Source organism: Eumetopias jubatus, unplaced genomic scaffold, assembly GCF_037043125.1.
Source record: "Eumetopias jubatus isolate StellerSeaLion01/CBP00866 unplaced genomic scaffold, mEumJub1_p1.0 scaffold_17, whole genome shotgun sequence".
Lineage (NCBI taxonomy): Eukaryota > Metazoa > Chordata > Mammalia > Carnivora > Otariidae > Eumetopias > Eumetopias jubatus.
Genome location: NW_028274823.1, coordinates 81,989,934 through 82,566,649, shown reverse-complemented (window position 1 = coordinate 82,566,649; position 576,716 = coordinate 81,989,934). Strand labels below are relative to the sequence as shown.

Sequence of the window (576,716 nt, the reverse complement as noted above, 5' to 3'; positions counted from 1 at the left end):
CGGGGAGGGGTGACTGGTGGAAGGGAAGCAAGAATCTGAGCTCCTCATTTCTCTACCCGGGGCAAGTAGCAAAGGAAACAGCAGGGGTGGGCTCTGTGGTATCCACCAAGGCAGGACTGAAGCACAATAAGAGAAAGGCAACTTCCCAAGCAGGATCAATAGACCAGATGTGTTTGTGAGCTCCTGTTCATGACTTCAAGTGACTCCCAGGCATATTTGGAAGAAGTTAGCTACTACCGGAGATTAGGGCAAGGAACCAGGGAAGCTCAGTTCATATAAATTACGATGACATAGAGAATAAAAGGGCCAAGTGCTCTAAATCGTGCATGCAGAGAATGAGCTGCAGAGGTCCTGGAGTAGGAAGCAAGGAGAGAATCGGGTAGGTTTCTTCATTTAAGCTGACTCGAAGGCAGCTTGAAAGCCAGCTAGAAAGAACTAGTATGAAAAGGGCACGAAGAGGCAGGAAGAGGGGGAGCCTGGGAAGGAAGAGCCTCGGGGTGGAGGGATCAGTCTGCTAGACTCACAGGGGGGTCATGCACGTGAGTCTGGACAAGACCAAGACATCTGGTTCCATTGCTGGGGTCCTAGGACACCAGCCTCAGGAACGCAGTATTGATTCCATAAGCTACTGAATATCATCGGAGATTTCGAAGGGGGAAGATAATGGGAGCTAGGGACTTGCAGAATATACGGCACCAAAGTAAAATCAGAAGTCCGCAAAGCAAGGCAAGTCCCTCCGAGTTTACCTTAACAGCTTGTTAATAAAAAATAAATATATACATTTCTTAGTGCCAAACACTGTCATTAATAACAAACATCACAATCACGGCTACCGTTCATCGAGCTCTGGGCTCAGTGAGATGTAGGCTATTTCACACAGTCCTTTCTACTGTCCTATGGACCACATATTTTTATTTCCATTTCACAGATAAAGAAACTACAAATCAAAAGAGACGGAGCCCAAACTCACATACCTACACGGTAATGTTCCAAACCTAAATCATGTTCTTAACCACCACTGAGCCCAAAATTCTGCTGACAAACAATTAGGGGAAAATATCACTTTTACGGAACTAAAGACCATACACTCTGTATTAAAATTTTTTAAAGGTGCTAGAAGTAGTTTTAAAACTAGCCCCGAAAGCAGTCCTCATTACTGGAGGCTGCTAAGAACAGCTCAGGAAAGCAAATGACAACCCAAACACTCCTCAGATGAGCATGATAAAGTAGATAAGCAAATAGGTAGTATTTGAGAGAGACCAGGTGGAATTCTGAGCCAAGAAAAGAAGGTGCAGCCGAATGCAAGCTTGTTTTCTACGTAGCCAGGAATATTCAGCCGTGGTGGGGCGCCTGGGTGGCTCAGTCATTAAGTGTCTGCCTTCAGCTGGGGTCGTGATCTCAGGGTCCTGGGCTTGGGCCCCGCATGGGGCTCCCTGCTCCGTGGGGAGTCTGCTTCTTCCCTCCCCCACCCCCCCTACTTGTGTTCCCTCTCTCGCTGTGTCTCTCTCTGTCAAAAAAAATAAAAAAATAAAAAACTCAGCTGTGTCTCCCCTCTCCTAAAGGAAAGAGAACCTTCTCTAGGCCTGCACACAGCAGACGTGCAGGCAATTATCCAAAGTGAATAAAGGAAGAAACAAGTAAGTGAAGAGCCGATCCTTCTTAAGGCTTCCGGAAGAAAAGAGCAAGAAAGAATACTTGCGAAGTCTTTAACCCAGAATAGGCATTCATTAAAATGCTCATTGATTTGATTTAAATGAGAGTGGGTCAGGGAAGGTAGCAGAGGGATCCATTAGCCTCTGGTCTTGCTGAGCCCCACCCATCTCACCCTCCAGATGCTGTCACACAGACCTCTTGGGTCCTTGGATTTTTTTTTTTAATTTTTTTATTGTTATGTTAATCACCATATATTACATCATTAGTTTTTGGTGCAGTGTTCCATGATTCATTGTTTGTTCATAACACCCAGTGCTCCATGCAGAACGTGCCCTCCTCAATACCCATCACCAGGCTAACCCATCCCCCTACCCCCTCCCCTCTAGAACCCTCAGTTTGTTTTTCAGAGTCCATCATCTCTCATGGTTCGTCTCCCCCTCTGACATACTCCCCTTTTCTTCCTCTCCTGTTATCTTCTTCTTTTTCTTTTTTCTTAAAATATGTTGCATTATTTGTTTCAGAAGTACAGATCTGTGATTCAACAGTCTTGCACAATTCACAGCGCTCACCATAACACATACCCTCCCCAATGTCTATCACCCAGCCGCCCCATCCCTCCCACCCCCAACCACCCCAGTAACACTCAGTTTCTTTCCTGAGATTAAGAATTCCTCATATCAGTGAGGTCATGTGATACATGTCTTTCTCTGATTGACTTATTTCACTCAGCATAACACCCTCCAGTTCCATCCACGTCGTTGCAAATGGTAAGATCTCATTCCTTTTGATGGCTGCATAATATTCCATTGTGTATATATACCACATCTTCTTTATCCATTCATCTGTCGATGGGCAGACTATTTTTCCTAAGCGCAGAATGTTTCCATACCTGCGGACGCCCCCACTCACAGTGCTGAACAACACAACCGAAACGGCTTAAATGCTGACTGTGTCCTTAGAAATAGTTCATGTCAAAGCTGTTCTATCCACTAGGCACTGCTGTGTCGCAGAGCCTGTGAATTTTTCAAGAACTGGCCATGCGTGAGAAACAGTGTTGGCTTTACCTATCAAAGGAAAAGAGTATAGAATGTGCCATTATTCCACATTGTGTCAGTTTCATTTACTATTAAGTTAATTTTTTATTAGTATATTTCATGGCTTTATATTGTTCAATTTATGGATCTATTGCTAGATGGAGAAAGAGAGAGAATGAGAAATGATACCAATTAATAAATGTAACTTTTGTGATCCCCGATGTAATACTCAGGCAAGGATCATCAACAAGTACTAGATTGATCAAGAGGAAAATATACTTGCACAAGGACAGATCTGGGGTGCCCACACTTACCAAGTGGTCAAGCTTTGGGCTCTGACACTGGGACAGTCTGAAAAGCATCTGCTCCTGGTGTGATGCAATGTGAAGGTCACGATATCACAGTGACATAGTCTTCACAAATGCTGACACTGAACTCAGTCCAGGATCTAGACGTAACCACCAGTATCTACGACATATGAGAGATGGAGGTAAAGATACAATTTAAACAACACTGTGAAGAAACAGACAAAGCCGGAGTGGAAGGGTTCTAAAATGCCAGGGACTGGATTCTTTAAAAAGTCAATGTCATGGGGTGGGGGTAAAGGCTCGACTTCGAAAGAAAAAGTGAGGCATACTGAATGCCACTCTGTAACTTTACTGATAGTGATTCAAAAAAGTCAGTTACAGAAGACATTTGAAAATGGGCTGAATATTAAATGATTTTAGAGAACTTTACATTAATTTTCTGAAGTGTTATAAAAAGGATTGTGATTACATAGGAAATTTCTGCTGAGGTACTGAAGGGTGATGTGATAGGATAGCTGGCAACTTACTTCCAAATTTTTCAGCCAAAAAAAGGGGGAATATGGATACCAATTATATGTGTATATACAGATACATATATTTGTTATATATAATATATATATTTGTACATACAGATAGAGTACAAATATTGCAAAATGTAAACTACTGTTAAATCCAGGTGCAGAGCATAAGGGTATAAATTCAACTATTTTATCAGCATTTCTGTGTGTCAATTTTTCATAACAGAAAGCTGGAGGACACTTCCCCTGCATATTTGAAGGATAACCAAAAAAAAAAAAAAATTACATTTACAAAAATGGTATTCCCTTGAAATCTGTAGATCTGACCATTACCTCAAAAGAATCTCAAAGTAAGCACAGTGATTTCTAAGTAACATAAGTTAAATGAGTTGTCAATACTAAAACTTCAGAAAAAGCAGTCATAAAAAGTATTTTTAATTGTTTGCCGCAAAAAAAATTAAAAAGGATATTTAATGTGGGATGTGGGTATATGTTCATGTTTTATAAAATGTGAGATTCAACTTATAAAAGTGCCTATGAGTTTATTATTTTAAAGATTTTATTTACTTATTTGTCAGAGAGAAAAAGAGAGCACATGCACAAGCTGGGGGAGCGGCAGAGGCAGAGGGAGAAGCAGACTCCCCACTGAGCAGGGAGCCTGACATGGGACTCGATCCCAGGACCCCAGGATCGTGACGTCACCCGAGCCAAAGGCAGACGCTTTGCCGACTGAGCCACCCAGGCACCCCAAAAAAGGGCCCACGAGTTTATTAAAATGAACCTGGCTGAAACTGGACTTGAAAGTGTCACACTTCATCCAGCCTCCCTGACCATGAACATCTCAGTCACATACCTTCTACCCTGATTTCCAAGGTATTACGAAAGTGTCTATTACTTATCGAACAGTTTGTATGTCGAAGACTGTGGGACATTCTGCGCAAGCATATCTCACCTAAACCGCATAATGCCTCCATGAATTAAGTGCTAATGATATGCCCATTGTACAGAGAAGCAAGACTGAGAGTCCAGGTTAATTAAGTTGCCCAAGACCATATAGGTAGTCCAGGCAAAGCTGGGATGGAAGCCTGCATCTATCCCAACCTTTGGTAACTCTGCGTGAAGGCTGGGCAGACAGAAGGTGGGCAGACAGAACCCAAGTCACATGAAGAAGTCACTAACACCTGGAGACTCCTGGTTGGAATTTTATGGTAGGGAGGAGAAGGTTCTGTGGTCAGCGGGTGAAAAAGATGGACATTTCGGAGCTGGGATCTTTTCATGGTGTCACCTGATTCACACCTTGGGATGGACCTACTCTTCACAGCAGAGAGCTGGCCTAGATCTAAAATAGCATGGAGGGAAAGGCCATCCACATGTCAGCTCTTCCAAAGCATCCCATTATGGGTGTTGGGGGAGGGGCTGCTCCCGTAAAAAGTGACAACATTCTTTGATCACAGAGCCACAAGCTCACAGCACTGATCTTGTCATTTTCCTGTTTACATTCTTGAGTGAGTTCCCAAAGCCTGCTGGCAAACAGAAACCCATTGTAGTCCACTTACACAGAACCGCCTGAGAGGTTGAGATCGAGGGGGACAAGCTGTGGCCAAGCTTCTGCCAGGGTTGATGTTTCTGATGCCGTCCAGGCCGGCACTGTGACCCTGGAGGCTGGAAACTTCGGCTGTGGGTTACACCACCCCTGGTGTAACCCACACTCAGCCACAGGCCATAGGACCCTTGCTTCTCCATTCTGTGCACTCACTGCAAAATCATCACCAAGTGACTCTTCAGGGTTTGCCTCAGCTTCTCAACCATCCCCTCAGGTCTCAGGGGGAGCGTTAGATTGACTAAACTCTCAGTTTCTATCTGCCAGGGAGCAGGGAGAAGAATCACCTGTTCCACTCAGCTAAAACACTGTGTCTATATATACATATACCTATGTGTATGTGTATGTACATGTGTGTATATGTGTGTGTGTGTGCATTTGTGTGTGTGTGTGTATGTCTATGTGTTTATATGTCTATGTGTTTGGAGTCAAGCCAGTGAAGTCCCTTTTGCTGTCTTTTTGTTCTATTCAGGTTTTCAATCCAGTAGATGAGACCCACCCGCATTAGGAAGGACAATCCACCTTCTTCAGTCTACCTATTCGAATGTGAATTTCATCCCCAAACACCCTCACCTCGAATACTGTTTTACCGAATGTTTGGGCATCCCATGACAAGTCACGCTAACACACAGAATTAACCATCATAGTGGGCCTTGAGGTTTTATTTAGCTTTGCTCACTTGTCAAAATGTTCTGTTCATCCAGACATAGACTTCATACATCCGAGTTCTTACTGCCAGAGAAGTTCTTAGAAACCGGGGAGTGTGTGTGTGTGTGTGTGTGTGTGTGTGTGTGTGTGTGTGTGAGAGAGAGAGAGAGAGTGTGTGGCTTTTGTTATGAGATAGTGGGGAGGGGGTGTTTTAGTTTCAGCTTCTCCACTCCCCCGTGTGACCCAGTCTGGCTACTAGACTTCCAGCCTCCTCGGCCGTAACTAGGACAACAATCTCAGTGGGCGGCCAGGATTTCCCACCTGCTCACCACCCTGCCTTTGATTTCTCTGTCTTTCCTGTCAGGCAAAGAGTTGTCTGTAGTTTGAGTTCAGATAGATGTGTGTTCCTTCTTTAACAACTGTTACCTTTTATCTGGCATTTTCTATGTCATAGAGTGAACACCTTCATAATTAGGGATTCTCCAGACTTGCCAGCAATCTCCACCTTATATTTTAAAAAACATTCCTTTCTGTTTAAGGCAAATGATAGTGATTTTCCATTTTTTGTGATAATAAAAATGTTTACTTTTAAAATAGTCTCACTTAGAGAAACAACAAACCGCTATCAGAACAGGTGTTACTCAGAAATAACTACTATCGGAGAGGAACAGGCAAATGGGAAACATGAACCTAGCACACTGCCCAACATATAGTGAGACCACAATAAATATTTGATGATTAAATGAGTAAATAGGAAAAAATACTACCCTCGCCAAAAGTTTTCCATCTTCATCGACTGTACATGCATCAAGAGGAATGCTGTCCGCACTATGAAATTCTTAGAAAATTTTCTTCAAACAGTAGACATTTAAATCAGCTTTGTTCACTAAAACTCTAACAATGCAATGCCTTTTATAAGCATGACTATTTGTTTCCTGTTTAGTCAAAATAAGTAATTTACATGAAATTAAAGACAAGCAAATGTATCTATGCAGGGTAAAAATCAGAACAGTTGTTGACCATGGGTCGTGGTGAACTGGAAGGGGGTATGACGGGAACTTTTGGGGGTGATATAAATGTTCCTATCTTGACTGGGGTGTTGGATAAATGGGTACATTTGTCAAAATGCATCTAATAGTTCAATTAAGACCTGGTATTTCACTATGTAAATTTAACTTCACTTATTAAAAAAAAAACATAGTAGAGATAACTAAATTACAAGAAAAAAGAGCAGGGGGGCCAACAGAAATTTCTATAGTTCTCTGTGCTGTTCAATATGAAAGCCGCTAACCCGGCCACATTTGACAACTAAGCACTTGTTATGTGCCCAAAGGAACCAACTTTTTCATACCACTTAATTTTAATTAGTTTAAATTTAAGTTGATCTGCAAACATGTGGCTAGCGGCTACCATAATAACAGCACATTTCTGGTCTCATTCCCAGCTTCACATTGAAATCACCTAGGCAGCTTTAAAAATACACCAGAGCCCAGCCCCTGCCCCCACCAGTTAAGTCAGGACCTGAAGTTGCTGTGGTCCAGGCACTGATATGTTTTAACTATGGGAAGCCTACTCCTCTCTTTAATGTTATCTTTTTAACAAAAAATCAACAAACAAGAAAGACATTGTATACTAGGTGTAAAACTTAGCCTTGTCTCACTGGTAAAAGCCATAAGAGATCTGGTTACGTATTCAAGACCAATGTCCCAGTGGTCAATCTGCTGGATAAATCCACATGAATTTCTTTTTTTTTTTTTAAGATTTTATTTATTTATTTGAGAGAGAGAATGAGATAGAGAGAGAGAGCATGAGAGGGTCAGAGGGAGAAGCAGACTCCCCGCTGAGCAGGGAGCCCAATGCAGGACTCGATCCCGGGACTCCAGGATCATGACCTGAGCCGAAGGCAGTCACTTAACCAAATGAACCACCCAGGCACCCCGAATTCACATGAATTTCTTATGATTTCATTTGTTTCCTTTGATGAGTTTCAACACCAGTGGTTTCCCCATCCTGGGTCATTTAATCCTCACACATGCAGATGGGCAGAACAGAACTCATCAACTATTCTGTGCATGAAGATCCAGGAGGTTAAATGATCTGCTGGTGGTCACGTGGTTGATGAGGGAAAAATTAAAAGTCAGGCCTTCTAATGGCTAGTACCATGTTATTTTTATTCCACAGTGAGACAAACAACTATTAAAGTGAACTGAATTAATACAGTGTTAAGGCTGGAAATTCTTTTCCCTACTTCTGTTTACATTTGCCGTTCTAAATATGGAGAATGGAAAACACATTTCCAAATCTATTTAAGAGCAATGTTTCATAAACAAAACACCACTGTTTAATGTTATATGTTCAGTTAAACTTGATTTTGCCGAGTCAAAATCAGAAAAATCTGCATTCATTTAAAAGTAAACAGATACACATTTTTTGGAGTACAATTTGAACATGCATATCAGAAGTCATAAATATGATCACATCCTTTGACTTAGTAATCCTCAGACTTAGCATCTGTCCTAAGATGCAGTGGGAGATTAATTAGTCAAAGAGTTTAGTGATTTCATGAGTTATCAAGAGTCTTGGAAGCATAGTTATGTCAACAGCCCAGGGAGAGTCAAATATCTGATAATATATTCTTAAAATGAAATATTATGCTCGAATTCAGAATCTCGGGTTTTAAGACCAACTAATGACACTGAAAACTGTTCATATTAATGTTGTTTTAAAAAGATACAAAATTGCATAGAATATGATATACACATGCCATAGGAGGGAAAAAAGACTAAAAACAAGTTGGTAAAGGAACAGAATCTCTCCTCTCCATTCTCAGCAGGTGTAAATTACAATGAAGACTTTGAAAATAGCTTAGCGCATCCCAGAAAGTTAAACAGGAGCCAATATTTCCACTATTAGGCATGCCCTTAATACTTTGTTTCTTCACCAGAGCTTTTACCTATGAGGAGCTTTTGAAAATCAATTTAATGGGCTGCAAGCAGCATTATTTTTTAATAAAATAGGTCATAGTACATAACACATAGTAAAGGACAGTATTGCCTTGCAAATGTTTGTTTCCATTACACACACACACATACACACACACAAACACACACACACACACACACACACGGGTGTTTCAGGGTTGTGACATAAAATGTATTAATTACTCTTGGCTATGATTAAGAGTTTGAAATCCATTGACTGTCCTAGAGAGACTCCCGTACATATGCCCCAAGAAAGGACTCTTACCAGAAGACAAGTAGGAAATGTTCATAATGACAGAACACAAACCTCAATGTCCATTAACAGAAGAACAGATTACAAGACATTTAGCATGCTTTGGCCCCCACCCACTAAATGCCAGTAGAGATAGTCATTGTAACAACAGCAAACACATCTTCAATGTCCCCTTGGAGGGAGTTGACAACCTCCATCTAACACTTGGTAAGCGCTCAACAATTACTTGTTGAATAAATAAACTAACACAAAAATATATAAAATAGCTGGAAGAACCAATGGCTGACAAGATTAAATTAGGCTAAAGGGTGATAAGAACCAGAGTTTTACAATGAAATTTACCATAGTGTTATCTGGTTAATTTCTGTAGAATTCTTTATTCGCTTACCCTTCTGGTCATCTTTCGGAAAATATTTGGGCATTTACTATTGGCTTAGGCTCTTCCTAACTAGCAAACAAACTGGACAGACAAGGCTCTTGGCCCCAGGGAGTTTATATTCTGCATGAGAACACACTAACCAAGGAGTAAATGGATGGGAGGATTTCCTGCTTTTGTATACCATTAAATAGTATTCTCCACACATTATTCCCTTCCTGCCTTCACGTTATACTTCCCACTTGCTCATGTGGAGGCAGAAACCAAAAGACCTACCTTTTCCAGGGTCTACAGGTAGGGAATCTATGCAGGCTAAGCCACTAGAAACACCTAATGTACTCCAAAAAAAATGTGTATCTATTTACTTTTAAATGAATGCAGATTTTCCTGATTTTGATGGCTAAATTGCGATATACGTATTATAAAGAAATGAAGTTAACTCAGTGAAGATAATTCACAGCCCTTACCCGTGACCTGCTAATCATCTTAAATAGACTGACTCTAGGTTATAATAAAGGAGAAACGTGAATAAGGCAAAGGCAACACATGAGCTACATTCTAAATCCCACCCCTGCCAAAGAGAAGTTTCCTTTTTATTTCTTTTCTTTTTTCTCTTTAACAACCCCCCTACCACACACACACACCCCACATTAAAATTCAGGTGTTATTCTCTGTAAAGTATATTTCAACTAATTACAAAGCAACAGAGAAACAATAGTTTATCTTATTGAATACTGAGACACAAGCTGTTGTAGAAGTATGAATGATTTATCTCAGGAATAAGATAAGAACACATACTTGGAGCTTTATGGAGGTGCACACTACACCCCCACCCCACCATCAGATATATCAGCTCTGAAGGCTTTTTTCTTACACACCACGTGGTTAACAACACGGCCACCCCGAGCGCCGTTTCTTATATTCTTCCCTACATAATGAAAGTTTTGGACCTCTCATTGTGTCACATGTCAGAAGAATGACATTTTTTTTAAGATTTTATTTATTTGAGAGATAGTGAGAGAGAGAGAGAACAAGCAGGGAGGAGAGGGAGAAGCAGACTCCCTGCTGAGCAGGGAGGCTGATGTGGGACTTGATCCCAGGACCCTGGGATCATGACCTGAACCAAAGGCAGACACTTAACTGACTGAGCCACCCAAATGCCCAGAATGACATTTTTTAAAAAGATTTTATTTATTTATGAAAGAGAGAGAGAGAGCACACACAGGAGGAGGAGCAGAGGGAGAGGAACAAGCCGACTCCACGCTGAGCGCAAAGCCTGAGGATGGGTTCCATCTCAGGACCCTGGGATCATGCCCTGGGCTGAAGCCAAGAGTCAGATGCTTCACTGACTGAGCCACCCAAGTGCCCCAGGAATGACATTTTTGATTGGCCAGTGTGAGTCATATGTCCATCCCCAGAATCAGGAAAAGTGTCAACTCTAGTTGAAGCACTTAGGCTGAGAATGGCAGTAGGCCTGGACCCATCAGATTCCCCTTAGCTATTTAGCATTAACTAAAAGAAAGGAAAATATATACTGGGTAGCCAAAAAGGAGCACATGTTTACCACAGATGATAAGTTTGTGTCTCCCAGAAGGAGTAAATGGGGTGCTGCTGCAAGAAGAGTAGCAGACCTGGACTAGAGGTCAATTTTCGAATTTGTAATGTTAGCTCATCTGATTTTAGCTCCATGACAGGCTTGTTGTAAGAAGTAAATCAGTATGTGGTGAAAGTGTTTCATTAACATCTGAGTATTACTTTATAGTTAAAAACTATCATTATTATCCAAGAGGCTGAGAATGTATCCTCTGGAAAGGTATTTTTTTAAATATCTGAATCCCATCAAAGCAACTCCAGTAACAAAGTATATGAACACAACAAGTAATTGGGGTTGATACTGTGTGTCCTTCCTCCCTCTCTTCTGATCTACGGAACCCCACTTTTATTTAAGAAATCCACTCTCCTCCATAGTACCATGCATTTCACTAAGCTACAACGGCAATATTATCTCTTGGCTCTGCCACCCACAAGGACCTTAGAGTCCTTTGAACCAGCCAACAAAGAAGAGTCAACAAAGTAGGAAGAGAGCACTCTTTTTAACTACCTTACATCAGAGGTAATGATCATCACTTCTGCTCACATTTCGTTGGTCAGAACTAGATACACATTTGACCATGATGCAAGAAGGACCAGGAAATAGAGTCTCTAGTCCATGGAAGGTGGAGTACATGGTTAGCCATGTCTACCGTGTTGACTGAGACAGTAGTCAACACGGAGACCAATTCTTATCAGGGGAAAGGAAAGGAGGTGGAAATTCTTTAAGTTAAGACACTGCCATATTGGTTCCCTATGGCTGCTATAACTAATTATTATGAATTAAGTGCTCAAAAACAACAGAAATTTATTCTCTCTCTGTTTTGGAGGCCAATGGTCTGAAATCCATGTGTCAGCAGGGCTTCATTCTCTCTGAATGTTCTAGGGATAATTCTTCCTTTCCTCTTCCAGCTTTTGGTGGCTCTAGGTGTTTCTTGGCTTGGGGATGCACAATTCCAATCCCTGCCTTCATCTTCACATGGTTGTCTTCCCTAAGACTGTGGTTTCTTCCCTTCTTGTCTATGAAGATGCCTTCTCTTCTAAGATCACCTATCACTGGTTTAGGGTCTATCCTAATCCCAGACAATCTTATCTCAAGGTCCTTAGCCTACTTACATCTTCAAAGTCACCTTGTCCAAATAAAGTCACATTTACAGATTCTGGGTGGACATATCTTTGTGGATGGGTGGCATCAGGGAGACCACCATTCAAGCCACTACTTATCTTTGTGGGCCTTAGAATGGTCTAGGTTTAGTTGTATATCTTCCATAACAGCTAAATAGGATGAATTCATACAGTTTAATGTAGCTAAGACGGTACAAAACTAGTTCTTCACTTAGAAAGGAGAATTATTTTGTATAAGAGCAATAGGCATTGCCAGAGGACAGCCTGCATGTGGGAATTAATGACAGCTATCAATGTTATCTTTTTTCTGGCTTTTATTAACTTAGCTGTTTGTGTATGAGGGGAAGTGGTGAACAATGCAAAGGAATGGGATAGACCAGGGTTCGGATACAAGCTCAGACACTTATAAGATGTAATCAAGATAATTTTCACCTTCTTAAGCCCCAGATTTCTCATACATAAAATGGAGACAATTGTATTCCACAAGATGTTCTTGATTGTGAAGAATAGAAAAAAATCTTAATAAGAACTACTATTACCTCATGTGATCTAATGTTCAGAGGTGGGGCAAGCTGAAGATATGGCTGGCATAAAGGTTCACTATTTATCCTAAGTCTCCATATTCTTACCTTCACTTCACTCTACCATCCTTAGCATCATCTTCAACCTAACACTGGTTCTTCTCGTGGCCAAAAGAAGACTGCAGCTGTTGCAGTCCATACTCAAATAAGACAACATCCATTGGAAGAAGAAAGACCGTCTCTTCCAATGAAATTGTTTAATGCAGGAGGAAACCTTTCTAGTAACCCACTGAGCAGTTTCCCCCTCGTGTCCCACCAGCTGAATTGAGTCACATGACTTGCAGCTTACCTTAAAAGGTGGATGGAGTGACCATGAATGGCTTAGAATCATCTAGTATCAAAGAGATGTTGAGAATTCAACCACAAATGTCTAATACAATCATCTACTCCCAATTTATGAATTAAATAGTGAAGGAATAAATATATATTGACCTAGCATATCTCCTGGCACTTAGAAAGCATTAAAATCACAGTGGCCCAAACCAAAGAAATTTAATCAATAATTAATAATCATCCAAAACAGAAAACACCAGACCCAGTTGGGTTCACTGGTGAGTTCTACAAAGTATTTAAGGAAGAAATTATACCAATTCTTTCCATTCTCTTCCAGAAGATAGCAGAGGGAATACTTCCTAACTGATTTTATGAGGTCAGTATCCCTCTAACACTAAAATCAGACAAAAACATTACAGGAAAAGAAAACTACAGGCCAATATTTCTCATGAACATAGATGCAAGAATCCTCAACAAAATATTAGCACATTGAATCCAACAATGTGTAAAAAGAATTATACACCATGACCAAATGGGCTTTCTCACAGGGATGCAAGGCTGGTTCAACATTCAAAAACCGACTAATATCTATCACGTCAACAGGCTAATGAAGAAAGTTTACATGATCATATCAATAGATACAGAAAAAAGAAATTAACAAAACCCAACACCCATTCATGATTTAAAAAAAAACCAAAAAACTCAGCAAACTAGGAATAGGAAGGAACTCTTACAACCTGATAAACCCGCAGAAACCTACAGTTACCAGCATTTACATGAAAAACTCGAAAGCTTCCCACTAAGATTCAGGAACAAGGCAGGGATGTCTGCTCTCACCACTGCCTTTCAACATCAGACTGGAAGTCCTAGCCAATGCAGTAAGATAAGACAAGGAAATTAAAGATACACAGATCGAGAAGAAAGAAAGAAAGCTGTCTTTCAAGATGGCATGATCATCTAGGCAGAAAATCCAAAGAATTAACACAAAAACTCCTGGAACTAAGAAGTGATTAGGGCAAGTTTTCAGGATACATGGTTAATATATAAAAGTTCATCACCTTCCTTATACCAACAGCAAGCAAGTAAAATTTGAAATTAAAAACATGTTGCCCTTTACATTAGCACCCCAAAATGAAATATTTGATATAAATTTTTGATATAAATATAACAAAATATGTACCAGATCTCATGTGGAAAACTGCAAAACTCTGATGAAAGAAATCAAAAAAGTATTAAATAAATGGAGAGATACGCCATGCTCGTGGATTTAAAGACAATATTGTACCATGTCAGTTCTTCCCAATTTGACCTATAGATTCAACAAAATTCCAATCAAAATTCCAGCAAGTTATTATGTGGGTATAAACAAACTGAATCTGAAGTTTCTACAGAAAGACAAAAGACCCAAAATAGCCAACTCAGTATTGATGGGGAAGAACCAAATTGGAAGACCGACACTACCCAGCTTCAAGACTTACTATAAAGTGACACTAATCAAGACAGTTTGGGATTGATAAAAGAATAGACAAATACATCAGTGGAACAGAAGAGAGAGTCCAGAAACAAACCCAAAGAAGTACAGTCAACTGATCTTTGGCAAAAAACAAAAAAACCCACAAAGGCAATACAATAAAAATAAAGACAGTCTTTTTCAACAAATGTTGCTGGAGCAACTGGACATCCACACACCAAAAAATGAGTCTAGACACAGACTCATCCCTCACAAGAATTAACTCAAAATGGATCATAGATCTAAGTGTAAAATGTGAAACTATAAAACTTCTAGAAGAGATAACATAGGAGAAAATCTAGATGACCTTGGGTATGGCAATGGCTTTTAGATCCAACACCAAAAGCATGACCCATGAAAGAAATAGTTGATGAGCTGGACCTCATTAAAATTAAAACTTCCGTTCTGAAAAAGAACGTCAAGAGAATGAGAAGACAAGCCACAGACTGAGAGAAAACATTTGCATATGACAGGTCTGATTTAAAAAAAAAAAAAACAACTGTTACTCAAAATATATGAATAATTCTTAAAACTCCTCAATCAAAAAATGACCATCCTGATTTTTAAAAATAGCAAAAGACCTAAAAAGATACCTCACCAAAGAACATATACAGATGCCCAGTAAGGATATAAAAAGGGATTCAACATCATGTGTCATCAGAGAAATGCAAATTAAACAATGAAATACAACCCAACACCTACTAGAATGGCCAAAATCCAAAATATTAACAACACCAAATGTAGGTGAGAATGTGAAGCAACAGGAAACTTCATTCATTGCTGGTAGAATGCACATGATACAGCCGCTTGCCAAGACAGTTTGGAGGTTCCTTACAAAACTAAACATATTCTCACAATATGACCCAGCAGTCATTCTCCCTGGTATTTATCAAAATCAACTGAAGACTTATGTTGACACAAAACCTGAGCATGGATGTTTATAGCAGCTTTATTCAAAATTGCCAAAACTTGGAAGCAACCAAGATGTCCTTCAGTAGGCAAGGGATAAACTGCTACATCCAGACAATGAATATTACTCAGTGCTAAAAAGAAATGAGCTATCAAACCATGAAAAGACATGGAGGAGACCAAAATGCATATTACTAAGTGAAAGAAGCCAATCTCAAAAGACTACTATGATTCCAACTGTATGACAGTCTGGAAAAAGCAAAACCATGGACACAGTTAAAGGATCATTGGTTTCCAGAAGTGAGGGGCATGGAAGATGAAGAGTCAGAGCACAGTGGATTTTTAGGGCAGTGAAACTCTTCCGCATAGTACAGTGATGGGTATGTGTCATTATAAATTTGCGACACCAAGAGTGAACTCTAATGTAAACTATGGGCTTTGGGTAATAATGACGCCCATATAGGTTCATCAACTGTAGCAAGTACACCACTGTGGTACAGGTTGTCCCTATTGGGGGAGGTTGTGTGTTGGGGCAGACAGGGAGTATATGGGAACTCTCTGTACCTTGCATTCAATTTTGCTGTGAACCTAAAACTACCCTAAAAATTGAAGTTTATTATTTTTCTGAAAATCACAGTGAATTGCATGATACGCAAAGTTTATATACATACACAAAAATACGCAATATTTGATCAGCTCCTGCTTACTGCCTATTCACTTCCCTGTAAATTCCATCTCAACACGCCCCTGTCTTTGCAAATTCCTTGTTTATTTTCCCTTCCTATGTAGATCTTCTCCTGCATCTAAAATCCTACATCTTTAATCCACAGAAATGAAATGTGTCCTCAAAAGATCTATTATTTCAGGTTTTCATGTGTGAAGGTCTTAACTCATGCTTAAAACTGCAAGCTATTCTTTAAGGAATGGGACCATACTTTTCCATTGTTCTTTCTCTCCTTTAGCACCTTGAGTTTTCTCCAATACATAAAGAATAATTAACCATTAATGTCACTGAAAAATTGTTTAAAAGACAAGCTATCCAAACCATCTGAACACGTGTCAGAAGAATCATCCCTTTGGAAATAATGATGTAAGATCAAAAATAAATCTTTCAATTTCTCACCATGAGAAGTCCAAATAATATGGTGTCAGTGTATTTGCTGGTAGTGTTTTGTACTTACATAAATATTCACATACACAATTGAAACCTAGGTTATTAGCCCCACATCTTATTTTCTGTGCCACATAATCAGTGTGATAATTAAAGTTTCTAGGAGTAGCACACAGCTGTTAGGTGCCACAAATATATTAAGCCACAAAAGTCTATTTGAAGGCGACATTTCTGAAAAAGGCTCACCACCTCATCTGTGGTAAGTCTTAGAGCCTTTCACTCATTATAATTAGGTTCAACAGCCAAATAAAACTACTGCATTTAAGCCTGACAACTGAAGGTCATACTCAAAGCTGGAGGGAGGACATAGCAAAACATATGAGGTAGAGTTTCTATAAAAAAACTTTCCCTTACCCTTTAGTGTCTGAACACACATCATCCATGGTTTGGGGCTGGTTATTTGTCTCACTCCTAGAGATGCTGAAAGAAAATCAGCCCCAGGCTGGGAAAGTCTTATATGAGTAAAAGAAATCAGCATTTAACAATTCTTAATATTTTAAGTGTCCAAACTACCCAAATGAGTCTACAGATTCAGAGCAATACTTATCAAAATTTCCAAGAGCATTTTTCACAGAAACAGAACAAACAATCCTCAAATTTGTATGGGACCACAAAAGACCCTGAGTTAGGCAAAGCAATCTTGAGAAAGAACAAAACTGCATCATGTTCCGTGATTTCAAACTAAGTTACAAAACCACAGTAATCAAAACACTATGCTATTGGCATAAAAACAGACACAGAGATCAATGGAACAGAATAAAGAGACCAGAAGTATACCTATGCATGTAGGGTTAATTAATTTATGACAAAAGAACCAAGAATGTACAATGGGGAAAAGACAGTCTCTTCAATAAATCGTGCTGAGAAAAGTAACAGCCATGTGCAAAAGAATGAAACTGGATCCTTATCTCACACCATACACAGAAATTAATGCAAAATGGAGTGAAGACTTGAATAGAAGACCCAAAACAATAAGACTTTTATTGGAAACATAGGGAGAAAACTCCTTGACATTGCTCTTGGTATTGATTTTGGGGGATCTGACAAGGCAACAAAAAGCAAAAAGAAACACGTGCAACTACATCAAACTAAAAAGCTTCTGCACAACAAAGGGAATCATTAACAAAATGAAAAGTCAACCTTCTGAACAGGAGAAAATATTTGTAAATTATATATCTGATAATGGGGTTAATATCCAAAATATATAAAGAACCCCTTACAACTCAATAGCAAAACACCCAGACAATTTAAAAGTGGGCAGAAGATCTGAATGGACATTCTTCCAAAGACATATCATTGGCCAACAATTAGTGCTCAACAGCACTAATTATCAGGGAAAAGCAAATCACAACCACAGGAGATGTTACCTCACAGCTGTCAGAATGGCTAAAACCAAAATAACAAGAAATAACAAGTGTTGGTGAGGATGTGGACAAAAGGGAAGCCTCATGCACTGTTGGTGGGAATGTAAATTGGTACCAGCCACTGCGGGAAACAGTATGGAGATGCCTCAAAAAATTCGAAATAGATCTACCATATGACCTAGCAATTCCACTTCTGAGTATTTGTCTGGAGAAAACAAAAATACTAATTCAAAAAGATATAAGCAACCCTATGTTCATTGCAGCATTACTTACAATAGCCAAGATACAGAAGCAACCTAAGTGCCCTCTGACGGATGAACAGGTAAAGAAGATATTGTATACACACACACACTGGAGTATTATTCATCCATAAATAAGAATGAAATCTTGTCGTTTGCAACAACACGGATGGACCTTGAGGGCAGTAAGCGAAGTGAAATTAGTTTGGCAGAAATGCTATATGATCTTACTTATACATAGAATCTAAAAAAAATAGCTTAAAAAACAAGCTCACAGATACAGAGATGGTTGCCCGAGGTGGGGCTGAAGGTGGACAGTAAGAGTGAAGGGGTCAAAAGGTATAAACTTGCAGTTACAAGCAAGTCATGGGGATACCATGCATGACATGGAGACTATAGTCAATAATACTACATTGCATATTTGAAAGTTGCTAAGAGTAAATCTTAAAAGGGAAAAAAATTTTGTAACTGTGTACGGCGATAGATGCTAACTTATTGGTGTAGTTTTTGAACTTTGGTAAGCAAGCTTCTTTCGGAAAGCCCCATCCTTCATTATATCATAGATATTAAGACATACAACTCTTAATAAAACTAATTTTTGAATTTTGAAAAGGATTTTATCCTTTTTATTAACATTTTTTTCAGATAAGTTCATGAAAAGCTTATAAGCTGTGAGCATGAGCTTCTTCTACTACTTACTGAATAAAATGCCCTTTTCATATCGGGTGATTTGCCGATGTCGACCCTTAAAGTAGGGATTGTTTTCTTCATTGTATAGATAAACTGAACTCAAAGAGCCTAAGGAAGATTCCCGGGATTATCAGCCCGGTAAAGAGCAGAGTTAAGGTCCAATGTGGTGTGGCCTCAAAGTCCCTGATCTTTTCTCCATCTTTTGCCTTTCAGGAAAATTTGGGTCCTCACAAGCCTGCTTGGCCTCTATTGGAATCTGAACATCTGACCGAGACTTACTGCCTATAATTCAGTAGCAAATTAGTCATCTGCCTTGGAGCTGCCCTGCATGGGTATCTGACTTTGGACACAAGCATCATATCTTCTCCTAACTACACTGTAAACAATCTTTGGGAACATCGAGGTAATTCAGTCATCCCTACCCTACCCTCTCTGGCATCGGACCTGCATGCCTTCAAAAGGGAAGGCGTATAACACTGTCAAGGAACACACAACTTTGGCTAACAAAAAATTCAAGGTTTCTATGGGAAAGTCAAGGGGAGCCCGTTTTCTGTAAATACCATTCTATTGAGTTAAAAGTAAAATGATGATAGACAAATTATTGTACAGATCGTAAGTTAAGCTGTACAAATATAAACACGTGATATAAAGCCTACCAAAACAGACTACCCTTCATCCCCTCGAGGTTTAGGTGGAAGAACACAGTCTCAGTAGCCTCTAAAAAGAGACTGTATTTGAACAGAGGAATGAGACCAAGATGATGAAGGGAATCATTCTCAGGCAGGTGGGAAAATATTAAAGAGACTATGTCTCTAAAAGCCTCTAAGATAATAAAATAGGTAATGTCTATTTTTCCTTTAAAATGTTTATTTTGACATAGTTTCAGATTTAAAGGAAAATAGCACAAAACCGATACAAATTCCATATATTCTTTTATCCTTTACCCAGATTAGCCAAATGTAAACATTTTACCATATTTACTTTATCCCCTCTCCCCACTCCCAACCCCATATGTACACAGACACACACACTCTCTTTCCCCAAGTTTGAGATTAAGTGTGGACATAAGACCACTTTGCCTTAAATATATTAGTGTGTATTTCCTAGAAGCAAGAGCATCTCTTAAGCACAATACAATGATCACAATTAATTTTTTAAGACTTTATTTTTACATAATCTCTACACACAACATGGGGCTTGAACCTACAATCCCAAGAGCAAGAGTCACTTGCTCTACTGACTGAGCCAGCCAGGCACCCAGTGAAAATCAACTTTTTAAGAAAGTGGTCCTTTGTAAGAAAAGAAGGTCCCAGATCATGAGTTGCCTTCAGTTACGTCTTCTTAACTGGGAATAGTTTCTCAACACTTATGTTTTAGGATACTGATGTTTTTTGAAGCATGCACCCCAGGCAAGTTAGCCTTTTTCTGATGTTTCGTGATCTGATTCGAGTTTGCGCTTTTGGCAGGGATTGGTGATGCTGTGTTTGTCTCAGTGCACTATATGGGGAGGCACTTGATGCCAATTTGTGCCATTGATAATGAATGGTTAACTGCGGTCTTGGGTTAAGGTGGTTATTGCCAGGTTTCTCCACTATAAAGTTACTATTTTACCCTTTGTAATTAATAAACATTTTGTGGAGGAGGTATAAACGCATTTCTAAAATCTTACTTTAAATCCTAGAAATTATCGATTAAATGCTTCCCCCCCTTTTTTGTTCTCATTAGTGTAAGTTATCCGCAATCCTGGATTCTCAAGAGGTTTAAAAAATCCACTGTATCTGAAACACTCATATGTCTTAAATGATATTAAATATGTCTTTTATCTAAAATATAAACTTCTCTCATACATTTTTAAGGGCAAAAATACTCTCAAGGTTATAGGTTAATAGCCGCTTGATGAAGGATAAAACATTTCCATTTTTATATTCATTCTTATTATTCTTGAAACTACAATCCTACTCACCCCAAAAATTTAGATGGCAACTGATTGTAGTTCAAAGTAAGGCAGGGTCTGGTAATATCTTCTAAGAAATGTTTATTTTGGAGACGTGCCCACTGGCACATCTTATCCTTCAGCATTAAATATAATCTAATTGCAGAAAAAAAATCAGCATTGGGGATGGTTCAGAATAATTGTGACTTTCTTCTGGATAAAGTAGCAAAAACACTTGTTTACAGACATGTCTCATTATGTAATAATGAAATCTATGAGTTTTGTAACAATGCCTCTGACTACTCCATGCAGAATGGTTTGGGGTGGGGGAAGGAGTGAAAACAGACACCACATGGGAAGTTGCTGCAGTAATCCAGAGAAGAGATATTGATAAACCAGTTTAAGATATGAGTCAGAAGCGGGGCACCTGGGTGGCTCAGTTGGTTAAGTGTCTGCCTTCAGCTCAGGTCATGAGCCCGGGGTCCTGGGATCGAGTCCCGCATCCAGCTCAGTGGGGAGTCTGCTTCTCTCTCTCCCCCTGCTGGTGTTTGCTCTCTCTCTGTCTCATGCTCACTCTCCCTTCCTCTCTCAAATAAATAAAATCTTTAAAAAGAGAAGATAATTCAGAAGATGAATCAATAGAAATTGATGAATATATGGATAGTAGGAGTAAGATAGAGAGATGTCAGGACAATCCTCTGGATTCAGTCTGAACAACCGTGTGGACAGGTTGTCATTTACTAAGAGGGGGAGACTGGGGAGGTAGAAGGAGTCCTGCGCATGTTGCTTCTGAGATGCCATCGAGGTATCCTCGTGGACGTGCTCAGGAGGCAGTGAAATGTACAAGTGCAGAGCAGAAAAAAAGGTCAGAGGGGACCTACTGGGTTAAGTGCTCCCACGTGTTGACATTAATCTGGTACTTTCTATTTTCCAATTAGTTTCCACCAAATGGGAGCTTTTTTAATCCAACCACCCTATTAAACAGAGGAAGTGAGCGTGAACTAGTTTCAGAGCACAATAGAATACTACTTAGCAATCAAAAGGAATTGTTACACTTAGTGTATGAGTCTCATATACATTATGACGAGCAAAAGAAGGCAAAGCCAAAAGGTTATATCCTGTATCATCCCATTCATAGGACTTCCTGGAGAGGCAACACTACAGAGATGAAGTACAGGTGAGTGGCTGTCAAGGGTTAAGCGTTGGAATTGACTACAAGGGAGCAGCATGGAGAAATTTTTTTGAAGGTGAGGTTAACTGCTTTGTATCCTGATTGTGGGGGTAGCTACAAAGCTCTGTAGATTTGTCAAAACTCACAGAGCCATGCAAGTAAAAAAGTGAGTTTTAATGTATGTACATTTTTCAGTGTCCATTTAAAGGATTTTGAGCAAAGGAGGGTGTTTGGGAAGATCTGTCTGGCTTCAATGTGAAGAATGGATCAGACACATCAAATAATAGAGACAACGAGGCTTGGCTGGGAGCTGTTGCATTAATTCCAGTAAGATCTGGCTGTGGCATAAAGTAGGGTGGTAACGATGAGGATGGAGAGGCGCAGATGGGTTTTAGAGATAATATGGGGGAAAATTGGCAGGAAGGGAGGAATGTGAAATAGGCTCATGTTTTTCACTTAACCAAGTGGATGAATAGTGAGGTCACTCACCAGGAGGAGACCGGCTATGAGAAAGGTTTCAGAGGGAGAGCAGTAGCTCAGTCTAGGATATGTTAAACCTTGTGATGCAATTGTAAGTTTTTAGACTATATTTAAGTGGTGCCATAGCTAAAGTAAAATACTTGTATTCTGTCCAAGTAATGGAGAAGAATGACATAATATACTATATTTATATAGTTGACATTTCCAGGAACCCAAAGCAGTTCATAAAAAATGCAAAGTGTGTGTGTGTGTGTGTGTGTGTGTGTGTGTGTGTGTGTGGTTTTTTTTTTTTTTTCAATTCATTGAATTATTATTCCTGGAGACACCTTCCAGTTTGGGACTTGGAGCCTTCTTACATCAATTGTTGTCCACACTAAGGTACAAAACTGATGACTAGAGCTTGAATAACAAGGGCCAATACTGGGTTCCCTGAAATAGCTTCAGCCTCTCTCTAGCTCCTGCCACTGGTCAACTCCACTGAGAACAGGCTCTTAAAATTAAAAAGGTGAGTAGAAGAGATGTTTTCAGAAGTCCTTGAAAGTCTTTCTTCGACTATTGAGGCTCAGGTCACATTTAACTTTACAACTCAAGGACAGTAAGGAAAAACATCTGCCCACATCACATCATATTTTTCAGTAGGTTTCGTTATGTTCATGGTGCTTCATACTTAAAAAGACTGGTTGGCTTTTTTGTTCTCATTAGTGCTGGCAGAGTTGATACAAAGCCTGCCCAGCAGAGCTAGAAATAGTCATTTTTCTCACTACCCCCTCCAACAAAGCAAAAATAAGCCAATAAAGCATAGGCGTTCTCAAAACCAGAAATGATGATGGTACCTCTCCTACGGTGTTCTGAGCTCTGTTGTTTCAGCTGTATACGTGATCTTCAAGAACATCGTATTCCTTAAGAAGCGCGTATCTATTGTTTCTGGATGGTTCTTCTTTAACCTTGACACAGTGCTGGACAGGCCTTCAGAAATCAAAAGGTACCAGTCGATTGTGACATCATGAATCCTAAAAGGTTTTGGGGTCTGCTTTACTTTGAGTCAGTATTTAGATATCTTTCTTTCTCCATCTTACAGTCTGCTCCATTCTTCAACCTCAACCCACATGCAAACTATTTTCTTTACTTCTGTGTCTCCCTCCCTCCCTTCCTCCCTCCCTCCCTGTCAGGTTCCTAAAGGGGGGCAGGATCCTGCTATGCATGTGAGGGGATGAATCAAATGCCCTATGACAGGTCATTTCAGCATGTCTGGGGGAGCCCGCTGAGTCTAAGTGGGATTCAGAGTCTGCCTAAATGTGAGGTCGTGGTTTTACTGACCTCTCTGGAGAGTCGTCCTTTCCGGGGAAGCTGGGGAAGGGGAAAAGGACCCAGAGGAGAAGATGTTGTGCGCGGATAGGCTCAGGGTGGAGGCAGAAGCGCCCTGGTGGAGAGAAGAGGATGACGTCAGTCGCCTTGCCCAGACCTCAGGACGAGCTTGGATTCTTGAGAAGAAAGAAATATATAGTAGTTCTGCACAAAATTCATTGTGTGATGTATTCTTTAATGACTTCATGAGTCACAGGACACAAGCAGAAGTACTATGAAGCCACAGTGACCAAGTTTATACCTTGATTTAATACACTCAAGGGTTTTTTTAAAAAACATCACCAGAGTCTTTCAGAATATGATTCCAAGCACTCCATCTTCATGGAAAAAAAAAAAAGAGAGAGAGAGAGAGAGAGAGGGAAAGAGAGACTAAATGGTTGACCAGCTAAAGCCTGGGGAGGAGGGGAGGACATTTCAGGTAAAGCAGATGGATTATGCAAAAGCACAAAAAACCAGAATCTTGAGTAGTTCATTACTGATGGAACTTGAAGTTACAAGACGGAGTAGTAGCAAGGCATTACAATGAAGAGTCGGCACCTTATAAAGCAAGGATGGCCAACTCCAATCCAGTGTCAGTGGCTTCCTGAAGAGTTCTGTACAGGTGGAGTCTAGGGTTGCATTTAGAGTCATCAGCAAAGTCATGATCAGAGGGAAGGGAGGAGAGTGACGGCACATATGTCAGGCTCTTAGGTTTCCACCTTGGCAATGAGGAGCCATTGATGGTTCTTTGCCCCTGGCAGATGTGGCCTTACACACGTGGATTTTATACCACTGGAGTATATTCATTACATGTGGCCCATTTTCCTAGATCCTGAGAGATCACTGATCAATATTCAGTGATTACATTCACAGCATTTGTTGTATCCTGGTTCTGTCAAGGCATTCTAGAAAGGCTGAAACATATGCTGATTTAGCCAATAACATAGGTCCCCTATGACTCCTGAAGAATTGGCTGGTACAAGGCTCAGCCGAGGTACAGCATCTACAGTTTTTAAATCCCCTCATCTCATGTCACCTCTGGCTTAATGAGTCTCAAAAAGGCTGCCATGACATTGACCAGCCAGGCAGCAAGTCACCTTACCCCCTTAGTAGCTAACTCTAGGTTGTTATTCAAGACTTGCAGGTTTGATTTCTCATTTTCATGATTTTCTTTGGGTTTTCCTGAGATTTTTAAGCCAAGGAAAGATCTCCATTTGAATGTACTCAATTATAAACCAGCAAAATTAAAAAAGAGAGAACTTTGTCTTCTAAAAAGAATTACCTTTAATGCTATTATACAAGGTAGATGTTGGGGTAAGGAGAGACCATCAGTACCCACGACTTAGGGGTTTACAGTCTGGGTGGTGAGTTGAGCAATGCCATGCTGAATCATAACAAAATTTGGGAAACTGGGGGAGAGGAAAAAGACAACTGATTTAAAGTAGACATATCTAGCTGTTAAATGTGAAGCCTTAGTTTGTATTATGGCATTATAAAAGTATATATTAAGACTTGATCAACAGCCTATCCATAATAAACTTCTTTGTAGCTATAATGTAATTAAGATTTTTTTGTTTATTTGTTTTAAAGACTTTATTTATTTATCTGAGAGAGAGAGAGCAGGAGCAGGGAGAGGGGCAGAGGGAGAAGCAGACTCCCCGATGAGTGAGGAGCCTGATGTGGGACTCGATCGCAGGACCCTGGGATCATGACCTGAGCCAAAGTCAGACACTTAACTGACTGAGCCACCCAGGCACCCCATTAAGGTTTTAAGATCATATTATTTAATAAATAGTTACAAATCTTTCAGTGTTTTGGCAGGCATTCCTTTTCAGCCATTTAATTTTCTCTACAGCTCTCCACAAAGTTTTTTGTTTCTCTTACATTTTGGTGCACGGAATTGAATATAATATACCTGCCAAGATTAGAAAATGTTGGTATTTTAACTTTTTAATCTTTCTCGTTCTTTGCATACACTTATGCTGCCAGTAGCGTGCTAGAGTCCTCCATTTGGGCACTGTACAACTCACAGACACTACGCCATTCCTGTGTACTACCACCCTTACCATGCTGGCTTTCATTCTAAGGCTTCTCTCCAACAATAACAGGATGGCTGCTACAGTCCAAGCATCACCTTCTCACGTGACAGTATCTCAAGAAGGAAGAAAGGGGACAAAGACATAGTGTACATTTCTCCAGTTTTATCAAGGAAAAGAAATTATCAAGATGGCACCTAGATAATATCCCATTATTTCTCATTGGCCAGAAGTGAATCACATAGCCACTCCTAGGTTCAAGAGAGGATGTGGAAATGAGTATCTGGCAAAACTCAATGGGATTGCCAAGACTAAAGTAACCCATAACTTATCTCTTTGATCTAGACACATCAAAAAAAAAAAAAAAAAGCCAGGGCTCTCTTATCAAAAAAGAAAAAAGTCAGGAATACTTTTAAATAGGTAGCCAACAATTTCTAATACATTTCCCCTTGAAGAATGAGGAGTAGCATACAGAGGTGAAGGGTTTTCTTGATGTACAAATTTGGTAGATCATAGAGAATACCAGAAGATGCGAAAGTTGAGGTAGAGGAAGAGATGATTTTCATTTTGGGACGCAGAAACTTTGAAAAGCCTGCAGCGCAGTGACATGGTGGTGTCCAGGCAGATGGGGTGAAATGTGAAGCTAGATCTTCACAGAATGCTGTGCACTGGAGAGAGATGTGAGAACCATCTAGAGAGAGAGAGAGAGAGAGAGAAGAGGAGAGGAGAGGAGCTGGTGTGGAATGCCAGTATTTAAGGGATGAGAAGAGAAATTTAGACCCTGGAAGGCAGCTCAGAAAGATAAGTCACTCAGAGACAAGAGAGAAACCAGGTCAGGGTTAATACCATAAAAATCCAGAAAAGGTTTCAAGAAAGGACTGATAAAGAGAAGTCAAATACTGTGAAAACGTCAAATGAGATGAAAGTGGGACATGTCAATGATGCATCTTGGACAGTCAGAACATTACTGCTTGGTAACGGTATTTTCAATAAAATGATTAAGAAGAAGACAAATTATGAGTGGCTCAAAGAGTAAATGAGAACCAAGGAAAAAAGGGGAAAAGTGTTTAAGTTTATAACACACAAAGAGACACAGAGACATGCACACATACAATGTGGTTACCACTAAGGTTTTTAATATTTTAATTTAAAAAATGAAAGTGATAGACATTTTGAGCACTATGATTTTTTTCTGTGTGTCTTTTCAGACATCCCTTAAATGATCTCTGTTAATGGTGGACATATGCATATATTTGCTATGAATTCTTCAATCTCATAAATGCTGTATAATTCAACCTGGGATTTAAGCTTAATTCCAATCCTTACTAGCTTTGTGACCTTGAGCTATGTGGTTTGTCCAAGGTAACACACCCAGTTTGTAAGGTAATTGGTCTTCAAATTCAGGTCTGACCCCCAGCCCACATTATTTGCCACGGAGTCTTCCAGTGAACCTACTGGTGTATGAGTCAGCTCCAACTGTTATCAGTGACAGCACGACTTTAGTTTTTCCACATGAATCTGTCTATCCTCCCTTCCTCAGCACACAGAAAAAACGAAGGCTATATGAGAAGAGATTAGAAAGAGGTCCTTGGGTCAAGAATTTTGTCAAGAGATTGGAGTAAAGGGAGCCTGGGTGGCTCAGTTGGTTAAGCGTCTGCCTTCAGCTCAGGAGTTCCGGTCTCAAGTCCCACTTCGGGCTCCCTGCTCAGCGGGGAGTCTGCTCCTCCCTCTGCCCCCCACCTGGCTCTTGTGCTCTCTCTCTCTTTCTCTCTCTCTCAAATAAATAAATAAATAATCTTAAAAGAAAGAGAGAGATAGGAGTAAAAGTGTTAGTTTCCATACTCCTAAGGATGAGAGGTCCACGCCTTGCTCTTTCCTGGAATTCCCAGCCAGCTATAGCTCAGAAACAGATAACCTGTTACACAGAAACATTCTCCAGCGAAGGGCTGTGTGCAAGAGGAGTGTAACTAAGAGGTGCCTATGATATAAACTAATCATATGCCACATGCACAGGCCATGCTATATTCCTTGTGGAGACCTGCCAAACAGCATCATCGATGATAATAACCAGTAGGTTAATGATGCCATCATCAGAGTAAAAAAAAAAAAAAAAAAAAAAATGTCAGGACAAAAAAGCTCTATTCATTTGAAGTCAACCACTCATATTTTAAATGATTTAGACATGTAACATAGGGAGCTGTTTTTCATTGGAATGGAGCAAATAAATTATACAAAGAGTTTCAAAAGAAAAATGATTGTTATCTTAAATTTCAGCTATTTTTTATGGGCTTTCCATGGCCTTTGGTTTGTCTTTTTTTGCACTTTACTTTCTCTCTTCTATTAGTGAAGAGACAAAAAAATGACAGCAGCTGATGCCAGGTCCTTTAAGCAATTGCTCTATAACAAAGCAATTTAGGGAGGCAGACAGAGGATGGAGTCAACTTTTATGAGAAAGTTGCTCATGTTTTCCTCTGATACAACTTTTCCATTCAGATGTTTTATAACTACAGTCTCTACAGACCAACTATGCAAAGTTAGACTGATATTTTGTAATAAGACTTCCTTTATTACTTAATCACTGCAATGTGACAATAAAACTATCTGCCTATAAGGGGCCAACTCCGTGAGCTGCTCAAGTCCAGAAAGCCAACTGTCTACAAAAATTCATTGTTTTATCCTGGGATGCCAAGTTGTTACTTTCAGGCAGACTTTGAGTCTGAATTTTCTGATGCCATCAATGGGGTGAGCATTTTGCTATTTTTTTTCACCACGATGAGAATATAAAATTTTAACAATCGGAGTGGTTTTCCATTAAATGATGAAAGAATCACCATCAGAAGTGCTTAGAATGATATAGATTCTCATATTTGGTAATCTGTCATTGTTCCATAATCAGAAAAACAAGAATTCCCAAGATGTATTGAATTGTTAGGCTGCACAGTGTGCTCCACAGGCAATTTCTCATTCAATGCACACAGAACCTCCAGGCTAAGATCTACTATCCTCTCCATTTTCCAGAGGAAAAAACTAAAGTTTAAAGCCATTAAATAAGCTTCTGGAGTCACACAGTTACTAATGGCAGTGGGGAGACTCAAACTTGGGAGATTTGAGGGGTGCCTGGGTGGCTCAGTCGTTAAGCATCTGCCTTTGGCTCAGGTCATGATCCCAGGGTCCTGGGATCGAGCCCCATGTGAGGCTCGCTTCTCAGCGGGAAGCTTGCTTCTCCCTCTCCCACTCCCCCTGCTTGGGTTCCCTCTCTCGCTGTGTCTCTCTCTGTCAAATAAATAAATAAAATCTTAAAAAAAAAAAAAAAACTTGGGAGGTTTGAGATGAGAGTCCAGTACTCCCAACCTGTGTTAGAAAGAAAACAGAAGACATCCATTACTATAATGAATGAGAACCCTCACCCAGAAGATCATGTCAAATGAGTTAATTAGTTAATACAACAGCAAAAAAGGGGAATAATGAAGTTTTATTTAAACTATATATATATATAATATTTAAGAGACCTATAAATATGAGTCTTTTAATGTCATTTTTAATTTTTGGTATACGAGAACATTTTGAGAAAAAGAGACAAAATTAAGTGGATGACTTTTGGTCAGAACTACTTTAAGAAGACTAAAGCTTGGGGAGTACCGCACATTACTACACTAAGCACTCGGGATGTTTGCTAACACCTTACAAGAGAAGAATTGTTTCTGTCAGTGCATTTGGTTTTTAAAGACTCAAAGGAGAGAAAGAAAAATATGCATTTTGTTACTAGTGACATACTTTCAAGTTAGACCATTTTTTCCTGAATCGATGCTTCATGACAAGCTCCTTGTGTCACATGCTGTTACGAACTGATGAACTGAAGGCCCATCACTGACCCACTGACCCAGTGGTTCCAGAATGGAACCACTGAATGAGATGAAAGTCATGGTCTCTGAGGTGCCCAGGCTTTTCAGTCTGATTCTGTGTAAAAGGAGGCACTTTTGAGAGTGGAAAGGAGCACTCCTGATTATGGGGAGTCAAGAGACAAAAAGCTCTGGACCTTGCATCTCCCTAGCTAATGCCCACCCTCTCTGGTCATCTCTTGGTGCTGCCACGGTCTGTCGCGGTAGGAGAGACCCTTTCTGGAGCTTGAGGGTGCTAAAACAAAACAAAACAAAACAAAAAACTTTTGATGAGAGTGAGTGTGGATGAAGCTCTTGGGTCCCAGCGAAGAGATAAGATCAAAATCCCTGTTTGGGGCCATGTTTCTTTAAATGCAAAACCACTCCAGAGGCTGGACTAGTGGGTCATGGCGTTTATGAGTTTTACTAGAGTCCATACATAAAAGAATCAACAGAATACATATGGACATAATCAGAGCAAGGCTGGTAGAGGCTGGAGGGGTGAAATTCATGTGAAAAACAAGAATGAGAAAATAAAAGGACGGAAAAGGTCCTGGCGGAAGAGGAGAGAATGGGCAATGTAGTTTGTAAGGAACAGACTGAAGTTTCCCCTGCAGTGAAGTGTTGTTTGTGTGTTTGTTTGTTTGTAGCATACATGTGGAAGTAAGAACGAGAAGACCCATCACTGAGTGACCTAGGCTTACATAAACTCATAAATAGCCACACTGATTGGCTTCCCATAGAAGTAGAAAGTAGAAGCTGGTTTAGAATCCAGCGTAACGCTACATAGTGGCTTGTGTCCTCTCCCTGGGCAACAGGAGCTCTTTTGTTTCTGGCTCTGCCGTGATGAACCTCAACAACCCTCTTTGCCTCTGCTCTTTTCTGTAAGTCATTGGCCCTTCCTTCCAAGTACTCCCACCTTCTGTGGGTCTGGCATTCAGCATCTCCACGGCAGAGGATCCAATTTGTTCATCAGCCCGCCATCCAGTAGAAAGCTCCTGCTGGGAAGAGTATTTGTGTCAGAAAACCTAATATGCTTCTAATTAGCCAGAGGCCAGCTGCCATTAGGTCAAATGCCTGCCTCTTGTCCAGCAGCTGTGACCAGGTCAGTGAGATCACAACAAAGAGAATGTGGTCACCCACGGTGCTGGGGTACCACACTCTCCTAGATGTCCTACTACCCCTCTGGCTATTCCTTGGGTTCTTTTTCAAGCTATGCTCCTCTGTCTAGACATTAAATGATGGATTTCCTTGAGGTTGAGCCTTAGGTTTCTTCCTCTTTCCCCACTATCTTTCTCCTTATATAATCTCTACCATACCCACGGCTTCAGTTCACATAGATGTGCCTATGTTTTCCAAATGATTATCTCTTGCCTAGACCTCTCCTTTGAGCTCCAGATTCAAGATCTAATTGCCAACTTGATATTTCCCCTTTTCTGTCTCAGAGGCAACTCAGTAAGTCCAGCGTTTTGGACTTAACTTGTGTTCTGTCTCAAATCTGTGTTTTCCAGTATACATCACTATCCATTCAGTTGCAAAAGCCATAGACTTAGGAGTCATCCCTGACATATCCTTCTGCCTCCAATCCATTTTCAACCTATCCCCTTGTTCTGTCAACCTCACTTCCTACACATCTCTTAAAGCCATCCGCTTTTCATGCTCTTCATGGCCACTTACCTAGTAAGTGCTAAAGAACATATTCTGAATGGATGGATGAGTATACAAATGCTTGAGGACCTACCAACAGCCATTTCCCTCAATAGGAGATTATAGGAACGATACAGTTTCTTTCTGAAGGGTTTCTCGTCATGTTAGTCACTCAAAGCATCATAGATTTCTCTCAAGATAAGCTAAAAAACAAAAAGAAGAAAATATGTAAGAGTTATCCACTGGTACATTTACTGTGGTAGCAACAAAATTAAATTCCTATATTCAAAAATGTTATTAAGCTGAGGAGGGTAAAGAGGGGCAGCCCAAGCTCCAAATTGAATATGAGTTTAGAAAGAAGCATGACGTAAGAAATGCAATTAAGAAGATGCTGATAGTTAAAGCCTTCGTCTAGAGAAGGTACCTTGAGTTGTATTTGTAGAGGCTTCTGTGTAGGGAAGACAGTGGCAGAGACGAGATTTTTAAAATTCTTAATCTTGGGACATCTGAGTGGCTCAATTGGTTAAACGTCTGACTCTTGACTTTGGCTCAGGTCATGATGTCAGGGTCATGAGATCAAGCCCTGCGCTGGGCTCTGCATTCAGTGAGGATTCTGCTTGAGATTCTCTCTCCTTTTCCCTCTGCCGCTCCCCCTGCTTGCACTCTTTCTCTTTCTCTAAAACAAATAAATAAATAAAATATTTTAAAAAAACAAAAATAAAAATCTCAATCTTAACTTGAGGTTGGAAGTACAGTATGTAAGCAGATTCCATAGTGAAAAATATAAATGAATTTAGGAAGATCTAAATAAAACAATGTATCAAAAATCTACAATTGGCTGATAAAAATAAACATGGAGTATTTGTTATAGTTATTTACTCTCTGAAGAACACATATGTCTCTTACTCAGAGACCAAATTCTTTTAGAATATCTATGTGGTAAGGTAATCACAACACCAAAAACAAAAAGTATAAAAGATTAATAGATCTGACAGTGTAAAAATGTCAAACATCTTTATGCCACAAACACACACCAGCAAAACACCAACAAATACTATCAGCAATTAAAAGAAAACAACAAACTGAACAAGAATTTGCAACACATAAAACATGAAGGATTAAAGTCTTGAATCTAAAAGAATATAAAGTCTTAAAAATACATGGAATGGGTTGCAGCAAAAGCAGTACTTAGAAGGAAATGTATAGCATTAAATGCACATATTAGAACAGATGAAAGTCCTAAAAATCAATAATCAAAGTTTCCCCCTGAGGAAACTAGAAATAAAAGGGCAAATTAAATCTAGAGTAAGCAAAAGAAAAAAAGAAGGAGAATTAGAACAGTAATCAATGTAACTGAAAACAGGAAATCAATAGAGAAAAACCAAAGAAACAAAAAGGTGGTTCCTTGAAAAGATCAATAAAATTGATAAGCTTCTTTCAGGCAAAGTTAGAAAAAAAGAGAGAGGGCAGATTCAAATTGCTAATATCAAAAATAAAAGAGAGACATCATTAGAGATCCCATGAACATTAAATGGATAATTAAAAAATACTATGAATTACTCTATGCCAACAAATTTGATAATCTAGATGGAATGAACCAAAAGCTACAACTGCCAAAATTCACACAAGAAGAAATAGATATCTGAATAAGTTTGCATCTATTAAAGGAATTAAAGCAGTAATTAATCACCTTCCAAAACAGAAAGCAGCAGGTCCAGACTGGCTTATTGGTACATTCTACCAAACATTTAAGGAAGAAATACTAACTCTCTATGATCCATTTCAGAGGACAGAAGCAGACAGAATACTTCTTAGCTCATTCCATCATGTCAGCATTATCTGAATACCAAAACCAAACAAAGACATTTTAAGAAAATTACAAACCAATATCTTTCATAAACATAGATGCAAAAATCCTGAACAAAATATTAGGAAACTGAATCCAACTATATATAAAAACAATTATATACCATGATCTAGTAGAATTTATCCTAGGTGCACAAGCCTGGTTTGACATTTGAAAATCAATTAGTATAACCCATGACATCAGTAGGGTAAAGAAGAAAATTCACGTGATCATATCAGTAGATGCAGAAAAGCATTTAATAAAATCCAACACCAACTCCTGATAAAAACTCTCAGTAAATTGGAAATAGAGGGAAACTTCCACAACTTGATAAAGAATATCAACAAAAAAAAATCTACAGCTAACATCATATTAATAATGAGAAAGTCAAAGCTTTCCTACTGCAATCAGGAATGGGGCAAAAACATTCCCTCTTGCCACTGCTTTGCAACATTGTAGTGAAAGTCCTAGCCAATGCAATCAGACAAGAGAAGGAAATCAAAGTTACACAGATTAAGAAAGAAGAAACAAAACTGTCTTTGTTTCAGATGACATGATTGCCTATGCAGAAAATCCAAAAGAATCAACACAAGAACTCCTGGAACTAAGTGATTATAGCAAGGTTGCAGAATACAAGGTTAATAAACAAAAATCAATCACTTTCCTAAATACCAGCAGTGAATGAGGAGAATTTGAAATTAAAAACACGCTACCATTTACATTAGCACCCCCCAAAATAAAATCCTCTGGCATAAATCTAACAAAGCATGTACAAGGTCTATAGGATGAAAGCTATAAAACGCTGATGAATGAAATCAAAGAACTAAACAAATGGAAAGATATTCCCTGTTCATGGATAAGAAGACTCAATATTATCAAGACATCAGATCTTCCCAATTTGATCTATAGATTCAAAGTAATTCCTATCAAAATTCCAGCAAGTTATTTTGTGGATATTGACAAACTGATTCTAAAGTTTATATGGAAAGGCAGGGAAAAAAAAAAAAAAAAAAACAACCAGAATAGCCAACCCAAAACTGTAGGAGAAAAACAAAGTCCAAGGACTGACACTACCCAACTTCAAACTACAGTAATCAAGACAGTGTGGGATCGGTCAAAGCATAGACAGATTAAGGGAACAAAATAAAAATCCAAGAAATAGACACACATAAATGTAGTCAACTGATCTTTGACAAAAGAGCAAAGGCATTATAATGGAGCAAAGATAGTCTTTTCAACAGATAGTGCTGGAGCAACTGGACATCCACATGCAAAAAAAAAAAAAAGTGAATGTAGATAGAGTTTACACCTTTCACAAGAATTAACTCAAAATTGATTACAAACCTCAACATAAAATGTAAAACCTTAAAGCTGCTAGAAAATAACATAGGAAAAAACCTAGGTGACTTTGGGTATGGAGATGACTTTTTAGATGACAACACCAAAAGCATGATCCATGAAAGAAATAATTGGTAAGCTAGAAATGAACTATCAAGCCATGAAAAGACATGGAGAAACCTTAATGCATATTACTAAGTGAAAGAAGCCAATCTGAAAAGGCTACATTCTGTATGATTCCCACTATACGACATTATGGAGAAGGCAAATTATGGATACAGTAAACAAACCAGTGGTTGCCAGGGGTTGGGATGATGGGGAGTGATGATCAGGCAAAGCACAGACAATTTGGGGGGCAGTGAAAATACTCTCTATGATACTACAGTGATTTCATGATGATACTACGTATACATTTGTCCACAGAATGTATAATACCCAGAGTAAACCCTCCCATAAACTATGGACATTGGGTAATTATAATGTATCAAAGTAGGTTCATCAATTGTAACAAATGTCCTGCTCTGCAGGAGGATACTGATAATGGGGGAGACTACGCATGTGGAGGTAGGAGATTTATGGGAAATCTCCACACCTTGCTCTAAAACAAAAACAAAATCTTTTTTTTTTTTTAAATCTATTGAGGGCGCCTGGGTGGCTCAGTTGGTTAAGCGACTGCCTTCGGCTCAGGTCATGATCATGGAGTCCCGGGATCGAATCCCACATCGGGCTCCCTGCTCTGCAGGGAGTCTGCTTCTCCCTCTGACCCTCCCCCCTCTCATGTGCTCTCTCTCTCTCTCATTCTCTCTCTCTCAAATAAATAAAATCCTTAAAAAAAAAAATCTGTTGAAAAAGACAAATATCCCAAAGGAGTGATCAACTAATCATACAAGCAGGTGATTCACAAAGGAAGAAATATAAATAGAAAAAATAGCACTTTTTCTAAATCTATAAAATAATTGGACATAATTTTTTCACCTCTTATACTGGACACACTTAAAAGAATAAAATTACCCAGTTTTGGCTTAAGTGTTAGGGAAATGGGCCTCTCAAGCACCCTTGGCAATAACAGAAATAAACTGGTCCAACAACTCTGGTGGACAATCTGACAATATATGTGTCAAGTTTTTAAAGATGTATGCCATTTGATCTAGAAATTTAACCTGAGAAAATAATCAGAAAAGTATTTTTGAAATATTGAAAATAAGGATGCTAAGTTCAGCATTGTTAACAATAGTAAAAATTCCAAAAACAAATTGAAGTGGTTAAAGGAATAATTATAATAAATCTACTCTATGGAAAACTCTGTAAGCATAACTTTTTTTATGTTGATATATATTTAGTGACATAAAATATGTCTGTGGTTTATTCAGTAACATTCACATTACAAAATAGCATTTCCCATATATCTACATCATTTATATGTGCATTAAAAAGTCCCCAAATCTCAGAAACATTTACCAAAAGGTTAACAGGGGATATTGGGAGACAATGAGATTATGAGACTTTCACTTTTATTGCTTGCTATACCATTTACATTTTTAAATGAGCATCATTGCTTCTAAAATAAAGTTGAAAAAAGGGCATAGAATACGCTCAGTGGCCGGTTTTGAAAAGCAGGGAAATAAGTCACACTTGCACCTATATCAAAGCTTTATCTTGCTACTTCAGATGTCTACTTTTCTCAAGGCAGAAAATTTCCGTGCTTTGGAGTATACTTCCCTTTCCAAGAATAGGATGATAACTCCATCATGCCATCTAGTGTTAAGAACTTGTGATGGTATCTTGAGAAAGATGCACTACTCAGAAAGATTGTTAAGTATTCCAATTCACAAATCTATAGGCAATTTGAGCAACACAAGTACATCTTTTAAAAGGACACTGAGATTTGTTGTGAGTGTATAGCTAGGTCAAAGTCCAAGTTGCAAGTTTGCAGCTGTGTCCTTTTAACTCAGTTGTAACTGAAGAGATGACAAAGAAATATCTAAAACCCAGGGTGGCTAATATTTACAGTGGTAAAGGAGGAGAGTGAGTCTCTGTCCTCTCACCTCATCCCTGCTCTTCCGATACGCCCACCACCACTATGTTACCACCATCACCTAGAAAAGTTGAGAATCAACCAGTTTCTTTAAAAGGTTACAAAAACAACAATTCGATTTGAAGATATACCAAGAGTCAACTTACTTTTGCCCTAAGGATAGAAAAGCAAAAAAGGTGAATAACAGATTTATTTTCTTCTGTGCTACCGATACAAATTAGTCCTCAAAGGAAGTTGATGTTCTGTTGATAGTTTGGCTCCAGGCTCATCTGGAAATAACCAATAACCAATACAACTCTAAGTAGAACCATATGTCAGTTAGACAAAAATACTTATTGAGTACCTATATGCTGGGCTGTTTTAAGTGTTAGAAAACTATTAGGTGTGGGCGCCTGGGTGGCTCAGTTGGTTAGGCGACTGCCTTCGGCTCAGGTCATGATCCTGGAGTCCCGGGATCGAGTCCCACATCGGGCTCCCTGCTCGGCAGGGGAGTCTGCTTCTCCCTCTGACCCTCTTCCCTCTCGTGCTCTCTATCTCTCATTCTCTCTCTCTCTCAAATAAATAAATAAAATCTTTAAAAAAATTAAGGAAAAAAAAAAGAAAACTATTAGGTGTTAGGAAAGAGTTGCCTAAAAAATATAACAAAATCTCTGCTATCAGGGAACTTACAGACTAGTGTCGTTTTCTTTTTTCTTTTTCTTTTTTTAAGATTCTATTTATTTGAGAGAAAAAAAAGAGAGAGATCTCGAGAGAGAGTATGAGCAGTGGGGAGAGGGAGAAGCAGGCCCCCCCCCCGCTGAGAAGGAAGCCCAACATGGAGCTCAATCCCAGGTGAGATCATGACCTGAGTGAAGGCAGACATCTAACTGACTGAGCCGCCCAGGCTCCCCCAGACTAGGTTTTCTTAACAAGACTTTTCTATTTTGAGACGATGTACCAAGTACCTTAAAATATTTCCTATCCTATGACTGGTCATTTGGCTCCTGAGAGTGTATCCTAAAGAAAAAAAAAAAATACAAGAAACTCATCTCAGAAATATATAATAGTGACAAGTTGGAAACCATCTAAGTGACCAAAAATAGAGGGTTAATTAAAAAACCATTCATGCAGTGGAATATTACGCAGCCATTAAAAATAATGTGTCAAAGGATTTTTAATAGATTTTGCAAATATCTGTAATATCAAATGAAAGAGAGAAGAAACAATAAAATGCAAAAAATCAGAAGCTCTTCTGCAAGTGGGGTAGTCAGCCACAGGTGATTTGACCTGTCAGAGTATCGGTGACTCCTATGAACAATGGGCATGGCAAAATCCCAGGGCAAGCTTGAATGGTGGAGCTCTCCGGTTCGCAGGAGTCTCTAAAGAAAGCCTCTAATACTGTGAGAGATACACAGACAACCAGGCTCCTTCACAGTCATAGGAAAGAAAGTTTGTACAGACCAGGTGTGGCTGTACCTTATCAGACCTGCATCCCTGACTGAGGCAGAGCTAGGGGAGTCTGAAGAATCCGAGAGCACCCCCATGTTAACAGCTTTCTGAAAACCAAGTATTGGGGTGACAGTAGACTTCCCTTCCCACTCCAGTTTTCTGAGTATTTTAATGTATTGAGTGGAGGAAAAGCAGAGTATACCACCCTGAAATATGCCTCTTTGGCATAAGGATGATTTTGAGCTGGTTATTTCTGAGAAACAGCAGACACAGAAAAAGGACCCAAGAACTGAGTAAGAACTACCCTTTTGTACGGATCACATTTATAAGGGACATCTCCATTTGCAAGGGTGCCTCCCTCTCTGTGCCAGGAAGAAGTCGAGTAATTCTCTAGAAACTCTTATCAGTGGAGAAGAAAGCGACTTCAATCTGCATGACAACCATACCCCTGTTGATAGTGCCTTTCTGGTAACCTCCCACAGCTGGCCTTCCCTTTTCCCCCAACACCTTTTATCTTTAGCTTAAGAGGGTATTTAAGGTGGTAACTTGGGGCATTTCGAGGAGTTACTGAGTTTTCCTGGGCATCTCCCAAGTATACAGAAGACATACATGTTATTAAACTTGTTTGTTTTTCTCCCATCTATCTGCCTTTTATTACAGGGAGCTCTCAGCCAAGAACCTAGAAGGGTAAAGGGAAAATTATTTTCATCCTCCACAGAGTGAGCAAGCAAGGCTTATGTCCTGGTCTATAAGATGGATTGGTGGACTAGGGGTTTTGGAATGCCTTCTCCACCTTCAATAGTCTATTGTATTGGCCCTCCTGTGCCTACATTGGTTAGTTGTATGTGTCCTTGCCAAAGCACTGGAGAATGATCCTGGGGTGACGAAGCCAGCTATCACAAAGTCCAGACTAGCAGTGAGCAGGGAACCCGAGTTAAATTAAGAAATAGACAAAGCTTGTCTCCTAAGCAAAAGTCAGTAGAGAGCTCCTTCTATCTGTTCCTCCTACCTCTTCTTAGTAACTGCAGCTTGATCCAGACACCAACCACACCAAACCTGCCTCAGTGAAACCAGAATATCCGTCCACAGCAGTCAGTTATTCCACAACACGTGTTGAGAATGTGCTGTGTACCAAGAACTATGCTAGGAGTGGAATGGAGATGAGAAATGTCCACAGGCCATTCCCTTCCTGAGCTTATAGTCCTCAGGATGGAGGGGAAGGAGGGAGGATGATGGGCACAAATTGAATAAACAAATAAAAATGAATAGCATGAGAGCCAGAGTGCAGGGAATGGAGCCACTCGTTGTACGAAGAAGGGAGAGCTGGGCACATGAGGCCAGACTCAAGGTTATGGTCTTTATTCTGTTACAAAGAAAACCACAGAACCAAAATGGAGTCACTTGTGCTAAGCCATGTCACCAAATGGGGGATTAACACCTGACCTAACTACAGATTCAACCTTCCCCAAAGAGGTAATCTTAGAGGGTCACTCTGAAATTTCCTGGTCAGCCCCAGTGACGTAATCTGCCTACTAACACCCTTTGTATCCCAAGACTTTGCCCAAAATTATTCTTTTTCTGTTTGTTTAAGACCTCCTTGTTCTGCCTTTCAAAACCTGTCCCTTTTGGGGTGCCTGGGTGGCTCAGTCGGTTAAGTGACCAGCTCTTGGTTTCAGCTCAGGTCATAATTTCAGGGTCGTGGGATTGAGCCCCGAGTTGGGCTCCATGCTCAGCAGAGTCTGCTTGGGATTCTCTCTCCCTCCGCCCCTCCCACTCTGCTCTCTCTCAAAATAAAATAAAAAATAAAATAAAATAAAATAAAATAAATAAAATAAAATAATAAAATAAAATAAAATAAAATAAATAAAATAAAATAATAAAATTAAATTAAATTAAAATAAAATAAAATAAAATAAAATAAAATAATAAAATAAAATAAAATAAAATAAAATAAAATAATAAAATAAAATAAATCTTTAAAAACCAGTCCCTTTCCATAGCCCTTTGGAGCTCCTTTCTATTGCTTGGATGGGATGTTGCCTGATTTCATGAATCATCAAATAAAGCCAATTCAATCTTGCAATTTACTAGGCTGAATTTCTGTTATTTAACAATTCCAAGAGTCAGAGGCCCTGGGGTCCATATACAGCTCAGCTTCTGCCTTCTGCCTCGCTTCATGACAAACACATTGTCTTAGCAGTTGTGGTTCCAATGATCTTTTTCTCCTTTGTAAAATGAAAAGGTATAATTAAATGAGCACTAGGTTTATTCCAGCCATGAACTTGTTCCTCTTACACGCTCTGCAGTTGACTTCTGCTTAAATAACTAGAACATTATGAAGATTCCCAAGGATTTGTTGTGATCATGGAGTCATTAGCCTTTGTATATCCTTTCTTTTCCAAGCTTGACATAGTCCCCATATGAGAGTTTATACTGCAAAGCAAGTATTCATGAGCATCTCACAAAGCCAAGTAATTAAGGATAGTGAGACTCAATCACTGTATTACCATTTGTTTCTTTAGTATGAAACACAATACAGTCAACTGCAAGAGAAGTTTCAGCAGCAAAACCAATACACTCTAATGCTTCGTACACCAAAGCAGATTTGGACTGATGCCATCACCACTACACTTATCCATTTTCTTCTATCCTTAGCCTTCTACTTTAGCAAAATGGGCTCAAATGAACAAAGAACATTCTTTAGAACTCTATGCCCCGCGGTGTCATGTTTCTGCAACTAAGATGTTTAGTCTTGCTTTGGCTGTAACTCTAGTCTAATCCACTCTTCTTGCATAGTTTTGAAGAGGGCTCAATTTTGTTTCCCCCTCACAGTGCATTTCCCAATTCACGTTCTAGTGTTTTATTAGCTATGAATGTCAAGAGCAGGGAGCCTGAGTATTAAATAGGCAGCTCAGAAGAAAGCGATGAAACATTTTTACAAAGCCAAGTGAGCATCCGTACCCATAATTATCACCTGCCTTGTTTGAAGACAGTCTTGCCGTCAAATTCAACTGAATCCTTTTAGGATGTTGTGCGTAATGGAAATGTCTTATATGTGGACAATGGATTGAATTCAGTAAAATACACTGAATTTCTTTCTTCCTGCACAGTGATCTTATTATATCTCAAACAAGAAGTTGTGACTTGAGAGTTGACTTTGAAGCAAAACAATTTCCCTGGATCTTTCAATTTTGTCTAAGTGGTTGGTACAACTCTACTGCTTTTGTTGGAAGGGAGAGAAGGATGGTCTGCTCTGTGAAAAGAATCTGAAGTTAAAGTTCAGAAAGCAGTGACTTTTTCAGATGTCATGAGAAGTAGATATATATTGAACAGAATGAAAATATCATTAAAAGAAGCCAAAGTAATGCTATAAATATGAGAAACGGGTTTTAAACACGAGGAGATTAACAGAATATTTTGGCGATTTAAGCCTAAACTTTTGTAGATTTTCCCCCTTTGATTAGTTGCATTTTTTTTGGTTTGATTTTTAGTTTTTAATTTAAAAAAAGTAGACATTTGTGGCCTTTCTAGGGGAAGATGGGGGGAAGACAGCAGGTGGCATGGTGACAGACCAACGGGTAGTGAAAACCAGCAGGCCGCCTGCAGGAAGGAACCATGGTGTGGTGTACGGTGTGGGTTCTCGAGCGCACAAACCAGCTCCACCCGTACCTTGTCTGCCTTATACAGGCAGTGGTAGCCTTCCACAAGTCTCTCTGTGGTTCAGATTCTTCACCTGTGATACAGGTGTAACAGTACCTATGGCCTAGAATTTTGTGAGGGTGGAGAGTGAATCAAGTAGCGATCTGGGAGCCTTCCCCGCAAATATAAGAGGATGACCAAGCAAAGCGAACACGGCCAAGGATGAGCCTTTTCGGTCAAATAAAAAGAATATTCCACTAATATACTGCTAGGTAGATTTTTTTTTTTTTTTTTCTGGATGGATACTCAGGGAGCTATTTAAAATCTTACCTCTGGGGATGAAGAAAGGGGGTAGAGAAATATACTTACCATTCTGTACTTTTATACTTTTTTAATTGTTTTTACCACATGCATTTAAAAAAAACACAGAGGTACAGATCCGTGATTCAACAGTCTTGCACAATTCACAGTGCTCACCATAGCACATACCCTCCCCAATGTCTATCACAGATCTGTACCTCTGAAACAAATAATGCAATATATGTTAAGAAAAAAAAAAAGATAGCAGGAGGGGGAAAATGAAGGGGAGTAAATCGGAGGGGGAGACAAACCATGAGAGACGATGGACTCTGAGAAACAAACTGAGGGTTCTAGAGGGGAGGGGGGTGGAGGGATGGGTCAGCCTGGTGATGGGTATTAAAGAGGGCACGTTCTGCGTGGAGCACTGGGTGTTATGCACAAACAATGAATCATGGAACACTACATCAAAAACTAATGATGTATGGTGATTAACATAACAATAAAAATTTTTTAAAAAAGAGATTACCTAGGTATTGAGATAATCAGTCATTCTCATTTTCTTCTTTATATTTATCTGTGCTTAAAGAAGAAAAGCACAGTTGCTGAACTTTTTTTTTAGAAAATAATAAAGAAATTTACCTAATAACAATTTTTTAAGCCATCAACAAAACAAAAGGGCAACCTATTGAATGGGAGAAGATCTTTGCAAATGATATACCCAATAAGGGATTAATATCCAAAATATATAAAGAATTTCTACAACTCAACATCAAAAAACAAATACATTGATTAAAAACGGGCAAAGGGCCTGAACAGATATTTCTTCAAAGAAGACATACAGATGGCCAACAGACACATGAAAGATGCTCAACATCACTCTTGTAGTTGACTCTATTGAGTTTCATACTAAAGAACAAACAGTAATACAGTGATTGAGTCTCACTATTCTTGATCAGTTGCCTTTGTGAGATGCTTATGAACACTTACTTTGCAGTGCAAACTCCCATATGGAAATATACCAAGCTCCTCAAAAGAAAAGAATATAAAGTCTAATGGCTCCACGATCAGAAAGAGAAGGCCACAATACAGTGTTCTGCAGAGAGTAGATATCCAATAACCATTATTAAACTGACTTCCTAGGCCCTGCTATGTACCCCACCACCAGCTAAGAAGGAAGTCTAACATAAACTTGTGTAACTCTATGATTACTTACTTGTTAGGTGCATAATATGTTCCAGAAGTGAAGACGAGGAAACAATGCTGTCTTTTAGAGTCAAGGAAAAGCACTCAAGGTCAGTAAGTGACATTTAAGATATGTATTGAAAAAGGAGGAGTTTCCCAAGGAAAATGAACACGAAGGCATCCCACACAGTGAGGGTAACATAACCAAAGGCATGCGATTAGGGCAAATGCATGATGTTATTCTGGAAAGAATATTCTGTTAGACAGTAAGCTCTCCAATGAAGCCTGGACCCAAGATTTTAAAACCTTATAAATGAGATAAATCAAATTAAATGTGGTAAGAGAGGCAAAACTGCCTAACACTGTGCCCTAAAGCACATGCTCAACAAATGCTGGTTTATTTCACTTTATCCTGTACACCAGGAGTGGGCGAATTTTTCCTATAAAGGGCAAGATAAAAATTGTAGGTTTTGCAGGCCAAAAAGTTTCTGTTGCAACTAGTCAACACTGCCGTTATACCACTAAAGCGGCCATACACAATAAACAGATGAATGTGACTGTGTTCTAACAAAATTTTATTTACAAACAGTACAGGGGCTGGATCTGGCTTGCACACATCTGCTGAGTTTTGCTGTCAACCAGCGTTTCCCAAACTTTGCATCAAAAAACCAACCAAACAAGAAAGCTCAGTATATGACATCACGGTGGTGCCCAGAAAGGAGCCATGTAATTTTTAGTACTCACTGGTGGAGAAAATACCTAACACATAACTCATACATGTACTAACACTGTTCACGAAACTTCTACATACAGATGAAAGATAGTAGTACTTTACATATATATCATTTATTCAGCCTGGAGATCATTGGAGTGTGAACCTTAGGGCTTTTGCAATGATGTGCAGCTTGTCACGGTCAAGATCAAATGGAAGAAGGTGCAGAGTGCTCAATTTGTGCATTTAGAAGGGTAGGGTAGAGGAGGGATTGAAGGAAAAGCATGATCGATATAAGATTTTGCTTTCAGAGCATTTCCTGATGTACAAGTGAATGCAGGAAACAAGCAAGAGAGCTAATACCTCAGCAGTCTTTACAGGTGTGAGGTCATGTAAAAGTCAATGATTTCTGAGTCTATGAGCTGCAAAGCCCACAGAATTTGAATTTATAACACTAAGAATAAAGAGAGGAGGAGCCTAAGGGCGCCTGGGCGGCTCAGTCAGTTAAGTGCCCAATTCTTGATTATGGCTCAGGTCATGATCTCAGGCTTGTGAGATCGAGCCCCGCATGGGGCTCTGCGCTCAGTATGGAGTCTGCTTGAGATTCTCTCTCTCCCTCTGCCCCTCCCCCAGCTCAAGCTCTCTAAATAAATAAATAATATTAAAAAAAAAAAGCAGGAGCCTTAATATAGTAAGCCTGGGCTTCTGTGTGTTTAGGAAATCATACATCTAGGGAAGCAGAAACCAAGAGCCACCTGGTTCCATTATCCACATTCAGAGAAAATAACAATCATCTTTCCCATTTGATAACCAGGTACCTGCGGCTGCTAGCAGGTAGGTTAACAACTCTAAGGTCAAGAACGGTGGGAGAAAGGATGAGGAATCTCTCAACACAGTACACAGCTTACTTTTCCTATTACATCTGAATAGAGAGAAACTGCGGCAAAACCAAATAGTGCGGGGGTATGCCATTGCTAACCTGAAAAAAAAAAAGCCATCACTGTTATCACTGTTCAATTGCCTTTGTCTAAAATAAACACTCTCCTCTTGTTGTTGTTTTTTGACACCATCAAATCAGCGCCTTGGATTTGATGAGGACACTGATACACATGGAGTTTAAGCAACTTACCAGGTCACGACGTAGTCTATGTCTGATGGCACTGTCTGCCTCTGGAGCATGCAGTACTGTTATCCTAACAACCTCTGGAAGTGTCTGGGCTCCAAATGACTTTTCAACCTTTCTGTGTGTGTCAGTTTAGTACTCACAGGTATCAGATTCTCATCCATGCTAATCATGTTCTTTAAACATGCTTCTGCATCTGTACATATATGACTGAATGAACATGCAAAGAGAGGCATCTGCAAGTCAGCCAGCACCATGAGGACTATTCTTGTAAATCCAAAGACTGAAGAACCTGTAGAACTCTACACAGCTGGAAATATCTCAACTCCCAATGTCCCACTTCAACCAGGATCCACTTCACATCCAGGTTCCGCTTGAAAATGACTCTGGGGCGGAGCAAGACGGCAGAGGAGTAGGAGACCTGGATTTCGTCTGGTCTCAGGAATTCAGCTGAATGGGGATCAAACCATTCTGAACACCTACGGACTCAACAGGAGATCGAAGAGGAGAGTAGCAACAACTCTCTGAACAGAGAAGCGACCACTTACTGGAAGGTAGGGCGTGCGGAGAAGTGAATCCGAGGCGATATTCGGGAGGATAGACGGTGGGGAAGGGGCCTCCGTCGGCCGCTTCTGGCAAGTGCCAGAGCCGCGGAGCACAAAATCGGACCTTCTAGAAGTCGGCTCCGCGGAGGGACGTCGCTCCAGTGGCTAAGCGGGGGTGGAACCCTCGCGGGACAGTGTGGTCTCAGGACCCTCGGGGTCACAGAAAGACCGGGGGTGCCTGAGTGCGGCAGAGCTCCCAGGGATCGGAGCGGGGAAGCCGGCTGCAGAGACGGAGCCGAGGCACGGGCTCCCAGCTCGGGGTGGCCATAAACTGTGATCCGCGGCCCAGTCGGGCCACTGCTCCTCCAGCAGGGACCCAACAAGCGGCAGAGCCGGGGAGACTCCCCGCCCTGCCCCGGGAGGAGCGGCGCGGGAGCGCACCGCAGGGCTCTGCTGGGTTTGGAGACTCCACACGGGGTCGGGGGCCAGAGATAGAAATGCTCGGTCACAGGCCGGGTGAGCACGGAGCGCGGCCGGAGACCGGGGACACGGGAGTGACTGCTTTTCTCTGGGGGCGCACTGAGGAGCGGGGCCCCGAGTTCTCAGCTCCTCCAGGTGGAGATTAGGAGGCCACCATTTTCACCCTGGTCCTCCAAAGCTGTACCAAGAGCTTGCAGGGAACAAAAGCTCCTGAGAGCAAACCCGAGCAGCTTGCTTAGCCCGGACCGACAAGGGCGGGGCAATTCCTCCTCCGGCAAAGACATTTGGGAACCACGGCAACAGGCCCCTCCCCCAGAAGATCAGCCCGAACAGCCAGCAAGCCAAGACCAAGTTTACCGATCAAGGAGAACGGGAGAACTCCAGCGCTAGGGGAATACTGCACAGAGAATTCATGGCTTTTTTTACCATGATTCTTTAATCTTTCAAAGTTAATTTTTTTAACTGTCTTTTTTTCTTAATTTTTCTTTTTCCCTTTTTCAACCAAAATCTTATCAATCTCTTTTTCTTTTTTTAAAGATTTTATTTCTTTTTTGACAGAGAGAGACACAGCGAGAGAGGGAACACAAGCAGGGGGAGTGGGAGAGGGAGAAGCAGGCTTCCCATGGAGAAGGGAGCCCAATGCAGGGCTCGATCCCAGGACCCCGGGATCATGACCTGAGCCAAAAGCAGATGCTCAAAGACTGAGCCACCCAGGCGCCCCCAATCCCTTTTTTAAAAAACATTTTTATTTTTCACTTTTAGAGTCATATTCTACCCCTTCATAGTAGTTACCCTTATTTTTGGCATATATATATATATAAATTGTTCTCTCTTTAAAATTTTGAGGTAGAGTTTCTTCTAACAGATCAAAATATACCCTAAATCTCTAGTGTATGGCTTTGTTCTAGTCTCCTGCCTGATCACATTCTATCCTTTTTTCTTTTTTTTAAATACCCTTCTTTCTTTTTTTTTTAAGTTTTTGTCTGTGTGGGTTTTTTTTTTTAAAGATTTTATTTATTTATTTGAGAGAGAGAGAATGAGAGATAGAGAGCACGAGAGGGAAGAGGGTCAGAGGGAGAAGCAGACTCCCCGCCGAGCAGGGAGCCCGATGCGGGACTCGATCCCGGGACTCCAGGATCATGACCTGAGCCGAAGGCAGTCGCTTAACCAACTGAGCCACCCAGGCGCCCCTAAATACTCTTCTTTCTTCTTTCAAACAACTTCTTATCTTATAAATTCCTTTTATGAAATCTTTTATAATTTTCATCTTTACAGTCATATTCCATCCCTTCATCGTATTAACCTTTATTTTTGTACATATATAAGTTTTTCTTTCTTTAAAATTTTGGGAGGCACTTTCTTCTAACATACCAAAATACACCCAAAATCTACTGTGTGGCACTGATCTATGCACCAGCCTGATCATATTTGATCATATTCTGGTTTTTTGTTTTGTTTTGTTTTGTTCTGTTTTTGTTTGTTTTTATCTTTATCTTTTTCTTTTTCTTTTTTTCTTTTTCTTTTTTCTTTCTTTCCCTTTCTTTTCCCCCAGTTTCAGGTCTTTTCTGATTTGTTTAGAGTATATTTTCTGGGGACGTTGTTACCCTGTTATCATTTTGTTCTCTCATTCATCTATTCTCCTCTGGACAAAATGACAAGACGGAAATAATCACCTCAATAAAAAGAACAAGAGGCAGTACCGACTGCCAGGGACCTACTCAATATAGACATTAGTATGATGTCAGAACTAGAGTTCAGAATGATGATTTTAAAGATACTAGCTGGGCTTGAAAAAGCATGGAAGTTATGAGAGAAACTCCTTCTGCAGAAATAAAAGAACTAAAATCTAACCAAGTCGAAATCAAAAAGGCTATTAATGAGGTGCAATAAAAAATGGGGGCACTAACTGCTAGGATAAATGAGGCAGAAGAGAGAATCAGCAATATACAAGACCAAATGATGGAAAATAAAGAGGCTGAGAAAAAGAGAGAGAAACAACTACAGGATCATGAGGGCAGAATTCGAGAGATAAGTGATACGATAAGATGAAACAACATTAGAATAATTGGGATCCCAGAAGAAGAAGAAAGAGAGAGAGGGGCAGAAGGTATATTGGAGCAAATAATAGTAGAGAACTTCCCTAATGTGGGGAAGGAAACAGGCATCAAAATCCAGGAGGCACAGAGAACCCCTCTCAAACTCAATAGGTCAACACCCCGATATCTAATAGTAAAACTTACGAGTCTCAGAGACAAAGAGAAAATCCTGAAAGCAGCTCAGGAGAAGAGATATGTAGCCTACAGTGGAGGAAACATTAGATTGGCAACAGACCTATCCACAGAGACCTGGCAGGCCAGAAAGGACTGGCATGATATCTTCAGAGCACTAAACGAGAAAAATATGCAGTCAAGAATACTATATCCAGCTAGGCTGTCATTGAAAATAGGAGAGATAAAAAGCTTCCAGGACAAACAAAAAACTAAAGGAATTTGCAAACACGAAACCAGCCCTCCAAAAAATATGGAAAGGGGTGCTCTAAGCAGAGAGAGAGCCTAAAAGAAACATAGACCAGAAAGGAAGACAGACAATATACAGTAACAGTCACCTTACAGGCAATACAATGGCACTAAATTCATATCTTTCAATAGTTACGCTGAATGTAAATGGTCTAAATGCCCCAATCAAAAGACACTGGCTATCAGATTGGTTTAAAAAACAAGACCCATCAATATGCTCTCTGCAAGAGACTCGTTTCAGACCCAAAGACACCCCCAGATTGAAAGTGAGGGGGTGGAAAACCATTTACCATGCTAATGGACACCAAAAGAAAGCTGGGGTGGCAATCCTTATATCAGACAAATTAGATTTTAAGCGAAAGACTGTAATAAGAGATGAGGAAGGACACTCTATCCTACTTAAAGGGTCTATCCAACAAAAAGATCTAACAATTGTAAATATGCCCCGAACATGGGAGCAGCCAATGATATAAGGCAATTAATAACAAAAGCAAAGAAACACATCAACAACAATACAATAATAGTGGGGGATTTTAACACCCCCCTGACTGAAATGGACAGATCATCTAAGCAAAAGATCAACAAGGAATAAAGACTTTAAATGACACACTGGACCAAATGGACTTCACAGATCTCTTCAGAACATTCCATCCCAAAGCAACAGAATACACATTCTTCTCTAGCGCCCATGGAACATTCTTCAAAATAGATCACATTCTAGGTCACAAATCAAATCTCAACTGGTACCAAAAGACTGGGATCATTCCCTGCATATTTTCAGACCACAACGCTTTGAAACTGGAACTCAATCACAAGAGGAAAATCGGAAAGAACTCAAATACATGGAGGCTAAAGAGCATCCTACTAAAGAATGAATGGGTCAACCAGGAAATTAAAGAAGAATGAAAAAAATTCATGGAAACCAATGAAAATGAAAACACAACTGTTCAAAATCTTTGGGATACAGCAAAGGCAGTCCTAAGAGGAAAGTGTATAACAATACAAGCCTTTCTCAAGAAACAAGAAAGGTCTCAAATACACAACCTAACCCTACACCTAAAGGAGCTGGAGAGAGAACAGCAAATAAAGCCTAAACCCAGCAGGAGGAAAGAAATAATAAAGATCAGAGCAGAAATCAATGAACTAGAAACCAAAAGAACAGTAGAACAGATCAACGAAACTAGGAGCTGGTTCTTTGAAAGAATTAACAAGATGGATAAACCCCTGGCCTGACTTATCAAAAAGAAAAGAGAAATGACCCAAATCCACAAAATCATGAATGAAAGAGGAGAGATCACAACCAACACCAAAGAAATACAAACAATTATAAGAACATATCATGAGCAACTATATGCCAGCAAATTAGATAATCTGGAAGAAATGGATGCATTCCTAGAGATGTATCCACTACCAAAACTGAACCAGGAAGAAATAGAAAACCTGAACAGACCTATAACCACGAAGGAAATTGAAGCAGTCATCAAAAATCTCCCAAGAAACAAAAGCCCAGGGCCAGATGGCTTCCCAGGGGAATTCTACCAAACATTTAAAGAAGAATTAATACCTATTCTTCTGAGACTGTTTCACAAAATAGAAATGGAAGGAAAACTTCCAAACTCGTTTTATGAGGCCACCATTACCTTGATCCCCAAACCAGACAAAGACCCCATCAAAAAGGAGAATTACAGACCAAGATCCTTGATGAACACGGATGCAAAAATTCTCACCAAAATACTAGCCAGTAGGGTCCAACAGTACATTAAAAGGATTATTCACCACAACAAAGTGGGATTTGTCCCTAGGCTGCAAGGCTGGTTCAACATCTGCAAATCAATCAATGTGATACAATACATTAATAAAAGAAAGAACAAGAATCATATGATCCTCTCAATAGATGCAGAAAAAGCATTTGACAAAGTACAGCATCCTTTCTTGATCAAAACTCTTCAGAGTATAGGGATAGAGGGTACATACCTCAATATCATAAAAGCCATCTATGAAAAACCCACAGCAAATATCAATCTCAATGGGGAAACACTGAGAGCTTTCCCCTTAAGGTCAGGAACATGGCAGGGATGTCCACTCTCACCACTGCTATTCAACATAGTATTAGACGTCCTAGCCACAGCAATCAGACAACAAAAAGAAATCAAAGGCATACAAACTGGCAAAGGAGAAGTCAAACTCTCACTCTTTGCAGATGATATGATACTGTATGTGGAAAACCCAAAAGACTCCACCCCAAAACTGCTAGAATTCATACAGGAATTCAGTAAAGTGGCAGGATATAAAATCAATGCACAGAAATCAGTTGCATTCCTATACACCAACAACAACATAGAAGAAAGAGACATTAAGGAGTTGATCCCATTTATAATTGCACCGAAAACCATAGGATACCTAGGAATAAATCTAACCAAAGAGGCAAAGATCTGTACTCCGAAAACTATAAAATACTGAAAGAAATTGAGGAAGACACAAAGAAATGGAAAAACGTTCCATGCTCATGGATTGGAAGAACAAATATTGTGAAGATGTCAATGCTACCTAGAGCAATCTATACATTCAATGCAATCCCCATCAAAATACCACCCACTTTTTTTCAAAGAAATGGAACAAAGAATCCTAAAATTTGTATGGAACCAGAAAAGACCCCGAATAGCCAGAGGAATGTTGAAAAAGAAAAGCAAAGCTGGCAGCATCACAATTCCGGACTTCCAGCTCTATTACAAAGCTGTCATCATCAAGACAGTATGGTACTGGCACAAAAACAGACACATAGATCAATGGAACAGAATCGAGAGCCCACAAATGGACCCTCAACTCTATGGTCAACTAATCTTCAACAAAGCAGGAAAGAATGTCCAATGGAAAAAAGACAGTCTCTTCAACAAATGATGTTGGGAAAATTGGACAGCCACATGCAGAAGAATGAAACTGGGCCATTTCCTTACACCACACACAAAAATGGACTCAAAATGGTTGAATGACTTAAATGTGAGTCCATCAACACCCTAAAGGAGAACACCGGCAGCAACCTCTTTGCCCTCAGCCACAGCAACTTCTTCCTAGAAACATCACCAAAGGCAAGGGAAGCAAGGGCAAAAATGAACAATTGGGACCTCATCAAGATAAAAAGGCTTTGCACAGCAAAAGAAACAGTCCACAAAACCAAAAGACAACTGACAGAATGGGAGAAGATATTTGCTAATGACATATCAGATAAAGGGCTAGTATCCAAAACCTATAATGAACTTCTTAAACTCAACACCCAAAGAATAAATAATCCAAACAAGAAATGGGCAGAAGACATGAACAGACAATTTTCCAAAGAAGACATCCAAATGGCCAACAGACACATGAAAAAGTGTTCAACATCACTCAGCATCAGGGAAATCCAAATCAAAACCTCCATGAGATACCACCCCACACCAGTCAGAATGGCTAAAATGAACAAGTCGGGAAACGACAGATGTTGGCGGGGATGCGGAGAAAGGGGAACCCTCCTACACTGTTGGTGGGAATGCAAGCTGGTGCAGCCACTCTGGAAAACAGTATGGAGGTTCTTCAAAAAGTTGAAAATAGAGCTACCATATGATCCAGCAATTGCACTACTGGGTATTTACCCCAAAGATACAAATGTAGGGACCCGAAGGGGTACGTGCACCCCGATGTTTATAGCAGCAATGTCCACAATAGCCAAACTGTGGAAAGAGCCAAGATGTCCATCGACAGATGAATGGATAAAGAAGAAGTGGTATTTATATACAATGGAATATTATGCAGCCATCAAAAAGAATGAAATCTTGCCATTTGCCACAATGTGGATGGAACTGGAGGGTATTATGCTGAGCGAAATAAGTCAATCCGAGAAAGAAATGTATCATATGACCTCACTGATATGAGGAATTCTTAATCTCAGGAAACAAACTGAGGGTTGCTGGAGTGGTTGGGGGTGGGAGAGATGGAGTGGCCGGGTGATAGTCTTTGGGGAGGGTATGTGCTATGGTGAGCTCTGTGAATTGTGCAAGACTGTTGAATCACAGATCTGTACCTCTGAAGCAAATAACACATGATATGTTAAAAAAAAAGGAAGAAGAAGAAGAAGAAGATAGCAGGAGGGGAAGAATGAAGGGGGGGAAATCAGAGGGGGAGACGAACCATGAGAGATGATGGACTCTGAAAAACAAAGTGAGGGTTCTAGAGGGGAGGGGGGTGGGGGGATGGGTTAGCCTGGTGATGGGTATTAAAGAGGGCACGTTCTGCGCGGAGCACTGGGTGTTATATGCAAACAATGAATCATGGAACACTACATCAGAAACTAATAATGTAATGTATGGTGATTAACCTAACATAATAAAAAAAAGAAAATAAACTCCGTCTTGTTTTGTGGGTTACTACATCTGTTACAGTGGAGAGGACATAATAATGGTGAAAATATATGCAAGATGTCCGTTGGCTCTACATGTTTCTAATATAACTGGCTAAAGTATCTCTGAAAATCTAAGAGCTGGTTGAATTCAAACAAGAGAGACTGAAATACTAATTGTGAAGCTTCTATTTAGATTCATTTTGGGTCTTTCCTGGTCCTGTTTCCTTTGAACTTGAACCTGCACTCTCAACATCCACTCCATCCTATTTCTACACGCCATACGACACCAACCTTCCCAGTTACTCAGGACACAGGACTTTGAATATTAAAACCAGGATAATCCCAGGCAAATCAGGACTATTTGCCACACTGCCTATTGTTCACTGAAAAAAAGGCTGGTAGAAATATAGCCACAAAGGTCCCTTCCCCAAGGAGCCTGATCCACGGAGCTTGGTCCCATTGCTGAGAAGTGAGCTGACTTACAGTGAAAGGCTGGGATGAGAAAAGGAAAAAGTGCCTGGATTCCTGATGGTTTCCTGAATTCTGACTTCACTACAGGAGGGCCAGCTGCATTGCTACCTTTTAGTTACATAACACACGCTTGTATAGCAAGTTGCCTGGGTTTTATTTAGGAATTGTTTTGGTTTAAATTAGTGGAGGTACTTTTCTGTTATTCAGAACTAAGATAACTTTGGTCATTATAATATCCATCACCAGCACTGTCCAAACAATTAAAAACTTTTTTTAAAATCTCATGCCCCACTGATGGGTCAGTAGTACTGTGTTTGTGAACCAAAGGGAGAATTATTAATAGCTTTGGAGCAGGAACAAGGTCTATCCATTAATGCTTCAGAAAGAAAAGCACTAATGGAAAAGTGGTACCTCATTTCCAATTTTCTTTGTTAATGAGCACATTTCATTCTCAGGCCAGCAATGACTAGTTCAGAGTCCCTGGTGCTACAAAAGCTCTAATCTAAAGGCTAGCTTGCTCTGTCGTGAAATCACAGTGCAGATAAATGCTTAGATGTCCAGGCTTGAAAACAGATCTGGAAATTACAACTACACAAAATGTTTTAAAAATTGTTATCTCCTAAAATCTCAAGTCGAGTGCAGTGATATTCGGTGAAGGAGAAGAAGATGACAATCATTTATGAAAATCTCAGGCTCTGTCTGAGCCCTGAGTCACCTCCTACTCACCAGGGTTAAGGCCGGTTCTCCTCCTGGTCCCTGTTGCCTGCCTCAGTCTCTCCCCCATGAGGGTAAGAGTATAAGTCACAAAGAGACAAAGAGAAGGCCCAGGGTGGCTGAGTGAGCTCTCTCCTTCCTAGGATAAGGCACTAGGGAAAGCAACACATTTTGAAGTAGGAATTGATCATGAATCTCACCACTTTGCTGATACCAACACAGTGCACACCACAGTCATCCCTCGGTTTGATAGAAATGACCTCCTGACTCATTCCCCTGCTCCCTCCATTTGCCCTGAAGCCAAGTCCTCACAAGAGAGGCAGACTACAATTTTCTGAAGCCAAACATCAGACTGTGCCTCTTGGCCTCTAACACTCTTGAGTCCCCGTCATACTCAGAATAAAATTCTAACTCCTTACAATAGGGCTTATAAAGCCCTATGCCCTGTGGCCCCTCCTCTCTTTCCCCAACTGTGATTCCTACCACTTTGCTCCTTGCTCACAGTGCTTTAGCACCCTGGCTTTGGTTGTACTTGAATGTGCTGAGCTCATTATTCTTTTAGAGTCTCTGCACGAGTTGTGCATTCTGCCTGGAAGGCCCTTACCTCAAAAATTTGCAGAGTTCTTCAGTGAGGCCTCAACTCAGGTGTCACTTCCTCAGAAAGAACTTTTCTGCCACCCTATCTAAAATAGCACCTCTGCCCCAACCCAGTCACTCTTCTTCCCCTTATCCTGCTTATATTTTACAGATAGCATGTATTTCCTGATTGCTTATACATATATGTGTGTATATCATCTATGACACAGACACACACACGTTTACTGGGTCTGACAATACAAGCCACTATTCTAGGTAGTGTGGAAAAAGCAGAGTGTGCGAAGGATTTTGGTTGGAATTTAAGTTGCTGTTGGCATTGTCTGTCTCCCTCACTAGAATATAAAATCCATGAGGGCACAACCTTGCCTCCTCAAGCACTGCCATAACCCCAGCTCCCGGAACACAATAGGTCTGCGATCGAGGGAGGGAATGAAAGACTACTTGGATGAACAAAGAAAACACAGCCAAGTTCAACAACTAGCTCTTCCACTTCCGGCCATGTTGCCTTTAGCAAGTTACCCATCTTCCCTGGACCCCAATTTTCTTTACCTTTAAATTGAGCGTAATTACCTCCTCCTTCAAGAGTTGTCATTGGGAATAATTGAGATAATTCACCTAAATCCTCTAGAGAATGAGCTAGAACTTAGTAGGTGCTCAACAAATGTCCTGCCCCCTCACTCATTCCTCCGCCTTTCCAGGGATACCAAATCAGAGTAAAGCGATGCTTCACAAGTCAACAGAGTAGCTACTGGGTTATGTGTCACGAATTCATGAATCCGCCCAGGTACTGAAATTCTGCCATTTATTCAATTAGATTTCTGTGTCCCTGCCTAGTCCTATAAAAAAAATGCAGATATTCCTGGAAGAAAATATTCATAAGGTTTTCTCCATCTTAATAAACACCATTTTTTGAATGATTTTTCTTTACGACTGAAAGCCCTGCAGAGTAGAAATCAGAAACCAAAGATGCCAAAGAGCAGCTTCCTAGATGCCTAGAGGGTGTGCCATCTACCATCACAGCCTAAAATCAGAGTCACAGCTAAATCATCAGAGATAAAATAACTGATTCTTGGACAGGAATGATGAAAGAGATTTGTCTTCAACACAGATATCCCTCGAGGTTGGCAGGTTGGTGGCTACCCCACCGATGGATACTCCTGGTGGAAAATTCCTGAGTGGCCGAGCCAGATACAAACTGAATTGTTTTATTGGCTAGAGAAGTGATCCTATTAAACTAGTGATGACATCATTCCAAAAGACCTTAAGGTTTCTTTATAATTTAGCCAAGATGGCCCCAGTCCCACCGTGATTCAGCTTTATACTGATGCCTTCCGTTCTGCTTTTACTCCTAGAGGGAGAAGAGGGAGGAAGAGGCCCCAGTCAGCTACTTTCTTTCTTCCCACCATCCCTCCTACCAAGATGCACTGAAACAAGCTCACCTAAGCCACTCCAGGACACCACTAGAACCCCTGACACAGTCTGAACCTCTGATGTTGGTACCCTCTCCTCTCATCTTCCTTCAGTGGCCCTGAAGTATCTCACCAACCTTGTCTCTTCTGGCCTTATAGAGTCAGTAGCCTCAAAATACCTAGGCTCCCTGGATTACAGAGAATTTAGAATCCAGGAAAAGTCCCCAGAAGTCTATCACCTTGTGGGTCGGTTCTATGACACCATTTTCAAGGACATTCCTTTTACTCATTTAATCTCCTTCAGTGATGGGCTTCCTTTCCCCACCCCCATCTACCACCCCCAATCCAGATAAGCTTTTGAAGCTGAAAGTCCTTTAGAAAATAAGTGAAATTCTATCATTTTATAAAATGTATTCTGTTTGCATTCCAAGATATGTTTTTAAGTCTATCATATCCAAGTATGTGCCATCATGGGTAGATTGTTACTAACCAACCTGGTTTGGCTGAGATGCCGTAGCTTACTTTTGGTTCCCTACATAACCCCTTGCGTAGTTTTAAGCCCACATTCCTAATATAAATGGTTCTTGATTCAGTAAACATACATAAATAAGACTGATCTTTGGATAAATATAAACTTTATTTTTATGTAAAGTGTTGTTCACTTTTGACACACCCATACCTGAAATCCAGCCAAGACAGTCTCCTCTCTTACAGAAATCTGTGCAGCTGCTATTTCTTAGAGAAAGAATTCTAAATCAGGGAGCTCAGAGGAATGACCTAAAATCTCATCAGTGTCCTAAAATCTGTGCTAGTAATTTTGGAACCATAATTTTGGAACATGAGATTGCACTGATAGCTAATAATACTGCAAAAACTTGTTGCTATCTTTTCCAAGCCTAGATCAAAGGTTTCATAAGCAAAGAACATTAAAGCTCTAAAAAAATTAATCATTACCCTGACATTTGCAGGACAACCCAGGTTAATCTTTTGTTTTGAGGGGCCACCTTGTCCTCTCTATGTACTAAAGGCAGAAGAAGTGGGGATGGACAGCAAAGTCTTGTTTAATATCACCTTACTTCAATGGTTAAAGAAAGATTTTTCAAGTAAAAATTTCCTGACCTGTGGCTTAATATTATGTAACAATCTTCCTTGCTGTTTAAACTTTGCTGATGAAGAGGAGAAGAAAACAGGAGACACCTCCTGGGGTCATCGTTTATTTAAAGGTCTTCCCGAGAACTCTTGTGACACATCAGTGACAACTGTGCCCCATTGGTTGTTTTCTCTATTTTCAATTCATTTTGTCAGTAATTGAGTGTGTGCTAGCGGCCAAGCATTTTGCTAGGGTCTGAGGGGCAAGTTGACCCATTCCTACTCTCCACGTAAGAGCTCAGTCTTAGAGCTCGTTGTTGTGACCAGTGCCCCAATGAGAATGACGAAATCATCATTTGCTTCTGGAGCCCGCCCACCCTCCTCTCAGTGCTTTGCTCTCTCCAAAGGCTCAGTTCTAAAGCATTGCTTGGAAAATAGTTCATACTTATATGAGTAAATCCATCACTAACTTCTCCTTTCTCTTTACCTACAATCCATCTTCCCCAATAGACTAGGAATTTGCCGTTATGGAAGAAATACAGTAATACATGAGCATTGCATTTCAAGGATAACACTTTTTAAAGAAGCCCCCAAGAGAGGATAAAGTTTAGCTCAGCAAAGAACCTTCAGGCTATGAGACATCTAGTTACCTGATGCCTTTCATCTCTTCTGGTTACAAGAAGTAGAAATATACTAACCTCAACACAAAGTAGAATTAGTGAGTACATGCATTTCATGGACCAAGAGCAGAAAGTGAAGAATAGATGGCCATTTGGTGGCATCCTAACTGGAAACTGGAACGATCCAAGGCAGTTATTGTTCTCCATCCCTCCCTTTCTCTCTGAGGGATGACAGGATTTCTAACTCCTGTTCCCCTGAGTTTGGTCCATCTTGTATCCTCAACCAGCTTCTTCTTCTAATGCACCTTGTGTATGGCTCCATGTGGCCAGCAGGCCTAACTCCATTCAGTTTCAGCCCTTCTACCCATCACCAACTATTATCAGTCTTAGTTCTTCCATCCAAATATGAAGGAGGAAAACAGGAAGAGAATATATGAGTCAGAGTCTACTTGGTCCAACTCATCTCTTCAAGCCAAGCTATAAAATTTGCTGACTAACCAATGCGCAGGCAGATACTGGATAACGTATTCACTTCTAACCCAATTATCTGGACCCAGAAAGTATCAAGAGACCAGAGTACGTAGGGCTGTCTACATGGGATCTGGACAGGGCAGAATGTTCAAGAAGTCTGGATAGGGGCAGGGAAGGAAACATCCTTCAGTGGACCCAACCTCTGTATTCCTAACCATGAAATATCTGTAGGATGTTATACACCAGGATCAGCCCCTCCTCTCTTCTTCCTTTCCAATTATTACAGACTTTTTTTTGTTGTTGTTTAAATCCATTTCACATTTGTTTGCTTGCCTCCCACATCTCTTTTGTTCTCCTTTACTTTAGGCTCTCAACCTTCAGGACATACTTAGTATTGAAACAAAGCAAAATCCACATGGATCATCCAGCAACCATGATTGCCCACTTCTGTAGCAGTCATGACAGAGGGTGCTCAGACAACCTCCATCTGCAGTTGGCCATAACATTGAGTATCATCGAGACAAGTGGGCAAAGAGAATTGGATGTCCCCATATGCCCTTCACAGTGGATCCAGAGAGGAGCCCAGGGGTCTCTGCATTGCCCTCTTTTCAGCTCACGAGATCAGACTGACCCTGCCTCACAACAATATAATTTGGTTTCTTTTTTATGCCTACATGATCTCTTTAAGTCCCTCTCTCTCTTTGTCTTTCTCTCCCTCCTCCCAGGATGTTAGCCCTAATTTCAGTTATTGAGGGGGAAAGAATTCACTGCTGATGGCAAGTTCTCCACTTGCACACAATACCGTGGCTGGAAAAACTGTGCCATGGCAGGCAGAAAATAAAATCTTTCCTGATATAAAACTCTGTTATAAAATGTTCCACTATTCTACAAATTCAACTATCCTTTGGTGACATAGCAAACATCATGTAATAGTGATGTATTTGATGGCATGGAAAACTTGCAAAGTAAACATAATTTTCCTTCCCTTCAGATGGGACTTTTTGATGGAAAGTCAAAGTTTGATAGGAGTCCCTTGAATATCAGAGGAATGCAAAACAGAGTGGAAGGTACTCAACCAAGTTCCCTGGCTCCATTACTGGATCTATTATTGACCAATCTTGTGACTTTGGACAAATCGTCTTACTCCTGCTGCAGCTCAGTTTCCTTGAAAGTCACGTGCTGTGTTGGATGCTAAATCAAAGTCTGTTGGTTGCCAGGAGTCATTCCTCTCACCACCTCCCCCCTCCCCTTTCTTGCTGGTGGAGCTCATCTCCCACAATAGAGGCTAAAAATGACCATCTCACTTCTCTAGCCTCCTCTGTAGTTAGGACACGAGCATCTAACCAGTCTTGGCCAAAGGAAACTGATCACTCTGCCTGGGGTCTTCTGGGAAAGGTGCTCCTTCCTACTGAAGGTAAATTTCCCTCCTATATGCCTTTGGAGGCTCTCATGCCCAGAGCTGTGGTAGCCATCATGACACAAGGACAAGAGAGAAGGATTATATAGAATCCAATCCACAACCCTGCCCCCTTGTGAGCTGCTGAATTACCAACCCTAGAAGTTATTAAACAATTTGTTCTCATTCTATTCTCAGCCATTTTCACTTGGGAATTCCATTGCTTACAGCCAAAATAGATCCTTATTGAATAGATGCCTTGGTCTCTAAGACCCCTTCCAGCTTTAACAACATACGATCAGATAAGAGACAAGGAAAGTTGTCCTCTTGGTAGATAAACTACAGATCTTGATTTTAAGGATCAATAGTGAAGAGACTTCAGAAAACAATACCAGACTTAAAAGCATTGAGAGCAGAGAGTTGTTGATATGCTATGGCTTGAAAAGCACAGACATGAACCCAGCCCAAACATCTCCCACTGTCTTTATACCTTGGTTGGGGGAAGGAGCATCTATAAGTGCATATCCGTAATATCCTGACTGCCCATCACTTGAACACCCTTCCTATTTTAGGAATCTGTCTCCCACGATAGAAGCCCAAGGGAGATTTACCCTCTTCCTATTCCTGGCTACCAGAGTAAGACAAGATGACGAAGGCCTAGCCAATTGAATGCTTCTACACAAAATTTTGAATCTTGGAAAGTGGGGATGAGGGGTACCAACACCATACTAAAGGTATTGACATCAGAGTCCTTAGCCTTGACGGGGCAGTGAACCTGTCACCAGTGGTGACTCCCCAACCAGACTATGTCTGTGGTGTGAACTTGAATAAGAATTCCAGATGCCCAGTCTCCCTTGGTTCTGCCTGCAGTTTGAGCCTGGTCTTTCCAAAAGCTTCTGGCAGCTATCCCCAATATATCCCCGTAATTACTGGTTTCTGGTTTTGGCTAGCCAGAGCCTGCTTTTGCTTATCATAACCAAGAAACCCAACAGACACAGAGTCAAAATCTTGAATGTGAAGAAATATATCTTCAAAAGTCTAGATTTCAGACAAATCTTTGAAAATAGAATTTGGAAGAATAGCTAGAATGTTTGAAGGACAGCTGGAACTTTACAATACCTCTGGTCCTACCAAGAGAGGAATATCAGCCTTTGGAGGCACTGAGGGAAGGAAGTCAGTCCTCCCTGAAGCAACCTCAAGCCTCCCCAAAGACTTCAGAATATCGTTAGCGGTCATTTATAACATCAGCAAACACTCTCATTTCTCATTGCGTCCCTTCAGGGAGAATCATGATTGTCCTTCAAAAGTGTTTTTGATAAAAACTAATGATATATTGTGTGGTGACTAACATAACATAATAAAATTAAAAGAAAGTAAGTCTGGGCATAGGATGCACGTCATGAAAACAGTAATTGTGTCTCTAATAAAAACATCTGTGACTTGAAAAAAAAAGTGTTTTTGACATATGCTTAGTGAGGTGTGTGTATTTGGGAACCAACGTTGAGTAGAATGACTTTTATTAAGAGTGACACCTACAGGGATGCCTGGGTGGCTCAGTCACTTAAGCGTCTGCCTTAGGCTCAGGTCATGATCTCAGGGTCCTGGAATCGAGTCCCACATCGGGCTCCCTGCTCAGTGGGAAGCCTGCTTCTCCCTCTGCCTGCCACTCCCCCCTGCTTGTGCTCTCTCTCTCTGACAAATAAATAAATAAAATCTCAAAAAAAAAAAAAAGAGTGACACCTGCAGAATTGTCTGGGGACAAAAAAGCCTACACATTCTCCATTCACGGTGGAGTGGTTTCCCTATCCCTCAAAGACCAGACTTCCTGCTGCAATTATAAAAACAGGTTACAAAATTAAATAAAACAAAAGGAAAACATAAATGGAGCTATATCAAAACAAAGATAGTACGTTCACTGTAGGCTAACATTGTTGGTAAAAAATACAGTGAACAAAGTAAGAGGGAAGAATATTAGAGAGAAAACAGTACAGTTGAACTATAATATAGTGAAAGAAAAATCAAAGATTCAAATCAATAAAAGAAATCAAAAGATCGGATTAAAATAATAGTGAAAAGGAAAATAAGGTCACAAATAGAGATCCAAAAGGTAACCTGAATCCAAAAGGAAGCACTATTTTTAAAAACTCTAATTCAAAATAAGAAAGTATATCAATGGATGCAAAACCCTAAAACATGTGTGTGTTTTAAACAAAAGCCACTCCATTCTCAGTAAAGATAAGGAAACAGCAAAAATCAAAGCATTGTCTTTAGAGGAAGCTTTAGTCTCTTGAATGGTCTTCAGGAACAGAGACCAAGGGGGACAAAGAGCAAAGCAAGGTCCATCTATAACCTCCCAGGACAATTATCTTGTTCGTTCTTACCCAATTACCCTAAGTGCTCTGTCTCAAACGTGAAAAACAGCCCCGACAATTAGGCAAGCATACAGCCTTCTTAATGTTTGCTTTTGCTGTCACCTTTCAGTGAGCCCCTACTGTATGCACTGTATGAATATGAAGCCAGTCACGTTCACGTAAGTTCTCTCGTTTAATTCCCTCAACAACCCTGGCTCACTGATTGTCAAGCACTCTCCATACACCGGGTATTAGTTTGCTATTGCTGTCATAACTAACCACACAAATATAGTGGCATTAAGCAATAACCAATTTTTTTCTTATAGTTCTGAGGTCAAAAGTCCAAAATGAGTCTTATAGGGCCAAAATCCAGGGGTTGGGGTCAGCTGGTTCTTTCTTCCTGCCTTTTCCAGCTTCGAAAGACTGTCCTCATTCCTTGGTTCATGACCCTGCCTCAAAATGCCTATTCTGTCTCTGCTCCCACCAGTGCATTGTCTTCTCCAATGCTGAATTTTCTTCTCTCATCCCTTATGATTATAAGGAACTTGTGACCACATTGCGTCCATCCAGATAATCCAGGACAATGTCTCCATCTCACAATCTCTTAGTACATTTATGTGGTCCACTTTTCCATAGAAGGTGGCATCCACAGGGTCTGGGGGCTTAGCCCGTGGGCATCTTTGGGACCATCATTCAGCCTCCTACACACCGGTTGTGCCAGACTTTTTCAAGGGGTAGGTAGTTTAGTTAATAGTAACCACATCACTTTCTCCATTTTAATGATTATATTAAAATGAGATGAACTGTCAACATCAGGAGAAGCCGGATGAGGGGCATACGCAAAGTCTACTTTTGGTAACATTTCTGTAAGCCTAAAATTAGTGAAAAACAAAAGGATATGAACAACAACAGAAACAACAAAGATTTTCCTGGGAGTTTTATGAAAAACAAAGGTCCTCGGGTCCCTCCCAGGATGATAGAATTGCATCTCCAAAGGATGGAGCCTAAGGATCTGCAACTGAAACAAGCACATGATCCTGTTTCACAAGAAACTCTGAGAACTGCTCATTTGAGATTCTGCCAGGGCTCCTCAAAAGGTTGCCTGGCGTCTTTCAGAAATGTAAATTCTCAGGCCTACCTCTGACTGACCAGTCAGAACCTCTCCTGGGCATGGGGGTCTGGGACTCTTGTGTTTAAACACATTCTCCAGGTGATTCTCTCGTACAACGTATTTTGATAAGCACCTGACTGCACGCTTTTAAATGGTAGGTTGTAACTATTACTATTAGCAGTCACTTCTAGCCTGAGATCACTGAGGATCAGTAAATAAAATACTGCAAATAAGGTAGCTACGACGTGCCAAAACTGGAACAAAATTCCAGGTTCAGCTGAAATCCTCATCAAATTGTCCTTTAAGTCTGATAGTTCACATTTAAGTGTATAGCATTCAAATCTTTCCCAAAATGAAAATATATTACCCTGCAGGAACAAATCATTAAGATGAGCCAATTACAGGGGCACCTGGGTGGCTCGGTTGGTTGACTTTGGATTTCGGCTCAGGTCATGATCTCAGGGTCGTGAGATTGAGCCTTGCATTGGGCTCTGTGCTCAGCACAGAGTCTGCTTAAGATGCTCTCTCTTCCTCTCCCTCTGCCCCACTCATGTTCTCTGTCTCTCTGAAATAAATAAATAAATAAAATCTTTTTTAAAAAATGAACCAATTACGTTCATTAATCACACATGAATGAGGTAACCTGTTACCACCAGACTTGAATGAGACTCAGGATCGTAGTTCTTTTTTTTTTTTTAAGATTTTATTTATTTATTTATTTGACAGAGAGAGAGAGAGAGAGCACAAGCAGGGGGAGGGAGGGGCAAAGGCAGAGGGAGAAGCAGACTCCCCACTGAGCAGGGAGCCTGATGTGGGGCTCGATCCCAGGACCCTGCAATCATGACCTGAGCCGAAGGTGGACACTTGACCAACTGAGCCACCCAGGCGCCCCAGGATCGTAGTTCTGACAGCCAGAGGGAAATCTGATATCACTGACCCAACCATATACGTCAAAACTATCAATCCAAATAGTCCTTCCTGCAATTATTTATTCTACTGTCTACATAAGCATACGCACACTTCTCGGATGTAACTCCCCAATAATGAGATCCAGAAATGATGCGAATCTTACTTCTGGAGGGATAGACGAGGAGGCAGTTCCTATGTGTGCTGGAAGGAAGAATCTATTCCCACTCCAAACCCACTGCCTGCTTCTTGGGCCCAGCACACTGAAAGGCCAAGAGACCAAAAGGGCACTTGGTAATGCAACTCAAAGCAAAGAAAGAATATGTCACCAAAAAGTACTCTGAGAGATTGACCATCGCAGCAGGTCCTGGGTCTGCTCACAGACTGGGGGCATGCCTGCAGGGTCTAAGCACCTGCTCAGTACCACTGTCCACCTTGGTCTGACCTGGGTGGAAGAGATGGACCCTCATGATTGGCAGCCAGCACCAGAAGCGAGGCAGGGCCCCAGGAAAGCAGAGATAGACACTTAAAAGCTTCCAAAGGAAGAAAGAAGTTTCCGCCAGGACCTTGAGCAGAGTAGTGAGCGGTGGAGTGGGGGTTTGAGAGGCAAGCCGATGAGCCACGCACACCCACCACCTGCCTGCAGACGCCACGTGAGTTAAAATGTACACTTCGAGCCTCAGTTACATTTTGCTGGACCTGGATGTGTCCGGCTGACTGAAAGGATGTTCACTAATGAGCCGAACCCCCATCCCACCCACAGGCAAAGACAGAACTCCGAATGGGCAGAAGGGCAGGAACAGGTGTGGGGCCAAGCCCTGAGCGAGCCTCGGTGGGAGAAGAAAGTCAACTTCCCCAGAGCGTCTGGAGGCTCCGTGGGTGAGCCCAGAGTCACTGTGTGGGCCTCAGTGCCAGGCCATCCTCCAGATTCCAGAACCTGGCTCTGTGCGTTACGTGGGAAGCTGGCCGGCCTGCCACTCTGAGCACTTGCAAATATTAGAGATCTCTCAAAAACTTGCTGATTTCAGATCCTCATTTGTCCAGCCCATAAAACCTCAGGCTATAGAGAAAATCTATTGATTTTTTTGAAGGAAGAAAGGTGAGGGAAATAAATTCTAGAAATGATTCTGGGGCCTGTTTGATGGTGGCTCAGCAACTTCCGTCAAAACCACCTACAGCCGGATTTGACTTAATTTTAAGGTGTTTTGTAAACCACTCAAGTCCTTAGCAGCTCTTGCCCGAGGGATGGAGGCTAAGAGCCTCCAAGCAGAATGCAAGGAGGGGAGAAACACGCTCTCTCTGCTCTCGGAGCTGTCCTGACTTGCTGGCCAGCTTCCACACTACCTGATTAAATCAGGACCTAAATTTATCACTGACCTGTTTTCCCATCTCTGGTGTAGTCAACTCGTGTAAGCCCAGTGCTCTGCAGTTATTTTTGTGTGAAACTCGGGTTTAACCTATTCTTTCATACCTGAATTTTGCAAACAGTAGCCTATAACTCTAGTTATGGTCAGAAGTGGGGAATGACCCAATGGCATGGGGGCCAAAGACGCCCAGGAGAGATCCAAGCCAAGAAAACAAGATGCCCCTCCAGGAATGAGATCATACACGTGCTATTTCCAGATCCCTGCTGAGGACACAAAAGGCTAAGGAGAAATCTGAAAAATCACTGAGCTGACCTGATTCCATTCAACATTTTTGAAAGACGTAGCTCTGCACTGATTGAGAACAATCTCACCCCAGCACCTGCCCAAGCCCCTGGGATTGAGAGCTCTTTGGTGAGGTGTTCGATGCCTAGAATTCTAGAACAAGGCACACAAAAATAAAATACACAGCTCCTGGCCCCAAGAATGCCCAGTCCGGCGGAGGAAAGCCGTGTGAACGTTGACAAGGGGACGCAGCAAGTGCCTTTTTGGAGGGGAGCCCTTGCCGGAGGAGCAGGGACGCTGGGCGGCCAACCCAGACTGAGGGGGCGCAAGAGCTGAGAGGAAAGTATACTTGGAGGGAGCGAAAGGGACCGAAAAGGAGAGAAATCCTATACCACAAGGACAATGGTTGCCAAGCTTCAGTGGACAGAAGAACCACCAGAGGGGCTTTTGTCAAAATGCAGATTCCCAGCCCCCCACCCCCTACTGTATTGTGCACTGGTGCCTCAGGGGATCCCAGGAAGCTGATTTTTCACAGCCTTCCCGGGGGATTCTCTGACACCTGGTCCAAGTCTCCCTTCTGAGAAACACGTTGCCCAAGCCAGTCCAAGGTCACGGCCAGTCTGGCAAGCGTGATGCTCTAGCACACCGCACAGAAAAGGCATCAGGACTGACTCTGCCTATTGTTTCTGGTCTTTCAGCCACCAACTGCTCATACCCCGCTGCTGGCATCCCGGGCACCCTCAGGCCCTCCTCTGTGGCAACAAGCTCTCTGGAACGGACACCCTCGGCACCCCAAGGTCAGGGAAAGGTCTTGAGTTACCAAGGACCAGGATGAATTCGCTTTTCATCCTGACCTCCGAAGAACAAAAATCTGTCTTTAATGAAAAGACTGAAACATCCTCAGGGAGGCAGGATTGTTTGCAGGAGGGTCGGGGAACCTTTCCCGGGGAGCAGCAAAATCAATCATGCCTTGCGGGCGGCCATTTATTCAGCTTGCGGGGAGAGCTGCCCCAGGGCTGTGCGGGCGGCCGGCTGGCACTTCAAGGGCTCACCTAGCCCACACCTGCCTCTCGGGGCGCATGTGCATTGGACGGGGCTGCCTCTCTGTGCGGCCCCGTGCGTTTGAGGTCTCCCTCCCAATTTTCAGACGATAAGGGGTGACAGCCTCTGATAAGGCCCCAGGGATTCTCCTCTAAGAGTGCTTGAGCAGCTCTGCACTTCCCTGAGGCATCCAGAAGAGGAAAGAGGTTTTGAAGGGCTGATGCCAACAGGACCTCCCCCCCCCCCCCCATGGATATAGCTCTGTAGGACAATCCACACCGACCACCCACGCTCTAAGGCAGAACCGCTCAGGACACAGCCCTGGGCACGGCTTTCCCCAACCGGACGGGTCCTACTTTCTTCTGTGCCCTGTGCTCCCTTTGCTGTATCGTGTCCCTCCAGGGCTGATGCGCTCCCCGACTCGGGTGCATCCGCCTTCCCAGGCTCGCCCACTGCCATCCTTCCGCCTGTGCGCCCCACACAAGCCCCCTGGAGCCTCCTTGCAGGTCTCCGGGGGGCCCGCAGTAACCCCAGGCTCGGAACCAGCCTCCTGACTCCAGTCCATCCCGCCAGCGCTGCCAGGCGGGTGTCTGCTGCGCACAGCTACCGCCTAGGGACGCCTCGGCGCGGGCGGCCCCCAACGCCCCCGTGAAAGAGCTTCTTCCCCATCTTCACCCCAAGTGGCAGCCAAACAGATCTTCACGCTGGTTCCTTCCAATGCCTTGTTTGCATTGTTGTGGCTGCTCTTGAACTTTGTTTTCAGAAATGTTCTAAGTGCAGGTGGTCAACATCGAAACAATGCAGAAGGCAGGAGGTGAAAAGTACTGTCTCCCTTCGCCGTTGACTCCCCTCTGTGCACCCCCTCCCCGAGGTAACAATGTTGCTGGTTTTGGAGCTGTTGGCTGCATTTATGTCTCTGTGGATACATGCCCCCCCCCTTTCAAAATAAGTAAGAGCACACTACATACACTCTTCTGCCCTTGGCTTCTGTCACCTAATAGTGTCTTAGGGATTGTTCTGTATCAATACATAGGATCAGATCACCTTCATCCTGTTCAGCAGCTGTAGAATATTGCATTATAAAATTTATCATAATTTATATCACCAGTACTCCAATAAGCAATTTGATGAGTGCAGCCTTTTGGTACTAAAACTTAGGGGCTAACCTATACATCTAGCTCTAATCAGAGGCAGGTTTACTGAAACTAATGAAGCCCAAGCTTCTGTGTCCCCCCCTCGCAGGGGTCCTTCGGTATATTTTTTCCCCATGAAGAGGGAACCACGAAATTATATATATGCCTCAAGACCCACAAAATCCGGAGCAGCACCTGGATGTAGTATAAATTGTCTATGAGAGCAGAGGCCAAGTGTGTATTTTACATTTGAATAATGTTGCTGAATTCCAAAATCAAGTCCATAATCCATGTTCTTGCCACCTCCCACAATGCCCCTGGGCTTCTCTTGACACCTCTGGTTGGATACAACCCTTTGCACCTTGCTTCAGTTACTCAGGTGGTTGCCCTTTCTTCTTCACGGGGCTGCAAGCACCGTGAAGTCAGCACTCAGGTCCTCTGTCTACTCTGCCCAGCACCCATCATAGGGCCTTTGCCCAGCAGACACTCAAAAATGTGCTCCATCTGCTTGAAGTCCTTTTCAGATGCAAAAGATATATAATCAGTCAACAAAATATGTATTTAGGTGAATATTAATATTCTGCATCACCTTAAATACAATTTATTTTTAGATCGTGTCCGTGAGATACCAGCTCTGCCAACTTTACGGATTTAATGACTATGTTCTTTCGCATCATTAAAGTCATGTAAAAAATAGTATAGAGTGGTGGCCCAAGGCCAAAGACCTACAAAATATTACCTAATATGTTCCTTTCCCCTCTTCATTATTAATATTAAGCCACTGATATTGCAGTCTAAATAGAACCTTGCAAAGAAATTTAATTTGCAAATATGAAGAAGAAAAGTGTATTGAAGCCGACACAGGCTGGCTGCCTCATTCTCATTATCTTCTATTACTTTGCCACGGAGGCAAATTTCATTTGTTAGACAGAGTTCATTCTTGACAAAACAGCACCAGGTATTAGAAAACTCTTCAACTTGTTTGCGGTGTTTGCCAATAAGTTTGGAGGCATTCACGTTGAGGTGACCAGAATATGCAGGCATTCAATTGGATGGGATACATCATTTCTCATTTTAAGCAATATTAAGTTTAACAATATTGGAATCTGTGCCGAAGGCCTCATTTGTCCTTGATCTCATAAAAACTTACATTAGAGGATCCCCAAATTCCATTCTAGCATTACTGTACATTAATCTGAGCCTCTTTGACTATCATTAGATATTTACTTGATTCCAACCCAGGCAGTCCGTCCGTGCTTCCTAAAATCTCTTTGTTCTTTCATCAACCCCAGTATCCTATAACTTTGATATGCCTCATCATCCCCTGGGAAGTTTCTTAAAAACACAGCCCCCTAGTCCCATTCCCTACAGTGTCTGACGCAATAATTTCTCTAGTCAAAGTCTAGTCCCTACCGCAGAGCCTTGACATCACCTGGGAGCTTGTCAGAAATTCAGACTCTCAGGCCCCACCACAGTCCCACTGAGTTAGAACCTGCCCAGTTAACAAGATCCCCCCGAGAGCCATATGTGCACTAAGTTGGGAGAAGCACCGAGCTATACCCCTCTTCTGTTTGTCTCCTTGACTCCATCCCCTGACATCTAGTCAAAGACATTATTCCCTAAATCATGTCTTTATTTTCTTCTTTCTTCACCATGTGAGGTATTGGAAGCATAGCAGTAAATGAGTCAAGCAAAGGTTCTACCACCGTGGAGTTTATGCTATCTTCACGAGGACAGGTAACAAGAGCAACAAATGAAAGAGAATAGGGAATGACTGGGATCGGTTAAGAAAGAAAGAAACAGGGGCGCCTGGGTGGCTCAGTTGGTTAAGCGACTGCCTTCGGCTCAGGTCATGATCCTGGAGTCCCGGGATCGAGTCCCGCATCGGGCTCCCTGCTCAGCGGGGAGTCTGCTTCTCCCTCTGACCCTCTTCCCTCTCGTGCTCTCTCTCTCTCATTCTCTCTCTCTCAAATAAATAAATAAAATCTTTAAAAAAAAAAAGAAATCTTTAAAAAAAAAGAAAGAAAGAAACACAGCAGAATGAGCATAAGGCAGGAACCACCATTTCTATTTAACAGATGAGGAAACGAAGGTCAGAGGTGACAGAATCAGGAGAGGGTCACACAGCTAGCAAATGGCAGGTCTCTCTAAAACCAGAGTCTACTGTCGTGACACCTCTGCTAATATGGCGTCATGTAAAACCAGGTGGGATTCATCCACACCCCCTTGTTGCTCTTGTGTTCCCAGGATTTCTGACCCCTCTGCTCCTAATTTCATGGTGGGGAGAAAAAAAACCCAACCTTTCACCCCAACCCCAGAAGGTCCAACTGTCCCTCCCATGCATAAGAAAATTGACCATTTTGTCCATAATTTAAAAATTCCATCATCTTACCTCTGGGGCAAACAAACAAACAAACAAACAAAACACCTGCTTCTCTGTATCTACAATAGTAGATGCATCTGTATCACCGATAATGTCTCCTTGAATGTTTCCCAGAAGTGAAGCAGGTAATAAACTAGAACACACCTAGCTTACAGAAGAGATCCCAACTCTTCTCTCTTCCAAGGTAGAAAAACTCTAGGCCGATACCAGTCAACTTTAGGCAAATACCTTCACAAAGAGGAGTGTTTCGTTTTCACAGGTACTATGCTAAAATATCCTCACCCAACTCTGATTCTCTGAAATGTTGATATCATTTGTAACACAATAGAAATATTCAGGGTTCTAGAATACTTTAACAAACCAACAACAAACACCACACGTGTTTGTTCCAAGAAAGTCTTTTACCACTTGCCCATATTTAAATATGACGACTACAAATAGATTTCATTTTGTGCAAACCCCTAAAAGAAAATTGGGTGCTTGGGACGCCTGGGTGGCTCAGTCGGTTGAGCGTCTGCCTTCAGCTCAGGTCATGATCCCGGGGTCCTGGGATCGAGCCCTACGTCGGGCTCCCTGCTCAGCAGGGAGCCTGCTTCTCCCTCTGCCTCTGCTCCTCCCTGCCCTGCTCATTCTCTCCCCCACCCCGCCAATTAAATATATAAAATCTTTAAAAAAAATAAGAAAATTTAGTGCTTGTTGAGTCAGGTAATGGGAAAAGGTTTTGGTTTCAACAATAGTATTAAACTTTAAAAGTGTGCCTTGAAGGAAATAGTGCCTTGGCATCTTTAGTTCAATGCAAAGTAAAAGAAAAGCATTGTACAGTTGCCTTTCAACATTTTTTTCACCTTTCCCACTTTGTGTGTGATCCCATGTGGTTTTCAAATTTGACCCTGATTGCTCTTAATCATGAGTATTGCCAATAATTGGCTTATAAAACCAGACAGAAGCTATGCAGTAGATGGCTTTTCCCTACAGACAAAGGCTAACTGAAGAATGGGCCCATGAAGATCTTTCTCTTCCTCTGGATTTTGCTGTGTGGGGATGTGAGGCCTGAGCCAACCTACTGATAATGAGGCTGACACATTAAACCAAGAGTGTTGGCTGAAAAATGGAGCCAGAAGTTCTAAAACAAACCAAAAGCCTACACTACCTGAAGACACCCAGCTACCATATTTTATCAAATCTAATATGCCATCCATTGTAAGATATGCCATTATTTTATGCACCACTAAGAGAAATCTCTATCCCTGTGACATAACGCTTTCTTACATTTAGACTTTTTCGAAACTCTGTTATTGAAATAGTTCTTTTAGACTTATTTGGGCATAGGTTTTCATTATATCTCCTTTTAGACATAATAATAGGGCGCATGGAAACAAATTTAGGGTCATCTCAACACTTCACACTTAGTCTGACTCTCCTTAGATCTAGTTTTTCCATATATCATCCTTTTCTGTGCCATTAAGGCCATTGGTGATGCATTTTTTTTTTTTAAAGGAATGGTCCACTACTCTCTTCAGGACATTCCTCCAACCCAGTGGCACCCTATTCTTCAAACACTGATACGCACGTCAAGCAATGACCACGTCACACTTACTGCCTGGCCACCAGCGATTGTGAAACACGTTGAAATAGTAATATATAGAAAAAGTGTGTCTTAGAGTCACTGGAATACAGTATGTGTGCCAATTCTTATCCTTCTCGTTGTCATGGACCCTAACCATCAACACGCGAACATGACCGCCAAGAGGCCACCTTACCACCTGCTATCACAGACTGCTAACTGCAGCTTCAGAATCAGGTCCAACAACTGGAGAGGGAGGGCCAAGAAGAGGGTCTGAGTTGCAGGATCCTATAAGGCAAAGTGATTTACTGCTGAACGATGAATCATTGGTGAAACTTTACACTGTATCAGAAAGCAGTTCTTCAAGGCCATGGAAACTGGCTGGCAATCGAGATTATAGCCACATTATAATTCACTGTCCAACACACCCAACCTGACTGAATAGTGTCTGACATTATTTGCCGTAATGCAAAGAGGAATTCGGTGTCACCGGTTTAGAATACAATGTTCTTAAGTCAGTGTAGTAAGTGACAGTCTATGTTCAGAGTCATTAAAAAAAAAGAAAAAAAAAGATGTGTTTATCACAGAGTATGAGGGGTGCCAGGTGAACAGAACTTGGAAGCAATCTTTATATATCAGAATACAATTTAAGAATAAATATATTCAAGCTGATAATATATCCACAAGGAAAAGAGAGACTCATCTTGAAATTAAACGTCCTCCAAAATCAGTCATGTGCAGTGAATGAGTCCTCAGCTTGTCTCCCTACATTCCCTATCAGTCCTCCATTAAAATAAAACACTTAAAACACTCGAATATACTTTGGTCTCCAGAGAAGAAAGGGAACAATAATAATGATAATAAAAACAAAAAATAACTATCATGTCCTGAATTCCCTGCGACAGGCATTGTATTATGCTCTTAATTACACAATGCCCCACTTAATCTACATGTGTGAGGTGGGCGATTTGAATATCATCATTTCCTAAAGGAGAACACTGAGGCTTGCAAGTGTCAGGGAACTTGCCTGAGGTCTCTAGCTGGGAAAGGGCAGAGCCATGATGAGTCAAGCCTTGAGAAAGACCTCAAGGTCTTTCCATCGCCTAAGCTTAGCTGCTCTCCCTTACACCTCACTGCCCGTTGTCGCTAACTTATAAGGTGATAAAATAAAACCAGGGGTCCCAACTGAGCCTTTAATGAAGATCAGAGGGGTGCTTCATTCAACTCTCACCAGGATAGCAGAGTCACCTGCACTGATTTAAATATGTAGCTTACTCAGATTTTGGAATCCCTCATGTAAATTGGGATATGTGAGAAATGGCTGGAGGACACATAATTTACCCATTGCGGGAAGGATTGACAACACTTAAATATTTTCTTGAGACTTACACCGACTCTTTTATTTCCATTGACAACAATAGACAGTACCTGGTTTTACTGAAGTATGAAGAAAGAGAAAGAGACAAAGAAAGAATGAATGATGGCAGTGATGACAGACATATGGACATAACCTATAATTAGACTTTTTGGAGAGTCTTATCATTTTTCTCAGTAGCAATATTCAGGGCTGCCTATGGGCATAAAGTGAGGCCATCTTGCTTACTGGCTGTGTGACCTTGGGCATATCTATAAACGAGGTCATAGTGTCTTCTTTTCAGAAGTTTAGGACTGGTGTATGGGATGTGCCGTACACAGTGTCTGACCCATCTTTCACTCATTCATTCACGGATTTTTCCGCTCCCTGTTCACTGAACACGTACTATGTTTCAGGAATGTCTCTAAGTACCAAAGATACAGCAGTAAACGATGAAACAAAGTAAGACACATACCCTACTGTGATGAAGTTAGGAGTTTTGTGAGGAAAACTACATTAAATAAAGAATTAACTGTGAAAACTATGCTCAAACAGAACTACTAACTGAAAAAGCTTCCCCAAAGCAAAACCCGGAACAACAGGAGCAAGAAAACAGTATTCGATTATAACCCAAAGTATAAAATAAATATTCATGAATCCATACAGATACAAATGAATGAATGAGTGAATGGGGGAGAAGAGACAAATCTCCCATGCAGAAGATTTCAAAACACAGGATCCTGGGTGGCTTCATTGGCTAAGCAACCAACTCTTGATTTTGGCTCAGGTCATGATCTCAGGGTTTTGGGATCAAGCCCTGCACTGGGCTCAGCGTGGAATCGCTCGTCCCTCCCTCTCTCTCTGTTCCTCCCCTACTCCCACCTCTCTCCTCTAGAATAAATAAATACACAGCACATTACCTCTGTGATCTTCCTAAAAACACATCACTCTAGTCTAATCATGAGAAAAACTTCAGATAGATTCAGTTAAGGGTCATTCTACAAAATTCTTGATCGGGACTCCTCAAGACTGCCAAGGTCCTCAAAAAGAAGGAAAATTAGAGAAACGGTCTCAGCCAAGAACTTAAGGAGACACGATGAGTAAATGTATTTGGTATGCCTGAGTGGGATCCCGCGACTGAGAGAAGATTAGGTCAAATTCAAGGAGATCAGAAGGAAGTATTGATTTTCATTAGAAATAATTTATCAGTATTGGTTCATCAACTATAACACATGTGCTATATTAATATAAGATGCTAACAATAGTAAAACTGGGTGCTGGATACATGGGGAGGTACTGTCTTCACAAGTTTTCTGTAAATGTAAAACTGTTCTGAAACTAAAGTTTATTTTAAGGAAACATTTGTAAAAAATCCGGAATGCACTTGTTCTAAACTCTGATAATCATTCTTTCAAAAGCCTTCTTAAAAAGTGCTCCTAAAGACAGGCCTCTGGAAGTAGGAGAGCAGGCAATTGCTAGATTTGACTTCTGACTTCTGTTTTTGCACATTTATAAATGGTTTTCCTGAGGCAGTGTGGGAAGAGCTGAATTTGGGCTCATTAAAGAGTAGCTAAAGTTTTAATTCTAAGATTTGCTTATTTAAAAAAAAAAAAAAGGATCTCCTTCCTTAGCCAGAAACCTATACCACTCACTACTGGAGTCACTCCTGTAAGTCAGGCTTGCCCAGGGCCACTGACTGGGGGAGGGCACAGTGTTCCCCCCGTCCCCACCGCCCCAGAGCATGATGGTTTTGTCCAAAATGCTGTCATTAATTAGGCCATCAGCCTATGAAGGAAACTAATGTGTATTAAATGCCCGCATGTTCAGCAAGGATGGCAAGGTCCTCAGTCAGAAAATCCTTACTCTTTTATAGCACTTCTGAAGAGAAGTATGAAAACCCCCATTTTACAGATGAGGAAACTAAGGTTCGAAAATGACGTGGCGGACCAGCCAGAGCTGGCTCCCTGCTTTTTCTATCTGACGTGGAATAACTGTTTATTTTACATGCCACAGGAGAGTCCTAATGAGATGGAATCAGTTTTAAAGGCCTGTCCCAGCTACAGTCTATATGAGAATGTACAAAGTTCACAGAATGGTAAGATGTCAATCTACTTTTCCTACTAAAATTTAAAAAAAAAAAAAAGAAAGAAAACAACTCCTCTAGCAGAGTCAACAGTCAGATATTGGAACTCAAAGGAACTCGGCAAAATAGGTCTTGCTGAATTAAATGTGCCTTTAATTGGTGTTTTGGTTGAATGTCCCTTTTGCAGCAAAAGGAATCCAAAGTGAGTGCCATTAACAGGGAGCTCGTTTTCCAACTGAGTGAACAGAATTGGGGGAGGTTGTAAAGTTTGGTTGTTCTATTTTCAGTAGTGCTCTGTTGTGTGAAGTTAATGGGTTAGAAGTAATTTATGTGGACAGGCCAAAGTATTCCCAGTCACCAAATCCAAAAATATTCTAGCTGGCCAAAGCAAACAGAGGTTGTTCTGCATTTTATACCTCGAGTCACCTTCTCTCAGCCCGGGACTTGGGCATCACAACAACCCCCCGCCCCAACACCAGGCGTGCGTTGTGTGTTTTGACACAAACTGCATATACGGTGAGCCCTGACAAGGTCTCTTTTATGTTTCTGTCAGATAACAGTATAAAGGAACTCTTCCCTTCGCGCTTCATTAGTAAACCTTTCAGGATAGGGAAGTAAATCATTGGAACTCCTGTTCTGCTTCAATAATCTATAGCTAACATCCTCTGAATATTTCAGAGTCTGCCAGACAAGAGGGAAGCACTTTCTATAATTATTCTCAAATTACCCTGTCTCAGAGAGAAGGAAATTAAGCATCAGGAACGAATGGGCACCCGGGTGTGTCAAGGTGGTGAAGCGTCTGCCTTCGGCTCAGGTCATGATCCCGGGGTCCTGGGATCGAGCCCCGCATCGGGCTCCCTGCTCAGCGGGAGGCCTGCTTCTCCCTCTGCAGCTCCCCCTGCTTGTGTTCCCTCTCTCACTCTCTCTCAAATAAATAAACAACCCCCCCCCCAAAAAAGAACATAAATAATCTCACCAAGATGTCACACTGGTGGATGGGAGAACTGGAGTCTCAGTCAGCAGGAAAGCCGGCTCAGGCACCCCACCAAGCCGCCAGGTGTGACGGCTCCGCCCCGCATCCCAGTGAGGCCCGCCCTGACCTCCCCACTGAAACCACAAACCAACAACTTCTGAAGTTGGAATTCAGGTTTGGGAGCTGCTTCTCCTTTCGCCAGCCTCGGGGGTCACTTCGTTCTCAATTTTTCAACTTTTTAGAGGAGAGGGTCCAAGACTCTCCAAATCTCATTCTCTGTCTCTTCTTCCTGTTGTTGGGAGCTGCTTCCTGGATGCTCCACTGGGCGATCGGCTCTGAGCTTCTGGCTCGCTAGCCCAGAGCTAGAGCCCCCCACTGCACACTTGCCCTGCAGGGGCTCACATTACAAAGGAATCAGGGAGTGTTGCTGCTGGGAGTGAAGTCAACACTTAAGTGGTGTGGTGATCACCGAGGGCAACACCCCTCTTCCAGGCTTTCTGTAGTGACCGCCATTCCTGGGACAGCAATAAAATGTAAAGCGAGCCCTCCCGTCCTCTGCCCTTCTCTTTTCTTGACCCCACTGCATTCCAACACAACAAATTCAGTTTTAATACATATTTTTTTTCCACCAACCAATGTATTCCACCAACAGCAGTATGTAGAGTTTACCTTAAAAATAATTACTATTGTAAGTAATAACCAAACACATTCTTATTGTCAAAATGCAAGTAATACTGAACTATTTTTAGCTGCCCATCCTTTCTCGTTCATGGTGACCTATTCTTTGTTTTAATGAATGCTAATGTCTATCAGATCTCTCCGAGGGTAATAACTCTTGGACATTCTATGTTCTGAATTGGCTGCTTCAGCATGGAGCTGCCTCTTCTCAAATGCTTTTGGACCCTGACTGTTCATTTCTTAATTTCCTCATCCCTGTTTTATGATTATCAAATGTCTAATGTAGGTTGTATGGTAGCAACATCTAGAATAATGTTTGACCAAATATCTGGATACCAAATATCTGGTATCAACTTGGCCTAGCCAAGTTGACCTATGAAATTAACCACCACAAAGAAAATCCCTAGGTGGATGCAGATTAGAGAATTGAGATTTGGAGACCTGAAATTTCTCCCTAGTGATTCGATCACTAGGTATACGACAGTATGTCCCTCGGGATAAAAGTCCCATGAAAGCCGAGACTGTGCCTGTTGGCTCCTGTAACCCCAGGATCAAGTGTGATGTGAGCACTCAATGAAAACTCTTCCTTCTGCTGCAATCCTATAGGCTAGACATCTTGATAAAGTTCTCACTAGGGAAAAGACTAGTTACCCACCCGAAATGTGTCTTCGTAGGAAAAAAAACTTTATCTTATCTGGGGCAGCCTTGGAAGGACAGTCCCCCCAAATAGAATCTGCACTGTTATTTCCTATTATAAGAACCCAAACTTAATTCAAATTCATATAATTCCCACTAAAAGATCTGGAAATGTGGATAGAACAAAGCACATTCATGTAAATGCATAATTGATCTCACGAGAAAGAATACAAATTTAAGGAGGGTTAAAAAAAAAAAAAAATCAGGGAGCCAGGACTCTTAAATGAACTGCACCAACCAAAATGAAACATAAACTGGAAAATATTTGCCCCCTGGCAAAGGGAAATGAAAATGGAATTTGTCTCAATCTTTACTCTGAATGAGATACAATTTCTGCTATTTTTAACCACTGCTCTTTCCTTATGTAAGTGTTAGGATATATATATAAGATGTACCCTACATCTCTCTATAAAATATATATACTTACACATGCATGCACATATACGAATATCTCATCTACATTCCATGTTGGCTCAGAAATCCTAAGGGAAGAAAATTAAGATAGAAATACGTCCCAGAGAAAACAAATGCAAAACCTCTTTGGAGGGACACTCCCTCACAACCCAGTGGGCAAACTCAGGTTGCCCAGGATTCCCACATACAAGAAGCACCTACTGAATAGAACCTCACAACCTAAAATGACAAACTCCGAGGACACAGGACACTTTCAGAGAGCAAGGACAGAAACAATAATTCGACCGCTGACCGCCTCATATACTGTAATTATCATGTAGGGTCTATAAAAGAAATATGTTCACCATGTTTATGAAATAAAAGATGGAATTTAAAACAAAGAAAAATAAACAAGACTGCACCGCTCTGTAAAAAGAAACTAAGCAGAACTTCTAACACACACACACACGCGTGCACACGCATCTACGTTTATGCATATTTATTCAGCCAAGTTTAAAAACTCAATGGATGGATTAAATGGATGGTTCTAAAGCAGATCACAGTGTGGAGAAGGAAATGCATGAACTGGAAGGTGTATCTGAAGAAGTTACCAAAAGGTATCTAATCCGACTTGTAAACAGACGAGAGTCGCTCGGTCCAGGGACACCTGAAGACATGAAGACCAAGAATATCATAGAAATGAGGGAAGGTGTGCATCCCCAGGTGCAGGAAGCAGAAGGCTTCTCGAGGAGTCTGTGTGAAGACAGGTCTGGCACTGGAAGGGCCATGCCAGAAGCCAGGTCTGCCGCACCTGCATGGACCATGGTGTAGCACAGTATCCTGAAGAAGAAAAAGAATGTACAAAGTGCCGGGCCCACACAAACACATTGCTCGTTTAGTCCCAACAAAGTATGGTAAGCCAGAGATCATCAGTCCCATCTTACAGAGAGAAAACTGATGATGTTCAAAGACATTAAGGAAGCTTCCAAAGCTGCTCAGAGTAAACAATAAAGGCTCATTCCTTTTGCTCCTGCCCTGTGCCGTTTCCTGGTGTGAGACCCCTTTGCACAAAACATGAAACCCCTTATTATCTCATCTTCTCTTCTTCAGAACAAGAGGAAATCGCCCTCCCGCCCTAATCACTTCCCAGAGTGGCTACAAGGATAAAACGCAAGTATATGCAACATCTTAACTTCTAGAGATCTGTGATTCTCAAAGCACATTCGTGTCGCCGCCGACCCTCCAAGGTAAATGCATGGTGTCGCTAACCAACCGTGATGGTGATCTTGAAGCTCCTCATGCAAGACGCTAGTTGTCAGAGCAGTGCACTTTGAGGTCCCATAAAAATCTCAGTTTTCGGTTTGCTGGGATAACGGAAGGACAGTTCACCTTCGAGACTCCTTGTAAAACTGATTAATATAAAATTAATATAGATAAAAATTTCCTATGAATCTGGCTCTGAGCGAAGCATTTTCTGCACCTTCTCTCTTGTGAGCCTCACCTGGACCTAGGAGGTAGGTATCACTCTTGTCCTCATGTCCAGACAGGAACAGAGAAGCTCAGGGAAGTTAGAAGACACACCTGAAGTTAGCTCACTCGCTAGTCAACAGTTAGTTGGTACTTCAACCCAAGCAACTGGACTGTAAAGTCCATGCACGTCCTTAAACATTATACTCCACCAACTCCTAATACTGACTTGGTTCTTGTGAAGACCCAACAAAAGTGCTTTGCAAATGGCAAAGGCACACTTGAAAGCTAAGTTTCCATTTTGTATAAACCACAATGAACACAAATTGGGAATTAGGCCCATTATGGCCACAACCTCAATTTTGTTTGAAAAGTTAATGCTCTCTTTACAATAATCTTGCCATTGACTTTAGTTTTATCATTTGAAAAGGTATTAATGCACACAATTAGCATTTGACTATTCTACTTCTGTTATTAACCCCCAAGTTCTTCTAGTCTTTACCAAGAACATTTTTTAAAATCACCCCTTTTAGTTCATTGATCAATGTTTTCTTACTTGGATGTGGAAAGCCTGGGTTTGCTGAGTTAGCTAGAGGTGGTTTTATTGCAAAGAAAATTCAAGATGCCCTATATAATGCTACATATAACTTCTCAGGTCCTTCGTTAACCTGGAGAATTCAAAATATCAGTTGAGCATGAGAAGTAGTGTATTGTGTGAAAGGGGGGTAAGATTATGGTTAGGCCTGGAGAGTGTGTGTGTGTGTGTGTGTGTGTGTGTGTGTGTGTGTGGTCAGTTAAGTGTCCGACCCTTGATCTCAGCTCAGGTCTTAATCTCAGGGTCATGAGTTCAAGCCCCATGTTGGGCTCCACGCTGGGTGTGGAGTCTACTTTAAAAACAGAGAAAGAGAGAGAGAGATGGTGTGATAACGCTTCCTGAAGAAATTATCTGAAAGCTAGGAGAGATTTTTCTGTGGGAAGTTTTTCTTTACAGTAAAGAAAATAGAGCACAGCAAATTATACAGATTAAAGACCCAGTGATTGGTGTTCTCTAATATTAATAAAGGAAAATACCAGATTGGTACCGGATTTTTTTTTCTAAAATTATTCTTTTACAAAACCCAGTATTTGCTTTTGCTTTGGGGCTGAACTAATAATATTGCTTAAAAAAATAAAACGATGCGACATCTGGAAACTCTAATTTCAAGATCATTCACCAAACCCAAGAATGACCATGAGAAAGAACAGGGACCGAGAAGAGGAAGATACTCCATTGACGTTTAAAGGACAGAGTGTGGCGTGCCCCACTTGTGGCCATGATTTTTAGAGGGAACCTGGACTAGATAAATCCTCAAGTCATTTTATCCTACAATTAGGTCATATTGAAAATACTATTCAAAGGTGTCGGGAGAACCAAATGCTATTTCCTAGAGCACAAAGCAAAGAGTGTGTGTGTGCGCGTGTGCATGTGTGCGTGCGCACGCAGGTGTGTGCATGTGCATGTTTTAATCAATTCAACACTAGATGGCTCTAGTTACAAAACCAATACGTTTCACAAGTCTAAAATCCTGAGATGTGATAGCAGAGAACAGATGGATTCTAACCTTGTGGATCAAATTCTGCCCTCTTCCCAAGTCTTAGAGGCATTAAGAACAGCACCAAGCTTTCGGGTTTAAAACGCTGGGCACCTCTGAAAGAGCAGGCTTACCTCCTAGAAGTTCTTACCTCACCGATTCAAACTCAGCACTGACATAGCCTTGAGGATGTAGGTTTAATTTGCTCTGTAATTATTCCACTCCGCACTCTGCTAGTACCCTAGTATTTTCAAATCACCTTCACATATGCCAATTCATTTGACCCTCTCCATAACCACAGGGGAGATGTTGTCCTCATCAAAGGCAAGGACAGTGAGACTCACACAGGGGGCAGAAACTTGCTCAAGGTTACTCCTGTGTGATAGCTCATAAGTGATACAGCTCATAAATGATAAGGCTGGCACTGGATTCCCCAAGTCCCAGCTCCTGGCTCAGAGTTCTTTCTACACCACAGACAAGAAGAGAGAATTAGATGTTTGCCCTATGTAGTCTGTCTGGCATGGCCCTTTCGTTTTTAAGAATACTCCATTCCGATTCATTAAATACCCCCATTAAATACCCAAAATGTATTTTGAACTCTTAAGAAATTGAGAACAGTGAAGAAATCTTTTTTTGAGGGAGGAGAGGGAGGATTTTTGGCTAGGAGGGAAACTTCTTGCTATTGGTAGTCTTTGGTTTTGAATTGCATTTGAAGTTTTTTAAAGCTTTTATGTTTTACCTAAACCATCAATAAATAATCAATGCTTTTTACCCAAATATTCCAGCTCTGCAGGGTGGCAAAGTCAGTTGGATATTTAAGGCAAGATTAGTTAAAAGCCATAAGCCAAATAATTCACATGCAAATGATTGCTGATAACTAGCATTTAATGAGCATTCACTATGGACCACTCTGCATATTTCTTCCTTCATCCATTCTTTCTTGCTCCAATTCCACCACCCTAATCTCAACCACCATTACCTGCCACCTCTCTAAGTGGTCTGCCAAATACTTCACCTGCCTCAAATCCAAATCTCTAACTTTTATTTGAATATATATATGAATAAATGACTCTAAGACAAGCACATATTGATTTTTTTAAAAAGGAAAGAGGTAGGCAATGTTATCCCACAACAATTTGTTCTCAACCTTACAGCCAAAATATACAAATAGATCATGTGGTTCACTTTCTTAAAATCCTTCCAGTGACTTGCCATTGCCTGGGGACAGCACTGGAAGTCTATGGATCCAGCGTCTTTCCCTCACTTTGCCCCCCACACCTGGCCTTCTATCAGTTATCTGAATGTGCCAAAGTCATTCACACTGTGCTCTTTCCACCTGCAGTAATGTCCAGCTTCGCGCCTACCCCCTTCAGGTCTCAGATGTTCTGGAAGTCTCCTCAACTCCCTCCCAGGTCCACACTAGCTTAGGTCCCTATGTTGAAAGCTTTGTTTAGCATCCTGTACTCCTCCTTTGTAATACTTACTCCAACTCTATTTAATTAAGTATTTGGGGGAGTATTTGCTTAATGCGTATATTCTACATCCAGTTTGTCAACTCCTGAATCCCTGAAGACTAATATATTATTTTGAAGCTTTTAAAATTTTGCTTCACAATAAATTTTAGATCATAACCAGTACACACACGCACAAAACAGAAGAGTTTCATGAACATGTCCCTTCTGCAGGCAACTCACTTGATAATTTCTACTCTGTTTTAAAAATGTTGGCTACAACTCAGTTTATTGAGTTTATAGCCCGCTAACAGACTCAACCCTCATTTGAAGTAACCACTCATCTAACACAATGCTCAGTAGATAGTAGGTCCTTGGTGATCATTTATGGAACAGACAAATGAAAAAATACTTACCAGTTACTACTTAAAATGATTTGTTTTTGTTTGCGTTGGATAACGGTTGACTGATTATGGCTTTGTCCCTCCCCGGAGAATGGGGCCCCAGAAGGGCCAACCCCAGCCACTCTGGGTACAGTTATTTCCCTTGGCTGGACTGATGGGATCGGGGTCACGGGGTGATTTCCCCTTGTCCCTGTGCCGCAGACTGTCCCCTTAACTACCCCCCAGAAAGAGAGATTGTTCGTTATTTCCCTGTTTGCTGCAGACTGTTATATCACTATCACTGCAAAAAGAGAGGATTTAGAAAACAAAAAACTTCCTAGCAATATTCTAATGACACCAAATGCATTATTGTCTTTGCTCTTACGATTCATATGTCAATTGTCCCATCTAATTATCAGGCTTTAGGGCTATCTTATTTTCCAACACTTTGGCTTAACATGAGTACAGCCCTATCTTGTTGAACACCAGGACCCCTCAAAGAAGAAAACAATTCCTTTGATTAACCAGTTAATAAATGCCTTTATTTACCTGTTGTGTTTTTCTGTTTCCACCAGACACCTAAAATCCCGGGCTTTTCTCTCATCTCTACTTCTCACCATCCAGGCATCTACCACGCAACATGACAAAGAAAACCCTCCCAGGACTGACAGTCTTAAAATATCAACCATTCTCTGCAGGACCAGGCAAAGTCAAGGTCAGGATTCTCCCTCCATGTGGGAACCGTTAGAGCCCAGGCTGAGCTTTCTCCAGAGCAACCAGGGAAACTACTCAGTGGGGGGTCCGGTCCCAGGGGCTTGTGCAGGGGTGTGTCCTTCATGTAGCAGCGGTGCAGCCACAGGGAGCTTGAGTCCTCCCGTCCCCCCCCAACCCCTGCCGAGCTCACTCCCAGGGCACAACTCCAAGGCAAAGGGCGTGTTCTGTCACCCCTGGTCACGCATCCATTTGGGAGAAGCGGAAGCAAATCAAAGGCTTCCACGAGTCTGAGAACTGAAAACTGGAAGCAGAATGAACATTCCAGCAACAAGCTTTACATTCAGCATTTTAGATTCCCACGTGTGTGGTTGACACCTTTTCCTCTACGTCCATATTCTGGAAGGATTGTTCATTCCGCACTTTTCCTGTGGCCCATGTGCTTCGGCTAATAGTTGGCTCCTAGAAAATCAGACTCCTCTTATTTGAACTGAAGCCAAGTGAGGGTAGCCTCTAATTCTAGGGGGCTGGGGGCTTCTAAACCCTTAAGCCAAAATGTACTCAAAATTGGGAGGGTTTTGAGTTTTTTTATTTTTTTTAAGTGGGCTTCACACCTTTAAGAATTTCCTCCACACGCTAGAGCTCTTACCAGAGAACTTAGAATCTCCAGGTTAGATCTTTGAAAATGTCACTTTCTTTATTTTTCAAGAAACACAGTTACCACTGAGGTTTCAAGCCATGAACTTCAAGCTTCAGATCTCCCGTAACCCAGTCCACAGCTGACAGTTATGCTTTCACAATGATGGGCCCTCTTAAAATCCGTAGGAGCAGCTTGCATAAAAAAGAAGCCTGTTTCCCCACCCCAATCTGACCCTATTTACTTGGTTACATAAATGCTTTGTGTACTTCATTTTTATAAGCCAGCATTTATCTGCATACTTGACCTGAAACTCCACACTTTACTCCATGCAATACAGTGATATAAAAAAGCATGAAAAAAAGGAAGAAAGAAAGACTCTCCCAAATTTACTTTAGCCTTCATATCCCTTTGACGGAAAAGAAAACAGGGGCACTCACATAAATAATAGTTACCCAAACCGCAGCGAGTTCTGCTTTTTAAATACGTAACTCACGAAAACAGCTTCAAAAGCATTATTCACATCAACGGTTTTTAAGGCAAAATATATTTTAATGTTGTAAACAAAGGAGCCTGGCTGTTTTGTAGATTCTGCGGGCTGTAGTGACCCAGTTATCTGGTCAAAGGGCTGTATGGATGCGAGGGACAGAGCGAGTTAAAGTTTAACTTTCAGGAATTGTAAACCAAACCTAAAGCCACTGAACCTTTGGAGTTTGATATGTTGATTAGAGAATAACCAGAGTGACACGTTGAATGCTCCATAATCAAGGAAACCTTTTCCGGGTGGGGATCTCTGATCACTCAGGTACAGTCCATGTGTTTTGCTTTTTCTTGCTTCAACTCTGTGAAACTGTGCAGTGTGGCTCAGTGGGAATGCAATGAGAAGAGCTTCTATCCTCTTCTATTAGTCTAATACAGGGTGCTTTCTGGCTGGTTTTTATACTAATGGAGCAACCTGAACACAAGAGAATATATTGGAGGAATCATATAATCTCAGAATGAAATGGCAGCCATCTTCGGCTTCTTGGTGTAATCAATTTCTGGGGCTAAAGAGTAGATTTACTGCCTTGGGTTCAAGAGCGGGGCTAACATTTCCGAGAAGTTTATTTAGCCATGGCCAGACAGCTGGGAGCGTTGTGGTTGACTGTTTCTCCTGGTCCCAGGACCCCCAGAAACATAAAAAAATGTAATTAAAAGAGGAAGAGCACTAACATCACTGGCAGATTCTGACTTCTCCGTGTAGGTCGTAATTTCTACCATACCTTCGATTTCGTATTTTCAATTCTCTCCTTCCCTCACCTTTGTCCTTCGCAACCACCCGAAACCCCAATCTAAAACACAAAACCCCACAGAAAATAAACCCACCCAAAATCACCTGGGTGAATTCTTGCTATTTCATTTCCCAGGATCCTACTCACCAAAGGAATGCCTTAAGCTATTTGCTTTTCATTCTAGCAAAAGTAAAAAAAAGAAAACAAAAACACATGGAAAATGACTGGCTATGAATGTGTTAAATCGCAACCTTGGGGATAGCTAATTATTAGATCTTTTTCTTGGGTTGGTTTGGGCAACCATGCTGCTGTGGATATACGTTTCACATGATCATTTTGTTCACTCCAGAAAGATGATTCACAACCAAAATACGCTACGATTGTATCTTAAGAAAGGTGTCAGAGCACTTAGCAGGAATATCCATTCCTACCAGAAATCTCTTAAACTCTGATTGAAATACTTTTGTCCCATGATTACGAAAACGAATTCTGAGGCTCCAAGTTAAACAAGTGTATTTACGGTAGGACCGTTCAGATGTGTATTGTGTATCTTCAAGAAGGTGAGGGACACAGTATTATTTGTGCACTGCGCAGGATTGGTGTTTTGCAAAATATACACCGACAAGCTCAACTTTTGTTAGAATTTAGAAGCTTCAAAGGTGTGTTGGTCTGGTCTGAAATATCCTTTATGATAATGTGCTGAGGCATATACGGTAGGAACGTAAGTCTAGAGATGATAGTGCTTACTAGAATAAGAGCATTTACTTGTTGAAGGGCAAAGGCCTTCCCCTGCGAAATACAGAATAACAGACAAATGACTTATTGGTTCATATTGCAGGGCCATATTTTCTGGAATTATATCGATACTGCCCATTTGAGACAATTCTCACATTTTGCTGTTCCAATTTACTATTTATCAGGTATAAGGGAAGGGGGAAGGGAATCGGGAAAAAGAAAGGAAAAGAAAAAAAACTTAGTGGGCAAATATGAATTGACAGGATGGATAGGAAAAACACTGAATATTTAGTTATTATTTTTAACTGGGCTAATAATACCAAGTTGTTTTGTGTTGTTTCAAATATGACAGTTCTTACGCTGTACTCAGTGGACGTTAATAAATGTGGCTTAAGAAAGAGGACCCTGTTGTCAAGTTGAGGAAAGGTAGTCAGACACTTTAAAGCAGATCTTGTTATTAGGCGGACATTTGCAGGGATACTAACAATAACAGATGTTGATTGAGCATTATATGGCCAAGTGTAGTCCTGAGCACTTTCCGTGCCTCCATCTATATTATTCTTAAACCAGTCCTATGAGGTAGATACTATTACAACGTTTTACTAATGAGAAAATTGAGCAGGGACTCGTTACCTAAGAAGGCTCCACATCATCCGGTTGGGAAGCAAAGAGCCAGATTCCCCAGCCAGATGGTCTGACGCCAGAGCCCACACGTGTCACCATCATAACTGCCCTCCCAGGGACTGAGGATTTACTGTGTGTGTCAATGTATGCACTTCTTCCGAGCATCTAGGACTTTGAGATGTTTCATTTCCTCAGCTTCATTTACAACAGAACATCTTTCAGGAACATCTATTAACATGTCTCTGAAAGCGGATTCCTCAGAACACAGTTTAAGAAAGAACAAACCCCTTTTAGAGCTCCCATCCAGCATTCATAAAACCAGAACCAACTGAAATCACCACAGCTAAAAACATCTGAGGGACCTGATGGCTTAGCTATCTTCCATCAAACAGGACCATGCCTCTCGTAGAGACTTTCCAGATTAATTCTAGAAAGAACACCAGACTCTTCTCCTGACAGAGCGTGGCTGGAAGGCAGGTTCCCGAACTCCCAAGCTGTGTGACCTCAGGCACACTACTTAACTTCCCTGAATCTCAGATTCCTCGAGTGGGCCGTGGGGATAGAATCCACCCTGCAGAATTCAGTGAAGATTAAATGAGATGACACAGCAAAAGAGTTAAAGCATTATCCCTGGGACTTGGTAGGAGTTCGGCAAAACTCTCTTCCCCTTCCCATTTCTCTATTTGTAAACATCTCCAAAAAAATATCCTGAAACTTTCCAAACTTACCCATTGGCTGCTCTTTGTCAAAACTCTACTGATATAATAATAATAAAAAAAAAAACTCCACTGATATAGTAAATCAAAAACTACAAGCAAATAATACAGTCCTGATTAGTCACCAAGAGTAAACGTGTTCTATTTATCCAGACAAAAAGACAAAACCTATTTTCTTTTATTCTAAAAAGACCGCAGCAACAACAACAAAACATAATATGCTTTTATTTTAGAGAATGTTGCTCAGGGAAACTCTTAGCTAAACACCCAATGCCCTTTTCTCCGAAACCCACCGGGCAGCCTGCGGTGGTGGGTGTTCATTTCATCACACAGCCAGTCGATGTTACAAATCTGTTTCAATAACTGTCTTTTAAAATCCTGTCATCCCTCAGCAAGCTGGGGAGTACGCTGGGTACTGTTGCACAATTGTTGTCATTACCTGATGTGTATCTAAATGACTCAATCAGTTTAAACAAGATGGTACTGATCGATGGTGGATAAACACCATTTGATCTTATTCATGGAAACAGTAACCAGGCTCCTGTAAAGTGCAGTTCTAACAGTCCCAACGCCCCCTGGGGAAAGCATCTGGAAAAGGAGAAGCACCGTTGCAGTGACATTACCTATTAGAAATCTAAACACCATCTGCTCCTTGGCAGATACTGTAAGATGCAGGAAGTTCTTAACCAGTGGTTCCTGCTGATTGGATCAGGAGAGCTGATCCATCATTGGAGTGCATCCAACTCAATCCAACTAGAATCTCAGTCTTAAGAACTATGTAGAACATTTAACTTAATAAATTAAGGTTTTTGTGTTGAATATTTTCGATTCATCCAAACCAAAAATTTCAATATTTCCTTTTATAATCACGGCTGCCTCGACTAAAATATGCTGGTACTTTGAGCTCCCTAATTTGATCTTTTTAAAGATATATAAACTTAGCTTCTTTTTTTCCTAATACGGATATGTATGTGGAATTTTATCTGTGTAGGGTATTAGCAACCATGTGGAAAATACTTTCCAGGTTTGTTTCTTCCGACAGGGCTCCGTCCCTGGTAATAGTAGTAGGAAGGGCATAATGTGGACTAAGATAACCCCCTCCAGTTTGCAGGGGTGTGCACAATGTTCTGCCCCCAGCAACAATATGGCTAAGAGAATTTGCACATGACAATCTGGCCGGATGGAACGACTACGTGAGCAAACTGGCTGGCAAGTCTATAAAATCCCGCCTTCAGTGATGCAGTAATGTCTCCCTTCTTCCCGTAGTTAAAAATGATCATTGTTTTGGGGATGCCCAACTGATTCAAAGAACATTACACTTAACAGAGCAGAATTAACTACTGTTACTACCTCTTTTCTATAGGATATTCTAGCTTACAAAGCATTTTAGACAGAAGCATTTAACTTAAAAAAAAAAAGATTTATTTATTTGAGAGAGAGAGAAAGAGAGACAGAAAGAGCATGAGCAGAAGAGGCAGAGGGAGGATCTGAAGCAGACTCCGCACTGAGTGCAGAGCCCAGCGCAGGGCTCGATCTCCCGACCCTGAGATCATGACCTGAGCCAAAATCAAAAGTCAGACACTTAACCGACTGCGGCACTCAGGTGCCCCTAGACTTTTTTAATGCCAAATTTCTTCATGGTCAATTCAGCATGCCTACTTTCTTCAGGGAGCTCAGTCATTACAGCTCATTCCAGTTGTGCAAACCTGTTAACCGCAAGATGCTCACGCAGAGTCTAGAAGCCCAGCTGGGCTCACGCAGCAGAGAGCGGATTACACAGGGAGCTTCACCTACTGTACTGGACATAACTGCCCCGGTGATGAGTAACTAAGAGGTTAGATGAAACTAGGAAGAGAGAGGGCACCTGGGTGGCTCAGTCGTTAAGCGTCTGCCTTCGGCTCAGGTCATGATCTCAGGGTCCTGGGATCGAGCCCCGCATCGGGCTCCCTGCTCTGCGGGAAGCCTGCTTCTCCCTCTCCCACTCCCCCTGCTTGTGTTCCCTCTCTCACTGTGTCTTTCTCTGTCAAATAAATGATAAAATCTTAAAAAGAAACTAGAAAGAGAGGATGAGAATCCCCATAGAAGGTGAGAGGAAATCTAGTCCCATAGGAGTCCCAGAAGGAAATGATCCTACAAAGATTTCGAGCACGGCACGTGAAAGAAGTGAAGGGAGGGATGCCGGACTATCTCCCGGAACACTGGCTGGACGTTCACAGGGTTTTAGGTATCAAGGCAACTTTCTTTCCTTCCTCTCAATTCACCTTTACATTCTTCTGTCCAGCTATTCTGTTAGGATTGCGTTTAGTGCTCATCTTTCCAGCTGGGGGCTTCTGCATGAAGTTAATTCGCTTCTTAGATTTGTTTAAACCCCTAATCCCTCCGGTTACTTTCTGTGGCAGTCAGAGGTCAGACGCTGATACCATGCAGCGGGAGTCTGTGTTGGCACATGGAAATGACCAGGTCAGGAATCCTCTTGCCTGAAGACACCCCGCAGTGCCTCACAATGCGAGCAGTGACTGCTGACTGGTTAGAATCAGCACCCTATGATGATGATGATGATAATGATATGAATAATAGCTCTTCCATGCTGGCATAGCTCCTGCCACATGCGGGGCTTGGAGATTCACTCCTTCAACCCTGTGGGGTTCTGTGGAGTGGGTGCTATTGCAATAAAGAGGTCAAGTCTTAGGACCATGGAGAAACTTGCGCAGGGTCACGTGGCTAAAAAGTGGTGGAGACAGGAGTGAACCCCAACAGTCTGGCGCATACCACTCTGCAGACAGGGTGTGAATAGAGCATAGAGAAGCACTGGATCTTGGGACTGGAACTAAATTTTGAGGTTCTTTTACTGGACAGAGAAGAGTTACATGAGTTTCCCAAGGATAAAAGACATTTTTGTTGTTGTTGTTAGGGTAAGAACCCAAGTGTAGACCTCCAGCCCTTAGTAATTGCCCTGAATGACTTGGCTTCCTGACACCTAAATTCTGCTAGGGTCTGAAGACACAGCACCTCCCACCTGGAGGCCACACCCTCCCCCCCCCCGGGGGGAAAGAATAATTGGGCTGCTAGGTCTATAAATGCTCAGGGAGTCCCATATTTAAACTGCCCTAATTTGGAGCTTTAAATGGAGACCCAGATATTCCCAAATAGCAGCTCCACCAGCCTCAATGGAATTATTCATTTAGGATAATAAGAGTATGCTTCCAGAAGTTCCTTGTTAACATACACATTAGTTGGGAGACAGGGTATGAGTGATAGGGACACTTTGAAGTATTGACATTCAGGAACACATTAGCCTAAAATCACTTAGCAAATTAACTAGCCTGGCAAAGCCGTTCCAAGAAGAGCATTTAGGACATGTAAGTTGTGATGGTAGGGAAGAGAAGAGGGAGAAGAGAAATGGCCAAGGATGGAGGTGTTCTAGGGAACCAAGAAGAAAATTTAAGATATTCGAATGACAGCTATTTGTCTGATCTTTGAGGAAGAATTTACTTATTAATTTTGAATGATTACTAAAGACATTTGAGCATCACAATTACCAGATTCCTCCATGTTTCTCCCTCACTGTAGAACAGGTAGTTAAGACAGGAGCACTGGCCAGAATTGGAATCATCCAAGAATGCTAGTACATGGCCCTTTAGGATATTTTAAGACCAGAGAAAAACCCGTAAAGCCTAGAAACTCTTCTTCTCACTTGCCTTTCAAAACAAGCTATAATGTCAAATACTTCCTATAATAATAATTTAGTATCTCAATATTTCAAAGGATCCCCTAAAGCACAGTGATCTAAAGGATGGATTTATAGCATGGCACATGGAGAAGAGAAGACATTTGCACTGCTAAAGAAGGAGGGTCCAGACCCAGAATGCCTGGGCTTGAATCCTGGCCCCACCACTTCCTAGCTATGTGACCCTCAGCAAATTATTGAACTTCTCTGAGCCTGTTTCCTCTTCCATAAGATCAAGATTATTTTGTGGATTGGATCAGAAATTACACATAAAGCGCTTAGAACAATAGCAAACGAGTGTGCACAAACCTTAGCTAATGCAGCTGGAACAGTCATCTCATTCCTGTGCTGCTTTCCTAGAAGAACATGGCTAGAAACAGGGAGAGGCTATGAGGTCAACATGTAGAAAATTGGAGGTCAGGTGGCTGAGAAATAACTCTCCCCCGCGCTGGCCTGTGGAGCAAGTTACAGACAATTTCTCTCTGACATGGTTGCAGTTTTTCCAAGACAGAGACGTTCTCCGTCGCAGTCAGGGGCTCCTAACTAAGTCAGGATAAAATGATTAGAAGGAACCTGGGTCATTAGCAAGGTAGCAGAATAGAAATCTGAATCTTCACACCAGAGGGCAAGCCTCTGGGCCTGTGTTATTTTCATGATGACAACAAAGAACCCATCAGGACTCGAAGCCACTTTCAAAGATGCAGATTGAAGAATAGCAGGATTCTTAGCATGACAAAAACGCAGGCATGAGATAATACAACCTGTCCCCAAATCAGTCCCCTGCGCAGGCAGGACAGCAGACCCCTGAAGAGAAAATTATGGGGGAAGGGGCAAAGTGGAGCATCACGACTGAGGAGGAAGGGGTTGGGGATTGGCGTCTACCTCAAGGGGCGTGGCTGGATGGACGGGCAGGAAGGAGATCCCTTGGGATTACCGCGTTAATCTGTCCACCGGGACTGCCTGATGGGCCCCTTGCTCAGGTTCAGCATGATTCTAGATGCTGTGTTAGATACAAAGATGTACTGCACTTTTGTCCCTACTTCAAGGGGCCCAGGAAGGGTTCCCCAAAGGCCCAGTCGCAGTCTTAGGATATTTCACGTCTCCCTTCCTTCTCCAAACTCTCTTACTTCGCTGGAAAATGCATACTATTTCCTATGCTACATTGAGGGTTCCTGAAAGGCAAAAAAAGGTATCCTATTTCTTTTTCAACGGGCAGACTTAACACATTGCTCTGCACATAACAGGTTCAGCCTCTTGTTTGCTGAACAGCAGAGCCACCTACCTGGGGAGAGCAGGAGAAGAGGTAGAAGAGGCCAAGGAAAACAGCACTGAGTGCCCCATCTCCTACTCTGCCCTATGTACTTGTCCTGTCTTTTTGCATCACTATGACAACACTGTGAGGCAGGCATCATGATCCCCAATTGCAAAATGAAGAAGCTGGGATCTGGGTAAACAACTTGATCTAAGTTCATGAAGTTCTTAAGGGTAGAGCCCCAACATTGGAATCTGAGTCAGTCCGAATCCATGATCCCATGGTGTGTCTAGCGGGCCACCCGCCCCGCTCGGAAATCAAGAATGAACACCAAAGGGCAAAATACTGGGTGTTTTATCATGTGGCGACACTAGAAAATTAGGACAGAGAGAACCACATCTGGAGTAGTCACAGAGGCTATATGAAACTTCCCCTCAGTCCAGCAAATCTGTATGATGAAATGTCTACAGAGTGCGGGGCTCGGTGGAGGGGCTGGAAATGAAAAGATGAGTGCCTGTCCTTGGGGACGGGATGGTCCTCCCTCTCTTCATTTTCCCACCTGTCCCTACACTAGTCCTTCTGCCTCTAATATATTCTCAGCAACACTCATGGCGTCTCCTTCCTAAAGTGCGCAGCTGAACCTGTCAGCGTTCTGTGCTGACTTCATAATAAAGCAAGGACACTCCATCATGCATTCAGCATCCCATCCATACTCAACTCCCCCACCACCCAGGCTGTTTTCACTTCTACCTCTGGCCTCTAGAGTCCCCATCTCCCTTCTTCTCTTGACTCTTAGGCTCCTGGACTAGCCCGAGTAGAGAGAAGCTATCCGCTGGAAGTTAATATAAAGTTGGGCACGTTTGATAGGTGATGACACTGGTTGACAGGGTTGTAGAATATGGAGCCATGGAAAGTCTTCATATAGAAAGTAACATAATAAAATGGTCAAGAAAATTAACAAGTGTCACGCAGAGGATGTTAGAGTTACAAAAAAAAGGCCAGAGGTCAAGGTAAGGAAACAATCCAGGTATGAAATCATGATTGCATACATGATAATTAATGGCCGTGGGAATTCAAAAGAAAGGCAAAGTGTCAGAACTCAGTGGCAGACCAGACATAAGGAGAAAGAACTTATAAGGACAATTCATGCCAAGGCATGAAAATTAGCATAAAACCAGAACTTCCACAATCCAGTTTCTTGAAAGAGAATATAAGGTTGCCTTCCATTACGAGTGTCAGATCACCTCAGGGCTACTGTCCTACAGAGCTTTAGATAGTTGGATTTTTGTAAGCTCCACTCGAGGATCAAACATATTTTATTAGTCAGTGGTTGGCAGTCTTGGTGAGAATTGAGTGTTCAACCTAATTTTTCCAAATTGGTCTGAAGAAACCAGATGCAGCAATTAAGTTCAAAAGGACAATCTCCACTAGGAAAAAAAGAGACATAATAACACGAATCCAAGGATGAATGAAACACAGCACTCAAAGCTCATCAGGCCCCTGTAATCTGCCACACAAATAACTGGTCCCAGGGCTATTGAATAAACATCTGCTTTTAGACTGAGAGACATCTACATGGCATGCTGTGATTACCACTTTCCCAATTTGTAAGTCAACTTAGAAATGAAACATAGATGCAAAGACATTTTGTTCTTCTTAAGAGCTATGCCAGCCTAGAATTTCTAACCTCTGCCAATTCTCTTTCCCAGGGATCCTTAAGAGAGTGGGGCATGATGGGAAGAGTTGGGCATCATGACTAAGTGAAGAGAACACAACAGCCATCTGTAGCCTGATCTTACAGTTACTGGGCACATGACTGCCCTGCAGCCACTTATGTATGTGTATTAGCCAGGGTTCTCCAGAGAAACAGAACTGGTATTCCAATCAGTACATACACAAAAATGGTTTGGTTGTTGTCATTGTTCTGGTATGTGTAAGATACCCGGACTAGTGACTAGCACCTCTCAGATACATCTACCAGTCCATCTAAAGGGATTTATTGTAAGCAGTTGGCTTGCATGATTATGGAGGCTGAGAAGCCCCAAGACCTGAAGTTGGCGAGCTGGAGGCCCAGGCCAGACGATGTGTATTTCCAGCCGGAAGTCAGCCGGCATGAGACGCAAGGGCCAGTGTTTCAGGCCAAGTCCAAAGTCCAGAAAAGATGGATGTCCCTGGGAAGGCAGAGTTCTCTCTCACTCAACGTTTTTGTTCTCTCCTGGTCTTCAATGGATTGGATAAGATCCACCCACATTTGGAGAAGACAATTTGCCCTACTCAGTCTATCTTTAATCTCATCCAGAAAGACATTTACAGACATACCCAGAATAATATTTGGCCAAATGTCTAAGCATCCTGTGGCCCCGTCCAGTTGACACATAAAATTAGCCATCAGAGTAGAACCTTAGTGGGCTCTAGAGTTCATACACTGTCTGATTGTAAAGCTCTGCATTTCTTCCCCACCACCCACTCCACCCTCCAACACATGCAGTTTCCACCCGCTGTTAATGATTTCCCAAATCATTTTTGGACTAAAAAACGTGTTCATCTCTCGATCTCCAGTGTTACCAACAACAGGTCACGTATGAGAGTCTTTCAGAGTTTCTGATCGTCTTATTCAAGCTGAGCTGAGGCTGAAGGATTTGGAAAGGAGTTGGTGGGGTCAGAGCCAGCTACAAAAGGAAAGCAGTGTATGGAGAGGTCTCCCGTGTGATATCATGCTACCAACACTAGCTGCCAGGAGTTGGGTCACACCCGTGTGTATATACACATTCATGTCCACACACGCATGCTTGGGAGTTCAGACATATACACACCCATATAACTATGCCCCTCCAGAGGCAGCAGCTTGAGTTTGTCTCAGCCAGGAAGACTGTGGAAAGGAGCATGGGAACGAGGCCCAGCAAGTCACAGTGGGAATATAAACAACTTATTGGTCGGTCCTCACAGAAAAAGAGTTGAAAACAAATCACTTGAGCCAGAAGCTAGTAAGAATGTGATTTTTTTTTTTTTTTGGCATTTCTAAACACTAGCATTAGGAAAACATTTATTCATTAGGAATGATGAAAATATAAACAATTATTAGAGAAAATATGGAATCATCCCCCCTTTTCTCCTATCATCTAGTATCTACCTTTCTTTTATAGGCTTTTTTCTCTTTAATACAATGTTCTTTACATGATATCTAGCCCGTCTCTTTAGCAGGTGGGATAAATTCAATTACCGTCAATTGTTTTGTTTTGACATTTAACACGTATAGACTCGAGCTTCATTCAGCAGTTCTCAACTCAGCTGCCAATCAGTACCACTTTGGAGGCTTACAAATAACCGTTTCCAGGCCCCTCTCCCAGACCGGGTGGATCTGAATCCCTCTAGGGTGGGGGGGATGCTGCCCCAGTGCAAGTGATTATTAGGTAAAGTCAGGCAGGGAGTCTGCTCTTTCTCCATAGCTCCTGCATCTCTTATCAGCTGTCAGCTCATGTTGACGAAAGCTATTCTTAAATGATTTTATTTTTAGTGCCAGTTTGGAGTATGCTGTATAGTGGTACCATATTTTAAGGATAGGGCCCTGCTTAGCAAGTTACGGCAAGTCACGATTAAGGAATTTGTTCAAACTGGACACAGCCTCTGAGCAGAAGATTACAGTGAAGTTGTTTTTTGGAGCATGATAAGGGGCGCCTGGGTGGCTCAGTCAGTTAAGCGTCTGCCTTCAGATCATGTCACGATCCCTGAGTCCAGGGATCAAGCCCTGCTTGATGTGGGGGGGGGGGGGCGGTCCCCGCTCAGCGGGGAGTCTGCTTGTCCTTCTGCCCCTCCCACCCACATACCCCCACTCGTGCTCGTGCACGTGTTCCCTCTAATAAATAAAATCTTTTTTAAAAATTCAGGAGGGGGAGATTTAACAGAGTGAATATGACTTGCTAAAATCCAGGAATGCTTGCAGTTAAATCTGAAAGTTCTATTTTGACAAAGCATGTGTAGGTTAATGATTTCTCGTCTGCATTTCCTTGTGTAATTTACAGTTTCAAGCTAAATCCCAGGGATTTAATGGCTTCTTGTTGATAATTTAAAGGGCATTTTAAGCAAATAAATGTGAAATGTCTTTTGAAGCGGATCAAATGTTCCTACTCTATTCTATCTACTTCAGAATATGCTAAAAAGTGGGAGGTATTCCCACTGGAACAGAAATTATGCATTTTTAAATACAGTTTTTAAATGAAGCTATATGGTTCTATTTGAAATTAACTTCCCCTCAACCAAAACAAAATGGATGTCTAGGTGTCAGGACTGTTTTGCAAGAATGATGATCTGTGCACCAGATGGACATGCTTAACTCTCCCAAGAGTTTGGGTAACTTTTTCTTTTCAAATGAGATTGTATCTGATTCCTGATTTTGAATTAGTACTTAAAAAAATAAAAAGAAGAAAAAAATTAGGAGGACACACCTCTCACGCCTTGCGTGTTTGTAACGCTGAGATTTAGTCCAGGCGAGTGTGTGTATGTAGATACGTATGTATGTACATATCTGCACAGACAAGGACACACACAAAAATTACAATACAGTCATTTGTCCATTATACGTCTGCTTGTTCCTTTTCTCCGATAACTTTAAGTCGGTAGCTCTAATGGAATTTTGTCTGGTATAGTTTCATTTTCTCCATAGATATTTTTACAACAGAGCAATTTCCCTAGTGTCTTAGGTTTTACTAGTTTCAGTTACTCTATCTAGGACTTCAAATGACTCCAAATAAGATGGTATATAGATTTAAACATCAACAAACAGTCATCAAAGTTTATTAAAAAAATTTTTTTTAATTAAAAACAAAACAGTTCCATCTTTTCTTCCAGTAGTTATACAGTGTTTTTAAAGATTTTTTTCATTAATCCACTTATAATTTTGGTATCTGCTGTGATATGGTAGGCCAACTTTTTTCTCAAAGTGTCTGTGATCTATCCTTTGAAATGACACCTATCAGCAAATTCCAACATAAACAAAACTACAGGTCTAGACTTTTTTTCTTTCCATTCATCTATTTGTCTATTCCTACGTCTGTTTTAATTTTAACTTTTAATGAGTCCAGTTCCCAGGAATGTTACACACTCAGTATATGTTGTGGTATTTCCTGAATGTTTTTCCTGCCAGGTGAACTTTAGACCCAATATGTCAAATTTTAAAAATAATTTTATTGAGGTTTAAATTAGTTTGCCTTCAATTAATAATATGGGAAGAACAGATACTTTTTCTTTTTTTTTTAAAGATTTTATTTATTTATCTGAGAGAGAGAGAATGAGAGATAGCACGAGAGGGAAGAGGGTCAGAGGGGAGAAGCAGACTCGCCGCTGAGCAGGGAGCCCGATGCGGGACTCGATCCCGGGACTCCAGGATCATGACCTGAGCCGAAGGCAGTCGCTTAACCAACTGAGCCACCCAGGCGCCCAGAACAGATACTTTTCAATAATAACACTTCCATGTATCCAGGCCTTACATCCTTCAGTATAATTTTATCATTTTCTTCATAAAGAGTTTGGATACTTCACATTACGTTTATTCTTATGAGTTTTGTTCATATTGTTCAGATCTTCTCGTTTCATTTGCCGTTTCTGTTTCAATGACAAACTTGTTTTTCCTGTTCTTGTAGTATTCCTTTATTCTAATTGTTCTGCACAGTTGATTTACTTGTCTTTAATGAGAATGATTGCTGTGCTTCCCCATTAAGTATATTTGCTGTGTTTTTCTAATGTTCTTCATCAATTTAAAGATGTTTTATTCTATTACTTACAAGGTTTTTTTTTTTTCCCTAAACCAATAGTGGGTGTTGAATTTTAAGTGCCAGTTTTAATTTACTGGGATGACTGTGTTTTTTCTTCCTTGTCACTGAAATGAATTAATAGAATCCCTAAAATTGAATAATCTTTGTATTTTGGTGATAAATGCATTGTGTTTATTGTATATTATTATTTTGAGGCTTTGCTATACGTAGTTTACATCTAGACTTATATGTGATATTGGGGCCTATAGTTTTCTATTTTGTGATATATTTGTCTGGCTTTGTATCAGAGATATGACATTGACAGATTTAGTATAAGTTTTCCATTATTTTGTATGCTTCAAAAGCTTTATATAATGAAATAATTATTTGTTTCTTAAATGATTTGTAAAACTTGCCCAATAAAACCATCCGGACCTTGTGTTATTTAGGAAGAAGACAGTGAGTTCTTTCATTACAAGTGTGTGGTTCTTAGCTTATTCAAATTTTTATTTCACCCTCGAGTTTTCTAGGTAACTGATCATTGCATCTGTATTTGTCAATATACTGATAAAAGTATCAAGAGTCAAGAGCCTCTCTCTCATCTGTGGCTAAAGCCATTTTTCCTACCTGTTTTTTAAAATAGGTTTCTCCTTTTTACTTTGTCAAGGTGGCCAGAGGTGCTAACTTACCAGCCTTTCAATCAGCTCTCACATTTATCAAGTCTACAGATTTTTCTGTCTCACTGGTTTACTTTTGATTCCTTCCGATTTCGTTACATCTACTTTGTTCTGTTCCTGGCCTCTTTAGCGGGACTTTTGTTGTAATTTTCAGCATTTTTTTCTAATTAACGATCAACAGTTTCCCCAGAATAGAATCTTGACCACATCTTAGTCTTTGATGACTTATTCTCACTGACAATTCATTAGCATCACTTAGCTTACTTTTTATATTAGTAGAGTAAGGGCTATATATTATATAAAGCTAAAAATAGTCAAAGGAGAATGGCAAACTGATTTGTTTACCTAGTTAGCCTTTTTTAATGCCTTACAAATATGAAAATTAACACAAGTGAAATCAGACTACACTGCTGTTTTTAACCTTTTTTTAATTTGATTCTATTCACAAATATCTGTCTGGATTATATATTCTACTAGAACAGTTTTATTAGATGCACTGTGCCACCACTTATTCAAATATTTCTTAATCACTGATATATAGATTGTGTCTAATTTTCATTACAACACTAATGTGCTCTTTCACAGGCACACACGCACACACACACACTGAAGACTTAAGGATTTTTCCTACTGGGAAGTGACAACAAAGACAAGAAACAACCAGATCAGTTATGGAAGCAACATGAAAGAAGTCAATATAACACTTTCAAAACTGCATTTCTCTTTCCCTCGGACAGTTTCTAGAAAGGAGAATAGCTTTGCAGAAGAACCCAGATGATGCTGAGTCAACCAAAGCAGCAGACAAGGAACAAGAAGGAAATATTTATTGAGCATCTTCTGAATGCCCAGCACTTTATTAGGTGCTCTCATAGCCATTATCTGATTTATTTGGTTCTTTTGCTAAAAGACCAAACAAACAAACCAACAATACCCTTCAAGTTTAGGTATCCGTGCTCCTGTTCTTAGAATAAGAACCAGGGTCTTAGAAAAGTTGAAATCATGGGGTGCCTGGGTGGCTCAGTTGGTTAAGCGGCTGCCTTTGGCTCAGGTCATGATCTCAGGGTCCATCGGGCTCTCTGCTCAGCAGGGAGTCTGTTTCTCCCTCTCTCTCTCTGCCCCTCCCCACCTCACTAGTGCTCTCTCCCTCTCTCTCTCAAATAAATAAAATCTTAAAAAAAGGAAAAATTAAAATCATGGTGGCAGGATTGAAATTTCCACGTAAGCTGGTCTTTCTCTGAAGACATGTCAACCTAGGATAGAAGGAGGATTTTTTCAATAATTTCAAGTTTACTATATCTACTATGAAAAACTGTCATTTTTCTTTATTTTAAGCCTTGTCTAGGTCCAAATTGCCCAGGCCCAAATTAATGTATGATTCATTACTAATGCCTTAATAACCGAGAAGGAATTCTGGTTAACTTAATTTTTTGGCTGATAATATACTGATTTTTTCAAAAGATTTTATTTATTTATTTGAGAGAGAGAGAGAAAGCAGGGTCCCAGGACCCTGAGATCATGACCTGAGCTGAAGGCAGCCACTTCACCGACTGAGCCGGCCAGGCACCCCAATACATTGATTTTTAAAAATAAGATGTCACATATTGGGACTTGGTGGGATGTTTTTATGGCCACATTCTGGAATTTTATGTATGCATATTCTCTGTTAATTTTGCCATGGTTCATGATACATGGCCAACTAAAGAGCTATCACATGAATTCACTTCCAAAGTAAACTTAAGACCAGTTGTAAACATTTCCAGGGAGAACATTAGAGCTGGTTTCTATTTCTTTATCGAGTAGTGCACAGTAATATTTACTCAGCATCAGTAGGCAAATGCATAAACTTTGGTCGTCAATCCTTCACAGGCCATGTCAATACAATTGGAACTCCTCCTGTGTAAAATTCCCAGGAGATATTAAACGCTTGGAACTCGTGATAAAAACCAGGTACACAACTGGCATGCTGTGTGAGAGTTATCATGCAACATCGGTGCACAAACACTGGGGAAGCCCGGATTGGGTCTGGAGAAGTCCCCGTGGCCCGTGAAGCCATCACCGACCTTGCTCGCACAGACCCCAATGTCTCCCACCCGGTCACGGAGGAACGTCTCTCCTCTGCTTACTAAGTCAGAAACAGTCTTTCCCTCCACTCCATGCCCTTATTCCTCCCCTTTAGAAAAAGTCCACAAAATACATACAGAAACTTTACCATTAACAAAACTCTATTTCCTGACTAAATTGTCTAGCACGGTGCCTGGCACATAGTAGATATTCCTTTAATACTTTGGACCTTTTTGTTAAAGTTGAGGATAATTATTTCATTGCATTTTTATTTTCTTTAAGATTTTATTTATTTATTTGAGAGAGAGATAGCAAGAGAGAGCATGATCGGGGAGGGAGAGGCAGGGTCCCTGCTGAGCAGGGAGCCCGTTGTGGTACTCGATGCCAGGACCCTGGGACCATGACCTGAGCTGAAGACAGACGCGTCACCGACTGAACCCCCCAGGCGCCCGCGTTGCATTTTTAAACCGAGAAAGCTGCTAACGTGAATCTCTGTCTTTAACGTTTCTCTCCATCCTGCCCCTGTTACCTTTGTCTGTCTTGCCCAATTTACTATTTTAAAAATTTTCCTACTTTCTCTGTTGCCAACGGCCACCAACTGATTCTCCGCTAGGGCGTTCATCTTCCAACACTGCCTAACTTCGGGCAAATCTAGATAACAAATATCACTTACAATGCCCTCATAGTTTTCCTTCCACAAATTGCAAGCCCCATTTATATGTACAACTTTTCCATATGCTTTTCTTCTTTATAGCCTGGGGTTATAAAGAACGGGCAACATACAGTATCCCCCTCACAGCTCTAGAGGCAGAAAAGTCAGCTTTTGCTCCCCTACCTGCTTCTCTCTCTTGCCTCCCCCTTACCTTTGTCTCCCTGCTGCCTTCCCTGAGCCAGGACCCGCTGGTACCTGAGGCCTCCAGGGTCAAGGGTCAGGAACAGCAGCTCTGACCTTGCCCAGCAGTGAACTCTGGAAATTTCTACTGAAAAGTCTCAACCAAGGTGAGATGTTCATTCCAATCCACCTGTGACTTTCAGGAAGGCAGAAATCTTGAACCCTCCATAACGTCTAGGCTCTTCTTTTCTGGATCAGGTAGGCTCCAGTGTTGCAGATTTAAAACCAGAAAGGCATTGAAAAGAAGAAAAGTGAATTCAGATGTCAACTCTATTTTTCAATCACTTTGTACTCTTTTACACTTCTTGTCTCTCTCCCAGAGACGAGAACGTATTTGTAAATGCAGTGAAACCACTGAAATCCATTTCTCACAGAACGCAAATTCACTCCAGGACAGAACTTTCTGGAAGTGAATGGAACAAGAAGAAAAATAAATAGTAGGAGATTAGATGCAGATTCAATTAACTTCAGATCAAGTGTAAGTCACTGTCGTTTATAAAATGCTAGTCCAAGGCCTTTCGTTTGTTCTCCAAGTTATTTATTGAGCGCTTAACATAATGCCAGGCTAAGCCTTCTGGGCAAAGAAAGAGGAGTCCAGCACAGTCCCCACACTCAGGGAGCTCACAGTGTAGCGAGAAAGATGGCTGTGCAAGCAGATAATTACAACATCATGTGCAACAGTACAAGGATGTACCGGCTCGCTTGAGAGCGTGAAGGTGCTGGCGGCACCTGATGTGAGCCAGAGAGGGTATCAAAGGAAGGCTCCCAGAGCAGACGTTTCGATCCAATCTAGAAGGATAACAGGGCCAACATAGTGAAGGTTAGATGTGGGAAGGGAAGGGGAAGGAACGATATTCCAAGCAGAGGGCCGACAAGTATAAGACAGCATGGTAGCCCCCAGTGGCAGGGAAGGGAATGAGATGGCTGGAAGAGAATCTAGCCCTGGAGGGAAGATGTCTAGTCTTGGAGGGACGATGTGTCGTGCTAAACACATGAAACTTTACCTCCCCAGAAACTGATTTTGAAATTTTACCCTTTGGAATTAGAGATTAATTATAATAAGAGGTAAAATAATCTAATAGGTAACCCTCATTGGGCAGTTATCAAATGCCAGGAACGGCTTTAAGTATTTCCCATCTATTCATATTTAATCCTTAAAACACCCCTGTGAAGTCGGAATTATTATTATCCTCACACTTTATACGTAAGGAAATGGAGACTCAGAGTCTCCGCTAGAATGACTGGAGGCAGAGGAACAGAAGAGGGGAACATCCTTATACAGCAGGTTTGCTGATGAGCGTCCCTTGAACCAAGTATCGCTTTGCTCAGAAAACACACGAAGGACCGGGACACATCGATGGCGGAGGAGAGAAAGTTGGCAGAGCTAGAAGAGTCCTCCGCTTTTCTGGATTGTGAGCCCCTCCCTCACCCTGTTTTCAGACAGAATACAAGGAGCAGGGAGAAGGGAAGGGACCTGTGCCGGGTCCTGCCTCTTCTAGCATTGGGGGAGGGGGGGAGAGTGGGGGAGGGCTGGAAGCTCTTGCAACACATTTATTCATGTAATACAACAACCCTGACAGAACCACTACTGCTTCCTGAGTTGAGGATGCAAGGGCGCCAAGAGGTTAAGGAACCTTCCGGACACACAGTCAGAGGCCGAACGCGGATTTGAATCCAGATATCTACATCCCTATTCAGGCTTCCTCTTACTTGACGTGAGAGGACATGCCCGTCTCATCACTCAATTGTTCTCAACATCCTTCCTCTACTTGGCTTTCCATCCACCTCCTCCTGCTCATTCTCCTCCTGCCTTCCTGGCTGTTCCAGCTCATTCTCCTTTCTGGGTTCCTGCTTTTTGTCTCCCTGACTTCCAAGAGTTGGAGTGCCTCAGAGATCAGTCCTTGGACCTACTTTCTACACGCAGCTCGTAGATGATCTCACCCAATTTTACAGCTTCAATATCATCCCTAGGCAGAGAGATTTCCAGATGCCCAGATCTTATCTCCTGCTTGGAACTCTCTCAGGGAATTTCAGCTCGTGGACCCAACTGTCCACTCAGCCTCTCCGTGTGGCTATCTACTGGGCATCTCAAAATCAGCATGCCGGCAGCAGAGCTCCTGCTCTTCCCCAAATTTGCTCTTCCCCATCTCAGCGAATAGCAGTTCTATTCTTCTAGTTGCCCAGGCCAGAAAACTGGATGTCATCCTTGACTCCTCATTTTTTCTCTCATGATGCATCCAGTACATCCAGTACAGATATCCGCTCTTCACCACCCCTGGTCCACCACTGCTCCCTCTTGTCCAGAAGGTGCAATGGTTTCTGACTGGTCTCCCTACTTCGCCCCGTGAGCTGTCTGCGGACCAGAGTGAGGTCAGGGGTGAGTGAAGCCCTGCCTCCAATGCAACATTGCAGGAGCATCAAAAAACTCAGGAATCAAAGCAAGTGGTGTTTTCATGCCATATTTTTTCAAATCAGAATCCATGCCAAAAATATCCTAATGAACAAAATCACAAACTCTTTCATGAAAACAGGACAAGAGTATTGGCATCACTCCCCCTCCACCCCGGCCCTGCCCCACCTCCCTTCGGTGTTAGAGGGATCCCGTTAAACACCTTGTTGATCCTCTGGCCTCCCATCTCAGAGCAAAAACCAAAGTCCTCACCGTGACCTGCAAGATCCTTTATGGCCTGGGCCACCATTATCTCTCTGATAACGCCCACTTCTGACCTCATTCCCTCAACCCCATCCCCTCCACACAGGCCTGCTCCCTCTTCCATCAGGAAGCTCCCACCTCAGGGCCCTCATGCTTGCCGGCTCTTTGCCCAGAATGGTCTCCTCCAGACACACCCCTTACGGCACCAGGTCTCCTCACAAATCCACCCCATCGGGATCACACTACCATTTCACTCCCTCCACCCACCCACACACTTCGTATTCCTTATCTCTTTATTTTTTTTCTCCTCAGAAACTATCCTTAGCACCTGCATATTTCACTTGTTTATGGTTCTCTCACCCACTAGAAAACTCTGTGAGATTTTTGAGGGAGGGGGATTTGTTTTGTTCTCTGTTTTCCTAGTGTCAAAAAATCCTTGAATGACAGTAGGTACTCAGTACCTTTCTTAGTGGCTAAGTGATACTTACTGAGAAGTATACTCATGTACTTACTACTCGTGAGCGTTCTCCTTTGGCGCCAATGTTCCTAATGCCCACTTTGTATCAGTTTTGAGTCCTATTGCCTCCATAAATTACCCTGGGAACTACTCTTCCAAAATGCAGTGGCCTGGGATCTGAACAATTATGGGATATTAAATTAGAAAATGTATTGCACAATCTTTCTTCCAAACTGACCAAATTTAAGAGATGTTTGACTTGCTTAAAAAAAATATTTATCTGGGATCCAAGTTCATCCTTCAGATTAGATCAGTGTTGGGAGAAATGAACATCGAAGATGAGGTGTCTCTTGTAGCAAATCCTGAATTTTATTTCTATGCCCTGATTCCTAAGGACTTGACGCTATGTCAAGATGTTATAGAGATTTTCTCAACAATGTCCGAGTGAGTTTCTGTGATCCAAAGACCTTTCTGACGTAAAAGTGTCTTCAGTTACCTTTACTAATCATTAACCAAAACTGAAGGTAGGCCTTGCAAATAAAACTTGTTATTTCGCCATGAACTGTTATGTTTTGATGGAAAAGATGAAGCTCAGCAAAGAGCAAATCTACAACTTGGCCAAAAGACAATAGACTTTGCCTTCAAACATCTGGAAGACACACGACGGCCAACATGACTAATCTCACCAGACTCCAGTCCACTGGTGGCCTCCCTGCTTTTGCAGGTTAAATCCAGTACGGGGGCGGGGCGGGGGGGGGGGGCGCGGGGTGAGGATGTCCTGTTGAAAAGACAATTTTAGCAACATTTGGGGAAAGTGCAAGAGTTACATTTTGTCCTACAGGCTAGTTTTCTTTGGAAATCTTCCAAATGTCTTTCGTAGTTTTATTTTTTTAGGAGGATTTATATTTTCACAGAGCTGTCTAGAACTGTAGTCAGCAACCAGTTAGCCTTATAAGCTGAATACAGGTTTCCTTTCACCCCTACCCTGTAGCATCCATAGAAAGAGGATTTACACTATAAAGTTTTCAGTAAAGCTCCATGTCCTAAACTGGATGCTACACGTGTATCAAATCCCCAATATCTGGAAAATAGTTTCAAATTTGTCTTAGCCAAGATATAAAGTTAGGATTAGAAAAAAAGAAAGAAAGAAAGAAAAAAAATCACTGCCTTTTGCCAAGGACAGCAACAGAAACTGATACGTTAACTTAATAGATGTGCCTTAAAACAGGGCAGGAGGGATGAAGCTGATTTGCACACAGTTCTGACTTAATACTACCTGAGAGAATGAATGAGTAAAAACGGAACTGGCCGGGGTTAGAAACAGGCAAGAATTACTAGAACTATCAAGGGCAGGAATGGCAATGCTTACATGTGAGGCATGAAATTACTCTGTCCCTATAACAACTGATGAATAGTCTCTCTGAAATTTTTTTCTCTTGTTCTCTGTATTTTATTGGAAGCCTTACTTTCTAGACAATGCTAGACGCTGCTTGTCTATGAGTTTGTCTATTAGTTATTACCTTAATAGAATATGTTGAATCTTTTATTGACACGATCACCTCTGCTTTACTTTTCACCCGATATTTTACGCGTTTCCCATACTAGTAATGGCCCATTCATCTGACTCTTTAAATGACCACCTAAAGTAGTGTAGGAAAGCTCAATGCATAGCACAGAAAAGTCTTAAAAGGGTCTCCGTTGAAAAGGCATTCAATCTGCATGTGATTCAAATCACTGGGAAACACCCTCCTTTGGTCTTGGTTGGCAGAGCCCAGTGGGCAGGGTGAAAGCCCAGCACAGAACCTTCCTGAGCCCTGACACTTAAGCAAGCAGGTCAGTGTAAGCCCCTCTGTGCATGGGAACCTACAGCGCACCCATGCCACCGCAGCCTGGACCATTCAGGATGGCCACACCCTTGCCCTGTCAACCTCTAACTAGGAGCAATTATCACATTTGCAGTGGGGTTCAAATTATGTCCCCAAATAAAAAGTACAGATGACAAAATGCTGAAATTGCATCTTCATATCTGCATAAGCATGGAGATGTGTAAACTTTTAGAATTTCTTATATTTTTTTGCAAAGGGCTTCCTGTCCTCTCCCGAGTGGCCTAAGTGATAGATGATCCAGGTGTTAGTAGACACCACTTAAAAAAAAATCTATTGTTCTTGTTTTGTTAAAACCAATATGACACCTTTATTACACAGACTAGTTTGCATGACTCCTATATATCTGACACCAGCACAGTCTATTCTAGAAATTTATCTTTGGAGATTAAGTAGATAAATATTTTAGGTAACACCTTGAGTAGATAGATAAAGCTCAGTCTCTCAGGATTTTAATACTTTATCCTAGTTGGTTTGATTTAGGAACCATGTTCTCTTCCCGCATCTGCAAGGACCATTCTGCATATTTTTAATTGACATGAGCTAATTTGTTTTGAGCATTTGGTGACATTCTAAAATAATTGGATTGAGATTTACTGATCTGTGTTCTAATTGGAGAAGGGGTATTATTCATTTGTGACTTCTAAATCCCAACTAAAATGGAACCTTTTTCAAAAAAAAAACCTCTTTTTTAATGAGGACATTTCACCAGCCGTGTTTGTGTGTGGCTGTTCATTGCTCTAACCTTAATGACTTATTTATAGAGAATGTTTCCTAAAGATGTCCTTCATGAGAAGGACAAGTTTGGCAACAGTAATTTACTTAATTTATCTTAAATTTGGTTTCAGTGAGCAACCCTAATTAACCTGATTTTTTGCTGATAATCACTCTCAATGGAATCAAATCACAAATCCGGGGATGGATTGAGCGGCACCCAGAAGGAAGCAGCTCTCCGCGCACTGGTCCAGCGCACAGGATATAGCTTGGTCCAGGTAGGAACTTCTTGTGACATCTGCTGAGATCCAGCACTGAATTCACTGAATGGTGGGAATATTCGTGGTCCTAAGATGCAAAATGTGAAAGGTCAGCTGTGTAACTCTTGATGAATGTTCTTCCCCGGGGTGGGGGTGGGGGGCACAGGGGTGGAGGAGAAGTCACATCATTTCAGTGTTGTAGGTGACGCTGCAGAGGATGTTCTTTCTACCTGGGGTTATCAGCTTCACCTTACTGGTCATTTGAAAGCAGAATCTGTGTTCACGTCATAGAGACTATTTATTGTAGCTTAAAAAAAAAAAAAAAAACCACTTTGGTACATGAAAAGGCAATTGGAATTTACTACCCAAAGCTTTCTGTGAAGTAGAACCATGCTAGTGTTTCAAGAATCAGCAGAGAACAAACTGTCCCTGAACTAGCCTTAGTTTCCAGAGAGATTTCTCACTTCAGATGCAGGAAGACGTCTGGATGCGGGATCCCAGGACTGATCCTTTGGTCACCGTAGCTGTTCCATGATGTTTTCTCACAATACCTCCCCCGGCCAAGTTTAGGATCTGTAAGAATTTCTCTCCATGTTCAGCATTTTTAAAAAGGAAAAAGAAAAAGCCCTAAAACTCACTTCGTAGATGTCGGTTAAGAATTATCTATATGTTATTGCTGTTTCTGTGAAAGCCTCCTTTAGAGAGGTTAGGACACATGGAAAAGAAAGCTAGTACTAGGCATATTAACGATCTTACTTGAAGAAATAATGTTGCCCTTTTTACAGTAAGACAAAGTATTTTAATTCCCAGCTGTAGTCTTTCACCCACATACTTTTCAAACTTAACCAAACCCATATGCTATTACAAATACAAATTTCATTTGGATAACAACAAAACATACAGCATCCTTTTATTTCATATTCCTTTGTCAGATTGTTACAAAGGGTACTACATTTAGTTATGTTAGAAATGTTACCAAAATACTTAAACTTTTTTTCTTTTAACCTTCTTTGTATCTGAAACACTCATGCAAACAGTGGTAGTAGAAAGCAATTTAAACTTAAACCCTTTTGAAAAGGAATTTATTAATATTTATACATAAGGATGTTTGCCTTCTGGAAATCAATCTGTAATGGTCCAAAATATAATGATAGGAATACATGTAAACCAGTCTAGCATGGCATTATTTTTGAAACCTCAATATCACAAACCTAAGTGTATAAAAGAAAATTATTAAGTAAACTATGAATATCTAATCATTACATTCAACAAGAACTTTATGAGAATTAACCACAAAACAATGTAAATTGTTCGATTTTATTCAAAACACTAGTTCTTCCTTTCCCCCCAAATGAAATTCAGGGCAAGTCTGATGGCTTTTTTGGTAACTTTTAGGTAATAAAAAAAAATCTTCCACTAAATAATAATATGTCTAGTGCACTGTAATAAAAACTTCAAAGTTACAGCTATTTCCTTTCCCAAGTATGTCAGGTTAGATGGTGATTTCTATGTTCTTTTACGCTTTCAGAAGCATAATTTCCCATGCCAGTCTGCTAACTATGCTTTCTGACTCTGAGCTGAGGCAGAAGGAAGGGATCAAAGCAAAGGAGAAGGGGCAGAGTGTGCCTGACCCAGGATGTCAGCCCTGGGCTCTCTGGGCCCAGCAGGTAGGCAGGATCATCAGAGACATCCTTCATTCCATTGTTAGGCATCTCTCACCTGGCTTCACTCTCCTCTAGCACCACTTTCCTGGGCCTCCGACTCCTTCTGCAGAGCTCTTTTGGACACTCTAAGCAGCCCTCCTGGGGAAGAGGGAAGATAACCCCTGATTCCTCCATGTGGCCAAACTCTAGTCCCCTGAAAGTACTCACACATTCTCTGACCGGTAAAACCTGGAGGGACGGCGGCCACAAAGCAACCACCTCTCCTCACCAACATCAAAGCAGGAGAACCCACTGCTCTCACCGTTACGTATTTCAGGAATGAGTTAGACCCACCGGCCTAGTGTGTTCCCAAACACAGGGGATGCATAGCAAGCTCTCTGAGTGCTTTCCTTATTTTACCCTGCCTCAGGTAAATTGAGATGCACCTCACAATTCCTCTCACTTGGGGGAGATGAGAATCCACAACTCACCATCAGTGGTCTCCAAATATCTCTGAATGGACTCCAAAACCCCCTCTCAGACTCCCTTACTGCTTTCCTAAACTCAGGGATGGGGGGCGGGAAGGAGGTGTACTGTCAAGAATGTAAAACCGCTTCTTGCTACCGCCTCATCCTGCTTGGTGGTCCAGTGACTTGATTTCATATCCAAGCCAGGGGCCAAAAAGAGTCCCATCCATCTTAAAATCCTGGTGCAAATTAAACAGCATTCAGTCATTAAGTAATCATTTTCAAAAATTCTGCAGCACAGAAGATTGTAACATATTATTACAGCTATGTAAAAAGTTTCACAGATAGTATATTTTTCAAAGACTCAAATAGTGATGGAGATAATTTTACAAACCTAATGCTAGGATTTAAGAACATCTGCAGTATAAAGGAAAAGAAACCAATAGGGCTACTTTACTTTCATAAGTAAAAATCTTTCCCAATAAAATAACTAAAAATATATGGCCGATCAGCATATTACTTTCAACTTATATGTTCAGTTACATACAGAAAATGTCAATAATGAAACCTCAAGTTAATAGCAACTAAATAACAGTAAACATTTAGTGGGCACTTCTATTCTAGCTGCTTTGTATAAATACATTCATTTAATCCTTACAACAACACTATGATCATCTCCAGTTTCCAGATAAGAAAAACAAGGCACAAGAAGGTTAGGTACCTTGCCCACGATCATATAGGCTATAATTCCACTGCTATTGGTCAGAATTTCTGGCAAGATTTACAGAACTAAGAGCTGTTATAATAATATCTTTATGACTGCAATTTTAGAGATTAGCATGATAGGGCATACAAAACTATTTTGTTGAGCTTAAACTCTGTAACATGATTCACTTTGAGTAGTACTATTTGTTAGCAGAACGACTAATTGGGTCAGAAATTCTTCCATAATGTAAAAACCTAGAATTCTAAAACCCAGCTATCCAGATCTAAAGCCTCTGATTAAGGTCTAAATACATAGACAACTCGGTTCAAGCATTTTGAATGCATTGGAAAATCCCTCCTGATTTTGGTTGCAAAGTATAGGAAGTCACCCAAGACTTCAAATGGGAGACCTGTGGTTTAATATCCTCCTTGCCACATACAAGTGGTATGACCTTCAGCATGTCCTTAACCACTCTTGGTCTTAATTTGCCGAATACTGGCTAGGTCCTGCTCCCACTCGGCTAGTCACGATGTTGCAATCCTGGGATCTGCCCAATCTAGTCACTGGTCAGCAGCCCAGATTAACTGGCTGGAAAAGGAGAACAGCACGTTGGAGGCACAGCCTCAGCACTTTGGGACTTAGGGGAGACTCTTCAGTCTTCTCCATACTTCAGCCTTCAAAAAGAGGGCAACATCGGGTTTCCTTTTACAAAAAATTAAGATAAAGAAATAGCTTAATACAATTCTGGGAGCATACCCATAAAAGGACCATTTAAAATTTGATGGTATTTGCTAAATTCGGTTTTGAAGGATTTCTTTTGTTGGATCTTTGTAGCCTCTGAGATTGAACGTTGAATACTTGCAAAAGGAGAACTCAAAAACCAGAGAGTGACTAATCTGTGCTCTGTTATCACTAGCAGGACAAATACAGCCGTCAAAAATAGAATTTTGCAGGTTACTTAATAACGTGAGCCAGTCTTTTATATCCCAACTGATGCAACACTTTGTGCCTGTGAGCCTTTGAATTATTGTAAAAAAAAAAAAGAGATCACAAAGTACATCTTTGGTTATTGATGGCTGGAAATTTCGTCAAAATACCTTGGAGAATAAAGGAAAGTTAATGCCATACCCTGCATTTAGTAGACCTTCAATAAATATTGATAAAAATGTGTAACATTGACAAGTTAAACTTTCAACTTCACACTTGTGTTAGCGCCACATAGAAATATTTTGGAAGGAAGTATGCTGCAACGTTGTTACTTTTGTCAACAGTCTTTGCCTCCAGACAATGGAATTATGTGTGGTGTTTTTTCACCCCCTTTTTCATTCTTAACTGAACTTGCCAGATTTCCTAAAGCAAGTATATTTTTGAGAGTCAAAGAAAAAAAAAAAATCAGATCATGCTGACCCTTTCTTCAAGAATGCTTTAATGATGTGGGTCATAAACTCTGACCTATGATGATCCTTCCATCTGGAATTTTCTCCTTAATGCCAGAAAAATACATATTCATAGATGAGCATTTTCAGCCAACTTCCCACCCAACGTGTGATTAGGTTATGTCCATTTTGATTCTAGTAAAGCTAAAACTAAAAATATATTTAATAAAGATCACCCTCAAGTAGTCCAAATGTTTTTAGAAGTAGGATACTTTATCATATATTTTAAAATACTTATATTTATCATGTATTTTCCATACTTAAATATTATTTTTAAATAATTCAAAATATGGTATTAGCACTGTTGTCCAATTGCCCTGACAATCTATTTTCTAAAAATCATCAGGACACACATTTTTATAAATTATGACAGTCCCAATGCTTTCTTAATCCAGCGGTTGTCTTTAGTATGCATAAAGGATTTTTTGCTTCTCTGTTTTGTTTCCTTAGTCCTTCTTATTGAACACAGTGTGTTATGGAAGGTCTTGGAATTATAGAAGTAGAAATGTAGCGTCTGACCTAAAATGCATATAAAATTGTTGCGATGAAAGTGAGTTCATCCAAAAGTAAAAAGGTAACATAAGACACATTGAGTGAACAATGCAGCTGTGGGTGCTTCCTTTCTGTATGGAGCTATCAAACGGACCATACCCTGACCTAATGAGTGGGGAGAAATACTTAGACATAAGGATGTTCATCATCGTGGAATTTATAATGTCAAAAAATAGATCTATCCTAAATGTCCAATAAAATATGACTGGTCACAAAAAAATAGGGTCACCCTTCTATTTCCCAATTATATAGTCATGTAGAATTAGGATTTCAAAGAAAGACACGGAGAGATGTCCAAACATGGTTGTTGACCTAAAAATGAGAGTGCAAAGCTGTATATAGCTTCCAAATAATATTCTGAGAAATTCTCTACACACAGTAAAAATACTGGAAAATAACAAAATGTGATCTCTGATTAGAGTAAGTTTTTCTTGCTTGATGCTCTTTTCTTCCAAACTTTCTATAATGAGTGTGGACTATTTTTATGATAAGGGAAAAAAAAAAAATCTCATGAAGTGGAAAAATGTTCTAAGCAGCATTCAGTCAGCAGTCAACAAATTGGGAAATTTTCATGGAGAAAACCTCATTGTTAAAGGTTTCCTTTAATAATATTTATAATATTTATATTTATATATTATATTATATGTATTATAATTATTATTATAATAATAGTAACCATTATTAAAGGTACAGGATAGGTCCCTGGGTTCATTAGGCTGGTCTTTCAAATCTTTGTAATGTTTGAAATTTGCTTAATATTGATACCGTCCAACCCTTTCATTTCGCAGTCAGAAAACAAGCCCCAGAATTCTACAGTTCAGTAGAGACATGAGCCAGAGGTCAACCAACTGAGCCAAGACTCAACTTTGGCTACCGCCTGTTTTAGTTATGATTTTTTAGATTTTTAGATTTTTAAAGAGTTGTCTTTTAACAAGCCAAAAATATCAACTACCTGGCCCTTTCCAGAAAATTTTGCTGACCTCAACTCTAACGCTTACTCTGGCACTCTGTGTGAGAAGCGAATCCACAGTTTTTAAAGAAAATTCCCCATAGCATAAATGAGTGTTTAAACTTCCTTAAGAGAAGCGGGCACACCCTCTGTCTTACCCACCCCAGCCAGCTCCCGCCTGAGCCTCATTCGCTCATTCATTCATTGACTCCACAAAGAGGGCCACGTTTCCTGCCTTCGTGAAGGTTATCCTCGAGGGGAGGCAGAAAATAATCAAGTAAGGAAACCAAAAAATTGCAGATCGTGGTAAGTGCCAAGAGTATCATAAACCGGGTGGTGTGACAGAGCAGAGCAGGGGACCCTCTTCAAGCAAGAGGACACTGCAGCTGGAACTTGGAGGGTGAGCCCAAAACAGAGCCGTGCAAGGAGCCAGGGACAAAACAGCATCCGTGGCAGACGGGGCCACAGCACTTTTGAACGGCAAAGACATTAGTGTGTCTTAATTCCAAAGACCCAGGAAGATTGTACCAGATAAAGAGAAGAAATAAGTGGGCTCCCTCCTTCCCTTCCTCTATTAATCAACCTTGAGGCTGGGTTCCTGGGAACGGTTCCCTCAAACTAGGAATAACACGCAGCTTCATTCCCACCCTTCAAGCTTTGCTCGCTGTGCATGTTCTCTGATGTGGGATTTCAGTACCACCACATATTTTCATGCTAATTCGCTCATCTCCTCAACAAAGATGTGCAAGTCAGAAGGCAGAAAGGATGGGGCTACAGCCACTCACCTGGGATAAGGACACCATCCTTCCCCTAGAGGTGCCCCAGATTAACTCATCTCTCCGGGTTTGTCCTGCCTTAATCTTACTTGGGTAGTCAAGTTGCAATTTTTTTTCTTATGAATAATGCAAAGAAAATAAGCAACTTAGGATCCCCGTGTTTACCACCGGCTTCGTCTAGATGAGCACAGGGAGAAGCAGATGGAAGAACACTGTGGCGCTGACATTCTTTTCCAACCACCGCACGAAAATCCTAGGGACAGAAATAGGAATTCGACTTCATGATAAAATATAGCTCCCAGGTCCTACTTTTTCTTCCATTGCCTGGTACCACCTGCTCACGTCCCTGCCATCCAAGGACTTAAGTCATTCACCAAGTGTGTTAATACTAATTCTTTAAATGGGTAGACTGAGCAGGAGAACAGGATGGGGCCCGTAGGTCACAGACACGTGTTTCCCTGAGCTTATCACCCCAGCCACCCACAGACCAGCTTGAAAACTCCTCAGAGGGCTTTGCTTTTACTAGCCAGAAATGCCAAAGCATGGGGTGGAAGACTCCAAATGAAGGAACAGCTCTGTGAATCTTTCTGTGGAAAATGTATGCCTGTATGCCTGACAGGTGACGGATGGAAACTTCAGGATGCCAAGAAATGGAAATGGATTCCCGAAGCTGTTTTGAAACGGCCATGAAGTTCTCCTCTAATAGCCTAATAGAGAATTGGTTATATATGAGCTCTTCAACTGACGGTTCAAAATCTTTGCAAGCTACTCCTGAGAGTGTTTCCCCTTTAACTAGAAGCACGTGGGGTTTTCCATTTAAAAACAGGTGTGAATTTCACGACTTAAAGATGCAGAAACATGCACAGCTCTTTGGGACTGTGGACTTTGCCTGCGGGCAACTTCAGCATTTCTTAAGTTGTCACCTGTTTAATACTGATCAAAAGAAGGAGTATTATCCAAATAAGTAGAAAATGCGGAACCAAAAATAAGCGACTCTTCATCTTCAGAACTCAAAACTTTAGCAGGAGATTCAAAGGCAGCTATCTAACATAGGCAAGGACTAAAACAGTGAGACCACAATACCATACCATCATGAATTTGCATAGGATGTCAGTAGTTGTGATTTTTTTTTTAACCTTGTTTCAGAGGTGCAGGGTGGAGAGGAGAGACGGTGTTGAATGGCATACCGACACAGCATTAAATGACTCTGAGTCTCAGAGGAAGAATTATTCTACAGCTGACCCTTGAACAATATGGGAGTCGGGGTGCTAGTCCCCCCCACACAAAACTCTGCCTGCTAACTTCTGACTCCCCACAACTTAATCACTATTAGCCTCCTGCTGACCAGAAGTCTTACCAATACCGTAAACAGTTGATTAACACATACTTAGTATGTTGTATTATATACTGTCTTCTTACAATAAAGCTAGAGAGATGTTAAGAAAATCATAGGCAAGGGACGCCTGGGTGGCTCAGTCGTTAGGCATCTGCCTTCGGCTCAGGTCATGATCCCAGGGTCCTGGGATCGAGTCCCACATCGGGCTCCCTGCTCAGTGAGGAGCCTGCTTCTCCCTCTCCCTCTGCTGCTCCCCCTGCTTGAGCTCTCTCTCTCTCTCTCTCTCTCTCTCTCTCTCTCTGACAAATAAATAAATAAAAATCTTTAACAAAAAAAATCATAGGGAAGAGAAAATATATTTACAGCACTGTAAAAAATCAGCACATAAGTGGGTGTGTGCAGTTCAAATCCGTGTCGTTCAAGGATCAACTGTACTTTGGATTCTCTCTCAAACTTTCTGATAAGAAAAGTTAGTTGTGGGAGATACATCTTAAACACCGTCTTAAACACAGAGAACAGGACTTGGGCTCAGAGGTTTTAGCAAACAAGCCTACCTAGAAGGTGATCATGATTTCCCACTTTGCAATTATTTTTATAATCACCTTCAGTTGCAAGAAAGGATCCTGATATTTCACTTATAAGAATGATTCATTTCTAAGAAACTTACAGAAAAAAGTTTCTTTAAGAAAGGAAACTGACGCCAAGAAAGTCATCTAGTAATAGAATAGGTAGCAAGCAGACATGCAATTGGAGACACGATGATTTTTTAAATCCCTACAATCCCTTTCAGGGTCGTTTTGACTCACAAAACAGTCTCTGAACATTTTCCCACCTTCGGCTGTGGGGTCAAGGGCAGGCCTCCCTTTCACCAGCACCCTCCCACCCTCGCAAGCCCCTTGCCATCACCCGGTCAGCCCTGTCCCTTTATAAACGAAGAATTTAGTCAAGAGAGGTTAAGCGTCTTGCCAAATCCCTCCGCTTGTCAGAAATTAAAATTCATGGGGGATTTGGTAAGGAGAATAATGACCATATAAAATTCCTCATGCCAAAAAACAAGTGCATTAGGCGGAATTCTTCCTGGCCCATGTTGAGCTCGGTAAGACAGGACAGGAGGGCAATCACCCAAACCAATGTTTTCCATTGCACGTGGACAAATGTCTTTATCTGTATGTGGACGGCTCTCTATACTTTAACCGGATCTCCATCTGCTATAATATTACCCAATTCGAAAGGGCAAATTGTATCTATAATAAAAAGTGGGCTGGGCCTCTTAAATCCCACGTTCTGAAAGTTAAAAGCCCCCAGTGGATAAAGGAATCACCGAAGCCGTCACCCAGTTATGTGTTGGTGGGGATGGAGAGGCTCCCGCAGACTGCCGCAGTCAACAGACGTGCGCGGAGCTGGAAGCCAGAAGGGAGCGTGAGCACAGCGAATCCAGGCTCCCTCCAACAGATGCTGGGCGGTCCCTCGTTAGCTGGACTTCCTTGCAGAAGGTGAACACGGGGTCTCAGAAGCGGGTTGGCATTTTACTTGTCCTCTTTCGTAAAAACAGATACACTCCAAAAAGTTTTTCTGATTTTGAATTGTAAGGATACCCTTGAATTTAATAGTCCCATGAGTTGGCCAAAAACTAGTATTATAAAGAGCTTTACAAAATACAAGCTGTGCTTAGAAGCCTGTTTGCTTTTGAATACTTCAAATATTGAGATCCTGAATTCTGAAAGTTTGCCACACGTAATCCTTTAGGGGAAAGGGCAAGTGTTACAGATTATTAAATGCCTCCTTTGATAACACAAATTAGTTCTGCCTCTAAAAGACAGTGAACAACCTGAGATGATAGTAGGAATATTTTGAATATTTTGCTAGGCAACAGGGCTTCAGTGTCAGCTTTCCAAAGTGAAACAAGAACAGGATTCCTAATTTGCTAAAAGTCATTTTCGTGGAAGAACCGTATCATACTTTTTTTTTTTTAAGATCAAATGGAAGGGCTCTGTGGAGAGTGAAACAAAGAAATTGTCAAGAGCCAGAAGCTGTGCGCATTTTTCATTGTGATTTTTGCCATAAACACGTGCCACCAATAATACTACTCAGAATTCATTACATCAGCTATTTCTATTCAAGTTAATTTTAAAAGTAAATTTTTCTCACTTATGTAAATGGAAAAGCCACAAGTTTTATACGGTAATTACATGGTCTCTAATGTACAATAAAATGCATGACTATTAAGATAAACCAATGGCCTTTAAACTAATGTCTCACACTCTATACTTTGAGAAACACTAAGCTATAGGAGGATAAAACTAAATCTATATTTGCCTATTATGTTCATGTGTTAGCTTTTCCTCTCGGTTTCCAGACACAGTTCTATAAATTTTAACATCCTGATTTTTCAGCCTTTACATCACAATTATTACTGTTCTTCTATCATTAGAAAAGTAATACCTGACCTGCCTATTGGATATGCTTGGTAAGGACTGTAGAAAATATAGCTAATGAGGGTAATGTCAAGTTGCACAGTATATAAGTTAAATAAACTCTGCTTTCTAAAATTCCTCAGCCTAAAAGAGATTAAGCCAACCTGAGATCGCTGATCTTATGATGTAAAGGCAAATAAATAATACACAAGACAGATCATTATCTTTACATAGAATTAACAAAATGAGTATTCCCCATAGCACTGTCTGTTGGCCCTCATGGGACAAAAAGGTCGTAAGCAGACCAATGGCAAAAATCACATATAGGAGGAAGCTGATCTCTATGACATGTTGAACTCTATGACATAGGAGATAAATAGGTGGTATACAGGTGGCAATAGAAATAATATCTAACAGAGAACTTTATTCGATCTCACAAATCAATAACTGGGGAAATATGGTATTAAGTCACAAACTTCAAAAGACACAGTCCTGCAACATGTTCTCCGTACACTGACATAGGCTGTTGAGAAGAGTCTCCAAGAGTCTGGCCACAGCACCAGTGTCCCGGGCATGGTCCTGGTGACTCGAAGAGTCTCCAAGAGTCTGGCCACAGCACCAGTGTCCCGGGCATGGTCCTGGTGACTCCCATGCTTGTGAAGGCGACAAATGCCACCGAGCAGGAGTGGACTGTCCAGCACTAACAGAAACAGAAATAAATATACACACAGCCAGCTGGAAAATGGGCAGGAGAACATCTGAAAGCAGTTTAGTAAGGGAATACACACAATTTCTTCCCCTTGGCAAGAAAAAACAAAGGACCAAACAGAACCACAAAGGGGATTACAGATGATTTCCAAAGAATCGCTCAAGCAATGGAAATTACTGCTCAGGAAACTTAAAAAAAAAAAAAAACAGACTGCATGAGGGTTTATTAATTAATCTCCTTCTAGTTTATAAATGGGCTCACTAAGAGGAGAAAACCAACCATCTGGTCTCCATGTTTGGTGAAACTGAAAAGTAGGCATAGCACAACACGAAGAATTATGAGGCTTATAAGCCTGAAAAAATTGCCATCACAACTTTGAACAGTTATATATGCCATGAAATTCACCAGGATGAGAATCATAGGACCTTCATTCTAGTGTTTTGTGCAATAAATTAAATCAGTGTGACTTTAAGCAAGTCACAGAATATCTCCAGTGTCAGTTTCCTTATTTGTAAAATCGAGCATATTGGGTTAATACAAAAACCAAAGAAAAATATTATTACAAGCGTGGGCTTGGGATTCAAATTTTGTCTTTGTCACTTACAGCTTGAGTGACTTTGGACACAGTCTATGCCTTGGATTTCTCATCTATAAAATGAATAGTATTATCCCCATAGCTTTGTTGAGGACATAAAATGAGTTACTACATCGAGAGCCCTTAGCACAGTACCTGACTCAATTAGGGTCAACTGTTGGGTTTTTTGTTTTGTTTTGTTTTGTTTTGTTTTTTTGCTGTTGTTACTATTATGTGTAAGTAACAGAAGTTCACCCTGGCCGGTTATGCAGAAAAGGAGTTTATTAAAAGAATGTTTTTTTGGTGGAAACTTTGATTTGGAGAACTAGATTTAAGAGTAAGCTTTCAGGAAGGTTTTCAAGGTTTTTAGGAAGGTTTTAGGAAACCACATCGCAAATCTGGAATGATAAGAAAATGCATCATGGGGTGTTCAACACAAGTCTGCACCATTATGATTTCTGCACCAGAACTCAATTTTACTTTATTGTAACCATGACTATCCCAGCAGCAAAAGAAGCTGGAATAGCAAGTATGTGGCCTTTTTTAACCCCTGTAGGAAAATGCAATTTGGCTCAGATTCCCTGGACATATAAAAAGGTCAGATGCCAGATGGCCAAAAGGAACTCAATCCTTTTGACCTCAAGCTGAGATTTATTGCTTACAATCATTTATGAAAGTTTGGGTGGTTTTATTCATCATCAAGACGATGGTATCCATCATTTCTTAAAGACTCTATGGTTCCATAATGGAAGGGCTAAAATATCTGCGAGAGAGAAACTTCCAAATACTCTTGATATTTAAACTGAGTTACTAGGTGGGCTCAGTATCCAGGGTACGTGAATTACACCCACTGGATTTATAGTTAGAATTAGGTCTTCAATTTTTAATTTACATAGCTGAAGTTTTCTATCTATGTGCTACGAGAGATGGTAAATGGTTTCCAAGTCTTCGATTAGAAAAATAGAAGTTCCCAGAATTTAATGAACATTCTCTCATGAAAAACAAAAACCTATATTCTTTCTCTCTGAACTATTAATACATTTGTACTACTGGGGGAATGCATCCCACGAGAAGGACATCAGCCAGGAGGGGAAAGAGCCATTATAACTGGGCTTTATCTATTTTAAACTCAACTATAAAAACAGTGCCAAAAATACCAGCAATCCAGCTCCCAACTGTCCTGAGTAATGGACAGCTATTCTAATCCCATGACTCACGCCCAGCGCTGTCTTAAATTGGCGCGTTCGGCCACCACTGGTGCATTCCAAGCCCAGTGGGTGGTTCGTAGAGCAGATCTCCCCCGTGCATGAATTTCGTGGTGTCTCTGAACCAGCCAGGCTCTGTGATCCCAAAAAAAAATACCCTTGGGGAATTTTTGTCAAGTGTTTATAGAAACCGTAGAAAGATGATTAATAAGCTTTATTGCCCAATTATTTTGGCTCATAAGCAGATGAATCCTCCTATTCACGTGATGAGCACAAAATAGTTCGGTGATATTTTTAGCAATTATAGCAAGAAAGAAAAATTTAAAAGGTCAGTCTGTTGCCTGTTTTCAAACTATCAGACAAAGCCTGTCAAATCAGAAATTATGGGATGAAAGTTCGGTTTCTTCAACCTAAAGAATAAAACTACTACTAAGTTTATACGACGTTTATTCCAATAATCCATTGAATAGACCTCTAGACATTTAATACAGCTCAAAATGGTCTCAGAAGGACCATCATTAACCAAATGGTGAGCGTCACACCAAGCAGGTGGATTTTAGTGTGGCAACAGAAATATGTCTCCTTATAAGCAATAGACATCAGATATGTCCTTCCAAAATTTGTGTAATAAAATGATTAGAAATTGGAAAGGATTTTAAATGCAGCAGAGTGTTTGCCGTTTAAGGGCATGATAATTTTTTTTGACAAGTGAGTATGTAAAGGTATGGATCTGTTATAAATGATTAGACTTCCATATAACAAGGCAAAATGTGGGGATTAAGCAGATGGTCTCTGAAACCAGATGGCCTGGGTTCAAATCCTGGCTTTGCCTCTTCCCAACCATGTGACTTCAGCAAATTACATAATCTCTCTGGGCTTCAGGGTTTTCTGTAAAAAGTCCTTAACCTCGGACCCTGTTGAAGCCTTATGACAGTGTCCGGCACATGGCAAGTGTCATATAGGTTTTTGTTAGAAAATAAGTAGCCAGAACTTTTAATATATCTCTGAAAATATCAACTTCATATTTTTCTGAAAATTCTTGATTGAGATAGAGCTCATCGAATTCTTAAGGCATTTTTTCCCCTAGAAATATAAAACATTTCATTTCTCAGTGCTACAAAAGTTCTGCTGCTAGAAGTTTCTGCGAGAATATAGAGGAAGAAAAAAATGCAAGATCTCTTGAGGCAAATATTTAAATATTTAGTGAAATAAATAAACACCCGGTTGTTGGGAGGCAAAAAATAATCAGGGCGAGGTAGAACACCCACCTGATACCTTTTTTAAAAAATTTAAAGCAATACTATAGAAACTAGGAATAAAAAAGCGATCACAACCGGAGACATAATTTACACTGTGATCCAAAAACCTTTGAGCTAATACTTACAAAAGAATTGAGAAAGTCCCAAGTTGGTTTATATAAAGATTTAACAGTGAAACTGGAAGTTGTTCTATGTTTGATTTTAAACAAACTATCATATAAAACAATGTCTTTAAACAACTAACATATGACTTTTAAGAACACACATACAAAAATATTTGGAAAAGCAAACCAATTTAACAGGAACTACTCCGATATATGGGCAGAGTGATGCACTGGGAGATGTTTCTCTTAATCTTATACATTATTAGGTTTTTCGCCTTCTGCACTACAGTTTTTTCCAACAACATGTATCATTTTGTAGTATAAAACTTCTGAAAGTATTACTTGTAGAAGTTAGCAATGAATGCTGATATTTGGTCCCTTATATTCACTTCTATCCAAAAATCGCAGTCAAGTCTAATGACCGAGAGCTCTGACTACACCCAAGTGGGAGGAAGTACGTGTACCCTCCCCCAGAAAATACGCTATTGCAGATCAGCAGCAATGGATCAGACCCATACTCGACTCGGGGCCCCTGAAGTTGCTTTCAGGTCTTTAACCTCTAGAAAAAATAAAGATGGCACTGGTGTATTTAATATCTAATGTCTAATAAAGACAAGAACCAGAACTACTCCTCCCCATAAAACACCAAGGATTTTTACCAAGGGTTGGTTGGTTTTACCAAGGGTTGATATTCTATTTGGCCTGAGAACAGTTTTGTTCCCCACAAGGAGATCAAATATCAGTAAACCCCTCTCATCATCTTGTCGGCTTTGAAAACAGATTTAAGTCCCCCACTAGCTACCCCATTATTAGCCAGTCCACTTCTTCAAATGTTCACCTTCATAATGTTTCTATTTAGGGGCTTACATGGCCCTGCTTGGCACATGAGGCAGCCCAAATCCAAGGAGGCAAGAAAAGAATTAGTAACCGTTGACTATATTATCACATGCCTAGAACAGTGCCATGCATATTTGATATATTATCTCCTTTAATCAAAAAGCCAACATTATCCCCACTTCGTATGTGATAATACTGAGGTTCTAAGAAGCTAAGTCATTTGCCCAAAGCCCCATAGCTCTCGAGTCATGGAGCCAGGCAAGCCCCTTGCTGCCACCCCATAGAGACTCCATGTTACAGCAGAGCCCTGGATTCAAAGTACAGTCAGATCCCATGATGATCAGGCATTGGTGAGTTTGAATGACAATAATCATGATTAATTTGTCCAGCACTTCACATGTTTTCACAACACTTATCAAAAGCAAGTTGCTGAAGAACGAAGCATGGTATTCAAATCCACATGAAGGAGACCTTGACTTTATCCTCTGACCAGGTCACTATTACTTGTCGATGATAAACAGGTTCCTTATTACGATTTTGAAAATAACTGAGGAACTCAAACTAAAGGTTTTATTGTTTTCTTCTCTGCCTCATACAATCCACCCGGGATTTGCAGGAAAATGGACAAAGAAAATATGGCGGCCCTCCACCGGGCTGGGATGCTGCACCTCCAGAAAGAGGCTGTGAAATTTTTATTGGAAAACTTCCCCGAGACCTTTTTGAGGATGAACTTATACCATTATGTGAAAAAGTGAGTCCAAATTTAATATATTTTCTTATCTTTCAGGGGAAAAAATACTACACACTTTGTTTAGTGCTCATTCTTCTTGGTCAGTGATGGCTTCTCTTCCAATTGCCATTCTTCAACATGGACAAACTCAAAACCTTCCTGTTAGTGGCCGTCCCCTTATTGTCACTGCCTCGATGTAGCTCTTCCTATTCCTGATGGCTTGAACTGCCGCTGCTGGTAACTTTTCCATCAGTCTATAATAATACTACAACGACCTCTCCAAAATAAGATATTGCTCCAACTTGACATTTTAACATGGTTTTCTAAAGTGTACCATTTCACAAAGAGTATGTGTATGTTTGTCATGGCTCAAATGTATACCTACACATATTGATTCAGAATGAAATTTCCTTCTACAGGTTTGATCTGCCTGCCCTAATGCATCAACAAGATTAAGAATGGGGTTTCTCAAAGTCATTATATAATTAAGGAACACATTTCCTTGGTTTTAATTCCAAGTCTTATATTGTTACTAAACCTAAAGCTATAGGGAGAACAGAAAATTAAAATTTTCAATATTTTACCAAGTGGTGCTTCAATAACCACATTCCTGGAAAATTTAGAAAAACTAGAGTCTTGCTATTTCTTTCCCTAAATGCCAAAATCAATTGTGTGTATGTGTATAACTCAGCCTCTGATTCAGAACTGCTCCTAATTTTACACAAACAATCTCACTTGGCATGTGCACAAATTATGAGGATTTAATTCTGTAAGAATTTTATATACTGAACTTGAAAATGAGCCCCAGGAAGCACCTGAAACAGATGAAACATGCTTGAACTCTTTCCTAATGAGCCCTGGATAGATAGGTGTCCACCACTGAATACCGCGGGGTGGAGTGGGGGAGGCTGAGCCAAGGGGTAACCAACCACCAGGAAGCACACATTTAATGACACCTCTTCTCCCTGCATGCCTGTCCTATCTGTTAGGGCCACTGGTCATACAGCAGCCAGCAAGAATAAATTCCTGAGTCTGCGTTGCTGGAAAACATTTGGGGTAGCAGGAAGGAACAGTATATAGGCAAAGCAAAAGAGTTATAGTCAAAGGGATAGAGAACCCTCCTACTGTAGAGCTCCTGACCTTGGGCCGATTGTGTCGAACAAACATCTACCTTCAGCCTACAGATCAAAACAACAACAGGAATCCCCAGATCATCCTCTGAAACACATCTTCCCTGGGTATCTTGAGGTCATGGTGGGAGAAAGACAGATAAGAAATCAGTTAGCAAGGTTCCAAGTGGAGAGCGTCCCGGGTCGGTGGTAGAGTATGACCAAGTAAAGATAAAACTATGGAAACTTGAGAGGCCAAAGTAGAGGGCAAGGACAAATCTATCGTGAAATTGTGTTTCTGATGACAAATGCGTTCTCAGGTCCCAAGGACAATGGATAAATCCACAGATAATTGTGTGATGAAAGGCCACTTGCTCTGTTGAAAACATATTCTGTTAAGTCAAGCCGAAATGCACTTGTATACGTCTTCTTTATTTAACTTGACTTTGGCCAAGAGTCAGATAACAGATCTGAACCCAGCATGAGAAAATGCAAACCATTCCCCGTGGGATGCAAATGCCAAATATGGCAGAGATAAGACTTCAGAAAATAGTGTGTGTGTGTGTGTGTGTGTGTGTGTGTTTTCATTTGGAAATACAAATGTACAAACGTGGATTCTCTCTTTTACTTGTAGATTGGTAAAATTTATGAAATGAGAATGATGATGGATTTTAATGGCAACAATAGAGGGTATGCATTTGTAACGTTCTCAAATAGACAGGAAGCCAAGGATGCAATCAAGCAACTTAACAACTATGAAATTAGGTAAGATCCACTTCTTCTGATTAAAAGTGAAGCAGACAATGCACCCTGTATCTGTTCTTCCATCAAACTTCTCTAATATAGTATATGCAAAAGACAGGCAAATCAGAAATTAAAAAAAATAGGTTTCTTTGGTGCAAATCAATTTGATAAAATATGTATTTAATGTCAACACTATATAAGGTGTCAAACTAAGTTTTGTGAAATGCTCAAAGAAACAAAACTCATTAATTCAACTGTCTCATGAATATGGTGATGGGCACTGTTCAAAATATTGGAAATATCAAGATGCCTTTTCCCATCCTCATAGTAAACAAATGGATATAGATTTTTAAGAGTATGAAAATCCATATGAGGACTCTAAAAAAGCAAATAAAACAAACAAAAAGCAGAACCCGACCTATAAATACAGGGAACAACCTGATGGTTGCCAGAGGGAGGAGGGGGAGGGGGAAGGATGAGGAAAATGGCTGAAGGAGAGTGGGAGAAATAGGCTCCAGTTATGGAATGAGCCAGTAAGGGGGATGAAAGGCACAGCAGAGGGGATGTAGTCCATGGTATTTTAAGAGCGGTCGTACAATGGCGAGTAGAGCGTAATATACAGAGAAGTCAAATCACTGTGAAAGTCATGTCACACTGTGTGTCAACCACACACACAAAAAATTTAGGTATGAAAAAAATCAAACCACCTCTAAGGAGGTGGCTGCTCTAACTTGGTGTGTTTAAGAAAATACTCTCCAGGAAAGTACAATTTTCCCTGAGACTTGAAAGAAAAGAGTCAGCCATGACAGCCATATCTGGGGGAAGATTATTCCAGAGAGTAAGAGCAGCACGTGCAAAGTTCCCCAAACGCGAACAAGCTCGAGGTGTTAGAGAACAAAGCCAACGAAGTAGGAACAGAGAGGAGAGCTGAAGGCAATGTCCTCTGAGAGGCTTATACGCCATGATTCAAAATTTGCCTTTTAGTCTAATAAAAAGGAGAAGATATTTCATTAGATTCATGCTTTTAAAAACATAACTCTGGCTGTTGGGTGAAGAATGGAGGGTAGCAGGAAAAGAGGGAAGCCAGAGGGAAAGCTACAGCGGAGAGTAGCCTAGGTCTAGACGAGGGATGATGGCAGGTGCACAGGGACTGGTGGTACAGGTGGCCAGAGCGGTCGGACCTCGGGGGCGTTCTGGGGGTTGAACACACAACACTGGCTAAATATTGGATTTAGAGTGAGAGCAATGTTGGAATTCAGGGACAAAAGCTAGGATGTTGGTCCCAGTATCTGTGGATGAGATAGGGTCGTTGAGATGGGAAGACCTGGAGAATAGCCAGAAACTCGGAGAGCTTAGTTTGGGGAATTTACCTGTGAGAGTCACATTAGACAGCCCCAGGGGAGCTGTTGAAGTGGTGATTGTCTGTATGATATTGGAGCTAGGAGAGAGGCCTCAGAGCCAGCCAAACATAGGCAATATTGCAAATCATGGGACTGGTGGAGGATTCCAGGGCGTAATTGACCTGGTGCAATCAATAGCTGGTTTTTAATCAACTAAAACAGGGCTAACGTCGTGAAATTGCCTGAGTTCTAAAACCTTCACCTAGAGACGCAACCGTCCTAAATTATCTCTTAAAGGAAGCCGTGGGGCACCTGGAAGAAAGATCAGTGACGCAGTTGAAAAGCCACAGCTTTGGGGTCAGACAGGCTTCACCTGAGTGCCGGCAAGTGGCTTCACCTCCCCAAGCCTCAGTGTGCTCACCCCTAAAGTGGGATGAGACTTTTAAAGGCTTACAGACTTTTAAATGCTTATCCCAGTGTTTGGAACATGGTAATAGGTCAATAAATGATAGAACTCTTACATACTAACACGTTCAGCAATTCTAAGATGTAATTTTCATATATGTCCCTTCTGCATCTTAAAATTAATGTCATCTTAATGTGAATACAGAGAGATTTCCTACCACTTATTGTCTCTCACTTCCTACAGGCCCCAGAGAAGTCCTGCACTATCCTGAGAATTCTGTTCAATTCTGTTCAATTACTAGGTCATTTTTCTTAAACCCCTTAGCCGCGAAAAGATGGACTCGATGGGCAACCGTAGTAGCCTAGGCACTAAGTCCCAAGGTCGGATCCTGGAACAGAGTTTTGGAGGACAGTATAAAGGAAGTTCCCCTCCCACACATGCCTCCATGAATCTGAAAGAACTCTGGTATGTGGAGGCTTGTCTGGTGTGGGAACCAGGCGACCAGAGAACAGGTTTCTTCGGACAAATCCTGGGACCGTCAGCATCTAATTCCTCACACCTTCTCAGCATCTGTCATAGGAGATGACATACACTGAGCTGTTTTTGGAAAGGGCTCCAGAAAGCTCTACTTTAATACAGCTTTTTAATAGGACAGGTACAAGGTTTCAGGGATCAGAGGAGTCCCCATTCCTTGGTCCTTCGTGGAGCCTAGACATCTGGAAAGTGAGGGTTATTCTCAAAATGGCTTTTAGTTTGAGATGCATGGAGACTTGGCCACACAGGGAATCAGCACGGTTTGCTGTCTGTACTCAACACTTTGTTACACACCTGGGGCCTGTCCACGCTTTCTGAGAACAAATAGGGTGTGAAAAGCGAGCACAATCAATCCATTCCAGTCACTCCTATGTAACACTGACACATCTCTGTGAATTTCAGGGTCTTCATCTATAAAAGAGAGAAAGAGATACTTACCTCATGGGGGTATTATGAAAAATAAATAGATAATGCAGGCAAAGCTCACGTGGTCTGTGTTTGCTGAGGATTACAGTGGAGGAGGGGGGGCAGGAGCGGGCGGAGGGGAAGGAGAAATATTACAAAGCATCTGGAGAGAGCAGGCTGGTGGCCACATTCCAGTCAAAGTTCAGGTTGGACGCCAGAAACAAAGGTGAGGCACAGAGGTGCTCTAAACATCAAGGTGTAGGATAAATAGAATATGAAATAGTAGCAGAATAGATAGCCCAGAGCCAATCTCCCCTGCTTCCTCTCCATCCTAGATCAGTCCTGCCAGAACACAGAACCTTGCCTGCAGAGAAGATAATCTTCGATTTGCTTTTAGACACTCTTTCTCGGGGGATAGATAAGGTTCTTATCCGGAAAAGACCCATCATTGTCCTACCATCCTCCTCATCATCAAATATTCACTGAGATTTGTCTAAATGCCTGGCTTCTGGAGACATTAAAGCTGTGCCCTCAGCGTGTGAGAGATGGCTTTTCGTCTCCAAGCAGTTCTGGGAAAGTGCCTGACTTAACCATACAGATTTAAAAATAGGACACGGAGACTCCAGGCTCCACCTGCTGGTAACTGACACCTGACTGGCCCTCCATCAAAAACAATAAAATGTCTAAAGAAATTAGATTTTGGACTAGAGGGGTTTTTTAAGTAAGAAAAAAACAAACAAACCAACAACAACAACAAAGACAAAACCCCTGAGAGATGACTTTATCCACCCTTCCCTACCCGCAAGGAAAAGCACATTCCTTGGGCAACGCTCACCAGACTGTAACGGACCTGCCACAACTCTGCTAGGTGGTCCCCAGTTCTTCCGCAAAGCACAGAGGGCAGGCACGACAGGGGCCGATCCTGGTGAGCACACCTGCCGCCCCACTGAACACCGCCAATTCCGAGAAATCAGAGCAACCTCCCACTCGCCGGGCTGAGCGCTTCTCTTCGCGACATGCAGGTAGTTTCTGTGAAAGGAACTTTACCCATTTTAAGAACTTTAATAACTTTGTGTTATTACAAAAGTCACACAACAAAAGGCAAAAAAAGGGGGGGGCAATAAAAATTCAAACCATTCCTCCATAATCCCATTGCCCCAAGATAATCACTATGTTGGCTTTTTACTTTTTAGGATCTTCCTAGATTTTTGGTATGGTGTTCATCAAAATGGTCTTCTCGTATACTTATCTTGAAGTCTTTGTTTTTTAAGCCAGTAGCCTAGGGTGAGCTGGTTTTTTAACCAATAAATATTCTTCTGCATTACCGTGTTGAAATGACTATCGAGCATTCTATGGTATAAATGCCCAGCTTTTGATTATCAATGATTCTCAGCCAGAAGCAGTAGTGTCCACCCCAGGGGACATTTAGAAAGATGAAGAGGCATTTTTAGATGACCTAACGGGTGACTATTAGCATTTAGTGCACAAGAACCCGGGGTGACAAAGATACAACAGTGCACAAGGAGGAAAGATCCAGCCCCAGACTCATTATGCATCTCAGCCAAGATGCATTAAACTGGTCCTAGATGGCAGCACCTGGGTGGCTCAGTCATTACGCGTCTGCCTTCGGCTCAGGTCGTGATCCCAGCGTTCTGGGATCGAGCCCCGCATCGGGCTCCCTGCTCCGCGGGAAGCCTGCTTCTCCCTCTCCCACTCCCCCTGCTTGTGTTCCTGCTCTCCGCTATCTCTCTCTCTGTCAAATAAATAAATAAAATCTTAAAAAAATAAAAAAACTGGTCCTGGATGGTGGGATATTTTGGTTATATTCAATGTGGGGACTACTTAAATACTAGCAGTGAATATCCTGATACCAAAATGTTGGTTCATCTCTTTTTTAAAGACACTTTCCCAGAAGGAGCACTATTTGCCCCCAAAATTATATACAAAAGATTTTTGATACATTTTCCCAAGTGTCCCCAAGAAAAGCTTAATCTGCACTCTGCCAATGAAGGCAGACATGAACTTGCTCATCAGCAGCACTGCGCAGCAGAATCAGGAATGAATGGAGAGTCTGGAAATCTACAAAATCTTAAGCAAGTCATTCAATTTCTCAGGGTCTCGAGTTCTTCATCTATAAAATGGAAACAGCGCCTGCTCTGCCCATCTTCCTCGGGTAGGCCAAGTAAGAGAACATGTGAAAGCCCGGTCAGCATAAGGGACAACTTCTAAGGGCCGTCATGTCAGAATCGCTTCCCTATTTGGCCGGGAAGGAAAGGGAGCTCACAACCGTCTGGGGCCAGGTAGCCTACGTGAGTAATGGGGGCAAGGTGCACAGGCCTCGGGGTCAGGGATTACCCTGGGCAGTGAGGAAACAACAGGAAAAGACCAAACAGCCCACATCCGCAGACCCTCTCAGGTCCAGGGTCATACATGTTACAACTTCCATCTTAAGCCTCAATCACACAAGGATTCTTGCCGAGCAGAAAGAATGCCTGCCTTTTTTTTTTTCCTTTTTTTTTGCAGAAATGGGCGTCTCTTAGGGGTGTGCGCCAGTGTGGACAACTGCCGATTGTTTGTGGGGGGAATCCCGAAGACCAAGAAGAGAGAAGAAATCCTAGCAGAGATGAAAAAGGTCACCGAAGGAGTTGTCGACGTCATTGTCTACCCGAGCGCTGCAGATAAAACCAGAAACCGGGGCTTCGCCTTCGTGGAGTACGAGAGTCATCGGACGGCTGCCATGGCCCGAAGGAAGTTGCTGCCAGGTTGGCACCCCCTCCTCAAAGAGGAGACCCCCACACACACACACTCTGCTGCCTGCCTGCCCCAGGCCGCTGTACACCTTAGCAAAGGAGACAGAAGCTGGGTGTTGTGTGTTTGCTCTGGAGCTTTGCTTATGTGGTACTTTAAACCCCTTCCCCTTCTTATCTATGTCGCAGTAGATGCAGCTCCCTGAAATTTTCACCGACTAGGTTCTGAAACATATGCACGGAGGCTAATGTACGTGCGCTAACCCCGTGATGAAGCGTTACAGTGAAGAATCTTCTCAAAAGTGAATATATCTGCTGTTTTCGTATACAGAGTTTGTCATCAGGCTTACTAGGAATGGAGTAGATTGTCCATTACGATGTAGAATCAACCTGGGAGTGACACATTATCCCAGTGACAGCTAAGTGACATGAACTCGTATTAGGACTCCCCAGTGTCTAATATTTTCTAATGTGGGGAGAATAGAAATAATAGCCCTCCTCAGAAAGGCACCTGTTAGGGGCTACCACCACAGGGTGGGTCCCATTTGGGCAACAACCGTCAATTCCCGAATTTAAAGGCCCTGATCAACTTTAGGGAAATTGTTGAAAATCCTCTGCTCATTCTCAAATATTCACTAAAACTTACACAAAGTAAGTTATTAAGATGAATCAATATTAAAATGGTAAGAGGATTTCAAGAATGACAGAGTAGAGACATTGGAGTCCACTCTTCTCTTGAACACCATGGAGAGCCACCAGAATTAAAGACGAAACCACCACCACCTACATTTATATTGTCCCTGTACACAAGCTTAAAACCAAACCATGAATGAGTAAGTCATGGGGATGAAAGGTACAGCGTAGGGATATAGTCGATGATATTGTACTAGCATCATATGGGGACAGATGGTAGCGACACCTGTGAGCACAGCATAACGCATAGTTGTCCAATCACTGTCTTGTGCCTGACTCTAATGTAACAGCTGTATCTACTATAGTTCAAAACATAAAAAAAAAAAAAAGAAAACACAATAAGAGGGTTGGCTCTCTAGAAGTTTTCAAAATTGGAAGATGGCTTCTGATCTTGGGAAAGATTTATTTTTTAATATTTATTTATTTGGGGGGAGGGGCAGGGGGAGAGAGAGAATCCCAAGCAGACTCCCCACTGAGCATGGAGCCCAACATGGGGCTCGATCTCACGACCCTGAGATCATGACCTGAGCTGAAATCAAGAGTCGGTTGGAAGCTCAACCAACTGAGCCACCCAGGTGCCTCGGGGAGGATTTTTTATTAATATTTTCATGAAGGCAGGGGCGCCTAGGTGGCTCAGATGGTTAAGCGTCTGCCTTCGGCTCAGGTCATGATCTCTAGGTCCTGGGATCGAGTCCCACGTCAGGCTCCCGGCTCAGCAGGGAGTGTGCTTCTCCCTCTCCCCCTCCCTCGACCTCTCCCCCTGCTCATGCTCTCTCTCTGTATCAAATAAATAAATTAAAAAATATATTTATTTTCATGAAGGCAGCTGAAGTGAAAAGATAGGAGATAGCCCCCAAAGTTGCCAAATCCATTAGAGAGATGGGCATTTTTCAGATCGATGCTTCCTTTCACTACTGTCACCACCCGATGGTCGGATCCTGTGCCACACAGGCGCAGAGAATCCCCTGACACTCCTCATGAGGCATGCTTAGCCCTTTGGTGACCTGAACTTAATCTTTGGTATCTTCTTCGACCCTCCTCTTCAACGGTTCTTCCATGAAAAGTCCCTTGTATCCATCCTGATCTCAGACCATCGTTGGAGTCTAAGAACATATATTCCCAAACAGAGGCTGTTTTCAAAAACTCCAGATTACTCTCCCAGCTCTGCTCTCGTTTGGATGTACCCCACTCTCTGCCTCTTCCATCCTGAACATCCTCACCAGATTAGCATTCCCCAAATCTCATGTCATTCTTTTGACAATTCTGGCAAATCGTAGGAATTTGATCTCTCTACGTGTCGGTGGGCTGAATGGTGCTGCTCACTCATTGGTTCAACAATAATCACCCACTGCTTGCTGCCGAGGAGACCGAGAAAAAACTGAGCCTATTGTTCAAGGCTCCAGTCCTTTCCAGACACACTTCCATTTCCCAACAAAACCCTTCTTTCTAGCAGGACCAACTCCCCTGTGTTTTAGGCAACGCCATACTGATTGTTGTCTCCTTTATCCTGAAAGCTGTACCTCCCACTAGAATGACCTGCACCCTCCCCTCCTCTGCTGACCCATGGCATTCAAAGCCCCAGCTGAGCTGAGTTTCTTCAGCTGCATGTGAGTCTGAGGGCGTCCTCAGCAGACAGACCATGAATGAGCTGCCCAGAGCCCACTATTCATTGCTGTTGTACCTCGTGAGCCAAGTCTGCTACCCACTTGGACACCCTACCTATTACCTCACTGTCGATTCAACAACAACAAAGGATTCAGGTCACTGGCAATCGTCTGGAGAGCCTAGTTGGAAAGAAGGCGATCTTTAGCAAACATGATAAGCAAGAGCCACAAACAGCTCCTCCTTCTTAACTGATCCAGACTTGGAGACAGAGGGAAAACTGTTGTCTAATGTGACGTGTTGCTCCCCCAGCCACCTGTCTCCCCTGCAGACAGTGGCAGCTCTCTCCCGACACCGTATCCTTGCAGAGGTGTGTGTGTGCAACACAGTCTTGGCGTCCAACCCCTAGGCTATAGCAGAGCATCGTGAGGATGCTCCGAGGAAAGTTCTTGCAGTGGTTCCACCATCAACCAGCGCGGAGATCACCTGGAGGGCTCGTGAAAGTGCAGAGAGCGGGGCCCACCCCCAGGGTTCCTGACTCAGTGGGTCTGGTGTGGTGCCTGCTCATTTGCATTTGTAATGAGTTCCCAGGATGCTACGCTACTGAGACCCAAGTTTGAGAACCCTCAATCTAAGTCAGTGGCTGTCCGTCGTGGGCTGCAGATCTGAATACCCTGAGGTTTTTAAACAATACCAGAAACCAAATTAACCTCAGATCAGCTGAATCTGCTTCCCGGGGGTGCGGAGCAGGGCCCTGGTGTTTTAAGTTTTCCAGATGATTTTGTTGTGCGGCCAACGTTGTGATCCACAGCTACCTCCATCAGCTCAGGATACTGGCTGTCACCTGCTGGGGAGGTCAGTAAGAACATATGGAGGAGTAAATGGGAACATTTACGAAGCATGGACAATGGGCATTGCTCTCTTCCCAAGGAAATCCTTTTAAAACAACATCTATTGCACCCAAAGAGTACTCCAAAGAAACTATACACACAAGAGACCAAAAAAACCCCCAAAACAGTCAAGGGGAGATGCATCACTAGAAAGTGACTAAGTCCCTCACGTGCATCATCTTTATTTCCACAACAACACCAGGTAATACTTCTATTATCCCAAATTTACAGATGAGGAAATTGATATTTAGAAAGATGGCTTCCTAGCCAGGATCATGAGCTGATGTTTGACCTTGACTGGCTTCGAAGCCCATGTTCCCAAATCCCTCAGCAGCCCTGATGTCCATGGAAATATTTGGGGTGATCACTGCTAACCATATCTCCTCCAGTTCTGCCCACTGCAGCCTTCTGCAGACCTTCAGGCCAGCCGACGGCTTCCTGTGGTCCCAGGCCAGGATGGCAAAGGCTAATGGGCTAGAACAGGGTTCTCAATTTTAGCTGAATTAACTGAGGTGCTTTCAAGAATCCTGAGGCCTGGACCACTCCTATCAAATTCAGGAAGGGGAGTCCTGGGGTCAGTAATGAGCTGGTCAATCTTTCATAGACAACTCCCGGGGAAAATCCAAGCCCTGACTTGTAACGTTGCAGATCCCCGTGGAATGAATGGTACCACTGTGGCTGATTCCAAGCTACCCAGATGGCCTCAACTGGCTCATAAAACTCTGAAAATGTAACAGTCTAGTATAGCAAGTGGAAAGGAATTGGGTCCAGCACACCAATGAGTGAGACTCAGGTTGGATATTTCTTAAAGCTCTTCCAAAACAATAAAAACACACAAGATTTCTAATCAAGTTTAGAAATTGAGTTGACCACCCCACCCTACTTCTCTCCCCACGGAGTGACTGCGAGCAGGAACTGAGGTAGCGAATGGAAAACACAGTATATAGGGCAAGATGCTCAATAAATTGCAACTTTAGAAATACCAGAATAGATGTAGTCATGGGTAACGACTACCCCTTCAAAAAGAATTCAGTTTCTCATCACAGACCCTTCCACTGCTCTGTCTTCTTGAACGCAATAAAATATTTTTCTGCAGATTCCCAAGTTGTCCATGTGCTGTCAGGAAACTAGGAGGGAACACAGCAGATGAGAGCCCTGACCAAGTGTAGGATACAGAGAACAAACTAGGGGTCCCCGAGCCCTGCTCACTTCTGCCCACACACCAGTTTTTAGCTCAGTGGTGGCAACTGGTCATGCAGATCCCAACAAGAGCAGACATACTTCCTAATGACCTTTTTAATGCTTCATGAAATCAGACTCTAGGTCAGAGCCCTAAATCCATTTTTTCTCCTTTCTCCCCTTCTGCCACCTCCTTTTCAATGACTACCTTCCCCTCCGCCCACCCCCCCCCCCGACGAGAGCTGGTCCAAGACCCAAACCTGCCCATTGCTGCCTCATTTCTGTTCCATTTCAAACCGCATCCTAGTTCCCTTTATGCTCAATTATTACAATAAGCTGTCTGTCACACAGAACTCCCTTCTGGCCAGTTCTTCCATTTAATTGGAAGTTTTCTCAAAATCAGTCATCATCTCTTATATTATCGGTCTTCAGGCTCCCTCAAGATATGCTCAAAAGTATTGGTTGCAATTAAAAGGCCATCTCAGCGAACCGAGATGATATTGTCCTGATTTCTGTGTAACTAATCATACTTGTGATCCTTCTGAACAGGAAGGATTCAGTTATGGGGACATCCTATCGCAGTAGACTGGGCGGAGCCCGAAGTGGAGGTGGACGAAGACACAATGTCTTCGGTGAAAATCCTGTACGTGAGAAACCTGATGCTGTCTACCTCGGAAGAGATGATTGAGAAAGAATTCAACAATATTAAACCAGGTAAGACACACTAGAGAAGATTGTTTTTGAGGTGTACTTTAAAAACGCTTGTGCTTGAGATGACTTCCTATGACTTTAAACAGAATAGCTCTCATTTAGCATTCTTATAATTGCATGTGGACTACAAAAACCATATTGCAGCCCTGGGATTAGAGAAAAAGGGACACATGGTCCTGAAACATTTACAGACATTGTAACTCTACAATTATCTATGTGATTACTTAATTAATGCACATTTCCTTCACTAGACTATAAATCCCATAAAGGTCTTTTGGCTTCTATTGTCTCCTCAGCCCGTCTCTGGGCCTGGGTCATAGTAGATGCTCGATAAATATTAACTGTGTTGATGAATGCATGGCCAGAACTATATCTAAAGCAGGGTTTCTCAGCCTCAGTGCTCTTAACTTTTTAGGCCAGATAATTCTTGGTCGTGGGGGGTCTGTCCTGGAAATTAGAAGAATTTTAACAGCATCCCATGCCTCTACCCTCTAGATGCCAGTAACAACTCCCAAGACGTAATAACCAAAAATGTCTCCAGACACTTCCCTGGAGGGCAAATTTGCCCCCAGTTGAGAACCACTGGTCGAAGGGAATATGATTATGACTTCAGGTACATAAATAGGGAGGTGAGAATTAACTCTAGGAAACTCATTTGGGTAAAAAGGAAGGGAAAAGAACAGAGGGAGGTGGAGGGGGATAATTATTGCTGCTCATCTTGTCAGTACTTTGCAGTATCAGTTTTATACCATGAGTTTCAGCCCTCATCCCTTTTTGCTCCTATAGGAAACTACAATAGTGAGACAGGTAAAGCATTTCAGGAAACAATGTCCAAGTGAGAATTTCCCAAAGCCAGTTCTGCAGAACATTAATTCTGTGGACTGTTAGTAGATGCTACTGATAAAAGGGGTCCATGGTCAAATAAATCCATAAACACCAGATTCAGGACAATTAAACAGATTCTGTTTTATTGCAGGACTTATCAGAGTCCTTAACCTTCTAATATGCTTTGAAAGTCTCCAAAAGGAAATGTAGGATGGCTCCTCTCCCAAATTTTTGGACCATGGGTCTCATTTTTTGACCAGCCATCTTGTGGAATTAGCATGTTCTGGAATACACTCTGACCTAAGTTTATCACTGTGGTAGCATCTTTTCACTTTCACAGCATGAGTCACCTACTGAGCACCACGATCCTAGGATGCAGGTTACTGTGTCACTTCCGTTATTATAAAGGTGAGAAAACCAGAACCCAGAGCAGTTACATTGCTTGCTCAGGGTCATACAACTAGCAAGTGGCAAATCCCAGATTTGAATCCAGGTCTGGCTAAGACCACGTTCTTCACCACTCTGTGACCTCCATGCCCCATCCTCATTCCGCTCACTCACTCCTTCATTCAACTATCATTACTTTAGTAGCTCCTATGTGCCAGGCACTGTGGGAGGAGTGAACAGGTGTGCTGTGTGTGTGGAAGGAGTTTAAGATGTTCCAGAAGAGCCTCCCCCCCACCCCGGGTGGCTCAGCCAGTTAAGTGTTCGACTCTTGATTTTGGCTCAGGTCATGATCTCAGGGTCGGGAGATTGAGCCCCAAATCAGGCTCCATGTTCAGCAGGGAGTCTGCTTGGGATTCGCTCTCACCCTCTCCCTTTGTCCCCCCCCCAAAAAAAGGTGCTCCCGAAGAATAACAGCCATGACAGCCTATCCTTGGGGCACAGAAAAGACTCATGTTTAGGAGAAGTGACCTGTGAGCTGAGATCTGAAAGTTGATGCCTTTGTGGGCAGAGGAATGATATGTGCATGTTTAGATGTTATTGGGCTGCCTCCCACTATGTGTTGACTTCCTACCTTCTTATTTTTATTTGATACTTCCTTTTATTCAGTCTTTTCAGTAAACTGTATTGAGAGAATGGCATGTCCACATGCAAATCATAAAGTTGGTCTGAATTTATATAATAGGCAAAGTTGACTCAAAATGGATCAAAGACTAACAAAAAAAGCTAATATTATTAAAAAAAAAAAAACCCTAGAGGAATATATAGGGTAAAGCTTCATGACATTGGATTTGGCAATACACTCTCCGATGGTATTAAAAGTACAGGAAACAAAGAAAAAATAAAAACTGCATCAGAGGACACTTTCATCCCTGAAAAAGCAACCCACAGAATGAGAGAAAACATCTGCAAACAATACATCGACCAAAAATTAAGTCAAGTAAAACTTCAAATGTATATTTGTCCAATGGACAATATCGTGCAATTGTCATAGACACATGGTCAACACGCACATTAAAAGATGTTCACCGTCACTCGCTATTCACCCCAGAAATGCAACCCCAAAGCGTTTTCCACCTGCCAAGATAGCAACAGTAGTAGTAGTGATCATCAAAGAAGATGACACAGATGTTGGGAGAAGCTGGAGGAATGAGAACCACGTGCCCTGTAGATGGAAACACAAAATAATGCCATCACTGGGAGAACCACACGTTGGGTCCTAAGGAACAGATAATCACCATATAATCCGACAATTCCACTTCAGGGCATACACACAAAATGAATAAAAGCAGGGGCTCGAACAGACACTTGCATACCGTGCTCACAGCGGCATTATCTGTACCACCCAAAATGTGAAAACCACCCAGGAGGGGTTGGAGCAGTAAAACGTGGAATGTGCGTGCAGTGGACCAGCACTCACACCTAAACTGCAGGGAAGTTTTGAAACATACGACATGGCTGCACCTTGGACACACGCTGTATGGCGCCAGTTATCTGAGGTTCCTGAAGTAGGCACGGTCCTAGAGACGGGCCGCAGAACGGTAGCTGCCCAGGGACAGGGGAGAAAGAACTCAGAAAGGATTATTTCATAGATACAGGGTTTCAGTTTGGGTTCACGAAGAGGTTCTAGAAATGCACGATGATGACAGTTGCACAATATATTTCTTCCTTTTATCTAATTAAAACATTACTGTTTTGTTTTGCTTTGTTTTCGCTTTTTGGAAAAGTCTGGAATGAGACCTCCAAGACTGCTTCCTTTCCTGGTCACTGGTCATCAGCTTATCGTGTTAAAGAGAGACATGTGCTTGTGTCCTCCTGGTTATAATGAAAATAATAAATGCGGGCTCTCTCCCTCTCTCCTCTCTCCCTCTGGTGGCACAACTCAGGGCTCTATACTGATGTGTGGCACCTTCTCGGCACTCCACCAAAGAATATGAACTATAGAGGGTGGAGAACTAGCAGACACCTGCTGTATTGGGAAGAAAAAAATCAGAGCTAACCAGTTTATTTTCCAGTGGAAAGGGTGTGTTTATACTTATCTAGGAAAATTTTCAGAGAGAAACAGGAAAATACCCCTTTAAAACCCCTATTGAAAGTTTGGATCCCTCAGAGGAGCCCGAATATTCCCGGCAAATATTTGACCCTATTATTTTAACCCTGATTAACCTAAAAATACTCTACTGCCATTCAGAGAAATAAGTGACAATCAGAACAGAAACTGGGGCTGAAAACAGGTTCATCCCCAGTGTAGCCTAAGGCTATCTGCTGAAATTCCAACTATAGTTATTCTACAAAATCTGATTTTCCTAAAACAGTTTCACATCCGAATCACCAAGAGGGCATAAAACAGATTGTGGGCCCCTCCCCCGGGGCGTTTCTGAATCAGCGGGTCTGGGGTGGGTCCGGGCGCCGGCATTTCTCCTAAGTTCCCGGAAGAAGCTGATGCTGCTGGTCTGAGGACCGCACTTGGAGAACTGTGGCCCTTTGATCATCTTCCCTTCAGATAAAAGGTGTGTTTCCCTTCTGGTAATTGATGCCCTGCTGACAAGTTGACCATGAACACAGTCGTATTTTTCCAATTCCCTGTATTATGACTTCAGAGTCTTTTGCATCATTGCTAATGACGACCACTGATATTTTATTGCTTCTACCCTCTTCTACTCAACCAACCATCGGTAAACAAACTCCTATAGACTCAAGAAGGGGCATATTATCATAAGCCATGTAGTGAATACGATTGTGGAGAAAACCAAACTCTCACTTTCTAACTTGTTTCATACATTAAATCTTCATACATTAAGATTTCCAAAGTCAGGTTTAAACAACACTGAAGAGTGTTGTTTAAAAATGCAAGCCGGTTTCATTAAGATTTCCAAAGTCAGATGCAGCTGAAGAGTGTTGTTTAAAAATGCAAGCCGGTTTCATTATCTGCGAGCAAAATTTGGGGGCATTTAGATCCATCAGCTTCCGAAATGCCACCTAATGAATGAGAATGCTAGAAGCTAGAGTGTGAATTGACTGGTAATATTTGCTCGTTCCATGTATATTTGTAGAGCAGCCTCTGTGCACACAGTACTAGGCAGGACCTGGGTGATGCTAATACCAGGATGCCCCTGAAACAGATCCTGTTCTCAGGGGGCTAACGGTCGAGAGGAGCCTCGATGAAGGGCAGCACTGAAGAATGAATGGAGCCAAGCCTGGAAAGATAGAGACCCTCATTGCCGCCCCCCACCACCACCCTTTCACTTCTCAATGACCAGGACAAGCCATAAGGTTGTGTTTTGATAGTTACACTATCTGACACTGAAGGACTAAAGAGACGGCACGGGAAGGTCAGTTAATTCCGTGTCCCACGCTTTGTGGTCTCAAATACGTTTATGTATTTCCTAAGCCTCGCCAGACAATTGTGCTCTGGACAGCCACTGCCATAAGAAGTCAAGGGTTGAATGCTGAGGGACGAGAGGGGTGCCACAATGGTTTTAAATGAGCCCTACGTTACAGCCCTACCATTATTCCAAAAGACAACTTAGAGCCGTTGAACCATGTGATTGCCTTTGTAACCTTGAATCTAAGAGGATAGATAACTGAAGCCTGATAGCGAGAGGACAAAGGAGAACCCTTATCTGCTCTTCTGGCCCTCCCTGGGGAAGGGTCCCATCATAGGTTCTGTCTGGTGATTAGGATAAGAGAGGAAACCCAGTCTCTGGAGATACACCCGAGTCAGTGTTACTGAAGGAGCACAATTGGCACGTTAAACTGTTAACTGCTAACAAGTTGCACAAGTGTCCATTTCACCTTCCCTCCAGGAATAACTTTTTAAGGTTGAGTCATCAACAATATTTTCTAGCAACATTTTAATAATAAAGTGTTAAGTTCAACCATTTTGGTAAAACTTTCTATATATATATAAGTTACCACCAACATAGGCAGCAGCTCCTCAACATGAAAATGGGTTAGGTTGATCTGTTATTTTTTTATCACACAAATAATACCAATCAGCATTGCAAATGTTTGCAGAATACCGAAGCGTATAAATTAAAATATGAAATCTCCCTTTATTCTCTCCAATTTTTCTCCCCGTTCCTAAAGTAACCTCTATTTTAACAGTTTGGTCTCTATTTTTCCAGTTCTCTTTCTGTGTGTATTCCTACTTAGGTGTGCATATATATGGGTTGGGATTTTAAAAACATAAATGTTACAGTATTATACTTATTATTTTACAAACTTTTAAATTTAACAATAGGTCTTCAGTCTTTCCACGTGAGTCTACATAGGTCTATTTGTTCTCTTTAAAGACTCATTTTATTTCATACGAATGTACTAGGCCTGATCAGTCTCATGAGAATGGACTTTAAGTGGTTTCGCTTTTGCTACTTCAACAGTGGTAGAGTTAATGTTCTTACGCATGATGCTTTTGCATATAGGAGTGCTTCTTTAAAAGACATTCCTCATGGTAGAATTAGTGGATATGTACATTGTTTCCAACATTTAGATATTATGAACAGCGTGGTAAGGAACTATCTTGGTTTTCTGATGTTCTTTCAGAAACTTTTTTTTTTAAATCAAAAGAATATCAGATAAGCAGTTAGGAGATCTGCATTCCAGTTCCTAGCTGTGTCAACTCTTATGAATCTCACTTCCCTTGTCAGAACCCTAGATTCCTAATCTTTAAGTTAAAAATGCATACATGAAGGTCAAATGAATTTTTTAAAAAACTTAAAGTAAATCATTGCTGAAGTCTCTCCTACCTCTAAAGTTGTATTCCATAAATCAAGAAATAAAACATTTTTCTAGGGGAAAAGCCATAAAATTGTAAAAGGCAATCACCTAAGTATAGATTTATAGGATGACCAATAGTTAAGTTCAAATCAATTCAATGAATATTTCACCGAATATAAGCTACTATCTTTTACATTGTATGCCAGACAAAATAAGATACTGCTTCTATCCTTAAAGATCTAATAATCTAGGAAGTGGAAAACACAAACCCATAACTGGCAATAAGGCAGAAAAGAGGGGATATAAAAAAAAAATACAAACAAAAGCTTCTGTTGAACGTGTAGAATTGTAAACCTGGACATAGCGACTATTCTCAATGAGATCTTTACCTGAGTAATGAGTCTCCAAAAAAAAAACAAAACAAAACAAAACAAAAAACAAATAAATAAAATCATTCTCAGGGCTTTCTCAGGTTTGCTAATGGGGCTACTTTCTGTTTCCAGGTGCTGTAGAGAGGGTAAAGAAGATTCGAGACTATGCTTTTGTGCACTTCAGTAATCGAGAAGATGCAGTGGAGGCTATGAAAGCTTTAAATGGGAAGGTAAGGTAGGACAGTACACACACACACACACACACACACACACACACACACACACACACACACAAACAGGTTTCACCCAAGTGTGGTGTGGAAATTTTATTCAGAAGAATGATCACGCGAGTCTGTATCACTCAGGCTTTCTCCACCTCTGACAAGACTGCCTGGGTCCATGAAGATGAACAGAAGAGAAGTGACAGAAACACAGTGGAGATGCGCTCACGTATCTGGCTCTCTCTCTAATTTTGGGTGATTTGAACAAGTCACCGACCGTCAATTTCCTTACAAAGTGGGGGATTGGAGTCCATTATTTCAAGGTGTTTTTCTCAGGCCCGGTTTTCTCTCATTACTTCAAGGGATTATCACCTCGCTAGTGCAGTATTTTGGAGACTGAGGACCAGAAAACTGGTCAATTCTGTTGTTCTTCTGCCCTCAGAGTTTGCTCTCCTACTCTGGAAGGCTCTGGATCTCTTCCCCTTGCCAAGAGTGGAGTCTGGGGGAAAATGTGCTTCTTCAAATCCTTTCTCCTGACTTGTACATAGAAACCAAGATCATATTTAGTTATCAATGCAATAAACATTAAAACCCTTCTATAGACCACTTACCTTGCTAAACAATGTCTGGGACACAAAAAAAACAAAGAAACTTGCCAACAGGCTAGAAGCCTATGGAGGAATAAGACGAGTACACAAACATCTTTCATAGTTTAGCCAAATAAGTTCAGTTTCATTAAATTTATGGATAAATAGAGAGCAAGTGAGGTGAGAAAGTCCAAAGGAGGGAGGAGCGAATCAGAATCAGAAAATCTTCAGGGAGACGAGAAGATGGTATGCATGAGAAGCCCTAAAAATTGGGCAGAATTCTCAAAGGAAAAAACCACGGAAACAGAGAGACAGTCTGAGGCATGGAATTTGGAAAGAGCAGGAAGTGACTGAGGAACAGTGAAAGTAGACCGATTCGGTTAGAACATCACACACGTAGGGCTGCATCTCCCATCGGGCTTTGCACAGTTAGTCCTAATAGCAGACAGGTGGCGAAGGGACTAGGTACAGAAGGGTGAGTGTAGGGAAGGGGAATCAAGTGGAGGAACCAAGGCTCACAGTGCTACCAGAGTCAAGGCGACAGGCGGCGGGGCAGGGTGGGGGTGGTGCCTGGAGAAGTAACTGGAAACCTAATGGAGAAAGGATTGTGTAGAGCAGGTCTCCTTGGGAGAAGTAGGGATCTTTGGCCAAAGGACACAGCCAGGGGCCAAGGGAGCACCTCCCCGAGCAGGTGGCTGGGCTTAGGGGCCAATCCGGGGCCCACACACACGTACGGGCTCTGGAGGAAAAAAACATACTGACTCCAAAACACAAAAAGAAAACTGTTAAAGCAAAAATTGAATGCAAATTTAAATACATGTCCGTGAAGCAAAACATGATTTCATCTTCATTGGTGATTACATTTAGTATGATAAAACTGTTATTACCTTGGGAACAATTTGTAGGTTAGTTTCTCAATTTGAAAACATTCCTGAGGATACATGATGATTGCTGAGAAGGGACAGTCAGTCATAAATTAAGTGCTAAATAATTACATTGAAATAATCACAGCGGAAAAATATTCAAATTGTTCCCAATTTTAACAGCTAGAAATTTTATAGCAATGTGATATATTATAAGGTTAAATATATACTCAATATGTTAAAATATATACCAAATATTATATTTAACTATAATGTTGTATGGGAAAAATCAGAAGTAAATTTGCCTAGGAACTATACAAGCTTTGAGTATACATATGCATATTAATAGTTAACTTATTAGACAAGGTGAGACTGAAGCTTTTTGTGTAATGGAGTAATGATCACATACAATTTAGAGAAATGAATGTACTAAGAGTTGCAATTTTATGGAGTAGGAAGAGACATGTCATTGGTACTATTTGAAAAGCTACTACAGTCACCCAAACAGGAAGAAATAGGGCTTGAGGAAGGGCAGGAATAGAAAGTAGGAGATAAAGCTCCACACAGGGCTATGGGGGTATGAATTCAAAACACCCAGGAAATGATTGGATGTTGGAGTGAGCAAGAGTCATTGGTTTTCAGTACGGGAGGCTGGAGACAGAGAAGCCAGGAAAGGAAACCTATTTAGAGGGAAAGGTGATGACCTGAGCTTTGCATTTGATTGTTCATCTATTCTAGAAATACTTGTGAAGGTCTGTGATGTGCAAGGAATTTTGCTGGGCTTGGGAATATACCAATTAATAAGATATCATCCTAGCTCTTGAAACATCTAGACCAAATAACTAGAATACAATCCTGTGTTTAAACCACTATTACAGGGGCAGATGAATGCAGCACAAAATCTATTACAATGTGAGATCTGACTTTGCAGTAAAGAATCATTCCATTAAAAATGTCTCTTGGTATGGAAGTGCCTAGAAGCAGAGACCTATTTGGGTCTCTCACTTTCCTCAAGACAGGACTGAAGATAAAGAATCTTATGTGTAAGACCACCCCATTCCTTTGGATCCTCAGGTCTGTTTCTTCTAATTACATCAACACCAGTGTGAGATAGTTGAATATGACCGCGATTCTCTCTCTCGGTGTATTCCAGCTAACATGTTTGATACAGGCTCCTGCTCTTAAAAAGTAGGGCAGATATATGAAACTAGGAACAAGTGACAACAAGGAAGCACAACTTTGTCTAGCAGACTTCAGTGATCTCAGAACCACTGAAGCACTCACAAAATGGCGAGCTGCCGTGAAAGGGAATTCTTGAGGGAATGCTTCATTTTACTTCTTTTCTTTATAAAAATAGAAGCTTATAATAGTCTTATGCAGAAGAATCTACAAACGCTTCCTCACAACACCTTGTCCCATCGATAAGAAATACCTCGATCCATCAAGCGTTCGTGGAGAGCCATCTTTGTCTCGTGCGTGCGCAAGCAGTACGGAAAAGTGAGTCACGCGTGTAGCTCTACGCACAGCCTTTTTCTTCAACATCTGGATCTGTTTGCAAACTGTCCAAAACTTGCATCAGAAAGAAGCCTCTCCAATAAGTCTTGAGGACAAGTTTTTTAAGAAGTGCATGACTTGAGAAATCTCAGTACCGCCCCTGCTATCCCTGCCAGCTCCCAGCTCTTTAGCAGGTCAAAAAGCTGCTTCATAGGTACCTATGGGGAACAACACAGTAACCTCCACAACACAGTAGCCTCCTTGATTCTCTTCCTTAAGTAGGGCCCCACTTTTAAGCCTCTCTTCTCCTTCAATGAAAACTTACCTACAACGTGTGGCTGCTCTAAGGAGTAAACCATTTAGCTGGCTAGTGGCCAGAAAGACCTGACGAGGCTACCCATGCCACAGTGTTAACAGTCGATAAGATTTCCTTATTGGTTTCCTTCCACCTTCATTTTGCTGTGCTAAGATATAGACATTATATTCCACCCATTATTAACCTAAAAGGTCTTAGAATTATATAATATGTAACTTAAAACATATATCGCATAAAACTATCACATAATTCTCTGTCACAGTGACTGTGCCACATAATTTATAACCAGTATGTCAGTGGCCAGTGGCCGGTTTGTTCCTGTCAAACCCATTGCATAATATATGCAATTTTCCAACAAAACCACTCAGGAAAACTCAACTGACACACAAACATGAACCCATGAAGAGACAAGACATGTATAAGTGAGACAGTCTGTGAACAGAACAGCAAATTGACTAACACTCAAGAGCCCAGGGCTCAACCACACTTGGTTGTCTTCACATTTTCTCATGTTCCTTCTTCTTTGCTCTCTATGACAGGTGCTGGATGGTTCCCCCATTGAAGTGACCCTAGCCAAACCAGTGGACAAAGACAGTTACATTAGGTACACCCGAGGCACAGGTGGAAGGGGCACCATGCTGCAAGGAGAGTACACCTACTCTTTGGGCCATGTTTATGATCCCACCACAACCTACCTTGGAGCTCCCGTCTTCTATGCTCCTCAGGCCTACACAGCAATCCCCAGCCTTCATTTCCCAGCCACCAAAGGACATCTTGGCAACAGGGCCATTATCCGAGCCCCTTCTGTTAGAGGTAATGCTCATCAGCTCTTGCTCTAGAATAACTCTACAATTTCAAATGATTCGTATTGCAATAGCCTTGGTCAAATGGGATGGACCCACTGAGAGAAAAGGACTGGGAAAATCGTTTATGAAAAATCAAGTATTATATCAATAGTTGTCCTTCCATAAAAATCTTTTTTCACATTACAACTGGTTATTGAAAAAACTCGGTCAGAACATAGCACAAATGAGTCTAATGCATACATTTGATCTTTGCCTGGGCCCATAAAATTTGTGCAGACTAAGTAGTTAGCTTCTCCCTTATCACTGGACCACCATATTGCCATCATATGTGACTCATTAGAAAACCCAAGTGAGGGGCGCCTGGGTGGCTCAGTTGTTTAGCGTCTGCCTTCGGCTCAGGTCATGATCCCGGGGTCCTGGGATCGAGCCCCGCATCGGGCTCCCTGCTCTGTGGGGAGTCTGCTTCTCCCTCTGCCACTCCCCGCTGCTTGTGTTCCCTCTCTCGCTGTGTCTCTCTCTCTCTGTCAAATAAATAAAATCTTTAAAAAAAAGAAAAGAAAGAAAGAAAACCCAAGTGAAAGCAGGATGGTCCAATGGAAACCAGTTATTTCAAATGGCAAAAAACAAGTCAAGGCACATATGTATTTAACGGTAACTCAGTGGCATCATATTCATACATAAATCACAAATTATCATACATATTCTAACAGATATATGAGAGACTTTCATCTGACCTCCCCCTAGAAATATGTGCTATGTCTTCTAAAAAGCCCCACTATTGAGGAAATCAACTTATTTCCCCAGGATATGGAGAACGAAACAGTAAAGTCCAAATAGAAGACTGACTACCATACAATAAATCTTTCCTATGTAATCCTACAAGAATTCCAGATGATCACACAGTTCTCTGGGCTCAGTTCAAGGAACACAGACAATAAGGAAAGCGTTTTTTAATTTCTGTTAAACTAGTTTGTCTCTGCCTAATGGAATCCTTCAAAATAGTACTGCTAGGAGAGAATTAATGCCAAAAGAATCCCGGTTCTATCTTCCAAATATGACACCACTCTGGGCAATTTGACAACCAACTGTATTTAACTCTGTCCTTGGGTTTTACTTAGATGCAAAGGGGCATGTCCAGGTTACCGTGAAAACAATTATCTTACCGTGTTTTACTATTTTTCAGGAAAACTGAACTGACCATCCTAGAGGTTCTAGTCTTCAACAGCCTTAACCTTTCCATAATCATTATAAAATCACTCTATCCAAAATTATAATGCAAAAGAAATCATCAGGTTTTCCTCCAGGATAATCTATAACAAATTATGTCATTAAAGTATGGTGCATTTATAATCTGAATTCATATTATTAAATAATTTATACATTAAATATAAATTGTCAACCAGTTGTAATGTAGGAAAAAAAACAAGCCCCGCTCCAAGGGAAAAAATACCTTATAGCAAGAAAGGAATCAATGAATGATATTCATGGATGAAGGGTAATCAATTTGATTTTTTTATCACTTTACACCACCAATAGGGAATCAAAGTAGCAACATGGCAAAACAAAAAATCAATAGGAATCTATTAATGAAACTCAATGGAAATTTAAGCCTCACGTTGTCTGAACATAAAACAGAAAATAGTGAACCTATAAACACGTTTTCTAAATGTTCAAATGTTTCCCAACTGATCATTGGGGATGGGATTAGTGGGGAAGCTAAAATTCATTTCTGATTTACTGATCCATGATAAAAATGCAAGACTTATTTTAATACATGTGGTCATACCATGCTGGGATGTTTAAATACCTTCCCAACGTTTATTAGTCTATAGAGAAATGTCAACAGAAGGTCTACTGAAGATAGAAATTGCAAATTTTTTCTCTGTGTCACAGTTTTAAAGTTGCTCATGTACTTATCAATAGCCTTGAGAGTATGGCTTTCATCCACAGATAGTAAAAAAAAAAAAAAAAAAAAAGAAAAGAAAGAAAGAAAGAAAAAAAACAAGACACTTCCGGTGAACCCTACTTTATATTGAGTTTCATTACATTAGAATCCTAGAGTTTTCTATGCATCTTGAGGGCAATGATCAATGTGACTTGGGCTAACTTTTCCATTACAGTAAGATTCAGGGTGATCTTCTGGTGGTTTGATTCAGTTTAATGCCTTCTTACGTTCCTAGAAATTTACATGAATGTACCTGTAGGGGCCGCGGGAGTGAAAGGACTTGCCGGCCGCGGTTACTTGGCCTATGCAGGCCTGGGTCGCGGATACCAGGTCAAGGGAGACAAGAGAGAAGACAAACTCTATGACATTTTACCTGGGATGGAGCTCACCCCAATGAATCCCGTCACTTTAAAACCCCAAGGAATTAAACTGGCTCCCCAGGTAGGTAATGTTATTCCAGAGACACTTTCCTTAAGTTAGGCCAAAGACCATCAACATTTGCCTTTCATCAAATGACCTGACTGGATCCCTACTTGGGCTGTTGTTTTGTTTTGTTTTGTTTTGTTTTGCTAAATAGGTAAAGTGGCCAATCCACATAAGGTACTGTGAGAGAACGCTAACCGCTGAGTGCCACTCACTGTTCCAGCACAGGCTTTCTTATATTTCCCAAATAATCTGAACTGGAATGCAAAGGTCCTGAAAGCCATTAAGAATTATCAAACTTACACGGAAATAAAATGAAGCAAAGAACTCAAAATAACTGCCTACTGCGTAGGAGTTGGCTAATGGAGAGTATTCAAGACAGGGAATGAATAGGCCACTTAGGACATCTTTTATTGGAAACACTGGGTGTGAGAGAAAACACCATACCATCCATGCTGATATCATGGACTTGTACTAATGATAAGATGCCATCTATCATATCCAGTTAGGTCTCCCACAATGATTATGCTTGGGGAGGGGCATGATGGTGAATTTTTAATGCTTTCATTCCACAGCTCCAAGTTTCCATATTTCTGCATGAGGCTGTGGTTTTTATTATTGGAAAATGAGATGTTATAAAAGCTGTTCCAGGGTGGAAAGTGAATAACAGGGGTAAAAACAAAACAAAACAGGATCTGTGTGAGCCCTGAGCCTATTCCCTGTGGGTGTACAGTACATGCCAGGCTTTCTGTAGAGACACTGGCTGAAGAAGCCATACCCAGTTGTTCAGAGATAGAGTTTGTGGACCCTAAAGGAAACATCCCTACTCCAGGTCCAAAGGTATAAGCCCCAAATGTATGGAAGTAGCCTTATGATTGCAATCAAGTAGAAAGCATGGCTTTCTAAAAGCTCATCTTATTATTTTTGTTGGATCAATGGCTGTCTAATACATACCAATTAGCTCATCTAAGGTTTCTACTAACCCTACCCAGGCAATTAAAAATAAGGATCCCTAGCAGAGTGGTACACAGCCTTCATTTGTTTGTTCAAGAGCCATTTATTGGGCATCCACCATACACCGAGTACTGTGTTAGGTGCTGGGCATGGAAAAGGGAATATAATGCAGTCCTTGCCATCAAAAATCATATGACAATCCAGTGAGAGGATACAGACACATCAACAGATCATTATTGTCAATTCTACTAAGTGTCATGGTAAAGCTTTGCTTAGAAAACACAAAAGCTTGTCATCCAGTCAATCTTGGGTTAAAATCCAAAATAAGGAACCTCATTAAGGACCTGGAATACTTAGGAATCTTTCAAGAAAATAAAAAATAATAATCATTATAAATTCCATATAATAGTTCCAGGAGCTCCCACAGTGTGATGAATAATCTCTGCTGCTTCTATTAAACCCAGGTTAGAAATTGGTCATGGTTTATAGGGATATGTAAGGAACTCCCTCCCCAAACTAATGAAATTTCTTTAGTCTGAATCTCTACAAGGTCGGCTTAGAAATTGAAGGCTATGCCAACCCAAACCAATGTAGATGGAGCCTTAACAGCCCCATGGTGGGGTCATGGGCATCCGACAAGAGCAGGGAAACAAGGCGTGCCCAGCAGAGTCAGGAGTTAGCGTCCGTACTCTTTGAGCTTGTGTTTGCACAACGGGAATGTCTGCCAGCTAGAGTAGTCTACTGGTGCCCAGGAACCTTCAGGAATGCTTTGTAGACGACAAGAGATGCTACACAGCCAAGAGTAGTCACAAGCAAAAGTCAGTAAAGGAAATAGGAGCAATCCACAAATTTAATAAACTGGAAAAGGCCCTGCAATTGCAGCTGGACTCGTGTCAGAACCAATGAGATAAGAAGCTCCATGGAGTCAGCCCAGGGCACGGTTCTGTCCCCAAGTCTTATTCTTTTCAGACTTAGGCCCTGTTTTGCACAGTTTCCTGAGTCTGCTGACTCATGGGAGCATCGGGGCAGGTGGACCACTGAAAATGGCTTCAGGATGAAAAAAAAAAATTGGGTGCCTTTAGACGAGATTCAGTTTGGAGTAGTGATAAAGGCAGAAAAAAGCATGCAGGAAGATTCTAAAACTCAGGTCTTTGTAAAAACAGCCAGAAGTGGTATTTTGCCAAACAAAGACATTGTAGCTGTCAACATCCATCTATTGATGCTCATCAGTAACTGGTAACCACTAAACTTTTTAACTTGATTTTTTATGAAAATGTGAAGTTAAAACCCTATGACAAACGACATGAAGTTAAGAATATATTCTTAGGTTATTTTCTCTAAACCATTATAAACAGGAGGATGGACGGTAGTCATGAGGGAGTCCAACCACACAGTGCTGAAACGTCCATTTTTTTAATGGAAGAAATATATCAAACAAATCATAAAATTAAACTATTGGTAAAAAAGTTACAGCTAATGGACTAAACTAAAAACATATTAGAATAAATGGTGTGAAAATGATTTTTATGAATTGGTCGACATAACATTTTAAATGGAGTTCAAGTTGAGTTCATCTTAAATTTTATGAGTCATTAAACCATATGGCATTTTGTATTTTCTTACATTAGCTTAAGCACTGAAGATTAGAGTTTCAAACCCTGAAAGCTGGAGAAATAATGCAAATGTGACATTTGAAAGGGAAATCACTTTTTTTTTTTTTTTTTTACTCCTGTAGATACTAGAAGAAATTTGTCAGAAAAACAACTGGGGACAACCAGTGTATCAGCTGCACTCAGCCATTGGACAAGATCAAAGACAACTATTCTTATACAAAATAACCATTCCTGCCCTGGCCAGCCAGAATCCTGCAATGTGGGTAACATCTCCAAATTCCTAATCTTTTAAGCTTTTTAGAATAAGAGTCTCTTGTAAATCAAGTCTCTTGTAAAATCAATATTTTATCACTATCCATATAAGAGAAACACTTACATCTACTCCTTGCTCATTTTTCATTAAATGCAAACATTGAGATGTGTAGTTGGGATGTACGTGCCAAGTGGGAGACTGGCATCTCCGAGGCCCCGAATTTCACACAGACAATGAAGACTGTGTAGTATAATCAACCAATAAAAAACTACAGACATAAAATGGAACAGGAATCAGATCTATAGCCCATTCTTTTATCTGTGTAGTATTTAGTTTGAACCATATGAAACTGCCATTTTGTACATGACAACACCATGCCCGGTCACTTATATTTTGGATCAAAGATCCTCTCTGTTGTTGGGTATCACCACCTCAAGCCTGCATTTCTACATATTTTAGGAACCATCCTGTTTCACCTGTACCTTAGAAAAACCGTGTTAGAGTTACAGGTGTGCTCCAGGCATGTCCTATCAATCACCGCTGTCCTGGGTCAGGTCACAAACATCCCTACATGCATATACCTGTAGAAGTCTTCAATGCAAAGAGAACGAAGAGAAGACCACACACATAAAATTCCATCATCTGCTCATCTTAGCCCACGAACAGCGACTTGGGTTTTCCCCCATCTCGGGTCCTCAAATGTAATGACTGAATATGCCTTGCAGCCACCCCTTCACGCCTCCGAAACTGAGTGCCTACGTGGATGAAGCGAAGACCTACGCGGCCGAGTACACCCTGCAGACGCTGGGCATTCCCACCGACGGGGCCGAAGCCCCCACCACGGCAGCTGCCGCCACTGCCTTCCCAGGTAGGGAAAATGGCGCCAGAAATGGCACCTGCCCCGGGTGTTTGAGAAACACCCCCTTGGTACCATGAACTCTGAGAGTGTTTTTAAACTCCATCCGCAATAAATCCAATTTACACCATCTGTGACCAAAAACACTGGGCAGATGCGTGAACCATCAAGGTTCCCCAAGGAGTGGAAGTGGGGTCTAGTCTCAGCTTGGCCCCTGCAGCTGAATGACCTTGAAAGAGCCAGTCTCTGCGCCAGGTTGGGTGGGGTTTTTACTTTTTAGGTAAGAGAGTTTGGAACTACCTATTAGTAGTTGTTTATCTGCGTGCCAGGTGTTCCCCTAAATGCTCAGCATGCTTTATATTATGCCAGCAAAGGTCATGATGCTGCAAGAGGCAGGTTGTAGCATAATGCTACAGTTGAAGGAACCAAGGACAGGAATGATTAAGGAATTTGGCCAAGGTCAATGGCTTTTAAGGAGTCCTTGGACTCCCTGCACAACCCTAATCTTCGACTCAACTTGACTTTTATTGCTTTGCTTTCTGAAAGAAATGTGTAGCTCACATTTTTCTTAAATTGTTTTAAATCAAAAACTCTGTATGTGAGAGAGACAGAGAGAGAGAAAGAGGGAACCTTTCAATATTTAAGATAATCGGCTCTCATTTATTTGTTCTATAATTTTGGACTGGAGCATACGCGATTTGCTCAGAATAAAGCCTCTCTGCAGATCACCTTCAGGGTCCCATTTAAAAGACTTTTCCCCATTTGTTATGTACCTACAACAAAAAGCTAGTAATTTAAAAAAAATGAACCCTCTAGATATTAAAAAGTACCAGACAAGAAATTTGCTTTGGAAATCTTTCCTTAATAGTTAGTCTGAATAACCCCATTCTTTTTTAGCAAGCAAAGTTCATTTCTTTTGAAGACATTGGTCACTCCAATGTGTCATTGTGTCGACGGACCTCCCTTAAGACCAGTCCAGAGATCTGAATGGACCCAGACACAAGGCGTTTCTATCAATCCATTCAGTCATGTACTGGTCACGTTCAGGTGTGAGAACTGCTGTATTCCTCCCATCCACAGCACCTGGGCTCACTCTTGTTTTCTTTTGTTTCTCAAAAACGGCAAATATGTTTTCCATCCTGGCAAATAACCACGCTCCACACACGAACACGACCTCAATTCCAGCTTTGTTCTGTAGAATGTGGGGAGGAGGGGTCGTGCACCCCTGCAAGGTGACCAAGGCCGCAGCTGCTGCCTGCCACAGAGGGCAGGTCCCCTGGGCTGCGCTGGGGCCACCAACCCTGGGCTCGCTTTCCACAGAGTGGGGTGTTGAAATGTCTGTCTACTGGGGACCTGTGCCTGGGTTTCTCAGTTCTTGGAGAAAGGTGAGCCCCTGTCTCATGGAAAGCTGCACCCCCCAAAGACAGCTAACTAATGTACTATAAAAATAAATAAGCCCCTGTCAGAATTGTTACAGTTTGCTTGCACATTGGAAAGGATTCGCTTTCACCTCAGAATGTTTGACCTTTTCCTCCCTTCTGTTTGCTCCTGCAAGAAGTAAAAAATATTTAGGGCATGGGAGTTGTCTTGGGAATGCCTAAGAATTTGAGAGCCTCTCTTATAACTCTGCTGTGGAGTCAAGCAAAGAATAATAGGCTCCAAGGGAAGAATCTGTTTAAAATCCACATACTCTTGCACTTAAGAAAGTACCTCTGAAACAAATAATACACTATCTGTTAAAAAAGAAGAAGAAGAAAAAGAAGAAGGAGGAGGAGGAGGAGGAGGAGGAGGAGGAGGAGGAGGAGGAGGAGGAGATAGCAGGAGGGGAAAAATGAAGGGGGGGATATCGGAGGTGGAGATGAACCATGAGACACTATGGACTCTGAGAAACAAACGGAAGGGTTCCAGAGGGGAGGGGGGTGGGGGGATGGGTTAGCCCGGTGATGGGTATTAAAGAGGGCACGTACTGCATGGAGCACTGGGTGTTACACGCAAACAATGAACATGGAACACTACATCAAAAACTAATGATCTAATGTACGGTGATTAACATAACATAATGAAATAAAAATTTTTAAAAAGTAGCCAAATTGAAAAAGAAAATTCAAAATCCCCAAGGATAAAATCTATGACACATGCACATACGCACACGCTCTCACACATGTGTATTTCTTACTCACTTATTTAGAAATACTATTTCCAAAATCATAATTGGTAACACATTTCTCACATCCTTGGAAAACATACCAAACTTCAGTTAGTGCCTTAGTCAGCATTACTGGCCAAAGTGCCCAAGCCAAGGAGTGGATTTAATTTTTTAAAAAATAGTCCAGCCAGCTCCGTGCGTCCACTTCCTGAGAAGCCACCAGAAAGAAGTCAGTGTGTCTGGGTTTGGGATGACTGCCACAGCACATAAACCAAAGGGACTGTTTTGTTGTTGTTGTTTTTTAAATCAGGTCCCTGTTTGTTGCTTAAGTAAAATTTTCCCCTTTTTCTTGTCATCCTCACACGTTTTTGGATCATCTCAGAAATAGCTTAATTTTGATCTAAAACATTAACAGGGAAACATTGCTTTTGTAGGATAGAGGTTATGCCCTTTTCTCTAAACGTGAATGTCAATCCAGCCAGACATGATACTAATGTGACCGCACATGATGGTCTCCTTACCACGCAAAGCCCTGGGCTGTCTGAAGGTGAGCACGAGCATCATCCAAATACACTGGACAGCTTGGTGGTGAAGCAAGAGGTCTTTGCCCTTCACGGTTAGGTCTAAATGTAAACAGGCCAGGTATTTGCCTTTATGGTGCTATGTAGAAACGTAATAAAACTTTCCAAATTCTTCCTACCGGTCTACCCACTCCCTATGTGTCGTCGGTAAAAGCAATGGTTTTTAACATTTCATTTAGGTGGGGGGCATGGGTACGGAAGCAGACCCGCAGAGCCCCACCCATCAGCCCTGCCAACCCATCAGTCACCTCCCCTCCCTTATAAGCTCTGAGAGCCTCTGAAAAAGTTCTAAATCTCAAGCTTTAATTACCTCGGCATCCTGTTAAGTTTCCATGTCTTGGACTCTCCCCCCGGTGTTTCCAGTTTTCTAAGCATGAAGTCGTTCCGGCACATGCGGCTGACCTCACTTTGAGGCACGCGGTGCCCTAATCAATGAGTCTAGATATTAGGTCCCCTGAGTTCACTTTTTTTTAAATGTGCATATTAACTTTTGGCTTTAAGCGAGGTTAACTTTTCATCTTCCAACGAGAAGACGATAAAGCAAGAGGGAGCGAGTGTGAATGGCTTTTGATGAAGTTTTCTCTGCCTCTCCTCCAGGATATGCTGTCCCCAGTGCAACGGCACCCATGTCCACAGCCCAGCTCAAACAGGCGGTGACCCTCGGACAGGATTTAGCAGCATATACAACATATGAGGTCTACCCCACTTTTGCAGTGACTGCCCGAGGGGATGGATATGGAGCCTTCTGAAGATATCTTCCTTTTAAGTTAAGACACGTGAAACTCTCTCTAGAAGAAATAAACCTCTCAGTTTCCTTACGATCACAAGTCCTGCTTTTCCTAAAGAGACGCCTTTCTTGAGACTGCACAGCTTATACTAATGGTAGAACCAGGATACGAGAATGAATTCCCAGTGAAATCAAGTGTCAAGAAGCCTTCTGTCTGCCAGAAAAGTTAAGAGCCATTGCCCCCAAAAGCTGGTTCTCCCAGGTTCCTGAGTGACTGGGGCGTGCATTATGCACCCTGATGATGTGGAGAGAGATCTCTCAACCCTTACAGGCGTTCCGGGGCTGAGCAGACCTGGCCAGTTAGGGGCAACAAAGGGAGGCAAGTAAACCCCAGAGTCTTAACCGTTTGATGGGGGCCAGCATCGCTTCTGTCTGAAAATTCTACCGAATCAACCTGTCCTAGATCACCATCTCCTTGCCCCCTACCGCCCCCCGGGGACCGCCTGGAAATCAATGGGAGGTGTTGTGGGTAAGGATACAATGAATCCAGGCCCACTGTTTATTTATTAATGCACCTCTTCTTCCCTGGAGCTCCCATCCTTCCCAAGGGTCCCCCAACACAATAATCACCCCAACTTAAAATGGCTTCTTCTCATTTTAAACATTTTGACTTGTCCACCTGGATTTATTTTCATATCAGTCGCATCTTCCTCATGTCAAATACCATAAAAAAAAGTACATCCAATATATAGAGTATCACATAGGATGCTTTTTCCTATTCAGCAAATGGGCTGAAAAGTCATTTGAAACAGAGAAGTGAAGGTCTACTCTCGTTTCTTGGGTGTTTTTGCGGCACCCAGACCACCATCCAGCATTCAGAGACGGTTCTATTAACGTGGGGTCAGCCTTGGACTGTCTAACCCACTTAGAGTCAAGCTGCCAAGGAACCTTCTACCTTGCCTTCCTTCTACTTTCAACAAATATCAGACGGCTTTACCATATCAAGCCCTTTGGTCTTGAAGTGGTCACAGAAAACCTTACACCCCCCACTGCTGATTAGAAGTGGATTCTTAGACACCCAGCAAGGGTGTTCGGGACCAAAGTTCCCTAGGGCTTTAGGCCTCTCTCCAGGAACATCTCATGAGAATGTAGGAGCTACAAAACCTGGGACGGAGGGAGCAGACGGCACTACTTTCTTGCCATACTCGTAAATGACAGCTTTTTGTTCAAAACAGAAATAATCGAGCTCTGAATTTCAAATACCAATCACCACTGCTTCTGTCTCATTAGTGGTTTAAGACATACAGCACCAGAATTTCCAGCTAAAAAACAAAAAACAACCCTGGCACAATTCTGCAGGACTCAAAGGAAAACATAAATACAAAGACAGAAAAATTTGTCAACTCTTGATTGGAATCCTGTGATCCAACATCAGCCCAGATTCCAGTCAAAATCAGCTAAATTCCAGCAACAATTAAAAGTCCTTATAACCTTTCAGTTCTATTAACTCCAATCAGACATCAAAGGCCTCAAGGCTACAGCTCACGCTCGGAAAGGCTGGGTGCTTTTGGCTTTACGTATTGTTCCTCATATGCCCTAGGCTAGTGGTTCCCAAACTTGCTGCACTTTAGGAACACCTGAAGCGCTTTTCAGACTGCCAGTGCCAAGATGGCGCCGGATACCCATTACATTAGAGTATCATGGGGAGAAGCCTGGCCTCAGCATTTAAAGATCTTAGGTGATTTCAGTGTGCAGCTAACTTTGGGAATGGCTGTAGTCTTTCTATTTCAACCCTACCCCCTAGCGTTTTCCTTATTTATTTCACTTCCATTAAGTAGAAAAAAATGCAAGAAAAAATTTTGTCTAAGTTAAAACAGATAGCCAAATAATATTTTTATAAATATTCAGCTCATAAAACGTACGAATTTAAATATAATTCATATTGGCTTCAGACGAACTCTTGGACCAAACTAATTTTAAAAATGAGAAAGTGAAAAATTCCTCCATCAGCAATTCTTAGGTCCAAATCAACATTCTCCTACAGACCTGCTTTTATACTCTAAAAGAGTAATGACATCGGGGCAGGCAAGTTCCTACTTAGTCCAAAAAGTCGTTATAGTCCAAAAAAGCATTCCAAATTCCAAGAGCAAAAGTTTTCATGTTCTTTAAAATCTTTGAAAATAGAAAAAAGAAAACAGTGCTCTGGATGTCTAGCCAATGCCAAATAGAAAGAAGGTCTGATCCAGAAGAGTTTTAAATGTAATCAGAATGAACAGTTAGTTAGTACAGGAATCTTTTATGAGAAAAATCTTTATTCCAGATTAAATCATTACGATTTTTTTTAAAGGCTAAGAACAGAAACCTAAATATACAAAATCATCACAGTATCGAGAAAATTGCCCCTGGAGCACCATCTCATTACTTGCCTAAGGAAACACAAGCATTTGTACATTTACTTTCTAAGGACCGATTTTATTCAAGTGAGTAGATGTGGTTTGACTTTTTACTGAAGTTTTACTTCACTCTAGTAAAATCTAGAGAATACTTTGAATTCCATTAGAACATACTCATAGAAAGTATCAGTGTGTCTACTGTACCATCTGTATTTACTTTGCCCAAACTAAGTATTGTAGGGCAACTACACAGCCCTATAAACTCATGATACGGCTCTAATGAGTTCGAAACTTTAAAAACTGGGATTTTTAAAAATCATGTGTAGAACCTAAGGTTTATTTTGCATGATGTTCACATTTTTAGACTTCGGAAATCAGCACCTATTTAATACCTATTATATCTTGTGCATCAGTATCTATTTTTTTGTTATTTCTTACTTCATTGTTTCCTAGAAAAAAACTCTTCATATAAAGAGGAAATTAAAATGAGTCAACCAACCAAAAATAAAAAAAAATAAAATGAGTCAACCAACCAAGTGATAACAGAATACCCAAACAAATAATTTAGAAGCATCTAGTAAGTAAGAACTGAGTTTCTAAATTTTGGTAATTAATAGCTTAGTGAAAATTAAAATCAACCACTGTTATTTAGGAGGAAATGGAGCAGCAGGGAGATTGCACATCAATTTTCTTACTTGTAAAAATGCTGCCTGTTCTCACCCCATTACCGTAGCTAGAAGACCATCCTTAACCACAACAACATAACCATTCTCCTACATAGCGAGGTTTCTTCTCCTACTCCTGCCCAATCCTGGTATCAGGCCAAACCACACTGTGTTTGGATAAAAAACACCCAAAATGCTGCTAGAAAGCTACCTCGTGTTAAGAAAATACTGACTTCAAAACATATCTAACAAACCATAGTTCCTTAACTTTTTAATGCTGGATGGAAATCACAATAGCTATGTATTGATAATAGTTATTCAGGAAATTAGTTTTAGTTTTACTTAAAATTAAACACACACACACACACACACACACACACATTCCTCAAATCACATAGATTAGCTTTTCATAAATATTGTCTCAATATAATTTTCAATTGATGTTCATTTTCACTGTATTTTTCAATGACTGTTTTATAGTTCTGCCTTGGACAACTGGGTCACAATTTGAATCCATGGGGCACTGGGGGATTCTCCAGGTTGCCTTTTCAAGAATGTGGGTTAGTAAAGAAAGTTAGTATTTTGAGTAGATTGTCTTTCCAAAGCTACAAAGTTGGATAAAATGTATTATTGCCGTGCAACTCCAGGCCTATCTAAGATTTCCCAAAAGTAACTTACAATTAAAAGTGAACAAAGTGTTCCAGGATTCACACGAGGCTATGATCACTTATGCCCTCCTTGCATTCATACAGAAAATCCCAGGAGATGAAATGTACCTACAACTGAACCTGGAGACTTGGTACTTTTTGTATCTTGTGGATACATTTTTACCTATTGTAGATACATCTGTCCAAGATGAAACTAGGTTTCAAATGTGACACCTTAAGTGAACTTTGTGATAAATACTTGTAAAAGAAAATATTGGTAGCATAATTTAGGAATTTTAATGTACTTATTGGAAGAGAAACTAGGCAATCGATATTCCTACCTGATATGTACTAGTTACGTGTTTAATTGACCTGATCATCAAATTTGATGCTGAGATTTTACTTCATTCTACTGATGTCTTGAAAAGGCTTCAAGCTTTACAAGAACATAGCCAAAGAAAATGTAATGTGGCCACCAGGATATATATATTTATATTTGCCAACATTAGAGCAAAGTAAAGCAAGTCCTGCTATAATGAGTAAAACCATTAGAAAAATGAGATTTTCTGGGCGCCTGGATGGCTCAGTTGGTTAAGCGACTGCCTTCGGCTCAGGTCATGATCCTGGAGTCCCGGGATCAAGTCCCACATCAGGCTCCTTGCTCAGCAGGGAGTCTGCTTCTCCCTCTGACCTTCTTCCCTCTCGTGCTCTCTATCTCTCATTCTCGCTCTCAAATAAATAAAATCTTTAAAAAAAAATGAGATTTTCTGACCCCCATGCCCTACCACTTTACTTATGGAGTAAAACATTTTTTTAAAATTTCAGTCAATAAAAACATAGATACAGAATATTCTATTGTTCCCAAAATATCCACTTTAAAAGCCATATTTTTTTACAGTGTTTATATAGAAAGTAAAATGTGTGAGTTTAATAGGGACAGCACTGCATACCTTGAACACATAGGTTCACTGATGGGAGAATGTTAACTGTTTGCATCCCCAGGTCACCTCAGTTTTGTAGAAAAGTTAAAAGAAAACGTTAAACTTCAGCTAATAGTGAAGAGAAATTAGTAACCAATATAAAAGTGAAAAATAATTCACTTATTTTTCTGGAAACGAGAAGCTTCCATTCATTCAAACGTGCCTGGAATGAAATCTAGAACACTTCTGCATCTCCCTCCTTCACTTTTCTCCTCTTGAATGTACCTTGTTTTCTCTTCACCTATATTCCTTTGTCTAAGGGGAGGGGAGATGCCAAGAAACAGTGCTTTAAAGAAAGTAAGCTGCCAGCAGGAAATTCTTGGAACCTGAAGAATGTTAACCCCACCCAGGGTTTAGCAATGTCTCTGGGGTGATGGTAGGTCCCGGTTTGCAGGGACAGCCCCGGCTTATGTCTGTGGTCCCACCGTAACCATGTTAACAATAGCCCTTCATACTCACAAATGTGTCCCAATTCAGACAACATACAGTGACCCCATCTTTATGTCTCCTTTTTTTTTTCTTTTCTTATTTTCTTCACTAAGATTAATTCTTACTCTTAGTGAAGAAAATAAACAAATTATAATCTCTACTGCTATAAAGCCACAAGCCTCTCCTTCATAGAATGTGTGATCCGTCTGTATTTACTATGAACCTGCTCTTATGCCAGAAACTAGGAACATTTGCGTGCGTGCGTGTGTGTGCGTGTGTGTGTGTGTGTGTGTAATTCCACAGTGGAGTTCACAGCCTAGTGATCCATTCTGCATTTTTATAAACTGAATATAATTACACTTAAGTTCACCAGTACCAGTCGGTACTTTGTTTCACTTAGTCGGAATCCCCACCGTTAAACCAACTCTGTTCTAAATTTTAAGTTTCAACTATTACTGCCAAATACTAGGCGGGCACAGTAAGCCTTTTTAAAGATTCATACAACTCTTCACCTATAATTATTGCTATTCAAGTAAGATGAGTTTTCAAATATGTTCCCCAGAAGAAACATAAAAGTGAAAAAAATAAAAAAGGAAAAACAATTTTCATTAGAGGTCCAGAGGCTTTAAAATATGCTTTAAAAGGTGGAATTGACAAGTTTACATACTGATTTATGACATTAAAGAGCAGGTATGCTTTGTTACTCACTTGAAAACATTTTGATTATTAACTATTTCTGTTTTCTAAATATACCCGTGTTTATAAAATTCGAAATCTTTTTAACAAGCCTTATCTATACCTATATGTTTTGCAATAAATAACTTGCAATGAGGTATACATGTTTTTTTCAAATGTACATTTTATTTTGAAATTTGGTACTTTCTTCTGTAATTCCTAAGAGATTTAGGGGCTCTCAGGAGAAGAGCCACAGATAAGTGTATTTAAAATCAATCCATCATTGTCACTGGTTTAAATGTTTCATATAATTATTGGTATTTTTGTTTCTATTCCTTCATGAATTCTTTTTTCCCCCCTACTTTTCTGACTGCAACAGAGTCAGACATCATTATTCCCTATCAACGAAAAAAAAAAATGCTGTCAGCAAACTGCGTCTCTGGTTTCCAGGTGTTAAACCATCTCTTGCTTCTTCTCCTTGTTGTTATTAATGACTTTATTTATGTGAAGTTAGTTAGCTGAGGTACCAAAAAAGAGAGATTAAAAACAGTATTAAAGAATGTGCATAAGGCACTTATTTTTGTACTTTGAGTACAGTATTTTATAGAACTGTGATCTATCATAATATAGCAAGTAAAATTACAACATCCGTTCATTGGGAAAACGATCATGAGTTTGGAAGATATAAACATAATGGTACCACAGGATCATAAATCACGTAAAATGAGAAGTAATGCAGTATTGTGATGACTAGTGTAATTTCAAGATGACAACATGGTTTCAATTGAATTTTCAAGTAACATTATAAAGTTTTAAAAAGTACCAACATGAGTTGCTGATTTCTCTTTTTCTCTCCTGAATGCCACAGTTTTACTCTTCTTTTGAGTAAATACCTCAATATTAATTACTATAATTACAGGTATCCTTTTGGTGATTTCTTTACATTCGCCTCTTTTGTAAAAGTTCCCTCTGGTGCATCTTCTGAGAGTAAATATGACGTTTAATAATTAGATGCATTATTTTCCAGTCAATAAAGAAAACAAGAGAAACACCCAGAGACTACACATAATGAGAAAGCGTGCCTCCAGAAAGGTCAGTGGGCACTGAGGCCAACATTTGCCCATCCCTAATGGACAAGACCAGAGGGTCAGAAACCATCCCTCCAGGCCAGAACCAGCTGCCTGTGTTTTGTTGGTCCTTGAGCTAAGAATGGTTGTGAGCTTTTCAAAGGACTGAGCCAAGACATTTTTTACATTTTAAAAGGCATTTAAACATAAAGGAAAAAGGGACGCCTGGGTGGCTCAGTTGGTTCAGCGACTGCCTTCGGCTCAGGTCATGATCCTGGAGTCCCGGAATCGAGTCCCGCATCGGGCTCCCTGCTCGGTGGGGAGTCTGCTTCTCCCTCTGACCCTCCCCCCTCTCATGTGCTCTCTCTCTCTCTCTCTCATTCTCTTTCAAATAAATAAATAAAATCTTAAATAAATAAATAAACATAAAGGAAAAAGCCGTGACAAGACCATGGACGGCCCACAAAGCCAAAAATATTTACCATTTGGCCCTTTACAACAAGTCCGCCAACCCTGCACTAGGCCAACACCCCCTATTTGGCCTCTGTTACAGGTGGCCCCCACTTCTAAGTTCCAAATTCCCTAGGATTGGGGTCGGCTGCCAATGACCCTACCCAAAATGGCAGTGCTTTACATCAGATAACAATTTACCATCCCTCGCCCCAGAAGTCCCAACAGCTAGTACGATGCTGGTATCGTGCTTCACGGTGTCAGGAACCGGTCTTTCTTCTTGTCCTCCTTACTGGTAGGATCTCGACCTCACGACTGAGATGGTGGCATATACATTCCAAATAGAAAGGTAGAGGAAGATGGAAAGAAAGAGAGGGAAGGACCCCCTAACTAGCCTTCCCTTGAGGAGAGCAACTGCACGTTACCACACTTCACAGTGGCTGACACCCCGCTGGGCAGAACTTAAGCACGTGGCCACGCCGAGGCACAAGGGACGACATGAACTGCCGTCCTCATCTGGGCAACCATAAAAAACCATTTTGCCATGGAAGAGTGGAATAAGGAGTGTTGAGGACAACTAGCCGAGCCCGCCACAACACCTGCCCCCCAGGGCAGTGGTGAGGGCAAAATGAACTACGGCACACAAGGTCCCCTGGCAGCCCTTCCTTCACCAACAACAAGGAAGCTGGAGGTTGACCTCAGAATTTCTTGACATCTTGTTACCCACTGACAGTACACTGTGGTAGGGATGGTTCCGGGGTCCCCCCCTCTTGGTATGCCCACCATTGTATCATCTCTGCCCCCAAAGGCACACTGGACCTGGCGGCTTGCCTCTAAAGAACAGCACTTCTAAGATGAGGTTCTAACACATCGTGTTTCCCGTCGCTCCGGCCTCTCGCTGGGGCTTGCTCGCTCACCCTGATGAAGCCAGCCGCTGGGGCTGTGAGCTGGGCCAAGGGCAAGGAACCGAAGGCAGCCTCCAGCCAACAGCCTATGAGGAACCCCCGGGCTGCCCACAGCCACGTGGCTGGGCTTTGGAAGCAGGTCTGGTCCCAGTAGAGCCTTGACGGACCACTGCCAGGGCCAACACGGCAGCTGCAGAGGGGGAGAGGGCCCGGAGCACAGGCCGAAGCTATGGGCCACCTGGATGTCGCTCTACAGGAGCTATGGCTCAGGAAGCATTTTCTGAAGTGACTAGGTTTCAGGATAGTCTGCCGTGAGCGATGGATAGCGGATACAAAAGTAAAGAGGTAGAAGCTTACAGGGCAAGCAAATGTGTTTGTCAGCTGAGTAACTGAAGCTGTTAGGCAAAATCAGAGGAACCAACCCCATTTTTTTTCACTTTTTATTTTAATTCCGGTGAGTTAACATACAGTGTTATATTAGTTTCAGGTGGATAGTATAGTGATTCAGCGCTTCCGTACACCACCCTGTGAAACCCGCCCGAGTTCTGAGTCTATGAATAAGTTGCTGTTGTCACTATGCAGGGGCATATGCCCAGTGGGGAGGAGAATAAAAGCTAAGGAAGTTGTATACACCCGGTGGGTGGCAGGTGCTCAGAAATGCTGATGGAGGGGCGCCCGGGTGGCTCAGTCGTTCAGCGTCTGCCTTCGGCTCCGGTCATGGTCCCAGGGTCCTGGGATCGAGCCCCGCATCGGGCTCCTTGCTCAGTGGGAAGCCTGCTTCTCCGTCTCCCACTGCCCCTGCTTGTGTTCCCTCTCTCTGGCTGTCTTTCTCTCTGTCAAATAAATAAAACCTTAAAAAAAAAAAAAAAGAAAGAAAGAAATGCTGATTGAGTGGAAAGAAAAAGAGAAAGGCAGGGAGGGATGAGAGTGAAGGATTCAGGGATGCAGAGAACGAGGGGGGGAAGGGGGAGAAGGAGAGGAGGGGGGGAGGGAGGACGGATGGAAGGAGGGAGGGGGAGGGGAGTGGAGATGGGAGGGGAAGGCATGAGAAGGGAAGGGAAGAGACTAACCTACTCTACCGTTGCAGTATTTTCCTCCTTTCTCAGCAAGCCCATCTCTCATTGCTTCAGTGAAAGTATCTGGCCAAACATCAAAAGGGCTCCATGCAAGTCTTTCTGGCTCCAGTTTTCCAAAAGCTTTAGCAATTCAAAGAATTTACAGGGTTTTTGGAGGAAGTTAAAGAGTGGGAGAAAGTGATTTATGGTACAGACAGAGTGTCATGGAAAAGCAAGGGGAAGAATGCATGCACCTCATCCCCCAAATAGAATGCGAACAGAGAGAGAGAGAAGAAAGAAATCCCCTAAAAACTAAGAACATAGGGAATCTGGATCCATTCCCACTACTATGTCAAGTCAAGTTAAAGAAAAATAATATTCAATGTCCACCTCAATGCAGTTCCAATCGTTCTTCTGAATCCCATGCTACCTTGCAGAATGATTAGGAGCAGAGGCTTGGGAACCAGTCAGACTGGAATCTGCTCTACCAACGACTAACTGTTGGAAACACAGGGAAAACAAACTGCTTGAGTCTGTTTCCTCATCTACTGAGGAGAAATTATAATCTCTCTTTTAGAGGGTTATGACAAGGATTTATTGAGATCATGTACATTAGAGTATTCATCCCAGTGTCTGACATGGTGAAAACCCAATAAATAGAAATCATTAGTATTACAAAAATCTACAAAGAGGACATAGGACTCTGATGGAAAGCTCCAGGGTCGCTTCTCTAAGGAACAAGGGAAAAATCAGGCTCGCAGACTTCTGGCGCTGTACAAACGAGTAACCCAACAGCATTCTATTTCCCCCACTGATTACAACAGAAAATTCTAGCAGCCTCCTCGAGGTGGAAAGGCAAAACTTGAAGACTAACCCATGATGGTAGTGACTTTTCTGGTTTTGTTGTTTTTTTTTTTTTTCTCCTTTATTTCCTTAGGACTTAACGTGAGGGTACCTGAGTCACAAAATTTGACAAGTACAAACGCTAAAACCTCCAAGGGAAAGCCCCCTTTTTTAACCAGAGTCCCAAGAAAGTAAGAACCAGACAGTGGGGAAGAGGGAGGGAGGACTGTCTTTATTTTTTTCTTTTTTTATTCTTTTTCTCTCCCAGTCCTGCCCATTGCTGACCTCCTTGCCTGGATGCAGTGACCAGACGGGCAGCAACAGCAGCACAGGGGACCCCATTTCCCCCTACTCCCCCACTCCCCCTCCCCAAGAAGACTCCTCTAACCAGGCAGAGGAGGAAGAGTATGGAGAGAATCCTCATTTTAACTATTTTCTCCAGGCTCTCTACCCAGAGAGCAGACGCAGTGGTACAGAGCTGCATGAGAACACAGGAAGACTCAGAAAACACACCCTTTTAGCCAAAGGGATGAAGCAAAGGAGCCCCTGGAGACAGAACATAAGAGAAATCCCAGAAAGGAGAGCGGGGAGGGGAAATCCCTCAACCTGTGTACTAAGGGACAGAAATTCCAGGTTCACCCCATGCTACACATACTCAGGAAAAAAAAAAAAACAACTCAAAAAGACATGGCAAAGATTATGGCCAGGGGTAAAGACATCTACGTCATAATGATAAAGGAGTTCATTTGAAGAAGACAGAACAATCCTAAATGTTTATACACTTACTAATAGAACTTTAAGATTCACGAAGCAAAAACTGAGGGAATTGGAAGGAGGAATAAAGAAATTCCTGATTATGGGTGGAGATTGAAATGTACTCTCAGCAATTTACGGAACAAATAGAAAATCAGTGAAAATATGAAAGATTTGAAAAACGCTAATTTTTTCAAATAATTTGACCTAATCAACATTTATAGACTACTCTACCCAACACCAACAGAATATGTGTTCTTTTAAAATACACAAAGAATATTTACCCAGATAGACCATATTCGGGGCCACAAAAGAAGTCTCAGTGAATTTCAAAGAATTCCAGTCATACAGACTACATTCCAATCACAATAGAATCAGATTGAAAATCAGTAACAAAGATATCTGGAAGGGGCGCCTGGCTGGTTCAGTCAGTATTGAGCTTGCGACCCTTGGTCTCAAGTTTGTGAGTTCATGCCCCACATGGGGTGTGGAGTCTAGTTTAGAAAACAAAAAAGCAATTTAAAAAAAAGCCAAGCCCCCCTCCCCAAAAGAAAGATATCTGGAAAATACCCAAATATTTAGATACTGAGTAATATGCTTTCCAAAAAAAAAGAGTCAAAGAAAAAAAATTAGAACGTAAGTTGAACTGAATGAAAATGAAAACTCAACATATTAAAGTATCTGGGATAGCACAAAAAAGTACTTAGGGAGAAATGTATAGCGCTAGATACATATATTAGAAAGAAGGCCTCAAATCATTTTTTAATATAGAAAAAGAGGGCACGCTAGAGCATGCTGAAAAGATAAGAATGAAAATCAACAGGACCAAAAGGCAGTTCTTTAGTAAGATCAATAATATTAGTAAGCCTCTAGCCAAACTGGTCAGGAAAAAGAGGAGAAAAGAAAATTAGCTAAGACACCACAGATTCTGCAGATATTAAAAAGATAATAAAGGAATATTATGAATATGTTAAAAGAAATTCGGCAGTTTGTAAAATGAGCACATTCCTTGAAAGACATAAATGACCAAAGTCTAATCAAGAAGAAATAGATAACACGAATAGTCAATGGTTATTAAAGAAATTAAAGAGGGGCGCCTGGGTGGCTCAGTTTGTTAAGCGACTGCCTTCGGCTCAGGTCATGATCCTGGAGTCCCGGGATCGAGTCCCGCATCAGGCTGCCTGCTCAGCAGGGAGCCTGCTTCTCCCTCTGACCCTCTTCCCTCTCGTGCTCTCTATCTCTCATTCTCTCTCTCTCTCAAATAAATAAATAAAATCTTTAAAAAAAAAAGAAATTAAAGAAATTAAACTTGTAGATAAAAACATCCCCCCAAGCCAATGTCATGTCTACATGGCTTCACTGATGAACTCTACCAGATATTTAAGGAACAAATATCAATTCCGTACAAACTCTTCTGGAAAATTGAAAAGGAAGGAATATTTCCCTGCTTCTCCTAGGAGGCCAGCTTTACCGCAATATCAAAATCAGACAAAGAAACTCTAAAAGCTTGTGATCATAATAATGTTTAGCCCCATAGGAATTAAAAAGAACTTCCCCCAAATGATCAAGGGGATCTACAAAAAAAATCTATGACTAACCTTATATAAATGGTGAAAAACTCTAGGCTTTCCCTGTGAAATCAGGAACAATTCTACCATTTCTTTTCAGCACTCTGCTGGCGGGGGCGGTGGGGGGGGGGGCTTCTTGCCAGTACAATAAAACAAACAAACAAATAAAAAATAAGATCTGTACGTTAATGTTCATAGCTGCTTCTTTCGTAATAGCTAACAACTGGGAAAAGCTCAAACACTTACCAATAGATGAATAAACAAATAAATTTTGATACATTTATACAAGGAATGTTGCTCGGCAGTAAGAAGAATGAACCCCTGATACATGCTATGACACAGATGAATCTCAAAATAAGTAGGCTACATGAAGAAAGCCAAACCAAGAGTGTACACACTGTGTGATTCCATTTATATAAAATTCCAGAATATGCAGACCCTCCTACAGTGAGAGAAAGCAGATCAGTGGTTGCCTGCGGGAGGGCAGAGGGATGGACTCCACCAGCAGCACCAAACCCTGAAGGAGGAAGTGCCCCGTTCATCATCTTGGCTGTGATGTTGGCTTTGTGAGTATATACATGTCAAAACACCAAATTGTACGATTTTATTATGTTTTTCGTTGACGATGTCAACAAGACCTCCGTATAAAAATAAACAAAACAAACAAATGGGTATAAAAATAGTAAAAGCAACATGGCAATTAGAGAAGTCAAGGGATGAAGATTCTGGTGATCTGGGTACAAGAAAGTATGTTAGCAGAAAAAGAAAAAATAAAAAGGGAAAAACGTTGGCTCAGCTAATTGCGACCCCCAGTAAGTCCTCTATCACCTGAGGGCCTGCATTTCCGGTTCTGTGATATGAAATGGCTGGACGTGATGCTCTTTAATATTTGTTCTAAAGGCTACACTATCTTCTTTCATTGACATAAGGATTCTTCATAACAGGCTTTAAAGATACTGCCAGTGTGCTCTCTTAAGAACCTTCAAAATTCGTATCAACTAACGAGATAGGCATGGCTCACCCTCCGCATTTCCAGCCCCCAAGGAAGGCACTGTATCTTCCCCAAAATGTGTGCAACCGGGGAACCAGTACCCTAGGCAATAAAACATTTTCAAGGGAAGCCTGATTTCCTCTTATCTTGGTAGCTCCTACAGGTGATTCAGTTCTGCGGACATAATCCCAGAAACAACCCTTCTGCTGTCCTAATGAGAACACAACCAGGGAAATCTTCCTTTGAGAGATAATTGCCCTCTCTGACGGGCTCTTTCCAAAGGCAGTGGGTAGCTTGCGAGCACTATTAGCCTATCCTCCATCTGGTAGTTATGAAAATTTAAACGTGTGTGTGTGTGTGTGTGTGGTTACACTGTAACTCATTAGTACCCAGCAAGAGCCCTGTTGGCTTGCTTTTTTCTGATAAGAGCTGGGATAAATCATGACCCTTGGCTTGTCTTCCTGGTTTCCTGTTGGAGGTTGTGGACTTTCTTGTTAGCCTAATATATCTCTGCTAAGTGCCTTGGGAAACATGCTCCAGTGTCCAACCACAGTCCCATCCCGCCAACCAAATTCATGGGATAAAACATTCAATCGAACGCCTATGTGAAAGCCAAAATATTCTGAGCTTGTCAACTGGACAGAGCTTAGGACAGAGCTTCAGCCCGATAATGATGCTTCTCACCTGCTTCTGCACAACAGGAATGTCCTGAAGGTGCATAATCTTGATTTATCTCGAAAGTGCCTGGCTCGATGCCAGGGGCCAACCTGGGAGTTAAGTGACACCAGCTCTAGTCCCACATTGACTGTGAACCTGGAGCCTGTGTCCTTGGTGAAACTGTGAAGGCATCTGGGCGGTAAGTCCCCTCGTCTATAAAGTGAGATCCGGCGCTCCTCACTTGATTGCCTCGAACCCACATGAGTGAAGGGCCCGGGGAGGACTCCGGGAAACGGGACAGTCCTAATGCATCCAAGTTTCATTAAAACTGAAAACAATAAAACACATGCGAAACAAAACTTGCCCGTGGCTTGCAGCTGACTCTGGTTTCAAAGATCACCACAGTCTACTCCACCTCGACAAGCCTAAGACCTGCCAAGCCAAGGTGCACTGGACCCTGTGCGTGTGTGTGCGTGCGCTAAGTTAGATCAAGTGTGACATCCAGTGGTCTACTTGGCTAATGACACTTCGAGACTTTGGACCAGCCTGGGGAATTCTGACCTGGTAGGCACTTAATCTTACTGAGAAGACTTCAGTTGAAGAAAGGGACTTGAGCTAACAAGTATTCTCTACTGGGTTGCCAGACCCTGCGAGGGGAACTGCCCCCGCCCCGTGTGTCCTACACACGCTCCACAGCAACTGTGAGACCTAGGTCACCGTCCATCAAAATGGAGAAGGAGACAGAAAGACGCAAAGAAGTTCACTAACTCACGCAGCTAACTTGCCAACTTGCGAGACAAGACATTAGGGAATCATAAATACAGTCTGGTACCTGAGTCTGCCCTGCATTCATCACTCCGAGACCTCAGGTTTCCAAATGTCCACTTTCTAAATGTGGAAATTAGTCTGACAAAGGTTGTGGGATGCCAAAAAATTAACTACTTGGGGACAGGGCTGAGGGCAGAAACCAAATTTTGCAGAAGACCCACCTATTCATTTTCTCATAATTAGCTGTCCATATTAGAAGCATCCTTTAGCTCAACCCAGGCTTCTGAAATGCAAACTGATCCCAAAGACCCTTTGCTTTAATTTAGACACGCCCACCACCCTGACAATGGGCATTAGCAAGGACCTTACTGCTTCTTATCAAGAGCAAGGACACGAACAAGAATTAATAATAATTAATTTTAAGAAACTTGAATGTGTAGGTAGTACTGTTAGTCCAGGGGCAAAAGGTCTAACACACTTAAACTCCAAACGTTTCATTTTATGTAACCAGGCATAATAATGTCCATAATGATGACCCTGAGCCATTAAAAACAATTGAATTATTCTTAGAGTCCTATGCTTAATCAAGTAAGGAAATATGGAATCTAATTTAGAAAGATTTAACCTCCAAAATGATGAGAGTGAACATTTTCTGGATAGTTAAGTAGCTTATCTCGAAGACTGGCTTGGGTTTGCCATATTCTCAACCCTGGAAGACAGTCTGTAGGAGTAGCCAGGTGACATCTCCCCTCTGGCCAGAGATTCTCCTACCATCAGTCTTCAGTTTACGCTGCAAACATGGGGGCACTGTTCCCAGGCAAAACGATTTCCAGGACCCCTTGCCTGTTTGGCCCTAATAAAACCCGGTTCGGTCTCCTAGCAGAGTCACATTGGAGAAACAGCTTGCAAGGAATTCCATTCACTATTTTCCCAAGTGACTTTGAAGGGCATTCAAGAAGTCCACAGTAATCTTGGTAAAAGGTGTCTTCCATCCCATTTTCTTTGCACACACACGGCACCTGCTCTGGGACCCACCTCTTCAAAACCCCCAGGAAAAACTTCCCCTGCTGCTCTACCAGTCGAGTCCTGTCTTCCGCCTGGAATTTCTCCCCTACGTCTACCTCCCTTCTTGTCCCTCTTATCTTTTTAGCTATTCCCACTTGTCACAAGGTACCTTCTGCTTTAGGGTTCAACTCAAATACAGTAAAACCTCGCCCTTGGAGGACTCCCCGATCCCGTCATTGAGAAAAGTCCTTCTGCTGCTGCCTTATGCCTGCATTTTTCGTTTCTGCCTTGCCCGTTTCTCTCATGTTCTTTCTCTCAATCGTGCCTTACATTTCTTTTATTTTTTTAAGATTTTATTTATTTATTGGACAGAGAGAGAGAGAGAACACAAGCAGAGGGTCAGAGGCAGAGGGAGAAGCAGGCTTCCCGCTGAGCCGGGAGCCCGATGCGGGGCTCGATCCCAGGACCCTGAGATCATGACCTGAGCCGAAGGCAGACGCTTCACCGACTGAGCCACCCAGGCGCTCCTTGCCTTACATTTCAATTATTCGTCCTATCGCTGTATCTCCCAGTTAGAATCTGAGTTCCCTGAAAGACAGGGAACGAAACGAAAGTGACCCCGTGGTAGGCACACATTTCGAGTTTATGAGGATTTCAGAGAATTCGCAGAACATTAATAACAGTGACCTGTAAGATGGCACCCCGGGAGCAGCCAAGTTTTATGGTGTGCAGAGGGGACTGTTCATAATCATTTGTCAAACAATAAAGAGGAATAGGGCAGACACCCTCCAGAATTTCCTAGAGCAACAGGTGGACTCGAAGAAGAGAACAGGTTCTCGAGCCACCGATCCTGTCTCTTTGATTTGTTCGCTCACCGCTCCCGATGCCCTTGCCATGCGCCAAGCTGTGCCCCGCGACTTTTCCACCTCTGCACTCATTTCAGCCTCCCAACTCTCCTGTAAGACAGGTACTCTGAGTCTCACGATCTGAGAGGCGACAACCGGGGCTTACAGAAATTGATCACATGGCTACCAAGCTGCACTGTCAAGTTTCAAACCTGGCAGCTTCCCTCCCGAACAGAGGGTATTTCCCTCTGCGGTGGCCATGGAGGTTAGCCACTCAAACCACCTGTAAGGGAGACATTGCCACAGTGGGATCTGCCACCTGGCTCATGACAGGGCCACACTTTCCCCGGGGATGCTCCCAGACAGTGATGGAGCCCAGCAGGGGTACGAGGACCAGACCATGACTTTCAAGCAAGCGTTGCTCAATGTTTCCCCATCCAGCCTCACCGAGACTTTCTCGAGATGCACTGTGGTCTGAGGATCTTCGGATGCAATCCCTCCTTCCCCCCTTACTCTCCTTTCACAAATGCCAGGTGGGCACTATGGTCTGCAGCTTCTCTAACCGGTTTCTGCTCCCTCCCCTAGATCCTCAACAGAGAGTCTCTTGCATGTCTATTCCCATTGGGCATCTGCTTCTTGGATGGCACAGGTGATCCCAGAAGTGGTCCAAGAAAACCACTGTTTTGTTGATTTGTTCAGCTACCATTGATGATGCCCTTTCTGGATGCCAATACTGTGAGGTTTCAGGACTGGCTCCATCATGACCCAACAGGCAGGGATGACTCCATCCTTAATGGAAGGTAGGGCACAGAGCGTCCCTTGCAGGCGGCAGCCTACTGGCTGAAGATTTCCCTGGTGTTACCCTGGGGAAATGCCCTGGTGGAAGGAAATGCCGACAGTACAGTGACTCAGCCATTTGCAAGATATTGGGGAACGAGTCTTGCAAAGATGAGAGAGTTGGTGAGTCATTACCGGGTTGTAGTAACGCTGCACAGAAGGACAGTGTGAAACTGAGGGTGGTGGACAGACAGCTCCGGGCTGAGAGAACCCGAGGACCTCGTCAGTAGCTTATCTCTTGCCGTGGAAAAGCAAAGAGCTGAGGAGCCTATTCCGAACCCGATAGTTGGAGTTGCAGAACTCCAGAGACATTTCAATAATAAAGCAGGATTAGTGGCTCTAGAACCTGTTCTCGTCTTTTCTCTGAGCATATACCTATTGCTCTTGGAATATTGTAAAGTGTCCCTTCTTCCTCTTTACCTCACAAATATTTACTGAGTCTACTGTGCCCAGTATATGATTTTGCTGACTCATGGAGTGCTGTCCTTGAATTCATACAGTGACTCACATTTAAATACTCACCCAAAATAGGTCAGTTAAGCTGAAACCATGTCTCTGGTTGGGAAAACATGGGACCCTTGAATGTGGGATGGGGACGTCTGGGTGGACACCCCTAAGCATCTTGGCTCTACAGATACCCTCCCCCCTCCAAAAGCTTGCAGAGTCCCTCCAGACCCTTGCTAGAAGAACTAGCATGTCCCCTGTGTGGGAAGACACTGCAGAAGCTTCTCCTGCACCAGGCAACAGGCGTCCCCCTAAGGCGACGCTCCCACCTCCTCGCCCGACTGTCAGGCCAACAGAAAGGGTCAAATCCAGCGTGACCCAGCTTCGGACACGCTGGGGCTGATAGGAGAGGAAAGAGGTTATACCCCCAGAAGGAATGACAAAGATTGCCTAGCAGATACGAGCAGAAGCCAAAGGAGAACCCCTGGGGTTGGATTGTGTGTGGGCTGGATTCGAGGGCCAACGGAGAAGGCAGAGTCCATAGACTTGAGGCACTTTGGAGACAAATCCCTAGGGAAGGGGCGAACTCATGGCAGGGGCTATATTAGTTCTCGGCTGCTATAACAGATCATCACAAGCTGAAACGGCTTGAAACAACACAGGTCTCATACCTGATAGCTGTGGAGATTGGAAGTCCAAGATGGATGTGACTGGCGAAAATCAACATGTCGGCAAAGCCGGGTTCCTTCTGCAGACAAGGGGAAAATCTGTTTCCTTCTAGAGGCCGTAGGCATTCTTTAACTTATGGCCCCTGCCTTGCATGGCGCCTTCGAATCTCGCTCTCTGACCAGCTGGTTCCGTCTTCCGCTAATAAGGACCCTGGTGATCACATTGACGTCCACGTGGATAACCGAGGCCCTTCTCCCCATCCTTAATTTTAATTAAATTAAGAACCTTCATCATAGCTGCGAACTTCCCGTTGCCAGGGAAGGTAACAAATTCACAGGTTCCAGGATTTAGGACACAGACATCTTTGGGGGTGGGGAGGGGTATTATTCTGCCTAATTCGGATGACTTTTTTTTTTTTTTGGACGTATAATATTGCATTAATTTAAGGTGTACAACACAATGATTTGGTATATGTATATATTATGTAATAATCACCACAACAGGTCTAGTTAACGTCTACCACCTCACACTGTTACAATCTTTTCTTGTGATGAGGACTTAGGAGACCCAATCTCTTAGCTACTTTCAAATACACAGTATTGTTAACCACAGTCACTCTGCTACACTTTACACCCCCAGAACTTATTCCTCTTATAACTGGGAGTTTGTATCTTTCAACCACATTAACTCATGTCACTCACCCACCACTCTCCTCCTCTGGCAACCTCCCATCTGTTCTTGGGATCTATGAATTCCATTTTTTTTTTTTTTAGATTCCATATATAAATGTGATCAGACAGTATTTGTCTTTCTCTGTCTGGCTTATTTCACTTTAGCATAAAGCCCTCAAGCTCCATCTATCTTGTTGCAAATAACAGGATTTCCTGCTTTGTTTTGATTTGTTTTATTTTGGATTGGATAATATTCCATTACATATAATAGGTGGCTCTCTTTTTTAAAGATTTATTTATTTATTTTAGAGGAGGGGAGGGGCAGAGGGAGAAGGAGAGAGAGAAACTCAGGCCGTCTCCAAGCTGAGTGCGGAGCCTGACACGGGGCTTGATCTCACGACCCTGAGGTCATGACCTGAGCTGAAATCGAGATCTGGACCCTTAACTGACTGAGCCATGCACGTGCCCTGCATGTAACAGGTGATTCGTAGAGTCTGGAGAAAATGATGACCCACTCTGATTGCAGTACGAATGCCTAAGTTGCCCTAGAAGGTGGTAGAGGAAATCGAAAGGTTCAGAGAGGTGGCATGCTGGCTGGAGATGCTGTGGGTCCAGAGTCCCACCAGTGGAGGGCCCAGAGCATGTGCCATAAGGGATATACCAGTGCGTGGCTCTCCTCTGCCGACCAGTGCTGACGGTGGGGTACGTCAGGGTGACGGGCCCCAGAATGAGAGAGACCAGGAGACCGTGCTCCCAGCCCGAAGCCAGGGAGCTGCCTTACCTTAGTAACCAGCAATGTCGGACGGGCAGCCCAGGGGCCCTCAGCCACACAGAGTTGTGGAAATGGTTAATAGGATATCCTGAATTCTCTTGTGTCCCTACAAGCAAACTAGGTAGGTAAAAAGTGAGGGTACAGAGGAGCTGGAGGCTGAGAGCCCGTTGCCTCAATAACAAGTCAAGATCCTTTGCTCTGTTCCCCGACTGGAAAGAGTTTTCAGATCCAAGACCCACTGACTGAAGAGATGGCCAGATCCCCAGAAGGAAAGGCCCCACAACACTGTGGCCAGAACATAGTGCAATGATCGCCTTCCCAAAAGAGCCCTAGCTGTTTCCTCGGGTGACTGCAGGCTGGTGGGGGGAGAGCTCAGAGGCTCTAAGATGACTGCCCACGGGATCTGAGGTGACACTGTTGCCCAGAGTGCCCGGAGCATCATCACTGCCTCCTGTTAGAGTAGGGCGTATGTAGTATCAGGTGACAAACAGAGACCGACTGAAGTCTGGCTTACGGGGGCTCTACCTGGTCCATCAGTCCCTCTCTGGCCACTTCCGTTCGTCTGAGCCAGCGGTGGTGAACAACTGGCTCTCTGGGGAAAAGAGGAGGAAAAAACACAATGCCTGCCAGGCCTCTCGGGTTCTGGAACCAGTGCATCCCACACTTAGAAATACTGCCCTAGCCCATGAAGGTGAACTGCCCGGCACCTGCTTCTGGGGCTGGAACAGATGCAATCCCTGTGTTCAAGTCAATCCCCTGTTACAGCTCCCCTCCTCCCAGACTCAGAGTTGGTCTCAGGAGGCTGGGGTTTGGTTTCAATGACGCCCCTAAAACGGAGAGGGGTTTCCGTTTTGGAGGAGCTGATGTCCAAGCATCAATTCTCCCTTCCCCGAAGCTCCTGGGCTCCTCACACAAGTAGACCTCTGGCCGGCCTGCCCTTCCATCCGCGGAGCTTGGACTTTTGTTCAGGGGCCCCCAGGGTAGCTGTTCACTACTCTGCCATCCAAGGCCAGGTAGCGAAAATCGTCCCCACCGGCTCACTGTTAAGGCCACAGAGGCTCAGAGACGGGTTCTGAACATGGACAGAGGCAGCATCACCTTGAAGGTGAAGGTGGGCCGGTTCACACTGAGCCACTCAAATCTGTAGCTTCTCCCTGAGGGTTTGGGAGCAGAGAATGTCTTCTCACGTGGGAACTCTGAAGGGGAGGGAGGCACCAGCCGCCCCGTGTGGGCACCTAGCTTCAAACCAAGCACACAGTCAGGAGGGTATATAATACACACGCATCACTTATGTAATACAAATGTATTTCCGTGATGTGCCGTAATCCTATTTCTAATCCACATGAAAAGTCTGGATTTCCTCCTGTCTCCTCAAACTTCTTAAATTCACTGTCTTTTTAATCCACTGTTGGAGGGGGGGGGGATTGGAAATCCAGAATATTCTCTACAACGTGGGTCAGACACACAGGTTTTCACATCCACTTCAACAAATCTTGCCAGCCGCTTTTTTTAAGGTTTTACTTATTTATTTGACAGAGAGAGAGAGTGAGAGAGTGAGCACAAGCAGGGGGGTGGGAGAGGGAGAAGCAGACTCCCCGCTGAGCAGGGAGCCCGCTGCAGGACTTGATCCCGGGACCCTGAGATCATGACCTGAGCCAAAGGTAGATGCGTAACCAACTGAGCCACCCAGGCGCCCCACTGTCAGCTGTTTTGTTAGCTGGTAGTCTGTGTTGGGTTTCATGGGCTCATAACAATTTGGAACAAGAGAACGAAGATACTCAGAACCTCCTCAGTTCAGCCTGAAGAACGAGGTACATTTGCCTCCTTTGGCTGTGTGAGGAAACTGACTCAGGGTCGCAGAGTGTGAGGGATAGAGCCACGGTTCCAAGAGCCTGTCCTGCCCTGCCCCCTCTCCAAAAGGACTGCTCTCATTCAACTTACATCTATACAGCTCCCAAAATAGTCTGCCTAAAAATACCTTCTGAACAGGTGACCTTCTGGAACTGTCGGTTCTTTCACAGCTACTCCTCGTTGGTAAGGTACAAAATCTATGATCTCTGCAGGAAAAGCCTTTGAACCTGAGTCTCAGAGAATTCGACTATAAATTCCGCTTTCGTGGCTAAGAAACCCAAGCCCAGTACAGGCCTGGGAAGGAACAGGAGCCGATGCAGGTTGCACAAATGACAAATTCCCCAGAGACATCCTTTCTCTCCAGATATCCTGCAAAATGAGACCAGCTTTGGGAGGAGACAGCTGAGTTTGCAAAGAGTGACACAGTGCCTCTTGTCACAGGCAGGCCACAATGTCTAACATCCAGGAGAAGCAAATCACCTGCTTCTCCAAGAGGAGCCTTTAAGGTGTCTCTATCCCAGGGAAAAGCCAACTGAAAATGAGGCCTCTTATGACCACGTTTCGCCTTGCCAAACAGAAGATCCTGCCCCTCGCCATGTGGAAACTGCAATGGCGTGTCCAGAGTCCATGTGGTGGAGTTGGGGACAGCCTACACTTAGGCGTCAGGTAGGCCTGGCTTTCAGTTCCAGCACCGTTGCTAACAATGTGCACTGCAAAAGTCCCCTCAGCCCTCAGCTCCTTCCTCTGTAAACTCGCAGGCTGTATGTAATGAGGTGTAAATCTGCTCACGTATGCCAACCACCTGGCATGGTGTCTGGTGTGTGAGAGCCCCGTATCTGAAATGCTTTAAAATAAATAAGTCATGTTCAACTAAGTTTAGGAAACACTGGATTAGACAGATTTCTTGCCATCAGAGAATCTAAAAACCTCTACTATCTTAATGTGTGTCGTGAGTCGCTGAGAAAGGGACTTTCTCATTGTTCAACCTTTTAGTTCATAACTTTTAAATATTAATGCATATGCATACTGGCTTCCATTTGTACTTTTGTTCTAGTTTCCACAAATGTTAGAGAGAAGTGTGCTTACCATAGGCTGCATATTTTTGTAACCATTCTTACTCCTGTAGAGAGTAAGTAAATTTATAAACAGCTGAGATCACAAAGTTACTCTAAGAAATAATTAGTCTCTTTTAGGAATAAAACCTGTGGATTGCTTACCAAGTGATAGTTTTCAAATATTCATTTCTCAGTAATTAGTTGGCTCTTTATCTCCAAGAACAAGAATTGTTACAAATCTATTTTTATATGTATTTTTGTATCCATTCATATAACTATGCAGTTATCACCTTTTTATCATAAATTTATCAATAAGTTGCTAAGTTAATAAATGACACCAAGATATCTTCCTTAAAAAAATAAACACGAAACAATGATTCAACAGGTATTGACCACCGACTCACGACTGTTGTTCATATTGAATTCAAAATGGTGTAAGAGCTTCTCAAAAGGATTCACCTATTAAAATATTATCGTGTCCGGGCAGCTCCATTATGAGATGAAAACGTGCGGTCTTCTGTAAAAAGCAAAAGTTTCCTCTTACTGTGATCGCACATCTTTTCACGGGCTTGGCGACACTTCCTGGCTGCCTCAGCAGGTGGCACTGAAGATTCAGGGCAGAGAAAATCCCGCAGAGTCCACGTGGACTCATTCTGGGGTGAATATTCAGTTTGTTTCTTACCCTCTCTAATCTCTGATGCTGCCCATCAGCCTGGAGGAAATGGTCTGTTTTGCCGGAGGCACTAAGGGGTAAAGTAGTGTCCAAAATATGTCTCTGTCCCTCCCGAAAACTCTGCCTGTGTATCTAATCCCCTTAGAAAAGGGGGGGGGGGTGGGAATCTGTAGAATTCTGGAGATCAGGAAGGGCAAATGCAGGGCCATTAGTTAGCCACTGCCCGCCCCCCAATGTCAACGACGGCTAGTAAATCAGAACACACTTGCACCCAGACCCAGACACCAGCTCTCAATCTTTTCCAACATGCTTCTCCAGGCTGCTACTGTGTGAATCAGTCGACAAGAGGCGCTCAGTGAAATCCACACGGTGCTGAGACTCTGAAGATCAAGTCCTCGACAAGAATCAGAGTCCTTAAGAAATGTATCCCGAATTCACCAGACGCTTTACAGCAGAACGGGGACGGGGACCCAGGCTTCTGACTCCCACTGAGGAGTTCTTATTGCACGGTGTCTTGAGCCTCGACTGCTGGGAGTCAGATTATTTAAGCAGAAGCCCCGAGGACAAGCCCAGATGATGGAGTCCCAGGGGTCTGGCTGCTCTCTCGTGGCCCCTTCCTCATTTGGAGAAGGGGTGGGGGAGGGGAGGCGCAAGTTAAGTCCAAAAGCTGTCTGTTGGGGGGCTATGTTATTTGTGCAAGTCTACTTGGAGAAGCAAGTCCTGCTCTGCTGGCCCGGAATGACCCAGTCCTCTGGGTGCTCCTGCCCCAGAGCCCCCACCCACCGTGCGCCGAGGCTTTTTACCCTTGGCTTTGAAGGCAATCAGGTACCCATCTTGAGCTAAATGGCAGGTCCCTTCATTGATATTGTTTTTTTAGGAACTTTCTATGATTTCTGTATGTTTTTCGCCCCCCTGGTTTTTCCGCTTCAAAACTGTCGCTCTCAAGTGCTTTGGGAAAAGCCGAGTATGAAGCCCGTAAACCACATCCTGCTACTTTTCTTCTCAAAACTACTGATGATGCAGAATGAGCATTGCCTGTGGGCTCAGGGGCACTCGTAGATGACATCCAGCCAGAATTTTAAATGTCATGCACCCAGAAGTGGTGCTGTCACCCTCCGGCTCATTCCTGATTGTCACGTGGCAAGTGCAACTCTTCAAGGCACTGCAATTCACCCGTCACCGGGATCCGAAATCTCAGCCCTTCTCAACCCCCTCCACCCCTCACCGCATTCTCACAGTCACATCACCCCCATCTGTTCTTCATCCACTCCTTTTACAAATGTCAGTGCAATACTTCAAACATACGGAAAAGACCAAAAGAATAGTAACATAACGGACCCCCGTGTCTCCACCATTAACATCTAGCAAGTGGTTGTGCTTTCCCGTAATTACTTCACGTGTCTTTTTTTTTATTTTAAAATAAATGTTTATTTTTCAATTTTTTAATTTTAATTCCAGTGTAGTTAACAGTGTTATATTAGTTTCAATAGTATTATATTAGTATACAATAGTGATTCAATAACTCCGTACATGACTCAGTGCTCAACATGACAAGTGGACTCTTAATTCCCTTCACCTCTTTCTTCCAACCCCTCGCCTACCTCCCCTCTGGAACCATCAGTTTGTTCTCTCTAGTTAAGAGTCTGGTTTTTTGTTTGTCTCTTTTTCTCTTCATGTGTTTCTTAAGCTCCACACATGAGTGAAATCATTTGATATTTGTCTTTTTCCGACTTATTTCACTTAGCATTCTACCCTCTAGTTCCATCTATGTTGTTGCAAATGCCAAGATCTCACACTTTCTTATGATTGAATAATATTCCATTGTATATATGCCACATCATCTTTATCCATTCATCAGTTGATGGACAGTTGCTTTGCCTCCATATCCTGGCTACTGTAAATACTACTATAAACCTAGGGGTGCATGTCTCCTTTTGAATTAGTGTTTTTGTATTCTTTGGGTAAATACCCAATGATGCAATTGTTGGATCATAAGGTAGTTCTATTTTTGACTTTTTGAGGAACTTCCATACTGCTTTCCAGAGTGGCTTCCCCAGTTTGCATTTCCCACCAACAGTGCACGAGGGTTCCTTTTTCTCCACATCCTTGCCAACACCTGGTGTTTCTGGTGTTGTTGACTTTAGCCATTTTGACAGGTGTAAGGTGATATCTCATTGTGATTTTCATTTTTGATTCTCCCTGATAAGTGATGATGAGTATCTTTTCATGTGTCCACTGACCATGTGTATGTCTTCTTGGGAGAAATGCCTATTCATGTCTTCCGCCCATTTTTTACTTTTTAAATTTTTTTTAAAGATTTTATTTATTTATTTCAGAGTGAGATAGAGAGAGCCCAAGAGGGGGTAGGGCCAGAGGGAGAAGCAGACTCCCTGCTGAGCAGTGAGCCCGATGTGGGACTCGATCCCGGGACTTCGGGATCATGACCTGAGCCAAAGGCAGTCACTTAACCCACTGAGCCACCCAGGCGCCCTTCTGCCCATTTTTTAATTGGATTATTCATTTTGGGGGTGTTGAGTTGTATAAGTTCTTTATATATTTTGGATACTAACCCTTAATCTGACATGTCATTTGCAATATCTTCTCCCATTCAATAGGTTGCATTTTGGTTTTGCTGATTATTTCCTTTGCTGTGCAGAAGCTTTTGATTTTGATGAAGTCCTAATAGTTTGTTTTTGCTTTTATTTCCCTTGCCCCAGGAGACAGATCTAGAAAAAGTTGCTATGCCCAATGTCAAAGAAGTTACTGTCTGTGTTCTCCTCTAGGATTTTTATGGTTTCAAGTCTCACATTTAGGTCTTTCATCCATTTTGAATTTATTTTTGTGTATGATGTAAGAAAGTGGTTCAGTTTCATCCTTTTGCATGTTGCTGTCCAGTTTTCCCAACATCATTTGTTGAAAAGACTTTCCTTTTCCCATTGGATATTCTTTCCTGATTTGTTTAAGATTAATTGATCATATCATTGTGGGTTAATTTCTGTGCTTTCTATTCTGTTCCATTTATTTATGTGCCTATTTTTGTGCCAGTACCACACTGTTTTGATGACTACAGCTTTAAAATATAACTAACTTTGGAATCGTGATGCCTCCAGCCTAGCTTTTCTTTTTCAAAATTGCTTTGACTATTCAGGGTCTTTTGTGGTTCCATACAAATTTTAGGATTGTTTGTTTTGGTTTTGTGAAAAAATGCTGTTGGTATTTTGATAGGGATTGCACTAAATGTATAGATTGCTTTGGGTAATATAGACATTTAATAATATTTCTTCTTCCAATCCATGAGTATGGAATGTCCTTCCATTTGCTTGTGTCATTTTCAATTTCTTTCATCAGTGTTTTATAGTTTTCAGAGTACAGGTCTTCTACCTCTTGGTTAGGTTTATTCCTAGATGTCTGATTATTTTTGGTACAGTTGTAAATGGGAATGTTTTCTTAATTTCTCTTTCTTCTGCTTATTGATATACAGAAATGCAACATATTGGCAATGAGCTCCTTGACATCAGTCTTGGCAATGATTATTTGGATCTCACACCAAAAGCATAAGGCACAAAAGTGAAAATATGTGGGACTACATCAAACTGCTTCTACACAGCAAAAGAAGCCATCAAGAAAATGAAAAGACGACCTACAGAATGGGAGAAAATATTTACAAACCATATACCTGACAAAGGGTTAGTATCCAAAATATATAAACATTCATACAAATCATTATCAACAACAAAAACCAATTTAATTTAAAAATGGGTAGAGGAACTGAGTAGACATTTTTCCAAAGAAGACATACAGATGGCCAACAGGTACATGCAAAGATTCTCACCATCACTAATCACAAATGCAAATCAAAACCACAAGATACCATCTCACACCAGTCCGGATGGCTATCATCAAAAAGACAAGAGCTAATGTGGTAACAAAGACGTGCAGAAAAGGGAACCCTCATGCGTTGTAGGTGGAAATGCAAACTGGTACAGTAACTGTGGAAACCAGTATGGAGTGTCCTCAAAAAGTTAAAAATAGAACTACCCTACGATCCTGCAATCATACTTCTGAGTATATACCCAAAAGAAATGAAAACATGATATCACAAAGATATGTGCACTCTCATGTTTATTGCAACATTACTCACAATAGTCAAGTTACGGAAAAAACCTAAGTGTCCATCGATGGATGATAAAGGAGATGTGGTATAAATATACAATGGAATATTATTCAACCATGAAACAGAAGGAAATCCTGCCGTTGGTGACAACATGGATGGACTTAGAGGGCATTACTCCAAGTGAAATAAATCAGACAGAGAGAAAAAAATACCACATGATATCACTTATACATGGAATCTTAAAAAACAACAACAACAACACAGGAACAGAGTGTAGAATGGTGGTTATAAACAAAGTCTGAGGATCTAATGAATAACATGGTGACAATAGTTGATAGTACTGTGTTGCATAGTTGAAATTTGCTAAGAGCAGAATGTAAGTGTCCTCACCAAAAAAGAGAAAAAAAAAAGTGTACATCTGTAAGGTGATGGATCTGTTAATTAATTCAAGGTGGGAATCCTTTCAAAACTGATACATATACCAAATCATCACATTAGACATTTTAATATATTACAAATTTATTTGTCAATTATACCTCAATAAGGCTGGGGGAAAAAAAGAAAATTACTATTTTGGAATCTCTAAAGAAATAATAGATCTAATTAATAATCATTTTGACTGTAAAAATCAAAGATCAAAAGTTGAAGGAACTTTTATAATGAATGGATCAGGCTGATGACCCCTGAATGTCAGGTCAATCTTAACTTAAATGAGACAACCAGACATTATGTATTTCCTGTTTTACGAAATAGAAAACAAAGAGCCCTCCCAACAAAGTATTCTTGCCAAAAGAAAGAAAAAATTACCTGAATCTAATCAAGCGTTTAGAGCTAATGTTTACAAGAAACAGTAAGGGTAGAAGAATAAGTTAAAACACATGAAGAAGCAAAAGATCATAATGTAGGACAATCTATTAGATACTGTGGTTTCTTCAAATAGTCTGGAAACAAGGGTGATAGGAGGAGAAATGTTATATATCAAGTATAACTTAAGAGATTAATAAACCAGGGGCGCCTGAGTGGCTCAGTCAGTTAAGCATCTGCCTTTGGCTCAGGTTATGACCTTGGGGTCCTGGGATCAAACCCCTCAGCCAGCTCTCTGCTCAGCGTGGAGTCTGCTTCTCCCTCTCCCTCTCCCTCTGCTGCTCCCCACTCTCACACACTCTTTCTCTCTCTCTGATAAATAAAATCTTTAAAAAAAGAGAGAGATTAATAAACCAAATGCTATATACAGAACTTGTTTGGACCCTGATTCAACAAACCCACTGTGAAAAGGTATTTTTTAGATAATCAGTAACATGTGAACATAGAGCATTAAATGAAATTAAGAAGTTATGGTCAGTTTTGTTAGATATGAGAGTGACCTTCTGGTAAGCAGAAGAAAAAATATTTTTATTTGTTAGAGAAATATGCTGAAGTTTTATAAGAGAAATAGTCCAGCTCGACACCACCCCCGCCCCATAAAATGTGAAGGAAGAGATGAAACACAAATGGCAAGCTGTTTGTGCTTTCTGAAGCTGAATGATGAAATATACAGCAATTATTGTACTATTCTCCTTATTTGTAGGTTTCAATTTTCCATAATAATTTTTTTCTAAGGTCTCAAGAAGTTCAACAACAGTCTAAGCTTGGAATCACGATAGCATTCTCATGATGTCCCTACCATGGTGGAGGCACAGAATGGATGATACCTATAGGACAAGATTATCAGACTCCTCTGGGTGGGCTTCATGGCAACGAACCAGGAGGAAATAGCATATTTCCCACAGGACCCCAATAAATTTTGTGCGAAAAATGGACATTGAGATGCGAATTAGTTAATTCAGAGAAAATAAAATCCCTCCAAAAATGAGATTTCTTTTCAATAACCTTTAAAACCTTCTCTTATTCACAAAAGCATTTCTTGAAATAGAAAGTATTCATTTATGTAAATATTAAGTAAATTATTCATAGAGAGAAAAACTCACTGCTCCTACTTTTTGCAATAACCTAATACATGGAAACAGTCGTCTTCTGCCTTGATTTAAAACTGGCACTACCAAATTCCTAAATTATATTATGATTCCTTTCTAGCTTTGTCTCCATGTAAACAGAAAGACAGACTCTATACTGACATGTCCCTCATTTGCTGCAGAGCTTATAATACTTGCCTAAGAGATTGGAGGTGAAAAACCCCAATTTAGTTCAATAAGAACTGAGAATAAACATGCATAAATATATTTGTCCTGATTCTGTCATCTTATAAATATATATAATAGATATTCCTAGTCTCACCCACAACCCATAAAAGATCAATTCCCAAAATTATGGAATGTTTATTCTCCATAAAATTTTAGTTAGAGCTGCATGAAAGCTGATTCATTTGGCTTTTTATGATGTATAAATTAATTTTAGAATTTACTACAGTCTTTGACAGTGACAGATGACACTCATAGGCAACCAAAGACAGATGAGACCAGTTGCCATAAAATGACCATATTATCCAAAAGAATCTCTTTTGGTGGGTGTCTGTAGGGGTGGAAATCAATCCATTGGCCATTGTATTCATTTCCCAGGACTGCCATAACAAAATGCCACACATTGGGTGGTTTAAACCACAGTAATTTTTTTGGCTCACTGTTCTGGAGGCTGGAAGTCCAAGATCAAAGGGTCAGCAGGTTGGTTTGTTCACAGCCCTCAGGTCTCTGCTTTTTGTTCACATTGCGTTTTCCTTGTCCGCATCTCTTTAATAAAGATACATGTCAGGGCGCCTGAGTGGCTCAGTTGGTTAAGCGACTGCCTTCGGCTCAGGTCATGATCCTGGAGTCCCGGGATCGAGTCCCGCATCGGGCTCCCTGCTCAGCGGGGAGTCTGCTTCTCCCTCTGACCCTCCCCCCTCTCATGCTCTCTCTATCTCATTCTCTCTCTCAAATAAATAAAAATAAAATAAAATCTTAAAAAAAAAAAAAGATACGTGTCATATTGGATACTGTCCTCTACCATGACCTAATCTTAACTAATTACATTTGCAGTGACCTTGTTTCCAAATAAGGTCACATTTGAGGTACTCGGTGTTAGGAACTTCAATCATTGTTTTGGGGGACATGATTCAACCCATAATAGCCAAAGAGTCAAAAAATAGAAAGAGGTCACCATACCATTTTCCCCAGGTCAATTAGTAAAGATCTGCTTTCTGATTTTATGCAAATGTGTTGACATTTATCCTAGCCACAGTAGAAGAAAGTGTCTCAATGATAGCCTTTAAGGAGACTACAATCAGTATAGTACTTAGAACACAAGTTTCTGCTGTTCTAACAGTGACGTGAATAGTAAAAGATGAGATGCGGGTTTCTTCCCCCCCTCAGTTAATCATCTGAAATGAAGCAGTCAAGGAATGATTTGACTCCCAGGGACTAGCAAGGACCCAGGCATCTTTTATAGGATGGCCATCCTTGACATGGAGCTCCCATCTCTAGACTGCAAGATGGCCAATCCAGCTCTTGCCACCTTGTCGGTTACTAGGAAGGGAACTGGATAAGGGAGTGTATGACTATCTCTTCTGAGGGCACAAGTAGGGAAATAGAACATAGTACGTCTATCTTCCCACTGAACAGAACTTAGTCGGATGGCTATTCCCAGCTGCCAGATTCCGTCCTGGGATACACCCAGGCTGAGAAATGGAGCCCTGCCCCTGGGACCAATGCAAACTCTCACTATGGATGGGAAAGCAGATACAGAATGGCCACTAACTGCCTCTACCACATCCCACCAACCCCGTAGATAACCACACTACCTCTTGCATATGCCTTCCACATTCTTAAGAAATTGCTCCTCTCAAGTGTTAGAGGCTTAACTCAGTCCTTAACCGTTTTAGTTTCTCTACAACCTTTATCTCTAATTGACCTTTTGGGAGTTCTCTCTTCCTGCTCTCCAAACTCTACTAATTGCTCTTCATAGTAATAGCATTTTCTGGTCTTCCTGCTCCTCCCCCTTCCTAAAAGTATGTGTCCCCCAGAGGCCTGTCATCCAGGCTCTTTCCACTTCTTTGGCCTTCTTGCAAGTCATCAACTTCCTTGATTTCTGCTATTGGATTGAAATGGATGCTTCCCGGATCTCTCTGTTTTGCCCTACTTTCTTTGCAAAAGCTGAGCTCCCCATTTCTCACTATGCGCTGGACTTTGCTGCCTGGACACTTTGTCAAGTCTCAGGCACCCAAACCCAGATTTGCTCATCCCTCTGCAGCCCGCTTCCCTTTACACTAGTACTTGTTTCTACTGTTACTGTCACCCAAATGACATTTCAGGGTTTTAAATTTTTAAAACTGTCTTTCTTCCCCTCCCCATCCCATCAATCAGTAAGGCATGACCATTTTAACTGCAGAGTTTCCTACACTCCCATGTTCTGACCCATTCCTGAAGCTGCTTCTGGTTCCGGTTCTGACCTCCACTGTCTGTCAGTCTACACAACTCTCAGAGCCTCAGTTGTGTCACACATTCCAACTCTTCCTACGCTAACATCAGAGATGCCAAAAGATCAGGAAAAGCATAATGTCTCCTGGGCAAATGATGGATTCAGTTCACAATGGAGAATTTTTTTAATTTCCTACTCTTTTCTAGATATTTATATGCATCATCTTACATAATACTCAGTGACAGCTAAGTTAATTAACAGCTAAATAAATAAATAATTAAGCATATTCCATATGCCAGACCCTCTGCCAACAACTCTACCTTACTCTAATCTCACAAACTAACAATGTAAGTGCTTTCGTTGTTCTCATTCATATATTAGGAAATAGAGATGCATTAAGAAACTGAAGCTTTAAGAAACTGAGTAAATTACTCAGGGTTGGAGATTGGATAAATGGTAGAACTAAGATTTGAACCAACTGGTCTCCAGAATTTGTTCCCTATTAGTTTCCAATGAGTTTTCTCTCTTAACCATTAAATTCTACAACCCCCTATCAATCATAGAAGGGCATTTTTGTTACACCATTTTATAAACCAAGGATGCTCATTAATCCTCCCAAGGTCGCAGACATCATTCAATCCAAGTTGACCAGACTTTAAAAACCTAGGTTCTTTCTTTCACATTATACAACTTCTCACTTATGGCCCATGGTTAAAAGCTACCCCTTAGTCTCCCTGACATAGTTTACATCTGTGGACTTGAGGCTAAGAGAAAGTGATAAGAGTGGCAATGTGTCAGCACAACACCATCCACAGCTTCAGAAAGACATTCAAAGTACATACTCTCATTGTGGTGGTGCCAACTTTATAAAATCATACAAGCCAGTTTATTGAAATTCCACTTAGGAATGTTGCGGGTCCATGTTGGACTTTCTTCCAAAGTTACAATGGCTGGGATGTTAAGTTCTGATATTCATTGGCTTACCCTGGTCTTGTAATGAATAAGGAAGCTCCAAGAGAGCAGGGAATATGGTCATGTCAATCTTTCCTGAGAGTGGGGATTCAGAGAGTGGGGTGGTAGGTTTGTTTTCTTCTGTTAGTGTTAAGCCAATATCCCAGGTTTCTGATTGCTCGTTATCCTAAAACACAGCCAAAAAAAAAAAAAAAATCAACACAGCCTCAGTCTCTGATAACTTGAAATTATGCAGACCAAAGTAATTTTGAAGTATATGTGGGTGTGTCAGTTTTTTTAGTAGTAATAAGTACTTATAAGATGTAGGCTGGAACTCTGGACTCCATCTAAAGGGAGAGAGTGGTCTTTATGGGCTATACTCACCCACTTAGTAGGCGTAAAAAAGGCAAAAGAAAATCAAGGTTTGGAAACATGAAATGGACAGAAGCAAAAGTAGTCTTAATAAATCCAATTCCAAGAAATGGTTACAGCCTATGAAGACAGAAAGTTGATACCCAATGTCACTGGAGACTGGGAACCAAAATCAGTTTCCTCAGTTCTAAAAGATGTGTCTTCTTAGTTTGGCAAAGGGGAAATACATTCACGTGCATTCACGTTATAAGTGAAGGGTCTTAAGGGGGGAAATGCTAATATGAATATAACACCAAATTGCTATTTATGAAGGTGAAGTTCAGGGCTCCGTGTCTGACCATCATTCTTCCCTTGCACTGTAACTACAGGCTTGATTAAACTATCTGATATTCCCCCTACCTAAAAAGTGTAGTCATCCTGCATCCATGCATGTAAACACACACACACACACACACACACCACACACACACACACACACACACACACACACACCCCATTACCTTTCTTCTAGCTAATATCCTTTGGGTCTTAGCTTAGATGTTATTTCCCCCAGGAAGCCTACTATAATATCCCCAAACCCAATAAGATATCATCTCTAACAGCCTAAACAGCTGCAATCTGGGTCACTCTGTACAGAATGGCCTCTCTACCTGTCTGTTTCTTCCATTAAGACTCGAAGTTCCTTGATGGCAAGAACTTGCTGTCTTGATCATTACTGTATCCTTAGGGGGTAGCACAGTGCCCACAAAGTATTTAGGTGCTCTGTATAAATTTGCTGAATGAACACACAGATTTTGCAGTTTAGAGAGCAAGTCCTGTTGCCATCAAGGTTCCAAGATGTGTTCTTTCCTGAAACAGACTGGCTAAAATAAAAGGAGTGTCGATTATATCAAAGAGCTGTTAGGTTGGCTCTGCGGTTAGTATTGCTTGCCTATCATGGTAACGGGAATGCTGGTCACAATGAGTCTGTTGACCCTCTTACTGAACAGCTACTTGCACCATCTCTTTCTCCCTGCTGATCAAAACCTGCCTCCCCACCCAGAGGCAGAAAATGCCAAATATTCTCTCAGGCTCCCTTGAAGCTATGTGACCCAACTGTAGACAAGGAAAGGTAAGGGGGGTTCTACTTGGGTTTCTACTAAATATTTTTTACCTTCCAAAAAGGGATTCTGGAAACTCTCCTCTTCCTTCTTGCTGCTGGAAGACATGAAGTAGCTCTCTTTAGACTGAGGTGACAAGCCTGAGAATTAAAGTTGGTATGTCAAGAAAAAAAAAGCCAGTGACATCCTGGAATGGTTGTGGGAAAGCTGACTTTGTCACCTTAGGGTTTACTGCTATGTGGGATTGTTAGTGTCGTTAGCATTTGGACCCCTGTTGATCAGGAATATTTTGTTACTTACAGGTGAACACAGTCTAACTAATCATGTAAGAAACATGCAAATTCCTCTGTGGCATCGTGATATTCCAAAGCCAGTATAAGCCAGCAGGTGGGGTTAGGATACGCGGGAGCCAAAATCATTATTGCAAGAACTAAAGACATGAAAGGATCATCTACTGATGAAATCTTTTGGCTAAAGATGAAATCCATGTGCTCCTATTAAAGAAGGACAGTGTATCCGCCTACACTGGAGAAGCACGAGAGGGTAAATCAGAGAAGGACATTCACAAGCATATTCCTTCTTCACGTCTTTGTTCAGAATTGGCTCATGAAGCAATTTTACAGATAACTACCTGCCTAGGAAAAGCTCAGTTGCCCTAGTAGCAAAAAATGTTCAAAAACCCTATGTATCTTCCAGCAATAAATCTTTGGAGGGCCAGAAGGAACCGATGAAGGGGACCCCTTGTGTTTGGGTGGTACTTACAGACGCCATTCACATCACTTCCCAGCCTGACCTACATGGAATCCAGCACCATTCCTTCCTTCTCTTAGGAAAAAAAGTCATCATTTGTCTGCATCCCTTCTCAACAGAACATACTTTCCCAATGGTACTTATTAATTTATTATTAAATATGATATTGCATATTTGCAATTTTACATAATACTCATTGAAAAATATAGAGGGATCATTCGGTACTTTCTGAGAAAGTCACAGCATCCTTCAAACCAGAGTGGACAGATGACAACAAACAGAACACAGACACTTTGACACGAGACACAATATCTTCCGCAGATGCCTTCTCCCACCAACCACCCTCATTTTTCCCCATGTTCTCCAGCAATTTCAGGAGCTTTCACCACACAGTTTAGCTCCAGTGAACCACTCCCAGCAGCAGGCTACAAACACAGCTAGGACGTAGGTTTGTATATTCACAGGTCCGTTTTGCCTCTTTGTGGTGTTGCCTAATGCAGGAGTGAATAGCTATGGTTTCTGTCACGCAGGATCTGGTCTTATTTTCCCATACAAACCACAGAAATGGAACTGCGTGGGTTGGAAGAGACGGCAGCGAGTGAGCAAACAGGTTTCTGTGGGTTATTTGCGGCCAGGAGTACTAGTGGACCGAGGGCAGGTGCAGAAGGCTCAGCACCAGGGCAATGCCGTGTCTGGCTTGGCACAGTTGCAAGTAACCGACAGGGAATCACACGCCCACTGGAGAGCTTCAGTGGGAGGCATGGAGGTAGTGAAAAATAATTCAAAAGCTCCTCTGAATCATGAGAAATACTTTTTAAAATCTGATCATCCATCCTAATGTCATTTATCTGCCTAAGGTCAACTACGTACAGAATTTCCTGCTCCTGGAAGCCTCCGAACTGTTAACACTAAACACTGTGCGTCCTTAGGGAAAATGATCACTACTCTTTGGAATCCCGATGAGCTAATTCTCCAGCAGTGAACTCCCACAGAACCAGAACCCTGGTCCTTCAAAGAGTGTCGCAGGTTCATTCCAATGTGATATAGCGTGTTTAGTCGTACATAAGTGAACGCTAGGATTATTGTTCCTAGTATTATTACTATTTTCAAGCCTTAAAGTTTGTTTTTGAAATAAAGGGTTATTTTTTCCCCCTAAAATGTGAAAGCTTTCATGTACATAAAAAAGCGTGACCTGGCTTTTGGAAATTTACTTGGTAGCCTGGGAGCTAGCTCCTCGTTAACTTGGATAATTTCAAACGGAATTGTTATCTTCTGAGCAATCAACGTCAAACTGTCATATCTCATTCTTCCAGACACTGGGCTGGGTATTTCACAGTGCCCCCAAATAACTACGAAAACAGCTTTTTCCAAATGGTCTGGAGCCTCTTTCTCCCAAAATTAAAGCACCCAACCCAGGTTATATTTAAGATAGGACTCGGAGATTACTGCTTTTTAAATGTCTTCCAGAATTTATATACTGAATTTATATACTGAATTTTCTCCTTCAAAATAGTCCCCTTTGGACACTTACACATTCATCCCAAATATGATCACAATAATTGTCAAGGCCAGGCACCAGTACAATACTGGATATGTAGGTCTTAATAAATATTCTGTGATTGAACGAGTCCATGAGTAAGTGGGTGATAAAAGAACAGATAAATGAATTTAGAGCTTGCCCTTCGAGGACCCCCTTCCAATCTAGTAACACTTTTGTTTTAAATATCTAGACTAATGGTAAAGCTTGTGTTTTGGGGGTGAATGTGATTAGTGAAAACAGTCAAAATCCCTTAGAACTGGTCTTGGGAATGGGAGACACAATTCGGGGGGATAAGGGCAGTTAGGGAACACAAGGCATGATCAAAATATTACAGGTCGTCCTTGTGATTGGCCTCAGAAGGCAGTGCCAGAAATAATTTACCAGCATTAACAGCTCTGGATCAGGTACACTGACTCCAGGGTAATGGCTTTGAGAGGCTCTGCTCAAGATAGAATAGTCGGCATGCTAATCTCCACACTAATTTTCTCTAATTGGGTGTATACATTTCTGGTCAGTGTTTATATAATATATATTTAAGTGTGATGGGGGCAGGGGGTGGGGGGAGGTCCTGGAGCCTTTGTTAATCTCAAATCCGTAAAACTTCGTTGTTCCCATCTGCAAAAGAAAGAATCAAAGTCCACAACCTCTTTAAACTTTCCCAGCACTAACATTCAATAATTCTATACATAAATAGGTGTACCGTGGTGCACACACCTCCAAGCACTCTCACTCACTCATTTTCCAGAGGCTTCATATTGAGGGGACGTGTTCCTTCAAATAGCCGCAGGGCCCTGATGTCATGCATTAGGGTCTAGACCATCAGGGGTGTGAAGCTTCTAGAGCAAGGCGAATGGGACCCACATACACACACACCCCTCTCTCCCACTCGCAGTAAACTATCTGTCCCCCAACAGGGACAATTATCGAAGTCATCATCACAGTTTACATTCATGTGAAATAATTTTTATAAATTACAGAGTGTGGCTGCCCTTTCAATGAACTATCAACTCTTCATTAAGTAGTTACTACTTCAAAGGTGGAGGAAGTGCTTTCAAATGGAAGGATGACTGCCGGCTTGAGAAAGTCCTGCTTCCGATTGTGTCCGAAGTATCTTATTCTGTAGGTTCCAGGCTGGGCAGTGTCTGGAATATGCCATTGGATGATGGCATTGCTGTGACCCTGCAGTCCCTTGTGCCAATAGAAACTGTTGGTAGAAAACAAACAAGCCAGCCAAGTTTTACTCTTAAAAATGTGTGGTTAGAAAAATGAATGAGTATTCAGGGAGTACCTACCCTAACCAAAGCACTATCCTGGATATTGGGAGTGCAGCAATGAACAAAACAGGCACAAATAATATTCACTTTCTAGAAGAGATCCTTTAGGAAATAGCCATTTGTAGAAATAGTTTTACTTGTTCTACTTTTCTAACTACCTAAACACTATCCACCCCGGGGAGCTTCCCTCACCTGATACTCAGAATACAGGATGTCTCTTGCGTGAGAAATGCTAGAACACTCCTTTTGCCCATCCTCTGTGTTGACTGATACTGAAACTCCCAATTAGATTCATTTGTTAAAAGTATATATTTAATGAGTGCCAGACTCTATTCTAGAGGTCTGAGGTTACCGTAGTGAGCAAGACAGACATGGCCCAAGGTTCCATGGAGCGTATAACCCCTCTGGGGCAGGGCGGGAAGAAAGGTAATAAACAAGAAATCGACAAATGATCTTAAAAGTGCTAAGTGACATGAACCAAGTAAGGCAGAGGTATCTCTAGGGAGATGTTATTTAAATGGAACCCACACATGCTCAGAGGAAAGATTTCCTGAAAGAAGGAACAGAGATGCAAAGTGGCTTCAGTGGGAGAGCACAAGGTGCAGTGGAGGAACAGAATGTTCTGGTAGGAACAGAGCCGGGTGGGGTGTGGCACAGTGCTTGAGCTTACAGAAACAGTCAGCTCACATCGGTGCTTGCAGACAACCACAAGGAGTTCAGATACTCTGCTAGGTAAGTGAGATACAATGGGCTAACTGACTGATGTCCCCACTGGTGTAGAGAGACAGTGCTCTGGGCAGAGAGGGTATTCTCAACAATCTGTGTTTTTCAAGGATGGGCCCAGTGCTCGCATGACAGAGATATTCCTGCTGGTGAACAGGATGGAGGCCTATCCATGTCCTCCGTGTTCACTGCTATTCTGATTTGGGGCTTAAAAAAAAAAAAAATCATCGTTTTTTATCATCTGTATAATCTTGTTTTAATAATAAATATAAATTTATTATTTCTTTCAAAATGACCTATGCCCTAGAGTCCTAAAGATCAGAGGAAAATGTATGCCCATATTTATGTGTGATTATCAAAGGGGCCACAGTATGGTCAAACTTCGATTTTCGGTCAGCCATGGGAAGCAAACCGACACGCAACCCATCACTTAGTTTAAGACGATCCAAATTAGACACAAATTGGCAAAACCTTTGCCCACTTGTTGTGCAGTGTGAAATGGTATACACTCGGGAGCAGAAACATTTTCTTATTTTGGACACATTTTCAAATCTTCCAAATAATGCTTTTGGTTCAAATCAAGAATCATCGACGTGTACACGTACGATATGTTTTGCGTATAGACTCGTGATTTTCCCAGAAGGACTATCAGGCTCTATAGAGTGATAGCAATACCTCCAGACCAGTATGCCTTTCAGCCAGTTTGCAGGAAGGCTAGCCAGTCTTTAGGGGTAATGTCTGCGGCCATAGAGAAAAGCAAAACTAACAGATGTTTACAAAAATGGAGGCCATAACCTCATTAGCACCTAATCTTCCAGAAGCGCACACCACACTGTTTTGCAGAAAAACAGAATCAAAATGAAGTCTAATAAATCAACTAAATATGGCCAGAAGTCTCCTTGGGAATTTGCTATCATTAATATCATGCATTGAGCCAGGCTTCCCATTTGTCTTCCCTGCATTACTAACCAACTGTTGTCAAGGCTTGAAAGACAAAATATCCAACAGACATGCTCACCGAGTCTCCCAGGAGGCATCATTATGCACTATTTGCCATGTTGCTGATGCAGCTTCGTATTTCTCAACAGTGAGGAAGGTCTGATGGGTCTGAAATGCAATTAATATAACTGATGAGACCCTGCACAGTCATAGAAGGAACTTGTCTGCAAATACGTCCCTTGTGGACTGTAGGCCAACCTGTCAATACCTTGTGTGAAAATGTATTAGAATTTCATCCAAATTCTTAGGTGCTTCTCTTTACATTCTATGCAATGTCTTCAGAACGCTAATTTATCCAGGCTGTCACACATCATGCCTTTTTTTTTTTTTTTTTTAGAAAACTGAATGATCATAATTTTAGAGCTGATAGCAAATTTTACAAACGGGGGAGGTGAAGAGATAGAATAAAACTTGAGATATTTAAAAAGGCGTAAGTCAAACCTTTCCATGACATGTTTAATTGATCTATATTCCAAGACTTTCTCTAGTCACCTCAAGACTGGGGAGGGAAAATGGGAGAGTTTCTTCATCTTTCCTTCTCTGGGTAAATATACCTTCCGAGGGAAAGAATTGAAAAGGATGCATAAATCTTCCCTGTCTCTAGGGTGCTAAAAGCAATCCCTATATTTTGTCATAATGGATTCCTAGAAAGCACATCAAAAGCAGGTTTTATTTTTCCCGTTGGAAAATTGCTATAATAATTCAATTCAGACTAAGAATTCCGTGTCAAATAAAGCACAGATTTGAATAATATAACAAATTAAAAGACAGAGTCCATAAATCTCCAATTTTCCTCAAAAATCTTTTAAGATTTTATTTATTTGTTTGAGAGAGAGAGAATGAGAGATAGAGAGCATGAGAGGGAAGAGGGTCAGAGGGAGAAGCAGACTCCCTGCTGAGCAGGAAGCCCGATGTGGGACTTGATCCCGGGACTCCAGGATCATGACCTGAGCCGAAGGCAGTCGCTTAACCAACTGAGCCACCCAGGTGCCCTTCCTCAAAAATCTTTAGACTGTGGGCCTTTACGGGCAGGACTTGTGTCTGATTCACTTTTATCCATTACAGCCCTTTACACCTGTCACTTACAGGTGTTCAAATAAAACTTTGCTGAATGGGTCACTCACTTATACCTGGGCCATGGGATTATTTAAAACTCTACTCAACGAGGGGCACCTGGGTGGCTCAGTCAGTTAAATGTCTGCCTTCGGCTCGGGTTGTGATCCCAGAGTCCTGGCATCAAGCCCCATATCAGGCTCCCTGCTCAGCGGGAAGCTTGCTTCTCCCTCTCCCACTCCCCCTGCTTGTGTTCCTGCTGTCGTGCTCTCTCTCTCTCTCTCTGTCAAATAAATAATAAATAAAATCTTTTAAAAATAAATAAATAAACAAATAAAACTCTACTCAATGGATAGGTTATATTCAATAAAGTTTTCATGATGATGGTGACTTGTAAAGAGAAGGGTTTCCAGCCATTTAGGGCAGATGGAGTAGGAGATTGGGTGAACCCTCAAGGGGTCTAGAGTGTAGACCAGAGAACAAGTCTAGGCCACTGTGTTTGTGAACTATGTGACTATCCTTTCCCCCCTCCCAACCCTCATCTCTACCTGATACACAATTAGTTAACACAAGTTACTTAAGCTTTCTAGGCTTGGTTTCCTCATCTGTAAAATGGGGACACTAAAATGTAAGCCAATGGCGAGTAGGGAGAATTAAATGAGATTGATGTAATAACGTATGTAAAGCGCTTACCTGGTGCCTGCAAAGAGTAGGTACCTTCGATAAATAGAGGTAAGGATTACGAACAATAAAAGGGAGTGGAAATTGTTGTATGCCCAGTCCCAGAGCATTGTTAGAAATCAATTCTATTCTCATTACAGGGCTTTGAGCATTTTGTTCTCCTGCTTCTGCAAGGCAATAACGATGATGGTATTTCTCCAGCCTAAGGATATCAAAGGATGGCTAATCCTGCAGCTTTGCCGTAACCCTTGATAGCTTCAGAAAACAATGCTATAAACACGCAAATATTATGGCATAGTTTGCCTAGAGAAATTATTTCCAACAGGTGCCTGTTGACTTTCCAAGCAGTAGAACATTTTTCCCCAGGGTCATAGTTGACAGTGTCATATTGCCACAACTGTATCAGAGCAATAATGATATTTCAAGGAACAGAAATGGAAGGTTCATTTGGGAGAAAGGTGTTTGGGGTTATAAGTAACAATGGTCCCCGGGAAGAACGGCTCATGGATACAGTAAATGCATCCTCACTAAAAAATCTGACCTTGAAATCACTTGTGTATACTTACTCTTTCTTCTACATATTTCTTTATTGTTTGAATTCTTATAACTAGAAATGCCTAGTTATTGCTTGTGTAGTTATAAGAACACTCTTTTTTATTTTTTTAGAGAGAGAGGAGGGGCCGAGGGGGAGGAAAAGAGAGAATCTTGAGCAGACTCCATGCTCAGCATGGAGCCTGATGTGGGGTTTGGTCTCATGACCCTCACGCTCTCACAACCCTCACGATCACGTCCAGAGCTGAAATCAAGAGTTGGTTGCTTAACCGACTGAGCCACCCAGGTGCCCCCGTTATAAGAACATTCTAAAGGAGTGACAGAGGAGTAAAATTAATTCATTTTATTAATAGCTATATTACATATGTATACTTTATATACGATCAAAACAATATATGAAATGATATATAACAAACTATGAACAATTATTACCTCTAAAAAGGTTTATGGACAGAGAGGTACTTTCACATTCCACTTTAAGCACTTCTGCAATGGTCTGTTTTTACACTGAACATGTATTTCTTGTGTCATTTTTCAAGATTAATAAATAAATATCCCATTAGTGCCAGCAGTAAAGAGTCAGGAAATGGCAAAGCAAGATAAAGTAAAGCACCTGGGCCAGGGCCCCAAGCCAGCGGAGCATCCCCCCAGGGCCCCATGATCACTCTGGAGGTAGGACCAGAGGCTACAGTGCTGGAGTAAGAGAGGAGCCAGAATTGGGGGTAGGAAGGAACCAAAGATATACTTCATTCTTGGCCCTTTGGTTATTTTACCCAGTTTAGTAGAGTTTCTAAATTGGAATACATAAATGGGATTGTATTCAAATTTGTATCTTCTCAAGGGACATGTAGCTCTCTATGCTTTGTGCAGTATGTGATCCTAAGCAGACCCGGTTAAATGTTTCCTGTGCTTTTTTCCCCCCAGACTGAATTCCACATTACTCTGCCTACTGAAAATTTCCTCACACCTAAAAAATAAGATGAAGAGCAAGTTGGAACATTTTATCATTATATCATTAACCTCTATAAGGCTATTCAAATGAAGACTAAAAAGTGGATTTAAATCTGTCAAAAGAATCATTGATGCTTACCCGGTTTTCTGCTGAATTCTTTGGGTTAGCGCCTACGAATGTAACTTCAGCAACTTCTCCCTGAAGATAAAAACTCATTTTATGAGTTTGTTCTTTGCTGTGCTCATATTTGGGCCATGATTTATGAAATGTTCTAGGATTCTGGGCACCTGTGCAGATTCTATCCTATTTAATCAAGTGACTCATCTTCTGAGACTATCAGAGAACATACTCTTGCAGAAACAGACACAGGAATTTTTGGTGGAGAAATTACTCGAGAATTTTTCGCCAATGAATTTGCTTTTAGTACATTCAGATAGAGATGAATACAATGCATTAAAATGGTTTCTTCAGCCTCTGATATTGTCTCACGCTCCCCTCCAACACACATACAGGAAATGGACTGACTCAAATCAAAGCAGTCAAAACTTTCCGAGAATGACTTACACGTACACGGACACTTGCTCGTGTGAGATCCAAAGTGGAATGACAGGGCGTGTACCTACCTTCCCACCTGAAACAACTAACAAAGCTGGACAAATATGTATTAAACCATGGTTTTACAGACAGCCAAGCAATGAAAACAGTGAGCCTAGAGTGACAAAAAACAGACAAAATGAGCCCCTCAACTGCCCCAGCCTAATGCCCTCAGAGTGTGCAGTTCACAGCACAAGAAGGCAGAGGTCAAGCAAAGCCAGGCACTTGATCTACATTAAGGAATAGATGTGGGAGTCCGTGAAGGTCAAATAGCCTTACGTTCACAAGGTAGAGTAATAGAGAAAAGAGCGTACCAGAGAGAGAGCTACATAGAGAGAGAGAACTCTGGAGATCTGTAGAAGGTTCCCCTCAACTCTGCATGCAGGGAAGAGAACCACCTGAAGCCAGGAAAAGAACGTATCAACAGAGACTGAAATTCTTACTCCCTGAAGCATCTAAGCACACACTCTGATCAATATCTGGCTGGACATTAAGTTACATAACCACAGGGGCAACACCTTGAGAGCCAGACTTAAAATCAAGGACAAAAAAATGGAGCAGACCCAATAGCCACACATTGCAAGAGAGACAGACTGTACTGATTTGGTCCAGGCTAGTTTTCAGTGAGCCAACAAACAAACAAAAACAACTTTGGGGTGGGGAGGTGAGGCTAGAATCCAGAATTACCACAATGTATCAAAACACATCCAGTATTCAATACAAAAATTATGGGATGTGCATACATGAAAATATCACTCATACTAAGGGAAAAAAGCCCAATCAAAACTGCCATTCTGAATGAATCACGGAACACTACATCTAAAACTAATGATGTGCTGTATGGTGACTAACATAACATAATAAAATAAAATAAGATTAAAAAAAACAAAAAAAAATTAAAAAATTTTTAAGAAATTTAAAAAAACAAAACAAAACAAAACTGCCGTTCTGTGTCCCCGGATGTTGTAGTTAATAAACAAGGACTTCAAAGCAGTGGTTGTAAAGATGTTCTAAGAACGAATACAGTCACGTTTAAAGAATTAAAGAAAAGTCTGATGATAGTGACTTAACATATAGAGAACCTCAGTGAAGAGAAGTAATTGTTAAAAATGGATTGGGTGTCCTAGAGCCGAAAATCATAACTGGCATGAGAAATTCACTAGAAGAGCTTAATAGCAAATATGAGATGATAGAAGAAAAGATAAGTGAACTAGAATTTATCAATATAAATTATATGATAATGAAGAATGGACAGGAAAAAACTGAAGAAAAATTGCTAGAACCTCAGAAACAAGCGGGACATCAAGTACACAGCAGCATTCACAAAGCAGAAGTCCTAGAATTCGAGGAAAGAGAGAAACAAACAAATGAAAAATCTTTTGGCAGAAATAAAGGATGAAAACTTTCCAAACTTGATAAACATTACCTTGCCCACCCAAGGAACTCAACAAATCCCAAGTAGGATAATCCCAGAGTGTTTCGCCTTTAGATACATTGTAGCAAACTTGGGGCAGACGGAGACAAATAGAAAAAATCTTGAAAGCAGTAGGAGAAAAATGATGCATTACTTACAGGGAAACTCCAATAGATGAGCAATTGACTTCTCATTAGAGAGTGAAGAAACAAGAGTTGACAGGATAACACACTCAAAGTGATAAAAGAAAACCATTTCTCAACCAAGAATGTAGCAAAACTATTCTTCAAAGATAAAGGGAAAATAAAGCCATTGTGCTAAATAAAGCCTGAGGGGATGTGTTGTTAGCAGAGCTGTCCTACCAAAAATACTAAGGAAGTTCTTCATGCTGAAAGGAAATGAGGCTAGGTGGTAATAATAGTTCAGATTCCTAAGAAACAATAAAGAGCACCGGAATGGTAAATATGTAGGCTTGGTTTAAAATATGCTATGAATATACTTTTCCATATCTTCTCTTAATCTCCTTAGAAGGTGTGAGATTGTGTAAGACAATTAGCTATAACACTGTATTACTGCATTTATATATAGATGTGATGTATGTGACAACAATATCACAAAGGATGGGAAAAGAAAAATAGATATAGCAATCTTCTTATATTTTTTGGAATTATTAGTATTATATTGAAGTAGGGTGCAATTAGTTGAGATGCATATTATAGCCCTGTGACATAATGAGACATATATATACATATATGTAGTCCCTGTCCCCATTTCGTGGTACACAGCTCCTAAAACCCTTGCAATCCCAGGAGTGGTGTGTCTTTTTGTATGTTAATGAGATGACCGGTGGCTGAGAGTATCTGGGTAACATCGGGGTGAGGGTTACTTGTTAGGGGACTCAGTCTTGTGATTAGAGGGTTGGAATTATCAAGTCCAACCCCCTGATCCCCAGGGAGGGGAAAGAGACTGAGGGTTGAGTTAATCATCAAAAGCCAATGATTTAATCAATTGTGCCTCTATCATGAAGCCTGAATAAAAGTCCCTAAAGTCTGGGGTTCAGAGAGCTTCTAGATGGGTGAGTGCATGGAGATGTTGGGAGGGTGACCTTCCTGGAGAGGTCATGGAAGCTTGGCTCTCCTTCCCCCATACCACCATCGGGCTGTTCCTGAGTCGTAATCAGTGTATAATAAATTGATAACCTAGTAAGTAAACTGGCTTCCTGAGTTCTGTGAGCCTGTTCCAGCAAGTTATTTAACCCGAGGAGGGGCTCATGGGAATCTCCAATTTGTAGCCAATCAGTCAGAAGCAGAGGTAACATCTTAGATTCACCATTGGTATCTGAAGCATGTGAGGGGGTGGGAGTGGAGGGGTACAATCTTGTGGGACTGAGCCCTTAACCTGTGAAGTAAATGCCAACCCCAAGGAGATACTGTCAGAATTGAACTGGATTATAGGACACCAAGTTGATGTCTGCGGAGAAGTGGAGAATTGCTTGGTGTGGGGAAAACATCCACACAGCTCCTGTCAGAAGTACTGAAAGTGTGGAGAGGAGAATCAGAATTCTTTTTCCTTTTCAAGTCCCTAAAACAACTACTAGGAAAAATAATCAACAATATGTATAGTAAAAAAAAAAAAAAAAAAATCAACAGAGGAATAAAAAGTTACACTAATACATAAAAAGAACCTAAGCTTCTACCTTAAGAAATGAGAAGAGCCAAATAAAATCTAAGCAGTCAGAAGGAAGAATATAAAACACCAGAGCAAAAATCAAAACAAAAAATCAAAATAGAAATAGAAAAACAATAGATAAAATCAAGGAAGCTAAAAGCTAGCTCTCTGAAGACACAAATTATCAAAATCAGGAAGGAAAAAGGGCCATCATTGTTGACCCTATAGAAATTAAAAGGATTGTAAGAACATATTATGAACTTTAGCCAAACAAAATAGGCAACTTACATGAAACAGGCAAATGTCTAGGAGGATGCAATTTTTAGAAAGATACATTCCTCAAGACAAACTAAATGCCAAGAGAGATACATAATCAACTCAAGAAAAAAAAAAGAAAATCTGAATAGGCTTATAATAAGAAATTGGAGTGGTAAATACAAATTTTGCCACAGGGAGAAGCAAAGGTCCATGTGGCTTTGCTGATAAATCTGATTGAATATTTAAAGAAGAAATAATGCCAGTATTTTCCATGCATCTCCAGAAAATACAGGAGGAAACACTTGCTAACTCATTCTTTGAGACAAGTGTTACCCTGACATGTGAAAAGAAGACTGCAAATATCCCTCATGGACATGAGTATAAAACTTCAGCAAAATATTAACAAACCAAATTCAACAACATATAAAAAAGATTCTGTACCATTAAGAAAGGGTATTTATTTAATATCTGAAAATCAACTAATGCGATACACTATCTTAATAGAATAAAAGTCAAAATCCTACACGATCACCTCAGTAGACACGAAAGCATTTGGAAACAAATCCAACACCCATTCTTCATTTAAAAAAAAAAAAAACTTGGCATACAAAGGAACTTTCTCAACTTGATTAAAGTCATCTACAAAAATCCTCAAGGAAACATCATACTTAACGACAGAATACTCTTCCTCCTGATTAGAAACAAGAGAAGGATGCCCACTCTTACAACGTGTCTTCAACATTGTATTGGAGATTCCAGCCAGCGCAGTAAGGGAAAAAAATTAAAGGCCTCCAGAAAAGAAATCCAAAAAGGAATAAGTAAGCTTGCTTTTATTCACAGATGATATGATACTGTATGTAGAAATTTCTAAGGAATTCACATCCCTCGCCCAAGAATCTAGTGGGACTAATAAATGATCTAGCAAAGGTGCAGGACACAAGATCAATATAAAATAGTAGTAGTCCAAGTCCTGCTTCATTACTACGTGCTTTTCTTGTCCTTGATTTAAGAGACTTTTCTGAGCTCTAGCAAATGATTCCATGACCATCCATTTAAGAAGAAAAGAAGAATTTCGATTTTAGAAATTTGATTTTATATCATTACCACCTGAAAAAATACACATTTCCCCATTCCCACATTTGCAGAGGCTCTGCAGAGTTCAGAACAATTGTCAAAATCATCACTGCTCACAGCTGGTGTATAGCATGATTAGAGGCAGGTGTTGACATTAGACAGACACAGGCTTCTGGAGGATTCCAAGATCTCTTTGGGAGCCTTACCAATCTGTATGTAGGTTTTGGAGGCTGCAGAACATCCCCAAAAGTTTTGCCTATTGGTGCTTTATCCGCGACATTAGGAATTAATGAGGCTATCAGTTGTTTGAAAAATGGAGGCTCTGGACCTCTGCTCAGGTTGGCTACTGTATCCTAGAACAGAGAGCATTTGCTTAAGGACCACACAATGTAGAGTCAAAGCCCCTTTCCCCAGGCCCCCACCTCCCAGAAATGCCTTCATTAAAGGAAATGCGCGCGCGCGCGCACACCCCCCCCCCCACAGCCTCTCTCCAAGAGCTAAGAGTTTTAACAAAATGTGGGGGCAACTTTGCTAAAATATAAGTCTAGACGTCCACAATTTAAACTTTTGTCACTAGAGGAAAGTTTGGGTCATAGACAACATTTTTGCTTCCCCGGACCATGCAGGCCAGGGATCAGAGTGTAGACATGATACAACTTTAGATTCTGGAACAGCTCTTTTTCAATTGTGTGACTTTGGATAGGAGCCTAACACATGGTAAGCCTTTGTACCATGACAGTGTGATTACTCTTTTAATTTTTAAAAAGTGTTGAGCCTCTCTTCCCCAGAGTCAATACCAAGCTTTTCCCCCCCTAGATCCTTCTCTGTGCTAATTAAAAAATATAATATACTTTTTTTAGTCTATGGGCTGCCGAAGCGAGCACAAAAATGTAATATACTTTTAACTTAGAAGTTAAGATCAGCGTATACCCTGACTGGTTTAAACTATGTTTTCCACAATATTTGTCACCTTTAATGGTGTCATCACAGGGCTAATTTCAAATTTTAAGTGGTCCTTCATAATGGACACTGAACCTCACTTTAGTAATTTAATCTTTTTCAAAGGCCATAACACCTATTTGCTGGCATTCCCCTTTCACAAATGGGAACATAAGCTGGGAGATACTCAGTGTTTTTTTCCGAGATCGTATAGCTCATTTTGGCTACAGAACTATAACACTGGCTGTGACAAAAATTTCTACAAAATGAATCACACTTTCCCCCTACGTATCACTATAAAACTTGAAGACTATTTGCCTGGGAGGAACTGTAGATGTACATTCATAATGTAAGTGAAAACAATGGCCATCTCTTGGGATGGGCTATAGGTTTATAATTTTCTGTATAATCTGAATGTTCTATAACTAGTTACAGCTTTTATGATGAAAATTAAAGCAGTTCTACTTCGGGAAAAGAAAAAAGGATCAGACCTAAAAGTGAGAGGAATGCAATGATAAAAACAATCATCGAGCAATTAAAATATATCTTCAGTAGATACCCTGTAGTGAAACTTCATATGGTCAGCAATCAGGTGGAGGCATATGGAATTGCCAATATTCAACTGTTTTGACCCACAGAAGCAGCTGTATCGTTTGCTTCCACTCGATATAACCAAGCTCTTTTTCTGAAAGGGCTTTGTTGTCTGTGTTAAGCGGTAATTGTGTCCCAGCCTTTATTGGGGCTTATATGGTATTATATAAAGATCTGCTGATGATTTTAAGTCTTTTATCCTGCTTATTGGCTCATCTGCTGAGGCCAGAGTCAGCTTCATTAATATCTGCACCTCCAAAGAAAGAGGCCACAAGTGGAGTTCTTCTAAGTCAACTTGTTGAGGTGCACGTATTCTAGATTGATGCAATATGTACGTGTTCCAAAGTTGTACTTCATCACATCTAAGCCTCTAGTGATTATAGCAACTGCTATTATTTTTGAGCCACCAAGAAAGTAAAAACATGCTACTAATTATAACCATAAAATTCCTCTGATTGGAAGATGTATCCCCGTTTCAGAGATGCTACAATATGGGAAATGGGCATCTCAGAAGGAATGACCCACTCATTGGAGAGACTTAGAGTAAGCCTGATGACTTACTACTCTCAACCACTTTTTTCATCTGAAAAATGGGGAAAAAATGATACCTCCATACTTTCACATGATGATCATGAGGCTAATATGAGATCATATATGTGAACTAACCTGTCACCACCAAAAGATGTTAACTGCATCTGAATTTACTAACGGTTTTATTTCTTAGAGATACTTCATAGCTACAAACTTTTCAAATATAAAGGTTTTGAAAGAAACTGGACATTTGAAGCTAACGTTTTCTTTTGCTTCTCTCTGCATCTCCCCACCCCTGAGACACACATGCCTATGAGTTTTGATTACCGTAGCAATGGCCTTCGCAAGACCTCTGAAGAGCTGGATGTAAGCAGACAGAGTGTGTGGTCCATAAATTGTAGATGCCGCCTCATACCGCTGAGCCTGCAGGAGGGACAGGGCTGGGTTTTATACCATTCTATAGATCTCCATCCATGTAGAGAGGTGCCACATCTTAGGGGAGGGGTGTGATGTTGAACACCTCACATAATTCAAAATTAATCATAACAAAGGACAGCGGGTATTTTCATTTACCAGCTAAAGTAAATGGATCCCATTAATTCCTTGCTAAAGGTAGTGGGTTCTCTTGGTTTATGCGATTTGGACTGTCAGTCCATCTAATTTGAGAGAGGCGAATAGCTCCTAAGCTTAAGTCTATCTTAAGTACTTGTGATAGAAATGTTGGCCCTCAAGAAACATAGCAGGTGAAGAAAAAATGAGGGAAAATGAGAGTCTCAGTAACTCCTGGGGAAATTTGGGGGTGGTGGTGATGGTACTGTCTGGTGATGGACACTTAACCAACACACAGCTATAAAACTGAATGAGATACATCTCCTTTAGCTGAACTGCAAGCTTCCTGTTGTTCCACAAGAATCTCAGACTCATCAAATCTAAAGTGGAACTCGTCACTCCAAAGAGACCCGTTCTCCCTGCAAATTCTTCATCCCAGGGAATGCCAGCCTTCCGCCATCTTAGACTCCTCCCTCTCCCTCATCCTACATCCTGGAAGTCTCCAAGCTACCATTACTTGGAATCTCTTGAATTCTTTCATTTTCCTCTGTCTCTCCTGATCTTACTATAGCTAAACCCTTGGCTCTCACCCAGATCATAACTACAACTTCCTAATCAGTTCTCTGCCCCCACACCTGCTCTTCCAATTTATTTCTCTACACTGTCATCCTAGAGACCTTCCTAAATCAAAATTTGATCTGAACACTCCTTCTTTGGAATTCTACTGCCATTTTCCAAAACCTTCCTTATTGAGGTAAAGCTCCGTGGCATAGCACAAAAGATGCTCCATCAACTAAAACCTTATCAACTAGTCCCTGTCTCACTACCCTCAACTAATTATGGCCCTTCAAATGTACTAACTCAGCACCCCCAGACCTTTGCATGGATGGCTTCCTCAATACGGGATACTTCCCTAACTTTTCTTTCCCTAATTAGCCCTAGTCATTCTCAAGAACTCAGACAGAGGTTACATCTTTCACAAAATCTGCCAGTCTCCATTCTCAAATACCCAATAAAGACTAGTGTACTTTCTCTTTGTTCTCCTCTTACCTTATGAATCCATTTTACAGCAATGTGATTACCTGCTCTTCTCTGCCTTTCACTAGATCATAAACCCTAGTAGTCTTGAGAGTAGGGGCAGATTTTTACTTATTGTTATGCCCAGATAGTGGCTAGTACAGTATCTGTCTCGACACATGTCTGTTGAATGAATTAGTGAATAAATTAATTAGTATTAATCCTTGCAGGAGCATGTCCCTGAGAGAAGCTGTAGGGGTTCCTAACCTTATTTGTGCCCCGGACTCCTATGGCAGTCTGCTGAGGTCTATGGACCCCTCTCAGAGTAAATGTTTCTAAACGTATAAATACAGGGGCGCCTGGGTGGCTCTAAACGTATAAATACATTGTTGACAAAGAAAACCAATTAGACTGAAATATACTTAATCACACAGAAATAAACCATTTTTGTGATAGGATAATGTCTGTTCTTTATTGAACAATGAGTAATGTTTGTGTTCTTTACTGAATAACAAGTAAGCAGATCTAATAACTACTGTGATTTTTAAAGACTGATGAGAGTGAAGTTATTTCCAAATCTGCAATAACTTTTTTTTTATTATGTTATGTTAGTCACCATACATTACATCATTAGTTTTTGACATAGTGTTCCATGATTCATTGTTTGCGTATAACACCCAGTGCTCCATGCAGAACGTGCCCTCCTTAATACCCATCACTGGGCTAACCCACCCCCCACACCCCTCCCCTCTAGAACCCTCAGTTTGTTTCTCAGAGTCCATCGTCTCTCATGGTTCGTCTCCCCCTCTGGTTTACCCCCCTTCATTCTAAATCTGCAATAACTCTTCGTGATATAAAAAGTATCTGTGGGACAAAGTCAGAGGTACTGCTAATATTATTGTTGTTTGTTACCTACATTCCTAATTGAAGGAAATTCTACAAAACAGTTACAGAGAAATGAAAAAATGGATAAATGAAAAGTATTCCCAACCAAGTTTGCCCCAATTAAGAATCATTATTCGACAGAATTTCCTAGAAGACAGGGACTTTCAGGAAAGTCAACAAAGGACAGCAGGGCAGATCCCACCGTTGGCATCGCTGGACATTTGTCAAAAAGTAGATTGTATGCCTCTCTGTGGACTGCCAAGATATGCCAGCAGATATATCAGCAAACACGAACTGTGGGTATCCAGACTGTTCCCGTGTTTTTAACCACTACTGTTAAAAAGTACTGGAGCTACTATCTGCACTATTTGCAAACAAAGAAACATTACCTCCCCTAAATTGTCGGAGACTTTGTTTCTTAATTTATGTCACGGATATAATAAAACCCTACTCCAGGGCTTGTTATGAAGATGACTGAAGATAACATTTGCAAAGTGCTGAGCTAGTACATTCAATAAGTAGTAGCTATTGGGCACCTGGGTGGCTCAGTTGGTTAAGCATCTGCCTTCAGCTCAGGTCATGATCCTGGGGTCCTCGGATCAAGTCCCGCATCGGGCTCCCTGCTCTTCAGGGAGTCTGCTTCTCCCTCTGCATCTCTCTCTCTCATGAATAAATACTTTTTTAAAAATCTTCAATAAATAAATAAATAGTAGCTGTCAGTGGGAGTTTTCCCCAGGGTCTACAGAAGCTTCAGGTGCCAGAAGCACCATGGACAGAGTTAGGAAGATTGTATGCCCCTGCCCAGGCTTATGACCAGTATCCTTGACAAAATAATTTATTTCAGAAAAAGTAGTCATCAGTGAGACCAGAATTCTGACTTGAACTTGGAAAGGGCAAACCTAGAACTCCCAAATACAACCTCTGGCTCATTCTCTTTCTCTCCTCTGTCCCAAAACAAAATCATCTCTCAAAACCACCAGTAAGGAAGTCTAGAAAGAAAACCTGCATTTGACACAACAGTCTTGATGAGGGGATAGTTCATTTAAAGGCCGAGAACTTTTTACTTTACCTGGTATTCTTCAAAGGTGGTAATGTAATGTGTATACACATTGCACAGACCCGAAATAACAATGGTCATATTCTGCATCCCATTGGTTGCAAATTCCTAGTGGGGGAAAGGTAGAGCCCAATAAAATTACTCTCCATCATAATGTATAATATTGACCCAGTTATACTTTACAATCATAGATGTGAGTCAATAGTAGAGGGTGTCTCTCCTAACATCATTCGTAACGATCAAAACTGCCTGGGAATGCAGAAGTACGATGTTCATAGTCCTTGAGGAAAAGTTAGAGCCATGACTACACTACAGTTGGGCAAGTCAATGGATCTGTGAACATCTTAGTGATTACATTTGCAGATATAGAATCTTCTTATAACTAAAATACAGATATTTTATCCATCCTAAAAAGTATAATGGGAGGATTCTAACTAACCATAGTGGGGTTATTTCCAACTCCAAGTAATAGGGCCTCTGTTGATCATGTCATTCTAGAACCATTTGCAATGCTTCCCGAATATAAATAAATACAGATAAAATACAAAACTCCTAACATGTGTTAGATTTTATTTAGACAGGACTTCATTAAGGTACTTAGGGTCATTTGTTATTTAATCCATAAAAACTATCAATTTTTAAATTATTAATTATTCATATATTATTTATTATTGTTAAACATTTATTAATAATTATTAAATTATTAATATATAAATAGCAATACATTATTTCAACCTGATTCCTTATAATTTTTAAGCTTGTTCTTATCCCACTAATATTTCATATTCAGCTCTAGACATTACTTTCAAGAACTATAAAACTCTAGTCATCTCAGCAAAGATTAATTTAAAAGGTATCAGATCATAGGAATAGGGAATTCTTTTCTCTTCACCAAATATAAATGCATAAACATTTTATTTCATTTTTAACTTACTGTTTGAACTGCCTCTCGAAGTCTTCGTCCAGACATGGTCCTGAGTCAAGAAAACAAAAGTATCTAAGGGTTTTCCTACTCAGAATATATGCAAAGAATACAGAAGAACTTGTAGCGAGAGACAAATGTGATCCTGGCTCCTAACACAACATGGTAAGGTTCATAGGAGCTTTGTGGCAATGCAAAGCCAAACTCGAGCTTTTTCTCCCTGTCCTATCTTGAAAACAAATCCTAAACTGAAAACAGACAACTTGTAGGAGGGGAAAAGCCATCCTAAGTGAATATCACTGGCTAAGACTACAATCATTTTCCATTCATCGGAAAATGATTCAGCAGAAATATACTGTGCGTGTTCTATGTCAGTAAGAACTGAGGCAAGTAGAGAGTGCACTGCTCCTACCTAGGAAGAATTTATCATTTTGTTCCTTCATCGAATCCTTCAATAAAACACAGCACCTACTACAGAAGAGGCCCACTTCTAAATGCTAGGATTCAACAGGAGGAAGCTTACATTCCAGAGAGGGAAGATGTCAACAAGCAAATAAAAGAAGTGAGATGACAGTAGGTGCTATGGGGAATATAACGCAGGGTAAGGATGACAGGTGATGGTGGTTGTTCTTGTGATGATGAGGCCGGTGCTGATGCTGTGGGAATATGGCGGCGGTGGCGGCGGCGGTGGTGATGGTGGTGGTGAGGGCAGCATCATATAGCGTCAGCACAATGGGGCATCTCTGTGAGAGATTGGAGCAGACAACTGAAGGAATAAAAGAGTCGGCTGTGGGGATAAGAGGAGGGTAAGTGTTTTAGGCAGAAGGAACCTTAAGTTCATAAGCTTTAAGACAGGAGCAGGCTTGCTGGTCTGAGAAATGCAATGAAGCCAAGCTGGCTGAAGCAGGGGTGAATCAGGGGGAGAGGTGTATCAAATCAGATCAGAGAGACTGCAGAGGGAAAAATCTCACAGGGCCCTGGTAGGGTGTTGTAAGGGTTTAAGAATTTACCTGGAGTGAGATGGGAAGCCATTGGAGGGATGTGGACCCTGACTTGATTTAACTTAGCTTTTAAAGGGATTCCTCTGGCTGCAGTGTTGAGAAAAGGCTACAGAGGAGTAAGGGAGAAAGCAAGCAGGTGAGACAGGAGGTTATGGCAGTAATCTAGGGGAGAGCTCATGGTGGCTTAGACCAGGGAGGGAGTGATAGAAAGTGCTGGGCAGAATGTGCAGAATTTGCTGCAAGACTGAAAGTGGGGGAAATTGAAAAGAGAGAATTCAGGGATGACTCCAAGGCTTAGGGCCTGAACAACTGGAAAGATATAAAATTGCTACTTAGTAAGATGGGGAAGACTGCATTAGGAGCAGATTTCAAACAATCTTTCCTGCTTCTAATACTTCAACTGTTTCAAGGATCTGTATTTTGATACTATTTCAACTCTTTCTACTGACATAATAATGCACAACATCATTTCCATTTGGAATAAGTTTTTCAAATGTTTATGTTTGCTACAATTTACCCACTAGCCATACACTTCGAAAGATTTACCTTTCAGAAGTCCACCAAAAGAGGGTTGGAATATTTGTCAGTGTTGCCAAAATGGCAGAGTGAGATACAAAGGAGTCGTTCAGAATCATCACCCATGAGAAGAAGTGATTCCAACAGAAATACATACACAATGACTACATTTTTAACTACAAAATAACAAAGAAGAACTTACGTCAACTCCCCAGGGATGGCAGTTATGGCCAAGGACCCAATCGTGATAATCTGAACATCAATAATATCTGGGTGCCAGGGATGAGGTTTTGTCAACTAAGAACCCAAAACATGAAACCTGTGTTAGGGATATTGTTCTTTCTATGGCCAAGAGACAGATTATGCTCACAAAATTTCCTTTATTAAAGGATTTACAATGTTTTCAGCTGGGTTTGGTGCTTTATCCTGCTACCACAGATTCTCTTTCTAATGAATGAGGTAGTATAAAATATTCTATCTGGTCATAGCAGAAGGATCTCAGACGCCAATGCCCCATCAACCTGCACTTCCTTTCTCATCAGTGAAATTTTTGGTGGACCGGGCATCCTAGCATCCCAATGTGTAACAGGTAACCAAGGGTTCTCTTGGAGCACTTAGTAAGATGGATAAGTAATTCTACATTTGGAACAGCTTAACTTAATGATTTCTCTTTTTACACTCACAGCACTTTAAATTTGCAGTTACCAAGTCTTGCCTTACTTTCCAAGTTTTCTCCAAGACAATCTATCCTCTCCCATAGTCAGAGTCTCTCTATTCCTTCCTTTCCTCTCTTTCTTCTTCCTGAAGAATTTTAATTGAATATTAGGGGGAAAAACTTTATTCAAAAATGTTTTCTACATCAATAATTTATATTATGAACACTGGCGCAAACTTTTGACATTTAGAATGTGAAAATCCATGGTCCAAAGGAGTATTAAAAGAATATTGCTTTAGTTAATCGTGTTGTCTGAGTCATGAGAAAATTGAGACGTGAACATGTCCTTTTTATATGACCTGAGGATGCTTTTTTGTTCAGAGAATTGTATGTGAACTCCTGTCCTGGAGTCAACATAAATGAATCCTGAATAAGATAGATGTTGATTGAATTCTTCCTTTTCCACTGTTTTCATTATTGCAGTTATTTATCATAAATTCTAAGTCACAATATTTAATAATCATATCCCTTATTCCTTAGAGTTAGATTCTTAACATACATATTTTTAATATTAAAAATTTGATATGGAAATATTTGAATAAGAAATTCCCATGTCAACAAAGATCTATCATTTGTCTCTGACAATTCATAAGTTTTAAAATGACGATACACTAATTTTACCATGGTAGTCAAAATGCATTACCTCTCCAGTATGAAGAAGGATTGGCTTTGGTTTATGACACTGTTTGATTTCTTCAGATGGCTTGCCCAGGATTTGATCCCGAAGAGTGTCCCAAAATGGATCCCCTACTGTTGTCCCTGTTTAGTAACATAAGGATTAATTTGACTCCAACCCTCTGAAAAATGCCATCATTTTGACAAATATACAACAATGCCTTTATTGCAAAGATTTTATTAAGGTTGTTGCCCAATAATTCCAAACAGTTTGAATAATAGAAGAGGTAAAATTTCCTTTGCATCCTAAAATAGGAATCATTATTTAATTAGATCCCCATTGTGGCTGACAGACTAAAAGAGTATATCTTGTTCAACATCCTTAAAGTTTTGTTTCTATTGCCCTTCCTCGGCCATGTTGCAAATAAAAATAATACAATATAATTAACTATAGATTTATGAATGAAATCACTTTTTTTCCCATTTTAAAAACTAAAAATGAGAACTCCAACTTGAAGTACTGATTATTTGGCTTGGGGTCCACAGAAAAAGCCTCTCTTAACTCCCCACTTAATTATCTACACAAAATCACACTTAAATACCACAATCTGGGGAAAAGTTATGTTAACTCTGAAACCTATGAACTTAGAATCTATACTCCATTAGGGAAATATAACAATTATAAACATATATGGACCTAACAACAGAGCACCAAAATACATGAGCCAAAACTGACAGAAATGGAGGAGAAAGAGATACTCAACAGTAATAGTTGGAGCATGGATAACCCACTTGCACTAACAGATGGGACAACTAGTCAGAAGATCAACAAGAGAAAACGTGAGCAACACGAGAAGCCAAGTGGATGTAACAGGTACCTGCACACACCTCCCTTCATGCAACAAGAACATAACAGACACTCCTCTGCTGGCCATGAAATAAACCCCAATAAACGCTAAAGGGTATAAATCATGCAAAGTATGTTTTCTGGCCACAAAGTAATGCAATTAGGAATAAATAACAGAAGAAAATTTGGGAAACTCACAAATATGTGGAAATTAAGCAACACGATCATAAATAGATAGTGGTCAAGGAAGAAATTAAAAGGAAATATGAAAATGCTTTCAGATAAATGCAAATGAAGACACTGTATACGAAAACTTATGGGATGCAGTGAAAGAAGGGCTTAGAGAGAAATTTATATCTTTAATGACCATATTAAGAAAAAAAAGGTGACATAGCAAGAAGAGAAAGTAGAAAATATCAGCTTTTGTCACCCCACAGAAAACCACAATTAGTTACTAGCAAATGAAAATACTCCCAGGAGGGCTCAAGAATCCAATTAAGAACCTATGGAGCGGGGCGCCTGGGTGGCTCAGTCGTTAAGCATCTGCCTTCGGCTCGGGTCATGGTTCCTGGGATCGAGCCCCGCATCGGGCTCTCTGCTCAGCGGGAGGCCTGCTTCTCCCTCTCCCACCCCCCCAGCTTGTGTTCCCTCTCTCGCTGTGTCTCTCTCTGTCAAATAAATAAATAAAAATTTAAAAAAAAAAGAACCTATGGAGCGAAATACGGAATAATCACACAGAAAGGATCACTGGAAGGATTAACTTAGCTGAAACAGAGAGGAACAAAAAAAAGTACAGAGACTCTTGCTATCAGCCATATGGCAGGTGCCATCACAGTGCCCAGTGGTCTGCTCCATGGAGGACCCCAGTGGCCCCTGCTGCTCAACAGCCCCCATGACAGACTTCCTGTGGTTTTCACAGCAGAACACCCCGTAGTCTTCACTGGCACAGACCCCAGCAGCCTGCTTCACAGACACCAGCAACTTTCATGACTGAGGTCACCAATGGCCATCACCACCACGGACTGCCCCCCCAGGGGATGAGATGTTGCTGCTCCTCATCCATAAGAAGATGCTACTGCATCACCCTGGGACCAGGCTTGTCAGCCTCCACCCCCAAGTGTGCCCCTGACCCCAGAGCTCCATCTGCTCCATCCACACCCATGTTTCAGAACCCAACGTCATGGCAGCACCACGTGTGCCTATGCTTCAGACCCTGGATCTGCAGCAGCTCAGCATGTACTCAAATCTTAGGCACTGGAGCCACCACCACTGCTGGCTATCCTGGACCCCAGAGCCACTGTCCTCAGCAAGCTCATGTGCTCTAATCCCCAGCTCCATCGCTGCTCCACATGTACGTACAACTCAGGCACAGAGTCACTACTACAACTGGAGAGCCAGTGCCCTGGACCCTGGAGCTGCCCCTGCTCCATGAGCACCTCTGCTCCAGATCTCAGATCTGTCACTGACCCATGGGCATTCGTGCCTCAGCCATCAGTACTACCACTGCTGTGAGGGCCCCCATAAGCCAAAAGGGAAAGAGATCAGGAGGATTTCAGCAGCAGCAGCCTGGAGATGCCAAGAGCACCGATGGCAGCTGCAGACACACACAGCCTTGGCATTTGAGGACCCACGCAGTCTTCACCAGTGCTGACCTAAGCTGACAGAGCTACATGGAGACTACGCCACTTGGCCTGCCCTGGATCTGGAACTGCCACAGCTCACCCACCCAATGTCCCTGCACACACCCATGGGTAAAGGTCTCCCCCAACGACAACCAGTCTACAAAGTCTAAAAGAGGTGACTGCTCTATCAAATACACAGACAAAATTCAAGGCTCTAAGAAACAACAAAAATCAAGGAAGCATGACACCACCCATGGAACACAATAAATATCCAACAATGGATCCCAAAGAAATGGAGATCTATGACTTGGCATACAAATAATTCAAAATAATTTTTTAAAGATTTTATTTATTTATTTGAGAGAGAGAGAGTCTGCACATGTGCAGGGGTAAGGGGCAGAGGGAGAGGGAGAGGCAGACCCCCCACTGAGCAAGAAACCTGACACGGGGCTTGTTCCCAGGACCCTGAGATCATGACCCGAGCCAAAGGCAGATGCTTAACTGACTGAACTACCAAGGCGCCCCTCGAAATAATTTTTTTAAGAAAGCTCAACAACTACAAGAGAACACAGTTAGACAACAAAAACAGGAAAATAATATATGAACAAAATGAGAAGTTCAACAGAAAGACAAAATCATTAAAAAAAAAATAGAAATTCTGGAGCTGAAGAATACAGTGAATGAAATGACAACACAGTAGAGTGTACCAACTGTCGATTTGATCAAGCAGAAGAAATAATCTGTCAATTCAAAGACAAGTCATTTGAAATTATCCAATCAGAGGAGGAAAATAAAAATAAAACAGTGAAGAAAGCCTACATGAATTATGGAACAGAAAATGCTAAAGGGAGTTCTTCAAACTAAAATACAAGGATACTACATAAAAGATATGAAAGTATAAAACTCACTGGTAAAGGTAAGTAGATAATTAAGAATAGTCTAATATGATAATGGTAGTATATAAATCACTGAAGTATGAAGGTTAAAAGACAAAAGTATTAAAAATAACTCAAGCTACAATAATCTGTTAATGGATACAGAATATAAAAAGATACAAATTATGACATCTAAAACATAAGATATGGGAAGAGGAGATAAAAGGGTAGTTTTTGTATGCAATTAAAGGTAAATTATCAGCTTAAAATAGACTGTTATAACTATAGAATGTTTTATATAAACCTCATGGTAACCAAAAAGCAAATACCTATAGTACATATGCAAAACATAAAGGAATCAAAGCATACTACTACTGAAAATCACCAAATCATAAAGGAAGACAGAAAGAGAAGAAGAAAGGAACAAGGGAACTACAAAACAACCATAAAATAATAAGATGGCATAGTAAGTACTAACTTTTAAATAATTACTTTAAAAGGAAATGGCTTAAAGTCTCCATACAAAAGGTATAGAGTGATTGAATGTGGGGGGAAAAACGACCCAACCATATACAGCCTACAAGAGTTCACTTCAGCTTTAAGAATACACATAGGCTTAAAGTGAAGGGTTGGATAAATATATTCCACACAAATGGAAACCAAACGTGGGCAGAAGAATACTTACATCTGACAAAACAGACTTTAAATAAAAAACTGTAACAAGAGACAAAGAAGGTCATTATATAATGCTAAAGAGGTCAATTCATCAAGATGAGCTGACAATTGTAAATATTTATGCACTCAATATTGGAGCACCTGAATATATAAAACAAAGATTAACAGATATGAAGGGAGAAATGAACAATACAATAATAGTAGGGAATTTTTACCGCACTTTCAACAATAGACAGATCATCCTGACAGAAAATCAAAAATGAAATGTTGGACTTGAACCACACCTTAGACCAGAACATTTCATCCAACAGCAGCAGAATACATATTCTTCTCAAGTGCACACAACACTCTCCAGGAGAGGTCATATGTTAGGTAACAGAACAAGCCTCAGCAAATTTAGAAGACTGAAATCATACCAGCTATTTTTTCTGAGGAAACTAGAAATCAATACTAGGAGGACAACTAGAAAATTCACCAATATGTGGAGGTTAAACAATACACTACTGAACAACTAATGGGTCAAAGAAGAAATCAAAATGGAAATAACAAATATCTCAAAACAAATAAAATTAGAAACACAGCATACCTAAACTTATGGGCCCTGCAAAAGAAGTTCTGAGAGGGCAATTTATAATGATAAACCCTTACATTAAGAAAAACAGAAGGGCACCCGGGTGACGCAGTCAGTTAAGCGTCTAACTCTTGGTTTGGGCTCAAGTTGTGATCTCAGGCTCATGAGATCGAGCCCCACATCAGGATCCAGGCTCAGTGAGGAGTCTGCTTGAGAATCTTTCTCTCCCTCTCCTGGTCCTCCCCCGTGCTTGCACTCTCTCTCTCTAAAATAAATATATACATCTTTTTTATAAAAGGAAAGAGAGAAAGAAAGAAAGATAATAAACAACCTAACTTTACACCTCAAGGAACTAGAAGAAGAAAAACAAACAAAACCCAAAGTTAACAAAAGGAAGGAAATAATAAAGATCAGAGCAGAAATAAATAAAACAGAGACCGGAAAGACTCATAAAACTAAGAGCTCGTTTTTTAAAAAGATAAATAAAATTGACAAACCTTTAGTTAGACTAAGGAAAAAAGAGAGAAGACTCAAAGAAAAGCAGAAGTGAAAGACAAGACACCACATCTGCTGCCACAGAAATACAAAGGATCATAAGAGATGACCATGAGCAATTTTACACCACCAAATTGGAAAACCTAGAAGAACTGTATAAATTCTTAGAAACATACAAACCACCACCGTGCAAACCACTAAGTCATGAAAAAAATAGAAAATTTGAGCAGGCAAATGAGTAAGGAGATTGAACCAGTAGTCAAAAGCCTCCGAACAAAGAAAAGCCCAGGACCAGACGGTTTTACTAGTGAATTCAACCAAACATTTAAAGAAAAATTAGTGCCAATCCTTCTCAAACTCCTTCCAAAAATTGAATAGGAGGGACTACTCCACAACTTGTTTTGCAAGGTCAGCATTACCCTGATAACGAAAACCAGATAAGGACATTACAAAAAAAGAAAAATTTAGGGTGATATCCCTGAGGAATATAGAAGCAAAAATCCCGAACAAAATACTAGCAAACTGAATTTAACAACAGATTAAGAGGATCACACACCATGGTCAAGTGAGATTTATTTCTGGGTAGTTCAAAAGATGCAAATAAATAAATATGACACAACCTATTAATAGAGTGACAGATAAAAATCATCCGATCAGCTCTGTAGATGCAGAAAAAGCACTTGACAAAATTGAACATCCTTTCATGCTAAAAACTGGACATATTGGGTGCTGAAGGAATGTACATCATATAATAAAGGTCATATATGACAAACCCACACTTAACAGTGAGAGGTTGAAAGTTTCCCACTCAGATTAGGAGCAAGATAAGAATGCCCACTCTCACCGCTCCTATTCAATGTCATATACAACTTCTCTTCCGCTTAGAATTTAAAAACCAACATTCTCTGTTCAGCTGTTAATGGTGGGATCCATATTTAGTTTTACAAGCTTTTCCCTGTTTTTGGTTTTGCTTTGGGTTTTGGGCTCAGGAATTTTGTTTGTTTGTCAATAAGAAATGTAAGAGTAGGTGTTAATAAATTCCAGTTCTATAATGTCAAGAATTTAAAAATTTAAGAATGGATTGGTCAAAAATGCTTCATATTTGAAAAAACTGGACTCGAATATCTTAAACTCTTTGTGCTTTCTCCCCCTTCCCCTTTTAGTACGAGGTGTTTGTGGGGTGAAGGGTGTGCCTGTCTCAAGCCCTTTCCACCACATTGGTAAGATTCTACTCCCTGCAAAGGAACACAGCAGGCTGGGCCTGTTTGGGCATGTTTGCAGAGATTGGTGGGCCTTCCCAGAAAGTAACATCTCACCAGCCATGTTCTAGGGAGAGAGGCCTCTGCCCATTTCTCTGGTAGAAAACGTAACAGTTTCTCTCAGAAGGAAACAGTATCCCTATTCAGTAGGACTTCTGATGAATGGTAGTGTGTCTTCCTTTCTAACCCGGCAGCACCCCTCAACCCCAATTTCAAAAAAGCCATAGCCAGAGCAATTAGGCAAGAAAACGAAATAAAAGGCATTGAAATTGGAAAGGAACAGTAAAATTATCAGATGGAAGAAGACAAATCCTGGAGGTTCTCACTTCTATGTGGAATCTATAAAAGCCAAAATCATAGACACAAGAGTAACATGATTGTTGTTAGGGGCTAGGGTGCAGGGAAGTTGGGATTTGTACCTGGGTCACAGGGTTTAGCCACAGAATGGAATGAAGTACTGATAAATGGTACGACACAGATGAACCTCGAAAACATGATGCTAAGTGAAAGAAACCAACCCAAAATGCCACATATTCGATGATTCCATTTACAGGAAATGTCCAGGATAGGAAAATATAGAGACAGAAAGATCAGGGGTTGCTTAGGTCTGGGGGAGATGAGGGATGGGGGTTGTGATAGCTAAAGAGTATAGCGTTGCTTTTTGACGTGTTGAAAATGCTCTAAAATTGACCGTGGGGATGGTTACCTATGTCGGCAAACACTAAAAACCACTGAACTATACACTTTAAATGGATACATCATATGGTATGTGAATTATATCTCAATAAAGCTGTTAAAAATTAGACCACCCTGGATGAAATATTACCAGGAAAGATGAGCCGAACGTCTCAAATTGCAACTGTATTCATTAATTTGTCAATGAATGGTTCCAAAATACACATATATAAAAAGCAAGAATGAAAGAAGCCAAAATGTTTCCTACAGGTGAAACTCGTCCATTTTCCACTTTCTCTACTTACAGTGCATGTTATTACAGAGATGATCAGGAGGAAGCCTACAAGCCTTTCTAAATTTGTGGAAGAGGACTTGGCAGCCCCTGTTTGGGCTCCTGAAGGCCTCTGCCCTGAGGACTTTGGGCTTCAGTAAAGGAACCAGAGAAAGAGGCATTCATTAGCAGATAACAGAGCAAACTCCTACTGTTGAAGGTACAATGACAATCCCGCTCTGTACTCCTCCCAACTCCACCCTAGCACGCCAGACCCATTAAAAACCGTCCATCTGTAGACTGAGACTGAAATGCAAAGGGAAGTTGTCTCCGACTCTTTTTGAATCAGCGGAAGCTAAGTTCCAGAAGACACACATCCCTGGGAATTCTGGCTGTCATGGACACACGAGGCAAGCACACACACCCCCGCGTCTAAAGATAATAGTAAAAAATCATAAATGTATGGAGACCATTTGACCCTTCAGAACCTGGAACCACAGATTTCATCAGACGGAACCTCACCCTGCGTAAAATTGAGGCTCCCAAATCCGTCGACTGTCCCAGCCGCAAAACTGTAGCCCAGTGCTGGTTTACACGTTTTTGCCTAAAGGGGAGAAGAACACAAGGTAAACACAAACAAGAAACAGAAGTTAAACTTCAAGTAAGCCATGAGATCAGCCCAGAGCTTCACCCTTGTGGCATCATCAGCGTGATTCAATGATACTTACCGTGTGTGTGGAGTTGAGTTGGATGGTGACATCCGTCATATTCACCCACTGATGAGCTGCAGCCAGTGGTCCAGTGACCTCCTGGGAGGCAGAGGCATATAGTTCCTAGAAAACCCACACATGCTTACTGTTAGAAGCAAAATCCAGCAACCGCACTACTGGGTATTTACCACAAAGATACAAATGTAGTGATCCGAAGGCGTACGTGCACCCCGATGTTTATAGCAGCAATGTCCACAATAGCCAAACTGTGGAAAGAGCCAAGATGTCCATCGACAGATGAATGGATAAAGAAGATGGGGTATATATACACAATGGAATATTATGCAGCCATCAAAAGGAATGAGATCTTGCCATTTGCAACGACGTGGACGGAACCGGAGGGTGTTATGCTGAGTGAAATAAGTCAATCAGAGAAAGACATGTATCATATGACCTCACTGATATGAGGAAGTCTTAATCTCAGGAAACGAACTGAGGGTTGCTGGAGTGGTGGGGGGTGGGAGGGATGGGGTGGCTGGGTGATAGACATTGGGGAGGGTATGTGCTATGGTGAACGCTGTGAATTGTGCAAGACTGTTGAATCACAGATCTGTACTTCTGAAACAAATAATGCAACATATGTTAAAAAAAAAAAAGAAGAAGAAGATAGCAGGAGGGGAAGAATGAAGGGGAGTAAGTCGGAGGGGGAGACGAACCATGACAGACGATGGACTCTGAGAAACAAACTGAGGGTTCTAGAGGGGAGGGGGGTGGGGGGACGGGTTAGCCTGGTGTTGGGCATTAAAGAGGGCACGTTCTGCGTGGAGCACTGGGTGTTATGCACAAACAATGAATCATGGAACACTACATCAAAAACTAATGATGTAATGTATGGTGATTCACATAACATAATAAAAGAAAAAAAAGAAGCAAAACAGCTAAAATGAATAGTACTGACTGCACCCAGTAAGTACCAATTTGGAAAAGCATGTGCCCACCAAGTTCTGTTTTGCTGGCTGCTTAGAAAGGGCCACTACCCTCATGATTCTCTCTGCCAACCCCAGTGTCTTCCAGACGCGGGGAGGCCCTGAGACCTTGACCTGTGTCCATTCCCCCCACAAACAGGACATTCTAGTGATAGAGGCTGCGGCACAAAAAGCCTCCCTCAAGAAAATTTAAGATGAGGAGGAGGAGGGCCCAATGACTGTCTTTGCCAGAATGAGAGCATAACCTCGGGGGTTCTCCCTCAGAAGCTGCGAGTCCTCTGACGGGGCTGGTGCCAAAGGGTGGCTGGAAAGACTCCCCACTCCCCCACCATCCGCCTTTTGAGGGTTTTTTTTCCCCCGTAGGGTGAACTGATGCTTTTTCCATCTTGTGGCAAATGTGAGTCAGCCTGTTTGGAAACACTGGCTTGTATTGATCTGTACCACATATGGGGGGCCAATCCTACCTCGGCGCATGCCCGTTTGCCTGACACCTGATGGTCTCCCCCATCCCCGATTTGACAGCCACATGGGGGTTCTCGGGGTGAGCTCTCAGTAACACCAGCTGCCTCCCCGATAAGGAGCGAGTTGAAGAGAATCCAGAATGTGGGACAAATCCCTCTGACTCCCAGGCCCAGAACAGTAACAAAATTTCTGACACCAGACTTGTTAATCTAGAACCATCCACTGATAATACCACAGTAATTAAAAAGAAACTGCTGCAGGTAGGCTGGCTGGTGTCTAATGTTTTTAAAGGTGCTTTTGTTCTTCCTTAATTGCTCCTGAAACATTTCAGAACCCATGGAGCAAAATATTTACTGAAACATATGCACGGACTCACACACATGCAACAAAGATATGAGTTACCCACACAAAGGAAGAGATCGAACCATGGAAGAGATCTCGGCTTGAGGTCACCCTTGGTCTTTTCAATCAGAAATCTGTCTCCAGAGGACTGGACACAAAACACAGGGGCAAAATGGAAGATACAATTTCGCAGAGGGAGAAGCACAGAGCAACCCATAATCATCTCACTATAGACCTGATTTGCTCCTCCTCCAAAAATGTCTTAAGAAGAGAAGAAAAGAAAATATAAGATGGACAATTGGGGCATATTGAAGACTAGGAACTAATTTGAATCCAAACTGCAGGCATGGGGAGCTGTGTCGCTCCGTCTGGCCTTGTCACTGAAGACGGTAAGAACAGTCAGGCATGGGGCGCCTGGGTGGCTCAGTCGGTTAAGCCGCTGCCTTCGGCTCAGGTCATGATCCCAGGGTCCTGGGATCGAGTCCAGCATCAGACTCCTTGCTCAGCGGGGAGCCTGCTTCTCCCCCTGCTTGTGCTCTCTGACAAATAAATAAATAAAAGCTTAAAAAAAAAAAAAAAAAAAGAACAGTCGGGCAACTGGGCAGCAAAGGCCGAGAGAATCTGGATCAGTCCGGTCATGCCTGACGCCATGTTAGCTGATATCCTTACACTATTTATCACCGTGGTCGGAAGCAAGCACTCAGGCTGAAACAAGCCTGCTTCCTTGGTTTTTCAAGGACTTCGTATAGCCATCAGGGAAATTCAAATCAAAACCACATTGAGATACCACCTTACGCCAGTTAGAATGGCAAAAATTGAGAAGGCAAGAAACAACAAATGTTGGAGAGATTGTGCAGAAAAGGGCACCCTCTTAACACTGTTGGTGGGAATGCAAGTTGGTACAGCCACTGTGGAAAACAGTGTGGAGGTGCCTCAAAATATTGAAAATAGAGCTACCCTATGACCCAGCAATTGCACTCCTGGGTATTTACCCCAAAGACACAGATGTAGTGAAAAGAAGGGCCATATGCACCCCACTGTTCATAGCAGCAATGTCCGCAATAGCCAAACTGTGGAAGGAGCCGAGATGCCCTTCAACAGATGAGTGGATAAAGAAGATGTGGTCCATATATACAATGGAATCTGACTCAGCCATCAGAAAGGATGAATACCCACCTTTTAGAGCAACATGGATGGGACTGGAGATTATGCTAAGTGAAATGAGTCAAGGAGAGAAAGTCAATTATCATATGGTTTCCCTTATTTGTGGAACATAAGGAAGAGCATGGAGGACATTAGGAGAAGGAAGGGAAAAATGAAGGGGGGGGGCAATCGGAGGGGGAGATGAACCATGAGAGACGATGGACTCCGGGAAACAAACTGAGGGTTCTAGAGGGGAGGGGGGTGGGGAATGGATTAGCCTGGTGATGGGTATTAAAGAGGGCACGTTCTGCATGGAGCACTGGGTGTTATACGAAAACAATGAATCATGGAACACTGCATCAAAAACGAATAATGTATTGTATGATGACTAACAACCTAATAAAATTAAATTAAATTAAAAAAAAAAGTCAGATGAGCAGCAAGAGAGAGGTTCCTGTGTCCTTTGGGAAGCAGCCTTCCTAGCAGGCCAGTGCTAGCAGACTCCAGGACCAGCGTGAGCCCTTGCTGCCTCTTACCATTACCGACTTTGTCATGAACACTGTCGGTGGATTTTAAAGAACAAGATTAAATGAAGTTGAAAGAAGTGGGGCCCGCGGCTGACCTTCGCTCTCTGGTATATGATCCGTCCTATAATCTGCGTGCTGTTGAGCATATCCTCTCCCGGTCCCATAGCAATGCACGTGCTAGACTGCAACACGGGGAGACAAGATGGACTCTCAGTGAAATAAGCAATGGTTTTAAGGAATGCAAAATTACAAGGGAAGCTAAGCAAACATAGTTTTAAACCCACATTCTAGCATTTCTTGTCAGTCTCTCAATCTACAGATTATGAGAAGCAAAATCATTCATGGCAATGGAGCCGCGAAGATCTTCCGAAATCACGTGTCGCAGCGCCTTACTTTTATGGGTAAGGACACCGAGGCTCAGGTGGGTTGGACGATTTGTCAGAGCTTACAGGTAGCTAATATGTGAGCTAAGACCTAAAGCCAAGTTCCCCATTGGTTGCACGTTTTCCTATCTGTCTGTTCTTGCCTAAGGCTCATGATTGCCTTCAATTGAAACTCAGTTAAAATTATATTGGAACAAATAGATTATCCTCTGGGAAAGATCAGTACATAAATCTGGCTCTTTACTTCACTTCTTATACCAGGAAATTTTGAGATTGACCAGACACTTATATATTATAATTGAAAATTAAAAAGTATTAAAAGAAAATATGGATGAATACTTTCTTAATACCTTTTGATTCATCCATACTGAGTTGGGTTTTCTCTTATTTGCAGTCAAAAGCATCCTATATGTGTATCAAAATTATTACATTGTACACCTTAAAATTATACAACGTTGTATGTCAATTACATCTCAATAGAGCTGGGAGGGAAAAAAGCAAAAAAAAAAATCCTAATGGATATACAATGGAATATGGATGAAATAGGTAATTTACAAAAATGAAGTATACATGGCCATTCAACATTAAAATATATTCAGTCTCATGAATAACTAAATATAAATTTAAACTACAAAGAACTCTGCGTGTTGTGTTGGCAAAGACTGAAAGGTTAATAAACCGGGTGTCGGTGAGGGTTTGGGGAAACTGTCACTCATGCTCTGTTAGCGGGAACGGGACTGACAGACACCTCACGGTGGCTCTGCTTTCTCTTTGACAGCAAATTCACTTCTAAGAATTTGCCCTAGGGGCGCCCTGGTGGCTCATTCGGTTAAACGTCCGGCTCTTGGTTTCAGCTCAGGTCTTGACCTCAAGGTCGTGGGATCGAGCCCCACATCAGGCTCCGCGCTTAGCGGGGAGTCTGCTTGCGAGTCTCTCTCCCCCTCGGCCCCTTCCAAGTAAATAAATAAATCTTAAAAAAAAAAAAAAAAAAGAATTTGTCCTAAGGTGAAACTCATACACGCGTGAAAATATGTACAACATAGTGACCAGAGCATGTTTATATGATGGAAGGAAAACCAGAAGAGAGGGGATGTGAAGGAAGAGAGCAGGGAGGGAAAGAAAGCTCTCATCAGCAGGGGATTGGTGAACTCATTTAGGGTACTTAACATTGAAAACTATGGCATTAGTTTAAGTGTTGTTTTCAAGTATATTCACTGGAAACAAGAAAGCAGGTTCCAGAACAGCATTACGGTAGGACCTCATTTAAATACAACTGTACATGCAGACCGGTGGCTGGACACAGACCATTAAATCTTTAACAGATTCATTGGGGGGTTAGGGGCTGCTCGTTTACCTGTCTTGTTTTCTGAACTTTTCAGTATTGTTTGAGTCTTTAACAAGCATATATCTTTTTTTACATCAAAGCTAGTTTCTAAAGTTCAAAAAAATCTGTTTGAAGAAGCAACACTAAAGCAAAAGACATGGCAACATTTGCCCATTTCCCTCTTTCGGTTTCTTCAGCGAATCACGATTTTCTTCAGAAAGGCATCTCCTCTTTAACAGTCTGTGATTCTATTCCCAGTTCCAGGTCAGTCTAAGATGATGACAGCCATTCCCTGGGCATTGCCGAAGACTGGAAAGAAACCCCGGCTTATGCCAATCAACACAAACCATTTCCCCAGGAACTGCTTTGGTCCAGGAATGGGGTCAGTCCATTGACCCATTTGGGCCAAAAAGAACTTTTATTCCATGGTTAGAAGAGAGGTTTTCTCTGTCTCCTACCGTATATGGGGTGGGAGGGGGGGGGGCAGAAGGAGACCCCTTCCTCAGTACTGACTGCCCTCTTGCAAACAGGAGGGAAGCCAATCTAACAGATGGAGCGGAACAGAGAGAAACAGAATTCTGTTGCGGGAGAGGGTATGATTTTGTTGTAATTTTTTATGATTGCAAAGTATGCTAATGGTAGAAAAAAATGCAAAAGTGTATAAATAGAATAAAAACAATAAATAAGATAAACAGAATAAATACCCCCTATAATAATGCCAAACAGAGAAAACCAGGGTTAACAATTCAGTGTGTTTCGCTTTGTCTTTTTACTATGACACATTTATTTTCAAAACTGCAATCATGAATATGCAATATTAAAGCCAATTTTCTTAATCAACATCATGTACTATGAACTTTTTCCCACGTTAAGTATTCCAACACAACACACTGAGCTGATGCACAATATTCTATTGCAAATAGGTCTCATAATTTATTTAAGCATTTCATCTCTGAATTTTGGAATTTAACAAGTAATCTTTAAATCTAATGATTAAAGATCAATTATTGGAAAAAAAAGATCAATTATTGACTTAATTGTTGAATTGTTGATTAATTATTGAATTAATATTGTGTGGAAATTTTACAAATGAAGGACTTTCTATATAAAAAAATGGTAATACATAACAGAAAAATAGAATTGTTAAAACCATACTACTCATTGGGTGGCATTGACTAGAATAGGAATAGAAGTAATAGCCCAGAAACGATGTTTAATAAAAGTAATATCACAGGTGACATGTTCTAAAGACAAAAAGAATAAGAGCCCAGAAACTAGCATCTGTTGCTCAAGTCAAAGCCGGAAAAAACCCTAAATGAACATGGCAGAGAAGCAGTTAAATAAACAACGGTAGAGCCGTTCTTGTTGTCTTTAAAACCTACCACACAGACCTATATATAGTCATAAAAAGATTTTTTAAGACCTATGAGGTGGAAAACTCGAAGCCCAGACCAATAAAAAAATCAATAAATAAGTTACGAAATTTTATTCATGAATACTTAAGTGAGTATGTAGAAAGAGGTGTGACAGTCATAACTCACGGGGAGGCAGGGAGGAAGGGAGTGAATCAAACTCACTTATTACGGCTGTCTGTGTTTTCCATGTTGCATGAGTTTTTACAGCAAGATTTTTTGCTTGTGATTTTATTTTTATTTCATTTTTTTAAAGATTGTATTTATCTATTTGAAAACAAGCAGGGGGAGTGGCAGAGGGAGAAGGAGAAGCAGGCTCCCCGCGGAGCAGGGAGCCTGATGCAGGACTCGATCCCAGGATGCCGGGATCATGACCTGAGCCGAAGGCAGACGCTTAACTGACTGAGCCACTCGAGCGCCTGTTTGTGATTTTAAAGAAAAGAAGAAAAAATGTTGATCTTATATTTTTTTTAAAAACCTATAGACTTTACCATCAGTGAGAAACATCGCAGGCAGGCAGTTTCTGGTACTAACTCGTGACGTGAGAAATGCCAAGGCGAAGTGTTTCAGACTGTCCAAATTTGGGGAAGGGTACCGCATCTCTGACATTGACTAACTTCACTTAGTGGTCAATCCAATGGGAAACTAGAATTTTACCCAATCCGAATTTAGTGAGTGCTTCTGAGAAGGGGAAAAGCTAGCAGTCCGTAGGCCTGTGTATACTTGAGGGAAACATAATTATAAGTTAATGGTGGATATTTAAACGTAAAGTGCACATGAGATGCAAAAACAAAGATTTCATGGCACGATTACCTACCCCACCGATAGGACAAGAGCTATTGGCATTATCACAAGACTCTCCTGTGTTGACACAGCGTGGGCCGAGAATATTGGGGGACACATCTCCCAGGTTTGATGAAGCAAATGCTGCTACATATGGTCCCTGCCAAAAGAAACATCCAAGTGTCTTTTATTCTTTCTTATTTCCCATAATGACTTCCATTAAGAATGCAAACATTCAATCCACTCTGGTGAACAATTCAAAATCATTTGCAGACAATTAAAAGGAGGAGGTATAACATTCTGAGAAAATTTCTGAAAAAAAAATTCACATTGCAGTCCACATACATACTACTACCCATGATATTCCAATGATCAATAACGCCGTCTCAAATAGGAGAGTTTCAAACCTGTGCCACAAACAGAAACATTTTGACAAAAAACACAGCATACAACAACAACAACAACAACAAATCATAAGACGCTGACTCATCAAGCTATTCTCTGGTTTTGTATCTGGAGCTCAGAGATTTTCCTTGAAAAATAAATCTACTGGCTGAAAAAAAAATATCATAAATCCAGATTTTCCTGTGGCAAAACTGAACCTAAATATACTGTCCACCATCTGGATCTGCCTCCGTGTAGCTTTTCTCTTATCCCTTCAACCTGAAGTAACAACACAGAACGTTTCTGAGTGGTGCAAGACTTTAACCTCAACCCAGCTAGCTGGTCTACCATTCCACCTTCAATGTCTTCAGTTTTCTTAGGGAAAGAGATAACGGAGATCATGTGTCTCTTTGCATACCAAAAAGATAACTTATCTCAAAGGGCCGAGCAGCCAGTGATCATAAATGGGAACTTCCTTTCTTTCCCTAAAACTCAATCTAAAATGAAAAAAAAAAGTGTTTTGTCAACAAGGAGCTAAAAGATCAGATCAAATGTTCACAGGACCAATAACTTTTATATCATCATACACCTTTTAGATATTTATTCTAGTCAAGGGCCTGGGGCTCTCATCCTCCTCTATTCTTCTGCATTTGGGACTTGAACACTAGGGTCACACAGAGCAGGGTCCCCCCTCACCACTTAGCTGTCTGTAGTCGCTAATTTACACAGAGTTTTCTGAAGTACACGACTGAGGTCCAGCCCTCATCTCTAATTGCAGCCCTCATTGCGTTTCAAAGTTAAAAAACAAGTCTGGTGCCCTAGGGCTGTCTCTGACTTTGGCCTTAGGGAAGGAAAGGAAGACAAACTCCTTGAAAGGAAATTCACCATTAACAGGGAAATTCGGACCAGTGAAAAAGATGCATCACCTTGTCCTCAGTCGGGTTAACACTTATTAACTTATTAACACTTATTAACACCTCAGTCGGGTTAATACCTCTGAAAACAAAAGTAAACATCAACACAGCTTATCATATTTCCAAGTTGGTCAAAAACTAATCCATATTGCCAAAATCTTGAACTTGTCCTTCCTTATCCAACCAATTGTAACTGTATGAAGCCATCCATATAAGTAGTATTTGACACAGTTAGCCATTTTTAATTTTTCTTTCCCCATCAGGGAGGATGGAGAATTCTTTTTTATCCGAGCATGTGAGTATGTGACATCCATGATGATGCTTGACGCTGAAGATTTGAATCAGCTGTTCTTTTGTTGTTCAGTTGGCCACTGTATAGTACATAATTAGTTCTTGATTCAGTGTTCAATGATTCATTACTTGAATCAGCTCTTCTGAGCACTGCATGAATGGTGATACTCAGCACATTAAGATGATGCTTTCAATGACACAAATTCTCACCTGTCCAGGTAGGTAGCCTTTGTTCTTCTCTTGCTCAAAAAGGTAAGAGGCATAGCCCATGTTGTCGCTATTGACGAGATGATTGCTATTGTTCATGCTGACCGGATGGATGGCAAACCAGCTGTAGAAGAACAAGGAGCCCTTGCTTCGTGAAGAGAACCAGACAATGGGGCCAAAAACAATGACGGGTAGCTTAAGTTTTCCCCAGCAGGAAAGGAAATTCTTTTTAAATGAGAGGCATTCCACATTTAGATTCTTTCATTGTTGATGAGCTTAAATGATTAGTAATATACTCCAAAAGTCTAATCGTTTACTTAAATTAAAAATACAAAACTCTATTTTTATAACTATCTCATCATCATCATCATCATCATCAATATCAAAAGCTTTTAATAAGAGCCAAGATCGGTCAGTGACCAGACGATATAGCTAACGCACTGTATAGGCACAGACTTTGTCCTTTAAGACAGGTGCACATAATAATTATTAAAATCAATCCTATCTAATTCAGCAGATATTTACTGAGAGTCTGCTGTGTGCTGAGCACTGAATAAACTGCAGTTTACGCTCAGAATCTTGCAGAAGACAAAGATGCAAACAAACGGCTTTAATACAGTGTGGCAAATGTTGTAAAGAAATAGGCATCAAGTATTTGGGGATCACAGATGACTAGCAATTAATTCGTAAGGGCATTCCAGGGAAAAGGCACAAGAGAGTTAAGTGCAGAGAGGTGTGAAAAAGGCTATTATACATAATTTGATGTATCCTTGTGCATAGTAATACCTCGTTTAAGCGTAGAGCTACACAGTTTAAGAACTAATTTCACATCTGTCACCTTACTTGAACTTCACAACAACCCTGATAGCAAGGCAGTTATTCCTTCCACTCCAAGGTGTCTCAGAGAGGCAAAATGGCAGCCCATGGGTCATCGAGGACCAAGACTAAAGTTTGGGTCCCTTGACACCTTGTCCAGTGGCTTTTGTAGGCTCCAACCTTCACACAGGTGAAAAAGAGACTTACAGAATGGAGGGCTATGAAGCAAATCCACTAGAATGAATGCTCAAGAAAAGAGAGACGCCAATCCCTAAAGTTTCAGGCCAATTTAAGATTTGTAAAATAAAATCCTTTGTGGATTTAGGTCCTTGCTGAAAGCTTTCTAAGCATTTCAGTTTACATTCCTACCTAAGTAATAGAGTGCACAAAACTGAGCATTTACTTAATGACTAGGGATGTTTCTAAACTTCAAGGCCGTCATTCAGGATTCAGTCCTCATAGGCCAACAGATGTATATGTAGGTCAGAGATCGCCAGCACAACGCTCACGGGAGCTGGGCGGGCAACAGAGGTGGGTTAAGCTGGTTGGCGGAATGGGGACTGGTGTGAACTGTGGATACCTGGAGCCACCTGCATGGTTTAAAGACCATAGCCTCCACTATGCTGCTTATGAGAGCCTAACCAGTCCTGCCAGATCTTCCATAAATCCATGCTTTTGTGAAATGTTTATCAATTTAAAAACTCTTAAAGACAAGATCTCATTCCTTTTGTCTATAAGAGTTTTTAAATTGATAAACATTTCACAAAAGCATGGATTTATGGAAGATCTGGGAGGGATTGGGTGGCTGGGTGATAGACATTGGGGAGGGTATGTGCCATGGTGAGCGCTGTGAATTGTACAAGACTGTTGAATCACGGATCTGTACCTCTGAAACAAATAAGGCAACATATTTTAAGAAAAAAGAAAAAGAAGAAGATAGCAGGAGGGGAAGAATGAAGGGGAATAAGTCGGAGGGGGAGACGAACCATGAGAGACGATGGACTCTGAAAAACAAACTGAGGGTCCTAGAGGGGAGGGGGGTGCGGGATGGGTTAGCCTGGTGATGGGTATTAAAGAGGGCACGTTCTGCGTGGAGCACTGGGTGTTATGCACAAACAATGAATCACGGAACACTACATCAAAAACTAATGATGTAATGTATGGTGATTAACATAACAATAAAAATTATTCAAAAAAATAAAAAATAAAAACTCTTAAAGAAGTAAAGGGCATGAGAGGAAGGGGTGCGGGGCTGAACAAAATGGGTGAAGGAGAGTGGAGGATACAGGCTTCCAGTTATGGAATGAATGAGTCATGGGTATGAGAGGAACAGCATAGGGACTCTAGTCAATGGTACTGTAATAGCGTTGATGGTGACAGATGGTAGAAACACTCGTGGTGAGCACAGCATAACCTACAGAAATGTTGCATCACTTCATTGTACACTGAAAGTTAATGTAACATTGCGTGTGTCAACCATGCTCAAATAAAAAATTTAAATTGAGAAAAAAAGAAGTAAATAGCATGGGAAAAAAGGAGGGGAATTGTTACCAATTAAGAGCCTTCAAACAAATAGCCAACACATGTAGTTTGTGGACTGTTTGGATTCTGATTCCAATAAAAGGATTGTAAAAAGACTTTATTGGTACAAACAGGGAAAACTGAATATAGACTGGGTTTTAGATCATATTAAGAAATTATTTTCAATTTTGTTCGTTAAGATCAGGGATTGTAGTTATACTGTTTTTACGTTTTTACCCAATAGAGATACACACTGAAATATTTATGAGTGAAATGATTTGATATCTGGTATTTGCTTTTAAAAGTCTAGCAAAACAAACCAAAAGAAGAGGAGGGATGACACAGAGTGGCAGAAGATTGCTAATTACTGAAGCTGGATAAGAGTTGCATGGAAATTCATTAGACTAATCACTCTAAATTGGCATATATTTGAAAATTTCCATAATAGGTTTTTTGCATGTTGACATCCATTTCGAATTTTTCTTTTAAAGAGTGTTAGGCCAAATCACCAGTCTATAGGCAAAATTCAATCCCCAAGGTGTGTATTTGCCACCACATAAATGGGACAGAAATTTAGGCTAAAGGTAATTCTAAGGTCATCCCCTAGAAGTTACTTGCAGTTTCTATATTTAAAAAATAAAAAAATCCTCACACTATTTTCTTTTTTGTGTCTGTGGTTTGTCTCTTTGTCCTAAAACTTGAGTGCCAGAGAAAAATTCTAGTCAGTTAGCATTTTCCAGGTAGTTGGGAGTCCATGTTTTTGCAGTTTTACTCCATCTAGTTTGGAAGGAAAAGGGGGTGGCGGCCATGACAGTTCCCTGGCTCCTGGACCAAAATACTTGCATCTGATAGAATTGCACTGAGGTCAGCCAGACTCCCGCAGGACTGCAATCTCTCTGGTGCAATCAAAGGAAACAATTTATCAACACTGACTATCATTTAGCACTGATTAGGTGAAGGATTTTATGCACAGGATCTCACTTCATTCTAACAAGAATGTTTTGAGTCAGATGCTATCATTGTCCTTATTTTACAGCTAAGGAAATGACCTCTCCGAGTGAGGCAGTAATCTGACCAAGGTCACACCATTGTAAGTCAAGAAGCAGGTCCATGAATATCCGGTCAGACTACAAAGCCCAAGTTCTTATCTGCTGTGGGATACTGGCTCTGTCCCTTCCTTTCATTCACTGGCTCATTCGGTGCACATTTCATTAACTTTGATTCTGTGCCAGGCCCTTGAGACATGGAAATGAACAAGGCAACATCTTGCCCTTGAGGAATGCTTCATAGTGGAGGTGACATCCGAGCTGGGTCTTAAAAGACGACTAGGAACTTGGCAAGGGGATCACTGGAGAAAACTCACTGGTAGCAAAGGCATGGAGATGGAAAGAGGTATAGCGGGTTTGGAGGATGGATGGTCAATCTGGCCACAGCAGAATGGATAAGGGCAGGGAGACATGGCAATTGTTCTAGTCATTCAATCAGCATGAGTTTACTAGTAGCCAAGCATGCAGTTGGATTGTGCTAAACCCCAAGGTTCAGAGAGGAACCATCAAGGAACAACAATATCTGAAGAGAAAGAAAATGCTAAGAATTTTGGTCTGCTAATTAGACTTCAGACTTGAATTCTTACTGATTTCATGTATTTATTTTCATTTATTTTAGGCTTTAGAAAATTAATAGAATTTTTTTCTCTACAAAACTAAAAAAATCAGTATTCGAAAAAGTTATTTGAATTTCAGAATAAGAAGATGCTGTACATCTCCTCTTCTGCCCTTTGAAATATATGCTATTAAAATATCGGGCTTGTCACAACAACCAAAGTACTATGGCAATAGATGAATATTTATAAAGATATGCAGAAAACTGGTCATCTTGGTTTAAGAAAGCTGCACTCACAATTTATTTTATCTGGTCAAAAAAACATTCTTCAAAGCAGCGTTCAAAAGAGAGAAAGGAAGGTTGAGGTAGTTTCAAAAGAAGTTAGAATATGGACATAAAAGGATAAATATGCCCTTGTTTAATAAACACTTCTAAAGGGGCACCGGGTTGGCTGAGTAGGTTAAGCGTCTGCCTTCAGCTCAGGTCATGATCCCAGGGTCCTGGGATGGAGCCCCGCATCGGGCTCCCCGCTCAGTGGGGAGTCTGCTCCTCCCTCTGCCTCTGTCCTTCCCCCCTGCTTGTGCTCTCTCTCTCACTCACTCACTAACTCTCTCAAATAAATAAATAAAATCTTTAATAAAAAAAAAAAATAGGGGTGCCTGGGTGGCCCAGTCGTTCAGTGTCTGCCTTCGGCTCGGGTCATGGTCCCGGGGTCCTGGGATTGAGCCCCGCGTCGGGCTCCCTGCTCCGCGGGGAGCCTGCTTCTCCCTCTCCCACTCCCCCTGCTTGTGTTCCCTCTCTCGCTGTGTCTCTCCCTGTTAAATAAATAAACAAAACCTTTAAAAAATAAAATAAATAAAATAAACACTTCTAAATAATGATTACATCACAGCTAAAGCAGGGCTTCTACAGGGGTCAGCAGGATACAATCAAGGTACCAAGGAAGGTCCAGAGATTTGAGATTTTATCCCAGTCTACAGCAAAGTTAGTGAAAATTTCTGGGTCTCTGTTTCCTAAGACTGAACAATAATAAATTTTGACTATGTTCTGTGAATCAATACACAGCAAATTAACATAGAATCGTCTAATTATTCTCTTCTGTGTAACTGAGGCATTTTCTAGGGCCTCTTTTAATTCAGACACTCTGCACTTCCCACTCCGAAGCAGAAAAGAAAAGCCAAATGCAAAACTGAGCTTCCATATTCTAAAAGAGTAACAAACCCGCCCCGAGTGCCATTCTCTCAAACCTGGGCCACCACGTCCAGCATGCATGTTGTGCCCTGCACAAGGATGAGTTGCAAAGGGGGTAAATGGAGGCTGAAATCCAGCCCCTGATCAGCTCCCGGAGCTAGGCACCTCAGTCAGCCCAGAGAAGGGAGCGACTTCGTATGTTGTGCATCAAGGTCCTACGTGCTAATGGCAGCCCTCTCCAATCTAAATGTCCACCAACTGGGAAAAAGAATATTGTACATCCACTTGAAGGTAGTGTTCATGAAGACGTGTAATAAAATGGGAGCTCTTTGGGTAAATACACTATTAGGAAGCTGTAGTGGGTTGAATAGCGTCCCCCCACCAGATTCACGTCCACCAGATCCTTAGAATGTGACCTTATGTGGAAGTAGTCTTTAGAGATATAAACAAGGGAAAGAGCAAATGAAATCATATTGGCCTGGGTTGGGTCTTACATCCAGTGACTGGTGTCCTCATAATAAGAGGACAGGAACAGAGAAATGCCCCCAGACATTGAGAAGTAGGCACTGTGAAGATGAGGGCAGAGACTGGAGTGATGGGTCTACCACCAGAGCTGGGAGACACGTGGAACGGATTCTCCCTGAAAGCCTCCAGGAGAAACTAACCCTGCCACCTGATTTTGGATTTCTGGTCTCTTGACATGTGAGAGAATAAATTTCTGTTGTTCTAAGCCAGCCAGACCATAATAATTTGTTATGGCCGTCTTAAGAAACTACTACAGAGGCCCTATGTTTAGCAGCTAGAGTACTAGCTCTAGACTCACACACAAATTACCTCATCTATTGGAACCTCAGTGCTCATTTCTGTAACATAATGATCATAGTAGTATTTGCCTCACATCTGACAACCAAAGGAACAAATACCTCTAAGGTGCATAGCACGAAGACTGGTCTGCACTAAGAGTGGAATGATTTATCACTATGATGAGTTGGAGGGTGTTAATCCTGATCATGCTGTTGCAGCTGATGACCAGGATGATGATGACGGTGATGGTAAGGGGGAAAGAGATACAAAGCTCTGTGTGTATGTGTGTGTATGTATGTGTATCACAAGATCAACACAATACTAAAATACATCATGCCTGTGCACCTCTGTATTCAACAGGTGTATATTCAACCCACATCATATGCACATGAAATAATGAAAGGAAGAAACCCTGCCCTCCTGTGGCAGAGATTTAAGGGCTTACAAAATACGCAATGTCATCTACTTGCCCGTCTCACTAGCACGACGGGACATGTGAATCGCCCTGCCCAATCACACGTATGCAGGGGGACCACCCAATTTTTATTAGACCTTGCATGTGTGGGAAATGTGCACATTTAGAGTCTTTAAGGGGTTAAGCTACTGGAACTTCATGGCCTGTTTGTTGTGGTGCCTGGTGTGAATCGCCCTGATTCACACACCTCTCGTTCACCTCCCTTACAGTCTTCTCCCTGCCCCACTACAAACTATCCGGGGAAGGAGAGGAAAGGGTGTTTCATTGCATGATACTAATAGGACACAAAGGACGACCTGAATTTTAAACAAGCAGACACAGTGCGTACAGACCAGGCTGCCCAGATTAAAGAAAGACAACGAGCGATAGCAAGGGGAGCCCTTCTGAAGTTTCAGGTAAAACTTGGCGGCCAGCATCCTGGAAAAATCTTTCTACCATCTCTCTTCCAGAGAAGAGATGTACATTCTCAGCTATTTTTATTGTCTTCAAAAGTCCTGGATGATGAAGTAAAGATAGCTGGTTTGGGTGGATTCTAATAAGTCACTGCAATCAAAATTCTTATATCCTAAATGACATGATGAAGCAATCAACAAAAACAAAACAAGAAATGGCCCAAAGCGTATTTTCTAAAATCCAGCTTCACTAACCAGGAATTGAAGAACCCGAAAGGAAGACAGAGTGATTTGGCTTTTGGGGGTCTATTATTCAGCAATAATTAAAGCATGATGATGCCAAGATTGACAAGAACATAGAAAGCAACACGCCACTCGTGTCTGGATAGCAGGAGTGAAAACTAGCAAAAACCTTCCGGAGGACCATTTGGCCACTTATAAGAAAAGCCTTAGTAACCAGCATTCCTTTTTTAGCCCAGCAATCACACTTCTAGGAATTCAGCTTAGGGAAATCACTGGCAAAATACATGATGTCGGTTCTGGAATGCTCACCACATTGTACTTTCTGATGGCAAAAACTATAAACTAAGTACCAAGTGATCTCTGATTCGTTGAGCACATTGTCATACATACAATGGAATACTATACAGCCACTTAAAATGGCGATTTGGAAGATGCTAAGATACTAAGCATCGAAAGGTATTCATATGGTGCTTCTAAATGAAAAACTACCAATTGTATATAAAGTTTCACTTTTTCAAATAAAAAAATGGATACATATGATTAGGAAAGGATCTAACAAGACATGTAACAAAATGTTAATAGAAGCTATCCTGTTCCAGAATGACCAGGTGATTTTTAATTTTCTTTCCTTTTTTTTTTTTTTTGGTTCACTATTGAAATATTATAAAATACATGAACAAAAGAGAGAAGATTTTAAAAACCACCTGATACAACCCCAAGAGTGAACTCTGATGTAAACTATGGACTTTGGGTGGTGATGATACATCCACGTAGGTTCACTGATTTTAATGTACATACCCCTCTGGTCCCACATACTGATGGGGGAAAGGACGGGTAGACGGTATATGGAAAATCTCCGCACTTTCTGTTTAATTTTGCTGGGAAACTAAAACTACTCTAAAGAATAAAGTCCATTAAAAACCAACCCTGCCACAGTGTCACCTCTGCCACCCTTCTATTGATCAAAATGGTCCCAGGGCCAGCCAAGATGTAAGGGCTGGAGAAATCCTCTCTATGTTTTAATGGATCCTATCAAGATCACTTTGTATAGAATACATCTGATAAGAGTTTTTGTTGCCGCCATCTTTGGAAACTATAATCTTCCATTTATTTTTTTAAAGATTTTATTTAGCTATTTGACCCACAGAGAGAGAGAGAGAGCACAAGCGGGGGGAGTGGGAGAGGGAGAAGCAGGCTTCCCGCGGAGCAGGGAGCCCAGTGCAGGGCTCGATCCCAGGACCCTGGGACCATGACCTGAGCCGAAGGCAGACGCTTAACCAGCTGAGCCACCCAGGCATCCCTATAATCTTCCATTCAAAGATCTGTTTTTAAATCTCTATCAATCCTAAAAGGGTAAGAGAAAGAGAAAAGGCATTGAAAAAGAGACAAATAGCACAAAGTGAAAAGATACCCCCAAAGGGCAGATATGTAATAATCACAATCCTAAAAACAGACTATACTCACTTATGAAAAGACGAAGATTGTCAAAGTAAACAAATAAATAAAGTTATATGATATTCATAAGGGACACCTCTAAAATGTAATCACAAATAAAAGTTGAAAGAAAATGAGAGAAAAATATACCTGCGAATTCTAACCTGCAGAGAGCTGAGTTAGTTATGCTAGCATGAGAATACAAAGATTTTGAGACAAAAATAAAAATCATTATTCGATGTAAAGAGAATCACTACAAAACACATACACACTTAATAGCACATGGAGATACACTGTTAATATTTTTCACAGTATTTTAAAGCTTCTAGTGCCCAGAGTGAGTGGAACCAAGCATCTGCTTTTACAGAATGACCTTTTAGACAAGCTTGTTTTTTATTTTTTGTTCTACATTGGGAATTGGGCAGAAGAAAACGGACCTGAATATGAGCCACGATTGACTTTGGGAAGTAAAACTTGGAGTTAATTTTTCTTTCTTTCTCCTTGCCTATATTTTTTTTATTTTTCCATGGTGAGTACATATTATTTTTACACTCAAAAAAAGTATACTTGGAGTAAAAAAGTAATAGCCTCCCAAATCTCTTCAGGCTAAGAACGTTCCAGAAACCCAACAATCAAGTTAGTCAAATGCCTTCTGCCAGTTATGACAACCGGGTTTATGGGCTTTGGTTTTTAAACGTTGTAAACTTTCTTTTTTTAAAAAAGATTTATTTGTTTATTTGAGGAGGGCACACGCACGCATGTGAGTGGGGGCGGGGGAGAGGGGCAGAAGAGAATCTCAAGCAGACTCCATGCCCAGTGCGGAGCCCAACGCAGCACTTGATCCCATGACCCTGAGATAATGAATTGAGCCAAAATCAAGAGTTGGATGCCTAACCGCCTGGGCCACCCAGGTGCCCCTATAAACTTCTGGTTTTTAAACTTTCAAATTTAACACTTTAAATTAACAAGCATGATTTATCTCTGTCATCAGTCAACTGTCATCACCCTTGCCATCAAAGAATGTTTAGTAAGCAGCTTCACTTTAAACAGGGATGGACCAGAAGCAGGTGGAACACTCACTACATAGCCCTCGGCCTATCCTCTACCAGAGAGGAACAGCCCGAGCGAGCTGACAGGAAGTTGGAGCAAGAAGACGGCATCAGTCTTCACGGCAACATGGACAAGGCAGAATAGGAAGAAGAAATTCAGGTCATAGAAATAGAGAGCAAACCAGAGTTAACACTAATGGAGAAGATATTTGTACAGGCAAAGATGAGATGAGGTGGAGGAAGGAGAAGTCCAGAACGGCTGGTGAAGGGCAGGCACTGAGCTTTCCATGTCTGCTCTGTGAGTGGGGTAAGGAGACTGAGGAGAGAAGGCAGAGGGTAGACCAGACAGACATGATCGTTCAAGAAGTCATGGTCATAGCTGGTAGAGAAGATTTACACACGCACACACACCCCACAACCAAGTTCTATAAGTCACCATCATTTGAATAAATTCACGTAATGTCATAAATTGGGCTTTTGTAAGTGTGTACACCAATTATTCAAATGGGATGAACAAATCATCCCGTGGTTTTGTAACAGGCACCTTGAAAGAATCCCCTCGCGTGACCCCTTTCTGCAAGAACAAGAGGATTTGCAGTGTCTAAAACACAAGACACCTGAGCAATCATTCAGAAACCTGCTCACACCTTCCTCACAGCTCTGGCCGATAGGATTCATGCCAGATGGAGCCCAACAGGGCTGACAAGAAAAAGAAGAGAGTCCATGGCACTCCTGCAAGCTGAAGGAAGAGACCCTGACAGGGCGGAGAGATACAAGGGAAGAGCAGGGAGACCAAGCCTGTGCTGGTGCATGGAGCTTGAGGAAATGAGCCTGTGCCCTCCCCCCACGCCCCCCCCCACCCCGCCGCCCGCCGCCATGCCCAGAGCTGCAGGGGCAAGGGCTATTGGGAGAAGTGACTCGCCACCAACCAGAGCTACCATTCAGATTATCTGCCCACCCTTAAGACTTTCCTTTGGGTGCAGACATTTGAAACCTCTGCTTGGTTTCCTCCCTTCACAGTTCCCTCTTGCACATGGTGTCCTATGACAACAGGATCTCTCAAAACTTAATGTCGTGTTCGCCTCTGAAGGACCAGACTCCTTCTTTGAGGTGACTTCCAGAGCCCCGCCCCCCAAAGTGAATCGTGGGAATGCTACCCAGCTTCCATTTTAATTCAGAACTCAGAACCTCCCAAACATGTTCTCCACATCTGGAGACAAATCATGTACTGTTTCTGCATGAGGTAGTATCAGGCAAAAAGAAACACTTCCCTAGCATAGACAGGCCAACCGAAGCAAACAGTGCTCTCACAAATGCAAAGAACTTAATGACTTATGGAATAGTGTCACACACATAATTCTATTCCATTCTTCAGGTCACCACTCTTCCTAACCCTTCAAGAGCCTCCAACTCCCAACCCTAGCTTAAAACACTTTAATGATTTTCCATTTCCCCTGGTGTAAAGACCAAAACCTTTATCATAGCATCTAATCTCTATGACTCACTTTAACTCACGACACCCTCCTCTGCACTCCAGCCACACAGACCTTCTATCAGCTCCTCCAATGGGCCACAGGACTTTTGCACATGCTTCTCTGTCTATGTTAAATGTTCCTTTCCACCACCACTACTTGCTCCCCGCCCCCCCATTTTACCAGTTAATCCTCACCCTTCCTTTGGTTTTTAGGTCCATTGTTAATTCCTTAGGGAAGCTTTTCCCAATCTCCCTGACCAGGTCAAGTCCCTTTAGGATAGCTGTCCATACATTCCTTTCATAGCACTTAACCCAATTATAATTCTATAATTATACAATTATAGCCCAATTATAATTATTTGTATGACTATTTGGATACTTTTTGTCTCTATCAGGAGGTTATAAATTCTATAAGTTCTATAAGATTATAAATTCTATTTTTGCTCCTCAATCTATAGTGCTAGCTCAGTTCATGACATATATACTCTACAATATTGAATGACTAAATGAATGAATGAATGAATGAATGAGTAATGACCTGTGGAGAGAAGATATTATATCCACATTAGAGAAATATGGAAATTGAGTCTCCAAGAGCTTAAGGGATTTGCTCAAGGAGCACAGGCATGGGGATTGGATTCTAAGGTATTTGATCCCTGATTTCACAGTCAGGAAATGCACCATTCCAAGGACTGGGGAGTCCTGCATGGCACAGAATAGGTATCCAGTGCAGACTTGCTGAATGAAGAAATGAAAACAATGAATGAAATGAGGAAAGAATCAATTGTGGACTTCAATATGATTTTCAGTGCAAAGAGAACAGTCTTGGTCGGCCATGACATTGGACAGGTCATATCACCTTTCTAGGCCAGAGCTGAGCTTTGAACTAGATGATACCCATGCTCTGCAAATCTGAGATTCAGACTCCTCCTACCTTGGGATTCTAACAGCAGACACCTACATATGGTGGCTGAGTGACTTATCTGCCCAGACTCGACTTTATGCTTTGGATCATTTTTAATGCATTCAAAGAGCAATTATCACTATGCAACAAGAGGCAATTGCAGGAGCAATTACATCAAGGATAACATATGGAAATTACAAAAACAATAGAAAGTTATTGCAGTGTGTTAAGCATAATAGCAGATGGAGGAGAGTTGTTATAACCTTGACAGTTGACCCTGGGACTTCTAGATTTGTTATATAGTCATATGCAAGGAAGCAAACAACATCTGGCAAAAGGATAACATGTTTTAGTTTTCCGTTGGCATTGTTAAATGATTCAGAAACTAATAAAAGGGAACCATGAATGGTCTCCGTCATCCAGCCAAGAGTTAAGCAGAAACGATAAGGACAAAGGGTCCTTCTTCTCCCAACAAATGTGGAATTCTCTAACTAGTCATAGATAATATGCTTGCATCCTGTCCTGAACCAAATGTCCCACCAAAGTGACTCACAATCTGGTACTAGCTCACCTTTTCAGGTTCATCCCTTGCCCCTCTCCGACAGTCACCCATACTCTGGCCTCAGAGCTCACTGTGTTTTCAGGACTCCGTGAGAAATACCCTGGCTCCTTCAGATCCAGTTCCAACATCATTTTCTCTATGAAGCCTTCCACAATGCTCCCAAGCATCCCAAGCACCACCTCCTCCAAATCCCCACAGCATTTATTTATGCCCAGGTGGTAGCATTGATGGCCATCTGATTTCTGTTATGATCACTTGTCTGTCTGTCTGTCTCTGTCCCCTGCCCCAATCACCCCACTAGTTGGTAAGACCCTTCAAGATAGGGACCATGCCTTATTCATACGCCCAGCACAGAGCTGCATGCCTAACATTTAGAAAGTCTATTGAGTGAAACACCGGGCGGGGCAACTAATCAGTAGATGAATTAATCAGTAATGGATGAATGACTCCTATTATGTCAACCCATATAATAAAGTCTATTTTATCAGGGAGTTTCTTAGTGACCTCACTTGAAACCCAAAGAAGTAACTCCAATGTTAAGAAGGTCAAGCACTTTGATAAGCCAATAATGGCATTCTTTGCATGTATCACCTCATTTAATCTTGAAACAATCCTATGAGGTATTATTATTCCCAGTTTCAAATGGAATAGTTGAGGTGTAAGTAGGTAAGTTACTTTCCCTAGGCCTCAGGGTCAGTAAGTGGCAGGATGGATTTGAACTCAAGTCCTAAGACCTACACCTAACACCGGAACACCTCACCACCAGGCTGTCTCCCATCTAGTTATAGGGCCAGTCCTGGTCATTGTTTTTCATGTTTTCATTCACCTCTTATTACTTTCAATTAATGTGAATTTGACTTCCATAGAAACTTTCACGTAAGGATTTCATAATTCTACCTGAGGCCCCTACTGCCTTTACTAACACTTATTATCAACATTTTGAGGACTCACCTTATCCCTCAATTTTAAAGTAAGAAAATTGAGAGAGCAGTTAAGTAACTTGGTCAAAGTCACGTAACTCATCACGATAAGAACCCAGAGCGACCCCAACCCACTTAACTGCAGTGCCCATGCGCCATCTTGAGCTTCCACCGGGCGTCCTACATCACTTGGAAGTTCGCACATCAAGGCATCTGGCACCGTTACCCATCTAGTCAATTCCTGAATCAGTCCAATTGCAGGGGATAAAATTCACACATGAATGCAAATGCCTTCTTTTTGAAGAAAACAAAATCCACATTTTCTTACATATAAAACGGAACTCGAATCCATACCAAGCTGTAGTTTTGCCTCGTCTGCTTCCTTGAGGTGGCCTCGATTCTGCTTCCAACACTAGTTTTCCAGGTGAGGAACTGGGTTCCAGGAGGCTGAGAACCTTGTCCCAGGGTCCATGGCTGGGTCCCAAGTCTGGACTCTTAACTACTCAACAGATTCTCAGTCCCTGCTGCCACTATTCTAGTCTCTTCTCCCATCACCCCCTCTTCAGGATTCAGGAAAGTTATCCAGAAACAGAATGAAAAACAAAACAAAGTAAACAGAGTACCTGAGAAGGCCCAGTTCAGCTCCGTTCAAATCTTCCATTTTTAGGACGACCATTTCTTTGTCGGTATTTGAAGAATACCTAGTCAGCAAAACAAAGAAACTCAGTCACTTCTATGCCAGAGCCTGGCCCTCCTGTGTGACCAGCAGTAGAAGCTGACCCAAAAACCAAAACCAAAACACCTTTCCGTGAGCGAGGTGCCCTGACATGCTATATCGTCTTACAAACCACATCCGGGACCTCATTCCTCAGCTAACGAAATGGCCTGCAAATGCTGCCAGAGTCAGAGGCACCAGGCCAGCCAACTGGAGATGAAATATACATCTCTATGTCATACACACGATATTCGTATTTCCTACAAAAAAAGATTTGCCTTTGAAATTTCTACTTGTATTAAATTTTAATGGAATCTCTTAAAAATAGCAGGGAATATGCAAAATCAAAACCATTCATGACCTGCCACGTAAAGTGGTTCTTTCGTGTCCTTTCAAAGGAAATCAGATTATGTTTTCTAAAAATCAACTCCTTTGAAATCTACTAAAAAATACAGAGACAAATGTAAAATGTCAAGTGGTCAAATTGAAACTGAGATATTCACTTACTCTGCCATACTAGTCAAGTGCTTCTCTTCTGTGGCAAACCTGGTTTGGCACTTCAAACAAACAAACAAACAAACAAACAAAAAACAACAAAAACTATCTCCCTTAGTTGTTCCATTCAATTATGCTCATTTTATTTCTTGCTCTTCATTCCAGTTTCTTTAACCTTTTATGTCCTTTCTCTTGCCACATTCTCCTGGACAGAGATGATTTCTTCTGAATAACATAATAAAAAGAGCTATTCATTAATTTAACAAATACATGTGGTGCACATTTTTATCTCCACTTTACAGAAGAAGCTGAGAGCCAATAGATTACGAACAAGTAAATCACCGAAGGTCACACAACTAGGAAGTGATCAAGCTAGGATATGACCAGAGTCGTGCCTGATTCCAAAGCTGAGAGTTCTTCCACCATTTGAACTCACCCCCGAAGCAGGCAAAGTGGCCAGACTTGTGGGCGGGATGGTGCGTGCCCCCACACTCACTTTGGACTTCTGCCACTCTTAAACCCTAAGCATGTTTTACATTTATCTTAGCTTTAATACTCCTTCAGGATCCTGCCACGTTCCTCGAGGAACAGCTGTGTTCTTAGATTTTGTCACTGATGGCTAAAGGAAACACATGGTCTGATTCCGATAATCCCCCTCACCTGGCCCTCTCTGACTCAGGATTCTGAAGGTAAGAAGAGGGGCTTCGGTTGATCTGGGCACCTTCCACAATTCCTTTGTTGATAAAGATTTTGCCTGGTTTCATGTTTTTGTGCGCCATCTCGATGCTCTGTGGGTTCAAGAGAGAGAGCACGAGCAAGTTGTGAATTTAGAAATCCTGGTGGGATACAGACTTAGTCGATAAAAACAGAAGGGCTCTGTGGACAGTTTCCTTTGTCTCCAAGCTGCCCCTGCCAGGGGATGAGAGCTGGAGAACCGCGCAGCCAGGGTCACTCTCAGGGTGCACAGAGGGCCTCGGGGCTGAGACACTGAATTGCCGTGAACTGGGAAACTCACGCCGTTGGGCACCTGAGTGTTCGGGGGCCCCTGCGTCAGGCACCGTCCTCCGGTTCAGGTGGCCAAACTGGGAGTGACTCCCCCAGCACTGGACCAGGATTTGTTAACATGTAGGGCATTCCCCCCTCCATACCCACTCCGTCCCCCCACCCTCTGAGGCAAAGTTTTTTGAACTTTTCTAACTCAAAACCACAATAAGCAATACATTCTTCATCACAACTTAATATGCATCGACGTCTGGGTCCTAAAACAAAAGTCCACAAGATGAACTACACCCTTACTATGTGTTTGGCAGCATGATATTCTCCAATCTGTTTTACTTTAGTTCTGTCTTTTCAATGCGTATTGCAACCCGTGAAATTGATTTCATGCAGCCAGTCATAAATGGCCAGGCAGAGTCTGGGAAACACTGTTGTAAAGACATGTCTGCCTTTGCCGACTAGATCGCCGGGCTTGGGAGTGGCTTCATGAGAAAAAGCAGAGAGAGACTACATATCGAAGGCAAAGTCATGAAGAGAACATCAGAAAGGATCCCGTGGGAGTAAATAATAAGCTGAGAGATGAGGAGAGAGGAATAAGAGGCACCCAAGCCAGGTATGGGAGGGGGGTTTGGGGTTCTGGAAGGAGCTCTGTGCTGTCCGCAGCTACCATTGAGGACGTGAGCAATGAGGGTGCGTGTAGAAGCAGGATCCTCTGTCATGCTGCTTGGGAAATAGGAGGCAAGATTGCAATTATTTGTAATTACTTTTGGTTCCTTGATGGGTTCCTTTTCGAGTGACTTAGCGCAGAGAACAGACCATGTGGGGCCCTCCCAGTTATAAAGTTTATAAGTGTCCCTTTAGACAACTGCATGAGGCTTCCTGCAAAGAACTGTCCTCTCTCCATCAGTCAGTGCCTCGGAGACCAGAAGCTACATGGGAGTCAGGAACGGAGGCGAGGAAGGAGTGAAGATGCTCACACCGAGATCCTAGAAGGACTGTCTCCATATCACAGCAAACCGATCCTAAACACTTATAGGCGAGGAAAAGAACAGCTCCATCTGGGGCTCTGTGCCTACCTTCACGATGCCAGTGACCATGTATTCAAAAGTTCGATTGCTAAACCCTTCACTGGCGATGACAAATACGGTATACTGGAAAAATCCCGCTGGTCCCGAGTGAGTGTGAGTGCCGCTCAGGATGATGTTGTCTCTTCTGTACAGGGAGCCGTATTTACTCTGCAGTCGGTTCAGGACCTTCGGGAGAAAAGAAAAAAAAAAAGTTAGAACTAAAAAGGATAACAGAGCAACTCGCTATGGAAAAGGCTCGGGTGAGGCTAATCGCCGATCTGTATCGATGACGCCCTTCACTCCATGCTTGAGGGTGTTGTCATAGTAACAACATCGGCACCAACAGTCCCTACCAAGGCTAACGTTTCATGGATCCTCGCTAGGTGCGAGCACAGGGTTAGGTATTACGTGCCTTATGTTATTTTAAAATCTTTATAACAACCCCAAGAGGTAGGTATTTTCAATCTTCTAGCTGAGAGCATGCAGAAGATAAAGAATGCGCCCACTGGTCTAATAAATAGCAGAGCCACATCCAGATCCGTGGCTCTATAGAACGAGTACGCTTTCCGATTCATTATCCCACACGGAGTATTAGCGCCTGGGCACTGGTCTAAGCACTAGGAATATGTGAGGTTCCTACCCTGATGAAGCTTTTATTCTAGTGGGGGAGAAATAAACAAACAAATGAGTGTGTAATGTTTTATTATATCATGCAGGGGTGAACACTGTGAAGAAAAAATGTTTCTGGGTAGGGAAAAAGATAGTGGTGGGTGTCAGGGAGGAAAACATCTTCTCCAAGATGTTACCTTTCATCAGAGGCTTAAAATGAAGAGCTCAAGCTGGTCATGCAATATACGGGGGAAAGCATCCCAGGGGCAGTGAACAGAATATGTAAAGGTCTCTTTATTTCCTCGCAGCCCAGAATGAAGAACTTGACACTGCCTGACACATAGCATCACACTTACTGGTCTGGGGGAAGCCAGCCGCCGTGACCTAAGGACACCCCAGCAGCCCTGTGGGGATGCCCGTGTGGAAACGAGCACAGTGGATGAGCCACCTCAGGCGTCATAGACCCTTTACCTTGGGCAAGCCTTCCAACCAGCCAGCACATGATTCCAACCTCATGGCGCAGCAGGGAGGGTGTGTGGTCGCTGTTCTCACCTCAATCAGAATCACCCAGCCTGCCCCCGCCCCTGGGATTCCTGAGCCTCAGAAAGGACAGGCCGAGCTTTGCTTTAAGCCCCTGAGTTTTCCAGATGACTTGCTGCGGAGCAAGAGATCAGGCACACACAGAGACCCGGGGAGTGTTCACTGTCCGTGTCATCAGTCCGTGAACATCTCATCATGCATGATACGTGTGCTGGTGGGGCACAGAGACGTCGAGAAAATGACAGGGAGAAATGCCCAATGGTGCCGAGCACCTATTTCTGATTCTGCTTTAATCAGCTTCAATCTGAAATTTGGTATTATTGTGGCTCCCTTGGGAAAGATGTTTTGTCTTTTTTTATGCCAAAAATCATTAAAATGATCTCACGGGGTGACTCTTGGTTTTGGCTCAGGTCATGATCTCAGGGTCCTGGGATCGAGCCCCGTGTCTGGCTCCAAGTTCAGCAGGGAGCTTGCTTGAAGATAATCTGCTGGCTTGCTCTCTCTCAAATAAATAAATAAATCTTAAAAAAAAGTGTCAAATGCAAAGCAACCTTCCTTGGTGAAGGATACTATCACCGAGCACGATGATGAAAGCTCATTATGGCAGGGATGGCCATATGCCCAAGACCACTTACGTACCCAGTCCTATTTATTGGTAGTTGCTCTCAGATGCAGGGTGTTGAGAAGGATTCTGAATCCAAATCTGGGCTTAGCAAAAAAAGAGGGCCTTTTCTGATTAGCAACACCGTCTACCTTGAGTATAACACACGCAGCGGTACACTGATAAACTGTCATGCACACGGAAACCAAAGCCCGCCGTTTGAATTGTTTGCCAGTTTCTAGGGTGTAAATACTCCTACCACAGTCAATTTCAAGCTACCAAAATCTAACAATGAGCTCACAAAGCTCCTGAACATTGAACAATCAGCCCTCATGAGCTGGTCCAAGCCAGTTCCAACACACCCCTGATACATAAGGGAGTAGCAGGGACTTATGTACCATATGCCCAACACACATAAATACATCCATTTCAACCTCTTCTATTTTAGGTGAAGAGGTATACCACCCTCATCTACTCGTGTGGCCATTGAATGGGGAAGACTCTTACAAACCATCTTGCCTTGTTAACCAATCCATGCCCCAAACACGATTGCTAGGTTACCACGCCTGTGTACGCAATCCTTTGAAGCCAGGCAAATGTGGAAAGGAAATAGGACATGACCAGACTAACACCCTCTGACCAAGTAGCCCACATTCTCCATCCCAAGAAGTTTCCGTGTTGCTTCTGTGTGACCCAACTCCAGCCCACATGCTTCATCACTCTTATACGTTCTTCCACACAGTAATGACAACACTCACGAGGAAGATGCCTCTGTTAAGGAGCAGGGACAATGATCACTGAAGGGATACCCCAAAACTCAACTCAAAGCTCCGTCAAAAGCTAATGTTCCCACAGCTGTGTCACCAAGACAAGAAGGTAGTGGGGAAAAAAAAGAACTTCCGGTCAACTTTAGAGGTCCCCTGGCCCTACCCTCATTTTTATTCCCAGAGAACTATGATGTTAGGATTTTAGAATTCAGCGTACTTCTTTGGGTTTACTCAAGAATCAAGTCCTTAAATAGGTAGGAATTACAGCTCCCATGTTTTGTTTCCTAAACTACGATATCGTCTCCTAACAGATATCGTATCCTAAACTACGCTCTCCAACGTGAAGTCTGACACATGGGACTTCAAGAAGAAGGAAGGAAAAACTCAGTCGTCTAAGGACAATGCCTGCGACTAGCCATTATAATTAGCGTGTTCCCTACATCATGAGAGGAGAGTGTTGGAACAGAGTGAAGAAGTTACCTGAATGTCTAGTGAGCAGAGCTGAATGTCTACAACTCACCCCTCTGAGTTCCAGTTCCCCTTACTGATGCACCTGAGAACCTGCCATGGAAAGAGCTGCAAAGCCGCTCTGTTCTCCTGTCCTGCCTCACTGCTCAGAGATCTTCCCGAATCTTCATGCCATGCTGGAAATTTCATCAATCCTTAAAGCTGAGACTGAGAAGCTGCCTAAAACCAGGTGTTCTAAAGAAGCATAAGAACACCTGTTTAGCTACATTTATTTTTCGCACCTTCTCTTGGATTGACCCGGGATAGGAAAGTGGGTTCACTTAAAGGCCTTCCCGCTGGGTCTCAGATCGCACAGGGAAGTGAAAATAGGAAGAGATGGAGAAAGAGTGGCCTGTTGACTTCACAGCCTCTGCAGCCCAGCACATTAATCCTCTCTCCCCTCCACACTCCACCCCCAAAGTTCACCTTTGACTCTCCCATTTCTTCTCCATTTCCCCCATCAGAAGCATGGCTGATGCTCTGGGAGAGTAGTAAGCGTAGTGATAGTGAGCATAGGTGCCGGCACCCAGATGCCTGTTGTGTACACCCAGCCCAGGCGCTTCCTGGCTGGCTAGCCATGCACAAGTGACTCGATCCCCTGCAACTCACCTTCCCAATCCGTCAAATGACATAATAATAGCACCTTCCTCCTTCAGTTGTTTGGAGGATTAAATCCATTAATATAGATGAGGCAATTACTGTGTGACTCATCGTGGGAACCATGCAAGCGTTAGCTCCTATCTCTATTCATTGCCAAATCTCATTAGCATTTAACGTGACATCCTACTACCAGGTGGTCTCGCTGCCACCCCATTGCCTTAAGACCTTTGTGCCAGGCTCACGTGGCATAGGAGAAAGTTCCAGGCAAAGTTGAAATCCTTCCTACCCCCCTAGTTTCCCTTTCTAGTTCATTCAGCCTTCCAACGCATTGTGAAACTTCCGTGTATTAAATCTCCTCTGTTTGAAATACCGGGTGTGAGTACCGTTTTCCCAACCCGACCCTCACCGGTAGAGCCTTGACATTAATTTAACAAAGCTGCCAATTTGGGTCCTCACCTCCAGCCTCAGTCTTGCATCAAACATCACTGATTAATCATCCTAAAGCAAAATTGGGTTTGTATTACTCCTCCACTCAAAGGTTTTCAGAGAATCCCCATCACTTACGGAAGTAAAAGTAAACTGGCATCCCAGGCCCTCTACAGTTATGGCCAACATACCTCCCAGGTGTACTCCCAATTACATGCCCACGTGCTATGTGTCCTAATAGCACGAATCCCTGTCCCGTCAAAGGACAGTCTACATTCCTCCCTTGTGTCTCCTTGTGGTCACACCACCTCCTCCGTTTGATAGCTCTCTCTCCCCATGTTAACCATTTAAAATTCTTCCCATTCAGATAAAGAGGATGTGGTGTATAGAAATATGTAATATTCTATTATATACACGTATATAATACACCATTATGTGTGTGTATATATATACACCATATATTCCGTTATATTTCTACGATCCCATTATACATATAGAATGGAATATTACCCAGCCATAAGAAAATGCAATCTTGCCATGTGCAACAACACGGATGGATCTAGAGAGTATAATGCTCAGTGAAGTCAGTCAGTCAGAGAAAGACGGATACCCTATGATCTCACCCATAGACGGAGTTTAAGAAACGAAACAAATGAACACAGAGAAGAAAAAGAGAGACTCCTACCTATAGACACCAAACAGAGGGTCACCAGAGGGGCAGGGGCGAAACTAGTGAAGGGGATGAAGAGCACACTCATCATGATGAGCACCGAGTCATGGAGAGATTTGCCGAATCAGTGTATTTTAGTCCTGATGATAATATAAGTATACCGTTACCTATGCCGGGATTGAAAGAAAACAAACTTCTGCCCGTTGGAATGTCACACCCGCTATGAAATTATTCCCGACTTTGCAGTCCCCTTGTGGTGGTGGTTTTAAACCACTCGGTGCCCACAGGTTCCTCGCTAGCCCTCCCTTTCAGAGGGCATGCTTTACTTTCCCATCCCTGGGTGTGAACTGGACTTGGTGACTCGCTTCCAATGGACAGAGTGGGCTAGAAGTGCAACTTCTGAGCCGGGTTCGGAGAGGCACCATGGCTTCTCCCTTGCTTTCTCTTGAGTCACTAACTCTGGGGAGAGCAGCTGTTTGGGGCCGCGGAGATATGGAAAGCAGGGAATGGAGGCCTTCCGTCAGCAGCCGCGCAAGTGAATCATCTTGGAAGTGGATTAATCAAGTCTTCCAATGCCGGCAGCCTCTGCCAACAGCTTGATTTCAAGACACCCTAAGCCGGAACCACCCGGCTAAGCCAGTCCTGATTTCCTGACCAACAGAATGTGAGACGATGTTTACTGTTTTACGCCACTGTATTCTGGGGCTATTTGTTACTCGGTAATAGATAACCAACACACCACCGTACTTTACTCCAGTGAATTATAGTTACTGTGTTCTTCTGTTACAGCCCTTCCTCCTCTCCCCAGCTGAGTAGTGAGCTCATAGGAAATGTGGATTACGACTCACTTGGTTATGTGCCTCCTGAAGTGACCAGCAAAGTACCATGGAAAAAATAGGTGGTCAATGCATTTTTCCCTCCACGGTAATAGAATCGTGTCACTTTTAAGAATGTGGGCTCTGGTATCAGGCATACGTGTGTTCAGGACCCAGCTCTACCATTTGCTAACTGTGTGAATTTGGGAAAGTTCCTCACCTTTTCTAAGACTCCATTATCTTATCCATCAAGTGCGGATAACAACAAACCCACCTCAGTTTTGTTGTAAGTGTAGGAGTGGGGAGAACATGTAATCCCTTGCTCCTTCGGGGTCCAGAGATGGGGGAGGCTTCCACTCCCCTCTTGGGGAGTGACGCTGGAAAAATGTTTCGAGGACCCCTTGTCATCCCTGTCACTGGCCACTTCACACCACAGGAGGAGCAGTGTTTAATAGATGCTGATAGAACATGACACTGAAGAGTGGACATTTAATGGTCACTGTCCTGGGTGCTCCAGACTTTCTTCTTCCTCACCTTCATGAATATGTGAGCAGATGTTTAAAGAGTACATTCTCTTTCTGTGACCTGATCCCATGCAGAAAACACAACTCAGTCAAGTCCAAGAAACTGGCTTAGAAAGACAAGCCTGGAAGGCCATGCTCATCACGGTATTCCTCCCTCTCTCTCTGTGCATCTTACTGCTGCCTGCCGAGGACACATGGGCTCCCTTCTGCTAAACCCAACCTTCCCCACAGAGGGGGTAACATGGTCTCAATTTGGGGAAAATCACAGAAGAGCCCGCCGTGGCCTACAATAGAGCTTAAAGAGTAAGTAACATTGTATTCTCTTTAAACTTTATTATGGAAATTTTCAAACACATACAAAAATAATCAGAATAGTATAATGAGACCCCCATCTCCCTCTCACCCAACTTCAGCCATTTATAGCCAACCTCATTTCGATGTTGTGTTTTACTTCTCATCTGGCTCCTTGCACCTCAACTGTCTAAAAACTTGAGGGATTAGTGAGTAGTCGGAGCTCTCAGACTTCTAACAAGGAGGATTAAATAAGAGAATGGATGTGAAGGTTGCCTCAAACATAATAAGCTTGCAAAACACATTAACAGTAACAATGACAATGAGCCATCAGCAGAATTGAGAGCAAGTATGATCAAGGTGACCAAGACTGGAATTACTTGCTAGCCAATTATCTGAAGGCTTGTCAAGAGCTTATAATTTGGAGGGCAGTAGAAACTCACTGGATGAGAAGCCAGAAGGGCTTAGTTACTGTCACATTCACTCCCAGACCTTTTCTTTTAAATCATGTCATTTCCTTGTCACCTCAGCCACTTACCTCAAGCCTAAGTCGTTGGGATACCATGCCTATGTCGACGCTGACAAACACCACTCGATTTGACCCATCGGGCTCCGCCATGATGAAAGCACGACTGTACAGCCTTGTGAGAATGCCCTGTGCATTCTGGCCAGTCTTACTGTAGCCCATCTAGGGAGGAAGAGAGAGAGAGAGTCAGAGCCACTCTGCCTCCCTCCCCCGCCACCAGAACCGGGTACAACCACACAAGAAGAGACCACGTAGGAAAGGTGAGGGAAAACACAATCCATGGGACACTGTGGCCCTGCGTGGGATAATAATATGTGTTTTCAAGAAGAAAGCCAACATCAGAAAAGAGACTTTACACTTCTGTGTGGAAAAATGCAGAGTAGCTCTCAGTTTGGCAGGAGCCATTCACAGGCCTATGGGCAAGGAAAGCGTTGGCTTGGCTCCGGAACTTTGTTACCATGTCACAGACCTTCCAGGGGTTTCTGTTCTTTCCTCCTGCCCGAGGTGCTACTGAAGGAAGTACTTCCCTTACCATCATCCCACATTCCCAGAACATCCTAAAGACTGAAGGCTCCCTCCCTTTGGTTGTTTGGTGTGTAATGTTCTTTCTTTCTTTTTCTGAAGAAAATGAAAACTAATGATGTACTGTATGGTGACTAACATAACATAACAAAACATAACAAAACAAAACAAAATAGAAGAAAAGAAAAGAAAAGAAAAGAAAAGGGTTTCTTTATGATTCAATAGTCTCTACTGAGGGCACCTCATGCTGACTTTTACCTTGTTGACCGTCCCTCAGCTAAGTCAGGCCAAATGTACCTATCACAATCCCCCTTGTCACCTTGTCATAAAGTCTACCCATGAAGTCTTCAGAATGCCCCTTCTACTGCTTGCTTTACCCCTCATAGGAGTGTTCACTTAGGGTTCGCTTTCCAGAGCTACTTCTCAGAACAGACAGTAGAGAATAACTCCTAGACTCTAAAGATTATTTGGTAGGAAGGAGAAAATCGCATCAAACAACCTCACATTCTAGCTTCCTAGAGAAGGGTGGATATGAATGAACACATCCACCATCACAACCAGGAGGTTGCATGCCCGCATCTAATAGGCCACACCGGACCCACAGAAGCCTTCTCCCTGGCCGACACCGTGTTGGCCCATGCTAGGTTTCCAGTTTTAACTAGAGTTGCCTATATTTTCCAACTGAGAGATTTAGATCCTCAGGTCTCTGATCCAGAGATGTTCCAGCTTCTCTTGAAAAAACTTTAAGATAGGACAGCCCTACATGGCAATAATTGCTAACGCCGTGCACTTTCCAGTTATACCTCCCACTTCCCACTGCCCCCCAAACTGAGGATTCACTAGACAATTATCAGCTTACACTGGCCTGCTTCTGTCATTTATGGTACCCTGTGGTCTGTGAGGTTGCCAGCCCTGCCACTTCCATTCATAAAAAATGGTCATTTGGCTTTACAAAGGAGTTGCAGTTGAACACATGGTCCCTCTTTATAGTACAATAATCATAGTGTTAGACAGCAGTGAAATCAATTGAAAAAGTGAGAAGAACAAGGAGAAGAAGAAGAAAATGATGATGATGTAATAGTCGGGAATAAGTGTAGGATGCGAGTAATAACAATACTGGCTTCATTCTCCCCCAAGGAGCCCATGATTTACCTACCAAGTTGATGTCTGCTACTTGTCCTGTGCAGTCAGCTCGCCCAACACCAATATGGTAGCCACTAAAGTTCTGAAACAGAGGAGGGTCTGGAGTAGTAATCACGGGAGGTGCCTGGGTGGTTCTAGAGCCACTGGTGATTGTCAAGCCTTGACTGGCTGTGGAGCCCAGGATGGTTGGGGAGCTCTGGGTGGTTGGGGAGCTCTGGGTGGCCGGAAAACTGGAATCTAAAAACAGAATAAAATATTTAAGGAACAACATTCCAGTCCACTTATTTGTTGGCATCAATTAGAACACACAGATTCGGGTTCCTAAGGAAAAATCTTTATATATTCTCTTATATTTAAAATATATGGTAAAGGAGCACCTGGGTGGCTCAGTTGGTTAACTGTCTGCCTTCAGCTCAGGTCATGATCCCAGGGTCCTGGGATGGAGTCCAATGTCCTGTTCCCAGCTCAGTAGGGAGTCTGCTTCTCCCTTTCCCTCTGCCTTTATGCCCACCCTGCTCATGATCTCTCTCAAATAAATAAAATCTTTGGGGGGCGGAGCAAGATGGCAGAGGAGTAGGAGACCTGGATTTCGTCTGGTCTCAGGAATTCAGCTGGATAGGGATCAAACCATTCTCAACACGTACGAACTCAACAGGAGATCGAAGAAAAGAATAGTAACTATTCTCTGAACAGAGAAGTGACCACTTTCTGGAAGGTAGGACGTGCGGAGAAGTGAATCCGAGGTGATATTCGGGAGGATAGACGGCGGGGGAGGGGCCCTCCGCCGGCCGCTTCTGGCAAGTGCTAGAGCCGCGGAGCACAAAATCGGACCTTCTAGAAGTCGGCTCCGCGGAGGGACGTCGCTGCAGTGGCTAAGCGGGGGGTGGAACCCTCGCGGGACAGTGGGGTCTCAGGACCCTTGGGGTCACAGAAAGACCGGGGGTGCCTGAGTGCAGCAGAGCTCCCAGGGATCGGAGCGGGGAAGCCGGCTGCAGAGACGGAGCCGAGGCGCGGGCTCGCAGCTCGGGGTGGCCCTAAACTGTGATCCGCGGCCCAGTCGGGCCACTGCTCCTCCAGCAGGGACCCAACAAGCGGCAGATCCGGGGAGACTCCCCTTCCTCCCCCGGGAGGAGCGGCGCGGGAGCGCACCGCAGGGATCTGCTGGGTTTGGAGACTCCACACGGGGTCGGGTGCCAGAGATAGCAACGCTCGGTCACAGGCCGGGTGAGCACGGAGTGCGGCCGGAGACCGGGGACACGGGAGTGACTGCTTTTCTCTGGGGGCGCACTGAGGAGTGGAGCCCTGAGTTCTCAGCTCCTCCAGGTCGGAGAATGGAGGCCGCCATTTTCGCCCTGGTCCTCCAAAGCTGTACCAAGAGCTTGCAGGGAACAAAAGTTCCCGAGAGCAAACCCGAGCAGCTTGCTTAGCCCGGACCGACAAGGGCGGGGCAAAGACATTTGGAAACCATGGCAACAGGCCCCTCCCCCAGAAGATCAGCACGAACAGCCAGCAAGCCAAGACCAAGTTTACCGATCAAGGAGGACGGGAGAATTCCAGCGCTAGGGGAATACTGCACATAGAATTCTTGGCTTTTTTACCATGATTCATTAGTCTTCCAAAGTTAAATTTTTTAACTGTTTTTTTTTTATTTTTCTTTTTTCCCTTTTCAACCAATATCTTATCAATCCCTTTTTTTAAAAAAACATTTTTATTTTTCATTTATAGAGTCATATTCTATCCCTTTATAGTAGTTACCCTTATTTTTGGCAGATATATATATAAGTTGTTCTCTCTTTAAAATTTTGAGATACAGTTTCTTCTAACAGATCAAAATATACCCTAAATCTCTAGTGTATGGCTTTGTTCTAGTCTCCTGCCTGATCACATTCTCTCCCCCCCCAACTTTTTTTCTTTCTTTCTTTCCTTTTTTTTAATCCTCTTCTCTCTTTTTTCAAACATCTTCTTATCAATTCCTTTTTTAAATTTTTTTATAATTTTCATCTTTACAGTCGTATTCCATCCCTTCATCATATCAACCTCTATTTTGTACATATATAAGTCTTTCTTTCTTTAAAATTTTAGGAGGCACTTTCTTATAATAGACCAAAATACACCCAAAATCTAGCGTGTGGCACTGATCTATGCACCAGCCTGATCATATGTGATCATATTCTGTTTTATTTCTTGTTTTGTTCTGTTTTTATCTTTTTCGTTTTTGCTCTCTCTCTCTTTCTTTTTTCTTTCTTTCCCTTTCTTTTCCCCTGGTTTCAGGACTTTTCAGATTTGATTAGAGTATATTTTCTGGGGACGTTGTTAAGCTGTTAGCATTTTGTTCTCTCATTCCTCTATTCTCCTCTGGACAAAATGACAAGATGAAAAAAATCACCTCAACAAAAAGAACTAGAGGTAGTACCTTCTGCCAGGGACCTACTCAATATGGACATTAGTGCGATGTCGAACCAGAGTTCAGAATCATGACTTTAAAGATACTAGCTGGGCTTGAAAAAAGCATGGAAGTTATTAGAGAAACCCTTTCTGGAGAAATAAAAGAACTAAAACCTAACCAAGTCGAAATCAAAAAGGCTATTAATGAGGTGCAATCCAAAATGGGGGCACTAACTGCTAGGATTAATGAGGCAGAAGAGAGAATTAGCGATATAGAAGACCAAATGATGGAAAATAAAGAAGCTGAGAAAAAGAGAGATAAACAACTACAGGATCACGAGGGCAGAATTCGAGAGATAAGCGATACGATAACATGAAACAACATTAGAATAATTGGGATCCCAGAAGAAGAAGAAAGAGAGAGAGGGGCAGAAGGTATATTGGAGCAAATTATAGCAGAGAACTTCCCTAATGTGGGGAAGGAAACGGGCATCAAAATCCAGGAGGCACAGAGAACCCCTCTCAAAATCAGTAAAAATAGGTCAACACCCCGACTTCTAATGGTAAAACTTACGAGTCTCAGAGGCAAAGAGAAAATCCTGAAAGCAGCTCAGGAGAAGAGATATGTAACCTGAAATGGTAGAAACATTAGATTGGCAACAGACCTATCCACAGAGACCTGACAGGCCAGAAAGGACTGGCAGGATATCTTCAGAGCACTAAACGAGAAAAATATGCAGCCAAGAATACTATATCCAGCTAGGCTGTCACTGAAAATAGAAGGAGAGATCAAAAGCTTCCAGGACAAACCAAAATGAAAGGAATTTGCAAACACGAAACCAGCCCTCCAAGAACTATTGAAAGGGGTCCTCTAAGCAAAGAGAGAGCCTAAAAGCAGCATGGATCAGAAAGGAACACAGACAATATAGAGTAACAGTCACCTTACAGGCAATACAATGGCACTAAATTCCTATCTTTCAGTAGTTACCCTGAATGCAAATGGGCTAAATGCCCCAATCAGAAGACACAGGCTATCAGATTGGATAAAAAAACAAGACCCATCGATATGCTGTCTGCAAGAGACTCATTTTAGACCCAAAGACACCCCCAGATTGAAAGTGAGGGGGTGGAAAACCATTTACCATGCTAATGGCCACCAAAAGAAAGCTGGGGTGGCCATCTTTATACCAGACACATTAGATTTGAAACAAAGACTGTAATAAGAGATGAGGAAGGACACTATATCCTACTTAAAGGGTCTATCCAACAAGAAGATCTAACAATTGTAAATATCTATGCCCCTAACACGGGAGCAGCCAATTATATAAGGCAATTAATAATAAAAGCAAAGAAACACATGGATAACAATACAATAATACTGGGGGACTTTAGACTGAAATGGACAGGTCATCTAAGCAAAAGATCAACAAGGAAATAAAGACTTTAAATGACACACTGGACCAAATGGACTTCACAGACATATGCAGAACTTTCCATCCCAAAGCAACGGAATACACATTCTTCGCTAGTGCCCCTGGAACATTCTCCAGAATAGATCACATCCTAGGTCACAAATCAGGTCTCAACCAGTACCAAAGGATTGGGATTATTCCCTGCATATTTTCAGACCACAGTGCTTTGAAACTAGAACTCCATCACAAGAGAAAAGTCGGAAAGAACTCAAATACATGGAGGCTAAAGAGCATCCTACTGAAGAATGAAGGGGCAACCAGGAAATTAAGGAAGAATTAAAAAAATTCATGGAAACCAATGAAAATGAAAACACGATTGTTCAAAATCTGTGGGATGCAGCAAAGGCAGTCCTGAGAGGAAAATATATAGCAATACAAGCCTTTCTCAAGAAACAAGAAAGGTCTCAAATACACAACCTAACCCTACACCTAAAGAAGCTAGAGAAAAAAAACAGCAAATAAAGCCTAAACCCAGCAGGAGAAGAGAAATAATAATCAGAGCAGAATCAATGAAAGAGAAACCAAAAGAACAGTAGAACAGATCCACGAAACTAGGAGCTGGTTCTTTGAAAGAATTAACAAGACGGATAAACCCCTGGCCAGACTGATCAAAAAGAAAAGAGAAATGACCCAAATCAACAAAATCATGAATGAAAGAGGAGAGATCACAACCAACACCAAAGAAATACAAACAATTCTAAGAACATATTATGAGCAACTCTATGCCAGCAAATTAGATAACCTGGAAGAAATGGATGCATTCCTAGAGATGTATCCACTAGCAAAATTGAACCAGGAAGAAATAGAAAACCTGAACAGACCTATAACCACGAAGGAAATTGAAGCAGTCATCAAAAATCTCCCAACAAACAAAAGCCCAGGGCCAGATGGCTTCCCAGGGGAATTCTATCAGACATTTCAAGAAGAATTAATGCCTATTCTCCTGAAACTGTTCCAAAAAATAGAAATGGAAGGAAAACTTCCAAACTCATTTTATGAGGCCACCATTACGTTGATCCCCAAACCAGACAAAGACCCCATCAAAAAGGAGAATTACAGACCAATATCCTTGATGAACATGGATGCAAAAATTCTCACCAAAATACTAGCCAATAGGATCCAACAGTACATTAAAAGGATTATTCACCACGACCAAGTGGGATTTATCCCTGGGCTGCAAGGCTGGTTCAACATCCGCAAATCAATCAACGTGATACAATACATTAACAAAAGAAAGAACAGGAATCATATGATCCTCTCAATAGATGCAGAGAAAGCATTTGGCAAAGTAGCTGTACTTTCTTGATCAAAACTCTTCAGAGTATACAGATAGAGGGTACCTACCTCAATATCATAAAAGCCATCTATGAAAAACCCACAGTGAATATCGTTCTCAATGGGGAAAAACAGAGAGCTTTTCCCCTAAGGTCAGGAACGCGGCAGGGATGTCCACTCTCACCACTGCTATTCAACATAGTATTAGAAGTCCTAGCTACAGCAATCAGACAACAAAAAGAAATCAAAGGCATCCAAATCGGCAATGAGGAAGTCAAACTCTCACTCTTTGCAAATGATATGATACTGTATGTGGAAAACCCAAAAGACTCCACCCCAAAACTGCTAGAACTCATACAGGAATTCAGTAAAGTGGCAGGATATAAAATCAATGCACAGAAATCAGTGGCATTCCTATACACCACCACCAAGACAGAAGAGAGAGAAATTAAGGAGTCGATCCCATTTACAATTGCACCCCAAACCATAAGATACCTAGGAATAAATCTAACCAAAGAGGCAAAGGATCTGTACTCAGAAAACTATAAAATACCCAGGAAAGAAATTGAGGAAGACACAAAGAAATGGAAAAACGTTCCATGCTCATGGATTGCAAGAACAAATATTGTGAAGATGTCAATGCTACCTAGAGCCATCTACACATTCAATGCAATCCCCATCAAAATACCATCCACTTTTTTCAAAGAAATGGAACAAATAATCCTAAAACTTGTATGGAACCAGAAGAGACCCCGAATAGCCAGAGGAATGTTGAAAAAGAAAAGCAAAGTCGGCGGCATCACAATTCCGGACTTCCAGCTCTATTACAAAGCTGTCACCATCAAGACAGTATGGTACTGGCACAAAAACAGACACATCGATCAATCGAACAGAATCGAGAGCCCAGAAGTGGACCCTCAACTCTACGGTCAACTCATCTTTGACAAAGCAGGAAAGAATGTCCAATGGAAAAAAAGACAGTCTCTTCAACAAATGGTGTTGGGAAAATTGGACAGCCACATGCAGAAGAATGAAACTGGACCATTTCCTCACACCACACACAAAAATAGACTCCAAATGGTCGAAAGACCTAAACGTGAGACAGGAGTCCAACAAAATCCTACAGGAGAACACAGGCAGCAACCTCTTCGACCTCAGCCGCAGCAACTTCTTCCTGGAAACATCGCCAAAGGCAAGGGAAGCCAGGGCAAAAATGAACTATTTGGAGTTCATGAAGATAAAAAGCTTTTGCACAGCAAAAGCAACAGTCCACAAAACCAAAAGACAACCGACAGAATGGGAGAAAATAGTTGCAAGTGACCTATCAGATAAAGGGCTAGTATCCAAAATCTATAAAGAACTTATCAAACTCAACACCCAAAGAACAAATAATCCAATCAAGAAATGGGCAGAAGACATGAGCAGACATTTTTCCAAAGAAGACATCCAAATGGCCAACAGACACATGAAAAAGCGCTCGACATCGCTCGGCATCAGGGAAAACCAAATCAAAACCTCCATGAGATACCACCTCACACCAGTCAGAAGGGCTAAAATTAACAAGTCAGGAAATGACAGATGCTGGCAGGGATGTGGCGAAAGGGGAACCCTCCTACACTGTTGGTGGGAATGCAAGCTGGTGCAGCCACTCTGGAAAACAGTATGGAGGTTCCTCAAAGAGTTCAAAATAGAGCTACCATACGATCCAGCCATTGCACTACTGGGTATTTACCCCAAAGATACAAATGTAGGGATCCGAAGGGGTACGTGCACCCCAATGTTTATAGCAGCAATGTCCACAATAGCCAAACTGTGGAAAGAGCCAAGATGTCCATCGACAGATGAATGGATAAAGAAGATGGGGTATATATACACAATGGAATATTATGCAGCCATCAAAAGGAATGAAAGCTTGCCATTTGCAACGACATGGATGGAACTGGAGGGTGTTATGCTAAGCGAAATAAGTGAATCAGATAAAGACATGTATCATGTGACCTCACTGATATGAGGAATTCTTAATCTCAGGAAACAAACTCCAGTGTTGCTGGAGTGGTGGGGGGTGGAAGGGATGGGGTGGCTGGGTGATAGACATTGGGGAGGGTATGTGCTATGGTGAGCGCTGTGAATTGTGCAAGACTGTTGAATCACAGATTTGTACCTCTGAAACAAATAATGCAATATATGTTAAGAAGAAAAAAAAAGAAGAAGATAGCAGGAGGGGAAGAATGAAGGAGGGGAAATCGGAGGGGGAGATGAACCATGAGAGACGATGGACTCTGAAAAACAAACTGAGGGTTCTAGAGGGGAGGAGGGTGGGGGATGGGTTAGCCTGGTGATGGGTATTAAGGAGGGCACGTTCTGCGTGGAGCACTGGGTGTTATGCACAAACAATGAATCATGGAACACTACATCAAAAACTAATGATGTAATGTATGGTGATTAACATAACAATAAAAAATTAAAAATAAATAAATAAAAATCTTTTTTTAAAAATTAAGTAAATAAATAAAAATATATGGTAGGAAACATCTCAGGAAATTGTTGTATATAATAATCCTAAGGAGGATCTTTCTCTTGACCTGGAGATACTTTCACCTAATAATCAAGGTCTGCATTAAACATCCTTCAACTTCTCATCACAAGGCATTCCTTGTCAAACTCATGGCCCTGCACTCACTCCCCCCGAACGTCTCCTCTAGCCAAACAAGCCAGGTGCCAGGTTCCTGGCACACAGCCTACTAAATCTAGCCTCCAAGGATTTGTCTCCACCTTTCTCTCCATCCAGAGACCTTATTGCTCTCTGGTCCACCAACCAAGCTCCACAACTCCCTTCTGAGCTGGTTCATTTCCATCACACTCAGTGGCAGCTCAACCCTCACATCCAGGGATGCCACCCCCACTGTACCTACACTGCCCCCTCTTCCCCAACCTTCTCAAGTCTTTTATTCAGGATGCAAACTAGATCACTGTACGCTCTACATAGTTCCACCTTATTTTACTCATATCACCATCTGCGTATGTACGCATATACACGCATGTCCTGTGTGAACATCATACACACACACACACAAAGTATGAAGGGAGGCAGAATGGCATAGAGTCTACACGAGCAGGTACCAGAATATTCAAACAGCCTGGGCTTGAAAACTGACTCTACCACCTACTAGCTGAACAAACCACTTACCTGTTCTACCCCGATTATTCCCAGCTATACAATGGAGGTAATAGTACTCTACTCCCTAGGGTTGTTTTGAACAATAAATATGTTCATACACATTAAAAATTTAGAATAATTGTTGGCATATAGCTTTGGTTCTCTTTACATATTGAGATATCCTACATATGCTTGTTATTTGTTTTTTTCCACCCCAGACAACAGCCAGGGTTGCCAAGGTGACAGATGTCACTGTCACAGGTTTTAATGCTCAGAAGGTACTTAGTCAAGAGATTGGCTGCTGACTCCCCTGGGATCCTAGAATTTGGGAGCCGAAGAAAAGCTAGAGATCACCTAGTCTGATTTCGTCAGTTTTACATATAAGAAAACTGAAACCCAGAGAAGTGATGTAACCACGATTTTGGCGACAACACGAGATGAATCAGGTGCACAGCCCAGATCCTCTGACTCAGAATCTGATGCTCGTTCATCCATATTCAACATGTCATTAGAATCCATATTTTCTCAACCTTAAGCCTCCATTTTCTATAAGACATCAATTATTGCCAGGAAGGAGGCATGCTCTTTTACCTTATTGATACCCATGTAGGAATGGGGTGCCAACCAAAGCCAAGTCAGGTCCAATGGCCAAGGTTGATTTCTTTAGGACTTCAGAGTCTCAGGTTCTATATCCCGAAAATGGTACTAAGACTAGCACCTGCCTTTATAGAAGTTTTATGAGAATTAAGAGGGAAAAGTATGTAGACTCTTGACCATAGCACTTGACACAAAGCAACCACTCAACAAACAGCAACTCCTACTATGAGAATAGTTACCATAACTGTTGATCACCTCCCTGAGTCTCAGCCTCTGGATTCTCTAACTTTAAGAGCCAAAACTAAGGAAGTCCGATGGATCCTTTCCGTTTTAGTAGTCCATGCCCCTGCTCTGCACACTGCTGGCACAGAGGGTCTCTGTCCCTCTTCAGGGAATTCAAAGCGCAGGGTCATGGTAGGGAATACATTGGAAAGAAGAGGCCACAAGAGAGAAAACTGAGGTGAAAAAACCGGGCTCCTTCTCTGTTTCGTCTAAAGCCAGCCCTCCCTTTACTTCAGTCAAAGCCTTCAATCCCCACCTGTCTGTCTTCTCTGCTTGTTTACCAGTATAAAACCCACCACCAAAGTAGGGCTCCATCAAAGACCCAGGGGGCCAACATTGCCTGTAATGTAGCCTACATCGTTTTCCAAAACTAAATTTATTCCCAACATTAAAAAAAATATCAGGAGATGCCTAAATCATCCATTCCGGCTCCTCTTGAAAACCCTGGAGATCTGCGTCCATGTGACACCATGACAAATACCAGCTGACACTCAAGAGGGGCTGTGGACCTTGCTCCTCCCCCCCGCAGCCCACCTCCCCACTCCACCTCATGTACAGAACTTCAGTGGCCCTCCTAAGAATTTGAGTTCAATGCCCCCTTCTCTAAAGCTTTCCACAGACTAATTGATATTCAGTGGGTCTTTCATTCTCCTTTTGTCCCCAAGAGAAGATGATGCCAGAGAAAAGGCAAAGAGAAAGAGAGGAGACTTGGGGCAAATGCTCACATTACTTGGCCTGAAGAATTCTGAACTGGGCTTAGGTCAGTGGAAAAGTGAAAGATGAATAAGCACATGTCAGAATGCCTGTCAACCGGCTATTTGTGGGCAAAGGTAAGCTTGATAAAAATTGCTATCGATGCAGAAAGGGCAATTAATCTAAAGGTTAGATGGCCATCCCTGGCAGCTTAAGTACACACTGAACTGTGTGCTGTTATCGGCATTATCAGCAGACACTGTTCTTTGCCTTGGTGTCCCCGGTAATCAAGAAATTTCCCACAGGCTAGGAAGAGCATCCAAGAGAGCCCCCGACAACTTGCCTTTGTGATTTTCAATGGTCCCACTGGTGATAAACAGGAGGCTGAGAAGGGCTACCGTGACAGCGGTCGTCAACACGAGGAGGAAGATCAGGAATGTCTCTAACGTGGAGAAGGTGCGTTTGGCCATCTCTCCTGAGGAAAAGCAGAAATGGAAGAGGTGGAAGAAGACAGAATCGCAAATTAAAACATATATGCTTCGAGCTGCCCAAGCCTAAGACGTCTTAGTTCTTCCATACGAATAGACTATACCAGAGACAGCAAGTACAGAGCATACCTGCCACTACCTCCCTATCCCAAGCCATGGCAGACAAGACCAATCAATTACAGCACTCTTTGGTGAGCTCACATGTGGTTTCCAAACATTTCTTGGCACAGTGCTCATTCTGAAAGGCACCACCCATCATTTGGCATTAGCAAGTAAGCCAAAATCTATCTGTATTCCTTGGCTGCATCATAGTGCTTTCGTTTATGGGGATGATGTTATCTGTACAGAGGTCGAGGTTGGAGCACTTCTGTCAATAGGTATGATCACGCTTGCTTAAGGCTGCCATAGATGGTCATGCCCTAAGGAAAACCACCTTGTCCACAAGGAAGTGAAACACACAGTTTTGGCCTTTAAACTCCATTTGCTAACCTCCAGTTAATACCTAATGAGAAAACAATATGGAAGGGGGTGTGGCATCTCTGGTCTCAAGCCAGGCATTAAGAAAATCTCCCTCTTCCATCGTCAGAAGGATCCCACGTATTTTGCAAACACTGTCAAAGGATTAGGACAAAGACAATGCCCCTGTGTTTGGCAAAAGCAGAAAATGTCCTTACAGGTCCTTCAGATATTTCAGGAGTAGGAGTCATCGTCACTCAGAGAGACTATAGAAGCTAAAAATCCACATAATGTACCAGGAGAAGGTATAACATGGTAGTTAAAAACTGGATTCTGCCTTCTGACTCCAGAGTCCAGATCTCATTTCTGCCACTTACTGGGCAACCTTGGGAAATCCTTCCCAACGCTGAGCCTCAGTTTCCCTATCTGTAAATAAGGATGTGATGATGATGATAATTTTAGTACCCATCTTATAGGGTTCTTATAAAAATGCGATGACAGTAATAATTCTTTCATCCCATAGAACACAGTAGGTGTTCAAAATGTTTGCGTTTATCACTAGGTTGCAAAACAGCAGGCTCTGCTCCTCACTGTCCTCAAAGGGAGTTTATATGAAACAAGCATTAAAGAATTATTGGAATCACAGGTAGGAACTTCAGAGCCCATTGTCTTAACCCATACTTCTGGAAGCCAGAACAAGGAGATGGCATTAGAGTTCTAGGACCTGCCTCCAAGATGGGTCATAGGTGGCTCAGATGCTACTGCCCCCAAGAGTTATAAATTGGCTACAAACAAGTGTGCTTAGCCTGGCCCAATTTTTTGTTTCGATTTGATTTAGTCGACAAGATAGAGGAGCTTACAGCTCATCTGTAAAAAGAGAGTCTACATTTACAAATCTAAACCCTCAAGTTTTCTTTCAAAGTATCTCATAAACCATGACAACACTGAGTCAGCATTGCTACGCGCCAGGACTCTGGTAGAACTTAGTAGCTGCTGTTCCTTTAGATGGGGCATGCATTCTCCCCCCACCACAGACTCTTCCCGGTGGATCTTTTCTATCGAAGTTACTACCTGGTCTTTGCAGTTATTGTATTTTGCCATCCCTGGACTGGAGTTTGAAAATCAGTCTAACGGCAAACACTTCAGAGGCAGGGCTAAACCGGAAAGGGACAAAGGAACTGGCACATGTTCCCAAATTCCCTGGAGATTAGCACACTTTCCTCCTCCATTTATCACCATCATAATTGCTCTTACCGCTACCATCAGGGACAACTTCAAGTTTAAGGCAAAGCAAACTAGTTCCAATCTTGGTCCCAATACTCACTGTCAGCCCCCAGGAGTCAGGAAACACATCTAAGATATGCTTCTGACATTTTGATGATCCAACTAAGTTTACTAGTCCCGCACCAAGAGAACAACTAAACGTGGCTGACCAACAGGCGGACCTCCCCACCCCAGAGCATCTATATGCACACTGCATGTGTAAATGTGGTCACATGGTAGGAGCCTACGCAATGAATAGACACGGTACAAAAATCATACTGTTCTCCTTCTTCTTCTCTCTCTCTCTCTCTCTCTTTTTTTTTTTTTGCTAGCTTTATTCTGTTGAATTGATTACCACCAACAACCTTTTACACCAGTCAGTAATGGCACTTGACTTCACATTAGCGTGTCCAGCTCTAACTCGGTTCTCAATGATGTACTTCATGGGTTTCACTGCTATGTTGCCAGAATTACTGCCAGCATCATTACTCTTCTTTTTTAACCAGCTAGCACTACTTGTTTTTCACAGATGACTACAATCTGAATTCAAATGTTAAAGCAAATGCCTAGTCTGCCTTCAGAATGCACCACGGAGAGCTGAGCTAATGGTTATAACTTAAAAGATTTGACACTTCCCACTGGTTCTCACTTCATCTGGCAAAATTCTGCAAGCTCGGTGATGAGGCTCTATGACACAATGAAAAGCCACTTGCCACATCTCTACCACACTGAGGTCTCTGTTTTTCAAGACTGTGAGAGTAAGAGGTAATAATTTCGCAAAGTGGCTTTCCAAAGCTAAGAAAAGGGAGTGAAGCTTTTAGAATTTCATCAAGATCTCTAAGACAAAGGGATGATTCAAGATCCCTCCGTCCCTCTCCAAGAAAATACAAGTATTCTTACCTGATTCAAACAATCAAAAGAAATCCTGCATCCCAGTAAAGCAAGTCCAGAATCTCGCTCCTTTCACCTTTCACGTTGCTCAGCCAAGATTTCTCAGCACGTTCTGAAACCTACTGAGGAAAGATGTTCACAGTCGTGCCCAAGAGAGTAGAGTTCTCATTAGCATACCATTGCGAGGTTGGTGCAGGATGAGATTAAAGTGTATTGATAACAAGAGCCTTCTATGCAAACGCTCCCCTGGGACGGACTGATACTGAGGGAGAAGTTGCAGAAGATCTGCTGGGCTGAAGGTCATTGATTTCAGCCTTTACACGCCTCTCCAGCACAACAAGTTCTGTGCAAGGTCTACAGCCTGGATCACCAAAAAAAGAGCACCTGCCTTATTTGCCACTGGTCACTCAACCAGCAATCAAGAGGGACTGATGATGCATGCTGGATATTATTAGCGTGGGCAGTGGCTCACATTGAGCTATGTGTACACCAATTTCAGATGAGAAAAGTGATTTTGACTCTTAGGTTCTTGTGCATTAAAAGAAAGCAAAGTTTTAGATGAACTAAGAACGTGAATAACGATATACAACAAGGCAAGAATGCTGTGCAAACATTAAATAATTTAATGACCTAAAAATTACTATATTAAGTTTAAAAGACATTATAATCCTGTTTTTTAAAGTGGACATTATTTATATATGTGTGGTCATGAAGACTATAAGAAATCACAGCAACATATTAAGAAGTGATCTGGTGATAAGATTATGGGTGAGTTTTGTTTTCATCTTTTCGATTCTTGGTCCTTTCTGTAAGAGCCATGTGTGCTTTTGTAATGGGGAAGATAAAATGTTTTACCTTCTCCTGAAGAATGTACACTGTATAACAGCATGAAGTGAAACAACGGCCCACAAGAGATAAAGAAAGGAAGAAATAGGCTCATTCACACCTTTTTTGTCCCCTACTAAATCCAAGCTTTCCAGGAAGCATTTTGAACACATAGGGCACTTCATTCCTTGCAGAGTTAAGAGAGACCAGCCCCCAAAGTCCAGTGGAAATATTAGAGATATAAGTGCCTCCCAATACTGCATTTAGTAATGTGGCTTAGCTACTTTTCTGCTTCAGAGGGGGAAGCAGATTAAATTATGCTATTAAACCAGTTTGGGTTTTTGTGGGGGGTTTTTGCATGCATTTATGTTAGACTTGTTGGTGTCAAGGAACAGAGGACAAATCCAGCCAACTTAAGCAGTGGAGGAAAGAGAGAGAAGTAAATTCATCGGAAGGCAGCAAAAGAAGTTGAAGACGCAGGCTCTGGAAGGCCAGAGATCAGGGCAGATCTAGGGGGCAGGAGGGACTGCCATGGAGATGGATGCCCTCCAACTGCTTTAGGTCTTTCTGTCGTGCCACTCAGGATTCACTTCCTGAGAGACAGCATCTGGCTGGCCCAGCTCAGAGCATAGACATGAGGAGATCCTTAAACAGACCTCTCAACAAGACCATCCCCACAGAGGGGAGAGTAATTCTCCAGAATGAAATCAAGGCAGATAAAAACCACAGACACCCATTAGTGACTTGGCATCAGATTTCCGTCTCCTGCCCTTATCCTTTACAGTGGTCCCCAAATGCACCTGCTGCCCCCTCCAGACCTCTCCACCACTTCCCTCCCCAAGAAAAGGAGCCCTGCCATGCTCATTCACACCAAGACTTAGGAAGCGACCGCAGTCTATTCCGATAAGATCATGAGTAGATCATATATCATTTCCCCCAGACAGCATTTGAAGAACCATCCCTAAATACCAAGGGGTGAGAATCAAGGGACTACCAAGCACTGTGGCAGAGCCAGTGGAGAAGTGATGTTGGGCCAAGGGTACCTGCAGTACCCATTGGAACAGCTGGCTCCTGTAGCTAGGAGTGAGACCACCCGGGGGTGAGGGGAAGATAAAATCACTGCAAATAGTTGAACTTCTACGTCGATCTGATTCTGTCTGAATGGCCCTCAGATAAATCTTGTTTGCTAGGAAAAGGATGACTTTCCTACTCTACCCGCTACCCCAAGACATGCGCTCATACCCCACCCATTTTACAGATGAGGAAACACACACAGAAGGGTGACATGGCTTCCAGAACAGGAAAGGATGGTTAAAAGTGAGCGTGATTGAGCAAAACCTATTGCGGGATGTGAGCCCAAGTTTCCAGATTCCTAGACAAGAGTGCTTGCCTCTCACCAAATTCTTCCTGTGTCGCCTTGACCAGGGCTCTGGCATCACAGCCTCTGGGGATCAGCAAGTCCAAGTGGTCCCTCCTCATTAGCAGATGATGAAGCAAACGATGTCCCTCTGTCTCTGAACACCCTATCCCACAGGGAGAAACTACCCAGCGGAAGGCGGAGGCAGCCAGAGAGAAACACATGAACTGTACTCAATCCCCCCAAAAAATGCTTCTCTCAAAACCTCGATTCATAAACCATTAACCAATGGTCATTAGCACCACAGGATCTTTTACTTATGCCTACAGGGCAGGGGCCTTCAAAGGCTTGATGCTGACTTCCTATGTTCCATGCTAATTGCCACATCCTTTTTCATTCTTTGCTCCTTGGAATAACTGAAGAATAAATTACTTTTAAAAAACATATTATTTCATAGAGCATCCAGATTGTGGTCTCTTAATCCTGTTTCTTGCTAAAAGGAACAAGAGATCCTTGAAGAAATGGCTGGTTCTGGGTATGAGACAAGAAATATATGCATGAAACCTGCAACATGTTTTCATACCAGGAATCAAGGAAGCCAAGGTGATGATCAAGAAGATTAGAACTGTATAAAAAGAACTAGAGGTTCTGTCTCAAATAGGTCAATTTGGGCATCAATTTTTTTAAAAAAATAATTGCAGTAGATTGACACAAAACAAATTTGCTTAAATCCATGATGTTTTAATGACACTTAAGGAAAAAAAAAACAGCTCATTGATTACCTGTAAAAGATGCTACCTTTAAAATAACAAATTCCAATTTGCTTTTCTGAAAACTGATTTAAAAAAGGGGGGGGAGATCAAGAATGTACTCCACTTTTCCTATATAAAGGTATCTTGGAAAAGCCAAGTCATTAACGAGGGTTAGTTTCTCACACTTGAAATATTCCAGCCAAGAATTGAGGAAAGAACAACACACCACGAATCTACATGCTTTGCAACCCCTAGTGAAATGATGGAACTAGGCAATGGTCATTGACTGGATGCTTATATAAGTCACCAAAAGAGAGACAAATGAATATTGCAAGCCTCTGAATGATGTGTTCTTCTCAAGTACTCTTACCAAAATAGTAACACTAAATTGGATCAGCCTCTAGACCTGAGTGCCTGTTTATGGAATATACAAGAAACAACCAACTATGTTAGAGGACAATATGGGGATACAGTAAGCATAGTCCAGACTGTGAAAGACTCTAGGACAAATGACCCTGTTTCTCTAACAAAGAAGGAGGAGGGGAAGGAAATATGAGGAGGAGCAGAATGGAGAAGAGAGAGAGAAGCAAGGGAGGAGAGGGCAGGGGAGGGGAGGAGAAGAAAGGAGAAGAAACTGTAGATTAAAAGAGGCTGAGGAGACGTGCCAATCAACGTATGCTGTAAGACCCAAACCCCCATTATTTAGAACTTTTTTTGAAAACTAGGAGATAATTGCAAAGATTTGAACACTGACGAGATATTTGATGATCTTAAGGGGTTACTGTTAAAAATGTTTGTGTGCTAATGGTATTGTAGTCAGACCCTTTAAGCAGTCCTTATCTTTTAGACACATTCTGAAACGGATTCTCTAAAAAAAGAAATAATACCGAAAGTGCAAAAATTGGATGGATGGATGGACGGACGGGTAGGTGGATGGATGGATGGATGGTGGATGCGTGGTTGAATGAATGGGTGGATGGATGGATGGGTAGGTGGATGGATGGATGGTGGATGGGTGGACGAATGAATGGATGGGTGGGTGGATGGATGGACGGATGGATGGATGGATGGATGGACGGATGGGTGGGTGGATGGATGGACGGATGGATGGATGGGTGGGACAGATAAAGGGATAGGTGGGCGGCTAGATGGATGGGAAATAAGCTTTGCTTTTTAGTATGCAAGCAGAGGGAAGAGTTGTGGTTTAAAGCAATTGGCTTTGTAGAGGGCTTCCCTCAATACCCTTTCTAAACCTAGCTGGCATGCCAATGCCAGACGCTCATTTGCCTAGCGTTCCAGATGCAGTTTCAGTTCTGCCTTTCAGATGCACCAGTGTGAGACTTTGATTCAGAACTGAGCCCCATGGGAAGAGACACTCTGTATTGTACATCTGTCTTGTTGGTTTGGATTGTGGCAACATGACTCTGAGACAGCAGTATGGTGGCTTCTATCTAGATGCTGCAGCCACTTCCTTATTCCAGGACCACTACCGAAGCAGCCTATCCCTCAGCAGATCAGGTCTGTATTTAAGTTGGAGAATTTTTTCTGGACGTTCAACCCCAGTTCTCTGTTTTGAGCCTTCACAATGATTGGGCAAGTTATCTCTGTCCCCTAATAAATCCTGTTCCTCTTGAGCTAGCTGGAGTTGATTCTGTTACCTCCAACTTAAGAACCTGTCCAAGCTAAATCTCATGAAAGTGAGCACTGGGCCTCCCTTTGGAGAATATATGCATTCTAATCACTGGACACTGTATGCCAAGCTGCCTCTGGCAACATTTTTAAAGTGAAAAGTGATGAGGACTCTGACACAATGAATTCTTCATTAAGTCAGAAAAGAAATTAGTTTTAAGTACACAGGGCTGCCATATTGGTACCTTACCACCTCATACGTTTTGCCAAGTAATGAAAAATCCCTTTGAACCTCAAAGCAGTCCCATTATCAGATGACTATTTATAGATTCACCTTTACACTTGTCTCTGTTGGATCTTGACCTCAAACCTCAAGCAATAGAAAAGAGGTCCCTTCTGTTCTAAGCTGGAGAGACTGTTTCCTTTTGCACCTGTTGTATGTTGAACCTGAGAATGAGACTAATGGATGTACTTCACTGCAGTGGAGGGCCCAGGTTCCTTCTATGAGGGAGGTCACAGCTCCGACCATAGTGGCAGAGCCCAGGAGGAAGATGACGTGTCACAGAGCAGTGCACTGTGGCTCTTCTTTTCTGGGGGGGGCGTTCACAAAGCCCTTGTTCCCAACAATATTGACAGTCCTGCTTTTCTCATAGAAAAAAATAGATACATTCCTCTGGGGCTGCAGAGTTTCTCTCCCCAAATTTACTCAGTCCTGCCTTCAATACAAAGGGCAAAAGACAAAGGCAAAAGATTGAGTATATGGAAAGGACGAGAATTTGGAATCTGAAGATTGAGGCTTTTTTCTGTGACCCTAATCCCTCTGTTCCATTTTCCTTAGCAGGAAAATGGAGACCAACAAAAATCTACCTTGCTGAAAGGTTCACATAGACAATATTTTTTTTAAAGTTCTTTGATAACTCTACAGCTTGATGTGAATGAGTTACCATATTAATTAGGCCACATGTGGATGCCCGAGAGTGGTTGGTTCCATGCATTTAAACCTTAGAGCACAGTTCTTTTCTTAGTGTATTCCTCATGGGTGGCTCTAATGATCTCCCCATTAGAGTTTAACAAACTCAGCCTTGGCAAGCAGGGGTGTCTTTGTTGTTTCTCAAACATGTAGAGGGTTTCAAATGTAGATAAGACTGGAATTTAAAATTTTCCTCATTTTCCTACTGCTAGAAAACCACTGTGGGGCTATATAACCTTTGCAGAATATTTGGAAATTCTTCTCTGATGATTTATCTTTTTCCAAAACCACAGATATGGATTTATTGTGTTGGCAGTGAAAAATATGACCTGTTTGCCATACAAGATTATGAAGGCAGATTGGGGGGGTGGGGAAAGGCTGCAATTGCATTTATCTTCATTTCAGGAACAAGGTGACAGTATCTTTGATATAAGTCAGTCCCTCTACATAAACCTCAGAGGCTTAGCATCTCCCACCTGCACGGTGCACTTATGGAAAAAATACCACATTTTTCACACTCTAAGGATCCCAGAAGAAGACAGAGAAAGGGGGGCAGAAAATTAATTTGAAGAAATAATAGCTGAAAACTTCCCTAATCTGGGGAAGGAAATCAATGTTTAGATCCAGGAAGCACAGAGACCCTCCTCTCCAAAATCAACCCAAGGAGATCCACACCAAGACACAGGGTAATTAAAATGGCAAAAGTGATAAAGGATTTTAAAAGCAGTAAGAGAAAAGAAGACAGTTACGTATAAGGGAAACCCCATATGGTTATCAGCAGATTTTTCAGCACTTTGCAGGCCAAAAGGGAGTGGCATGATAAGTTCAAAGTGCTGAAAAGGAAAAATCAGCAGCCAAGAATACCCTATTCAGCAAGGTTGTCATTTAGAATAGAAGGAGAGAAAAAGAGTTTCTCAAAAAAAGAAAAAAAAAAAAAAAGAGTTTCTCAGACAAACAAAAACTAAAAGGAGTGCATGACCACTAAATCAGCCCTATAAGAAATAATACAGGGAGCTCTGTGAGTGGAAAGGAAAGAATGTAAGTGAGAGTGTAAAAAGGAAAAAACACAAAAGCAGTAAAATTAAGTATTTCTGTAAAAATCAGACAAGGGATTCATAAAATAAAAGTAAAATACGACACCACAAACCTAAAACATGGGGAGGACAAGCGTAAAGAATGGGTTCAAATTTAAATGACCATCAACTTAATACAGACTGCTATCTACATGCAGATGTTATATACAAATTTAATGATCACACATCGAAATGCAAAATAATAAATATGCAAAGAATAAAGAGAAAAAAAAACAAAATATATCACTAAAGAAAGCCAACAAGCCATGAAAGAAAGGAAGAGAAGAAAATATCAAGGAAAACTACCTAAGCAACCACAAAACAAGTAACAAAATGGCAATAAATACATATCTATCAATAATTATTTGAATATAAATGGACTAAACTCTCCAATCAAAAGACATAGGGTGACAGAATGGATAAAAAAAAAACAAGACCCATCTATATGCTATCTACAAGAGTCTCATTTCAGACCTAAAGACACCTGAAGATTGAAAGTGAGGGGATAGAGAAACATTTATCATGCAAATGGACGTCAAAAGAAAGCTGGAGTAGCAACAAATATCAGACAAAACAGACTTTAAAACAAAGACTGTAACAAGAGACAAAGAAGGGCACTATATACAATCATAAAGGGGACAATCCAACAAGAAGATATAATAATTATAAATATTTAGGCACTCAAACTGGGAGCACCCAAATACGTAAAACAGTTAATAACAAGCATAAAGGAAATAATTGATATTAATACAGTAATAGTTGGAGAACTTAACACCCCACTTACATTGATGGACAGATCATCCAAACAGCAAATCAACGAGAAAACAGTGGCTTTGAACGACACACCGGACCAGATGGATTTAACAGATATATTCAGAACATTCCATCCTAAAATAGCACAACACACATTCTTTTCAGGTTCACACAGAACATTCTCCAGAAGAGATCACACGTTAGGCCACAAAACAAGTCTCAACAGATTGAAGAATAATGAAGTCATACCACACATCTTTTCTGACCGCAATTTATGAAACTAGAAATCAACGACAAGAAAAAAAATCTGGAAAGACTGGGGGCACCTGGGTGGCTCAGTCAGTTAAGTGTCTGCCTTCGGCTCAGGTCATGATCTCAGGGTCCTGGGATCGAGCCCCGCATGGGGCTCCCTGCTCTGAGGGGAGTCTGCTTTTCCCTCTCCCTCTGCTCCTCTCCTCATTCATGCTCTCTTTCTCTCTCTTCTCTCAAAAAAAAAAAAAAAAAAAAGAAAAAGAAAAAAGAAAACCTGGAAAGACCACAAATACATGGAGGTTAAATAACATGCTACTAAACAATGAATGAGTCAACCAGAAAATCAAAGAGGAAATAAAAAACTACACGGAAACAAATGAAAATGAAAACACAACAGTCCAAAACCTTTGGGATGCAGCAAAAGTCGTTCTAAGAGGGAAGTATATGGCAATACAGGCCTACCCCCCAAGAAGCAAGAAAAATCTCAAATAAACAACCTAACCTTACATTTAAAGGAGCCAGAAGAACAAACAAAACCCCAAACTGGCAGAAGGAAGGAAATAATAAAGATCAGAGCAGCAATAAATGATATAAAAACTAAAAAATCAATAGAACAGATCAATGAAACCAGGAACCTGTTCTTTGAAAAGATCAACAAAGTTGATAAGCATCTAGCTAAACACATAAGAAAAAAAGGAGAGAGTGAGAGGACCCAAATAAATAAAATCACACATGAAAGAGGAAAAATAAACAACTGACACCACAGAAATACAAAGAATTACGTGAGATTATGAAATATTACATGCCAACAAACTGGACAACCTATAAGAAATGGGTAAATTCCTAGAAACATGTAATCTACCAAAATTGAAGCAGGAAGAAATAGAACATTTGAATAGACTAATTACCAGCAATGAAATTGAATCAGTAATCAAAAAACTCGCAAGAAACAGAAGTCCAGGACCAGATGGCTTCACATGTGAATTCTACCAAACATTTAAAGAAGGGTTAATACCTATTTTTTTCAACTATTCCAAAAAATAGAAAAGGAAGGAAAACTTCCAAATTCATTCTATGAGACTAGCAATAGCCTAATACCAGAACCAAATAAAGACATAACAAAAAATAAAAATAAAAAAGGAGAGAACTACTGGTCAATATCTCTAATGAACACAAATGCAAAAATCTCAACGAAATACAAGCAATAACTGAATCCAACAATACATTAAAAAAATCATACACCACGATCAAGTGGAATTTATTTCCAGCATGCAATTGTGGTTCAATATTCACAAAACAATCAGCATGATATGTTATATCAATAAGAGAAACAGTAAAAACCATATGATCATTTCAGTAGATGCAGAAAAAAGGTTTGACAAAGTACAACAACCATTCGTGATGAAAACCCTCAACAGAGTAGGTCTAGAGGAAACATATTTCAGCATAATTAAGGCCATATATGAAAAGCCCACAGAAAAAATTATCCTTGATAGGGAAAAACTGAATCCTTTTCCCCTAAGGTCAGGAACACGGCAGGGATGTCCACTCTCACCACTGTTGTTCAACATAGTACTAGAAGTCCTAGCCTCAGCAATCAGACAACAAAAAGAAATCAAAGGCCTCCAAATCGGCAAAGAGGAAGTCAAACTCTCACTCTTTGCAGATGACATGATACTCTATGTGGAAAGCCCAAAAACTCCACCCCAAAATTGCTAGAACTCATACGGGAAATCAGCAACATGTCAGGATAGCAATCAATGCACAGAAATCAGTTGCATTTCTATACACTAACCATGAGACAGAAGAAAGAGAAATTAAGAAGTCGATCCCATTTACAACTGCACCAAAAACCATAAGATATGCAACCAACTAACCAAAGAGGTAAAAGATCTGTACTCAGAAAACTATAGAACACTCATGAAAGATTGAGGAAGACACAAAGAAACGGAAAAATGTTCCATGCTCAGGGACTGCAAGAACACATATTGTTAAAATGTCTATGCTACCTAGAGATACTGACACATTCAATGCAATCCCTATCAAAATACCATCAACTTTTTACACAGAGCTGGAACAAATAAGCCTAAAATTTGAATGGAACCAGAAAAGATACCGAATAGCCAGCCAGAGGAATGCTGAAAAAGAAAACCAAAGCCGATGGCATCACAATTCCAAGCTTCGAGTTACCTTACGAAGTTGTAGTAATCAAAACAGTATGGTACTGGCACAAAAACAGACACATAGATCAATAGAACAGAATAAAAAACCCAGAAATAAGCCCACAATTATATGGTCAATTAATCTTTGACAAAGGAGAAATAAATATCCGATGAGGAAAAGATGTTCTCTTTAATAAATGGTATTAGGAAAACTGGACAGCAATGTGCAAAATAATGAAACTGTACCATTTTCTTTCACCATATACAAAAAATAAACTCAAAATGGATTAAAGACCTAAATGTGAGACCTGAAACCACAAAAATCCTAGAAGAGAGCACAGGCAGTAAAATTCTCTGACACTGGCGGCTGTAGCAACATTTCTCTAGATAGGTCTCTTGAGGCAAGGGAAATAAAAGTAAAAATGAACTATTGGGACTACATCAAAATAGAAAGCTTCTGCACAGTGAAGGAAACAACCAATAAAACTAAAAGGCAACCTAAGGAATGTGAGAAGATATTAGCCAATGACATACCTGATAAAGGGTTAGTATCAAAAATATATAAAGAATTTATGCAATTAACACCCAAAAAAACACATAATCCAATTAAAAATGGGTAGAAAACGTAAACAGACATTTCTCCAAAGAAGACATCCAGATGGCCAACACATACATGAAAAGATGCTCAACATCACTTGACATCAGGGAAATGCAACGCAAAACCACAATGAGCTATCACCTCACACCTCAGAATGGCTAAAATAAAAAACACAAGAAACAGCAAATGTTGGTGACGATATGGAGAAAAAGGAACCCTCTTGCCCTGTAGGTGGGAATGCAAACTGGTAGAGCCACTGTGGAAAACAGTATGGAGTTTCCTCAAAAAGTTAAAAATAGAATTACCATACAATTCAGGAATCACACCACTGGTATTTAACCCCCCCCCCCAAAATGTAAAAACAGTAATCCAAAGGAATGCATGTACTCTGTTTATTAATGCATTATTTAGAGTAGCCAAATTATGGAAGCAGCCTAAGTGTCCATCAATAAATGAATGGATAAAGAAGATGTGGTATATATACACAACGGAATATCATTCAGCCATTAAGCAGAATTTTGCCATTTGCAACAATATGGATGGACCTAGAGAGTATTATGCCAAGCAAAATAAGTCAGAGAGAGACAAATACCACCTGATTCCACTCATGTGGAATTTAAGAAACAAAACAAAAAAGGGGGGGAGGGGGGGAGAGAAAAACAAACCAACAAACCAACTTGTAAGTACAGAGCTCAAACTGATGGCTACCAGAGGGGAGGGAGGTGGGTGGATGTATAGGGGGAATAAATACCGTATTATCCTTTGATAGAACCTGAGGGGAGAGGACCAAGAGAAGCAGAAAATTTGCTTCGATCAAAGTCTAGCCTGACTCAATGTTCTCTCTGGCCAATGGGAGAAAGGACAACCAAGTGGAGCTTGACACGAAAGCATTTTGTCTTTCTTGTTTTGGGCAGAACCAAGCCTGAGGAGGAAGCCCGCCTGGTGAAAATTGCTTTCTTCCTTGCCCAGAGCAAATACACTGGCAACGATTCACAGGGATTTCCCCCCCCCATTAGATAGTAGCCAAAAAGCAAGGGGGGAGGGCAACTGGACCCCCCCACCCCCCCCCACCCCACAACCCATGCTGGAGAGTGAACACATGCTGTTTCTCACGTTCTCTCTTGCTCTCATTTGTCTGGCTCATTCCCAGGGACAATCTACTTAAGATTCAGGAGGGTGGGGAGAGAAAAAATTCTTGCTCGTGTATACCCACCTGGAGGAATAATAATGCCTGTGGGAGGACTTAACATCCTGGCTTTTCATTGGTTTGGGGTGGTGATAAGGGTTAGGTGGCACCAGAAATGCCCAGGCTGAAAGGGGGTAGCTCATGAAAGGAGAGGGGTGTCTGATGTTCCCTCTGCTGTGTGGAGGCCAGGACCAAGTCTGTGTGTGAACCAGAAGCTGAGGCAGCGTTTGTATCGCGAGGGGCTGAGTTTAGGGTGGGCAGCTCCCCGCTGAGGGAAGTGAGTACTCCAGAAGTGCAAGGGGCCAGCCCCGACTTCTCTCATAATTCTCAGAGAGACCTCCAGAGCTCAATGATGGGGGGAAGCCAGACTGGAATCTTGAGCTTGTGGGAGCCAAAGATCCAACTGAGATACAGAGCCAAGACAGGGCCAGGCAGTGATGGAATCTAAGCTAATGCAGATGAGATACAACTGCAAGGGGGGTTGATGGTCTTGGGCAAAGACTCCGATCCCCTACAGAGTTTGTGACTCCATTTTATGGGTCAGTAGATGAAAGGGACTGGCATGGATTGGGCTGACCAATCATGCCAGGACACGAAGGACAACACCAATGTACTGAGCTGTTCCTACGTAGGCATTTATCAAGCCAGCACAAGGAGGACAGTCACCTTCAAAAAATAAAAATAAAAAATAAAATAACATGAATGGCCTGAACTCATCATATGCTCCAGACACCGTCCTAAAACATTACGTGAGTTGTCTCATTGAGTACCCACAGCCATATTCTGAGGACGGCGCTGTTCCTATCCCCATTCTACATTCCAATTAAAAAGAAAAATAGAGTCCAAGAGAAGTGAAACAGTTAGCCAAAGGTTATATTGCCAGTAAAAATCAAGCATCTGTCCCTTACTCTAGCTGCCTGATACTCTTAGAGTAACAGTGACATAGTGTCTACAAAGCAGTCAAAATCACAAAGCTAAGAAGAAATCAGAGATTTCGACTCAGGATGGTGGGAAGAGGTAAGGATTCCACGGTTGCTCCCTGCAGATAGAGAAATTTCAGTACTTGCCTAAGGTCATGGTGATGGAGCCTGGAAGCCCTCATCCATATCTGGTCCTTTGCTCTTTTGTGGGCATACAGGGAGCTCATGCTCTCTGGGCCCCTGGTAGTCACTGGTCAATGGGTCAATGACATGTGTCACTTGCAGATTGAAGTATTTAGTGCAGAGGCATTTAGAGGGGATGTGCGTTCTCCGTGATCAATGGAGAACCTCTGCTCTGCTCTGGTGACCCTGATAACTGCCTGTTCCAGAAGATAGGTTACATGATCCCTGAGTCACCGCTTGGAAGAAACCTACTCCAGAGAGACATCGGACCAGGAGTGCACTTGCAGAAGCCAGAAGTAAATGCTTCTGTGTTAAGCAACGATTTTTCCAGAGCAAGCCCCCTACCCATTTTGATGAACATAGCCACCAGATTAACACCAGTTCATGAAGAGGACTCCTTAAATCTTGTATCTTCTTTGACATTTCTTTCAGTCCAATAAGTGCCACAAATCAGAGAAGGAGACAAACCATTTGAGACTCTTTACTCTGGGAAACAAACTGAGGGTTGCGGAAGGGGAGGTGGGTGGGGGGATGGGGTGACTGGGTGATGGGCATTAAGGAGGGCACGTAATGTGATGAGCACTGGGTGTTATACGCAACTAATGAATCACTGAACATTATATCAAAAGCTAATGGTATAGTTTTTGGCTATATCAATTAATTGAATTTAAACTTAAAAAATCAAATGGTTTTATTCCTGGATGACCACATAAAGAGAAATGAAATTTGACCCCTATCTCACGCCACTCACAGAAATTAACTCAAAATGGATTAAAGACTTAAACCTAAGACCTGAAACTGTGAAACTCCTACAAGAAATGTCAGGGAAGAAGCTCCTTAACATTAGCCTTGGCAATGATTTTTGTGAATATGATGCAAAAAGTACAAGCAACAGGTGGGATTACTCCAGACGAAAACTTCTGCCCAACAAAGGAAACCAGCAACAAAATGAAAAGGCCACCTACAGAATGGGAGAAAACATTTGCAAACCATATGTCAGCTAAGGGATTAATCCAAAATATATAAAGAACTCCTATAACTCAATAGCAAAAAAACAAATAATCCAATTAAAAAGTGGGCAGAAGAACCAGACATTTTTTTCCAAAGAAGACACCCAAATGATGAACCGTACGTGAAAAGATGCTCAACGTTACATTTCATAATATACTAAAATCTCTCTAATTCAGTCTCAACTCTTAACACATAAATACAAGTGGGAAGTAAATATAAAATGTCTCCAGGTCACAGAAAATTATGAAATAAAGTCTGCATTTTACCTGTGCAGAACTTGTTGACTTTTAATTGACAAACAGTTCTAACCAGCCATTCTTTTTCTTCCAATCACAGAAAACTGGAAAACTCCAGGTCTCTAGAAGCAGGCACACAGATGATAAGAGTAGCAAGTAAAGGAGGTTCCAGAGACAGTGACTCAGCCATGACAATGATCAGTAGTCAGAGCGACAACCTGAATTTTTGCTTAATAATCTCTAACACAGCAGGAGAATGTGTAACAGATTTGAAAACATTCCCTTCAAGATTTTTTTTAGAGCTTGGGGTTTAAAAGAAAACAGTCCCAAGTTTTAAAGCTGTCAAAAATACATATAGAGAGAGATAGAGACAAAGAGATAACTAGACTAATCCGTTTTGAATGCTATTGTGATTTGGGGAAACTTTTTATTTGTTTGTTTATTTATTTATGTATGTATTTATGTATTTATATTACTTATTTATATCTGCATTTTGCTTAACCATATTAAAATGTATTGCCATGATGGTGTATTACTTTTGTGATACAAAGGTATTTTTTTTCAATGGATGAACACAGATGTGAAAAAGTCACCTAGAGTAACCTAATTTCCAATGAAGCTGAAAAAGGAGGTGTCAACTCTGCTAGTCTCTTCTTATGTATTCTTAAATGAAGAATAACCACTACAAAAAGGAGAGTTCCTGTTCCTTCCTTTGGCTTTAGGAGGTAGACTGTGTCCACTTCAGACTCCATCTTGGTTGAACTCCTAAGTCGGATGTCTGATCCCAAGGGACTTTTAGAAATAATGAGGCAACAACTAATTTAGTCAAGCCTAATGGAACAGAGCAAGTTCTACCTGCTTATTCATTTCACTAATCAGAAAACAGACTGAGCTGCCTTTCATGCCCTGGTAAACTGAACTTTGGATGCACCATAAGAGATAAAGGTTCTTCTGAACTGGATTATTAAGTTGGTATTCACATAAGAGAATTGATACCACCAAGCGGCATAGAGCTGTGACCACGTTCTTAAGCCTGTTGCCTCATAAATGAGTCCAAAGGTAGAGGCATAATTGGAGACTAGCATGTTTTCCATTCCAGTGTGTTAAGTTCAGGGTTGATAAGTTCAAAAGATTTAACTACTGGTTCAGCCCGAGCCCTGACCAATTCGAACAGAGATGTCAGGGTAAACAACTGGTATACCTATGGCAGTGCGTTCCTGCCGAACATCAATGAGTTCTAAGCCTTGTAAATAGAGTAGGTAATCACAAAAGTAATCGATTAATTCTTTAGAAAGGCTCTGCAAACCGTTCGGAAAGAGACCACAAATAGTAGGTTTTACACAGACCCTTCTGAGCACCATTAAAGGGGAAAAACATCAGAAAACCGGCATGTTCCTGACAGCATTGCTGGGTGAGGAGGCTACCTCCAGCCAAACCACAATGTCTGCCATAATGAAAATGAATTAGGAGACGGAAGATAACATCTGGCTCTAGTTGAGGCAGGTGATAAGCCAAATTACCCTTGAAAACCCTTTGGAGGGAGAAAAAACAAACTCAACTCGGAGAGGAGAAAAATGAGATTATGAGCAATGCTTCAAATCTTGCCGGGAAGAGAGAAGCTGCCTCCCATCAGCAGGCAGAACTGGGTGAGCGGACACATTTATCAGCAGCTTACCTAAGTGTTGAGTGTTTTATAGCGGGTAAGCAGCTGAGCGAAACTCACAGACACAGCAGTGCCACACAGATTTGATGATAAATGAGGAAACGAAGGCCCAATATTGATGCATCTTTCCATTTCTTTTAGTGAACATTTAGTAACATGGGGCTTATCTTAAATTTCTTGATTTTCAAATGTAGGCGAACAAGGTTTTAAAAAAACATTGTATCATTCACTCTACGTGGGACAAATTGAACATATGCAGGCCACGAGTTACAGCCTCTGATTTAATCCATCATTTAAATATATTCCTCAAGCATCTACCAAGTCCCAGATACTGTGCAGGACCCAAAGAATGTAATTTCTAAGACAAAATTCCTGCCTTCAAAAAGCTTACAGTCTCATGTAAGATAGAGATGATTGCCAAGTAATTATAACACAGGACTCTGTGGGCCTCTTGGGTACCTAACAGGGAACCCTGACCCAGACTCAAAAGGGGTCAGAGATGGCTTTGCCAAGGAAGTGATATCTAAGTGGAGTTCAGAAAGGTAGCTATTAACCTAATATATCAGTTAGCATCGGCTGCGTAACAAACCACTCCAAAGCTTAAAAGCTGGAGGTAACAATTTGTTTAGGTCATGATTCTGGGGGCTAGTCGTGTGGCCGGGCCAACGGGGCAGTTCCGCTGAGCTGGGGCTTGCAGATGCATTAACAGAGAGCTGCTGGGCTGGTTAGGATTTGGCTGGAGCTGCTGGTTTAGGATGGCTTCTACTGGACAGCCCATCTCTGGTTCACATGGTCCATCATCCTCCTACAGGCTGGCCCAGCGTTGTTCACGTGGCAGCTGGGCCAGTTTCCAAGAAAACGAGTGGAAACGCGCAAGCCAGGCTCTGTACTGACACGTCGTGACTTCTGCTGCATTGTCCTGACCAAAGCAAGTCGAGGGCCCAGCCCAGATTCAAGGGGAAGAGAAATGGTCTCCACCTCTTGACGAGAAGTCACATTGCAGAAGGCGTAGATTCAGGGGAAGGTGGAGAACCGTGGCCATTCTGGCCATCTACCTCCCCTGATCAGGAGGCAGGGCATGTGCAAAGCTGTCTGCTGTTACAAGGGCAGAGAAGACAAATGGAGTACTGAGGAAAAACGTGACAAGGGTGGTCAGAAGAGGTCAGTTCATGAAGGTCCTACCATGCATGCAGCCCGGTGAAATGGATTTTTTTAATCAAAACATATTAAAAATTGGATTAAAAAAACCTTTCTCTCTGCTGATTATATGGGGGAATACAAGACAGGTGCAAAATAGATAGAATGCAAGGTTTGACATAAGCATCTTAAAAAACGTTCTGGGGGCTTGCAAAAAGGATAGATCATATCTAGTTTGACAAATCAAGGAAGGCTTCATGAAGGAGATGGAATTGAAGCCAAACTTTGAAGGACAAAACAGATTTTACCAGGTAGAGATGTGGATGCTAACGTATCAGCGTTCACCCAAGTGCAGGGGAAGGGAAGCCCCAAATATATATGACAGCAAGCAGTGTGGTTTGGCTACACCGAGGGCAGCCGTACACAGTCTTCTTCTACCTTAACTTTCTGGAAGATGATGTTCCTATGTGACACTCGCACATTCATACCCCAGGTATGCCAGAGTTAGGACAGGCTATAGTGTCACAGAAGATGGTCAGCTCTCTGGCGGTAACCCCACCCTCTCTTGCCCACTGGTCCATTGTGACACTGGGCTTGAGATCCACTAATGTAGGCTTTGTTGGGGAGCAATAAAAGAGGCAGCTGAGGGGATAAGTGGATGTTCTAAAATGCCAGGTTGGGGGGGGTGGCGCCTGGGTGGCTCAGTCTGGGACGGCTCGGATGCTCAGTTGAGCATCTGCCTTCGGCTCAGGTCATGATCTCAGGGTCTTGGGATCGAGCCCCACTTCGGGCTCCCTGCTCAGCGGGGAGTCTGCTACTCCCTCTCCCTCTGCCCTGACCCCCAGCCCCCCACTCATGCTCTCTCTCCCTCTCTTCTCAAATAAATAAAATCTTTAAAAATAAATAAATAAATACAATGCCAGGTTGAGGGATCTTAACTTAGTAAATGCAAGAAAGGGTCCCTGAATGTTTTTGAGTAGGTAAAAACATAAACAGAGCTGCTTATTGCCAATATTCACTATGAAAATGGAGTGAAATAAGCAGGGTGAGGCTCAAAGAGACGCTCCTTTCTCATCTCCCAGTCATAGGCGACATCACTAACCGACCAAAGGACTTCTTCTTGAGACCCTCCAGATTTGTCCTTGCTTAATGCTCTAATGCTGTAGAGGGTGGAGCTGATAAGCAAATTGGAACCTGATGGCCACGGTGGGGCTGGAGACAGGCAGCCATTTAAGAGGGGAGACCCCACTTGGGAGGGAAGCAGAGCCAAGGTGGTATTCTGGGGTTGGCAGTGCAAAGGAGAACTGCATTAAAGAAGTGGGGGTTATCCCCCTAGGATTTGCCACTCGGATTGGTCAAGGTGGGAAAAGAAGAAGAAGAAGAGGGGAAATCAAACATCACTCCAGTGTTTTAAGGTTGGGAGAGACTTGTGGTGCCACACCGGAAGAAGAAAGTTGGGAAAACCAACTGTGCAGTGGAGAAGAAAATGGATTCAGTTTGAGTCGTGGGTATAAATACCAGGCGCAAAAGCACCAGGGTGAGGGCGGAGGCTAACACGTGTAACTGCCACACAAAACAAAAATGTCATGAATGTTGCCTTCCTTCCAAGATTCCAGCAACATTGGAAAAGGGTGTGTGGGAGAGAAAAACACGTCTGGTTTCTTCTAAGAATGTTACAACATTGTTCAAGATTCCTAGTGGAACCCAGAAGAGGAAGAAAGGTGACAAGTCGGCTTGTAAGAGTTTTGTTTTTCTTTTGCCTAAGGAAAGGTTGGAAAGAAGGACTTCTGGGTACTGGCCAGGGCGGCACCTGTTGAACCTTGAACTTCCTGGGTCCATCCTTCAACCTCCACTTTGCGTCTGAATGGAGTCCTGGCTTCATGAAACGTAGTAAACTTGCTCAAATTATGAGATCTGTCGTTCTGCTGCCTCTAAATTGAGATTGTTGTTCACGCGACAAAAGTAGGGGCTCGTGTTCAGAGGAGAGGAGCTGAATTTCTAGTCACCCATCTTGCAGGGAGATGGTAAAGAAGGGTGGCTTAAGAGGATGGGTTCTTTTTTTTTTTATTTTTTTATTGTTATGTTAATCACTATATATTACGTCATTAGTTTTTGGTGCAGTGTTCCATGATTCATTGTTTGTTCATAACACCCAGTGCTCCACGCAGAACATGCCCTCTTAATACCCATCACCAGGCTAACCCATCCCTCCACCCCCCTCCCCTCTAGAACCCTCAGTTTGTTTTTCAGAGTCCATCATCTCTCCTGGTTCGTCTCCCCCTCTGACTTACTCCCCTTCATTCTTCCTCTCCTGTTATCTTCTTCTTGTTCTTTTTTCTTAACATATGTTGCATTATTTGTTTCAGAAGTACAGGTCTGTGATTCAACAGTCTTACACAATGCACAGCACTCACCGTAGCACATAACCTCCCCGATGTCTATCACCCAGCCACCCCATCCCTCCCACCCCCCACCACTCCAGCAACCCTCAGTTTGTTTCCTGAGATTAAGAATTCCTCATATCAGTGAGGTCATGTGATACATGTCTTTCTCTGATTGACTTATTTCACTCAGCATAACACCCTCCAGTTAAGAGGATGGGTTCTTGATTAAGATTTCTTGAGTTCACATCCCAGCAATGCCCTCACCAAAGGCATCGATGCATCAATTTCCTCATCTTAAATTGGAGATTATACTTGTAGGCATCTCTTCCCGTGGTTGTGAGGATTCACGGAGAATCAGGTGTACTTAATGACTAAATCTGATTGCTTCACAATGCCCTTTCTTTTTTTTTTTGTATAGACACCTATTAAGGGCTAACGAATAATTCCTCTTCTATGGTAGTATCACGCACGGGAAGTTCTCATCTTCTAGAAGGAACATTTCCTTTGGTTTAGCATGACCAGAGGAGAAACTTCAAGGATCTATCAATGAATGAATGCCCCTATAAAGGAAGTTCTCAGCAGCTTCCCCACTCTCTGAGATCTGAAGTCAGCCTGGCCATAGAGTTCATCAGTGTGGAGTGCCAGTCATACCCAGGCTCCATGGATATGACGTTAGGGAGATGAACTTCAGCAAATGATCTTCTACATTAGGGCTTGGAAAATTTCTTATTTCTACTTGTATTAACCCCTAATGGTAAATGAGCTGGAAACGGATTACACTTAACTCTTACACTTCAGCTGCAAAGATTTCCTTATAAATTCGTCCTCTTGTAAGTATAGTAACAAAGATGGCGTTATGTGATTCAATTAACATAGTTCAGGGGTCAGAGCATTTCGGAAGGTAGTAGCATCCCCTGTTTTTGGGTTTTTTTTTTTCCCTCCTAATGCCTTAAACCAGCACATCATTTCTTTATCAAAGATTTTTCTGCGACAAATATTGGCAGTGGTGTGTGTTGCTCTCTAGGAATAAAAAGCCTGGGTGTTTGTACCATTTGCCAATTTCTGTGATGTAAATACTCTCACCATGGTTGACTTCAAGACACTGAAGAGCGAGGTTGGGCAGTCTCCACGCAACTGGCTGAACTTTCCTTAACACCCCATTGTCACTGGACCAAATGGCTCTCAAGCCGCCCCTGAGACATTTGAGTACAATCTAAGATAACAGTGTCATCTTGGAGCCAGGGAGGAAATGGGGAGCAGGAATTGAGACTGGATATTCCAGGTGGCGGTGGAAACCACATCCAGCTGGTACACACTGCTTTGTTTTGTATCATAAATAATCATAAATACGCTTTGACGTGTATCTTTTTGTTAGCTGCTCTTCCCAGACCAAGCCCGTCTGCAAGAGCAATCAGGGAATGTGGATAGCAATAACAACAATAATGAAAACAGTCCCCGGAGATTCTCCGGGGCCCTGAGGGACCTCATTTCTTGGCAGAATCCTAAGAAGCTCATTAGCATGCATTAAAATTCTCCGGCATGGTCACCAGTGCGAGTCTCTGCGCTGCCCTCTAGTGGTTTCAATGGCTGCCATAATCTTAGTGGTGGATGACTACCCGCTGACCACATTGTCCCCTTCCCCTCAAGTGTTTTAATGTCACTAAAACTGTCCTCAGTAAGGTGTGAGGAGACGCTTCAGGACCATGGATACAAGGGTAATTGGACTCCACTCTTCTGGAGAAATTGGGACAAATGCCCGCATGCTGAATGGGAAAATAGGTGGGTGGGGCAACTTAAGAGTCACAGCCAAAAGGGTCCCTTGCTTCAGGAAGTCTGGGTATCAAAGTTCCTTCCCTGTCAGGTGATCCTTGACGTTCAAATCTAGTGATATGAGGTGCTTCTCCACCTCCTGCTTAACAGTCTTGATCCTAAGACCGGGTAATTCACCAAGTCTAAGTTTTTATTACCATTTTTTCCAAAATACCCATCCCACCCCGGTGCTAGTAGAACTTCCGGTGCCTGCCCTGAGAGGTGGTCCAGATTCGCTTGGTTTCCTCCCTCTCTCTCCCAACAGTGTATTTGCGCTAGAGATTTGGTAAGCTCTCCATTTTTCTCACCTACCCTCGACCTTGTAGCGGTCTCAGCAGAGAAGTAGGGACTTCTTTCTCTGTAAGGAAAAGGAAGAGACTGCCAAAGTTCTCACTGCAGAAAGGCTTTGGAAAGGTGCCTACTTGGAAGAACATTCAGAGCCAGCTCCTGGCATCTCTGCTTTAACCAATGAGGCAAGGTTTCCAGGTGGGTCACCTCACAGCACTAACGATTGCCTTTTGGTAAAGGTGATGGGGCTGGGCATGATGGCATGCCTCTCCCCATCCTCCTAGTTTACAGGATTGTGAAACCAGTAGAGAGAGTGTGTGATATTGCCGTGAAAACTGCAGAGGGCTGAAAAGATGCTAATTCTCAGAACAGTGATCCCCCACATAGAGTGAATGGCTGACCCCATTTCTTCCTCCTAAGCTGTATACACTCTTCCAGGCTGGTACTTACTATTTAATGAGTGTGTATCTCTCCACTAAATCTGCTGTCAGAGCCTATCCTACGTCTGTCTGCAGTACCAGAGCCAGTCCAGATATCTACACACCAGATCCCAATTTTACAAACAAAGCAAATGAGGCTCAAGGAAGTTCAACGAGCTAATGCGTCGCAGACAGGGGATTTGAACTCACATCTGTTGACTCCTGATGCAGTGAACATACCAGGCTGATCATCAAAGTCATCGACGTCAGTTATTGGTGGCTGATGCCGCAGTGACAGGACAGACGTGGAAGGAGGACTCGATCAGTCATGCCTCTGTAATGAAGCCTTCATAAAAACCCAAAAGGATGGGGTTTGCAGAGCTTCTAGGTTGGTAAACACGTGGAGATTTGGGGGAGTGGTGAACCTGGAGAGGGGAGGGAGGCTCGGCATCCCTTCTCCACACCTGTATCCGTCTGTTCCTGAATTAGATCCTTTTATGATAAACTGGTAATCTAGTTAAAAAAAATGGGGGAGGATGGCAGCTGGGTGGCTCAGTTGGCTAAGCGTCCGATCCGTGATTTCTGCTCGGGTCATGATCTGAGGGTCATGGGATCCAGCCCCGTGTCAGGCTCCACACCCAGCTTAGGATTCTTTCTCTCTCTCTCTCTCTCTCCCCCCCTCCCTCCCTCTTCTTCCTCTGCCCCACCCCCACCTCTTAAAAAAAAAAAGATTGGCGATGCAATGAGATCCAAACCTTGCCTAAGTCCCTATAATCCTTGGAAGTTCCATCCGAACCAAATTTTTGAGGGTAGTTCCAATCTACTCAGAATTCCAACTATTTTGTGAGCAATAGAATAGAGTCATCCAAAGGGATGGGAAGACCAGGGCGACCCGGTCGAGTAGACTCATTACAAGAACCAGGATCCTCAAAGTGATTTCAGGTCACACTGCAGACACCTGAGGTGGCAGTTTTCAGGCTGTAAGCAAGGCAAAGACCACCTCCGAAAACATGCTCTCACTCAGGCATGGGGTAAATTCGGAGAAGTTTGCTTCTTAAGACTGCTAATACGAACCTTGCCGTTCAAAATGGGCCAGGAAAATGGGTTTCTGCCACTCGACTTCACCAACTCAGCAAATAACTCTTCAAACCAAATCCCTATCCCTGAATGTAGATCTGAAGACTGACAGAAAGAACAGCAAAAAGAGCCCTTTTGACCTCCCCCGCTCTGATGCTCACATTCAAATGACCTGAACTCCCAGCCCTGGAATGCAGACGGAATTAAGGAAACCTGGCACGGCCACGGCCAGGGAAACATAAATGAGGCTGAAGAGGCTGCTCCCCTCCCCTCCCCCATCCCTATGACTCATTTTCCCCCAAGAAACAGGAGGTTCAATAAACACCAGATTCTGTTGGCAACCACGAAGCACGGTTGCTCCGTCCTCTGGGGAGAGAGCAAAACACCATCCATCAAAGCCCGGCTACGTACCTAGACCGGCTGTTGTTTGTTCCAGGCGGCATGTCAGTCCTTCTGGGGAGCGCCAGGACCCAGCTCTGCTGAGCGGTGCTGCATGCTAAGTCCCGGAGGCCACTGCGCTAGCCCAGGGAGCCGGGCTGCCGACTTAACTACTTGTGTGCTGACTCACACCCCGGGCAGAACGCACCCCAGCTGAGCCTGTTTGTGGAAAAACCCGGCACCAGCCCTGGGAGATCACACCTGGAGCTCGTCACTTTGCACCGTGCACACACACACACACACACACACACACACACACACACACACACGCTCGGGCACACCTGCTTCTCCCGTTTGATTTGGAAAAGAGTACATTTTGTCTCCACCGCCCCCACCACCCAGCACCCAGCGGAGACTCGGCAGGACAGATCCCCCCCGGAGATGTGAGTTTGGGTCATTTTGAATGAAGGACTTAAGTTCTGGACCGGGGGATGGCCCACTTGTCTAGAAAGGTTGTAACTACATAAAGAAATTGATAGTAGTCATTTAAAGTTGGGAGTTTAGGGAAGCAAATAAAGCAGTGTTTCCATTGTCCCCCGGGGCCTTCCCAGGACAAAACCAAACGTCCTGCAGTATGGCCTCTGTGCTAGTCTCCGTGGCTTCTAGAATCCCTAGGGAAAAAGTGTGTTCTTCCCACTGTTTGGGCCCAGGTATCAGCGGCAGGGAAAAGAAAGCAAAGACTTTGAATGTTCGATCTGTTCTTGGAAGTCGGCGACATTCCACCCATGTCCCCACACAGCAAGCCCAAAAGCCTCGACTTCTTAAAGCTGGGGCCTCTTCTCCAGTGATTCTCCGTTGGGACCCTTGGAGCAGCAGCTACGGGGACGGAAACTTGCCTCTTGGCCCAGGGCCAGTCCCTGGCTTTCTCCAGGTGTCTCGGAGTCCACCCTGGGACTCCTGGAGGTAGGAGTTGGGTGCAAGGCAGGGAGGAGGGTGGGGTGGGGCCGGTGGATTGTTGAAGGCAGGCAGGAGATGAACAAACAGCCACGTGGGGAGCTGGGCCAGGACTTAGCACAGCTTCCGTCTGCAGCCCACTGACCCAGGCGGCCAAGATGCCGGCTGAGGTTTATGAGCTACAAATTGGGCTCCAAGGCTCTGGGGCCTCCCTTGCCTAAAGTGCATCTACCTTGGGGGCCTCTGAGCTGCAGCGTAGGGAGTGCACATCCACTGGGGCACAGAACACAGCATGCAGACTGAATGTGTAATAATAATAATAATAATAATAATAGTGTTAATAATAGCAGCGGGCTCTGTGTTCAATGCTTCCCGACTGCCAGCAAATGTGCTGAATGCTGTACATACAGATGCTCTGTAGCAAAGGACCGCTAGCTCTTCCGCAAACTCTGTGTTCCTCGCTCCACCCTGGTGTCCCCTGCCATCGGGAGTGGCCATTAACTGAGGTCTGGCCAATGGAGAGGGAGCAGAAGTGACCTGCACCAATGCGTCCTTGGCCCATAATGCCTTCCCACGTGAGCTCCTCCAGACTGCAGCACAGATTTGGAGGGAGGTATCCGCAGTGACCTTGGATGTCACAGAAAGAAGAAGGTGGAAAACCTCCATCAGCCTGAATGACCACATAGAGCTGCTGACCTTTGCAATTACTTTTAAATTATGGGGGGAAAAATGGGTACAAAGCTAAAAATGTGTTTTTCAAAATTCCCTTAGGGATACGTAAGCAAACCGGTTTAAACACCGCCTGTCTACAGAATAAAGACTAGACTCCTAAACCAGGTATTCGCACTCACCTAGCCAAGCCTTTGCATTTGGCTTTGACATTTCTCCTTGTCGGTCTCCCACTTGGGCACATGGGTCTCTTGATGGTTCCTAAACGTACCTGCCCTGTCCTACCCCTGCTCAAACTTTCATCCTCAAAATACTTTCCCAATTACTACCCCCCCCCCCCGCCGCTTAACTGAGTCATACCTCCCCGAGGCAGCTCACAAACACAGCTGCAAATTCTTTGACCTTCCATTGGTGGAAAAGTGGGGATCTGTGTCATCTCCCCCCGAAAGCTGGGTGGGCTTGTGACTGCCCATAATAACCAGAGAACACGGAAACTCTGCCCTGTGACTTCTGAGTCTGGGTCACAAAGGCCATGTGTCACTTCTATGTTTCCTGGAGCACTCGCTCTTGAAACTGCTCAAAAAACAAAATTCAACTGAGTACATTTTAAAGATCTTACTGGCTTGATTCCGTGACTCATGTAATGGGCAGCATCCCATGTGGCAGAGAAAGTAGCTCCGTGTAATGTCATTACATAATAATGAATGAATATGTGAATCAGGAAGGACGCTACCCATGTAGCAGGAGGCGTATCTCTAACTGTAAGGTAGAGAACTAGGGTCTGGGGCAGGTGGCGCTGCCTACCTGGTTCTGCTCTTTCTGGGCACCACACCCTTGACTGTAATGGTCAGATAGTACTTCTGCAGCCCAGCATTTACTCATGTGTTTCTTAAATGCCTACTATTCGCCAAGCCTACTCTTTTAGGCCAAAACAAAGTCTTAAGCATCTTCCCAGGATGCTTCCATTCTAAATAGGAGGAGACAGACAAAAAATAAAATTAAATGTGATCTGTTAGGTGATACATGCTAAGAAGAAGAAGAAAGCAAAATAAGAGGTGAGCGAAGGTTGTTGAACATGGTGTAATCAGAGAAGCCCTCTCTGATAGGCACCTGAAGGAAGTGGGAGAAAGGACAAGCCGTGTTTATGCCCGAGGAAAAGCATTCCTGGAAAAAGGAGGGGCACACGTAAAGATCCCCAGATAAGAATGTGCTTGCTGGGTGGAAGAAGGAGCAGATGGCCAGGGTGGCCTGAGCAGAGAGGCCAAGACAGGAGCAGCTGATGTGCTGTCCATGTCCATGGGGTGGACGTGCAGGGGATGGCAGTCGGGAAGGGCTGAAGGACTTTTGACGTTGCTGTGTCATGGATGGGACGTCATCAGACATCTATGGGCAGAGCGGTGGCACGATCTGGCCTCTGGAGAGCTTTCCAGTGTATCTGTCTCCCTGGTTCCATCGGGAACACACGCTGCAGAGAAGCGGGTCGAGAAGCAGACAAGGTAGAGGCTTTCACGACACCCAACCAAGAGCCGGGGACGAAGGGCTGGAGATGGAGATGATGCGAAGCGGTCCGAACAGGGGTGTGTCTGAAGGCAGAGCCAACAGGATTTCCTGTCGGACTTACAAGGGTGGGAGAAAGATGGGAGGCAAGAGTGATTTCACCGCCTTCTGGGCTGAAGACCCGGTAGAGCGCCATCGACCTTGGCTGAGACAGGGAACCGTGTGAGAGACGTGGATTTGGTTAAAGAGAACCAAGCCTTGGGTTTTTCTGCAAAACATCTCTGGAGACATTCTTTAGCTCAGGACCTTATGAACACGGCTTGCTGAGATTGGCTGGGGAGTAAGCCACCATCTGCAAAGTCAGTGACAGGAGAAAATATATTCCAAAGGGTGATGGCTTTTCAGTGGCACAGAGTGGACACTTTTTCTTTTGATGGTTATGTAGTGGCTTTGATGTGAATTAGAAATGTAAATTATAGAGTGAGGCTAAAGACATTTTTTTTTAAAGGAACTCACTGAAGGGAAAATGCTGATTAAAAATAGTACAAATGATAAATAGTTATGGGGAAAAATCATGTCACTATGCACTAATGGATGAACTTTGGGAAATACTGGTATACGATTTAATATCCAATTAATGTAAGTATCGCTAGAGGTCAGTTTCCGAGAAGAGAAGCTTTAGCTATTGACTCTGTTCTGATTTGTCCAAATTTTTCTTCATCTACAGTTGGCTAATGGTCTTCCAGTCTCCATGATCCACACCGCCCACCCCCGCCGCCCCGCTACATTTTTATTTCCACCTGAGGTCCACTTGGCAGTGGTGCGTCCTAGACCAAAAACCTGAAATCGCATTTGTAGCTGATTCTCACTCTGTGTTCATATGTAATTGTTCAAAGTGTATTCTAATTGGAGGTCTTACAATTGGATGGATGTCTCCACGGGAATACGCTTTCCCTCACAAACCCTGCACAAAGCCACTTGACACCTTGATCCCCCCATGTGGGGCCAGCTGAGCGCTGCAGGCAGCTCTGCGCAGGGACCCAGCAGGTGGCCCCCTCTGGGTCTAACCCCAGTGACACGGGTGATCTGCGGTGCTCCCGCTGACGGTGCTCCATGGGAAGCATCCCTTCCTGCGTAGGGTGGAAACTGGAAAGACATTATCCCCTAAACCCCAGAACATGAGCCCCCTTAATACATGGAAGCCCTTTACGTTCCACCCCCAGAACGGCCCTAGGAAGTAGCTACCATCATTCGACCCACTTCACAAATAAAACAACAGCCGAGGCCCGAGTAGACACACGTCCAAAGTCACATGGGGCTTATTTCCTGGCCTACCCCATTTCGGCCGGTCCCATGGGGACCAGGGGCTTGCGGCGGGGCGACTCTGTGACAGTGGGTGTCTCCCTCCTGCTCACCGTGCACCCCAGGACATGCCGAGGGACACTCGGTGGAGGCTCAGCTAACGCGACGGCTCGGCCTTGCACAACGACCTGGGCAAGCGGAGCGGGATTTAGAGAGACTATGGGAGCAAAACCCGCGTGGACGGAGTGGCTGCAGGAGGAGGTGGGGGGCCTGGGGAGACTGGGAGAGGGCAAGGGGCTTTCCCAAGGGGAAGTCTGACTTCGTTTTTGTGGGGCACTCCTTACATGTTTGGTGGGATGCGCCAGTGAACTCAACTGGGCCTCAACTGTTAGGTTTGCACTTGTAATTTTGATCGCCTGTGGTATGGCCCCTTTCCCCGAGGCTGCCGCGTTACAGGTCACGCTGTTCCTCCACCTGGAGGCCAGTCACTAACCTATATCCGGTTTGTGGGAATTATTCTGTATGCGCTTTTCTGTATGTATGTGATACTTCAGTAGTTTTATAAAAATATTTTTACTCTATACATTTTTTAAGTTAAATTTTGTCCATTAATGTATGGTGCAATGTTGGTTTCCGGAGTAGAATTCAGTGATTCATCACTTCCATACGACACCCGGTGCACGCCTCAAAAATATGGAACACTGCATGACTTTTCACGTCACCCTGGCTCGGGGGCCATCCTAATCTTCTCTGTACCGTTCCAACTTTTAGTGTATGTGCTGCCGAAGGGAGCACAACTCTATACGTTTTTTTTAAAAGAATCTCTGATTCAGGGATGCCTGGGTGGCTCAGTGGGTTAAGCATATGCCTTTGGTTCAGGTCATGATCCCGGGGTCCTGGGATCGAGCCCCGCATCGGGCTCCCTGCTCCGCGGGGAGCTTGCCTCTCCGCCTCTCCTCTGCCCCCCGCCCCCACTTGTGCTCTCTGTGTATCAAATGAATAAAATCTTTAAAAAATTAAATAAAAAAAATAAAAGAATCTCTGATTCAAACTGTCTTAAATAACAAGGAATGTTATTAGGTCACATAACTCCAAGGAAGGCAGCCCTGCAGCTGGTGACACCAAGGTCTAATTTGTCACAGATGACCCTGTTCCTTTCCATGTGTCAGCTCTGTCCTCAGGGCTGCAGACGTCTGGGCATCTTATCTAGACACAACCTTGCCCAAAGGAAGGGTTTGTTTCTTTGTTTTGTTTTTACCGGGGTGGGGGGGGTCTCTTTTTAAGAGCAAGGAAAATTTCCTAGAAGCAGGACTGGTCATTTCTTATAAAATTAAACACGCATTAACCTTATGACCCAGTCCCACACCTGGGCAGCATTTACCCATGAGAGATGACAACATATAAACCCAAGTACATGCACAGGTGCACACATTTATGCACGCATGCGCACACATACACGCACACACATACACAGAAAAAAGCCTACTAGAACATTGTAAGCTGCTTTATTCATAATATCCACAACTTGGAAACTGTCCAGGTATCAATCTATAGAAGAGTGGGTAAACTCACTGTGCTACATTTATTCAATGGAATACTAGTTGCTAATAAAAAGGAATGGATTATCAACACACACAGCAACATGGATGAATCTAAACATATTATGCAGAATGAAATAAGCAGATGCAGAGAGAACATACATAGTATATGGTGGGGGAAAAATCAGTAGTGGAAAACAAGGGTAGGTATAGGAGATGTTTGCCTCTGGGGGTTACCATACGGTAGGAGGCTGGCCAAGACCGATAGGGAAGGGGTAGAAAGGAGACGGTAATGTTCTGTATCATGACAGGTGTTTGGGTTACAAAGGTGTGTGCATTTGTCAAAACAGCAAATATACACTTAAGATTTATGTATTCACCTATAAATTTTACCTCAAAAAAAAAATCTGGGAACAAATTTTGAATTTTAGTGATATGAATGCTGAAGTATTTCAGAAGTGTCTGCAATTTACTTTGAAACGCATTCAAAAACTAACTGATAGATGGGGAGAGGAGCAAGATGGCGGAGGAGTAGGAGACCTGGATTTCATCTGGTCCTAGGAATTCAGCTGAATAGGGATCAAACCATTCTGAACACCTACGAACTCAACAGGAGATCGAACAGGAGAGTAGCAACAACTCTCTGAACAGAGAAGCGACCAATTTCTGGAAGAGTCACAGTCTACCCCTTCAGAGTAGTTAACCTTATTTTTGGTGTGTGTGTGTATATATGTTGTTCTCTCTTTAAAGTTTTGGGATACAGTTTCTTCTAACAGATCAAAATATACCCTAAATCTCTAGTGTATGGCTTTGTTCTAGTCTCCTGCCTGATCACATTCTCTCCCTTTTTTTTTTAATCTTCATTCTTTTTTCAAACAACTTCTTATCAATTCCTTTTATAAAATCTTTTATAATTTTCATCTTTACAGTCATATTCCATCCCTTCGTCATATTAACCCTTATTTTTGTACATAAGTAAGTTTTTCTTTCTTTAAAATCTTGGGAGGCACTTTCTTCTAACAGACAAAAATACGCCCAAAATCTAGTGTGTGGCACTGATCTATGCACCAGCCTGATCATATGTGATCATATTCTGTTTTTGTTTTGTTTTTGTTTTTATCTTTCTCTTTTCTTTTTTCTTTCTTTTCCCTTTCTTCTCCCCCGGTTTCAGGTCTCTTCTGATTTGTTTAGTGTATATTTTCTGGGGACATTGTTACCCTGTTTGCATTTTGTTCTTCCATTCATCTATTCTCCTCTGGACAAAATGACAAGACAGAAAAAATCACCTCAAAAAAAAAAGAACAAGAGGCAGTACTGACCGCCAGGGACCTAACCAATACGGACATTAGTAAGATGTCAGAACTAGAGTTCAGAGTGATGATTTTGAAGATACTAGCTGGGCTTGAAAAAAGAATGGAAGATATTAGAGAAACCCTTTCTGGAGAAATAAAAGAAATAAAATCTAACCAAGTCGAAATCAAAAAGGCTATTAATGAGGTGTAATCCAAAATGGGGGCTCTAACTGCTAGGATAAATGAGGCAGAAGAGAGAATTAGCGATATAGAACACCAAATGATGGAAAATAAAGAAGCTGAGAAAAAGAGAGAAAAACAATTACTGGATCACGAGGGCAGAGTTCGAGAGCTAAGTGATACCATAAGACGAAAGAACATTAGAATAATTGGGATCCCAGAAGAAGAAGAAAGAGAGAGAGGGACAGAAGGTATATTGGAGCAAATTTGGGGAAGGAAACAGGCATCAAAATGCAGGAGGCAGAGAGAAGCCCCCTCAAAATCAATAAAAATAGGTCAACACCCTGACATCTAATAGGTAAAACTTACGAGTCCCAGACACAAAGAGAAAATCCTGAAAGCTCACCTCAGAAGAAGAGATCTGTAACCTACAATGGTAGAACTATTAGATTGGCAACAGACCTATCCACAGAGACCTGGCAGGCCAGAAAGGACTGGCAGGATATCTTCAGAGCACTAAACGAGAAAATTATGCAGCCAAGAATACTATATCCAGCTAGGCTGTCATTGAAAATAGAAGGAGAGAACAAAAGCTTCCAGGACATACAAAAACGAAAGGAATTTGCAAACACGAAACCAGCCGTACAAGAAATATTGAAAGGGGTGCTCTAAGCAAAGAGAGAGCCGAAAAGCAGCATAGACCAGAAAGGAACACAGACAATATACAGTAACAGTCACCTTACAGGCAATACAATGGCACTAAATTCCTATCTTTCAATAGTTACCCTGAATGTAAATGGGCTAAATGCCCCAATCAGAAGACACAGGCTATCAGATTGGATAAAAAAACAAGACCCATCGATATGCTGTCTGCAAGAGACTCATTTTAGACCCAAAGACACCCTCAGATTGAAAGTGAGGGGGTGGAAAACCATTTACCATGCTAATGGACACCAAAAGAAAGCTGAGTGGCAATCCTTATATCAGACAAATTAGATTTTAAACCAAAGACTATAATAAGGAATGAGGAAGGACACTATATCCTACTTAAAGGGTCTATCCAACAAGAAGATCTAACAATTGTAAATATCTATGCCCCTAACATGGCAGCAGCCAATGATATAAGGCAACTAATAACAAAAGCAAAGAAACACATCGACAACAATACAATAATAGTGGGGGACTTTAACACCCCCCTCACTGAAATGGACAGATCATCTAAGCAAAAGATCAACAAGGAAATAAAGACTTTAAATGACCACTGGACCAAATGGACTTCACAGACATATTCAGAACATTCCATCCCAAAGCAACGGAATACACATTCTTCTCTAGTGCCCATGCAACATTCTCCAGAATTGATCACATCCTAGGTCACAAATCAGGTCTCAACTGGTACCAAGAGATTGGGATCATTCCCTGCATATTTTCAGACCACAATGCTTTGAAACTAGAACTCCATCACAAGAGGAAAGTCGGAAAGAACTCAAACACATGGAGACTAAAGAGCATCCTACTAAAGAATGAATGGGTCAACCAGGAAATTAAAGAAGAATTAAAAAAATTCATGGAAACAAATGAAAATGAAGACACAACTGTCCAAAATCTTTGGGATGCAGCAAAGGCAGTCCTGAGAGGAAAGTATAGAGCAACACAAGGCTTTGTCAAGAAACAAGAAAGGTCTCAAATACACAATCTAACCCTACACCTAAAGGAGCTGGAGAAAGAACAGCAAATAAAGCCTAACCCAACAAGAGAAGAGAAATCATAAAGATCAGAGCACAAATCAAGGAAAGAGAAACCAAAAGAACAGTAGAACAGATCCACAAAACTAGGAGCTGGTTCTTTGAAAGAATTAACAAGATGGATAAACCCCTGGCCAGACGTATCAAAAAGGAAACAGAAATGACCCAAATAAATAAAATCATGAATGAGAGAGGAGAGATCACAACCAACACCAAAGAAATACAAACAATTATAAGAACACATTATGAGCAACTCTATGCCAGCAAATTAGATAATCTGGAAGAAATGGATGCATTCCTAGAGATGTATCCACTACCAAAACTGAACCAGGAAGAAATAGTAAACCTGAACAGCCCTATAACCACTAAGGAAATTGAGGGAGTAATCAAAAATCTCCCAACAAACAAAAGCCCAGGGCCAGATGGCTTCCCAGGGGAATTCTACCAAACATTTCAAGAAGAATTAATACCTCTTCTTCTGAAACTATTCCAAAAAATAGAAATGGAAGGAAAACCTCCAAACTCATTTTATGAGGCCACCATTACCTTGATCCCCAAACCAGACAAAGACCCCATCAAAAAGGAGAATTACAGACCAATATCCCTGATGAACATGGATGCAAAAATTACCACCAAAATACTAGCCAATAGGATCCAACAGTACATTAAAAGGATTATTCACCACGACCAAGTGGGATTTATCCCTGGGCGGCAAATCAATCAATGTATACAATACATTAATAAAGGAAAGAACAAGAACCATATGATCCTCTCAATAGATGCAGAAAAAGCATTTGGCAAAGTAGCTGTACTTTCTTGATCAAAACTCTTCAGAGTATAGGGATAGAGGGTACATACCTCAATATCATAAAAGCCATCTATGAAAAACCCACAGCGAATATCGTTCTCGATGGGGAAAAACGGAGAGCTGTTCCCCTAAGGTCAGGAACACGGCAGGGATGTCCACTCTCACCACTGCTATTCAACATAGTATTAGAAGTCCTAGCCACAGCAATCAGACAACAAAAAGAAATCAAAGGCATCTGAATAAGCAAAGAAGAAGTCAAACTCTCACTCTTTGCAGATGATATGATACTGTATGTGGAAAACCCAAAAGACTCCACCCCAAAACTGCTAGAACTCATACAGGAATTCAGTAAAGTGGCAGGATATAAAATCAATGCACAGAAATCAGTGGCAGTCCTATACACCACCACCAAGACAGAAGAAAGACATTAAGGAGTTGATCCCATTTACAATTGCACCGAAAACCATAGGATACCTAGGAATAAATCTAACCAAAGAGGCAAAGGATCTGTACTCAGAAAACTATAAAATACTCAGGAAAGAAATTGAGGAAGACACAAAGAAATGGAAAAACGTTCCATGCTCATGGATTGCAAGAACAAATATTGTGAAGATGTCAATGCTACCTAGAGCCATCTACACGTTCAATGCAATCCCCATCAAAATACCATCCACTTTTTTTTCAAAGAAATGGAACACATAATCCTAAAACTTGTATGGAACCAGAAGAGACCCCGAATAGCCAGAGAATGTTGAAAAAGAAAAGCAAAGTTGGCGGCATCACAATTCCGGACTTCCAGCTCTATTACAAAGCTGTCATCATCAAGACAGTATGGTACTGGCACAAAAACAGACACATAGATCAATGGAACAGAATCGAGAGCCCAGAAATGGACCCTCAACTCTATGGTCAACTCATCTTTGACAAAGCAGGAAAGAATGTCCAATGGCAAAAAGACAGTCTCTTCAACAAATGGTGTTGGGAAAATTGGATAGCCACATGCAGAAGAATGAAACTGGACCATTTCCTCACACCACACAGAAAAATAGACTCCAAATGGTTGAAAGACCTAAATGTGAGACAGGAGTCCATCAAAGTCCTAAAGGAGAACACACGCAGCAACCTCTTCGACCTCAGCCGCAGCAACTTCTTCTTGGAAACATCGCCAAAGGCAAGGGAAGCCAGGGCAAAAATGAACTATTGGGACTTCATCAAGATAAAAAGCTTTTGCACAGCAAGGGAAACAGTCCACAAAACCAAAAGACAACCGACAGAATGGGAAAAGATATTTGCAAATGACATTATCAGACAGGCTAGTATCCAAAATTTGTAAAGAACTTCTTAAACTCAACACCCAAAGAACAAATGATCCAATCAAGAAATGGACAGAAGACATGAACAGACATTTTTCCAAAGAAGACATCCAAATGGCCAAAAGACACATGAAAAAGCACTCAACGTCACTCGGCATCAGGGAAATCCAAATCAAAACCTCCGTGAGATACCACCTCACACCCGTCAGAATGGCTAGAATTAACAAGTCAGGAAATGACAGATGTTGGCGGGGATGCGGAGAAAGGGGAACCCTCCTACGCTGTTGGTGGGAATGCAAGCTGGTGCGGCCACTCTGGAAAACAGTATGGGGGTTCCTCAAACAGTTGAAAATAGAGCTACCGTATGATCCAGCAATTGCACTACTGGGTATTTACCCCAAAGATACAAATGTAGGGATCCGAAGGGGTACGTGCACCCCAATGTTTATAGCAGCAATGTCCACAATAGCCAAACTGTGGAAAAAGCCAAGATGCCCATCGACAGATGAATGGATAAAGAAGAGGTGGTATAGATACACAATGGAATATTATGCAGCCATCAAACGGAATGAGATCTTGCCATTTGCAACGACGTGGATGGAAATGGAGGGTGTTATGCTGAGTGAAATAAGTCAATCAGAGAAAGACATGTATCATGTGACCTCACTGATATGAGGAATTCTTAATCTCAGGAAACAAACTGAGGGTTGCTGGAGTGGTGGGGGGTGGGAGGGATGGGGTGGCTGGGTGACAGACATCGGGGAGGGTATGTGCTGTGGTGAGCGCTGTGAATTGTGCAAGACTGTTGAATCACAGACCTGTACCTCTGAAACAAATAATGCATTATATGTTAAAAAAAAAAAAAAAAGAAGAAGATAGCAGGAAGGGAAGAATGAAGCGGGGGGGACATCGGAGGGGGAGACGAACCATGAGAGACGATGGACTCCGAAAAACAAACTGAGGGTTCTAGAGGGGAGGGGGGTGGGGGGATGGGTTAGCCTGGTGATGGGTATTGAGGAGGGCACGTTCTGCGTGGAGCACTGGGGGTTATGCACAAACAACGAATCACGGAACAGCCCGGGAAGAGCCATTTGCCTGACAGAGGAGCTTGTGTTCTGCAGGCTTTGAGGCTCACCTGCCCTCCGGGGCCCCCCAGGCTTCGCCCCACACCCCACCAGTGCATCTCCTGCAGTCTCGGGCGGGACTTCCAGCAGGCTGCTGGAAATCGGAGCAGAAAGAAGCAGGTCTCTACCGTGAGCCTGCTGTCCTTGCTCTGACCTCCTTTAGAGGGAGGATTGCCAGCAACCCTTCCTCAGCTTCGTCAAATGAGAAGGACTTGGATCGGGGCCCTCTTCATTCCCGAGAGGAAAATGAATTTCCCGGGGCCTGCGAGAATTCATTGCTTTCGCCGATTTTAATGCACGATTAAACCCTGAACATCTGGAGAACTTAAGCCAGTTTCCATAGTCCGGATCCACAGGAAGCCCCTTTGTCACTGTTTTCCATGCTTGGCATGTGTTAAAGTGACATTTCGGATACCTTCCCGTCTAATTTCGGTGACTTTTTGTTTGAATTCACACTCGGTGAATGTTAGTGGTATGTGGGGGTTCTGTGTGCTGAGTACATTGACATTTTCTCACCCCAAGGAAGTACGATGCTGCCGCCCAGCCCCCACCCCAACCGTTTTTGCTGTGTGCCAGGTGCAGTGGGTAGCAGGGATTGTACAAGAACACAGAACAGGACCTTCTGGCTCGACTCCCTGCTTGGATCCCTCTGCCCTCCTGCAGTTGCTTCTCTCTGCTCAGGAACCGGGAGCCCCAGGGGAAACCTCACTTGGCAGCCACTCGGCCCCAGGGTTTGGAGCGGCCCCAGCAAGCCACAGGGGCGTAGAGATCAAGCTCTGCGGTCATCTGGGCTCAGCTCCTAAGCACAGCAGTACGCACCCACCTCCCAGGCCAGCGACACTTCCAGGGCAGACGTGTGCCAGCAACCCCAACTGGACCTAGCTCCTCTTCTCGTCATTTGTTTTACGTGCCCGCCCCTGGAACCCGCAGAGAAAGGCAGCTAGTACTCGCCTAGGCAAGTGTGTCTGCCCGCCTCCAGGCTGGACCGAACCTGCTAGGCTCATTGGAGCGTCTGCAGAAAGGAAGCTTGCTGCAAACACACTGCATCCTCACTGCTTACCCATACCAGGGGCCACTGTCATGGCCCAACACAGCCAGAGGTCAGAAGGTTCCGGGGACCACTCAGACTGGCAATGAACACGCTTCCCATAAGCCTGGCAACGACTGGACTGTGGCCTCTTGAAACTCAAAGCCAAGGATTTCAGAGAAGCCTTCCAAACAAACGTTCATTGTAACAGATCATGCTTTTTCCCAAAAGATTTCTTTCCCCCCTGAAACATCCTAAGATATCAGGGAGCATGGCTACACATCACCCATGGAAAACCCGCTGTGTGCCTTTCTGCAGTCACAGGCTCTTTATTAAACACAGAATGCTTTGGCCGAAACATCCTTTGGCTTCTCCTCTCGTGCTGATGAATACTATCGGCAGGAAGCAATGAAAACAATACCAGATCCTCCCAACACAGAGCTGGCCAGGGGAGCAGATCCCAAGCGCCAATAAGCCACTGAGTTAAACTATTTAGAATTTATCTTAGTCCAAGCCAAAAAGAGAGGGACTGAGAAGAAAAAAAACCAACTAACCCAACAGAACATACTGTAAACCCTCTGGCAAAAATAGACCAAGCATTCTGGACGGTAGGCACCTGACACTTTCTTGTAATGTTTTGATGCTCCTCGTAAGCAATCATATTTGTTACTAACCAATGTCTTACTTGTCACTAACCAGATCTTTCCCAGGCACCAGCTTGGGATATGCCACAGGGCTCTCAGGAAACTAGCCACGGGAGCAGTCCAAAGAAAAAAAGAAGGAGAGGGAAAGTCATTCAGGTTCCTCTGGAGTTTGGGTTGGCTTTGGGGCTCGGCTGCAGCCTAGGTCCTCTAGGGGGAGAGCAAATTAAAGGCTCCAGGAAGTAAACTTGCAGTTAAGATACCTGAATGCGCCCCCTCCGTTCCCCAATCCAGTGCTAACTGTCTTCACGTTCTTCTGGACACCCGGTGTGTTGAGAGTTAGAAGTCATTAAAACGGACTCTAACAGCCATTTCTATTTTTAGGTCTTCAATTGTCATTAGGACACAAATTTGTATGTCCAGCCATTAAAGGTACTCTACAGGTAACAGCTTATTCATTGTCCTCCAAATTTATTTGGTCAAATAAATGGCCAAATTTGACCAAATAAATGAATTTATTTGGTCAAATAAATGACCCACCAAAACTGGGTCACCAAGGGCTTCTGGTTTCACCTTTAACATGAAAGGGCTTTGGAGTCAAGTCACCATTCCCATCCTTACAACTAGAAAAGGCTGGACAAATGTTTCAAAAAATGACTTTTTTGGGTCAATGGATCCAGCCACCACCCTCCAAATCTGGAGAGACAGGTGCACTCAGAGTCACAGCTGAGATCTCCTTGCACGGAGCAGAAGCCACTAAAGCCATAAATTATGAGGAACCCTTACATGGTAACTCAGATGAACTGCTGTTGGGGTTGGGGGGGGAAGGGAGGTGGGAGTCGAAAATCCACATAAAAATTCTGACTCTCCCCAAATTTATCTACTAATAGCCTGTTGGCCAGAAGCCTTATCAGTAACAATGAACACATATTTTGTATATGTATTATATACTGTATTCTTAGACTAAAGCTAGAGAAAAAAATATCAGGAAAATCATGAAAGTACACTTACAGTACTGTATTTATTGAAAAAACCCACGTGTAAGTGGACCTGCTCAGTCCAAACCCGGATTGTTCAAGGGTCAACCGTATTATCAATTACACTTTAAATGTGACAGGTCTAAATACACCAATTAAAAAGACAGAGATCATAGAATAGATTAAAAACAAGATGCTGTTTATCTGCGATATATTCTATAAGAAACCCACTTTATAAAGATCCAGAGAGGTAAAAATAAAGGGGTCGAGAAGGATATATACCATGCGAACACGCATCAGAAGAAAGCTGGAGTCATTATTTTCATTTCAGACAAAGCAGACTTCACAACAAGGAGTATTATCAGGAATAGAGAGATGACAAAACAGTAAAGGGGTCAACCCTCCAAGAAGACATAGCACCTTTAATGTGTATGCATCTAACGAGAGCATCACAACACATGAAGTTCTAGGCCACCAGGGGGCTGGAGGGAACTCAGAGCCGGTCCCTCTTGGGTGTCAGAGCCTTCCCTTGTCCTCATCTGGGACGCCATTTTGGCCCCTCAAGCCACACCCTAGACATCCTTCCTAGACAGGAACTAGGACACGGGAGTTCGCATAGGCCTCTGAATTTGGACTCCCTACTTCTTTAACTTTGAAAAACATGGGAGTCTGCCTGTCTCATTGATCTCCGTCTTCAAATCTTCAGTAAACCTGTCCCAAGAATTCTCAAGAGACTCTCAAGTCTTTGCACTCACCAACCATGATGTGTTGGTGGAATAATGAATGGCTGAGTAAGTACTGTTCGTGTTGATCAGATGTTACACGTACGCTGTCACTGGCAAACCACAAATTCTCAAGGGCATTTCTAAATCCATAGCATGCACTTTCTCAATTGCTAGACCCTAAATGACACCAGTGCTAGGCCAACACCCGAGAACATAAAGGATTTCTCACACATGCAACACACGTGTTAGCTCTTGTGATAAACCCTCCCTCCCTGTCTTCACCGATAGTAAGGCCCGGCCATCTGCACTGTCCTGCCACTTTCCCCACGATCCCAACCCTCTCCCTCCCTCATTCCAGTTTTGTGCAACTTCCCCTCACGGACCACGCCCATCTCTGACCTCTGAAGGCTGGAGTCTGGACCTAGCAGGTTGCTTAATTTTCTTGTGACTCGTGCTGAACCAGCAGACAGAGAAGAACTTTAAGGTGCTGATAAGCAGAGTATCAAGTCTGGATTTGCTCGAAGTAAGTTTCCTGACCGAAGGGAGAGAAAAATAAAGAATATCAGCATCAGAGTCTGACTCTTGCTTTTGGCTTAGGTTGTGATCTCAGGGTCATGAGATCAAGCCCCGTGTTGGGCTCCACACTCAGTGGGGAGTCTGCTTGCGATTCTCTCTCCCTCTGCCCATCCCCCCTGCACACTCTTTCTCTAAAATAAGTACATCTTTAAAAAAAAAAAAATCAGTATCAAGGGATTCAAGTAGCATATTCTATACCCTAGTTAACTCAATTCCATGGTTGACTTTTGTATAACAAAGGTCAAATTAAAGCTAACAGGGATTCTCATTTTATGTGATATTTATAAAGTTTATGAGATACTTATCACATCAATTAGGTATTTGGGATACAAATAAAACATTTAGCAGTTAGGAAATTGGCAAAACTCGTCTCTCACCTCATGATGTGGATTGCCTACTATTCAGTTCATAACGAGGTGTACCACTTGGCTTTTCCAGCACAGGCACCGATTTCTCCCACGGCTGACTCTTCCTGTACAATCTATGAACACTCACAGTATTTGGGGGGTGTGGGATGCTGGGGAGACAGCGGAAACCGGAAGCCCAATCAGTCACCTTCTGCAAGACGGGGTAGTAACTAACCTTGTGGTTTTGTGAGGGTTAACAAGATAATACACGTAAAATGCCCTCCTCATAAAGAGAGCCCAACAAAGGAGCTGTCCAGGGCTTTGTCTTAGCCAACTAAAGGACAAAAAAGTGCATGTCCTCAATCAGGCAGGCATCATCAAGTGGACTAGATTCTCCGGAACACGAGATTGCTCTGTCCTTCCCGGATCTGCAGACAGAGAGCCACAGGGTATGTCCATTCATGAACAGGGCAGTCAGGCACGAATTTCTTCAGGACATACGTAGGATGCAAACCTGTAGTACTAATTTTTTTTTTTTTTAAGAAAACCACTTGACTTAGGAAGAAAAGATCCAATTTTTAGCATGTGCCCATACTGCATTTTCGTTACTCAAGCTGCTTTCCCCTTCGATACGCAGCACCTGTCCGATAGTCAAGGTCAGGGGAAGGCTGTGCCAGTGAAATGGCCGTCCCAGAATTCTGGCCAACTTGCCTCCAGAGGCCATCCCACAATCTGATGGAGACACACGTCCAGAGCCCCACGCAGGAAATCTCACCGGCTTGACATCTCTAGCCAATGTGGTCTGTAGCTTGAATCCAACTCACTTTCAATTCTTATGTATTTTTGAAAAGACATTTGCACAACTTCAGAAACCTTAAGGGGAAAGAAACAGGGTTGCCAGAGGCCCTGTCTCAAACAAAACCAAGGAAGAAGGTCCAAAAATGCAGTATTTGCTTTAATGACTTCGTCGACGACTTCTGGGAAGGATGTGAACACATTAGAAATAACAGCCATTTATTTTTTAAGGATCAGGTTTTATTAAAAAGTGCATTTTGATTAATTTATGATCTAGATAAGCTGTTAAGATATCAGTATACTCTCTGGAATAGTAACTTTACAAATATTTAAAACAAACAAAATTTTAAAAGCCTTTTTATTTCCTTCACCATTATTGTTTTACAATACAAATATCACCTTGTGAATACACAAAAAAACCCTACGGAAGATAATTCTGCTGCGTAAAATACAGAATGGATATATATACTTCTTCATTCTTAAAAAACTATTTTGTTCTCCACATTGGCAAGTATAGAAGAGAATACTTCCCCAAACATACTCATGTTAGGAGTAAAACTTAGAGTTACATGCAGTTTCTGCACAAATATATTTTAAAGAAATAGATCTCTGTTTTGTTGTTCACCAACAAAATTGTCATGAGAGTATGGATAACTAATTTAGAGCTTTCACGTTTTTTAGTTAAGTGATCATTTTCAAAACTCTCTTTTTAAAAACAAAGTATTCATGGCTATTTTCACTGTATAGTTAAAATCGAACTACCAAATAGGTGATAAAATAATTTAAGTGGTACGTGTCATTGCTACCTGCTCACAATATGGGAACAGGTTCTGACTTTCTGATTAACTCCCCCTTTCTTTAATTCACAGCGATTTAAAAACCATAAGCAGTCTTCTGATTTAATTTAGCTATAAATGCAAAATTTAGTAGTGTATACATACATTTATATTTCCATGGAATATTTATTTTAAATAAAAACATTTAAGATTGCCTACTGACCATACAATCAAGACAAGAAAGGCACTAGAAACATAGACAAATTTCTCTCCCAAGAAGCATTTTTAAATTTTAACTCTTTTCTCTCCAACATGTAAAAATCTTTAAATTTGGTTTTCATAACATTATTTTGAAAAATAAAGTTAGGAAATACTTAGAAAATCACTTTATAACAGAATCTTTTTTTTTGCACTTTTTGACACACTCTCTCTGCTGATTTTTACAAAACCCAAAGTTACCGAACCTTTCTGTGTCTGTCATTTTTATTTGAATATCGGTGCAACAGGTAGAAAGATTTCAGAATCGAACCCCATTCAGGTACTTAGAAACCTTCATAGAGACATTTGCTAGAAAATGGCTTACAGCCCAATCTTTGGGGCAAGAGATATGAAAAGTATGTTTTCCCAAGAAAATAATACGCTTTATTTCCAGATGTGCCTGGAAAGACCAGAACTGATGATATAAAAGCTTACATTTATGCTGTTGCATCATATACAAAGGAACATGGTGGTCGCAGGTTATGGAAATCCCAAACTTATGAACAGGAAAATGTGTACAGTGCATGATAGGTTAAATTTTCTTTATTGTTGTCCAACGCAGGTCCTTTGGAGAGAAAAAAAGATCACAGTGCTGACCAGGTAACTCAATAGGTTAAGTCAAGGTAACTTTTGAAAGAGAACAGGATCAGGGAGGTGTTTGTTTATGGCATCTTCTCTCACGGAGTTCTTAGCACTTCGGACAGCTCCTCGCTCCCCGGCCTTGCGCGGCTGTTATGTGTCATTCACCAAGCGGCTGTATTTCACTTGTCTGCCGAGGTGGACGACTGGCCAGGGGAAGGGCCAGTGGTAAGAGCGAGGTACGATTCCTTGGACATTCTTTTCAAAGTACTGAAACGGCCTGTACCACCACACCCTAGCCAGGAGGTTCATCTGGGAAGCTTCTTTTAGCACCTAGGAGACCAAGGGCAGGAAAACCACGTCAGGGGGAAGGAGCCACTGTCCGCGCCCCAAAAGGAACACGCACGCTTTGCTAACCACCTTCCACCTAGAGTTTAGATGGTTTCCTTATTCCTTATTCCAGTTCGCAAAGGATCCCAGACCCGCCCCACGGGCCCTGCGTGCCCCCGTTACACGCACTTGGCCACTCTGTGTTCATTAGCTAACTGGGCCACACCCCAGCAGAAAGACAAGCCAATTCCAGGAGCGCACGGACAACGGGGGCCTTACTCCATCTCTCATCCACACATGTATCCCTCAATCAGTGTTTCGGTGACTTTCTGCGATGGACGTTCAGGACTCAGCTTGGGGGGGGGGGGGGATGGAGACCAGGCAGCTGGTGGGTGCAGCCAGTGGGCACAGCCGAGACATTTGTCAGGGGCGGTGGGAGGGCGGCCCTTGCTCTAGAAGGATGCTATGTCCGTGTCGCTGCACTCACACATTCCCTGTTCGCTTACAACCCAACCTTAGATGCCGGTTGGCCCGCCCCCTCACCCTGCTGCATGGGCACCGCCGGGCCGAGGGGAAAGAGACACTGCAATCCCACAAGGAGGGACACTCACTTGCTGATTGGCCATCGTGTGGTACCACCAGAAGAGTCTCGTGGTGATGTAGTAGGCCACCACCACGTCCACAGTGTAGTGGTCATGCGCCAAGAGGATGCAGAAGATCCCAACCACGCTGAGCAGCCAGCAGATCCAGTGGTACCACCAGAGTCGTCGAGGGGAATCTGCAAAGACGAGACACTCACCATAGCCCCATCATCCCGGCACCTCTAAGGGCACCCAACCACGCCTCGATGACCGCTTCTGCACCCAGTGACTCTGACCTTTCCTTCTGGAAACATGTCATGTGGGCAACAAATCTAAGGGCTTTAGCTTCTACGTAACCAAGGCAAGAATGGCAGTAGCTTATTTTATGATTTTATCAGCGATTGTAATTTATGTTTGGTTATTACTTGATTCATATAATCATAAAATACAGCTTAAAAGGGCAACGGACAGCATAATGCATCATGCTCTATTAAAAAAAAACACACACACACACAAAACTGTCCACTGACATTTAAGTCAATTTACTTGTAAATAACTTGGGGTTAATGCTCTAAACACAAATCAATACCTTTTTTTTGGTCTAGAGATCCTTATACAGGGACAGTCATAATTGATACTGTCTTATTTGCTTTCCAAGCTCTGTGCCCATACGCTAATCTGAAAGTCTTCGAGATTTCCATTTCTCAAATGGAAATAAGAAAGGATCCAGATGCCCAGGAATTTGGGTCCAAGTGCATTCAAAGGCAGGGCAGAGTCAGATAAACACCTGTCCATACCTCCATGTGGAAGCCCCCTGGGGGGGGAGGGGGCGGGGAAGCATCAAAATCTCTATGAATGCAGGCCTTCCCACCTTGTATTCTGGAAGAATGGGCTGAAGAGGGTCTGACATTTTACACAGGAATGTCATTTGCATGTGATCCATCCTTACTACCCAGGGGGAGGAAATTCACACTTTCATTGGATTCTCAAGGGGTCTAAGAACTAGTCGTCCATTTCAGCAGTATTTATCAAGCATCTCTATGTGCCTGGGACAGGAGATGCTCTAGCTACTGAGAACAACGAGTAAACAGGTGAAGAACCTACCCTGTTGGCAGATCCCTTCCCAGCATGGAGGAGAGACAATACAAAATAATTATAATAGATAAGTAAATTATGCGCTATGTTAGAAGGTATTAAATGCCAAGGAAAAATTAAGAAGTTGAACAGGAGAAGCAGGATCAGAAACAGAGAAGGGGAAGGGAGGTGTGCAGCTTTAAATGGAGTGGTCAGGGCAGGGGCGGGGACTCTATATTCCACCCCCAGGAGAATCTGTATTTGCACCCTAACAACACAACAACAGCAGATACTGTTCATTCCTCCTCATGCAGCTCTGCGGGAGCCCATGTATGCCATCTGTTTTCATTCCTACCACCTCTCCCTCAGCCACAGGGTGGGTACCAGTAGCTCATTCTAAAGATGAGGGAACCAAGACTTAGAGAGGTTAAAGGTGGTCCCCACGGTCACAGAGCTCGTGGTAGCACCAGGACTCAAAATCCACGCTTGTGACCCCAGTCTTCCCAGTCTCCCGACATGGCGTGCTGGGTTTCCTTCAAGGACAAGGCTTAGCCCCCACTGCAGTACAATCAGCAGGGGGTGGGAGTGCTCCCCCAGCCGGCTGCACCGGGCCTGCGTAGCCCCCAGCGCCACGGCCGGCTCGCCCCAGCACAAGGGCAAGATGGCACCCTGACAGTTCTGAACAGAAACTGTTAGAATTCACTCTACTTGGTCACATGCCAAGTACGAGTGGAAGAACACCTACACTTCCTTCTCCCGGTGCCCTGCAGCACCTCTCCTCTTCTCCTGTCTTCCCTATCTTAGTTTAAGACCAAAACTGGCCCGGGACACCTGGCGGGCTCAGTCAGTGAAGCGTCTGCCTTCGGCTGAGGTCATGATCTCGGGGTCCTGGGATCGAGTCCCGCGTTGGGCTCCCTGCTCAGGGGGGAGTCTGCTTCTCCTTCTTCCTCTGCTGCTCCCCCTGCTTGTGCTCTCTCTGTCAAATAAATAAAAATCTTAAAAAAAAAAAAAAAGACCAAAACTGGGCTTTCAAGCCTTCAGTCTTCAGCTGTCTCCTGTGCTCCCGGTCAGCCCTGCTCTCGGCGGACTCTTGTTTGTGGACCTCTCTCCATTCCCTCCGCGTCTTGCCGACGCCAACACCATCACGGTGGTTCAGGCCACCCCACGTCTTCCCTGGATTACGGCAGCAGCCAGCCCCCCACTCTCACCCTGCTCTCCAGCCCGGCCCCCTCCACCCATCCTGCACCTGCCCCCGCAGGGGTTCCTCCTTCTCCGGAGGAGGAACGGCACGGCATGGCCCCGTCTCTGAGAGAATGGAAGTTCAGACTCCTCACGGTCTCAGGCACGCTCCATGATCTGGTTCCTACTTAACAGTTCATCTGTGACTTCTCATCACTACCACCGCTCTGAATCCCAACCACACCGACCTTCCAGACGGTGCCACACGCTCACTCCCAAGACACGTCCCGACTGCAATGTGTGCGGCCCTCTTCCAAGGTACCGACAGCCCGGGTCTACGCACTATTCTTCATGGAAGCTGCCTGAATAATGCTCATCGAGACTGTTTTTAACAGTAAAATACTGAGGACAACTGCGTTTTCTACAAGGAGAAAAGATAACCTGGGGTTCATTACAAGGGGCCAGAGCCTCATGTCTCACCAACATCATCCGCGAGAAAACAAGCCGGAAGACTATAGAGAACATAATACCGTTATGTAGATTTGACAAACCCTCACACCATGACACACAAGCACCAAAACATGCATGGACATGACGCAGGAAAATGGAAGGAGAAGGAATGAAAGGCCTTAATCACCTAGTTACATTTCATTTGTTTTTTAACGGGTTAAGCAAAACAGACACAGCAAATGCTACTATTAAGCCTGAGCAGTGGACAGGGGCATATTTAGTATTATTTTTTGTGTGTCTCATAATAAAATATTTTAAGTACATTTTTTTAAAGGGAATTTCCCGTTCAGTGTCTGCCTCATTTAGTGTCCCTGAGCCCACATCACCGAGCCCCTTCTGTCCCCGCGGCTTAGGGCAGAGGGCCAGGAACTTGAAAACACCTGGTCTATGATCACATCCTACCAGGCCTGACGCCGGAGTCCTGTGGTCTTAGGAGATTTCCTTCTGGCTCCTTCCAGGAGCTCTAACACATCCCACATGCTACGCTGACACTTGAGGGAACAAGTCACTCCCCACCCCCTATACACACACAGACCCACACACACAGACCCACACACACACACACACACACGGGTCACTCCGGGGGCCCCCGTGTCTGGGCGCAGTGGGGAGAGGAGGTGCCGCCCTCTTGCAGGGGACTCCGCAGAGACCGGGGGACATGGCAGATGTCATGGAAGGCTGCCGTGGACTTACACTCTTTGATAAATAAGTAGGTGAGTGTGAGCATGACCGTGTGGCCGCTGTACAGATAGTCCCCGCACATGTTGTGAGAACCAGTGATGGACAGGCCACCGCCAGCGATGAGCTTCATTATTCTCCGCAGTTGGGCTTCCCAGTCTCCAAAAAGCTGATGGGAAAAGAGAAGACAAGATTCGTTACTGGCCCACACGGAAGTGCGCCAAGACTACTACTATTCAGAATTAAGCTTTCTGATACGGTGATTTCTAATCAGAAATATATACTTGGTCTCTGATTTCATTCTGCTGGCACAACCTTGGGAATTTCCTGAGATCAAGGTGTCTTTCTTTGGTTATTCCTCACAAGGCCCTTTCAACACACCTGAGCGCCTGTTAACAAGCTGCGTCTGGGAAAGCCCCAAAGGATGGGGGCTGGATGCCAGCAGAACCCACCAGGTCGTCAGGGGGCTGGGCCTCCAGGGAGGGGAGAGGGGCTGGAGGCTGAGTCAATCACCCATGGCCGACGGCCTCATCAATCCCGCTGACGTAATGAAGTCTCCACAAAAATCCTAAAGGATGAAGGTTCAGAGAGCTCCCAGGGTGGTGAAAGAGTCGAGGTATGGGGGGTACTGGGAGGAGGGGCGCACCCAGACAGGGCGCGGAAGCTCTGCACCCCTTCCCACACACCTCGCCTGGCGCATCTCAACCATTTGGCTGCCCTAAGTTATATCCTCTTAGAATACAGTGGAAATCTAGTAAGTAACATGTTTTCCTGAGTTCTGCGGGCAACATTTAGCAAATTAATCAACCTGAGGAGGGGTCACAGGAACCTCCAATTTATAGCTGGGGGGGTCAGAAGCCTGGGGACAACCCGGACTTGGGACTGGTGTCTGAAGCAGGAGGTGGGGACAGTCAGTGTGACACGGAGCCTTTAGCCTCTGGGATCTGATACTGTCCCCAGGGAGCCAGTACCACAGTGCATTCCCCACATCTGGCCAGAGAAGTGCTCGGTGTGGGCAATGAGCACGGAGGAGAAGCACGGGAGTGTTCTGCCTTCACGGGCTCATGCTGAGATACATCAGACCCCACCGTGAAGTCTGCCGCTCAACGGTCACCGTTCTTCGGACAGCGCTCAGAAGGGGTCTGGTCCTAGAGATGAAGCATGTGGCCTCGGAACGTTCCTTCGATGCTGGCACTTTCTATAGCACATTTCAGCAGATACTAACCCAGCTTTTAAAATTACACTGATAGAGAAAGAGTCATTGACTGATTTACTACCAGAGCCAATTTGGAAAAAATATCTAGGAAAACTTCCAGTGCTCAGCTTGGGGACAACTCTTTCACTAACTTAGCTGAAGTGCCGGAGACTGGAGCAGTCAATTGCGAGAAGACTGGTTTGTGATATTCGGCGACCGAACCGAGACAAGGGACTGAGGTGGATGTGCCTTCAGTCTTCTGAAATTATTATGTGGGTAGAACTGCATGTTCTTCCCTTTTAATAAGAGTGAGAAAAGTTCATAAATAAATCTACGTGTCTCTGACACACATCTGGGCCACACACTGGACTCGTAAGTGGCTTAAACTACTCACTGCAATTCTTATTTGCTCTGTCAAACGAAATGTGTGCCTGTCTGTATTTTATGCTTGTCAGCACACTTTTAAAGTTCTGATTAGCTGCCCAATTTAATCACCATGATCCTTTTCAGCATCTCACCGATGATATTCCAGGCTTTGGGAAATACATGTTCTATTACAATCTCCCTTTAAAAAAACGTATCCAGATTTCTACTTAAGGATGGTGGGTTGAACACACCACAGAGAGGGTATGGATGTTCACATTCAGAAGGTCAGTGAACATAGCAGGAGACCCCAACACCTCTAGAAATTAAAAACAAGCTTCATACAAAGGATCAAGAGTCAGGCTTTTTCAAAAACAATACAGGAAAACAGAAGGCTTTGGAAGAATGCATCCAAATTCTATGGGAAAATGATTTCCAACTTAGAATCCTATACCCAGCCACATTACTAACTGGCCCTACAATAAAGGTAAACTAAAGCCATTTTCACACACACAAGATTTCACAATATTTACCACCTGTGTACTCCTGTTTTCAGGGAATTACAAGGGTATGCTCTGTAAAGCAAAGGAGTAAACGCAGAAAAAAGAAGAGACGGGACCCGCGAGGATGCCAATGAAGGGAGAGCCCAGGGTGGACAGTGAAGGGGGCGAGTAGGTGTGCAGGAGGGTCGCCCTGGAGGAGGTGCCACCAAGAGAGGCCACTGCCCCCGAGAGCACTGAATAAAAGAGTCACCACATGGGGATGAATGTGTGCGCACACAGACAACTAAGAAAGCAAAAAGCAAGGCAATCACTAACTCTACAGGAAACAAAATACTGTGCAGAAAAGCAATCACAGGAAACAACATGAGTTGGCTACAAAGGGCATTTACAAACTCATAATGTAAGCACGGAGTATGGAGTTAAATCAGAACAGAAAACTAGACTGGGAAGAGGGAACAGGAAGTGTGACGGCCTGTGGTGGGACAGGGTGGGGCCGAAAAGGCACCGAACTGGGGCTGGGGCATCAAGGACCCTCAGTTCTGGCCTTCCTTGTAGGACATCACTAAGATTTCCATCAGAAAAATAAATAGAACTGCCATGTCACTTACACACTTACACACACACACACCTGTAAAAAGTGAAAAGATAGGAAGGTAAACACCACTAGATTCAGTTAAAAGAGCTGAAAGTGAGTTAGGGACGTAGGCTGGAGTTGGGTCAGGGTTGGGGGGCTAATGTTTTTCGTAATAGCTTCTGCAGAACCATTTTATATTTTCAATTGTATACATGTATATACATGATAAAAGTTTTTTTAAAGGTTTAAATTGAAAGTTTGGCCCAGTTCTAGCATAACAATGGATAAAGAAGAAAATGATGGCAAAAAAACTTAGGTAGGGGCTCCTGGGTGGCTCAGTTGTTAAGCGTCTGCCTTCAGCTCAGGTCATGATCCCAGCGTCCTGGGATCGAGCCCCGCATTGGGCTCCCTGCTCGGTGGGAAGCCTGCTTCTGAACCTCTCCCACCCCCACTGCTTGTGTTCCCTCTCTCACTGTGTCTCTCTCTGTCAAATAAATAAATAAAATCTTAAAAAAAAAAAAAAAAAACTTAGGTAGCTTTTCATTTTATGTTATTTCAGATTGTCCTTCTAAAACTCTTTTTTTTTGCACTAGAAATGCTATTCTCAGGCACCATCACCCCATAATTTGCCCTCCCGGTTTTTTTTTTAAGATTTTATTTATTTATTTCATGAGAGACAGAGGGAGAGAGAGAGGGAGAAGGAGAGAGAGAGAGAAGCAGAGGGAGAAGCAGGCTCCCAAGGAGCAGGGAGCCCGATGCGGGACTCGATCCCAGGACCCTGGGATCATGACCTGAGCCGAAGGCAGACGCTTAACCATCTGAGCCACCCAGGCGCCCTGCCCTCCCGTTTTAGCATGAAAATATTCATGGGGAACCTGTGCGTGTAGGGAGGAGGGAGAAATTACAAGGTAAACATAGCATCGAGAAAAAAAAAATAGCCAGAAATCAATGCTGCATTTCTTATAAGTGCCCTTAAAACTCCTAAGCTTTCTTTTAAAAACTTTTCATGTCAGTCAAATCTCTGCAAGGGGAGCAGTCTCTTTAAGCTTCAGTGGAAAGTGGGAAAAGAAGACAGATGGCCGCATAAAAAATTTTAATTATGTTTAAAAAAGCAAACAAAGTACAAGACAAATCGCAAAACAATTGAGCAGAAACAAGTTACCATCTTTTTCCTGTGCACCACACCTGTCAATCAAGTAAATCAGACCAGCGTGGGAAACAAAATTTATCAGCGGACAAAGGATATGAGCAACTGGAGGTAGAGACTGTGTCAAACAAACAGAAATACAAACGGACATTGACAGGAGCTCACTGTTCCCTTGGCCGCCGGGGGTTGGGGGCGGGGGGGGAGGCAGGCACAGGGTCGCCCATCTCCTCAAAGTGGCTCCCTTAGGAGGAGGGGGCACACTGGAGGAAGCTGCCAGGGGGGCAGGGAGAGGACAGCTGAGGCCTCTGCCACTTGGCTGTGTGACCCCAGGGGGCTGGACGGGTCTGACCCTCAAGCCCCTCACCTACAGCCTGGGGAGTCATGGCTTTATTATGATTGGCAAAATCCCCGGCAAAGCTCATCATCAATACTGAACAGCAACCTCAACAGCACAGCCTGTGACCTAGAAGTCTACCTCAAAGAAAGGACCCCACATAGGAAAGAAAGCTTTATGTACAAACACCGTAATATTATTTATAAAGGCAACAAACTGGAAACCATCTACCCAGGGATGATATTAACTAGCTGTTCCTTTGCTATTCAAAGCCCAGGCCCCGCCCGTTCTGAAAACACCAGGAGTCCCTGGAAATAGCTCTGGGATGTACTGAACTGGAACTGAGGGGGTGCACTGGACTCACACTACAGGGGTTCAAATGTACTGAACTAGGCTACAGTTTTGGGGTGTTGTTTTTTTTTTTAGATTTTTTATTTTTCATTTGAGAGAGTGAGAGAGCATGAGCAGAAGGGGCAGGGCAGATGGAGAGGGAGAAGCAGACTCCCCACTAAGTGGGGAGTCCAATGTGGGGCTCCATCCCAGGACCCTGGGATCATGACTAGGAGCCGAAGGCAGATGCTTAACTGACTGAGCCACCCAGGCGCCCCATTATTGCTTAATAAATTATGAAAAAATAAGTTCACAATGCCTGTGCAGTAAGCTTATATCATAAACATTTTCTCCTCTTGAGGACAACACAAAACATGTGGTATAATTAACTATGCTTTTTAAAAAAGAGTCTAGAATGTACATTCCACATGTTAACAGGGTTTGTATGGAAGTTGGCAGGATTTCTCCCAGTCTCTGTCCCAAAGGGACTTCCATTACTGCTCCTTGGGCTGGAAAGGGAGGGACTGCCTTGGAAGTCCGCAGTTCTGGGATTCAGGTTGCCTTGGAGTGCAGGCAGGACATACGGGAAGAAAAAAAACAGGAAACTCTTGGCTTCTCTCTCACACTTCTCATTTTGGTTTCCTTCCCCAGTCTGCCTGCTACTATTTTTTAGTGTCCTCTAAACACCCCTCCATACATTCTATCTAGTGTTTCTGACTTGCATTCAGTGGGAAACAGCATGGAGTGTGCTTCCTCCACTGGAACGGGCTATAACCCACCCCCCACCCCCATTAGCAGGCTTTTGATTGTTCATTTTTGAAAGCAGATATATTTGGGGGGACATCCACGTGATCACATTCTCAGTGGACACTACAAAGCTGTGACAGGAGCTCTCAGATCTCTACCACTATGTGAATTATGGTCTCCTAGGGACACAGAAAAGTCAGTTTTTGGTAAAAATCAAGCTATTTTCTTCAATATCTAATGAACAGCTGAGAAATTAAGTAAACTGGCCAAATCGCTTAAGCAAGAACAAGGCCGGGCAGGAGAGGCTTAACACCACGGACCACTCCAGAACAGTTAGAAACTGGGGAGCCTTCAGTTTATTACAAAAAAAAAAAATTTATATATATAAAGATGGATACATATAAAGTAACTTTTCCTTGAGCAGCCTCACACCTCACAGAGGTAATGTCCTGCTATCATGCCCCAGGCATCTCTCAAAGTACACACTCATTCACTCATTCAATGAATCACCTACTACCACCAGGGCAAGGAACATTTTGTCGTATTGCTGAAGAACAGTCTCACTGCCACACAGATAATTCGCTCTCATCTGTCTAGGCCATGCCCAGAGAACTGCTCTGAAACACACAGACCACAGTCTACACCCGCTAAGGAACCTGGCATCGAGGGGCAGAAGGATCCATGGAACCCCGTGTCGATCACGTGCTGGGCAGCCTGCCGCTGAGAAGCACACACTATACACTGCGGTCACCCCTCATCTTCAACTCCCACAGCAGGACTCTGCCACTCCCCGAATTTCGCCTGGCATCCGGCCCTCCAAACTGATGACGGGTACGTAAGAACTAACACGAGTCACGAAAACGCCCTTCCGTGGGACCCCGAGGCCCTCACGGGGACAGGTCGTGTGTTTACAAGCTTGAGGATGCTCTGGGGAGCACAGCGGCCAGCGGCCTGCACACCTGTGCCCCTCACCGGCTCTCAGACCTCCTTACTCTCACCTGACCGGGCAGTGGAAGGGCAGTGGCCCGGTGGTCTTATGGAAGAAAACATCGGCTTTCGTTCGTACAGAGACTCCAGCCTTTTCAACGGTTTTCCCATTAATTATCTCGTCCTCTCCTCCCAAGGCCGTCAGGTGGTTGGTGCAGCCGTTATGATGGCCATTTGAAAGAGAAGCAAATAAACAGGCTCTTTCTGTTTCGCACCGTGAATCAGGGGGATTAGATCCAGATTCTTCCTCTCACCCAAGCAAGCCTGCAGCCTCTGCACCCCAACAGAGAGCCTGCTGTTGTTGCAAACGTCTGCCCAAGTGACGGGGGCCGAACGTTACCTCCAGGCTGCAGGTGTTCTCACCAAATCCCACCCATCTCACACATGGCATTTAGACGCAGGTGCACAGCAGGGTTCACGAACGATCCCTTACTCCCGAGTGTTTTTTTTTTCCTTTTCAATCAAACTTCCCCATTTCTAGAAAAGTTATTTTCACGGAACTCTTTCACACACCGAGTGTACATTTTCTGCCTTCTCAAGCAAGGTGTTTTCGACCTGACTTTCACTTCCCTTGCTTTGTACTGTGCCGTGTCGGAGAGATGCTCCAAAATGTCTCCAGGTCTGCTTTCACAGGAGCAACGATGAACCCACACCCAACCCAAGCCCCAGGTCAGGGTGAAGCGTCTGGGGTGCTCTGTCCGTTCTAGCTGCAGATGTCTCTCATCTGTAGGATGGCAAGAACCACCTTTCCTCGCCCTCAGCCCTCACCGCCTGAAGTGAGATGGTCTCTGGAAGAAGTGACTGCAGACATTATAAAGTGCTGACCCAACTTAAGGCAGCACCCCAACCCCCAAGCCCTTCAGGGAGAACTCCATGCCTGGCACCCAGCACGTGAAATCTGGGGTGTGCTCTCCGAACACGCAGCCCTCACGGATTCTCGTCCGTGGTCACCAGAGACTTTTCTGAACAACTCCTCCACGTGGGAACTGCCTCATTCCTGGGCAGGTTTTGCCTCATCCACAAATACCGTGTCCACCTCAACTGCTCTTAAGTAGAGAGACTTCACGATGTACATCCTCTTAGAACTCATATATGCGGGCGCCTGGGTGGCTCAGTTGGTTAAGCGACTGCCTTCGGCTCAGGTCATGATCCTGGAGTCCCGGGATCGAGTCCCACATCGGGCTCCCTGCTCGGCGGGGAGTCTGCCTCTCCCTCTGACCCTCTTCCCTCTCGTGCTCTCTATCGCTCTCATTCTCTCTCTCTCAAATAAATAACTAAATCTTTAAAAAAAAAAAAAAGAACTCATATATGCAACTTTAAAAAAGACCTTTCCCTCCGTTAAGCTCCAAAGGCTTTGGCTCTCCGCACCTCTCCGTTATCAAACGCATCCATCCATTCTTCTTTCTTCTGGGGGAAGGGTTACCGCCACAATTATCAGCAATCAAGCGCTAATCCCCAACCTCAGCCTCCCTCCCCCCAGTAAAAACTTTGTAATTTTTTTCACAGCCTCTAGTAAGGAGACTTTATCAAAGCTTCATGAAATCTCAAAGTCGGCTATGGATTTCCATTCACCCATGTTCTTACTTGTCCCATTAAAGAAATCTAGCATTTCAGAAAAGCATGATTACCTTTTAACAAAATTATCTTTGCTTTAAGTGTTGAGAGATCCATTTGCACTACCTGTTCGTGAAGGAAAAATTTAAAAAAAAAATTCCCTCAGTTTTGTTAGGAAACTTCTAGATCTACAGAGCACAGCTCTTCCTCTATGACTTATGATGGTGTCACAGCCCAATAAACCTATAGTGAGTTGAAAATATCCTAAGTCAAAAATGCATTGACCATAACCAACCCACCTCACCTCATGGCCTTGCTGACTTTAACATGCCCAACACAGGTGGGCAAAACCATGTGACGCAAAGCCCACTTTATGACCAAGGGCTGACTGTCTCACGTATTGTACTGAGGACGGTACCCAAGTGAGGGAGCACAGTCACTGCCCGGGCACTGCGGCTCCAGCCTCACCAGAACGGACCGCTAGCCCAGGAAACGAGCCAAAATTCACGAAATCTGAAGCATGGCTTCTACTGAATGCGCATCGCTTTCCCAGCGTGGTAGACTCAAAAACCCGTTAAGTGGAGCGACCGTGGGCAGGGATCGTCTGAATAATGAAACCCCCAGACCCTTCCCTTGGACTCATCAATTATCAGCATTTCACCACATTTGCTTCTTCCTCCCTCTCTTCTCTCCTGGACCACGTGAGAACAAGTGGGATATACTAGGATGCTTCACCCCATATGTAGAAGGACACCGTCTTCCATCGCCACACTCCTCAATGTGTAACAAGGAGGCAAGAGGATCAGTTTACAGACATCCTGACTCAGGCTCCCGAAGGTCTCAGCACGTCCTTTATAGCGTCTACGCCCCGGATCCAGGGTCCAGCCAGGGGACACATCTCGAGGCTATGTGACACAGTCTTAATTTTTCTGTTTCCCAGTCTTTGTATTTAGGACACTGGTATTTTTGAAGAGTCCGGTCTAATTTCTGTACGGAATGTCCGTCAATCTGGTTTTAGCGGATTGTTTCTTTGTGCTCAAAGTCAAATTCAACGTGAGTGGCAGGAATATTACAGAAATGTGTGTCCTCCTTAGCACATCACATCAAAGGGCATCTGATACCATTTGTCCTGTGACTGGTTTGGTCACTTGGCTGTGGGAGCGCCTGCCAGATTTCGCCACTGAACACACACCTCTGCCCCTGCATAGTTCATCAGCAATCTGTGTTGTTCTTAACATATGTAAATATGATGCCCCCAACCTTTCACCTAGTGGCCTTGGGACCCGTTCTTGGTTCCTGCTAGAATTACCACTGGAGTCGCTCCCAATGGTGATTTTCTATTTCTAACATTTCTTTTCCATCTAGGAGCTGACCTTTTTCGCCCTTAACACTAATTTTTAAAAGGTTTTTTTACTAATTACTGCCATTCTTTCACTGGGACACTCCAGTGATCTCAAACCTGGCCAGCGGGAACCTCTCCAGCAGGAAATACAGCTTCTGAATGAACGCCCTGGCCTGCGGTGTCCAGGCAGCTCCTGCACGCGTCCCTCAGGAAGCGAGTCCCATCGACCACCCGCCTGCACGGTGACACAACGGATAATGCTTCACGGAGACTCCTACATCGTCACCCCCGAGGCTCCTTGGAATGCCTAGTGGATGCTTTCTGACTCCGGTCCCCTCTTCACACCAGATGGCTGCGGCCATGCTGAAAACCTCTGTGCCCTTCCCCATGCCCCCCAAACACGGCCCTCTCTGCCCGGTCCACACCACCACAGCAGTGCAGCCTCACCCGCCTCCCTCCCGCACACAACAGAGACGCAGCCCACACGTGCCTCTCTGCCTTTAGCTCCGGCCACTCGCCACAGGGTGCCACGCCCAGGGTCGCCCCCTTCCCCCGGCCCCCTCGACACCTTTCCTGTTCTCCCGACTCTTCTTCTCCGCGAATCCACCTGGCAAACTCCCACTCGTCCCTCCGAGACCTGGCTCAGACGGCATCCCCTTGGCACAGTCGACACCCAGCGGTGTTTGCCACTTTCTGGGGGCGCCGCCACGGGCAGGACTCAGCAAGTCAGAGCAATCTGCTGGGTCACATGTCTGTCATGGCATCCGGGTGCCCAGGAGGGGGACACCCATGATATCGATTTGTGAATCCTCAAGATTTACCCTACACAGGGAAGGTTCTCTAGAAATGCTTGTTCATGAAACAATCGACCTGCTTGTGCATCGTCTACAATCTCCCTGCCTCACAATCCAGGAGAGCGAGTCTCCCTGGTGATGGCCCTTCAATAAAATCATTTAGGGGGCGCCCGGGCGGCTCAGTCAGTTAAGCATCTGACTCTTGATCTCCGCTCAGGTCATGATCTCAGGTTCGTGAGATCAAGCCCAGCGTCGGTTGGGCTCCAGGCTGGGTGTGGAGCCTGAGATTCAGGAAAACAAAACTACAACAAAACACCATTTAGAAAGTTTAAGGTTTATAAAATCATATAAAACTGCATATATCAAGCTTAAACTATAAGGAAACAGGAATAACTGTACAGAAAGCACGATCAGAAATATGTAAGACAAATATACATAAAGGACTAATATACAGAAACATCAACAGTAAATAGGACCAGGAGTGATGGTAAAAATTTTCCTCTTTTCGTATTTTTTCAATGTATCTATAATAAAAGTATAGTTTCTTTAAAATGGAAAAATTAATCTTTTTAAGAGAGAAAAAAATAATTTAGCACATTTCTATTTTTTCTTTTTTGTCCCTGAAAAAGGAAGAGAATCATGGAGAGAGACTGAGGAAGGTGAAGAAGAGCTTCGGGATGGGGAAGGCCCTGGAAGTTATTTGCAAGAAACAGTTAAAAGTGAGAACAAACAAAAAGGCAGGTTACGCTGATGGTAAGAAACTGGGGGGCCGGAGGGAGGTGAGCAGAAAATGCGGTAAAATCAGGCACGGACAATTTGGATTCCACACACTCGAACGCAACGACGTGAAGCTGCTTTGGTACCAGAAATGCTGGTAAGGTTGGCGGGAGCCAATCACACCACCAAGAGCGGGTCAGTGTGGAGGGTGGCCTGCCACACACCATGCTGCACCCCGAGAGCGTGAGAACATGCCAGAACGGTCATGGGGTCCCCAAGAGCGCGGGCCCTTTGCCTTGGGAGCCTGGGGATGGGGCCAGCACCGCTCACCTGCGGGGTGCAGGAGGGGCTCCGACCTCTGCCGTGCCTGTGACTCAGGATGACTGACGGCAGGAGAGGCTACGGAGGCCCTTCTGTCCTGACTCTACTTCCTGTCCCGCTGAGCCCTTACCCCCATGCCACGCAAACACAGCCCTTGTCCACCAGGGGGCTCTTCCCAGCGCAGGAGGATCAGGCCACTGAAAACAGTGTCACAGAGTGCAGTGTCCCTGCTCTAATTAAACCCCCTCTTTTCCAAGGTGTGCAAACCTTGGAGCCACGGAGCCACGGATTAACTCCCGCAACTACTAAGATGAGAGTTGAAAACAGCAAGTTATTTCCTCCGTCGGCCTTTGGCTGTCTGGATCGGGGGCCCAGAGTAGGTTGTTTCTTTATTTTCCTCCTTTTGGAGTTTGCTACAACAGTTAGAAAAAGCTTTCTTACAGGAAGCTAAGAACACTAAAGAATTCTCAAATATTTCTGCAGTTTGGGGGATTTTTTAAAACTGAATCCTAAGCAGTGGGACCAAGATGACAAGGGGGGGGGGTGTTCTGGTTTGCCTGCATGCTCCTTGCAGAGACGCTTTGGTGAGCTCAACAGGCTAATCCCAGCATCAGACGCTCGGCAGCCTCGGCTGGAAGCCCGTCCCGCGTCCACCAGGCTATAGGACAAGCGCGGCCCAGAAACGCCGCTGGGAACTGAACACCCCAGCTTGCCCGTGGCTCCTCTCTGTGGCAGGAGCACCTGCTGGGAGGCCCGCTCTCCTTCCTCCTCATTTCCCACGACCACGACATCTTGTCGGGTGAAGCACACGCCGCCATCAAATGAATGAACAACGGGAACAATTTCATAATTACTCCTGCAGACCTGCTGGACCGCTTTTCTTAGAAGCCACAGGGTGTGAGTACTGGCCTTAAGGGAAGAATTAAGCCTGCCAACGATGGGGCCTGACAGGACGGCAGAACCAAGTTCACAGTGCACCGTAGACAGAAGGTGTCTTGTACGGCTCAGCTCCATACGCAGACCTGGGAAATGAATGTCACCAGACAGGTCAGACGTAGGGGATGGAGCATGGTCATGCCACCAGCTTCTCTTCTTGCCTCCGTGTGGCATTTCGTACCCACAGAGCCCCTGACGTGTCACCGCCACTCACTCGCAGAGCTCCTTAGGACAGACCCAGAAAGCGTCCTCCGTGCCGTGCTGCCCATCAAGGCCCAGAGGCCGTGAGAAGTGCACACAAGTGCCACACGGCGGGGCCGCGGGGGGTGCAAGCCCATGCTGCCTCTGACCTCCGTTCTTCCTACGACTCGGCCTGTATTTTTAAGGGCTGAGAGCCCCCTCACCGTGCAATGCTCTGGGGAGACCCCGAATGGAGCCACTAGACCAGATGACTCTTCCTGAGGCTCCTTTCAGTCCTGACCGACGAGCCCCGGGCTGGGCTGTGAGCAGCCACGCTGGCCTCTGGGACCCCTCTCCGGTGCCCCCTCTCCCTCTGGCACGGCTCCCGGGGTGGCGAGCGAGCCTGGACCGGCCACTGGATTCCCTGGGCTTGGGCCACCAGGCCAGGGGCGGCACCAGCCTCCACGGCCTCCCCGGCCTCTTCCGTCCAGCTTCGGGAACCGTCATGTTCTACCCGTGGAGTCCTCCTGCCCACAGACCTGAGACCAAACTGAATCAGGTCTCCAGAGCCCACTTTCTATTTAGAGAAGGAAACAGAGCAGAGAAAGAGGCTAATCGACAAGACAACGAATCAAACGGATGAATCCAGAACGTGGGCTATTCCACAGAATTACCCATCTGATCTCTCCGAGTTACGGATGGTGGGGAGAAAGAAAGGGAGAAAGGACTGCCTAGAATTAGAGACTTAAGAGACACAGCAACTAAATGTAAAGATGTTGGCTCCTAATTTATACAAACCATTTTTTAAAAAAGGCTTTTTTAAGACAATCAAGATATTCCATGAACTGATAATTGCCAATACCAAAAAATTACCATTGAGCATGTTCACTATACCAACAGCATTAAAGTTATCCATAAAATGTCCAAAATTTTCAGATGCACACGAAAGCATATAGCCATCAAATGACACTGTCTGACATTTGTTTTAAAATACTTCAAAAAAAAAAAATGTGATGAAGCAAATGCAGCCAAGTCTTGATAATTATTGGATCTGGGTGTTGGGTATATGGAGGTTCCGTTATGAGCTTCTCTACTCTGGGAGATACGTATGAAAATTTTCAGAATGTAAATTGTTTTCTGAATCCTTTCTTCCAAGAGCCTGTTCTACAAAAGAATTAGACTTAACGAGTCCTTAACTAATTATTTTTGCTAAGCTGTGCTTACGTTTCATCCCCTCCTGTGTTCCTTTCCTTAAAAAAATCCCAATTTCCAAATGACCGTCATGGAAGGATGGCCCCAGTCGGGATTTCTGGCAACTCCATATACGAGTGGCACGTTTGGGCCGAGTTTTTTATTTTGTTTTTTTGGTTTTTTTTTCACAGTTCCTGCTGTGACCTGTCTTTACCAAGAAAAACCACAACTATTTATAGCCACGGGACCTTGGCTGGATTTGCTGATGACTCAGGCGCACTCTCTGAGCGCCAACGCGAACCAAGCTCGGGCTTGCCGGCAATTGGATGGAGTGGCAGAGAGAGGTCCTGGGGGTGGGACCAGAGCAGGGAGAACGTCTACACAGCACAACCCATCCACGTCGCATCCATGACCGTGGGCTTGGCCTGGCATGCTGTGTGCCCTGGTGGGATAAATTTCCCCATGCACAGACCTTAAGAAGCTCCACTAAGCTTGGGCAAATATCCTAAACTGTCCGCCTACTGCTGAGAACACACTGCCGATCGAGCCAGGCTCCCTCCGAGAGTCCACATCACTGGACCCTCACTGATAATAAGAGATTTCCTCTAACGCAGGAGCCACAGGCAGTGCTCGAGGGCTTTCACAGAGGGTGGCGAAGCTGTGAGGCTGGCTTCTCTGGAGGACGACGGAACAAGACGGAAGGTCCAGGGTGGGGTGGGAGGCTGCTGACAGGGACGAGGGGACCACTCATTCTTTATGGCAGCTTTTCCAGAGTTCAGTGAAGAGTCCGAGGCCAAGACGGAGAGAAGCAGGAAACCAGCTACCTTCCTGAGGGCACACCTCAGTCTAAGAAGGAAGGGGACGCGGTGAAGCAAGGAACCTAGCGGCGTCCAGAATTTCATAAAGACACCACTTTGGAACCCTGGTGAATTTTTCCGCTCTCTTTCCCAGTTCTAGCAGAGAAGACTCTTCTGGAAAGAACTAAAGTGAAAGGGGATGGAATCGAAAGCACATGGGTGCTTTACCAGTGCAAGTGCAATGCAAGGAAATGACTGCAGGGGCACCACGGCACTCCCTGTACCCTCCCAACCTAGTGAAGGAAGCCAGCCTCTTCCAATTCTTACTGCATTAGAGCTTTGGGGCCGGCACACACTGTAAAAACTGAATCTTCCGCTAATTATTCAGAAGTCCCAGTGCTCTCCCTAGTTGGAGGCATCGTAAGGTAAAGGTTAGGGGGTCAGGAGTATTTTGTGAACCTGACGGAAAAACAGAGCCAATGGGAGAGGAATAGAGTTTATTTTAAAGAAAGGTCTCTGTGCTACTAGGGAAGATCAACAGGGCAAAATGTGCCTCCAGGGAAGAGTGACCCTGCTTGGGTGGGCGGACGGTGCGAGGGGACAGGGACGGTGTCTCTTGCCCTTACACATCACCACTGCAGGGCGTAACAGAAAGAAGGGAAACATACCACTGGAAGCCACACTTTCCATCCAAGAGAGGGAAAAAGCATCTGAAAGCTCTTGGATCTGTGTCAAGGGAGTGAATGGTATTTTAAACTTCTGGCAGGAAACCAGAGAGCTGCACCCACACACAGAGCCTCACCGCTTCCAGCACACCAACTAGACCACGTATGCTCCGAGCTGGGGAACTCTGGCGGGCTTGGAGATTCTGAGAAGGGGGCCGGGGGAGGTGGGGGGGGGGGGGGGCCTGCCATATTGCTTAGTAACGTTCCTGGATAAGGATGCAAGGCTTTGACGATATTCTCAGGCAACGGTCACCTCCGGCCTGAGTCAGAGGACCCCCGGGGCAAGACGACAGACAGACAAGAAGGGCGATCACAGTGAGCAAAGGTTTACCTTCGGAGAGCAGTTGAAATGCATGCCGGGCACTGGGAGGGTGGTCACATACATGGTGACACAGCGGTACAGGTACAGTGTGCCGACTATGCAGAAGAATCTTCTGCTGATAATAGACCTAGAGAAAGGGAAAGACAGGCCACTCAGTCATGAAATTCCGCACGTGCAGTGAGGTTTTCCGTGACCCGACACACCAAACCAACCCCCAAATTGCTTGAGAACTTGAAATAAGAATGTTCTAACCAAAGCTTACAGTAGACTGACATAAGGATTTTGAGAATGAGGTGGTGGTTTTTGATTCTCTTAATGTGAACTGGCCAGAGGAGGGTAAAGGGCTCTCCATTGCTGCTAACGAGGCTTCCCGAGGCCTTACACCTGAGCTGACGTTCACCTGCTGGGTAAGTGGGGCCCGTTCTGATTGACCCGTACCTGTGCCTACACAATTATTAGAGAGTAGAGTGTGTTTTCCGTCATACAAAGGGAGGATGCTCAGAATACGAAAATGGCATTAAAATGAGAATTCACAAGTTTTCTGACCTTGAATGAGTCAAGGACACGGAACAACCGTACGGACTCTCCTGGCTGATCTCCCTCTGCGTAAGTATGATGTCAAGAAAAGAGCCTGTCTGGTTAACAGCATCTGACCCCCCACCTCTCTCCATGTGCGAACTCTGTGGCCGTGGGACAGGCCACTGACAGAGGACCCTCAGTTTCTGAATCCGTAAACCGGGCACAACATTAGAAATCATGTAGGGACAGCCCCAGCCTCAAATGTCCAGGTTACGTGGATGAGTCACAAAATAAGCAAGAATTAGAAATCTTTTCCATTTCAAGCCGATGAGTCATTCTAATGAAACTATCTGATATACACACGTGAACAAGTATATTGAGCTTGGTAACTTCACCTAGCCTCAAGTTCCACATCGGTTAACTGGAATTAGAGTGAGTTGTGCTAGCTCCAGTGTATCCTTGGACAAAAATGTTCCCTCCCTCTCTGCTCCTACCCTGTTCTTCCACAGGCCAGAATCACAGTCCTGCGGGCTCCTCTCTCTCAACTGCGAGGAGTTCAAATGTTTCTTTGGCCTGGGGCAACCTGAGTTCAATGCACAAAAAAAGCCTTAGAAACAATGGGCAGGCTTTCCTCTCAGATACTGAACATTCACTCTATAATTTATAGCGTAGTTCTATTCTTAGGCAGAACGGACATTCCTACTGAAGTTGTGTCTTTGGAAGAGAACTGGTATCATCTGCGTTTTTTGTTTTGACAAGAGGAACAAAGTAACGTGTCAGTTGTGTGAATAAAAAATTTTATTTTTTATTAGCTGGGTGGCTCAGTCGGTGAAGCATCTGCCTTCCGCTCAGGTCATGCTCTCAGGGTCCTGGGATCGAGTCCCGCATCGGGCTCCCTGCTCAGCGGGGAGCCTGCTTTTCCCTCTGCCTTTGCCTCTCCACCACCCCCCCCATGCTGGCTCGTTCTCTGTCTCAAATAAATAAATAAAATCTTTAAAAAAAATTTTTTTTTCTAATAACACATACAACCCTACTGGCATTTCATTCTTAAGTGTGGCAGTTCAAGTGGGTTACTTAGGATGTGTGGTTACAGCCCGGTGTGTTGCCCGCATACCCAGATTTCAGAAACCGGGTCAGACTTGCTCACCACAGAGGCAGTATTACTTTCTCTTAGCAAAGCTGTGCACGCCACCTCTGAGGACAAGAATTTATTCAGCATACAGCTGTCTTGTAAAGGTATGTGCCTTTAATTCTGAGTATGACAAAAAGCACAAGAAAACAGGGGCGCCTGGGGCGGCTCAGTCGGTTAAGCGTCTGCCTTCGGCTCAGGTCATGATCTCAGGGTCCTGGGAGTGAGCCCCGCACCGGGCTCCCTGCTCAGCGGGGAATCTGCTTCTCCTTCTGACCGTCCCCCATTCTGGCACTCACGCGCGCTCTCTCTCTCTTTCAAATAAAAAAATCTTTAAAAAAAAAAAAAAGCACAATAAAACAATATAAAGAGGGACAGTGCTAGAGAATGATACTAACCCTATAAATGTCTGACCAAGAATACTCGAAACACCAAAGTGAATTTTCCATTGTGAGACAGAAGGGTCATCTTTCTTCAGAAGCAAATGCCCTCTCTAGCCCTCCTGCCCAAACAAATTATTTGCAATTTCACTTGAACTACACAAGAAAGAGCTAAGACAGAAAGCTGTTACATTTATCTAGATCTGTTTATCTCTTTGGGGAAAGACAAACAACGTGACCACTATCAGTCTACTTGGGTAGAGATTACAATTAAGATTACAAAAAAAAAAGTTTTAAGTAACAAACACTGAAGATTCAGCCACAATTACTCTTTGACTTGAAGTGAAAAAGTCAAATGACTTTATCATGTGACTTCATCAATATTAACAAAGTGGTAAGTTGAAAGTGGCTGTAAGAATCTAATCTTTGGCATTTACTTAATCTTTTAAAAATTAATCTTAGAATAGCTTCAATATATAATGTTAAACCAGGATCTCCTTGCACAAGCTTTAAAAAGCAGGTTATAAAAGTGTTTTCAAAGAACTGTATGCACTTAAGGCAATTATTTCCTTCATCAAAGAGTTTCACACATTAGAATTTTTACTCTACTCAGATGTTTAAAAGTTCAAGATGTGTGTGCTCGCCCCAGCAGCACATATACCAAAACTGGGATGATAAAAGTTCAAGACATGTTTTAAAAAAAAAAAAAAAAAGGTTTGAAGTGGTTAAAAATGTAACAAGGCAACAAAAAGCCACACAAGTATTAATGAGATATTACGAGGGATTAAGCGAATGCCAAGAATAAGACGCTGTTATAATTCTTAAAACCACAATGGTGTTCTCCTCACATGGGGTCATCTCTCACTGGAAAGAAGCCTGCTTCCCAGCCGCTTGCACTGCCTAATGACCGTGACCTCGCTGGAGACTTGCATTTGGCCTCGGTTATCTTATTTGTGTCTCAAGGATTTGGGTAATGGGCTCTTACCATTTTTCCTGAAAGAAAAGAAAATCCTTCTTTGTTAAAAATGATTATAAGGAAACATGAATAAAAGCGTTATTATTTTATAGATAACTATTGAAGACTTGCTGGAAGAGCATATTATGGTCAGAACAGGTGACATTAAACTTTTTAACATCCTTACTTAAAAAGGAGAAAGTGCTCAAAACCTGATTAAACACCACCAAAATCAGCAGTAGTACATTGCTTTTGGCATTTGGCACAATGATCTAAAATTCTAAAGAAAAAAAGCGGTGAAAGACATTAACACACTACCGTGTAAAATTAAAGTACTGGAAGGTTCTTTGGCTTCCCACAAGTTGTCTTTTGCAACGAATCCACAGCCAAAAAACATACATACAGCAATTCTCTCAGAGCTCAGACCTGGTCTGCAAGCTCTTTATGGAAGCTCCTGGCCTTGGGCCTTGACACACAGCAACGGAAGGAAGCAATAATCCCAAACCCAGAGGCAACAAACAAGAGGGAACAGAGTCAGGGAGACCCACAGCTCTGGCGCGGTCACGGAAGCCAGGGCCTGATTCAGGTCCTGGACCAGCTACGGCAGGATGCGCGGCGTGGACCAGGCACGGGGAGCTCATCACCACACGGGTGCTTGCTCTACCTTTAACAAAGGCTCACGTGGTGATTTGCGCCAGCTTGATTAATTCCCTTGGAAATTTGCTTCCTCACCAGCAAAAGGATGCCTCGCCTCTTCCTTATGAATCAAAGAAATGATATCAAGGTGTTTTTCCAGGCTGTTATTAATAGCGGCTACAGGGTTTTGCCAGATCTCTCCTATATGCCAAGCACTGTGCCATTTAGTTCTTAAAAGCAACCTGCAATGCAATGTGATCCTCGTTTCACAGATGGGAAAACTGAGGTTCCGAGTGCAAGCTGACATTTAAGTGTATCACACAACACAGAAAGGCTCGGGAAACGGTGTCAGATTGTGTAAGAAATCCCAATTTTACCTGAGACGACACCGTGTGTGCTTAGAGACGAGCTGACATCCTAACACATTTAAGTTATGTTTAAAAATCTATTTAACTCAGGGGTGCCTGGGTGGCGCAGTCAGTTAAGCGTCCGACTCTCGATTTCAGCTCAGGTCATGATCTCAGGGTCATCAGATGGAGCCCTGTGTCAGGCTCCACGCTCAGTGCAGCGTCTGTTTGGGACTCTCTCTCCCTCTGCAGCCCCCTGCTCACCACATCCACGTGCTCTCTTTCTCACATAAATAAAATCTTTAAAAAAAAAAAGATACTTAACTCAGACTTTTCACTGTTAGTGTTTTATGTCCTATTTCATATGGACCAGAACTCCCCAAATTAAGAATTGTGATAATACTTTAATAACCGTGTTAACTATGACAGTACTGAAACAAATCCTTCTAGATGTCTACCACGAAACGCACTCACTTTCCATCACTATTTGCAGACTGCACCGGCTGCGCCTGCAGCCCCGACGTTTACGTAGCCACATCTTGGCGTTCTATCTCACCTGGACTCCTTCTTCCACCTGCTGTCCCACCTGTGCCTCCCTAAAATCCATTCCACACAGACCCACCGGAATCAGTTTCTGGAAACTGACAAACAGATCGTGTCCTTTGAAACCCTTCAATGGGGGCGCCCGGCTGGCTCAGCCGGTTAAGCATCTGCCCTCGGCTCAGGTCATGATCTCAGGGTCCTGAAAATGAGCCCTGCATCGGGCTCCCTGCTCAGGGGGGAGTCTGCTTCTTCCTCTCCCTCCACCCCTCCCCCTGCTCATGCTCTATCAAATAAATAAGATCTTAAAAAAAAAAAAAAAAACTTCAAAGGTTGCCAAATACTTTTCTTTTATATAAAAGATTTTATTTATTTATTTGACAGAGAGAGAGAGACAGCGAGAGAGGGAACACAAGCAGGGGCAGTGGGAGAGGGAGAAGCAGGCTTCCCGCTGAGCAGGGAGCCCAATGCGGGGCTCGATCCCAGGACCCTGGGATCACGACCTGAGCCGAAGGCAGACACTTAACGACTGAGCCACCCAGGCGCCCCGCCAAATACACTTTAAACAGAATCCAAATCCTTTACCAAGCCCAGGAGGCCCTGGAGGAGTGGGCCCACCTCTCTCTACCTCCTCTCCCACCGCTCTCTGCAACGTTCTCCAGATCGAAGCTCAGTCCAGTGCCGCTGGTGCTCTTAGCATCTACGCTTCCAAGTCCCTCCCGCCCTTAGGTAGGACCTGGATTCCCAGGACACTGCCTGCCACTCAGGTCTCAGAGATCGGACTCTGAAGAAGTTCCCTGGTGCGCTCTATCTCAGACTTCTAGTTTAATCTCTTTCCCACCACTTTATAAAACTGTCCCCATTCAACCCACTTTAAAAATATATATATATCATTTCCTGGATTAAATATAGATCATAACATCATGAAAAAATTTTACTCTACAAGATAGGAAAGACAACAACAGTATGACCTACTTGAAACAGTTATGAAGAATTAAAGTCAAGTGGCTTTCAGAAACTGCTACATACATACGTACAAAGCAGAATGGGTTGCGTCTTGTTACTATTTCAGGCTATAACAAAAATGAATCCGTGTGTGTGTATGTATATACATGTGCATATAAATGCGGGTGTGCTATATACACATAGCACATGCAAATATCTATACGTATATACATAATGCAAATAATATACTGTACACCCAATTTTACATAAAGAGCTATACGTATACATATATGATCATATATGTATACGTACACCCAGACCTTTTCTTCATCAAAACTTACCACCGTGAATCCCCTTCTCAGGGGCTGGTTCACTTACGGCTAGCAGAACTGAACAGCGACTGTTTGCTCTGGGGCTAACGGATTAACCTTGAAAGTGACACCCTCTCTTTTTCACAGAGACTTTCTAAAACCATAATAAGCATATATATCAGCAGCAGGGGCTAACACTTCTTGAATTTCAGGCCCAGTTACCAGCATAGGGCAGCACTCAAGAGATGCTAGCTGCTATCAGGTCGTCTTTATTCACGTAATAGGAACACTTGCGCTAGGCGTTATTGTGGGCGCTGGGAGTATAGCGGTGAACACAATGGACACAGAGCCTGCCTTGTGGTGCCTGCATTCTGGAAGGAGGAGGCAGACAATCATCCAGATAAATAAGTAAACACAGAGCGTGTTAGATAGGCACTAAACGGTAAACCTGAGCGAGGGTTTCGCCGGGGGAAGATTCCAGACAGAGGCTAGCATGTGCGGGGGTCTGCTGAGCAGCAGGGGTGGGGAGCAGAGTGCTTGCTGACGGGGGATCCAGTAGGACCTCCCCGGTCACCGCCAGCATCCTGGCCTTCAAGCTGTACATGCTGGGAAGAGGGACAGTCGCCAACCTACTCTGAGTGTGACGCATGTGTTCTGCCGAGCTGAAAAGTGGCAGAGCGACCGGCAGGAGGCTCCTGCCCAGCCCGGCTGAGAGAGGACAGTAGGAGACCGAGGGCAGCAATAGAGGTGGCCAGGGCCGGTGGGATTAACAGGCCCCGAATCTCAAGAATGAAACCGGGAGGTCTGTCCTGAGAGCGAGGAACGGCAGGGATGCCACATCCTAAGAGGGGGTGTGGTGGGGTGGGCCTGGGCAGCAGAAGGGTGCCAAGGATGCAGTCGGGTGATCTGACACCAGTAGGATTTACCACGTAACTGAGTGCTTGGCTGCCACCGTCACCATTGGGACGGGCCAGTGGGGGACAGACGTGGTGACTTCTACATCAGATCCGCCCTGATGGAGGCCATCCCCGGGCATGCTATGAAGGAGAAGGCAAATATAATACTGTTTAAAAACACACTCGTACAGTGGCACCTGGGTGGCTTAGTCGGCTGAGTGTCCGACTCTTAGCTGGGCTCAGGTCATGATCTCAGGGTCGTGTGTTCGAGCCCCGCAACAGGCTCCACACTTAAAAAACGAAACAAGACAAAACAAAACAAAAACCGCACCCATGTATAGATTATACATATCTGAGCACACACAGAAAGATATCAAAAGGGTTACAAACCCATTATTTATGTCTGGCAACATGACAGGTAACTTTTGTTTCCTTTCTGTTTCTCTTCTAATCTGCCTACGGGCAAGCTGCTGGGACTTCATTTTCTCTGGTGTTATAAATAAAAATTAACACATGAAAATGGTAATGTATTGTCTATATGTACCTTTATGTCTGCCCTCTCCCCCTCTAACCTGAGTCTGTTAAAAAGCTTCTTAACGATGTTTATGTTAACTTAAAAACCTAAATTGCTGTGATTCCTGAATTTAGGGAGCTCCACAGGGTGAATCTAGTTTCCCTACAATTCCTGGGACCTAGACTAGCATTTGGGCCTTGAGATCCAACCTGGTAAAAATGAGGAAATAAGAGGTCTTGAGATCCAACCTGGTAAAAATGAGGAAATAAGAGGTCTTGAGATCCAACCTGGTAAAAATGAGGAAATAAGAGGGGCCCGCCTCTCAGCTACTGAGAGGCGGGTGGGAATGAGAAGTGAGACTGAGCAGGGGACTGAGTCCATCACCCAGCTCCCAGAGCGATGCTCCTTCCTCTCCAAGTCATGCCCTGGGAGAAGGAGGTGGGGCAGGGGCCCACCGAAGCCCAGGAGGTCAGGGTCATAGGGGAAGGTAACGGGACCGGGAAGGGCCCCAGGAAAGGAAAGGAAACAGGATCCCAGGCCAGATGGCTGGTGGGTCAGAATCAAAGAGGAGAGAGAACTTGCTGGAAACAGAAATGAAGAAAATAAGGTTGGGCGCTCCTGGTCAGCAGTCCTCAGGGGAAAAGTGTGGCTGAGGTTGGCGGCTGAGGGGATTTCCCAGAGCGAGGGTGACAGGGCCGTACCCGGGAGGCCACAGGACAGCACACAGCTGGGACAGGGCCAGGTGCATCTTCTACAAACTACGGTGGAACAGCATGACAGGACAGCTCTCGGGGCCGGCAGACCCATCCGGGGGCAAGCGTGCACGTCTCCCACATGGTGGGGTGCGACGTGTAAACCGAATCACTGAACACTGAACGGATCGGTTTTCAGTCTCTCTGTCCTACGGACGCCAACACATGCCACCACATCAGCGAAGAAAGCTCATTTCCAGAGGGCAGGTGCCGGTGATGCCAGGCACTTCTAGACTGGCTTTATACCGAAGAGCCTCCAGTCTCCAAGTCATTCCCTGTGGGACCTGAGGCAAGTCAACCGCTTCACGGAGTCTCCGTGACCTTCGCTGAGAAAGGGGAGGGAGTCACCACGTATTTTAGGGACTGACGGGGTTAGAGGACAGAACGCATGCAAAACCCAGTTCCTGTTACTCAACAGGTTTGGGATCTGCCACTGGAACAGGGTGATGAGGACTGGGGACAATGCGGATGGAAAGGTACAGAAGGACAGAGACGGAGTCGGCACGTCCGGGACGCAGCACGAGTGCAGACGGAGAAGGGCGGGGGGGTCCCCGTGCTCTCGTCTTGCTTTACTGCTGGTGAGGAATACGACAGCTGACCGGCCAATTAAATAAGGAGCCACGTTGCCCCCAAAGGCTGCAGAGACCCGCCAGAAGATAACCTTCATGCTTGGCTGTGCTCACTGCTGCATCGTCTTCAGTAACTCGATCAAAACTAAACGTAAAGATGCCCTGACATCCCAAGACAGACTAGCCTTGTGGTCCTCAGCATGAGGCCAATTTAGAATAAAGGCAAGAGCCCTAAGGAAAGGCTCCTCCAGAGCTTGAAAGATGACCTCGACTGCGCAGGAACGTGGGGAGACCAGCTCCCTATGAAATGCTCTGCATCCAGGGCTTTGAAGAACTTAAACGCATCCATCGAAGACCTAAAAACAATGGGGACAACGTTGACAGTAACTGTGTCACAAACTGCCTTGGGGATCAGAAGAGGAGAGAGAGAAGCACCTTGATCCAATCCGTTTCATGTCAACAACAGCAGTAATGGAATTAAAATGGGGTAGAATGAAAGAGAAATGTTAGTGCACAGTCCAGCCCGTGGAGTGAGACACAAACCAAAATAAACCGAGTCCTCCTCTGACAGCAGTGGCTACCCACCAGCACAAGGACTGTTTTGGGAAATGAGATCCCTCTCCCAGAGGATGCAGACTCTTTCTTACGGTGGCAGAGACCCTCCTGATAAACAAAGGCCCCTCAACGCCAGAGCGTTTCTCGAAGGATAAAATACAAAACAAGTCTTTTCCAAAGTGGTCTCTGAACATAAAACACACTGCTGCCAACCACCTAGAGATCCACGTCCGTGCTCTCGGAGCGTCATCCTGGAAAAGCCACTCGGGGAACCTGCACCTGCTCCTTCCCGCAGAGGAGCACGGCCCCGGAAAACTCTTCTGGACAGAGAGGTCGTGGCAGGTCCGAAGTCGGGTCTGCTGGCACCCTTTCCCTTCTTCCACTCCTCCTTCCCTTTGGGCGCGCCAGCGACTTTCCAAGAACCTACTCGGTGGCTGTGGTCTCTGTAGGTCCTTGCCACAGATCACGCTGGAATGCTCTACCCCAGGCGTCAAGTGCCTCCACCACCCGGCTCTTTCCACTCCACTCCGCGTCCCAACTATCGTGTGGCCCCTCTTCTTCTTCCCACCTTCTCTCCACCAACGGGCCAGCACATCCTGCAATACTTCATTCATTCTGAAAGCATCCCCACCCCCAACCCCAACAGACCGGCACGACTCCTTTTAGGCAAATACCTGATCCAAGAGAAGCCACGGCAGAAAACACCTGCTGGGACAGACATGTGACTGGACTTTGCTCTGAAATTAAATATATCCAAGCAAGGTTGGGAAGGCTCCCAAATTAGTGAATTCGATCTCCTCGTTCAATGCCATATGTAATTCAAGGATTCACAGAGAGGCCCAAAAACCTTGGTACAAGCAATTCTGCAACGGAAGCTAGCCCTGTGGCTAGAAAACACAAGGAACCCCAAATTCAATGGAAGCCAGGGCTTCTAGAAAGAGCCCATCCCTTCCCACCGCCCCCGCACGAGACGTGCTCAAACATCAAGTCAAGGCGCGGCCATCGTCCATCCGGGCGACGGTGATGGCGTCCAGACCGGCTCCCCCGTCCACCCTTGCTCGCCCGTGCAGCCAGGGCGGTCTTCCACAGCACAGACCCGCTCCCGTCGCTCTCCCCTACGACCCATCACCACCCTCGGAACAGCATCCCAGCCCTCTATCCGTGGCCCTCGCAGCCCTGGCGCGCGCCCGCCACCCACACCCTGCTGACCTCCCGTGTCACCGCCTCGTCTCACTCGGTGGGTCACACACGCCCTTGGCTGTTCCCCGGGGGAGCCTCGGAGCCTCTGCACTTGCCGCGTCCCCTGTGTGGACGGCTCCTGCCCGACACACGTGTGAGGCGCCCCCTCATCTGGACTCATGGTGCCTGCTCAACGGTCGCCTCTCAAAGGACTTTTCAAGGCACCCTATCAGACACCACCCCTTCCCCACGATCCCCAATACTGCTCCAGTTCTCTCCATTTCCCCGAACACCAGCTGGCATTATCCATTCATTCGCTGGCTGCCTGCCTCACCGTGGCCAGAATGTAAGCTCCGTGAGAACTCACTGCAGCACGCCGGGGTCGGGAACGGTGCCCGGCACCTGGTAGGTTGCTCAGTAAAGACAAGGCGAAGGAACAGATGAATTTTAAATGAGCACTTTCTATCTGGCAGCCTCTGTACCAGGCGGTGGGGCAGAAAGATGAAGGACACGCAGGATCGAGTCTTTTCCCTGGAGGAACTTAATCCCTAACACTGAGGGAGATCACCCACCATGAGTCGAAAGCACCGGGACATGGGACATGAGCTTGGAGCGTTCCCGGGAAACGAGCCGAGTAGTTAAGAGAGGAGGTGGGGACAGACCAGGGCTAGATTACCAAGGAGCCTGAATCCACGCTAAGGAACAGGGCGTCGCTCAGAGCACCCAGCATCCGTCGCTACGCGGGAACGGAAAGAGGTAAAGAACCTGAAGTTAGAAGGGCAGATCGTAGTGGCTCTCGGTGTGGAAGGAAAGGAGACGTGGTAGGTTTCTGGGAAGAGCCACTGCCCGCATGCGAGGGGGACGAAGCCGGTGACTCAGCTGGGGACAAGTTGACTTTGTGGCACCTGTGACCGCAGGTCTAAGTCACAGTGCTTTCTCTGGTGGCTAGAGGACCCCTGATGGACTTGGAATTCCACAACCCTGTTCCCTGACCTTCTTCTCTGTCGGGGGCTCACGATGTCCTGACAGAGCTCAGCCACACGTGTCACGCACCGTGGGGGCTACACCTCAGCCACGCGTAAGGAGCCCTCACCAAGCCTCTAAGGTTAACATATTCCTTATCATGCTTTCCGAAAACAAGGGACACCTGTTTTGCAGTGAAGTCTGACACAAAGGCAGAGACTCCCCAGGGATTTTTCCTAGTCGGTGGTTTGCAAGTCCAATTCTAAATGGGGAGACAACATTATTTACAATTTTAAAAATCAGAAAGTTCCCAAGGACAGGCTTTATTGCTGCTTTCCACCTTGCAATGTCATGGAAATCCCATGTGAATGTATGTGTATACGTGTATGTACATACAAACAGGAGGGGGGCACGTTAAGAAGGAAAGGAGGAAAAAAAATGTAAGTAACCCCAAATTTATGTTTAACAGTAAAGGACAACCACACACAACAGAAGGACAGACTGTGTCTCAAGGTCAAATTCAGCAGCAAGGTTTCCCAGTGCCTCACACATCTGGCTGAAGGGCTTGTTACTGGAGCATGTTGCCCAAATTTTAGTGACCACATTTCTCAATTAATAAATCATCCTCCACAGTTTCAGCCTCTGATTCTTCTCTAAGAAGTCGAAGCTACAGAAGCAGGAAGGAATAGGCTGATTCCTTTAAGGGTTCGGAGACTCAAGGTCAAATGCCCCTTGGGAATTACTGGCCAAACAGGTTCAACCCCTAGGAGTGAGTGAGCTGTGCTCCCGAGGGGGGAACCTCCCGGGGAAGGCTGGGGAGAGAGGACAACACGCAAGGAGGGACACACACAGGAAGAGTGAGATGTTAGCTCTGTCCAAGAGAATATTCCACAACCCCAAGGATCCACTTCCCTAACAGGCTGAGCACGTCAAACTGCTGCACCATGAGAGCCAAACAACTGGAAACGAGGGGTCGGACTCGACAAAGCATTCTAATCTTCTTGATGAGGGCCAGGAGTTAGTTCAGTTCCATCCGCTGCTTGGGTGTCAATCTTTCTCTCCCCTCCTACACCTTACACATCTGCTGTACCACGTCCACTGAAGAGGCGCCTCCCCAGGAAGGAGACGAGGAGCCAGAGACGTGCCCCAGGAGGAGGGCAGGGGCTGGATTATCAAGACAACAGCGGGCTTCCCAGTCCCGAGGCCCTATCCCGCCAACAGGGAAACCCGAGAGAGAAGACTTCAAAGACTCTTTAGAGCTGGATGTATACTGGACAAAAATTGCTCTTGTGTCTTAATACTTTTTAAATATAACTGGTCCATTTGGTCATCTTTGAAACAAATAAAACATAGTTGTATAGAATAATAGAAACCATCTAGACTAGGAGGCCCTTATTTTATCTGTGAGAAAAACAAAGCTCTTGAGACTTAAGAGGCTGGCCCACACCGCCAGCATGCTGGGCACGGCGGGGGCTGGACCCAGGCAGCCCTGCACCCCTGCACCCCTGCACTGGCTTAATTCTGCCCAAGGTATGGATTAATGGATTCACTGCTCACTGCGTCCGCGTCATTTCAATACACAAATGACTACAGCACTGGTAATAAGTACCAGTAAAACAGGAAATCATGAAGCTTTGAAGAGCAACTGGTTTGAGGAGAAGTCCCAGCTGAGAGAAACATAAATAGCAACGTGCTTAAAAGAAATAAGCCCTATTGTGAGGACACTTCCTAGAACAAGAACATTATTTAAAAATCACCGTTCTAAAAAAATAAAATAAAGTCACGGTTCTGTAACACATTTGAACTTGCACATAGTATGACTGATATATAATGTTTTATTCTAGGGCAGTAAATTATTTTGCTTGCATGCGCAAATTTTTATGAAAAAAAAAACAGAAAACAAACTCGTAATACACAAAACAACAAAAATCAGGAAAAACCCAGGAAACATAATTTGAATCGACCCTGCCTTTGTAAAGCAAACTGTTCTGGCATTTTTTTTCTAACGGGCTTTTAGAGCGGGGGAATAAAAAGTTTAAAAGTCAAAAGCAGATCTGAAGTTTGGCGGCTGAAAGGATGTAATTAGTAAATTCTGAGCATCTCACATTTCAAGTCTACCCTACCTGGTTAGCCTGTTAAAACTAAGTAAGCAAAGAACCAAAAAGTCTTCTACCAAATCAACGCAGCCCAGACCACGGTTTCTATTTCAAACTTGGCTTTCCTGTGGAACTGCCAAGCCAACCCCAAAAGAAACACCGCCCACTTAAAACAACTTCCTTTATAAAGACTAACACAGTCCTTCCCAGCACAGAGTCACTGTGCTCATTTCCACTTGTGGATATCGAATTTGCAAGGTAAAAACACACTCCAAGAAAAAACTCATCGTTCGGTGGATAAAGTTCGGCGCAGACTCTCAGGCTGCGTCTCGTTTTCTTGATTTAAGAGGATTTCCTTAACGTTCGACCATACTGTGGGTCGTGCAATGCAGCCCACTGGGCAGAAACCGTCCCCAGCTCCCATGCACAGAAGCTCTAAAGATGGTCCACTAACGGGAAAACCAGACCCTGAGGAGGATGGCAACGTGGGCGCTTAGTCTGCACCGGGCAACCCAAGCGCACGGGTGGCCAGAGGGGGTCTGATGGGATTTAGAGCTTGGGACACCAGAGCCACTCTGGATCCACCGGAAACTAAAAGGAGGTGCCCGCTTAAAATCCTGGGAAACCTGAATGCAATCACCATGTTTCTCTAAGTGCCCCACATTCTAGAAGGTGGAAGGCCGTGCGGGTTCATCCACATTCCATCCACCCAAACAAAGTCCTTTCCTGAGGGTGTCATTCTCCCAACAGCCCAAGGCACTCTGGAACCGCTGTTCTGCATTCTGTGTGAAACATCTCTAGATACAGCCTGCTAAGGGTCCCACTGTCGAACTCTGTGTGGGAAAAGCCACCCGGCCATCAGGCCGACTGTGGACAATTTATTTGGTGGGTTAACGACCCCGAGTTTCGGTAGTTTATCTGTGATTCAATAGCCTGTGCTCTCTGAGGGTTTTCTTCCCTGTGAAAACAGAAGAACATCATCTCAACAAGCCCATTCATCACTCTGTACGAATCTTGTACAAAACAGGCAATAAACACAGCATTTTCTTACAGCTACCAAAGCTCTCGCTGGCTCAACAGGGCACGGGACATAAAATGATGAAGTAAAACTAAAAAAAGGAGCTGGTATGCTTCCATTCCTACTGCTTGATAAAGTTCACGTCCAAACAATGACTATTAGACGTGGGCAAGGCAGACACCGTCCCCCGCCTCCGCCCCCGTTCCGGAGTCTGGGAGCTTTTGCTTTACTTACTTGTATTTTAAGAGCAGCCACTGAATTAACCAGAGTCCTACGAGGATCATGCCGTTAATTTCACAGATAGAAAAGGCCCACTGCACCCGGTTAAAATGGTCAAAGAACGTGTCCGGCAGCGGGGGCTGCACCTCCTTGGGAGGCACTCGCTCGTGGACGACCGAGATCATCACTGTGGTGAGGACGAAGCAGGACAGTGCGTACAGGAAGGCCAGGCACGTCTTGCCCCACTCCATGGGGTACTGGGAGCGCTCGGGCTCCGGCATAGGGATCTTGATCATCTCCTTCCTGTAGCCGTTGGGCACCCCGTTGGGCTTGGCCTGCAGGCCAAAGCCGCCCGTGGGGCCGGGGCCGGGGCCAGGGCCGGCCGCACCTGCGCCCAGGTGCCCATTGGCGTGGCCGTTCTTGTGCGCCTCCATGTGCTGTTCCACCTTCAGGGTCTCGATCATGTCCAGGAGCCGCTGCCCGCTGTCGGCCGACACGCGGCACAGGGGCGGCCGTGCGAAGTCCTCCCGGGTCAGGCCGATCAGGTCCCGGCCCGTGAAGTGCTCCAGGGGCTCACAGTACTCGGGCATGGCGTGCTCCAGCAGCCAGTCTGCCACCTTCTTGGGGGACCAGTACGTCACCTCCTTCATGGTCCCGGCGGGCGGGGGTCAGCGGTCCCGCGGCGGCGCGCCCATGCTGCCCGGCCTCATGCCGGGGACGTGCGTGGCCAGACGCGCGGGGCCGCTCCCGCAGCCCGCACACCGCTCTCCGGGGCTCTGGGCGCCGGCGCGCACTCACCTCATGGCGCCCCGGCCGTCTTCCTTCTGCGGAGGCAAGAGACACAGTCAGCAGGGGGCTCCACACCAGTCCCCGCGGGGCGCACGGCCCCTGTGCGCGTCAGCAGGACGCAGACCCGGAGCCCCGGCCCAGGGCGGGTGGCACCGCGGGGCTCCCCGGCTCATCCTCCCCGAAGGATCAGCCGAGGACACCCCGGACGGATGGGATCACAGCCTCTCCAAAGGCGCGTTGCCTAAGAAGTAACGCAAAAGGGCTTTGGATACGGCTCCGCAAGGGTCAGGGGTTCCCTCCGTGCTTACCTGCTTCCTGACATAACTGAAGTCAGGCGGCAAACTCGCCTCACCTACCATTCTATCCAGTGGAGAAAGGTTTTCATATGTACCTAACACACAGCAACTTCACAGATATCCCAGAGAATCACAGAACTGTCGAGCCTCAGAACCATCTGGTCCAACAATTTGATAGCCTTACATGCAAAAATACCAATGAATCCCTTTTCTTCCGCATGCGGGGCATTTTCTACGTTTCTCCCACCTGTTTTTCTTTAATAGGCATGGATTACTTTTGTAAGAACCACTTATAATTTAAAACAAGAAAAGTTAAGAGTAAAGACCCACTTCTATAACAAGTCATCATGGTTAGTGAAATATGTCGTCAGCAGCAGCAGACCATGATTGGACTCAAGATCTCCCATGCGCAAGCCCCTGGGTGAGCCTCAGAGTACTGATCTGTGAGAGGAAGTTTCCCCCTCGCGGGACCGCTGTCAGGACCTTAAACCGTATGTAAATCTAGCGCTAAGAAGGGTCTGTTGACCCCATACCCTCTGTTCTCCTTTCGCAATTTTTCTATGCTATCCAATAGCTACTGTCTACTCCGTCTCACTATGAAAACACCCTAAGAGTGGGCTAACTTTTTTTTCCTCAAAAGAAGAATGTTGTGGGGCGCCTGGGTGGCTCAGTCGTTAAGCGTCTGCCTTCGGCTCAGGTCACAATCCCGGGGTCCTGGGATCGAACCCCGCATCGGGCTCCTGGTTCAGCGGGAAGTCTGCTTCTCCCTCTCCCACTCCCCCTGCTTGTGTTCCCTCTCTCGCTGTGTCTCTCTCCGTCAAATAAATAAATAAAATCTTTAAAAAAAATGAGTGTTATAACTATAAAAACACCTGCACACCTTAGTGGCTAGAAATTAGTGATGGCAATGTTTCTCAAGTATGCTTTGTAGAATCATCATCTGACAAAACGCTCTGTGCTTTAAAAAAAAAAAAAAAAAAATCCAGGGGCGCCTGGGTGGCTCAGATGGTTAAGCATCTGCCTTCGGCTCAGATCATGACCCCAGGATCCTGGGATCAAGCCCCACCTCGGGCTCCTTGCTCAGTTGGGGGGGGCCTGCTTCTCCCTCTCCCTCTGCCTCTCCCCCTGCTTGTGCTCTCTATCTGTGTCTCAAATGAATAAATGAAATCTTAAAAAAAAAAAAAAGAAATCCAAATTAAGTCTCAGGAACTGCGTACTAGAGCCTCTTCCAGAGACAGCAGCATGTATTAGCATGTTAGAAGCCCTGGAAAATCCTCCAGTAGGAAACTGGTTAGTAGGATTTCTCAAATGGACTTCATTGGGTCTGTTGTCCTCCTGGCCACCTCCCCAGTGACTCCTGTCAACTCCCAACGGAGCGCACTGGGCGGTAGTGGCAGAAACAAGACCCAGACTCGGCTCTACCGAACCCCAAATTGGACTGTGGAATGAAGATGGACAGATGTCCACTCCCAATCTCCCCGTCCAAATAACAACCAGTGAAATGACAGTAAAGCTCAAGATATCCCAGACCTTGCAAAAAGGTTGGGTGTTCTCTCTTCCGTACATCCACACTGTTCTTGCACTGCCTTCTGTAACGTGTCTGTCTGCAACGCCCTCCCCTCCCCCCCCCCCCCGGGCCAAGAGACCAGGAGCGACCGGGGAAGGGCTACGGTTTTGAGCATCCACAGAACTCACAATGCAAGGGCTCACTCAACATCTGCTCATATCTCAAGAAATGTCCCTTACATCTATCAACATGAAGACGGTGGAACAGAAAATAAAATCTACTCGAAATGCCACTGATACTGAAAACTGCTTCAGAACAATTTGGACGGTCAAGGAACATGATAAGGTGGGCATTCTTCAGAAATAGGAAATCGGAGTGGACCTCTGGCCATTTGAGAAGCACTCCAGAGGGGCTTCGGTCGTCGCTAGGACTGCCTGGTGACAAGAAGACATGAGCCAAATGGAAGTCCTGCCAGACGGTCCTGCGGGACAGGGGATCGCTTGGTGACACAGCCCGGGCCTCACCCCGAACACTCCTCAGCGGAGTTACAGGATCAGCCAAGGGAGCCCTGCCCATCTCAAAGCAGCTAGGAGAGCTCGAAAGAGAAAGTCCTGAAGGAATGTTCGGGCCCAAGGGAATGAATGAACGGGCTTCTTATGTGGGTTCCTCACTTCCCCCTGGCCAATGTGGGAAGTCCGCCAGGAGAGGAAACCCCACAGAACCACAGAGACCAGACCGATGCCAACGTGTTATTTCACTCCTGTCTTTTGAGCAAACTGTCAGATAATCTCCTCTTAAGACTTAGTCATCTTTTTTTTTTAAGATTTTATTTATTCATTTGAGACACAGATACTGAGAGAGAGAGAGAGAGAGAGAGAGAGAGAGAGAGAGAGAGAGCATGAGCAGGGAGAGAGGCAGAGGGAGAGGGAGAAGCAGGCTCCCTGCTGAGCCAGGAGCCCAATGTGGGGCTTGATCCCAGGACCCCGGGATCATGACCTGAGCCGAAGGCAGATGCCCAACCACCTGAGCCACCCAGGCGCCCCAAGACTTAGTCATCTTTATAACAGAAAAACAGCAAATGGCCGGAGACGATATGGAGCCAACAGATACACGGATGAGGGAATGCTAACCGTACAGAACTAGCCCAGGAGGTAGGAACTCCGGAGACACAGAGAGAAAAACCAGTGGCTTCCACTGTAACTCGGCCAACACAACTGTGCGCTCCCTAAGACAGGCCCGGGGCTTCCCGCCTCGTTGGCATTCTCCATCTGCTCTCCAACAGGCCCCACATCTTCCCTCAGTGCTTCAGATCGTTCCCAGGCCTGCCCCCTGCCTGCGTCTCCACACCACCAGTGTCTGTGACCATGTACTTTCATGGGCTTGTGTGCCCAGTGCCACGACGCGTGCCAGACACGTGAGGCAGGGAGCCTGCAGCTGGGACCCAACTCGGCCACCTCCCTTCTTGACAGAGTCCTCGAACCCCGCCGAGCCTCAGTTTCCTCTGGAAAATAGGATCAACATCAGCCTTACCCACCTCCCCGCGGGCTGCTCCTGCCAGGAGGCTCCAATCAGGGAAAAGGAATGAAAGCTATTAATTACTCCAAGAAACTGGTCTTGTTCTTCTGGTAACGGCCTGCTTTCTTCCTGACACCCGACTGGGCCCACAGTGATGCTTCATAAATAGGGACTGAAGCTGCCCCTCCCAAATGGCATTTTTAAAAGCCCAATCATTCCGACACACAAGTTCAAACAGCCTTCCAGATTTCATGAGACAACAAACCTTTGTTTTTCAAGCAAGCTTTGAAGCTTGAAAATAAAGGCATAGATGCTATTTTCGTGCAGATGATGCCAAAATAGTGTAAAAGGGGAAAAGGTCATTTATCTGGAAGTAACTGCCTGGCAGCTACTCAGTACCTCAAAGGCTACTGCTCAAAGGCAGGACTTACTCAGAGACCCCAGGGCCCAGCCGTGGGAGGAGAGGTTGGGAGAGTCACTTCCTCCTGGCCTCACACACTCACTTCAGAATAGAATAGAAGATACCGCAGCATTTCTGAGAAGTGCTTCTACATCTAGACCCAGAAGACTGTAGGTTAGACTGAGCTCAGAAAACTACTACCACCAGCCCCATCCAGAAAAGCCATCCTGAATCCACTACTGGGAGAATGCTCAGAAATAACGCAAAGCTCAAGTCCCCAGGCTTGGTACTCAAGACTCAGAAGTTCTAAGAGAATAAAATCTTGATATTCCCCATTACCAGAATATGAGCAATGGAAGAGGAACTGGAGGGCTCATTCGTCCACAAGTCTCAGACATAAGTAAAGTGAAGCCCGGTGAGATTGTGAAGTGTCTAAACTCTCCGACATAGCAGAGTTAGTCCTGGAGCTAGACAAATCCACCATGCTTTCCAGGGCCACCCACTGCACATATTCACAGACGTCAACAAAAGTGAAGGGCAGTCTAAGAGTCTCTAAAAAAAAAAAAAAGTTATGCAGTCCTATAGCATTAAGGGCAGGAACAACAACACATATTCATCATAGATTCCAAATCCAGCAGGGATTTCTAATGAGACCCCAACTGAGTGAAAAATAATTCTGCTAAAATAATTTGGCTCCAATTCTTAGAACAGATATTTTAAGCCTTAGTATTGTAAAAGCCATCAGATAGTATGTCACAACACACTATAAACTATTTATAGCTAATTATCAAAGCCAGCTCTCTAGAACCAGAAAAAGTAAGTTAAAGCAATTATCCTGGTAATGAAAGCATTAACCAAACAAAATAACTAAATCACGTATGAATATGTGTTTATCCCTACTCAGAAAGAATCTACTATATTACCTTATTGTCTGGCATTGTCTAGAAATAAGACATTGATGTGTTAACACAAAGCTACCATATCAATTAAACAATGAACACAAGTTTTCCAGAATTAAAATGCCAGAAAATGTATAGTGAAGCTATGAAGCGATTGCTCAGAAAATCTGAGTTCTAATAATTGCTCTGTATTTTACTCTAATCCCAGTGCCTCGGTTTCCTAAAATGGAACAATTTATTCCGTCTGCTTGTTGCATTAGTTTAGGGAATTTATGCACAACTGACAGTGCTTTGGGTAACATAAAGCAAGACATAAATATGTATGGGGGTGCCTGGGTGGCTCAGTCGTTAAGCGTCTGCCTTCAGCTCAGGTCACGATCCCAGGGTCATGGGATCGAGCCCCGCACCAGGCTCCCCTGCTTCTCCCTCTCCCTCTCCCACTCCCCCTGCTTGTGTTCCCTCTCTCGTTGTGTCTGTCTCTGTCAAATAAATAAAATCTTAAAAAAAAAGACATAAAAATGTATGAAATTATTATACTGAACGTTATTTATTCTTTGAAGATTCAATAACTTTTAAAATAAGTGCCATGAAATTAAGAATTGAATTTTTACAATTTTTTTAAGGCACGATGGACCCAAGATTGAATGAACTTAGCTGCCATGTCAATGGAGAAACTAGAGCAAAGTTCCAGATGTTTCTACATGCTGACAGTGGCAATTGAGAGTAGAAAGTAGTGTGTGCACAATTAGTCTTTTAGAGGCATACAGTGAGCTAAACGTTCTGCTTCTTGCATCAAATCTCTAAAACACAAAAGCAGAGGTAACATGGGCTTTATATGTGAATTCTGCTCTACTAGCTCAAATAATCAACTTAGTGTAAGATCAGAATTGGGTGAGTGTGGAGGAGCTCAGACCTCTTAACATGAAACTACCTGTGGGTGTCTTGTTAATGAGCAACACAAATCAGAAGTCCACATTATTGTCTGGAAACACACGAACTGCCTTTCTGTAAACACTGCAAGTCCAGATAAAAGTCTTTCTATCCCCAGATCTTTCCATAAAAGGCAGCAGTAACCTAATGGACCTTGTAGGGCAATGCAGCCCGCTCTGATACTGAGGAGACAGGTGTCCAATTCTCCTCTCACTCAATTTAGAGAACTCTGGAATGCTTTCCCTCCCATCTAATTAGCTATAGATGTTCTTTTTTCTTTGCTACTTAATACGCAAAGAGTTAACCTAAGTAGGCAGAATTCATCAAACTATATTTATTTGAAGAAAAAGAATGGCTAGAAAAGCAACTGCACAGTTTCAGCTGAAGGACCTGCATATTCACTTCAATCTACTGTGGAAGAATTTTAGATCGTTTTTGGTGTCTTAACCTTTAAATGGTCCTTTTATTTTAAATTGCTATTAGATGCAGCGTTCAAAAATTCCAGAGTCAAACTCTGACTGGCAAACAAAATCGTCCCTTAGGAAGCGGTTCCCTGAATGAGTTCTACGCTGCCTGATTTCGCGGAGGTGGGAGAGAGACAGGGCCAGGGGTCTGCTCAGGCTGTCCCCTCAGCTGGGGCCATCTCCCCGCCTCCTCCACACTGTGTCTATTTCACCAAGTGTGATACCAGATTTCACAGTGTGGGGAATGTACTCTCTCTCAGCAGTTACCCTATAACTTAACCAATGGACAGCCTCCCTTTTCGCGGCCCCTCCCAAAATGACCCATTCCAGTGTGGTAGCCCCCAGTGTTCCAGACGGAAAGAGAGGAGTCTTGCCTGACGAAAGTGGTATATAGGACATAATGACAAGAAACGGGCCATGTCAACTGTATGCTGTGTATCATGGCTCTGGTCGTTCTTGGATGGTCAGAACTGTGTCATCCGTTTCAAGGAGAGTCCTACCACCACCAGGACCAGCTAATTCCTTTTCCCATACCCTGAGCTTTCCTTTGAGTCATTCCGGGACAGAATATAAACAGTTAGTAGCCAGAAAATTCAAAGGATCATTTATTACAGCAAAAATTAGAAACCAGCTAAAAGTTATACAGAGAGAATTAAATAGGACACCATACAACAGAATACTAAGCTTCCACTAAGACTGGACTAGATTTCCTTTTTTGAAATTAATTAATTTTTTTAAAAAGATTTTATTTATTTATTTGACAGAGAGAGACAGCGAGGGAAGGAACACAAGCAGGGGGAGTGGGAGAGGGAGAGGCAGGCTCCCCGCCGAGCAGGGAGCCCGATGCGGGGCTCGATCCCAGGACATGACCCGAGCCCAAGGCAGACGCTTAAGGACTGAGGCGCCCCGGCGCCCCTGGACTATATTTCTATAGCTGGAGTGATACATATTTATACTTTTGTCTCTAAACGGGTTACAAAAGACAAGGACACCATTTCCATAAACATAGATGTATCAAAACTATTCAAAGGAAAGAAGGCTGAAGGCACATATCAACTTCTGTTGCCTTTGGGTGATGAAATCGTCAACTAACTGCTTAGTTTTCTTCAGTATTCTAATTTCTCTAATAAACACATATTGCTTATGTTTATTCAAGCATAATCTATGTTTTTAAACATGGAGGCTGCACCATAAGATTAACACAGACGCTTCCTACGTTAGCTTTCTTTCAAAATAAGAAGTGGGCTTGCAGATTTCTCCAAGTAATTGGAACCTCTGCCTCCTGTGTATAACTAGCTCCCCAAGTCCTTCAGATTTCCAAAATATAATGGTCCCAGGAGATGAGCCAAACCATCTACAAAGATAAAGCTGAAATCGGAACCCAAGTGCATCAAGACATTCCGGTCTCAGATACTTCACATCATTCCGGAAAGAAAACAACAACAAACCATCAGAATTACAACTGTTCTAACGTCTAGGTTGTCAATGCCCGTCTATCCGGGTATCTACAGCCAAATGTAAACGACCGTTCGGAAACTCTGCCCTCTTGTCATTACAAGGAAAACCTGGCAGACCTCTAATGACAACTGTAATCACTATGGCTTTCCCCTGGTGTTTCATTCTTAGAACCCAATTACCAAAACTCTGAAGATGATCTATTTCTACTCAACTGACTAATAACTGCCTACGTCTGAAAGCAGCAGGGCTATTTTAATATTCGTCTGGTTCATCTGTGGTCCCTGAACACAGACTCAATGTAGCAGCACTCCAGAATGTCGGGATATAGTCAGTGTTTGCAAGTTCCACCAGCCCATGTGGGCAGTGAGGACCTCACCTGCCCCAAGAGGCCTGGGAAAGGCTCCCCATTTGCTTCTCCTTTAGTTTCTGCCTCCAGTATTTCCTTACTTTACGGCCTTTCCCTGCAAACAGTGGGCCGGGGCTATACTCATGCTCCCGTGGGTAGGAGTTTTCCTCAGAAACATTCATCCCCAGCTGTGCTTTCCAGCCTAGAACGCCTTTCACACCCCCTACATTTGTCCTTGAAGGACTAGCACCTTCAGGAAGCCCAGCTTCATTTGCCTCTGAATCTTTTGAGCCTAACACACACTACATACTTAATAGATGTTTGCTGAACACAATACGAATAAAAAAGAACGCAAAGAGGGGCGTCCAGGTGGCTCAGTCGGTTAGCGTCTGCCTTCGGCTCAGGTCTTGATCCTGGGGTTTTGGGATGGAGCCCCGCATCGGGCTCCCCGCTCGGTGGGGAACCTGCCTCTCCCTCTCCCTCTGCCCCTCCCCCTGCTTGTGTGTGCTCACAGGCACTCTAAGTAAATAAATAATTTAAATAAAGAAGAATGCAGAGAGGGACCAAGTGAAGTGTACCTCTTTGTACATCAAGCACATAAAAACCTATATAAATACAACTGCTGGCATTTTAATACCAAAATGAGTTTCAAAATACAGAGAAGGGGACTTCCCATGTACCAAAAAAGGAGAAATCTCAAAGCCAGAGTGGGAAAGATACAAGCCAATACACTGAGCCCAGAGGGTACCGGCGTTGGGCCCCAGAGGCCAGGGGCTGGGGTTTTATGATGCAAGGGGAGAGGACATGGCCTGAAGCCAGATCCAGACAGGCAGCTGGAACTAAGACCCTTGAATCAAGCCAGAATCCCTTTAGGACTGGAAAAGTTGGGCCTGTGAAATCAGTCCATGATAACGCAAACTTCAAACTCACAGGACTTGGGTGGTGTGGGTCCCAGGCCAAGAAATTAATGCAAATACAAAAGAGAAGTAATCACAAAACAGCCTCTTAGAGACCTTTCAACAAGCAAGAGTTCACAGCATTCCCATGGAAAAAGTAATCTCAGCTAAGGATGAACAAGAATTGAAAATTATGAATCACATGAGGAAATAATCCACCACAAGGGAGAACTTTCGCAGGTACTACACACAGGAAGTTTGCCAGACCATGAACTTGAGAAAATAAAGTAAGTCAGGAGAGGCTGTGACGAGAGTATACAAAAGAGGTTTAAAGGAAAGCTGAAAACTTAATGAAGGAACAAGACATAGTAGAAAAAAAGACAGGTGTGTTTAAAGAAGCGCGGGAAGGGGCACCGGGGTGGCTGAGTCGTTAAGCGTCTGCCTTCGGCTCAGGTCATGATCCCAGGGTCCTGGGATCGAGCCCCGCATCGGGCTCCCTGCTCGGCGGGAAGCCTGCTTCTCCCTCTCCCACTCCCCCTGCTTGTGTTCCCTCTCTTGCTGTGTCTCTCTCTGTCAAATAAGTAAATAAAATCTTTAAAAAATAATAATAAAGAAGTGCGGGAAAAGCCCAGGCCTGTGACTGACTGATGTCCCAGGAGGAATGGGCAGAGGAAAGGGTTAAGTGGGGTCATGAGAGGACAAGAAATACGCAAATGTATAAGGTGTACACATTTAAAGGCAACAGACAGATTTTTTCAAACCCCCAAGCTCAAGTCAGCTAGCAGCCACATCGTCTTGTTTGGAGGAGGGAGGGAGACAGAAAAGTACATGCAGCCAATCAAAAGATGAAGCAGAGTCAAAAAAAGATGTCTAAGTGAACATATGTGCTAGTTTCCACTGCCTCTTCAAGCTCTCCTGAAATGAGCGCGCAGGGATGTCTAAAAAAGAGAAAGCTCTGAAGAGACGAGGAGAAGAGAAAGCCGGGCAGCAGGTGGACTGCAGGTTAACTGTCGGCAGACCCAGGAAGCAGAACCTCAGCCCATAACAAGGAAGGGTGGGGAGCAATGTGATTTATGTAACAGAAGCGTTAAAAATGAGGAGCTGGTGGCACAGGCACCTTACAAGATGGGGGGTGAAGGTGGGGCTAAAAATAGAAGGACTGGTTCAAACACCATTTAGGAAGTTCCCTCCAGCTTCTCACTACGCACAGCTGAAAAGCACCACCCACCCGCCCTGGCTGAGAAGCCTGGACCTGTCTTCTCTGGAGGCGGGGGACGAATAGTCACCAGGGTAGGGGGCACCAGACACAGGTGAAAGCTGGGGCATCGTGGGTGCTTGGCTCTGGATTTCAGCTCAGGTCACGATCTCAGTGTCCTCAGATCGAGCCCCACGTTGGGCTCCATGCTCAGCACAGGGTCGCTTGGGATTCTCTCTCTCTCTCCCCCTCCCACTCCTCTCTAAAATAAATAAATAAATCTTTTTTTTTTTTTTTAAAGAGAGAGAAAAAGCGGGGGCATCGTACTAAACAGGGACTGAGTAAAACAGATGCAAACAGATGTTAATATGTCAGCCCTGCCCCAACCCTTTAACTAAGTAAAACAGATGCAAACAGATGTTAATATGTCAGCCCTGCCCCAACCCTTTACCTAAGTAAAACAGATGCAAACAGATGTTAATATGTCAGCCCTGCCCCAACCCTTTACCTCATTAGACCCCACAACACTGGCTGCCAGGGTGGAAACTTCCAGGCAGGTGAAGAGATCAATGTTTTCCGAACCCTAGACATTTTACGAGAAAAGAACATGGATCGTCTTGCATTGAAATCCATACAAACAAGATTCATGAAAAGCGCTTCCGGACAGCAACTTTAGTGCTTCCTTTAAAATATGAATGGACAAATAAAAATGAACAGATGTCTGAAGAAACTCTCTAATAAATATGAAAGTCGGAGATTAAAACAAAACAGAACATGGAAGACACAGATGAAGTAGGGAAGTACAATGTTAAGAAAAACTAATATTCACATCCTCAAATGGGTGCTATGAACAAAATGACACACACACAAAAAGGCATTCGGAGAATTTTAAAAAGAAAGCTCTTTGTGAATTCATGGTAAATATGAAAAATTCACTGTATATTAAGTTGGAATAAAATCTCTCAGTAAAAAAAGACAGAGATGGGAAACCGAAAGAAAAGGTAAAAACATTAAACATGGAATCTAGGAAATTCCTATGTGAGTAGTAGGAGCTCATGTGAGGGCACAAGAGAAAACAGATTTCTCAGAACTTAAGGGGATATGAACGGCCAGGTGGAAAGCGCTTGTTAAATGTCCAAGAAGCACGGCTGAAAATATAAGATAGGTATGTTCCTGCTGTTATTATTCTGTATTAACAAATTAGGGGCGCCTGGGTGGCTTAGTCGGTTAAGTGTCTGCCTCTTAATCTCGGCTCAAGTCTTAATCTCAGGGTCATGAGCTCAAGCCCTGCGTTGGGCTCTGCGCTGGGCGTGGAGCCTACTTTAAAAAAAAAAAAATCATTTTAAAGGAAAAAGGGAAGCGAGACCTTGAAGGAGGCTCCGCCCCGCTGCTTGTCGCCGACCCGGTCCTGTTTCCCTCCATCTTTCCCCACCTGCACCTGCTTCCTGGCTCCGTCCTCAACCTCCTCCCTACTGGCATTTCCATCTTCAGCCAGAAAAGCCACTGCAGACTTCAAGCCCAAAGACCCCATTTCTTGGTATGAAGGAAAGAAGGCTATGCAACCCCAAGACAGGCTGCCTTGGCAGAAGGTTTATTTTCAGGTGAAGGCAACTGAGAGGAAGCAGAGACAAGAAACGCTCTCTGCCCTTCCCCCAGCTGCCCAAAATCGGACACAAATTTGTAAAAGTCGCCCCCACCCCTCCACCAGGAACAGCAGAAGTGAATCCCAGGAGACAACTTTAGACTCAGCCCAGAGGAATTTACATAAAAAAACTTCGATTTCTTTTCCCGTGTAATTTGCCTTCTCACACTCGCTGCCCTACATAAGCTCCAAGTCTTTTAGCCTTTGTCTTGCCTCTACTAAGAAAATTTATTGTTCATTTATTAAGATGCTGTATTCACCCAGGGTCTTCTCCTTCCTTCAAGTTACTCCTCCCTAAACGCTCCCCTGTGTACATCCCATACACCTTCATAAACTCCTTTGCTTTTCTCCAGTTAATCTGTGTTCTGTCAGTCTAATTTATGGGGCCCCAGCCCGAGAACCTGAGATGGTTAGAAGAAAAAGGGATTATTTCCCTCTATACGATATCTAAGAGTGGAATTTTTATTGCATTTTTAGTCACACTGCTTGTAATCAGCAATGGTGCCTCTTTAATACTATATAAACACCCAGAATAAAAGTACCATGAGATTTAGACACATTTCATAGGCAGTAACCATTTTCCCAAGATTTTCTAAGTTCAGATTTCAAATATATTGTCCCCTTGTCTCATACACCATGAAAATGTCCTGGAGGGTTTAATATTTCAGTTTCTAAACTGCTTCTCTCCCAGAATGCTTCTGCTGCCCAGAAGTGCTTAGAAATTCTTACTTAGATGTGTGCTGATAATTTGACTCAAAAGTAGGGCCATTTTTAATAATCTATGGGCTTTGGAAGACCCCCTGGGGCCCAAATCACTATGCATAACAGTAAGATGCAACTAATTTAAGGTATACCTTTACTGTTTAAATTGGGGACTGCTTAGTTGACAGCAGGCTGAAAGGACAGAACAGTTTCCTGATTAATCTAAAATAAAAAATCTTATCTGCAAGGAAGTGGGGTTTTTTTTACAGTCCCCTGAGGATTAGAAAGACCACGGAACTCAAAACTCTTCCATTTCAGTGAGAAAAAGTCTACGCAATCTATTCTAAACTTACACTTACGGAAATAAATGTAACTCACTGAGGTAAAAGGAAAGCTAATTTAGGGAACATGACCCTGGGGCATAACACCATGTTCCAAAATTAGCAACAACTCACAGGCCCAGATAGGAGAAATCAACTTCAAGTCTATTTCCAAAAATAAATTTCTAATACTTCTATGGACAGTGAGAGGAGTGCAAACTATTTTCAGACTAGAGAGCACCCAAAGGGGTACATTCGAAGTTGATGGTGCTTCCATGTGCATCCACTGGACAGCCTTTCCCATGAGGGTGGTGCCCGTGAGCCCACCATATCCTCCCACAAAACGCTCCACCGCCCATCTCCAGCCCTGAACCCCTTCTGGTCTCCTGGAGGAAAACAGAATCAAGGATCCCGAGAAAGTAAGTGTGGGTCTCCTCTACCTTTATTCCCACGCTCAAAAAAAAAAAATGATGCATGAAGTGTTTCCCCCACCCCACCAACCACAGTTATGCCAACTCAAAAAATGAGTATCCATCAGTGCATCAACTTCTCCCCAGTCACCATTGGCCATGACGCCTTCATTCTACCTATTGATAATTTCTTAAAACTTCCAGGGCCTACCTTCAGTGAGCTTTTTTTCTCGTAAATTAAAAATGTTTTTTGAGTATAGTTGACACACAATGTTACATTAGTTTCAGGCGTGCAACACAGTGATTTAACTGCACTTCTTCATTAGCGGATCCATGGCTCACAGCACCAAAGCCTGGCTGCAAAGAAGGGGTGACCGTTATCCATCAAACTGGACGGGGCTGAAGCACAGCCTCAGCTGAAAAAGGGCTGCAGAGCTAGCTTTGGACTAAGGTAGAACACCACCAGGGGGCAGCAGAGAGTCCGCAAACACACACTCTGGGCACCCTCCCCCAGAGGTAAAGGATTGGGGGACATCCTCCAACAGAGATCCCGCATCCAAGCAATACAAGGAGGCAATCCAATTGCAAGAACTAGAACCTCTCTGTCTTCCACACCCCCAACTGATGTTCCTCCCACCATACCCGCCTGATTCTAACGCGCATCTCGAGACCCCACAATCAACAACGTGGCCACGTCCAGTTCTAGGGAACCAAACTACAAATCAGAGCTATCCTGCATCTCACCCAACAAGACAATCGCTTAGACATTTAGTCTTGCTTTATATAACAACTTAATAAGCTTTATTCTCTGGCTACTGTAACTTAATGCCACAGAATTAGAACCTTGTACACAATGGACCCCAATCTGTGAAGACAGCTGAATCGTAAAAACATTGTGTAAGGGGCGCCTGGGTGGCTCAGTCGGTGAAGCATCTGCCTTCGGCTCAGGTCATGATCCTGGAGTCCTAGGATGGAGGCCCACATCCGACTCCCTGCTCAGCGGGGAGTCGGCTTCTCCCTCTGACCCTCCCCCTCTCATGTGCTCACTCTCTCTCTCATTAAAAAAAAAAACAAAAAACCATTGTGTAAAATCACCGAAGTTGTAAAACTAGCTAGCAAAAGGCGTGGTGAAAAAAACAAGATCTGAACAAGTACAGCAAAGGATACTGTTCATGTGGTGAAATACATTCTCTTTTTAAACAATTTTTGAGGACACTTGGCACACAACGTGACACGAGTTTCAGGTGTATGACAATGGTTCAACCCCTCTGTGCATCACGCTGTGTTCACCTCAAGTGTAGCTCCCCTCCATCACCTCATGACACTGTTATAGTACCAGTGACCCTGTTCCTGGTGCTGAGCCCTTCACGCCCATGGTTCACTCATTCCGTAACTGGAGGTCTATACCGCCCACCCCCCTGCACCCCTTTTGTGCATCCCCCACCCGTCTGTTCTCTGTTGAGATACGTTCTTTACTCTCAAAAAGCTTCAAGTGCATAACCCTGTGTGTTATAGTGAAGTACATTCAAAATGGGTCATAAGGTGTTCTCTCAAGTTCACATGCATTTATGAAGCCTCTAACACCAACACAAATGTGACGCCAAGTGCAGGAACCAGAGCCTTAGACAAACCACCACAGAAACACCAGGGAAAATACTTCATAAATGAAAACACCGGGCAAAACATCTTTTATGTCACAGATCGCAAGTACAAAGAACTCTTAAAAAATCAGTTAAGGAAAAGAAGACTTAAAGATTACAAGTAGGCCAATCACACACACACACACACACACACACACACACACACACACACTCACACACACACACACACTCACACACACACAGCCAACCAACAAATGTGGAGGAAAAAAAATTCAATCTCACCAATTAAAATCAATTACAGCTACTGAGTTGCCAAAGATGAAAAAGAACCATAATTTTACAAAAAACCCAGCATCCACATGTTCCGTCAGTCCCAACTCTGAAGTGTATCCTGAACCCATTCACTTCTCCTTCCTTCCATGCGACCACCTCGGCTCAACACCACACCTCGGGAATTTCCGCCTCGACCTCCTGTGCTCGCCGTCCACCCCAAGTCCAACTGCATTCTCCATAAGGCGGCAACGAGAACCTCGTCAGGTCAGTGACTCCCATCTCTGAAATCCTGCAGCACTTCCCACTGCTCTGAGAAGTAAAACCCACGCTCAACTGTTATGCAGCTTACGAGACCCTTCCTGCCCTTGCATGGCCAAGTGCCACCCCTGCACACTTCAGTGACGTGAGTCTGCTTCTAGTTCCTGACGGCCCCAGGACATTTGAACAGTCACTGCTACCTGGGACACGTTCACCCTCTTTCTCACTCAACTTCCAGGCTTCCACTCTCATGTCCTTTCTTCAGATAAGCCTTCTGTGACCATCCCCTTACCTACATCATCTTAGTGAGTGTCTTCTGTCTTACCACAATGGAAGCCCCGTGAAGGAAGGTCCTTTGCTATGTTTTTCCACTACTGTATCCCCAGGAGCCAGCACAGTGCTCGGGACCTAGTAGGCACTCAATATGAATCTATGTTCCACAAATGAAAAAATAAATACTGGGTAAGGAAGGCAGTTGCCACTTTCTAACTCTAAGAACATAGGTCTTAAATCCAGATTCTTCACAGTGTGACAATAAACAGATTATGCTCTTTAAAACTCATTTTCTGGGGCGCCTGGGTGGCTCAGTCGTTAAGCGTCTGCCTTCAGCTCAGGTCATGGTCCCGGGGTCCTGGGATCGAGGCCCGCATCGGCCTCCCTGCTCCGTGGGAAGCCTGCTTCTCCCTCTCCCGCTCCCCCTGCTTGTGTTCCCTGTCTCGCTGTGTCTCTGTCAAATAAATAAATAAAATCTTTAAAAAAAATAAATAAATCTCATTTTCTCCCACCTATAAAAAGCGAATCCATAAAACACATCATCAAAAAAAGTCATTAAAAAATAAGTAATCTCTTAAAAAGAAATACAGCTAGGATTTTCAGATGGGAAAACACACATCCTTTAATCATACCACTTCTTTCTTTAGTAGGAGGAGAAAATGACACTGAGCTGTACTGGCTTAAGAACTTTGTTAAACATGCAAAAAGAATCGGCCATCCAACTGTTATGCCTAAAAAGGAGGTTCAGAGAGGTTTCTCAGTTTTTCTTTGCTGTAGGCAAAGTAAAGAGAAAATCCAGAGTCAATGCCACAATACAAAAACCAAACGTATTCAAAGAAAATCTACAATTTCATAGTTACACAATGAATTAAAGTAAAATACTTTTTTCTCCCCCTCCAAATTATAAACACAGTCATTTCCCACCTAAAATGAAGCCCTTACATTTTTTCAAAGTTACCAAAATCCCCCTCGAGCATATGTTAGGTCAGTGGGAGAGAGAGTTTCATCGTGGGAAACAGGAGGCCTTACAGGCGTTTCCCAGCGGCTTCGGAAAGAATGAGACCTTGTAGATTCTTTATAGATGGATTGTTCATTCCTCTGTAGTCGCAGCTGAGGCCTGGCTAGGGTATGACAGGAGAACCAGGCAGACCTGAGCAACAAGGCGTTGAGATGGCAGGTTGCTAGTTATTCCTCACCTAACAGAGCCTGGCCGCTAGAACAGAACCACAGATGTCAGTCCGGAGCTCTGTTTTTTGTTTGTTTTTTTTTTTTCTTTTAAGATTTTATTTATTTATCTGACAGAGAGAGACACAGTGAGAGAGGGAACACAAGCAGAGGGAGTGGGAGAGGGAGAAGCAGGCGTTCCACCGAGCTGGGAGCCCGATGCGGGGCTCGATCCCAGGACCCTGGGATCATGACCTGAGCCGAAGGCAGACGCTTAACAACTGAGCCACCCAGGCACCCCAGGAGCTCTGTTTTTTTAATGCCCAGATCATGGAATGCTCATTTTCCCCCCAAATTCTGCATTCATTAACACCTAAACCGTCTGACAAAAGGTCAGTTTCACATACAATGAGAACATTTTGTTACCATAACCTGAAATGGTGGCCTGGCTCATTGAGAGCATTTCACAATCTTGTCAAATGAGCTACAGATGTAAACTATGGGATCAAACAATTTAACTTCCAAATGTCACGGGTTATTTCAGTATAAAAGAGAAACAAGGAGCAAGGGAAACTATGGATTTCATTTGTAAAAGGACAAAACAGCAGTTATGAAGATCGAAGCTGGAAAATGAGTAAGAATGACAATTGTACACTACGTTTGAGGGAAAGAATCTCTCAATAAGGAGGGTATTTAGCAACTAAAGATGCCGAAAATGGCTTTCCAAATTATTTCTGAAAACTACATTCTTACCCTAAAGTAACAGAGGCAGTCCATGGGTGGCTATACCGTATCTGGATCGCGCTCCACACCTACGCCAGAGGAGTCAAGCCACACACAGAACGCAGGACCCTCACACCCAAAATGTAAGTCCTGCTTGCGTAGACCTCGGGTATGTTCTAGAGAAGCCCCGTTCATGAAGAGAACTTGTTGACCAGCATTCAGAGAGCAGATGACCCACGCGCTCTGGCAAGGGCGACGGGCACAGCAACTTCGCTGAAGACGCAAGCTCAAATTCATCTTCTATTTATAATCCTAATGAGCTCGTCTCTTCGGTATAAACAGAGCCAGCACTACAGAGCGAAGGACTGAAAATTATACCCATCTATAAGAGCCAAATCACGTCATCAAAATAAAACCAAACATTTATTAAGCACGTACTAAGCATTAAGCAGCGTCTGGGGCATTCTGGGAGCCCCAGGACGCTCACCACGGCTCCTGCCTAGCTAGGCTCCTGTGTCCCCAAACCAGATTCCGATTCTTTTCCAAGCCTACTGCTCTCACATGCCTTCTCCAGTCTAGCCAACTGCAATTCCACATCGGACAGACTCAGCAGGCACATCCCCTCTCCTCCCCTCCCACGCCAACCACTAAGGCCAATGCCATCAGGCATAAGACCCACCGGACTCAAGGGCATATTCGTGTACTAATCAGAAACTTTTATTCAGAAGTCCCCCACACCAGCATGAAAATATATAGTCTGATGAAGGAACATCAAAGCAGTGTCCACAAGAAGGAGAGAATAATGCACTGACCTTGGAGTTACTTTATTATTCCCCAAATGATTCAGAGTTTTGTTTCTAGAACTCATCAATGTCCTGAGCAGCCGTTCTGAAAAAGTGTATCTCCGACAGTGAGAACTGATGGTCTGGGGAGAGTAACACAGAGAACACGACAGGTGGGATAAACTGGAACCAAAAGTACCAAAAGTGTGGAAGAGGAGATAAATACAAGGCATGTATGTAAGATTCAGCAAGAGCAGAAATAATTAGATAGAAATCAGTTAAGACTGTCATAACCTTTATGTAAGGTAATGTGACACTATTTACCAAAATCTACTACCTACTTTATATGTCACAGAAATTCTGTTTCTAAAAATCTGGCTTACAGACATAAAAATGAGTCAAGATGTTGGTTCAAAAGCGTTCACTGCAGCTGTGATTTTAGAGCAGAAGCATCTAAACATGCTTCATTGTGATCTGGCTAAATAAATGTGGAACCTCCTCACAACAGAATACCATGCAGTCAAGAAGGAATGAAGCGGATCTGCAGATACCAACATGTCTGCGATACAGAATTATGTATTATTTTCATTCAAAAATGCATGTATTTGGGGGGCGCCTGGGCAGCTCTGTCGGCTGAGCATCCAACTCCTTACCTCAGCTCAGGTCTTGATCTCAGGGTCCCGAGTTCAAGCCCCACTGTGGGCTCCACACTGGGCATGGAGCCTACTTAAAAAAATAAAATAAATAAAATAAAATAATGTACTTTGCCGTATAGATGTACACCCATGTGTGTAAGCACAAAAAGTCTACAAGTACACACAATCAGAGCCCATGGGACAAGGGGGATGGAGACTGGAATGGGTGGGGGCCTCATTTGTTTATATGTGATTTCTATGCAACAATCATGTACCACTCTGTGTTTTAAAAAAAATAAAGATTACAGAGAGTAGAAGAGGAAAAGGAGAAAGAGAGGAGGGAAGGGAAGAAAGATTACTGAAGAGTTGGTTCTCAAGTCCAGCATTAATGTTTGTGTTTTAAGATATAAATGCCCATGTGGGAGCAGCCACCCAAGCCAGGCGGTTCTGGACCTCACCCTCCCTGGCCACCGCCTCTTCATGGGGCTTCGGGTCCCCTGCGTCTTTGGAAACCCATCCAACCTCGCTGGCAGGGGAACCTCTGGTCAGAACGAAAGGAAAACAGAGCAGCCCCCGGCAGGCTCTGCGAACTCACCCGTCCCAGAGCTGAGCTGCACCAGAGCAGAAGACAGACCTTCTCTCTAAATTCTCTGGAGCCCCTGGGCGCCTGGGTGGCTCAGTTGGTTGGGCGACTGCCTTCGACTCAGGTCATGATCCTGAAGTCCCGGGATCGAGTCCCGTATGGGGCTCCCCGCTCAGCAGGGAGTCTGCTGCTCCCTCTGACCCTCCCCCCTCTCATGCTCTATCTCATTCTCTCTCTCAAATAAATAAAATCTTTAAAAAAAAAAATTCTCTGGAACCCCTGAGGTTAAAACTATTAGATTGCTGGATTGTATTAGACATACATACCTGTACTTTTTATATTAGGTAACATTTACATGGTGGTAGGCTTGGGAATTAAGAGTGGAGATTCCATTTAATTGATTTTTTGACCTGTGGCTCTCAGCTGGCCCCAGTCCATCTCTGGGAAGAGTCCCCATATACAACAAGAAACTGACCAATGGAATCAGTAACCTTAAGGAGCAACCCCTTAAGGAGCAATGCTACACCATGGTAAACAAGTATCTTCTTGGAAAGTGTGCAAGGATGTGGAAAGTTACATGTGCTATTGCTGCCAATTTCAAGCAAGCTTCTGCGCAGTCTATGCATGGCTTCGTCATGGTTTTGTGATGTCTGTGTCACAGAGAAATCTGCATGGCCGCCAGACTGCTGACAGTTACCCCTGGTGCCTTAACACTCCCACCTTCCGTTTCCTTCTTATGGCTCAAAATTTCATATCATGAACACTTAATATTTTTCTAATAAAAGACTGTAAAAATAAATAGCTGTTTGAAAGATGGATGCCCTCCCCCAACACACACCCATTCCATCTCCCACCCCACCCGCACCAAAAATCCCCAACACACCCCCGAATCCTCTGTTCTCAATGGCAACCTAGAAAGGGGGCCCCGAGAGCTGCCAGACGGGTTTGAGCAGACAGATCTAAGTTACAGCTCTTCACAAAACCAACCCCTGAAATCATTCTGGTCTCACGGACTCCCTAGGCCTGTCACCCTGGGCTTCATTTTGATGAGCTGCCAGTTCTACCCCAGGACTACGGGACGCACATGCCAGTTACAGCAGCACCACTGTACGCTGGCTGAAACAGGATCAGCACACGGCTACCTGCTCTCTGTAGTCCCCCGAAACACCTAACACTTGCAAATCAAAATAACAAAGGTCAAAGTCTTTAGGAGCAGGTTGTTAACTACAGCAGGAGTTACACACAAAGTGCAACGGCTTCTTTTTTTTTTTTTAATAATTTTTTATTATGTTAATCACCATACATTACATCATTAGTTTTTGATCTAGTGTTCCATGATTCATTGTTTGTGCATCACACCCAGTGCTCCACACAGAACGTGCGCTCTTTAATACCCATCACCAGGCTAACCCATGCCCCCACCCCCCTCCCCTCTAGAACCCTCAGTTTGTTTTTCAGAGTGCATCGTCTCTCATGGTTCGTCTCCCCGCCCCAACTTACTCCCTTTCATTCTTCCCCTCCTGTTATCATCTTCTTTTTTTTTTCTTAACATATATTGTATTATTTGTTTCAGAAGTACAGATCTGTGATTCATCAGTCTTGTACAATTCACAGTGCTCACCATAGCACATACCCTCCGCAATGTCTATCACCCAGCCACCCCATCCCTCCCACCCCCCACCACTCCAGCAACCCTCAGTTCGTTTCCTGAGATTAAGAATTCCTCATATCAGTGAGGTCATATGATACATGTCTTTCTCTGATTGACTTATTTCACTCAGCATAACACCCTCTGGTTCCATCCACGTCGTTGCAAATGGCAAGATCTCATTCCTTTTGATGGCTGCATAATATTCCATTGTGTATATATACCACCTCTTCTTTATCCATTCATCTGTCGATGGACATCTTGGCTCTTTCCACAGTTTGGCTATTGTGGACATTGCTGCTATAAACATTGGGGTGCACGTACCCCTTCGGATCCCTACATTTGTATCTTTGGGGTAAATACCCAGTAGTGCAATTGCTGCATCGTATGGTAGCTCTATTTTCAACTGTTTGAGGAACCTCCATACTGTTTTCCAGAGTGGCTGCACCAGCTTGCATTCCCACCAACAGTGTAGGAGGGTTCCCCTTTCTCCGCATCCCCGCCGACATCTGTCATTTCCTGACTTGTTCATTTTAGCCATTCTGACGGGTGTGAGGTGGTATCTCATGGAGGTTTTGATTTGGATTTCCCTGCTGCCGAGCGATGTGGAGCACTTTTTCATGTGTCTGTTGATCATTTGGATGTCTTCTTTGGAAAAATGTCTGTTCATGTCGTCTGCCCATTTCTTGATTGGATTATTTGTTCTTTGGGTGTTGAGTTTGATAAGTTCTTTACAAATTTTGGATTAGCCCTTTATCTGATACATCATTTGCAACTATTTTCTCCCATTCTGTCGGTTGTCTTTTGGTTTTGTGGACTGTTGCTTTTGCTGTGCAAAAGCTTTTTATCTTGATGAAATCCCAATAGTTCACTTTTGCCCTGGCTTCCCTTGCCTTTGGCGATGTTTCTAGGAAGAAGTTGCTGCAGCTGAGGTGGAAGAGGTTGCTGCCTGTGTTCTCCTGTAGGATTTTGATGGACTCCTGTCTCACGTTTAGGTCTTTCAACCATCTGGAGTCTGTTTTTGTGTGTGGTGTAAGGAAATGGTCCAGTTTCATTCTTCTGCATGTGCCTGTCCAATTTTCCCAACACCATTTGTTGAAGAGACTGTCTTTTTGCCACTGGACATTCTTTCCTGCTTTGTCAAAGATGAGTTGACCATAGAGTTGAGGGTCCATTTCTGGGCTCTCTATTCTGTTCCATTGATCTATGTGTCTGTTTTTGTGCCAGTACCATACTGTCTTGATGATGACAGCTTTGTAATAGAGCTGGAAGTCCAGAATTGTAATGCCGCCAGCTTTGCTTTTCTTTTTCAACATTCCTCTGGCTATTCGGGGTCTCTTCCGGTTCCATACAAATTTTAGGATTATTTGTTCCATTTCTTTGGAAAAGGTGGATGGTACTTTGATGGGGATTGCATTGAATGTGTAGATTGCTCTAGGTAGCACTGACATCTTCACAATGTTGATTCTCCCAATCCATGAGCATGGAACGTTTTTCCATTTCTTTGTGTCTTCTTCAATTTCTTTCCTGAGTATTTTATAGTTTTCTGAGTACAGATCCTTTGCCTCTTTGGTTAAATTGATTCCTAGGTATCTAATGGTTTTGGGTGCAATTGTAAATGGGATAGACTCCTTGATTTGTCTCTCTTCTGTCTTGTTGTGGGTGTATAGGAATGCCACCGATTTCTGTGCATTGATTTTATATCCTGCCACTTTACTGAATTCCTGTGTGAGTTCTAGCAGTTTTGGGGTGGAGTCTTTTGGGTTTTCCACATACAGTATCATATCATCTGCAAAGAGTGAGAGTTTGACTTCCTCTTTGCCGATTTGGATGCCTTTGATTTCTTTTTGTTGTCTGATTGCTGTGGCTGGGACTTCTAATACTATGTTGAATAGCAGTGGTGAGAGTGGACATCCCTGCCGCATTCCTGACCTTAGGGGAAAAGCTCTCAGCTTTTCCCCATTGAGAATGATATTGGCTGTAGGTTTTTTATAGATGGCTTTTATGATATTGAGGTAGGTACCCTCTATCCCTATACTCTGAAGAGTTTCGATCAAGAAAGGATGCTGTACTTTGTCAAATGCTTTTTCTGCATCTATTGAGAGGATCCTATGATTCTTGTTCTTTCTTTTGTTAATGTATTGTATCACGTTGATTGATTGGCGGATGTTGAACCAGCCTTGCAGCCCAGGGATAAATCCCACTTGGTCGTGGTGAATCATCCTTTTAATGGACTGTTGGATCCTATTGGCTAGTATTTTGGTGAGAATTTTTGCATCCATGTTCATCAAGGATATTGGTCTGTAATTCTCCTTTTTGATGGGGTCTTTGTCTGGTTTGGGGATCAAGGTAATGGCAGCCTCCTAAAATGAGTTTGGAAGTTTTCCTTCCATTTCTATTTTTTGGAACAGTTTCAGGAGAACAGGTATTAATTCTTCTTGAAATGTCTGATAGAATTCCCCCGGGAAGCCATCTGGCCCTAGGCTTTTGTTTGTTGGGAGATTTTTGATGACTGCTTCAATTTCCTTCGTGGTTATAGGTCAGTTCAGGTTTTCTATTTCTTCCTGGTTCCATTTTGGTAGTTGATACATCTCTAGGAATGCATCCATTTCTTCCAGGTTATCTGATTTGCTGGCATAGAGTTGCTCATAATATGGTCTTACAATTGTTTGTATTTCTTTGGTGCTGGTTGTGATCTCTCCTCTTTCATTCATGATTTTGTGGATTTGGGTCATTTCTCTTTTCTTTTTGATCAGTCTGGCCAGGGGTTTATCCATCTTGTTAATTCTTTCAAAGAACCAGCTCCTAGTTTCGTGGATCTGTTCTACTGTTCTTTTGGTTTCTCTTTCATTGATTTCTGCTCTGATCTTTATTATTTCTCTTCTCCTGCTGGGTTTAGGCTTTATTTGCTGTTTTTTCTCTAGCTCCTTTAGGTGTAGGGTTAGGTTGTGTATTTGAGGCCTTTCTTGTTTCTTGAGAAAGGCTGGTATTGCTATATACTTTCCTCTCAGGACTGCCTTTGCTGTATCCCAAACATTTTGAACAGTTGTGTTTTCATTTGCAATGGTTTCCATGAATCTTTTTCATTCTTCTTTAATTTCCTGGCTGACCCATTCATTCTTTAGTAGGATGCTCTTTAGCCTCCATGTATTTAAAGTGCAACGGCTTCTTACTAAGAAGCACTTTAAGAAAGTGCTTTCTTAAAAAAAAGAAAAAAAGAAAAACGAATGCTTATAGCTTTTATTTGCAGGTACCCTCTAAGTATACAATTATCTGTTTCTCTCAGCAAAAACTCTGGTTAAGTTTATTGTACCTCTATTTTACCGGTGAGGACAAGGAGGCTCAGAAAGGGATTCCAGGTTAGATCTTTGTGCTACAGTTTTAATTCCATTACATCAATTATCCAGAATTTCTCACTGAATTATGTGAGATGAACAAAGCAAACGATCCACTTTTTCCTCTTACTAAAAAGACTTCTGTTGCAATTCTATTTTATCAGAATTGTAAAAATTTATACAGGATTTTCTTGCAAACTTGTATTCTCATGTTTGGCCTGAAGTTTTAAAACAATCTTGTTCTTGGGCGCCTGGGTGGCTCAGTTGGTTAAAACAATTTTGTTCTTTCAAACCATGTTCTTTTTTTTCAAACCATCGATCTTTTAATAAAGCAGGACAAAGGATGGTTTTCTTTTTGTGTCATTTGAATTAAGTGGTGTAAGCATCACGTGCGAAACTGTGCCAACTGTACAGAGAAAAGTCTGAGAGAGCACCAAAAAGAGAGAGAAACACGGTATCTGTAATTTGGAGACACAGGATATAGAAATTATTTGAAAAAAATCACAACGGCTTTATAATGAATAGTTTCCACTTTCCTCGGTAAAAATTACATAAACTTTGACTTGGACTGCGCTTCATGTGATTTTTTTTAATTGCCTTAAATATAAAATTCTCTTAATACTGTTTCACATACACACACAAAACACATATATATATATAATTTTGTACTATTAACGTTCATTGCTTTTTTCTCAACAGGCACAGATGCCCTTTTGGAGTGTGGTCACGGCTGCTCTCTCTCGCATACACACTTAAACCTGAGGCAGCCAAGAGCCCGGTGCTTCCAGTGGGCACTGGAAGGTCCAGGAATGGGTTCGATTTCTCCCTCCTTCCTTCACTAACAATGCTACCATTTGTGTGATCTTGGGTGGGTTACTGAACATTCAAGCTTCTTGTTTCCTCATCTCTAAAATGAGGATAAATAGTATCGATCTCAGGTGGCTAAAAAAAAAAAAAAAATTTTTTTTTTTTTTTTTTTGTCTTTTTGCTTTGAAACAATTTGAAATTTAGGGAAAAGCTGCAGGAATGGGACAGAAAACAGAGGTAAACCCTTCGCCCGGCTTCCTTTCTGTGAGCAACTAAGATGGCCAGAGTGCAGTTATCAAAACCAGGAAACTAACACTGCTATGTTCTTAGTGACCAAGGGACAGACCTTATTTGCCTTTCACCAGTGTCCCTGCGCTGTCCCCCCAAACGTGGCCGTCCTCAATTGGCCCTCGCGCTTCCGGACCTTGACCCCACTGTCCGCAGGAGGTACTCTGTAGTGTCTCTCAGATGTTCTCTAAAGATCAGCTTGAGGTTGTACATTTTTGGCAAGAACACCTCAGGCTACACTTGTAGCCTCTTTGCGGCATCGCAGGACGGGGCACACGATGTCCCCACGTCTTATTACTGGTAATGCTAGCAGCTGGTAACCTCGGAGAACTGTTTACAAGCCATGGTCCCGGCACACAGTACGTCCTCCACCAACGGTGGCTACGACCACGGCGAGGTTCGGGCTAAGAACACAAATTCTGGAATCAGGCAGATGTGCGTTCTCATGCCCATCCCACCAGCTCCTGCCACGTGACCATGGGCATAACTCCCCCACCTTCCTTGGGTGTAAAGACAAAACCACCTGTGAAGTTGTCACAAAGCCACCACAACGTTCTGAAGGCGACAAAAGGAGAAAACTCAGGTAAAGCACTCAGTGCCTGGAAGTCGAGAATGTTCCAGCAATCGCTATTATTACTTTGTAAGGCAGTTACTATTTTTCTGCAAAATAAGCACTGTGACTTAAGGAAATCTGAGATCCAGGGGAAAAGGCGAGTTCGGGGCACTGCGGGGGTAGGCTGGAGGGCTGTGAGGTGGGGGAGCACAGAGCCTCTCCCTGCAGCTGGCCACGGAGGGCCGGCCCCCCCCTCGCTCCCCCCCAACCCTGGTAAGGTCACCACCCCTCCCCTGCTGAGTTTGAGGCTGCCACACAGGACATCACATTTTTTTCTTCTACAGCTGTCCCTACTGGGTGTAGATTAGTGAAGAAGGAAACTCAGGACACCTACATGTGGGACTTAGAATCTATGATGAGACAATCCCCCCCTTTTTAAAGACAAATCTAATCCCAAAGGAACCAGAAAATAAACGTCAAACTAACCCTGAGGGGTCTGGATATGCAAGCGGAAACTTGAAACACTTCTTCATCAGAGCATATGAAGAACCATAAAACCCATCACTGCACCGCAGCCTTCGTGGATTTAACCTCAGCTTTGGGAAGCCATGTCCAACCTACAAACACACGAGAGTAACAAGAGACACACTGGTTGCTCTGTCCTGCGGCTTAGCTGTTAAATGCCCAAGTATCAGGGCAATAACCATCCGACAGAGCCGATGCTCTGGCTCCCAGGGGCCCCGGTGACCTCTAAATAACTTTGAAGAGCACTGAATGTTCAGAGGGCAGTTTAAGCCAAGAACTGACCAGGATCAAGAACCCAAGGCCACGGGCGCCTGGGTGGCGGACTCTTGATTTTGGCTCGGGTCATGAGATCGAGTCCTGCGTCGGGCTGTGCCGTGGGCATGGGGCCTGCTTAAGATTCTCTCTCGCCCTCCGCCCCTACCCCCGCTCGCATGCTCTCTCTTTAAAGAAAAAAATATATATATCCAAGGCCCTTCCTTAGCACGCTTCTGTTCTGCATGTGGAGGGGAGGTCCACTACTAGCTTTCTCACTTCCTGCTCTTCCCTCCTGGGGCAAGGAGGGAGGTGAGAACAGCGAACACTACTCAGAGCTTACTAGGATCTAAGCTTTTTACAGACACACTCGTTGAAAGCAAAAAAGGAGTAAGAATCGCTACGGACAGGGCCCCAGATGTTAGCTGAGGTGCTCGAGGCCACACACTGGAATGGGCTGCCAACATCCGGCTCCAAGCCGGAGTGCCCCACACTCAGGGGCGGGCACCTCCAAGCGAGGATGCTGTCCCTTCCCTTCCCTTCACACCGTGGAGTAATGCTGACAGACGACTCCAGAACGTGTCTTCAGGTCCTCGAAGTGAGGGGGCACTGTGACCGCACGCCTTGTTATTGCCGACAAATTCTTCTCCCTTCTTGACCCACCACCTCGGGAGCACACTCAGGGGTCACCACCCCTGGCGGTTCCTAACACAGGGCCACCTGCCTCCTCCACCCCTTGCCCAGGCTAGCGTGTCCACCGTCCACACCCTTGCTGCACATCTGGGAGTCAAGGGCAGGTTTCCTGTCCAGAGCCCAAGCTGTGGACAGACTTCCTTCTGGCCCCAAGTGCCCCTCAAGCTCCATCTGTCACAAAGACCATTCCTGAGCACAAGTCACATCTGCAACGGGGGGGGTGACATCAGGGGACAAACCGCCCAGGAAGTTCCACAGTCTCGCGGTTCCTCGACCTCTTAGGCAAAGGTATGCAAACATGACTGGGGTTCTTTCAGAGAGCCCCTTTCCCAGGTTGAAAGCCCCTCCCTAGCTCCTACCCCCAGCCCCCAGGGCTCCAAGCTCTGAAGAGCTTCCCACCTCCACCCCACATACACAGCCACGACCCGTTCCCCCAAAACACATCGACGTGTGTCTGTGTGACCGCATTTACCTTATATTATCTCCTTCCCTGCCGATTACAGAAGCAACATATTCCCCTTGTGAGACAGTCAAACACAGAAGTGCATTCAAGTGCAGGCAGTCAGGACAGGTGAACAAGCCTCCATTCTTCAGACAGTCTGTGCTAACGATGTGAGGTGCGTCCCTCAGGACTTAAAAACAAAAAATGCAAATCTAATTGTTAAATGAAAAAAGTGAGGGGGAGATTTATACGTATTGTATCACGCCACTGTGTGAAAGACAGGGAAGGAGACAGACACATAAAATATCACTTGAAGGCTTCAACGCAGTCCTTACAGACTGACCCCGGGGAGTGGACCTGAGTGGCGAGGGTGCAAACCACCCTGTGCCCGTGAATTCTCCCTTACCACCTGAATGTGGAACCACGTGAATGTACCATCTACTCAAAATATTGGTTATTGAAGTTCAATATTACAAGAGAGAAAATTTACTCATTAAAAGACCCAGACCGTGCCTAGCATAGAGCAGGCACTCAGTGGCTACACAGAATGAATCAATCAATGAGTCTAACGAGTTTAACGTAACAGGAATTGGCCCTCAACTGGCACATGCGGTCTTAAGTAACCTACAAACACAACAACGGGAAAACCAAGAAAGGTGTCCCTGATCTGTTCTTACAGAGGAATGGTATCAACGAAGAGGGAAAAAGGGTTTAGATATCATCTGGCAACTGTAACATTCTGAACACGTTCTCCCAAGACTCCCGCAAACAGAGGGTAGACACAGCCACCCCAGGGTCTGGGTGCACAGGCCCTAGGGACCCTACGTTAAGAGGGCGATATTTTATGTTCACGGTTTACCTTAAAACCCCATGTAGATCCTGTGTCTTGCCCTAGACTACAGTCATGGCTAGCATCACACAAAAACCTTCCCCTTTGCCGGAACTGTCAAGAAATAATGCGCCTATCACATTACTTCACACCTCTTGACCCACCAACTCTTATCTGGGGGAATTCAAGCACCTCCCTTTGAAAATCACACTCTAGGGCGCCTGGGTGGCTCAGTTGGTTAAGCGACTGCCTTCGGCTCAGGTCATGATCCTGGAGTCCCAGGATCGAGTCCCGCATCGGGCTCCCTGCTCAGCGGGGAGTCTGCTTCTCCCTCTGACCCTCTTCCCTCTCATGCTCGCTCGCTCTCTCTCTCTCATTCTCTCTCTCAAATAAATAAATAAAATCTTAAAAAAAAAAAAGGAAAAGAAAATCACACTCTAATTGAATCTTTCAAGTTTACAAAGTGGGGTCATTGAAGTGCGGTTACCCACGGTCACACGGCAACGACAGGGCGGAGACTTGACCAATGGGCTTCGTGTGTGTCTCCTCGTCCCCACACCTACCCCACAGGCCCTGCCACCACCAGTTCCCCCAGAGGAAAGCCCTCTGGAATCCCAGCTGGGTCCAAAGGCCCGGGCTCAGTAACAGAACGGCTCTTTTGTAGCCCTTTGACCACGCGTGCTCAGCTCGGTCTCGCGATGCCCGCAAAACACAAAACCTCTAACAAGCCCTGTATCTCATTAGACTTTGTATGAGGCTTTTTGTTTCACAAACAAAACTGCTTCTAAGCACTTTTAACTATTTGGCAGTACCATTTGCATACTGGCTACTGTACTAATTGAAGATCTGTGTTTTATTTACGTGTTAAAACCAGAACCTCGGTTTGATAACATTTGGCTAACCAACAATTTTGACTAATTTAATGTCGGAAATAGCACAGCCTATCGGGTAATACACATTCCCCCTCCCCCGATTTTAGCTGGTTCCCTTAATCGTTTCAAAACAACTTCATATTGAAAAATGAGATTAACCTATTTTCTATAAAGAATTCCTTGAATAATAAACCATTGGTAAAATATCTGCACTGAAATTATGTCCGATTCTTACTCAGATGGTTGGTACTTTAAGTTTGTGTCATGCCCCTAAATAAAATACATGCACCATGTTTTATGAAATACACCTGCTGCAGGAAAGACACTTCAGCTGGAAACCAACTGTAACTGATGAAATAAAAAGTATCTTTGCGAGAAACAAAATACACAAATTTTGAGATTGCTACTGTAAAAATTTCCTGAATAGAGCATAAACTCCGAAGAATCATTTTACTCCCTCGGGGAATTTCAGCCAATAGAATGTTCACGTCTAGACATTTTAAAAGGAACTGGGAAATTTGACCTTTGCACCAAGTTCCTATGGTGGTAGAGGCATGTCCAAACAATTTCTCTACTGGATCAAAGATCTCCAGTTCCCAGGAAAAATTTCAGACGCTTTAGGTTCAAACGAATTCCACTGTCACAAAGGTGACCTGTGCGCGAAGGTCAAAGTGGCAGTGGTCACAGTCAGGGTCTGGTCAAGCAATGGAGAGACGTCATGGGGGAAACCGAGGTCATGGGGGCGACACAGTGATGGCAGGAATCTGCCCCAGAAAGGGGTGTGTGTGCTCCCCTGGCCCTACCATGGAACAGAAGAACGTCGATGAGAGCACAGTCTTTCCTGAGCATCTCCAGGAGCTCGTCCACTGTTCTGTGAATTCCCCTGACATCTGCCACAGCAGTGTTCAAGTATAAAGAAAAAGGCATGCTCCAGTTTCACAGCAGATTCCAAAGCAACTCAAAACCCTTAGAAACAGGAAGGCTTTCAGGCCAGGGGACACGAGAACTGACGTCAAGTCACTGACGGCCCCTCCTCATCTTTTAACGTCTCTCTGAACTGACCTGGGCAGAGTTCAGCACCTCTCCTCACCGGTGCTGCTGTGGTGGGGCCTCATCAGACAAACCATATGGAAACTTTTCAAAACCAGGGAATGCTGCACAAGAGAAGAGAGACTGTCAGAGTGCTCAAAGCGTGGCGAATTTATACACGACAAAGCTCCTAATGTCAACCGCTTTCTGCCCAGGAAACTACAGAAATAAAACAAGATCTAGCCACACTCCCTGAGAGCGTCTTATGATCCAAGGCCATAGTTTCTGTAGGAGTTTGATAAATCACACCAATCACTAGGACTTAGATTTGGATCTACTTCTCGTAAACACAACATCATAAGGAAAGGCCTCGCCTTCCACCTAACCGCACAAGCCAGGGAGGTAGCTACAGTCGAACCTCCGGGTTCTCCTCGTAACTTCACACCACCGAGGCTGTCCTCCTCAGGGGGTCCCTGACGACCCGCCCATCGAGCCCTGTACCTTTATAACGTCAGCAGGGCACAGTCCAAGAGTTATTCCGGGAACAGGAGAAAGAAGAGTCAACAGACAAAAAGTAAATAATCGGAGTAACAAACATGAGAACAAAGTGTTGGAATAACATGATATGATGCCTGAGATTTGCTTTAAAATACCTCTCTCCCCGTCCGGAAACCACAGTCGCAGAGAGCTGACAGTCGTTAACACTGGGTGATAAGGATACCAAGGTCATCTGACCTGTTGCTCTACGTTCTTAAAAACTGTTTTTTAAAAACTCCTGCAAGAAAATGTTTCTTAAAGCTCTAATTTAGTAGGAACTCAATTTGTTTTAAAAAATAATACATGGATATTCACAAAAACAGACACTGCCCAGAAAAAAAGAAGAAAAATAAAAGCACCTACACATTTCTGTGGGGTGGTGGGAGGAAACCAAAGGGTAAGTCAGCGGATTCCACACCACCACCAGCAGAGCGCCACCGCTCACAGCACACGGGTCTGTCCAGCAAGCCTCACGCATTCATCACCAACTACTGGAGCCACCATGTCTTGACTGCACTTATCCTTCTAGGGTGGAGAATATGATGATTTAACACACATACACATAATGGAACCAGCACCTCTTTAATCAGCCACCCACACGCACGACATTCCCTGAACAAAGCGCGACCTGACCCTGACTGTGTACCCATGTATCGCCCACCTGTCACTCCAGTCGGGTGGGCCTCTGTCCACTAGCTCTCTGCTCAGAGAACGAGGACGTATGTCCGGTTCCTCTGCCCGAAGACACCAGGGCTAGTCCGCAACAGGAGGATCAGACGCTGACGGGGAAGACTGCCTCACAGGACACCGATGACGGGGACCAGAAGCAGCCCGAACCACCGCCTGTCGTCGACTGGGAAGATGCGCGCTAAAGCTTCACTCGTGTGGTCCACTTCTTCACGTGCTTCGTCTTTCCTTCTAGCACCACAGGCAGATGACAATCAGAATCTCTGAGAAACTCCACCGCGGCAGATAGGGAGGCAGGTGAAGCTAAGAGACTGTTCTAGAAACTCCACCTGACAAAGGTACTGAGTTCTGAAGACCAAGTGCTTGGGAAAGCTACACAGACTGGCCACCTTTCCCGACAGCTGTGCCTCAACAAGAAAAAACATTCTCCTGGCAAAGTGTTCTTCTGTCAGAATGGGCGCCCAAGATGCGGCTAACAGAAGCGTGGGCCGAGCGGTACAGCCCCAGAAGGTTTGGCAGGTGAGCCGATAAAGGTCCAACCCCCAAGCCAAGGGGGTTCTTTTGATCTTAGGTCCTCAGAACACTGGTCATCCTATCCTCCCAGAGCAAGGTACTGATTACCCGAGCGTTCAGGACTCCCAACCTTTGTCACCTGAGTCATACATCCTATCTCTCTATACTGACGCTACCAAAGCAGGGGGAAAACTACTACGTCAGCCGGTCCTCGGGCCAAAGGGGAAAAGCATTGCCATCCCCTTCTCATCATCTTTCCTCTCTCAGCTTTTAAGAGAAACTGTTTTTTAATTTAAATTCAATTAGCCAACATACAGTACATCATTATTTTCCAAAGTGGAATTCAGGGATTCATCAGTCTTATGTAACACCCAGTGCTCATCACATCTCGTGCCCTCCTTAATGCCCGTCACCCAGCCACCCCCTCCCCCCACCCCCTGCCCTCTGAAACCCTCAGTCTGCTTCCTCCAGAGTCTCTCAGGGCTCGTCTCCCTCTCTGGTTTCTCCCCCTTCAGTTTTCCCTCCCTTCCCCTGCGATCCTCTGCACTGTTCCTTCAATTCCACATATGAGTGGAACCATATGATAATGATCTTTCTCTGACTGACTTACTTTGCTCAGCATTAAGACTCTCTAGGTCCCATCCATGTCCATGTAAATGGTAAGTACTCATCCTTTCTGATGGCTGAGTAATATGCCATTAAGTACATACACCACAGAAGAGAAATTTTTCTTAAAAACTGGCCAGTCCCTACCTTATGGATCTTGTGAATCTTATGAGGTTTCCCATTTTGCTTTGGACCAGGAGTCCCTACTAAATGTACAGGCCAAATGTGCAACTAGACTGAACCTAAAGATCCAATGCTGGTACCTAAAGAGTCTGAGCACTTGTCTCGTGAACCCTACAATAAAACAGTGATCACAGGCCATGTGAATTCCTCTTTCCAGGAAGATGAGTCAGGGACAGCAATACAGGTGACAGCACAGTGCTGATTCTCGCCTGACTCCTCAGATGATGTTCTGTACCATAGTTCATGACACATGACAGGGCAGAATTTGTCCAGACTCGATCAAGAATCACATCTGCTAGCCAACTCCTGTTGTCACTGGGGTATCCATTAACTTTGAAACTGTGGGTTTTCTCAGAGGGTGTGGTCTTTCAATAGGTCCGGACAAATTCTGGTGCCAGGCACTATGAAACGGACATCAAAGTAAATCTGAAGTTATGTGAAGTAAACATGCAAAAAACCCAGCAAAAAAACGCCCATTCTTTATAGCTGCCTCTGCATTTTGCTTTAAGTCGTGTCTAACTTATTTCAAGGGCAGGAAAGCAAATCAAGTTTGACCCCAACGTTCTAGGCTTTTGCTTTTCCTTCAACACCAAAGAGGTTGGCAAGTAATAACCGGTATGAATCTTTCCTGCCTAACTAAAAAGAACAATAAACTGAGTTAATGACTGGCTCTTAAAGGAAGTCAAGTAATGAACCAAATTAACAAATCCCTGTGTTAAGTAATTATACTTTATGAACTAATTACCGTAAGCAGAACAATGCTGTCATTGGCATGAACACCCTTTAGCTTTTACACTACAGGGGGAGCTTGGCGGCAGCACCTGAGCGAGCCGGGGAGGAGCGCAGGGTCACGCCCGACCACGGAGCTTCTCCCTCTGGTACAGAGACGTTCGGAGGCATCACGCCCCGAGGTGGCAGCAACGTCCACACCCTGCTCTCTCCAGCCACACAGCCACGCTTTCCTGATCACATCCTCAGTAACCCCTTCACGAGTACCAGCCAGGGGACAAGCACCCTGGTGCGGGCAATTCAAGATGGGAAGCACGGCGGTACAAATCAAGTTGAACAAGTTGCTGGGGTCGTCCCCGGGACACTGGCCATAAATGGTTCCCTTCACCACGATGGGGCAGGTGCAGTGTGGCACCGCAGTCTGGGCCCGGATTTGTTGCCCCCTCACGATACGGGACAGTGCGTGGCCGCTGAGCGCCACTCCCTGCCACGGGCACCGGCTGCCATCAGCCTGACGAGCAACGTGTAACGCTTATCGAGACTCGGTGACATCTGCCTCCAAACCTGTTCACGCAGGCTGGAGCTGGTTTCCGTCTCTACCTGATTCAATTCAGTATTAACACACGAATCTGAGTCCGAAAACCAAGTGAGCGGTTGTTGCTGTAAAAATGAAACTCAAGGCTTTAGGAAGACGGGACAAACAAAACGAGCTAAGAAGAGATTGCTGCCACATGAGGTGTGTCTGAGACCACGTTAGTGTTCTGGGGGGAAAAGGGGGCTTAAAGTCCCGATGGGCCCCGTCCTGGACTGCTCTGGATGGCCGCTGTGCCGGCACCGTTCGGATGGAATGAAGACTGAACACCATCGGTGATGCAGGACAAGTGTGCTTCTTGTGGGAGCGAGAACGTGGAACACCAGTCAGAGGACCTGTGTCCAGAGACACAGTCCCGACGCCACAACCAAGACTGGCCACTCCTGAACACCGGTATCTCCAAGTTTAATAAATGTTTGTGGCCCCGGGTGTATGTCATTTCTTACTTTCTACTCTTCACTGATTCATCATGCAACCAAGGCGCCAACTGTACTTGACATGACTCTCTAAGGAACCACACCAAGGTCCGGACCCTCGTATTTTCCTCTTTCCCTGAGGAAACTCTGAAACAAGAATGAAGGAGGGACAGTTTGCCCTGATGAAATCTCAACTCCCTTTCAGTGGCCAGTGGTCTCACTTCCTTAAGCTCTGCAGAGCGGGGACCCAGTGCCCCCCGTCTGGTGGCCAAGGTTAAACACTGCCCCTTCTCTTTTCTCTGCATTTACAACCCTCATCAGCTCATACAAGTATGCCCAACTCGGCATTGAGCAAGGCGAGACAAAGGTCAATTCAAACTGTAAAGTGTCTTCTCTTCCCCAGGATGCTGTGTTTCAGAAGATCAATCTACGTTCACCCATCTGTAAGTAGCCACAGTTCAAGAGCACACAAAGAGGGAATAAAAAAAATTCAGGATCACGGAAGGGGGGAAATACTGGAACCAGAGAGTGAAGGAAAAGGTTAGTCTTACCGCAGATCTACTTTCACAAAGTAGAAAGAACTAGACTTAAACTCTATCTATGATTTTGGGAAAGCTAACCACCTTTCCAAGCCAGTCTCCTCATATATAAAATGTAACCACCTACTCCATAGGATTAAGTGAGATAAAGGGTTGCTAAGCACTTAGTACAATCCAGGCACATAGCAGGTGCTTCATAAATCATGGCTACCTTCAGTCGAGCAGTACCTTCTCACACCCAAGCCCACGCCCTACCCAAAATGGCATCATTTTCCACATCTTCCCTCTCTTGATTTAAGAACTCCAAGCTTCTCTTCAAATCAGCCGGGTCCCCACACCTCTGACTCTCCAAAAGCAGCACCTCAGAGACTCCACTACGAAGAAAGCACTAAAGAGCGAGGTAATATCACTTGCAAGACACGTCTCCATCCCTCAGCACACTCTCGGGAGCTCAGCAATTACGGGGCACTCAAAATGTGAACATCAGCTGGCTGATTTCGGTTATTAAATTGACTCAAAATTACTGTGCCCTAAGATCATGAGCAACAAACACACACACACACACACACACACACACACACACGGATTGGTTCTCTTTAGGTCAGTATCCCCGGCCCATTCTCCTGCAGTGAGCCTCGTCCTCGAAGATCTCTGGTGCGGCGGCTGGATTTAGAGAGACCGAAGGCATCCGCTCCGCAAAGAGCCGGCCAACGTCCTAGCCGGGGTCCCTGCACTCCAGCTGAGAGCCCGCACGGGGCGGCGCGCCCTGCAGGTCACAGGCAGAGTCCTGCTTACGCTGTCACTCTCAGCTCCCGGTTCGAGAGAAGGATCTCGAACCTTGGATCACGCACATCCCCAGTAAAGCAAGACGAAGACAGGGAAGGGGACAGCAGCATGAAGTCAGGCTGACCAGGTCGAGTTCCGACATGAGCGCAGACAGCTGTTGAAACCAAGCAGAGAGGGGACGGGGGAGGACACCGGGGGCCGACTTTTAACAACAGCTCAGCCGCACACACATCCGGTCCTGGCTCCGTCCCCTTCCACGAGAGAGAAAATCAATGTTTAAAAGTTCTGAAGGACACGGTGTCTGAGTTTATTTAGATGCCTGGTCTCCATGCCTCTGTGCATGCGTTATCCTTTCCGGATAAACATCAATTCAGACTCGCTGCTTTGAGGACAAACACAAGCTGAGGAAGCTGCCTTTCCCATTCGCTGAAGATGACAAAACCCAACACCTGTCACCTAAGCAACCATTCAGGTTCCAGAGTTATTCGAGATAAATCTGTTCTTTCCTTTAAGGAAAAGCTTTCTCCTCCTCAGATGTTACGGAATCACAAAGAAGCCACGAAAAACAAAAGGAGGTGTGGGACCTATACCTATACAGGGACGGTGGGGGCAGAACCTGCCTCAAGAGGCACGGTGGCGTCCGCCGGAGAACTGTGCCCGAAAGCCCCGGCCTGGGAACGAGACACACTTCCAAAGCCCACGCACAGAACCCCTTCCCGCCCTGGGCTCTGGCTCTGATATGCTAGCAAATACTTCACAGTACAGTCAAGAGTGTACTGCACGTGGCTTTCTCATTCACAAAAGTCGCAGTCTTGTTACTTTTCTACTCTCTCTGAGCTTCTTGGCAAACAGGTCTTTGGAAAATAGTCACTATTCACCTGAAATGACAATTATAAATAAGTATGTATGCCCGTCAAATGGACATCCCCACACAGATCGTATACAAACAGCTGCGTTCGTAACAGCTCCCAAGCGCCGGAGCACGCACCTAAAATACTTGAAGGAACTGGAGGATACTGAAATGTTAATTAGTGACATGGAATTATCTCAAATTTTTAAATTATCAGCTTTTAAGTCAAAATGGTTTATAAAAGCTATAAAATCATAATTTTAATTTTTAGGATCTTTAGGTTATTTTAACACCACAAAGTTGTTCAGCCCAGTTGCACGCCTTCTCTAAGTGATGTGAAGTCACCCCTCAGTGCCCAGAACAGGTCTGGGGTGTCCTGCCTGACTCGGAACTTTCTGGTATTACTTCCCAAAGGGGAGCTTCTGGTAAGTTCCTGCTATATTCTGTGCAACCGGCATATATTCGGTTCTCGATCAAACCAAGCCAAGAATCTCAATTCCCATCAAGTCACCACAGGAAGAAATTCACTGAACAAGCTGAAAACCATCCAACAGTTCTCTTTTGATACGGCATGTATTACTGAGCAGGCCTTGTGACCGTATACACATGCATGTGTGTGCACACACACATCCACGCATATACGTGCAGATGTGTGTACACACACAACTTTCCCCCTTCTACTTCACAGAGACTAGCCACCTCTATGATAATATACATTATTCTCTTTCAAGACAGTACTGAGCCTTAACATAAATTAGGATTCTAGCCAGGAGTTTTACATGGCCAAATTGTTCAAAAGAATAAGAAGAGAAATACTACTCATAAATAAATTCTTCAACATGATGGGCTCTATGAAACGTCCGGAGAAGGCAAACCTGTAGAGAGAAAGTGGGTCGGCGGTGGCCCAGAGCTACAGACGGGAACGGGAAGTAGCGGGAAAGGGCGGACAGGGGCTCGGATTGACAGAAAGATTCTAGAACTGGGTGATGGTGCTGGTTGCGTAACTCTGCAAATTTACTAAAACATCTCTGAGTGGTACAGTGAAAAGGTGAATTTTATGGTATGTAAAGTGTTATCTCGGTAAAGTATTTGCTTTAAGTGACAGGTGATCACTGGGACTTAGCATTTTGATTGGGACTGGAAAGCAACTAATAAGAATGTACTCAAATCCTGAGTTTTGAGAATGTTCATCCCAGCATCTTCTAATGGCCCGAATATCAAATGAGAAGATTAGCTAAATTTCAGTACTTTCCCACAATATTCACGGCGACAGCAGGTGATGGAGGGAGAACAGAACAAGATGGGCATCACGGAGTGCGGTAGAGCCCCAGCAATGACGGCACAGCCGTCCTCTGTCGGCGCTTCAGTCCACGCTCCACGGTCCACCTGAAAATGCCAAAGATTATGAACCACACGTGCAGAAACAGGCGCAGGATACACAGAGGGAGAAGCGCCGAGCAGAACAGCGCACCTAGCAGGACGCGTAAGGCACGCATGCGGATTACCCACGTGTAGGGATGGGTTTGCGTGTGTACTTGGAAGGAAAAATGCCAAACTGTTCACCATGTTTATGCTTTGGAGTCGGTGGGGAGAGAGAGGGCTTTCCCACCAACGTGAAATTAGGGATTCGAAGTATGGGCACTGAAGTGCTCAGAAGGGTTGCCACCAGCTACACGGAATTTATATGGTTACGTTCTTTCTTAAAGATTTATTTATTTGTCAGAGAGAGGGAGAGAGAGCACAAGCAGGGGGAGTGGCAGAGGGAGAGGGAGAAGCAGGCTTCCCGCGGAGCAGGGAGCCCGACGCGGGGCTCGATCCCAGGACCCTGGGATCATGACCTGAGCTGAAGGCAGACGCTTAACGACTGAGCCACCCAGGCGTCCCCATGGTTACGTTCTTTTTAACTGTTTTCTCTTACCGGAGAGCAAGGTTAGTCTGGTGGTGGAGAGATGACCTAGATTTAAATCCTGACTCTTCTGGGTACCGGCTGTGGGATCTGGGGCAAACGACCGGGCCCCTCTGTGCAGCAGCCTCCCGCCTCCACGACCAGGAGGGTAAGAGCACCTCCACGAGCCCGTGGGGCGAACGAAGGGTGCTACACACCGCAGGCCCCCAGAGCAGGGCCCGGCACACAGCAAGTGCTCCCTGTTGGCACGCATCAGCGTGTGAGCCCACCACACCTCCTCAGTACGAAGAAAACAGACAGAAGCTTTATTTTTGTGGCAAAAAGAAAGTAGGAGACCAGCGACAGCGACATCTTGTTCCAAGTATGCGCAATGTGAATATGTGAGCAGAAGGGGCCGGGCGCTGGGCAGAGACTGGACGGGCACCGAGCTCCCCGGGGGGTCCCAGCGACACCGGAGGCTCAAGATGCCGTGACCGACTCCTACCGCAGCCGCCACCCAGACAACTGCACGGCCTCGCGGCGACAGTAATCAGCACATGTGACCAGACCAACGGCAGAGACTCCCGAAACACAACGGCTTCGGATAAACACGTGTGCCTAGGAACTGACCTCAGCGGGACTTGTGGCCTCATCGTGAGGCCAACAGACAACAGAAACCAGGGTCAATTACCTGACTCCGGAGCCGGCACTGCGGAAAATCATGAACAGTCACAGCCCAAAACCAGCCAGCAGACCTCTGCCTTCCCGCCAACTGCCAAGTTCTAAATGAGCCCCGTTTCCCGTCTTTTGTTGTAGGAGGCACTTCAAACATCAACATCCCTCACGCCCTTTCCAAGGACGCCCTGTCAAGGTGCATGGCGCCCACAACGCTGTCGGAAGGGAAGGACACTCCCATCGGCTGGGTGGTCACCAGGGATCCAGTTCTCGTCTTTGTACCCCCCCCCCCCGCGGTAGGTGTTTTCATCTCTGCTTTTACAAAGGAAGAACACGGGGGCCTGGAGAGACCATTGTCCTTTCTCAGGGACACCTGTGAGTGGCAGCACTGAAAATCAAAGGCAGAGACGTCTGTCCGTTTGCAAAGCCTCTGCCTCCCCACCCAGCTGTGTCCTCAAGTGCTTCCCACTTTCCACTCCGGCTGCAAAGCTTTCCTCCAAAAAGCCTGCACACATCCCCCCCCCCCCCCAAGTTTCAGACCAGCTAACCACATATACACGACACAAGCTCCAGAGCGTTCCCGGAACGGTAGGCTTTTTACAACAGTCACAGATGATATTAGCATTTTATTTTTCACTGGCTTTGTCTCTCCAAGGCCGACCCGTTCTCAATGGGACACCACAGCCTCGCCAACAGACCCGTCCCCATCCTCACGGGACAAACTGCAGACACTCCTGCTTGCAGAAACTCATTTTTCAAAGTAGATTCCATTCGTCTTCGTCATCTATCCTCCGGTATGAAATGTCAGAGACAAATGCACAAATGAATTTCTGTCAGCCTGATTTAGTCAACTTGATTTATGAGCTACAGCCAAAGATGCAGGGGGGACAAGGGCAGAACAAAACTCTCGCGCCCAAGAAATCGTGTGTGAGCTCCCTCTGACGGAGCCAGACGGACCTTTTTAAACATCTCTGTTCATCGTTCATTTCGATGCACTGTTTAGAGAAGAAAACGGACCTTACAGAACCACCATGAATTTGTCTGATCGAGGCTAATTAATGACATCATTCATCAATTACTTCATGAGCCTGTACTGAAATGGGTGCTTAATAAGCATTGAGATCATTCAAAACAATAGCTGGTTCACTCATGTTCTGATGTCCAATTATTTTCGTGTTCAATGCCACTGAACAGTACTCACAGAAGTCCAAGCTTGGCATCAGCCTTTCTCAAAAATAAACCTGTCTCATTAGTGCAGACTTTTGTTTCAGCAAGTTCAAATTAACAGAATCAACTGCCCTCATAAAACTACGGAGAGTAAACAAAGCCATTAGACATCTCAGCTCAAGTCAAATGGCTTGAGAAAGAGGCCACGATCCTCCTGCTAGAAATGAAGAGTTATTGAGATTTTCAAGGAGCAACACTATATGTCAACCAAGAACACACTGTACCATCACACTGTCCCTTGTCAGATACCATGAAAAAGCTTTTCACGTGTATGAATAAGCTAAGTCTATAAATACAGATTACTTGGACTGTCAGGAAATCCTTCAGCTCTTCTCCGGAGATATTTAATTAAATGAAGAACTAGCAAGATATTTACCCTGGACTCTGGCTGAGTCACAGTTTACAGAGTGTACGACAAGCCTTCACAAACTCTTTCTGTTAACCAGAATCTTAAATTTTAAATGCTCAAAGGAGCAGCTTGTTCCTTGAAGAAATTGGGAGAGAAATCCATCCTTCATGCACTCATTATTTTGAAATTCGATTTTTTAAAGTACGGTCTTAATGACACTCTCAATCACAAGGGAACAGATGCGATCACCTCTCCTTGGGGGGTGTGGACGGTCATGGTGGGAACACAAAGAGATTCAACCAAACAACACCTGGCTGCAGCGCTCTTGCCTCCACATTCCGTGTTCTATACAACGTATCATGAGATGAATAGGGTTATGAAGACAGGGCCTGGAAGTGCTCCGGACCTTGGCGCTGTCTCGTCAGGCACGCGCGCGTTCTAACCTGAACCTTCACGCGAGCTCTCCGTTCCTGCTCATCCTCCCTGCTGGGCCTCTTGCTCTTCCGTGTTTCCACCCATCCATTCCACACACTGCATCTCATTGCAGGTCCCGCTTGTAGGTGCTGGGGATTGAGGGGCGCGCGGGGCCCACCACTTCTGGCTTCCACAAATGACGTCCCCAGGTGGCTAAATTCAGATGTTTGTAGACATGGCCCGTCATAAGCTGGCCTGCTCTTAAGAGGCCCATAAGTTGTTGAGGGCCAAGGCAAGTACAGAGGGGAAGGACGCCAGCACCCATCACTCCTTCAGAGCAGTTTTGGTGTAAGGAAGATGCTACGGGGTCTCCAGGGCCATGGGACATATTAGGATCTGTGGGCATAATCATTTGTCCCAAACTACAACTACTCAGCCTTAAAAACAGCAGAAAGTATGGCCAAGTTTTCTCAACCCACACGCTTTTTCCATTTCTTTTTAAAAAGAACAGGTTTAAAACTCTTCACATCAAAATGAACGTTTTCAAAAGATAGCGTGTAACATGAGAAAACACACTCACAACACATATGAAATAGAACTGATTTCTCTAATTTAAAATGAGCTCACAGAAATCGATATGATAAAGACAAGACCCCTATAGGGAAGACAAGGAAGGAAAAGAAAGTGGAGGGGGAGAGAGCACAAAGCCACACACAGGAGCAGGCAACTTACGGAAAGAAACGCAACGGGCCAACGAACCTATGAAAAGATCTGAAACCTGTAATTAAAGATCAACAAGTGAAAGCAAAGAGATAACATTTTTAAGTTAAGCAGACTGGCAAAAATGCCAAAGCCTGGTGATAGGACCGTGCTGGTGGGGGTGTGGGAAAGGGGCAAACTTGGAAAAGAAAATCCATCCGTGTAACCTTTCTGGGGTGCAATTTGGTAATGTCTGTCAAAGTTTACAATGCATTTATCATCTGACCTCGCAATCTCACTGCTGGGGATTTAATCTACAGATACATCAACAAGATGTTTATTTACAAAAAGGCAGACGGTAGTAACTCCAACAGCCAACCACAGCTCCTCCCCACAAACACTTGGCAACTACTAAAATATCCAGCAATAAGGCACAGGTAAAATCAGTTACTGCACATCTATATCCTGAAATATCATATCAAAGAGAATAAGGCAGATCTGTGTGTCGAGGGACAAGATCTCTAAAAATGTAATAGGAAAAGGACAAAAAAAAAAGCCTACAGAAAAATACGTCTATTTAATCCCTTCATTTAACAACGTAAAAAGCAGAGAGCCGTAGATGCACATACGTGCCAAAAACATTTTTTCCCCCTGGGAGAAATCACAAGAAATGTAATAATAGTTATATTTGAAGGGAGGCTTTTACTCCCCTTTCTGTGTCTTTTGATACCATTTGCATGTTAACCACATACATGCACTCCTTTTATTTTCAATGTCATCAGGTGTTACCCAAGTGTAAGATCATGGACAATTATCGTCTCTCTCTTAGCACTCTGTTTTCCAACAAAATTTAATTAAAGAAAACAGAACAAAACAAAACAAAAAACCCAGAAAACCTCAAGTGTCTATAGGCCTTAACAGCTGAACCTTCCAAAATAAATTTAATGAGTTAAAGGCTTTTTAGGAGAGTTCTGAGGGAGAAAAACGGAACAAAATGTGAAGTGAAACACACAAGGCATCACAGACGTAGCTCACCAGCAACAAGGACCAGGCTGAGAACCTCTCCCTTTCTAATGTTTTCAACTAAATGGGAAAATACGCATGGCATGGAGTTAGGGGACAAGAAGTCACAAGCAAAATCCAGCAGTTCAAAGCTGTTACGGAGGAAACAATCTTGAGGGAAAATGTTTAAAGAGAATGATTCTTCCAGATTCACAAGGAAGCAGTAAAGAAATGCAGTAGTAATTAAATAAAAACCCACTGCAGACAAAACCAGAGCCCTACAAGATGTTAGGAAGGCCTCTGGCAAACGTTTATAAAGCCTGAGAGAAACAATCTCAGATTGAATTACTTCACATGCAATTACAAGTCTAGGTTGTAGCCACTATCTTCACAGGCGTTCAACCACGAGCCTGGGATGTCATCCGGCTGGATGGCGCTTCATAAATGTGGCATCAATTCCTGACCCTCCATGTACTTATCCGAGGTTTAAGAGGCAAACAATAGAAAATTAAAGCAGCATAATCCTCACCAGGCCCGGAGTGGTAAATCACAGAGGTAACAGGTTATCAAACCACACACGGTCGGGGGTAGAGCGGCAGGGGGAGGATGTGAACCCACCCAAACGTGTATGTATATCATGTCCGATTGCCTGGTTGAACAAAAGAAAAATAAAGGCTCTGAAAAAAAAGGGGGGAGTTCTTTTCTCTCTGTGCCCATGTATCCATTTAGTGCCTCTCGGCTACAAATGCACCCTTTATTGTCTGATCCACAAAACCGAACCTGGGTCCCTTAAACAGGTGTTCTACTTGCTGGCTAGTTTTGTCAGTAGAAGGAATTTTCTGGAAAGACACTGCAGTGCAGAAGGAAGGAGCTCAGCGTCCGGGTTCCGGGGCGGCACCCGCCTCCTACAGCTTTGCGGTGGGGTGTCTCCAGCTGGACATCTCTCCATGGACCGCGCTCCCCTGCACCCAGCAACTTCTGTGCGCACAGCGGGTCACAGCCACATCCTCTCCAACACAGCCTGGGTCTGCATCTGGATCCACCTCTCAGAGGGCCATGAGGTGTGGCCTCTTCCTTCAAGGGTCCTTCCCTGATCCCTAGGAGCCATTATCTCTATACCCTATAGAGTTCCATTTACTTTTTATTAGCTAATCCATCTTCACTCCAACTCCCTGTCATAGCTAATCATTCTTTTTAATTTCTTTTATAGTGTGTGTGTGTGTGTGTGTGTGTGTGATTAGCCTGCTTTTTCCATTTGGTGGTTATTTTGAGGTTTTTCTTTAATTTTTCAGTTTAACTGCTAATGGCAAATATTATGGCTAACATCCTACAGTTCTTATTGTGCCAGTATTTTTAATTTTTCCCCTATGTTTTCTTTTTCCAATTTTCTTTCCTTTCTTACTGAAGTATAATGAACCTATAGGGTCACACTAGTTTGGGATGTACGATACAGTGAGTCAACGACTCTATACATTACTCAGTGCCCATCACAGTAAGTGTATTCTTAATCCCCTTTGTCTGTTCCATCGATTTCATCTATTACGGCTAATAGTTCTTGAACCATTCCCTGCTCAAACTTCATCCCTGTTCGAACTCCTGTCTGGCTTCTGCTCCCAAGATGGCCCCGACTCTGGGGGCACCGATACACCCTCTTTACTGCCCAGCACTCCTGCCGTAGGTCCCGTGGCAAACTACACAAGTAAAAGAAAAACAAGAATCGTTCCCGGTCCGTGCCGAGCTGCATGGCCTCGTGCCACCTCAGCTCTCTTACCCTCAGTTGGCTCACCTCTCAAAACTCATGGTAATGATGGGCCACCGTGCTCCTGACGGTGTGAAGTGGGGGGGATTTAGTGAAGCTGGCACGGGCATGGCATGAACCCAGTACCCAGCACATCTTACCTGACTTTAAACATGCCTTGGCCTCCACCATCTGGCGCCTAGAGAGCCACGGCCCACACCTGCCAACTCCTCCATGCTCCAGGGATCGAAAAAGATGAACAGTTCAGAAAACAAACACAGCGAAAAAGAGAGAAACAAAACCCTGTGCACCTCTCCCTTACCTTTCACAGTAAGTAATTTTCACAGTAGAATTCTAAATAACAGTCCTGTGTACAAAGGGCTGAATTTAACAAGTGCCATGATTTTTCAACTGTATTAAAACTGTTCTCATACTAAAGTCGTGTCTGCGTTCTGGTTTTCCGGAGGGACTCAAGGAACCCCGGAGTGCCAGAGCGTCTCAGGCCCCAGGTCCTCACAGGGGCTCTGAGCTGGGCCTGGAATGATCCTGTGGCCTCCCTCCCATTCTCCAGCAAGCCCACCCCACCTTACGGCCCCTGACAGAGGTGCCCTTGAAGATGGGGTTCATTCCACTGAAATGGACCCATGTGCTTGGACTTGAGCTCCTTTGGGGCAAAGACCAGGTCATCTTCTTCGTCGTCTGCCTAGTCACTAAATGGAAGCAGGAGCAAATTTATTCATGCCTGAGAACAGTAGTACCTGCCTCAGAAGGACAGAGGTAAGGCCTGACCACACTGAGCAGCTCTCAGTAAATGGATACCATTACAGGACATCAAATAGAGAACAAAACATACAGGTTTAAATTAGAGATCTCTGCAATGATTTCGTGCTATGAAAAATAACTGAATGCCTTAAAATATGACTGCTCACCATTTGCTCATTTTACTTGGTGAACAGGTATTTACTGAATGCCTATTCTCTGCTAGATGCAAATTTACCGTTATCATAAGCCATCATGAGTCAGGATGGTGATGGGCTCAGGGTAGAAAATATGAACATGAAACTGAATTTAAAAATCTCTGTGAGATTTCAGTAAATTTAGGAAATACTGGGAGCAAAAAGTCCATGATCCAAAGTTGATGGCATATCAGGAATTGGTTTATTTTCAATTTCTGTACAGTCAAGATATAATACTTTCAGTTGGATGTTCTTTTCAGAGCCTTCTCCTTCTCCCTCATTTTGGCCAAAATGACAAACCCCATGGATGACAGAACTCATGAGAACTGAACTAGTGCAAAATGGTTATTCATCGAACCCTAGGTGAACTCCTCCAGAAGATCCCTTCGCCGATTCCCCAGATGCAAGCCCTTCTACCTCCCGCTCATCCTTCTTGCTCTGGTACAGGGACTTCCAAGATTCTTCACCTTCCCTGCCCACTTGGAGAGAGAACTGGCTTCTATCTTTGTAGTTTGGTGGCCACAAACGTATTCTTTAAAAAAAAAAAACATGAAAAGTTTGACATTGAGGGGAAAGACGGCAGCAGAAAAGGAGGACCCCCAATCTCCTCTTGTCCCACGAACACAACTAGGTAACTATTAAATCATCCTACAAACCCCAGAAATTGACCTGAGAACTGGCAGAACAAAATACCATGCCTAAAGGTGGAGAAGAGGCTACATCAAAGTTTAGGGGAGACACGGATTGCAGGTGCTACGGAGAGGAGGGGAGCCATGGTCATGGAGAACAGCCAGAGAGCACACAGCAGAATGAACAAGGAGAATGTTTCCCCATAGCCACTGGCTTGGAAAATGACAGGGGCTGAATTTCATGACTTTTAGCAACAAGCAGGGCTTAAAGCCTGGAGTTTTAGAGGTCAGCAGGCTTGGCTGGGATAGAGCCTGGAGGGTACTGCACTGCTCCTGGAGAGAAAGCAGGCAAACAACCTGGGGGGCAGACAGCATGGAAACAGCATCTGAAGAGTGCCTGGGGCACACAGGAGGGAGATTATTCACTCTTCTCCGTGTGGATCCCTGAGAGGCAGCCTTCAGGGAGGGAGACACCTCTCCAGGAACAAAGAAGCTAGCTAAGGCCATTTCCCTACTCAACCCCTCAGCATAAACACAGGGCCACCTGAGGGAAGCAACACAGTGCTAACACAGGCTGCCTAACCTGCTTACACCAAGTCCCACTCCCCTGTGCTCTGGTGGGACTGCTCTTCTCAGTCAGGCTTGCCTCAGACCCAGCATGTTGGGTCCTTCCCACAGAAGACCAGCACAAACCGCTGCTCATACCACGTGTCTCCCGACCAGAGAGTTCTGCATAGCCCCAGTTCCGGTGCAGGTGGTGTCAGGGCTCATTTCACAAGCAAACTAGAGCACTTCCAGCTAAAACTTGCCACATTCAGGCCAGGGATGAAACACTGCCCACAAAGACAAGGAGTCTCTGCAGACAACTGGCCTGAAGGACAGAGCAGCCAGAACACAGCAGCAGAACACATGCAGCACACACCAGAGACACTGCCGGAAGCGCCAGGCCCTGGGCACTACATGACCTCTTCTTTATAAGGCCATTACTTTCACAAGCAGGAGACACAACAGGCTTTCCTTTTTTTTTAAGATTTTATTTATTTATTTGACAGAGAGAGACACAGCGAGAGAGGGAACACAAGCAGTGGGAGTGGAAGAGGGAGAAGCAAGGCTCCTGCTGAGCAGGGAGCCCGATGAGGGGCTCGATCCCAGGACCCTGGGATCACGACGTGAGCCAAAGGCAGATGCCTAACGACTGAGCCACCCAGGCGCCCCACAACAGGCTTTTCTAACACACAGAAAGCAGAGACTTAGACAAAATGCCAAGACAGAGGAATTTATCCCAAATGAAAGGACAAGATGAGACTGCAGCTAGACATCTAAGTGAAACAGATATAAGTAACATGCCTGATGGAAAATTTAAAGCAATGATCATAAAGGTACTCACTGGGCTTGAGAAAAGACATCAGTGAGACCATTACCATAGAGATAAAAGAGTTAAAAAAGACTTAATCAGAGATGAAGAATAAATACAATAAAGGAGATCGGATCTCCTTAATGCAATGAACAGCAGTCTGGAAAAAGCAGAGGAACAAATTAGTGTCTTAGAAGACAAAATAATGGAAACTAATGAAACTGAACAAAAGAGAGAAAGAAGAATTACAGAACATGAGAACAGACTTAGGGAACTCAGTGACCCCATCAAACATACTAACATTCGTATTATAGGAGTCCCAGAAGAGGAAGAGAGAGAAAAGGGGGCAGAAAATTTATTTGAGAAAATCACAGCTGAAAACCCAAATACATAAAACAATTAATGACAAACATAAAGGGAATAATCAATAGTATAATAGTAGGGGAACTTAACTCCCCCCTTACAGCAATGGACAAATCATCTAAACAGAAAATCAACAAAGAGACAATGGCTTTGAATGACACACTGGACCAGATGGACTTACCAGATATATTCAGAACATTCCATCCGAAAACAGCACAATTCACATTCTTTTCAAGTGCACATGGAATGTTCTCCAGAAGAGATCACATATTAGGCCACAAAACAGGCCTCAACAAATTTAAGAACACCAAAGTTATATAATGCATCTTTTCTGACCACAGTGCTACGAAACTTGAAGTCAACCACAAGAAAAAATCTGGAAGGACCACAAATACATGGAGGAAAAATAACATGTTACTAAACAATGAATGGGTCAACCAGTAAATTAAAGAAGAAATTAAAAAAATACATGGAAACAAATTAAAATACGTGGTCCAAAACCTGTGGGATGCAGCAAAAGCAGTTCTAAGAGAGAAGCATACAGCAATACAGGCCTACCCCAAGAAGCAAGAAAAATCTCAAATAAACAACCTAACCTTATACTGAAAAGAGCTAGAAAAAGAACAACAAAGCCTAAAGCTAGCAAAAGGAAGGAAATAATAATGATTACAGCCAAAATAAATGATACAGAAACTAAAAAGCAACAGAACAGATGGATGAAACCAGGAACTGGTTCTTTGAAAAAATTAATAAAACTGATAAGCCTTCAGCGAGACTTATCAAAAAGAAAAGGACCCAAATAAGGAAATTCACAAATGAGAGAAGAAAAACAACAACCAATACCACAGAAATACAAACATTTATAAGAGATTATTATGAAAAACTCCATGCCAACAGATTGGACAACCTGCAAGACATGAATAAATTCCTGAAACATATAAATTCCCAAAACTCAAACAGGAAGAAACAGAAAATTAGAACAGACTGATTACCAGCAATGAAATGGAATCACTAATCAAAAAACTCCCAACAAACAAAAGTCCAGGACCAGACAGCTTCACATGCAAATTTAAAGAAGAGTTAATACTTATTCTTCTCAAACTATTCCAAAAGTAGAAAAGGAAGGAAAACTTCCAAATTCATTCTATGAGGCCAGCACTGCCCTGATACTAAAACCAGAGAAAGACACGACCAAAACAGGGAACTACAGGCCAGTATCTTCGACGAACATAAATGGAAAAATCCTCAACAAAATACCAGCAAACACAAGCCAACAACACATTAAAAAATCATTCACCACAATCGCATGAGATTTATTCCTGGGCTGCAAGGGTGACTCAATACTCACAAATCAATCAACGTGATACATCACGTTAAAAAGAGAAAGGATAAGAACCATGTGATCTTTTCAATAGACACAGAAAAAGCATCTGACGAAGTACAACATCCATTCATGATAAAAACCCTCAACAAAGTAGGTTTAGAGGGAACATACCTCAAGATAATAAAGGCCATATGTGAAAAAAACACAGCTAACATCATCTGAAATGAGGAAAATTTGAGAGCTTTTCCTTTACAGTCAACAAGACAGGGATGTCCACCCTCACCACTTTTTTTTTAAGATTTTTTTTTTTTTTTATTTGACACAGAGAGAGAGAGAGAGCACAAGCAGGGGGGAGTGGCAAGCAGAGGGAGAGGGAGAAGCAGGCTTCCCGTGGAGCAGGGAGCCCGATGTGGGACTCGATCCCAGGACCCTGGGATCATGACCTGAGCCGAAGGCAGATGCTTAACCATCTGAGCCACCCAGGCGCCCGACCCTCCCCACTTTTATTCAACATAGCACTGGAAGTCCTAGGCACAGCAAGCAGACAAAAAAAAGGCATCCAAATCAGCAAGGAAAAAGTAAAATTTTTACTACTTGCAGACGACATGACACTATATATAGAAAACCCAGAAGACTCCACTAAAAAAAATACTAGAACTTATAAATGAATTCAGAAAAGTCACAGGATACAAAATCAATGTTCAGAAATCTGTTGCATTCCTATACAGTAATAATGAAGTAGCAGAAAGAGAAATTAAGAAAACAATCCCATTTACAATTACACCAAAAATAATAACATACCTAGAAATAAATATAACAAATGAAAGATCTGTACTACGAAACTATAAAACACCAGTGGAAGAAAGTGAAGATGACACAAAGAAGTGGAAAAAATCCATGCTCGTGGATTAGAAGAACAAATACTGTTGAAATGTCTCTACTACCCAAAGCAATCTACACATTTAATGCAATCCTACCAAAATACCAATAGCAGTTTTCAAAGAACTAGAACAAACAATCCTAAAATTTGTATGGAACCACAAAAGACCCTGAATAGTCAAAGCAATCTTGAAAAAGAAAAGCTGGCTGCAGGCATCACAATTCCAAACTTCAAGTTATATTACAAAGCTGTAGTCATCGAAAGAGTATGGTACTGGCACAAAAACAGAGATCAATGGAACAGAACTGAAAACCCAGAAATAAACCCACAATTACATGGTCAACTAATCTTCGACAAAGCAGGAAAGAATATCCAATGGGAAAAGGACAGTTTCTTCAACAAATGGTGTTGGGAAAACTGGACAGCCACATGCAGAAGAATGAAACTAGACCCTTCTCTTTCACCATACACAAAAACGGTTTCACCATAAACTCAACATGGATTAAAGACCTAAATGTGACACAGGAAACCACAAAAGTCCCTGAAGAAAGCATAGGTGGTAATTTCTCTGATATTAGCCATAGCAACTTTTTTTCTAAATATGTTTCCTGTGGAAAGGGATACAAAAGCAAGAATAAACTATTGGGACTTTATCAAAATAAAAAGTTTCTGCATGGTGAAGGAAATAATCAACAAAACTAAAAGGCTACCTACTAAATGGGAGAAGGTATTTGCAAATGACATCCAATAAAGGGTTAGTATCCAAAATACATAAAGAATTAACAAAACTCAACACCCCAAAAATGAATAATCCAATTAAAAGATGAGAAGACATGAATAGACATTTCTCCAAAGAAGACATACAATTGGCTAAAAGACACATGAAAAGATGCTCAACATCATTCATCAGGGAAATACAAATCAAAACCACAATGAGCTATCACCTCACACCTGTCAGAGTGGCTAAAATTAACATTATTAACAACAGGTGTTGGTGAGGGTGTGGAGAAAGGGGAACCCTCTTGCACCATGGGTGGGAACACAAACAGGTATAGCCACTGTGGAAAACAGTATGGAGGGTCCTCAAAAGTTAAAAAATAGAACTTCCCTGTGATCCGGCAATTGCACTACTAGGTATTTGCCCAAAGAATACAAAAATACTAAGTCATAGGGATACATGCACCCTGATGTTTACTGCAGCATTATTTACAATACCCAAATCATGGAAGCAGCCCCAGTGTCCCACAGATGGATGAATGGATAAAGAAAATGTGGTGTATATTCAATGGAATATTAGCCATAAAAAAGAATGAAATCTTGCCATTTGCAAGGACATAGATGAGTCTAGAGAGTATAATGCTAAACAAAATAAGTCAGTCAGAGAAAGACAAATACCTTATGATTTCAGTCATATGTGGAATTTAATAAACAAAACGAAAGAGCAAAGTTTAAAAAAAAAAAAGAGAGAGGCAAATCAAGAAACAGACTTTTACTAGAGACAACACACTGATGGTGACCAGAGCAGAGGTGGGTGGGGTGACGGATTAAACAGGTGATGGGGATGAAGGAGTGCACCTGTTGTGATGAGCGCGGGTGATGTATAGAAGTGCTGAAACACTATAGTGTACATCTGACAATATTACACTGTGTGTTAACCAAGTGGAATTTAAATAAGAACTTAAAAAAAAAAAAAACCATAGAAAGTTCTCTGTTAAAAAACCTTCCAAACAACACACTTCATCGAATTTTCAACCAATTTGTTAAAAACCTACAAACTCACCCAGTATGGGCCAGGGGGTTGGAATACCACGATGCACGTGACACAGTTCTTGCCCCCAAGGCATTCAGAGTCCACGTCCAGAGAAACCGAGTTAATGCCACTTGCCCAGTGATATGTGAAGAGGTGCTTGACTGTGCATGTCTCAAAGGAGGGTGGCATTAGGGATTTACCCTACACTTAAGAGGTGCTCAGCTCGCAGACATGGGGCTGTGTCAGTCTTGACCCTGTTGGCCCACAGACCCGGCTCTTCCTGTCCGTGACTGCTGGCTTCACCCCAGGGAAGGGCCGTGGGGCAGCTGACCAATGGGAGGCACAAAGAATGGAGAAGCTGCCAGAAGCACACGTCTTGCCTCCCTCTCCGCGGAGCCCCCTGGATCTCCTCCGTGGCTTCAGCCCAGGTCCGCCCCTGAGCGCCAATCACAGCCCCCCCCTCATCGGTTCTCCAGCCCAAGGCCACAAGGACCCGATGCTGTGTGACCCCCCCAGGCTTCTTCCATGTGCTGCTAGCCTCCCCGGGGGAAGCCACCTCACCGAACTCCCTCCATTTGCAGACTTCAGGCCCTGACCAACGGGTTACCCTGCACCGCCCCTCCCCCCCGCCGGCCAATGATTCTCTGGCTGCTCTCTGCTACAATCCCAACTTTAAAATGGAAGAAACCCCAGATTTTCAGTAACATACCTTCATTTGGCCTAAAAGAGCCAACTTCAGCCCAGGAAATGTTCTGGTTTACACAGAATTCCTTGAAAGCAGATCCAATGCCTTCCTACCTATTTTCTTTAAGGCTGCCTCATCTTCCCAGGAATCAGATGATGGAAACGTTCTGGGTCTGCTCTGCCCAACACGGGAGCTGCAAGGCTTGCACTTGAATACAATGAGTGCAACTAAGAAACAGAATTTTTCATTTTATTTCACTTTCATTTAAGTGTCTGCGTGTGGCAGCCAGGTGCAGCCCTGGTCATCCCCACTGCAGGGAAGGACTGGTGTTGCTGGTGTTTGTGTGCTTTGGGTGGCAGGTGGAGAGAGAAACAAAGGAAAAGCATTAGCCCCTTGAACTGATTCTATTCCCAGTTTAAAAATACAGCAACTCCCGGCCCCCGGCCCCACCCACACGGACCCACAATTCGCACAGATAATTTGGTTAACACATTTTCAGAGACGAGAGCTCCCTGGGACACGGTGGCAGCAGAAGAAGGAAGTCTGGAGGACCTGGGGGCCGCTGAGGAGAGGCCTGGAGTAGAACCCAGGGCCAGGGAGGGGAGGAGCTCTCCGTGCAGGGGGAGAAGGGGAGATTTCTTGCTGTTTTCCGTGCTCCCCAACCCAGTGGGCAGAATGCCCGCCGCTTCCCTGGGGCAATGCCCCGGCCTGCTCCCTCCCCAGGAGGAGTCCCTGCAGTCTTCCTGGGACAAGGTGGTTTTCCTAAGACACACTTCTGGCCCTCCTGGCACTGGGGACACTGTACAAGTGTAAAAGGCAGTCCCCTCCGTCCGGACTGGTGACGACTAGGCTCTGGGCTGGACATACTGAATTTCCACATCTCTGCCTTTGACAGGGACATGATCAAAGTAAACGACAGCAGGCTCCGGACTCTCCTGAGAATTTTGCTCCTGGATGTAAAAGCTAAGGATTTAAGAAGGCGACTGTCCCAGGACTGGTATTTCTCCAACATATGTGCAACAGTACAAACACCAATTACTGTCAGCAACAGTTAATTGCGGGAAAAGTTTCAGTACATCGGTGTGAATATACGAATATTAAAAGGACAGTCTTATCCGAATACATTTTTAAAAGTACCACAACTTCCGGAACCCAAATGCCCAAAAGGCTGGGGCATATTATCTCGACAGCCAAATAAAAGTAGACTTCCTTTATTCTAAACTTTATTTACTTTTATCTATTTAAAATTTGTAAGAATCTTAGCAACACAAAACCACAGTGGAAACAGTTCAGTGAAATTCTGGCTAAGAGCTGCTTTGATTGGGGACTTCTCCAGGAGTCTGGTAATCTGTGCGATTTAAACGAGAATCGAGAATCAAGGATATGCTAACCAGCAGAGTAGGAATGAGTTCGTTTACACTGTAACCATAACAGTGGACTCTGGTTTGCTTTCCTCATGCTCACATGAGTCACTCCCACACCAGAACACCACATTTCCAGCATGAATAAGCACTCAGTTACGCTCATTTCTCTTCTCTACATTTTCTAAGAAGCAAAGGAAAGTGCTAGCCTTACGGACGATCATCACACTCTTATGTTACCAGTCACAGAGAAAAGGGCACTCAGGGTGAAGACAAAAGCCACTGGGAAGCAAGCTGGTGCTTCCAGCCCACTGTCACCGGGGGGGGGGGGGGGGGCGGGGGGCCGGTCTGGCCCCTTAACCGTGTGATTCATAAATAAGATGATCAGATGATAAGGAGGCGGGACCTGCCAACCACGCTCACGGGGACATTAAAAATGCCAATTTAACACCCTGCTGTGGGAAATGTGATCCATCGCATTAGACTGGATGCTGGAATCTGCCGATCACAATTCACAAGGGGCCCAAAGAGCAATCACAAGAACACAGAGCGGGCGTGGGATGGAGATGACGCAGTGTCCCCGTGTGGTCTGGGTGGGCTCCACGGTGTTCAGGGTCTAGGGCAAGGCAGTCAGGTTTGGAACCCAAAGGTCTGATCTCAAAAGCTCACAGACGGCCCCAGCCCAGGGACAGGGTTTCCCCCAGAGACCGGCGCTGGCTTCTTCCAGAAGCAGGGCACCCTCCCCGAAGGCAGGCCAGGCTGGCCCTGCCAACTCACCCTCCCGTCCCGGCTACACGCTCCACATCTGCAAACTCGTCTCCGAACGCCCTTTCCCACTAAGGACTACCTTGAACCAAGTGCTAATTCTGCCCAAGGAGCCAGGAGTCACTGCACTGCCTCGGTGCCTCCGGGAAGGGGGAGGGACCTCTTCTAAAAGGGACAAACTATACCCACAAGGAATATTTAGATTAGCACATCAAAGAATTCATGAAACACCAAGTTTAAACTCTTCAAACTAAAAACACAAGCTCACAGACAAGGGTAATGAGGTATACTGTCCCATTCTATTGTGACATTTTAAATCTCTTTGTTCCTTCTGTGTCTAAAATGCGTTTGGGCCTTTTGGCGAGACTCTGCTTTCAAAATGCAAAGAAATCTATCTTAACATCTGTTGGCTCAGCACAAGTCTAGAACTTGGGATTCTGGTAGCAAACGGTGCAGAACTCCACTGGCTATATGCCCAGGGGCCTTGCAAATACACACTCAGCCTTCAAGCACCTTCAACACCCAGGTAGCAGCAAGTGGAATTTCTAGCCTCATCCACATCTGGGAAAGCAAAGTGATAGGGCTGAGCCCAGAGGGGAGAAATCACCTAATCAGGCTTCAAGAACTATGCTCACTGGGACCACCTAAATTGTAATTTGTCTATCATCTCTTTTGTCTACTAGTAACCTGACATCTGACTTGGCTCGAATATCAACCTCTTGCCTTCTGAGCCCACAGAGCTCTGCAACTCTGTGTACCCAGTTCAGGATTCTCTGTTAGAACCACCGAGTGTCTGTCAGTCCTGCTTTAAACCCAGCGACTCTGGGGCAGCGTGAGACCAGGAGAGTCTAGAACATTGCCTTCTATTTCTGTACAATCGGGAGGGTTAAAGTAAGCCTGAAGGTTGGCTTCAGGAAGGCCTCCAAGCACTACATGAAGGGTTGGTCTGTGTGACAAAGTTCTCAGAAGTGGGTTTTGATGCCCAAGTCATTCTGAGTACACCTAGACTGTGGCTACAGTGGTCTACTGGGGCGGGGGCAGTGTGTGGTCTCTGCACTGCTCCAGCAGGACAGCTTTCCAGATACCCAGAGAGAGGCAAGCTGCCGGAGGGGGTACACTGACACCTACCCCACGTGAGGGCTCACGTCCCGTGTGCAAGATTTCAACAAGTCCGTCCAAATGCAGCAGGGACCCGGAGTGAGAAAATGAAATTTCTTTAAAAATTCACAAACTAACTTCAATCCTCCAACCTGATGAAGAGCCTCTTTCTAAGCCAGGGAGCTTTCCACGGCTGCACCGAAGACAAACAGGGCTGCAGAAAGCTCTCCCTTACAAAGGAGACGGCAGGTGCACTGTGCCCACAGTGGGCGAGGTGGCGATCTTTCCACCCAAGGCTCATCTCAAAAATCACCCTGCGGTCAAATGCATGAACTCTCTCAGCTGATCTCATGGATGTGCCACAGGCTGCCATGACGGCAGGAGAACAGTGGGACTTGTGGATGGCCTCCAGACTCCCAGTTCCATGGCTGGCCCACCCGTGGGGGTGGCAGGAAGAGCGATCACGTGACAGGGCTGCTTCATCTTTGGTGGAGAGGCTGAGTGGGGACAGGAAGTCAGTAAGACTGCAAAGGCAACACATGTGCGTACACGGGGCTGGGTGTGTGGCTTGTATCTTAAGGCACTGGACAATATATTAAGAAACCATCAATCATATCAAGAGGAGGATGAAGAAATGGAGTTAACTGCACTGCTTAAGAGCAACGTTCCAAGTTTTTATGGTGGAGCAATTCACAAACACAGAACCGATCCTCTTGGCTAGTTCCAGCCCCACGTGAGGTAGAGGACTCTAGCTCCTTCCCCGCAGGGCTGAAGCGAACACTGCCAAAGACAGAACCTCTCCGAACTTCTGGTTTTTATCTTTTAACTATTAGAAATCCACTTTCTTTATTCATCCTCTTTCCAAGTCGTCCGTTTTAACAAGTAGGGGCTAACCCCACTACCAGAAAACCCAAAAGGGAATGTGAAAAACAATGGCTCACTCCTGTGCCTAAGAACTGCGCCGAGAGCTTTCCAAAGGCGCCCTGTTGATTCCTGCAACTCTTATGAAACAGGGACTGGGTTCTCCCAGATACAGAAACTCGTCCCAAATCACAAAGCAGGTTAAATCAGTACAGCTGAGATGCAAGCACAGGCTTATCTAACTCTCTCGAAGCACCGCGCTCTCTTCCTCCAGGGAACGGGGCAAATGCCATCTTCCTGGGCTGCTGCCAATGAAACATATACGCTGCGCGCATCTGCACACTCCAGAACACATTAATTCTCGAAGGCCCTTTCATAAACCTACTCCTAAAGCGACTCTGGGATATTGCTAATGCAGAGAGGGGTATTCACATTTCACACACAGAAACCCATGAATGAGGTTCCTCAACCTCAACGCCACTGACATGTGGATGGGACAATTCCGAGTTGAGGGGCCTGTCCTACGCACAGCGGCAGGCTGGCGGCACCCCTGGCCTCACCACCCGCCCCCGGCACCCCGTGAGAACCACTGAGTTTAGCTAAGTGCCGAAGATCACATCCCTGGTTCAAGATTATACCCATACCAAGAAAGAGCTCCTCTAAATCCTTGTTTGATGGGGACTTCTAGGACACCAAGCTACTGCCCCTGAAGTTGGAAAGCACTTGTTAGACCAGAAAAAATGTGCCGGACTGAGAATGTGACGAGCTCTACCCCACTGGACAGGAGGCAAGTACCATCCCCCAGCTGTCACACTAGGCTGGACATCCCCAGCATTGTCAACCTCTGTTCAGAGTTTCTAGACCGTCGCCCCAACCTGAGTACCCCACTCTGGGCCCACCCCGACACACGAACCGAGAAGTGTACACAGCATTGTCCCAAGCTGTACAAGCGCGAGCAACAACAGAAGCCCCACATCCAACACGCACAATTTACCACCGGGCTTGGTTGTTTAAGCACGTCACACGGATTATCAATCTAATTTAATCCTTCAACATCAACAACCCTATGAAGGAGGTAGTATTATCCACACTTTATGAATGAAGAGACTGGAGACACAGAGCCCTCAAATAACCTGCCCGAGGTCAGGCCACAGTCCCTGTTTTTTTTTTTTTTAAGATTTTATTTATTTGAGAGAGAGAGAGCAGGAATGGGAGGAGGGGCTGAGGGACAAGCAGACTCCCCACTGAGCACCGAGACCATGACCTGAGCCCAAGATGCACTTAACCGCCTGAGCCACCCAGGAGCCCCCAGAGTCCCTGTTCTTAACCATTACGTCCAGTGCCCCAGAGAACTGAGGGGCTGTCGCCTCCCTGGTGCTGAACAGTCCACCTCTACTAGTGAAAGACCTTTTCCTCCAGCTGTATCAACTGCCCCCACTGTTGGCACCTAGCTCGGTCTGACATCACCCTACTGGCCATCCCTCCTGGGGACAGCAAAACACAAACCCACTTATCTCTACTGCTGTCCAACCTACACGTGTCCACCTCGAGTAAAGAACATGTAGCACTTTGTTAAATGTCCGGCTGAAGCAGGCCTGTCGGCATGCATGACAAAGTTGATGTACCTGTCCAGTAACTACCAAAAAAGAAATAAGGCCAGATGGAGAGGAGTGAGTGATGCTGGACACGGGTCATCACCCCTCCTTCTAAATCCGTCCCTACCCACCTTTTCAAAAATGTCATTTACAATTCTGCTAGATACCAACATAAGCCCTGAACACCAAGTTTCCAGAATTTACCATGTCCCCAGTTTTGAAAAATCAAGCTGCCTGGCATACTTCCTCCTCTCCATGATTTTCACAAGATTACCCCCAAGTGGTTTTATCATCACACCAGCATGCGCTTTCAACATCCTCAAGAACTCAAGTCACTTAACGCAGCTAGGACTCTGAGAGATCTGAGGAGGCCACGGCATCCTTAGCTTGCTTTACAAGGTGGATGGGTGTTCTATGTCAAATAGATGGCGACAGTGATGAGGTGGGGGTGGGAACGACACCTGGCTCTGGGTTCTGGCATAGATGCCGTAGCTCACGGCCTTCTAAGACAAGTGACACTGTTCTCTTTCTCAGAAGCCGGCCCAGCAGATGGACCCTCGCCGTAGCGGCTGCCCCTGGCGAGACACACTAACAAGAAGAGTTCCAGCACTCACAGAGTGTGCCGTTCGTGACCTCACCATTCTTAGCAATGGTTGAACCTTAGCAAACAGGTTCAACACTAACCTAAGTGCCGAAAAACAACTTAAAAGCATTTTGGGTAGCACAGAAAATACTGCCGGTGTGCACTCACAGACAGTGACCCTGGACGGCTGCGGCCCCGGCTGCTTACTGCCTGGGTTGCACCTGGTGCCGTGAGGGGCATGAAGGATATGCAAGTCCAGAACTAAAAGGGCTTCAGGGGGAATAAAGGAGAACAAAGTCGGCCCAAGTCTGTAATGGTGAGGCCACCATGTGTGTTAACAGGCTCGTCAAGAACAGGGCTTGCTTAGTTAATATTTGAAAACCAGGAGCTCCCAGAGTAAATGCACCATTCCTTGAACTTTGATATTTTGGCACGGGGGCAACGAAGAGCTTTTAAAATCTCACCAGAAAAATCTGCTTTGAACGAAGAAACTCCTCTGGATTATCTTGCGCAGAAAGATTAATGCTACGTTAGAAGCAACGGGAGCCGCATGGGAAAAATTACAAATCTTAAATGCTACCTTCCAGTGTAATTATATAACCTTGCCAAAGCTGCTGCTTCAACTATAAAACAAAGACAGTAACACCGCTATCTCTCAGCATCATTGTACAAATTAAACGAGGTAGTGGGTGCAAAGCATCTTGATGCCTGATAACAAGCAGGTCCTTAAATGTTCGGCTCTGTCACAAGACTAGGTAAAACTCAAATCAAAAATCTAAATTTAATCATCCCTTTAGGTTTTAGACATCTTAGAGATTTAACGAAGTATCTTCCCCCTCTCACCATCTGAGGGGGCGCTTTTCCAAGTACCCCAGCGGACTTCAACATCACAGGCTGTTTCTCAAAAGAACTGGGATCCCCATCTCACACAGAGGCGCTTGAGGCAAACTCAAAGCAGCTGAGCTGATCAAGCCTATGAACTTGGAAAGAGTGCTACTAGGAGCTCAAAGTGTAACACATTAAAAATTCTACCCGATACTTTACTTAGCACATTTAGAAGGGATTTCTTTCTAGAGAAGTTTCCTTCATAGACTGATAAAGTCAGCTGCAAAGAACTTTACTCTTTCTGTTAGAGTCTGCATTAGTCTCTATCTTCATAAATGAAGTATAATGATACCATTCATAACTTCGTAATTAATGGTACTACTTCATAATGCAATTTACAATTTTCCTGTCATCCTTTATGCTACCAGCATGTCCTCAGCCTGCCTTTCCAGTACAGCCAGTATTTCTGATGGTGATACATGTCTGTTACACTGTGTCTGTCCCTGATTATTCTGTCAAACAGAATAATCACAAGATTCTGCTTCTCCGGTCCCTACACCGCCCAGTCCTCTCCCCCCTCCCCAAAAATACACCATACAAATCTCTATGCACTTGCTGAGTAGCTTCTTACATGGGAAGATTTTTTAAAGAAGGTCCACGACATTATTTCTATGTCAATTTTAAAGTGGTAAGGCAACTGGATTAAGAATGGAATGGAACTGGAGCTCAGGTCTCCCGATTCTTGCCCTTCTCTTGGGTGTAACTTCACAAGGACACAGAGCAAACACAAACGGGGAAGGGGGAGCAAGTACCACGCATTCTTATCAGGGTATTTATTTCCACAAATTCCACTGGAGCCAATTACTGGCCACACGAAATAGAAAGCATAGCTGTGGAGTAAACATGCTCATTCCAAAACACGAGGCGCACGTGGCTCCTTCTGGCCCCAGCACGGATCTCACTCACAGCAGCTCCCCGCCAGCCCAAGGAGTTAGCTCAAGGACCTCCTCCCCACCCCACTACCCCCCCCCACCCCCCGCACAGGGACTGGAATCTGAGAGAGGACTTCCCCAAAAACTTAGTAACCTAACTGTAAATGCAATCCCACTCCCTCGAAAGCCTCCACTGGGCCTGTCCGGTAACCCCAGAGCGAAACCACCCCCTGCTCCTTGGTTCTCCAAAGCACCCCCACCACATTCGGGGCCTTCGCGGCTGCAGCCACCCCCCGCCCCCCGACACCCACAGCCACCGTTTCAGCAAGGGCACGCCGAGCGCGCTCGGCGACAGGGCGGCGTGGCCCGGCTGTGGGGCGGGGACCCGCGTTCCCGGGACAGCTCTGCAAGGCAGACAGGCCGGCCAGCGCGGGGCTGCAGCGCGCACCCCCGAGGGCGCCCCGGCCGGCCACCCGGCCCAGAGCGCGCACACTTACGTCTCTCCTCCCCCGAGGCAGTGGCGGCGAAGTTCCCGGGGCGCCGAGTGAGCGCGTGGCTCCGGCCGGAGGTGCGGCGAGGGGCGCCCGGTTCCCGGCCCCGCGCCCGCGCCTCTCCCGCGGCCTGGCCGGCGGACTTGCGCCGACACTCACAGCCGCGCGGGAGCCGGGCGGGCAGCAGGCGCGCCGGCTCCGACCCCGGAGGCTCCGGCCGGGAGGCCGCGGGCGTGGCCGGGCAGCACAGGGTTTTTCGGAATGCAGGGTGTGGCCCTCTAACACAGCGAAAAAGAAATGAGTCAGCCCGTGCGATCCTAACCAATAAGCGTGTTCACTGTGGGCTAAGGCGGAACTTTCCTGCCTTGATTTATATCAGCCTTTAAAAAAGAAGTTGTTTGGGTTTTTTTCCCAACTTCAGCCTTTAGCAACTTCCAAGAAAATGGTAGATGGCTCTTCAAAAACTCTTTCAAAACAAGAATTAAGCTTGTCATGACATACTGGCTCCCTGGATGTAGGTTAATTTCTGTTGCTTTAAGAAAAAGCTCCTGAGTTAGGCATTGATTCTGGATGTCCTGAGCATGGGATCTGGCTGGCATCAAGGCAGATTCAGATCCGACCTCTGACACCGAATGACCTTGGGCAAGTTAATTATCTGCAATGAGGGGGGTTTGATAAAATGCCCACCTGACAGTCTGTGGGACAGCATATAATACATATAATAGCGCAAAGCACTGGGCACAGTGCTTGCCATACAGCGGACACTCAATGCTGTCTTGTCCAAGTTCTAAATCAATCTCCAAAACTAGGGACAAACTAGGCTATCATTTTAAAAAAAAATTCTTTTCAGTGTTAAAATATCCAAATAAGTTTAGAGCTGGAATAGTACCTTAGTGTTGTGTGGTCTGAGTCCTTTATTTAAGTGGTAAAATAATAATTTTTTGGTTTAGGATTCGTGGATTTGGTATTCTTAACAATAGGAATTTTACTACCAAAAAAAAAAAAAGGCTTAAAATTGAAATGATTTCATTCATGCCACAGTAAACCAACTTTTAAAAAAGTAAGTGATTTTACAAATACTCATTCCATCTGGGTTACTGTGCCCTAAACATTATGGAATAAAAATATTTAAAGGAAACTTTAGGTAACTGGGAATTGGCAAATCACATAAGACTCTAGAACCACTAGGTTCTTAACCGCTAGTTAAGAAATGAGTTGATGGCTAGTGGGGATAGAGAGTTTTAGCAGAGGAAGAATTTTTTTTTTTTTTAAAGTTACAAATTAAACCTTCTTGGCTTTGGAGACAATCTCCCGAATTTAACTTCCTCATATTTTCTTAAAACCAATCATTCATTCTATCGGCCAAAAATTCTTTAAAGTACTCATTAGCCAAAGATCAGATCTAAAGTGAGATCAGGGCGCCTGGGTGGCTCAGTTGGTTAAGCGACTGCCTTCGGCTCGGGTCATGATCCTGGAGTCCTGGGGTCGAGGCCCACATTGGGCTCCTTGCTTAGCAGGGAGTCTGCTTCTCCCTCTGACCCTCTTCCCTCTCGTGCTGTCTATCTCTCATTCTCTCTCTCTCAAATAAATAAATAAAATCTTTAAAAAAAAAATAAAGTGAGATCAAAGACCCCTTCTAAAATGGGATTTTCTCCAAACCAGCATGGAAGAGTGGAAAGAGCACTGCACCAGGGGTCCAGAGCTCCAGCCCTAATCCCAGCTGTGCCCACAAGTGACCAGGAGCGCGGCACTAAGTCAACCACTTCATCTCTCTGAAGGGCTCCATGAGTTCTTCCGCCCGAAAGACCAACTTATGGTCAAAAAGGGCAGGCAAAAGGTAAGCCTATAACCTCCTATTTATCCTTAGCAACAGGCATAAAATGGCCCATAGTCTAGTTGATGGAGCTGAAAAATCTCTCTTTGACTTTCACATAAAGGTAATCTCATCCTAGAAACTTTAAGTTAAATTCTAGAGTCATCTGAGTGCTCGCTCTCTCTCTCTCTCTTTCTCATCCACTATCAACAGGTATGAGGACAGCCTCCTACTGTGTCCCCCATTTCTGTACCATTCTTCCCACTCCTGGTTCAGACATTCATTCCCCCATGCCAGGTCACCAAGGCTGAGTGTCCCCCGACTGCTCTTCCAGCTGCCAGGTCCCCTCCCTCTGTGCTCCCAAGGCATCATCACCATTACAGGATAAACATGAAAACCCAGCCACCATGTCATAAACCTTCCCTCTATCAATTAAACAGCTGTGGTTTTATAGTAGAGATCAAAAGGAAAACATATGCTTTATAGGCAACTTTCCTCAAACATTCATGCAAATTAATATGTATTTTTAAGCACAGTGACCTTCTATTTACAAAATTATTATAACCAGTTATACTGGCCAAACTGACACTATGTTGGCTGTTAACACCAAGAATAGCAGCTCTTTTATATGGGAAGGTTGTACATATAAAACTGGTATGTATGCAGGCAACTCAGGAAACTTAACACCTGCAGCCTGAAAAATGCAATTGTCTGCGTGGGCAGGCGTACGCAGATGCAGCGAGATACGAGATCCCGTGAAAGAGAAAGGGCAAGGTAGCCATCCAGAAAAGAGAGAGATGATTTACTTTGTTTCTATTGCATAGGACCCAGTCAAGCTTAAAATTCACAGAATGGGTGCTCTGGCCAGGAAGGAGGGCTTCATACATGTCTACCTGCGATCATTAACTCAAAGCAGTTGAAAGATGTTTACAATAATCCTTATTATGCTTCCAAAGTAAAGACACAGTTGCCAGTGTTGCTAAAATGCACTGTTTCTAGGATGTCTTTTTTGCCTACAGTACAAAAGTATCAGTAGTAGAGACTATGGGTGTATAGTTCACAAAAGGTGACAATTAGCCCATGGGCCCAATGCCATGATGTTCAGTCATTCAGACACTGGCCTCCACCTTTCCAACCCCCACTGTCCACCTTAAAAACGCTCCATCAAATAAGGCAACTGGTCTACTTGTTCCCTAAAGCAGGGGGCGCAGTACCACCTCCACATGGAGGCCCACATCACACCCCTTGGCTGTAGACCGTCTCTCACTCTTCACACTAGTAGTGACCTTCCAGACCCTCCCTTTTCCTGGAACATTCCCCCCTCGCCCCCCACTGGCCAAAAGCCTTGGAGAGCTCTCCTTTCCTCCAAATGCCTACAGACCTTATTCTTCATACCTCCCTCTCAAAACTGACACAACCTTAGCATCTTCCTTCGATTTGAGATCCCCCCGCCAACCCTCTTCTCTGGCCAGATGATAAAAGTCCATCTGAGGAAGAGATTGTGTCTCAAAGGCTTTGTATCTGCTCCCCACTCCCAGGACACAGCCAATTCTGAATACACGGTCATGTTGATATAACTGATGCTTTGGTTCGATAACAGCCACAAAGGAGAAAGGAAAACTTTCCTTCTGACTGCTGACACATCAAGAAGAAGCAAATATTATAGCTGTTCAAACCAGTTGGCACGCAGAACTCAAGCGGCAGATGTGTTTCTTTGCTCTCTCTGACATGTTCCAACATTACAGAATGCGACTACTGAGAGAGCAAATCAGATACTTCCTACAGGGAAGTAGGGTTTACAAAAGAGTGTCATCACATAAATTCTCAGTTCCTCCAACACTAACCCACTGAAGAAAACAGAGGCATTTTATCTTCCCCCTTCTAGTAAGGCACACATAAACACACATTTGGCAACCTTGTCAAAGTACCAATTCCTCCTTAAAGATCTCCCTCGACGTACATAGGAGAACCACGAACATCTACTGTTTACCTTCTAGTGCCCCTCACTGTCAACGGTAGCACAAGGCAGTTCTTCAAGGCAACTTGTAACTACGAGCACCATCTTATGTATTTGTTTATATGGTTTAAAATCAAACATTGTAAGATGTTTGCCTTCGAGCACACTCCTATCAAGAGTCATTCTCTCTCTTTTTTTAAGTTTTAATATTAATCACCCAGTGCTCATCAAGACAAGTGCCCTCCTTCCCCTTCCTCCATCACCTGTTCCCCCATCCCCCACCTCCCCTCTGGTGACCATCAGTGTGTTCTAAGAGTCATTCTTTCTCTCTCTCTCTCTCTCTCTCTCTCTCACACACACACACACACACACACACACACACACACACACACAGAGTTACTACTATCCTTTGATTAGTGCTAATAGGTTTCTGCTTTTATAAGGTAGGAAAAAACACTACCATTGTTCTCAAAAAGCTATGTCATAAACCAGCTGCCCTACTATGTAATTATATTTATTATAATTGCCATTACAAAGACACAACTTCTTATATATGCCAAGTCAAAACAGATGAATTAGTCACCATTCTCTAGCTTGCGGGTAACAGAAGTGACACTTGAAGCATCCCCAGTAAAAGCAAGGTGGGCACGTGATGGACTGAGCACTGGGAATTATGTAAGACTCATGAATCACTAGCCTCTACCCCTGAAACCAATTAATACATTATATGTTAAGCAACTGAATTTAAACTTGAAAATATATAAATTTTTAAAAATTAAAAAATAGATAAATAAGAGCAAAGTGGAATGTGTTGACTCTACGTAACCCAGCAACAGGAAAAGCCATAGAGGCAGCTGGGTTTTAGGACCAACTCAACATGAACCCCACCAGGACCAGATGGCACCTCTGCTTCTATAGATTGGTTCCATTCTCCCTTCCTGAAATCTGTCTTCTTTCACTGAACTCCCAGCTCTGCCACCAAGAGGGACTATTCCACAGTTGTAATTGTATAGAGTCTCAGGGAAAACTCACCCTGGTCCCATGGGGCCATGCGCCCACCCAGTGGTCAAGGTCTCCTGTTTGGCCAGTCTACACTCGAACTACCTAATTGGATTGGTGGGAAGAGCAGTAAGGTCTCCAGAAGGTGAGTTTACTTCCCCAAAGTAGAAAGGAGGGCTCATTTGCCTGAAAAACATGACTGCCTGTCAAGAAATTCCATTTTATGTCCGAGCAAAAGGTTATCTAAACAGCCCTCAGCCTGGTAATAAATTACATTCTAAAAGTTCACTTCTAAAGTCTGAAGTCAATGAACTCTCACGCAGCACTTGAAATGCATTTCACGAGAGACAAAACATAGACACTGGCTTCTCTGGCCAGCTTTTCAAAGCCTATTTAACTTATGATTGATCTCAAGTATAAGGTTAATAGTTTTTCTAATACTCTACTCAAACCTCATTCTTAACATTGCTCCTATAGGAAAATGTACTGGAAATTCCACCTAGAACGAGCAAAAGACATGCTCAATTTAATTCATTTACTGAGGATCTAGTCACGACTGTGCCTTCTGTTGCACACACATTATTTCCCATTTCATGTGTACACAACACAGCAAGGTGGGTGTTAACAGCTGTACCGAGCCCACTGTTAACTGGGAGTCAAGAAGGTTCTGAGCAGAAGGTCAACTGCTAAGACGCGTAGAGCCAGCTTCAAAGCCATGTACGTTTGATCCCAAAGCTGGGCTATTATGCCTGGTCCCCACAACTACCAGGCAGGCATGGGCTTACAGCTCAGAGGACAGGGCTAGTGTTTCAGACTCTGTGTAAGTAAACACTGAGATTTTCCTGCAAAAAAGGGAAGGGACTACTGGCCAGTCACTGTCAATAACCAGACATTAACTTTCTATAGCCTTCCTTTTTTTTTTTTTTAAGATTTTATTTATTTATGTGAGACAGAAAGAGCATGAGCAGGGGGAGGGGCTGAGCAGGGAGCCTGACGCAGGACTCGATCCCAGGACCCGGAGATCATGACCTGAGCCGAAGGCAGACGTTTAACCGACTGCGCCACCCAGGCACCCCCTCTATATCCTTCCTAACAGAGGATACTTCTCCGTGGTAGAACAAGAGAAACTACTTCTCTGTCTGAGCCCTAAACTGTACTGATGCCTATATTTACCTGAAGAACCTCTGAAAATCAAAGGTCAATAAATAGTGTCTTCAAAATAAAATTATTGTGCCCTGTTGAAAAAAGAGGGCACTATTTATTAAAACGCCCATCTAAGGTTTTAAAAGAAAACTAAAGTTGGAAAAATAACTGTTGTGACTCACTTCTGCCAATATAAACACAATGGATGCTTTTAACAGTGTTTTACACTTCCAAAAAAGCCTTTTTGGTTATATAGTATTTAATACATACAAGAGAATATATTTAATGTATCTGTCAGGAAAAATAATATTAATATCAACAATCATGAACCCGCCACCCAACCTTAAGAGCAGACCCTACCGATACGCCAGGGCAGTTCCCTGACTGTTCTTTCCTGTCTGGGGCTGTACCCCTTTCTTTCTGTCCTTGTTGGACAGAAAAGGGTGAAAGCCCTTGGTCCCCTTGGACTTGAATAGTAAATGAGCCATGTGCCTTTTGAAATCAAAGTGGAGAGGTGGTCAAAAGTAGCAAGACAGAAAATCACTGAATGACTGAGTAGCTAAATCGTGCACTGCCTTAGCCCAGAAACTACTCGTCAGACTAGTCAACTCTCCGAGCTTTTGGTTCCACGCCATGGTCCAAAGCCAGGATGAGTCACTAGGAAACACGAAATCCAGTCAGAGCCCCTGAACACCTGTCGGCTTATTAGACACCGGATCTGAAATATGACAGGTCAACTCCAAATTATTCCAGATTGGCGTACGGTAAATTATTGAGCCCACACAGAGCCTTCTCACATCAGACACCATAAAGGGAAAATGCAAAGGAGCACTCTGACAACAATGACCTCCACTTCATACATCATGGAAAAAAGAACCAATAACTTGGAGGGGGGGTGGGATCAATGAAAACAGTCAAGAATTTACAAAGAGTTTAATTTTGTTGTAATAACATGTTAGGCAATTTATTCTGCGAGGGAAAAATTTTAGATACGTCATCTGTGAAGTTGAACAGTTTACGACACATGTCAAAAGAAAAGACATATGCACTAATCTAGTGGATGAGTTGGTACAAATTGTTTCGCTACGAGACGGGAATAAGAAAATCTAACACTTAGCACAAACTAGACAGTGCAGTAAACACGAGCCGAGGAGGCGGGGAGATGAGCTTGAGTGACGCAGGGCAATGCCACTCCAAGGGCATCATAAGGACGGCACACGACAGAGGGGGCTCACCTCCCGGAGCACAGCCCACCCGTGACCATGTGACACTGGTCTGTGTGTCCCAACCGTGTGCCCCGTTCCATAGCTGCTGGATACACGGTGCTCAGGCACGCCGAGCTCGAAGAGTCCTGAGCCTGGAGCCAGGGCTTGGATTATTTGAAACCTCTAGACATCCAGACCTTGACATGGGACATATGCTACGAGTGTTTGAAGAAATAAAATGAGGGGTGCCTGGGTGGCTCAGTTGGTTAAGCGACTGCCTTCGGCTCGGGTCATGATCCTGGAGTCCCGGGATCGAGTCCCGTGTCGGGCTCCCTGCTCGGCGGGGAGTCTGCTTCTCCCTCTGACCCTCTTCCCTCTCGTGCTGTCTATCTCTCATTCTCTCTCTCTCAAATAAATAAATAAAATCTTAAAAAAAAAAGAAACAAAACGAAGTGGGACATGTGGGTGGCTCAGCTGGTTAAGCATCTGCCTTGGGCTCAGGTCATGATCCTGGGGTGCTGCGGTATCGAAGACAACCAACATTTTGGAGGCCAACAACAGAGAAAGGACTTACTATTCCTGGTTCCTGTTTGGTTCCTTGGAGGTGAGCTGTGGCTGGCCTGCATGTATTCCTCACGGGGACCAGAGAAGGAGCTCCCCTGACTGGGACATGCGGTCTCATGGCAGGGACAAGAGAGACAAGGCGGACCAAGGCCTGATGTAAAGCTTCTGCTGGGAAATGGCATGTGTCGTCACCGTTCACACTGTTTTGGCCAAAGTTAAGTCCTATGGCCAAGAAAGCCCCTGGGGCCAACCCTCACTGGGGTGGGAAAGTGAGATGGAGGGCGGGTAGGAAGGAACAGTGTTTTGACACTGTTTTGACAACAGTGTGATCTACCACAAAGGGAAGAGAAAATGGCTGAGGAAGTGTTTTCTTCCCTGCAGTGAAGATGAAAGAAGCCATCCTAGGACAGAAAGCAGTTCCTCCGCATCACCTTCCAGGTCTTACGATGGCCTCACGACCCTCCCAGCGAAGTCCCCAGACCTGCCCAAGGCCCTAGCAGCCCCTGAACTCCAACTCCAAGTCCGGTGTCGCCTCCCCAAAGCCAGCCTGGGAGGCCTCCGTTTCACCTGCAAAATAGAGATAATCCTGCACTCTTCCTGAGGAAGTTTTTGAGAAATTAGGTAAAACAATGCATTTAAAACATACGAGCACATCAAAGCTCTAGGAAATAGAAGACAGTATTATTATTAAATTATGATACTTGTCTCCTAATCCATATCTTTCCCAAACTGTCTTTACATTTTATTCACAGTTTGTTTATAAGTGTATGAAATATATAAATTAATGATGTTTCCTTTACTTTTCAAAACCACAGTCTCCTCTAATCTTACAGTCTTTTCTATTCATAGATACTCTCTTCCTGACTTCCATTAATTATTCACTCCCCAGTCTGTTGGTTTCTTAAGGCTCTCAAGGCATTCTGGAAAGCAGAACTATTAATTATCTATTATCTATAACTAATACCTAATTATCTATTATCTATAACAATTAATTAATTACTTCTTCCCCAGACGAGGGAACTTAAGGAAAACTGAAGATACTCAGACTCTTCATTTGAACTAGGCTACAGATCCCCGTCTGCCTCCCAAGTGAGAATGAGTAAAGGGCTTGGCATGGGAGAGCCCCATCTTCCACCGACAGCCCCAATCAGTGCTACTTCTCCTTTCTTAGCATTCTGCTCAACTACAATTCACCCTTTCCCCAGACTGACATCTTCCTTTCCCACCTCTGCCTCTTTGCTCACACTCTTTCTTCTAGCTAGAATGTGCCCTCAGCACTGCCCCAACTCTGCTCAAAGATCCTGCCCACAGAACTGGGGAGGTGCACCACAATGCATGCACAAAGAGGTTCACCATAGTGTGCTTTCTGGAAGGAGAAGTTGAGCACAACCAAAATGCCCACTCTGGGGACCTGGTTCAATACATTACAGACCACGGAACACGTGAAATGCTGTGTAACAGTAACAAATGGGATGTCGCTGTGTATTCATTAATGTGGCATGGTTTCAGTATACTGTCAACCAAATTAGGTATCAAAACAATATTTATAACAAATAATCCATTTTAGGAAGAAAAAAGTACATATCTCATTCAGGCTTAGAAAGAGTATGGCAAAATACAAAACAAACAAACAAACAAACAAACGCCAAACAAGGTTAATAATGGTATCTCTAGGTAGTGAAAATGTTGATGAATTTACATTTTTAAAGTTCTTTCCAATTCGCATGGATGACTTTTATAACTTTTAAAATAGGTATTTTAATTAAAAGGCATTAATTATTAAATACCCACTACAAACATCATCTGCTCCTGAAAGTCTCTTTGACCTCACCACTCCTGCCACACAGGTAATTTCTCTCTCCTGGTGGTTTCCAGAATACTTACTATATCTCTTATGACATCAACCACATCTGTTTTGAAATCACGGCTTTCTATGTTCGGACCTGATCAGTTCCTGATGTGGAATGAGCCTGTCTTATTTGCACTGGAATTTACCCTCGTAACCCACGACTCACACTCCTGAGTGTGCTGATGGCACGCCATCCATGGCTCTAACATTTGCACGTCTGAGGACCAGACACCTGACAGCTTTCTGATCAAACACTCGTCTACACTGGGGATGTCCGGAAACAGCAGCAGGGGCCTCCTGGGGAGAGAAATCATAAATCAGAATATTTTATGTGTGGTGAGGTTGTTCTGTTGCTTATTTCTCCCAAGTCTGCTTTCACTGTGACCAAAGACACCCTTATTTATCTTGATTGAGACACGGGTCAATATTTCTTAATCCAGAGGTAAGTGTCTCAGATTTCCATCCATCCGTTTCAGCGTGAAAGGGACAAGAACTGCTTTTGCAATAATCCAAGTCTGTCCTTGACTCCGTAGGAACTATAAATATCTATTGTTTTAGGAGGAAATAAATGTCTTAAGATTATGTAAGTCTGCTTCAGGGAATCAACATCAACGAATGTTTTGAAATATCCAAGGCGTTTTTTTTTTTTTTAGGTTCAATAAAGAATGTGTTTTGAGAGCGAGGTGGATGAGATTTAAAATAAAAACAACCCCCACAATCTTAGCTGTCACTTAGCAATTTCAGGCTCCAATTGTTCCCTTGGAAAGGGCAAGCCAGCACGCAGAGGAAACACTGGGCCATCTGACCCAGCGTCCATTCTGCCCTCCATTCCACTCCCCAGGATTTTCATCAAGCCAGCGTGAACTTGGAACTGCCCAGGTATTGTCCTGTTTTGTTTCTCTCCCTCTCTCTCTCTAGAAACAAGTCACGTTCATTAAAACTTAATTTCCAAACAAAAGCAAAGCTACACGCCACGGTGCGTGGTCCCCGGAGTGTCCCTACCGGACGACTCAGGTTCAGGGAGCACAGCGAAGCGACAGCAGAAACTCGGAAGGGCGTGAGGCCAGGGGGACCGTGGCAGCCACAGAGCCGGGTTAACACGCCTAAGAAAAGAGGTGGATGCTGGAAACTGGCCTCAGGGCCTCTCCTCTGTTCCAGAAGCCAGGTGAGCATGGCAACATGAGCTACGGAGCACAGATTCAAAAGCAGACCTTGCTTGGACCAATGCAACCAAACTCACACCCCCAGGGCCAAGACAGATAATGGAAGAGATGCTCAGAGATGCCTTCGCCACAGGGAACCTACAGCAGGGCTGTCCTACCAGCCCTGGGCCTGACCCTCAGACTCTCGGGGTTTCCGGCAAGCCCGTTCCACACAGCCATCGTTCAAAGTGACGTTACAGAAACGTACGACTGAAGTCAATGAGACTAAAAACAAAGGTAATAAAAGGCGAACTCACCACTACCTGTGTTACTACGGTTTAGGCTCTTGGTGTTCCTTGCACTCCCTACCGCGTGCGCACGTGTGTGTGTGTGTGTGTGTGTGTGTGTGCGTGTGCGCGCGCGTGCGTGTGCGTGCGTGTGTCTGGTATTAAAGGGTGCGCCTGCCCAGCGCTCCTCAGCTCAGCTTGCACTGACCTTGCTGGGAGGGGAAATGAGCCGCGCAGGGAGCATTTACACCACGGAAATCAGCAAGCACTACAGTCCTCCGTCTGTCCTCCCTCCAGTTCTCCTTCCACACCCCCTTTCGTCCCTCCTCCCCCCTGCCCCCAACCTCCCTCCCGTTTCCCCTCCCATCCCTCTCCATCCTCCCTCTGGTCCTCCCTCCTGCCCCCCCCTCCCCAGCCGGCCAACTCTTAACCTTTGTCTGCACATCATTGCCCACAACAGTGACCCCCATGGCCCGACAGAAGCTAAGGAGGTGGAGCTGGTCAGTCAGAGTCAAATATGGGCTTGTAAACTGTACATCATGATATAAATAAAAGGAAGGAAAGCAACGACAGGTGACCCACAAGCCACACTGGGTTGGGGGCACCCACCTCCCACGCAGTCAAAAATCCGCATGTAACTCTGGACTCTCCAGAAACTTAACTACTGATCGCCTACTGATGACATCAAGAGTCGATGAACACAGATATCGTATGCCTCTACGTATTACATACTGTATTTTTACAACAAGGTAAGCTGGAGAAAATGTTACAGAGGAAATCCCAAGGAAGAGAAAATCCATTTAAAGTACCGTAAAAATAAAAAAATCCACGTACAAGTGGACCTGGGTGTTCAAACCCGGGCTGCTGAAGGGCCAGCCATACTTCTATTGTGGCCCCATAAGGCACCAGTCAGAGCACAGAGTACTACCCACAGTCTTTCCTCTCATGAGAGGGATGATCGAGTCCACTATACAGAGGTTGAGGGGCTGAATAACTACTATAAAAGCACAAAGGCCTACATCAAATAAATAAATAAATAAATAAATAAATAAATAAATAAATAAAATAGGAAAAAAAATTTAAAAAAGCACAAAGGCAAGAGTCAGGTTGGGGAATGTCTGACTCAGAAATATACAATCTTTTCATTCGGCAACCTCACGCCCTAACATTGTCACCATCATAATGAAACGAGAAGCAACCACATTTAACTGTCGGATCATCAGCAACCAGTAGTGGCTTCCGAAGTGTAAAAGACAAGGTAGATACTCAAAGAGGGATTGGGGAGGGAGCAGACAGAGAGCTCAATTTTATTCATATTCACCCAGTGTACTCACAGGGACTTCCCAAAACGTGTGCACCCAAGGTCAGTAAGCCGTGGTGCTCACTGAACCAGTGGGAACAGGAATGTCTGTATTTGAGAAGGGCTATTCCAAAGTTAAAAGGAATCCTCCTTTAATCCATTAAATACTTTTGCTCTGTCTGCCCAACTGCTACACCCAACTAAAAAGGACACGCCTACAGAGGTAATTGCGCAAATGTTAGCAACAATTTTTTGAAGTGTTGGAATATTTATTTTTTAAACATTTTCTCCGTCAGACTTTTAAGCTGTTTGACTGAGCTACTCATTTACCATGGTTTCTCAGAGAGTGTTCACTGGTAATTGAAAGAGTTCCAAAGGACTAACAAAATCTCACTTACTGATTATTTAAAACAATTCTTGTCATCTTGGCTTCCTAGAAGTTACCAGCTTCTCCCATTGCTCCAGCACATTTCCATCACCTGCCACGAGGAGAAGGAGTCCGATTAGTCACAGGGCTCAGAAAGACCATTTCTGGATTTCTACATTCGTCTTTTCCTTTCTTCAAACCAAAACAGAGAGAAAAATAGTCATCCCTTCCTTTCTCTTCAAAACCAAAAAGGAAGGACAGAGTAACAGCAGAGAACACCCTAAGAGAGAAAAAGATTTCAAAAGCGGTATTTCAACAGCTGGGATTTGGGGTGGAGAGCCTCCTCCTCCCCCCTTCCCTGCCCCCCCCCCACACACACACAATGCCCTGCCTTATGCTTTTGGGAAGAGATTTTAGTCTGTTTCCTGAGAGGAAGCAGTATCAGACTAAGCCAGTTTTCTCTCTCCCTGCCCCAGCCCCTCCTTAAACTCTTCTGGAAGGTGAGTGACAGATTTGCCTGGCAGTGTGTGAAGAAGCACTAACTAAGGGCTCAGCCATGCCGAGCACTGAGCGGCGCAGCCTGGGGCTCCCTCCAGCTCTCCAAAAGCCCGGCTGATACTGGAGATCTAGGAGGCTGCTGGAGTCAAACACACATTTTAGTTTCAGACATGGTTGTGAGGTCTCCAGTCCTGCTTTACCAATAATTAACTGACCATCCATGTTGGTTCCCATTTGATCCTTGCTCTATTTCCCATGTTGTTTAAAACTTACAGAACAGGAAAGATCAATCATTAGGGAACCCAAACCACCAACATCAACAGAAGGACACCACACAGGCAAAACCTTGGTTCAAAGTCCTACCACTCACTAGCCATGCAACCTTGGCAAAGTCCATTCGTCTCTTCCCAGCCTCAATTTCTACTTTTCTGAAAGAGGATCGGATGCTCCCCACTATACTGTGTGGTTCAGAGGATTAAATAAGATGAAAGATAAAATCTGCCGAGTCAAGCATGCTTTGACCCAACAAGGGTATTATCCCAGAACCAGGGACACCCATGCTCAACGATCAGACTTGCTAACTTGTCCACATATCCAGTCTGAATATTGGAGATTCATAATTCACAGAGTAATGTTATATGCCCAGCAAAGGGCCTTCCTTGTTCCCAGAGCAAGGCATTCTGAACCATGCTTTACTTGGGTTTTTCAATTTCATAACATTTTAGGGTCCACAACCTAGGGACAAGAAGTTCTGCTTTCTTTCATTTCACAGAAGAACCCCAAATGAAAACACCCCACTTCCACCAGATACAATGCAACTATTACTCATTTTATGGGAAGAATATATGGCTCCAAGTGGATCAGACTTACAAGATAGGCACCTGCTACTCTTCCTCACCCGAAGCCTCAGTGTTGTCATCCCGAGAGAGGAGAATCACATTAATTATAAAAAGAGACACTGTCACCTCAGTTATAGAATAGACGGAAGCCTCAGGTTTTCCAAACCTGTAGGGTGCGTGTGTGCATGTGTGTGGGGTGGGGGTGAGAGTCAGGGGGCCACAGAGAAAGGAGAGAATGGAACAAATGCACATAAATCCAGAAAGCCTCCTACTAACAAGGAAAGAACTTACCAACATCAATAAGAGTTAGCAGGGAAGGACTCAAGTCAGGGACTTAAGAGATCATACCCAACACCGAGAGGAAGGAGCCCTGTGCTCACCGGCTAGCAAGAGCCCTCTAGGCTGGTCACTTGGCGTGGAAGACTTTCAAAAAACCATGAACAGTGGAGGAGGTTTGACTCGGGCTGGACAGACAGGCTTGAACTACACCTCTGCTATGGACCCGCGGAGTGGTGTTTGTCCGTTACTGAATCCTTCCAAAACTCAGTTTCCAGGCCTGGAAGAGAAGGACAGTGACACGCAGTGTGGAGAGAAGTTATGCAGATTAGAGAGAACACACACACAGTGCCCACCACAGAACACGTCTGCAAGACATAACGGCCATTGCTGGGTCTACTAATGCAAGTATGGGAGTCCGTTAAATTCGTGGCCACAACTGCAATTCTGGTCTACAGTCCACTGAATTCAGCCTCTTTCCCTATGTGAACATTGGGGAGAGGTCAAATCAGACTTCTGACGAGAACATCAAACTTTCCCAAGTTGTTCTGAGCAGAGTGTCCAATAAAAACGCCTGTCCTGGCGGATGACCTTTACTAACGTGCACGCAGAAACCTCTAACTGTGCACTTGTGACCATTCTGGACAGCAGCTCTGTGTTTCCTTTGTTGATGATTAATTCTTGAAAGAGGGAATGAATCATTTCCATCAGGGCTAATTCTTCTGGTGTGCAATGCCAAGTACTCAGCGGGCATCTGTGGGGAAGAACAGCCACACTGAGAATAGCAGACAGCCTATCACCACGGCTAGATTCACATCCCAGCCTCATCAACAAGAGCACAGAATTGTCAGCGAGGCTTTCAAGAAAAAAAAAAAAAAAAGACCCACAAGAAAGGCAACAGCAACTCTTATTTTTTTTATAGATTTCATTTATTCATTTGAGAGAGAGAGAGAGAGAGAGAGAGCACAAGCAGGGGGAGAGACAGAGGCAAAGGCAGAGGGAGAAGCAGGCTCCCTGAGGAGCAAGGAGCCCAACTTGGGGCTCGATCCCAGGACCCTGAGATCATGACCTGAGCCGAAGGCAGACACTTAACCGACTGAGCCACCCAGGTGCCCCAGCAACAGCAACTTTTAAACAGAACTTTCTATCTGAATAAAAGTGCTCCTTGCCCCCTCCTACATCATCTTCTTTGGGACTCACTCCGATGATGCTGACTGCTCAAAACAGGCTGACCACTCTTTTGCCTTCAAAACCCAATGCCCACGAGAAAAATCTGTTTCATTATGGCTTAGTCCTGATCTTTTTTTTTTTAAGATTTTATTTATTTATTTATTTGAGAGAGAGTGAGAGAGAGAGAAAGAGTGAGAAACAGCATGAGAGGAGAGAGGGTCAGAGGGGAAAGCAGGCTCCCCACTGAGCCAGTAGCCCGATGTGGGACTCGATCCCAGAACTCTGGGATCGTGACCTCAGCCAAAGGCAGTCGCCTAACCAACTGAGCCACCCAAGAGCCCCAGTCCTGATCTTTTTAACAAGACCCAAGTTCTTTGCTTTAGTGGAAAATATTTTAATAGGTTCGCAGAATCAAGTTCCTCCTCAAAGTTGGTAATTTGCCACCATTATGGCTATTCAAAAGAATAAACGACTTTAACAAGTGGCATGAATGAACTATCCACCTGGCAGCAGGCACTGTGCCAAATGCTGGGGGCGGGGAAGGGGTTATACGGTGGTGGGTGTGAAGTGCATTTACAAGAATGCAGTGTGGTGGTAACATCACCAGAACACAAGCAATGAACTTAGCTGATGCGCTTAAAGAGAAGGATCTGCATGTGGAAGTCCTGGCTGAGACTGCTAACAGCCCAGAACTTCTTGATCATGCTGCTTATACAATGTTAACATTCCACAAGAGTCACACAAAAACCTGCCCGAAAGGAACACACTCTGCGCTGTTTTGTTTTTTTAAGATGTATTTATTCAATTGAGAGAGAGAGGGCACACACGAGCAGAGGGAGAGGGAGAGAAAGTCCCAAGCGGGACTCCCCGCTGACCGGGGAACCTGACCCCGGGGCTCCAACTCGTGACCTGAGCCCATGACCTGAGCCAAACCAAGAGTCAGTCGCTTAACTGACAGAGCCACCCGGCACCTCCACACTCCTGTTCGGAATGGACACTGTGTCCTCTAGGGCAAGGCCACGCCTGCTCCCCGAAGAGGAAGGGTCTGGCGGGCAGGCAAACTGAGAGCATGTGGGTGCCAAGACGTCCGCGGACGGCACTTGCACGAAGGCTGTGGAAGCGGAGAAAGGCTCTCGTGCCCTACGCTGTGTCATTTCGGACAATTAGACTCTTGTCTCCCAAGGAGCTAGTGTACTTCGAGGGGTCTGAGCCTCCTCAACGAGAGACAGTGCCCCACGGTCATTAAGAGCACATGCTCTGCAGTCGCACAGAACAACGCTCCCCGTCTGCCCGGAAGGCCTCGAGCATGGTGTTTAATTCCGCCAGCCTAGGGGTTTCTTCACCGAGAGAACGGGACTCCTAGCAGTCCCACAGCCCAGTGTCGTGATCAGGCTGAAAGACAACACGCCTGCAAACAGTTTCGTAAAGCTCATGGCAAACAAAAGACGCACGCGATCCTCATCCTGAGGAGGCAAAGCAGGGGCCTGGGCAATGTCACCGAAAAAGGGAGGTGTTCTCGTAAGCTCAAATAGGTTCCCACCACTTTACTAGGAGGCCAGAAAAACGCTTAAAGAAACGTTTCATTTCACAATGAGGCACAAAGTGCTCCTGTGATCCATGCATATCCATCTTGGGAGCAAAGTGAGGGCAGCAGCCACGATCAGAGGTTTGCTGGCCAGTGGAAAACTCAGAAATGTTAATACTTGTCACAAAGAAACAAAACGGAATCATGCACTGGAGACTGCTCGGCTAATAAACGGCAGGGATGGGATTCAAACCCAGGCTGGCTTCGCTCCTGGTTCTTAGCCACGACACCGCACTATCTCCTACTGAGGAGGAAGAGTCGTACTTGGAGACTAAGTAAGACACAGACGAGGAGCAGGCCGGAGAAAGGCAAGAGACAGCCCAAAGACGACCGAAGACATAATGATACTGAAGATCAGTTAACGGGGCCAAGGAGTGAAAGGACCAAAGCCACTAACGATTCTAAATTAAAATCTAAAGCACAGTCACAGCAAAAGCCCCTAAAAGGACAACACTGGGAAAGGGAACTCACTTGGGAGGTCCACACTCGCGTAAACACACCACGGGCCACAGAAACACAAAAGCTGGAAAGACCCCACTCAGGCCCTTTATAGAGAGCACATTATGACCTAGAAACACCAGCTAGGGAATGGGTCACACACTCAAAATACCAGCCATCCAGGCAGGGCCCCGACAGCCTGGGGGCTGCTCACCAAGGCAGAGCCTCCTGCCACCTTTCCCTTGCGTTTCTACAGCAGAAGAGAAGAGGACACACCTCTTTTATTTTATTTATTTTAATTAATTAATTAATTTATTTATTTATTTATTTATTTATTTATTATTTTATTTTACAGAGAGAGACACAGCAAGAGAGGGAACACAAGCAGGGGGAGTGGGAGAGGGAGAAGCAGACTCCCCGCGGAGCAGGGAGCCCGATGCGGGGTTCGATCCCAGGACCCCGGGATCATGACCTGAGCCGAAGGCAGACGCCTAACGACTGAGCCACCCAGGCGCCCCTAGTCTGCCCAACTTTAGCTTCAAGCCAGAACTAATGAAATTAGTGGTATCAGATATTCTGCAAGGACAAAAATGGGAACGAAATTTCCACATTATAAAGCTCCTACTTGTAAAAATCAAGCTCTGGAGCAAGAGAAAAAAATGACACTAAGGAAAGAGTCACATTAAAATTTCAATTCGAGAGGCGCCTGGGTGGCTCAGTCGTTAAGCGTCTGCCTTCGGCTCGGGTCATGATCCCGGGGTCCTGGGATCGGGCCCCGCATCAGGCTCCCTGCTCCGCGGGAAGCCTGCTTCTCCCTCTCCCACTCCCCCTGCTTGTGTTCCCTCTCTCACTATGTCACTCTCAGTCAAAAAATAAATAAAATCTTTTTTAAAATAATAAATAAATAAAAGTTCAATTTGTTTTCAAAAGCAATGCATAGCATTTTCTGAGTAAATGGAGATGGCCCTAAAATAGACTGCCTTTTTTTAAGGAATGATCCACTTTTTCTTTTTTTTTAAATAAATGTTAACCAGGGGAGCAAATCAAGAGGCCCAGAACAAACACTTGTGCAAGGATGTCCATCCCGTTGCTTCATACAGACGTGCTCCTAAACCCATTGCTCCATTCCACAGATGCTTTGGGGTTACCTCCTGTGCCAAGGTCCTGTGGTAGGAGCTGGATACACAGAGCCTGTCTGGGCATAAACAAGTCACGCTTCCTCGTATCTCTGGCAGAAGGAACCTCATCTGAACAAGCAAACACTGCAGACAGCATGTTTTGGTGGGCTGTTAAGAATGTAGACTGGAGTTCTCTCTTCTCCTAGAAACTCCTGTGTTTAATGTAAATAGCAACTTGCTTTTGTGTGTACGGATAGCGCCCTGACACCAGCAGTGGGAGTTACCAAAACAGAGGGGTTGGACCTCCGTCCCCGGGTCACACCCCTCCAGGACTCCTGTCGTGGGACCCATTCCACAGCCTAAAAGCAATTAAAAAAAAAAAAAAAAGCGGTCCTTCACTCCACATTCTCCTTCCTCATCTCTTCCTCAGTACCAAGAATAAGCACATGTGTACGACAAAGCAAGGAGGAAGAAAGGCTTCTTTTCTCCTGTGCAGAGGGCAGGCTTCTGTCCTCAGCACGTACCTCAGGCTCTCCAGGTCTGATCAGGACAGGACCTCAGGCAGCCGTGTTCCTCATGCATGGGGGGCCCTGACGCAGTCAAACTAACACCGCAGCCACACTGTTCAGCACCACGGGGCTCTTCCCTCAATGCTTCATGGGCCCAGACTCCCTGAAGCGGACATCCTCGTGTGGCAGAGGAGAAATCGAAGGCGGACTTGCTAAGAACACAGGTTACTCACGCGCCCACCCCGCTCTACAGAGCGCTGGCGGGGGGCCCCCCACACCCTGTGGCCTCAGCTTTCTGTCTGGAGCCTTCCCTGCGCGAGGGGAGTGGTGGGTTTGGCCCAGACTCTCCTGAGGCCCTCCCTTTCCAGGGCCAGCCTGCCTGTAGACGGGAGCAGTCCAGGCTGCTCCCTGCCCATGAGGAGCGGGAGAAAGTCCAGAAAACCCTCTGGGCCCCACTCTTCTAATAAACCTCTGGAAGGCTAACCCCCACGGGTCCGCCCGCGGGTCCCAGGCCAGCGAAAAACAAGGGCGTCAGCCCACTCACCATCCTCCCGAGACCTGACACAAGTTAGGTCTTAGAGCCCAAATGGGTAGCAAGATCTTTGTGCAAAAAGGAAATATTTATCTTACAGAACAGGAAACCCTGACCCAAAGGCACGCGAGAACACACATGACACAGCTCAGCACAGTGAGTCATTCGAGAATGCTCTTCTCGCTCACTCTCAAGAGGCATCTAAAGGACAAGGTCATTCCTCTACTTTCTTCTCCACGTTGGATCTAGAAACACGATCTCCTTTCCAAATACATAAAATGGGCACAAGGAATCTTTGCTACCGTAGCGCCCAAGCGTACATGGTGGAACATTCCGTGGCACCGTGGCCACACTGCTTTCACACGACAGCATGGGCATGTCAGTGGTGTGGTTATCTTCAGGCTGGCGGAGCCTGCGTGGAGACTGACCTCAGTCTTCACGCAAGGCTTCGACCACAGAACATACGGGGACAAAAACGCAACCCACAACTCGGTCAGCCAGGAAGAAAAAGGTCTCTGATTTCCTGACTTAACATTTGAATTTTCGTGGGCTCCCAAAATGCAGTGCTTCTGGTTTTAAAAATACACGAAAAGGGCTTTCATTCAGTAATACTGAATTCTGGTTTTGCTCTGCAGATCATTTGAGATTCATGTGTTCCTATTCAAACCATATTTAATAAGAATAGTTTCCTTAGTGTTATCTGAGCAAAAATTTCAAAATAAATACAAACCACATTTATTCCACAATAAATTTAAAAACAAAATTAACTTCTTCACAGATGCACTGAAGTGAAGGAGGCCGGTCATCCCACATGGCCGGCTTTGCAGAGAAGAACGAATCACGGATGGGACAGCATGTATATGCCCCATCCTTGCCACAGTAGGTGAGAGAGCTAGAAAATGATCCCCGTTGTCAGAAAAAGAACCTGAGGTTCAGAGAAGTACAGTGACATGCCTAAATTAACTTATTTTCTAATAGCAGGACTCAACTTTAAATAGTCTTCTTGGATGGGTGCCTGGCGGCTGGCTCCATGGATAGAGGCTCCGACTCTTGATCTCAGGGTCATGAGTTCAAGCACCACGCCGGGTGTAGAGACTACTTAAAATAAACAAATAAACCATTTTCTTGGAGCCAAAATTTGTGCTTTTTCTCCTCTGGGCCTCTATGAAACAAGAAGTGATGGGAAAAGCTTCTGAGAATGAGCAGTAATCAAAACTGAAGTGGAGGGGAGCCTGGGTGGCTCAGTCGGTTGAGCGTCGGACTCTTGATTTCAGTTCAGGTCATGAGTTCAGGGTCGTGGGATCGAGCCCCGCATCAAGCTCCATGCTCAGCGTGAGTCTGCTTGATCCTCTCCCTCTGCTCCTACCCCCACTCACTCTCTCTCTCTCTCTCTCTCTCAAATAAATAATAATTTTTAAAAATTTTCAGTGGAGAAGAGCCAAAAACAAAGGCTGACGGTAATGGTGCCATATGAGTTGATGTGATGTCAGCCCCATTTTTTAGTCAGCCAGGGATAACTGGTCAGAAGAGAGAGAAGAAAGAAAAAAATCGGACAATGAAAAGGACCAGCATTGGACTGGCTGTGGAGAGTACGGGAAGCAATGTGTACCAACCAAAATAAAGAAGTGATGTGGGGTGTCTGGTCGTGGATCATGCCTAGACCAGGCAGCAGACATTTTCTGGAGTCGGCCTGTCGGGTTTTGCAGGGCACATGGGATCTTTTGCAACTACTCAGCTCTGTCATCACAGTGCAAAAGCACCATCGGGGATGTACAGATGACAGAGCCGTATCTTTAAAAACAGGTCTCTGGCCAGACTTGGCCCTCCTGCTAGTCAGCTAGCCCCCGGCCCCCGTAGGAAACCAATGACATACTAAAGAAGCAAAGAGAAAGATGCTACAGCTGACCTAAAAACTCCAGGGGCCACACAGCTGTCCAACCGGCAGCAAGCATCTCAAGGGCCATCCCCACAAGCTCCTAGTCTGCAGGGGGCTCAGCCTCGCCTCTAGATGAAGACACTGAAGGGATACGTTGTTCACTGTTAGTTTATCCCAGTCATTAACCTTCAAAGAACCAGTCTGTGAAACAGCGTGTGGATCGCGACTCCTACAACTGTTCAGCCCGGTCTTACCGCACAATTTACACGGATGACATGTTTTATATGGACAATTAGGGGAAAAATCGTCCCAATGTTCCAAAAGAGACTACAGAAGGAAATTGTCAGAAGAGAGGCAAATAAAACAATCCTGGCTTCTGTCTTGGACGGCTCCTCCACCCGGAAAACCACCCCTGGCTTTTCCTAATCCATTTTCCCACCTAGCTTTTGGTCCTTGGGAAGGTGGCAACCTAAACATCTTTTCCTCCAAGAAGCTCTTCTCAGACATCCCATGTGAGGTCAAGACACTTGCCATGCACGCCGATGACCCTGAGCTTCTTCACTACCCACAGCACACCAATAATTCCTCCCGAGCTCAAGGTCTGCTTCCCTTCTAGACTATAAACTCCAGAAAGATGCCTTGTTCAACGCCTACGTACAAGGCTGGCAATGAGATCCTGACTAAACAGAAGGCTCTGGTGTTTCAAGACAACACTCTGCACTGAGATACACCTGGTCATCACCAAATCAGCAAAGCATGATTTTGCAGAGCAGCTCTGAGCTTTTTCAGCCTGTACCAGGGGCAATGTGATAAAGCCAGAAAGAAGACAGTGTCCACGTGCCAGTAAGCAGAGTAAGGGCAGGAAACCCATTCTTAGGTGCGTCAAAGTAGAAGCTACAAAGCAGTTTTCTCTCATGCTTATCAGTTACAAAAACAAATGTGGTTTCAGTTAATGACAAAATGTTCCCTAGGAGCACCTGGGTGGCTCAGTCGGTTAAGCGTCTGACTCTTGACTTAAGCTCTGGTCATGATCTCAGGTCATGAGATGGAGCCCTGCATCACGGGCTCCACACTTGGCAGGGAGTCTGCTTTGGATTCTCCCCCTGCACACGTGCGTGCTCTCTCTCTCTCTCTCTCTCTCTCTCTCTCAAAAAAAAAAAAATAGTTCCTTAACCTAGGCCCTAGCAAATTCAAAGCTATCTAGCTGGATAGATTTTAAACAGGTATCTGAACAATTTCTTTTTTGTTTAAATATATACACACACAGTATACATAAAAGCACAAACATTGACACATATATAGAACTGCTTGAACTGAGAAAAAAAGATCCTAAAATATATATACTATGATCCATTTTTGTAAATTAAAACAGAAAAATAAGCTAAAATGATGTATGCCCTCCAATGTGGTTGCACCTGGCAGAGGGATTTGGGTTAATTTCATTTTCTTCCTTTTTATCTATTGGTATAGTTGACTCTTGAACAACAGTTGACCCTTTGAACTACACAGGTCCACTTACACGTGGGTTTTTCAGTAAATACAGCCCAGTACACTAAATGTATTTTCTCTTCCTTATGATATTCTCAATAACATTTTCCTTTCTCTAGCTCACTTTATTGTAAGAACACATTATGTGATACATACAACATACAAAATATGTGTTAGTCTACTGTTCATAAGGAAGGCTTCTGGTCAACAGCAGTTCCGTTTTGGAGAGACAAAAGTTATATGTGGATTTTTAACCTCGTGTAGGGGGAAGGGTCAGTGTCCCTAAATCGCACATTGTTCAAGGGCCAACAGGATTTTCTTTTTTATATGGCGATAACATATTTTGGAAAAGCGTTTATTAAAAAGTTGTTTCAAACAAAAAATCTGCTGATTAAACAATTCCTCAAAGCTTTTTCAAAGAAACATTATAGAAAGAGAAAATGTGAAACGGGGCAATGCTGTTACTATTTAACATAGTGTTGCTGACAGAGTAAAAAAAAAAAAAAAGTTTCTGGCCTGCTTAAATGTTCACCCACTCCCACCAATATCATAATGATGATACATCCTACCTTGGTGAACACCGGCACACAAAAGCAAAATAGTACCAATGCTGGTGGTGGTAATTTCAGTTTCTAACTACATTGTTACTATTCCTGGAACATGCTATATTTTAAGTTGGCCTAATTTCTCTCTGGTGGTGGACTCTGCAAACTGCACAAAACTTACCTACCCAATTTCAGCGACCAAAACAAATTCAGGGTGGTGGAAACTTCAAAACTAAAGTCTCCTCTCTTAAAGGCAATTAATACAGGTCAGAAATTGCGAGGGCGGACGTGAGGAACGTCCCAGTAGCTACATGAAGTTGAATTCCACTGGGGTCTCTAAGTACATGCACTGAGTAGGTTTAATTTCCATTCTCGTGGTTATCTAACATCAGCCTATGCACAAATCAGGCAGATGACCAAACTTCCCATCTTAGATTATGTTTTAGTATCTTGTATTTCTTTTCATAAATACTAAGCTTCTCATAAACACTATGCTCTACTGGCCTGTAACAGTGTCATCCATTATACATGACTCGAGGACATTTTCAAGCTCCCAATGAAAGAGGTTTGACACCTCTTCATAAATGACTGAAATAAACCACACACAACAAATTCCTTCCAAGATTGGCTTTCCGATGACAGGGTTGACCTCCACCCAGTAACAACTATAAATGTTGGATGAATATAAAAATCAACTGTGAAGGCAGCGGAAAACAACCAGGCGGAAAGTAAACTATCTACGAGTCCAGAAAGGAAGGAAACCCCACTCGATGCTAATTTACATGTGTAGGGCTTATCGCACGAGAGTGAAACCAGCCCTTGCCACAGCAGATGGAGCTCAAAATAGCAAACCGCAACCCTGTGGGTCAGAATATGGGCCTGCCAGGGTGGCTGAAAATTGAGGAAGAAAGTCTCCCAAATGAGAAAGCCATCAAGGGTGAAGTCCCAAATTTGCAAATTAATACTACAGTTGTTGGCTAAACTGAGAACTTCAAGTCCGAGGATGCTGAGGAAAACATCAACAGTTGGGACATTTTTAGGAAGCTGACCAGTTCCAACAGCTGCCCACATCCAGGGAGCCTGATAAAGGCCTCAGACTTCCCTTTGAAACCACAGAAGCACCTCAGCTTAAGGCACAAAGACCACTTCCCTGGGCGAGCAGACACTTCCCGGGAAGTGACGGGCAAAACAGAAATAGCAAAGCCTAAGGATGAGCCTCTGTACCGTGCGAGATGATTTGCCATTAATTTAACTGCCTGTTTGAACAAAACTCAACCTTCCTCAGGGGAACGTAACAGAATCTTTACAACATAGCATCTGCGATGTCTGGCATACGATCAAAAATTAATATGTATGTGCGATAAATGAGAGATGTAACTCCATAGTCAAAGCAGTCCACAGAAACGGACCTATACGTGACCCAGAAAATGGAATCCAAAACAAGAATTTTAAAATACCAATGCTAAATATATTGAAGAATTTACAGAATGAGAGATAGAATGGGTAAAGAAATAGGACGTTTCAGAAGAGATTTAATAAAAAAAAAAAGAACAAAATGGAAATTACAGAACTGAAAACCACAATATCTGAAATGGACAACACTGGATCCGATGGAGATTATCAGAGTGGACACAATAATGAAAAAGGCCAGGTGAACTTTAAGACATGTCAATACAAAGAATCCATGCTGAGGCACAGGAAAAAAAAAAATAAGACAACAACAACAACAAAAACCAATGGTTTGAAAAGAGCCTCTAAGACCAGAGAGGAGTATCAAGTGATTTAATTTACAAGTTAGGGGAGAATAGAGAGAATGGGGCAGAAACATTCAAAACTGAGCAAAAACAGCAATCTATCAGAGCAGGATTTTCAGTTAGCCATGAGAAAATGTCACCTAATATTGAAAACCAAAGATACAACAACAAAAATGTGTGGACGTGACCAGAGAAGAAAAGACAGAGAACAATAATGAGAATGTAGCCAAAAGTTCATCAGAAAGACAGCAAACGACATCTGTAAAGAACTGAAAGGAAAAAAAAAATGTCAACCTAGAAGTCAATGCACAACAAAACCCCTTCAAAAATAAAGGAAAAATAAAGAATCTTCATATAAATGAAAACTGAGAGAATCTGTTGCAAAATAGCCCCAATACTGCAAGAAAGGCCTTCTCTTCCAGGAAGAACAGAAGGGGTACCAGATGTAAACCTGAACCTACAGAAAAGAATGAAGAGCCTTGGAAGAAGTAAATGCATAAGTAAACATGAAAGAGTCCTCCTCTTAATTTCCTTAAGACCTACCTGTTACAGATACTGTATTAACTGTGTGTATACACACATACTGTTTATATACGCTTCATATACACTGTCTTAAGAGAATGAAACTGTATTAGTTTATAACATATATGGATATAAAATATATGAGGACAGTACAATGAACAAGAAGGGGCAAATGAAGCCATATTATAGGTTTCATACATTTCTTACACAAAGTGGTAAAATCTTAATTCAAAAAAGACTTACAGATGAATACTGTAATCTGTACAGAAACTACAAGAAAAACAAGGCAGAGGTATAGCTGAAAACCTAAAAGAGAAATTAAACATATCTAATTAGACAAAGAGAAATTCGAAAAGGGGATACAGGATTTTTAAAAAAATGTTTACAGGATGAGACAAGTAAGAAACAACAAAAATGGGGCGCCTGGGTGGCTCAGTCATTAAGCGTCTGCCTTCAGCTCAGGTCATGGTCCCAGGGTCCCGGGATCGAGCCCCGCATCCGGCTCCCCGCTCAGTGGGGAGTCTGCTTGTCCCTCTCCCACTCCCCCTGCTTGTGTTCCCTCTCTCGCTGTGTCTCTGTCTGTCAAATAAATAAATAAAATCTCTTTAAAAAAAAAAGAAAAGAAACAACAAAAATGGTAGATCAAAACCTAACCACATCAGTAATTATGGTACATAGACTAAACATTCCAATTAAAAGGCAGAGATTGTCAGAATATACAAAAAAGCAATCCCCAACTATGTACTACCTACAACAGATGCATTTTTAAATATAAAGACACAGATAAGTAAACACATGGAAAAGCATATACCAACATGACCTCAATGTAACAACCAAAGACAATAAAAGAAAACTATAATATCACTCAAAAATCATACGTGCAAAACTCTTGAACAAAATACAGCATAGGCGTAAGGACAGATGAATAAACAGTGAAGCATAAGAGGCCAAAAACAGACGTACACATCTATGGTCAACTGATTTTTTTGACCAAGTCACCAAAATAATTCAGTGGGTTTAAGGACAGTCTTTGCAACAAATTGGGCAGGAACAAATTGATATCCACACAGAAAGAAGAATGAATCCTCACCTCTACACCTCACATAGAACTAACCATAAAAACCTAAAACCATAAAGCAGAAAAACATAAGAGAATATCTTTGTGACGATGGACTAGGGAAAACACTCTGGATAAAAGAAAGAAACCCTGATAAAAATGGACTTCATTGAAATGAAAACTTCTGCTTTTTGAAAGACACAGTTAAGAAATAAAAGGACAACCACCAACTGGAAAAGAGTCACAATACACATATCTGACAAAGGACTTATACCTAAAATACATAAAGAACAGCTATAATTCGTGAACTAAAAAGCATAAAACGTTAAGAATAAAAAAGTCACACAACCCAGTTTTAAAAAAAGCAAAGACCTGACTAGATTACTTCAAAAAAAGAAGACACGGGAATGGCCAATAAGTATGTGACAGAATTTCAGCATCGTTATCGTCAAAGAAATCACAAAGTACCATATGATACCCACTAGAGTGCCGATATTGAAAAGACTGACAGGCACAAGTGTCGGCAAAGGCTTAGAGCATATTGGAGCACTGAAAACATCCCTGATGGGCATGTTTAAATATAGAACCCCTTTAGGAATATGTTTGATAATTTTTTATAAAATTAAATATATACTTATCCAGGGATGTACTTCTAAGTATATACAAAAGAAATGAAAACATATGTCCACAAAGAAACTTGTGCATTAATGTTCATGGCAGTTATATTCACAATAGACAAAAATTGTAACCCACCCAAACAGATGAGTGGATAAATTCACACCACAGAATACTACTCATCAACATTAAGAAACAACCTACTGATACTTGTAACAAGTATAAGTCTCAAAAACACCGTTAAGTGAGGCAAAAGTGTACATGGGCACACTCTGTATAACTCCATGTATATGAAGTTCTGGAAGAGGCACAACTAAGCTCTGTTGATAGAAATCACAGTACCATTTATTTCTGAGGTGGGGCAAATGACTGGACATGGCACAAGAGAACTTTCTGGGTGATGGAAATGTTCTCTATCTTGAGAGAGATGTTGGTTCACTGAGGTGTTCACTTAAAATTTATACATCGTATAGCGTATCAATTATACCCAAATTTAAAGACAGTTGACAAAAAATTTTCTTTGAGTCAGTTCTGAAGAAGATACGGTCCCTCACAGGTCAAGCCTATTTTTCTTATTACCTTGGAGGACCTCTAAAGTCTCACAAACAGAAAGTGTGCGTATTTGCTTTAGTCGTGCCATTCTTGAAATACACATCTAATCAAAGCAAAGGAAAAAGTATTGTTATCTGAACATTTTTTCAGATAGTCTCTATCAAAATAGTCTAGTCTCTGAACATGTGTTCCAACCTAGAATTAAAAGCAATCTGTCCTTTGGGTTTTATCTAATTTTACTTATCCCACTTAAAGGTTACTTTTAACACCATGGAAAAATTACTCAAAAAATAAACCATAAACCATAAATCTAAATGTTCTAGTATCTTACTCCTTCTAAAATATTTATTAAATTCCTACTGTATTCCAGGTAGGATGATAGTCCCTAAGGAAACAAAACTGAAAAACTCACACTCTACTGATGAAAAGTTCTCAGTCTGATGGATGTGACATATACAAAAACAATTACCTTTAAGTGTAAATAAATGTTCTTGAGTATAAATTGGTTAAGACGTCACTTGAGGAAAATATACCTCTTCTTTTCCCGCTAAAAACATAACATTTAGGGGCGCCTGGGTGGCCCAGTCGGTGAACCGCCCGCCTTCGGCTCAGGTCATGGTCCCAGGGTCCTGGGATCAAGTCCCACATCGGGCTCCCTGCTCAGCTGGGAGCCTGCTCCTCTCTCTGCCCCCGCCCCCTACTCGTGCTCACTCTCTGTCTGAAATAAATATAATCTTTAAAAAATAAAAAAAAAATAACATTTAATATTGATCAATAACACATAAGCAGTAAATATAAAAAATTCTGTTATTCCTTAGGAAGGACACAGAAATTTTAAGAAAGAAAAACTTATTTAGTAACTAATCTCATATAACCATGTTTCTTAGCTTGAGGAAAAATAACCCATGTACCTTCTGTTTTTTATGTTTTTATGTAAACTCCAAGAACGTGGAGAAAGGGGAACCCTCTTACACTGCCGGTGGGAGCGCAAACTGGTACCATCACCCCACGCACAGCCAAGGGGATTAAGCAACTCTCTCTGGTGCTTCACGCTCAGCCTCATAGCTGGTCTGCCTGGGGTGGGTTCCGACGCAAGATAAATCTGAGGGCCATCTCAAAATGAAGAGACAGGCTAGGTCAGTTCCCACTCTCAGGAATCTAACTGGGATTCAAATCACGTCCCTTCTCCTGGGCCTCCTCTTGTCCCGTCTACGGCGATTATCCATTTCAGAATCAGTGACCTCCACCACGGCTAAAGCCAACGGTCAGTTCTCAGTTCTCATTGAATCTGACCCATTAGCCTCACACGACACAGGTGACCTCTTGCTTCTGTGGGAACCACTCGCTTTCCGTGGCCCCCAGTGAACTTTCACGGTGCTTCCCTCTGCCAGTCCCTTCTCCCTGTCCTCCGTGGGCTCTTCCGTAGCTCTGTAAGGGCCCAAAGGGTCAGTCAATTCTCAGCTGTCTTCCCTGTTGTCCTTCCCTCTCTAGGTCAGCGGTCCTCAAACATTTTGCTCTCGTGACCCCTTTACACTTTTAAAAAAATTATTAAGGAGCTCAGAATTGCTTGTTTCTAAGGGTTATATCCAGGGATAGCTGTGATAGAAAATTTTTAAATATTTATGAATTCATCTAAAAGCAATGATAAGCCCATTACAACAAAAATAACATATTTTAATGAAAAATGTATTTTCCAAAACAAAAATACATGTCTTTAGTAAGAAAAGCGGCAGAGTTTTACATTCTTGAAAATCTCTTTAATATCCAGCTTCACAGACAGGAGCAGACTGCCGTGTCTGTGTCTACATTCGCTCTGCTCTGATGTCCCACGTCGCCTCTGAAAAGTGCTACTGTACTGAACGTCTTAGTATTGCTATAAAAAGTTGTGACTCTGCAGATCCCTCTACAGGCCCAAGGAGCCTCAGGGGTCCTTACTTGGAGAACATTTCACGGGACCTCTTCCAATCCCCTGGGTTTAAGCACCATCCCTTCTAGGACAACTCGCAGTAAAAAGGTGACCCCAGGCGGGGCTCTCTTAACCTCTAGGTTCAGACAGCCTACCGCCTCAATATTCCCACTTAGATACCCAACAGGGTATGTACTTAAAACTCCTAAGAACCTGACTCCCCACAGCCCCAGCATTTTCTTCCTGCATGTAGTAAATGCATTAAATGATAACTCATTTACTCAGTAAATGATAACTCAACTTACCAGCAGCTCAGGTCAAACTCTCTGGAGAAACCCTGTGTGCCTCTTTCTCCCAAATCCACGCCTGACCATACCCAAATTCTACTGCCCTGCTTTAGGAGTGTATCCAGAATCAGACCACTTCCTACTCACCCCTCACTACCCTCCCCGCCGAGCCAACGGTACACAGTTGGCCTACAGACAATGGCAAGAGCCTCCCAACTGGTTCCGTGCATCCCCCTGTGTCCCCTCCACATAGAAGATGGCGTTTTCACCATCACTCCATGCCCTTGCCCTGCTTTATTTTTCCTCCTAAAACTCCCCAATACCTGGCATAGGTGTCTCTTCTCCCCCTCCCGATAAAACGAGAGCAGGGACCTCGTCTGGCTCCACACTCTAGCCCCCTTACCTAGAATGGGGTCTACAGAGCAGAAGTTCAAGGCCTGTTGTTTGAGTGGATGAACCAAGATGCTGGTCCAGGCAGCATCAGAAAGCGAGGGCCGAAGTAACGAGGTAGAGAGGCCAGGAGGGCCGCATGCAAACCAGCACGTTGAAGGAGCAGAAGCCATAAACGTGGGCGAAGTAGCACCAAGACAAAAGGAGACAAGAGCTGTGGCGGATCATGCTAGAATGAAGGCCAGGGATCTACATGCTCACCCGACCTTTACGGACTCCGAACAGCAGCCCTTAAACGTCACTCGAAATATGCAAACATCTTTGGGCCAAGATGAACGTCACCTGAATCAACGCAGGACGGTCTTACACTCGCCGTGCACGTATATCTTCAACAAGAAGGAATGACTGGCCAGTGCAAAGGAAAACGATGAGTCTGCGTGGTCTACTCTGTGAACCCTCAGCCTACACACTGACTTCTCAGTCATTCTCACAAACTCGTCCCAAGAGAGGGGCAACACTATAACATTAATCGTCACACTGAACTAGGTCCTCGTTGCCACTGAAATTCCATGCGTCTGCCTAGAAAACCCCACAGCCAATCGCTTTGGTCAGGAGTCTAAGAATGAGCATCACGGTTACTTAAATTTTTTTTTTTTTTTTGACAGAGTGAGACACAGCGAGAGAGGGAACACAAGCAGGGGGAGTGGGAGAGGGAGAAGCAGACTCCCCACTGAGCAGGGAGCCCGATGAGGGGCTCGATCCCAGGACCCTGGGATCATGACCTGAGCCGAAGGCAGACGCTTAACGACTGAGCCACCCAGGCGCTGCCCCCCTTTTCTTAAAGATTTATTTATTTATTTATTCATTCATTCATTTATTTATTTATTTTATTTTACAGAGAGAGACACAGCGAGAGAGGGAACACAAGCAGGGGCAGTGGGAGAGGGAGAAGCAGGCTCCCCGCCGAGCAGGGAGCCCGATGCGGGCTCGATCCCAGGACCCTGGGACCATGGCCTGAGCCGAAGGCAGACGCTTAACGACTGAGCCACCCAGGCGCCCCGGTTACTTAATAGTATTTAAAACCAAAGTCACAAAACGATAAACAGCACATTGGCTGACAAATATTTTATCCAAAAAGAAAGAATTTTTTTTCTTTATTTTATGAGCAAGAAGTTAGAGTAGCACGGACGGGCGCAGATCACGACAAGAACCCCCAAATCCAGCTGGACGGTGCGGGACAACAGCAGTGACGGTCCCTCGCCGTCCTCCGGGGCTCAGGACCCGTATCTCCTCACCAAGCCTATGGGGGGGCCTTCCTTTAATCTGCTACCAATTTCAAGTTTCTTTATTCAGACTGAAACAGGACGCCACACCCAGTGACCCCAGCGAACTGCCTCTTCCAGGCTCCACGGACACAAGAGCAATACGCCGTCTGTCCTGTCAGCTTCTGCACAATCATGGGCACAACTCTTTGGAAACATCCCCAATAAAAGGAGAACAGGAACATTTTTAAAGCAAAGTGATTTTTAAACATCTTTAAATAGAGAAAAGGAAAAGCAGAAAGGGTGGTTCCCGAAAAGTTCTTTCTTAACCTTCTTAAGAGACGTGAGCTAGGAGGATATAAATTTGGGGCTCTGCGAGCTGAGCAGAGAGAAAATGAATCTCCCTCCCTCCCTCCCATGACTTCGGCTTGTGAACAGACACGGTTCCTTCCTCATGCTCATGATGTAGAACACATTTTGCTAGGAGCTGGGCAGCTTCTTGAGATGAACAAAAAGGTCCCTTTGAAGTCACCCAGGTGGTGGAGAGCACGGGTGTGGCTGTGACAAAGCGGGCTTTGAACCAGTGATCTGTGCTTGTGCAAGGTTGGGCCTGCTTTGCTGGATGTGGAATGAGGAGAACATCTGGGCCTCTGCCTTCTTGCCCCAGAGACAGCAGGCGCGTGCCCTCCTCCTTCGTGCCCTTACTGGGAGGTTACCTTCACGCTGAGGCCTTCCCTGCCTTCCTGACAATGCACCACGGGGTGCATCTCACCCACACGCACACACACCCACTCCTCAGCTATTGTTTGGCCAGAACCCTGATCATCGCCTAGCACCCATGCATATTCCTTGTCCCTCTAAGTTTATCCAAAGTCTTTCTCCCATTAGGCTGTAAGCTCCAAGGTGTAGGATTGGGTTATTTTGTTTGTTTGTTTAAAGTGGTTCAGGGGCACCTGGGTGGCTCAACCAGTAAAGCATCTGTCTCCGGCTCAGGTCATGATCCCAGGTCCTGGGATCGAGTCCCGCATCGGGCTCCCTGCTCAGCAGGGAGTCTGCTTCTTTCTCTGCCCCTCCTCCCACTTGTGCTCTCTCTCTCTGTCTCTCTCTCAAATAAATACATAAAATAAAGAAACAAACAAAAATAAAGTGGTTCACTATGTGAAGTTATCTAAAGGAGGGCCTAGGATGTAAAAGCGACACTAGATACGCGGTGAATAAAGGAAGCTCTTGAAAGTCCCTGCAAGGTCCCGGGATTTTCATCAGCGATAGAGTCCTGAGGATATACAAGGCACTCCACGGATATTATGACCTTCAGAGAAGAGACGATCTGAGCTGTTAATAGAGTATTTTTTAAATAAAGCGAACGGCAATGTCAGAGATGACACAGGATAGCCGATTACGTAGCAAGGAGTACAGAAGAAACAACTATTATAAACCCACGGGGGTGGGATCGCTCTGGGTTATCCCACCTGGTGACACTAGGAACTTTACACGTTCTCCGCAGGAAACAAAGATGACCACCAGGACTGAGTCTGCAAACAGACTCTGGGCTGCAAGTGGATACCTGTTATGCGTTCTTGAGCCCCCGGCCACTCGCCCCCAATCACTGGGCCCCATCACTGAGAAAAATCACTCAGCCAGTTTTATTTTGATTTGCTCATTTTTGACAGAAGGGAAAACCCATAGAATGTGAGAATGTCGGGACAATAATCATGCCTCCAAATACTTTTCTTAGTAGTGGCTTTTTTGACTGTGTAGGGGTTTGTAAGTGAATCTATCAGTAATTAACATTTTTCCACCAAACATGTTGGAAGAAAAAGATTCTGTAAATGAGCTATTACTTATATAACCTTTGCTTCTATCTTGGCTTCTTTCTCAAATTAATACAGGTAGAAATAGATATATATAGTCAAAACAAAACACACATTTTTCAGTGTGATATAAATAAATTATCAAAGGAGTGGTCCAGGATTAAAAACCCCTACATAAAAAGCAAAAAGACTGATCCACATCAAAAAGGCTTTCTTCATTTCACTAGAGGTTTAAAGAAGTCCTTTTTAAATTAGTGAACTTAACAACCTAAATTAATTCCATTTATTAAAAATATCACTGCTATAATTTTCAGAAATGCGTTCACTACATGAAAAATACAACTGAAAAGAGCAAGAAAACCCTGGGAAAAGTCTATGTTACCAAACTTTGAGCAAAAAATAATAAATAGTGAATGCTTTGGATTAAATAATTTAAAAGCCTAAAAATATTTATAACTTGAGTTGCAAACCATTTTCCTCCTTAGAAACCATTTCCACCAATGGCAATTCAAAGTAAACATTACAGTGTTTTAAAAACAAACAGCCATTTCTTTGTGACTAAATGTGAAGATCCGTTAGGCACACACATTTTATAAAATTAAAATTCCAAATCGGTTACTCAAAGAAACCACAATAAATATTAACTCCTCTCAGCCCTTCAAATGTTAATGTTAAAATTTCTAATCGTAATATGGTCTTATGTAAACGTCCACAGCTAGCAATACCACTGTCCTGCTTACTATGTTATGTTTCTGCTTCTTTTAATGGCAAATATTTAAAGCACACTATTCCTTTTCAACGTTTCAAAGTACATATCTGTACAGGGCAATTACTATTCCTACTGGGATCACCATAACTTGAGCTTTCTACCACTTTAAATCAACTTTTACTCCATCTAACATTTGCTTAGAACCATAATACACGCTTAAACAATTACTCATTAGCTTACGTTGTACCCAGTGTATTGCTGTTTCCAGGACACTGTGACCCACTGTGGCAATGCAGATGGGGGGCGGGCCAGGGAGGGTCAGGGAGAGCCAGACACATTAGGCTAGTAACTAAGATGGCAGGTCCTTTTCTGCAACATTAATCCAGGACAGGACTCTCAAAAACAGACAATTAAAGTTCACAACAGAGTGTGATTTCTTCAGGGTCCCGAGTGGCGCACATGCAGGTTACACACTCCCATCAGGTGGCAATGCTTAGGTTTACTCCAAGAGTATAGAGCCAACTGCATTTTCAAATCCTAAACCTGATCCCACAGATCTGTGCGCTGTGCAGAGAAACCATAACATTCAGAATTTCTTCTTGAGGTTGATTTCTTGTTCACATCACTGGCATAAGTCTACTACTTGCAAATATTCTCACTTACCAGTAACATTCCGCTAATTCAGAATCAAACAAAATAACACTGAATAAAAGGACCGACCAATGTGCATCAGAGCCTCTCTGGACATCACCATGAACACCCATTGTGGATATCATATAGGGGGATTTACTAGGGAATCAAGCTTACTTGGAAGGGTAAAATTATATCATATAGTAAATCGTTAGACAGGTAATTAAATCGACAAACAAAAAAATAAATCTTATTTCAAGAAGTAATGTCTCAAAGACATCAAGGTCTATCCAACTCAGAAAGCATATTACAAGCGTTATTCTTCACCTCATTTGACCTAGTCTGATGGTGTAGAGCAGACACCCAAAATAAAAGGAGCAACTGGGCTTATACCTAAGTTTTTAGTAATTTTTTGAGCTCTGCCCCAAATGTTTTCCCACTTCATCTATTAGAAGCACCTACTAAGGGGCACCTGGGTGGCTCAGTGGGTTAAGGGTCTGCCTTCGGCTCAGATCATGATCTCAGGGTCCTGGGATCAAGCCCCGCATCAGGCTCCCTGCTCAGTGGGGGAGCCTGCTTCTCCCTCTTCCTCTGCCACTCCCCCTGCTTATGCTCTCTCTTTTTCTCACTCTGAAATAAATAAATAAAATCTTAAAAAAAAAACAAGCACCCACTAAAAACCAACAAAACCAGATCTTTCCTTTCCGCAGAATGACACAAAAGATACCTTAAAACTACCCCCACCCAAATAAAAATAACGAAAGAAGAAGAAAATACAACATCTTTTTAAATGCACCGGTGAGGTGACAATAAAGTAAGAGACAGTAGATGTGGGAAATCCCCAAAACCAGAACCCCAGTCATGCTTACCCTCCATTACCATCCTTACGTGGACCAGAAACCCAGGCCACTCAGCTGTGAGTTGAACAGATCCCTGCATTACATTGGACCTCACAGCACTGTGCCCTCAAGATATGGGTGATTTCCTTTTAAAGTGGGTATATGTGGGGGGGAGAAGGGGGGGGGATGGAAAATCTCCCTTGAGAATTCATAACCGGCAACAGTACTCTGTGGTTTTGTGGTGCAAATTCAAAAAACCACAAGCAGGGAACTGAATTAATGGTGCCTATAGGTACTTGACAGAAGCAAGTATAAACACTTCGATCTAGGCCTTAAAGAACTTGCACAGATAAAACTTCCAAGGCCCATGAGCTCACAGTCAATAAATCATAAATACGTAAGGAAATATGTCACCATGAGTGAGTGCCAACAGACACAGGCAAATGAGTCAGATCTGAAAAGATGTCATATACTGGAATTCAAATGCTGGAAGGCAATATAAAATAAACATATTTAATATATCTCAATAAATAAAGTCTGAAAAGGAGTAAAATTTTATTTAAAAAATATTATCACACTGACTTCAGAAGGGACCAAAAATAATGGTTAAAAATTTTAAAATTAAAAAAGCGTATTTATTGGGGCGCCTGGGTGGCTCAGTGGGTGAAGCGTCTGCCTTCGGCTCAGGTCATGATCCCAGGGTCCTGGGATCGAGCCCCACATCGGGCTCCCTGCTCAGCGGGGAGCCTGCTTCTCCCTCTCCCTCTGCTGCTCCACCTGCTTGTGCTCTCTCTCTCTCTCTCTCTCTAATAAATACAATTTTTTAAAAAATTAAAAAATTAAAAATAAATATTTATTGAGCACCTATGTACTAGGTGTTGTACCTCTGTCTAGGCTCTAGAGACAAAGCAGTAGGGTTAAAAAAACCGAAATAAATAAAATTAAAAAGTATAAAAATCCTTTTTTTATCAAGGATAGTGTAAACAGCTGATTAAAAATAAACTGAAAAGAAACTGGTGAACCAAAAGACAAATGCAAAGACATGGTCCGAACTGTGCAGACAAGGACAAAGACAAAAAATAAAAAAGGGACACAGGTCAAGGAAGCAAGAAACTCTTAACATACGTCTCGTGGAGTTTCTTGTTGAAGAAAGTAATAAATAAATGAGGAAGAGGCATTATTCTAATAAATAATGGTAAAATTTCCCTAATATCAATCTTCAGACTCAGAAAATCCAAAAAGTCATAATCAGGAAAAGGGGAAAGCAAGGAAAGCGCGCTCCCCACTTGGATGTAAAAAACCACGACTACCAAAGACAAAGCAGAATCTGTCCCTGCGGTGTGTAATCAGGGAGGCAGAGTCATTGTCAAAAGCACAGTCCGGGAAATCCAACCAATCTGGGTTCACGTGCTGGCTCTACCAGTCTCTGACTGCCCGAGGCCGGGCAGGCTTCCTGACGTCCCAGCTGCAGCTGATTCATGCTTCAAAGAAGGTAGACCACACCTCCCGCCCAAGATTTGGGCGAAGATTTCCAATACATATGGGTATACATGGAGCATTTGCTAATTAAATAAAAGTATTTTAGAAGCCTAATAGACAGATTTTTCAAACCACGTAGCCCACTACTGAAAAATAAAGTGGATTCCATTTATTCTCAAACTGACTCAAACTTCAAGCTCACATCCTTCAGGGCAGCTTCCTGGCTGTGCACACCGACAGGACACGCACTTGAATACATGGTCTACACTTCAAAGGATCCAGGCTCCCAAACAGCTCTGTGAACTACATGAAGATTTCTGGCAAAGCGGCGTGTCTCTGCTATGTCATCTTCACTGACCCTGTCCTGCAAGGGTCTGGGTGATGGGGCTGGGTCAGAAACATGCAAGCCCACTCTTCCACCTACACTGGCCTCGGCATCGACTCACAACTCATCCCCCAACACAGAAGAGCCTGCGCTAGAAAAGGGACACTTTTTATCGTGTCTCAGACCAACAATGTGTTCGCAGTAAAATTATGAAACCATAACTGTTGAAAATATTGTTTTAATATGCTCGTTAAATGTTTTAAGTGTGATCATAAACCAAACAAGAATCCATGAAATGGGAACAAGCAGCAGACACTGGTGGAAAAAGTAGAGTGGGAGAGTTACAATTCCACAGGCATGGGGGTATTTTTCAAAACCTGACAGCATGGGACACAACCCGCACAGCGCAGGATGAGAGACAGACAGACCTGCTGCCGAATGCCGGGTCCTGGCCTGAGCCAGGCGCACTGTGGGCAACAGCAGCAAGCCATGCAACCACTTGGAACCTCAGTATCCTCATCTAGGAAAGGGGACTTGTTTAATGTTCCCATGATGATGTGATGATCAAAGACATAAAATACTTGGCCCAGGGCACATCTTAGTGTTCTACACTGGTAGATTAAACAGAAAACAAAAGGGGCGCCTGGGTGGCTGAGGCGGTGAAGTGTCCGCCTTCGGCTCAGGTCATGATCCCAGGGTCCTGGGATCGAGCCCCACATCGAGCTCCCTGCTCAGCAGGGAGCTTACTCCTCCCTCTCCCTCTGCTCCTCCTCGTGCTCTCTCGCTCTCTCTCTCTCTCTCTCTCTCTCTCGATAACTCTCTCTCAAATAAATAAACAAAATCTTTAAAATAAATAAAAGGAAAACAAAAAAAAAAAAACCTAAAGGATCAAGGTGACACATACATGACATGGCCAATTCCATACGAAAAGAGCCAGCGTATCAAAAGACAACCACTGAGGGTCACGGAATAGGAAATAATGGGCGACCCTGACCTTGACAATAAGCATTACAGAGAAGATAAGAATTAAAGGCTATCACAGCAAGGCAAGGAAGCAAGCACTTCACACTGTAACTGGGGGGAGGGTGGCGGGGGAAGGGGGAGGGGTCAAAGTTCAAGACTCACAGGGCATGGGTCAGGGTATGACTAAAGCCAGGAAAGAACAGGGGACTCAAAGGCCACGCCCTCGCTGAGCTTTGATACCGGCGCCCCATTCCCAGAATCAAAGGCAGGGCGGTCTCTGGCTACAAATTTGTTATCACTGCCATCCGCCTGGAGTTGCAAGCTGCTTTTATGGTCTCTCTTGTCCTGCAGGCAACAGGAAGAGCTCCGGAGAGGCTGTGTCAGAGCTGCCCTAGGAGTTAAGGGCAACAGCCCCCGGCTGGGTCAAGTGGCTTCTGAGGTCAGAAGGTGGGTAACGGTCGGCCCTAAGCACAGTGCCCGTTCCAGAGAGCGGATCCGGCTGACAGGGGGCAGCAGAACGGGCCAGGGCAGGGTCGGCTCAAGTTCTGGCCATTACCTACTCCAACAGCGGCTGTACTGCGTATATCGACGGGCTCCTTCTCCGTTATTCTCACGTACGCTTCCTTGGGCAGGGTCTTGCCCCTTCCTTCATGACGTTCCCAACCAGACGCTTCTGTGCAGTCCCCAAAGATCTCAGTGATGTCCCTGGAACAGAGGAGCAACTTAAGCTTGGCCACCGTGGAAATGGACCATAAAACCCTAAAGCTGAGAGACACCTTATCAACCCAGGCCACGTCACTGGAAGCGAACACATGGACATGTTAGATTGGAAAACAAAACATTCACAACGGGCTCCCATCCCCCTCTTTCCTTTCTTTCTGTTTTTGAAAACTTTTCTATTTTTGCCAAAAATATACATAACACGAAACCCCATCTTTTCTTAATTGAAAACTCAAGTCTGTAACTCTCTGTCACAGAGGCATTTCTCTTTTATAAATTTATCTACATTCTTTGTCAATAACTGCTTTTCACAAATTATTGGCATCAACTCCAGTATGAAAACAAGGGGTAACTAGTGTTACCCTCTTTACAAGTCGATGAAAAGGTGGTCACTTCTCTGAGGGGAAACCATGACCCTCAGGAACGATAATCTGCTGTTGGTCATAAACTAACAAAAATTAGGCTTGCCATTACACTGGCTCAAGAGTGTTGAATTAAAGGCTCCAGAGTAAAATATATTTACATAAAAGAACATCATGTCCTGATGATACCAATATACAGTGTAGAGACCTGAAAATAAATCAAGGATTTTCCGCCCACGAGAGAAGTATACCTCAGGAAACAAGTATCGTCTTACGTCGAAGACCTCATATTACGAACAAAAATCGGTTTATTTTGAATTATAAACTAATGTTCGGGGAAGTAACTTCAATCAATGCTAGCCTTAGATGTTTTAACAGAAAAGGAAGCAAAGGAATAGACTGAACAATTATTTCTGGTACATCCTGACAATAGCGTTTATGAGATACCATTTTTTAAAAGCCCAAAATCCAGATTGTTCTTTTATCATGATATTAAATATCATTTAAAAGAGCAATCTGGATTTTGGAGCAATCGATGATCCAATGGAATGGGGCTGTTTATCTCTGCTTCCCTCGAAATCCCCCTACAATTAAAATTGTGGTAAAGAGAGAGAAAAAGACAAAAACTCCAAAGGACAAAGAGAAGAGAAAAGTAGATGAGAGCAGACAACAGACATCAGTGACATTCTGGAAGCTGAAAGCAGAGATGACCGCTGAGCCCGCCAGAGCCAGCCGGAACCTCACTGCCCAGAGAGGCAAAAAAAACCCCAGCTGCCTGCCCCTGAAAGACTCAGGAAATGGGGCTGTGGTTCCTCCGAAGGAGAGGGGGAAGGAGTTGGGAGGAGGGGGACTGGCTAAAAGTCTGCATAAAGAGCAGTCAGACCCTTCCCTGACACCAGGCACAAAAATTAAGTCAAAATGGATTCAACACCTCCACGTAAGAGCTGACCCCAAAAAGTGCTGGAAGAAAACACAGGAGGACAGCTTCATGACACTGGGTTTGGCAATGATTTCTTGCATTTGACACCAGAAGTGCAGGCAACGAAAGCAAAAACAGACAAATGGAAACAGTCAGTCACAAGGCAGCCTATGAAGTGGGAGAAAATATTTACAAATTACACAATGGGGTTAATACACAGAATACATAAAGTATTCCTACAACTCAACCCAAAGAACAAATAACACAATTTAAAAAATGGGCAAAGGACTTGAAGAGACATTTCTCCAAAGAAGATACAGAGATGGTCAACAGGGAGATAGTCAACACCACCTGAGGTAGCACCTCACACCTGTCGGAGTAGCAACAAAGGAGGGAAGGAAGGAAAGAACAAGGTGCTGGTGAGAACGTGGAGAAAAAGGAACCCTCAGGCACTGCTGGTGGGGATGCAGGCTGGTGCGGCCACTGTGGACAAGAGTATGGAGGTGCCTCCAACAGTTGAAAACAGAGCTACCCTACTATCCAATAATCACACTATGGGATATTTACCCAGAGAACACAAGAACACTAACTCAAGAAGATACATGCACCCCTCTGCTCACTGCAGCACTATCTACAACAGCCAAATCATGGAAGCAGCCCAAGTGCCCACCGACTGATGATGGATACAGAAGAGGTGGTATATATACACAACAGAATATTACTCAGCCATAAAAAAGAATGAGATCTTGCCATGTGCAATGACATGGATGGAGCTGGAGGATATAATGCTAAGTGAGTAAGTCAGAGAAAGACAAATACTACATGATTCCATTCATATGTGGAATTTAAGACACAAAACAAGTGAGAAACAAAGAAAAAGAGAGATAAACAAAATCTTAACTACAGAGAACACACTGATGATCACCAGAGGGGAGGTGGGTGGGAGAACGGGAGAAACGGGTGATGGGAATGAAGGAGTGCACCTGTGATGAGCACAGGGTGACGTACAGAACTGCTGAGTCTCCATACTGGACACACGAAACTAACAGAACACCGTATATTAATTATAGTTGAATAAAATATGGAAAATTTTTTAAATAAAAACAAACTAAAAAAAGGCATTTGCACACCCAGGTTCACGGCAGTACTATTCACAATAGCCAAGAGGTGGAAGCAATCTGAATGTCCATCAATGGGTGAATGGATAAAGAAAAAGTGGTACAGACATAAAATGGAATATTAATACTTAGTCTTAAAAAATGAGGAAATCCTGTCATGGGCTACAACACGGATGAACTTTGAGGACATTATGCTGAGTAAGCAAAGCCTGTCACCCAAAGACAAATACCGTAAGATTCCACTTCCATGAGGTATGTGACGTGGTCAGACTCTGAGAAACCGGGGGAAGAAGGTGGGTGCCAGAGGCTGAGGCAGGGAGGAAGGGAGAGCTCGATCGATGGGTCCAGGGTTTCAGTTTTGCAAGATGAAAGGTTCTAGAGGTCTGCTGCACGACAATATCAATAGAGTTCACGCTACTGTACTAGATACTTAAAAATGGCTAAAATGGCAAATTATATATATTTTGGTTTTTTACCACAATAGAAAAAAGGTGGGAGATTATATTGGATTATCTAGGTGGGTCCAATGTAATCACAAGGTTCCTAAAAAGTCAAAGAGGGAGGCAGAAGAGGTCAGAGAAATGCAGTATGAGATGTATTTGACCTGCTCATTTAAAGCAGCCCCTGCCTGGAAAGGGGCCAACAGCCAAGGAAGTCAGCAGCCTCTAGAAGCTACAACAAGGCAGGGAACAGATTTTCCTCTAGAGCCACCAGAAAGGAACGCAACCAGACACCTTGACTGTGGCCCAGTGGGAACCATCAGGGGACTTCTGACCTAAAGAACTCTAAGGTCAAAAAACTACTGTGTTGTTTTGAGCAAAAAAAAAAAAAAAGGGGGGGGGTGGCTATTAGAATCCCAGATCTTTTCCCCAGCTGGTAGAGCCAGACAAACCATCCCTATTCCAATGAAACAAGAACAGGATCCTCTTTTTAAAAATGAAATATTCAGAAACCAGTAAAAATTAAAACACACTGGCAGAAATTAAAAGTTTGACAATAATAGAAAAGGGCGCCTGGGTGGCTCAGTTGGTTAAGCAACTGCCTTCGGCTCAGGTCATGATCCTGGAGTCCCGGGATCGAGTCCCGCATCGGGCTCCCTGCTCAGCGGGGAGTCTGCTTCTCCCTCTGACCCTCTTCCCTCTCGTGCTCTCTATCTCTCATTCTCTCTCAAATAAATAAATAAAAAATAAAATCTTTAAAAATAATAATAATAATAATAGAAAAATCTCTCAGAAAGTATAACAAAAACACACAGAGATGGAAAACAGTTCAGAGAAAAACCTAAGAGATGAAGAGAATCAAACCAGTGGGTCCAAAGAGTCAACTAACAAGCTCTCAGGAAAGAGAAAAAAGAGTGGAAAGGAAATCATCCAAGTAGTAGTACATGAAAACTTCCCAAATTGAAGGGCATGAGTTTCAGAACTGAAAGGTCCACTGACATCAAAAGATCCTAAGACCTATGTCCCAGCTGGAAATTTCAGCATTCTGAGAATAAAGAAGAGTCAAACATTTTCCCGAGAAACAAAGCAGATCCCACACAACCAGCTGGGAAGCAGAACGGCCTGAGACATTTACACATAAGTGTCACAAAGCTCAGCTACAAACAAAATACAGTCATAATAAAGCAAACATTAAGTATTAACGTGTCCACACACCGTAACACAACTATAAGCACAAAATGGAGACAGAAGGAGACGGCGCACGCTGAGGGTAAGGGGCGACGTGTGAGGGCTAAATCCTTAGCAGGAAATCAATAAAAGCCTAAAATTTTAAAAGAGATCAGTAAATGGTACTTACAGCATATGGTGTGTTGTTTAGAAACAGGTAGGCAAATGTGAGAGAATATAAGGGAAAGAGTTGGAAAGGGCTCCTCTAGGCAAAGGAGTATTGGCAGCATATGAACAATGGGGAATGGCTGTTATAGTATTGTGTTTTCTTTATTTATTTGTGAGACAGAGAGCATGAGCGGGGGAGAAGCAGAGGGAGAGGGAGAGAGAGAATCCCAAGCAGACTCCGCGCTGCGCGAGGAGCCCAACGTGGGGCTCGATCTCCCAACTCCGAGATCATGACCTGAGCCAAAATCAAGAGTCGGAAATTTAACCAACGGAACCACCCAAGCATCCCTGTTATAGAATTATTTTAACTGCAAACACTGTGCATGTAATTATCTCAAAATAAATAAAATACATGAATGGATGGAAGCAAGCAAGCAGGACAGAATAGTTAACAAAGCCAACCTACAAGCCGTCACCCAGTAGAGATCTCCAGAATAACAGCTGTCCTAACACTGGGCACATGGTCACTTACAGCTGGGAGTAAAACTTCCAGTTACAGCACCACGCACGGATTCCAAGCGCACTCCGTTGCAAACAACTAAAATGGTTAACGTGCTCTGGAAAATGCTACTAGGGGCTTCAAAAATGTGACCAATAATAAATAGAGTCGCTGGCATCAGATACATATGTAAGGACTGGGAAGAAAGTTACTCTGAGGTAGGAAACAGCATGAGTCTTCATATTGTTTGACAGAAATACACGACTATTAAATATACAATATGTGACTAAATTAATTAAAAGGTCTAAGTAGGCGTTCAACGATTACCTCTATATACCCAAAACATTCTTTATATATTCAAGTTGGCCACAAAAATCGAGGTTTTTTTTTTTAGTTCTTCTCAGTGGGAAAACATGGGAAATATAAACCAAGCATAAAAGGTACATAAAGAAAATAAAAACCCATTTACCTGAATCATGTTGCTTTTGTCTGCATCAATCTTCCTTCCAACCTAGAAGAAAATAAGTAAATTAAAATGTAATGAGCTGCTTCTAAGACAATGAGCTGTTTATAAGAAAAACCTATAATCCAGGGTAACTATTGTTTACCTCTTGTTCTCTATCCACAGCAAAAACTGTTCTTTCCCACTTCCCAGCTAATTTCTGGCTGTCACAGTACACAGAGTCAACCTTATTAGGGAAAGCCATACAGAAGCAAGCATGTAAATCCATGACTAATAAAAAATTGTATACAGCAAGCGCACCTAATGGTATAGCGTGAGTTTTAAAATCATACACTTTTATAAGTGATCTCTTCTCCAGTCAGGCAAATAATTTGCTAATTGATGATACGGAGAAAGATAAAGAAGCAAGAAAGAATCATTTTTCAAACTATAAGAATTACAACTACAGGGTAAAAGGGTAGCAACCTGTTTAAATTTTCATTTTTTACCGAACACAATCACTAGCAAGTAGAACATCTACAGACCATCTATATACAAATGTGTATGATCAAAGAGCTTGTAAGTTGTCTTTGACCCACATCCCCTTACAGGCTTAGACTTGCTTCGTCACTTAATTTCATTTAAGACTTTCTCAACTAAGAATGAGCTATCACCCTTCCAATACATGCGTGAATTATGGTATCTGCAAAAAGAGGGAAAAGTTACCCTTTTATTTTTTTAAGATTATATATTTATTTGAGAGAGAGAGAGAGAGTATGCGCACGCACACGAGCAGGCGGAGTGGCAGAGGGAGATAGAAGCAGACTCCCCGCTGAGCAGGGAGCCCCATGCGGGACTCGATCCCAGGACCCTGAGATCATGACCTGAGCCGAAGGCAGATGCTTAACTCACTGACCCCCCAGGTGCCCCAAAAGTTAACTTTTTAAAAAATTAATTAACATTTGTATTAACGTATTACCTGCATACAGAAAAACACAAAAATCTTGAGTGGCTCGCTTAATTTACCTAAAGTGAACACACACGTGCAGCCACCACTCTCCCCAAAGGTCACCATCACCCTGACTTTCAAATACCACACATTAATTTTGCCTGTTGGGCAAGGTCCTGTTACCCAAGCATCTGCCTGGAAGTCCACGAATCCCTGTATCTGGACCAAAATAAAATGCTTTGGGAAGAGAGAAGCAAGTAGTCACTGACCACAAGGAGATACTATCTCAGAAAGATGTTGACACGTCGGAGGAAAATGTTTTGGCTGATTGGATGGTTGTTTGAGGTCAACCTGCAGGATCTCTAGAGACTGTAGGACACAGAAGCTATTTTATGATAAAAATAGATGAATGTCCCACTGGCGGTTAGATGAGGGAAGGGGAGCTGAGGGAAGGGAGGGGGGAGACTGGATCTCCTTTCTATAGTACAAAAACACCTATGAAAATACAGGTACTAACCAAACGAGTTTGTGCTAAAAGCTAGACTAAGGTACTGATACATCAACGCATTTGATCTTCTAATTGCTCTGAAGCCCGCAGATAGGTAAGGATTCTGCGTCTCAGAGTGGGTAAGGGTGATACACCAAGCTAAACAGTAGGTGAGGCAAAACTGTTCCTCCTTTTTTTTCCTAAAGATTTTATTTATTTGAGAGAGAGAGCGAGCACAAGCAGGGGGAGCAGCAGAGGGGGAGGGAGAAGCAGACTCCCTGCTGAGCAGGGAGCCTGATGCGGGACTCGATCCCAGGACCCTGAGACCATGACCTGAGCTGAAGACAGACACTTAACAACTGAGCCACCCAGGCGCCCCCAAAGCCATTCCTGTTCATGGCTTCTACGCAGGGCTAGAGACACCAGAAAACCAAAAGGAAAAATGTTCACAGAAAAGAGGCCAGACTAATTAGATACAGAATATATCGTATGGTTCCTGCTCCTGAATCATTTAAAGGAAAAGAACCAAGTAACGCAGGGTCCACAAAAGTCTTCTGAATTACCAGGAAGTTGACTAGTTCTGTCACTTATAAAGTCGGCCCACTTATCTTTCTGTGCCTCAAAGGAGAAGTTTCAAAAGAAATCCGTACACTTCACAAGGTGTAATTTTCTGTCATGTTAATTTGTTTTATGCTCCGTACGCATTTCCCACTGCAGCAGGGGAAATCAAAAGAACATGAGGTCCATCAGAAAAAGTCACAGATACAGAGGCAAACTGCCACCAGAAAATTACTGAGGGAGCCTATGATAATGCCCCCTTCAAACGACATGCCATACCTGCATGAATATTTAATTCAATCACACTACTTTCAAAAAGCAGGGAACACAGTTCAAAAGGAGAATGTTCTATTCTGTTACTTGAAGAGGGAGAGGCAAGAAAACAACCAAAGAGAGTGAATATAAGGCTCTATGTGGTGTGCTCGCCAAAAGGCATGTCTCTCAAAGGGCCTTCCTGCACCGTCACTGCGAGTACGAAATAATGTCAATGACAATAGCTAGAACCTTCAGACACCATACATAAATCAATTAAATGCCTTTACATTAAATCCTAGGAGAACCCTGCAAAGCGGGGAGGCCTTAGGATCCCCAACTGATCGGATGCAGCCCCCGGGCCCCGAGAGATCAGGTAACTTGGCCAAGCTTGCAAACCTGTCCAAGGTCACAGTGCGAGAAAAAAGGAAAGCGTTCCCATCAAGTCTCCGGGGCACCAAAGACACTGTTCTGCTTCCAAATGAAAGCAACCAAGCCTGCTGGTCAATTCAAAATCACTTAATGATTCTTTCACTATTCCCTGGTTTCAAATTGCTTCTGGTTTGTCCTGAGTAAAGGGTATCGGCCTGCCTTCCTCCTATGAGATGGGGTAATGTCTTGATAGCAAGTGGCCTGAGGACAGAAACAAAAATAGGCCTGGATGGACTCTTTTTATAGAGGAGCTAATGGGGTCCAGTGGCTGAGAGGTCTCCGGGGATCTTCCGTAGATGGGATCAGGCACAAGGAGCGTACTACAAAGTTGCAGGTTTCATTCCACACCGGACACATGCCCTGAAGAAACAACCGGGGGGGGGGGCGGGGGGGGCGTTCTTTCTGGGACTTGTGAGTAAGCCAGGTAACTGTGCTCACCTTGCAGAGGAAAGCACCTAGGGGGAAAAAATTATCCAAATTACACGGGCAGGGCTGTGGCTCTACCTTTCAGTTGAGACCGAGTGTAGTAAGACAAGATCTTCACAGACATTAACCCAGGGGCTGGCAGAAGAATACTGGGTGGAGAGGGGACAGAATTAAGGCAGCCTTCCTTACTCACTCATCCTGGGTAGCAATACTGACCCCACTGTGTGTCTCCTACTGCTCACTTCCTCTCAAGAAAAACCACACTGGAGCGGAAGGCTCCAAGAGTAAAAAGCAATGAGCGTTAAAGAAGCAAGGTTGACGAAGGAAAAGATTCAAGTTCACGGCATTCTGCAAGGCATGGCCAGCTCCCACTTTACAGGTTTGTATTTGTAGGGCCAGTCCTCTCAAAGCTTATCTCTTCCTCCTGGAGTGGCTTCATCTTTTTTTTTTTTTTTAAGATTTTATTTATTTATTTGACAGAGAGAGAGACACAGCGAGAGAGGGAACACAAGCAGGGGGAGCTGGAGAGGGAGAAGCAGGCTTCCCGCCGAGCAGGGAGCCCGGTGCGGGGCTCCATCCCAGGGCCCCGGGACCATGACCTGAGCCGAAGGCAGACGCTCAACCGACTGAGCCACCCAGGCGCCCCTAGAGTAGCTTCCTCTTGGGGGCCAGCCTGAGAGACTGGGAGGGAGAGGCCGCCCACAGGACAACCCCGGGGGGACGATGCTGAAATCAACTGCCACTGTCCACCAAGGACATGTGACCAGAAACTGCAGCAGGCACGCTTCATTGTCAGCAGCCCCGGCCCAAACTCTGTAATTATAATTCAGTTGTTTCTTCTCAGGGGGAAGATGGCGTGTAATTGGACAAGCATAATATGGAGACCAGTAACAGCACAAGATCAATTTCATCACACTTTTCTATTTTACTACGTTTTTCCATTAAGATTACACTTTATTAGAATAGCAAAGACCACAGCAGTTTTTCTCATTCTCACTCCTAAACAGCAAATGCAAATTAAATCTTAGTCTGAGACTCAACACACACAGTTTAATTCCACCATTTCTTTCTCTCCTCTGCTTGGAGAAGAACCTCAGCAGTCTCTCAGGAGGGAGGGATTCAGGGGCAGTTGCCGGGCCCCAGGCATCAAGTCAGGCAGACTCCGCTAGGCTGCCTTCTGCTGGTGGCCGGCATCATCCTCTTGCCAGGGAGAACGACGTGGGATTACACTCCAGGAAAGCCTCGATCTGCCCCTCACTGCACCGCACTCCTACTTTTTCTAGATTTAAAGACTAGCACGAAGAGGGAATTGGATGTCTCCTCCCCACCCCTCAGCCCTTATGCAGGACATCATGCTTCTCCGGGGGAAGCCAGAGCTCCTTCTCTGAGCTGCTCACCAGGGTGTAAAAGAAAACACAAACCACAAAAAAATCATCCATTTATTTACTACCCTGGCGATTTCCCAACCTGCCTCTCAACGGGCTTTCCCTTTTCTTCTCTTCTGTAAAGTGGAGTTTGGAGGAACAGGTTCATCCGGAAGAAGAGGACAGATCTGCAAACTGCAGCCCACTAAAATGTGGGAGCTGAAGGAGAGCATCTGATGGAGGCGGGGAGGGGGTTAAGCATTTTCAGAGAAATACAAGACGCTAGTCATTCCCAAAGATGATGAAGAGTGAAAGCAACTATACTCCAGGAGATGACAAGAGAAATTAATGGGAACAAAGCAAAATGGTCACCGCCCAGAAGCTAATCCTTGAAGACCTGAGTATGACCTCAGGCAAAAATCACCCCTTCTCCCCTTCCCCAAGGAGGAGGTAAGCGCCTTCCTCAGAAGGAGGAAGGAAAGCACCTTTTATCCGAATCATTCAGCAAACCTTTCCCGAGTGGGATCACACAAAGACGCAAAAGCAACTTCTCTGAAGGAGCTCAGAGTTCAGCCAGAAGGAAAACCCATACCACTATTTACACTTCTGGGTGCCAAGTGATACCAGGGTGGTAAATAACAAGCGCTTCCCTGCCTGGGGCCAGGCACCACTCCTGGACATTTCATGGATCTCATTCTAATCCCTGAAACCTGCCTGTGAGACTGGCAAATGTCTTGTTACTGATGGGAACAGGGGTGTATGGGACACAGAAAAGGGTCTTTCAAACAAAAGTAATATTTTTATATTAATTTTCAGATACCCGAAGGGTATGCTTCCACCCCAAGTAGAAAATCTATCCCTATTTTCCCTTTCGAAGGCTGCCCAGAACAGTCTCGGACGCCTAGAACTTGTGCTCAGACACTCACAAAATGAAGAAAGAATTTTCTGACATGGCAGGTCCTGGTATCAGCAATGCCCTGCCCTGCTTTATTGGAGCGGGGTCTGGTGGTTACTAAAACACTACCCATGGATGTGCCAATATAATCTTCCTCAAATGTTATTTAATCACAGCTCCTCGAGGGCAAGAGTCACACTTTATCCCTGCCTATCATGCTCTTAGCACCTAAGGCAGATAATCACCCAAAAATCCTATCGTGTTTTTCTTGACCAATTCCATCAAATCAAACTTCTCAGGTCGATTCACCCACCTTTACTTTGCACACTGAGTCATCATTTTCAAGACTGGAGTCATACCCACTTTCAAAAGATCTGTTCGTTGTTAAACGTTCGATTCTGCAGTTCTCTCTAACGTCCTTCTCCCTGGCCCCTCAAGGTCAATCAAGCCCACCACCGGGCTTAGAAAGAACAACGGAAATCAACATATTTACAATGATACAGGAATTTTCTACATGATCTCTTACTTAACAAAAACATTGTTCTCAAAATACCTCATATGCACCCAGTAAATTCTGAATTAGTACTTACTCCTACCTAGTATCTGATTATACTTTACCTTTCGTTAAAACCATCTTTATGCAGTCATATGTCACAATCAAGAAAAGTCTTAATTACAGGAGGATCAAAAGCTATAATCCTTTTAAAAAAACTATCTAAACAAGGTCCCATCTACTGTGGTCCCAGCAGCCTCCCTTTGAAACAACATCTCCCCAACTAGTCAGAAAGTCTCATAAGTGGAGGTTACGTCATACTGACATAGAAGAACTGAAGGTCTCCACAAACACCTGTTCTTGCTCCGTTTCCTGCTTGTACTCTTGCTAGGACTTGCACCTCCACTTTATACACGCCGCGTTAAGCAAAGAGTTTATGTCCTCCTCGTGAGGGGCAAGGAGTCGGTGATTTCTCGAGAACAGATAACATCTAACGCAGGAGCGGGAGAGGATGAAGCGATCATACGCATATTACACCACCCGAGCTAGACATCTCCACGCCAAGACCCCGGGCTCCAAGGAGTAACGTGTGAGCCCTCGTCTTTGTTCTCACGGCTCCTGGATGCCTGAGGGGCACCCGTACACCAGACCGCGGTCCTCCACAAAACCCCAGCCCCCAAGCTAGGACTAGACCCCCTCTTCTCCTTTCTGAGTCTCCGTCTGCACCTGCACTCTCTCTCTACCTTCGATAAACCCTGCTGGCTGGTGTGTGACTTCCATCCTGCGGGCAGCCAGGGGCCCTCCTGGCTGCTGCTGGGGAACCCGGCCTGCGGCATCAGCAACCCAAACACGGAGCATCTACAGGCCAGCAACTCCATAAACAGACTTTAAAGACTAATCCGAATGCCTTGCCTTTGGAATCTTGTTTCTTTTTAGATACTGAGAAGAATAAATATTTAACGAAAATTAAAGGACCTGAAAACGGGCGCCTGGGTGGCTCAGTCATTAAGCGTCTGCCTGCGGCTCAGGTCATGATCCCGGGGTCCTGGGATCGAGCCCCGCATCGGGCTCCCTGCTCAGCGGGGAGTCTGCTTCTCCCTCTCCCGCTCCCCCTGCTTGTGTTCCTGCTCTCCCTGTCTCTCTCTGTCAAATAAATAAATAAAATCTTTAAATAAATAAAGGAACTGAAAACAATGGGAACTTTCTAATTTCCTTTTTTTTTTTTTAAGATTTTTTATTTATTTATTTTTGAGAAAGAGAGAATGAGAGAGAGAGAGAAAGCACATTGCGGGGGGAGGGTCAGAGGGAGAAGCAGACTCCCCGCCGAGCAGGGAGCCCGACGCGGGACTCGATCCCGGGACTCCAGGATCATGACCTGAGCCGAAGGCAGTCGCTTAACCGACTGAGCCACCCAGGCGCCCTCTAATTTCCTTTTTAAACACTTTGAAGTAGCGTTGGGACTTCAGAAGACAATTCGGCAGGGACCGGCAAACCAAGCTGCCGCAACCAACCCCGCCAGTCACAGAAGGGGTCTTTCCTGTTCCTGAAAGAAGTAAAATTTAGCTGAGTGCTAAGAATACAAGGCGGACGGAAAAGAAATCCCAAATCCACTCCGAGAGAGAAACAGATTAACTCCAGGGCCAAGGCAGATCCCGGGAAACGCCGCCGGCCCCGAACCAGCCTCCGGACTCAAACCGGACGTGCGCGGCCATGCGCCAGGGCGTCTGCGCAGCCCCGCCGATTTCCGGGGCCTCGGCCACGTGATACAGCCCCCCCCCCCCCAGCCACAGCGGATTGGACCTGACCACAGGCAGCCGCTCATAGGCTGGCCAGGAACCTAAAAAGATGGGGCCAGCCAATCAGATGTCTGCCCCAAAACCTGGCTTCCAGAAACCCGAGGCGAAGCTGCCAGGGAGACGCTGGGGTACACGAGGCCAGGAGGGCCGCTCAGAGCCAGGGCAAGCGCCGTGGGCCGGGTCCGTCGTGGCAAGTGCATACGGTTCCGGGGTGAGCCTGCCCGCCTTCCACAACCGGCAAGTCCCCCCGGCAGAGCTCCTGACGGCCACAGACGGTGAACCTGGGGGGAAGGGGACCTGCTAGGACCCGTGTGGGTGGAACAAAACCACCTTCTCTTGGGTCGAACAGCTCACATCACTTGGTGAGGCACCCGAGGCCCGATCCCTAAGGAAATGCGGGTTTATTCAAGTTCCTCTCTCCTCTGACTGCAGGTTTCTCTGCTAGAAAATAGGGCCACTTTGGGGGAGGGTCTCTAAGTTGGGTCCTTTAACCTCAGCAGGGGCAGCCGCTGGAGAATCAGCAGGCGCCTTTCGGACCCAGAGGGCTCTCCTGGGGGCAGTGACGGGAAACGGTCTCTTTTACCTGCGCTGTCACATGATGACTTCTCGTCCGATTAAGTGGAATTAACAAACATTTCTCTAAATATTCCTAAAAGGTGCCACTTTCCGGACTGCCCCATTTTGGCTATATATACAAAGAATACTGGAATTTTCCAGTTGTTTTCAGTTTCTCTATTTTTCATTTAGAATATCCAATGATACAATGCCGCACCTCTCCCGCAAAGTAGCTAAGCAGCAGAGAGGGTAGCTTAGTCATTAGCAAGAATGTTTATATCAGGAATAGTGCTACCACCTTAACCCTATTTTCAGTATTCCACTTGGGTGGGGTAGTGGTGGGGGGGGCACGGTACCAAAACCAAACACTGGAAATCCAAATACCTATCTCGTCAGGCGGCTTTTAACAAACCAGAAGGGCATTTGTCTCAAGGTCTAAAACTATAAGCATTCAACCAATGAAATTGCTCATAAAGTATTTTTAGAACGATGTCAGAAAACAATGTCCAAGACTTTGAAAGGAACAAAAGAACTCCCTAGGTGTCCCTTCCGTGGTGTGCTAGACAGCTGGGGGCCATCCCAGTGGACACGGCTGTCAGCCTCTGACCCACCATCTATTTCACAACTTGGTACTCGGATTTTCCTGTAATTTCCTCATTGAGTTAAATAAAACCTATATGTTCATTTTATACCTACATGAAACACATTTTTAACTTTTTGAAAATTATTCTTTAACAGTGATGATCAATTTTAAACATCGCTCCATTATAAACATCTAGAAAAGCCTGGGTGGCTCAGTCCGTTAGGCGTCTGCCTTCAGCTCAGGTCATGATCCCAGGGCCCTGGGATTGAGCCCCATCAGGGAGTCTGCTTCTCCCTCTCCTGCTCCCTCTGCTGCTCTCTCACTCTCTCATTCTCTCTCTCAAATAAAAATAAAATCTTTTAAAAACAATAAACATCGAGAAAAGTATTCCCAGTCACTAGTAACGGTGTAACTCACTAGGCTGTGAAGTGAACTCCATGCTATTTGGAAGCCAGATCCTTACAATTCAGACAAAGTGATACAGGGGTAATATACAAATGTCAGTGCCATCGTGGCAATTTCCCCAGTAAAGTAAGTTACGTTCTCGGTCCTTTATGTACATCAGTACGTGACAAGTGATGTGAAGGAGGCCTTGAATTCCAATTGCATAGCTGTACATCATGCATCCACTTTTTAATGGATATAATATAATATAAACAAAATCCAAGTCAATGCATGTAGTAGATGGGGTCTGTGTGTTTGCGTGCGCATGTGCACGTGCGCGTGTGTGTGTGTAAAAACATGGCTAAAACTACAGCCAGATATGCAATAAAGACAGGTAGAACACACAACTTAGAAAGTGAAGCAACTCCATTTACTCAGAAAAAAATAATCTTGGTTCTAATCTGTTGCCCTTGTGCTTAAGTTTTCTGAGCTAAAGAGCTACCCAGCAAAATTAGCAAAGCAAGGCACATCCATGTAGACATGATTATTTAATTTTCAGAGCCTTTAAACTCCTCAAAACAGGGGTCTGGGGTTCTCTACCCATCACTTGACATGACTTCTTTAAACGAAGAACTACAGACATCAAGCAGAAAACAGGGCCAAATGATTCCACTTTATAGACACAGTGAGTAGGAGGTTAATTGTATCATTCATTTTTCTAAATGCTGTAAGAAAACCCATGAACTGAAAGTCAATGGCTTCTCGATATAAATAACTCTGATGCATGAAAATACATTACACTAAGGATTTACACAGTAGAAATCACAAAGATTCCTGCAAGTAACAAGTCTCCTACTAAGACTTAAAATAGGAATTTATTTATGTAATTTACAAAATGTGATTTAAACACACTTTTCAAGGCTACCACAACGTGTTCAAGAAACCATTTAAAGCTTCATGCACATGTAAAACTACCCCTTGAAACCACATCCTTAAGTATGGAGAACTCAAAAGTTTAAGGTCACTCCCACATCTGTACAGGCACCCCCTTGACCAGAAAAATCTCCTCCCCCTCTTCAGTGCCTACGCCTCCCTTCAGGGCCCATCCGCCCGGCTCTCCGCTCCTAAATGTCAGTGGAATTCCACTAACAACGCTTCTCTGGCTGCAATGCTCTGTTTCTTGACTCCAGAATTTCTCAGAAGCTTGAAAACGCTAATGCCCACAAGCGACTCTCCAAGAAAAGGCTGGGGTGATGCACCGTCTCTTGCTGCTCAGAACTCCAAAGACTATATCTTGGAAATCCATATCCTAATGAAAAGGATTCACTTAGCTTGGCTCTTGAGTTTATTCCATTGAGTGTATTCCTCAGTCACAAGCTAAGCATCCACCCAGGCCGGCCATATACAAAGACCAGGGGCAGGGGGCACAACCCCCAGGGGTAACCTGGGCACCTGAACAACCACTCACGGCCCTGATATCTTAAGTTGGCATCATTGAAGTAGTAATGACCACAGGCTACAAAGCATCACCTCCCTTGGGAGGCCCAGGTTAAAACAAAAATCCTCAAATGGCTCAGTTATCAAACAATATAATGAGGCTTAGCTGCCCAGATCAAAGAAAAGTGACTTTCTGGGCTGAATTTCTTCTCTAAGTGAAAATCTCTCTGTGTATTACAGTTTTTCTACTTTTCCCCTGTTGAAAAAAATACTAGATGTTCTTTTTTTTTTTAAGATTTATTTATTATTTTAAGAGAGAGAGGGAAAGAGCGAGAGCAAGCTTGGGGGGAGGGGCAGAGGGAGCGAGAAACCGAAGTGGAGCTCCAAGTGGGGCTCGATCTCACAATCCTGAGATCAGACCTAAGATGAAACTGAGTCAGACGCTTAACCAACTGAGCCACCCAGGTGCCCGTAGATGTTCTTTGAATGATATTAGAAAATAAAAATATGTACAGACAAGAAAAACGCCCAATAACCCTGGCCCTCAATCAGAAGCACTAATTACTTTGAAATACTTCTTTCCAGTTCTTTTTGAGGAGAACAGGAATCTTTGATCCACTAATGTATATATAGGGTTAAATGAAAACTTTTTACCCTTCTGTATAATTTTTGTATATTTCTTGCATATTTTTGTATATTGTGTATACTTTTTATATATACTTTTTATGTGCTTATTTTATAAATTCATTCGTTTTTTTAAGTTCAGGACTATGTACACGGTTTCACAATTATTTTTCTGGTCACAACATATGGACATTTCCAGGCTACTAAACTATTAAAACATTCTTCAACATCGTTGCCCACCCACCCCCCCACATTATGAAAGACAGTCCATTCACTGCTTTGTGGAGAATTAGGTTTTCCCCCAACTTCTAATAACATTTATTTTCTTAGAAGAGTTACTCGGGTTTGCCATAAATATTGGAAACATGGTTGGTTTTACCAAATGAAGGACATACATGCATATTATTTTGTAACTTGTTTTCATCCACATTGTATCCCAAACACCTTCTTTAAATACACTTCTCGCGTTATTTCCTAGTTTTTTTAGCAACGATCCCCAGAACCAAATTCCACATGATCTTCATGAGTCAAGGTCATCATTAAGAATGTTGACAACCGTGATACGCCATTGCTACGAGTGTAATAATAGGTATGCAAATCAGGATGAACGAGCCCAGGTGTCCTTAAATCTGTTGTTTCCTCAGTTTTATTTTTTAAGAGTTCTCCAATAGCAAGCTTTTTAATCAGTGGTCTTTCCCTCGTGACAGCAAAAAAGGCATAAAATAGCTCTCAATCAGTTGAAGTGTCTGCAAAGGGAGTTACTGATTCAAACACTTCTCCCAAGTCACACTCCCAATCACCATACAAGGAGGGGGAGAAGGAGAATTATTTTCCTGTTACTCGGACTTGCGTGATTTCAAAACAACCTCTCTAATTTATGAATTAGTAATGAAAGATCCATATCAGCAGTTTCAACCTTTCTTTCCCACAGTCAGTAAGAAATGCATATCCCTCAACACCTCTAAATTTGTGTAAGGGCATCTGGAGAAGGTTTACTCCAACACCTGCAAATTCTTTCCCATCATTCACCAGAAGACATTTCGGGATTTATCAGTTTCCTCAAGTTCTGTGGCTTAACTGATTAACCACAATCCAATTTTTTTTTGCTGTTTTTTTTTTAATTGAAGTAGAAGTGAAGGATACAATATCCTATTAGTTCCAGGTGTACATCATAGTGATTCAATATTTTCATACATTATGAAATGATCCCCATGATAAATCTAGTTACCATCTGTTACCATACAAAGTTATTACAATATTACTGACTGTATTCTCTATACTGTACATTATATCCCATGACTTATTTATAACTGGCAGCTGACCTCTGAATCTCCTGCACCTGTTTCTCTCCTCCAGCCCCCGCCCTGCTGGTAATCAACAATTTGTTTCTTTTATCTGGGAGTCTGTTTCCATTTTGTTTTGTTTGTTCAGTTGTTTTATATTTTAGATTCCACATAAAAGTGAAATCATATAGTGTTTGTCCTTGTCTGACTTACTTCACTTAGCATATGACTCCCTAGGCCTACCCATATTGTAAGCAAATGGCAAGATTTTTTTTTTTTTATGGCTGAGTAATATTCCCGTGTGTCTGTGAGTCTGTGTGTGTGCGCGCACATGTGCGCGCATACACACAAACACCGAATCTTCCTTATCCATTCATTTATCGATGGGCACTGAGGTTGCTTCCATATCCAGGCTCCTGTACATATGCTGTGATAAACATGAGGGTGCAGATATCTTCAAATTAGTGTCTTCATTTTCTTCAGATAAGTAAACAGAAGTGGAACTGCTAGATTATATGATAATTCTATTTTTAATTTTTTAATTTTTAATTTTTTGCAGAACCTCCAGTGGCTGCACCAATTTATATTCCCACCAACAGGGTTCTCTTCTCTCCACATCTTCCATAACACGTGTTATTTTTGTCTTTTTGATGGTAGCCATTCTGACAGGTATATAGGTAATACATCTCCTGTGGTTCTGATTTGTATTTCCCTGATGATGAGGGATTTTAAGCATCTTTTCATGTATCTGTTGGGCATCTGTATGTCTTCTTTGGAAAAAAAAAAAAAGAATCTCTATTCAAGTCCTCCGCTCATTTTTTAACCAGGTTGTTTGTTTTTGAATATTAAGTTGTGTAAGTTCTTTATGTATTTTGGATACTAACTCCTTATTGGATATATGATTTGCAAATATCTTCTCCCATTCAGTAGGCTGTCTTTCGTTTTGCTGATGATTTCAACATGATCCAAATCTGAGGCCAAATCAGTTCTGTGAGGTTAGAGATGCTTTTAAAAAAAGATATAATTATCTGATGACCTTCCTTGCATAATGAATCAACTTCTTCAATTAAATGTGTTCTTAAAAAACACATTTCATATTCTCTAAGCATACCATGAAATGAATGAGGGCCATACTGTCAGGTGGAGAGAGGGTACGTTTACCGGAATGAATCTCTAACCCTGTTCCTACACAAAGAGCACAACAGTTGTCGGGTGACCTAAGGGGAGGTAGACGAGTAATCTTTTAAAATTATATTTTATTCAGGATACAGAAAGGGCATAAAAATCATCAGTACCATAAACAACAGCCAAAATCCATGCCCAATTCATGCACAGAACTTAAAATTCTACCTGCCACATGACAGGGATACGATAAATTTTCTGAACAAGTGCATGTCTTCAACCAATACCATTTTTCATTCTCCAAAAATCCTGATGGGAGCCTTCAGGATTAGTAAATGTGAGATAATTTAACCTGCCTTTTAGTCTCCTTAAAATCAAGGGCAGCCTACACAAAAATCTACTGGGGTAAAAGAGACAAGTCTCATCACAAGCTCCCAGTGCTGTCAGCGTTGTTTAAAAGAAAGACCACGTTCACCTGGGTGGTTCAGATGGTTAAGCGACTGCCTTCAGCTCAGGCCATGATCCTGGAGTCCCGGGGTTGAGTCCCGCATCGGGCTCCCTGCTCAGCGGGGAGTCTGCTTCTCCCTCTGACCCTCCCCCCTCTCATGCTCTCTATCTCTCATTCTCTCTCTCTCAAATAAATAAATAAAATCTTAAAAAAAAAAAGAAAGACCACGTTCAAAGTAACGTTTCCAAAATTGCTACAAACCTGCCCTGCTGCTCCATGGTGTGCTGTTTCAACTCAATCACATCAGCCCTCCAAACGTCTCCGTTGGAAAGGCCAAAAATCACTCATTAGAAAATAAACACAGCTCACTCTAATACATTTGCCCAAAGCAATCTGCTAATGAGAAGAAATGGTCCCCACATCCACAGAGGGTGAGTCCAGTCAGTGGCCAATTTATTCTTTGCCATCTCCGTGCCTCTGTGTGTATGTGTGTATCTGATCTGTGAAACAGGAAGCCAGGTGAGATGAGCTCTCTCATCTCCGATCCTGTACTGAAATGATTTGCATTTATAATTATTCCAATTATTCTAACTATTCCAAATTATGAGCAAGAGTCGTGTTTGATTACTGTTGATTAAAAAATTACTGTGGGAGGCAATGTAGTATAATGGTATGAGACAAATTTAAAATTATGTAAATATGACGTCTAGTAGAAGGCATTAGAAATGTGGGGGCGTTCTTGGGTGGCACCATCCTTGGGGTGCCTACTGGCAGCCAGTGAGCGGGGTCCAGAGAGGCCCAGTGGCCTCAAGTATGTGGGACAGGCCCACACAGGTGGTCCTGCCTTAAATAACAACCGTGAGCAACACTGAGGAATCCAGGTTTCAGACCACATGGTTTCTCAGGAGCTGGGTGCCCTTTAATGACCTATGGTTACATCATTTCATTCTGAACCTCAATCTCCTCGAAGGTGAACTGGAAATACGGTCATCTACCTCCCAGGGTTCTTTCTGTGATACCACGATGGGGGCCTGGAGTAACTGCCCACGTTCGTATCCTGGCCCTACACTTACGAACTCTGAGCCTCCCCCCGCCCCCGCAGTGTGCTCAGCTTAACCTCTTCTCGGTGTCGTCATCCACAAAACTGAGCTGCTGAGTAGCGGCTCAGTGCACGTTAGCCCTAGTACCCTCAGTGCAGGGCTAATGGCTAACAGGTGCTCAGTGGCGCTCCCACTCCGTGGCCGCTCAAGACCACACTAGAACCCAGCTACACACTTTCAAAAGCTCAGCAACGGCCCCCACCTCCAATCACCGGTGACAAGTACAATTAGTAAAAATTAATTAATTAAAAGGTAGGGTCTATTTCATTAGTGATATCGACATTTTAGCAAATGGTCTTCAAAACCAACCTGCAAACTAGTGTTTTGTCTTGCTTGAAAAAAAAAAAAAAAGACATACTAATGGCATTGACTACTGAGGCATGGTACACGCAGAGGTTTTCCAGGTGCATCCCACAATATAATAAACAGTCTAGAGGATTAAAACAAAGCCCAGCTTCCAAACTCCAGGTTAAATGCTGAAACATATAACCAAGCAACTAAAACAACCCTAAACCTGTCTAAAAACCTGTCTTTCTGTCTAAAAGAACTAAACCAGTTTCTTCGAACATCCTCACATCCTCATGAGATGTGACGTTGGAGAGATGGTGAAAAGTAGCAAACAATGTTTGCATTTGCAGAAATGCATAGATATGAGTAAGCTTAAACCCCCCACCCGCCCACAAAAGGTTAACAAGCAAGAAGTTGGCAGAGAAATGTCCCATGAATGGGTGACACCCACGTACAGATGGAAACCAGAGCAACAACACAGTTCTTTGGCTCCAGTTAAGCTGCAAATCCCTCAGGAGCTTCAGACTCCCCACGAACCAACACTCAGCACAGCCCCCAGGTCCGGGCAAAGTCCCTCAACCAGGGAGTGAGCGAACCCCATTCCATGCCCATCATCGTAGTTTGAGGTTCTGGGATCTCTCCACAGTCTCACCCACATTTACATTTTCTGGGTTGGTTGGTTTACGGTACCCATCCTAATGGCAATGCTTGATTTTTCAAACTTTAAAACTGGTTAACTGAACTAAACTGTTGTCTCACTTATGCAGTTGGTTAAGAATGTTAGCAAACCTGTTTCTCGTAAGTATGCTGAGAAGTAATTCTGAGAGGTAATTTTCACAGAGCAGCTAAGATTTAAAAAACAAACCAAAACCCCCAAAAAACAAAAACAGAAAACTTTGGACACAAAATCACCCTGTATTCCAATCTGAAAGTACCACTTCTGAGACGGGTAAAGTGCCTTTTCTCAACTTCAGTTTACTCATTAATGAAATTGAGCTCATAAATTACTCACCTATGAAACACTCAGTTCTAGAAGGTGTCGGGAGAATTACATTACAGAACTGGATTATGCACTTGGCCCAGGCCTCATCAGCCCTGAAAGAAGGACAGGTGACGAGGGGAATGGTTCGTGACTACCGGAATGCCACTAAAACGTAGATCACAAAAAGATCTCGTAGTTAGCATTTTATACCTGCATATCCTTTCCTCCCGTTGATGCAGTAAGCCTGTTCTGTGTAATTCACACATTTTCTCAAGCCTCAAAGCTGTCATTGAAGTGGTGATGAGAACTTGTCACCTATTTTAAATTATATCTAATCTAGTTATAGCAGAAAGGTAGAGAACATTGTGAGACAAGATTGTTTCTCTCTGTTCTCTCAGTTAATAAAGAGTCAATGTCAGATGGCTCTTTCAAATGTGTGGCTTTGGCAAAATCAAGTCCTGTATTAAAGAAACAAGCCTATCTGGGGATCTTTTATTTTGCACCTTTATCTGGCATCTCTTATAAATTCACAGAACTTGAGGGGAAGACAGAAATCATTTAATGCAAACTCCCACCAAATAAGTGCTGTTAGTTCTGTTCCTATGGATTTACTAATAACTCACAGTGAAAGGTAAAATATTTGGGAACCTGAGGCTGATATACGTGTACTTCACCTTTAAGCAAATCAAATAAATAGAAATGGATTTAAAGATAAAAGTTCAACTGAAAGGGTGCTAATTCACCATGGAAAACACTTCTAGACCCCTTATATATGTACGTGTCCACCGGGCATTTTTCTAAGCACTTTATGGTTATTAACACTTTTAACCTCATAGGGATTCGGATTCAGATCCCACTAATATTACAATGCATTTAAATTACTCCTTAAAATTTTGACGCATAGAGAAATGTTCATGTAAGATAACACTCCAAAACTGAAATCGTGATACTGGCTTTGGGTTTCTGCACCGTCGGCAGCTCTCCATCTCTGTAAGCTCATGTTAACCTCTTTCTCCCATGAACCCAAAGAAGTGGGAAACACAGAGATGCCCCGATGATGGCATTAGTTTGGGTTTAGCCAGAAACCGTTTCAACCACTGTTGCGTTAAAATGCTTTAAATTTCTTTCTAATTTCAGTAACTATGGTATATGGGTATGTAACTTTTCATCTTTCACCATTGGTTCAAGATTTAGCACGGGAAATCAGCCCGTTTTTAGAAGAACTCCTTGACCAATCCTAAGCCAGCCTGTGGTGACGCTGACCAGTTATTTCAGAGCATATCCTTTGTGCATCCAGTGTTTCCTCGGGATCCCATTCCGATGCCACGTTCTTGGCTGGGGTATGACGTAAGACCATCACATCCAGGGCCACGTGATACCCACTGGCCCTCACTGGTGATGTTAACTTTCACCCCCCGTTTAAGCTGTTGTCCATTTCCCACACTGAACTGATCCTAATTTTCCCTCTCTAAATCAATTACTAAATTAGTGGGGAGAACAATGACATACTTTAATTTCAGAAACTGACCTCTGCAGTTGATTGGTTAATCAATATTTGCTGAGCACCTGTTACTTGCCAGGCATTGTGGCGATGCTGGAGATGGCAGAGGGGAAACCGACATCCCTGTCCTTGAGGACGGACGAAAGGCAGGCAGTGGGCAAGCAAATAAATAAAGATACACTTTGTGCCCTGGTGACCAGTGCTTCCCGGGGAATGAAGCAGAGACAGGCGCAGGGAGGGCTGGGAACTCCAGTCCTCTAGCCAGCACAGTGCAGAAGAGGTCTTCCCCCAGCAGAAACTGGGCCTCGTCACTTCCTACTTAGGGCACAAAGAGTAAATCAAGCCTTCTCTGCCGACAGCCGGGATCCGCACAGAGTAACCCAGCCTTGCCAGAATCGTCTCTTGTCCTCCTCTCTTGTGACTTGTGCTCTGGTAAGAACACCTACACTTCCCCAAACGTGCCTGGCCTCGGCCCGCATTCCTGCACCAAGGGAAGCCCCTCTTCCTTGTCCATCACAGCACCTCCCAAGACGGGTTTTCAGTGCTGAGGACGGGACCCAGGGAAGGAATCTTGCCTACAAATGCTACCATTCCTTCCCCCCTCCCCCGCCCCGGTTTTTATTTATTTGTGTGAGAGAGAAAGAGACAGCAGGAGGAGAGGTGCAGAGGGAGAAGCAGACCCCCCGCTGAGCAAGAAGCCCGATTCGAGACTCGATCCCAGGACCCTGAGATCATGACCTGAGCCACAGGCAGACACTTAACCGACTGAGCCACCCAGGCGCCTCTAAACCTTACTTTAAAACAGTAGGACACTTCCTGCTTACTGAATTCCTTATCGAATTCCCCAATCTACAAAGATAAAAATACATCAACAGAGGTAATAGGGAAGAGTAGAATAAAATCCAGTAGGTCTCATCTCTTCTGTAAATCCAATCTGCTTTGCTTTTCTGTTTAAGGTTTTATTCATTTCTTAGAGAGAGAGAAAAAGCAGGAGCAGGGCAAGGGGCAGAGAGAGAGAGAGGGAGAAGCAGACTTCCCGCTGAGCAGGGAGCCCGATGCGGGGCTCCATCCCAGGACCCCAAGATCATGACCTGAGCCGAAGGCAGAGCTTAACTGACTGAGCCCCCCAGGCGCCCCTACAGATTCTACCATTCTAACACAAATGAAAACAGGGTCCTAAATTATCTGAAAATTAAGTGGCAACTACTGACAAGTACATGTTTTATACATCATTTTTAGACAAAATTATGTATTAAATACAAAGGTACTTTGTTACCTTGTTTTAATTATCCTAAGCAGAGCACCTAATGAAACATGTTTGAGTTTTCCCTCTTCTCTGGGTTAATTAAGGAAATTAATTTGCAGAGGTAATTCTATGATTCACACACAGACGGAGAAAAATTAGCAGGCATTTCTTGAGCTAAAACAGCTTGTAAATAAACATCATGAATATGTGGACACCCACAAGCAAGTGGAGCCTAATTCCACCCACACAGATGGACTGAGTCATGCTTCAGTGCAATTCAACAAGTCGTTTCTAAAACCTGGTAAGGTGCTCTGTCCTGTGTTTGGTGCCGCACAAGTTTCCAAAGGAGGCTGAAATAGGAATCCCACTTTCAAAGACGTCAGACAATGTGGTGAGATATTCAAATGCGTGGCATCATTAAAATCTTAAACAAAAAAATCTTAAGACTAATTTCTTAGATGATTAGACATAATTACATAAACGCTTACAATTTTAAGTATGGGTATTTAATGAAATTAGAGTTGCACATGTTGCTTCATTGTCCATTTTTGTTGTACGTGTGTTTGCTTGGGGAAGAGAGGAATTGGGTTTTGGGGTTTTCTTAAATTTGTTCCTTTGGGCAGAGGGCTTGCTTTGTGGACAGAGACCGTGTCTTTATTTCCGAGAACTGTATGTGCAATAGAGAGACATCTAACGCACGTCCCAAGACCTCCATCTGCGGCTACGACTGAACAGAACCCCTCCCGTCATCATCTCTCCTGCCTATAACACGATGGAATTTCCACCTCCGGCTTTTCCCCACACCAAGATGATTTACAAGTAAGGGAAGCAAGAGAAAGCCAGACCAGCAAGAAAAGCCGGGAAGGAAAGCTGTAGGCCTAGGCTCACCCCGTCATCCCCAAGGGGGCTAGGGGGGAGTCCCCACTGAGGATCTGCTTGCTGCTATCCGCCCACGGGAGACAAGCAAGCAAAGGTCGCACACAGACCCACCTCCGGCCCTTTCTAACTGGAAGACTTCGTCGCTCAGGCTTGTCCACAGACCAACAAATACCTGCCCACATTTCACATTTTCCTGATGAGTTGTTTTTAAATTCACTAAAATTTTAGGATTCTGCCACTTGATACTGTGCAGAGCCAAAACTTTGTCACCTGAGAACATGAGGGCAGTGGAAAAAAGGAAGAAATACCTGTCTTTCAATCTCCAGATCCTTCACTTTCAACGTATTTAGGCAGATGCCCTCAAGAACTCACAAACTTTTTCTAAGGAAGTAAAAATGTGCAAATTTATAAATATACATCAACTCTGCAATCTTGACAACAGCTCCAAAAAGTGGGTTGATCTGTCACAGGTGTGAAAATGAACGTATCATCCAAATAAAGATTCTCAGCACAAATCAATTTCTCCCAAGACAATGCAAATGCATACAGCTGAGTCCAACCTGAAATGAGGTGAAGTAAAAGACCAGCATGAAACCATGGCCCATACAAACAATGGCTGCCGGGGAAATTCTTCAACCCTTCCTAAAGCCCCGTGAGAGAACTACCACCCTAGCCCCGGCTGGGTGGGGAGTGCCACCTTACTGAAAAATGAGAGTCCTGTACTCCTCCCAGAGGTCTGCAGAAGGCTCAGCCCTCCGAGTAAAAGTCTCAGATGCTCATGTGCCCTGTCCCTGAGAGGGAAATGATTAGCTACTGCCTGGGCAGAGAGGGGAAATGACCTTGCGGGCTTGTGTGAAAACAACAAAATGCTGTTTTTCCAGAACAGTTGATTAAGAACATGCTGTCCTAAGTGCAGTCAAGTGAAACGTTCCTTCCTGGTTCCCAGCCCTCAGAGGAGGAAAAGAACGAAGCCGAACAAAGCCTGGGGGTCACCTCCATGTGCATGTACTGTTCCACAGGCACTGTCATCCTGACAGCCCAGAGTGACTGAGGCCGCAGAGACTCAGGAGGACAGACAGCTGTCAGGATATACTGACTCTGTTGCTCTATGTATTTAACACGGCAAGTTATTAAGATCATACAGGTTTTACAAAGAGAAAGAACGAAGGCCAAGAAAGCTGAGTTAAGTTACGCCAAAACCACAACTACACATCCTCTCATGTTCCTGGGAACCCAGAAGCATGTTCTATCTGCTCTGACTAAGGAAGATTCTAAATGAGATGGCCTATATGAACAGTGACCATATTTCCTATCTAAAAATTGGGACACAATCTGACAAGCATAAACACATACCTGGAATCCACCAGGCAGAATTTTGCAACCAAGGACGGGCTCACAAAATCCCAGTGTGTCACCACCCTGCCTACCTAGCAAGATTCCCAGGCCCCTCCTCTGGAGATCTGATTCAGCAAGCCTGGGTGGTGCCTGAGAATCTCTACTTTTAACAAGCACCCTGAGGAGATTCTTATGCTCGGGCAAGTTTGGGGAACACTGGATTGGACCAATGATACACCATAACACTTAGCTCTCTTTAAGACCATTCCACCTTTAAATTCCACTTAGCAAGAGCATCAATTATGTTAGCTTATAAATGGTAACAATAATGAATATTTGTCTTCTCCCAGCCCCTCAAATCATAATACAATTTTGGTGATGCCCATTTTAGAGAAATGGGTTACGTGACTTGTTCAGGGCTACACAACCAGTGGATGAAGGGGGGCAGGGGGGTGTTCAGGCTCTGACAGCTACACTCAGAACCATTCCATACACTGCCTCCTCTTTCACAGCATAGTTCCTGCTCCTGTTTCACAAGGAAGAGCAGTTGACTGATGCCCAAAAAGTCGTAACGATTTAGGAAAACATTTCTGAACTCTCAGTCCTTTCAAATTGCTAGCTATGTAGCGACCCAGAGATCCACCGCTCTCTCTCTAACAGGAGGTTTTTATCCCGTGCTCCTCTCAGATTTCTCTCTCAGGGAGTTTTGGTCCTAGCCTCCATACCTTTCCCCAGAAAGTATAAAGGAGGCATCAAAGGCCAATGGACCCTCCGAGAAAAACTAGCAATTAGCTTAGAGGAAGGGCAAGGTGCTGTAATTTAGCCCCCAAATCTGAACAATATATCAGACTGAGAGCTGATATAGGTGTCTACAAATCACTAGTAAAGAACAAAAAATACGTGATATTCAAACATTTTCGTGGTTGCTTTCCTCGATCACATCTAACCTAACACTGAATTAAAAAAAAAAAATCAAATGTTTTTGCTCATCCTGCCTTAAAAAAAAAGTGTTGACATATCAAATGAGCAGTAGAATATCAAAATATCACCCCCGCCCCACCGCCCAACCTCTTTCTGGCCTCAGGTTAATTACAAGTCAATCAAGTTTGAAAAGGACACAAAAACCAGAACCCAAATCAAAGTCACGATTCCTTCAACAAGTACTTACGGACGGCCTTCTATGTGCCAGGCACTGTCCTAGATGCTATGGACACAACCAGAATAACACAGATTAAAAACCCCCGCCCTCAAGAAGCTCACATCCCACTAGAGGATATAAGTACTGTAAGCAAAGAACAAATAAGCTGTTGGTCAGCCCTCACTGGCCTGCAAGCAAAACAAAGCAGGGGCAGGACAGATGTGGCTGCCGTGGTCCCAAAGGTCTTCCCCATAAGGGGCCCTCTGAGCAGAGCCCCCAGGGAGATGGGGAGCAAAGCTACACAATATCCATGGGGAGCATGTCCCCAAAGGGGAAGGAGAATGTGCAGCAGATACTCTCCCATCCAAACGACAAATGCCCCAATTTTCTCTCTGCCTAGATGGCGCCACTCCTCTCCTGGCAGCTCCACACCTCCCCATCCAATCAGCCGGTCATGTAGACCGTACCTCCTCCATGTTCATCTCCAGTCCCTCCCTGAGCAACGCAAGGCCTTGTCCTCACAAGCCTGGATGACCGCAGAAGCTCTACACCTGTCTCCCCATGTCCTTTAGGTTCCCAGCCCCCATGCCTATTCACTAAGAAGCCAGGGTCGTTTTTTAAAATTAAGGCACGTGTAACCATGTCACAGCCTTCTCTAAACAGCTCCATGCTTCCCACGGCTCTCTGGAATGAAATCTGGACCCTCCTTCATGTCCAGACCCTGCAGGCACAGGCCAGCCCTGCGCGCCTCTCTGATCATTCCCCACCCCCCCAGCCCCTTCCCAGAGCTCACTAGCCTTCCTTCAGCTTCTCTAACGTGCCTAGCTCCTTTCTGCCCCAGGGCCTTTGCTGGTGTCCCTTCAGCCTGGGGAGACCTTCCCCATCTCCCCAGCATCCCTCTCTGTCATCCCAGCAGCTCACAGTCACTGCCACGTGGCTTTCCTGACCCGCATCCCTGCAGACCGCACAGTGCACACCTCTGATGCCCCGTTTCTGCGATTCAAGATCTGCCCCACCCCTGGAAGCTCCCAACCGTCTCCATGGCAAGGACCACCTTGGCTGAACTCACTTTGGCATCTCCAGTGCCTCAAAAACAGCAGAGTTCAAAAACTACTTGGGAAGAGACTTCGCCTTCGCCTCAGCTCCCCTGTGCTCTCTGTCCAGGAGAACGCACCGTTGCATTTTCCCACTGTGTCGTCTACGCCTCGCGCCCCACTCCGGTCCTAGTAACAGGCCGTGGTAAAATAACGAGGTCCCAAGTGGGTGTGCTCTCAGCTTCACCGCATGTGACAAGGTCAGCCTATCACGGGATGCCCAGCAAGCAGAAGTGTCCACTCCTGGAGCCTCACAGCCCAGGACAGACAGTCCTCCAGGAGCCAGTGAAAAGGAGCTGGAGGAACAGCAGGCCCTGGGGCGACAGGACGTCCCGCTGGCACACGGTTATCAGACTTTTAAAAAAATCAGAGCTAGGGGAGGCGCTCACTCCGGCAGGACATAAAACGCTTGCACACAGCCCGCGGTTCCCACGTGAGTGGCGGCCTCCATCCGCCAGCTGGACGCCAACCAGGCCAAGTGCGTTGCTCGCACGTGCTCCCGCTTACCCCAACTGCACCCCTGCAAGAGCCACATGACCTGACCCCGCCTCGGACCAGCAGGGAAGACGGGGACGTCACGGGCTCAGGCTCGCAGAGCTCTTAACTGCTGCGACCCACGAACCAGAAGCAGCCGTCAGACTCCAAAATCTCGGCAAAGCACGGTGATCAGCGCGCAGTGTCCCCATACCGCAAGGGGCTTTACCAAGTGCTGGCTCCGCTGCTCAAGCCCAAGGCCCCCGCCGACAGGCCCGGAGAGCGGCCGTGACCGGCACGAGATCACACAGCCGAAGGCTCCATCCCTGTCCCTCCGTCAGGACCTCCCCTCGCAGGAGGTCCCTGAGGCCCTCAGCATACATGCCCCACGTCTAGCTGGCCTAAGGAACCCTGTAACATTACAAAGACCCAACGGAAGCTTCTAGAGAGGAGCCAAAGCAAAACAGAAGGACCTATCCCTCTCCTTTCTCGCAGCTGCCCCTGGGCTGAGCCTACACAGGCAGCCCCTGGCCTGCACACCCACACAGCCCTGCTGAGCCCAGAAGCCCGGGGACACCAAGGCCCTGGGCCCCGGCCAGCCGTGCTTGCAGGGGAAGCAGCCAGGGCCCTGACACTCCTGTCCAGAACACCGCTCCCTTGGGAGTGGCAATCAACACAACTTTGCTCGCACGATCCCTTCTGTACAAGAGAGGGGAGGAAGGCCTGAGCCGGGGAAGTCACCTGTACCCAAATCAGTTTACTGTGGCATCCAACCGCCTCTCACTCTTCCCCAAATTAGCCGGCTCGTGGCCACCAGCCACCACACGGCCTGCCAGGCCAGACCACGCCAGCAGTGAGGTGTGCTTAGGGCTTTCTTGGAGGAACAGGCCTAAATGGCCTTCTGCCATCCTCAGGGGCTTCGACCCCAATACACTAAGTGCCCAAGTGGCACCTCCCAGGAGAACTTCTGTCCTGACCAGGGGCCCCAGACCGCGGCTCAGCCGGAGACTGGACGGGGCCAGCTGAAGCCCCACAACAGATCCCATCAGGAATGGCCCCCCTACCCCCACGCCGGCGCAAGCCCCCAGCCCAGCCACTCAGCCAAGGGCCTCTGGCCACGTCGGACTTCAGACCACACAGGGTGCCGCGTGCAATGCTCTACCTAAAACCGTAACCATGGGGCGCCTGGCTGGCTCAGTCAGTGGAGCATGCGGCTCTTGATCTCCATGTCATGAGCTGGAGCTCCATGCTGGGTGTAGAGATGACTTAAATAAATAAAGTTTAAGAAAAAAAGAAAAACAGAGTTGCATGATCATCCGGTGAGTTTTTTTTTAAGTAAAAATCACATAAGCATGTCCGTAAGAGCCCCTCAAACATTTAAAGAGCGTAACAATCTAGGAGAATTAAAAAACCCACCATTCTGCTGCTCACACTTGAGGACCGAGACGTAGGGGACAGAAGGGAACCCCAGCGTCCTTGACACGGGCAGTGTCCCCAGCGTTGGCAGTGGGTTGCGGTCTGCAGACTGAGCCTTGATGGCTCACTTCCCTCCTCAACAAACGGGTCAACAACAGCTCGCCCGTGTCACAGTGAGACAGCAAGTGAGAAAGGGGAAGTCAGTCCACTAGCACGTGAGCGGCACAAAATAAACCGTAAGTGAATGCTTGCTTCCTTCCCTAATGCACTTGAAGAACTTCCTCTCTGCATCAACATTCCTCTGCCCTTTGATTAATCCCTCATAGTCTTCTTTCAACATTAACCACTCACGGACACTTTTATTCCAGCAATTCAGTATACCTTCCGTATGGACATGTGCGGAAACATGTGTCAGGATATATGCCCGATGACAGTCACTCCAGCATTGGTTGTGACCTTTAAAAAAAAAAAAGTAATAGCAGCTAACTAGAATACTCTTGTCGAGCTTTAAAGGCGGGGGCTAATAAAAGGAACGAAGTTTAAGGTACACAACTGGACATACTGATCAAATGGATAAAAATAAATTTTGTATACTAACTTTGGTGTCCAAATAGTTTACCAGCGGGGAGGGGAAAAAAAAGAAGGGTAGGAGGAGATGGGGGCAAAGTAATGCCCCCATGTTCACATCCTAACCACCCCCCCGGAACTATAAATATATTAGCTCACAAGGCAAAAGGGGCTTTGCAGATGGGATCAATTGAGGATACTGAGGTGCCATGCGTATCCAGGATTCTCCAGTGGGCCCTATCTAATCATATGGGTCCTTAAAATCAGAGCCCCTGTCCAGGGTTTGATGACAGAGGAGTGGTCATAGACACAATGGAGGAAGAGGCCACAAACCAAAGAAAAATGGCAGAAGGCGGGCAAGGCCCGAAGCCTCTGACATGTTGATTTTAACCCAGTGAGACCCACATCGGGCTTCTGATCCACAGAAGCATAAGATAATACACGTGTGCTTAACAACAGGAACGTTACAGTAGTTAAGGACGAGAGCAAGAGAAAGAGATGCGGAGGGAAAGGGGGGGTAAATGACTTATAATTTTATATCTTTTTGGACGCTCTGAATATTTACTATAAATGCAATGCTTTTACTTTAACTCCTATGTAGGCACGGAGGGAAGGAAGAAATTCTTTGCCCAGTGTTCAGGTCATGACTCCCTGACCACAAGAGCTTTCATGTTTCTCAATGAAGTTGGAAAAAAAATTAATAAATAATAAAAGGCTTCCCCACAGCATTCAGCTCCTTCTGCCTGAAGGGTGCCGGGTTTCTCTTTCCTGCACCAGACCAAATCCTACCCACACATCAAGGCCCACCTCAAGCGTCATCCCTCGGGGTCTGGGCCTCCTCCCCCGGGCTCTCCGCCATGGCGGGATTTACGGGGCTGTGCGGGGCCTGGCGGAGCCTGGGGGATGGGGAGCTTCCTGGGACCAGGGCCTGTGCCAACCAACTGCTCCCTCCTAACAGGAGGATGATTAGTAAGGGCTTGCCTGACAGAAATGATTACTGGATTGCACTAATGCCAAACCAATCTAGGAAGCACCGGTTTCAAATTAACGAGGAGTCTTCTGCTGGGAAAAACCTGTTGTCATCCGATAGGCATTACCCACCTGTCTGCTTCGCCAGCAGGCCCTGGACAGGTCACTCCCCAAAGTCACAGCCAAGCGTTCACTGTGTAAATCCCCTTTCAGAATCAACTTTTGACTTTGATTTACAAAGGCCGTTGATTATTGAGAGACACTGCTTCACAGCTCCAGATCTAATTTCCAGTCTGAATCTTCCAGTTCTGGCTGCCAACACTTGGAAGTTATATTTAAATTAGACTACGGGCAGTTGCGCCGAGATCAGCCCTCCCTCCTCCCACCACACTGAACCTAATGGGACATTTTGTAATCCGTGGGGGGTGGGGAGATCACAGCACAGTTACTACAGCTGAGATGGAAAACAATGCAAAACCTCGTCTGCTCCATTAATGACACTTTTTTTTTTTAAAGATTTTATCTAGGGGCGCCAGGGTGGCTCAGTCGTTAAGCGTCTGCGTTCGGCTAGGTCATGATCCCAGGGTCCTGGGATCGAGCCCCGCATTGGGCTCCCTGCTCTGTGGGAAGCCTGCTTCTCCCTCTCCCACTCCCCCTGCTTGTGTTCCCTCTCTTGCTGTGTCTCTGTCAAATAAGTAAATAAAATCTTAAAAAAAAAAAAAGATTTTATTATTTATTTGCAAGAGAGAGAGAGCGCGCGCGAGCACACAGGCAGGGGGAGCAAGCAGACTTCCCGCTGAGTGGGGAGCCCGAATCAGGGCTCAATCCCAGGACGCTGAGAGCATGACCTGAGCTGAAGGCAGACACTTAACCGATTGAGCCACCCAGGCCCCCTATTAATGACACTTTTAGCGTCGAAGGAGCCCGGAGAGGAGACAGAGTGACACCTGATTAAATGTTCACATGGTGACACGTGCCTCCAGCTGTCTCCGCTAACGCTCCAGCAGAGAAGCTCTTGTTTTAACCTCCAGGTCTAACAAATACTAGAGCACCCACCTCTGTGGGAATGGTGGAGTCCAGACTCCCCAAGAGGCTACACTGCAGCGTCCCGATGAGCCGCCCTGTACAACGGAGGACCCAGCGCATGCCATCCAATCATAGACAAGCGGCAGACACGGCCATCCTCGTGGGTGTTAAACCAAAGCTCGTCATTACTTATTTTTGTTGCTGGTGCTGTTTTCGTCTTAAAGTTAGATCTCTTCAGGTGTAATTTATGCAGGAACCCACCTTTTTCAGGGCAGAGCTCTCTGACTTTTGTCCAAACCACAGAGTCATGTAATCAGCTCCACCGTCAAGATACAGAACATTTCATTTATTCCAAAGAGCTCCTTTTGCCCTTTGTAAGTCCATCCTCCCTGCCCGCTCACGACCACTCTTCCGTCTTCTGCCCTTGTCCTCCAGCCTTGTGCAGAACGTCACGAGACATGGGATCACACAGCATGGACCCTGGAGAGGCACACAGGATGTACCTTTTTGAGTTTGGCTTCTTTCCCAAAACGTATAATGCACATGAGACTCATTCCAATAACTGTGCATCCCTGTCACTGCTAAGTTAGCATTCCGTTGACAGACATCCCAGCTCACGCACCCACCACTACTTGAAGAAGGATTTAGTGTTTCTCAGCTTGGGGCAGTCGTGAATGAAGCTGTTAGAAATGCTGAGGAGCAAAGGACAGTAGAACAGATCCACGAAACTAGGAGCTGGTTCTTTGAAAGAATTCACAAGATTGATAAACCCCTGGCCAGACTTATCAAAAAGAAAAGAGAAATGACCCAAATCCACAAAATCATGAATGAAAGAGGAGAGATCACAACGAACACCAAAGAAATACAAACAATTATAAGAACATAGTATGAGCAACTCTATGCCAGCAAATTAGATAACCTGGAAGAAATGGGTGCATTCCTAGAGATGTATCAACTACCAAAATGGAACCAGGAAGAAATAGAAAACCTGAACAGACCTATAACCACTAAGGAAATTGAAGCAGTCATCAAAAATCTCCCAACAAACAAAAGCCCAGGGCCAGATGGCTTCCCAGGGGAATTCTATCAGACATTTCAAGAAGAATTAATACCTATTCTCCTGAAACAATCTACACATTCAATGCAATCCCCATCAAAATACCATCCACCTTTTCCAAGAAATGGAACAAATAATCCTAAAATTTGTATGGAACCAGAAGAGACCCCGAATAGCCAGAGGAATATTGAAAAAGAAAAGCAAAGCTGGCGGCATCACAATTCCGGACTTCCAGCTCTATTACAAAGCTGTCATCATCAAGACAGTATGGTACTGGCACAAAAACAGACACATCGATCAATGGAACAGAATCGAGAGCCCAGAAATGGACCCTCAACGCTATGGTCAACTCATCTCTGACAAAGCAGGAAAGAATGTCCAATGGAAAAAAGACAGTCTCTTCAACAAATGGTGTTGGGAAAATTGGACAGCCACATACAGAAGAATGAAACTGGACCATTTCCTCACACCACACACAAAAATAGACTCCAAATGGTTGAAAGACCTCAATGTGAGACAGGAGTCCATCAAAATCCTAAAGGAGAACACAGGCAGCAACCTCTTCGACCTCAGCCGCAGCAACTTCTTCTTAGAAACATCGCCAAAGGCAAGGGAAGCAAGGGCAAAAATGAACTATTGGGATTTCATCAAGATAAAAAGCTTTTGCACAGCAAAAGAAACAGTCCACAAAACCAAAAGACAAGCGACAGAATGGGAGAAAATAGTTGCAAATGACATATCAGATAAAGGGCTAGTATCCAAAATCTATAAAGAACTTATCAAACTCAACACCCAAAGAACAAATAATCCAATCAAGAAATGGGCAGAAGACATGAACAGACATTTTTCCAAAGAAGACATCCAAATGGCCAACAGACACATGAAAAAGTGCTCAACATCGCTCGGCATCAGGGAAATCCAAATCAAAACCTCCATGAGATACCACCTCACACCCGTCAGAATGGCTAAAATGAACAAGTCAGGAAACGACAGACGTTGGCGGGGATGCGGAGAAAGGGGAACCCTCCTACACTGTTGGTGGGAATGCAAGCTGGTGCAGCCACTCTGGAAAACAGTATGGGGGTTCCTCAAACAGTTGAAAATAGAGCTACCATACAATGCAGCAATTGCACTACTGGGTATTTACCCCAAAGATACAAATGTAGGGATCCGAAGGAATACGTGCACCCCAATGTTTATAGCAGCAATGTCCACAATAGCCAAACTGTGGAAAGAGCCGAGATGTCCATCGACAGATGAATGGATAAAGAAGAGGTGGTATATATACACAATGGAATATTATGCAGCCATCAAAAGGAATGAGATCTTGCCATTTGCAACGACATGGATGGAACTGGAGGGTGTTATGCTGAGTGAAATAAGTCAATCAGAGAAAGACATGTATCATATGACCTCACTGATATGAGGAATTCTTAATCTCAGGAACAAACTGAGGGTTGCTGGAGTGGTCGGGGGTGGGAGGGATGGGGTGGCTGGATGATAGACATTGGGGAGGGTATGTGCTATGGTGAGTGCTGTGAATTGTGCAAGACTGTTGAATCACGGATCTGTACTTCTGAAACATATAATGCAATATATGTTAAGAAAAAAAAAAAGAAGAAGAAGATAGCAGGAGGGGAAGAATGAAAGGGAGTAAGTCGGAGGGGGAGACGAACCATGAGAGACGATGGACTCTGAAAAACAAACTGAGGGTTCTAGAGGGGAGGGGGGTGGGGGATGGGTTAGCCTGGTGATGGGTATTAAAGAGGGCACGTTCTGCGTGGAGCACTGGGTGTTATGCACAAACAATGAATCATGGAACACTACATCAAAAACTAATGATGTAATGTATGGTGATTAACATAACAATAAAAAATTATTAAAAAAAAAGAAAAGAAAAGAAATGCTGAGGAGCTGCGGAGACACATAAGACCCTGCTCATGGCCCTGAACTAGTCGGGCCTCCTACACATAGAATGCGTTCACATTTACTAATTAATGTAGGCACTCCCACATCAAAACACTCTTTCTTTTGCAATCCTAATTGTATTGCAATTATTTGAAAGTATCAGAAATTATTCCAGCCCATACTTTCAAAACCACTAGCTGTTGCAATAAATCACTACACGGCTTGTAACCACAGCCTTCTCTTAGCTAGCACTGTGATTTTTGCCGCCCGTCGGCAGACCAGGGACCAGTGGTCATGACCGTAAGCCCCCCTGAAGAGAAGAGGGGAGGGCACGGCAGCCAGACACACTCTCCCCTTCTGGAAGACCCAGAGAATCTCAGGGATAGCTGGTGTGACGTGGAAAACCACCAGGTAATCATGACCCAAAATATATCCAAAAACTAACAGGTCACCCTTCCACTGGTTTCACTTACAATTTCTCTGTCGTGCCCATACACAGGTAACAATGCTATCATGACGATGCTGGGTGCTGAAGACCCTGAGCTGTCCGATGCAAGTTGCTAAGGACCGGCAGGCCTCCGGTCCCACAAGTTCAAGTTACACCAAAGTGCTTTCAGTCTCTCTGTTTTCACTACGGATTCCACTGAGAAAAACAGCGAAGCAAGGAAAATTGCTCTTCTCAGCTCCAGCTCAGAAAGCTCACCAGACACCGGTGTGGGCCTCTGGCCCCCAAAGCACCCACCCCGGTGGGGCTCCCCGACAAGGGCACCTTCCCCCGACATGTGCTCTAGGCTCTAAAATTACCGTCTATGCCGCTTCTGTACTGCCCTCCATCCCACGCCCAAACTCCCCTTCCCGGCCAGTTCATCTGGCAAATGGACAATCCAAAGCGTGAAAGACACAAAGTCGCTCCCACCCCAGGGGTTTGGGATAATAGTTCAAGACCACACACTGAGATGTAAAAGTATCTCCCAGGCTCTCACTAGCCCAAAATGTGTTACAATAATTGACTTAAAGATGAGGACAGTGCTAAGAATGCATTAAACACAGTCATCAATTAGTGAGATCGATACTGAGCCTCATATTAAGCTCAAAATTAAGCCACTTAAGCCCCAACCATTTTAACTGTATTTGTACACATCTTTTAAAAATATAAGCTTTGGAGCACACATATTCCTAACTGCTCTTTCACATCAGAAACTGGAACTGGGTTATTCCTCGGCCACGGAACACTGCCAGGGATCAGTAGGAACTGTTTACAGAATGACCCAGAGGAAATGTCACACCCCCTGTATTTTCAAACCCACGAAGAATAACTATGAATCAAAGCTAGTCTGAATCTCATTTCAATTCCACATTTCCTCCTACCCAAGGAAAGGAAGCATATTGTTAAGTTCAAAAGACCCAAACAAGATATCAAAAAGCTGCCTGTGAGCACCAAACAAAAGATGTCTTATATAATTTATCTACAAATGCTAAAAATGCAATTCACTGCAATTATGCCTCTGCCTACGGACCATTGTGCCCTGTCATAGATATTTCTAAAGGATGCAGTTGAAGCAAAATGCCCATCTTTCCCGGCAAGAACAGAAACCAACATTTTGGTGATTATCTACCTACTATGTGCATCGAACTCCGATATAATAAGAATTTGAGACTCCTAAATATCCCTTAATGTCCATTCTCCCTTTCTTTCTTAATAACAGAACCCCCACTTTTGTAACTCGTGCCCAGCGTAAGAACCATAGCTCCCAGCGTCTTCTGCAGCTAGGTGCAGCCATGGGGCGACGTTCTAGCCTGGAAGTTCCCAAAGTGGGTCTGGGGACCCCTGGGAGACCCCGCACCCCTTTTAGGTAATCCATGGGTCCAGAACCATTTTAATAATAACACTAAGATACAATTTGCCTCTTTAACGCTCACTCTCTCGTAAGCATATAGGGGAGTTTTTAGAGGCTACGTGACATCTGATGCCACAACAGACGGAAGGCAGAAGCTGATGGTGAGCATCCAGCTGTCTCCCATTAAGGCAGAATTAAAAGAGATTTACAAAATGTAAAGCAGTGGTAGTCTTCTCACTACCAGTTAGAAAATTTTATTTTTCCGAAAAAAGTAATCTATGCCAACATATAATGGTTCATTATTTTTAAATGAATTATCTTTTTAAATTTAAATTTAATTTAATGGCAGTTTAAAATATTTTAAATTTAAATTTAACTTAATTAAATGGTGGCTTAGAAAAACACAAATTATTTTATAGTTCTGGAGGTCGGAAGTCTAAAAACGAGTCTTATGGGGCCAGCATGAAGGTGTTGGCAGAACTGAGCTCCCCCCTGGCCTTTCCTGGAGGCCGCCTGGGCTCCGTGGCTCATGCGCCCCTCCCTTCCAGCAATGGCAAGACTTCAATCTCTGCTTCCACCCTCCCGACTCCCTCCTGCCTCCCCTTATAGGGACCCTGGGGATTACCTGGTTACACCAGATCATTCAGGATCCTCTCCCCATCTCAAGATCCTTAACTTAAGCACATCTGCAGTCTCTCTTGCCATGTAATAAGGTAATATATTCACAGGTTCTGGGCATTAGGATGGGGACATCTTTGGGGGCCATTTTTCTGCCTACGGTAAAATGCAAGATATAACGCACATAAGCGAAGCTCTTTGGGGTCCTCAATTGTATTTAAGAGCATAAAGGGTTTCTTCAGAGCAAAACATTTGAGAACTACTGCTCTAGCACATGAACAGATTAGGTAGTTATTAGGTGGGAAAATAAAACCCAGAAAAAGCTAAGTCATTAACCAAAGTCATGAAGACCGTGAACAGAACTTCAGCTTGAACTCAGGTTGTCTGGCTACCCACGAACCTAGTATGACTCCCTCTAGGCCATGCTGTCAACCCCCGAACACCCCGACTGAGAAAAAGACAAACAAAAGTCATTCTGTGGGCATTTCTGTGGGCATCAAATAAAGGGTATGACAACAAACATTTGGATGTGAATTTGCTGAGTGGGAGGGAGGTCAAGTTTGAGAAGAAGGTGCCAAAAATAAGCCTGCTTTTCAAAACCTTATTTAGAAATAGACAAGTTCATTACCTCATGTGGGAAAGGAGGAAAATGTTACAAATGGCCAAGTGTCCCCATGCTGAGTCAGAGAGAGGAGAAGCCAACCATTCATGGTCTAGACAAGCCCGGTTAGGGCCAAGGTCATGAGACATGGGGCATGTGGCGCAAAGCACTGCTTGGGGTCACACGACAGGGCCTGGTGAGCAGACTCATCTTGACAAGACTGTCAAACCCCAGTTCTTCACACCCTCCCTGAGAAGGACATGTGAGAGACCACATTCCTGGGCTGTCTCTGCATCGCTCTAATAGGACCAGAGTCAAGACTTCGCAGCGAGAAACTGCATTCGGGTGACTGTGTTAAAATCATGCTAATGATCCAAATCTCAGCCTCCCAAGGACACATATTCACCGTAAGAGGGGAGAATGGGGAAGTCCAAAGGGCCAGTGGCCGCTCTACCCAGTCACTGCCCGGGCCCAGGAACAAGGGACGGAACGGGGGATTCGATCCCTCTCCGCGTGCTCAGGCAGTGTGTGCTCCTGCACGGCGGCTCCTCGAGAAGCAGTGGCCACTCCTGGCAGCTCCTCAGCTCTTCTGCATCTCCTGCCCCACTCCCCGGGAGAAGCTTCTGGAGTGCTCAGCTAACCACACCACTTGGAAAGCAAAAACCTCCCCTAGCGCCTGAACTGACAGCCAACAAGAACCCAAAACATGAGGACATAGACTACGTAACTGCTGTCCAGAGGGGAAAAGCCACAGAATCATCTGATGCTTCTGGTTTCCAAGGAAAAGCACAGAGCCAGTAGAACAGGCCATCCTTCGGAATATTTCTAGCCACGGCGCTCAGCGTTTCCCGAGAACGTTTCCAGTGCCTGCCTTTATATGATTACACTGGTGTTACAAAAATCCTCCCCGCAACCCACAGAGCATAAAGATGTTTCGGACCAGACACGCCTCCCACAGCACTCCCATCACAAAGCTGTAACCCACACACACGGGTCAGAGTGCGGTGGCCCACAGGTGATTATTCTGCTGCAGAATGAATTAAAAAACTATGAAATCAGCAATCTCGGTTGGCATCCATTTTGAAACAAAACATGTTTTCATGTGCCGACACCCAAGGCAACTTGACATTTTAGAGATCAGACATCATGCTGTTTTCTGTGCCTATTAAGGGGACGTGCAATGTAAAGTCGGGGGTTTGGGGAGACAATGCCTCCTCTAATTCACAGCAGTAAACACCTGTTTTCTGCACTCCGCATGAGGAAGAAAGGCATCCACAGGCAGAAATCCACAATTAAATCTTTTATACCCAGGATTCCTCTAACAGTAAACACGGAGAAGCAGAAGAAAGGAGCGGTGAATGAGAACTCTGTGCTTATGAGTTATTCCAAAAGTAGAGACTTGACTTTCCAAAGCAGCGAATATTAGTAAATTAACTAGAATGAGTGCATTAGATTAACTAGGAAAAAAAAAAAAAAAAACCAACACAGGCAGAAGTTTAAGGCCATAGTATGTGATGTGAGTGTCGATATAGGTTTAATGAGCTCTCAAGGAGACTGCTACTGTGCTAGCCTGTAGCCATGGGTAAAACAAAGTAACGTACCCAGTAAAGTTTTAAGAGTCAAAGAAAACTGATAAAGGGCACATACAGAAAGCTGACTATGAAGTATTGCTTGGGTACTACCAATTTAGAAATTACGGTGGACTAGGTATTTGAAGGGCCCATCTGCTATGCTGGAATTAGGTTCTGAATAAATTAATTTTAGGAATACTTTCTAGTACATTGGCTAGCTCCAGCTAGAGAAACAAACACCAGGAAGACATGGCAGGGACAGCACACTGAAACCTGACCAAAGAAGAGAGCAGCAGTTGCCGTGGAGGCCAGGTGAATACCAGCAATGGGATGGGGCATCCAGACCCTCCACTTTCTGCAGGGACAGAAAACCCAACCAGAGACCAGGATTCCCAAAGGAAATGAACATGGTCCTGGCTCTGTAGCACCCTCCTGGCTCCGAGGACAAACACACATAAATTTCAACAAGACCTCAGGATTCTGCTATATAATTATCAAACAAATATGAGCACATAATCAAAGCTCACCATGGATACTAGGAAACAAGCCACAAACACAGGTTTATTGGCATTATCCGATGCAGAATATGGAACAACTCTGTTTGGTGTTGCTTACAGATATGAAAGATGGAGGTGGAAAAAAAATGAGCAAGCAAAAAAGAGACCACTAAATATATTCAGCAGATTGGAAGCAGAAATTGAGCTTTTCAAGATGAAGAAATAGGGGGCCTGGGTGGCTCAGGTGGTTAAGCATCTGCCTTCGGCTCAGGTCATGATCCCAGCCGTCCTGGGATCGAGCCCCACATCAGGCTCCCTGGTCAGTGGGTAGCATGCTTCTCCCTCTCACTCTGCTCATGCTCTCTAATAAATTACTTTTTAAAATATTAAGAAATATAATCATTGGAATTAAAAACTCAAAGGATGGGTTAAATAAAAAATTCAACACCACTGAAGAGAAAAGTACTGAACTGGAAGCTAAATCTTAAGAAATTACCTAGAATCAAACAGAGAGAAAGGACAGGGAAGAAAATACCAATTACAAAGTAAAAGACACAGAGAAGAAAAAGAGAAGCTCTAACATCTACTTATCAAAACCAGAAGGAGCAAATACAGAGAGGGGCGAGAGACCGCATTCAGAGCATTAATAGCTGGGAAATTTTCAGAGCCAATGAAAGGTATAAATCTATAGATACACAACACACAACAAATACAAACAGTATAAAAACCAGAAAGCCACACACAGACACAGGGCAGGGAGACTGCGGGGCCCCGATGACAAGTAAGTGATCTCAAAATAAGGCAAGCCATTTACCAAACAGTGACGATGAAAGACCTACTGTGGTTTCCCAAGAGCAACAACAAAAGCCGTAGGACGATGAGCAGTATGTTCACGATGCTGCCAGACAGTGGCTGTCAGCTAAGAACTGGGACAGCAACATGAACACATGTTCACATAAACCAAAGTCGAGAGAAGCTATGACCTAGCGATTCTGAGGGAAGACAATTCTGAAGGAGGCACCTCTCACCAGGGGAAAGGTACAGGATGAAAGAAGGGAAGAGACGCAAGACATGGTGGACATATGAAATTAAACATAGTGTCTCTAATGGGTAACCATAGTCTGACGTGTCGGGCAAAACACAGAACTGAAACACAGAAAGGAAAGCATGAGAACAGAAGGAGACACTGTTCACTAGGTGTCCTACGAGTTTCCTACTATTCTGAGAGGGGATGGCAACACCTTAACTACGGATTGACTTCAAAACCGTGAAGCATGCACAGTGTACTTTCAGGGTAATCACAGAAGGACAGAAATGGAATGCATTCCAAACCCGCAGAGAAAAGAACACTGAATGAGAACACAAATCAACAAAAACTTCAATCAATCAAAAAAAAAAAGATTAGCAATGAAAATGAACCAAACACATATAGTTAAGAGAGTATTAGACAGTATTTCAAAAAAAAAAAAAAACCAGAAACGAAGAAAAGCGCCAGTAGTCATATAATAAAAGACTGAAAATTTTGTCTACATTAAAATCACAAACTCTGTTCTCCAAAGTATACTAAAAAGAAAAATGCTCAACCTCACTATTAATCAGGAAAATGCAAATTAAGACCAAGTGATATACTACCTTATACCCACTACACTGGCAACAAAATACCCAATTTTGGAAGGAAGTGGAGCAACAGATAAAAATGTGATAGATTTTTTTAGAAGATTTTATTTATTTATTTTTGTGAGAGAGAGAACACAAGCCGGGGGCAGGGGGGCGGTGCAGAGGGAGAAGCAGGCTCCCCACTGATCAGGGAGCCCGACATGGGGCTTGATCCCAGGACCCCGGCCTCATGACCTGAGCCGAAGGCAGACACTTCACCAACTGAGCCCCTCTGGTTCACATGCAACAAGTGAATGTGAACAACACAACTGAGTAAATGTAACCTGCAGAATGCTATGTGCAATATACCCTTCTTACCCAGCCTGAAAACAAACAACACAAAGCACTCTCCTGTTTGCATATGTACACAGAGATGGGAATTGTGTTTCAGGATGCAAAGCAACCAGCACCAGGAAGAGCGCAGTCCCATGCAGGGGATTTTCACTCTCGGTCAAGGCTGTTTCTCAACACAAGCAATGGTGTGCTGGTCTGGTTCTGGAGCAAACCCTTCACGTCATCCAGGCCAGCAAGCCCAATGACACAGCCCCAGGCCGTCCAAGTGCAGAGCAGAGCACACGCTGGGTAGCCACAATCTTCCCAGACAGAGAGCCTCCATCACAACCAATTCCAGAATACAGGAAATGTCCTGGCCCCAAATGGCACCCTAGGCCCCCTGCCCCTGGAACCTCCCCTCATAATTTCTTCTACAAACAATTAAATTACAATGTATAGTTTTGGTTAAAGGTGAAAAATGGTGTAGACTCAGGAGAGATTTTCCTGAATCCTGAATCCAGATGGCCCTTTTTCCTTTTAAATGTCCTCATTGATTATGTGACTTGAGAGCTCACAACGCCCTTTCCGTCCTCTTCAGCGACCCTGGCAGAGGCTACTGTTCGGGTCCTTCGTTTCCCACACGTCTACACCCTGGCCTGTGCTGCCTTCCCAGTCCAATCCTGTCTCTTTCCTTCCCAACCAGACTTGGCCTTCCCTGGGCTGATGTAGAGCTGGGGCCCCTCGAAGGCCTGGAGGCCCCCCATGCAGCAGAGCCTCATGTGCAATCACAGAACAGAGCAAGAGTGACTCTGGGGAACTTCGGATCCATGACGCGTCTGCAAACAGATAAAAGGCGGAGTCTGACTTACGTGCTGTCTTTCATACGCTCTCTGCTATGCTCCTATTTCACTGCTCTCAAAATTCAGAAGATCTATAGCTCTTTGGTCACTGGAGCTTTGCCTGGAATGATAAGAGCAGGAAATGAGAAAGGAGGAAACTAGAAGGAACCGAAGCGCCCACTGGGGAAGGAAACTCTCTTGTGCCATCGTTCCTGACATTTAAAAGGGAAAAGGGCCACCGGAAGCAAAGAAAATCTCCAGCAACCTCCGGTCAAAGCCATTTTTCGTCGTTAACCAAAACTATTAATAGTAATTTTTTTTAAAGATTTTATTTATTCATTTGACAGAGAGAGACCCAGCGAGAAAGGGAACACAGCAGGGGGAGTGGGAGAGGGAGAAGCAGGCTTCCCGCGGAGCAGGGAGCCGGATCCGGGGCTCGATCCCAGGAGCCTGGGACCATGCCCTGAGCCGAAGGCAGACGCTTAACGGCTGAGCCACCCAGGCGCCCCTATTAATAGTAATTTAATGTTTTTAGAAAAAAATCGTCGTTATTTACAAACACCTTTCACACACACTTTTTTTAAATTTGAGCCACGGATTTTGAGAACAGGCAAGTATCAATTTAAATGCAGGAGCTGACGTTCCCAAAGGTTAGGGAACTTTCCCACAACCGCTCATCCAGTGAGTACCATAGAGGAACGAGAACCACCTTGACCATTCCAACCCTCTTCCATGACCCCAAATCCTAATAGGATGGTTTCAACCTGAAAAGCAGTATTATTATTTCTCCTTGCACTGCATATACTTTCTCAGCCAACAGACACAGAAATGGCTTTGCCCATTGAGTGACAGAGTGACGGTCATAGGATTAAATGTTTTTTTACCACAGACAACGCAGAAGGTAGAACATGCACACCAGGATAGTTAAGAAATGCACGTATCTTGTCCACACACCCTCCTTTTCTCTTTAAGTCAGTTATAACTGCTGGGCTGCTTCTTTTCTTTTTAACTTTTCATTTGGAAATAAGTTCGAGCTTACAGAAAAGTCACGGAACGGTAACAGTACAAAGAACGCCAAGCACACCTCACTCAGTTGCCCCTACCACCACCCAGCAGCCACGGACCTGACCACTCACTGGCTGCAGACTCTCTACACATACACACAGCGTCGATTCTGAGCCGGTGGAGGTACGTGCCAGACCTCGTGGCGCTTCACCTCTAAACACTTCAGAATGGGGATATCCCCAGATGGCAGTAAACCCAGTACTTTACCGCCATCTTCAATTAACCCCACGATGCACTTCATGGAGCCTCTTTCCCCCAATTCAGGATCCAGTCCAGGGGCAGGCATACAGCACTTAACTGCATTATTCCGAAACACACAGCTTGCTTTGGTCTTCCGTGGCCTTTGCAATTCAGAATAGCGTCCCCTATCTCTTTTGTATTAATAAAGCATTTCTGTTTTGACTTGTCTGATGTTTCCTCATGATTCAATTCAGCCAGAAACCACCGAGGTGATGTGTTCTTCTCCAGGGGTCTCATCTGAAGGTGCGGGAGGCCCACGTGCCCCTCCTTGGCTGCCCAGGCCAAGTGCTATCCAATTCCTCTGGTAAAAAATTATTTTTTTCTCTTGAAGCTAATAAGTCATCAGGGAGGAGATACTGCAAGACCATGAAAAGACCTTGTCCCTCATCAAAATGTCCCCTAGGTTTCACATCCATCACCGACCTGTGCGGGCCACTGTCCCTCCGACACCCTCCACATTACCCTTCATTACTCGGCACCGTATTGTTTGCTCACCTCTTTGTCCATTTGTGGCCACACTGGAAGTTCTAGTTTTTCAATAACTGATCATGTTTATCCTGCCGCGTATGATTTATCTCTGTACTACACCGTCTTGGTGCTCAGCCTACCTCAGATCTAGCCAGCGGGCACCCCCTTGAACCTAGCTCCTTTATCTGTGCAGCGCGCCCCCCCACCGTTGTCTTATTTTCCTAACTTTTCTTTCCTTCCTTTCTGGCATTAAAAGAGCTGGGTTCCCGATGTGCTTGCCCTGTCTCTGCCCTGCACGCAGTCACTCCTCCAGAGTCCTGGCTCCTGGTGGGGAGGAGGGCGTAGGCACTGGCTGCTTCCCCTGTCGGCGGTTCGGCTCACGGACGAGCCACATCTCCTGCTTCTTCGCCATCGTAAGGTGGGCAGTTAGAGGGGGTTCCATTTGATCCAGAGGGCAGCTAAGTCATCAGCAGACCGGCTCAGTTGTGGGAGGCTTGGTGGAGACGGGGATGTTTGAGCCGTGCCCTCCCAGGCTCTACCCCCACGGGAGGGCCAGGCCAGCACCCGCAGCTCGCCTTTCCCTCTCCATGGTTTCAACATTCAAGGAAGCTTCAGGAACACGGGCTGCTCTAATGGAAGAGGGAAGAATCAAGACACTGAGCATACAGTGAAGGCTCTTTATTTAAACATTTCAAAGAAACCCCCCTGCTAAGGACGTTTCTTAGAAGTGCATGTGTTTACTTGCACTGCAACACGGTGGCGGGAGAGATGCTCTCTAGCCGTCTGGCAGACTCTGAACAAAATGCCAGGGAAATGGCTCTATTCCTTGCAGGAGGCTGACCGTCACTTCAGACGCCAGCTGGCTGTCACTCGGACATGAATCGACACTTACTTCCACAACCCTTCCTCCAGGGGCATACCAAACCACTACAGGCCACCAAAGAAAGAAAACGTAGTTGCTACTCTTCGTTCTTCTTGTTTACGTGCATGTACTTAGGGGTGGAGAGAAGAGTCCTCTCACGAGAAATCACCTCCTGGTGCACTTACATTTCTCCTCCTAACCACTGATGAGAAAATCATAAGGAGCAAAACAGTCAAAAAAGGGGCGCCTGCGTGGCTCAGTCGGTTAAGCATATGCCTTCGGCTCAGGTCATGATCTCAGGGTCCTGGGATCGAGTCCCACATCGGGCTCCCAGCTCAGCAGGGAGTCTGCTTCTCCCTCTCCCTCTGCCCAATCCCTGCTTGTATGCACTCTCTCTCTCAAATAAATAAATAAAATCTTCAAAACAAAATAGTCAAAAGAAAAAGAAAAGAAAAAAAGAAACAACTCTACAACCCCAGACACAAAGTTAATCAAAAAGGTAATTGTCAAACAAGAGCAGTATTTTTACCACATACAGGAGAAGAGAGGAAAATGGAGAACAGGCCTTGCCCTGCCCAAACCAGGAGCTCTGTGCCCACAGCACACACATGCGCACAACACCCTCCTCCTACTTCTTGAGCAGACTTTCTCCTTACTAGAAATCCACACCGCAGCCCGCCTAATCCAATTTCGCAAAAGGAACATGCCCGCCAAAGCTTGGTGGGTCCCACCCGGCTGCCTCGGGCTCTGCCTCGGGCCGCCGAGAACTTGCAGGCAAGCCCTGTTACACATGCCAACACACCGTGTACCTGTCCTCTTGCACTCGCGCTCTCCAGATGGACCTGTCCCATCAGGACTCTCAGATCTTAATTCTGCCTCCCCAAGTCAGCAGGTGCCCAGCACCCTGATCAACCTGACCGTCTGCCCCCCACTTCCCGGAAGCCTCCACGATCTGCCCCCCGCCCAGCTTTGCACACATGTCCCAATGTTGTCCACCCGTCACAGCGAACACCCTGCAGCCATCGCCCTTCACGGGACACCCTGCCCTCCCTTTCTTCTCTTGACTAACTCACGGAGGAGGCTTGACAACCTTGGGGAATTTTTCGTGATCCCCATTCAAAGCTGAGTGAGTGCCCCAAACTTCCTACTCTCAGAGCGCCTGTGCTCACCTTTAAATAAACAGCCAACAACTTGCTGAGTGCTGATGACGTGCTAAGCTACAGGCACCTACCACGTGTCACGTCACTGAGGGCCCACACTAGGTCCGGAAGCGGGGCGGGGGGGCACGGTGCTCTTCCTAGGGATAAACAAATGGTGTGCCGGTTCAAAGATTAAAAGGACCTCTCAGGAGGTAGAATCTGGAATTCTGTAGAAGGAAGTCAAGCCCCTTCTCAAGAAGTTCTTACACTGTTTAACCAACAGGCTCCTCCACTAAGGGACACATCCGTTCCGACACACATGGCGCAAGCGAGGATCAGTGAAGAGGCAAACACCCATCCACTGGACTCCACCGGGGCCCCCACGTCGCTGAGCCAATGCCCAGCTAGCCGCAGACTGTGGACCTGAGCTGAGGGAGGAGCAGGGGCAGGAAAGCTGAGGACAGTCTCGTGAAGAGTGTGTCACAGAGGAGGAGTATTTCAGGACAACTCGGTCACTTGCCCAGGTTCCCTTCTTCACGCTGCAGACCCTGACTATGCCATCATAAATATCGGCCAGGCTCAAAGCGATCTAAGGGCTCTACCCTCCCTGGGGAAAGTGTTTTTAAAAAAAGGGAAAGGATCAAAAGGAGAAGTTGTAGAGCGCCCTGAAACCTAACTCAAAGTGTGAAAGTCACAGGGCACGTTTAACCTAGGGAAGAGGAAGCAAGGGAGGGGCCACTGTGGGACATCACATTAAGCACCACCCGGCCAAGAGCAACGGACAGCATTTTTCCAATCCTGCCAAAGACAGAGCAGAGCAAACAGTTTTAACCTATAGTATGAGAATTTGGCTTCAATATGAAGATTTTCCCCAAAGCAAGAATTTTTTTTTATTTTTTTTTATTGTTATGTTAATCACCATATGTTACATCATTAGTTTTTGGTGCAGTGTTCCATGATTCATTGTTTGTTCATAACACCCAGTGCTCCATGCAGAACGTGCCCTCCCCAATACCCATCACCAGGCTAACCCATCCCCCTACCCCCCTCCCCTCTAGAACCCTCAGTTTGTTTTTCAGAGTCCATCATCTCTCATGGTTCCTCTCCCCCTCTGACATACTCCCCTTTTCTTCCTCTCCTGTTATCTTCTTCTTTTTCTTTTTTCTTAAAATATGTTGCGTTATTTGTTTCAGAAGTACAGATCTGTGATTCAACAGTCTTGCACAATTCACAGCGCTCACCATAGCACATACCCTCCCCAATGTCTATCACCCAACCACCCCCTCCCTCCCACCCCCAACCACTCCAGTAACACTCAGTTTCTTTCCTGAGATTAAGAATTCCTCATATCAGTGAGGTCATGTGATACATGTCTTTCTCTGATTGACTTATTTCACTCAGCATAACACTCTCCAGTTCCATCCACGTCGTTGCAAATGGCAAGATCTCATTCCTTTTGATGGCTGCATAATATTCCATTGTGTATATATACCACTTCTTCTTTATCCATTCATCTGTCGATGGGCATCTTGGCTCTTTCCACAGTTTGGCTATGGTGGACATTGCTGCTATAAACATTGGGGTACACGTACCCCTTCGGGTCCCTACATTTGTATCTTTGTGGTAAATACCCAGTAGTGCAATTGCTGGATCGAACGGTAGCTCTAATTTCAACTGTTTGAGGAACCTCCATACTGTTTTCCAGAGGGGTCAAAGCAAGAATTTTTAACTAAGGAATATGGAGTCTGTGCCCCATGACATGACCACTCTTCAATTACCAGCATGCAGAGCTCCCATATAGGTGCTCAAACAGCGTTGGGATCCATGATTCCGCCTCACGGAAGCTGCGATCGTACAGACAACACAGTGTTCATGGAGCGCTCTACTGTAAGCTAGAAGTCACCCGGGGGACCTGGGCGGGGGGGCAGGCCCAGCTCGGCTATAGGATTCACACCCTGCTTCCCCTGGTTCAAAGTCCAATATCTTCACTACAGGCATTAGATTAAAACGCACGAAAACTTAACTATCTGTAAAATGGGACAATACCTGCCTCGTGAGGCTCCTGGAAGGATTCAGTAAGTTAATCCTCCAACATCTAGCCTGTGCTTATCACAAAGCAAGCACTCTGCTTCTATTGAAGCCGAGATAGCCTATTTCAATGAGTCCAATTTAACCTCAAGATGAAAAAGAACAGGTCATGCGTTCAACCGCTCGGCCCATCCAGATCCATCCCCCTCCCTCAACAGACTTTCACAGGGTGTCCGTCACACGTGGAGCGCTGGGTGAAGACAGGAGTGACGCAGTCCACAGTGGTGTGCAGAGCACCCACCATGCCATAATCAGCCACAAACATGGTGTGCCAGGCACCTTTCTAAGCACCATGCATGTATGTGTGTGTACCCTCAATCCTCATAATGACCCTTTAAGGTAAGTACTATTTATTATTCCCATTTACAGGTGAGAAACTGAGGCACAGAAAGGACAAGTCACTTGCTCTAGGTTACACAGCTTCTAACGGACAGAGCTGGGATTTCATCCCATGGCTGTCTGATTTCAGCATCCCGTGCTCCTAACTACCGGACACATGGCCTCCCCCGAGACCTGAGCACCAGGAACTAGAGCAGGGACAGGCTAGGAAAAAGGTCCCGCAGGAAGATACAGCATAGTGTTGCAGATGCCTGTGCTGTCCTTACAACTAACAGAAAGCACGCGCCCTTTTAGTAGAGAAACGATGTGTTCAAGCCCAGACTGAACACCATGCACAGAACCCCGGTGCGCACATGCTGAAGGGAGAGGGGAGGGCTAGGCGCCCGGGCGTAGATCACTGGTCCTCCCATCAACAACCTGCCTGACCTCTCTGTGCTGCACTGCCCTCCTTGTAGGAATGACATGAGATGACTTATATACAGAGCTTACTTCCAGTACCTGCCACTAAAGACTATCCAAGTCAATCAGTCAGCCAATCAATCAATCAAACTGCAGCTGCTGTTTTGCATCAAGACTCAGTCCCCAGCCAGACAAGAACCGCAGTCAGCAGACAGCACCAGTCTACAGACCAAGAAGCGCGCCATCTGTAGGACCTGAAATACATTGCGGATTCAGGAAAATATCAAGAGGCGTGAACTGTTACAAGGAATTATAAACCCATGTTACAAAATGCTAAGGAAGAAAAGTCTCCCGTTTTAAGAGGTAAGAGTAGCTGTGGTGTGCTGCTCACCCATTCTGCTTGAACACTTCACAGAGGTTATTCAAGCTTCAAACCACTCAGAGGCTCTTCAAATCACCCTGACTGTACAGATGAGGATTCTCAGCCGCCAAGGGGTAAAGTGATGGGCTCCACGTCACGCCACAGGCAAAAACCAGAGACTGTGGCTCAAAACTGAAAGACTCACCAGTTGAGGGTCGGATCAAACGCCGCCACTCTGCAAAGCCCTGCCTTGACAGCAACAGGAATTTCGTGCAGCAACGCTCAGTGCAATGCAGGTCTCACCCGCATGGTGCATTTTGTGCCTCAGAGAAGCCCAAGTTACTGAGAGGTCATGACATGTCACCCACTGAAGCGATTATCCTAGTACAGACCGTATTTGGCCATCCAGTGGGAACACGGTCAGAGAGGGCTCATTTACCCCGAAGTGACTGGACATCCGCACCGCGGGTCCCAGAGCTGGGACAACAGTGATGTCAGTGGTGCACACAAAGCTCATTTCTGGGGTGAGAGTGGGTACAGAAGGAGAAGGTATATCAGGATACCCTTGTCTAGTTTTGTTTACAGCAGGGCATCCTTATCGCAGACAGCACAACCTATGACTGTCAAGCTTTCTTAATTACGGTTTTCTGGGTCATGCGCCCTCAAGGAAAAGAGAAGGCAACCACAAAGTTCACTGTATAAATTCTAAGACATGAGTCTGCCTCGAATACTTCTGAAGCAGGAACCCTGTCCCTGGGGGAAGAGTCCACACTGGTCACCATTGCGTCCTCAGCACAACAGGCCTTCAAAACCTATCAGTGGATGCCCCCCCCCCCCCGGGGCCACGCAGACCGGCACAGGGGACACGACAGGCAGGGCTGCCTGACACAAAAGTGCCACCTACCCCATTCCAGCCAGCCTCAGCACCAAATTGCTCTTAGAAACCGGAAAGTTCGAGAAATGTGGGGGAGGAGGAGATAGGATTTTCTGTGTTTGCTGGGACTGGGGGGCTGAACAAACACATACTTTGGGGGCAAAAAATGCCTCCCAACCCTTTTTGACTCTTCAAAATATGTCCATATACTGAAATACTTACTGGCCTAAAATGTGCCTTCTGATCTGCTATTTCAGAAACATGAATCACGGTGTCAAGAACACACTGCGAGCCTTGTGCTGGATGCGGCCGACAAAAGAAGACCAAGGCGGCCGGAGCGCCCGCAGCTCTAACACAGACACGGGCTGTAAACAAACAACCAGGGTCCCGCACAATGAGCGCTTTCAGCAGAGCAGAACCCAGGGCGGGAGGGCACAGAGCAGGGGAGCGACCAGCGTGGCCACACACTTCAGCCCTGAGGTGTAAGAAAGGACCTTCCTCAACCTGCGGGCTTTGCGATTTCTTTGTGCAATCCTCATTTTTTTCTCCCAAATGAACAGCAGTCCAGGACATCTATATGTTAAATACTTCAAATCATCACCATGCTCCTCAGTGCTCGTCCTACCCCCATGAAAAACTGCATGGTGTCTGAGCTGTCCCAGGGTTTTTTGGCCCTAGTGTTTTCTTCAAGATCCCTGGCATTCGCATAGCCAATTAAAACTGCATCCCATTTTCTGTCCAAAAGTCTTTTTGTTTTTTTATTATTATTTTTTTTTTAATTTATCTGAGAGAGTGAGTGAGCAAGAACAGGGTGAGGGGCAGAGGGAGAAGCAGACTCTCCACTGAGCAGGGAGTCCGATGCAGGACTCGATCCAAGGACCCTGGGATTATGATCTGAGCCGAAGGCAGATGCTTAACCAACTGAGCCACCCAGGTGTCCCTCTGTCCCAAAGTCTTAAAGATAAAAGCAAAATGAATGAATGACACTATCATGAGAAGTTCATTTTACTAGGTTATTTCAGTGTTATCCATATCCAAGAAAGTCGCACATGCACTTGAAAGGAAGGGGCATAAATATAAAGTCACAAAATGAACAAAAGAGGTTGATTTTCCAACCACAAGATAATGCTTTGGTGTGCTTGAATATTAAAATAATTTTTAAATTTCTGATAGCCAGAGCTAAAAAGGAAATGGGGCAGGCCACATAATTCTAATCAAAGGAAGAATATAAAAGGACTTTTCCACATTACCTCCACAATCCTCCCCAAAATTCGTTACCTGGAACATGGCCTTTACGTCTTTTACCTTGGATGGGTCCATCCATCTTTTCCTAGTGCTACCTGGTTCAGGTTCGGATTTCCTGCACTTGCTACGACCTTGGGCTAGACCGATAACTGATCTCTCTCGGTGCGTGAGCCAATTGCTGATGCTCGCATCAGCAATCCACTGAGCGCAGCCACGAGTCCTGGTGCGGAGTTGGCTGCCAGGACCGGTGTGCTCAGCACAGACTCAGAGGAGTTCCAAGTCTGCTGGGGAACCACGACACGCCTGCTGACAAAGGACACAGGTGCCATATACACCCAAAGAATGAGATACTGATCTTGACAAAAAGATGTGCGCAGCTTGAATACAGCGAAAACGGGGTATTGTTAAGGAAACTAAAGTCTCCACATGTCACGTTCTAAGAACAGAAATATAAGGCAAGTAGTAAAACCTCCCTGAAATCTTTGACAAAGTAAGATGGTGAAAACTAAGTGGAGAGGATTTCCTCCAAGAAATTCTTTTTACTTTGGGCTTACATTATTTTTTAAAATTTGACAGAAGCGGCACAGGTCAGGATTACAGGGTTGTTTTTTTTTTTTTCTTTAATTCAAAATTCTGTAAAGATGAATTCCTTTTCTTTCTTTCTTTCTTTTTTTTTTTTTTTACATTATATACTAGTGGTCCTTTGTTGTGGTTTTCAGCATAGTGAGTCTGAGGTACTCACAGATATCAGGAAGTGTGGAAGAAGAGCACGAGGCTCTCGGAAAGGGCGGCATACTAACATGTCTGATAAACCCAGCGGCTTTAAATTTGAATGAAAAAAATGAGCAATAGGAAGATTCACTATCTCTCAGCTCATCTGAATCATCAGTTGTCAACACACAATATTTTACCTCCTCAGAAGCTTTTAGAAGTTCATTATTTGTAAATGTGTTTACACACATACATCAGTATATGTTCACACAATTTCTGAATTATTTTCCTTGTAAGGAATAATAAATTGCGATTCGCTTTTATAAAAGAATACGTATAAACCTGTAAAAAAACACACAGTCTTGAATAAAAAAAGATAAAAGATACATATTACACTGTAAATATATAGGCACATTTATATGAATTAAATAGGGAAAGGGGGAAAATAGAAATGCTTTAATAAATACATGGCTAAATGAACCATAGTACATTTAATATGAAATCCTATATTCCTATTTAAAAAAAAGAGAGTTATCTGTATTTTAGAAGGACTTCCGTGATGAATTAAAAACTTTTAAAACCACAAACTACACTCTCCTACATATTTAAAATACTAGTTTTTAAAACCCTCCCATACTATGTAGCTATCTGTCTGTGTACACACATGCACACACACAGTAAAAGGTCTCCGAAGACACCCAATGGCAAGTGGTTACCGCTGGGGCCAGAAGGGGGATGGGGGAGAAGACAGTCAAGGGGCCTTTGCCAGTAGTAGTTAGATATTTTATGAGATGTACTCATGAGTCACTTGCAGAACTAAAAACCAGTTGAAACAAAGCATTTGGCACCCTAACAATGTCTTGCCAAATGGACCTGGGCTCAGTGTCACCTGGTATTAGAAGAATGTAAATTGAAGCAATGCAAAATTTTCCTATTAAATCAGCGTTAAAAAAAAAAAAGTATGCAATTCTAACGAGGATCAAGTAAAAGGAATGCTTCACGCAGGGAAACATCTTACCACCCTGTATCAAGAGCCTTAAAATGCTTCTGCTCTTTGACCCAGTTCCACTTTAAATCCAGCTCAAGGAAATAATTAGAAATCGGGAGAAAAGTTTACACATCGATGTCGACCATTAGTCTTCACTTCTAAAAAATGCAAAAGCACCTAATGGATCAACAACCAGGAAATGGTTTAAGAAATGGTTTAAGAAATGAAATATCCACATGGTAGAATAGTATGCAGCCGTTACGAATTATATCCCGGCAGAAATCATTAAGATATTGAGGAAAGCAGGATACCAAAAATGTTCTTGCAGGCATAATACAACATACAAACACGCATACACAGAAAAGGAATCGGCAAGATACGCCACTTGGTGGTGTTTTTCCAGCTCACAGGAGCATGCAGATACTGCTCAGTGAGTCATCACCGCCACGAAGAACAGCATTGTCTTAAAAAGTACCTAGTCATGGGGGCACCTGGGTGGCTCAGTCGGTTAAGCATCTGCCTTTGGCTCGGGGTCACGATCTCAGGGTTCCTGGGATCGAGCTCTGGGTTGGGCTCCCTGCTCAGTGGGGAGCCTGCTTCTCCCTCTCCTTCCCCCACCCACAACACATCACTCCTACTCTCTCTCTCTCAAATAAATAAATAAAATCTTAAAAAAAAAAAAAAAGGTACCAGTCTTTTATATTTGTGCCCTGGCTATTCCTAAGAAACCCGTCCACACTGGTTCAGAAGAGGTGCCTATCTGGAGCATCACAGTAGAGGGAGAGGTTCTGTCTCGTCTGTTGGTAAAAAGACCATTTGGCAGGAAAGACATTCCCGCTCCTTTCCAATCCTGCACCGGTGCGCGTGCGGGTGGAACAGAAGAGCCGGCTCCCTGGGGCCTGCGCCGTCACATCGGCGCCCGCAGCAGACACTGGACCCCGTGGAGGTGGGGCTCAGCAGGTCTCTCCCCTCCCGCGGCCCCCACGGCCGCATCTTCACAACGAGATGCTCCTCCCCACGCTGCACAAGTACAGGAGGCCGTGTTCTAAGTGTACCCATCAGGCAGGAAACAGAACGGCCACTCATCCCGCACAGCATCTCTTCCCTTCCTTACCCACGTCTGACTGGACCCGGCTCGGTGTAGGATTGCCAAAGCAGCGAAGAGGCATCTGAAGGTTTAGCTCCTCACCTGGAGCTGCCTTGTGGGTGACGGGCGCCACTCTGTTTTACTGGGATCTTTGGTGGGGGACAGGGCTGTTTTAATGAAGACTTTATTTTTCAAGAATGTTCTTCTTTTCCCGGCTTTCCCAAATGGGTCTCATTTGAGGAAAACAGGACAAAGTCTTTGCTCCTGCTGAATTCAGAGAAGTGTAGTTTCTTAGTCCCTGGATAATTTGACTTATTCTGGCGCCCTTCCTTCCCCCAGGGCCACAGAGGAGGGCTTGGCGGAGCGTCCAGGCCTCCCGCGGGGGGCTGCAGAGCAGGAGGAAGGGAGCCCGGCGTTGCCTGATGGCCCTCAGAGGAGGCTGGCCCTCCAGTCAGCCCCCCAGGGGCCAGGCTGTGTCTGAGGCACATCACCTATGTCGCTGCCCCTGCCAACGAAACACGTACTGCCCGTGTGATCCTGCCGCTGGACGTCCGTGGGTTTTCCAACTCATCACTGACACATCTTACAAGGCGAGCGTTTGCCTGCTAAAACGTCTAGAATCTTCTTTACCAGAAGCCTCAACAACTTTTATTGAAAACATCTCTCGTCTGTATTCTCTTCCTACGTTCCTGGTCTCCTGAGTGTGCGGCCTACCGTGGAGCCGAAGAAGGCACGAGGCTTTAACTCCCCAGACGTGGAAAGCGTGGCTTCTGTGGCTCAGCCCCAACACAACGACAGCGGCCAGAGAGGGTGGCACCGGCCCTGCAGGCATCAGCAACAGGCCTGAACGCACACCCTCGGACTTCGCAACAGCGTGTCCCATGTCCAGGCTCCCGGGCCTCCAAAGCCCTCCCTGCAGCACAGGAAAGCCGGGCCCACGACGGCGGCCAGGGGTCACCAGCCGCCCACCCTGCTCCTCCCAAGAGGAAATCGGCTGGAAATCCTGAAAAAGCCATTATTTTGTTAACAAAATTTGGGGGAGGAGGGTTCCATCTGGTGATATATGTTCGATAAAGGGAAATGAGAAAGAAGGGGAGAAGCACTAACGTTATGATGCATTTCTTGCCAACCTTTGTCATTTGAGATTTTTTTCAACAAAAACAGAATCCTAGGCTACACGAGTCCTCACAGGCTGTGTTCACCCAGCAAGACGGACACCTCTTATTCCTGTCAACCTGGGCCTCACCCGAGTGTCCCCAGAGCAGTGAGCACGCCCCACGTGGGGGAACAGGATTCCAGATTTCTCGGAGTGCCTTGCCCACAGATGGATGCTCTCAGATGCTCTCGGCTGTCAGTCTGGCTGGACCAAGGGTCCCCTAAACGAGAGGCCACCTGTACTCACATATAGGAGTAACCATCTTCACCTACACGGTAAAAATCCTTACAAGAACAATCCAGAGCTAACTACATTTAGTAAAGTCAGGGTTTGGGTGACCAGACCCAAAAGCTGGCAGGGCTTCCGGAGCCTCCCCATAATAATGTCCCACAGACTTTATTCTAAGAAATGCTGCAGCAAAGCATTTGCTTACAACAAGACCTAAATTCTTCACAGGCTGATTCCCTGATACAGCTCTGTGTCCTCACCTTTGCAAATCAGAAGTCCCCCCAGGGACGAGGCCTGCAGCAGGAAACCTGACTCATCTGGGAGACAGCGCTGGCCCCTGAGACTCTCACCTCTGATGCAGCTGCTTTTTGGGCCAGGGAGCCAAGCCCTGGGCTCTGTGGGTGTTCCCCAGCCAGGGAGAGACAGAAGCGGACAATGTTTCAGTGGAGACTTTCCTGGGAGAGTTTCCAACCAGGCAACTGAAGTTTAGTCTTGTAGTATTAGACCTGACTCTACTGATGTTAAGTCACCCGAGCCCTCCCCCGCCCACAGTCATTCCTGATAATCACAACCCTCATTTCCTGGTGCCCAAGATCAACCAATTCCAAATAAGATGTGAGGGGCTAACAGCTCCTAAGGATCCCAATACCAGGAATATCTGGATTTAAAAATGATTAAAGTACTGGGATGCCTGGGTGGCTCAGTCGGTTAAGCGTCTGCCTTCGGCTCAGGTCATGATCCCGGGGTCCTGGGATCGAGCCCCCCATCGGGCTCCCTGCTCAGTGGGAAGCCTGCTTCTCCCTCTCCCACTCCCCCTGCTTGTGTTCCCGCTCTCGCTGTGTCTCTCTGTCAAATGAATAAATAAAATCTTTTTTTAAAAATGATTATTAAAATACTTGGATAAAAGCTTGTACATGAGATCACGTTTTTATTTAGTGTTTGAAACTGTTTTATTTACAAAAATAACCATACATGTTCAAGTTAAACATTCTAAGTAGTAAATCCCTGAGAAAGAATTCCAAGTACCTGGAGATCGGCCACTTATAGCTAATCCACCTGAACCTTCTGACTAAGGCCTTTCCAGGACTTTCCCTCCATGTTTACACAGTTTCTTTACTAAAGTGTTACTATGTTCCTGTATGTTCCCGTAGAGGCTATCTGTCATACACTGTGTCCCGTGTCAATACTTTCCTTCACATCGTTGTCATGGTTACAGCACCTTCCACCCAACAGATGAATTACAGAACCTATTTATCCAACCCCTTTGCGGGGGGCCACCTGAGCTGCTTCCAATGTTCAGTTTCAAACAATGTTCATTCACTAAGCATTGTCGGAGCTGAATCTCTAGACACGGTGCTACTCATTTCCTTAGAAACTACTCTGAGGAGCAGGCTCACTGAGTCACGGGAAGGACACACCGCTTCAGTGCGGCCCACAGGAGACCTCGTGGGGAAAACGGCTGAGTCATGTCAGTTCACACTGCTCTCAACTGTGGCTGAATTTCCCCAGTCTGTTTCTGCTCCCCTCACTGTGAACCTAATTCTTATCTAGTTTTTGAAGATACTCAAATTCTGTAGTCAATGGGACATACTTAGTTCAAGAAGCTATCTGGCTTATTAGCATAACTTCTGAGTCCTTTCTTAAAATAAGATCCGAAGCCATCCTGTCTGTTCGTCCTTTTTTCTGTTCCTAAAGTTTCATCCACCTGTCCTTTCTCTGACACCTCTAACTCAATGACTGATAACGGATCAGCAAGTATTCCAGAGCCCTGTTTTGATCCTGTCTGATCCTTAGTCCAAACCTTTTTTTCCTCCCCACGGGTGCTTTATGGGCCACAAAGTGACTCCAGAAGGCCTGTGAGCCCCAAATCCCAACCCTCTCAGTACTGAGGGAGGTCACTGGGAGGGTGCCAGGGCTAAAATCCTGGGTCCTCTGCCACCACTCCTCTCACGATGTGACACCTGACTCGGCAGCACCCTGTTTATCTGGTGGCACCACGCATCCGTGGGACAACAAGCAGCCAGTGACTCCTGAGCGGGACAGGAACACCCGCTCAGGATTTTTCTAGCTCATAACTCTCGTCTACACCATGCCCTTAGGAAGGGTGAAGCTGCACAGCAGGATCCAAGAAGAACAGGACCTTCACTGTCCGAGCACAAATGCCACCCAGGAAGCTGGCTTCAGCCACCTGTTTATTTCCCCGGCACCTGATTAACCTCATTCTGTGTCTATGAAGCCACACGGATTCATTACATCATCACACGGCTGGTCTATTCTCAAGGAAGGGCTGGACAAGATGCAGAGAGAGCCCCAGCATTTCTCATGGGGGACAATCCTTCAACACGTGGGGCTGTCCCCAAGACTGAGGGGCACTTAGCATCCCACACGTTCAGAACATGAAATGCTAACACACCCCCCTGATGTCATCATGACAACCACAAATGTCCTCATAGGTTTCTAGATGCCTGCGTGTCCCCCACTGGGAACCCCTTTTTCTCCTGGGTGAGATGGAACTGACACTCGGGAGAGGACAGAAAACCACACTAACCTGGACACAGAACTGTTCAGGGCAACCTGTGAGTACCGTAAAGGTTAAAGATTAAAGGAGACCGGGAAGGCTGAGGAACAGAGCAAGCTGTGAGTGTGTCTTGGGGTGGGGGGGGGCAACTTCTCGGGGGCTAACTTCTCGGGGGTCTGGTCTAGGGTTAAAGTTTGCCATGAAATGCTTTCTCGTCGACTTGCTGGGTTTCCCCTGCTTTAAGCTGATCACATGAGCTAATACAAGTAACCCACATTCTACACACTTGGCAATGCCAACCTTTAAAACACTGTTATTGCTGCTCCCCGCATCCTGGGCGTCTGGGGAGGGCAGGTAAACAGTGAGAGTCTGGGTGAAGGTGAAGGACACGGCCAGCCTGCCCCAGCTGGCTGCGCCAGAGATCCCCAGCAGAAGCTCTGCCCTGCCCTGCAGGACCCAGGAGGCCAGCCCCCTGCCCAGCTCCTTTCCGCCCACTGCAGCTGTGATCAAAGGGCCATTGTTCCCAGAGGGCCAGGAACAATGCCCCTTGTCGATCTTCTCTGCTCCAGCTGAACAAGGTCACTGGCTACTTTCACCCTCAGCCACACTCAATCTCCCCGCCCCTTACTGCACAGTGTTGGCCGGGCTAGGTTTTCTGACGTCACCTTTATGCGCAGGTGAGACTGAAAAGGTCAGCAAATGAGCCACCTTTTCTAGATCCGGTGGAAAACTGACTCAGGACATATCGTAGAGTTGTGGTTCTCAAACTTCTGGAACTTACTTAAAATGGAAAGAGCTTAGTTAAGATGCAGATTTCGGGCCCTGTTAAAGTTAAGTTGTGGGGGCAGGAAGCTGCAATTTCACCCCTGCCAGGTGTTCCTGAAACAGGTGACCCCCATGGGGGGGCCTCCGTGAAGAGCTGCCACAGAACCACAGTACGGACACTAAAAAACAACACCTTCCTGATATTTGACATTCGATCTCCCTGAAATGTAGTCTTCACTAGCAAAAGGAAAACTATAAACATCTAGTAAATATAAGAGAGATATAAGCGATCAACTTAATTCGGAAAGAAAATCAGTCCAGTCCCTAATGAAAGGCTCTTATGTAGATAGAAGTCAACTGGCCCTACAGCTTCCGTTGACGGGTAGCTGATTATGTGTTACATCAAAGCACCCTGAATGTAACTATACAACCTTACACTTGCACAAACATTACTAATTTTGCAATACTTCCTACTTTATCCTCATGAAAGATTATCTCACCTTACCGTCGGATTATCTGTACCCGTCTGGCGGGCAAACTAAAGAGCCAACACAACGTGTCTGGAGATCAATACAGGAACCCAAGCATCTGGAATATTGTCTTTTTCTGCTAGATTAGAAATGGCAGATAGATTTCATGTCACATTCCAACTCAGACCCGCAGACCGGACCCAGCCGCCCAGAGGGGGCAGTCCGAGGAAAGCCAGCCCAGGGGAGGGGAGTGGTGGTCTTTGAGGAAGGTCTGTAGTGAGCTCAGGTGAGAAAGGGGGTGGCATCTGAGCCCACATATACTGGACATGCTACCTCTCAGAGTACTTGGAAGCACTTAAAATATTTATAAATACCATTGCTCCCATTCCTGCCCTCACCAAATATGCTGAAGGGTCCGCCATATGCCAGATGGTATGCTGGGACTCAACAAAATCTTAAAAAGGAGGGAGTAAGTGGAAGCGAATGTCTCCCAGAGGAACCGAACCCCAGCCACCACCACGGTGGGCCCACCGAGAGGGAGAGAGCCGGGCAGTGCTGGGGAAGGCAGGCTCCAGCCCGGCCCCACGGGGCTCCGAGGCGGTGAGACCATGCTTCCAGCTGCCGATAGAAAAGCTGGGGGATGAAGGTGTGTGCTCTCCTTGGGGTGGGGGTGGGGCTGGGGGGAAGAATTACCAGATCTGCATTTCACAGAGAGGACGCAAAAGAGCCTCAGGGAGCGTGACCACACCGGGAGGACAGCAACGGAAGGGGGCAAGTGGGGGCACCTGGGATGCTTTCTAGACCACCAGTGGCTTGATCTGGGAAAGCACACAGAGCAGGAGAGACAGGGACAAGACTGAGACCCGGCTCCGGCTGAGTGCTTGGGGCACGTTCTTGCGGCCACCCCACGAGGCAGGGGACCAACCAGAGGCGGAGACCTTCGAGAAGGCGTTAAGATCTGAAACTCCAGGGCTGCAGGCATGGAGGAGATGAGACCGAAAACACCCACTCACTACCTTCTCCTTTCCAGCCTGGCTGCATTTTATACTAGTTATGCTGTTACACCTGTAAAGACTTCTTCCAGCAGAGACATGATCGCGTAAATCTGATTTTCTAAATGACAGCACTTCTGGCAATTTTGTACCTCTCGTAACAACTTAATTCAAGCAATCAGAAAACTCCTGGTACTGAAAGCATTTCCTAAAGATCCTGCCTTTTCCTGCCTTGTTACACCCGGCACACCAGCAAAATTTCGTCGTTTTTTTGGAGACCTCGGCGTCAGCACGGAGGGCCCGGCCTGCATCGCGGCCCTGAGCCCCGGCCTGCCCGGCCCCGGGCTGCGGGGACGGTGAACACCAGCGCAGCGTGTGGCGTCATCCGTCCCCCTGGAACCTGCCCTCCGTGCACACAAGACCAGGACAGGGGCCCAGATCTCGAAACGGGAATAAGGTCACTGTCCTCCGCGGAGCCACCCCCTCTGGGCTGTCTGGGAAGAAAAAGGCTCATGTCAAACGCAATCAAGAGACCGGGGAGAGCCTCTGAAAGCCACGACCAGAACCGTCCTGCAGGACTCATCTGCGTAGGAAAAGGAGTCTTATTCCAAGAGCTGACGTTCTCTTTTCCGATAAAACACAGATCTCCCAGGGAGAAGGCCCCAAAGGGGGCCGTTAATCACCTCTAGGACAGTTTCAGATTCTTCTCTGCCAACAGGGTTTAACAGGAAAAACTCATCCAGAGGTGGAAGAGGCTTCGCGTCCCACACCACGGCCTAAAGTCACCTTTAAAATCCTCCCGTGGCCACCACGTCTCCCGTGAGACTCTGACGGCAGAGCTTCCGAGTTCCAGCTGCCAAGCTCGAGCTGGGGACAGCCACACCCGACGGCTGCCGCTCTTTCTTCTTCAAAGCCGCGCTCGGCACACCAGAGAGGGGTGTAAACAGACTTTTCCAGGTTCTGTGTGTCTCAAAATGGCCGGAAGCGTGTTCCTTATTCTCCTTAAAATTACTTTTAAAAACTCAAAAAGCCCTGACGCACACATGTGTTTACAAACCACCGTTCTGAAGGGCTGCCACTCGTTTACTCTTAGATTAGATATCTGTTTCGGAATGGGGTGTGAGACGCCTGACAGACTGAGATAAAGAAGAAAAACTAGAACTTCTGACATCACCAATCTGGGCGGAGAACAGAAAATGTGCCTACCTGCCCACCAAAACTAAAAGGTCAAGAGAGTGCGAATTTATGAATAACATGAGTCAAAGTGCCATAAAGAAAAGTTTGCAAGAGAGGAGAAAAGCCATATAGAGAATATATAAAACAGGTTAAGACTACATACAGTTGACCGTTGAATATGGGTTTGAACTACTCAGGTCCACTTAACATGTGGATTATTTTCCATATATACAGGACAGTACTGCAAATGTACTTTCTCCTTCTTAGGATTCTCTCTTTTTTTGTTTGTTTGTTTTATTTTATTATGTTATGTTAATCACCATACATTATATCATTAGTTTTTTTGATTCTCCCTTAGGATTCTCTTAACCCTTTCTTTTCTCTAGCTCACTTTAGTGCATGAATACAACATACATATAACATATAAAATATATATTAATTGATTAGGTTATCAGCAAGGCTTCTGGTCAACAGTAGGCTATTCGTAGTTAAGTTTTGGGAAGTCAAAACTTATATGTGGATTTTAAGCCATGTGGGGGATGAATCGGTGCCTCTAATCCTCATGCTGTTCAAAGGTCGATATATTTTATATTCATATAAAACAGGAACAACATACATACCTATAACGTAGTATATACAATGTAGTATATGCCCACATTATATACGCATAATGTATTAACATGTACAATACAGGGGCGCCTGGGTGGCTCAGTCGTTAAGTGTCTGCCTTCAGCTCGGGTCATGGTCCCAGGGTCCTGGGATCGAGCCCCGCATCGGGCTCCCTGCTCCGCGGGAAGCCTGCTTCTCCCTCTCCCACTCCCCCTGCTTGTGTTCCCTCTCTCGCTGTGTCTCTCTCTGTCAGATAAATAAATAAAATCTTTAAAAAAAAAGTACAATATATAACATATAATTGTATTATATACATATTACCTGTTATATAAAATATAAAAAGCTATATATCACCTATGACTTGTAAGTTAAATACGTCATAATGATACATTTACATCCCAGTTTTTGTCTGCTAGTTGGTTTTTATCTTTCAGCAACCGTTCATGCAGATGTTTTGGTAATTATAACGTAATGCCAAGTGCAAACACAAGGTAAAGGGAGTTTTCTCTAATCTCCCAGCTTTTACTGTTTTTAGCATGCAACTTAACTGCTTTTCAGAGCAAAGGCATGCGGTCACTCTTCAGACTTGGACCCTCACCTCCCTCACGCACCCGGGTAGTCTACATGCTCGCTCTCAAGCCAATTTTAGCAAGTGACACGAGGCATCCACATGAGATCTGCCACAAGCCCAGCAGTGCAGGGGCATAAAGTTAGCACCCGAACTACCCCGGAGACCAAGTGCGGACTCTGCGCAGGGCAGTGAACATTTCAAGACAGACTTAGGTTTTCCCATTACAGTGTGCTCATCTGGAAAAAAGGCCAGCAACACAGTCTACGAACGACCCGAGAGTCTGGGGCTGGTTCTCCCGTCTCTCAGCAGTCGTGGGAGGGGCAGCAGACGGATGCGGTGAGCCTCTGCACGTCTGCACAGCAGGCCCAAAGCTGGCTGGCAATTAAGTGATTTTAAAAAGCCAAGGTGAGTCGATACACATGTCAGTGTGTCTAGCTGGAGAAGATTATTAACTGTCAGCACAAAGGGTTTGGGGGTAAAAAAACCCGCAAGTGAAGCAGAAGAGAGTCCCAGTGATGGTAGGGAAAAGGAGTCTCCTTAGCATGTGAGCAAGCCTCGGGAACAGGGGGGCCGACGCTTCCCTTCTGGAGCGGGCAGGGTGGCTAACAGGGTTTGAGGACAAAATAACCGGGCACGGAGCCTCCACTCCGGCGGGCGGTAGATAGGAACCAGTGACTCCCAGAGCTCCAAAGCCAAAGGTCCAAAAACGTTTGTGTGTTAAAATCACAAACAGCGACTGTGACCCAATGACCATGCCTGTGAGTAAACTTTTCAAGTACGTCTTTAAACCAAAACATTTTTTCACTTGATTTGACTCCAAATGCCTTTTCAGCCTAAAAAAAGAAACATGAAAGAAAAAATTCAAACTCAACACTGCCTCAAGGGGGAACCACCGAAAGAATGGGCTTCTTCGGAGCCAGCCCCAGGGGAGGCACACCCCGAACGTCCCGCACCGGCTCCACTACCAAACTGAAACCTGCTCGAGAGACCGTTCTGAGGCCGAAAACACTCCTTCGGGGGTGTAGGTGGTGCACAAGCGTGCGGATGGGACACGCAGGAGCGTGACAACAGAAATGACAGGAGGCGACAGTTCTGGAAGGCCAGGGGCACCTGAAGCCTTGGTGAGCGGACCTGCTCATCTTCGCAGCAACTGGGAGAACTTTTCCCGTCCCATTTCACAGGTGAGGCAGCTGAAGCCCAGGAGGGTGGAGGGCGAGCTGGGCCCACCAGAGGGGCAAGGAGCACAGTGTCGCAGCCCCGGGCAGCCCGAGCCCTCCACAAGGCCCTTCTGTGTCAACCACGACACACTCCTGCTCCGAGGAAGGGGAGCCGGCTTGCTGGGCCTTCTTCACTTCATTTGCACGGGTGCCCATCTCTAAGACAGATTTCCAGCTGCAGCTGAGAGCTCACTTTTTGCTCACATTTGGGTTTTTTTTTTCCTTAATGGAAAATTTAAATCAAAAGCGCTTGCTCCAAAGCTGAGACAGACAATATCAGGTCTGACTAACTGCGAAGGCCAAGAGAAACAAAAGCGAAATAGATCGTTCATGCAACGATAAACTAAAATGCCACCTTGCAGTTCTGGAGCCTGAAGTGTTTTTGAAAATGTGAAGTAAGTCGGGGAAAGCAGAGAGCATAACAGGGTCCGTCCTGGCTGTTGGGAGGAACACCTGCAGTGCACAACACCTTGTTCTAGAAGGTGCTGTCCGGACGGGCCATAAGCCCCAGGGAGCAGACGCCTTCTCATCCATCCGAGAGAGAAACACAGAACATGGGCCATTTCCCTTTAGAGCTCATTCCACTGAAACTACCTTCATCTCCCGCTTGTGCCTGGTTAATACTGTGGTTCCATTATTCATAGTTTCTGTCTGAAAAAGAGGACGAGAGAAGCGAAACGCACCCAGCCCTGGTGGCTTTCGTCACTCTAGGGAGAAAATGGTGCCTGTGTGCAGCAACAGGAAAATCTAGAACAGAGGACAGGAGTAGCTCTGCGGCTGACACAGCTGCGTCGCTAACAAGCTCGGTCACAGTGCAGGCAGCGTCAGGGCCTGTCTGTCACCGGCACACACGGGAACCCCAGTGTTACAGGTGCACAGAGAGCCTTTACAAGTGTCCTCTCCAGGGTGACGCTGGAGCGGCTCAGTCGGTGAAGTCTCTGCCTGCGGCTCAGGTCGTGATCCCGGGGATCGAGCCCCGCACCGGGCTCCCTGCTCAGCGGGGAGCCTGCTTCTCCCTCTGCCCTTCCCCACTGTTCGCGTGCACTCTCTCTTTCTCTCTCTCTCTCTCTCTCCCTCTAATAAATAAAATCTTTAAAAAAAATAAATACTTGAAATAACTCTTCAACAAAATGTGTGTTCACCCCATAGTGGGGGATGCTGTGCAGACTGAGCTGCCCGAGGCTCCCAGCCGACAGGAACGTGCCACCGGGGCACACGAGGGAGGGTGGTCTGGCTGACAAAGTGAATCCATGCTCACTACAGGAGACGGAGGTGGATACAAGGCACGGCAGAGCTAGTCGCTGTTTCTGGTGAACCAAAGGACGAATCCCAGCACTGGAGGCTGGCTGAACCGAACGACCCAACAGGACTCCACTGCAAAATTCGCGTCTAAAATCGTCTCAGGAGTAAAAAGAGTGATTTTAAAAGTTCAGGTCATACCACAATTTGGCGACTATGCTTCCCTTATTATGAAATATGTAGGTTACAGTGGAGTAGCATTTATCCCCCTAATCACAAGCGAAAGAAATGACAAGTCTGAAATGCTGGCTACCAATGACAAACAAGCCGGTCGGTGTGCCCAGGACGTCCCCTCCAACAGGCGTGGCTCAGCCAGCATCTCTCTGTACCGTCACCGTTCTCAGAAGCACTGCAACTTCTCAAATAAAACACCACCCAACAAGGTCCAAGCAGGAAGTTCAACACGAAATAATTCTGAGCTTGACTGGAGACTGCCTATGGAAACTAAATTAAAAATTCATATTGCATCGACCTGGAGCACGTGACATTCCACGGTGGGCAGAGCTCAGATTCAGCTTTGCCTCTTCGCCAAGACGAGGAGACGACACACGTTGGTAATGACAAGGCAGCAGAGATGTTTCGAGACGACCTTTCTTTTTTGATTAAGTTTACTGTTTGTAAGCAAACAAACTGCTTCGTCACTAATTCCTCTGTTTCTTCCCCCGTTGTATACACAGCCGTCTTTGGTGAGCTAACAGGGTCCCCCGAGGGTCCCGCCTTGCCTTGCTCTTCCTGTAGGCACCCCCTTCTAGCAGTTTCCCAGGGAAGCAACTACAAATTCTGTTCCCTCTACCTAATCTGTGTGTGGCTACAAAACTAATGATCCCAAAGCACCCCTTTTATTGGCTTTTTTACACCCCTCCTGCCAAACACAGAGTCAGAAAGACCTGGCCCAGGTTTCGACACCAGCGCATCTGGCCCCAACCTTCTCCCCAGCCCTCCGCTCCCACCAGACTCCCCTAGTGCCCAGCCCTTGACTTACAAAGGGACACTGACCGCTCTCCCGCCCCGAAAGGCGCACCAACCTGGGGAGCCAGCAGGCCCCTCCTGCTCCCACCGCTCCTCCTAAGACTCCTTCCCCAACTTTTACCTCTGCTCAGCCCCTACACGGACACCCACTTGCCAGGGGCCTACCTCTTCCCCCCACTTCATCCACCCACTGGGAGTTTGTAAGACAGAAACACAGGCAGTCCTATCTCAGCCAGAAATTTCCAAAATTAACTTTGGCCCCAGCTCCTTGGAGAACTGATTCCAGGGCTGGAGCAGGAAATACTCAAGAAGAGCCCAAAGCATCTCGTAGGGCCAGAAAGAGTACTAATGTGCCCATGTGTGTGCACACCTGTGTGCACACGTGCGCGCGCGCGCACACACACACACACACACACACACACACGAACCATGGGAGCATGTCTGAGAACACAGGAGCCAACTGAGAGAGCTCCCAATGACCAAGGATAATGTGAGCATCAATAACGTGGCCATGAATCCATGCTGCTATAACCGACTGAGTAATACTCCGCCCTCAAGAAGGTGCAGCCTAACTCTCTGGTCCTTACGGATGCACCACACACAGTGACTTCCTTCCAGAGAGGAGCATATGGAAAGGGAAAAAAGAAGTCATTTGACAGTGGGGACATGTGACAAACACGATCTCACGAGGGATGTCAGCCCCGACAGCGGTAAGTCACGCTGACCCTATGCACCGTAGATACGGTGAAAACGGCGTTTCACTTCTGTGGTCTTCCTCAGAGAAACCCACAGCCCCAATCTAATTGGGGGAAACCTCAGACATATTCCGGGTGAGAGACGGTCCACAAAACATACAAAACACCTGACTAGTTCTCCTCAAAACAATCAAGGTCATCAAAACCAATGTCTGAGGAGCGACCAGGAGGCTGAGGAGACAGGTGTGGTGACCTGAAGGGGATCCCAGGACCCAGAAGGGACGCGAGGCAAACGCCGAGGAAATCGGAGGGAAACATGGCTTCACTTACTCATCACGTACCTGGGCCACTAGTTACAACAAGCGTATGGGCTGATGTGCGATGTTAACGGGGTGGAAGCTGGGTGTGGGGAACGGGAGAACTGCCTGTACTATCTTCCCAACTTTTCTCTAAATCTAAAACTATTCTAAAATTAAGTTTATTTTTAGAAATTATCTCCGGCTCCTTCATCTCCCTCCCCACAACCAGGCTGCAGGCCGAAGTGTCCTTCTGTTCTCTCCTCCCCCGTTTTCGGGGCCACGGTCCTTCCTGAGCCTTGCATTCTCCGATCCATCCTCCAACAGGTGCGGAAGGAAGCTTTGAACACACAAACCTGAGGATAACACCTCCCTGACCAAAGCCCTTCAACAGTTCCCGCTTACCCAGATCAAGGTTGGTCACCTTTTTCTGTATCGGTCCAGAGAGGACATATTTCAAGCTCGGCAAGCCTACCCTACTCTGCCACTGTGGTGCTCAAACAGCCATGTGCAATATATAAACAAGTGGCCCGTGTCTCAATAAAACTTTATAAACACAGGCGGAGGACTGGATTTGGCCCAAAGGCCATACCTAGCATATCAACCCCTGGCCTAGAAAGTCCAGTCCAAACTCCTCAGACGGGCACTCAAGGTGTGATCCACATGACCCTGAACCTTCTCTCCTCCTTCCTTGGGTTATGTGATCTGCTCCCACATGGATGCACTCCCCGATTCCCCTCAACCTGCAGGAGTCAGGGCCCCTCCTCCTTGAAGAGTCTTCTGATCATTCCGTGTCCGAACAACTTCTCCCTTATCAAAACTCAGGGCATACCTGGACACAACTCACCTGGTACAACACTAGCTAAATCGTTAGAAATCATATATTATCACTTAATTTTGTATATTTGTGTTAGTTCTGTTCTTTCCAGTCAATTCCAAGCATGTTTAAGTTACTAAGTAACACAAAGTCAGTTAAGACACACTCCATGCCTTCAAAGACCAGCACACAATAAGAACTTCCTAAAGCTTGTTCGCAGTACTCAGGACACGCTAAGAGGTGCACCCTCTACTTAGAAGCGTTCTGTAATCAACAAAGTCTGAGGGATCCCGGGTTCAACGAAATTAAGCAGCTTTCCTTGACAGAAGAATTTCCAAGCCTGCACCGTACACCGTGAATCTCCTTAAGAGGGATATTTTACATACTCGCTCTCTAATCTGTTTGGCTTGGCTATGGAGTTTTCCCACATTTTTAGCATCTGTGTCCTGCAGAACAATTAGGAAAATGTTGAAATTAAGTATAGTCCGACAAGGTGGACTGAAAGGTCTAATTCTTTCTATCCATCGCTGTGGTGGGCTGAATAATGCCCTGCCAGAAAAGTTACCTAGTTCCTAGTTCCTAATCCCTGCAATCTGGGATGCTGCCTTAAATGGCCAAAAAAAAAAAAAAAGGGAAAGGAGAAGAAAAGAAAAGAAAAGAAAAGAAAAGAAAAGAAAAAAGAAAAGAAAAAGGACTTTGCAGGTATGACTAAGTGAAAGATCTTGAGATGGGGAAATTATCAGGATGGACCCTAAATACTATCAAAGGTGTCCTTACAAGAAGGAGGCACCGGGTGTTTATCCTGTGACTCAGCTGTCTCATCTGTAAAATGGGGCTTTGGGAATCACATGAGGTCATGTAAAAAGCACTTCGTGCAGTTCCTGACATATAAACATTCGCTGAATGAAAACCACTATTATTATGTTATAGTATTATTGCTATTTAGAGGTCCCAAAAAATCCACTTTTGCCCCAAGCCAGATCTCATATTCTTTTATTCCCAGATTGGCAAACTACACAACTTTTACCTGATTTCTGGCTTAGGACATTTGAAATTACCTCAGCAAGGTAAGGCAGGTGGGTGGAAATGTTCATGCACAGCTCTTGGTTCCTGATTAGCAACATACTTCATCAGCCATTAGTTTAAAAAGAGCCAAAGGGAGGGCTGACGTAAGAAGAGAGAAAGATTTTGAAAGAGGATATGGGAAAAGTCACAGCATCCTTGCTATTCTTCTGGATGTCACGATCCAGAATTCTTGAGAAACTTGTGGCTCTATAAACGAATCTGGATGTTCTTTAGAATCCTGGTGAAGAAGGACGGGTGTTGAAGCACGTATGGAGTATGTGCAGAAGACAGCAGTAGATACCTCAGGAAAAATGATCAAGACCTCCCCAGGACACTGGAACTAAGAACCTCCAACAACGGTGAAAAAAGCCACCTTCCCTTGTGGGGGCTGTCCCCGGCAGACAGGGTCCTTACTAACACAGCATAAGAGACAGGTGACAGATGGATGGGGACCTCCCTCCCTTCAGCAAGAATCACAGCAAGAGTTGCCAGGTCACATAAGGCACAGACGAAAAAAGAGTGACATCAATGCAACCGATAAATTCCTCACCCGGCCCAGCCCTAAACGCCAGCCACTGTCACTCTGCCCCACAAGCAGTGGCCACGAAGCTATGGCAAAGGCCGGGAGGCAGCCAGGAGAGATCCACTCCAGGCCTGAGAGGCCCTGAAAGGTCTGGAGTCACCCTTGGAGCCACAGAGAATAGCAGGAACCTAGCAAGAAGCACAGAAGAGAGTAGGGGTCTCAGAGCACAGCTCGTGGGAGTTCAGAATCCTACACCGCGACTACAGCCCCAGCTGTCCGACCCCAGGCAAGTGAGCGGCTGTGGAAGCAGGGGTCACACTAACCAATTATGGTAGAAACACTATTTACAGGGCTGCAGAAAAAAATGAAAATAAATCGCACTTCTGGCCACACTCAAGACAGAGAGAGACAGAACACCCACCTTGCGGTGACAGATGTGACAGATACACAATCACACAGCACACGTGTTAGTAAACACACAAGGCCAAGCTGTCCCGTCTGTGCGTCGGGGAAAGACCATCCTGGGACACACCAAAACCTCATGAAAGACTGCCAATTCAGACAAGCAGGCTTAAACTAGTGAAACACTGAATGTTAGGGATTTTTAAGAAGCACCTTCTTTATTAAATTTTGAAATAGAGGTGGTAAACCCAAATGCCCGTGAAGCCAGGCATGGAAGGGAAATGGTTACAGAGGGCAGGTCTGCAAAACCAGCAGGTGCACGTCTCACCAGGGAAGGCAGCCCCCTCCCAGCCCCAGCCAGCGGCCACCCCGGGGAGCAGGGGGGGGGGGCGGTTCAGCAGCCGGCTGCCGCGGCTCCTGGGCGGACCCCGAGCTGGTGCCAGGGCCGCCCCCCAGCACAGCCCAGTTAGAGAATCACAAAACCACTGAGCGCCTGGCCGCTCTTCTTTTAGGATTATGAAAGTCATATAACTGCATAAAACGTAGTTCCGAGGAGTTCCGAGGAATATAAATGAAGGAATGAAGTCTTTCCCTCCTACTCCCCTATTTGTTACCAGACTAGATCACTATGTATCCTTTTTCTAGACACACAAAATGTTCTAGGAGTTGCTTTTCTCACTCAACAATATGTCACAGACATCCTTCCACATGAGTACATTCAGATCGATCGATCGCTGGTTTGGGTTCGGGGTTTTTTGGTAGTTTCTGTTTTGTTTTGGTTTTTGGGTTTTTTTTTTTTTTTTTTTTGCCAAATGCAGAGTTAGAATACAAAATTTCAGGGCTGGTAGACGATGGGAGAGCCTCTCAGTCAATCCCTTTCACTCACCAGATGGGGTCCCCAGAGGTCCTAGACACATCTAGCCATACAGGAAAGAACTCTGCTACACCCCCCCGCCCCCCCCGGCCCCCCCGCCCCCACCCCGGCCACAGGGCCAGGCCGGCAGGTGTCACCAGCATACTGCCATCATCTTTGCTTTCCAGAAGAGCGGAGCCAAAAGGCCAAGTTTCCCACTTGGCCGGTGAGGAGATACAATTAGCTTAGAGCAAAGTAATGGACTGTAATCAGTAAAGACACTCACATCCAGCCACTTTATTTTTTAATTAGCAAATATCTAGAATCATTCTAAATCCATCCAGGTTACTAAATTAGAATTCATTAGCAGTCATATTCTACGTATTTCCAAAACATACTTGAAGTGGAGTTAACTCAGATTTTCATCAAGTTCACCCTCTTCCTGACTCGAGGCCTGAAAGAAACAGGGGCCGGCCGGCACGGGCAAGTCCAGGGCTGGGTCCAGGGGGATAAGGGAGGTGGCTGGAGCCTCTGCGTCCGAGACCACCCCTAGGAAAGGACACGGTTATTAAAAGGAAGAACTGCAAACTTCATATTTTAAAATATTAGTTCTGTTAGTGAGTCAAGGTACTGAAAAGCTAATTAAGTATTCAGACCTTCAGAAACTCCAGTTTAGCTCCCAGATATAGAAAGATCTCTCTATCTGAAGATATAAACTCCCTGGAGGCCAAAGCCTCCCTGCAGCTAACTTCTGAAACATTTTAGGAAACTTGACCTCAAATTAAAAACAGTATTTCAGCAAGGGCTACTTGGAGGCTTTGAGAAACTGCATTTCAGATAAACACAAACTGCAGAGGTAAGTTATTCTTTTATCCTATTAATACAATTGCTTTATAAAAGAAACGTCCAGGTGTTGTTTTTTTCTGATAGTCTTTATCTCAAATGGGAAGAACCATCCACCTCTTGGCAAGCTAGAACTGGAATATTCCATTCCAGAATGCTTCCCTTTTCCCTCCCTTCCATTCTTAAAAAAAGAAGATCCATCAGGAGTCTGTCCACCCTTGCTGCCCTGTCTCAGGTTCTCAGCAAATCTGAGAGAGACCGTGGCAATCACCTCTTGACTCCTTCGCAGCCACCAATCTTTCTCCTCTCCCACCTGTTCCCCACAAAACTGCCCGAGTGTTCTCAGTTACTCATTTGACAAATATTTGCAGAGCCCTTGCTAGGCAGGCAACAGGCACTGAGGGCCAAGCAGGGTGCACCACCGACTCCCCGCCCTCAGGACCACCCCGGAGTGTTGTGGGAGAAGTGATCTGTGCCACGGGGAGAAAGCAAGCAGGCAGGGGAAGAGGGAGTGCTCAGGGCTTGGTTGTTCTGTCTAAGCGGTCGGCCAAGGTCTCATTCCCAAGGGGACCTGTGAGCATGCTCTCAGGGAGGGAAGGCGACAAACGTGGCAGGGGCAGAGCGTTCCAGGTGGGGCGAGGACAACGGGTGCTCCCAGGAGCATGTGCCCGGGGGCCTGAGGGCGGCGGGGGGCCAGAGTGGCCCCGCACAGTGCGCAGAGGGACACTCTCAGTGGGGCAAGCAAAGAGGACTCTGGGCACTCGTCGGGAGGGACGTGGGGACAGAGGGGGCGTGCACTAACTCCTTCCCAGAATCTCTTGGGAAGTTTACAGATCTTCAGTATCCTGCGAAAAATCAGTCAAGAAATAGGGGGAAGGGGTTATAATTCTCCTACTTGCTTAGCAATCAACAAGGTGAAGGTTAAGGTGAAGGCTGCTATTTTCACGAACTGGACCAGGGGCTCAGAGATGAGAAGCTGCCCAATCCAATCACCCAGGCTTGCTCGTAGCTGATACTGTGTGCTAAGTGTGTGTTCAGAGTCCCGTCTGCGGCCAATGCTGAGTCCCTCTTGCAAATAAAGTTAATATTAAGAAACTATACATAGCATGCTTGATATAAATCCTGACTCTGTGTGGTGCTGTTAATCTTGCTAGAAGATCCAAATGTTAACATCATGCAAACGCTACCAGATAATGTCCAGAAGCATTTTCCAGTGTTTGAATATTCCATATAAATAGTTCTCTGTAAACAGTACTAAACTTAGTGCTTCTCATTAAACATGTTTGTAAATATTCATAATAATGAGCTAAAGAGTAACAAGAATGTTGGAAGTATTTTAAGATAGAGTAAATCAATTAGCTTTTGTGCTAGGTACATTTTAAAGGCTGTAAAAATTTTTAATAAAAAGAGGAAATTTTTAAGAGGGAAATAAATGTGCTTTAACAGAAGAAATGCAAAGAAAAGATGTAAATGTCATAGAAATCACACCCTGGTCTAAAATCCGAACCAGGGGGAGAAGAAAAAAAAAAAAAAACACTTCAACAGCAAAACCAAATGAAGGCAACCAGAAAAATAATTTCACTGTTAAAAAAAAAAAGGCAGTGAGTTTCTATGAGCTTCGGGAGCCCAAATGTTTTCTAACAAGCAGTAAGCAGACCTGCCAGTTGCTCTGGAGACGCTATCTTTATCCTCCAAGGCCATTCACTGTACAAACAACAGAAACCAGGGCCTCTGCTCAGCAGAGAAGCCACGGGGACCTGCTTCCCCACTGCAGGCCAACTGACACGGGCAGACAGAGGGAGGGAGAGCGTGGAAGCTGGTGGCTTTCGAGGTTACGGAAGTCATCAGCATAGCCTTACTAAGCCAATCCCCTTACCCCTCCTTGTACAATGCTCACAGCCACGCTGAGACATAGGTACTATCCTCACCCCCTCCCATCCTCCAAACGAGGAAACTGAGGCACAGAGAAATCACGTACTCATCACACAGCTACTAAGTGGTGGAGTGAGAGCCAACCGTGGACACTGGCTCTGGATCCTCACTAGCAGCCATCAGACTTTCCTGCCTCTGTGCTTCTTCAACTGGACCCGAAGCCTTCCGAGTACAACTGGCGATTTCTACGTGCTGATGGTTCAGTGAACTCCCAATAACGCCATCATCATCGTCATTACTGTTTATCTGCTTCTATGAAGGACACGGTATTAAAAGGCACCACATAAGCTTTCCCCCGACGCACTAAATCTAATTCCCAGGCTGGAACCTTCCCCATCGAATCCACAAAAAATAACCACGTTATCCAAGGCTGCTGACACTTCATACCTGCACTATCCCACATGAGCAACACGGAATGAGCCAAACACCATGACGGAAAAGGGCATCAGGCGTCTTCTCTCCTTAACCGGAGAACTGGGCTCTGTTGGTGCTCAAGGACATGAAATTTTAAGGCTTTGGACCTAAGAATAGTCCCCACCTCGGTGTTAAGTACATACTGGTATGAAAACCGTCAAAGGCTGTCCCACACCGGTCTGTTCGGACGACACCCAGAACCAGGAATTCTGAGCGGAAAGAGACCAGGATGCTGAGGGAAAGTGGTGAACACAACACCGCAGGGGAGACATCACACATCCAAGAGCCGTTACTGAAACTCTACGGGTTGGACAAGAAACACCCCCAATCCTGTTTCACTTGCCATACATGATCTTTTACTTCAACTTGCCTTTGCCTCTTGAAGCAACATCGGTACCCAGACCACCGACCGTCCCCCCCCCACAGCCCAGCCCCAGTCCGCTGCGGTCTCGCATTGTCTGTGTGTGGCCGCATCTGCAATCCCATCCACAGAGGCAGCCACCTGCACTGACACCCAGGCCGCTTTGGGAGGGAAGGAGAAAGGGAGAAAGCAGGGAATTCAGCCCCGGCCCCCACCCGCCTATCCCTGAGTACGGGAGATCTAGGAGACCTGTACTAGAAATAACCCCACTTCACTGGTAAGGATACTGAGCCCAAAGAAGGTTAAGTAGCCTGTCCAAGGTGGTACAGGACTGAGCGTGAACTGCTGCCCTGTACTCTCAGGCTATGACCATCGGATTTTAGCGGGTCGTCTCGCCAGGCAGAGCCTGCCTGAAGAGCACAGGAAATAGCTCCACCCGCAGGGAAGAAGCAGGCTCCTCGTGGAGTGAGCTCTGGGCGGACAGCACCGCCCCGAGCGGTGTTTACTAGCACGCGGGAGCTAGAACATATACTGTGCGTGTCCCGTCACTTACAAGTGCCCACCATCAAAATCCATTCTCTCCCGTGTCCAACCGTAAGAAACGTCACGTCAACTATGGAAACGGAGAGAAGCTTCTGTTCCTTAAACCTCTTAAAACAAGGAAAGGTGTCGAAGGGGAAGAAAGCAAAGAAAGCGGCGACAAGAACCCACGCAGGAAGCTGGCTTCCTAGTGGGGCCGTCGCTCCTTCCTCCGAGCTGTGATGCGCGCCCAGACTCACTCGGAGGCAGGTACACGTTGTGTGCATGTGCTGTTGTGTGTCTTTTCTGACTCTGGCAACACAACTGCCAGGTCCTCACGCCAGGCACTGAGGACAGCAAGGAGGGCAGGTCAGTCCGATCAGCAGAGAGAAGCCCCCTGCGCACGTTCCTGGCAGGCCGGCCCTTCCGGCAAGGGAGCCGACGGCAGGGACCCGAAGAGCGGCACTGCCCGCGACCGAGCAATCCCATTCCCCCGACACCACGCAGTCCTTTCAGGGCATTTCCGTCCCCTCTTCGCGTCTTGTTATTCACTTGTTACTCAAGAAGAGTCCCTCAGCGCCGAGGCGAGGCAGAGGTTCGTAATTTTAGCGCTTCTGTTGGGCAGACATAAAGTTTTAAATCCATAGCCTAAGAACCAGTTAACCAGTACAGTCGAGATGGATAAAACAGAACGAGGAGACAAAAGACCCGCTTTCTGAACCTTGAACTAGTTATGTGACCTCAGGCAAATCAGACTTTCTCCGGGTCTGTTTCTTCACCGGGGCCACGGCCTGTGGGTGCATCCCGTGCACTGGGCACCCGTCAAGCACTCCGCACATACCGGCTCCTGATGATCCCACAATGCTGTGCGGTAGGTATCACCACCCGCACCTCACAGCGGAGAAAACTGAGGCCTGAAGTTAAACATCTGGCCTCAAATGGCAGAGCGAGAAGACAACGCAGGCCATGTGGGTCCAGCATGTGCTGCAGCAGCAGAGGGCCTCTGGGATTCCTCCCGGCTTCACCCTCCACGAGTCCCGGATTCTAGGAATGAGCTGTGCTCCGTGGGTCCCATTCATACCAGGTTTTTGTAGCTGCTCAGTACCCTTCACGAGTAACAGAGCCTTAATCTTCGAACACGGGAAGATTTAAAGCAGCCACCAAAAACACTGACTTTAATAAAAGGTCACCCTGAAGTGAGCTAAAAATGCATTTGGTGTTTCAAATGCTCCTTGACTATCCCACTCTCGGTTAACGTATGAAGAACTAAGTTATTAGCTAAATTGAAAGGTGGATTGATGCAAGTCAGAGGAAGGTTTTGCTTTTGGAACAACTGAGACTAGAAATATGCCCACAGCCAGTTTCAAGGCTCACTGACGGCCGATGGACCTCTCCCCACCGGGGACCCCGGGAAGTTTACCTTCCACTCTACTCCCAGACAAAACAGGGAAGGAGAGCCTGCAGAGAGCTCCTGGAGAGCCTGTCTTCATCTGGGTTCAGAACATTTCACAGAAAGGACGAGCTAAAATCTGAGACTCTGGCACAGAGTGTGAAAAACCCACCCTAGTTCACGTGCATTTCTTTTTTACAGATCACATTTGCGGCCCACCCTTTCTTCTTCAAAGTCTCTCCCTGATCCAACTCAACCCTCATCCAAATGCATGAATGAAACGACCACTTTCGAGATCAGAGATTCTAGGGCTCCACTGCGCACAAAGTTGAGCTGTCTCGTTAAAATGCAGATTCCTGGCCTCTCACCCATCGGTTATGGTTCAGTGAGTCCGGTATGAGACTCAGGAAGCTCCATTTCTGATACACACTCCCCCCCCTTACACACCTGCATGTGCACACGCCCCCACCTCCGCCCGGGGCCCCTCCCCCTCCCACTTCCCACGCTCCACACCGAGCAGAGGCCACAAGAGCAAAATCACAGCCTAGAGGATGGCCCCATCCCGCCTAGGAACAGGTGCATCTGCGCACGGTTCCCAGCGCCCCACCCTCGAAGCTCTGATCCGGTCAGTGCGGCGGATCCTCACTGGGGGGAGCTCCAGTTCTTCCCGTCCCCCAGGAAACCTCAGTAGCTATGTCCCCCCTCCCAGTATCAGGGCGATAAGTCTGCGGGGCCGGTGGAGGCCCCCTGGCCATCGCTGCGTCTGAACACTCATTCCCCATCATTCTCCGGCATGCCCGTACATGGTGCCTGCAGGAAGGCCTTCCATCCACAGGCTAGGTGGCTCCACGGCCACTGCAGTGATCGTCATTCGGCGAGAGCAAGGTACGACAAAAGAGACCTCTATAAAACACCGAGACACTGAAAACCAACTTAAATCGTCTTGCATAAGAGGCTCTTTTTATGGAGCTGACTTCCTATGCCATCTGTCCCATAGTGACCGGGGATTCGGTTCCCAGGATCCGCGGGCGCAGGGTTTCTGATTACACTCGCATCTGCTTCAGAGCGAAGGTGCTGACAGCCCGCCTCCAAGTGCCACCAGCGGCACCGCTGACAGGTCCCGGGGCTCTCGCGCTGGCCCCGAAACCCTGGGCCTGCCAGCAGGAGGGCCACAGGAGGCTGAGGGGTCAGCCCGAAACACCCAGGGCCCTGTGAGACTCTGGGCCTCAGGCCAAGTGCGAGAACCTGTGGTCCAACCAGACATCAAAATGCACCACACAAGACCCCTGCACCCACACACCTTCCTGCTCTTGTTGCTTGAGCCCAAACCCGAGTGCTTACGACAGCCTGGACAGGGCATTTAGAATGCTGGCTTTCCTGAACTCAGGGAACAGCATGCAGTTAGAGACCCACGCAGGGAGAAAGGATCTGGCACCGTGTAAAACAGACAACACACACCAGCAGGAAGAGAGCAGTGTGTAAGTCAGGGCTGGGCTCACTCTGGGCAGAAGGGCACGCACACCTCTAGAGGGCTGGGAAAGGTCTACTTCTTAACCTGGGAGGTGGAAACCCGGATTTACTTGGTGATGGTGAATTTCTGTTCTATGTACTCTAATGGAAGTGCACCATTTTTCTAAGCGCTAAATAGGTCTTTACAGCAAGCCCGGTGCTCTGCCGATACTCTTGGGGCCTGCCCGTCCCCGGGCACCTGGCTCATGGCGGGCGGGGGAGGGGTTAGCGCACTACCTTCTTCTTGCCCTCGATGGACTTTCGACAGTGTTTACCCTTTACAGCTTTCCCTAGCTTTCCGGTAAATAAGCATGGTGCTTACGTACTGTTGCCCTACCCTTCTCTCCTCTCCGAAATGAGCACTGAAGGGCAGCAATTGTCCCACTCAGTACCCGTGGGCTTAGCGCAGGGCCTGGCACTCAGCAGACACAGGAGGTGTCTATAGGACACACGAAAACAAGAGTCATCCTCTAAAATCCGTGCCATAAGAAGACGCGTAAGACCCCGTGTCCCACGCCATCCACGCGGACGCCGGGCAATCTGGCAGCAGCAAAGCCGATGGCCATGTCATCTGCTGCAGGGCAGCATGGCCTTCCCCCATATCTGCTGGCGACCGACAGGCCACACGCATCAGGCTGGAGATGAGAAAGGCCTCTTCAACGCTGCCAGGTATGTTGCATCAAAGATACACCTGGAGGGGCGCCTGGGGGGCTCAGTCGTTAAGCATCTGCCTTCGGCTCAGGTCATGATCCCGGGGTCCTGGGATCGAGCCCCGCATCGGGCTCCCTGCTCCGCGGGAAGCCTGCTTCTCCCTCTCCCACTCCCCCTGCTCGTCCTCTCTCTCTCGCTGTGTCTCTCTCTGTCAAATAAATAAAATCTTTAAAAAAATAAAATAAAAAGATACACCTGAATAAGCAGCAGTTCAGGGCGTGGGTTTGGGCGTCAGGCATAAGCCGATTACCATCTCAGCTCTACCACTGACCAAGCAAGTAACGCCGTGAACGCCTCGTTCTGCTAGCAGGTGCCATGTGCTGGGAACAGCACCTGACTCTGGAGCCTGGAGCTGGCCTCGCCAACTCTGTCTTCTTCCTCTTCCTCTGGGAGGGATGCAGGAGTTAACCCGCCACAGTGTCCAGCACCTTGTCTCCACGTTGGGGTTTCCTCGTCCACGGGTGGGCGCTGGTGGGATGGGAGCCCACCCGTCACAGATGCTGAGAGGAAGCCGGGATGTCCCCCCGCGCCCCCCGATCCGCCGGCACCCAGTATGTGCGCACGTCCCCGAGGCTGCCGCCAACAGATGCTCCCACCCAGGGCTCTGAATCTGCAGCAAGTGACACAAAGGGCCAGACAGAGCAGGCGGCACCGAGTGACACGGAGAGGTCTGTCCAGCCGGGCCTGGCTGCCACCAGCAGGCGCATCCTCACTGGGGTGTCCACAGCATGGTGGTGGCTCTCCTCCCGTGGTACGGTCTTTGCTCGGGTTCTGACCACCCAGCCTCCTTTGGTAACTGCTGGATATTTTTCCAACAAATGCTTTTTCTGCTCAAGCTCTTATTTGCAACCAAGACCACATGGACCGAGGCTGGAAAATTCTGACAACCTCGGGCTTTCGGAAGTGTAAGAGGAAGACAAAAATAAAACATCAAAAGCAGCTAAACCAGAGAAGTGATAGCTCAGAAAATGAGACTGAGCAAAGATTCACACCGCAGAAGTGGTGTTCCACACGTCTGCCTGGTCTTTCTTCTCTTACCCTGACCTTTCCGACAGCACCCTCATTTCTGCAAATAGACACTTCCTCTGTTCACTTGACCCAGCGGAGGACATTACAACCAGAAAACAGATCGATTTTCTTTGTGCTACTCTGTCGACAGCTTCTTCTGTTCTCGAATTTCTCTCTGATTCTTGGAAACCAGAAGACCGTGGATTACTAGACTGACTCCTTAGCATTCACGGCAGTTTAACCAACGTTTATTAAAGGTCCACTGCGTGCGAGGCATTTGTAGCTTGAAGTCGTAAGAGACAGAGAGAGTACAATTCAAATCCAACTGACCCATCTGCAATTCAGGCTTGAGAATTTCATTTCTAAATGTAAAACACCCAGGTGATTATGTTGTGAGTATTCTGGGTTCTACACAATATACTCCAGTAGCACAAAACCAAGAGGCTCTGCGAGATGGCCTGCAAGCCAGAAGCAAACCGCACACAGGTTCTTTTTGGCGTTAAGGCTTTCAATCAGTTCCTTAAAACTCTGGATTTCTATTAGGGTTGGAAGACCTGGCTCCCCACCCCCCATGCAGGCCACCGTATGGTGACGCAGGGCATGTTCCAGCGGCATCTGCTCTTGGGTAAGGGTCACGCGGCTCTCCAATGGGTCACAGGGCCCAGGCTCTGCGATCGTTTAATATCCAACCTACTTCGCCGATGTGTCACCTGCCTGGACCCCAGAGGCACTCGACTTTGGGATTCCTGCTTCAGATGCATCACAAAGCGGGCTTTAAAAAACAGACGCGCACACACACTTATTTCATATGCTCCCAAGTTTCCTTTTTCCACAGGGAAGAAACAGGGGAAGAGATCCTTTCCCACTTCAGTCAAGCATTCCCTGAACCTTAGACTTTCCAGAAATATTTAATGTTTAAACTACGGTATCTCTTGGTTCATCGTTACATTGTGTATTTAAATGTTTGCCTTCAGGAAATCATGAAACGGCCGTTGTGTCTCCCCACCCTCGTCTCGCTGCCACCTGTCGGGCGTGCGAAGGGGACCAGGGACGTGGGTCCAGCTCACTTGGGAACATGTTGCACGCAAGATCATTCAGATGCTTTTTGCCTTGACCATCATGTTCCCAGTGACGTTCGAGCATCTTCATTTCAGGAGCAAAAAGCATCTGGTACTGTGAGAACAATATTTTTAAACAGCAATATATACATATTTCTATTTCCTCCAAATGTCCTTTTCCTCCCATTAAAAGGAAGCAGATGAAATTCCTCACACCTTTTGTTATTACGTGGCCCCAAAAAGAGCCTGAAGGTAATGCTGCTCGGTCACTCTCGGTGAATGCTCGACCAAAGGAAGGAGTGCGCGAAGGAGCAAACACACCGAAGGACAGAATACCAGTACTTGTGAGCCAGAGGACCTACGAGGACGCTTCCCCGTCTACACCCCAGAGTCCCAGGCTGCTGCCCCCCCCTTCACAGCGGCCAGGTCACACCACCACCCCCGACCCCACCACGTCCACCCCATTTGCAATTCCCAGCCATGCTTCCTGACCGCTACTGACAAAACGACCTCCCATCTGCACTCCCGGCTGCCCCTCCCGTACATGAGTAAGGGAACCGAATCTACCAAGCGCTGAGGCGGAGTCTCTCTGTCTGGGGACAAGAAAGTGCAGCCGGAGACAGCTGCAGACGCAGCAGTGACGTGAATGGGAAGTCTGGGTGTCTGGGCTCGCTCTCAGGGTTTTCTGCTGACCTAGGAACGCAGGGCTCCGTTTCTTAAAACAGTTTTACACTGGCAAAGGCCTGCAAACTGTTAGCCTCTGGGGAAAGATGCCAGGAAAACCAGAGTTTATAAGGTGATGTAACTTCCCCCCGGTCACAGCCAAGAAGCCGGAATTTATACCCAGGCCCGTCTAGGGCTCTTGCACACCACTCACCAACAACAACTGAACAGCCCACACAGGAAAATCAGAGAGAAACTACCACTGCCGTGCATTCTGTAGACGTTCTGACCCCGACATCATCTCTTTAACTAGCAACAGAAATGCGCTAGGCGTCCCTCAGCCGGCTAACCACATCGCGTTGGGGCAATTCAGGTTTGAGGGCAAGGACCACCTCTTCTAAGCTCACATCCCTTCTTCTAGTCAAAATGAAGTAACTCCTGAAACTACGACCATGGGATCAGCTTCATAAGCAAGGATGCTAGGATACTGTATACACGGGGTTTCCTAAATATGAGAGGAATCAAAGTTCAGTGGGACCCTTTCCACCGCTTATACCCCCAACATTCTCACATACTGGAACAAAAGGGTCAAAATGCACAACACCCTGCCCATAAAATGACAGAACTCACCAGATTCAAGGGTTCTGGGCAGTATGTTGAAGGTGTAAATGGGGGGGGGTGGAGACAGGTGACAGAAGGGATCCTCAACCAGAGCATCACAGTCATCTGCTCTGCATACTGGGTGTCTGGAAAGAAAAAATACACACATACACACACACACGCACGCACACACATGCACGCACACGCACGCACACACGCACACGCACGCACACATACATTTAAAGAGCAAGTTCCATTGCTAAAACCAAGACTGTGACCTTGCCAAAATTAGTAGGAAACACAGTACTGCAGAGAATGTCCACTTGTTTGTTAATTTTTTAAACGAAATATAAACAAGTTGTGGATGTCTGCCAGTTGGAAAGAGATCTTTTTTGTTCTGCTTTTCTGCCCTTTCTGCATAAGCTCTTGTCCTACCCCCCCTCACTCTCCTCTCTTGGTGTACAGGTTAGGGGAACGAACCACAGGACCTGCCTCCATCATTAAAGCAGAACGCAGCCCAGAGCTTGGAACGCTAACCGAGAACCTTCCAGAAAACTTTCCTGAAAGCCCCTCCCCAGTGAGCACCACTGCAGGCAGCACCACGCTCAGGCTCCAGGGCCCACACTCGACCCCGAAAGTGATGGCAAATACATTTCCAGTGCCTTCTGAAGGCCTTTTCTAAGTTCAACAGGAAACCATACGAAAAATAAAGCAAAGCAGTATAACCGTTCATCTCAAAAACCACGCACTTCTGATCTTCCCAGGGCTATTTGGCTCCCAGGGCCCCAGCACCATTCCGCCTCCCCGCAGAGCACCACCCTCCACTAGAGGACCACCTCAGGAGCATCACACTTCCCACGTTAGAGACCAGGGGACCCCCAGAGGCCACGTGGGAGCTGGAAACCCCCCCAACCAGCCAGCACTCTCACTGGGCCCCAGCTTCTGACCGAGAGACACCCCACAAGAAGGTGGGGGACGGACATGCTAAAGCAGCTCATCCACAGGTGAGACCCCAGCCCCGTTATGGACTCAACAGCGAATCTCCCAGTGTTACAACAGTGGCCCCCCCAAAAGGCACCAGATACCGGGGTCTTGCGTGAGAAGCCAGCAACCTCTGAATCCCCTCACCAAAGACGCTGAAGTCAGAGCCTGTCAGCCTCCCCCTGTCCCTCTCTCCTTCCAGGGGCCACCACAGCTGCAGCCGGAGGAACACACGCCTTTGAGCAGAATCACCGAATTCCATAAATGCCACCCTTTCTTCTCCTCCCCCTCCGAGAGCAGGGGGTGTCCCACAATGGACAGAATATTTCATTCACGCTCTGTCTGAAGAGCAATTTTTTCCATGGCGAGGCAACGAAGCGGTTAAAATTCTCAACCCGACGAGGGGGCCTATTCAGGGCAATCTGAAATCACAAATGACAAAGCTGGGGTCTGTCTCATATAGGTTCGGAGTCACAAAATCAGCAAGCTCAGAAATGTAACTCTTCCTTTGCCAGCATCACTGTTCCTGGCATCACCCGCTTACACTGTAGGGCACGCATGTGATGACTACAAGCTGTAATCGACACACACGCGAAGTGCAACATCACCTTGGCCATTTACATGATGGTTGCCACATAATCTAAGTCACCTGCAAACTGTAAATGTCTGATTTCCTCCCACACTCTTTTCTAGCAATCTACGAAGAACGGCACAGAGCTAGGGCGTCATGCCCTGGGAGCAAGCTAGCTCTGGCCGAGACCTGAAACCGTGTTTTCTGCAAAGAATGCTTGTAGTTCTGCTTTTAATTAAAAATAAATAAGTAAACTTAACTTAATTTAAGAAAAGGTTTATTTTCCTTTGCTGACCCTCAGAATTTAAAAAAGTCTTTCGGAAGCCTTAGGGTGCTTCGGTGAAGCTGAGGGTAAGCAAGGAAATATTCCGCTCGCACTCGGGCAGGAGGTTGGAAGGCAGACGTCGTGGCAGAGGCACCAGCTCCAACCATCCACGAGGCTGACAGAACTCGGGGAAACCTCGCCCGCACACTGGTCAGCTCTCCTGTCATCGTGGGCAGGGGTGCCCTCAGCCCCACAAGCTCTGCTCCCTGCCCGAGTCACAGACACAGCTCCAAGAATTCCCTCGCTCCCGGACACTCGAAGAGACAAGGAGACGGCCTAGGAGGGCAGGCGGGAGAGGGACAAGGACACAGAGGAGGAGAGGGCGTGCTGGCTGCACAGAGAGGGTCCCTCCCGAACCTGCAGGAATCCACAAGCATTCACAGTTGCTGTTTTTACACCCTCGGCAAACAAGCAGGCATCTCTGCAGGACCGGGCTTCCCATTCTTTGTAGCTCCACCTCAAGACCAAAACAAGAAGGGCCCCGAGATGGTCGGTGGCTTTAAGAACAAGAGTAAGAGACGGGGCGCCTGGGTGGCTCCCTTCGGCTCGGGGTCATGGTCCCCGGGTCCTGGGATCGAGCCCCGCATCGGGCTCCCCGCTCCGCGGGAAGCCTGCTTCTCCCTCTCCCACTCCCCCTGCTTGTGTCCCCTCTCTCACTGTGTCTCTCTCTGTCAAATAAATAAATACAATCTCAAAAAAAAAAAAAAAAGAAGAACAAGAGTAAGAGACTTTCTAAACTTCGGAAGTCTATGAATCTCACTTCCTCCAAGGGTTACAGAGCAATCACAAGTCAGTGCTTTTAAGGAGAAAGCAGTCTCTGGTTTTGCAGGCAGCCCTCCCTGGAGAGAAGTGAGCGTCTTGGGGAAGATTCCTCGGCAGTCAGCACAGGGTTCCCTTCGTCGGGGGGGGGCGGGGGGGTAAGGTCAGCGGGGACAGAAGGGCAGAAGGGCTGTTACCGCCCGGAGCCTCCCCTGACGCCGCTATCTTGTCGCCCCCGGGGCCAGGAGCCAGGAGCAACCGTGGGGTTATCAGGTGCTGCCATCCACGGCTGGGGGGTGGAGGGGGAGTGCTCCACAGAGGACACGTCCAACACGCAGGGAGGACACAAAGCAGCCACGTGTCACCACAAGGACCACATCTTGAAATAATCCCAGGTCATCGGCCTCTCTTAAAAGAACCACACTACACCGCCCTCCTAAAAACTGCTTAATTTCACCAGACACCTGCTCTCAGAATTCAGGTTCCTTTTTTACCAGAGTTTTGGAGGCCCCCCTGACAATCTGAGTGTGAGCGTTCTGTTGAAGCATTTACTAGGGATCGCAATCACAAATACAGCCTCCCTCTCCAGGCCGTGTTTCTGTCCAGTCTGGCCAGCGGGAGCGCCCTTTGTGGGTGGTCAAGGACAAACAGCATTAAAGCCTATTATTCTGCTCTCTATGTAAGAAGGCTTAATGTGTCAGCTGCATTTTAATCTAAGGATTATGCGCTTACGCTCGGAAAATTCCTTTTAGAAACATCAATAAAGATCTTTCTTTTTTTTAAGGATTCTTATTTTTTGTCTCAAAGCCTATTTATTTATAAGTTGACTGGTACTTTATATCTGAGACAAAAGCCTTTGCTAAGAGAGGAGGCAGCTACTGCAGAGTTACCAGCAAAGCCGGGGTCTCTGCTGAGACCATCTAAATACACATCACGCCTTAAAAATAAGAAAACGCCAGGGAAGGCTCGCCACTCCTGGCTGGTGAGCAAACACCAACCCTACCAGCCCTGCCCTGGAGTTTGGTAAGACTTCACACTGACTTCCTGTTAAAGACAGAGAAATGAACACACAGTCCATCTGCTTCCTAAAACCCCCAAACAAGAACAATTAATGCTTTTTAAAGCATAAAGCCACAGGGACAGAGACAACAGGAGAGGTTAAAAGTTTAGACTGTTCAGAGCTGGAGGGCAAACAGACGTTGGCAACAGACTTGGCAGACGCAAGAGCCCAAATCTTCCAACAGGGGAAGCCTCGTTCTCAAGCATGAGCAGACATTCAGGGATCACCAGGCACACAGAGCAAGTATCTAACATGAAAGCCAGAAACGGGAGGGGCAAGAAAGCAACATAACAGAAATTAAATTATGCAGGGGGAAAAAAAAAAAAGCTTCAAAAAGAAGGAAAAACCAGAGGATTAATCCCCTCAAAGAACTAAGAGAAAATACTCTGTTCTGAAATCACAAGATTCTGCAAAACAGAAGCATCCAGAGAACAGCCACCAGGAGAAACAGAGCAGTCAGAAAATAAAACCAGAAAACATGAAAATGTTAACAGAAGATGAGAAAGTGAAGTTGAGAAAATACTCTGTGAAAGAAAAAAAAAAGAATGGGAGCAAAGCCAAGGTAGCTGCAGGACAGGTGAGCCCGCACTGATGGGAACGTCGGAGGGAAAGAACAGAGAAGGCAAGGGGAAATCATTAATGACTTGGAGAGAATTTCTAAAAACGAAGGCCGTGAGCTTCCAGCCTGAAGGTGCCCATGGGGATCTCAGCACAATAAATGAAAAGAGGCCCTCCCCACCAAGGAACGTTCTCACGACATTTCAGAACACTGAAGATAAAGAGAAGAACGAAGAGTCCGAGAGAAAAGGAAAAGTCAGCCCGACAAGGGGCCGGGCATCAGAAGGTGTGAGGCTTTTCTCCATCTGCACCGGAAGCCAGAGGACAAGGCACCAGCCCTCCCCACTCTGGGGTTCGCAGACGTCAAGGCGGGACTTCCACACCCAGCCAGACTGTCAACTAAATACGAATGTGACATTCTCAGACTCAAAATGACTCCGAGGTCTTACCTGCCGCATGTAATTCGTTAGGAAGGTTCCAGAAGATGTGGTCCGCGACAACAAGGGAGTAAACAGAGAAAGGAGAGAACATGAAGTGAGGGAAAAGCCAGTCCAGGAGGAGGATCCAAGAAACCCCGGAGCGGGGTTGAAGGAAGAGCCCGTGTGGAGCCGTGGTGCCCAGCAGGCCTGAAGGGGCAGCTGTCTGGATCTCACTGGGCACAAGCCTCCAGCAGAGACTCTGTCCACAAGATAAAACTGAAATACCTCAAGTCTTAAGATACTGGGAGCAGATTCACATTCACAAATTAGTGATCAGTACACATATTTTTTTAAAACAAGACAATTATGAGGGCGCCTGGGTGGCTCCATCAGTTGAGCATCCAACTCTTGGTTTCGGCTCAAGTCATGATCTCAGGGTCATGAGACTGAGCCCCACACTGGGCTCCGTGCTCAGCGGAGAGTCTGCTTGAGATTCTCTCCCTCTGCCCCTCCCCCTCTTAAAAAAAAATTTTTTTTTAATTTAAAAACACAAGACAGTGATTAAATCCAAGAAAAACAAAACCTATGTGCAGGAAAGTTCAAGTAATCCACGTATACCACACAGAAGTCTTGCCTCACCTGCGGGGGGCGTGTTCCAAGACCCCAGCAGGTGCCTGAAGGCTCAGACAGCGCTGACCTCTAGGCACCCCGCATGTTCTCCCAGACAGGCACACCTACGATAAGGTGTGATTTCTAAATCAGGCACAGTGAGAGATTAACAACAAGAACTCATACTAAAGTGGAACAATTATAACAGACTGTAATGAAAGTTAAGCGAGTGTGGTTTCTCTCTCTTTCTCTCAAAATACCTTGCTGTGCCGCACCCAGATTTCTGGTGATGCTGGGAGATGAGACGAAGTGAGGGGGTGACGCAGGTGCCGTGGCCAGGCGTTAGGTGACGACTGACCCCCTGACCTCTCCGAGGAGGATCATCTGCTTCTGGACTATGGCTGACCGCAGATACAGGGGCCTTACCGTGAGCGAATCCGCGACTCCTGCCCACGTGGCAGAAGATAAACAAACACCACACAAGAGAGGGGGTGGGGGCAGAGCATCAGCACAAAGGGGACACAAGGTGCTGTGGGACTATATAACCCTTTAAGAACCAAGCTGGTACAACTGTAGTAAAAAAGACACGAACCCAAAAGAGAGGAGTGGTGCAGCGTGCGCTTAGTGTGTCAATGTTGTGCCACCCGCCGGCTTACAAAGTACCTTCCCACGTGTCTAACCCCTTTTACCAAACTCTGCAAGTCAGGTCGAAGCGAGTCAAGTAACTTGACCAAAGCGACACAGAGGGACAAGGTGGCAGAGGTGGGGGCAGAAAGAGCGCATGCGCAGTGGGCTCACGGTTTATGGTTCAGCCGCTGTGAACGGTGTGGGCGAGGGTCTAGAGGGCGATGAGCCAGTCAGATTTCGGACCTCAGCAGTTCTCAAACTTGAGTGTGCCCAAGAATCGTCTGATGCTCCATTTACATGAGGTGTCCTGAGTAGTCGACGTCACAGAAGAAGTAGAATGGTGTCACCAGGGGAGAGGGGAGGAGGGTGGATGGGTAGAGTTTCAGCTCTGCAAGATGAAGCCTTCTGGGGATCCGTCTCATGACAAAGTGAGTAATCTTAACATTACTGAACTGTATGCCCCAAAATGGTCAAGAGGGTAACTTCGATGTTATATGTTTGATTCAATTAAAACAGAAGCAGCATCAGGGCGCCTGGGTGGCTCAGTCGGTGAAGCATCTGCCTTCGGCTCAGGTCATGATCCCAGGGTCCTGGGATCGAGCCCCATGTCAGGCTCCCTGCTCGGTGGGGAGTCTGCTCGTCCCTCCGCCTCTGCCCCTACCCCCCAACTCATGCTCTCTCTCTCAAATAAGTAAATAAAATCTTAAAAAAAAAAAAAAAAAAAAAAAGAATGTCTACCCCTGACCACCAGGCCATGCTGATGCCCCTGTTCTGGGAACCAATTTTAAGAACCACCGTTCTGCTTCAAGGGTTCCAAGTCCCTAGCCGGGGAAACTAAGAGCACAAGAGGAGAAGACTGGGGGAGGTTAGCACCTGGACATGGCACACTTGGAAAGTCCTCAGGGGACTCCATCCCCCAAGCAGCTGGAGCGCCGCTGGCTGGCCCAGCCCCCACCCATGGCGGTTAGACTGTGTGTGAGTGGTACAAGCAAGCCTGTGGTCACTCCACCACGCACGGGCTCGGCCACAGTGGGGTCATGGCGTTGTTGAGAATCCTAAGTAGGATAATCATCACAAGAATCTTCTGTTGTTGACATTCAGGAAACAGGGCTGACCGGGATTTCCCACCTATAAAAATGGGTCAAGTCAAGACAGTGAAGAAACTACTAATATTTAATCCCAGACTACTCAGCACGGCAAAAAGCTCCCAAGGAACTGAGAACAAAGTAAGCAGGACTAAATCTCAGAACCTATTATGATTCCCACAAGCATTTGGCAAACCGAGGATCGTTTCTACAGAATTAGCAGCTAATCCCTTTATTCTCTGAATAGGGTTGGGTTCTTTGGACTATAAGTGTCACTGTAAAACCAGGTGTTGGAATCAATTCTCAAAACAGCACCTCCTTCATCTCAAGAGACAACAGAAGGCAGCGTGTTCAGACACAGGAGGTAACTGGAGGGCTCAAAGCTTTAATTCCCGAAGACATCCATATGGTAAACAACTTCTTGTCAACAGAAACCCGAACTGAAGACAAAGGCACAGTTCAGACAGATCTGTCCATTCAAGAAATATCTGAGCGCCTCCCACACACCGGGCAGCGAGCAGCAGGGTGGGCACAGGCCAAGGCCACGGCGCGGCCAAGCTGGCCGCGAAGCCAGCTCTGGAAATTTCGAGCAGCACTGTGTTTCTCCAAAAGCCCCTGCAGGGAGCCTCCAAACTGCAGGCCCCACCACGTTCTCCCTTGCGTGCACAGCTACGTCTTTGGGGTGTATTACAGATTACCCACCACGTTCTCCCTTGCGTGCACAGCTACGTCCTTGGGGTGTATTACAGATTACCCACCACGTTCTCCCTTGCGTGCACAGCTACGTCCTTGGGGTGTATTACAGATTACCCACCACGTTCTCCCTTGCGTGCACAGCTACGTCCTTGCGGTGTATTACAGATTACCCACCACGTTCTCCCTTGCGTGCACAGCTACGTCCTTGCGGTGTATTACAGATTACCCACCACGTTCTCCCTTGCGTGCACAGCTACGTCCTTGGGGTGTATTACAGATTACCAACCACGTTCTCCCTTTCGTGCACAGCTACGTCCTTGGGGTGTATTACACATTACCCACCACGTTCTCCCTTGCGTGCACAGCTACGTCCTTGCGGTGTATTACAGATTACCCACCACGTTCTCCCTTGCGTGCACAGCTACGTCCTTGGGGTGTATTACAGATTACCGACCACGTTCTCCCTTTCGTGCACAGCTACGTCCTTGGGGTGTATTACAGATTACCCACCACGTTCTCCCTTGCGTGCACAGCTACGTCCTTGGGGTGTATTACAGATTACCCACCACGTTCTCCCTTGCGTGCACAGCTACGTCCTTGGGGTGTATTACAGATTACCCACCACGTTCTCCCTTGCGTGCACAGCTACGTCCTTGCGGTGTATTACAGATTACCCACCACGTTCTCCCTTGCGTGCACAGCTACGTCCTTGGGGTGTATTACAGATTACCGACCACGTTCTCCCTTTCGTGCACAGCTACGTCCTTGGGGTGTATTACAGATTACCCACCACGTTCTCCCTTGCGTGCACAGCTACGTCCTTGGGGTGTATTACAGATTACCCACCACGTTCTCCCTGCGTGCACAGCTACGTCCTTGGGGTGTATTACAGATTACCCACCACGTTCTCCCTTGCGTGCACAGCTACGTCCTTGGGGTGTATTACAGATTACCCACCACGTTCTCCCTTGCGTGCACAGCTACGTCCTTGGGGTGTATTACAGATTACCCACCACGTTCTCCCTGCGTGCACAGCTACGTCCTTGGGGTGTATTACAGATTACCCACCACGTTCTCCCTTGCGTGCACAGCTACGTCCTTGGGGTGTATTACAGATTACCCACAGCGATTCTCTAGACTTCCAGTGTCTTGAGTCCACAGTACAAAGAAATTGTTGTCTTTGTCCTCAGAAAGCAGCATGACCCTCCTCAGACGTCTGGGTCATACCGAGGTCTGAGTCCCCGGGGCAGGCCTCCTTCAGGAAGTCAATCTGAGTAATTTCTCCACAAGACATTCTCAACACCGTGGGACGATCTTCTTCATGAAGAAACCGGTGAGGCAGCATTCTGGGGCGGCCCAAGCCTCTCCCCAACAGAAGCCATGTCTTCACCCCACGATGCAGGGTCAAGTCACCTCCCGGCCTCAGAAATCTTAGCTTCCTCTGAGGTCCTAATGCTGGATCTCATTAAACAATCAGCCAACATTTCCAGGGTGAGTGCCAACCCTGGACAGGGCTGACTCTCCCAAGCATGTTGCCTGCCACCGTGGGACACTTAGGAGCATGGATTTCCTCGTCGTGATGCTCCCAAAACACACCCGGGGGCACTCAGTGTAGGGGAAGCCGAAGACCAAGCTGCACGTGAGCACATCAGCAATGCTTCCTGCACACTTAGGTACGTCCAAACAGCAGGCTACTGTTCTGGAACCAAGGAGAATTTCTCTCTCTCCTCCCTGGACTTATTATTACTCCAAACACCCCCATAATCCTTACAAAGACCAGTGTGGGCACAAGAAGTCAGGAGACCTGACAGCAGATGTCACCCTTACAGGTCACATGACTCTGGACTTCGGTGCCTCACCCATCACATGAAGACACTTTGCTGGCGGGGCTGGTTTTAAAGATTCACAAGAGATAGACTAGCATGTATCAGGCACTGTTCTAAGTGCCCAGCACATATCCATTAATTTAGCCCTTCCCAGAGCCCTCGCGGGTGGATACCTTCAACCCCATGGCACGGTTCAGGAGACTGGGGCACATAAGAGGTTAAGTAATGTGTCAAAATTGTCTGTGGCTAATAACCGAATCCATGCAACCTGGCCCCAGCATCCGGGTTCTTAATCACTTCTTCATCCCGCCTTCCTGATGCTCCTCTCAGGTCACACAAGAGAACACACCTAAAAATGCTTTGCAGGGGCACCTGGGTGGCTCAGTCCTTGAGCGTCTGCCTTCGGCTCAGGTCATGATCCCGGGGTCCTGGGATTGAGCCCCGCATCGGGCTCCCTGCTCCGCGGGAGGCCTGCTTCTCCCTCTCCCACTCCCCCTGCTTGTGTTCCTGCTCTCGCCTGTGTCTCTGTCAAATAAATAAATAAGATCTTTAAAAAAAATAATTTGCAAACATAAAGAGATGCATTAATTACTGTTATTGTTATTACTATGCCAGCACCCACCGACCCTGTGGGAAACCAGGCCGATTTCTGGAGGGAAGCATCCCGCACTGCCCTGACTCAGGCCTTCATCCTCACCTGAACCAATACGCAGACCTCGGGTTCTCGGCACGAAGTGCACGACCCTGTCAGGACAGGCCCTTGGCCCGGTCCCAGAGGATCCCTGGAAGAGTGTGGACCTGAAGCTGCTGCGGGGCCCCCGTCTGCAGCCCGAGAAGGCAGCCATCGAGGACCCTATGACATCATGTAGCTCCCCTGACAAGCCCTTCCGGAAGTGAGATCCGCCGCCGGCTGTCGGCTAGCTACCTGAGGAGTCAACAAGGCTTCTTTCACTGACAGACACTCTGATTGGGTTTTCTGTGGCTTGAAACCAAGAGAGTCATCCTGATATTCTTTCTAAACCACAACTCACTCTACCACGTGGTCCTCGTGTGCACATTAGCACTGACCCCTCTCCAGACGCAAAACCAGAGCCTGAGGAAGTCAACCTTAATGAGCTGGCCTTGACAAATTAAATGCCCCTGAGGCTGAAGTTCTGGGCGAAAGAGCTCCCTCTTAGAAGGTTAGAAGATCCAGGTTTTCTAATGCCACAGATCAGGTGCTCTTCTCCTCAAATTTGTTTCAGAACACTTTCTTTTTAGGCAAAGCAGTGAAGCCCACAGCTCCCAGTTTCGTGAGGAAAACAACGGTCGATCTTCTCAGTTCTCCCTTTTCATTTATCCCTAATTCTGCACCACTATAAAAAATGACTAAAATGAAGACCAGGACTGAATGTGTAAAAACATTTTAAACACAAAAGCGGAAAGTGAGAAAGGATACGTACCATTTCTTCCTCATAAAAAGGAGCTACACCTTCACTTTATGAATCTTGGCAACAAGACAAACCAGTGCGGAGTCTGGCCCCCAGTCGTGAAACTATTCCCCACCAGCTGACGTTCGTCTCCGTGGTTCCCGCAGAGGGCCCCTGCTGGGAGGCTCTCATTTCGGGGGAAAGTGCCCTCACCAGATCGCCGACCCAGAAGGTGACAAGGAGCAACCCGCCCGAGGTCAGATGGCCCCTAAGGCAAGAAGTACACACTGCCAGGACTCCTTGCCTTTTCCTATCCTTACATTATTACACGCAGCTAACCAACTGTAACTACAACATCCAGATAAATGTTCGGTCTCACTTCACTTTCCTAAAGGATGTCTCGAGGCTGGAATGAGGCAATGCAGCCGCGATGGCTTATGAGGGTTTGTGGAGAGGAGTCAAGGGCATTTCCTTTCTGTCTGTCGGAGGACAGTCTGGGGTGACGACGGGGCAGTGACTCTCACCCATAAAACATCTACGAGCACACATGAAAATGCTAACGGGGTTAAAACAATACTAAAAGTTTCACCTGTCTCCGTTCATGATGATGCCCTCTATGGCCTCCCATTAAGAAAAAAACGACTTTTACAACCTCACGAGAGCAAACAGATAAGCATGCCAACGGAGACAGATGAATCTGTTATACCACATTCCAAACTTTACTACCTCGTATGCTGTTCTTTCTGTTGAGTTTTATGATTTATTATTCAAGTAGCCTGAGATGGGTGGTCTGCTTGTGCTTTGATGAGCATGTCAAAGGTCACGGCCCAATCCAGATACATGACCTTACATGGTTTTACATGCTGTGTCACCACATGGAAACAAGCAGGACTTTGAGACACACTTAGAGACATGGCCATATCTAAATAGACCATATACATTTGCCATACAACTGAAGTAACCATTATGTTATGGAAAGTGCTTATCAAATTTATAAAATTAAGAAATATAACCAACATACACTCATTTAAAACTGAGGATGTGGTCATTCCGTTTCCATTTCATGCTTCTGTTCTGATGCATAGAAAGCACAGTCCCGGGGTGGAGCTTCCAGCTCACAGGAGCCTCTGGTAAGTTCCACAAGGGCAGGAGCCTATGCGACTACTGCCAGCTCATTACCCCTGACATACAGTAGCTTCTCGGTCAATATTTGTTGGATAAATAAAGGGAAAAATAAAGGCATTCACATTAAAATTAATGGGCTCAGACTATTTCAAAACTACAGAGGTTATCACCACCGTGCCCTTGCTTTTATGAAGTAAAGCGCCGACGGCAAACATGCTAGGTCTTGCAGGCCACAGATCACTGCCGGAGCTACAGACCCTGGTCTCTTTCACAACCGTTCGATTCTGCTGTTGCAGCACAAAAGCAGTCACAGACGAACCATGAACAAACGAACATGACCGTGTTTGAATAAAACTTTGCTTACAGAAACCAAATTTAGCCATAACCACACCCAAATCCCACAGGAACCACTTCCACGCAACGAACATTCTATTCCCTAAAGGTTCGAAATCGGTGAGCTTGCCGAATTCAGCCAGACACATTTTACTGGGTCAAAAACTGGGCAATGCACATGTGCTTGTACTCCGCAGTGCCCACCCCCCTTACTGAGCAAACCCCCCCCGCCCAGTTCCTGTCCTGTTATAGGCCCGGCCCACACAAGCCTCTGCATCTACACGCTCAACTCTGCGGCACAGCTGGCTTCCAGGGGTATGGCCCACACCCGCACCTGTGGGTCCATACCCACAGCACAGTGCTCCAGAGCAAGCCCATGACTTTCCCCATCGAACATCTAATATCAGCACCTAATAAACTTTATTCACCAGCGGCCTGGTGTCTGATCTGTCCCCTCTGAGGGGGAAGTGGCAGAGGAGAGTGGGGAGAAAACGTGTTGTCAGCAGGGACCAAGGTGGAAAGGGACGTGCTGAGCCCCAGGAAGAGCAGCAGGAATCACTGCAGGACTGAGAAACCACACACGCTCTCCCAGCCGTGTCTCCACCTTCTGTCTGCCCCTGGATTCCTCTTTCATGGACAGCAGAAGCTGGACACCCAGGACGGCCTCCACGGTAGCCATGGGGATAAAACCCCGCGTAATCCTCATTTCTGCCAGGGCAACCCCTCCCCAGCCCTGCAGAAACTACCTGCATCTAATAGAATGAAGAAACTGGTTTATTCTCACACAATGTGACACTCCATAGCAATGAAAATGAACAATCTGTAACTATCGGCAACAATATGGGATAACCTAATACACTGTTGAATGAGAAAAGCCAGACACAAAACAGTACGATCTGCATTATATACGACACGCACATTCTCTCTCTCTCTCTCACACACACACACACACACACACACAAAGAACAACAGACAATATGAAATTATGCTCTTAGAAGTCAAGAGCGTGGCTACCCATGGAGCGAGGTGGTGTGTAGGGTCCAGATGGGGGCATGAGGCTGCGGTGGAAATGTTCTGCTTCTTGATCCGGGTGCTGGTCACAGGGGAGTGCTCGGTTTCTGAAATTATACTGACCTGTATATGTAACAAGACTGCACTGTCTGTGTGCATACCCTGGTTCAACAGACAGAGAAAAAAAACATTACCCCAGGTGCAGAGAGCGAACTGAGGCCCCCACACGGGCCGCAGACACCTTTCTCTTCTCGATCTGTCAAAGCCTTCTTGCCTCAAGTGGAGTCCCATTTTTCTCCTCCTCTTCATCATCTTTTCAAAGCCTAACCAGAGGCCAAAAAGCAAAGAAACCAAACTAGATCATTCTGAGAGCCCTACAACTCCAGTCACAGCTCCTTCGGAATGCTGGGGTCTTTCCAAGAAACTTCACGGCTCTCACTAACTTTGTGTTCTAAATAAAACACAAGAATCTTAAGAAGCCTCCACTGCCCTATAAGGCTCACTTATAAACAAACTTCGTCTAAAATCATGCTCTAAACAGGCAACTGGAGCTCATAAACATCCATGAAGAAATGCTTGGACTCCCAGGGCCCATTGAGAGAGAGCCCATCAACATGCAGCAGAGGGCAGCCCTTGGGACAGCACACAGCTACGCAGAACCACCGAGTGGTAGCAAGTGACTGTGTGGTCGTGACGCGTCACCATCTACACCTCTAATCACAGCGGAACACACCTGCAGGATTTGATGGGAGTTTCAATTCGAGTAGTCAAATCATGGTGCTGGGAATCACTGTGAATGTCTTGAACATTGGTTTCAACACAGTAACCTCAACTTGACATGACTGCATATCCCTGGCACATTCTCCTGGGAGTTCAGGCTCAAAACTCCGTGAAGATCTTCGAACCCGTTCAAGAACAGCAACTAGTCTACTTGTGAAAGCCGCAGGGACACCAGCCTCAGGAGCGCAGACAGGCAGAGCACGCGGAACAAGGAAAACACGGCCATCCTCTCGTGCAGGGCACATGGGCAAGTGCAAATCCCAATCCTTTATGTGCAGACTGTTCTCACACCAAACAGGTTCACACTGCCTGTCTGTCCTTTAAATAAAGCACTGCTTAAAGATTTTTGAAAACCTGACTTCATTTACATCGGCTATGAAAGGATCATAAATCCAAAATTACACCTTTCAATAGGAAATTATAACCGTGTTTAATTAAATGATTCTACATCGCATAGTTTATGAATGTTCTAAAATGCCTCTCAAGGGAAAATATCCTTATTTTTAGGAGCTACATCCCAAAGAATTTAAGATAAAATGTCATGATGCCTACAACTTACTTTTACTTTACCATGCTTCAGCAGGAAAATGTACAAGCCCTCAAACACACACACACACACACACACACACACACGCGCAGACACACACACACAATATGGCAAAATGCTAACAAGTGTTAAATGTAGGCGGTGGATACATAGGAACTCACTGCACATTCTTCTAACTCTTCCATATGTCTGAAAATTTTAGGATAAAAAGTTGCAGAGAAATCTTTACACACCTCTCAAGCGGATGGCCGTCTTCTTTCTCCTAATGAAAAGCGAATGGCTAAATATGCCCAGGGGCGCATTCAAGGCCGTTCATGCTCCCTCACCCTGCAAGCAGAAGCAAAACAACATGTTACCACCAAGGATTTTTATTAAATTAAAGCTATTTCAGTTGAGAAAATGTTCTTCATTTATGACAAACCTCTAGATTAAAAAGGTGCTCTATCTAAATTGCTTTTAAGCAAGGAGAAAAGTGAGGAGAGAAAAAACTGATCCATCCCATCCTGAATGTGGGGAACAACCGTTAGCCTTGGCCACTCTAGAAAGTTCTGGGACAAAGAAATTCCTGATTAAGTATCTCTTAACTCACATCAATTTCAAGGCAGTGACACATTATGTCGCCCAAACCGCCACTCAGAAGAGAAGGGGAGCTTCCAGGGCCGGAGTGTGACTGTGGATTTCTGAGACCCCACATGAGGCCCCCGTGAACCCTCGGAACCATGCCAGACTGCTGGGCCTCCCGGGCCTCCCAGGCAGACCCACCACGTGCCCAACGACAGCATGACAGTACGACAAGGATGTTCAACCAGAAAACACCAGGGATGAAACCTCTACTTAGATCTTCTGACCCCAAGCTCAAGGCATGTCTCACCATATAGGTGGCCCCCCCACCCCATACGATGCTCTCCTGAAAAGCAACCTTAAGGCCAAGAGGCCAAACACATTCACATGCCATCTGGGGGGAGGGGGTGCACGGCAGTTTGTTCCCTGAAGAATAATCATTCTTGGGACACCTGGATGGTTTAGTCAGTGAAGCGTCTGCCTTCGGCTCAAGTCATGATCTCAGGGTCCTGGGATCGAGCCCCACATCGGGGGCTCCCTGCTCAGCGGGGAGTCTGCTTCTCCCTCTGCCTCTGCCCCTCCCCATTCCCCCTGCCTGTGCTCTCTCTCTCCCTGAAATAAATTACTTAAAAAAAAATAATAATCATTCTTAATACTACCATCAATACTCTAATTATGATTACCAATTCTGTAACTATTACTAGTAATTAGACTTCCCTTTTAAACACAATAATCTTTAATATAATTTTGACACCATACGTATATTTTTTTTCTCCCTTTTTTCTCAAAAGAGCACACTGTTGGCCAAGGGAAGCAAAACAAGCATCACCAGAGGTGCCTTTTATCTTGGCCGCAACAAAAGGCAATTATCACTTGCTGTTGAGGATATTTCCTCTCATTTTTGTAGCCAGCCAAGTCCCGTATAATGACATGCACGGCTCTACCACTGAGGACAGAGGCGGCATCAGAACCACTGAGGAACACGTGGTGTCCCCTTATGGCTTAAAGGGGTCCTTCATGCACTGGTCACCACAATCCTGCACAAAGAGGTTTACAGGTATTGATGTCCAACGTGTGAAGGCGCCACATACGAAAGCTTGAAGAAAGTGAGTCAGGGCCCCTGTGCCTGGCTTTCAGTCCCGTCTCCTCCACCCGCCAGCTCGATGAAAAACCGAGAGAACTGCCTCAAGCTGCTTCCTCACCTGGGGACTGGGGAGCACCTGTTCCCAAGGATGCTGCAACCCGCAAGGAGATAGGATGGGTCTCGATGCCTCACACGCCGGGGCACCTGGACCCCAGGAACACTCACCAGGAAGTTAGGCCAAAAGCTACCCAAATCCAAGGGAAAACACATGACGCTCCTTTGGAAACATCAGTTTTACTCAGAGATTTTGGTGAGGATAAGCATGGAACAGCAATTGAAAACTTGCTAATAAAACAAACATGCATTTCGAGCACAGTGTAATCACAGCATGAATTAAGCTCAAACTCCTATCCTTACTGGTCCAGTTCATTTCCAGCTACACCCGCACTTGTAGGGGAACGGAGTGAGGGGTGGGCTCTCCTTTCCCATTAAAGGGGGTGTCGGGAGAACAGTTGAGGCTGGTAAAGACTTCAATATCACGGGGAGCCCAGGACACTACCGATGGCCCTTAGCCCAGAGAATTCTCCTCAAAAATCACGAGTCCCAGATTTCCACCCGATCTAGGGACACAGGTAGACGGACATCTAGGCACACGTGGTCCCGTCTACACCACACGTCCTGGGGTCCGTACTCCCCGGGTCCCTCTCTGCCCTGCCCACCCCCACCCCCTGCAGGTGCTGTCAGCAGCGAGGGCCCCCTCCCCCCCAACAGTCAGCCCCCACCACGGACTCTACTCCAGCCCCACACTGCAAACACATGCGGCACCCACATCCTTGTCATGTCGATGAGTGCCTGCACCATTACTAATGCAAAATAAGCTTCCCAGTTCGGCTTGTCTATAAAAACTTAATCGTGAAGTAGATCAAGAAGTGCACAAGCACAGGAACCAGCCTTGGAGAAGGCGCCAATGATCCTGCGTCCCACACTCAAGCTCTGGTGCGCCCCCCACCCACCCACACTGAGCAGACGGGGAGCTTCCTGCCCCTCTTCCTACTGCCCACTGAACGCGCACGTCTCTCCATCCAGCTGGGGGAAACGGGAGTCAGATCTGAACGGCTGGGGTCCAGGGCAGCCCCCTCACTCTGTCCTGGGAGGGCCCTTGGCACACCAGCCCTGGGGAGCCCGGGAGCTGCACCTCGAGCCCACCGAGCCTTCTGAGGACGGCTGCTGCCGTGGCTACCTGAGCCACAACCAGATGGGAGACCCCCGAACCAGAACCACCCAGCCCAGCCAAGCTGCTCCCGACGTCTTGCCCACACACAGACCTTGTGAGATAACCAATGTTTGTCAGTGTTTTAAGCTGCTACATTTGGGGTACCATGTTATTCGGCGACCATATGTCAGACTAGAGAATAATGGAAACAAAGCCCATGCACCTGATGCCCCAGCGGCTGGGTCTGGGGGGTTTTATGGAAGACGTGTGTGCCCCTTCCTGACTCCCTCCATCCACTTCCCTGCACAATTAACCACTAGCCCCAATTCTGATGTAATTCCTCCGCTCGTCCTTATGTTTTCATCACATACATATTCTCAGTATGCGGTTGCATTTTGCCAGGTTTTAAAACCAATGTAAAGTGAAACCAGAGTGTACGTATTAAGACTTGCCTCTTCTGCTGCGGATTCTGAGATTCACCCCGGCAACTCACATGGCCGTGGCTGATGATCACCACTATCTATACAGTTCTCTCTGTGTGAACAGACCAACAGCTCACCGCTCCATTCCGCCGAGGATCACCTGGGGTTTTGTCAGTTTTTGCTATTATGAACAGCACTATTTACATTCCAGTGCCTATCCCTGGGGCACATACCGCGTTTTTCCAGGGTATACACTTAAGAGAGGAGGACTGAGCTCGGGAGTGCGGAGTGTGCGTGTTCAGCTCTTCTAAGTAATGCCAAATTGTTTTCCACTGTGGTTGTGTACAATGTACCCTTCAGCCGCCTTCCCAGTCTCTCCCAAATAAGAGGCATGCTTGTTTTGCTAATTACCAGCAGAGCTCTCAACCAACAAAAGGGAAAGCTTTTCCTATTTGCAGCATCACTACCGCAAATAAATAGTACTCCAAAGTAGTGACCCAGACAGCTGGAACGTATTAGTCACAGGACATCAGCACAGACTTCAGAATAATGATGCAGACTCAGCCAGCACCACACACTGCCCACGGTGTAAGTCAAATTGGATTTCTAGACCGACGTGAGATTCACAAACAGTTTTTCCTCCTGGTGGACTCACATCTGGGGTCCCACCTTATTGCGCTCATCTCAAACGGAAAAAAGATCAACTCACATGCAACCCAGCCAAATTCAAGATTAAAGCAGCAGAGTGGAATCATTTCAATGAAATCGTGCTGGGTTGTGTTTTTAACAGAGAGCTGATTATGTTTTTAATATTTTCACCTATAAGATGACACTGTCACGTACCATAACTAATCTTAGGTGCAGTAACTCTACAAAAAATACTTGGGCTTTATTTGCAGGGGGGCTTCATATAAAAAAAAGGTCCCTTTTAGTTTAGCTAACTCCATTTCTTAGGTGGCAACAGTCATTTTCACGATAATTATTTGTATTTCTAGTAAAAACACGCTATCAAACTTTTCCCCTGGCATTCAATACAAGAAATGAGAAATTCTTCCCACGTGGGTAGGAAGGAGAGAGGAAACGTTACTGTGGGTATCCCGGAGGCTCGCCTCCTATACTGAAAACAATGGCACCAGATGACCAGAATCAGGTCATCTCAACTCCACCTCTTGACGGTTCTTCTTTCTTTACAATCGTTTACCCCTGTGAAGCAGGCACTATTATTACACCCATTATACAGATGAAGGAAGCTCGAGGTGCAGAAAGCAATTAAGTTGTGCACAGTCGTGAAACTGGCGAGCGGTAGACCTAGGACCTGGCCCCCAGGCCGTCTACTCCAGAATCCACAGTCTTGGATGCTCCTCTGGGCTCCTGCACTTCAAAGGCCTGCTGTGCTGCCGAGGGGATTACAGAGGCCAACAGGGGGATGCACCCCACATAGGGTGAGCAGCACATCCACGCCTGCCCAGGAAGGACGACACACCAAGTGCTCCAGCAAGGGGACAGGAGAACGCGGGGAGCCCACTGCAGCCCAACCCTTGCTCCCACAGACAAAGCCTCACACACCCCACAACGGATGACCTGACAATTTGTACAAGGTCATTGCTATACCCTTTTGTTTTTGCTCATATTACAGTTTCCTCTTCTTGTCCTACCCTAAACAGAACAACCTTGCCAACCAGATCACCCTTGATGATATTCGTAAAGGTAAGACATTCTTCCACTGGAGCTGAAATGGACTCTAAGTAAACACTTGGCTCATTCAGCTTATCTTGTTTTTGTTTTTAAAGATTTTATTTATTTGACAGAGAGAGACACAGCGAGAGAGGGAACACAAGCAGGGGGAGTGGGAGAGGGAGAAGCAGGCTTCCCACCGAGCGGGGAGCCCGATGCGGGGCTCGATCCCAGGACCCTGGGATCATGACCTGAGCCGAAGGCAGGTGCTCAACGACTGAGCCACCCAGCTGCCCCTCATTCAGCTTTTCTATTACTGACATTAGAAAACCTTGGGCACTCATTACAAATAGCAACATCTCTTCAAAGTATTTCCAGTTTCCTGGAAATCATCCCAAATGATCTGGCCAATAAAGAAAAAAACCTGATTAGGGGCACCTGGGTGGCTCAGTCATTAAGCATCTGCCTTCGGCTCAGGTCATGGTCCCAGGGTCCTGGGATCGAGCCCCGCATCGGGCTCCCTGCTCTGCAGGGAGCCTGCTTCTCCCTCTCCCACTCCCCCTGCTTGTGTTCCCGCTCTCGCTGTGTCTCTCTCTGTCAAATATATAAATAAAATCTTAAAAAAAAAGAAAAAACCTGATTAAATGACTAGCAAATGACAAATTTAAAAAATTCCAACAACACAACATATACCATTGCTTACAGCACCCCTTTGCCATACCTAAGGTTAGGTTTTTAAAGTATAAAGTGGTGTCAACCAAATCTGTATGTTTGTAACTAAAGAAGTTAAAAAATTAGGGGGTGCCTGGGTGGCTCGGTGGGTTAAGCACCTGCCTTTGGCTCAGGTCATGTTCTCAAGGTCCTGGGAGGTCCTGGGATGGAGCCCCACACCGCAGGTCAGGCTCCCTGCTCAGCGGGGAGTCTGCTTCTCCCTCCCCCTCTGCCCCTCCCCTGCCACTTGTGCTTGCTCGCACTTTCTAGAATAAACAAAATCTTAAAAAAAAGTTAAAAACTTAATTGGTTGATTAATTATGCTATTGGATAAATATAAAGATTGCAAAATGGAAACAAAAAGTATGAAATGTGAATTTTGGAACAGAGCATCCAGGTTAGCCACCAGCAAGCTCCAGGGTCACTGGTCCCTTCTGCATCTATTGGCGGGGGGGGGGGGGGGGGGGGGAGTGTAGGTTTGAGCAGGGACAACTGCAGCACCACAGGTTTGTCATGCAAAACTGGTCCAATCCCATCTTTCTTGGCCAAAGGAGGCAGTCTATTAGTAAGCCACACAGAGGAAACAGAGAAACACATTTCATAAAAGGAAAAGGCTGAATCTTGTGTCGGCTCTAGTATTTGATCCAGAGTGGAGCAGGGGACTGACCCAGGGGCAGTTTTCCAGAGGGAGGTGGCCAGGACAGGCCAGGAACAGCCTCATTCGGTAGGAGGTGTTAGACCAGAAGCTAATGCTAATGCTTTCTCAGTAAATGCCATGGGCCAGACCTTCTGCTGAGCATGCTTCCTACACTCTCCTTCAAAACCCTCACTCAATAACCTTGAGAGAAAATATCGTGAGACAGATCCCTATTTAACAGATGTGAACACAGACTCAGTAATTAAATGACTTGCCCAAAGTCACAGAACGAGTACACAGGTCTAATGCCTGGCTCAAAGCTTACGGTAGGCATGCAACAAATATCCGTTGAACATGGGGTCTATATAATCTCCTTCACAATAAGATAAAACACTACTTCTGTCACAAGGATTTTGTGAGGATAAATTGAGATTACGTATATAAAGTTCCTCGCTCAGTGCCCTGCCCTCTGGAATCTACTGTAGTATATGGACAACAATGTTGATATAAAAAACTAGCACAATACCAACCTGGAATACAATTATGATCATGACAATGGGTAAAACCAACAGCATAATAGAAGACGCACGGATATACATTAGCAGGCAGAAGAAAGGCAAATAAGCCATAAAAAGATATTCAACATCACTGATCATCAGGGAAATGCAACTTAACATCACAGTGAGATACCACTGCACACCTCCCAGAATGGCTAACTTTTCAAAACTGGCAACATCAAATGCCAACAAAGATGCGCATCAGCCAGGACTCTCACGTATTTCTAGTGGGAATGCAGTGGGTGAAGGGTAAAAAAAAAAAACAAAAAAACAAAACAGAACAAAAAAAACCTGTGGTACGCCCATACCCTGGACTACTACTTAGTGAAACAACATGGATGAATCTCAAATGCACTCCACTAAGGGAAAGAAGTGAGTCTCAGGAGGGGATAATCTGGACAATCCCACTTACGTGATATTCTGTAATATCAGAACAGCAACAGAGAATGGATCCACGCCGTCAGGAGTTAGGGATGGGGGACTGACTACAAAGAGGTAGCACCAGGGGATCTGAGCGGCGGATGCCACGGGCCATTTGCAGTAGAGGACACGTGGATCAGTGCATGTGTTCAAACTCAGAGAACTAAATGCTCCAAAAGAGTGAATTTTACTGCTGGTAATTTTTTTTAAATAACTGAATAAAATTTTCAAATCACAGAAAAAATTGGTAGGTCTTGGTGAATGACTATTTGATGTCTACTTTGAGGGGAAAGAGGGACACGTGAGGGTCGAACAGCTCTGAGGCTCCTTGCCCAGCTAACAATAATGGAACAGGAGACCATGAAGAGTCCGTGTGAGGACCTCTACGAGGTACAGAGGGGTCAGGAACCTTGGTTTCTGGCCTAACTTCATCGAAGGAGGACTGTGTCAACTTACATAAGCCGCATCACCCCCCGAGCCTCAGTTTACCTACTCCTAAAATGAGACAAAGAAGCAAATGGTCTCTTGATCCTTTCCCACTGCAGACATTCTCAGGTCAGTTTGTCTTCAAGTCACTGGGTCTGGGAGGACAGCAGGACCAGTAGCAGAAATACCCACATACAGAAAAACAGCCAGGCATCCGCACAAACTGCAGCAGGGAACAAAATACAGTGAAAACCACCGACGTGTGTGGACAGCAGAGTGGACGGTGGGGAAGTCATCAAGGAAGGGGGCAGACAGGAGAAGACACAGACTAGCGCCCTCTCACATGACAGAATCCGAGAGAAGACAGGTCTCCTCGGGCCAGAGAGCCCGCTACACCTCGAGCACCCAACGCTGGAGGTCAAGATGAGGACTGATAAAGCAGGCAGGCGTAGTTTCCCTGTAACAGCCCACTGCAGAGGCAGCAATTTCCAAAATTTTAGAAATTCTTGGAAATTAAGAACATGATTGTTGAGTGCAGCTGAGCCGTCTTCTCGTCCTGAGCAAGTGTATGCAGAGACTCCAGAGTTCTAGAATGGAAGAAACCATTTCATTTTTCAAAGGATTTAACAGAGGGGCGCCTGGGTGGCTCAGTCGGTTGGGCATCTGCCTTCGGCTCAGGTCATGATTCCAGGGTCCTGGGATCCAGTCCCGTGTTGGGCTCCCTGCTTCTCCCTGTCCTTCTGCCACTCCCCTTGCTCACACGCTCTCTCTCTCTCTCTCAAATAAATAAAATCTTTTTTAAAAAAAGGATTTAACAGAATGTAAAGAATACAACTTATTAACGGACTAAGAATTTATTGTTGTCACCGTATTAGTTTGCGAAGCAGGGAAAGCGCTTGATGTCAGTAAGATTCCCCAAGTGACCCTCTGAAATGTGGCGAATCCTTGGGCCCCGCGCAGAGCAGAACCCAGAAGACCACTCCTGGGCCCGGCCCCTGTGGCCAAGGGAACCCAGGCAGGCACAGCCTCTGAGCCTGAGCGCTTCACCAGCACTGAAGGGCAAGCAGGGAAATGGAGAGTATTCCCGCAAAGTTCACACGCAGAACACTTTTCCAACATCACTCCCTCTGCCAATTCCTTTTTTTTCCTTTGGGATTTTATTTATTTGAGAGAGAGAGAATGAGATAGAGAGCACATGAGAGGGAGGAGGGTCAGAGGGAGAAGCAGACTCCCCGCTGAGCAGGGAGCCCGATGCGGGACTCGATCCCGGGACTCCAGGATCATGACCCGAGCCGAAGGCAGTCGCTCAACCATCTGAGCCACCCAGGCGCCCACTGCCAATTCTTTTTGATGATGACTGCAAAAACATTGCTCTGACACGCCCTGGCTCGGCCGGCTCCGGGAAAGCAAGGGCCTTTGGCTCCAAGTCTGGTCTCTTCCACCACCGACGGCCCCCCAATTTTAGGAACCCTGCTTCGCTGCTCACTTCCCGTTCTGCCCCCACAGGAGGGGACAGCCCCGGGGGCCTCCCTCGCACCTGCCGGGCGACCGCATGTCCAGGGAGGCACCTGAGGGGACACACACGAGGTGTGACTGCCACTGTTCTCCAGGGCTGGGCTGTGACCACACGTCCTGAGTGCACACTCACATCCCCACTGCCCCCCTCCCCCAGCAGCCGGTGTGCGGGGCGGAAGGACCATGGCAGGTGCAGGGCAACACCGAGCCCAGGCTGCTGGTGGGGGGAGAGAGAGACGGCAGAGACCCTGAGAGAGGAAACTAAGGCAGACCGGTGCAGCAGAAGGCATTCGAGGGGGCACAAAGCTCGGGAGTAAGGAACCACCACCGGGGAGGGGACGGGGGGGGGGGGTGAGAGGGACAGCAAGGGACAGACCACAGACACGTTCGACTGAGGGGCTCAGGCTTTCTCCTTGGGGCACGGGGAGCCAGGGGCACATGTGGGCAGGATGGTACCACGACCCCCTCTCCAGCCTGGGAAGAGGACTGCCAGCGGTCGGGTGAGGGGAAGGAGGTCAGGGCAGAGAGCGCACGGCTAGGTGGAATCCAGGCAGGAAGGGGTGCGGGCTCAAGCCTGGACGAATGCAAGAGATAATGCGGAGACCAAATGACCTTCCTCTGGGGCCTGGAAGGGGACGGGGGTCACGGAAAAGCACCTGTGGATGGTCCCGGGTCTGCCCAGACGACCAAGAGGATGGTCTTTTCCACCGGAGGAAGGACAGCACTGGTGGGCTCACTGTGTGCAGGACGGCACGCGCGGGGGTCGCTCCGTACATCTGTGACCAACCGCTAAGTCTTAGGCTTCTCCTCACGGAGCTGCTTCTTTCAAATCCGCACAGGCAACAGAACCTCAAAACAGTGCAGTGTCTCCCCAAAACTCAATTCCATGCTCTTAACTTCTCGGCAGCTGAAGTAAGAACGGACCGCACGTGGGAGAGGGCAAGCGGCTTACTCCGGGCCACACAGCCAGAAGGGCAGCAACTAAAGTTTCATCCAGGACGGCCTGCTTCTGGAATGTCCGCTTCTCTTCTCATCTGCTGTCCTGCTCCATTAAGGGCCTAGCGCTGCCGGTTCTGTGAAGTTAGGGCTCAGGGGTCTTGCTCTCTGGCCACTTCTCTTGCTACTGGTGATAAGAGTCCAGGCAACCCTGAACTACCTACTCTTAATCCCTAGGAACACTGTTCCCACCACGGAGCTCTGGCTCACCTGGAAAGGCCTGCCCCATCTCCGCGTCCCCAAGTTCATCCCATCTTCAAGTTCAAGTTCATGGAAGTTCAGGTTCATCCCAAGGGCTACTGCAGCTCCGCACCTGTTCTGGTTTCCGTAGGAGCCATTTCTGAATTCCTCTGCCCCACCCTGTGTCTCAACGCTCAAAGTTCCCTGAGGGCAGTCCTCATTTAACTCACAATTGTATCACTGGCTGAACCCAGCAAGATACTTTCCCCTCCTGGAAGGCTGCTGTCTAACAATATTACCGCTGGGAAGAAGGACGGACCGCCCCTGGAGAAGGATACAGTGTTTCTGTGAAGCCCGCCACTCCCCAAGCACTATCCCCCCCCCACCCCCCCCCGCACCAGAGAGCAGAGAACCAGACCCCACAGCCCCCGAACTTCCAGTCCCATGGAAATGGTGTGTTTGTTTTAAAAAAAATTTATACACACACACACTCCCCAAAACACATCAAATATGCAAAATATTTGATAAAAGTGAGGGCTTGGGTATATATATATGTTCATTATATTATTCTCTATATTTTTCTAAATGATTAAAATGTTTCATCATAAAAACATCTAAAACTGCAAAAAAGATCAATATAAAGCCACTACTCTCTGCACAAAGAACTGGCTGGTCAGACTGATTGATCCGCAAAGGTTCTAGACAGAGAAAAACTTACTGTGATCTGCTGTGTTTTTCGCATCATGCGCCACAGCTGTAAAAGCAACCAGAACAGGGGCGCCTGGGTGGCTCAGTCGTTAAGCGTCTGCCTTCAGCTCGGGTCATGATCCCGGGGTCCTGGGATCGAGCCCTGCATCGGGCTCCCTGCTCGGCGGGGAGTCTGCTTCTCCCTCTCCCACTCCCCCTGCTTGTGTTCCCTCTCTCGCTGTGTCTCTCTCTGTCAAATAAACAAAATCTTTAAAAAAAAAAAAAAAAGCAACCAGAACAAAAGATGGACATGCACAAATTTAGACGACATGAATGCAATCGAAAAACGGAATGAGGCTTTCAGTCAGCCAAGACCTCCCTCGTGCCACCAAAAAAATCCTCTGTTATGGTAAATAATAATAAAAAAAAATGACAGGAAGACATAACCGCTATTTTTTATAAAGACATTTTATTTTTTTCATGTAAACTACCCCCAACATGGGGCTCGAGCTCACAACCCCAAGATCAAGAATCATGTGCTCCACTGACTGAGCCAGCCGGGTGCCCCCATAACCACTTTCTACTGCTTTCTGTCCTCAAAAAGAAGCCCTAGTCATAGCCACTACCATGTACCCTCTACACCTGCAGCGTACTGGGCACCGACAGACCCAGTCCCATAACAAACCTGTATGATGGGCATTACTGTCCCCACCCCATGGCTGGTGACTGGCCCGTGCAGGCACCCAAACCCGCCTCTGGCAATAATCACTACACCATGATGTATGCCGCCCAATATCCCGTGTTCCCTCATTCATTTCCCATAAACTTCTGCACCACACAGATGAACGAATCTGACAAAATCTCCACTTAGGCAGTTCAGTAAACTAAAAAAAAAAAAAAAAAAAAAAATCCAAGAAATCACAGTCTTAAGATATACAATCTCAGAAACAGTACCTCCAAATGTTAAGGCAATAAAGAAAATTGAGGGGTAAAGAAAATTAACTGTGCAATCCTCTATAGTCATAAAATAAATACTGCATAAATATTTTAAATCGAACAGCCATATAATTTGAAGGGGCCTTAAAGATGCAACTGGCAACAAACCTGTGAGCCCAAACAAATGAGTTCTTGAAGTCAATTTCTAATACTTATTTTCAAACATATGTTACTGTGAAGAGCGTGCAAATTTGTGTTCTACGCCGAGACAGAGGAACGGGACAGGCCAGAGCACGTGTGAGCAGGTTGAGATTTTATTATTTACTGAATTTTCAAAAACGAAGAAGAGCGTAAAACTTGAAAAACATGCTACTGTTTATTCCGGGGGGGGGGGTGCTTAACCATTCTGGAAACGAAGTACAGATCAGATGGGAAAGGTCGGCTTTAATCCACATCAATACTTCTGACCCCTAGAGTTTTATTCCTGCAGCAGAAGCCTGGTGCGGAAAATGCTCTGCACTTCCTCCGTCACTCCCCCTACACGGTCTAAGTTTTAGGCACTAAACTGCTCTGACCATGCCTCCCAGACAGTAAGGAACTTTTTGAGCCAGAAACCCAATAATCGGAGCCCTCTCCCGGCTGGACCCCAGCTGGAAGAGAGGAGACTGCTCCCCTTGCCTGCACACCACAGGGGTGAGGGGTGAACTAAGGGAACATTTCCAAGTACCAGTCAGGCAGAGGTGCCAGGGAAGGAGTCCTTGGGAAGACAAGAGGAGCTCGAAGACCCAACGAGGAAAAAGGAAATGAAAGCAGGATGGTCCAGGAGAGGGGAGGAGGGCGGGGGACCGAGGGTCAGCAATCCCAGGAGAGTGGTCTGGGAAGACTCAGACTAGCTCAGCGCACGACGGGAGCGGCAGACACCGGAGGCATGAACAGTCTGGGGCCGTGTGCCACCCTCCTCTTCTGATCTTAACCTCCTCAAGAGTGGGGCCCGCTTTCCCCGCGAGGGATGAAGACAGCGCTCACTGGTGTCCCCGGTCCATCAGGAGACAGGTGGGCAGGAGCCCCGCCTCTCTGCCACGCTCTCACCAGCCAAGAGGAACCACGACGACGACTTACGGGGGGTGCAGAGGGGGGTTCAACCCAGCAGGTGCCACGCTGCATTCAGCCATCAGGCGCGTAACGGAAGGCAGACTTCAACTGTAAACTGTTTGCCCGGGGATCGGAAGCGGTGCGTTCGTTAGCAGCACTCAGAATGCTCGTGGTACAAAAGCGCCCTAATTATCTTTCTTCCCAGACACCTAGCCCTGACGATATATATAGCACACTGAACCAAAACATTAAGGCAGACCGTATTGTGGTTATTTTTTGAAGTAGAATATTTGACCAATTGCCAGAGTGTCTAAGTAAATGTGTAAGTGATACAACTGAGTATCAAATGTGCATGTTATTTGTTCTTGCTTCCCTACTTAAATCAAGGCCTTGTGGCGCCTGGGTGGCCCTGTCCGTTAAGCATCTGCCTTCAGCTCAGGTCATGATCCTGGGGTCCTGGGATTGAGCCCCACGTTGGGACTTCTTCCTCTACTCCCCCCGCTCCTCTCTCAAAAATAAATAAATAAAATCTTTAAAAAAGAAATAAAGTTTAAATCACGGCCTTGTTATTTATAAACCCACTCCACAACTCTGCAATCCACACACACATCCATCAGTAGAAAGACCAAGACAGATGCCAGGACAAGATGAAACAGAAAGAGAGATCCTAGGGCAAAACACAGACTTTCCCCCAACCATGTGTCCACAGTGCGGCCAGTGACCCGGAGGACAGGCCGCCCTCCTCAGACCGGGCCGTGGCCTCAGAAAATGCGGGTGGCATAAACAGACTGCTGGTTGGATGCTGCTAAGAACACAGTTCATCCCATTTGATTCTTATCAGGCCTATAAGGGTACAACAGGTTTCACTTCTCTCACCACAGACAGGAAGCTAACCTCAATCTCCCACATCTCCACAAACACACTGCCTGGGACCTGTGGCTTCAGGAGGCCTGTGCCCCACCTCCCCGGCCATGCTCCATCCCCGCGGCCCCCCCAAGTACACACGAACACCAAGAGCTGACACACTGTGAGAGCAAACACCTACGGCCCAGAAGCTCAGCTCCCCTCCCAAACACACGGCGGTCCCTACGCGGACATGCCTGCACTGCCAGGGGCCAGCCAACCGACCAGCAAAGTGCTGAAACAAATCGTTATCTGCGCACCCAGAAAGGCCTCTGCTGAGGACTCTACTGGCCGAGGCTGAGATGCTGAGTGGAGGGGCCAGCCCCCCATCACCTCTCCCTCCTGCCACGCAAGACCAATCAGAGCAAAAGACGTGAAAACACCAGGCGCTTTTCCAAGAACGCTGACAGGCCTCAGGAAAGGCTGCTGCCAAGTTCATGGGCAAGGCCGCTTTCATGTAGTCTCTTCCTTGACTGACGGGGGGGGGGGGGTTACATCCCAATAAACCTAAGGTAAGGGGCACCTGGGTGGTTCTGTCGGCTGGGCGTCTGCCTTCAGCTCAGATCATGATCTCAGGGTCCTGGGATCAAGCCCCGCATCGGACTCCCTGCTCAGCGGGGAGCCTGCTTCTCCTTCTGCCTCTCCCCCTGCTTGTGCTCCCTCTCTCTCTGTCAAATAAATCTTTTTAAAAATAAATACACAAACAAACAAACAAACCTAACATAAGTTGAAAATATCATCGGGTGAACATGCATTTAACACACCCAGCACTGAACCTCCCAGCCTAGCTAAGCCAACCTTCACTGTGCTCAGAACACTCGCGGGAGCCTGCAGGTGGCCTAGAGCATCGAGTACAGAGTCTATTTGATAACACAGGGCTGACTCTCCCAGGTAATCTACTGAGCACTGTGCCGAGGTGACAAACACAACGGCTGTGTGGGGGCAGAGTGGTGGGAAGTGTGCACGTTGTTGACCCTTGTGATGGGGGGTCCGCCTGGAGGCTGCCGCCCCCCATCCCAGGAGAGGATTGTACTGCATCTCGCCGGCCTGGGGAAAACGTCCAAACTCGAAATGCCAAGTGCGGTTTCTACATCACTTTCACATCATCATAAAGTAAAAACATGGTGAGTCGGGGACCCTCTGCTCTCCTGACCTCAGGCAAATGCTACGGCTTCAGCTGAACACTGCTCAAAGTACTTGGGTGTTTTTAGGTCCACGAGGGAAGCAGCTCCTTGACCAAACTTGAGCATCGTGGCCCAACAGCAAAACTGATCACAAGGCACACATTTTTCCTTATTTAAAAAAAAGGGGGGAGGGGGGCGGGGTGCCTGGGTGGCTCAGATGGTTAAGCGTCTGCCTTCGGCTCAGGTCATGATCCCAGGGTCTTGGGATCGAGCCCCACATCGGGCTCCTGGCTCAGCGGGGAGTCTGCTTCTCCCTCTCCCTCTGCCTCTCTCTCTGCTCATGCTCTCTCTCTCTCTCTCTCTCTGTATCTCTGTGTCTCAAATGAATAAATAAAATCTTAAAAAAAAGGGGGGGGGAACGCCTGGGTGGCTCAGTCAGTTAAGTGTCTGCTTTCAGCTCAGGCCATGATCTCAGGGTCCTGGGATGGAGTCCCGCATCGGGCTCCCTGCTCAGTGGGGAGCCTGCTTCTCCCTCTGCCATCCGCCCCCTGCTCGTGCTCTCTCTCTCTCTGACAAATAAATAAAATCTTAAAAAGAAAAAAAAAGGCCTTTTTAAAGATAGAAATAAGCCACGCCCAAAAGGACAAGTACTGTGCAGTTCCACTTACATGAGGTCCCTAGAGTAAATAAAATCACAGACGGAGAAAGTTAAGAGTGGGTGCCAGGGCTGAGGGGCGGGGGGAACGGAGAGCTAGTGTTTAATGTGGACAGAATCTCAGCTCGTGAGGATGAGAGGGTCCTGGACAGACGGCGGTGATGGTTGCACAACAAAGTGAGTCCACTTAACACCATGAATGGTCCATTTTCTGTTATGTATATTTTACTATAATTAAAACAAAAGATGTTTATACTCTTTCAAAGCAAATTATAGATTTGGAACATTCTCAGTCATATCTTAGAAATAATAGGCTTTAAGCCTACACAAATAAAATATACATTACCATACACATCAAAAGATACGCCGGAGCTGTCTTCAATTTCCATACTCGGCCAAAATCTTGGGTTTCGATCTGGAAGGCCAAAGAGGAGAATGCTTCTTCAGCTGTTTCTGGCATCCTTGAACTCTTGTGTGATCAGGGCATCGCGCCACCCAGCATGGCAGCATCGGTAACGCAAACCAGGCACATCGTTCAAATATTTACTGTTAGTCTCGGAAGACTGATTTCCAAAAGTCAGTGAGCGTTCCAGATGAATCTTAGAATAAAAACCTCTTCCACCCAAACACAAACGACATGACACCCAAGGGATTTTGTCCTGCACTTACGACTTACATGAGTACCCATGTACTTCTGCCACGACAAAGATGTACTGAGACGTTCAAAGACAGGATGGAATGGCTGGTTACTGCCTATTTTAAAAGGCTGCCTGAATAAAATTCGAACACTGTCTATTGCAGAGAGCAGAGTCCACAGAGCACGCTGACGGACTTAACAACATTCACTGTTAGAACCTGGGGTGCCTGAGAGAACAAGTATTTCTACGTGGCTACCAGTCCACAGACTCCTCTGTCATTCTTCTCCAGGGAAGATGCTGAAATTGGTGTGCAGGCAGTGAAAGTCGAGATGCAGACGGACATTTGGAAAACAGCTTAGTTATCTTGAAAGCCAATGACACCGCTCCACGCTATGCTTCTAGAGTCAAGGCTTCAGGACCATTTTTCTCTCAAACGGCTGTGTGAGGCAGGAGTCGCATGCCAGAATACCAGGAAAAAAATCTGTATGAAGGCAACAATCTCACTTCTGCTCCTGAGATTATCTGCATAGTCTCTTTCTCAGACACCACACAAGGCTGGGATGAGGGGCCACTTTCCACAACTGCACCCTCATCACCAAGGAAAGTGGCGGGTCCAGGAGTTAGAGAGAGGTCAGTGAATTGACAAAAGTTTGGTAAGTCGGAGACAAATTTCCCCTCATGGTGCGTTACTCTGACAGCTGGCCAAAACAATAATCATTATTCAAAAATCAACAACACAAATAAACCCTTGCTTGCCCCCTCCTCCCCAGCTGGGCCGTCACCTACCCTGGACCACAGACGTTCACTATGCAGACCACACACTAAGAAATTAAGTTTCCTGTGCCACAGTGCTAACTGTTATCATCTTAATAACATTGTAATCATTTTCATAAAGTTTCAGACTTCTGCTGCATCCCAGAAGTCCCTTCTAGAGCGGTGAGATTTCCTTTTGGCAATACAGGTCCTGTTAACATTCCATCTTTTGGCATTTGGCCAAAATGTTCCTTGCACGCACATCCAACGTTTATGTAAAACTGACGGGAGGGACACACACCAAAATGCTAGCAGTGGTTATGGACAGGTGATGGGATTCTGGATGATGTTCTTTTTGCTTCTGTATTTTCTAAGCGGAGGAGAAAGACGAGAAGTAGGGGAGAAAGGGAGGAGAGTAGGGGAGGTGGGGTGAGGAGAAGGCAGGAGGAAAGGTTTTCTAAAGGAAAACCTAGGCTAAAAGGCAAATACAAAGCAGCCTTCAACAGCCAGACCCCAAGGGGCCATTCAGAGGGGCCCCAGGTGACCCATCCCTGCCCGCATCTACCTCCAGCGCACACCTGCCCTCCCGCTGACCGCCTTCCTGAACGTGTTAGCCCAGTCCTGCAGGGCCCTCAGCATTCCATCACACGGCCTCGTCGGGAGGTCCATCGCCGGCTGCCCTCTCTGGAGGGCTGCCCTTGAGAGCAGAGCCCCACGCCTCCCCAACCTTCCCTGCAGCTTTGTACGGCCAGTGATGGGAAATGCATACCAGTTTTTACCACAGATCTGCGCAGTGACTGGAGGGGCCAGGGTGTCAGCTTTGAAAAAGGGGTCACGAGGAATCAGGACACCCAGACACTCCGACCCAGACCCCACCAGGCTCCAAGGAAGGATTTAAACTAGGTGATTTCTAAGAACGGAGCCCGACTCCACATGGCTGCCAACACCACAATCGAACGTCAGGGGCAAAGACTCAGAGCGACATGGGGCCAAGAGAGGTGGCAAGTGAGGACCAAAGGCGAGCTGGCGACCAGCACAGAGGACAGAAGCCAGGAAGTAGAGCAGGGGCACCCCCCTTCCAGAACCATGTGCCACCATCCTTTTCCACCCACAGAGGCTTGCACTATGTGGGGGGGAGAGGATTCTGCAAGAAGACAGCTGAACAGTGGCCATGAGCAGGAAGACACCTCGATGACCAGCTTCCGACTTTCTGGAAAATCGGTGGTTTCGGGTCAGGGGTATGGCTGGTAACAAGCAGACAAGACAGTGGTTCCGACTTTAAAGGGTTTTAAAAACTCCTTATTAAGAGTCATTCTTTGCCCAGTATTTAAACACTTTTTTATGGGAAAGTCAGCAAGGCTTCACTTCTTCCCCCAGGAGACCACAGGCTTGCTGAGGGCAGGGACCCGACCTGCGCTCACCACCGTGTCGCCCGTACCCAGCGGGGCACCTGGCCCACGGCAGCCACCAACCAGGACTTTTGGAAGAGTGTATTTTCTGTAAAAGCGCCACAGACCTCCTTGCACACAACAATGTTTACAGGATATCTTTCTATAGGATTATTCTTCTAGGTAATGTTTTCAAGGGTTGTCTAGTATTCCACTGTGTGGGTGTACGTAATCTGTTTAGCCAGTGCCCTAGTATTTGATATCTGGTTTCCAACTTTTCTAGTAGACAGCTCTGGGATGAACAACCGGCTTGATTATTTCTTAAAATAAACTCCTGGACAGTATGTAAGTATCCATGCCAGCCCCTCTTCAAAGCAACCCTCCACACCCTGATCTCAAAGGACAATTGTCATGAACTTCATCATTTAGATAAACTACTAGAAACTTCTCACGCAGGGGAATCTCCTAAACCAGGGGCCTCTGACATCGACGGCCGAAGTCCTACCTGTCCTCTCCAGACCTGTTTTCCGTCAGAGGCAGGAATCTGAGAGGCAGCACCTGTTCCAGAGTCTCCTGCCCACCTTCTGTGGCTCACCTTCTCCTCTGGCTCCATGGACAATGAGCCACGCAGCAGCGTCACACGCGCCACGCCCCTCCTCCCTCCACGAGGCCAGCTCTGTCCCTTTGCTTCTATCTCTTCCGAGGAAGAACTGACCCTGTCCCACCCCTAAGACAGAAACTTCAAGTCCTCTGTACCCACAAGAGGCTCCTGGCGTGCATCCGCCTCCTCTCCGCGGTGGACCCTTCTCATCAGCCCCTCTAACAAGGGGACAGGCGGCAGTAAAGACCCTCAATCATACAGTTTTAAAAAGGGACCTTTCAGTGGTCCTCCTGGTGAATTTCACAAGAGCTTTAGACAGCCTCCACAGAAAAACGCGCCACACCCCAAATAGTAAGTGTGATTTCAGCAGCTCCGTGAACCCACACACAGACCCCGGGGGGGGGGGGGGCGGGGGGGGAGACCCGGGTCCGCTGCCGGGGCCTTCACGCAGACGGCCTAAGAGGGCTTGAGAAGCCTCCGTCAGCTCCCACCACCCTGCCTCGGTCTCTAAAATCAGAGGAGGGGAAAGCAGGCCCCGTGCAGGGCCCTGTGGAAACTTGGACCGTGGCCCAGCGCACCGGATGGTAACTCTGTAGGCCCTCTCAGAACTCAGGTGTCCCTGCACAGACAGCGGCCATAAAACAAATGTCGAGTCACCAGCCTGTGAACGGGCAGCGGCGCCGAGAGGAGGCACGGCCGAGGCTCTGCCTCCGAGCACCAGGCACAGTCCACGGTTGCCAACGTGCTGACTGCGTGAGGCACACTCCCTGCAAAGCTCCGTGCGGCAGAGCCTCTGCTGTGTTCACGCCCGTCCTGAGCCTCATCGTCCAAGTCAAGCTGCCGTCAATGATCCTGAAGGCTTCGGCCAGAGACTGAGGCCGCCCATGAAGATTTCCACAAAGACGATGACAAACACAGGCCGTTCTGGGCACCTGGGATCTTAGAGTAAGGAAACTGAACTCACAGCCAGCAGGGACAGGGACAGGCTCCGGGACGAGATCCAGGAGACACACAAGCAAAAGGACAACAGTCCACACGGTCAAGCCTCAGAACACTCGGGCCCTCCACGTAGTCGAGGGAAGGGCACCCCCCTGCCACCCGGGGAGCAGGAAGGGAAGCCAACGGGATGGGCCAGGGGCCAGGGGCACGCACCTGACCGGCCCTTGAAGGAGGGGCCACGATTTCCCTCTCACGCGACAGAGCCGGTGCCCAGGGAGGCCTAGAACCTGGCTCCGCTGCCCTGCCTGGCACTCCCCAGCCGCTTTCAGAATCCGGGCTCCGCGCCCCGGCGGGCCCAGAGCTGCTTCTGCGGCACACGGAGTCCGTCAGCGCCTCCCTCCTCCTCCACCTGCCCGCACACCTCAGGAGGAGCCAAGTCCGCTTCTCCGCGCGCCCCACGCACATCCCACCCCGGGCAGACGGCCCCCCCAATGGTCAGCCTGCGATTGTCACCAGGGTGAAAAGCTCTCAGCAGAGCCCCCCCCTTTGGCATTTCTCTGGCCTCTGCGGCTGCCCCTCACTACTGCAACAGGGGGACCCCTCAGCCAGCACTCCCCACCTCCTTAGGGGGCAGCTCTGTGGAACTCTGTTCTCCACCCTGCGCCCAGGACGCTTCTGCTCTATTCCGAACCTTTGCTGACCCTGTGACTCCGGGGAGCCCCATTCCCAGCGCGAGCATCGTCCATCCACCCGGCCCAGCAGGGGAGCCCCCACCGCACGCACCATCTGAGGCTGGTCATGGCATCACACAGTGCACCTGATGGGACTTCTAAACGACCCAACATTCCACCTTTTGTACCTTGAACAGAGACAGCCTGCCGGGAAGGGCACCGTCACCGGTGAGGAATCCACCAGCCATCGCTGTTCCTATAGAGTGGTTTGGACACAGAGCTCAGCAGGACAGGGGAGGAAGGCAACGAAGTAAGACTCTTCTAGCAACAGGATGGTAAACACCGGGTGGCGTGGGGCTCGCGAGCCACCGCTTCGGGTGTCGCACAATCTGGGAGATGCCTAGGGCCTGCGAACCCAAGCTCTCCGTTCACGAAGCAGAGGCGAGAGCCGGCCAAGGTCATGGCTTTGGCACACATGGGCCAGCACACGCGGTGTCTGTAAGGGTGTCCAGGAAAGGGGGGAGGGGAGAGGGAGAAGGCAGAGGGGGGGCCGACGCAAATGAGAAACGCAAGCCACTGTAAACGAACGGGGAGTGGGATTTTGAACTCTACCAAAAATTGTGGGCAAATGAAACCTTGTTTCTAATAAAGACTCTCTCTTTAAAACAGATTCACCTTAAAGATAGTCATTCATCTTCTCCAGGTTTTACGCTCCAGGAGACAGCTAAAATTGAGCGTTTTTTTAAAGACAAACTGTCAAGTGTCCCCTAAGACGTCCTATGCGGTCTCCAAGCGCAGTTCCAATTCCTGGTTCCCCTTGGCGGGCTGACCACGCACCGCACGCCTCTTCCTACACTCCCCTCTGTTGTTAGAGTGACCGCACTAAACCTGGCAGCCCCAGAAACAAGGGGAGAAGCTGCACCACTTCCAGCTCCATCTGCACTAGCCTACCATCTGGGCTACCTGCTCCCGTGTGCTATGCACAGGAAGCCCCGAGCAGGGGACCCTCTCGGGCCAGGCTCCCACCCCTACCCCCAGGGGCCACACACGCAGGTGCCATGCTGCATGCACCATGGGGTGATGGTGTTTCTCTGTGCACAGGTCTGCCCCCCCACCCCCTCTAACCCCTCGAGAACCCAGACCACATCTCACTCGGCTTTGCACGTCGCAAGGCTTAAGGAGGTTCCAGCCCTAGGGTCTGCGAACCCAAGCTCTCCCGTTCACGAAGCAGAGGCGAGAGCAGACCCTCAACTCGCGTTTACTGCTAGTGTAAACCCCGGCCTATGGAGAGACCAGACGTCGGAACACCTCTCGTGTGGGCTCCCCGTGTTCCCCTGGCAATCCCCTATCCCCTCTGCCCGCCACCTTCCCTCCCCAAGCAATCCCCCGCTGCAGGGTCACGGGAGAGCCCCGACAACCAGCACAGGGAAAAGTCTTCTTCCCAAAGACAATCTACTCATGTGTTCTCCGCTGAGCTGGAAGCTAAGTTTCCGTTTCCTATAAAATCTTTCAAATCTCAACATCTCTCATTCCACGGACATGGTCCCATGGAGGAACCGCAGCCTCTGTTGCAAAATAGAAAACTCTGGCCGTACAAACACAGTTCCTCCTTCTGGGGGGTTTGGACACACACTGGCCACCTTACCTCACCACTGCTGGGGAAGGCGCACGGCCCCTCCTTTTGCTTCCTTTTTTTAAGGGCCTTCCTACAGAGAGTTTTCTACTACAATTAGCCCAAATAAGATGATCTTCATCCTCTCCACCATCAGGATTCGTATCTTCGTACACTTTTAATTTCTCTGTGCCTAAATCTTTCCAAAGGGATAGATTACGGGACAAAGCCTTTCTCTGCCTCTGGCAGGGAGTGAGCAAGCTGGAAAAGAACAAAACACATCAGGGCATCTCCCTAACATGGGATGCACGACATGGCACTTGGCACTACTAGTGAGTCTCGAATTGCACTCCCGAATTTTCTCCCCACCCCGGGGTACTACCCATTTGTGCCCATGTTGGAAACACGAGCAAGGACAGAAAGCAAATTTCTACCCTCCACTGGCTCAGAGCCCCCTTTGCTGGCCTAGATAAACAGGACCATGTGCGTTCAGTGTTTACTGCATGACGGGGAAAGGATTTAAAATTTCTGCAGCTGAAAACCTTCCCACCTGACCGTGACTAGAAGCAGGAGCACAGGGCCCCTCACTGACACGAGGGTTGCCGACAGCAGGGGTTCTCCAAGAGCAGTCGGTCCCAGGCCAGCCGCATCAGCAGCTCTGCGAACACGTCAAGCATGGACGCCTCCCAGGTGTTTGTAACAAGCCTCCAGGTGCTTCTGACACCTGGGGAAACTTGAGAACCTTCCGCCTGGGCCGATAAACCTCCAAGGTCACGGGAATGCCCTACTGGGCTAACCCACATGTCACCACGCTTACCTGATTATGACGGCTACCCACCAACACACCTACACTGGCAGTTTTTACCAACTGGTGAAGGCCCAAACATTACAATGCCTCAGGGCATTCTCCCTACTTTGTGCTCCTCTGTCCTCGTGTCTAAAAAGGGAATGCTAACAATCTCCACCTCAGAGGACGGTCGCAAGGGGCAAGGGCTCAGGCAGTCTCCGGCCACGCGGTTAGGCCTCCACAAACGTGAATCCCTATGATTAATACACCTTCGCCAAAAGGTCTAATGAGCTTCCTGCCTGCTAACCACCTGACGTCGAGCCTCTCCGTCCCGCAGCCCTGATCGAGGATACATAAGGCCCACCGAGGCAGCACCCAGCTCCACGATCTGTCAAGGATTCGTTCATTCCGTCTACAGCCCGCGTGCCCACCGCGAACCTGGCAACCAAGAGAGAAAGTCCATTCTACACAACTGTGTGTCCAACAGGTCCAACTGTGCCTCCAACAGGTCCTTCTGGACAAACGCCACCCAACTCTGGGCATAAGGCCTGATACACGTCAAGGGAGATACAGGAGGAACGCAACGAATATGAACAAAAGGAGTCATGAGAGTAACTCACGTTTGTATCGCGATGACCTTGTGCCAGGCTCTAAGCACCCGACGAGAGTAGTCCTCACAAGGACACCGTGAGACATCGGTGGTTACCACACCCGTCGATGAGGGTCAGGGAACCTGAGGCACAGAAGGTTTACCTAACATGCCTGAGGTCCCACAGCTCCTAAATGGTAAGGCCAAGAGCTGAGCGCACACACTCAGGCTCCAGTCAGGGATCCTAACCACTGTACTACACGACACAAAGCTACCAGTTACCTAAGCATTTACTAGCCACTTGTTACCACTTTTCCCAAAGCAATTATTTTGAGACACTTAAATTTAGGCACGCGATCCTCTGCCACGGGGTTGAATACTAGGCCCTCGAAGCCCTGGACAGAAATGCTAGCTAATGATACTTGGTTTCTCCCTCCTTCTCTCTCCTCTAATCTGATTCCACCAGAGTCATGTCAAAACACACAGAGCAGCATTTCTGACTTCTCCCAACTCCCCTGACACACCACTTAACCCCTGATTACAGACCATCTGTAACACCGAGTTCTCTAATTGTTTCTCCCCCACAGGACTGCCAAAGTCTTTGGAAGTTACCACACTTTCTGTGAAGCCCCACAAGAGTGGGTGGAAGCAACACCTTGCTTGTGTAGATCCAGCGAGTGTTAACACAGATCACTGGTGGGCTGATTCGCCTCACTCTGTTGACACTTGTTATCAATCCCTGGGAAGCAGGATAAAAGCACCCAGTGGACCTACTTAAAGCCAGCCTTAGGGGAGGTCTAACACACCATTCCCCGGACTGGCAACGCTGTTTCACAATCTATAGGCCCTGCCTCTCCTACCTTATCCCCTGGGAGCCCTCAGCAGCCCCTGGGAGAGGCAGTTGGGGTCCAGGTTGAAGAAAGAAGCGCCCCCAGGGACAGTGAGTAACTGGCCCATGTCACTCAAGGCTGCAGAAGAGAGAACGTTCCGTCCCCAAAGGCCTGACTCTGCCCATCTGAAAGGTTAAGACTAAGGAACTACCCTCAAAGCAACAGGTTTCCTTTGTAAAAACAAAAAACAAAAAAACAAACAACAACAACAAAACCCACCATCACCATGACAGAAAATGTTAAAAAGTCTTTTGTAAAAGATGAGATAACCATGTTCATGGATAGAATTACAGGATTAAGATACAAAATGTGCCATTTCTCCCCATGTTAGATTACAATGCCAGTCCTATTTCCAGGACTTTGTGGAGAACTTGACAAGTATTCTCAGAAGTCCATGGAAGAAGAGAGGCCCACAATGACCAAGTTCTGAAAAAGAACAGCAAAGCAGACCCTGCCATGTAAGCTGTGAAAGTCAAAATAATCTGGCAGAGAAACAGACAGATAATGGTACAGAGAATCTGTGAACAATGTCAAAACCACTATGTTGAGTTTGGTGGGAACAGACTTTCAGTTTGGGGTGATGAGAAAGCTCTGGAGACAGACAGTGGTGATGGGTTCACAATACTGTGAATGCAGGAATCCCACTTAACTGTATGCTTAAAAATGGTACATTTTATCTTTGTTTTGCCGCAAATTAAAGATTTAAAAAATCAGTATGCTGAGTGAAAGGAGCCAGATACAACAAAGTGCCACATTCTGTGGTTCCATTTATATAAAATTCTCGAAAATGCAAGCACAGTGGCAGAGAGCACATCGGGGGCTGCCGGAGTCCGGGGACAGGGTGCGGATGGACTGTGAGGGGGCCCCCAGGAAGCTCGGGGCGACGGAAACGCTCGGTACTTGACTGCCGTGGTTTCGGGAGTGTGTCCATCTGTCGAAGTCCATCAAACGGTACAACTGGAATGGATGCAGGCTACCATACGTAAATTACAATTCAATCAGGTTTTAAAAAAGAGGCTCATGTGTGCACCCCAAGTATGACAGAGGCGGCTCCACAGTCTCCTCTGAAATATTAAGGGAAAGATACATGATTTAATAACGTGGGAAAAACTGGGTCACAAAGTGGGAAGGAAAAACGGCACCGGATCACTGCTCGATGCCATATGCGAAAATGAACCTCACGCAAAGTGAAGCCCTCACTGTGAGAAACAAAAGCAGGGAATAGCCTGGTGAGTCCAGGGTAAGGAAGAACATCTTCAGACCCCTGAAGTGCAACATAAAGCAAAAAGTAATGAGCTCTACGGAAACAAAAATTTCGGAAAGTGACTACTGACAAAGTTGACAGACGGCAGGATGGGATCACTATCTAGAATATGCAAGAAGCACGTGCAAACCAACACAGGAGAGAAACAAGACTACAGCTGGGTGAGAAACTAACAGCGAACAAAGATGCTCAACTTCACTAAGAAATGACACAAGCCCCCAGGAAAACGAGGAGATCCCACACTATAGCCACCAAATCCGGGTAAAATTAGAAAGAGGGCTAATACCAACCACTGTCGAGAATGTAGGGGATCAGGGACCCCCATGCACCCAAGAGGAGAACAATCTAGCAGCATTTAGTCAAAACAGCTGTGCGCGTTCCGTTCCAGCCAGCCCCTCCACGCCGAGGCGCGCGCCCTTGCGACAGTGGGTCTCAAACCGTCCCCGCTACCGCCATCGCCAGCCCGGGCACGTTACAACACAAGCTCATGGGGTCTGCCCCCAGGGTTTCTGATTCAGGTCTAGGCTGGGGCCTCAGAATCTGCATTTCCAGCAGGTGCCCGGCGCTGCCCCTGTGGCTCCTGGGCGTGGACCACTTGAAGAAGCACTACACTAGAGACGTCTCACACCCATCTTGAAAAGAACGCATACGGGATGTTCATCACAGCGTTGCCTGAGTGAGGTGAGCTAAGTGTCCCTCGCCAGGGAAACGGGTAACAAAACTAAAGGATGCACAGCAAAGCCCTAGATAAGCCCACACTAACACAGATCTCGCAAAGTCTTGAATGAAATTCTTCCTGCTTTTGTGAATGTCTGAAGATTTCCGTAATAAAAAGGTTGAGTGTTGAATGAAATAGAACACCAATGGAGTCTATAGCACGGGACCACTTACGTAAACTGAAGACACGCACAAAATAACACCTTCAACGAGGACACAAACATACCTAAGAATATATCCAACCCAGAAGAGGAGGCTCCTCTGGCGGGGAGAGGAATGGGAGTAAAAATGAAGGGGAAACATCAAAGAAGGAAAGGAGAGGGTCTTGCGCCAACAACGGAGGCACGCTGACCACCCAGCACCTCGATGTCTGAAAGGTGAAAACCACCAGAGCAGCCCTAAGTACCCACTCGCCTGCCTGTGCATACAGTGGAAGCCCCCAGCAATTTCCACAGTGGCTAGGGAACAGATCCCGTTAGCACTCAGAGAGGAAGAGGGGATCTTTCTGATGGACGAGCTTGGATGAATTCAGGCCCCTGGAACGCAACCTGCTCCTGAGCCCTGGAGTTTCCCTCTGCGACATATTAGCACATAAAAAAAGCTGAGCTTCTAGGCGCTCGGCAAAGGGTGTGTGTGTCCACACCTCTGTCTTTTCTCAGTGTGCGTGTCTGTCTGTATGTGTGTGTGTGTCTGTGGGGCGAGCAGAGAGTGCTTTATTTGTGGAGGTAAGAAAGCCTCCGGAGGGGAGAGACTCAGCCATGCCTGTGGCCAGCAGTCAAGTCTGTTTCAGTGAAACCAGAAGTCAGTCAGAAAACCAAGCCCTCCTCCTGGCCCACAAGCCTCTGTTTCCCCTTTCGTCACCCTCCCCTCCCCTACACCCCACTCTGCTTCCCAGCTCCCACATCCAGACCGGCAGATCATCTGGGGACAGACGAGCTCATCAACTGACAAACTTTACAGCCACAAATCTCAGAATGTGGTCAGAGATAATAACTGACCACTTATATTCCTGACCAAGAGCCTGTAACAGAAAGGCCAGGGCCTTTAACACCAGGCATGCTGTAACAGTTCTTCCAAAAGAGACTGCTTATAGCTACCAACCAAAAAAAAAGGGGGGGGGGGCAAAGAAAAACCCATCTATAATCTGTCATGTCCCCTCAGGAGCACACCGGACACCGCTTTTTCCAAGGACCATAGAACAGTTCACCCCACGAAGTGGCTTCCACAGTAGGGGACAATCAGAAAATAAAAACCACAGCTGATTGAATTTATGTGAGAAAATGCAAAAGACCCTTCCAGCAGCAGCTTTAAGCAAGCCAAGCCCATGCCAGGAAAGTATGTCTTTAGGGAAAGAAGAAGCAGATGAACAACTGCAGGAAGGAGCAGAACAAAGTTTAAAAAGATGCATAAGCATGAGCTGGCCCAACACTCACACCTCCCCCAAGGACGAGGGAGCTGATGCCCCTGTGCAAACAAAGCCGAATTCTTATTCCCCAAACACGGTTTTGTCTTTTACACGGCCTCACTTTTCACTGGACGGTAAAGGTTTAGGAATTCTAAAGAGTCTTCCTGAAATGCTTTGTACAAAATAAAGTTTCACAGATAAAGCATATTTGATGTGCAACAGGAGTATGCTTTACTTTTATATTTTTTTATATTTATTTTATTTTATTTATTTGAGAGAGAGAATGAGATACAGCATGAGAGGGGGGAGGGTCAGAGGGAGAAGCAGACTCCCTGCTGAGCAGGGAGCCTGATGCGGGACTCGATCCCGGGACTCGATCCCGGGACTCGATCCCGAGACTCCAGGATCATGACCTGAGCCAAAGGCAGTCGCTTAACCTGAGCCACCCAGGTGCCCCTTTAGTTTTTTAAAAAACTGTATGATAGCTCTATGTAGGACAAGTCCTTTAGGTTTTTATGAGATATGTGAGCAAAGCATGTGGGTTTTTTTCCAGCTGAATACAGGATCTGCCACAATCTGGAAAATTAAGGGGCTTAACCAGGAAAGAAAAGGGAAAGGATTGAGTTTTCAAGTGAAAATTGAATGTCTGCGGTCAACACAGGCAATTCCAACTTAGGAAAATAAAGTTCTTTACGTGCCAAACTTAACGACGAGATTGTTTTTTTAATTCAGCTGAGTAAGCAGAGCACCTACAAGGTGGGCACTGTGCAAGATGCCTGGGATCCTCCAAGGGATAAGATGCTGTCTTAATAACTGGGTCCCTTCCGTGTTAGTTTAATCCATCCCTTGAATTAATTTCTTTAAAAATAAATAATGCTTACAACCAGCCCTGAAGAGTTACAGAAATACATCTTACTATTCTATTAAAAATGTAAATTTCTCGTCTCTGAAGCAGAACAGAAGGAAAAGACGCGTTCTCCGCTTTCCATACTGGCATCATTTGCTGCCGAGTAACCAGCTACATTTTCAGCTGTGCGCGGTGGCAGGCACCACCTCCTCGTACCCAGCAGGTCACGGAGCTGCCGAGACTCAAAAAAGACGTGCCACCTGGCTGAAGAGAAGCAGTTAAGAAAACCAAAAGCTCAGGGCCTCCAGACCCAAACAAACAGCGAGGTAAGGCAAGTGAGCGGCTACAGGCAGCCGCCAGCCCCTGGAGGTCCCCTCAAAGCTGGAGCCTCAGAAGCACAAGCCGCCGCTGGCCGGCTCTCCGGCCCGGACGAGGCATGGATGGCTTCGGAGCTGGAAGGCTGCCACCTGCTGAATCACCAAACATCCCCGGGCTTCCCTTGGAGCACTGGCCAGGCAGGGACCCATCCTCCGCGGAGAGCCTGCACCCCAACCAAGACCCGCCCAGCCCCGTCCCCTTCTGCACAGGCCCAAACCGCTGCCAACACCGCCCCCCCCCCGTGTTGGGGCGGCCCCTGGCAACTCCCCCCCCCCGAGGTGCTACGTCACCAGTCCCACTCCTCTTTCTGCCCACTCAGTCCTCCCTGCATGTTCAAGCCTCGGGACCGGGACGCGTGGGGGGCTCCCGGCGCACCGTGACAGGCGCTTACCACTCCACAGCCAGGCAGCCAACCCGAAAGGCCCCCGAGTCTGAGAGCAGAGTCACCTGTCCGAACAGCTCCAAAGGTCCAGGAAGGTAAATGTCAAGGGAGCTAAAACAGTAAGCAGACCCCTCACGCGGAAAATAAACTTCCCTTTCACAAAGCAGCCTTCGCTCTGGGTTTCATAAGCGTGTGCCACTGAAGTCTGTGGTGACTGAAGGTGAAAAGAAACATCTGAGCAGCACCTGCAGGGAGCCCTTCCACTCCCTCTGGCCAGGATTTTTACTCGCGACTCCCAGGAGGGAAGCAGGCGTTGCCCAGAACGCGCCAGCCCGAACCCGTTGGCTGGGCGAGGACGCCCTCGCCGGCCCACCGGCAGCCGCAAGCCCCGGTCGGGGTTGACACGGTGGGAGAGACGGCCGCTGCCGCCGCCGCTCTGCCCTTGACAAGTCGCCTCGGGGTCGCAGGACCCCTCACTCGCGGGGACAGCCGCGTCCTGGAGACACTGTCCAGTCCCGGCTGCGCCGATGGCTGCTCCAGGCCTTGCCCACTCCCTGTCCTCCGGCGGGGGCCGCCCCTGAACCTGCAGGACGTTCTGCGGCCTGGGGAGGGCAGCTTGCTCCGCGGGGGCAGGAGCGGGGGGGGGGGGGTCCCACCTGTTATGCCGGTTGGGACCGGCGCCGAGGGGCCGCGGAGAGAGTAGGGGTGGGGGGAATCCCGAAACCCCGGGCGCCTGGCCCGCTGCGATCTGGCCCGGAGGTGTCAACTGTCACGCCGCCGCCGGAACCGTGGGGGTGGGGCCGTGATTTGGGGCCGGCCCCCGCGAGTCTCCGGACCCCGGCCCGCACCACCCGCCGAGGCGCCTCGCCCCCCCCCCGCCTCTCCCTCCCCGCCACCCTCCGCTCGCCCCAATCCCGCACTAGGCAACCTTCCAGCCCGCACGCAGCACCTCCGAGAGGCGCCCGCAGACGCCCCCGCCTTCCTCACCGCCCAGACCCGGTTCCGGAGCCCCGGGGGCGGCCCGCCCCTCCGAGCCCCGCGCTCACCCCCGGGAGCGGCGGCGGGGGGGAGTGCCCGCCAGGTACGCGCGCGGCTCCGCGCCGGCTGAGCTCACGCCCCCTCGCCCCGGGGCCGCCGGCACGCCGCTCCTCGCGGTCGATCGCCCCCCCACCCCGGGATCGACGCTCTCCACTCCCACCCCCCGGCCCCACAGCTCACTTGCACCGGAGTCGCGGCCGCCGCCGGAATTCCGCTCGCCGAGCCCCACGCCGCGCACTGAAATCCGGGGCAGGGCAGCGTCGGGGCTCCGCAGCGGGATCGCGCTCTCCCGCCGGCTCGCCGTGCGCGGAGGGACGGCTGCTCTCCTGGCCGCCCTGCCCGCTCCGTCCTGCCCGCGGCCGCCGCCGCCGCCCGGCCGCTGCCTCGCTGGTGCGAACGCTTCCGACTTGCCACCGCGAGCCTCCGGGCTGCCGAGCATGCCCAGTCCGCTGCCCGCGCCGGCCTGGCTCTCCGCGCGCCGGGAGTCCGCTCCTCCGGGTGTTAGCGGCGGCCGGCAGGGGAGGGCGGGCCAGGCGGGCGGGGTCGGCGGGGCCCGACTGGACCCGGGCCACAGGCTGCGCCCCGAGGGGCAGCGTGGCTTGGCCCCTTACTTTACTTTCCAGGAATACGGAGCTTGGGAGAAGGGTCCGGCTGCGGATCTGGGGGGGGGGGGGGGGTCGCTCCCTGAGGCCGGAACCAAGCCGAGGTTTACGGTCGGGCGGCGTGCCGCCGGGGGCGGAGCCGGAGCTGCTCGGAACCGGGAACGCAAACTCGGCCTCCTGCAGGGGGCCTCGGGGGAACGAGTTGGCGACCCTGAGCTCTGCGACACTGGGGTGAACTCCTGGCTGATCCCAAGAAAGGGCGGCTGCGGCTCTCTCTGTGCAGACTCCCAACCCCGAACAATCAGGCCGTCTGCTGGGTGCCCCGCCGAGCCCGAGCCCGGAGCCCGGCAGGGAAACAAGAGACCCGGGCCGCCCCGCCCCGCTCCGCCCCGCCCCGCCCGGGCCCCACCTCCCGCCGCCGCTCCGAGTGGCCGGGAAAACCCGGAGACCGGCCGTCCTGGGACGGGAGCACCGCGCATGCCCAGTAGCCCGACTTGGTGCAGGTCGCCCCCAGGAAGGTTTCCCCGGCTCCGAGCGCCCGACCCCCGCGCCCAGATTAGGGGCGGGCAGCGGGGAGAGGTGGCCTTCGGCGCGCCGCGCACCACCCCGCCCCGTCCCCGACCGGGCCGCGCGGCATCCCCGTGGTGGACAGGCGCCCGGACTGCGCCTGCCGCGGGGTCGCGGACTGGGCCAGC

At 44.6% G+C, this 576,716-nt stretch overlaps 3 protein-coding genes and 1 non-coding gene across 14 annotated transcripts; 1 reads left to right on the top strand and 3 right to left on the bottom strand.

The window, feature by feature from the left end:
- Window positions 1-107,718: 107,718 nt before the first annotated feature.
- On the top strand, window positions 107,719-156,022 carry A1CF (APOBEC1 complementation factor). Of its 2 annotated transcripts, none has more exons than XM_088019792.1 (11): window positions 107,719-107,817; window positions 123,383-123,517; window positions 125,240-125,370; window positions 130,558-130,796; window positions 135,695-135,859; window positions 142,348-142,445; window positions 146,236-146,509; window positions 148,707-148,888; window positions 151,560-151,696; window positions 152,416-152,558; window positions 155,871-156,022. In XM_088019792.1, exons 1-11 carry the CDS (start codon window positions 107,719-107,721, stop codon window positions 156,020-156,022), a joined length of 1,755 nt encoding a protein of 584 aa, XP_087875918.1. The 2 variants fall into 2 exon arrangements, with proteins under 2 accessions (XP_087875918.1, XP_027960388.1); XM_028104587.2 differs by having other exon boundaries at window positions 148,683-148,888.
- A 37,645-nt stretch (window positions 156,023-193,667) lies between these two features.
- ASAH2 (N-acylsphingosine amidohydrolase 2) lies at window positions 193,668-308,280 on the bottom strand. The gene is made up of 21 exons (XM_088019965.1): window positions 308,036-308,280; window positions 266,028-266,159; window positions 255,837-256,060; window positions 254,171-254,320; window positions 247,292-247,468; window positions 245,880-246,007; window positions 244,633-244,710; window positions 230,626-230,746; window positions 228,861-228,986; window positions 225,020-225,106; window positions 221,483-221,587; window positions 221,277-221,358; window positions 213,493-213,608; window positions 212,337-212,431; window positions 210,630-210,669; window positions 209,708-209,803; window positions 206,515-206,610; window positions 204,333-204,479; window positions 199,257-199,316; window positions 195,900-195,988; window positions 193,668-194,088 (listed from the first exon to the last, which is right to left on the bottom strand). The coding sequence occupies exons 2-21, from the start codon at window positions 266,152-266,154 to the stop codon at window positions 193,899-193,901; spliced, it is 2,334 nt and encodes a 777-aa protein (XP_087876091.1). The 5' UTR covers window positions 266,155-266,159; window positions 308,036-308,280; the 3' UTR covers window positions 193,668-193,898.
- Window positions 296,954-297,061, bottom strand: LOC114210380 (U6 spliceosomal RNA). Its single transcript, XR_003609520.1, has one exon. It is a non-coding gene; the product is annotated as a U6 spliceosomal RNA (small nuclear RNA).
- Window positions 308,281-309,572: 1,292 nt separating the features above from the next.
- SGMS1 (sphingomyelin synthase 1) lies at window positions 309,573-575,829 on the bottom strand. Of its 10 annotated transcripts, none has more exons than XM_028104479.2 (13): window positions 575,600-575,829; window positions 544,961-545,054; window positions 490,542-490,632; window positions 479,915-480,133; window positions 451,578-451,619; window positions 446,272-446,420; window positions 421,458-422,107; window positions 419,772-419,852; window positions 344,917-345,725; window positions 330,388-330,505; window positions 315,335-315,488; window positions 311,909-312,075; window positions 309,573-311,300 (listed from the first exon to the last, which is right to left on the bottom strand). In XM_028104479.2, the coding sequence occupies exons 9-13, from the start codon at window positions 345,549-345,551 to the stop codon at window positions 311,121-311,123; spliced, it is 1,254 nt and encodes a 417-aa protein (XP_027960280.1). In that variant the 5' UTR covers window positions 345,552-345,725; window positions 419,772-419,852; window positions 421,458-422,107; window positions 446,272-446,420; window positions 451,578-451,619; window positions 479,915-480,133; window positions 490,542-490,632; window positions 544,961-545,054; window positions 575,600-575,829; the 3' UTR covers window positions 309,573-311,120. The 10 variants fall into 10 exon arrangements, with proteins under 10 accessions (XP_027960280.1, XP_027960278.1, XP_027960277.1 ...); XM_028104477.2 differs by lacking the exon at window positions 479,915-480,133 and having other exon boundaries at window positions 421,458-421,633; window positions 421,945-422,107; XM_028104476.2 differs by lacking the exon at window positions 479,915-480,133.
- Between the last annotated feature and the right edge of the window lie 887 nt (window positions 575,830-576,716).

Coding starts and splice junctions, on each gene's coding strand:
- A1CF (XM_028104587.2), top strand. CDS start 107,719: ATGGAATCAAATCACAAATCCGGGGATGGATTGAGCGGCACCCAGAAG. Junction 146,510..148,682: donor CCGAGCCCCTTCTGTTAGAG/GTAATGCTCATC, acceptor TTACGTTCCTAG/AAATTTACATGAATGTACCT. Junction 148,889..151,559: donor GAATTAAACTGGCTCCCCAG/GTAGGTAATGTT, acceptor TTACTCCTGTAG/ATACTAGAAGAAATTTGTCA.
- ASAH2 (XM_088019965.1), bottom strand. CDS start 266,154: ATGGCCAAACGCACCTTCTCCACGTTAGAGACATTCCTGATCTTCCTC. Junction 254,321..255,836: donor AAGTAGCAGACATCAACTTG/GTAGGTAAATCA, acceptor CTTCCTCCCTAG/ATGGGCTACAGTAAGACTGG. Junction 213,609..221,276: donor GAGCCTCAATTTTACGCAGG/GTGAGGTTCCGT, acceptor GTTACTAAACAG/GGACAACAGTAGGGGATCCA.
- SGMS1 (XM_028104479.2), bottom strand. CDS start 345,551: ATGAAGGAGGTGACGTACTGGTCCCCCAAGAAGGTGGCAGACTGGCTG. Junction 330,506..344,916: donor TGGCTGCTCTTAAAATACAA/GTAAGTAAAGCA, acceptor CCCTTTCTCTAG/GTCTATTATCAGCAGAAGAT. Junction 311,301..311,908: donor ACACGATGGCCAATCAGCAA/GTGAGTGTCCCT, acceptor TTGGTCTCCTAG/GTGCTAAAAGAAGCTTCCCA.